At 44.1% G+C, this 513103-nt stretch overlaps 1 protein-coding gene, 1 non-coding gene and 2 pseudogenes across 2 annotated transcripts; 3 read left to right on the top strand and 1 right to left on the bottom strand.

Annotated features, from left to right (window-relative positions):
- Positions 1 to 62896: 62896 nt before the first annotated feature.
- LOC126183258 (uncharacterized) lies at positions 62897 to 431731 on the bottom strand. The gene is made up of 10 exons (XM_049925074.1): positions 431635 to 431731; positions 248041 to 248185; positions 113125 to 113425; positions 102628 to 102847; positions 99852 to 100079; positions 93158 to 93400; positions 92547 to 92667; positions 88860 to 89039; positions 71340 to 71457; positions 62897 to 64837 (listed from the first exon to the last, which is right to left on the bottom strand). The coding sequence occupies exons 1-10, from the start codon at positions 431687 to 431689 to the stop codon at positions 63266 to 63268; spliced, it is 3183 nt and encodes a 1060-aa protein (XP_049781031.1). The 5' UTR covers positions 431690 to 431731; the 3' UTR covers positions 62897 to 63265.
- Positions 293424 to 293498, top strand: Trnat-ugu (transfer RNA threonine (anticodon UGU)). The gene has a single exon. It is a non-coding gene; the product is annotated as a tRNA-Thr (tRNA).
- LOC126185675 (5S ribosomal RNA) lies at positions 303551 to 303668 on the top strand (annotated as a pseudogene).
- Positions 336658 to 336775, top strand: LOC126185572 (5S ribosomal RNA; annotated as a pseudogene).
- Positions 431732 to 513103: the final 81372 nt, after the last annotated feature.

The raw sequence follows: 513103 nt of genomic DNA, 5'->3' as shown, positions 1-513103 counted from the left end.
CATCCGAACAGGCCTCGGAAGGCACAACGGTACCGACTGACCGCCATATCATCCTCAACCGATAGGCGTCCCTGGATGCAGATATGGAGCAGCATGTGGTCAGCAGACCACTCTCCCGGGTGTTGTCAATTTCTGTGAGAGAATGAGCTGCTTCCCAGTCAAGTATCTCTTCAATTGGCCTCAAAAGGGCTGCGTGCACCCCACTTGCCAACAGCGCTCAGTAGACCCAGAAGGTCACTCATCCATGTGCTAGCCAAGACAGAGAGCGCTTGACTTCGGTGATGTGACGGTTACCACTGCAGTATGGCTGTCGTTGTGAAGCGATACATGCCATTTGTTACAAAATGATCGAGAACTTAATGAGGAGTTTCCGTGAACGTCTTCAGCGAAGCATCACCAATGATGGAAATCATTAATGTGACGTACTTTTTAAGAAATAAACTTGTGTTTGGATTTCCAGTCACGGAAATGTGTGTAGAACACTTGCCACAAATTATATTGCTGTAAATGTACGCTAAACTTCACGATAATCAAATAAAATAGTAATACTTCCCACGGGCCACCCTGTACACGATTTGGTTCTGCCATTCCATACAACCCTGATGATCTCACAACAAGCATTTACTATGTCTTCGGACACTCAAAAGACGCATCTGGTCTATCACCGCTTCATAACTGATGCGGACGTTCAGATGCTGTAGTTAAGTTGCTCCTCGATGTGGACCATAATTTCTTTTATGACAGTTTCGAAAGACTGGTTTACTGACGGAACCAATGTTCAGACAATCATAGTGACTATGTGGGAAGTAATACGTACAAGGATCTTAGTAACTTCATGTATTTCTTAGGTTTCCTAAACAAACCTTTTCTTGCAGAGGGCTTGTCACCTTACTTTTTGAACCAAATTCGTATATAAAATATATATAGAGTGCAAATATACCATAATGAGAAACTACAACTAACTGTAGAAGGTTTCTTGAGGAATAAATTTACTGTAGGAAGCCAGGTACAGAAACATTGCACAACAACAATACAGTGCGTCAGAGTTACAGGAGCTAAAGCAGTCGTTAGACTGTCAGTAACGTTGTGCAATATTTCATTCTGTGCAATATTTGACAGTTGTGCAATCTACTGTACGATATACTGACGGATCTACTGAAACTAGATTTTATTGTGCTACAGTCTGGAACTGCGTGACCGCTACGGTCTCAGGTTAGAATCCTGCATCGGGCATGGATGTGTGTGATATCCTTAGGTTAGTTAGGTTTAAGTAGTTCTAAGTTCTAGGGGACTGATGACCTCAGCAGTTAAGCCCCATAGTGCTCCTAGCCATCTGAACCATTTTTTTTATTGTGCAAACTACTTGGACTGTATCATCTCTAGCTAATATGATACAGGGTTGTCAGAAACAGTCTGAAAAGCTTATGAGGGTGTGGCTGGATGGCTTATGCTGAGAAATATTGTTAAGAAAACAATTCGGTTCGTTGTGCCCTGTGCTAATTAATTCCCATTGAAGTTAGCCAATCAAGCCATTGCACGCTCAGATCCAAGTGGCCCACCAGATACAATTACTGTCAGTTGATATCGTAGCATAGATGATAGTGCACGAGACTGTTCAGCCTTCGGCTCAGGTTCGATCCTGTTTTTCCTATGGACTAGTTGCAACACATTCCATGCAACCTTGATGATCTCACAACAAGCATTTACTATCTCTTCGGACTGTCAAAAGTATGGTTTCAGAAAACATCGTTCTTGTGCAACGCAGCTGGCCCTTTATTCGCGCGAAGTAATGGCCGCTATCGACAGAGGATCTCAAGTTGATTCCGTATTTCTAGATTTCTGGAAAGCTTTTGACACCGTTCCTCACAAGCAACTACTAATCAAGCTGCGGGTCTATAGGGTATCGTCTCAGTTGTGCGACTGAATTCGTGATTTCCTGTCAGGAAGGTCGCAGTTCGTAGTAATAGACGGCAAATCATCGAGTAAAACTGAAGTGATATCAGGTGTTCCCCAGGGAAGCGTCCTGGGACCTCTGCTGTTCCTGATCTATATAAATGACCTGGGTGACAATCTGAGCAGTTCTCTTAGGTTGTTCGCAGATGATGCTGTAATTTACCGTCTAGTAAGGTCATCCGAAGCCCAGTATCAATTGCAAAGCGATTTAGAAAAGATTGCTGTATGGTGTGGCAGGTGGCAATTGACGCTAAATAACGAAAAGTGTTTGGTGATCCACATGAGTTCCAAAAGAAATCCGTTGGAATTCGATTACTCGATAAATAGTACAATTCTCAAGGCAGTCAGTTCAACTAAGTACCTGGGTGTTAAAATTACGAACAACATCAGTTGGAAAGACCATATAGATAATATTGTGGGGAAGGCGAGCCAAAGGTTGCGTTTCATTGGCAGGACACTTAAAAGATGTAACAAGTCCACTAAAGAGACAGCTTACACTACAGTCGTTCGTCCTCTGTTAGAATATTGCTGTGCGGTGTGGGATCCTTACCACGTGGGGATTGACGGAGGACATCGAAAGGGTGCAAAAAAGGGCAGCTCGTTTTGTATTATCACGTAACAGGGGAGAGAGTGTGGTAGATATGATACGCGAGTTGGGATGGAAGTCATTAAAGCAAAGACGTTTTTCGTCGCGGCGAGATCTATTTACGAAATTTCAATCACCAACTTTCTCTTCCGAATGCGAAAATATTTTGTTGAGCCCAACCTACATAGGTAGGAATGATCATCAAAATAAAACAAGAGAAATCAGAGCTCGAACAGAAAGGTTTAGGTGTTCGTTTTCCCCGCGCGCTGTTCGGGAGTGGAATGGTAGAGAGATAGTATGATTGTGCCAGAATGAGATTTTCACTCTGCAGCGGAGTGTGCGCTGATATGAAACTTCCTGGCAGATTAAAACTGTGTGCCCGACCGAGACTGGAACTCGGGACCTTTGCCTTTCGCGGGCAAGCACTCTACCATCTGAGCTACCGAAGCACGACTCACGCCCGGTACTCACAGCTTTACTTCTGCCAGTACCTCGTCTCCTACCTTCCAAACTTTACAGAAGCTCTCCTGCGAACCTTGCAGAACTAGCACTCCTGAAAGAAAGGATATTGCGGAGACATGGCTTAGCCACAGCCTGGGGGATGTTTCCAGAATGAGATTTTCACTCTGCAGTGGAGTGTGCGCTGATATGAAACTTCCTGGCAGATTAAAAATGTGTGCCCGACCGAGACTGTAACTCGGGACCTTTGCCTTTCGCGGGCAAGCGCTCTACCATCTGAGCTACCGAGCACGACTCACGCCCGGTACTCACAGCTTTACTTCTGCCAGTACCTCGTCTCCTACCTTCCAAACTTTACAGAAGCTCTCCTGCGAACCTTGCAGAACTAGCACTCCTGAAAGAAAGGATATTGCGGAGACATGGCTTAGCCACAGCCTGGGGGATGTTTCCAGAATGAGATTTTCACTCTGCAGCGGAGTGTGCGCTGATATGAAACTTCCTGGCAGATTAAAACTGTGTGATTGTGGTTCGATGAACCCTCTGCCAAGCACTTAAATGTGAATTGCAGAGTAATCATGTAGATGTAGATGTAGAGGTCCAATGTCCAGTTTTTGTATCACCTTCTTGTTCGGTTTTAGGAGACCGAACGAAGCACCTGTTTGGCGACACCATCTCTGGCAGGCCGCTTGAATCTGCACTCGAAACGGCCTGATTGGCTAACTTCAACTTTAATTAACGCGGAAATGATGCGTAACGTATCGAATTCTTATCTTAACAATTATTCCTCAATACAGCATACCCCGCAACATCTTTGCAAGCTCTTCAGCCTGTTTCTAACCACCATGTATATGTTTGTCGACTCAATCTTTCGTGCTAGACTGTTTATTTTGCCTGGTTTGTTGTGTTACGAAGTGGAAATGGCTCCAAAATCAGCAGAACGCTCGTTTATTTACAGCTACTGAAATTGTATAGGGGTTTGTCAACTTTGTTGTGAATTAAATGAAATGAGTATAGCAACTGCAAAAAAGAAAACACGGCAATAGTATGATTTGTTGTCTAAATATAAGGAAATTTACCCGGAAGCTTCAATGAGTAAGAAAAATTAAATTCATTGCGGCAAAATATAGGAAAGAATTTGAAAAGAAATGAGTATAGTAACTGCAAAAAAGAAAACACGGCAGTAGTATCATTTGTTGTCTAAATATAAGGAAATTTACCCGGAAGCTTCAATGAGTAAGAAAAATTAAATTCATTGCGGCAAAATATAGGAAAGAATTGAAAAGAATTACAGGTGCATCGAAAAGTGGAGCTGGTGCGGACAAGCGACTGCAACCAACACCTTGGTATATTGATGCCATAAACTTTTTGCAAGGGCAAAAAATTTACGAGGGTCACTCCAAAACAAATGCACACTATGTTTTTAAAAAATCCTTCTTTTATTCTACATGTCTGAAAGTTTTACAGTGTGTAGATACATCCTTTAGGAGCAATATTTTAATTTCTCCACATAATTTCCATCCCTCCAACTGCCTTACACCTCACTGGAACCAGCGCCTGTATACCCGCACGGTTAAATTCTGGACCAACCTGTTGGAGCCACTGTTTGGCAGCGTGCACAAGGGAGTCATCATCTTCAAAGCTTGTTCCACGAAGAGAGTCTTTCAGTTCCCCAAAGAGATGATAATCACCTGGAGCCAGGTCAGGACTGTAAGGTGGGTGTTTCAGTGTTGTCCATCCGAGTTTTGTGATCGCTTCCATGGTTTTTTGACTGAAATGTGGCCGTGCATTGTCGTGAAAAAGCAAAACATTCTGCTTTTGCCGATGTGGTCGAACACGACTCAGTCGAGCTTGAAGTTTCTTCAGTGTCGTCACATATACATCAGAATTTATGGTGGTTCCACTTGGCATGATGTCCATAAGCAAGAGTCCTTCGGAATCGAAAAACACCGTAGCCATAACTTTTCCAGCAGAAGGTGTGGTTTGAATTTTTTTTTTCTTGGGTGAATTTGCCACTCCACTGACTGCCTCTTCGTTTCTTGTGAAAAATGATGGAGCCATGTTTCATCGCCTGTCACAATTCTTCCAAGAAATTCATCTCCACCATTCTCGTACTGTTCCAAAAGTTCGCTGCATACCGTTCTTCTTGTTTCTTTGTGAGCCACTGTCAACATCCTGGGAAACCACCTGGCACAAAACTTTTTTAACGCCAACACTTTCAGTATTCTGCAAACACTTCCTTCCCCTATCCCAACGTAGCGTGACAATTCGTTCACTGTGATGCGTCTGTCAGCAGTCACCAATTCGTTAACTCTCTGCACATTGTCTGGAGTGTGTGCTGTACGAGGCCTGCCGCTGCGAGGACAATCCTCAATATTGCCGTGCCCGCTTTCATCACGTAACCTGCTTGCCCACCGACTAACTGTTCTGCGATCGACAGTAGCATCTCCATACACCATTTTCAACCTCTTGTGGATGTTTCCCACTGTCTCGTTTTCACAGTACAGGAATTATATGGCAGCACGTTGCTTCTGACGAACGTCAAGTATTGCAACCATCTAGAAGACATGCTGTGACGGCGCCACTCACGGGAACAGGTTGAAGCTTTGAAAACAAGCAGGAAGGATGTATCTACACACTGTAAAACTTTCACATATGCGGAATGAAAACTGTATTTTTACAAAAATAGTGTGCATTTCTTTTGGAAAGACCCTCGTATAAGTGCAATTTAAAGAAAAGTGTGTGTACTTCTTCAATTTTAAACAGAATAAACGAACATTACACAGGCATAATCATACTTATAGATGTAATAGTTAACAAAAGTGCATCAAATGAGCGAGATTGCATCCTCACAAGATTCTGGTAGTGGAGCAGAGTATGTAGAAGCCATGATAACAACCCAAGTCAGGGTCATCACCAATGCCTATAGAGCAACTATGTCTGGTAAATTCAAGGTCACTGAGTAACATGGTACATACTACGTGCCAAGATAACCCCCTTCAAAGTCACCAATCCACTGTGCCCGTACAAGCTTACTTCCAAGGTCACCCTGCTCCATTGATCTAGGCCAACTGGGTAACTCTAAAAATGGGATGAAAATCAAGTCCCTTCCTCTCCCTCACTCTTCTCTCACTAGGACGACATTATGAATTAAAAATGGCGAGAAAATATATTTCCCCTCCTCCTCCCTTCCCCCTTCTCTCTCTGGTTCACTCCTGTGAGTCTCATCATTCAAGGTTGCACTGTTGTACAAGAATCATCATGAATCGTCAGTGGAGATCAGCCACCACCTCTGTACGGAATAAAAAGTATAGGAAAACTGTCACATACAAATGTAGGTATTAGTCCATCCATCTCTCTCATTATTATTCATTTATTAATATTCTGTTTGTAAAAACAGATATATTGGACCAGGACACACAGATGTTGGAGTTTCTACTGTCTGTGACACAGCAGGAGCAGCACATACCTGAATTACTGAATCAGGAAACACAGATGATGTATAACACACCCCAGCACCAGCACCAGCACAGCGAAGGGCAATTGAACTTACTTCAACCCAATGAGCCACAGTTAATTGGTTTCAGAATATTGCTCTTTTCCGGTATGTATCACACTACTGCGAGCAAACCAAAACATGACAATGTAGGCTTAGCACATGACATAGACTTCAAAGCTATGGTAGAAGTAGAGAATGAGAAACACAACTAGCTCTTTATTCACATGAAGTGTTGAATGTTACTGACAAGGGATTTCAGATCGATTCCGTATTTCTGGATTTCCGGAAGGGTTTTGACACGGCACCACACAAGCAGCTCGTAGTGAAATAGCCTGCTTATGGAATATCGCCTCAGTTATGTGACTGGATTTGTGATTTCCTGTCAGAGAGGTCACAGTTCGTAGTAATTGACGAAAAGTCATCGAGTAAAACAGAAGTGATTTCTGGCATTCCCCAAGGTAGTGTTATAGGCTCTTTGCTGTTCCTTATCTATATAAACGATTTGGGAGACAATCTGAGCAGCCGTCTTCGGTTGTTTGCAGATGACACTGTCGTTTATCGACTAATAAAGTCATCAGAAGATCAAAACAAACTGCAAAACCATTTAGAAAAGATATCTGAATGATGCGAAAAGTGGCAGTTGACCCTAAATAACGAAAAGTGTGAAGTCATCCACATGAGTGCTAAAAGGAACTCATTAAACTTCGGTAACACGATAAATCAGTCTAATCTAAAAGCCGCAAATTCAACTAAATACCTAGGTATTACAATTACAAACAACTTAAATTGGAAGGAACACATAGAAAATGTTGTGGGGAAGGTTAACCAAAGACTGCGTTTTATTGGTAGGACACTTGGAAAATGTAACAGACCTACTAAGCAGATTGCCTACACTACACTTGTCCGTCCTCTTTTAGAATACTGCTGTGCGGTATGGGATCCTTACCAGATAGGACTGACGGAGTTCATCGAAAAATTTCAAAGAAAGGCAGCACGTTTTGTATTATCGCGAAATATGGGAGAGAGTGTCACGGAAATGATACAGGATTTGGGCTGGACATCATTCAAAGAAGGGCGTTTTTCGTTGCGACAGAATCTTCTCACGAAATTACAATTACCAACTTTCTCCTCTGAATGCGAAAATATTTTGTTGACACCGACCTACATAGGGAGGAACGATCACCACGATACATTAAGGGAAATCAGAGCTCGTACGGAAAGATATAGGTGTTCATACTTTACGCGCGCTATACGAGATTGGAATAACAGGTGAAGGTGGTTCGATGAACCCTCTGCCAGGCACTGAAATGTGATTTGCAGAGTATCCATGTAGATGTAGAATGTTCAGCGTGGTGGTGCTGAAGTGCAGTATACAGTTTGTGTTGAACTATCTATGTAGCATACTGGAGTACATCAAGAGGAAGATTATGAGTTTGACTCATCTCATACAGCTATTGACAGCCATACATTTGGCAGGAAGATGTCCATTATGGGTATGGAGAAACAATGTTGAAACTGAAATCTGAAGTCTTGTGCGTATTTACAGTATTCAAGTATTCTGAACTTGCTTGAACTATATAGTATGTTACTGATTGCAACAGACAGGTTGAGTCGCTGGCAGTCATATGTCAGAGCGCTATTCTATGACTTTGTAAGCTACCTACATGAGCAAAGAGTAAATATGAGTGAGTTAGAAAATCATGTGTTCATGCATTACCAAAGTATGCCATCATTGTCCCCAAAAATATCAGATCTATAGAAGTAGAATTTTCAGAATTTACATATGGAATACTTAAGTATTCTGTTGCTCTTATAGGTTTGAATGTGATACAGGTTGAATTTAAGGCATGCAGAAAACGACGATTTGCGAAATATTGCAGAACAATATGAATGCAATTTTTAACTATTATGATTGACAATGTCATTCAAACGTTTATAAAGATGTGTGTAGCCAGTGCAGAGTCACCATCTCACCACAGCCACCAAGCTACTACTGCTCACTGGAGAGTGGGGAAGATGGAGAATGAAACTTCCTGGCAGATTAAAACTGTGTGCCCGACCGAGATTCAAACTCGGGACCTTTGCCTTACGCGGGCAAGTGCTCTACCATCTGAGCTACCGAACCACGACTCACGCCCGGTCCTCACAGCTTTACTTCTGCCAGTATCTCGTCTCCTACCTTCCAAACTTTACAGGAGCTCTCCTGCGAACCTTGCAGAGCTAGCACTCCTGAAAGAAAGGATACTGCGGAGACATGGCTTAGCCACAGCCTGGGGGATGTTTCCAGAATGAGATTTTTCACTCTGCAGCGGAGTGCGCGCTGATATGAAACTTCCTGGCAGATTAAAACTGTGTTCCCGACCGAGTTCGAGTCTCGGTCGGGCACACAGTTTTAATCTGCCAGGAAGTTTAATATCAGCGCACACTACGCTGCAGAGTGAAAAATCTCATTCTGGAAGATGGAGAATGGTTGCTCTTTGTCACACTGGCCAACGACGAAGATGACAGTCCTGCCAACCTGAACTTGTCGTGACCACCAGCAGCCACCATCAGAAGTATTGACTCACACACAGACATTTGAGAGACAACAGTCCCACCTCCTCCCACAACAGGAGCAGCATCGATAAAGTCCGCCTCAATCTGTCAAATTGTCCAGCTATCGTCCACTAATATACTCCCCTTTATAAGAGGGGAGTATATACTCCCCTCTATAAGAAAGAGCACAAACATGAGAACAGCTGACATATGTCAACAGGGCGCTGCAAGCCTGCAGTAGTATGACTGAGCAGCACTATAAGCTCTTACCACATCTGTTGTGATTACTTTTCTGTGGGTCGACTTATTATTTAAATACACAGACTGAAAAAATGCAACACTATAAAATGATTAATGTACAGTACTGAAATTTCAGAAATACATTTGGCTAGGTAATATATTAGCATTGCATGTACGAGATAAGCCACTGCAAACGTGAAATGCTCATACAATTATAACCAGTGTAGCAACCAGAATGTTGAATCCAAGCATACAAATATACATGCATTTTGTTCTACAGGAGCAGGATGTCAGTTTGTAGGATGGAGTGCCATGCATGTTGCACTTGGTCGGTCAATACAGGGACAGTTAATGCTGGTTATGGATAATGCTGGAGTTGTCATCTAATAATGTCCCACACAATGTCCCACACATGCTCGACTAGATATTGAGCAGGCCAAGGCATCATGTCAACACTCTGTAGAACATGTTGGGTTACAACAGCAGTATGTGGGCGACAGCTATTCTGTTGGAAAAGACCCCTCGAATGCTGCTTATGAATGACAGCCCAACAGGTCGAATCACCAGATTGATGTGCACATTTGCAGTCACGGTGCGTGGGATAATCACGAGAGTGCTCCTGCTGTCATACGAAATTGCACGCCAAATCATAATTCCACGTGTAGGTCCTGTGTGTCTAGCTATATTGCAGAAGGAACATACAGCTTCTCGTAGCACTGTTACACGACCTCATTCAAGCTCAGAGAGGTGTTGATAATGACGTCTTTGTCGCCTTCAAGGCATTCTTGACTGACATCAACTCATCACGTCCAATCTCAAAGGCAACTGTCATTCATGCCAGTTACAGCGTGTATTTAAAGCAAACATGATCTGAATGCTCATAGTGACGCTACTAGCGCCACTCGTATGCGACTGGCGCAAAATTTAAATGGACAGCATCTTTCACATGTAGAAACACACCTAACAACTTTCGTTTATGTCGCACAGCCCCTCATTTGAGCTGTGATTTTTTTCCGTCAGTGTTTTTCACACTTTCAGACGTTCAATCACTTCGTCTCCACGGCTTTTAAAGGTCAATTCACACTGTATGTCACTGCACCATTACATCACGGCACCGTCACGTCAAGGTGTATTCACACTGTCCATCACAGCATGGCTTATCAACTCAAGTCACGTGACCTCAAGTCGCATAGCTGGCCTCTGCTGTTTTTTCGCGGGATTTACGATCTTCGCAAGATGATTTTCAACTGTTTTTATCCGGGAAGAGGACATACAAAATACGGTGCATACATTTGTGGATGGTGTAATCCACACTTGTACGAAAATGACATTTATTGGGATCAAATGGCTTGCATCTTGCAGAAGGAACACAGAAGTGCAAAACAACGCAAAAAAAGCGTGGATCTGAAAAATGTCATTACGTGGTACAGAAGGGAAATTTCACACATTTTCTTCGAGGAGCTCGAGGAAGAGGGATCTCCATTTTATATTTTAGAATTTCGAAGAACCAATTTTTTTTCATTTCTTACGTCAAATTGCTCCCAGAATTTCTGAAAGGAACACTGTATTACGAGCTGTCATCACATCCCGTGAAAAACTGATGTGAAATTTACCTTCCAATGCAGTACAAATTTATGTGTAAGTATATCTCCATCAATACCTTTCCCTTCAAGATGTGTAGGTTTTCTTTCTATCTTGTATTCGGCCTTTAACAGTTCAAGTGCCTCCTTTGTACTAGGGTTAGCTAGTGAAACCACATAAATATTGACACTTATGCTTGGAAACTGTTTCACACACAGTTCAGAGAGCCACTTAACAATAAATAAGCCAGCCACTAACACATATTGAAGCAAACATTACTTGATGTATACTTCGCAAAAAAAAAAAAAAAAAACATTTTACCACTGTTGCCTGAAGGTTTGTTCATTTCCTCATCACACATTATAAATGCCTGACAGCATACAAATAAATTCCACATACTAAACAGATTCTACTCACAGCACTTTTTCAATTCATGTTGCAGCCATTTTGCTATCCATTATGTGGTGTCACCGCCAGACACCACACTTGCTAGGTGGTAACCTTTAAATCGGCCGCGGTCCGTTAGTATACGTCGGACCCGCGTGTCGCCACTATCAGTGATTGCAGACCGAGCGCCGCCACACGACAGGTCTAGTCTAGAGAGACTCCGTAGCACTCGCCCCAATTGTACAGCCGACTGTACTAGCGATGGTTCACTGTCTACATACGCTCTCAATTGCCGAGACGACACTTTAGCATAGCCTTCAGCTACGTCATTTGCTACGACCTAGCAAGGCGCCATATTCAGTTACTATAAGTGATATCTTCTGAACAGATAATATTGTGACTCATGTACCGTCAAGAGCGACGTTCATCATTAATGGATTAAAGTTAAGTATCAAACTAGCTACGTCCGCTTTCTAATTTCTAATTCCTTGTCATGTTCCAGACCTCACGTCAGTATAGTCCTTCTCTCCTCACGCCAGCCTGTGTGAGCTAAAACGCGTGCATTTCGGCCTCCAATTGTAACACGGTGTTGGCTCTTCAGCCAACACAACACATTACATTCTAAACTATTAAATACGGTAGCGGTATCAATAAAAATACACTTTATAAAAGTAGTAAAGGGCAAGTAATTTAGTATGCTCATGTCGTAAAATTCAGACTGTTGCCTCACTGCTTCAATTAATCTTTCGTCATTTATTATAAATTTTAACAAAAGAAGTACCGAATTTAACAATTTGCATCGAAGAATGAACAACATACAACAGACATTAACCACAAAAATAATGTTGAATTAAACTACTGAGATCACAAGGAAATGAGCTTGGGGGTCACATGATCAACAACGGATGGATGATGTCAGCCGTCAAAACTTTTTTCGCAAGAAACCCTGACAGTGCCATGACGTGACGTGACGGTATGGGGCGGCCAGTATGGAAGCCATTTAAAATGCATTGCAGAATGTTTTGACGGGACATTACGTGACATGAATTGGCCTTAAGACGTCTGCTATAAGAGCTTTTGCAGACTACATGACCTAATTTCTCAGCATGATGTGAAGTGACACTTGAGTTGCATTTTACAACCTCCTAGGTGTTCAAAACAGTGATAAGCGAAGTAGTTAAAACTGTACAAGCTTCGCTATTGACAAATTTGGCAGCTTCATACACGAAATCACACACACTATTTACTATCCACAATAATAATTCTGAAGGACAGAAGAAAATATTACAAGAAATGGTTCAAATGGCTCTGAGCACTATGGGACTCAACTGCTGTGGTCATCAGTCCCCTAGAACTTAGAACTACTTAAACCTAACTAACCTAAGGACATCACATACACCCAATGAACAAAATTATATTACAAAACCAATAGTCAATGGCCTCTCAGACCATGACATGCAGTTCCTTCTCTTAAATGTTAATACTGCACAGGATATAAAATCTGTTAAATCTGAGCTCAAGAGGGTAATCAGTAAGCCAAAAATTGATTATTTTAGGACACTTCTTAGAGACATTCACTGGACTGATGTTTACAGTGCTCATGGCATGAATGAAAAATATAACATTTTTGCTAATAAAGTGCTTACCTTATTTGAACACTGCTTTCCCCCAAAACTTACCAAGGTTAGAGGAAAATCTACAAAGAAGCCATGGATTACTCGAGGAATAGGGGTATCTTGTAAAACAAAAAGAAAACTGTATCTGTCAATCCGAAACATTTCCAATGTTGATGCTATAGCACATTATAAGAAATACTGCAAAATATTAAAGACTGTAATACGGATGTCAAAGCAAATATATTACAAGGAAAAGATAGTCATATCAGATAACAAAATAAAGACAATATGGGATATAGTGAAGGAGGAGACCGGTAGAACCAGACATGAAGAGGAACAAATAGCATTAAGAGTAAATGATACATTGGTGACAGATGTGTATAGTGTTGCAGAACTTTTTAACAAACATTTTATAACTGTTACTGAAAAGATGGGGTTGTCAGGTTCGGTAGATGCTGCTATGGATTACCTTAGACCAGACATTTCAAGTAACTTCCATAATATGAATTTGACCCTCACTACCCCAACAGAAATAATGTCCATCATAAAATCTTTAAAATCAAAAACATCTAGTGGGTATGATGAAATATCAACAAAGTTAATTAAAGAATGTGATTCTGAGCTAAGTAACATATTAAGCTATCTGTGTAACCAGTCGTTTATCAGTGGAATATTTCCTGAATGGCTAAAATATGCTGAAGTTAAGCCACTGTTTAAGAAGGGAGATAAAGAAATAGCATCAAATTTCCGTCCAATTTCACTGTTACCAGCATTCTCAAAAATTTTCGAAAAAGTAATGTACAGTCGTCTTTATAACCATCTAATCTCAAATAACATACTGTCAAAGTCACAGTTTGGATTTCTAAAAGGTTCTGATATTGAGAAGGCTATCTTCACTTACAGTGAAAATGTGCTTAATTCATTAGACAAAAAATTGCAGGCAACTGGTATATTTTGTGATCTGTCAAAGGCATTTGACTGTGTAAATCACAATATCCTTTTAAGTAAACTAGAATATTATAGTGTAACAGGAAATGCTGCAAAATGGTTCAAATCTTATATCTCTGGCAGGAAACAAAGGGTGTTATTAGGAAAGAGACATGTATCAAGCTATCAGGCATCATCCAACTGGGAACTAATTACATGTGGGGTCCCACAAGGTTCCATTTTGGGGCCCTTACTTTTTCTTGTGTATATCAATGACCTTTCATCAGTAACATTACCAGATGCCAAGTTTGTTTTGTTTGCCGATGATACAAACATTGCAATAAATAGCAAATCAAGTGTAGTCTTAGAAAGATCAGCCAATAAAATATTTGTGGACATTAATCACTGGTTCCTAGCCAATTCTTTGTCACTAAACTTTGAAAAAACACACTACATGCAGTTCAGAACTTGTAAGGGGTGTCCCAAGAGTATATGTCTAACATACGATGACAAGAAGATAGAAGAAGTGGACAGTGTTAAATTCTTGGGATTACAGCTTGATAATAAATTCAATTGGGAGGAGCACACCACAGAACTGCTGAAGCGTCTTAACAAATCTCTGTTTGCAATGCGAATTTTGTCAGACGTAGGGGATATAAAAATGAAAAAGCTGGCATACTATGCTTACTTTCATTTCATAATGTCATATGGGATTATTTTTTGGGGTAATTCATCAAGCCAAGCTAAAGTTTTCCGGGCACAAAAACGTGCAGTAAGAATTATATGTGGTGTGAACTCAAGAACATCCTGCAGAAGCCTGTTTAGGGAACCAGGGATACTAACTACAGCTTCCCAATATATATATTCCTTAATGAAATTTGTCATTAAAAATATATCATTTTTTCAAACCAACAGCTCAATTCATGGAATCAATACTAGAAATAAGAATAATCTTCACAAGGATTTAAAGTCACTTAGTCTTGTACAAAAAGGTGTGCATTATTCAGGAACACACATTTTCAATAACTTGCCAGCAGCCATAAAAAGCTTAACAACCAATGAAATTCAGTTTAAGAGAAGCCTAAAGGATTTATTGGTGGCCAACTCCTTCTACTCCATTGATGAATTTCTCAGTAAAACCAACTGATTTGTATATAAGTACAACATAACTTCTGCACAGTTTCAGTGCAGTAATGTGTTCACTGAAAATTTGTGTGTGTGTGTATGAGTGTGTGTGTGTGTGTGTGTGTGTGTGTGAGTATAATCTAACTTCTGCACCATTTCAGTGCAGTAATGTGTTCATTGTAAATAAGTATTACAGTAGTTGTATTACATGTTTATTACCTTATAAATAAATAAAAAACTTTTTTATTTTAAATTCAGTGCATTAGTATTTGTAAAATGACTCTTAGTGTTCATTAAAAAATGACGATCATTCCACTTGAGACCTGTGGAATGGTACATTAGCTTATTTGTTTTAGTTGTAAATATTTGTCATGTATTGTTGTTTTTCTGACATGTTCCACATCCAGGAGGACCTCCTCACTACGGATCAATTGGAATGAAAGTAAATCTAATCTAATCTAATCATGCTTGAGGCAAGATTCGAACCTGCGACCGTAGCAACAGCGCGGCTCCGGACCCGAGCGCCTAGAACCGCACCGCCACCGAGGCCGGCAAAATATTACACTGATCATCCTTAAAAAATAATGTCCATTAGTGGACATCTACACTTTTCTGTTAGGCCATGGCACGATTCACATTCTTTTTTAATTTCATTTGTGTCGAAACCACAGAAAAACAAGTAATACAAGTTTAATAAAAAATGGTTCAAATGGCTCTGAGCACTATGGGACTTAACTGCTACGGTCATCAGTCCCCTAGAACTCAGAACTACTTAAACCTAACTAACCTAAGGACAGCACACAACACCCAGCCATCGCGAGGCAGAGAAAATCCCTGACCCCGCCGGGAATCGAACCCAGGAACCCGGGCGTGGGAAGCGAGAACGCTACCGCACGACCACGAGATGCGGGCAAGTTTAATAGATACTATTATATTTATTTTATAATGTCAATACTGTTGTTATTCATAATACTATCAGTGATGAAATTTTTGAAGAGATTATATATACCTTGTGACCCATTAAGTTTCTGCAGAACTTTTGTCACTCTTTCGAGAATCCTAGGTATCACGTCCAACGAAGCTGACTCAGATGACTTGAAACAGCTAATAGCATCCACCTTGTGGCGTCGTTTGAAGAGCGAGGCGCTAAAGCAAGGTTGGTACCTCACAACATGACCACAAGGAAAGATAGTCGCTGCAAGCCGCGTCGATGAATCAGTGACACCAGGATAACCATGCGCAGAAACGTTCTGTTGCCGCAACAACTCTTCTACTTGCGGCCGACCGCAGTGCTGCTCACCCCAGTCCATGATCATCGACTACAACAGCATCATCTTCTAGTTCGTCAGCAGAGTGATCAAAGTGTTAGGCGGAACTCTGCATCAAAGTTATTGTTAAATGAACTCTGATTGAGAGACTTGTATTTCGTCGGTTTCAAGCTTACGTTAATGTTCAGAGACAGTTGTAAATACCCATAACATTACTGTGGACATGGATTACACAAACTTAAGTGATTCTTGTTATCTATGCTGTGGTAAATTGAACTTATATTTTATGTGTTAAAATGTCCACTAGGTCTCCTCTCAGAGCAAAGTAAAGAACCTACTGTTGTACCGACGAGTGTATTTTCGTCTGGTACAAAATATCTCATGAGCATGCCGATTTATTTATTGCAAAAGAATACATAACTTCAAAATTCTGTTGAGGGCAAGTATTGCAGCTTTTCAGTCCAGCATGTCATTGTTGCCTGAGGTTCTCCCCAAAGAGCTACAGAATATATATATAGAATCGCTGTTCAACACTTTTGTTAGCACGAAATGAAGGCCTGATGGCAGTAAGTATCAAACATACAATACTATAGAATGTAGTCAGCCAAGTTGCTTTGTAAGTCTTGTCACTCAGTAAAACCACTCCTTTCTCAAGGCATGATCTTTTCATATCCTCAAGATACGTAAGGAACTCATTTTCCAGCCAACAAAGCCTGTCATCATCTGTGTTGAAAAACTGGATCTTGTAAGGACAAAACTTAGCGTTGTTATAACTTCATGGATATTGAACACATTCTGAAATATTTTCATGAAATCTGATGACACTGTGCCTGACATCACCAGCAGGGCTAGCAACGTGCCTTACAAATAATTTCGATGGTACCATTGGTGGGCGGGGGGAAGGGGGGGGCGGGTTCACAGAAAACAGGTCTGGAATCTAGTAGATGCAGTGGCGCGAAGCAACTCGCTTCCACAACTTCCAAAAGGCTTCCAGTAAAGCTCACCAATTAAAACTATTGTACTTCCATTTCTGTGTTCGTAGTACGTAATTGCAAATGTCAAATGTTTTGTAGAAGACCCACTGTAATCGCTGTATGACAACTAAGACACCAGATACCATACCACTGACAACTTTTAGCAAATAAAAACAAATATGCCTCAAACCAGAATCTAACCCTCGACCTCCTGCATTCTAAACCAAATCATTATACAGGGTGTTACAAAAAGGTGCGGCCAAAGTTTCAGAAAACATTCCTCACACACAAAGAAAGAAAATATGTTATGTGGACATGTGTCCGGAAACGCTTACTTTCCATGTTATAGCTCATTTTATTACTTCTCTTCAAATCACATTAATCATGGAATGGAAACATTGTTGGATGAACCATTCGCAGAAGTGTACCCGTGGAGGCCAATCACCTGCTGATAAAGCCTGCACACGCTGCACATGGTTCGGAAACAACTGGTTCTCCCGTAGCACTCTCCATACAGTGACGTGGTCAACGTTACCTTGTACAGCAGCAACTTCTCTGACGCTGACATTAGAATTATCGTCCATTGCACGAAGAATTTCCTCGTCCATTGCAGGTGTCCTCGTCGTTCTAGGTCTTCTCCAGTCGCGAGTCATAGTCTGGAATGTTCCGTGCTCCCTAAGACGCCGATCAATTGCTTCGAACGTTTTCCTGTCGGGACACCTTCGTTCTGGAAATCTGTACCGCGCCACGGCTATTGCCCCGTGCTAATCCATACATCAAATGGGCATCTGCCAACTCCGCATTTGTAAACATTGCACTGACTGCAAAACCACGTTCGTGATGAACACTAACCTGTTGATGCTACGTACTGATGTGCTTGATGCTAGTACTGTAGAGCAATGAGTCGCATGTCAACACAAGCACCGAAATCAACATTACCTTCCTTCAATTGGGCCAACTGGCGGTGAATCGAGGAAGTACAGTACATACTGACGAAACTAAAATGAGCTCTAACATGGAAATTAAGCGTTTCCGGACATATGTCCACATAACATCTTTTCTTTACTTGTGTGTGAGGAATGTTTCCTGAAAGTTTGGCCGTACCTTTTTGTAACACCCTGTATACAGCACCAACTGCACAGAAGTGGCCTGTGTACTGCCAATGGTAGATAGCGTAAATGTGATTACAGTGTGGTCAGATTGCCAGCCTTTAACGTACATTTACTGCCCGAAATATGCGCAGGACGAAATTTTATGAGAGAAATTTTTGCATTGCCAGTATTTGAGAAATCGTGTTGTGAAGTCCAAATGCGTGAATTTTTCTTCACTCTGTATACAATATTTGCACACACACATGGTTGGCCCGCTAGATGGCGCTGCCATAAGTCAAACGGATATTAACTGCGTTTTTTAAAATAGGAACCCCCATTTTTATTACATATTCGTGTAGTACGTAAAGAAATATGAATGTTTTAGATGGACCACTTTTTTCGCTTTGTGATAGATGGCGCTGTAATAGTCACAAACGTATAAGTACGTCGTATCACGTAACATTCCGCCAGTGCGGACGGTATTTGCCTCATGATACATTACCCGTGTTAAAATGGACCGTTTACCAATTGTGGAGAAGGTCGATATCGTGTTGATGTATGGCTGTTGTGATCAAAATGCCCAATGGGCGTGTGCTATGTGTGCTGCTCTGTATCCTGGACGACACCATCCAAGTGTCTGGACCGTTCGCTGGATAGTTACATTATTTAGGGAAACAGGAAGTGTTGAGCCACATGTGAAACATCAACCACGGCCTGCAACAAATCATGCTGCCCAAGTAGGTGTTTTACCTGCTGTCGCGGCTAATCCGCACATCAGTAGCAGACAAATCGCGCGAGAATCGGGAATCTCAAAACGTCGGTCTTGAGAATGCTACATTAACATCGATTGCACCCATACCATATTTCTATGCACCAGGAATTGCATGGCGACGACTTTGAACGTCGTGTACAGTTCTGCCACTGGGCATAAGAGAAATTACGCGACGATGACAGATTTTTTGCACAGGTTCTATTTAGCGACGAAGCGTCTTTCACCAACAGCGGTAACGTAAACCTTCATAATATGAACTATTGGCACTCCGTCTTCAGGCCACGAGTGGCCTACGGGAACCATCCGACCGCCGTGTCATCCTCAGTGGAGGATGCGGATAGGAGGAGCGTGGGGTCAGCACACATCTCTCCCAGTCGTTATGATGGTATTCTTGACCGAAGCCACTAATATTCGGTCGAGTAGCTCCTCAATAGGCATCACAAGACTGCGTGCACCCAGAAAAATGGCATCAGTGCATGGCGGCCTGGATCGTCACCCATCCAAGCGCCGACTATGCTCGACAGCGCTTAACTTCGGTGGTCTTACGGGAACCGGTGTATCTACATTTACATCTACATCTACATGACTACTCTGCAATTCACATTTAAGTGCTTGGCAGAGGGTTCATCGAACCACAATCATACTATCTCTCTACCATTCCACTCCCGAACAGCGCGCGGGGAAAACGAACACCTAAACCTTTCTGTTCGAGCTCTGATTTCTCTTATTTTATTTTGATGATCATTCCTACCTATGTAGGTTGGGCTCAACAAAATATTTTCGCATTCGGAAGAGAAAGTTGGTGACTGAAATTTCGTAAATAGATCTCGCCGCGACGAAAAACGTCTTTGCTTTAATGACTTCCATCCTAATTCGCGTATAATATCTACCACACTCTCTCCCCTGTTACGTGATAATACAAAACGAGCTGCCCTTTTTTGCACCCTTTCGATGTCCTCCGTCAATCCCCACGTGGTAAGGATCCCACACCGCACAGCAATATTCTATCAGAGGACGAACGACTGTAGTGTCTCTTTAGTGGACTTGTTACATCTTTTAAGTGTCCTGCCAATGAAACGCAACCTTTGGCTCGCCTTCCCCACAATATTATCTATATGGTCTTTCCAACTGATGTTGTTCGTAATTTTAACACCCAGGTACTTAGTTGAATTGACTGCCTTGAGAATTGTACTATTTATCGAGTAATCAAATTCCAACGGATTTCTTTTGGAACTCATGTGGATCACCTCACACTTTTCGTTATTTAGCGTCAACTGCCACCTGCCACACCATACAGCAATCTTTTCTAAATCGCTTTGCAATTAATACTGGTCTTCGGATGACCTTACTAGACGGTAAATTACAGCATCATCTGCGAACAACCTAAGAGAACTGCTCAGATTGTCACCCAGGTCATTTATATAGGTCAGGAACATCAGAGGTCCCAGGACGCTTCCCTGGTGAACACCTGAAATCACTTCAGTTTTACTCGATGATTTGCAGTCTATTACTACGAACTGCGACCTTCCTGACAGGAAATCACGAATCCAGTCGCACAACTGAGACGATACCCCATAGGCTCGCAGCTTGATTACAAGTTGCTTGTGAGGAACGGTGTCAAAAGCTTTCCGGAAATCTAGAAATATGGAATCAACTTGAGATCCCCTGTCGATAGCGGCCATTCCTTCGTGCGAATAAAGAGCTAGCTGCGTTGCACAAGAACGATGTTTTCTGAAACCATGCTGATTACGTATCAATAGATCGTTCCCTTCGAAGTGATTCATAATGTTTGAATACAGTATATGCTCCAAAACTCTACTGCAAACCGACATCAACGATATAGGTCTGTAGTTTGATGGATTACTCCTACTACCCTTCTTAAACACTGGTGCGACCTGCGCACTGTGGCAAGGCCCTTGCCAATATGCACTATTGGGCAACGGAATATCTACGATGGCTGCAACAAGTGGAACATCAGCAACCTTAGCGGGTTAATGTATGGTGCGGCATTATTTACGTACTACACGAATATGTAATAAAAAATGGGGGTTCGTATTTAATAAAATTCAGTTGATATCCGTTTGACCTATGGCAGCTCCATCTAGTGGGCCAACCATAGCGCCATCTGGTTTTCACATTCAAGTTAGACAAGTTTCGTTTTTTGTAGTTTTTTCGTTTGACGCTTATTTCGTGAGATATTTGGCCCAGTCACAATCAATGGACCACCCTGTTCAAATGGCTCTGAGCACTATGGGACTTGACATCTGAGGTCATCAGTCCCCTAGAACTTAGAACTACTTAAACCTAACTAACCTAAGGACACCACACACATCCATGCCCGAGGCAGGATTCGAACCTGTGACCGTAGCGGTCGCTCGGTTCCAGACTGTTGCACCTAGAACCGCACGGCCACTCCGGCCGGCCGGACCACCCTGTATACACACATAGTGTGCAGTCAGGCATGCATATTCACACATGTAACTATGGGAAGCGGATCATCCAACTAATTTGCAAACACATCTACTATTTTCAAATAAATTAACCAGCCACACACACAATCACTGAGTGAATAGTGTGAGTTCAGGATGGTTTGAATCCCATTCCCAGAGATGAACAGTTTGTTATAACGATGTTACAATCCTACATTCAGATGCAGTGCAGTATGTAGCACATGGCCTCATAGTCGAAAGACTGTCTGGTGCACCATATGCAGAGCCATGCCAACAGCCTCAAGGAGGCACCTAATCATCAACTGTAAGAGCCTTTGATACTGAGTGAAGAACACCCTTAGCCCAGCTTAGCCTGCATCTGTGAGGTACGAATATATTTTCAATCTGAGCCCCACAAACTCCACAATCTGCAAACCATGCACCTCGTCTTTCATCATGCCAATAACCTTCTTGATTTCTGTGTTTATTCCATACGGCTCGTCAGCCAAATAAGCAGATGTACAGAATGTTTTGGGATTGTTCCTAATTGCCTCATATGGATTGCAGCCTTTCACACAGTAGATGAAACTGCCTGTATTCATATCAAGTAACCTAGGATTGGCGAAGTTTGGTTTCACAGAATCATAGTGGAATCAGTACATGTAGGGTTAGGAGAGGTCTAGAATGTACATACTGATACAGACAAGCTTTGTGAACTGTACTGAAACCTTGACCATCTTCACAGCAACTCGTCCACTTGAAATTGTGGTCTGGTGGTGTCATCTCTTGCGGCATAACGACCCCCCCTGTACCCACCCCCTCCAATGGTAAACTAAATGAATTTTGTGGTATTCTATAGTATTTCCCATTGTTTTCCAAAAGTTGAGTTGTTGAGATCAATTGCTAAAAATCTTTTTCAAAGTCACACATCACGAGAGCCCTGTATTCAGTGTTTACAGCAATGTACTCTTTCAATCAACAATGCTATTTGAAGGGATGCTGTATATTGCTGATTTCCCCAGCAGTGTCAACAGCTTCATGATGGAACCTTTTTGCAGGACTAGGCATTCCTAACATGGTGGCAGTTCACCATGTGTGTGTGTGTGTGTGTGTGTGTGTGTGTGTGTGTGTGTGTGTGTGTGTGTGTGTGATGCAGTTGGGTGGGATATGCCAGTTCTACTTCCAGAACATATCCCGCACAAGCATCCACAGCCACATCATGGATCTTGTCCTTCGATCTGACGATTTCCTCCTTAGGCAGCCACCAGAACATTCCAAATGGTATAGTTTGTTGCATGGAATACCCATAGAAGTTGTTTACTTCCAAGTAAAGGATGTAACTTAAATTGTCAAAGGTGCTGCACTTTTCTTTGCTCATTTGCAGATTATTCACTTTGGCACACCCATGCATGCACTGACAAAGACCTCCACAAATGCTACATTCGAAGATGAGTGGCACGGCAACGTCAGTCAACAGTTTGATCATGACACATGTTTTTCCTAACAGTGCATCCCACAAAAGCTATGACATGCTGTAATAGAAGGCAGGATCACAAGAGTATGTGCCCAGGCACATACACCAGAATTTCTCGAAGCAGTCCATGAGCAGGTGTACACTGCTGTTCATATATAACATGGCATATTCTCCTAAATCATGGATGTCGAACTCCTGCCAAACATTCACTGTATGCTCATACTCCACGTCCATTATGGAAGTGCTGTTATTTCACTGTATGCTCATGCTCCACATCCATTATGGAAGTACTGTTATTTTACTAGAGAATGATTTTATGACAGTCAGTTTTGTTTCATACAGTGTCTTCATTGAATCCTGGTATTTGTATGGAAAGATACCCCTCATTTGTCACAAGCTGAAACTTTGCATCAATGGGATATGCAGTCCTTGTGTTGTGCATGTCCTCCTAACACATTGTCTCAGCAAGCTTCTGGAGGGACTCGTGCATGAAGCATAATGAATCCAGGAAGTGGAACATTACTTTTGGCATGATTCTCTTGGAAAAAGAAATCTACTTTTCTATTATGTCAAGAATAAGAGTGGCCTTATCACCCTTCAAACTAAAATCACCCAAATGATCAACAAGAATGTGGGCATCGTATCCAATCGAACTCTGAAAGAAGACAAGTAAGGGCTGTGATATTTGATACTTCAAGTTTCATGTATTGTGGACTGTGCTGTGGAACTTCCCTGTTACATTCCAATGAGCTCTACAAGGAGTTTCTGCTTATCTATCCAACAGCAGCTCACAAATTTAACAGTGAATTGCATGCTCGTACAAGGCATCATTTTCCTGTGAGTTGGCAATGGGAACATTGTTGTGATAAATCCCATCAACTTCCCACATAAGTTTTCGGGGCTCAAAGAGCAAACATCTCATAGGATTATCCCGGATGTGTGTTTCGAATTTATAGTGACTCGAATCACATGAGCATACAACTTGATATGCCGCCACATACGATATGTGTCATTCTGTGAAGGTAGTATGGTTGGAAGGGGGATTGCCTTCACAATGTGCCACAGGAGCTAGGAGGGACTAGAAGTTGTGAATATGAAAACTGGACATCACTCCTGCTGATGGGCATTCTTAAACTTCATGAACTATTTATCCTGGGAGGTATTTCCATATGTATCAGTTCCCAGCTAGAGTAATCAATGAGGGGATAAAGAAGTTGAGACATCTACAGCAAAAATACCTTCCACCTTCATTTTTTGACAGATGAGGGGAAGTAAGCATCACCTCTGTCATCATCATCAACTGCACCTACAAACAAATAAGAACACATCACTTTAGTAATGCTTGCAGTTCTGTGGCTAACAAGTGTATTATTACAGAAGAGGAATAGGATGAATTACTGTATGTATGCACTCCACAAGGACTGGAGTCACCCCCATGAGCTCATGGCAGAGAAAGACATTGCTCAGATATGGGGATCTCTGGCTGTATTATTTGAATATCCAAATCAATTTCAATAACTGACGGCAGCATCCAAGGGCTCACACAGGCCCCTCTGTACACAGTAAGTGACCACTCATTTAATACATTAACTGAGCCACAGCATGTCACAGCCAGTCCACGCTGCTGAGCTGTCAAGGCAAACACCAGTACAGAGCACTAGCAACCCTGTCTGTCCAGGCGGCTAGTGACAGCATTCAATGGTGAGGATAGTGTTCCACAGCTTCATGGCAGACGGCGGTAGCCATCACTCTCACACATGGGTCAATTCTCTAATGTTAATAGAGTGCCCCACATGGTGTTGGAAGAATATTCAACAACAGATGTGCTGCAATCCATGTGTGACCTCAAATATGACATAGTACACACCTGCACTGAAATACAAAGGTTGGAACTTTTCTAGTGGCAATTATTTATTTACAGCTCATACAAAATAGATAAGAGTTTCAAAGCTTTACTGACCTTCAAAGTAGTCACCAGCATTGTGTATAACTCGTTGCCAGTGATGTGGAAGTCATGGGATACTCTTGGCAGTGCCAGTTGTGTTGACGGTTTGAGCAGCACGGTCTATTGTCCAACGAATATGCAGCACTTCTGAAGTGAATGCCGTGAAGTGTATCCTTCAGTTTAGAAATTGAGTTAAACTTACGAGGGCTGAAGTCAGATTCGTGCAGTAGGTGGTATAGCACTCGGCAGCCCCATCAGTCAAACAACTCAGTAACATCTTGCACTATACGTTCTTGAGCATTGTCCTGCAAAATGATGGTCAGCTCCTGCAGAAAGTGTTATCCCTTCTGTCTCTATGCTGTTCATTTTTGGAACACAACCTTCAACCAGCTTAGAGACAGAAGTGATGACACTTTCTGCAGGACCTGACCATCATTTTGCAGGACAATGCTCAAGCACATACTATGCAAGCTGTTACTGATTTGTTTGACTGATGGGGCTGCTAAGTGCTATACCACCTACTGCACTCCCCTGGGTTCAGCTCTCACGAGTTCAACTCGATTTCTAAACTGAAGTAAACACTACATGACTTCAGCCCTCGTAAGTTTAACTCAATTTCTAAACTGAAGGATACACTTCACGGCATTCACTTCAGAAGTGCTGCATATTCGTTGGACAATAGACCGTGCTGCTCAAACCGTCAACACAACTGGCACTGCCAAGAGTATCCCATGACTTCCACATCACTGGCAACGAGTTATACACAATGCTGGTGACTACTTTGAAGGTCAGTAAAGCTTTGAAACTCTTATCTATTTTGTATGAGCTGTAAATAAATAATTGCCACTAGAAAAGTTCCAACCTTTGTATTTCAGTGCAGGTGTGTACTATGTCATATTTGAGGTCACACATGGATTGCAGCACATCTGTTGTTGAATATTCTTCCAACACCATGTGGGGCACTCTATTAACATTAGAGAATTGACCCATGTGTGAGAGTGATGGCTACCGCCGTCTGCCATGAAGCTGTGGAACACTATCCTCACCATTGAATGCTGTCACTAGTCGCCTGGACAGACAGGGTTGCTAGTGCTCTGTACTGGTGTTTGCCTTGACAGCTCAGCAGCGTGGACTGGCTGTGACATGCTGTGGCTCAGTTAATGTATTAAATGAGTGGTCACTTACTGTGTACAGAGGGGCCTGTGTGAGCCCTTGGATGCAGGTGGCTATGAACAGGTGGCACTTTCAGAAATGTATTGAGGAGACTTGTAGAAATATAACTCTGATCCCCATTGAATGGCACAAGCAGCATATAATGAATCCTTACGCAAACTCTATAAGAGGAGGATATGAATAAATAAAAAATCTTACAGTTACGATAAAGACAGCATCATTTATTGATAATTCAGCTTGAAAGTGTTTTTACATTTTCTGAAGCACAAATATGATCACATATGTGCCCACCATATTTTTTTTGGAGTCTCTGAATAGCTGGGCAGTTCTAATCTTGAAGGCTCCTTATTATACACTTTTGAAAACACATTTTCATGATATTTGACATGAACTGTGCTGTCATAGATTTTGTATGACATCACCATTTACTCACACTGCAAACTGTCATCATTCCACCACTTTCCATGGTGAAAGAAGGTCAACCAAGCAGCTGTCCATCAAATCTTGGCACTCTGTACTGCACTGTGGGGTTTGAGTGAACTGACAATAGTGGAAAATTTCATGAATATCTGTCCAGTGTTCACAAATGTAGCATCTTTACAAACAAACTGTCCACTCTCATCATAAAAGCCATGCTCATCTGTGAAAATGATCGCATACTTCTGGTGTGGAGCAGCAGAGCCACATTTATGCTGATCACTACACAATTTCTGTGAGAGGCGATTAATTAATAATGCAAAAATAATGCATATACCATGTTGCCTGGAAGGAAATTGTCTGATGATTCAAATTCAATACAGATGTGAAGAGGGCATGTCTTAATACTCTGATTTTGCTTCAAAATGGTTCAAATGGCTGTGAGCACTATGACTTAACATCTGAGGTCATCAGTCCCCTAAAACTTAGAACTACTTAAACCTAACTAAACTAAGGACATTACACACATCCATGCCTGAAGCAGGATTCGAACCTGTGACCGTAGCGGTCCCACAGTTCCAGACTGAAGCGCCTAGAACGGCTTGGCCACAGCGGCTGGCCTGATTTTGCCTACAGCAAATGATCCTCACAACCAGCGCTATTTCTTTAAACTTCTGTGGGTTGACCATGCATCCAAATTTGTCAGCCTTATAGTAAGAAGAGTGAATCTCGAGCACATATCATACAGCAGGCTAGACCAATATTGTCATTGTTCCAATAAGGCTGTAGATTATTGTATGGGTAATATATAGAATTCAGTAACACTTTTGCATTAGTTAGATACCAGTTGTCGAATAAAATGGAATCCTTATACGCATCCCCTCTCCTGTCTGTCTCCAGTGCCACAATAATGAACTGAGGCATTTTTAGTTGAATTGATATGTTCATTGTCCAGCCATGAATTGAGGCATTTCTAGTTGAATAGATATCTTGATTGTCCAGACATGTCTTAATATTGTCAGTAGATCTGGGTATGCCTAGAGTTCCCACAAATGCAGACTTAATGGCTGCTGATCTCCAGAATTCAGTACGTGTAAATGTTTCACGTGTTCCGCATCTGATATGCGTAGCTATGTGCAATACTTTCCATACCAATTTACACAAAACAATTTTGTTTTCTGCAGTTTGCGCTTCTTGAATGTACACATTATTACCTGTAGTACTTTGAACAAGAATCAGTTCCTTCTTGGCATTCATAATGATATGTTTATTTTCCTCTAAGAACCTCATAAACATTTTGAGAGGGATGCACATACTAAAGTGATTACTTATCAATATGTCAATGAACCATCCTGAATTTTGTAGAGCATTCAGCTCCAGAATTGAATCGGATATGTAAGTTTTGAATACTAATATGATTCCAGAGTTTCTTGTGTGGTCTACTTCATCTCCATTATGTTCTTATATTATTACTTGAAACAAAAACACAAATGCATTACATGCAGAGTGGTATGTTAAACCCCAATCTTCTTTCCTCTTTTTTCTTTTATTAAGTCAGAAACAAAGCACAGAGATTTCAAAAAATGCTGTAGAAAAGCGGCACCCAGTATATACTCCACTACACACGGAACAGCTACATACGGGATTTAGGCATAGACATAGACACAAAATATCAAACATCATATTTCTGTATGCCTTAAGATAGATTTCTGTTATTTCAAGCAGATGTGGTGAAGTAGTGCCTTAAAACTGTGAGTGATGTATTAACTTACACTGGTAAATAATGTGAACAGTATAGTAATTATGTGTAAATGTAAGTAACATATTTACAAAAATATTGACAGTAATATGAGCAGTTATTTTGTAAATGCTAATTCTTGTAGCATTTTGTACCCTATGCTTGAGCAAATCATTAATGTCAAAATGCTTTTCTTTATAGAATCAGCGTTTTTGAAGCAACCTGTGATTTGATCGAAGTTCGACACTTGGATGTTCATTTCCTGTCCAAAATGTTGGTTGTTTTAAAAGTTCTGAGCTTATGAAAATAACATTATGAATTAAGAGATAAAGTTTCCTCCTTCTACTTCAGCATAATCACATTTCTAGCAAGTACATTTAGTCTAATGATTTTGCAAATTTTTAATACCCTCTGTAAAATAAGCATCTGCCCCTTTACGTAGTGTAAGATGTGACTATGTTACGCATCCAAGGATATTCAATACCATCACACCAAGTGCTTCATCCCTATGATGATGACAGATGCAATCTGGGTGACCAGAACAATCTAGCAACAGTCGTTTCCCTTGGAGTGTCTGCATATGGACATGTCCATCATGATGCTTTACACTTAATTGGGACTCATTTTAAAAGATGGCAAGATGTCAGTCCTGTGTCCTGCATTGTAGTTTGATGCACCATTGTTGGCATGTCACTCTCTGCTTCCACATCAAGGGAACACATGACAGTGATCACTGTGCTGACAGTCCATGGTGCTCCAGACATTCTTGTACTATCAATGTGGATACTTTTCTTCAAGCAAAACAAGCAATCAAGCCCATTTCTTGACTAAAGCTATGAGCCATGGCTAAACAATTCTTAAGAGCCATGTTTTTTCTATGGGCACTAGTTGCATGCACAGCCATTCTGAGGTGATCCTACACACTTGGCAAAACTGCCAAAGACATGCCTCACCCCTCCCCCTCCACACCCTGTTCCCCATAACACTACCTTTCCACACTTTTTCTATTGAGGTTTTATAATTTTGCACCACACATAGCTTTAAGAAAAATGAAGCATTATTCTACAAGTAATATTTAAATGAATTCTGTTGATATAATATCTTGCCTGCAACAAGCTAAATCTATCATTGCAATATATAAATTGCAAGTTATATAAACTTTCTGTGAAAATTGAAATTAGAACTAGATCTATGTCACATTGTTCATGCGCCTACTGTGCATTGGTTTTAGTATTGTGTTTAATAAAGAAAAGATTTCATTTGTTCCTCATAAATTATTAATAGTGCATCATTTACAAATCAGAAATACAAGAAGGGCTGTAATTAATAGTTGAGAACATATCCCTTTCCAGAAATTTTTAATCACTGTAATTTTACTTTTCGTTTCCTTGATTCGAGCAAAGCAAACTTATTGATCATGCCACTGATGTCCCATTTGGTAGCTTTGTTGCATTCATCAAGAAGGAAGCAAAATTTTATGGCCTGATTATACCTGTACTTAACTTTAATTTGCTGAAACTGCACTCACAAGATGCTCCAGCCACCGACATTGTCATAAATATTATGAAAGCTATTTAGATGTTCAGATAAGCAATTTTTGACCAATGATTTGAACTAAAAAGCCTTCAAAACAAGCAAATGGGAAGCTGTGTTCATGCTCTTTATCAGCTCTTTCACCTGGGACTTGACAGTAGCCATTTTGTTGACTTGCTCCACTGTATCAATATCTCTACTTCATTTAACAATCAAAGTCAAATTAAATGATGTGATATATATATATGAGATCTGTTTTCCATTTCACTTATTAATGTATCAAACACTCAAGCGCTAACAGCCTCACTACAGTCCTCAGTCAGCAGAAATCAGAAATGATCTGAAACATTTGGTCACATAGCATACTTCCTTCAGCATCTGCTCACTGACATTTGAGATTCTACAATAACCCAGAGAAGTAGCAGCAAGAACTCCATTGTTGAATAATGAGTTGTGAAGGCTGCAGCTGTGTGTAGCAAGTGTATTTTCATCACATAAACAATGTTAACGGTTGACTTCTCTTCTGTAGTATTCATTCCTTTATGACTCTACTTGGATGAAATGACACTGTGACAACAATGTGGGTTTACAGTCACACAGCAGGCTTCTTCCTGTAGGTAAATGATAGGAACATGAGGGATAGGAGAACTCATGTAACACGCCTAATTAATTCTTAAATCCACTTTTTTTCTTGCCTTCACCTAACATGCCTGGTTAATTCTTAAATCGACTTTTTTCTTGCATTTTTTCAGTCAATGTTTGCATCCCCTCTGTGCCTACATTCTTGGCAGTGGCCTATCTGACTCAACCCTTGATTTGGTCCCAGTTGTGTGGTGCCATTGTGATCCCGCATGACGTTGAGTATGTCTGTCCTGAACTCTCTGATCCCACATTTGCATGAAAGTCATGGGATCCCAACAAATGCAAGAAACATATCGTGGAATGGTAAACTGTGGTCTTTGTAGATCCCACTTCTGATGCTGTTGAATGTTGACTTTTTTCCCCTTTCACACAACACATAATATCTTATCACAAACAATCAACATTTCTGATTGTGAAATCCACTGCACAGTTTTCCCTTGTATACAGAATATACATGGTGGTACTCTTATCTACTTTGTACAGTTGTACTGAAAAGATAATCGTTTGTATATCCAAGCATGCAGTATACTTCATGGCAACTTGCCATTTGTTGCATGGCACCTTCGTGGAATTGCAACTGTAATGATCAGCAGTGTTATTTGTAGGCCCCTTAGAAGTAGTGTCATAGGAAATCAATTGTGTACAGTAAATACACCAATAAATCTAAGCAAAAGGCTATCATTCAGCTTTCCAAGTGTCTCCTAGCTACACGCAATGTTGTAAGTTGCATCTGGTACACGGTACACCTTGTTCCATGGATTACTTGGACCACATAACTTAAGCTCAGTCAATGCCTACATCATAGCATTATGCAAATGCCTGAGTGTGATTAAGACTGCTTGTGCAGCCTATCCTGAATTTTGAGAAGCAGCAGGTTCCACGTTTTCAAATGAAAAATGGTATATGTACAGCAAGTCATAGACATATATCTGATCAGGGTCAGTATAGTTATTGAAGTCAAAGATATGCTATTTAAAATAGTACAGTTCTTGCTTCAGAGGTGACTGGATCATACTCTCAAATATCCCTCAAATCCACAATGTACACCTTCCATCATATGAACCACATGCATTTCATAACATACACCAATGGCTATAGCTCATCAATGGAATGTTGCTACTTGGTAGCAACACAGATGGACTTGTGTAGTTGTTCCTCAAGTCCTACAAGTATTTTGGGACTGTCACTAATGTAACCATTAGGTAAATGACATGCTTACTAGCCGGAACTCAGCAAAGATTTAGAAAACATGATCCCTGCTCACACACAATGCACCAAATAGCAACTGGGTCCCCCCAAAAAATTCACAGCATGAGAATGAATGTATCAAGATTCTGCTGTCCCATTTTTGGGTACCATGTGATAAATCATGTTGATTAATAGTTTAATTTTCCATACATCATAAAGATGCTTGTACTACTGCTGAAGTCACCCTTAGGACACATGCAAAGGTACAGATATTTAAATGCTAATTGAAAATTCTGATTGAAGGAATTCAACAAGTTGTGCAAAATAATTGTTTCTGGCAACTCACCTAAAATCCATTACACTATCAGAGAAACGTGATGTTGAACACATGCTAAGAAAGTTCTAACAGCACATCCCAAGAGAATCACAGAAATTTCAACGAAAGCTGCACTTGTGATGCTTCTATGCACTTCCAGGACCATGCTGGTCAAACTCCACAGTCTCTCTAACATGGGTCATCAAACTATGGCCCATGGGCCAGATCCAGCCCACAAAATTAGTTTATAAGGCCTTCCGATGGTACTTGAATTTGCTTTGTAAAACATATGGGTCATGAGGCATTGTGATATAATTTAAATATTATGTTTAGAATAATAGGAATTCTTCACATGCTCAGAGATCACCTGGCCTTAAATTTACTATGACCAGTTCTCAATTATTGTAACTGTATTTTATTGTTTATTGTAGTATTTGCTCATTTCACACAATTCCAGGATTTTAATTATGTTTATAATTCAACATCTTCTCAGATTCTGTTTACTTCTCTTTCATTGTGGCTACTATGGAGTCAAAGTGGATGGTAATGGGGAGTAAAGTGCTTGTTTGTGGAAACAAAGGGACAGAAAATTACTTGTATAATATACAGTGAAAGTGTTACAGTTTTGGGAGAGTAGGTTCTTTGGCATCACTATGAAACAAATTTTCTGGGAAGTTATACTCTGAGAAATATGAGTCCATGAAATATAATTTAGGAACCCAAAGGTATCTCTTCATGAGAAAGGTTGCTGGAAATGAATTTGTCACTCAGGCAAGCCACAAAATAATGAACAAGACGGCAGAACAATGTAAACTGTTTACTGATGGCAACTGCATCAAAGAGTGTATGATAGGAGCAGTACATTACTTGTGTCCTAAGATAGCCAATTTGTTTGGAAGTATCTGCCTTTTGGCAAGCTCAGCTGCATGGCAAACAAACACTGGAAAATACATTTTCATGGATTTGCAAAAATTTTTGGAAGACTGTAACTTTCACTGAAATCAGCTTCAAGGTGCTACAGTTTATGGAGGACAAAACATGGCTGGTGTGAGGAAGGGTGTAGTGGGGCAGATCAGGACCTAGTCAGAAGATTTGCAAATTCTGTGTACTCTGTCCATACACTGTATAATCAAGCACTCTGTTGAAAGACTTGGATATTTCTTGTCTACTAAAACCAGTCATTTCTGCTGTGAGCTTTACTCAGGGACATACACTCAGTCACTGTCAGTTCCAGGCTTTTCTTGAAGAAACCCACTGTGAATTCTATGACTTACCTACTGGTAATACAAAATATAATTTATTTACTGATGAAGTATACGTATATTTGAAAGTGTCTTCCCAAAAAACATCTATAAACTGCAGGTCAGGCAATCAGGCAAAAAACCATGGCTCACCAAGGGCATAAAAATATCATGCCAGAGAAAAATTGAACTGTATATAATATCCAGAAAATCTAATAATCCTCTTGAACTTAACTAATATAGAACATACTGTAAAATTTTTAACAAAAGTAATTAGTAAATCAAAGCATATATGCATAAATTCTTAAATTAGCTGTTCAAATAATAAAATCAGAATGATTTGGAATATAATAAAGAAGGAAACAGGAACTTCACCATCTGAAAATGTAAGAACTGCCGTCTTAAAAATTAACGATTCAAAACTAGTTGATGGTAAACAGATAGCAGACACATTTAACCACCATTTTTTAACCGTCTCTTCTCAAATAGGTTGCAGTGGTGATCTAGGTGAAGCTGTAGATAATTTGAAACTTAACCTCCTTGAAATTTCTAATGATATAAATGTATCACCCATAACTGTCAATGAAATAAAAAAAGTAATTCACTTATTAAAAAGTAAAAGATCTTCAGGTATAGATAACATCTCTAGCAAGCTGTTAAAAGCCTGCAGTAATGAAGTAAGTGTAGTATTTGCTCACATTTGCAACACATCTCTTTGTTAAGGAGTTGTTCCAGAGAGGATGAAATATGCCATTGTGAGACCTCTTTGCAAGTCCAGCAATGTTACAGGTGTTACGAATTATCATCCTGTCTCTCTGTTAACAACATTTTCAAAGGTTCTTGAAAAAGCAGAGTATAAAAGGATTGTGGCCCACCTAGATAACTATAATATTCTTAACCATAGACAGTTTGGTTTTCAGAAAGGGGTTTTCCACAGAGCAAGCCATACACTCACTCACAAATGATATCTTGGAGTCTATTAACAATAAGAAGTCACCAGTTGGTGTTGAAGTATGGCCTCTCCAAGGCTTTTGATTGGGTAAACCACAAGATACTCTTAGAGAAGGCCTATCATTATGGAATCAAAGGGCCTATAGGTAAATGGTTAAAAGCATATTTCGAATACAGGTAACAAAAGGTGGTCCTACACGGCTGCAACAATGGATCTCGTAATACTGTGGCTTCTGAATGGGGCAAAATACAGCGTGGGGTTTGCCAGTAATCTGTTCTTGGGCCCTTACTGTTTTTAATATACACTCCTGGAAATTGAAATAAGAACACCGTGAATTCATTGTCCCAGGAAGGGGAAACTTTATTGACACATTCCTGGGGTCAGATACATCACATGATCACACTGACAGAACCACAGGCACATAGACACAGGCAACAGAGCATGCACAAAGTCGGCACTAGTACAGTGTATATCCACCTTTCGCAGCAATGCAGGCTGCTATTCTCCCATGGAGACGATCGTAGAGATGCTGGATGTAGTCCTGTGGAACGGCTTGCCATGCCATTTCCACCTGGCGCCTCAGTTGGACCAGCGTTCGTGCTGGACGTGCAGACCGCGTGAGACGACGCTTCATCCAGTCCCAAACATGCTCAATGGGGGACAGATCCGGAGATCTTGCTGGCCAGGGTAGTTGACTTACACCTTCTAGAGCACGTTGGGTGGCACGGGATACATGCGGACGTGCATTGTCCTGTTGGAACAGCAAGTTCCCTTGCCGGTCTAGGAATGGTAGAACGATGGGTTCGATGACAGTTTGGATGTACCGTGCACTATTCAGTGTCCCCTCGATGATCACCAGTGGTGTACGGCCAGTGTAGGAGATCGCTCCCCACACCATGATGCCGGGTGTTGGCCCTGTGTGCCTCAGTCGTATGCAGTCCTGATTGTGGTGCTCACCTGCACGGCGCCAAACACGCATACGACCATCATTGGCACCAAGGCAGAAGCGACTCTCATCGCTGAAGACGATACGTCTCCATTCGTCCCTCCATTCACGCCTGTCGCGACACCACTGGAGGCGGGCTGCACGATGTTGGGGCGTGAGCGGAAGACGGCCTAACGGTGTGTGGGACCGTAGCCCAGCTTCATGGAGACGGTTGCGAATGGTCCTCGTCGATACCCCAGGAGCAACAGTGTCCCTAATTTGCTGGGAAGTGGTGGTGCGGTCCCCTACGGCACTGCGTAGGATCCTACGGTCTTGGCATGCATCCATGCGTAGCTGCGGTCCGGTCCCAGGTCGACGGGCACGTGCACCTTCCGCCGACCACTGGCGACAACATCGATGTACTGTGGAGACCTCACGCCCCACGTGTTGAGCAATTCGGCGGTACGTCCACCCGGCCTCCCGCATGCCCACTATACGCCCTCGCTCAAAGTCCGTCAACTGCACATACGGTTCACGTCCACGCTGTCGCGGCATGCTACCAGTGTTAAAGACTGCAATGGAGCTCCGTATGCCACGGCAAACTGGCTGACACTGACGGCAGCGGTGCACAAATGCTGCGCAGCTAGCGCCATTCGACGGCCAACACCGCTGTTCCTGGTGTGTCTGCTGTGCCGTGCGTGTGATCATTGCTTGTACAGCCCTCTCGCAGTGTCCGGAGCAAGTATGGTGGGTCTGACACACCGGTGTCAATGTGTTCTTTTTTCCATTTCCAGGAGTGTATGTTAATGATCTATCCCTGTCCATTAGTAAAAAATGTGAATTCACAGTGTTTGCTGATGATACAAGCATTGTGGTACATAGTACATCCCCTACTGATCTAGAGCCTGTTGTTAATGACATAGTCAGATAAGTTACAGCTTGGTTTACAATTAATTCTCTTTCAGTTAACATTAAAAAACTAATTTTATTCAGTTCCACATTTAAAAAAATCCAGAAAACATAGTCATTGCACATGACAGCCAGGCACTAGAACAGATGCACTCCACTAAATTCCTAGGGGTTCATATTGACAGTAGGCTCAACTGCGAACATCATGTGCCTCTGACTCTAGAAAGGCTGTTAACAGCAACTTTTGCTTTAAGAATCATCGCTAATCTTGGGGACATCACTATTTTAAAATCAGCTTATTTTGGGTACTTTCACTCATTAATGAGTTATGGCATAATCTCCTGGGGTGATGCACAAGTCTAAAAAAAAATCCTAACAGCTCAGAAGAGAGCAGCCAGAATTATGTGTGGTGTTTCTCATGAACCTCATGTAGAAGGCCCTTCACACAGTTAGGAATTCAGTAAATATACTCTCTGATGAATTTTGTCATTAAAAATTATGCTCAGCATGAAACAAATTTTTAATACCACAACTATAGCACTAGAGATAAAGATGATCTCCATTTTGAACTAGGCCTAAAAAAAATTTCACTTGTACAGAAGGGAGTAAAGTATACTGTTATTAAGACTTTTAATGCACTGCCTAACTATATTAAATGTACAATGGAAAATGAAATGCTATTCAGATGTATGTTAAAGAAATATCTGCTTGACCATGCACTGTACTCCCTAGATGAATTCTTTTCCAGAAACAATTTAACGTTCCCACACACACTTTTAATGCACTTCTTGAATAAAAAGATATGTCTTGTTATTCAGTTATTAGATGAAAGATACAATACTATGTTTATGTTAGACAGTGAATGACAATACTGGATTAATGTTGGCTAGTAAATAAGAAAAATTGATACTCACTATTATTTATAATATTATACTATTTATTATTATTATTCTGTGGTATTAATTGTATTTGTATAATTGTATTGACACATTCCACGTCCAAGGAAATTAATCGCATGTACGAATCCATAGAATACACATACCACATAAAATAATAAAATAAACAGCAGTGAGGTGGCTCTGTTAAGTAAAGTTCTGTTTCATTTTTTCCAGCTCTAAACAAAATAGATGATTTTCTCTTTGAAAAGATAGATCTAATCCGCTGATTTCAGAGCCTAACTGACTATCAAAGTTGTCATTCTTGGTCAACATTGTATCCCACTTGAATGAACTGAACTTTAAACTTAAGGGAAAGAATAACTTTATCTGTCATCTCTACAGAATCATCGAAGGATTCTCAAGATAGCTAGTGTTGTCTGAATCACAACTGAAAAAAAAAGGTAGTGAGTTGAAGAAGCACTTTTTTGGAGACATTTTTCAGATTTTGATAGAACTTAGAGTGACATTCCTCTGTTCCAGAATCTGTTTGATTGAACTATGTTTGGCACTCACTGATTTGCAAGCAAATAACTGTTTGAAAGGGAAGCACAGAGAATGAAAACTTGTTGCATTTTACTGCTGCTTACCTGATTCCTGAAATTAAAGAAATTTGCTGTTTGTATGGCATCAGTGTTTGGAACAAGTTATGTCTGTGAGCAAATATTTGCAAAAATGAAGTGCTGCGTGCAGAGTCAGTACATAAACAAGATTAACTGTTGAACAGTTGAAAGCAATTCTCTTGATTGAATGCAGCAATACCAAACTAAAAACTAATATCATGAAAGGCAAATGTCAGTTTCACAAATCCCACTAAAGTTTGTCATATATGTGGACACTAGGTCTAATGTAACTATCTTTTTGCTAATATAGCCTTCTTTGACAATTTTTTTAGAAATTAATATGTTGACTGTCCTCATTTTTTGTGCAGTGCATGCCACAGACCCATGATTAACAGAATGATGAACTCACTTTTCCATCCTCTCGCCTAGACCTTTCATTCTTGGTTGCAAGTACTGTACAGAATGAGGAAGCAACCCATGCTCATCATTTTGTCATTTATCCATCTTACCAAGAAAAACATTTGGTGCCCTATGCTCTAAGAGACTAAGGGGTGCCAATCATGCGCATTATTAGATGTGCTACATATGAGGCCAAACATAAGAAAAAAATTCCAATCAATGATGAAGTCATTAGAGACAGAGAAGGAGCTCAGATTATGGAAGGAAATTGGCTGTGCGCATTTCAAAGGAACTATCCCAGCATTCCTCTTTAGCAGTATGAGAAAACTACAGAAAACCCAAATCTGAATGGTTAGACAGGGATCTGAACTGCTGTACTCGCAAATATGGTTCCTATGTCTTGCTACTGTGTCAGCTGAGCCTTTTGCCTTTCCATTGCCATTCCATCCTCCAGTCTGGGCCACCAACCTAAGGTGGATTCTGATGATAGTCAGTGCCTTGCATTGTCACCAGATAACATCTGGGTCATTCACAGCAGACAACAGCACAAACACTGCCACCACAGTTTGCTTGCCAGCAGCATCTCATTCCATAATCATTGAATTTTTGCAGCAATTTAGTCAATGCTATTCCTCATACATTGAGGACAGTTTGCAGCATTACAGGAGTTGTTGAACATAGAGATGCAACCAGCAAATATTCTTCTGAGAACAGATGCTGACTGGTATGAGACTTCTCCTGTCTGCACTTCTCTGGTGGGTCTGCCAATGATATTTGGGACATTTCCCCCTTTTACACAGTCTCCAGAGTGAACTAGAACTTTTTCCATAGATTCTGTTTGGTATATGCATGTTCTCTGTGTAGTACATCTCTCTTCTGCTGTGATTCTGAAACTAAGTTGAATGCCGATTGGTACTCTCTTCGCCTAGTTATTTACTGTATACAAATTTCAGTGAATCATCTTATGAGCTATATACTTGAGTGTTTATTTAATATTTTATACCATAAAATTAATGCTCTATCAAGCTTAAAAATATGGAGAAACCTCCTGTTCCTTCTCATTATTTGATTTTAGTCTTCATTCTTTCTCCATTCAATCATTTCTTCAGGTCTCAAAACAAAGGTAACTGCTGGGAGTAAAATCTGATGGTTACAGTGGATGTGGAAGCACTTTGAACTGATATTCATGTAGTCTTGCAGAAATGATTAGTAATGTGTGAGGGAACATTATTGTGATGGCCAATGTACTTCCTCTTTGTAAGATTTGTACATTTCGCCTGAATATCATCCTTCAGTTCACCCAGACATAACACACACTCTTGCTCAGTGAAAGTAGTCTGTGAGCACTACATCATGAGAAACCCAGAACATGATACCTGTGCCTTTTTCTACAGATAGACTATGTTTGCCTTCTTTGATGCACTTTCACCTTTGCTCACACAGGTTTGGTGCATTTTCACATTAGCCATCCATCATTTCATCTTCTCCTGCTCTCTCTGATGCTTCCCCAATTCATCTTTGCCTACTCTTGTCTCAGCTGCAAGTAGGTCTCTCTCCTCCTGATGTCTGAGTAACATTCCGCAACCTATCCATGTCTTTTCCCTGGGGAAGGTACTAATAGTTCTGAAATCTGGGACAATGACATCAGTATTTTCAAAGATTTTGATGAACTGGAGTTCAATTTAATATGTGTGAGAATTATGAATGCAGATTTTTCAGAATACTAGAATCGGATAATCAACTGCTTTGATTTTAAAGCAGTGTCTGTGCTGTTGTCTGCTGTGAATGACCCAGATGTTATTTGGTGACAGTGAAAGGCACGAACTATCACCAGAATCCAGCTTAGGTTGTTATCCCAGACTCGAGGACCTTGGTCACAATATAATTCATGTGGCAATGAAAAGACATGAGGCTCAGGTGACACAGTAACAAGTAGTAAATAAATGGCAGTAATAAGAATTTTACCTCCTGCAGGTAAGCATTGGCCAGCAACTCTGCCTCATAGTTTATAAATAATACATATAGACATGCAAGTATTATTCAAATGGTACAAAGAAAGGATCGATAAAAAAAATCAATGTAAATAAATAATAAGTATCTCTGCAAAGGTGCAGTATACAGTCAACACATATTGCATCTAACTGTTAAGTCTTATGCCCATGATCTGTGATGGATAATATAAACTCTTTCCATTTTAATGAGCTCAACATCTTTTTCACATGGGAAGGGATGCTGACTTAGTTTTTCAGACAGATGCAATAACACAAGACAAAAGTGGAAGTGTCATCATGGTCCAGATGTCTTGCAGTTACAGTGGGGTGAATGTGTGCATGTGTGTAGGTGTGTTTGTGTGTGTGAAACAATATGAATACATGGTATATCACTATGTACTGAGATTTTTGTTCATTGTATACAAAATTTTAAACCCTTTGTCAGTTAAACGTATTTGTAATTTGGCTGCATGTGTGTGTGGCAACCATCGACCGCCAGTAACTGCCACCTGCCAAGTGCAGAGTAAATTGTCTTCAAACTTGGTGTCCTTTGGACTATGTGTGCTTAGAACTCTGGTGGAGATGTTTCAGTTATTCTTGTCTGTAATGTTTTTCCTGTGTTTGGTGTAATTATACAAGCCATAATAAAAGTGCCCAGTCATAATCAGTTGGAGTTCTCTGTGTGCGGTCAGTCAGTATAGCTAGAAAACCCACACTTGTGACTGTGAGTCATGAAAACACGTTGCATTTGCTCGCTGTGTATCACTGGTTTTGTGCTAATAGACAATGTTGCAACCTCCAGTTTTTCTGGCAATGCAGGACAGAACACCTTGACCGCAGAACAGATCTTCGACTGTGCATCTCAATGATTTACCCTGTGTGCTACTAATACACCAGACATGGTTGTGTCTCTAGTGTTTGCTTCATCAAGCCAGACAATCCTAACCTCCGACAGCACACCACACTGGGGCGGAAGCCTTCTACGGTATTCTACGGTTGACAGGATGCTTCTCCAGCACAAGATTCTGGATTCTTCACACCCAAGTTTCTACCACACTCCAACATCGACCACATGGCTGTCCAGTTTTGGGGACCACATGCATGGCTGCGTTCTCCTGAGAGTGGTCTGTCGTTTAATGTGTACCCCCTCTGCGCTGGTTGAAGGGACACTCACATCAACCGTGCCGGGCTGTGTATATGCCTATCCATTCTGCCAACCTGAGCACACCTCGGGCGATGCACCTGCCGTGGTTCTGCCTTGTCACTCGGTGCTCTATCACGATTTTGTGCCTGTACTCGAGATTTTTTCTGCATCAGCCATCAATCCTTCCATGCCTGCAACACCATGCTCATTGCATGGCCGTACTGATTTCCTTCCTACTGGACACCACATCTCACCTACACAGCTACCAGACATTCAATGCACGACATTGCCTGTGACCAAGGTGCAGTTCGTGTCAATGAACACTGTGCAGGATCCCTGCATGATTTGCGCCTCTCCTACATCCCTGCAAACTCTGGCCCCAGGTCGTTTTCTGAAGCTTCTGCCGTTACTACTGGACAACCCAGTGATGTGGTTTACCTTGACGGACAACATGTTGGACATACACAGCATTGTGGGTGATGGCACTCGTTTTGTGTGTTTAGTGAACCAACTGCATGACCACCCGACCTTATCAGTGACTTGTAGCTGAACCCACTCAAGAGCAACAAACATGTCACTGTGTGTGCACTACTCATCGAATGCCTTCCTCGTCCACCAACTGATACTATTCACAACATCATTTATGATGAGACCTTAGGTTACAGAACCCCCTCCCAGCTTGTGTGAGCAGGTCACTACCGAGATCTTGTCGAATGAAATGCTCTGGGCAGTGTGGTTGGTGAAGCTGCTGCAAGAACTACAATTACATTTGCTTCTGCATGCTGCAGCATCACTCGAGGATAAACTATGGCTGGCAGACCAGGCATATGCCATTATCCAGCACCGCCATCCCCCTCCGCATAGCACCGCGCCTAATACTGCCGAGGTTCGTATACTGTGACTATACTTCCAATGTCAGGGGCATGCCTATTGCGGACAGCACATGGAACAGCAGCCACCTAGTGGCCAAGACTGGGAATTGCCACTGGTCCAGCGCCAGCCTCTCCCCACCCCAACCGGGCTAGTGCCTGCCCTCCCCGCCTTCCCCTCTCCTGGCGCTTCTGCTGGTGGGACAAGTACTGCTGACTCACGCATATAGTGGCTCGACTCCACTTACAGGGTCACCACTCGCACTCCCAAACACCACATGTGGGCCAGAATAGGTGCCACGGCTCGTGGGTATATGGAAGGGCGCCCACAGACATTGCATTCCATCAGATCCTCCAACTCACAAGGTCGTCTGTACGCCTTTTGATTTAGGTTCACGCCAGTATTTTCTCTTTGGCACTGGAGCAGATGTTAACATTTACTGTAACAGACATGACACCAGCCGAACTGTTTCTTTGAGCAACAAAAAAATCGTCACTTTGTGTCGACAGTTTTCCCAAGATACGTATTGAACTCGTACCTGGCAAACGTTTCACTTGGTCCTTCTATGTGGCTGACGTTGGCTTGTGAGTTTAGTACAATTCTAAGTTACTTGTGTAACCAGTCAATTATAACTGGGCATTTCCTGACTGGCTAAAATATGCAGATGTTAAGCCTCTATTAAAGAAAGGGGATAAAGAGATACCATCAAACTACAGACCGATTTCACTTTTGCCAGCATTCTAAAAAATGTTGGAAAAAGTAATGTACAGGCAGCTTCTCAACCATCTGACCACAAATAACATATTATCAAGAACACAGTTTGGATTTCTGAAGGGTTCTGATATCGAGAAGGCTACCTACACCTACAGTGAAAATGTACTAAATTCATTAAATAACAAGTTACAAGCAGCAGGTATTTTCTGCGATTTTTCAAAGGCATTCGATTGTGTGAACCACAACATCCTTTTAAATAAATTAGAATTCTGCTGCAAAATGGTTCAAGTCATACCTCGCTAACAGGAATCAAAGTGTGTCAGTGCAAGGGACATGTGAATTAAGTCATCAGTCATCATCAGAATGGGAAGAAATTACATGTGGTGTCGCACAAGGATCCATCTTAGGGTCATTGCTTTTTCTTGTGTACATTAATGATCTCTCATCAGTTACACTGCCAGAAGCTGAGTTCGTTTTGTTCGCAGATGACACAAGTATTGTAATAAATATTAAGTCGAGGTTAGTTCTAGAAAGATCTGCCAATGATATTTTCATGAATATTTATAAATGGCTTAAAGCCAACTCACTGACACCAAACTTCGAAAAGACTCACTATATGCAATTCAGAATCTGTAAGAGGTTTCCACCCAGCATATGCATAAAGTATGAAGAAGAGCAGATAGAAGAGGTTGACAGTCTTAAATTCCTTGGATTACAACTTGATAATAAATTCAGTTGGGAGGAGCACACCACAGAACTGCAGACACGCCTTAACAAATCTGTATTTGCAATTCGAGTGTTAGCAGACATAGGCTACATAAAAATGAAAAAGCTTGCAAACTTTGCCTACTTTCATTCCATAATGTCATATGGTATAATATTTTGGGGTAACTCTTCAAGTCAAACAAAAGATTTCAGAGTCCAAAAGCGTGTAATACGTATTATTTGTGGAGTAAATTCACGGACGTCCTGTAGAAACCTCTTCAAAGAACTGGGTATACTAACTACTGCCTCTCAGTATATTTACTCCTTAATGAAATTTGTCCTAAATAATATATCTCTTTTTCCAACAAACAGCTCAGTTCATACATACAATACCAGGAACAAAATTGATCTGCACAAGGACTTAAAAGCACTTACTTTAGTTCAAAAAGGGATCCACTACTCAGGAACACTCATCTTCAATGATTTGCCAGCAAACATAAAAAATTTAGTTACAAATAAAGGTCAGTTTAAAAGGAGCCTGAAAGACTTACTAGTGGCCAACTCCTTCTACTCCATTGACGAATTTTTTAATAGAAACAAATGATGTATGTATCTATTCATACTATTAGTATTGCTATTTCAGCTTTAAAAAAATTAAAAATAAAAAAATAAATAAAAATGACATGTTCTACATCCACGGGGATCTCCTCAGCACGGATCTATGGAACGAAAAAATAATCTAATCTAATCTAAACCCAGTGTTAGGCACTGACTTCCTTCTTCACTTTGGTCTGTCTCCGGACCTCCAGTCTGCCGCATTGTTGCACCAAACCTTGTCTACTTTTATTTGTGTTCAGTCGCCTCCTCAGCTCCCCCTCCCCCTCAGCTTCCCAACGATTTTGACACAGCTTTCACTGATTGCTTTTTACTGGCGGACAGCCACACAGCTTCCATTGCCCAGCTTCAATCCGAGTACTCTGCAGTCGGCAATCTCCGCACTTCCAACGCCAAGCTGAACCGCACCTTATCGTCAGCTATGCAAGCCCTCGCCGAGGCATGATGCCTCGTACAACGCCTGTCAACTCCACCGCCTCCAACACCGGCGATGCACTGCATGGAAATCTGACGCCCCTTTCTCCCGAAACCAGCTGTGCACCTCGTGGAACTTTGATGCCACCACTGTGGACAGCTCCGCCGGCACATGAGGTTAGTGACTCTTGTGTACTACCGATTCCTGTTCGTGACGTCCCCAGAGCGAGTTCGTCAGCCCAGATGAACGCTATCACGAATGGAATGGCACACAACATTGTCACAACAGACCGACCAGCAGTGTGTCATAAAGCGCGCCAACTACCGCCACATAAACTAAACCTTGCTAAGGTGACAGTGGAGGAACTTCTGTGGGCAAATAATGTCCGTCCATTGGACAGTAACTGGTATTTGCCCATACATTTAGTTCCCAAAAAATGGCACAATGTGCCTCTGCGGCGGCTATTGCCACCTCAATGCACGGACCGTATTAGACAATTATCCTATACTTCATATACACTCCTGGAAATGGAAAAAAGAACACATTGACACCGGTGTGTCAGACCCACCATACTTGCTCCGGACACTGCGAGAGGGCTGTACAAGCAATGATCACACGCACGGCACAGCGGACACACCAGGAACCGCGGTGTTGGCCGTCGAATGGCGCTAGCTGCACAGCATTTGTGCACCGCCGCCGTCAGTGTCAGCCAGTTTGCCGTGGCATACGGAGCTCCATCGCAGTCTTTAACACTGGTAGCATGCCGCGACAGCGTGGACGTGAACCGTATGTGCAGTTGACGGACTTTGAGCGAGGGCGTATAGTGGGCATGCGGGAGGCCGGGTGGACGTACCGCCGAATTGCTCAACACGTGGGGCGTGAGATCTCCACAGTACATCGATGTTGTCGCCAGTGGTCGGCGGAAGGTGCACGTGCCCGTCGACCTGGGACCGGACCGCAGCGACGCACGGATGCACGCCAAGACCGTAGGATCCTACGCAGTGCCGTAGGGGACCGCACCGCCACTTCCCAGCAAATTAGGGACACTGTTGCTCCTGGGGTATCGGCGAGGACCATTCGCAACCGTCTCCATGAAGCTGGGCTACGGTCCCGCACACCGTTAGGCCGTCTTCCGCTCACGCCCCAACATCGTGCAGCCCGCCTCCAGTGGTGTCGCGACAGGCGTGAATGGAGGGACGAATGGAGACGTGTCGTCTTCAGCGATGAGAGTCGCTTCTGCCTTGGTGCCAATGATGGTCGTATGCGTGTTTGGCGCCGTGCAGGTGAGCGCCACAATCAGGACTGCATACGACCGAGGCACACAGGGCCAACACCCGGCATCATGGTGTGGGGAGCGAACTCCTACACTGGCCGTACACCACTGGTGATCGTCGAGGGACACTGAATAGTGCACGGTACATCCAAACCGTCATCGAACCCATCGTTCTACCATTCCTAGACCGGCAAGGGAACTTGCTGTTCCAACAGGACAATGCACGTCCGCATGTATCCCGTGCCACCCAACGTGCTCTAGAAGGTGTAAGTCAACTACCCTGGCCAGCAAGATCTCCGGATCTGTCCCCCATTGAGCATGTTTGGGACTGGATGAAGCGTCGTCTCACGCGGTCTGCACGTCCAGCACGAACGCTGGTCCAACTGAGGCGCCAGGTGGAAATGGCATGGCAAGCCGTTCCACAGGACTACATCCAGCATCTCTACGATCGTCCCCATGGGAGAATAGCAGCCTGAATTGCTGCGAAAGGTGGATATACACTGTACTAGTGCCGACATTGTGCATGCTCTGTTGCCTGTGTCTATGTGCCTGTGGTTCTGTCAGTGTGATCATGTGATGTATCTGACCCCAGGAATGTGTCAATAAAGTTTCCCCTTCCTGGGACAATGAATTCACGGTGTTCTTATTTCAATTTCCAGGAGTGTACAAGGCTTCACACAAATACTTAGCGGAGCACACATCTTCAGTGTCTTGGGCTCCCACAAGTCATATTTACAGATACCCATGAAACAGAGTGACATGCCAAAGACAGTTTTGATCACACCCTTCAGCCTCTACGAGTTTTGTTACTTGCCTGATGGTCTCAAAAACGTGACCAAACTTGGCAACGTTTTATAGACTCACTTCTGTTTAACTGCCCATAGTGCTATTCATACTCCCGAAGATATACTCCTTTTTTCCTCCTCTGACAGAGAACATGATCTGCACCTGGCCATGATACAGGGCCTATTAAAACGCGGTAGAGTCGAGATCAATAATGACAAGCCACAACTTTGATGCACTGCTGTCACTTCTCTGGGGTACACCTTCTCCTCTGAAGGTTCAAAAATGGTTCAAATAGCTCTGAGCACTATGGGACTTAACTTCTGAGGTCATCAGTCCCCTAGAACTTAGAACTACTCAAACCTAACTAACCTAAGAACATCACACACATCCGTGCCTGAGGCAGGATTCGAACCTACGACCGTAGTGGTCGCGCGGTTCCAGACTGTAGCGCCCAGAACCGCTCGGCCACCGCGGCCGGCCCTCTGAAGGTATATGCCCTCCTCAGGAGTAGGTTGACTGCATTTGTGATCTACCTCTCCCAGTGGTGTTTCACGATTACGCCAATTTTTAGGAACCATCAATTTCTACCGTCATAACCTACCGATGGCGGCAGCCATTCGAGCCCATCTGACTGACACATTGGATGGTAAACAAACATCTAGCAATTGCCGGGTACTGTTGTCTGACAGTATTATCGCAGCAGAAGCTGAGTAGCACTGTGGCGTAGTGGTTATGATACTAAACTGTTGCATGGAGGGTCGTGAGTTCAAAACTCACCTGGACTGTAAAATATTAATTTGTATATTCGGTTTGAGTACATTCTAGAAGTATCCAAAAATGTCAAGAATCATGGTACTGGAATGTTCTGTAGCTGTATGTGTTCTGGCCAGAGACAGTTCGCTCCGTGCACTTGTATGTGCAAGTGCTGAATAAACCTTCGTTAAGTGAAGTTAGTGTTCGTCATTCATCTAATTACACCTTCTTCCACATGACATTATTCTGGTGCAGACGCTGGGTATCGGAACCTGTGATAGCGCACATTATAGACGACACAGTGGCTCCTATCAGGCCACGACAGAGCCGCCGTTTACGTGGCGAGAAACCCGAGTTAGAGCCATATTTGACAGATCGCAATCTATCGGAGGCAGAAGAAGAAGAGGACGTTACGATGACAGCAACTGTGTGCCACCACATGAGACATCCATCTAGGTTCTCTGGTGACGATGGCTAAGATCCAAACAAGTGGTTGAAGGTACATGAGCGTACAGCCAAATTTTACAAATGGAGTGACACTGTGTGTTTGGCTAACGTATTTTTCTACTTGGAGGGCACTGCCACGCGATGGTATGAGAACAACGAGGAGAAGTTCACAAACTGGGAAGTATTCCAGGCGAAACTGCACAAGTATTTTGGCGACACACAACGACAGAAGTGCAAGGCTGAAGATAAATTAAAGTGCAGGGCACAGCGTCCAGGAGAAACTACAGCATCCTACATTCAAGACGTCTTGGAGCTGTGTGAAATAGTGGATCCTAGAATGAAGGAGGAAAACGAGGTGGCACATCTCATGAAGTGTGTTCCTGAGGACACGTATCAAGCCCTACTCCTGAAGGAAGTTTAGACAGTAGACGACGTCATAAAATGGTGCCAGTATATCGAGACAATGCATCAAAAAAGAATTACACGCAAGAAGTTGGAACGGCTTCCAAATGTCATATCGATGTCTGTGATGGAAATGGTTCAAAGGGTTCAAATGGCTCTGAGCACTATGGGACTTGACATCTATGGTCATCAGTACCCCTAGAACTTAGAACTACTTAAACCTAACTAACCTAAGGACAGCACACAACACCCAGTCATCACGAGGCAGAGAAAATCCCTGACCCCGCCGGGAATCGAACCCGGGAACACGGGTGTGGGAAGCGAGAACGCACGACCACGAGCTGCGGACACTGTGATGGAGGAAGCAACTGATTTCACAAGTGTTATTCGTCAGATAGCGAGAGAAGAAGTTCAGAAGGCACTTGGATTGCACGGCTAGCAAAAAACCGAGACACTTCAAGAGGTCATAAGGGAGGAACTGGAATAGACATTGAACCCAATCTCTCGTCCTTCATTTTCCTTGAAAACGGCGACAAAGTCGAGACCCAGGCGGAGTTACGTTCCTACAATGCCACATGAGGAACCTGTTTGGGCACTAAGAAAGACACGTCTGCAGGACCCAGGATAACCAACCAGTATGTTTCCACTGTAGACGACCGGGACATGGGGTGCGCTATTGTTGAGAAAGGCGGCGGATATTTGATGACACCCGCGCTAGAAGACAGCAAACTGATCTTAGCCGACGCCAACTCCGGGACGACGAAGATGAACAAGAAGACGTGGATGCAGGACGACGTAGGTCACCATCGCCGCAAGCTAGCTGCTGGAGAGGACGCTCTCCAACACTCCGATTAATGTCTCCATCGCCGTTTAGAAGCTCCAGCCGATCACCTAGCCGCCGCAACCTGGAAAACTAAAGGGTACGACATTCCTCGAAGGTGAGGCCGCCGAAGAGAAAAATACTCCGCCGTCAGTCACTACAAAAGTGATAGGAAACTAAGTCGATATCCTCATGGATGGCCGACCAGCCCAAGCTCTTGTGGACTCTGGACCATCATATTCAGTCATTTCAGAGAAGTACCGTCGCCAGTTGCAGAAAATCGTATTCGTCGACAACAAAACATCTCTGCTGAAGGTGGCTACTGCGAAATATGTCAAACCTGCAGGAAGCTGTACCATTTGTGTGGGTATAAGTGGCCATACACAGCCCTTAGAAGTCATCGTCTTACAAGAGTGTAGTCATGACGTCATTCTCGGATGGGACTTTTTGAAAGCTTCTCAGGCAATTATAGATCGTGGTCGCTAGAAGATTATGCTAGACGAGATGAGATACTGTGGACAGGAAGATGCGCATCCGAGTGTGTGGAGACTATGTGTGCTGGATGAAGTGATCATTCCTGCAGTCAGCGCTAGAGAGGTAACTGTAACGTTTCATTCCATGCAGCAATCCACGGATCTTGTAGTGAAATGTACGAGAAGCATACCTCTGAAGAATAACTTGGTCATCCCAGCCGCTGTCGTCTCGTTTAAGAACGGATTCGGTGAATTGTGGATAGTTAACTGTCGCCGAGAACTGCAGATCCTTCCAAGACGCATGTGCGTAGCAAACGCTGAGCTGTTAATTGAAGAACAGCTGAGCGTCATATCAACCTCTGATGCCGAGTCTGTGGGCGAAATTAGCGCTACCACTACGAGACAAGATCTTCTAGCTCGATTATCACCAGGTCTCACTAAGCGACAACAGAAGAAGCTACTTGCCATTCTTCAAGTATTCTCTGAATGCTTCAATCCACATGTGCAGAGCAAATTAGACAAATCGACAATGAAGCACTGGATTAGCGCTGGAGACCATCAACCAATAAGCCAGAGAGCATACCGTGTGACAGCAACAGAACATCAAATAATTCGCGACGAGGGACCGGTAGAGAAAATGATGAAGAATGACATCATTCAGCCTTCGCAGAGCCCATGGTCGTCACCAGTGGTGCTCGTTACGAAGGATAGCAGTTGGCGCTTTTGTGTTGATTACAGGAAGCTTAATAAGATAACTAAAAAGGACGTTTACCCTCTTCCATGAATTGACGATACACTAGATTGTCTGAAGGGGCTAAGTTTTTCTCAAGCATGGACATGTACTCAGGATACGGACAAATCTAAGTAGATGAGGCTGACTGTGAAAAAACTGAATCCATCACCCTTGAGGGCCTGTATGAGTTTAAGGTAATGCCGTTTGGTTTGTGTAATGCACCAGCAACTTTTGAACGGTTGATGGATAATCTTCTAAGGTACCTGAAGTGGACGATGTGTCTTTGTTATTTAGATGACATTATAGTGTTCTCAGAGACATTTGATGAACACGTAAGAAGACTGAGGGCCATTCTTCAGTGTCTCTAACAAGGCGGACTGAAATTTAATCCACGTAAGTGTCTCTTTGGAGCAAAAGAAATCAACATGCTTTGACACCTTGTGTCAAACGAACATGTGCGACCAGACCCAGAAAAGGTGAGATCTATAACGGAATTTCCTATTCCTAAAAGTATTAGAGATGTGAGAAGCTTCCTCGGATTATGTTATTATTACCGTTGTTTTGTCAAAGACTTTTGTATCAAAACCAGACTACTTCAAGAGATCTTAAAAGCTGATGCTAAATTTATTTGGGGTGGTGCTCAACAAGATTCTTTCAATGTGCTGCGAAAAGCTGTGACGACTGACTCTGTACTTTGTCTGTACGATGAGAGAGCACCTACAGAACTACACACAAATGCCAACGGGTATGGGATTGGTACTGTTCTGGTGCAAATTTCGGATGGAAAAGAGAAGGTTATAGCCTATGCTTCTGGCGCCTTAGTTGGACCAGCGTTCGTGCTGGATGTGCAGACCGCGTGAGACGACGCTTCATCCAGTCCCAAACATGCTCAATGGGGGACAGGTCCGGAGATCTTGCTGGCCAGGATAGTTGACTTACACCTTCTAGAGCACGTTGGGTGGCACGGGATACATGCGGACGTGCATTGTCCTGTTGGAACAGCAAGTTCCCTTGCCGGTCTAGGAATGGTAGAACGATGGTTTCGATGACGGTTTGGATGTACCGTGCACTATTCAGTGTCCCCTCGACGATCACCAGTGGTGTACGGCCAGTGTAGGAGATCGCTCCCCACACCATGATGCCGGGTGTTGGCCCTGTGTGCCTCGGTCGTATGCAGTCCTGATTGTGGCGCTCACCTGCACAGCGCCAAACACGCATACGACCATCATTGGCACCAAGGCAGAAGCGACTCTCATCGCTGAAGACGACACGTCTCCATTCGTCCCTCCATTCACGCCTGTCGCGACACCACTGGAGGCGGGCTGCACGATGTTGGGGCGTGAGCGGAAGACGGCCTAAAGGTGCGCGGGACCGTAGCCCAGCTTCATGGAGACGGTTGCGAATGGTCCCCGCCGATACCCCAGGAGCAACAGTGTCCCTAATTTGCTGGGAAGTGGCGGTGCGGTCCCCTACGGCACTGCGTAGGATCCTACGGTCTTGGCATGCATCCATGCGTCGCTGCGGTCCGGTCCCAGGTCGACGGGCACGTGCACCTTCCGCCGACCACTGGCGACAACATCGATGTACTGTGGAGACCTCACGCCCCACGTGTTGAGCAATTCGGCGGTACGTCCACCCGGCCTCCCGCATGCCCACTATACGCCCTCGCTCAAAGTCCGTCAACTGCACATACGGTTCACGTCCATGCTGTCGCGGCATGCTACCAATGTTAAAGACTGCGATGGAGCTCCGTATGCCACGGCAAACTGGCTGACACTGACGGCGGCGGTGCACAAATGCTGCGCAGCTAGCGCCATTCGACGGCCAACACCGCGGTTCCTGGTGTGTCCGCTGTGCCGTGCGTGTGATCATTGCTTGTACAGCCCTCTCGCAGTGTCCGGAGCAAGTATGGTGGGTCTGACACACCGGTGTCAATGTGTTCTTTTTTCCATTTCCAGGAGTGTAGTTACACCTTCTTCTACGTAACAATATGGTGAGAGCTTTTGAAGATCTTAAGTCAGCATTAGAACATGCTGTCACTCTAGCCCACCCTTTGCTACATGCCCGCATCTCTATTACAGTGGATGCGAGCAGTTTCACAATTGGTGTTGTCCTCCAACAGTACAGTACGTTGGTGACACAACACAGCCATTTTGTTCTTTCTTCCCAGAAAACTATCTACGGCTAAATGATCAGCATTTGACAGAGAATTGCTTGCAGTGTATGAAGCTGTAAAATATTTCTGCACAGACATCAAATGCAGGACCATAACAATTTTCACAGTTCATCGCCCCCTCATGGTTGCTATTTATAACCCTGCTGTTGGTCTGCAACTTGACAATACACAACAGAAATTCGTTATATCCAAGGTTCAGAAAGTGTAGTGGCTGACTACCTATCACATATAAATGCAATTTCATCCCCCATTTATTTTGATGAACTGGCCCACGTACAGGAGAATGAACTGCACAACCTCCAACAGGACCCTGCTACTTCCCTCCAGATTGCTTCCTGCAACCTACCTGTTGTAACTGCGAGCGGGACAGTCGCGGTGTTGAAATGACGGAAAGCACAGCGGGTCCCACAGAGAGGCTCGCAAACAACAACACAATGAGAGAGGATGGACACAACCAACGAAGGACAGAATGAACAACAACAAGATCGAACAACGGAGTCTCAAGGAAACCAAACAAGCACGTCCATTCATACAAAGAACAAGAAAGTAAGTAAGCTGTCTAACGCGAGGTGAGGTGTCCACAGACTACGCGAGATTATACTGGCTGGCTGAGCGAGAGGCAGGCGCTTAAGTAGTCTATCGGGGGCGCCGCTATTGGCCGCTGGAACCACGTGTTCCACTGTGGCGCCCTCACACTAAAAGCGGGCCAGAAGGCGCGCGCCGCCACAGTTTAAGGTGCGATTGTGCAGAGACCTCTAGGCGTCTTCGACGTCCATGACATCTGGCGGGGATTCAAATTCCGCGGCCAGATCCCTCCCCCCTGAAACTTGCGCGTAGAGGCGGAAACGCCCCAGACGGTGCCGAGGTGGGCGGCAGCTGGAAGAGGAACTGGGCACATCAACCGCAATTGGCGTGGAGGAAGGGACGCCCAAGGTATCCATGACAGCCAATCCAGGGCAAGGGAGGGAGCCGCCGATCCACCTGGAGTCGGAGAGGGCTGGCGGGAGGCCCACGGGGAGACGGCAACTGGGGGCAGGGACGGTGACTCGAGGACGACGTCCGTACCTGAAGGAGGTAGGGAAAGAGGTGGCGGCGCGAGTCCTGTGGTAGCACGAGGGCAGAGTTGATTGAGAGGTGGCGCTCCAACCCTTTCGACATCTGCACCAACGTCACATGCTGCCCATGGGCCGCGACGACCTTGGTGGGTGTCCAACCCACCTTGCGCCTTACTCGTGGGCCCACACGGCCGTGCCAGGGGCATACCGCTGCGAGGGCCGGGAGTGGGGGCAGGAGGAGGATGGCATCAGCAAATGGAGCAGGGTCCGCGGCTGTCGCCCACGAAGAAGCTCTGCTGGACTTCGTCCATCAATTGGCGTAGTGCGATAGGTGCTCAAAAACAGGGTGAGAGTCGATGTGGTTGGAGATGTGTCAACCGCCTTAGTCAACTGGTGTTTAAAAGTACGGACAAGCCTCTCCGCCACACCATTGAACGAAGGGTGGTAAGGGGGGCTGCAGATATGTTTGATACCGTTGGCCTGACAGAAGTTGTGGAAGGACGACACCATGAATTGGAGACCATTATCAGAGACCAACGTGTGTGGCAGGCCCTCAATGGCGAGAACATGTGCCAGGGCCGTGGGTGTAGCCTCCGTGGTGGTGGATGCCATGCGGACAACATATGGGTATTTGGAGGGGGCATCAACAATGAATAACCACATGGACCCCAAAAACAGGCCTGCAAAATCGATATGGATGCAATCCCAGGGCCGGTGAGGCACAGGCCAGGGTGCAAACGACTGAGGGGGGCTTGCCTGATGACGCACAGACATTGCACCCATGGACCAAGTGCTCAATATCGCCATCGATGCCAGGCAAATACACATGCCGGCAAACCAAACCTTTCATACAGGACATACCCCAATGCCTGCGGTGTAACAAACTGAGTACCTGAAGCCACAATTCCGGAGGGATGACCATCCGGTGGGCATCTAACTCCGCGGCCAACAGAAGGACATCATTGACCACGGAGAGCCTGTGGGACCGGTGGCGCTGGGGCTGAAATCGGACTGTGTCTGATGAGTAGCATAAGACGGCCACTCGTGGACCACGTAGTTGAGAACCTGCCGCAACACAGGGTTGCGGCAGGTAGCTGCAGCAACGTGAGGAGCCATAAGAGGCAGACCGTCCAGCGCATCCCGGCAGGCGGAATCAGTGTGAAAGCAGAGGACCTCGTGTTGTCAAAGGCAGGATTGGGGCCTGCTGAGAGACATGACAAAGCGTCTGCATTAGCATGGTGGGCAGTGGGCTTATACCGGATGGTGTAAGCGTAATTACGTAGAAACAATGCCCAGTGCTGGAGACTTTGAGCCATCCGCTCTGGAAGGTGAGAGTGGGGTCCAAAAAGTGTAACCAAGGGTTTATGGTCCGTCAGGAGGGTGAACTTTGCCCCAAAGAGGTAGGTGTGAAATTTTTGGACGGAGAACACGTTCGCCGGGGCCTCCTTTTCAATCTGGGAGTAGTTCCGTTGTGCTGGGGTCAACGTCTTAGAGGCATAAGCGATAGGCTGTTGGAAGCCATTGGCATCCCAGTGCGCGAGGACGGCCCCAATGCCGTATGCTGACGCATCATCCGCCACAACCAAGGGGTGGTCCGAAGAGAAGGGAGTAAGGCAAGGGGCGGACTTCAGCATTGCCTTTAAAGAGGGAAAAGCCTGGTCACAGGCAAGAGTACCCCTTTTCGATGCAAGTGATTGAGGGGTTGAGCAACGGAGGCAGCCTGGGGCAAGAACTTTAAGTAATAAGTAACCTTGCCCAAACACATCTGCAGTTCAGGTAAGTCCTTGGGATGAGGAAGGGCCTCAATGGCCGCGACATTACGACCTGAAGGGCGAATGCCATCTTTGCTAAGCCAGTGGCCTAAGTATTCCACTTCCAGTTGGAAAAAACAACATTTGTCCAGCGGACAGCGTAGACCAGCAGACTGCAGAGCGTGAAATAAGGTGCTGAGATTTTGCAAATGTTCCTGGCGGAAACGCCCGGTGACCTAGATGTCATCCAGATAATTCACACAGGCAGGGATAGGCTGTGTAAGCTGCTCCAGGAATCGCTGGGAAATGGCCAGCGCCCAAAAGACACCAAAGGGAAGGCGCTTATACTTATACAATCCGAAAGGCGTGTTGATAACCATGATGTTCCGAAATTCGGCATCCACGGGCAACTGGTGGTATGCCTCAGCCAGGTCGATTTTGGAAAAATACTCTCCCCTGGCAAGGTTGGCAAGAAGGTCTTCCTGTTGGGGAATGGGGTAAGTGTCAACGAGGGACTGAGCATTGACTGTAGCACCGAAATCCCCACACAGCCGAAGGGACCCATTGGGTTTCCGTATGACCACCAGTGGTGTCGCCCATGCACTGTAAGTTACAGGCTCCAGCACGCCAGCGGCCTAGAGCCGATAAAGTTCCTGCACGGCAGCTGGCCATAAGGCCCCTGGAAGGGGCTGGGCCTGGAAAGAGTGAGGCTGTGCATCCGGCTGTAGGGTGATGTGCACCTGAAAGCCGGAAGCACAGCCGAGATCCGGTGCAAACAACGACGCACGACCTTAATTTCGTCGGAAATTGAAAAGCCAAACAGTTGAAACGCATCCAGGCCAAAAATATTCGAAGCTGACGGATGGTCGACGACAAAGAGGGTAAGGAGCCGGGGAACACGCTTGTACGTCAGCCGGACGACGAACTACCCACAAAGTGGAATGGAACCGTCTCCGTAGGCGTTCAAATGGCGAGAGGGAGGCGACAACACAGGAGAGCCCAGCCGGGTATATGCCGCCGTATTAATCAGGGTGATGGTGGCCCCAGTGTCAACCTGAAAACTGACATCCTCTGTGAAAATGCGGAGCATGAGGAAAAGCTTCCGTGCTGATGGGTCATCTTGTGGGACGACCGATTGCAGAGCACGGACGGTATCTTGAGGCCCAGGAGGGGCAGGACTGGAGCGAGTCGAGCGACTATGACAGACCGAGCGGATGTGGCCCTCCTTGTTACACAGCGTGCACGTTTTCCAGCGGGGGTGACAATCAGCCTGCGAATGGGCAGTAAAGTACTGTGGGCAAGATGGAAGTTTGCCGCGCGACTGGCGACGACGGGCGACTGAAGGAGCCGATGCCATAGAGATGTCAGACAACGTGGAGTCCCGACGGTGCTGGCCTCTGTCGGCCGGGCCACGTCGACATCGCGAGGGTGGAACCCGCCGTGACGCCGCGATCGCTGTCACCTGCGGTCGCGCCATAAGACGCTCATTAGCCGCTTGAGCAATTTCAAAGGAGTGGGCAATGCAGAGAATCTCTTCGAAGGAGGGGTTGTCGAGTTTCAACGCCGCAGTACGGACCTCAGGATCGGGAACCAGTTGAACCACCACATCCCGGATCAGGGAGTCCGCATACGAAGCCTTACACTGCTGATTTTTGCATGTAAAATCGCATCGACAGCTGAGACCCTGCAAGACCGTGACCCCTGGAATGATACGATTGACCAGGCTGTTTATGGTACTGGTGGAACTCCAGCCAACAGGCGACCACGTAGTAGCGTTGGGAATAATAGTTTGTCAGTAAAAGGCAAATCCCCTGGAAAGAGAGAGCCACAGGATCGGACAACGGTGCCACTTGCGGAGAAGAAAGAACGTGTCCGGAGAGGCCCAAGACAGAAACAACGACTGCTGCAAGGAGTCGTCCGTGACTTGAAAAGCCGTAAAATGTTGTTTCAGCCTATGTAACTAGGTTTCTCAGTCCTCTTTAGCGTCATTAAAGGGTGGAAACGACGGTGGACGCAGGAAAGCATCGGACACCCGAGGATTCTGAAGCTGTTGCAGTAACGCGTCCCGGGCATCGACTTTGTCCGTTAGCAACTGCAGCGACTTTTCTAAGATGTCTAACTGAAGCTGCTGCTGCTGCATGAGCTGCTGCTGTTGCTCCAGCAGACAGACCAACTTCTCCTCCATACCATCAACGACCACCATTTACCTTGTTGCCAAAATGTTGTAACTGCGACCGGGACGGGGTTGAAATGACGGAAAGCGAGGCGGGACCCGTGAACAACAACACAGCAGGAGAGGACGGACACAACCAAGGAAGGACAGAACGAACAACAACAAGATCAAACAACGGAGTCACAAGGAAACCAAACAAACACATCCACTCGTACAAAGAACAAGAAAGTAAGTAAGCTGTCTAACGTGAGGCGAGGTGTCCACAGACGTACATGAGATTAGACTGGCTGGCTGAGCGAGAGGCAGGCGCTTAAGTAGTATATGGGGGGCGCCGCTGTTGGCCGCTGGAACCATGTGTTCCACTGTGGCACCCTCACACTAAAAGTGGGCCAGGACGTGTGCGCCGCCACAGCTTAAGGTGCGATTGTGCAGAGACCTCTAGGGGTCTTCGATGTCCATTACGTCTGGCAAGGATTCAGATTCCGTGGCGTGCGGTACCAGACTACCAGGCTCAGCCAAGCCACTGTGGTGCAATACGTCCACAGGCACTGCCTGCCCTATTGTTCAGTCCGTGCTGCGTCGCCAAGTATTCACTATGTTGCATAACTTTTCACATCTTGGTCCTAAGGCTACTACACGCTTTGTTACAGAACAAGTTGTGTGATTGGGTGTGAAGAGGGATTGTCGTACTTGGGCTCCTGCTTGTATAAGGTCCCAGCACAGCAAAGTTGGCAGGCACACACAACACCCTCTAGGTGAATTCGGCATCCCCAAATACCGCTTCCGACGTGTGCATCTGGACCTCTTAGGGCCGTAACCCGTGTCTGATAGTTCCAGGTATATCCCGTCGACTGTGTTACATGTTGGGTAGAGGCAATACTCCTTCAGGACATTACAACTGATTCCATAAGATGAGCATTTGTATCCGCTCCTGGACAGCTTTATTTGGCTGCCCTACATCCATCACCACCAAACAGGGTAGGCAGCTTGAATCCCTGCTGTTTAACAAACTCTGCATGCTCTGTGGGGTGGATAGATTCCACACTACAGCTTACCACCCACTGAGCAATGGGCTTGTCGAGCATTAGCACAGGACTCTGAAAGCGGCCCTCGTGTGCCGCAGTGGTGAGTGATCTGACGCCCCTCCCTGGAGTATGTTAGGAATACGCATGGCGTATAAGACAGACCTCTAGGCTTCACTTGCGGAACTCCTGTATGGTGAGACCCTATTTCTACTTGCAGAGTTCATCAATGATGAAGCAACTGTTGACCTACCCAACCTCCCTGCTCTAGTCGATCATGTCCGGTCACACATAACCACAATCCGCATGCCCCCTTCACGACCACAGACCCATCCTCAGGTTTTTCTGCATTTGGCTCTGGACTCTTGTGAGTTTGTTATGTTATGGGATGATACAGTCAAACTGACATTACAGCCACCTTACTCTGGCCCACACGGAGTTTTGGCTCACATGGACAATACTAAGTACATTCTCATCAGTGGCCATCAGCAGACAGTTTCTCTTCAGTGTGTGAAACTGACCTGGATGATCGAGGAATCTGCACCACAAATTCTCGAGCCAAATGCTCCTCTGTCATACGATGGCTCCGGTCTCACATATACTGCCCCCTCCCTTGCACTCCACCCTGATCATATGTGCACCGAGCCTACACCTTTGAGCAACTCAGTTGTTGCACGTGATGATGTCCTACCCTCGCTTCACTCAGGCCTTGTGTGTGACAATCCACAACCTCAGGCCAAGCACGTGTTGCGTGTGATGTTACCCCGTCACAAGTGTTGGCACCCAATGCCCCTAAAGTGTGTTCTAGTGCTTCCCCTGAGCTACATTAGTCTCCCCCACCCCCCATCCCCCCTAATACCCACTATGTCGAAATTTCAAAATTTCGCATCTCAATCAACATCTCTGGGTGTCCACGTGATGAGCTTTCCTTATAGCTCCATGAGGGATCCATTTTCGTCCTCCGCATAGGGGTCACTTTGCATGAGTCCACACCCACATCACATATCACCATTCTGAACACAGTTCCTATCCCAAACAGGATGGATTAGGCTGGCATAGCTGCAATGTTCAGCACCAACAGGCTGCTCAAGATTCACATCCCACTCTTTGCCTGTACTCGAATGCTGACATCTTCTGTGCCAGACTAGTTCACACGTGCAGGTTGACCAGCCCATCCTCCCCACTGGATGATGGACTAGACCATCGCTAGTCCACCCTGCACAGACAGCATGGACTCTTTGCACATGCCTCTATCATACAGCGAGTGTCCCACAACACCACAAACAGGAAGACACCCCACGTACTCCCTCCAGCGTTCCGCACTTCTGTTGGAGAGGGGTGGGGGGAGGAGGGGCTCTGTGGCAGCCATCGACCACCAGTAATTGCCACCAGCCAAGTGCAGAGTAAGTTGTCTCTGGACTTGGTGTTCTTTGGCCTGTGTGTGCTTAGGACTCTGAAGGAGATGTTTGAGTCATTTTTGTCTGTAATGTTTTTCCTGTGTCTGGTGTAATTATACAAGCTGAAATAAAAGTGCCAGATTGTAATAAGTTGGAGTTTTTGTGCGTGGTCAGTTGCTATAGCTAGAAAACCCACAAGTGAATTAATTTTCTTTTTAATCTCTTTGTATTAAGATGGCATGTCAAATACAATTTTGTAAATGATCTGTAGATGAATAGATTAATTAACTGACTGTTTATGATGCATGGGTCAGGAAACTTAAAATTTGAAACTTCCTGGAAGATTAAAACTGTGTGCCGGACCGAGACTCGAACTCGGGACCTTTGCCTTTCGTGGGCAAGTGCTCTACCAACTGAGCTACCCAAGCATGACTCATGCCCCGCCCTTACAGCTTTACTTCTACTAGTACCTCGCCTCCTACCTTCCAAACTGAACAAAGTGAAAATCTCATTCTGGAAACATCCCCCAGGCTGTGGCTAAGCCATGTCTCTGCAATATCCTTTCTTTCAGGAGTGCTAGTTCTGCATGGTTCGCAGGAGAGCTTCTGTAAAGTTTGGATGGTAGGAGGCGAGGTACTGGCAGAAATAAAGCTGTGAGGGCGGGGTGTGAGTCGTGCTTGGGTAGCTCAGTTGGTAGAGCACTTCCCCGCGAAAGGCAAAGGTCCCGAGTTCAAGTCTCGGTCCAGCACACAGTTTTAATCTGCCAGGAAGTTTTATATCAGCGCACACTATGTTGCAGAATGAAAATCTCATTCTGGAAACTTCCCCCAGGCTGTGGCTAAGCCATGTCTCCGCAATATCCTTTCTTTCAGGAGTGCTAGTTCTGCAAGGTTTGCAGGAGAGCTTCTGTAAAGTTTGGAAGGTAGGAGGCGAGGTACTGGCAAAAGTAAAGCTGTGAGGACGGGATGTGAGTTGTGCTTGGGTAGCTCAGTTGGTAGAGCACTTGCCCGTGGAAGGCAAAGGTCCCGAGTTTGAGTCTCAGTCTGCCACACAGTTTTAATCTGCCAGGAAGCTTCATATCAGCGCACACTCCGCTGCAGAGTGAAAATCTCATTCTGGAACTAAAAATTTAATTTCATGTCCCTTATTTCCATCCTTATGATTTTGTTGGCTGTTATGAGTTCATTTGTAACTATTATTGTATGTAAAGCTAAGTTGAAAAATTTTAGGTGCAGCCATTACCATTGATGTTTTTCTCTAACTTTTAAAATAATTACCAAAATGTGTACCTTTTGATATCCATCCAGTTTTGGCCAAAGGTAATTCCATCTCCTTCCAGCTTCTAAAATAAGACAACATTTAAAATATATTTCAAATCACATCCATTCTGTGAACAACATAGGAAAAATATACAGGGTGTGTCAAAAAAATGTATACACACTTTGAACTGTCATAGACAATTTATTTCCCGTTCTACAAGGTTAAATATCTGTGAGAAAGTAATGTTATGTTTCTTCAACAGGTGGCAGCAGCTAAGTGACTATCCAGATCAAAGGTTAGAATTTTGTGAATGGGTTCAGGAGATGGTGAGACGTGAACTGGGATTTATGGGTAGCATAATTTGGTCGGATGAAACCCAATTCAAACTCAATGGAACTGTCAATAGGCACAATTGTGTGTACTGGGCTGAAGATAATCCTCACATTACAGTTGAAAAGACTGTGAATTTGCCTGGTGTAAATGTGTGGTGTAGTTTGTCTGCAAGGGGACTCATTGGGCCTTTCCGCTTTGAAGGTACTGTTACTGGAGAAACGTACCTAACAATGCTTGCTGATCCCACATTCCCTGCCATTTGTGCATTATTCGGTAATGATGAGTTTTATTTCCAACAAGATGGTGCCCAGCCACGCTATCATAGGGACGTTTGAGCATACCTGGATCACAATGTGCCAGGCCAGTGGATAGGACACAGGGGACCAATCGAGTTTCCTGCACGCTCTCCAGACCTCATGCCGCTGGATTTCTTCTTATGGGGCACTGTAAAAGATGAGGTGTACAAACGTAAACCATGTAACTTGGACAATCTTTGGAATGAGATTCAGGTGGTGTGCGCAGAAATCTCATTGGACACTTTGGTACGATGTACGGAATCAGTGGTGACTCGTACTCAGAAATGTATTGATGCTGAAGGCCACCAGTTTGAACAATAATCACATTTGCAAAGTATATTTATTTTTCCAATTGGACTTTAAGCTTTCCATTTCCAGAAATTTAACATTGTAGAATGGGAAGTAAATTTTCTATGACGCTTCAAAGTGTGTATACATTTTTTTGATGCACCCTGTATTTTTTTGTCTAATTACCAAAGTTGCTTTATGGTGAAGTCTCATTAATGTTTCTTAACTGTTCTGAAAGCAGAAGATATAGTATGAAGGACATCTGCAACTGAGCTCGACAGTAGAATCAGACAATCAACTGCTTCAGGTGTAAATAGTTTTATTGGTTCAAAAACATGACCATTTTAGGCAAATGCTTATAACTGCCCAAAACCAGTCATGTTTTTGAACCAATAAAATTAATTGACAGCTGAGGCAGCAGATTATCTGATTCTACTATTCTGAAAGATTCATAATTCCCCATGTATTAAATTGAACTCCAATTCATCAAAATCTTTGAAAAAAAAACTTGTTTGTCTTACAAATATAAAATAATACCTTCAGATCTTTCTTGAGATGTCACGCTCAAAGCATTATATGAATACATGATAGTTTTCCAAAAATGAAGCACTGAGTGAGAGGGTGCAGTAATAAGACACAACTCATTTTTGAGAGGACAGGAATTCAAATCCCTATCCAGCCACTCAGATTTAGTTTTTTTGTGATTTCCCTGAATTGCTTAAGGCAAATGCCAGAATGATTCCTTCAATGGAGAACAGCCAGTTTCTTCCCCAAATCTGAACTTGTGTTTTGTCTCCAATGATTTCATTATTGACAGGACATAATCCCTATACTTGCTTCCTCTCAACAATGAAAACTTCCTGTCTAATGAAATGCCCTATTTTATGTCTGAAATAATTGTAAGAATCAGTTTCAGTGAGGTTTAAATATACCATAAAAGATAAAAATTAGTTCTGGGAATTTGCTTCAGAGTGGGTTAAAACTGGGTGAAGGAAGGAATAAGGAAGAGTGATAGCAAAATAATTTGCATTGCAAATACTGATCTCTCCCATGAAGTAAAAACAACTTCACATCTTTTTTCCTTAAATATGAAATTTTTGTGACTTTCAAAAAAACTCAATAAAAGACTCATTTATTGTAAAAAAGAGCAATTTATATTCAATAAATATATCATTTACTTTACATGATAACATGAATATCTTATAACTACCTCTACGAATTTATTTTATGAACAAATAATTATGATCACATGACAATGATAAAAGTCGGTGGCCTGAAAGAAAATAGGAAGCTATGCAAAAAAGTAAAAAGTAAAATTTTAATGATGCATTGTGACCAGAATTTTTAATTGCTTAGTAGGAAACCTAAAACATTATTTCCAAACAGATGACTTCATAAACACAATCTAGAACCTCTTGAAAATGACTTTATGTATACCTGTCACTGTTGTTCTTTCATGAACACAGACCAAATATGAAAAGTATGAATGATCTATCACAAACTAAGTTTCTTTAATACATTTAATAAATATTTGGCAGTCTTACAGAAAACTGAATCACAGTCAAATGTTGATAAATACATTTGTCACCTATTGGGAACTCTAGAATAAACAGGGTGAAAACCATCAACATATCCCCCTAGGTTGTGATGGGCATGATTGTGTGGATATACCTTCTGAGTTCTAAAATTCTTGAACTCTTCTGGTGTTACTGTAATCTTTTCTACAAAATGTTCTGTTTTATTACCTTCCAGATAATGAAGAGGTATATATTTGACTTTATTTTTGTCCTTCCTCTCAGGATCAGTAATACTATAACTGTATGTGTAAGGGACTAATACAGCTGTCTTATCAGACAAGACATTGTCAGTATTACTTTGTGATTGTATCTGTGATAAATTGCCCTGTCTTTCTGAAACAGGATCGCCCATCATTTTTGTTTCATCTGAAAGATATGACTCTGACATATTTTTGCCTGAATCAGCTGCTCCTACATGCTTAGGCTTTCGCTGAGTGTACTGTGTATTTGCTAGGCCGTTGTTTATAAAAGTATCTTTGACACTTTCAGCTTTTTTGTTACTTGCTGAAAATGGATTCAAAGAGTTGCCAAAAGATGGAAATCTCATTACTGTCATACGTGCATATCTTTCAGCCTGAGCTAAGAGAGAGGCCAGTCGTTGTGGGAAAAACTGAACTGTGAGCTGTTGATGAGCCGGTTTCATTGATCTTTGAAAATTTGGACTTGCAGACCCATTACTATAAGCCCTGGAAGTATTCTCAGCGGTGCTTTTCCAGAGTGTAAATGAATGCTCTGCATTCAATGGTGGAGGGCTTAATTCAGTAGATGGGCTCCTTGTTTGCTTTTTTGCTTTTAGATTACTGTCCTCTAAAATGTCCGATGAAATTCTTATATTCCTTACAGGTAGAAGAGTACGCACTGAAGAAGCAATAACATTGTCTGTTGATGCAATTGCACTATTGTTTGTTGTTGGAATGGGTACGGAGTTACTCTCAGAAGCATTAACGGAGGTGGGAGGCATGGTGACACTGTCTTTTATTGTTTTGGGATTCAAAATAGGTTCTCGTATTTCAGGTTTAGGAGTAGCTATCAATTCTCCTGGCAAAAATGTGGCATCATAATTTTCCAGCAAACTCCAAGAGGGCTGCTTATTTGATGTGTCTCCTAACCAGGAGCTCTTGGCAGCAGGTGTTCTTGCAAGTAGAACTGGTTCTTTAATTTCTGGTCTAGCAGTATTCTCATCAGTTGCAGATGACGTACTGCCAGATCGTCTAGATATGGCAATCTTGCTACTGTTTCCATCAGAGTTATTGGTGTGTTGAGGTGGAACACTATCTGGAGCAACATTGAACAAAATCAATTGTGATTCATGAGTGCTAAGAGACCTGGAGTCTTCCTTAACATTGTCAAGACTGTTTGTGTTAGTATGGATTGCCTCTTGGTATTTCACTGGCTTCCATGACAGTTTGTCTATCTCTTTGTCACTTTGCACTGTATCTGTGTATTTCACATCTAACTTCTCTGGAGAATTTTCTGTGTTGTCACTGAGCTGGTATTCTGGTGCAGGATTGTAGCTTTCATTTGCTGATGTATGACCAGCTGAGTTCAGTTTAATTTCTTGTATTTCTGTTTTCTCCTTCTGCAAAAAAGAAAAATTCAATTTGGAATTTATTGACATTTACACGAAAAATATGTTAGACATAATGAGCTGTAATACTCAAGAAAATCATTTTTAATATGTCATATATTATTTTGCTCAAAGTAATCTGTCCATTTGAAAATAATCCCCTAAGAGATTCTTTCTATTTTCCTTATCTGCAATCTTGTTTCTCATGGATCAAACACCGTTTTTTGGAATAGAATAGAATAGAATAGAATATTTTTATTAGCCTTTCAGTGTTTTTCATACAATTGGCTTCGTCAAAGTTTACAGAGGGTTTTAATCTCAGTACGATATTCAAATAGTTACAGAAAGGTGAGAAAAGGAACTAAAGACCTTTTCTTCAGCATTATGTAAAACAACTTTTTATACAGTAATTAAATACACACATAAGAAAAGAATCACAGTAAATAAGTAGCTTATATAATATCAAAACATTTTCTTCATAACTTAGGTAAAACATATATTTTGATGATTAGTTTCTAAGAATTCTTCAGTTGTATAGAATTCATTGTTTTTTAGCCAGGTTTGCAATGTATTCTTATATTTATTTAGTGGTACTGTACGAGCTGAGCATGGTAACTTATTGAAAAATTTTATGCTTAAGTACTTATAGTTATTATGCACTACAGCAAGTCTTGTGGAAGGCAAGTCCAGCAGGTGACTGTTTCTTGTACTGTGTACACGCACATCACATCTCATGTTCAATTTTTTCAGATTTTATCGGGCATATATTAGACAGTTATATATGTACATGCTTGGCACTGTCATTACGCCAAGAGGTTTAAAATAATTTCTGCAGGACTCTCTGGGTCTGCACACCCAATGTCTGGCCACAAAGGAACATTCCTCTAATGGCTCAGGACCACCCAGTACTAGAGTCATTGAATCACAGACACCTGCAGCTACCATCTTGCCCTGAAATGAGAAATATTCTCCACATTATCCTCTGCACCATTCCCACAGCAGTATTATGCCACCCATCCAAACTATGAAATATCCTTGTCCATCTCTACTCCAACCCTGCTCCCAACCCATTTGTATCATGGCTCATATCCCTGCAACAGACCTAGATGCAATACTAGATGCAATACATGTCCCATATATCCTCCCAATACCACCTACTCCAGTCCTGTCACTGACATCTCCTACCCCATCAAAGAAAAAATCACCTGTGAAAGCAACCTTGTGATCTACCAGTTTAGCTGCGACCACTGTGCTGCTTCTACAAGGTCATGACAACCAACAAGCAGTCTGTCCACATGAAAGGCCATGGAAAACCATGGCCAAGAGGAAGAAGGACCATCCACTTGCTGAACATGCTGCCCAACACAACATACTTCCTTTTAATAACTAATTCACAGCCTGTACCATCTGTCTCCTTTCCACCAACATCAGCTTTTATGAAATGCACTGGTGGGACTCTCCCTACAACATATTCTTTGTTCCTGTAATGCCCTGGCCTCAATCTTCACTAGTTCCTGTCCTCCAGCTGTCTATCCTCTTCCATACTCCCATTCCTCTACTACACACACCTCCTATCCCACCAATGCACTCACTAGTTCTTTCCTCTTCTCTACTTCTCTGCTCTTGCTTTTCCCCCTCCCTGCTCTCTTAGCACAGCCTCCAAATGCTGCTAAATCATCCCACCCATGTCTATGCATGCTCCTACAGTCAGCAGTAGCATCTTTCCCTCCCCCTTACCCTGCAATTCCTCCCCATCTCTATCCCAACTAGATTGCTGCTCACATCGGAGGCAGTCGCAACTGTGATTTTGCACTTAGAGAGAACAGTGGTCATGTGTGTGTGAGTTGTTCTTATTGGAATGTGTCTGAGTTTTCTACTTCTGAAGAAGTACTTTATGTGAAAGCTGAATTATTTCTAGCAGTCTTTTGCACTGTGCTGATTCAGTACCTCCCCTATGTGGTGAGTAGCAATCTATCTTTTCCATATTTTTTTGAAGATTTTCATGGACAACACAAATTGTGCAACTGCTTCCACTTTTTAACTCATAGTTTGCTCTAACTGATGGAGCTGAACTCTAAAAATTGATATTTTTCATTCACTGCATGTTTACATCTCCATGTTTAGCTGTGAAAATCACACACAAGAACCAAAATTGTAAAATTTATGAGATCAGGTCACATCATTCTTTGTGTTCAGCATGGCAAACAATGCAGGAGATTTGGGAAAATACAGTTACTAATAGCCATCTCATGTCATATGGTGGCTTATAGATTATGATAATGAATGAAGGTTTGCAAATGGTAATATAAAAAGCAAAATAAGTCATATCAGTGTATCTCATTGTTGTCTGTAATAACATCCATGATCAGGTTAGTGCCACCTACCTAATGACTAAGAAGAGAGGAAAATTTAAAGAAGAAAAGTGAATGAACACCTTTCAAATAACCAGCTGAGACACAGGAAATATTCATCATAAACCAGTACAATGTTTACTTCCACAGATTGCCTTGCTTGTTACAAGCAAGAAATGTGAAACTCCTTTGCATTATAGCAGTTGCTACTTATTCCTGTTTAATAAAAATCCCACTGAATTCATTCTGCCACTTTCCTCTTATATTGACTGACTCAACACGAGTATTTGATGCATTAAAGACAAGCTTGTGGGAATTCAAATATGTAGTCTGATACTTGAGTTGAAAAGAGAACAAGAGATTTTTAAATGTTTACTTATTATAATTAAAACCCTTCTATCACTTTTTTCTTAATAACAGGATGCCTTAGAGCACAATACTCTCACAAATCACAGGTCCTGAAGCAGATGAATTCATTAGATTTGTGTATTTCCAATGGAGGTGCAAATAATCACAACATACTTGTGTATTTATTTTTAAAATTTACTTATTTTGAGTTTTTTTTTCCTTTTTTTTTTTTCTCCAACTAGGATCACATTAACAACTTCAGTTCCTCTTCTTCCGTTGTTGTCGTTTCCTGTTTTTCCAGTATTCCCTCATTTTTTTCCCCATGCAGTCTCTTCCTTTCTTCTGCCCATGTTGTTCCTGGTTTTTTATTTATTCTGCTTGGAAAGCCTTCCGAATTTAGTATTTTTTAAAATCGTTTCTTTCTGGTATTTCTGATTCTTTGATGTTGTTTCTTTTTAGCTCTTTCTTTACTTCTGTAATCCATGCTATTGTCGATTTCTTCTTCCAGAGATACAGGAGTATCAGTTTTGTTAGTCTATTTCCATCCATTTGGCAGAGATTCTGAAAAAGTTTAATCTTCATTTGGCCATTACTTCAGATATTTTCTCTATATTTTTGTAGATCTCCTCATTACTTCTTATTTTCCAACCATCTGCAGTTTTTATTGCAACCATTATTTTTCTAATAATCCTTCTTTCCAGTAACTCTAATTTGTCCATTTTATAGTTCATCATTAGGCATTCAGATAAATATAAACATTCTGGTCATACCACTGTTGTGCAGTGTTTTAGTTTTGTTTTTCTAGCTATACATTTCTTGTTGTAAAGATTTTTGGTCAAACCATATGCTCTTTCCATTTTGTTAATTATATTATCTATTGCAGATTTCTCTAGTCCATTCTGTTGTATAGTTTCTCCAAGATATTTAAATATATTTACTATTTTACCTATTTGTATTTCTATGAATTTTGGCGCATTTTTTATATTTGTCATGAATTTTGTTTTTTCAGCTGAAATTTTGAGACCAGTTCTGTTTGCTATTTTTTCCAGAAGGTTTCTCTGAATAGCTGCTTCTGTCAGGTTTTCTGAAAGTATTGCAAAATCACCCGCAAAAGCCAAGCAGTTTACCTTAATTCCATTTGTTTTCCTTCCCAGAATTATAGGTTCAATGTTGTCACTTTTTAGCTCCAAATTTCAGATCTTTACAATTTTTTCTAGAACACAATTAAACATTAAAGGTGATAAACTGTCACCTTGTCTAACACCAGTTTTTATTTCAAATGGCTAAGATACTTATCCCACAAATTTGACTTTAGATATTGTACCTGTTAGTGTTTCATGAATTATATTTGCTAATTTTGATTTAACACCAAATTATCTAATGACATTATCTATTGTTTCTCTGTCTATACAATCAAATACTTTCTTGAAATCAATAAATTACATTTTTATTGGTTTGCTGGCTAACATTCTATGGTGAATTACTGACTTCAAGTTAAAAATTTGTTCTGCATAGGATCTTCATTCCAATTATTTTCAGTTATTTATTTATTAATAAGTTACAGGCCAAAGGAGGTAAACAATCACTACTGTCATCCATTCAGCTGGTGGAATGTCCATGAGCACTGCCAGTCAGATTTATTTGATTGAGCCTTAAAATCCTAGCAACCAAATGTTCAAGTATAATAATTTCTATTCAACCCACTAAAACACAATGCACACTCAAATGCATGAGACATGACTTAATAAAGAGTTATTATGAGCCTATAAAAAGAATAGCTTGGTTACAACATGCCAAGCTCACGAAACTGCTTATATTACCAGGCAATCCTGAGCAGCATTGCTTATGTTGCCTACCATTCACTGTCATGTATGCTGGCAAATTTTGAAAATAGTTGCCTCTGAATATATATATTTTCTGAGCCTTGTGAAACACTGTATATGTATTTTTCATCCTGCCACTGTGCTCATTTAACAAGTAACCATTCTGCCAATTCCATTATATTTTTGCCGATGTATGCCTAGCTCTAGTGGTAACCCTTGTTCAATGAAAGCTATTACCCTCTAATTATCTATTGTTTGATGTTATTCATCATTGGGTATCAGAAAAATTAACATTCCAAATTAAATGTGTGAACTGTCGTACTTATTATACAATACTGGCACATTATTTTTAATCAGTGTTCATGTACATTAACATTTTTATCTGTTCTTGTCTGCCCTTTTGTCTTCACCATACCAAATTGAAAGTTTACCACTTTCACTGGTTATTCTGTCTTGTTATTAGCCTTTCTTAATTCAGTGCCATTTTCTGTATGTATCTGCATTTTGTTCTAGCACCATCTCAGTTGGCCATATGTAGTAGTAAACTTCCTTCATCATTGTCTACATAGTCTCTAAAGTGAACAGTATAAGAAATCAAAAGCGAATTTTAACAGAAATTTTCTTTTTTATTTTACATTTGTTTATTGTGTTGCGACTGAGCACACATCTTTTGTTCTTACACTAGGTCCACAACTTTGCTACTGCTGTCCCCCCCCCCTCCCCGCAGTTTGGGGCTTTATTGTGAAAAACTTACAAAAAAATTATGATTCATAGTATTGCCCATCACTGGCCACTACATTCTCCCATCTTTCAGATAGCATACAAATCCCGTGGCAGAAGAACTGGACATCTTTTGTGGGGATCCATGAATCAATTCAATTTTGCACTTGTTCATATGATTGGAAGTGCTGGTCAGCCAGACTGTATGCCACTGATTGAAAAAGGTGGTAGTCAGAGAGAGTAATGTATGGAGAATACGGTGGGAGGGATAGGACTTCTCATTTCAGCATTTCCATGTATATTTTGACGGGTTTTGTGATATGAGGTCATGTATTGACCTGCTGCAAAATTACCTTTACATGTCTACCACTGTATTGTGGCCATTTGTGTTTCAGTGCTGGGCTCAAACGCATCAATTGCTTTTGATAATAATGATGTCCTGTGACTGTCTTCGTCTGTTTCAAATGGTTCAAATGGCTCTGAGCACTATGGGACTTAACATCTGAGGTCATCAGTCTGCTAGAACTTAGAACTACTTAAACCTAACTAACCTAAGGACATCACACACATCCATGTCCGAGGCAGGATTCAAACCTGTGACTGTAGCGGTCATGCGGTTCCAGACTGAAGCGCCTAGAGCCACTCAGTCACAACGGGTGGCCTTCGTCTGTTTCAGTAGCTATGAGAACACTCTGTTTTCCCCCGCCTTGCCGGTCTTCGACATCAAAATCACCATTCTGAATGTGTTGAAAACATTCTCTGCACATCCTTCCACTAATAGTTCCATCAACATTGGTCTTATCCAGCATTTTAAGAGCCACAGCCGCAGATTTCTTGATATTAAAGCAGAAAATTAAAACTTCCCGCAAATGGCAAGAAATGGGTACATAAGTTGATGTACTTAATCGAGAATAACCTTATGATGCAATCACAAATCGACTAAAATTTTTATGGCATTACATTTACAGATACCTAAGCTTATTGCATTACAACTATGACCAACCACCTGAACCCCACTTGCTGCTACTGCCGTCTATTACAAAATCGCGGAAGCAAAGTTGTAGATCTAATAGATACCTTCATCTCATTTAATTTACTTTTGTAAGCATTTTAAATAAACACTGAATGAAGTGAGTGTCTTACCTGCTCTCTTTAGTTTTCAAAAGGAGACTTTGCCGGCTGTGTTTATGTATTTATTTTTATGTGTGTAAAGTAAATTAAAAAAAGAGGGAAATCAGTTATAAATTGTAAGCAGGTTCTAGTTTCATTTACCTCAGTGTTTGTAGTAGAGTCATTAGCTTCCTTTGGAGGATTGCAGTCGCCAGGAAATAAAGGCAGGATCCATGGTGTGCCAGACTCTAAAGGAAGATCCTTCTTGCATACTGATAAACTGGAAAAATGAAGTGCCATGATGCTTACAGCTATAAGCAGATCACTTCCTCTCCTTCACATGAAAATATTAAGCATATAATTATGACATAAGTATCTTGCAGAAAGCATGAGTGTCACTGAATATGTTTGGTGATATTAAGTTAAGAAACAGAGATTATGATTTTCACATGAACTATTTATCTGTGTGAGGTTCAAATTTTCAGGAGTCTGCCCAAATGAATTTTTGATTAATTTTTTTGTTGAAGCATCCTTCAGTGTCAAGCAATTATAGTTGAGTTCATTTATTTTCTTTTATTGTCCATGTCATAATTTATTACAATCTTCTCTGGATTGTGATACAGAAAGCTTCTGGGTGAGAAAGGCACATAGCAGTATATCTCAGATGTAACCAACATTAGAAAAATTCAGGTTGAAGGTACCAAAATTTAAAATCTTTTGGAACAACATACCAGCATTCACTATACAAATGAAACTACCACCTACAAATGTACTTCTAGAACAGAGACATAAACTCTTCAAGATTTCATATTTAAATTTCTTGTCAGAAGTTGAGAGAGAGAGAGACAAGAAAGTATCTATGCACTGTAATTTACATAGCACTGAGATAACTAGTAGTCTTAACTGTGAAGTTGCAGACAATTGTAGAGTGTAACGAGCAAAACAGTTCATATCAGTGCACAACTACTGACTAATAGAAACAAAGAAGACGTAATGTAGAAACAGATTCAAACAGATGATAACAGAGATGAAAGAGTGAATGAGCTAGTGTGCAGCATGGAGCAAAAGGGGGAGAATGGGACAAAAAGAGAGAAAAAAAATCAGCAAATAAAATTATGAATTCTTTTCTGCATTTCAACCCCTTTTTTCTTCCTACTATACCCCCTTACTTCTGCCTCCATATGCATTGTATCCTATTTGATCCGAATTGTGATATATCCTTAATTCTGTACTTTGAGTCCTCCAACTCATAATTTTTTCCCTAATGGCTGGCCTCTTACCTTTTTTGAATACTACTCCCTACTTTCTCTCATTTAGTTTCTCCTCTCTATGGCCTACCACTTTTGCACTCCCACTAGCTGCCTAACCCTGTCACTACTCAGGTTCCCTTCCCTCCCTTCTCTGTATACTGTTTAAAACTGCGAGTTTACCCATTACCAGTTATTGTAGCTGTGGGAAACTATACATCACATATTTCAGCAGCTGATCTTCTTCTCATCTTTTTCTTTTGCCTTTGTCCTGTAACTGTTTGTGTGTAGTGTTGTTGTTGTTGTGGTCTTCAGTCCAGAGACTGGTTTGATGCAGCTCTCCATGCTACTCTATCCTGTGCAAGCTTCTTCATCTCCCAGTACCTACTGCAGCCTACATCCTTCTGAATCTGTTTAGTGTATTCATCTCTTGGTCTCCCTCTACGATTTTTACCCTCCACGCTGCCCTCCAATACTAAATTGGTGATCCCTTGATGCCTCAGAACATGTTCTACCAACCGATCCCTTCTTCTGGTCAAGTTGTGCCACAGCCTTCTCTTCTCCCCAACCTATTCAATACTTCCTCATTAGTTATGTGATCTACCCATCCAATCTTCAGCATTCTTCTATAGCACCACATTTCGAAAGCTTCTATTCTCTTCTTGTCCAAACTATTTATCGTCCATGTTTCACTTCCATACATGGCTACACTCCATACAAATACTCTCACAAATGACTTCCTGACACTTAAATCAATACTCGATGTTAACAAATTTCTCTTCTTCAGAAACGCTTTCCTTGCCATTGCCAGTCTACATTGTATATCCTCTCTATTTCGACCATCATCAGTTATTTTGCTCCCCAAGTAGCAAAACTCCTTTAGTACTTTAAGTGTCTCATTTCCTAATCTAATACCCTCAGCATCACCCGAATTAATTCGACTACATTCCATTATCCTTGTTTTGCTTTTGTTGATGTTCATCTTATATCCTCCTTTCAAGACACTTTCCATTCCATTCAACTGCTCTTCCAAGTCCTTTGCTGTCTCTGAGAGAATTACAATGTCATCGGCGAACCTCAAAGTTTTTATTTCTTCTGCATGGATTTTAATACCTATTCCGAATTTTTCTTTTGTTTCCTTTACTGCTTGCTCAATATACAGACTGAACAACATCGGGGAGAGGCTACAACCCTGTCTCACTCCCTTCCCAACCACTGCTTCCCTTTGATGTCCCTCGACTCTTATAACTGCCATCTGCTTTCTGTACAAATTGTAAATAGCTTTTCGCTCCCTGTATTTTACCCCTGCCACCTTCAGAATTTGAAAGAGAGTATTCCAGTCAACATTGTCAAAAGCTTTCTCTAAGTCTACAAATGCTAGGAACATAGGTTTGTCTTTCCTTAATCTAGCTTCTAAGATAAGTCGTAGGGTCAGTATTGCCTCACGTGTTTCAATATTTCTACGGAATCCAAAACTGATCTTCCCCAAGGTCGGCTTCTACTAGTTTTTCCATTCGTCTGTAAAGAATTCATTTTAGTATTTTGCAGCTGTGACTTATTAAACTGATAGTTCAGTAATTTTCACATCTGTCAACACCTGCTTTCTTTGGGATTGGAATTATTATATTCTTCTTGAAGTCTGAGGGTATTTCGCCTGTCTCATACATCTTGCTCACCAGATGGTAGAGTTTTGTCAGGACTGGCTCTCCCAAGGCTGTCAGTAGTTCTAATGGAACGTTGTCTACTCCTGGAGTGTAGTGTAACCCATGTGAAAGGTTGTCAACTTTTTCTAAATGTTTGGGAATTGTGTAACTGATGTGGGAAATCAGTACCAGCCTCATATTCACCTAGTTGGATATGGGAAACTGCCTTAAAATTACATCCAGGCTGATGGAACACCGGCCCCCATTGTTAATCCACAGGGTGGATTCAATCTGGGGCTGATGCAAAGTCTGAATCCCAGAGGCAGTCTGTTAACATGTGCAGCTCTCCTGGTGCGTTCACATTTCAACTGCTGATGGAGTATATAAATTCAGATGACAAAGAAATGTTTGGTTCCATTCTGTGTTTTTGTCTATGTGTCATCTCTATTTTAGCTGTTAAATGAAATAACATCTATAATTTTGAAATGTTCTCTTGTATTCAGCTCGACTATGCAATATTTTGGCAAGTTGACTTGTTGAAATATTGCACCATTGGTATGGTGACTGAAGATAGTAACAAAAAAGCATTTTGGCTTTGATCTAATCCCTCTCAGATTATACTTATACATTCAAATGCTGCTGAAACCATTGATTTTCCTTTCTGGAATACAAACTGTCTACCATTGATGATGTCATTACTTTTAAAATATGACATAAATCTAATACATACACTACTGGCCATTAAAATTGCTACACCACGAAGATGACGTGCTACAGACGCGAAATTTAAGCAACAGGAAGAAGATGCTGTGATATGCAAATGATTAGCTTTTCAGAGCATTCACACAAGGTTGGTGCCGGTGATGACACCTACAACGTGCTGACATGAGGAAAGTTTCCAACCGATTTCTCATACACAAACAGCAGTTGACCGGCGTTGCCTGGTGAAACATTATTGTGATGCCTCACGTAAGGAGGAGAAATGCATACCATCATGTTTCCAATTTTGATAAAGGTCAGATTGTAGCCTATCGCGATTGCGGTTTATCGTATCGCGACATTGCTGCTCATGTCGGTCAAGATTCAATGACTGTTAACAGAATATGGAATCGGTGTATTCAAGAGGGTAATACGGAACACCGTGCTGGATCCCAACGGCCTCATATCACTAGCAGTCGAGATGACAGGCATCTTATCCGCATGGCTGTAATGGATCGTGCAGACACGTCTCGATCCCTGAGTCCAACAGATGGGGACATGTGCAAGACAACAACCATCTGCACAAAGAGTTCGATGACATTTGCAGCAGCATGGACTATCAGCTTGGAGACCATGGCTGCGGTTACCCTTGACACTGCATCATAGACAGGAGCGCCTGAGATGGTGTACTCAATGACGAACCTGGCTGCACGAATGGCAGAACGTCATTTTTTCAGATGAAACCAGGTTCTGTTTACAGCATCATGATGGTCACATCTGTGTTTGGCGACATCATGGTGAACGCACATTGGAAGCATGTATTCATCATTGCCATACTGGCGTATCACCCAGCGTGATGGTATGGGGTGCCATTAGTTACACATCTCGGTCACCTCTTGTTCGCGTTGACGGCACTTTGAAGAGTGGACATTACATTTCAGATGTGTTACGACCTGTGGCCCTATCCTTCATTCGATCCCTTCGAAACCCTACATTTCAGCAGGATAATGCATGACCGCATGTTGCAGGTCCTGTACGGGCCTTTCTGGAAACAGAAAATGTTCAACTGCTGCCCTGGCCAGCACATTCTCCAGATCTCTCACCAATTGAAAACGTCTGGTCAATGGTGGCGAGCAACTGGCTCGTCACAATACGCCAGTCACTACTCTTGATGAACTGTGGTATCGTGTTGAAGCTGCATGGGCAGCTGTACCTGTACACGCCATCCAAGCTCTGTTTGACTCTATGCCCAGGCGTATCAAGGCCGTTATTACGGCCAAAGGTGGTTGTTCTGAGTACTGATTTCTCAGGATCTATGCGCCAAAATTGCATGAAAATGTAATCACATGTCAGTTCTAGTATAATATATTTGTCCAATGAATCCCATTTATCATCTGCATTTCTTTTTGGTGTAGCAATTTTAATGGCCAGTAGTGTATTATTTTTCAATAACTTTTGAGAAAATGGGCAGTAGGTTAACTGGTCTGTAGTTGCCAGAGCACAGTCAATCTCCATTTTTATATAGCGGTAAAGCTCTGGCTATTTTAGTGGTTGACTGCCCACATATGCTGCCACTATGACGACAATGTTCATATTCGGCGCCACCCATGAAAACACATCATGAGGGCACCTGCTTCACTTGGTGGCAGTGCAACCTCTGGACAAGGGTTCCCGGTGGTACACAGACTTCGTGTCATTATAGGATAACATAGTATGTGATCAGACTCAATATGGACTTGTACTCTTCAGTCAATGTTCTCTCATGCCTGTGTAATACCAGTGCTCACTGTAGTTGTATATGATTGTTGTTGTTGTTGTCAATAAAGAACTGTATATACTACAGTTTTTGGTGGTGAGGCTGTTTTGTCGCTGCATGTGTCCCACAAGTATGATGGATTCAGCATTGGTTCAGTCATTAAAAAAACAGCAGCAGCTTTCTCAGCAGGAATGGTAGTTTGATCAACAACAATAGCATTCAGGTTTGCTTTGTCAGTTAGTTATGACTTTACACAGTGCCGTAGGCTCTTCATAATTCCCCTTTCCATGCCCAACATTCCCTCAACTTTTCCAGTGTTGCAGGAAGCAAAGGGAGATTGGGATTTGTACATGTGCCATTTGAGCTTGAAACATTTCATTTGCTTTGAAAACTTGTTCTGTTAAAGGACTCAGCAGCATTGTCATTTTCTGAAATGTATGAATAGCTCAGTTCTTGTTATCTTAAGCAAACCCATATCACTGCTTTCCATGTGGAATTTCACCATTGACAAAAGAAATTGGGCCTGTCCTATCAGGCGTGGGTGGGTGACCTTTGCAGTTTAAGCAGGAAATGCAAATTTACCTGAGCTCATTGTCAAGGTTCCTATTCAGACTCTTTGCTACATAACGATGTTGTCCATTCTGCTCCAGACAGGAACGTATGTTGCAAAGCTTTTTGTTTTGAAGAGCTGACAGTAGAGGAGGTTTTGGCTATTGCTCAGGCATTTGAGGTGTCTCAGACTGTGAGAGAACAATTTGAGGATATCTTGGATTTCACATCAGTGTGCGAGTTTCTGCAGTGAAGGAATTGTTCTGTGACACCCTCATCATGCTCAACAGGTTCCTGCCAATCAGTCAGACAGTGCCCCCTTCTGATGTTGTTCCCCTCATGTCCTAATTGATCCTGTGTACACAACCGCAGTCACTGGCAGGCACAGTGCACAGCTTGTCATAAGCAAGGCCATGTGGCAGCTGTCTGCTGTAGCTGCCTACGCTGCCAGTCCTCAGTTGCAGATGTGGAGTTTATGGAGGTTGGCTGGTACACTGATTGATTTGGGGGAGGAAACCAAACAGAAAAGTCATCGGCCCCATCGGATTAGGGAAGGATTGGGAAGGAAGTGTGCTGTGTCATTTCAAAGGAACCATCTCAGCATTTGCCTGAAGCAATTTAGGGAAATAATGGAAATCCTACTATGGATGGCCAGACATTGGTTTGAACCATCATCCTACCGAATACTACTCCATTGTTCTAACCACTGTGCCACCTCGCTCAATATTTACGGAGGTCCATAGTACACATGGATGGCCAGGAGCTCAATGTTCCCAGCAAGATCTATATTTGCTGCACATTCAGCTACATACCACGGCCAATATGTCTGTAGTGAATATCGGAACTTTACACTTCTTGAGTCACCCTACTCTTTCCTCAGCAGATCATCATTTGGTTGGTCATGACTAGCAGCCTATTCCTGTTTGTGCCCAGTTCATGATTGACATTGCATATCAGCATCTCATGAAGGCAATTAAATTTTTAGCAGTCAACAGTGCAATGTCAGAAAACAATTTTGATCTCAGTGCAGTCACCAATTTTGGATTTTACATTCAGCATTTTCTGTATCTTGTTTCTGATTTCATTCCGTTCCAAGCATTGGATGAGCTCTGCTGTGAGTTCAGGTCGCTCTTTTCTCCTGGACTGGATGTCGCAAAGGACTATGGCGCTCACATCACATTAAACCTATGGCCATTCCCAAGTTTTGTCATGGTTGGCTGATCTCTTTTGCTCTGTGACAGGCTGTCAAGGATGAACTGGACAGGTCACAAGACCTGAGCATCATTGAATCAGTTCCTTCTAACCAGAGGGCTGTGCCTCTGGTGGTTATTTGTAAGCACACAGGGCACTTCATTTGTACAGGGATTTTAGGTCCACTGTTAATGCCCTGTCAGTAGTCGATTGCTAGCCAATTGCACACACCAACAAAATTCTCATGAAGCTGGTAGGCAATGAGTGTTTTTCGAATACTGGCTTAGCAAAGGTATACCTGCAGCTTTGTCTCAATTCTGCCTCTAAACAATTTATGGTTGTTAACACTTCCTTTGAGTTATACCAATATACACACCTGCATTTTGGCACACGAGTGCTCCCACCATTTTTCAGAGATTTTTGGAACAGTTGATGAAGGATTTACCATGCTGCACAAATTACCTTGATGACATAGTTGTCACCACACTGTCACAGCAGGAACATCTCACTAACCTTCATATCCTGTTCACAAAACTGCAAAAAGTGGGTCTTAAGTGCAGTTTGAAAAGTAGAAGGTTTTACAGATAGAAATCAAATATATGGGACACCTTTCTAAGGGCAGCATCAGATCCATGGAACAGCACATGGCAGCAACTGCCAACTTACCTTCACCACAGAACCTGAAGGAACTCCAGTTGTTTCTGGGAAAAGTCAGTTATTATTCCAAATTTCTCCCAAACATGGTGGACATCATTCCACCATTCAGCAGCTTGCATAAAAAGGTATTCCTTTCATTTGATCAGCAGACCATGACAGAGCATTTGCCCCCATCAAGTCACTTCTCAAGTCATCACTGTGCCTCAGTACTTTTAGACAGGGTAAATAGCTTGGCATTGTCACAGACACCCCCCACACAGGTTTGGAGAAGTCTTAGTTCACAAAAATGCTGACATTATGAACTGCCTATGACATATGCCTCCAAAATGTTGACAGCTGCACAATGCTCTGGCCATTGTGTACCGAGTCTGAAAGTACCATGTGTTCTCTGTGGCAACAAATTTCATCTCATCATCATTTGTAAGTTGCTTGTGGCACTCTTCACCTCACTCACACCTTTCTGATAGGACTGCATAATGACTCCAGCATTGGATTTTGTTTTTGAGTGTGTATCACTATGAGATTCACAACAGATCGACAGCGCTGCATGAAAAAGCAGACGCGTCATTGTGTTTGGCCATGGGACCTGACCTGGTCTTCAACAGAGCTGAGGCTGTCTGTTTTCAGATTGATGAGTATTTGCTGCAAGTAGCTGATCAACTTCCAGCAATGGCCCATTTCATAGCCCAAGCCACCCAACAGCATTCTGTGCTCTGTCGTGTGGTTCAGTTTGTGTTGGACAATTGGCCTGAGCATTTGTCCAACAAAGTATCTGGTCTGCTCTACAACTGTTTCCTCATCTGTCATCAGCTGGCAGAAGTTGACTGTGCACTCCCCTTTAGCACCGATCTGATGACTGCCGCACTGTTGTCCCTCTGGTCCTGTGAGCTTGCATACTTGCTCTTCTACGTCACAGTCACTGGAGCGTGGCCTGTATGAAGGTCTTTGCACAGCGATTTGTCTACTGGCCTGGCAGTGATTCAAAAATTGAGATGGTCTTTCATGAGTGCAAACAGTGCGCTGAGCAACAGGCACCATCACCACAGACATATGCCCAATGCCCATCGCTCTGTTGGCCATGGGACCACTTCCACATAGACTTTGTGGGCCCTTTCTGTGGTGCCATATGGTTGATAATAGTTGATGTACTGTCCAGCTGTCCATATGTCATGCAAATGAACTCCACTGTGATGGAAGCTATTGTACAGGCTCTCGACCAGGTTTTTGTGATCGAAGAGCTGTCCCGGATGATCATTTCTGATACTGGCCCACAGCTGCTTTTTGGCGTTGTTTCAGACTTTCTGCACTTGAAATGGTATTACTCACCTTACTTCTACTCCATTTCACCTACAGTTAAATGGAGAGGCAGAGTATATGGTGCACACATTTATGACTCAATTAGAAAAGTGCTTGATGGATTTGTCAGCAGATTCAGTGTTGCCTCTGTTTCTCTGCGCCTACAGGACCATCCCGCTGAATGGTCGCAGCATGGCAGAAATCCTCCATGGCCATCAGCCTTGGATGCTGCTTCATCTGCTCTGCCCTGCACTTTGAACTGAGTTGCATTCGTGTCCTTTGCATTATGCTTCAAGTAATCCTGTCTAGGTGCACACTTTCAGTCAATGGCCTGGGTGGATGCTGGTAACAGTGTATGCAATGTGCGGTCAGCAGATGTTCATGATCAGTGCTGGTGGGTTGTCCCTCTCCCACCATCAGAACCAGCTGTGCTCTTGACCTACCACATTTGCAGTTGCTTTAGCTGTCCCAGGGGCCTGACACCACGGGTGCGTCTCCGGGTGATGTGCTGTTGGGCGACAGTGACATCAGAATGCAGCTGCCAGCCACTCTGGAGCCTCTGCCAGTGTCCAACAGTGGCTGCATGGATGCTGCCCTTTTGTAGGGACTCTTCAAAGCAGGTGAGAGGTGCGGCAGCATTAGTCAATGATACTTTGAAGAAATTTGTTTACTGTTTCTTCTATTGTTGTATGTATGATTTGACTGATGACAATGCTACTGTCATCTGCAAAAAAAAAACTGATTCTTCTTGTTGTATATTATACGGAAGAACGTTTACATAAATCAGGAACAATAGTGGACCTAAGACTGAGACCTGAGGAACCCCATACATGATTTCTCAGCAGGCAGAATAATATCCCTTGATTACTTTGTTTGAGTTACTGAGTACAACTGTCTGCATACTTTTGGTTAGATAGGACATTATCCATTGGTTGGATATATCATTAGTCCATAAAACCTCAGTTTATCTAGGAGAATATTGTGATTCTCACAGTCAAGTGTATTAGACGTGTCACAGGAAATACGAACTTGTGTTCTTTTGTTATTTAATGCTTGTTAAATTTGGTGAGTGAACATGTAAATGGCATTCTCAATACAGTAACTCTCCTAAACTTCAAACTGTGATTTACTGAGGATATTATTGTTACTCAGGTGGGATAGATAGATGTCGGGATCTTGCTGGCCATTGGAGTACCTCACATCATGGAGACAGTTCGAAGAGACTTTCAATGTGTGGACAAGGATTGTCCTCATGAAAAAGTGGCACCACAATACTGCTGCATGACAGCTAACACATGGATGCAGGATGTCTGTGATATACTGTTGTGCCATCAGAGTTCCCCCAATCAATACCAGCCATGACCTGAAGTCATATGCAGTGACTCCTGGCTCCTGAAATGTAGCAAGTTGGAAACTCTCCATCTGTTATGTCTTCTAATCCCATCAACAATTAAAAAAAATTCTCTAATTTTCTTATTTAGCATGTACAAGAACATTTCAAAACATTATTTAGTCTGAGTTTCATTTAAATTTATTGTTCAGAACATTATTTTGAATGTTCAGATTTCAGTGATGCAGTTAGTTTCACTAGAAGCATTATTAATTAAAAGATAACTAATAGAAGTTTTTACTGTAACATATAATGATACAGGATGACAATTATTGAACTATGTGAAACAAAATTATCATAACTTCAGAGCAGTTTGAATTAGGACGCTCAAATTGGCTGTGGGGGATGATGGGAATTAGTATTTGCATGCATTGTTTGGTTTAGTGATGAAGCCCACTTTCATTTGGGTGGATTCATCAATTAGCAAAATTGGCACATTTGGGGGGCTTAGAATCTGCATGTCACAATTGAGAAGTCTCTTCACCCTCAATGGGTGACTGCATGGTGTGCAATGTCCAGTCACAGAATAATTGATGCAATATTCCATGATGGCATGGCGACTACCAAACAGTATGTGAAGGTTTTGGAAGATGATTTCATCCCCATTTTCCAAAGTGACCTTGATTTCGACAAGATGTGGTTCATGAAAGATGGAGCTCGGTCCCATTGAGGCAGGAGAGTGTTTGATCTCCTGGAGGAGCACTTTGGGGAGTGCATTCTGGCTCTGAGGTACCCAGAGGCCACTGGCATGGACCTCAATTGGCCGCCATATTCTCCAGATCTGAACATATGAGACTCCTTTTGGTGTGGCTATATTAAAGACAAAGTGTACAGCAATAACCCAGCCAGCCGCAGTGGCCAAGCGGTTCTAGGTGCTTCAGTCCGGATCCATGTGACTACTATGGTCGCAGGTTCGAATCCTGCCTTGGGCATGGATGTTTGTGATGTCCCTAGGTTAGTTAGGTTTAAGTAGTTCTAAGTTCTAGGGGACTGATGACCTCAGAAGTTAAGTGCCATAGTGCTCAGAGCCATCTGAACCATTTTCGATCAATAATCCCAAAACCGTTGCTGAGCTGAAAACAGCCATTCGGGAGGTCATCGACAGCATTGATGTTCCGACACTTCGGGAGATCACACAGAATTTTGTAATTCGTCTGCGCAACATCATCACCAATGATGGTAGTCATATTAAACATGTCATAACATAAATCTGAATATCTGTAGTGATGTTTGCATGTTGGATAAAGTGTATCCATACTGTAGTTTGTAACTAATTTATGTTTTTTTCATATAGTTCAATAATTGTCACCCTGTAAACATCTAGTGAGGTAATCAACATATTTGGATAAATTAACACCATTTGTTTGAAGCACTGTAATTCTGACTTCCCATTATCAAATGCCAATGTTTGTAAAACTAATTAACCTATAAGATAATTGACACTGAAAGCTCCATACCATCATATTTTCTATGGCCAATTTTGCCTCAGTGGTTATCAGATTCTGAACTTTGGCACTGCTCTTTGCTTGCCATAATTTTTGTGAACAAGATGATTAAATCACTAACTAAGATTATGGATAACTTACTATAATGTAAAATAACTTTCAAGATCACAACCATGCTTGTAAGTAATGTATTACCAAAACAGATCCATAAGATGTTTCTATGTATTTTTTAATATATTTATCTTCAACATATTTTATAAACCACATTGTTGTCTTGGTATAAAATCCATTCAGAATAGAAACCTCTGCCATATTCATTTTTCAAATGATTATGTGGTTTCAAAAATAACAGTATGTTCTTACACCAGTCTTTAAACAGCCCACCCTTCCCCATATTTGCCAGTCTGCAGTTGGGAAGTAAATGTGTAACATCAGCGCAAGTAATTGTGTACAATGTTAGAATGACATCTGACCATGTCTTATCGGTGCTTTATTTTTTTTGTCATGCAATGTTGATATGGAATTGTTTCATAATAGTGAGTTAAATTGTTTTCATTGTCTGATGGCTCTTTTAATTCACAACAAATATATGAAATAAAATAACCGTCTTCCACTTTCTTGTCCAAAATCAGCTGTCAATCACAGGTCAAGAATTACTGAGCTTTGTTAACTTTTGTGAACTCGTGTAATATTTGTTTTTGTGTTCAGTTTCAAAATTTAGAAATTGTAGAGACTGTGTTTAACATTTTGTCTTTCACTCCTGTATTGATAAAATTGTGTTGTGTCTCATGTAATACTGTATGGATATTTTTTTCTGAATTAGTTGATGGTCATTTTACTGAAAACAAAGCAACAATACAGAAAAAATTTAATTACTGTTTTCTTCTATGTGAGCTTATTTGATAGACTTCATTGTGATCCTTTATTATAAATAAAGGTAATTATTCCCACTTCACCAAAACAGGACAGAAAACTATTTACATTATATAAGAACACAAACAGAACCAATGAATACTGCAAGATAACAGTAAAGAAGAAGAATACCCTAGATATCGTGGGCCATTTTGTGAGCTGGAAATATTTTACATAGTATTCCATATTACGGATTTTCTTTAGTCCGGACTAATCAGTTCCAATACCATCATGATCACACAGAGCTTTATACCAAACATGAGTATAATGTAGTCATTTGGAAGAGGAATCACAAATACATTGTCAGAGAAAATCACCAAGCAGCCAACAGTTCCTTTTACTTAGATTTGTCAATGTAGATAGTTTCAAGGATTGTACTCTTTAATTTTATTAGCCAGTTACACTGCTGCCTGCACAAATAACACCTACAATATCTGAACTTAACCCTTGATTATAACTTTGTTTCGATTAGAGCTTAAGAGTTTTCAGAAATTTTGTCAGCACACTACAATATACAGGGTGAAGCAAAATTCATGCACTCAGGCTTTGCAGCACAACTTCTCACGTGCTAGTGATATAAAAATATCTCTCACAAAATTTCGTCTGGCAGGTACATCCGGCAGAAAAAGGATATTTAAGAGTGACAGTCTGGCAACACTGTAGCCTCATGTATGGTAACTACCTCTGTCAGCACATATTATTTATGCTATACAGGTGGTGCAGTGGATAGAGTTTTGGGTTAGCATGCATGATTTCGAGGGTTTGATCTTGAGTTGGGGGGCTTTTTTTTCTTTTTTTTCTATTTTGACATTTCATACTGTAATATACACCGTTTCTTAGGTTGCATATATACTAAATTTACAACATTTTGTAATGGTGAACATAACAAATACATGGTTAAATAAGAAATAGACAGTTGAAACAAATGACCTATCGTAGCACAGAATAACTACAGAAGCAATATCAATTTTGAGATGCTAAAGATGATAGCACAGTACAATAACACAACATCTACTTGTTATTTATACTACATATAATATGAGCACTCAGATGTTGCACATTAGCAACCAGTGACAATAATAATGTCCATATGAATGACTGCATGACCTTCATAATAGAATACATTGTCCTCAGAACAACAGATACTCAAAGCGACCTCCCTGCACACCCAAACATTGTGCAACCCACTGGATCATACAGCTCTGAACCCTTCACAGCAAAGCTGCATTCACAGCAACAAGAGCAGCATGAACATGCGCTACCAATTCTTCCACATTTGTCGGCGGAGTAGAGTATGAGGGCAATCCCAAAAGTAAGGTCTCCTATTTTTTTATAAGTACATAGACCTGTTTATTTCTACAATGGTTTACATCAGTTTACAGCTTGAACATTTAGCTATTTTTCGACATAATCACAATTTCTCTCGATGCAATTTTGGAGACACTGTGGCAGTTTTTGTGTGCCCATGTCATACCAGCTTGCCGCCATGCTGTTCAGAAAGTTATGAACTGGCGAGTTTGTTGCTTGGTCTCAGGTGTAAAGAGGTATGCCCTGGTTTCGTCACCTGTGACAATTGAGTCCAGAAAGTTGTCCTGTTCAGCTGCAATGCGGTGAAGAAATGCGCGGGAAGCATCAACTCGTTGCCACATGTGGTCCTCAGTCAGAATGCGTGGCACCCATTTTGCCCAAACCTTCTGGTAGTCCAATGTTTCTGTTAAAATTCTGTGAGCAGTGCTACAGGAACCAATGTGCAGAGATCATCCAGGGTGATCTACCGATCTTCACACATGCTTTGCTCAACCTTCAACACTGTCTCCTCAGAAATTGATGGTCTCCAGCTCCTTTGTTCGTTGTGAATTTCGGTCTGACCAGCTGCAAACTCTATACACCACTTACGAACATTTTTGACATCCATGCATGAGTCACCATACACTTCTGTCAATTGGCACTGGATTTCAATCGGCGCAGTGCCCTTTGTGTTCAAAAACTGAATAACTGCATGCAATTCGCACTTGGCAGTAACATCCAATGGGAGCTCCATTCTCAACAGCTGCCAAGCCAAGACTGAGCACCTCAGTGCAGCATGCACATGTTGACACACAGCGCATGAAGCACTCTTCATAACAGTGTGACAAACTACCACACAAACAGAGTTCTTTACTTATAAAAAAATAGGAGACCTTACTTTTGGGATTACCCTCGTATGTGTGCTCCTTTAGGTGTTCCCACAGGAATAAATCCAGGGGATTTAGGTCAGGTGAACACGGTGGCCACACAACTGCACCTCCGTGTCTGAACCATTTCCCTGGGAATGTTCTGTCCAAATACTGTTGCACACTAATTCCAGAGTGTGGAAGTGCACCATCGTGTTGGAACCATATCCTCTGCGAAACATGTAGTGGACACATATTCCAGTGCATCAGACAGATAGTTTGAGAGAAATGCATGATACCTTCATGCAGTCAACTGGTCAGGCAACATGTATGGGCCCAAACACCTGTCGTCCAGTATTCCGGGCCAGATATTGATACCAAAGTGACCTAGATATCCATGGTTGTGGGTGACGTGCATGTTAACCTCACACCAATGGTGGGCATTGTGCGTATTGAAGGCATCCTCATGAGTGAATGTTGCTTCATCTAACCATATTATGGTGTTCATGAAGTCATTGATGGCTTTCTGTCATTGTTGGAACCATTCACAGAATTGCATCCGCTGATGGTGATCTGCAGGATGCAGGTGCTGTGTGAAAGCATAATGATAGGGGTGCAGCCCATACTTGTGCAGCACATTAACAACTATGCATTGTGAGACACGCATCTGCCTTGCTACACTACATGTACTTCACTGAGATTCATGGTGTATCACCTCCAGAATTGCTTCCTCAGTAGGTGGAGTACAGCGAGTCCATGGACAACCTCTGTTATGCGATGGTGGAAGGAGAGAACCTGGCCCCCCAAAAGTGCAGAGCCAGATGACGAAACACATTTTATCTGGATGGTGTCGATGAGGATATCTAGCAGCATATTCATGAATGGCAACAGCAGCCCGGTTACCAGATGCACCAAGGACCAGAAGCATATGCACATATTCATTGTTTGTGTATGCCATACATCTGACACTCTGGTTTAGAGGTTTACAATGAGAAAATTCAATATGTGTATGCATGCACATTGGAGTCTATCACAGGTGCGTTACTCTGCTTGCAACTAGTCCCTGTCTGGTAGACAGCACATACAGTATAAACACACCGTCAGTCCTGCATGCTGTTCCACCTTACGTGCATTATGCCTCTGACAGATATTGTTCTGCATGATTCATCCCTACACCACTAATTGTGAAATGTTCAGTTTTGAATTACACTGTTTTCCTAATGGTAACAGACATGATGTTCCTGCAATTTCATTGATAGAATAACAATAATAATAATTATTAATATAATTATTATAATAATGAATTGAGATACATACTAAACAGCATGCACAGTTACCAGACTCAATACTGAAAGGCATAATTAGAGGGCTCACGGTGATAACACATACAAATAGTAACTGAGTTTGGACATTATTTGCAAAACATGTTGCTAGTCCTACTAGTAACAAAAGGCCCTGACGAAATGTAATGGACCTGAATGAGGCACAAATAATAGTTGGTACTAATCTATGGGACCGTTGGAGGAGGGTACAAAGAAAACAGGTTTTGCATCTAGCAGATGAAATGGTACTAATACATGCTCACGACGTGGAAAAGGCATCTTTCAAAGCTGACCAATCTTCCATTTCTATGACTGTAGTATGCAAGTGCAAATGTTTTCTAGAGGACCCACTTCAATTGATGTTGACAATTAAGATGCCAGATACCATACCACTACATTTACCAAATAAAAAACGTATGCCTCAACCCAGGATGAACCATTGACCTCTTGCATGCTAACCCAAAACTCTATCCACTGTACCAACTGTACAGCATGACTAATATGTGCTGACAGAGGTAGTTACCATACATGTGGTTACAGTGTTGCCAGATTGCCACTCTTTAATGTCCTTTTCTGACTGATGTACTCGCCGGATGAAATTTTGTGAGGGACATTTTTTTATCACTGGGATGAGAGGAGTCATGCTGTGAAGCCTGAGTGCGCAAATTTTATATGATATGAAAATATTTTAATAACATTTACTTTACAAAGTTGAACAATAAATTTTACTTTTGTTGTTCAATTGCTCATTAGTACTGACTTGGATTTTTTTTTTTCAAAATGCCACTTCCAAAGATGATACAAAAAGTATTAAATCTACAGTTCACTTCAACTTAATAGCCCAACAGCAGAAAGTGTAGCAGAGATGACTTTGGTAAGCAAATTTAGTCTGACAGCCATGTACATTGGCTTACTTTTTATATCTGACACACCAAGCAAAGCAATGATTTTTTAAATGTGTAAAAGAAGAGATCTAAAGTAGTTCAGCCAGCAGAGCAAATGAAATATTTATGGGATTTTTAAAAACTCACTGAAATTGCAGATTTTTAAAGACCAATACTTCTGACACTACACTAAATGAAGACAATTACAAAAAGACTACCTAAATGCTTCCCTAAAACAGCATAAGGTTTTTGCAGAAATTACAGTCTAAAACATTATGGTGTTGGAACTATGTATTGATAAAGATAATTATTTGCTAGTGTAAGTACACCAACTTAAACATATGTGTAACAATAAAAAAGATAAACAATAAAAAAGATAATCAAAATAAAGATTTTGCAAATGAGATATAGTTAAAAGTAAAAAGTAAATTTTAGTAATAATAGTTATCAACAGGCAATAGAATTTTCAAGCTACTTCATTACTGCAACACTATTTCCTTATATATTAGCAAACTGTAGCTTTTAATTCCAGGCTTACCTTTTTCCAAAACTATCTGTTAGTATAATTTTGTCAATATGCCATGCAGTTAATCCACTAGACCACCAGCCATTGTAAGCAGTGTACAATATTTGAACTGCATTTGGTTCTTGAAGAACAGGATGGGGAACCACTATGCGAGCCAGAGACTCTCCTGCCTTCAGTTCTTCATCGTCTTTCCTAGATAAATGACATTTGACCAAATTACAGCTACAGTGATAATAAAGACATGCAAACAATGGAAAATCCAGGATACAGTAATGGCAATATTATGAAAAGGAAGCATTACTACTCATAATATAGAGGAGACATTGACTTGTAGGCAGGCACAACAAAAATAATGCTATACATTTGACATTCTTGGTAAAAAGCCTTCTTCTAAAGTATGAGGGGCAGTAAAGTGAAAACCTAACACCCATTACCATGAGGCCATGGAACGGTTCCATTTAAAGATAATCACCACATGCATTAAGACATTTATCCTACCAGGACATGAGGCAATCACTACCTGTTTCATTGAATGTGGTCAACTTTTGATGGATCCACAATCGCACCCACGCTTGCACTTACTTACTCATCTGACTGAAACATACGTACATGCATGTCTTTCCTCAGGTGACCAAAGATGTTAAAATTACATGGTGATAGATCCAGACTGTACGGGGATGTTGCAGTATTTCTGAACCAAATCGCTGAAGCATAGCCTTCGTCTAATTGGCAGGATGGATGTTGACATTATAGTGCAACAGCATGATTCCATCTGATAGCATTCCTGAGTGTTTTGACTTCATGTCTTGTCACAGTTTCTGCAAACTGTTCTCATAGCACGGTATGCTGATTGTGGTTCCACACTTGATGAGCAGAGGGCCCCAGCAGTCGAAGAAGGTCATCAAGACATTACCGGAACTTGTGTGAAAGCTTTAGACTTCCTTGGCAGGGCAGATGTGGGGTGTTTCCACTGTTGGCTTTGCCATTTGCTCTCGGGCTGTTGGGATGCTGTCAGATGGAATCATCCTGTTGCTCGATAACATCCGATAACATTCAATGAAACAGGAATTGATCATCTTGTCTCCCAGTGGGATAAATGTCTTAATGCGTGTGGTGATAAACTTTGGAGTGGTACTTGGCTCAAAATGGCTCTGAGCACTATGGGACTTAACATCTGAGGTCATCAGTCCCCTAGAACTTAGAACTACTTAAACCTAACTAACCTAAGGACATCACACACATCCATGCCCGAGGCAGGATTCGAACCTGCGACCGCAGCAGTCGCGCGGTTCCGGACTGACGCGCCTAGAACTGCATGGCCACCGCGGCCGGCTGGAGTGGTACTTCTGTGACCCCATTGTGGTGGGTGTTTGGTTTTCATTTGACTGTCCCTTGTAGAAAACACACACACATTCACACCAGCACATCTCATACACACATGACCACTGTCTCTGGCCACCGAGGCCAGCCTCAGCATAACACAGTAATTAAAAAATGCATGCACTTTCTTAGTTTATGAACAATTGCATTCAGTTAATGTGTCAACTAATTCGTCACATGCCTGGAGAATTCCTTTTGTTATGTAGTAGTACAACTATTGAAATTTAAAGCAGAAATTTTGCATACTATTTGTCATTTTAAATATTTTTTACAATTTATTCTTATTCAACATTTTTGAAGTATAACTAGATTTTGAAAGTTAAAAAAGGTAATGTTATCATGAACTCAAAGGTTGGTTAGAAAAAACAGTGCTCTACTGACTAAGGTATTTCATCACCTCCTTCCAACTCTTAAAATGACTTTCCCATCCAGTTATAGATGGTCTACCATTAAATGAGGACTCTGAACCATGGTGCAACTCAGAATTATTGTATGACTAATTCGACATCTACAACTATAGTCTCCAAACAATACTGAAGTGCATGGCAGAGGGTACTTCCCACTGCACCACTTAGTGTCATTTCCTTACATGTCATTGTGTGCACTTTTATTAACCGAATCTTGTCTTCACAATCCATGCAGGAGCAGTATGCAGGGGGTTTTGTGATACATTCCTAAATTCCTCACTTAAAACTGGTTCTTGAAACTTTGTAAGCAGACTTTTGTAGGATGGTTTGTATTTGTCTTCAAGCACCTGCCAGTTAAGATTTTTCAGCATATTTGTGATGCTCTTACATGAAGCAAATAAACCTGTGACCATTCATGCTGGCCTTCTTACAGTACGTTCAATATCCCCTGTTAGTCCTATCTGACTCAGGCTCCACACAACTTCAATAATATTTGAAGACAGGCTGCACATACCACACATACGTTTTGTAAGCAATCTCCTTTGTAGACGAACTGCTTTTTCCTGGTATCCTACCAATGAACTAAAGTCAGCCACCTGTTTTAGCTATAACTGAGCCTATCTGTGTATTTCACTTCACATCTACAAAATTTTACACCCAAGTATTTGTAAGAGTTGACTCATTCTAACTGTGAATCATTGTATTGTTGTCATGTGACATGTCATTTTTCCTTTTTGAGAGGTATGCAGTTTTACATTTTTGAACATTTAAAGCAAGTTGCCAATCTCTGCTCAACTTTGAAATGTTATCAAGATCTAACTGAATATTTGTGCAGATTTTTTCAGACAGTACTTCATTATAGTTAATTGTATCATGTGTGAAATTTCTAGCATTATTATTTATATTGTCTGCCAGGTCATTAATATATCACATGAAAAGCACTATTCCTAATACACTTTCGTGGCATCCACCTGAAGTTACTTCTGCATCTGTCAGTGAGTCTCCAACTGAGATAATATTAACAAAAATTTCCTATGATGAAAGAACTGATATGTGACATAAAAATCCTAGGAATGACAGGGATCAAATCACTGATCTTTACCACTTAACCAGTGTGCCACAGAGACACTCTTTAGGCAGTTTTACTGAAATATTTCATGGCTCAGAAAGTCATATGTTTATTTACTGACATTTATATTATTTACTAACATATTTATTTATTATATATTATTATGTTATTGATGCCCCCCCTCCCCCCAGTGTGTAATTTTGGTATGCCTCATTTCCATGACAAGCTGCTTGTTGCTCCTTTTAGGTTTTTTTCCTGGGGGTCCCTTAACTCACAAGGCAATAGTACACAAATTTTATGAGACTAGCCTCAAATTACAGTCATATTCCCCTTGTGCAATAGACTACTGAATATTAGTCCCTTGTTTTAAGTCTACTGTCTTGACACATGTCGCTCTCACAATCAAAGTTGATCTTCAGATACATGCCAGAATCATTTAGACTGAATTACTCTAGTCAGTTTTCCTCTTCCGTTGCTGTGTGTAGTGGGTATACAGGAAACATATTTTTGTACATTCTGTTTATTGAGTTAAAAACTAACTTTGAACATTTGACCTTGCACAATCAGTAGTTTATAAGATAAATATGACATCAAAAGGTCGCACTTGAAGTTGTGTGCTATTTTAATGGCTACTGGCCTAACTTTTTTTTTTTGTGGTGATAAGATGAAAGTGTTCAAATCAATACTGCAAGTTCAAAACTGTGATAATATTTGGTTACACATGGAAATAAGTTTCATGAGGAACAACATAATCACTATTCCAAAGAATTAAGTGTGAAGGTGCTGTTTCTTTTTTTTTTCAGCTAATATTTATAAACAAGTCCAATAATTTCCTTTACTTACTGAGTCAGGGGAAAAGTTTCATTTATTTCAGAACTGCCAATGAGTGTGATCTGTATTTTCCCATAAGTAGCTACAGGTTCTGTCTTTGCTGAATTTTCTACCCTCACGTGGTACTGATGAGCTGTAAAAGAATGACACTAACATAAATCAGTATCTGTTCACATAATACAGTTTCTATAACAGGAATATCATGCTAAAAATGGCAATGTCTTAAAGAAACATTACAAAAAAAAACCATACTGCATGTGAATTCATGATCTTATAGACAAGTTTTGATACAAGTTCATTAACTATGTAAAGTATAGAAATCGCTAATAAACAATGTCACATAAGTATCTTCATTCACTCACACAGAAGGTACTATTGATGCCATCATGAAAGAAAACAACCAATGATGTAGACATTACAGAGGACAGAAATGACAAAGCAAGATTCAGTATTTTAAAATTTAATCATTGTTAAAATTCCTATTAAATACGATTAAAGCATTTTATGGTAGTGATTAGCTATAATAAACATGATTAGGGATTGAAATCAACATCACTGCAAGATTAAATGAGCAGTCTATACATAACTTGCAAATAATAAAACAATAACTGAACAGTGCTTACCACAGAATGGTTCTTCATCTCTTGTTATTAGAAATAATGTACCACGGCCATGGGACCGATCTGCATAATAGCCCATGTTGCCACACTGTCGATCACCATTACATGGAAAACACTCTCCTTCCAAGAACTTCTCATATGACTCACAGGGGAAAGCAGGGAAATGGCATCGTGGGGAAACTGAGTCAGTGAAAAATTTGTATGCCCTGCGGTGATTACAGAGGCTGCGACCTTCAATCTCAGAAGCTGAAACGCAGATAATCATCAAATAAGAACATTGGTCTATCATCACACATCTGCGTCATTTAACATTTACCAGTTATGATCCAGTTTAATTGCTGACCTGACCTGTCATTTTAGTGACTCCACATTTCTTGCAGTCGATTTCTTTCTATGTCTAATATTATATGGAGGAAATAAAGAAGCTAAAAGCCTACAATGTATGCTTTTTCCAAATTTTCTGTTGTTTAAGTTCAAACAGCCGAAAGTGCAGTGTTTAATTCAATACCTGGTGACCATACACAGTCATTTGTTACTGATATATATGTATCTTTCTCATTCGATTCTCTTGGTTATGTAGTGTAAGAGCTAATATGCAGTATCTGCTGTGATTGTATGTTTCATTCAAATGGCCAACTTTTTTATTACTTTTAATCTAATATTACCACCAATAGCTAGATATTTACATTAACATGTATCATACAATCTGACGAGAGGCTACCCTGGATCTTAACAGGGAAAGGATGGTGGGTGATGATGATATTAGTTTTGTAATGAATGGTAAAACAACTTTGAGATCCCATGTCAAATATTTCTGGGTACACTTGCTACTAGTCAATGGGTGTTACATGTTCTGGCTTTATTCAGAGTGATGGTAAGTTGGTACATTTGTTTGTTTGGCAGGGCAGGTTGCAAGTTCAGTTCACAAAATTTTTCTCTTAGGGGGATAGTGTGAGGGACAAGCAGTTGCCACCCCCTGCCCCTCACTGGATATGTGTTTGTATTATATTATTCTTTATTAGGCACTAGGTTGCATGTGTAATTAAAAAAAATACTGTAGTGCCACTTCTTTCCACTATTTATAATGGAAAAACATTCATTACGTACATTTCATTTCATGCTGCAATAAGTTCCAGTACAATTTTGTGGGGACACACCTATACAACAGGTGTAGATAGAATATTAAAACTGCAAAGAGGACCAATCCCAGACATAGTCAACCTTAAAATAGAGGGAATCACATAGGCCTGCTTTTAAGGAACTCACATCAGCCCTACTGAAAATATACTTTTATAAGTGTCATGACAGACAATATTCAAATACTTCCCTGATACCATGATGTTTAACTGCTTCCTGTATCACAGCTGAGATGCTCCACTTGGGAGGTGAAAACTGATAAGTGCACTGAAGCTGTTAATATCTACCAACTGGACAACGGAAATAATTCCTGAAGAATGGAAGGGAGCAATTATATGTCCTTGCTTCAAGAAGGGTGATACTATACAAGTATTCAGCTGCCAAGGGATTTCATCACTGGGAGGAGGAGATGAGTGTTTAACGTCCCGTCGACAACGAGGTCATTAGAGACGGAGCGCAAGCTCGGGTGAGGAAAGGATGGGGAAGGAAATCGGCCATGCCCTTTCACAGGAACCATCTCGGCATTTGCCTGAAGCGATTTAGGGAAATCACGGAAGACCTAAATCAGGATGGCCGGAGATGGGATTGAACCGTCGTCTTCCCAAATGCGAGTCCAGTGTGCTAACCACTGTGCCACCTCGCTCAGTCTTTTCATCACTGGGAATTGGTTATAAAGTCTGTACAACACTGCAGCTAAATCACACGAAACCACTGACTGAAGGAATTGTGGACCCCTATCAATGTGGCTTCATCCCTGGACAGTCAACTTTTGATCTCATATTTACCTTGAGGCAGCTGATAGCAAAATTTTATGAGCTCAAGCAGGAATTGCACCTCATCTTCACTGATTTTCAACAAGCCTATGACAGCACTCACTGCTCCATGTTACACGAAATATTGGAGGTATTTTACATCCAATTGAAATACATTTAATTGCAGCTTACTACTCACAGTCATCTTATCAAGTACAGTTTGGCAACCAACTTTTGCCACTATTCAGTGTTCAAAATGGATTGAGACAAGGAGATCCATAGCACAAATACTGTTCAGCTTGGCCTTGTCAAATGAGAAAAATGGAGATGGTGGGAGTAGACACAATCCTGGCAACTGCTGATGATGATGTGACTCTTGGCGACATCCTAGAGCAAGTATGCGCTGATACTTCCAGATTTCTCCACAATGTGGAGTAAGTTGGGCTGGTGGTGAATGATGATAAAACAAAATATCTCATTGTGTCACACTGTGAAGCTCTCCTTCCTTCCATTGTCGTTGATGGCCATATATTTGAACAAGTTCAAGAATTCAAGCACCTGGTATCTCTACTGTCTACTAAAAGTGAAGTGAGAAAAGAAGTGCATCAATGAATAATAAATGCTTATCATATGTTCTTTAGACTGAACAATTTGTTCAAGCAATGTCTAATACCACAGAAGAATAAGATTCAGCTGTACATGACACTATTACAGACAGTACTTTTATATGTTTGTGAAACCTGGGCAACATTATCAACAACTGAAGAAGCAATCTGTGCCTTTGAGGGGAACATACTTCATAAGATCTATGTACCTAGCTACAATACCAGGGAAGGTAAATGGGAACGAAGAATGAAAGAAGACCTATACTGACCATTTGGAAAGCCACACATTGATTGAATATTACGGCAGAAGAGGCTACAGTGGTTTGGGCACACCTTTCAATCTGATGGATCACTCCCTAACCAAGTCCCCCTCCTGCAAAATGCTCAAGGGGACATCCAAGGACCAACAATCCTCAAACTAGTGGAGCCAACAGAAGTGTCTATGTGACTATATCCACACAATATTACATTGAATCTAGATGTAATAATTAAATGAAATGAAAATGCTGCAGTAGTATGAAAGACAGTAAAACATTGGTATGTGTTTCTGGGGAAACTCAATAAATAGAAACAAAAGTGAATGTAAATATTCATGTAAATTACTACTTAAGATCTCAGGTTTGTTGTTTACCATGTTTATATAGGATTTAAACACATTTGTTCTTTAAAATAAGTGTCACTGGAGACTGCATGAAAAAAACCTTGATATTCATGGACATAAAACCAAACAAAACAGAAACTTTTACTTGATCCATACCAACACTTCCTTGCGCCAGAAAGCAACTTCCCATATGGGTAAACTATGCCAGCTCAAGTGCCTACCAGCATTTGGGCATCCATGGACACAGGTGGGCAAGGGTACACAAACAGCTGATATGCAGGCAGTAGCCTGTGGTATCATAATCCTGTGAGTGAGAGGCTGCAGCAGGCCACACAAACGGGTGGCCTAATGGTTCATGCATATACAGAATGTGTGCAACAGGACTACTTAACAGGATGCCTACCTCACGTGCACCTGCCTGTATGTGAGCAGGTGGGTGCTCAGGGCACTGCTGCCCAATGGGAAATTACTAGAATACACCACATATGGGAGTAAAACTCTACAACAAATACTTTGTACATATAAAAGCAGTCACTGCTTTTACTCCACCAATGAAAATTTCAGTCTGTAAATTGTATCATACAATGACAACTCTAGTTGTATCCATAAGCTCATGTAGCAAAAACAGCTCTGCTTGGTCGAATGTGGTGAAGCAGTAAGTGTAGGGATGGAGGAGAATTCAGCCTATGTTTCTGCCTTTTCTGCTCTGGGCCCCATTTGTATCTCAGTGACTGCAACAGCCACATCACATCTCAGTAATATGTATCCTGGAACCAAAGTTAGTACTATAATATTAATACATATCAACAGAAATGTATATTGTATGACTAATGTGTTGTATATAAATCAACATCTCACCTCTACCTGTACGTATGAACCTAACAAGGATATAACTCGACGTGCCCAATATCTAAGCCAGTAAAGCAAATAAGAGGACCAATAAAATAAAATACAAAGTAAGATGAAATTCGAGAACTTCTGGTCGGAAAAGCAAATGAAACATTTACATAATGGTCATTATGTAATAATAAGATATTGAAGACAAAGAAAATAAATAGCATTATTTTTCAACTGAAGGAGGGTAAATAATACAATGAAATTAAATGTAGATGAGAATTCTGTATATTTTGTTAGGAACATAACGTTTTTAGGGATGAATATTGACTGCCAATGGAAATAGAACGAGCACACTATGCAATAACAGTCATGTTGTTAGTGCACAAGAGCAAATTCCATGTAGTTACAGACTGTTCTGTGTACACAGTCTGTAGTTATGAAATAATTTATTTGTGGTATCAGAGAATAGTCAGGATCACTACAGAAATCTGTCTAAAGTGATAGGTCTTATGAGTAAATATACCAATCCATTATATACATGAAGGAAAATATTACTAGTTATTATAATAACAACTTTATACCCAATCATGGTACAAGAGAGAGACTTATACTCACCAAGAAAAAAAAAAAATAAAAATTCAGAACAGTAGGTCTATTTCACAAGGGAATTGATCTGTACAGTTAATTACCTAAAATGTTAAATAGATAACAACTAATAACATAGTAAAAAGACAGTTACAGCATAATACACAATATAAAATAAGTATTATTTAGATAACATGCAGTAGAAGCTGTGAAAATAAAACCTATGTTAGCTACAACATGCTTTCACTACATTGTGCATGTTATTGGAAAATTTCTTCCTTCATTTCAGTGACTGCTTCACAGACTCTACCATCTGGATTTTCTGAATTACACAGGTGGGAACTCTCCCTGCAATATATCCTATGTCCCCGTAACCCTCCTGGCCTCAACCTTCATTAGTAATTGTCCTTACCCATCTTGTCACTTCCCTGTTCCCATTCCAGCATGACACAGCCCTCTATTCCACCAATGCACCCAGTCTTTTTACTTCTCTCCTTTTTCATTAATCCCCCCTCTGCCCAGCCCTCCATCTATCCTCCTGACTGCACTTAGATGCCCTACTCTCCACCTCGTGCCCGCACGCTCCCAGCAGCACTTTACTGTCTCCCACCCCTACCCTGCTATCCCTCCCTCTCCCTGCCCCAGCCTCCTTCTTACCCCCACTCGGTTGCCCTTCCCATAATGCACTGCTGCTCGCAGTCTGGCTCCAGCTTCCAGAGATTGTGGTCACGTGTGTGTGAGTTGTGTGTGTGTGTGCGTGCGTGTGTGTGTGGACAATCTTTATGCTGTGCCTTTCTGCGACTCAGCATCTGTGCTATATGGTGGGTAGCAACTTTCCTTTTCATTGTATTTTACATTTCATCCTTCATTTCCCATTGTTGATCATGTCTCCTACCCATTCTTTTAAATTACATATCCATCCAAAAACAACAACACTTGACAATTTCTCATTCAAACTATAATATAGGTTTATATCTGATTTGTTATACACACACATTGGTGGAAGGCATCCATGAGACACCAGCAATAGTAAATTTCCAGTTTGCGATATGGCATTTTGTACATTAACACATTAATCAAGCAATCATCGGGACACTTTCAACTGAGCAGAAAAGCACAGTGGTTAAAACGCTGAACCTGGTTCAGGAGAAGTGGAGATCAAATCCTTGTTTAGTTATCCATATTTAAGTTTCCCATGGCTTCCTCAAAAGCACTTCATATGAATGCTATGATGGATCCTTTAAAAAGGCTACAACCAATCTGCCCACTCCTTACCTGAGCCAAATTTATTATCAAACTTTTATGTCTTTGTCATTGAAGGGACATTAAACATGTGGCAGTTTGATACATAGATCCATGTGACCTGTCTTTACAATGATCTTTGAACTTAGCTGATGTCTAGTTTTGTTCTGTAATGTTATGTTTTGTGATCACAAAGTGAATAAAGTACATCACTATGATAAGGTGGTGTTAAATGTTATCAACAGAAAAGTTATTCATTTCTTTCTGGATAATGATATTCAACTTTCAAGACATTTTATTTCTTACCCAATCTCTTACACACAAAATGAAGAACATTATTTCTGAAGATTCGAGATAATCTGATCTTCGGAAGTCTTGTCTTTTTTTCTTCAATATATTGCTTTCTCATCTATTAAAGAGTGCCTGTAAATTAACTAAAACGCTAGAACATGAGGCCCACCCACAGAGCCAAGTGTGTTAATGTGCTGCTTCTGGTGATGTGAGACTGCCACATATCGAATTCCCCTCATGGATTAACAATGAGGACTGATAAGCTCACCAGTCTGGATGCAGTTTTTAGGCAGTTTCCTACACCCAACTAGAGTAATACTGGGCTAGTAACCATGTCCCACATCAGAGACACACTGTATAAACATTTAGAAAATGTTCCTATTCTTGAACATTGGATTTAAACTAGATGCAGACAGATGGGCTACACAGTTTTCATCCTTTCGGGAGTGGTGGTGTCAGGAAGGGCACACAGCCACCCACTGTCACTTGCCATATAACAAAGGTGAATCAGAAGAGAAGTGGGGAAGGACAGGGAAAAAGAAGAAGATTAGAGCACTTGTGTCACTGACAAAATTGTATGAAAATAAGGAGACCAATTTGTATGTACCAGCTACTGTCTATTAAGTCACTGTGTAAATGATACTTACACCACAGTATGTCACTGACTGCTCCCACAAATAAGTTGCTACATCCTTTCTGCATTCTGCCACCATTTGGATAGAAATCTACATCTCCCATTGGTTGCCATGAACCTAACCCTCCAAGAATCAAATTTTCTCCATTAGAATGGATAACATCAACAAACATTGCATCACTGGAGTCAAGGCGGGCATGTGGATCTTGGCTCTCAAATAAGGGACCTGCTGGATCCAATCCTGAAATTATAATAAAGAACAAAATATGATTCTGGTATATGAATAATTTAAGATTTTTTTTGTTATGTGCACTTTAATTTACACAAAACATTGAAAAATGTATGATGTAACATAATTATGTGTCTCAGGATAGATAAAATGCATGCATGTTCATTCCCCCAACCTCTCCCCCTCTCAACAGAAAACACACACGTTGTTTTCTCTTCATGCTATGGATATTGACTGGCACAAGTACTGATCTTGGCAGAGGTGGGTGATGGTAGTGAGGAAATGGAAGAAGCATGTTTTGGGATGGGGACAAACAATAAAGGAAAGGGTAAGGGAAGGCTGTGGCAGAGTAGAACATGTCAATGCATGCATGTAAAGCTAATAATTCATATTAATATTATAATACTTCATTATTTTAAGGAAATTTTTGAATATCACCTAAAAAAAGAACACTTTCCCTTGGATCCATTGAATGTGTTTCATGTAGTGTAATACAAACAGTAAGAGGTCACTATTTATCACTGTGGCAGTTTTTTGAGTTGCAAGGGAAGCATAAAAGTTGATTGTTAATACTGACTGATGTGGAGCACTATGGTTGATGGCATACTGTGTAATCATCAATGATGTAGCATCTGCAGGCACATTTCACATGTCTACATAACCGAACATTAGTTATGGACCTATGGACAGACATCTACACAACGCACTGTCCTCTTATTGCTCTGAGTTTCAATTTATGTGTAGTGGTCTGCATAGAAGCACGGATACATTCGTAGTAGGTACGTCTGAATGCAGAAGTCCTTCACCTATATGGCAACTCACCGTAGCACTCTTTGAGATCAGGGCCGTCTGACACACGAGAACTCTCGTATTTTCTTAGAAGTAGATACCTTAGGGGTTGCGACGCAACTCAAATCGCTTGATACTGGCAAGTCTTCAGGTCCAGATTGTATACCGATTAGGTTCCTTTCAGATTACGCTGATACAGTAGCTCCCTACTTAGCACTCATATACAACCGCTCGCTCACCGATAGATCTGTACCTACAGATTGGAAAATTGCACAGGTCGCACCAGTGTTTAAGAAGGGTAGTAGGAGTAATCCATCTAACTACAGACCTATATCATTGACGTCGGTTTGCGGTAGGGTTTTGGAGCATATACTGTATTCAAACATTATGAATCACCTTGAAGGGAACGATCTATTGATACGTAATCAGCATGATTTCAGAAAACATCGTTCTTGTGCAACGCAGCTAGCTCTTTATTCTCACGAAGTAATGGCCGCTATCGACAGGGGATCTCAAGTTGATTCCATATTTCTAGATTTCCGGAAAGCTTTTGACACCGTTCCTCACAAGCGACTTCTAATCAAGCTGCGGGCCTGTGGGGTATCGTCTCAGTTGTGCGACTGGATTCGTGATTTTCTGTCAGGAAGGTCGCAGTTCGTAGTAATAGACGGCAAATCATCGAGTAAAACTGAAGTGATATCAGGTGTTCCCCAGGGAAGCGTCCTGGGACCTCTGCTGTTCCTGATCTATATAAATGATCAGGGTGACAATCTGAGCAGTTCTCTTAGGTTGTTCGCAGATGATGCTGTAATTTACCGTCTAGTAAGGTCATCCGAAGACCAGTATCAGTTGCAAAGCGATTTAGAAAAGATTGCTGTATGGTGTGGCATGTGTCAGTTGACGCTAAACGAAAAGTGTGAGGTGATCCACATGAGTTCCAAAAGAAATCCGTTGGAATTCGATTACTCGATAAATAGTACAATTCTCAAGACTGTCAATTCAACTAAGTACCTGGGTGTAAAAATTACGAACAACTTCAGTTGCAAAGACCACATAGATAATATTGTGGGGAAGGCGAGCCAAAGGTTGCGTTTCATTGGCAGGACACTTAGAAGATGCAACAAGTCCACTAAAGAGACAGCTTACACTACACTCGTTCGTCCTCTGTTAGAATATTGCTGCGCGGTGTGGGATCCTTACCAGGTGGGACTGACGGAGGACATCGAAAGGGTGCAAAAAAGGGCAGCTCGTTTTGTATTATCACTTAATAGGGGAGAGAGTTGGCAGATATGATACACGAGTTGGGATGGAAGTCATTAAAGCAAAGACGTTTTTCGTTGCGGCGAGATCTATTTACGAAATTTCAGTCACCAACTTTCTCTTCCGAATGCGAAAATATTTTGTTGAGCCCAACCTACATAGGTAGGAATGATCATCAAAATAAAATACGAGAAATCAGAGCTCTAACAGTAAGGTTTAGGTGTTCGTTTTTCCCGCGCGCTGTTCGGGAGTGGAATGGTAGGGAGATAGTATGATTGTGGTTCGATGAACCCTCTGCCAAGCACTTAAATGTGAATTGCAGAGTAATCATGTAGATGTATATGTAGAACAACATACTCCGCCCACGGCAAAGTTCTTTTTAATTTTTTTTTTATTTTGGGTACCCCTCGTAAGTTTATTTAATACGAAACACTGTTCTAACATTTGACGACATCCGTGCGATTTGTATTGTTCTACGGACGATTATATCTATCTACTTAGGCGTGCTCACCAGTGATTCGTGAGACGTTGCGCAGCATGGCCCCCGCAAAGCCGGCGACGTGCGCGCCGAGGCTGAAGCCGATGAGGTGGGTGCGCGCCGGCTCGGCTCCCAGCGAGCGCAGCAGCTGAGCCAGCTGACGGCCCACCAGTCGAGCGTTCGCCGCCGCGCGCACGTAGTTGGGTACCGCCGCGCCGTTCTCCCAGTCCACGCAGATCACGTTGCATTTTTCCTGCGGCACGCAGTCCTAAGCTCAGGAAATGCATCATTTGGAAGACGATAGATTCATCATCTACACTCCTGCTCACAAATTAAGGCTAATTGCAGAATGTGGTGCCACTCAACGTGGCACTACACAAAACTGGTGCTAATAGCTCAGGCACATAGGGAACACACACTACACAGATCTGTAAGTCCACGGTATTGAGAAAACTGTCCCGAAACACATTCGCTACAAAACGCCACTGTTTCCTGCGCATGTACCCCGATATCAATATGGGATATGATCACCATGCACACGTACACAGGCCGCATTACGAGTTGGCATACTCTGGATCAGGTGGTCGAGCAGCTGCTGGGGTATAGCCTCCCATTCTTGCACCAGTGCCTGTCGGAGCTCCTGAAGTGTCGTAGGGGTTTGAAGACGAGCAACGATACATCGGCCGAGGGCATCCCAGACGTGCTCGATGGGCTTAGGTCTGGAGAACAGGCAGGCCACTCCATTCGCCTGATATCTTCTGTTTCAAGGTACTCCTCCATGATGACAGCTCGGTGGGGCCGTGCGTTATCATCCATCAGGAGAAAGGTGGGAACCACTGCACCCAACAAAAGGCGGACATACTGGTGCAAAATGGTGTCCCGATATACCTGACCTGTTACAGTTCCTCTGTCAAAGACATGCCGGGATGTCGTGCACCAATCATAATCCCACCCCACACCATCAAACCACGACCTCCATACAGGTCCCTTTCAACGGCATTAAGGGGTTGGTATCTGGTTCCTGGTTTACGCCAGATGAAAACCCGGCGAGAATCACTGTTCAGACTATACCTGGACCCGTCCGTGAACATAACCTGGGACCACTATTCCAATGACCATGTACTGTGTTCTTGACACAAGGCTTTACGTGCTCTCCTATGACCAGGAGTCAGTGGAATGCACCTTGCAAGTCTCCGGGCGAATAAACCGTGTCTGTTCAGTCGTCTGTAGACTATGCGTCTGGAGACAACTGCTCCAGTGGCTGCGATAGGGTCCCGAGCAAGGCTACCTGCAGTACTCCGTGGCCGTCTGCGGTAACTGATGGCGAGATATCGGTCTTCTTTTTGTGCTGTACACTGTGGACGTCCCGTACTGTAGCGCCTGGACACGTTTCCTGTCTTCTGGAATCGTTGCCATAATCTTGAGATCACACTTTGTGGCACACGGAGGGCCCGTGCTACGACCTGCTGTGTTTGACCAGCCTCCAGTCGCCCTAGTATTCTACCCCTCATAACGTCATCAATATGTGTTCCTTGAGCCATTTTCAACATACAGTCACCATTAGCACGTCTGAAAACGTCTGCACACTTACTCGCTGCACCATACTCTGACATGCATCAACACACCTCTGCGTATGTGGACTGCTGCCAGCGCCACCGTGCGACGACCGCAGGTTAAATGCACCGCATGGTCATACCCCGAGGTGATTTAACCGCATGGTCATACCCCGAGGTGATTTAAACCCGCAGACCCCCCATCAGCGTGTTGTTTCACCACGTATCAGCATTATCCTTAATTTATGAATATGAGTGTATAAGAGACAATTTTTTTTTTTAAGTCAACAGTCTTACGACCGGTTTGATGAGGCCCGCCATGACTTCCTCTCCTGTGCCAAACTCTTCATCTCAGAGCAGCACTTGCTACCTACAATGATCAGCCAGAACATTATGAGCACTTATATAATAGCCGGTATGTCCACCTTCGGCACGGATAACAGCGACGACGCGTCGTGGCATGGAAACAATGAGACCATGGTAAGTCGCTGGAAGGAGATGGCACCACATCTGCACATACAAGTCATCTAGTTCCGATAAATTCCGGGGAGGGGGGCGATGAGCTCTGAATGCACGTTCAATCACATCCCACATGTGTTGGTTCGGATTCAGATCTGGTGAGGTGGGGGGCCAGCACATCAACTGAAAATCGCCACTGTGTTCCTCGAACCACTCCACCACTCTCCTGGCCTTGCGACATGGCGCGTTATCTTGTTGAAAAATGCCACAGCCGTCGGGAAACGTGATCGCCATGAAGAGATGTAAGTGGTCTGCAACCAGTATACGATACTCCTTGGCAGCCGAACACATACTTTGACGTTTAGAGATGCCATGTGCTCCTAAATATTGTTGAACAGCAACTGAAAATGTGTTGTATCTCAAAAACGGCTGAGCCGGCCGCTCGCTTCAGTCTGGAACAGCGCTTCTGCTACGGTCGCAGTTTCGAATCCTGCCTCGGGAGGGGTTGTGTGTGATGTCCTTACGTTAGTTAGATTTAAGTAGTTCTAAGTCTAGGGGACTGATTACCTCAGCTGTTAAGTCCCATAGTCCTTAGAGCCATTTGAACCATTTTCAACAACGGCTGATTTATGGATCCATGTTTATTGGAGATTTTTAGTTACTTTTGGCCTGCACTTTCCATGAGTGAATTATTGAACAACACTTCTGAAACACCTTGTAGTCGCCAAGCCCTGTAAACGACGGTTGGAACGCTATACCAATCGTTCAATTCCTCGTAGATACTCGTAGAAACGTCCTCCTTGGTCAAGGAGTCATTCGAGAGCTGCTGTGTAAACATCATTATCGTTGGAAAACCTCTTTTCCTCCATAATTCCTTTCAGCTTGCCGAAAAGATGGAAATCGCATGGCGCAAGATCTGGACTGTATGGCGAATGTTTCCAAACCTTCCATGGAAATCGATGAAGCTTAGCTCGTGCTATGCCCGTTGTGAGGAGTGTTGAATTGTCATCCGTGAGAACAATACCTCTGCTCAATTTTCCACGTCTCTTGTTCTTTATGGCGTTGCGTAGCGATGTCAGTGTTGCACACTACGAATCGCCTTTAGTGGTTGTGCCCCACGCCATAAACTCTTTGTATACGACTCCTCCATAGTCGAAGAAAACGGTGACCGTGAACTTCCCTGCTGATGGCACAACTTTGCATTTCATCGGCAGTGTGTCTCCATTCCACAGACGCTCTCTCTGTTTCAGGTGTGAAATGAGGAACCCATGTCTTGAAGGACTCATGCCTCATCGCCCATAATGAAGCGTCTTAGTAAATCATTGCCTGCCAAGGAGCAACGCTCCTTGCGCCTATGTGAGCAACGATACTGCGGACGATCTCGGATGATGATATGGCCACTGCCTATTGAGATGTGCATCTGCTGCGCAATGTCCGAGACAGTCTACGACTGCTGCGAATCAGTTCCTCTATTGGCTGGATACTATCGTCTGTGGTCGATGTCGATGACCTGTCTCCTTACTAGCATCATTGACAACTGTGCGGCCTTGGTCATATTGCTGGCAGCAGGTTAGCTGGACGCGACAATGCATTTAGTCCATATACGGCTAGAATATCACGGAGAATCTGTGTGCCTTTTTTCACCAGTATCGTACTGTCCAGTGTACTTCAGCTTTGGAGTTCGTTTCCTGTTGGCGCGTCAATTCACTCCCACACTGTACCGCAGCAGGACTATGTCTGCTGGAAACCGGGAACATGTACTCTCTTCTGAGAAGGCGCCACTCTTGTCGCGCAATGGCCTCAACTTCGGACATGTCCCTATGTACAAACGTAATTGTGGGTAACAACAGAAACAAAATGCAAATACTCTCTAACGAGTCAGTGGAGATCGGGGGTCCACTAAAGATTCTGATCCAGAAAAGAGGGTGGAATGTTCATAGAGAGGTCATGACTCCTTCCCAAAAACCACATTTTACTTTAAGCATTAAAGTACACTACTGGCCATTAAAATTGCTACACCACGAAGATGACGTGCTACAGACGCGAAATTAATCGACAGGAAGAAGATTCTGTGATATGCAAATGATTGGCTTTTCAGAGCATTCACACAAGGTTGGCGCCGGTGACGACACCTACGACGTGCTGACATGCGCAAAGTTTCCAACCGATTTCTCATACACAAACAGCAGTTGACCGGCGTTGCCTGGTGAAACGTTGTTGTGATGCCTCGTCTGAGGAGGAGAAATGCGTACCATCAGGTTTCCGACTTTGATAAAGGTCGGATTGTAGCCTATCGCCATTGCGGTTTATGTATCGCGACATTCCTGCTCGCGTTGGTCGAGATCCAATGACTGTTAGCAGAATATGGAATCGGTGGGTTCAGGAGGGTAATACGGAACGCCGTGCTGGATCCCAACGGCCTCGTATCACTAGCAGTCGAGATGACAGGCATCTTATCGTGCAGCCACGTCTCGATCCCTGAGTCAACAGATGGGGACGTTTGCAAGACAACAACCATCTGCACGAACAGTTCGACGACGTTTGCAGTAGCATGGACTATCAGCTCGGAGACCATGGCTGCGGTTACTCTTGCCCATGCATCACAGACAGGAGCGCCTGCGATGGTGTACCATACGACGAACCTGGGTGCACGAATGGCAAAACGTCATTTTTTCGGATGAATCCAGATTCTGTTTACAGCATCATGATGGTCGCATCCGTGTTTGGTGACATAGTGGTGAACGCACATTGGAAGCGTGTATTCGTCATCGCCATACTGGCGTATACCAGGCGTGATGGTATGGGGTACCATTGGTTAGACGCCTCAGTCACATCTTGTTCGCACTGACGGCACTTTGAACAGTGGACGTTACATTTCACATGTGTTATGATCCGTGGCTCTTCCCTTCATTCGATCCCTGCGAGCCGGCCGAAGTGGCCGTGCGGTTAAAGGCGCTGCAGTCTGGAACCGCAAGACCGCTACGGTCGTAGGTTCGAATCCTGCCTCGGGCATGGATGTTTGTGTTGTCCTTAGGTTAGTTAGGTTTAACTAGTTCTAAGTTCTAGGGGACTAATGACCTCAGCAGTTGAGTCCCATAGTGCTCAGAGCCATTTGAACCATTTTTTTGATCCCTGCGAAACCCTACATTTCAGCAGGATAATGCACGACCGTATGCTGCTGGTCCTGTACGGGCCTTTCTGGATACAGAAAATGTTCGACTGCTGCCCTGGCCAGCACATTCTCCAGATCTCTCACCAACTGAAAACGTCTGGTCAATGGTGTCCGAGCAACTGGCTCGTCACAATACGCCAGTTACTACTCTTGATGAACTGTGGTGTCGTGTTGAAGCTGCATGGGCAGCTGTACCTGTACACGCCATCCGAGCTCTGTTTGACTCAATGCCCAGGCGTAGCAAGGCCGTTATTACGATCAGCGGTGGTTGTTCTGGGTACTGATTTCTCAGGATCTATGCACCCAAATTGCGTGAAAATGTAATCACATGTCAGTTCTAATAAAATATATTTGTCCAATGAACACCCGTTTATCATCTGCATTTCTTCTTTGTGTAGCAATTTTAATGGCCAGTAGTGGAAGAGCCAACATTCTTCCCCTAATGGTAGCATCAGTTCCTGTCAGATAAGCAAAGTTAAGCGCTGTCGGGCTTGGCTAGCACTGAAATGGGTCACCATTCGGTCTGCCACGCACTGTTGGAATGCAGAGCACTCAGCCCTTTGTAAGCCATCTGAGGAGCTACTTAATTGAGAAGTAGTGGTTCACGAAAATGACAACAGCCAGGAAAACGGTGTGCTGACACATGCCCTTCCATATATCCAGTGACTCCTATTGGCCGAGGATGACATGGCGGTCTGTCGATGCCGCTGGGTCTTTAGAGGCCTGGTCGGACAGAGTTCAGTTCAGTCAAAGTAAGTCTCGAAAATGCTGCACTGATGGTAACAGATTATTATTATCATTATTATATTACGACATTTTAGATATGCTATTGATGTTACGAGGGACGTTTGGAAAGCAAGTTTCGTCATTGTTTTTCAAACGGAAAGTTTATTGCCAAAAACAAATACACCATGGTATCATGAACTATAAATGTTGCATATAGTCGCCACCAACAGCTGAGACATTTGTTATAATATGCAATCAGTTTGAAGAAATGGCCCGGTGCCCTGGAATGAAAGGAACTGTTGCACAGCCTGCTCCACCTCATCGTCGGTTTGGAAGTGACATCCCGAGAATTCGGCTTCCAATGCAGGGAACACATGAAAGACTGATGGTCGTAGACTGACGCTGTAGGCTGGATGATCCTATCTCTCCGATCCGAAGCGATGAATCCGATCCTGTGTGAGCCTTGCTGTATGTAGTTTTGCACTGTCGTCCAGCAGCACAAACCCTTCTCTCAAGAGCCCTGGTCTCTTTCATCGAATGGCACACCTGAGGTTGATGAGGCTGTCGCAGCAGCGTGCTGCATTGATAGTCCCTTGCTGGAGGAAATCAAGGATAATCACACCTTTTGCATATCAGAACACTGTGGCCACAACATTTCCTGTGGAGGCTGGTTTTGTGTTAGCAGAAGAGCCAACACCGTGTTACGAGTGGAGGCCGAAGTGCACGTGTTTTAGCTCACGCAGGCTGGCGTGAGGAGGGAAGAACTATACTGACGCGAGGTCTGGAACATGACAAGGAATGAGAATTCAGAAAGCGGACGTAATTAGTTTGATACTTAACTTTAATCCATTAAAGATGAACGTCGCTCTTGACGGTACATGATTCACAATATTATCTGTTCAGAATACATTCTTGAAGATATGAATTATAGTAACTGAATATGGCGCCTTGCTAGGTCGTAGCAAATGACGTAGCTGAAGGCTATGCTAAACTGTCATCTCTGCAAATGAGAGCGTATGTAGGCAGTGAACCATCGCTAGCAAAGTCGGCTGTACAACTGGGGTGAGTGCTAGGGAGTCTCTAGACTAGACCTGCCGTGTGGCGGCGCTCGGTCTGCAATCACTGATAGTGGCGACACGCGGGTCCGATGTATACTAACGGACCGCGGCCGATTTAAAGGCTACCACCTAGCAAGTGTGGTGTCTCGCTGTGACACCACAGCTGGCACTATGAATTTTTTCCTCACTGGTGAACTGTGATGCTTCCACGTCATTGAGGTAGCCTTGGGTCCTGGGATAGAGCAGTGCACTCGTGTCTCATCACCAGTGGTGATTCTGAACAGGAACTCATTTCCCTCTTGTGCATGCCGCATCAAGTGACTGAGGCTGATTCCCATTCTTGTACTCTTGTGATCCAGAGTCAGGTTTCACGTCATCCATCTTGCAGACACTTTTCGGTAACGCAACATTTCACGGTACATGTGTATTTGCCGTGTCTGATACTGTTACGTGCCTGCCTGCTAACACTATGCCCTGTACTCTAGCAATGTTGTTTTCATTTTTGAATGTGGAGAGATGCCCACTTCGAACTTCATCCTCCACACTCTGCATTCCTCCTCTGAACATGCAACACCAGCGGCCATCTATTTGACGCAACATGAGCTTTTCACCATACATGGTCTGTAGGCATTCATGGATGATGGACACAGTAGCTCCTTGTGCCCATTTATACCGGATAACAGCACGCACTTCCATTAGCGACCACGTTGTCGGAAGACGTCCGTCTGCAATCGTTATTTGTACTCGAATAAGCCAGGCGGTGTGGCCGAGCGGTTCTAGGCGCTTCAGTCTGGATCCGCGCGACCGCTGCCTCGGGCATGGATTTGTGTGATATCCTTATGTTAGTTAGGTTTACGTAGTTCTAAGTTCTAGGGGACTGATGACCTCTGATGTTAAGTCCCATAGTGCTCAGAGCCATTTGAACCATTTATTTGTAGTCGAATACCCTAAGGCACGCCGGTCTACTGCTACTGTCCGTTTTTCAGCACTCTGCGCATGCATCATTCCTCTTCTGCTTACGCTCCTTCCGTCGTTGAACCAGCAATGGGTGTGGATTAATATGGCGTTTGTTTGTGTCATCTGCTGTACCATCTTCTCTTTCAAAAGCAATGCAGAAAATTACTTTCGGAAATTCCCTCTTACTGTTAAAGTTCTAGGAATCTATGATACACTAAATATATGGGGGGAGGAGATTCCCAAAAAAACGGATTTTTTTTAAAAAGCCATATATTTTCAAATTGTTTGCAATATAACCTTATCCCCTTCAAAATACTCCCCATTACAACTGATACCGATGCTTCCACTGTTAGAAACATTTTTTGTAGTCATCTTCAGAAAAGGCTGACAGCTCCTCCCTCGTTATTTTCTTCACTTCTTCAATGTTGTCAAATCGGTGTCCTTTCATGGTTCTTTTCATACGTGGTAATAAGAAAAAGGCACTCAGTGCCAGGGCAGACGAGTATGGTTCGTAGGGCATTTTTAGCCAAAAACTGTTTAACAGAGAGAACTGTGTGTGCAGATGCATGGTCAGAGTGGAATAACCAGTCTTCTGTCTTCCACAATCGGGTCTTTTTTGACGAACATTGTTGCGCAATCTTCTTAAAACTTCCAAATAACAGGTTTAAATGAAGGTCTCATCTGGGGGAACAAACTCTGAATGAACTTTTCAATATTTCGTCAATTTGGGCAGTTGATGGACGTTTCTTGACAGTTGGTGGACGTCCAGAACGAGGTTTGTCATCAATCGACATGCCATTTTTAAATCGAGCGAACGACTCGTACACTCGAGTTTTTCCCATAGCGTCATCTTGGTACACTGTTTTCGACATTAAAACAGTTTCAGCAGCGTTTTTACCAAGAAGAAAAAAAGAATATAGATGCATGTTGTTCAGTTAAACTTGCATCATAAATGCATGTTGTTCACTTAAACTTGCCATCATAAAAAACAGCGCTAGCAAAAACAATCACTGCAGATGAACAGAACAAGCTAGGTCCACAACACGGCGGCATTGAACTGGTAACAAGTTGCGCTATACACGCCTAGTGGCAGAAATGCGTACTACACAAGCTCTGCCCACGACAATGTAATTTCGTATATTTTGTGGCGGAGGAAGGGCAGAGACAGAGACAAACTGTGCCCCGTTGCCGCCCTCTCTTTCAACGTCCCAGAATCGATCCCTGGAATCGCGCCTGGCCCCTTATACCAAATGCTGTTGTGGTCTTCAGTCCAGAGACTGGTTTGATGCAGCTCTCCATGCTACTCTATCCTGTGCAAGCTTCTTCATCTCCCAGTACTTACTGCAACCTACATCCTTCTGAATCTGTTTAGTGTATTCATCTCTTGGTCTCCTTCTACGATTTTTGCCCTCCGCGCTGCCCTCAAATACTAAATTTGTCATACCTTGATGCCTCAGAATATGTCCTACCAACCAATCCCTTCTTCTAATCAAGTTGTGCCACAAAATTCTCTTCTCCCCAATTCTTTTCAATACCTCCTCATTAGTCATGTGGTCTACCCATCTAATCTTGAGCATTCTTCTGTAGCACCACATTTCGAAAGCTTCTATTCTCTTTTTGTCTAAACTATTTATCGTCCACGTTTCACTTCCATACATGGCTACACTCCATACAAATACTTTCAGAAAAGACTTCGTGACACTTAAATCGATACTCGATGTTAACAAATTTCTCTTCTTCAGAAACGTTTTCCTTGCCATTACCAGTCTACATTTTATATCCTCTCTACTTCGATCATCCTGTTATTTTGCTCCACAAATAGCAAAACTCATTTACTACGTTAAGCGTTTCATTTCCTAATCTAATACCCTCAGCATCACCCGATTTAATTCGACTACATTCCATTATCCTCGTTTTTCTGTTGTTGATGTTCATCTTATATCCTCCTTTCAAGACACTGTCGATTCCGTTCAGCTGCTCTTCCGGGTCCTTTGGTGTCTCTGACAGAATTACAATGTCATCGGCGAACCTCAAAGTTTTTATCTCTTCTCGATGGATTTTAACTCCTACTCCGAATTTTTCTTTTGTTTCCTTTACTGCGTGCTCAATATACAGACTGAATAACATCGGGGAGAGGCTAAAACCTTGTCTCACTCCCTTCCCAACCACTGCTTCCCTTTGATGTCCCTCGACTCTTATAACTGCCATCTGGTTTCTGTACAAATTGTAAATAGCCTTTCGCTCCCTGTATTTTACCCCTGCGACTTTCAGAATCTGAAAGAGAGTTTTTCAGTCAACATTGTCAAAAGCTTTCTGTAAGTCTACAAATGCTAGAAATGTAGGTTTGCCTTCCCTTAATCTGTTTTCTAAGATAAGTCGTAGGGTCAGTATTGTCTCGCGTGTTCCAACATTTCTACGGAATCCGAACTGATCTTCCCCGAGGTCGACTTCTACCAGTTTTTCCATTCGTCTGTAAAGAATTCGTGTTAGTATTTTGCAGCTGTGGCTTATTAAACTTCAGAAAATATCCCCGAACAACCTTAACAAGTTCTTGTAGCGACTTATCAAGTATGTGATTTTGAGAAGACAGACACAGTGTACTCACGACGGTCATGAGGGCAGAGCGCATCTCGTAGACCCACACGTGCGAGCAGCTAGAGCCGAAGCCGTGCACGATGACCTTGGTGGGCAGCGACGCGTTGAAGGCGGCGGCGGCCTCCGCGACGTCGGAGCGCAGCCTGGTGGCGTTCAGGTGTCTCGGCGCGACGGTGCGGCCCGAGTACAGCATGAAGCGCGTGCCCACTTCCTGCGGTGGAGCGGGCAGCATGTCCAAGTAGCCGAACACGCCCGAATCGCTGAAGCAGCCCACCTCGTCGTAGCACACCACGTTCGCCGCTCGCCGCTGCCTGTGGAACACACGCTGTTAGTACACCGCGTCTCTTAAATCAGCCTGGTCGCGTCAGCTAACTTGAAACTGAGATAATGGACCTCTGCTAGATACGAGGGGCACCCAAATGAAAACTGAACAGCCGCCGCAACGGGACCGCGGAATGATTCCATTCAAAAGTAATCAGCATACATCTTAAGGGGCTCCGGAACGCCCTATACTTGCAATGTTAAAATGACGCTTATAAATTACATCTTTCCTCACAAAGTATTTGAGGTAGGAGGTTGAACTTTTTACAGATTATTTATTGGAATATGGGCTACAACTTAACACAGGGATTTTACAAAATTTTAGTTCAGTTATTAAAGATGATTTTTTTTCAATTGTAATGAAAATTCACAACATGTTTTGCAATTTTTTATTTATATATTCAAAAATATACAGTTTTTTTTGGAAAAAGGCTGTGTATGAGAAAATAAAAGTTTTGGGAATCGAGCGACAAAGATTGGATTAACTTTTTAGTACATTCCAGGTCCATAGGATGGATTATCTTCATCCTCTGCAAACTCCTCCTCCAGCTTCCTCTTGTTCCTCCTCCTGTTTACTCTTGCTTGTATTTCTAGACTCTTTACAGCCCCGTCTGCAGCCCGAAGGCGTTCCTTGTCTAAAGCAAGCATCGCTCGTACCATGTTAGAACCTATCTTCATCCCCATATTTCTAAATACCTTGCACCTTACAATGTTGCCATCACTGAAAGTCGCAACAGCATCATACACACCAAAGTGAAGTGTTTCTATTCCAACAAATACAGTCTTGGGGATTCTCGACCATATAACACTATTTACACTTTCATTGGGGTTTTGAGTTTTTCCGTGAATACACTTTTTCAACAGTTCAGGTGCTGCTAAGTCTCTGAAAATAGGTTAGCCACAACACATACTTTATCTCACATCACTAAAATGTACCTGATGAACACGGACGTTAATAATAACACCATTTGACAGCAGTTTAACAGCGCCACAGTGGGTCACGCCCATGTAGAACACATTTCAAAAAAAATTTAAAAATAGTTGTAGTCTTCGGAATTGAATAAATTATATATCTATTAAAAGGTAATAGTCTGCAGATTCAGAAAACGCAAAAAAGTAAAAATTGAACTTTTCATGATTTTGAGCCTTTCCGGAGCCCCTTAAGACATTTATCCTATTGGGAGTCGAGACGCCGGCCGCTGTGGCCGAGCGGTTATAGGCGCTTCAGTCCGGAACCGCGCTGCTGCTACGGTCGCAGGTCCGAATCCTGCCTCGGGCACGAATGTGCGTGTAGTCCTTAGGTAAGTTAGGTTTAAGTAGCTCTAAGTCTAGGGGACTGATGACCTCAGATGTTAAGTTCCATAGCGCTCAGAGCCATTCGAACCATTTTTTTGGAGTCGAGACGATCAACTCTTGTGACGTAGACTGCGGTCGGCTGCTTACAGATCCACAACCGCACCCACTCTTGCACTTCTTCGTCCGACTGAAACCGACGTCCATGCACGTCTTTCTTCAGATCGTCAAAGATGTGAAAAAGCCACGTGATGAAAGATCCAGGCTGTACGGAGGACGCTGCAGTACAATATGTGATCAAAAGTATCCGGACACCCCCAAAAACATATGGTTAGACATTGGACTCGCATTCGGGAGGACGACGGCTCAATCCCGCGTCCGGCCATTTATTTAGGTTTTCCGTGATTTCCCTAAATCGCTCCAGGCAAATGCCGGCATGGTTCCTTTGAAAGGGCACGACGACTTCCTTCCCCATCCTTCCCTAATCCGATGAGACCGATGACCTCGCTGTCTGGTCTCCTTCCCCAAACAACCCAACCCAAAAACATACGTATTTCATATTAGGTGCATTGTGCTGCCACCTACTACTAGGTACTCCATATCAGCGACCTCAGTAGTCATGAGAGATCGTGAGAGAGCAGAATGGGGCGCTCCGCGGAAGTCGGCAGTCTAACAGTGCATCGAGGAAGCTTCTCGCTCCGTGACACCGGCGAAGTTACAACTCGACCGCACCACATTTAGAAGGCACATTGCCTTACGCGCAGCGTGTGTGGTATCTGCCCCTGAAACTTTGAAGGGTTGTAGGTCCCAAACTAAAAGTGATAGGAATGTAATTTAAATTGATGTATACACAGCTGGTGTTAATGATTCCAGTACATGATAGAAACAACTATTGTTCCCTTTAAAAAATGTATCTTTTTGCTGTAACTCTTTGGATAATAACACAATAAACTATGTTCATAGCTCCGCAGACAGTGTAACTTTTCTTATGGTGACCTACCGCAATAAATATTTCCGTTGCCTATTACTTCGTGACTAACAGTGGCAAACACATTTAGTGAAACACCCTGTATATATTACTGGTTATTCCTTTTTACATCTTTTTTTATTTTCAAGTTGCAACTTTTTTAAATTTAATTAAGCTATATTTGAAATTATTTGCATATTATTGTTGCAACATTATTGTAAATCTTTACAGTAATGAGGAAGGTGCAGAACTGTTTGGCTCAAAATGAAAGCTGAATGCATTTTGACACAGAGAACTTCTAGCTAATTTCTGACAAATGCATCTTTGGAATGTCAGTCCATCATATATGACTAAATCTGATATTAACAATGCTATACGTTTTACCATTAGTCAAATATCGAAACGAAAAACAAAAAAGAGGGGCTTTTGAAAACAATTGCTTTTTCGACAAATCTGAATGCTCCAATGTAACATACATTAAAAGCCATTGAAGTTTCTTTTTTAAACATGTGTTACCGTTTCACCCCCATAAGGCCATATGGACACGTATACAAAAAACTGTGTCTCTTACTTTGCTCTACATTACAGTATATTCAGCACCGCTCAAGATCGAAGTGTATCCCTTAGGTAGGTTTAATTGTCAGCAGCATTAAGCAAAGAACCGCATCGTATAAGAACAGACTAAAGGGGAGGGGCAGTGAAGCCGCCTGTTCCCTTAATTTGTGCAACTGTAGCAGAGCTTTCACATACATTTTCTTGCCACAGAAAGTTAATTTGTTCGCATCAGTGTAATTTGAAGGTACCTCTACTGCAACTCTGTGAAAGCAGGTGCAAGGCAATGATGTACACCATACTGGAGTAGAGAATCTGAACCTCCTTCGCTGCTTTAGTCATGTATGAAGCACCATCTGTTACTAGCAGCAAAACGTTGTCTCTGTTCACACCATCCGGCAACAGAAGCTTCATAAAACTGTCAAACAAAATAGCAAGTGTCGAGTTGTTTACTCTCTCGAGATCTTCACGCGTTAGCAGAAACATTTCTCTACGCCCTTCAGCTTTCAGAACACCAATAATAACATTCCCAACATAGCACTCACTCACATTTGTGGTTTCGTCTATAAACACTCAGACAGTTTGATCAACAACACTAATTCGTATTTTGTTGAGCATCTTCTGGTAACACACGGATAATTACTTCTTTCTCGTTGTAGATTCATTTGCAACTGGCTATGTTGTGTACTCCTCTAAAAACTATCTGAAGCATGGATTCTTCCGTTACACCTATGGGATGTTGTAAGATACCATCTTCTCCCTGAAGGACGATTGCAGGGCCGAAAATGGACTTGTCTGCTCAAATAGCGGCGTTTTTCTGCTGTCATTTCCTGCACTTCTCTTCCCATAGCTGCTTTGTTACCAAAAGCGCTTTTATGCACTACTTTAAATTCACATGGTTTATAAAATAATATTTCTCAGTCAATGCTGAAGAACTTCTCTCCCTAATTACGAACAAAACCTCGCAAATCAGGCTGCTGGAGCCCTTTACTTTCGGCTTGTTGAACCAGACTGAGTTCGTATTAAAACTGAATAGTGCGATATTTATTACGTCGGAAGCCGTGTTTGTTGGCTTCCTAAGCGTTTTGTAGACGCTGCGCAACAATGTGTTACGTCAGGCAACTGATTAGTATGTTACGCTGCCGTCTACTATACTCCTGATAAGTAAACGTTTGCAGTACTTTTTGTATTTCTTTGTGACAACATCACCTGAAACACTGTCATGTGAGCAATATTCTCACGTTTTTATTCTTGTAACCTTAAAAAATGACAGACAATGCATTTTTGGCACAAGTTGACCGAACTGGATCTATAATTAAAAGTGAGTAAATACACTGACGGAAAAAAAATCGCAACACCAAAAAGGAGCTGTGCGACATAAACGAAAGTTGGTAGGCCTGTTTCTACATCTGAAAGATGATTTCTACTCAACTGTCGTACCAGTCGCCTAAGAATGGCACTAGTTGACCCACTACGAGGAAAAAAAACATGGTTTACTTTCAACACACGCTGTAACAGTCGTGAGCGTTAGTTTCCTTTGAGATTGGACGTGGTGAGTTGATGTTAGTCATCAATGCCTTTCAGGCGACAAAGACAACTCACAGAGTTTGAACGAGGTCGTGTAATAGTGTTACGAGAAGCAGGATGTTCCTTCTGTGATACTGCAAGAAGACTTGGGAGGAATGTAGCCACTGTACATGATTGCTGGCAGCGATGGTCACGAGAATGAACGGCCGCAAGAACACTGACTGCTGGACGGGCATGTGGTACTACCGAAGGAGAGGAGACCATCGTGTTCGGTGTATAGCTCTAGCGCATCGTACTGTATCTGCAGCAGCAGTCTGAGCGGCAGTTGGCAGCACTGTGACACAAAGAACTGTTACAAAAAAATGGCTCTGAGCACTATGGGACTTAACATCTATGGTCATCAGTCCCCTAGAACTTAGAACTACTTAAACCTAACTAACCTAAGGACATCACACAACACCCAGTCTTCACGAGGCAGAGAAAATCCCTGACCCCGCCGGGAGAACTGTTACAAACCGAGGCCTGCTGTATAGGTGAATATAAACAGCGGCTTCAGTTATTGTGATCGTTTTGGTTACTGATAACTTGATACCAGTGCCTATGAGTATAATTTGAACATCACAGGTATGTTCTTTCCAACAGTTAGTTTATACTCAGGTGTATTTGTGGTTTTTGTTTTTTACTCACTGATCGCTATGCGAAATTTTTAACTTCCAGCACTGAAGATGATCACTATGTCATTGAAAATCGATTTTACTATCAATAAACCATCAATATTACGGCCAACGCTGACCTTCCATTTAATTTTAATGTTATAAATCGGTTACATCAAGGACAGCTCCGAACCAGACGCCCTGTAGCGTACATTCCACTGACCCCAAATCACAGCCGTTTGCTACTTCAGTGGTGTCACGCGAGAGCTCACTGGGGGGCAGGGTGGAGGTCTGTTGTGCTTTTTGATGAAAGTTGTTTCTGCCTCGTTGCCAGTGGTGGCCGTATGTAGATTATGTGACCAGTTGAGGGCCTGCAACCAAGCTGCCAGCGTGCTAGACACACCGGACCTACACCCGGAGTTATGGTCTGCACTGCGATTTCGTATCACAGCAGGAGCACTCTCGTGGTTATCCAACACAACCTGAATGCAAAACTACCATGCGGAGGGCACAGGTTCTACACACATCAAAAGAAGTTTTGCATCACCTCGGTTCCGAGAGTTCAGGAACCTGTACAGAAAATTGGAATAGAGATCAACATAAACATCATTTCCGCCCTTTTTATTGCTCATGAAAACCACACTTCCATATTGTACCACCATACAGCGGGACCTTCAGAGGTGATGGTTCACATTGGTGTACACACCGGTACCTCTAATACCCAGTAGCTCGTCCTCTTGCATTGATGAGTGCCTGTATTCGTCGTGGCATACTATCGACATGTTCATCAAGGTACTGTTGGTCCAGATCGTCCCACTCCTCAACGGCGATTCGGCGTAGATCCCTCAGAGTGATTGGTGGGTGCCGGCCGCGGTGGTCTAGCGGTTCTAGGCGCTCAGTCCAGAACCGCGCGACTGCTACGGTCGCAGGTTCGAATCCTGCCTCGGGCATGGATGTGTGTGATGTCCTTAGGTTAGTTAGGTTTAAGTAGTTCTAAGTTCTAGGGGACTGATGACCACAGATGTTAAGTCCCATAGTGCTCAGAGCCATTTGAACCATTTTTGATTGGTGGATCACGCCGTCCATAGACAGCTCTTTTAAATCTATCCCAGGCATGTTCGATAGGGTTCATGTCTGGAGAACATGTTGGCCTCTCTAGTTGAAGCATGTCGTTATCCTAAAGGAAGTCATTCATAAGATGCGCACGATGGGGGCGCGAATTGTCGTCCATGAAGACGAATAACTCGCCAATATGCTGCCGATATGGTTGCACTGTTGGTCGGAGGATGGCGTTCGTACAGCCGTTATGGCGCCTACCATGAACACCAGCGGCGTACGTCGGCCCCACATAATGTCACCCCAAAACAGCAGGGAAACTCCACCTTGCTGCACTCGCTGGACAGTGTGTCTAAGGTGTTCAGCCTGACTCGAGTTGCCTCCAAACACATCTCCGACGACTGTCTGGTTGAAGGCATATGCGACACTCATCGTTGAAGAGAACTTGATGCCAATCCTGAGCGGTCCATTCGGCATGTTGTTGGACCCATCTGTACCGCGCTGCATGATATTTTGGTTGCAAAGATGGACCTCGCCATGGACGTCGGGAGTGAAGTTGTGCATCGTGCAACCTATTGCGCACATTTTGAGTCCCTGTGGATTCACGAAAAGCATTATTCAACATGGTGGCGTTGCTGTCAGGGTTCCTTCGAGCCATAATCCGTAGGTAGCGGTCATCCATTGCAGTAGTAGCCCTTGGGCGGCCTCAGCGAGGCATATCATCGACAGTTCCTGCCTCTGTGTGTCTCCTCCATGTCCAAACAACATCGCATTGGTTCACTCGGAGACGCCTGGACACTTCCCCTGTTAAGAGCCCTTCTTGGCACAAAGTAACAATGCGGACGCGATCGAACCGCGGTATTGACCATCTAGGCATGGTTGAACTACAGACAACACGAGCATTGTACTTCCTTCCTGGTGGAATGACTGGAACTGATCAGCTGTTGGACCCCCTCCGTCTAATAGGCGCTGCCCATGCATGGTTGTTTACATCTTTGGGCGGGTTTAGTGACACCTCTGTACAGTCAAAGGGACTGTGTCTGTGATATAATACCTACAGTCAACGTCTATCTTCAGGAGTTCTGGAAACTGGGGTGATGCAAAACTTTTTTTGATGTGTGTATTTCCGGCCGGGTTAGAGATTTTCGCCGCTCGTGGACTGGGTGTTGTGTTGTCCTTCTCATCACCTCATCCTCACTGACGCGCAAGTCCGCCAGTGTGGTGTCATCTGAAATAACACTTGTACCTGGCGGCCGAAGTTCTCCGGATGGAGCCTCCCAGCCAGCAATGCCACACGATCATTTCACTTCATGTTTTCGGGACTTTGCGAATGGTACGAGCAGTGAGGTTAGTGGATGGGTCCGCTAATTGCACGTGACAGGTTGAGACTTTGGGTTGGCCAAAAAGCCTGTCTGGATGGCCGAGGCGGGTAAGGCATCCATTCTAGGGAAAGGGAGCATCTGGGTTCGGGTCCCGATCCGGCACAAATTTTCAACCATCACCATCGATTTACTTCAATTCCTGTAAGGCGGCTGAAGTCCTGTATCACCATGGTGGCTGTTCTGTCGGAGATGCCTGATTGGTTGGTTAATTGATGGTCAGCCAGCATCTCGTGGTCGTGCGGGAGCGTTCTCGCTTCCCACGCCCGGGTTCCCGGGTTCGATTCCCGGCGGGGTCAGGGATTTTCTCTGCCTCGTGATGGCTGGGTGTTGTGTGCTGTCCTTAGGTTAGTTAGGTTTAAGTAGTTCTAAGTTCTAGGGGACTGATGACCATAGATGTTAAGTCCCATAGTGCTCAGAGCCATTTTTGATTGATGGTCATCAGTCCCATCGGGTTAGAGAAAGGAAACATGCCGGCATTTGCCTGAAGCGATTTAGGGAAATCACGGAAAACCTAAATCAGGATGGCCGGACGCGGGTTTGAACCGTCGTCCTCCAGAATGCGAGTACAGTGTGCTAACCACCACGCCACCTCGCTAGGTCACATGTCTGACAAAACAGGCACCACTTATCAATAAAATTATCAATCCACGCTCTTTGTTCATTGCTATCGAAAACTGTTGCAACTGACAGTGGAATACTGCGTGCAGATTGAGGGAAATTATTTTTCGTACCACCAGATCCATTACGTCCTGCAAATTTAGCACAAAGTGGTTCTTGATGTGTAGAACAATGAATCTCGTCTGTCGATCGTTCTAATTTTTTGCTCTTTCATCGCCAATTGAATTCTTTCTGCGTGGTGTTGTGTCATTCCATAAGAAATTTGCAGTACTCGTCGATAGCGCGACTGTATATCGCATAACAGATATTGATAAGTCTTCATCCTTCTCTTCTGTCATTTCCATTCATTTTGAAAGGTTTGTGACAATAGATCGCTAGACTGCCTCTTTTTGTGCAGACAGCCACAGGAGCTGTGAACTCCTTTTATACAATCACCAAATAGCGAAGGGTAAACAGCATTCATACCAGGACTCTGCCGAGCTTAAGAAAGTCGTCACGACCCAAAAATGCTGCACTACAATGCTAATTGAAATGTCCTGCTGTACCGAGTACTTCGAGAAGTACTGAGCAAAGCCGAGACAGGCCGAGCTTCGGCCAGCACGGAGCACGTAGTGGTCGTGTGCGGTTTGACACGACCTGGCCGATACTGTTCTCGACGCTTGTGTACGTCCGCGTGGGGACGCGGTAGCCGATTCTTTCTTTCTACAGGACAACGCTTGAGCACATAGGGTACCTCTCGTGGACGAAAACATTTCAGCCCATAGAGTGGTTCATGGTGTGGGTTCCTGTAGTCATGTCCTAGTTCATGAACCACGGGCAACGTATGAGTGGCCAAGTAAGTGGTCCCGACAGTCGGGATACCAGTAGAAGAGGAAGTGGGAGAATACAAGGTCTACCTGTCAGGAGTCAAAGCAGGAATAGCACAATGGGGTGTAGGGCTTTACATCAGGAAAGAAATGGAACCCAGCGTAGTTGCAATAAGGTATGTAAACGAACGACTGATGTGGATAGATTTGACAGTGTCTAGCAAGAAAATTAGGTTTGTGTCAGTATATTCGCATTGTGAAGGGACAGATCAAGATAAGATGGATAGTTTTCATGAGGCTCTCAGTGATGTAGTTGTTAGAGTAAAGGACAATGACAGTGTTCTGCTCATGGGTGATTTTAACGCCAGGATTGTAAATCGAACAGAAGGGTATGAAAAGGTTATGGGTAAATTTGAAGAGGATATGGAGGCCAACAGGAACGGGAAACAACTCTTGGATTTCTGTGCCAGTGTGGGCTTAGTAATCACAAACTCCTTTTTTAAACATAAGAACATTCACCGGTATACTTGGGAAGGCAGGGGAACCAGATCTGTCATTGACTATATAATAACAGATCAGGAATTCAGGAAGGCTGTGAGGGACACACGTGTATTCAGGGGATTCTTTGACGACACTGATCATTATTTAATCTGCAGTGAAATTGGGATTGTGAGGCCGAAAGTGCAGGAGGTCAGGTCCATATGTAGGAGGATAAGAGTGGAGAAACTTCAGGATAAGGAAATCAGGCACAAGTACATAACAGCGATCTCAGAAAGGTACCAGTTAGTTGAATGTAGTCAATTACAGTCATTGGAAAAGGAATGGAAAAGGTACAGGGACACAGTACTAGAAGTGGCTAAAGAATGTCTTGGAACAGTAGTGTGTAAAAGTAGGATGAAGCAAACAGCTTGGTGGAATGACACAGTCAAGGCAGCCTGTAATAGGAAAAAGAAGGCGTATCAAAAATGGCTACATACTAGAACTCAGGTAGACAGAGAAAGTTATGTTGAAGAAAGAAACAAAGCCAAACAGATAATTGCAGCATCCAAGAAGAAATCTTGGGAAGACTTTGGAAACAGGTTGGAGACTATGGGTCAAGCTGCTGAAAAACCATTCTGGAGTGTAATTAGCAGTCTTCGAAAGGGAGGTAAGAAGGAAATGACAAGTATTTTGGACAGGTCAGGAAAACTGCTGGTGAATCCTGTGGATGCCTTGGGCAGATGGAGGGAATATTTTGAAGAGCTGCTCAATGTAGGTGAAAATACGATCAGTAATGTTTCAGATTTCGAGGTAGAATGGGATAGGAATGATGATGGAAATAGGATCACATTTGAGGAAGTGGAGAAAATGGTCAATAGATTGCAGTGCAATAAAGCAGCTGGGGTGGATGAAATTAAGTCGGAACTCATCAAATACAGTGGAATGTCAGGTCTTAAATGGCTACACAGGATAATTGAAATGGCCTGGGAGTCGGGACAGGTTCCATCAGACTGGACAAAAGCAGTAATCACACCAATCTTTAAACATGGAAACAGAAAAGATTTTAACAACTACAGAGGTATCTCTTTAATCAGCGTTGTGGGTAAAATCTTCGCAGGTATTGTTGAAAGGAAAGTGCGAGTATTAGTTGAGGACCAATTGGATGAAAATCAGTGTGGGTTTAGGCCTCTTAGAGGTTGTCAGGACCAGACCTTCAGCTTACGGCAAATAATGGAGAAGTGTTACGAGTGGAACAGGGAATTGTATCTATGCTTTATAGATCTAGAAAAGGCATATGACAGGGTTCCTAGGAGGAAGTTATTGTCTGTTCTACGAGATTATGGAATAGGAGGCAAACTTTTGCAAGCAATTAAAGGTCTTTACATAGATAGTCAGGCAGCAGTTAGAGTTGACGGTAAATTGAGTTCATGGTTCAGAGTAGTTTCAGGGGTAAGACAAGGTCGCAACCTGTCTCCACTGTTGTTCATATTATTTATGGATCATATGTTGAAAAAAAATAGACTGGCTGGGTGAGATTAAGATATGTGAACACAAAATAAGCAGTCTTGCATATGCGGATGACTTAGTTGCGATGGCAGATTCGATTGAAAATTTGCAAAGTAATATTTCAGAGCTAGATCAAAAATGTAAGGACTATGGTATGAAGATAAGTATCTCCAAAACGAAAGTAATGTCAGTGGGAAAGAAATATAAACGGATTGAGTGCCAAATAGGAGGAACGAAGTTAGAACAGGTGGGCGGTTTCAAGTACTTTGGATGCATATTCTCACAGGATGGCAACATAGTGAAAGAACTGGAAGCGAGATGTAGCAAAGCTAATGCAGTGAGCGCTCAGCTACGATCTACTCTCTTCTGCAAGAAGGAAATCAGTACCAAGACTAAGTTATCTGTGCACCGTTGAATCTTTCGACCAACTTTGTTGTATGGGAGCGAAAGCTGGGTGGATTCAGGTTACCTTATCAACAAGGTTGAGGTTACGGATATGAAAGTAGCTAGGATGATTGCAGGTACTAGTAGATGGGAACAATGGCAGGAGGGTGTCCACAATGAGGAAGTCAAAGAAAAACTGGGAATGGACTCTATAGATGTAGCAGTCAGGGCGAACAGGCTTAGATGGTGGGGTTATGTTACACGCATGGGAGAAGCAAGACTACCCAAGAGACTCATGGGTTCAGCAGTAGAGGGTAGGAGGAGTCGGGGCAGACCAAGGAGAAGGTACCTGGATTCGGTTAAGAATGATTTTGAAGTAATAGGTTTAACATCAGAAGAGGCACCAATGTTAGCACTGAATAGGGGATCGTGGAGGAATTTTATAAGGTGGCTATGCTCCAGACTGAACGCTGAAAGGCATAATCAGTCTTAAATGATGATGATGATGATGATGAAGAGTGTCCACCTCGATTTCTTGGTCTGAAACTAGAGAAAGTTTGGAATATTCTCGGCAGGCAAGTTTCTGAATGCAGACACCTTCATACATTTGCCGTCCTGAGAGCAATCATCCAAGAAAAATAGAATTCATCCCAACAGAGCTCATAGACACCATCCTAGCCGCGCGGGATTAGCCGAGCGGTTTAGGGCGCTGCAGTCATGGACTGTGCGGCTGGTCCCGGCGGAGGTTCGAGTCCTCCCTCGGGCATGGGTGTGTGTGTTTGTCCTTAGGATAATTTAGGGTAAGTAGTGTGTGAGCTTAGGGACTGATGACCTTAGCAGTAAAGTCCCATAAGATTTCACACACATTTGAACATTTGAACACCATCCTAAAATACTGTATGTATAATACTATTGGTCGATATAATCACACTCTGTGTTAATATTACTTCTTGAACGTTTCTAAACAAGTTCTAAATCCGAATATAAATTCATTTTTGTTGTACAGAGTCATGTGTCCTACAAATTGGCGAAGATTTATCGATTTCTCTTCCTAGTATGGAGATGATGTTGAACAAACATTTTAATTTTTTGTGTTGGTATGCATTGCACAGTGACAGTCAAGGGCCAATTATTCTGAGAATAGCTTTATTTATACGGATTGTTAAAGTGGTTGTGCTGTGTGTATTTCGTTGAAATGGATAAAGGATAAATCGTAATACCATCCTAAGATGAAATTTTTTGGATTGGCTAATTTATAACCAATGGAAAATCATCCAAACTTTATGAAAGGCTATAAGGCGTCCGTCCTTTATTTCCAACAGATATGAAATGGGTAGCTGAATAAAAAAAAAGACCGTACTGGTCTTGAAGATTACTCGTGTAGAGTCTTTCAGAATTGTAACCACTAATTAAATCATTCACAGAGTGGTAAATATGGTATTGTACGACCGGCGACTAAACGTATGTGGAATAGCTGACGTCACAGGTACATTACAAGAGTAAAAGTACCACACGTTGCATATGAAGAGTGAACTATGGGAATGTTTTGTGCAAGATGGTTGCCATAATTACTGAATTCTGACCAAAAGAAATGCGCAAACGAGTTTCTCAGCGACGTTTACATTAGTTTAAGAAGAAATCAAGCAATTTCTTTGAGCCAGTTTGTTGCTGTGAATGAGACATAAGCCAAACACTACACCTGAAATGCAGGCCAGAAATTTCTTCAGAATAACGAAAAATGTTTTTGCTATGGGGCAACAGGAGGACTTGAATTACGCATTATTGGTGCATCCATAGTATTTATAAGATTTGACACTGTGTGACACTCAGCTATCCCCACATCTAAGAAAATTTATGTCTGAAAAATTTTGTGAGTCCAATGGCGAGAAACACCACGTATAAAAATGTTGAAAATCTTTCAAAATTGCACTCTGGGGCTGAAATAGCCTCACTGGAGTAACATAAGTCAAAGTGTGTTACCTAAAAAGGATTCAAAAACGCAGTTCTACATTGCTAGGCCTAAACATTTTCTCTCTGTATGCACATTCAATAGTAAATTTAATATTTTAAACCTGTTCACTGAGTGTATCGACTACGTTGTTAGTATCACTTGCGTCACCATCTATCAGTACCAACGTATCACAACGTATCATCAACATAAAGTATACAGTAAATAATTTTTGTCCGCAGAGGATGATTTCATTGTGACGATTTTCTGCTGTATATTTAATACATATTTTGGCAACTGTGTACACAGTACTCACGTAAATTTTGTTATTAAATATGAATTAGTTGTAGTTCAGTACTACTCAAGCAGGTCCATGAATTCAACAATTTCAGGTAATGTTTAATGTGATGACTGAGAGGTTCCGGGGTTCTGGAGCAGATAAATTTATGCATAGGTTTTTAACATTGCATAGTAGTAACTCAGCTGAATGGGGGTTCTGAGGTTTCTAATTCCATAAATTAGTTGCTGACTGTTGTTTATCGAGTAGTTTTTAGTGTATGCATCTGTCTTGGCTAGTATCTGGTTAAGTTTGTCATTTTCTGACTTGAACTGTTTCTTGAGTCGACAATAGGTCTAACTGAGCAACCTTCATTGTGTATTTTTGGTTTGGATCTTTGCTTTGGTGCCTGAGGAATATGAAAACAACGGTAGCTAAACTTTCCAGACATGAATGTCGATAAATAAAATAATAGGCACCTTGAAAATCTACAGAAAAAAAACAATAAAGAGACAACAGCATAAACAGCTCACCTTGAATTTCTACAACACATAAACACGCTGCATACAAACAGAGCCAGTAATGTGCCATTGAATAATTATGTGAAGCCTGATGAACTAAGCACAAGCAAGCGAATAGCTGCAGCAAATGGCTACGATCTCACACTTATTGATAACCTTATACAGAAAAAAGGATACAACACTGAACGAACTGCTAAACAGAAGTGAATAAGAAACCAACTGCTCGCGTAACATTCACAGTCACAATCTCTTACAAAACAACAAATATTTTCAGACTGTACAACTTTAACATGGCTTTGACTAAACATAAAAAACTACAACACATTCTGAGACAAAATATGTACACGCGACAAATAAACACACAGTCAGGCGTTTACAAACTACTGTGTAACACACGCAAAGCTCTCTATGGAGGACAAACTGGGAACGACTTCCAAAAAATATGCAATAAACACATAAATGCCCACCACACAAAACATGTGTTAAATCACAATAGCTACCCACTTTACGGACTCCGACCAGCCATTCCGTGATACTGTGAATCATCTCCATATATAATATAAAATGGCCAAGGGACACCATACAGACTTGCATGAAGAATTAGAAATTTGCATTCAGGGCACAGTACATGCTAACGGGTTGCTAAATTATAAGCTAGAAAGTAACAATGTAATTTCGTTTGAAAAATTTCTCCAATGTGGAATGCTTGTTTCGTTAATACAAAGAGACTCAGTTAAATGTGAAAAAAATGACGCCTTCGAAAGGACACTGTCGCTTTCCTTCTCCATCCTTGCCTAATTCGAGCTTCTGCTCCATCTATAATGACCTCATTGTTGATGGGACGTTTAACACTTATCTCCTCCTCCTCTTCATAAAATTTATTTTAGCAATTAATAGTCTATGAAATGTAAACGACTGAATAAGAAAGTATTAAGTGACGGTACTGTGTGTATATTGTGCTCTGTGTGCCAGACAATCACATATCCAACAAAAATCTGAGGAAATTAATGAGACAATTTAGACATATTTTTCAGTTAGGGTATGCACTGAAAGAAGTAAATCTTTCTTACAGGGTTAAAATTCAATACGTAACTTCACTGGTACACCCAGCTAATAGACCTCATCACACTTCATATTAATGTAGATGTAACTGTTAAGCAACTGATAAAGGCAGCATGCTGCCAAAATGTGTTGAGTTAACAAATACTAGTAAAAAGTGACTGAAGCAGAAAAAATTCATAAATTTATAATGCAGACGTTCACCTCTACAAATTCCATACAAAATGGAAATATTTGAGGTCATATTAAATGTTTAATTTTTGCAAACATTGGGAACAGTTAGAAAATGCAATCCATTCACAGCACTTTCCACTCCTCATGGCATAGATTTGTTACTAAACAACAGAAATACATTCCACAAAACTCCAACATCCATAACAGTTTGATAACGATGTGACTGTTTACTGAGAGTTTCATGCAAGCTATGAAAGCATAGCATCAGAGTACACCCATTGAATTCTCTATATGATAATACACTGTCTGTGCTCATGCATAGAATCAGTTCTATGTGTATAATTCTCTAACGGCAATAATTTAACAACCGTTTTACGTTGATAACTCATGTTAAACTTTTCGTATTTTAAACTGTATTTTTAATTTAGAATTGGGCACAAAACATTACTTTAATGTAAGTGAAACTAATACTGCTGGACTTTTGGATTTAATACTACAGAGGCTTTAATTTCATTAATCATTAAGATAAAGATGTGTACGTTGTCCAGAACTGCGTCTTAAATTTTGCAATAAGTTTTACAGAGCTACAGAGGTATATTGTGAGCCACCTTTTAAGAATTAAATTTGCGCACAGCTGCCAAAACTGAATAGTTTGGGCCAATATAGTTATTGGTTAGCAACAATGTATAAAAACACAGATATAGCATTAGCCTTCACTTTGTTTGTAGTGGAAAAGAAGACAAATTCACCTCAGCCCCTTTTGAGTAATTAAAGAATTGTTGAGTATAAATTTAAATGTCAGGAAGGCGTTTCTGAAAGTATTTGTATGGAGTGTAGCCATGTGTGGAAGTGAAACGTGGACGATAAATGGTTTAGACAAGAAGAGAAGAGAATAAAAGCTTTCGAAATGTGGTGCTACAGAAGAATGTTGAAGATTAGATGGGTATATCACATAACTAATGAGGAGGTATTGAATAGAATTGGAGAGAAGAGAAATTTGTGGCACAACTTGACTGGAAGAAGGGATCGGTTAGTGGGGCATATTCTGAGACATCAAGGGATTACCAATTTAGTATTGGATGGCAGCGTGGAGGGTAAAAATCGTAGCGGGAGACCAAGGGATGAGTACACTAAACAGATTCAGAAGGATGTAGGTTGCAGTAGGTACTGGGAGATGAAGAAGCTTGCACAGGATAGAGTAGTATGGAGAGCTGCATCAAACCAGTCTCTGGACTGAAGACCACAACAACAACAACAACAACAAAATATCATAAAACTGTACTTTTAAAAGTCGTGTACAGTTGTACAAGTAGGCATATGGCATACTCTCCTAATGAAAGGACCGAAGATTTTGAACGAGGAGTCAATAATACTATTTCGGTTAGAAATTCACTCAGTAGCTGTTGTAATGTGTAGCAGTGGGAGACAATTAAGGGGTTCCAAAAAAGTAATCCTCTATTTGTGTGGCACAATTTACACTGATGAGCCAAAACATTATGACCAGGTGCTTAATAGCTTGTTTGACCATCTTTGGAACGAAATAAATCGCTGATTCTGGGTATAAGGGATCCGACAGTTCGTTAGTAGGTTTGTGGAGGTATGTCGCATTAGATGTCTACGTACAGGTTTTGCAATTCGCGTAAACGAGCCGATGATTTGCGTACGCGATGATGGCGCTCGATAGCGACCCAGATAGGTCCCACAGGATTCACGTCAGACGAATTTGGCCACCGAGACATCAATGTGAGTTCAATATAATGCTCCACAAACCACTGTGGCACAGTTCTGGCTCGGAGACACTGACAATTATACTGCTGAAAGATGACAACGCCGCGGGGGAAGACATCAAACGTGAAGGAATGCAGGCGGTTCCCAGCTGTCAGAGTGTCTTTGAGTAGTACCACAGGTCCCATGCAAGCGCAGTAGAGTGTTTCCCATTTCGAGCCGCCGTTCAGCTCGGTGATGGCGTTTGTGGAGACGATCATCGATCTAGTGTAGCAAACATGTGATTCACCCGAAAAGCGACACGTTTCCACTGATCGACGGTCGAATCCCGATAGTCCCGTGCCCACCGCAAACGTAACTGACCATGTCGTTGGGTCAACATGTGAACACGTAGGGTTGGTCTGCCGCAGAGTTCCACGTTTAACAATGTACGATAAACGGTGGGCTCAGAAACACTTGTTCGTGCACCAGCATTGTGCTCTTTCAGCAGAGGTACCATAGATCATCATCTATCCTACTTTACAGAGCAGACAAGCCCCCGTACCCCATGTTCTGTGCCGGCCGGTGTGGCCGAGCGGTTCTAGGAGCTGCAGTCTGGGACTGCGCGACCGCTACGGTCGCAGGTTCGAATCCTGCCTCGCGCATGGATGTGTGTGCTGTCCTTAGGTTGGTTAGGTTTAAGTAGTTCTAAGTTCTAGGGGACTGATGACCTCAGATGTTAAGTCCCATGGTGCTCAGAGCCATTTGAACCTATGTTCTGTGATGAGTCGTGGACGTCCAACCATTTAGCGCCCAGTGGTAGATTCGCTGTCCTACCTGTTTCCATAGATGGTCACAACATTAGCAAGTGAATATTCGACCAGCTTCCCCGTTCCGAGATACTCGTTCACAAGCTCTGAGTAATAATAACTGCCCTTTGTCAAAGTCACATATCTCAATGGATTTCCCCATTTGTAGCCCATAAGCCCAGGGGTGATCCCCCGTCCGTGTCTGCTTCGCTTTCATACTTTTGTTAACAAATCACATGCCCACAACGCCACCAGGCGGCATCTAACGTCGCGTTGGGCAGTGGTATATGTTTTGGCTGATCAGTGGATAACGATATAAATGAATTTCCTCTTGTTGATAGCTTCGTCGATTGATGTAAATTAAAAGTGTCAACATCTTATGCTAATGAAACTCTTTTGTCCACTTACGGGCTTTCGCAGCGATCTCTTCTAAAAAACGAGAATGGGTAAAGAATAGAAAAGAAGTTGCAAGTCAGTATCGTACATGAGCCTCGTGACGCAACAGAAAGCGCCTCTACAGCGAGGAGAAACTGTAAAGCTTACTTTCAGATGCAATCGTTCCAAAACTGCCAACTCATTCTAGTGGCCGCCTACATAGGCCGCGGTAAAGTGACATCTCTGACCTACTGCGTTCCTGTTAGAGATTCATGGAGATGTGTTGCATCCTAAATGACGTGGACTGAGGCTTCCGTGACACCTGGAAACATAGAAACGAACGTCGCAAAAGCTGAAGAACACCAGAAAAATTATTTTCCCCCTTGTTTTCATAAACATGGTTTTTGCGAAGTATTTTATTATCCTGATACTAGTAAGTGGTAAAATCTACGACCGCAATCAGTTTTAACGTCAGAATGGTGGATTCACATCCTACAAGAATGACACTGAAACAGCCTGAAACTTCCCTTTGAATGTAAAGAGTGACTGTGCTGGTAAAACTTCTACGTTACTTGGTTTTCAAACTCCAGAGTGATGCATCAACGCATCAGTGCAAGAGGACGTGCTTCTGGGTATTAGAGGTGTACAGCAGTCTGGACTACCACCTATGATAGTCTCGCTGTATGGTGGTACAACATGCAATGTGTCGTTTTCATGAGCAATAAAAAGGGCGGAAATGGTGTTTATGTTGATCTCTATTCCAATTTTCTGTACAAGTTCCGGAACTCTCGGAACCCAGATGATGCAAAACTTTTTTTGATGTGTGGATATTGGGATTGGATTAACTACTGCTAAATACCTAATTACCTGTCACCAGCTAGAACAGACAGTCATGTCTTGCAGGATTAATTTCACTATAAATAGGAGTCCACGCAACACTGCTTGACAATAAAAGTGAAAACTCCAGAAGGGGAGAAGAAAACGAAATGAAACGTTACAGATTGTAAGCGTATATGATATTATTGCAGCGATTGCCAAATCTAGTCCAATTTATAGAGAACTTGGCAGTATGAAAACATTTAATACTATGACACTGCGGCCCTTCTGGAATTGGTGCATGTGCTGATTCGTTGGGAAGGGTATCATAAAAGTTGTAGTATCCTTTCCTGAGGCCAACTAGCTCACGACTGTTGTAACTGGTCCTCTGTATCATGGGTACTGGCAGTGGGACAGAATTGATGTCTGATCTGGTCCCACTCATGTTTTATCGGGGACGGGTCTGGGGCTTATGCTGGCCACTGGGTACCTCAACATCACGTGTAGACGTGCATTGTCTTGTTGAAAAATAGCACTACGATACTGTCGCGTGAGAGATAACACCTGCGGACACAGTATGTCCCTGACGTTCCGTTGTGTCGTCAGAGTTCCCTTAATCACTACCAGCCATTACCTGAAGTCACAATTGATGGCTCCCCGTACCATGACACCGTGAGTCATGTCTCTCCAAAAGCATTGGAGGAATGGGTGCTCTACGCAGATCGTCAGCATACTCGCCGATCACAGTCATCTGGGCTATGAAGAATTGCAATTTATCATTGAACACAATGTGCCGCCATTTATCAGCAGTTCATTCTTCTCGGCCACGGCACCACTCCAAACGCAGTAGTTTGTGTTGCGATGTTAATGGCAGCCTATGTTCGGACGATAAGTGCCTAATCCGGGGGCTGCTGGAAATGTCGTGTGGCTAGGGCCTTCCGTCGGGAAGACCGTTCGCCCGGTGCAAGTCTTCCGAGTTGACGCCACTTCGGCGACTTGCGTGTCGATGGGGATGTAATGATGATAAGGACAACGCAACACCCAGTCCCTGAGCGGAGGAAATCTCCGACCCAGCCGGAAATCGATCCCGGGCCGTTAGGTATGACATTCCGTCGTGCTGACCTCTCAGCTACCAGTGGCAGACCGGATGGTGCTAGTCACCAGCCATGGTGCGGGATGACACAGAATGTTGCAGGGTGTCCGTTACTTGTTCTCGGACCATTGGCGGAGATGTGAGGAGGTTACGATGTGCTTTGTGCGTAATATGGCGATCCTTCGTTATTGTGGTCAGATGTGGTCGACCGGAACCTTTCTGACGAGTATGCTTGCCCCCACGCTCCGATACAGTCCAACATCGAGCCACTGTCATATGCAAATGCCCCACAAATTTGGATATTCCACGATTTCATCAGCCGGCCAAATGGAGAACCCAAGGTGAGTCCCCTTTCAAACTCTGCCAGGTGCTGATAACGCTGTCTCGTATGAGTACGCTGCATCTCCGTGTCCTTCACAGTGATCACTCAACATTACTCACGCCCCCTTATATTACCTACCAAGCCTGGTAACAACACAAAACACGGACAAGAGTAATGCACTCTGGTAGCCGTTCTAATTGTCACACGGAATTGCAAATCTAATCATTTCCATACCCGCTCACGTTGTCCAAAAGTTACATTGCTATCCGATCATGTCTTCTGGGTGCTTCACTTTCTTTGTGAGACAGTATACGTACACCGATGAGCCAAAATATTACGAGCACATGAGTGTCGGCAGAAGATGACTGCACAAATTTTCACGAAGCAGCCAGATTGGCGGGCTGTTCGAAAGACAATGCGCACACTTTTGTTCCGAAAGTGGCGCTGGCCGCTATGTGGAGGGAACCAGGTCGTCACGCTTGGATGGATGTGGCCCACCGCTTTCTGGTATGTAGCAGCCGTTGCTAATGGACTACTTCACCGCTATCTGGGATAACTTCGACCGGTCTTGTTCACAACCTTATTGTGTATCGTCCAGGTTCCCAAAATAAGTTTACATTGATCCTCCATCGTCACCACACCTGTTGAGTGCCACACTGCTGGTCATTACAACTGCGACGCCATGACGACGAAATGCAACAAACGTCAGTACTTGGATATTATTTCATTGCAACCCCACAAAATCTGATTAAAGCCATCTACAAGCTTTATACTGGGTGATTATAATTAAAGAGCAGCTATCCACAGAGGTCCAGTGTGGGCTGCAGTTATCGTATAGCAGCGAAACTTGGTAAATATTCTAATACGTTAACATGGAACCGTTTCATACTAAAAAAATAGTTCTATTTTTTGGCCACTAGCCGCAAATCTGATATTGTGAATGCAGGAAAGATGACTGCATATATAATACATTAGGAACGAAGTGTGGGCAGAAAAGGTCAAACAAGTGATAAAGGCATAACGTTCATTTTATTATTAAATTCCGCTTACAAAATTTGTTCAATATTAGCGCCGGAGACATCGAGGTCCGCGCGGTACAGCGCCACATTTGCACCTGGTGACCAAAATTAGAACTAATTTTTTCCACCGTAAATCGGTTTCGTATTAACGCCTTTGCATATCTACTAAGTTTCGCTGCCATACGATAATTGCAGCCCACACTTTCGTGAGTAGTTGCACTTTAATTATAAGTACTGGGTATATGGAAAGATTATGCAGCGGGTTTCTGATCTAGAAACTGCATTTGAATAAGATATGTTATATCTCGTGTATTAATGAGAAACGTCTACCACCAAGTGTACGACGGCAACATCGTGACCGATCGAGACTGTGGTTCATCGTTCGCGACATTGCTACACACGTTGGTCGGGATCCCACGACCGTCATGCAATTATGGAATCCACAGGTTCAGGACGGCGCTACTCAACGCCATAATGTATCTCAACGGCCCCACACAACTATAGTTCCTGAGGACAGACATATTGTTCTCTCTGCTGTGCAGGTTCGTACGTCACGTGACGTACCTCGGAGCCAGCGAGATATACGGGCCCTGTGGCGTGCGCCACAGCACTATACGTCTTTCGAGTTGTAGCGATCATCTCCGGTAGGAAGCAAGTTACTATTTTAGACCGGTTTAATATTTCGAAGCTGTGTATTTGACTACATTCACACTTTTGATAACATACGACAAATTTCAGGACTTTAGTGGGTACCTTTCCATTCATGTGCTAGTTTCCTGTCTGGCGCCGGACTAGGACTGTTGTTTTTAAAAATATCGATAATCCGATATACCGATATTTAAAACGTGTCGTTGCAGACACTCGACATATCGACAAAGGTATCGACTTATTGAAGGATATAATACCGACGTATCGGCTGCACGTTGTAAATATATTGCTGGTTTTAGAGTTGTATATTTAAGTATTGATTTATTAGATATTTTGTATATCAACAAGCTAGCTCAGCCTTAGAGCAAGAACTGAAAGAAAAACATTTAAGTTGAAACTTAGTAAGTTAATATTGGGACTTTGTGCAGATGAAAAGCTTGTATTACAATACTTTTCTGTTCGACTATTGTGTTGTTAAATTTGGAAACTTTGAAAATTTGTGGTAAGTTCCTATGGGACCAGACTGCTGATGTCATCGGTCCCTAGGCTTACACACTATTTAATCTAACTTAAACTAACTTACGCTAAGGAAAGCACACACACCCACGATTGAGGGAGGACCCGAACCTCCGACGGGGGTAGCCGCGCAGACCGTGGCAAGGCGCCAAGACCGTGCTGCAGAGTTCATGGAAAAGGGGACGAATATCAACAGTGTGGGGTCTAGTGAATTGTTGCAAAAGAATCTGAAGCCGGCGATTCGCACCAAAACCGAGATTTTCTGTCGAAGAAGGTGTTGTTGCATGGCAGTGCACAGCCCCACACGGTCCGTCACACTATTGAAACCACCAACAAGATGAAATCTGAGGTATTGGGACACCCTCCCTACAGCCCAGACCTTGCTCCAAGGGACTTTCACTTGTTTGGGCCAATCAAGGATGATTTGCGTGGTCGCCGATTTGATTCAGATGTGGACGTGCGAAATGCGGTGCAAAAGTGGCTTCACGACCATCCGAAAACCTTTTATTTGGAAGGAGCACGTAAGCTCGTTGAGCGTTAGGCCTAGTGCATTGAGAAGGAGGGACTTTATGTAGAAAAATGATGTGCATTGTATACGCCTAGCTTCATGTTAATAAACGGTAGAATGAGAAGTGTAGATAATTTTTGACTTGCCCTCGTAATATTCTTTGTATTAAGGCCACAGACGATTCCTCTCATGAATAGGCGAAACATGTTTGGTACATTCAAATACACTTAGTTGCAAATGACGGAATTTTTCTTATCTGCAAAGTGGCTATAATTAAACTTTCGCTGCTTGAGTCAGTGTAGTCGGAAAACTATTTACCCTATGGGTACCAAATTTTATAAGAATGATGTCCAGACTGTGCGCTGCAGGATTTGCGTTATTAGTAGCGTTAGTGTCATGATCTGCCGTTAGGCGCCGGTACTGCTACGGTGACGTAGGTTGAAACACAAGCGTCAGTATGCATTATAGTAGCAGACGGTAAACATGGATCTGGTTAAAGGGAGCAAAGATTTACTCCTGAAGCTGTTTTATCACAGCAACAATAGTAGTGACGGTCCTCTTCGCAAGTATTGACTCATTAAAGGAATACGGAGAGGCCCTCTTTCCGCACCGGAGTTGAAGAACATGATTGGGAAGTTCGAATTAACTGGCGATTTGGGAATTGCTCCTGGGAGAGGACGACGGCCCAAAAATTGTTGTAGAAGTTTCTGTTGCCATTGCTGAGGATGCTGCACTCAATGTGCTAGCTTCAAGCAGAGACGAGGTGTGTCACTTCCAAAAATGCTGCCAACAACAGTGAAATGGTATCTCTAGTTCCAGGTTGTCGCGATTGCAGATGGTCGTGACAATGAGCAACGTCTGTAACCTGGAAGGTAATAATGGTATGCAGTTAACAAATGTTACCCTCTCACATGGAAATTAAGACGTGTGTCTTTCAATGGTTTATTCGTTATTTCTCTTCCGCGTGTCATTACACGTGTTTCCACAAAGTTTCACTGTTCTATGATAATTTATTTTTCATGAATACGACTCTCTAGTAGTGCAAGTTTAATTATAGCCGTGCTTTATATGATGCAGTATCATCGGTGTCACCCATAATCTCTTCAAATAGTGGAAACATGTCAACAGGTAAATTCTGTCTTCCTAAATGGCAGAAGGCTGTCGAAACAATATCGTACTGTCGACTGATACGCAAAGCTATGGGTTTTAGAGGTTAAGCAACTAATCCGTGAAAAATATGCACAGATGACACCTGTCTCGAATAAATATTAACCTTTAAATATCTCGTCGCAAAATCACATACGAATATGACCTAGGAATCAAGAGGAAGATACATAGTTTCTCACGGATGTGCAGTACAGTCAGAAAACAACTGGGAAAATCTGCCTCACTGAAAGCCAGATTAAACAGTACAAGGCAATGACAGTTCTAAGATCTGCGTATGACAGCGAACAATGGATCCCGTGGCGTAGACTAAAGAATTTAAGCCACAGAAAGGAAGTTTCAGGAGCAAGTCAAAAGTAGTAGCACAGTGGGTTACACCTACATCGAAGAGAGAAAGGAACTGACAATCTTCTTTATCGTAGAATCCAGGAAAATAATGGCTTGACCATGTCCCTCGAATCTGCGACGGGCGACTATCAAAAGAAATTAGTACCGGCCGATAAGCAATAGATGTTTGGGAAGGCAAAGAGAGAGATGAAGTTTACGAAGTGGAACAGGGTGGCAGGTCTTACCTGTGAAGTAGATGGTAGTGATGATGACAATCTTATGAAGTATCTTCACGAAGATTTGATTGCACTGAAGAAGGTTAGACTAAGAAAATCCCCTACATTGCACTGGACGGGCAATGTTCAACCAAAAAATAGTAATTTCGAGAAGGCCCTACGGGAGAGTAATAGGGCGGAAATATTTTCAAAGTACATAAATGATTCATAAGGTGCCATCAGCGGTTCTCTCAGATGGGCCACTGTCGACGGTGTTGTTTACTCGAAAATATCGTCGTTGGATGACTTTAAGGAAATGCAGAACGACTTAGCATTAATACGTGGTGTAGTGAATGTCTCCTCTCTTGTAATCTGGGCGAATGGCAAGATAAGGCCCATAACAAAGAGCTAGAACAAGATGACAACCGATTACGAAATCAGCAATAAACTTTTGTAGACTGTTGCAGTTTTTAAAAATATCTATGGGTATGAAGTGTCGTTCGAAGAACGATGTCCCATGGCAAAGACGGTACCTCACGACGGAACCACAAGTAAAGTGAAACACGTGCGTATCATTCTCATTCCCTATGCACGCCTAACATATTTATTCTTTTTGCTACACTTCCTTTATTTTACAACTGCAGTGGGATGCCTATATGGCTAGACAATTTTCTATTTACGCTGGTCAGTGAGCGAGGATGGGGGCAGGATATTTTTCGTTATTAACAGTCTTCCTGGAGTGGCCATGATGGCTCCCCTTTTCCTCGTTGATTGTTGCTATACGGAGCATGTGGGACAAGTTCGAATCCTATGCAGTGGCCAAAGTTGTCCCCTTTTCTAGTCTCCCAAGATGCAGTACCAATCCTGAAGCTTAACTTCTCACTCCCTTTTAACGCTGCAAAGTAGCCTCCCTGACGAAACTCTGACCGTCTTCTGATAAATCACGAGCCATTTTCCGGTGTTCGGGCGGCTAATGTCACCTTATAAACAGGCAGTGGTAAAACAGCAAATCTACTGCAAATTGGCGCCAACAGAAAAGGACATAATTGTTGATGAAACATCTTGCCAGGAGAAATGTGATAACAATGTACATAATATATGTGATGTGGATAAGGCTTTTTATGTATGTGATATTAGTAATTATCAATTCTGAGTCTAATACAGGCCTACATCATATCTCAGCTGTTAGGTATGCAAAATATAGATGATGAGATTAAGGAGACTAATTCTGTAAAAACTAACGGTGCCATCTTTGTGAGGCCAGATGACAAGGATGAATGTGTTATGACTAATGATAGGGACATAGTCTGTTTAAGTGAACCAACATCTGGTAGCAGGGATGAACTGAGTTGTGCTTGTTAGGATTTCTGGGTACTGTATGTGTTAAGTAGTTGGTCTGAATATACTGTTGCCTTGTTTGATATTTAATGTCTATTTATGTATGTAGCCTTAAGTATACAGGGTGTTACAAAAAGGTACGGCCAAACTTTCAGGAAACATTCCTCACCCACAAATAAAGAAAAGATGTTATGTGACATGTGTCCGGAAACGCTTAATTTCCATGTTAGAGCTCATTTTAGTTTCGTCAGTATGTACTGTACTTCCTCGATTCACCGCCAGTTGGCCCAATTGAAGGCAGGTAATGTTGACTTCGGTGCTTGTGTTGACATGCGACTCATTGCTCTACAGTACTAGCATCAAGCACATCAGTACGTAGCATCAACAGGTTAGTGTTCATCACGAACGTGGTTTTGCAGTCAGTGCAATGTTTACAAATGCGGAGTTGGCAGATGCCCATTTGATGTATGCATAAGCACGGGGCAATAGCTGTGGCGCGGTACGTTTGTTTCGAGACACATTTCCAGAACGAAGGTGTCCCGACAGGAAGCAATTGATCGGCGTCTTAGGGAGCACGGAACATTCCAGCCTATGACTCGCGACTGGGGAAGACCTAGAACGACGAGGACACCTGCAATGGACGAGGAAATTCTTTGTGCAGTTGACGATAACCCTAATGTCAGCGTCAGAGAAGTTGCTTCTGTACAAGGTAACGTTGACCACGTCACTGTATGGAGAGTGCTACGGGAGAACCAGTTGTTTCCGTACCATGTACAGCGTATGCAGGCTTTATCAGCAGGTGATTGGCCTCCACGGGTACACTTCTGCGAATGGTTTATCCAACAATGTGTCAATCCTCATTTCAGTGCGAATGTTCTCTTTACGGATGAGGCTTCATTCCAACGTGATCAAATTTTTACAATCAACATGTGTGGGCTGACGAGAATCCGCACGCAATTGTGCAATCACGTCATCAACACAGATTTTCTGTGAACGTCTGGGCAGGCATTGTTGGTGATGTCTTCATTGGGCCCCATGTTCTTCCACCTACGCTCAATGGAGCACGTTATCATGATTTCATACGGGATACTCTACCTGTGCTGCTAGGACATGTGCCTTTACAAGTACGACACAACATGTGGTTCATGCACGATGGAGCTCCTGCACATTTCAGTCGAAGTGTTCGTACGCTTCTCAACAACAGATTCGGTGACCGATGGATTGGTAGAGGCGGACCAATTCCATGGCCTCCACGCTCTCCTGACCTCAACCCTCTTGACTTTCATTTATGGGTTCGTTTGAAAGCTCTTGTCTACGCAACCCCGGTACCAAATGTAGAGACTCTTCGTGCTCGTATTGTAGACGGCTGTGGTACAATAGCCATTCTCCAGGTCTGCATCAGCGCATCAGGGATTCCATGCGACGGAGAGTGGATGCATGTATCCTCGCTAACGGAGGACATTTTGAACATTTTCTGTAACAAAGTGTTTGAAGTCACGCTGGTACGTTCTGTTGTTGTGTGTTTCCATTCCATGATTAATGTGATTTGAAGAGAAGTAATAAAATGAGCTCTAACATGGAAAGTAAGCGTTTCCGGACACATATCCACATAACATATTTTCTTTCTTTGTGTGTGAGGAATGTTTCCTGAAAGTTTGGCCGTACCTTTTGTAACACCCTGTATAGTCGCCTTGTTTGATATTTAATGCCTGTTTATGAATATAGAAATATAGAGTAATTGTGTACCTCACTCCAGCACCTTTTTGGGATTGCGCAATAAACTCATAGAATAAATAAGTAATTATTCTTGTTTTATAGTGTTCTTCTGGTATATTTCCATAATTTTTTAAGCTCTATGGTAACTAAATTTCTTATGGACAAAGTGTCATATGCCCAACAGTCACATGCTTAAAACACACTAGCATCTATAATAATATATAACAAGTAGTAGAAATATAGAAATAAAGTGTCATTACCATGTAATTATAATGAAAGGTTATAGTTACCAGTAAAAATATTATACATCACATTTGTAACAAAATTTCAGAAGATCTTCTCAAATTACGAAAATGATTTTCTTTCATTCTTTTCTCTGTCACATGCCTAACAGAGGTAAACTAATTTATTTTACATACAAAAATAAAATCATATCTTCTCATTAGTGGTTATCCTAACTGTATTAGTTGCTATAATTATTTGTAAATTAAAAAGTACATGACAACTATTAAACATGTCGGACCAAAGAACATTCTCAAGTTATCAAGAACTATTTAAACACAGTTGTCTTATTGCTAATACATGGTCGGTATGCACCGTATTCCGAAGTGCATCGAAAGACGCGTGACGTCAAAAATAGTCACCACTAAGAGTTTCCTGGACCTTAATAAACGTTGCCAGAAGTGTAGTGCCGTGCGTAGTGATTTCTCTGGAGGTGAGTAACAGTATTTGCTGCTTCTTGATACTGTTCTCTGAACTTTTAAGAGGCGTCTTTTGTATGGTTGTTCTCTCCACTAAGTCTGTCTTAGATTGTAGAGTCTTTGCTTGACATTTCTCAGTCTAATCAGTCTACCGTTGGTCTGATACGTGATGAAGTAGTTTCGTGACGTTTTTTCACACAGATTGAGGCAAATGTTAGGTTAGATCCCTATTTGCATATGGAGTATGCAACACATGACCGTCTGGTTATTTATTATACGATTCAGGAACGAGACACACTAGACCGCAGTTGACGTGTAAGCTGATTAATGGGCACACTGACTCTTAGACGGTGACTACTGGCCAGGTTACAGGGTAGATATTCACTACTAGCCAACTGCGGTCTAGTAAATCGTTCACTCGTTCGTGACTCGTGTAATACGGGCTTTAGGGGACTTGCCACTAACCAAAGTATCTCATCATACTGCCTGGATGTTGACCATCTACTCTTCACAAACACTGATTCCAGGACTGTAATAACGTTAAAGTTGTGTGTATATTTAATCGTTTCTTTGCATCACATGGTCCAAGTTTTATACATTTCTGAGTTAGATGTCAAAGATCTTAGCACCAGCGAGCTACTGTAATAATTAGTTAATGATCTCGGCCCTGAATTATTGAGATACTAACATTATTCTATAAACTAAAATTGTGGCACCGAATAATGTGGTGCAATCGCTGCCTGCTATCGCGAAAGTAATATGTTAGATTCCTCGTGAGCACCATGCTTTGTTTTTCTGAGGTAGACTGGATTTACTCAACCTCGTGTCGGTAAAGTAGACCCACCTAGGATACTTACACCATTTGATTAAAAGTATTTGGCATGAGTATGTAATGTAGAATTAGCCACTAGATGTCACCAGTGGTGGACGTGCCAGGATAAGGGGAGGCAGGGAGTATTGTGTTGTCAATAGAGGATCACTAACAACAGAGTGAGTCGATCAGGAGAGTTCGCAAGGAACCCCCAGGCGCGAGGTCGCAAGTTCAATCTGCACTTGCAAGATCACGCACACGAGAGAGGTTCGTAGGGGCGAGGGCACCTCCAACTTCTCGCAGATCAATAAATAACCTTCCACCCAATTTACCACCCAGATTAACTAACAGTCGGTATAATTATATACGAATGCGTTAAGGCACTGATGTTAGTTGATCTTGATACAACTCTCTCGGTACCTCTAATTTCCAGGGTTCCTTTCATATGCATTTCATCTTCTGTTCCCGATTGGTCTGAGTTGAAAACATATCCCTTACTGAACGATGGGATTAGTTTGTTTATCTCGTCTACAAATTTTCGTGCCGATTCTGCACTTTGCTGTGAATTGCCAAGTTGATGCGTTGTTCGAAATTTCGTTATTTTACGTCATCCAATTCTGTAGCACTGTTTGAAGTTTTGCAACCATTCACTGCTTCCCTTGACATCACTGTACTCTATCTCATGCGCAAATTGATGTGTATAGTGTAATAGGTCACTAACATGCACATCCTCTAAACTGTATCGAGTATCCCCGAAAGGCGCAAACACCAGTTTTTGTAGCAAGCGCGCCTTGTCCTCCCTCAAATATCCGTAGTTATTCTTACACATTACACGGCCATATTCCAGCGGACTTATTCGAAATCCGTTCATGATTTTTTTTTACTATACTTCGAATGATCTTCCATGCACGTAATTATGTTTAGTACCCGCTCCTTGGACAACGACTGTCGTTTACTACGTTTCACTGGAGATGGGATATGTGTTTCTCCGTGTCCGACAAGAGCGATGAATTACATGGGTCGACACCTGTTTCAGTATCACTTTCCCTTGTTATGCATACATTGTCATCACTGTGCACCTCATGTACATTTCTCGCACAGTCGAGCATATACGACACCACACATTCCACTGACTCATATTGCAGAAACGTTAATTATCTGCCACTTCTTTCTCACTCTGCAAAATTTCTTGGGTCTCTTTCTGATGAAAAGTCAACTTCGGCAACTGCTGCTGTAGATATAATGCAATGTTTGCTTTATCGTTGTCATTACTCTGCTTCGCATCAACACCACTAGCACTGTATCCCTGTTGTGAATTACTCGTCGACTAAGCAGTAACTACGCTACGTAGCCTCATGCTGTGCTCTCCACTGGATACCTCCAGTCCCCCCCCCCCCCCCCGCCCACAATCGCTATCAGCATCCAATATTGTGGTTGCACGGTAACAGTCTGCGGGACGTCGAATGCCGCCAACATCATTGGCCTTTTTCGACTTCGCACTCGAGGGGATCCCTGTGAGTGACTAATCATTCATTGGCTGTCACCTGCCTAACAAATCTATCCGAGACATTTTAATCCTCCTAAAGCTACCCGTGTCAGCTGTCGGTGATGTGATTGTCAAGTGGAAACGCGAAGGAACAACGCCAGCCAAACGAGACCAAGCAGACCTCGTATACTACCGGACAGCGGCAGTCGCCCACTGAGGAGGTCAGTTGTAAAAAATCGCACGGAATGAGCGGAATGAATAACTCGTGAGTTCCAAAGTGTTACCAGCAGTCCAGCTAGCTCAACTCGTGCGTAGGGCGTTAAAAGAATGTGGTACAATGTTCGACAAGCTCCTACTAAGCCACACATTTCTGCAATCAAAGCTAAACGACGCTCGAGGTGCTGCAAAGAACGACCCCACTGGACAGTTGACGACCGAAAACTAATGGTTTGGAGTTATTAACCACGCTATACCATGTGGCAATCCGAAGCGAGTTGGGAAGTACAGAGGAGGTGGTGTTTCTGTGTGGGAATGTTTTTCGTGGTTAGTGTGTGGGCCCCTTATTCATCATTTTCGTGGGCCTTTGTCCCACTTCAATGTGGGGTCGGCCTTGTTACTATGGATTTGGCGATGTTAGTGTCAGAGGGTGGATGGCCGCATGCTCTTCCTGTCGCCATCCCATTCTCCCCCCCCCCCCCCTCTGGGACAGAACTAGTGTACCCCAGCTGCCTTGCTAGCCGGAGAGGCCGAGCGGTTCTAGGCGCTACAGTCTGGAACCGCGCGACCGCTACGGTCGCAGCTTCGAATCCTCCCTCGGGCATGGATGTGTGTGCTGTCCTTAGGTTAGTTAGGTTTAAGTAGTTCTAAGTTCTAGGGGACTGATGACCTCAGAAGTTAAGTCCCATAGTGCTCAGAGCCATTTGAACCATTTGAACCCAGCTGTCTGCATTTAGTGTAAGCCATGAAATAGTGCAAACGTTTTCAAATGTCTGCGAGTCGTGTAACTGGGGCGGGACATGGGAACCAGTCCAGTATTCACCTAGTGGGATGTGGAAAACCACCTAAAAACTACATCCAGGTTGGCCGGCGCACCGGCCCTCGTCGTTTAATCCGCCAGTTTCGATCCGGGACCGGCGCGCCTACCTGAGTCCAGAAAGCAGCGCTTTAGAGCCCTCGGCTAAACTGGCAGGTCAATATTGGCCCCTTATTGCGTTTAAAAAAACGCTAAATGCGGAGAGATTTGAGCACTTTTACAGCGCGCAGTAGAGGAACAATTCAGAAACATGACTGTTTCTATCAGCATGACTAGGCACCCTATCATAGAGCAGCATCTGTGAAGCAATGGTTTGTGGATAACATTCCTGAAACAGACTGGCTTGCCCTGAGCCCCGACTTAAACGTATTGGAACCCTTTTGGGATGACATGTCATGTTTCGCAGTTGCAAATATGAACAACCATCAGCTGTATAAGGGAATGACGAAAATGAAACGGGCCAGGACTACACCACTGGCCGTTAAAATTGCTACACCACGAAGATGACGTGCTACAGACGCGAAATTTAATCGACAGGAAGAAGATGCTGTGATAAGCAAACGATTAGCCTTTCAGAGCATTCACACAAGATTGGCGCCGGTGGCGACACCTACAACGTGCTGACATGAGGAAAGTTTACAACCGATTTCTCATACACAAACAGCGGTTGATAGGCGTTGCCTGGTGAAACGTTATTGTGATGCCTCGTGTAAGGAGGAGAAATGCGTACAATCACGTTTCCGACTTTGATAAAGGTCGGATTGTAGCCTATCGCGATTGCGGTTTATCGTATCGCGACATTGCTGCTCGCGTTGGTCGAGATCCAATGACTGTTAGCAGAATATGGAATCGGTTGGTTCAGGAGGGTAATGCGGAACGCCGTGCTGCATCCCAACGGCCTCGTATCACTAGCAGTCGAGATGACGGGCATCTTATCTGCGCCGGCCGCGGTGGCCGTGCGGTTCTGGCGCTGCAGTCCGGAACCGCGAGGCTGCTACGGTCGCAGGTTCGAATCCTGCCTCGGGCATGGGTGTGTGTGATGTCCTTAGGTTAGTTAGGTTTAAGTAGTTCTAAGTTCTAGGGGACTTATGACCAAAGATGTTGAGTCCCATAGTGTTCAGAGCCATTTGAACCATCTTATCTGCATGGCTGTAACGGATCGTGCAGCCACGTCTCGATCCCTGAGTCAACAGATGGGGACATTTGCAAGACAACAACCATATGCACGAACAGTTCGACGTCTTTTGCAGCAGCATGGACTATCAGCTCGGAGATCATGGCTGCGGTTACCCTTGACGCTGCACCACAGACAGGAGCGCCTGTGATGGTGTACTCAACGACGAATCTGGGTGCACGAATGGCAAAACGTCATTATTTCGGATGAATCCAGGTTCTGTTTACAGCATCATGATGGTCGCATCCGTGTTTGGCGACATCGCGGTGAACGCACATTGGAAGCGTGTATTCGTCATCGCCATACTGGTGTATCACCCGGCGTGATGGTATGGGGTGTCATTGGTTCCACGTCTCGCTCACCTCTTGTTCGCATTGACGGCACTTTGAACAGTGGACGTCACATTTCAGATGCGTTACGATTGGTGGCTCTACCCTTCATTCAATCCCTGCGAAACCCTACATTTCAGCAGGATAATGCACGACCGCATGTTGCAGGTCCTGCACGGGCCTTTCTGGATACAGAAAATGTTCGACTGCTGCCCTGGCCAGCACATTCTCCAGATCTCTCACCAATTGGAAACGTCTGGTCAAGGGTGTCCGAGCAACTGGCTCGTCACAATACGCCAGTCACTACTCGTGATGAACTGTGGTATCGTGTTGAAGCTGCATGGGCAGCTGTACCTGTACACGCCATCCAAGCTCTGTTTGACTCAATGCCCAGGCGTATCAAGGCCGTTATTACGGCCAAAGGTGGTTGTTCTGGGTCCTGATTTCTCAGGATCTATGCACACAAATTGCGTGAAAATGTAATCACATGTCAGTTGTAGTATAATATATTTGTCCAATGAATACCCGTTTATCATCTGCATTTCTTCTTGGTGTAGCAATTGTAATGGCCAGTAGTGTAGAACCCGGATTCCCCGCTTTACGCGAGCGGTCGCCTTAACTGCTCTGCCTATCCGTGCATGATTCGCGATACTTCCGTATGTCCTCGCTCCTGCGTCACAACCTGTACTCGTACACACATTATGTAATTCCCACACAAGGGAGGACATATTTTTTAACTGAAAGTCGCTAGCTGGTGTCCGCAGCTAAGTACGATATTGCAGTGCCTGTGTTGTTAAGAAGAACGATGCAATGTTCCTTCGGGCACGGATGCATGTCGGAAGGTGCACTGCATCGTTCTTCTTAACAACACAGGCACTGCAAATTGTACCTCTGCGATGAGTTAGAACGTCGACTTTGCTCCAGACGCCAGTGCGCAATATCACTACCTTCTATGGTTTCGGTTCTTGTACTATAAGTCGCTGCCATTCCTCCGCACACATTTGGAGACTTCAGCAGAGTTCTAGCCGTCATAAGGCGATGGGCGAACACAAAAAATGGTTCAAATGGCTCTGAGCACTATGGGACTTAACTTCTGAGGTCATCAGTCCCCTAGAACTTAGAACTACTTAAACCTAACTAACCTAAGGACATTGCAGACATCCATACCCGAGGCAGGATTCGAACCTGCGACCTTAGCGGTCTCGCGGTTCCAGACTGTAGCGCCTAGAAGCGTTCGGCCACTCCAGCCGGCTGGGTGAACACATCCCATATTAATGTCCCGTCGAATCCAAAATCTTGCATCAGGCTGGTAGACACGTGACATAACGCTGAGAAGCCAAAACATTATGACCACTGCCCACTGCGACGTTGGATGCCGCCTGGACTCGTTGCGAGCACACGATGCGGTAACAAAGGAATGTAAGCAGAGCAGACACGGACGGAGGATCACCTTAGCAAAAATATGGGCTGCAAATGGGGAAACCCATTGAGGTAAGCGACTCTGACAAAGGACGGATTATTATTATGCAGAGCCCGTGAATGAGTATCTCGAAAACAGTGAAGATGGTCGAATGTTCACGTGCTGTCTACCTGTTTAGCTGAGCGGAAATAGATAAATAAATAAAGCGGTAACGTGTTGGCCTACCATGCAGCGGGCGCAGATCCGATTCCCAGCCGGCTTGGAGATTTTCTCCGCTCGTGGACTGGGTGTTGTGATGTCCTCACCATCATTTATCCTCACCGACACGTAAATGGCCCAATGTGGCGTCACCTGCAATAAGATTAAGAACTTCCCCGGATGGGGTGTTCACGTGCCACTGTCGTGAGCATCTACGGAAAGACGTAGAAGGATAGTGAAACTACCAGTAGGCGCTAAGTAGTTCGTCGTCCACGACTCTTCACAGAAGGCAGGGTTCGTAGGCTTGTCTGCTCTGTAAAGTAGAATAGATGGTGATCTACGAGGTGCATTCAAGTTCTAAGGCCTCCGATTTTTTTTCTCCGGACTGGAAAGAGATAGAAACATGCGCATTGTTTTAAAATGAGGCCGCGTTCATTGTCAATACGTCCCAGAGATGGCAGCACCATACGGCAGATGGAATTTTACCGCCAGCGGCGAGAATGAGAACTGTTTCAAATACTTAAAATGGCGACGTTTTCCTTACTTGAACAGTGTGCAATCATTCGTTTTCTGAATTTGCGTGGGGTGAAACCAATTGAAATTCATCGACAGTTGAAGGAGACATGTGGTGATGGAGTTATGGATGTGTCGAAAGTGCGAAAGTGGGTGCGACAGTTCAATGAAGGCAGAACATCATGTGACAACAAACCGAAACAACCTCGGGCTCGCACAAGCCGGTCTGACGACATGGTAGAGAAAGTGGAGAGAATTGTTTTGGGGGATCGCTGAATGACTATTGAACAGATCGCCTCCAGAGTTGGCATTTCTGTGGGGTCTGTGCACACAATCCTGCATGACGACCTGAAAATGCGAAAAGTGTCATCCAGGTGGGTGCCATGAATGCTGACAGACAACCAAATGGCTGCCCGTGTGGCATGTTGCCAAGCAATGTTGACGCACAATGACAGTATGAATGGGACTTTCTTTTCGTCGGTTGTGACAATGGATGAGACGTGGATGCCATTTTTCAAACCAGAAACAAAGCGCCAGTCAGCTCAATGGAAGCATACAGATTCACCGCCACCAAAAAAATATCGGGTAACTGCCAGTGCTGAAAAAATGATGGTGTCCATGTTCTGGGACAGCGAGGGCGTAATCCTTACCCATTGCGTTCCAAAGGGCTCTACGGTAACAGGTGCATCCTACGAAAATGTTTTGAAGAACAAATTCCTTCCTGCACTGCAACAAAAACGTCCGGGAAGGGCTGCACGTGTGCTGTTTCACCAAGACAACGCACCCGCACATCGAGCTATCGTTATGCAACAGTTTCTTCGTGATAACAACTTTGAAGTGATTCCTCATGCTCCCTACTCACCTGACATGGCTCCTAGTGACTTTTGGCTTTTTCCAACAATGAAAGACACTCTCCGTGGCCGCACATTCACCAGCCGTGCTGCTATTGCCTCAGCGATTTTCCAGTGGTCAAAACAGACTCCTAAAGAAGCCTTCGCCGCTGCCATGGAATCATGGCGTCAGCGTTGTGAAAAATGTGTACGTCTGCAGGGCGATTACGTCGAGAAGTAACGCCAGTTTAATCGATTTCGGGTGAGTAGTTAATTAGAAAAAAAATCGGAGGCCTTATAACTTGAATGCACCTCGTATGGCATCTCTGCCGAAAGAGCACAAATGTTTTGGAACACATTGTTCATCGTACATTGTTGAGCACGTAGCTCTGCAGCAGACCACCGTTACATGTTCACATGATGACCCAACGACATCGTCAATTACGACTGCTGTGAGCACGAGACTATGGGGGTTCGCTCGTCGATCAATGGAAACGTGTCGACTCTTGGGTCATGGTCATGGTCGTCTCCACAAACGTCATCGAGGTGACCGGCGGCTCGAACCGCGGACGCAGGCTGGTGGGAGCAGTATTATACTTTGGGAGACATTCTCCTGCGCTTGCATGGGACCTGTCGTAGTAATCGAAGACACGCTGACAGCTGCGAACCCACCTGCATCCCTTCACATTTGATGTGTTCCCCGACGGTGATGTCATCTTTCATCAGTATAATTGTCCGTCTCTCTGAGCCAGAACTGTGCTACAGTAGTGTGAGGAGCATTATAGGGCAGCTTTGGTAGTGTGTTTACATCTTGCGGCGTGCAGCTGCAGCTGTTGCGATTATAAAGCTAAGTACTCACAAAGTTATTTGTGCAATGTTATACAGCTATTAAATTTAATACTTTTCAGCGGTGTTTCGTGCCGCTTGTGGCGAAATAACGATTTAATAAACTTTTGGAAACGTTCGCCCGCTTGTTTTTTAGAGTTTTCTGTGCGCTGAAGTCGCTTAGTAAATTTCGTGCTTTAGTTTTCAGCTGACGTTTCTTATTATTTTTAGCGAAATATTTCAGTAAAACTTTCATTCAATGTTTTAACTTCGTTGAGTGTTCCAGTGGTGGCTTGAATTTTTGGTTTTAGCTAATAATTTTGTGAAATTTTGTTGGTATTGGTATTAGTTGTGGTCTAATAGTATAAATACAAATAGTTGATTTCTTATTAGACAGAGATTTTCGACACCGCTATTGTTAGTTCTACACTCATGCTCATAAATTAAGGATAACTGCAGAATGTGGTGCGACACAACGCGGCACTACACAAAATTGGCGCTAATAGCATAGGCACATAGGGAACACACACGACACAGATCTGTAAGTCCACGGTATTGGTGATAAGTTGAGAAAACCGTCCCGAAACAGATGTGCTACAAAACGCCACTGTTTCCTGTGCATGCACCCCGACATCAATATAGGATATGCTCAGCATGCACACGGTCACCGGCCGCACAACGGGTTGGCGTACTCTGGATCAGGTGGTCGAGCAGTGCTGGGGTATAGCCTCCGATTCTTGCACTAGTGGCTGTCGGAACTCCTGAAGTGTCGTAGGGGTTTGAAGACGTGCAGCGATACGTCGACCGACAGCATCCCAGACATGCTCGATGGGGTTTAGGTCTGGAGAACAGGCAAGCCACTCCATTCCCCTGATATCGTCTGTTTCAAGGTATTCCTCCACGATGGTAGCTCGGTGGGGCAGTGCGTTATCGTCCATTAAGGGACCCACTGCACCCTTGAAAAGGCGGACATACTGGCCGAAAATGACATCCCGATACACCTGACCTGTTACCGTTCCTCTGTCAAAGACATGCAGGGGTGTACATGCACCAATCATAATCCCACCCCGCACCATCAAACCACGACCTCCATACAGGTCCCTTTCAAGAACATTAAGGGGTTGGTATCTGGTTCCTGGTTCACGCCAGATGAAAACCCGGCGAGAATCACTGTTCAGGCTATACCTGGACTCGTCCGTGAACATAACTTGGGACCACTGTTCCAATGACCATGTACTGTGTTCTTGACACCAGGCTTTACGGGCTCTCCTGTGGCCAGGGGTCAGTGGAATGCACCTTGCAGGACCCTGGGCGAATAAACCATGTCTGTTCAGTCGTCTGTAGACTGTGTGTCTGGAGACAACTGTCCCGAGCAAGGCTAACTGCAGTTCTCCGTGGTCGTCTGCGGTCACTGATGATGAGAGATCGGTCTTATTGTGGTGTTGTACTGTGGACGTGCCGTACTGTAGCGCCCGGACACGTTTCCTGTCTGCTGGAATCGTTGCCATAATCTTGACATCACACTTTGTGGCACACGGAGGGCCCGTGCTACGACCTGCTGTGTTTGAACAGCCACCAATCGCCCTAGTATTCTACCCCTCATAACGTCATCAATATGTGTTCTTTGAGCCGTTTTCAACACACAGTCACCATTAGCACGTCTGAAAACGTCTGCGCACTTACGCGCTGAACCGTACTCTGACATGCACCAACACACCTCTGCGTATGTGGACTGCTGCCAGCGCCACCGTGCGACGACTGCAGGTCACATGCACCGCATGGTCATACCCCGAGGTGATTTAAGCTTGCAAACCACCCACCAGAGCGTTGTTTCACCATGTATCAGAATTATCCTTTATTTATGAGCATGAGTGTGTAAATAGTTATACTGGGGTAAATGAACTTAGGTGGCGTAGATGTATAGTTCTTTTGCAGTAACTGTAAAATTTTACCATAAGTGAGAAGTGTGGGCTTTGTCGTAGGTTTGTGGGTAGTGGGTTGCGGTGTGGGATTTGTTCAAAATATTTTCATTGGGGAGAATGCAGTGGGGAAGCCAGTGGACATTGTAGCGAGATCCTCTCCTGGGAATGCAGAATCTGTAGTGGGAATAAGTTGATAGAGGAGCAAGAGCGTAAGATCTGTGCCCTACAGGTGCAGTTACAACATGCAAAGGAAAAACTAGACAGGTTGAGGAGGGTGAAGGGTGCTGGGGAATGGGAACTGGCAGTTGGCAAGAAGGCAGCTAGGAGGAGGAGGTATTCAGACAGTTATACTTTGCGTATATGCAATAGATTTCACCAACTGTCAGAGCTGAGTGGAGAGGGGCCTCTTGTAGCTGTAGGTGTAGGGAACATGCAGCAGTCCTCAGCAACTAGGAGGCCTAGATCAGTTGTAAAGTCGAGTAGAAAGAAGAAGGTTCTGTTGCTAGGTAGTTCGCACGGTAGAGGTGTGGGCCAGCAGTTGCAGGAAGTGTTGGGGAGTGAGTACCAGGTCACCAGTATTGTGAAGCCTTGTGCAGGGTTGGCTCAGGTGGCTGATAGCATAGGGGAGTTATGTAGGAATTTTACGAAAGAGGATCAGGTAGTGATATTGGGTGGAGCAGGGAACAGTCTCGACAGGGACGGGGAATATGATGTAGGTGGTGATGTGGTAAAGATAGATACTCAAACTAGTGGCACTAATGAGCATTTCGTGCAACTGTTTCAACAGCATTATCGGCCTCATCTTAATGCAGCTGTTAGGACATTTAACATGGAGCTGGAGAAGGCATTGATGGCAGAGGGCATGGGTCACATTTCAGTGGTGCCATTTGAGTCTATCAGTAGATCGGGTTTCACTAGGCATGGCCTGCACCTCAATTGGTATGGGAAGGGGAGGCTGGCAAAGCTTGTAGGTAATGGTGTAGTGGGTGGTGGTGGGATCACTCATGGAAAAATTCCTGTAGTAGTTGGTGTTAGAGCTGCATATTTTTAGATTGAAGTCAGCTGATAGGTATACCTGCCTAAAGGAAGTCCCTCTAACTAACGGCTCACATTGAGAGGACGTCATGTTTCCTCCAGTGGAGAAGGAATTAGCATATTTCATCAAAATATAAGAGGTATTAGAGATAAAGTTAGTGAACTGCTTACAGATGTTGACTCTGAAATTATTGATATATCGGAGCACCACTTAAATAATTTGACAATTCAGAGGCTTCCTTTACCAGGATACAGATTAGCTGGCTGTTTTTCAAGGAGTTCATTGCGGGGTGGGGTAGTGGCCATGTACGCTAGAAACCGTATTCCATTTGAGTCCATAGACGTATCTCGGCAGTGCACTGAACAGATATTTGAATGTTGTGCAGGGGCAGTTGAATTTAGTAAAACTAACTTTTAACTGTTGTTGTTGTTTATAGGTCCCCTAACTCTGACTTCAGAGCATTTCTGCTCAAAATAGAGAGGTTTCTTGGTTCACTTTATAGGAAGTACCAGAAATTAGTTAGATATGATGACTTCAATATAAATTTTGTATATGATGGTGCAAGAAAAAGGATGTTGGTAGATCTCCTAAATTCATATGATCTGATGCAGACTGTGTTTTTTCCAACTAGGGTACAGGGGAACAGTAGCACAGCCATAGACATTATTTTTATTCATTCTTCATTACTAGATGGGCATTCTGTCAGTAAAAGGGTGAATGGCCTTTCAGACCACAATGCACAAATTTTAACACTAAATGGCTTTTGTACTCAAACAAATGTCATATATTATTACAAACTGTGTAGGAAAGATAATCCAACAGCAACATAGAGTTTTTAAACCTCGTCAAGGAACAAAACTAGCAGGATGTTTATAGTGGCGATAACATAGATGACAAATGCTTTCCTAAACACATTTCTCATGATCTTTGAGAGTTGCTTTCCATTAGAACGTTCTAAACGGGGTTACTAGCAGTAATAGGCAGCCTGGGTGGCTGACTAGTGGGATAAGGATATCATGTAGAACAAAGTGGGATTTATATCAAAATGTTAGTAGTAGTCACAATCAAGTTACCGTAGCCCATTACAAACAGTACTGTAAGGTGCTTAAAATGTTATTAGGAAGGCAAAGAGTACGTGGTATGCAAATAGAATAGCTTATTCACAGGATAAAATTAAAACCATATGGTCAGTTGTGAAGGAAGTGTCTGGTCAGCAGCACAAGGTCGACAATATGAAGTTAGTTCGTAGTAAAAATATTTCTGTTACTGATAATTGAGATATATGTACAGTATCTAGCAATCATTTTCTGAGCATTGCTGGTGAATTAAATAAAAATTTAGTTTCTACAGGGAATCATATTACTCTCTTGGCAAATGCCTTTCCGAGATTGACGTCTGAAATACTCCTCTGTGATACTGACAAAGGGGAGATTGAGTCAATAATTAAATCACTGAAGACTAAGGACTCTCATGGATATGATGGAGTACCTTGCAGAATTTTAAAGTATTGTGCTGCACATTTTAGCCCTGTATTTAGCCATATTTGTAATTTTTCCTTTAGGAATGGTCAGTTTACTGAACGATTAAAGTACTCAGCAGTAAAAGCGCTTTATAAAAACGGAGAAAGGGCTAATATAGACAATTTTAGACCTACTTCTATGGAATCAGAATTTGCCAAAGTTATTGAAAAGGCTGTGTATGTAAGGGTAATTGATCACTTCATATCACACGAGTTGCTATCGAATGTACAGTTCGGCTTTAGAAGCCGTTTAACAACTGAAAATGCTATATTATCTTTTCTCTGAGGTACTGGATGGGTTAAACACAAGGTTTCTAACGCTAGGCATATTTTTTTATTTAACTAAGGCGTTTTATTGTGTTGATCACAAAATATTGCTCCAGAAGTTGGACCACTGCGAAATACGGGGAGTATCTCACAATTGGTTCACCTCTTATTTTAGCAACAGACAGCAAAAGGTCATTATTCACAACGTTGATAACGGCTGTGATGTGGGGTTTCAGTGGTGTACGGTCAAGTGGGGGTTACCTCAGGGATCAGTGTTAGGGCCACTTCTGTTCCTTATTTACATAAATGATATGCCCTCTAGTATTACAGGTAACTCTAAAATATTTCTGTTTGCTGATGACACTAGCTTGGTAGTAAAGGATGTTGTGTGCAGCATTGGCTCGGTTTCAGATAGTGCAGTTCATGACATAAGTTCATGGCTTGTAGAAAATAAACTAACGCTAAATCACAGTAAGACTCAGTTTTTACAGTTTCTGACACACCATTCAACAAGACCTACGGTTTTAATTTCACAGACTGGGAATATTATTAGTGAAACTGAACAGTTCAAATTCTAGGTGTTCCGATAGATAATAAATTGTCGTGGAAAGCCCATGTTCAGGATCTTGTTCAAAGACTTAATGCTGTCATTTTTACTATTCGAACAGTATCTGAAGTAAGTGATCGTTCGACACGAAAATTAGTCTACTTTGCTTATTTTCATTCGCTTATGTCGTATGGTATTATATTTTGGCGTAACTCTTCCCATTCTAAAAGGATATTTTTGGCTCAGAAACAGGTGGTTCGGGCGATAAGTGGTGTAAGTTCTCGAACCTCTTGTCGACCCCTGTTCACGAGTCTGGGTATTTTGACATTGGCTCTTCAACATATACATTCCTTAGCATCATTTCTTGTTAACAATATTAGCTTTTTCCCACGAATAAGCAGCTTTCACTCAGTTAATACTCGGCAGAAATCAAACCTGCATTTGGATCGGACTTCCTTAACTCCTGTGCAGAAAGGTGTGCAGTATACTGCTGGATCCATTTTCAATAAGCTACCATTAGAATTCATAAATCTTAGCAGTAATCCTCGCGCTTTCAAATTGAAACTGAAGAGTTTCCTCATAGGTCACTCCTTCTATTCTGTCGAGGAGTTTCTTGAAAAATTAAGCTGATTCTTGTTGTATTGTTGATTGCGATTACTTAAACTTATGGACTGACTTTTTTCGGGTTCATAAACATTTTATTTTTATCTGTTATTACTTTTATGTTGTAATTTCATGTACTGACAGGTTCCACGACTTTGCAGATTTGCTCCTCAATTTGGTCCTACGGAACTTGACGTGTAAATAAACAAATAAATAAATAAATTTCCTTCCCCATTCCCATCCCACTGGAATAGTGCTCCATCTTAAGTGACGTCGTTTTCTGCGTGACGTTAAAGTATAAACTTTTTTCCTTACTTCTTTAAACCGTAGTAGAGTGTTTCTGTTCAAAAACTAAATCTTCTGTTTTGTTCTTTGTGTACCTGCATCTAACAGTACTGTCTATCGATGTTAGCCGTGAACGCATTAAAACCCGTTAGAATGTATGGCAGCTGAAGTTTCTGAACTTAGTCATGTATATTACATTATATTATATCTGCGTGGTTACTCTGCAACTCGCTCTCAATATTTGGCACAGGGTTCATAGAATCACTTTCAGACAATTTCTCTACCGTCGCACTATTGAACAGCACATGGGTAAAACTAAGACCCGAATCTTTCCGCGCAAGTTCTCATTTCTCTTCTTTTTTTTTTTTTTTTTTTTTTTAACACTATGGCCATTTCTCCCTATGTACTTAGGAGTCAACAAAATATTTTGTCATACGGAGGACGAAGTTGAAGAGCGAAATTTCTTAAAAAGATATTGCCACAACGAAGAATCGCCTTTGTCGTAATGAGTGCCACGTTACCATAACCGTGCCACTCTCCCCTGTTTTGCGATAATACAAAACGAGTTGCCCTTCTTTGAACTTTATCTACGTCCTCCGTCAATTCTGTCTGGTAAGGATCCCATGCCGCACAGCAGTACTCTAGAAGAGGATGGACAAGCATAGTGTAAGCAGTCTATTTAGTGAGTTTGTTGCACCTTCTAAGTGTTCAGCCAATAAAGTGGGGTCTTCGATTCGCCTCCCACACATCATTTTCCGTGTGATGGTTCCAGTTTAAGTTGCAGGTAATTGTAAACTCTAGATATTTAGTTGAATCGACAACCTTTAAGTTTGTTTGATTTATCGTATAACCGTAATTTAACGGAATGTTTTTAGTATTAATATGAAGGATCTCCCCCCCCCCCCCCCCATGAACCATGGACCTTGCCGCTGGTGGGGAGGCTTGCGTGCCTCAGCGATACAGATAGCCGTACCGTAGGTACAACCACAACGGAGGGGTATCTGTTGAGAGGCCAGACAAACGTGTGGTTCCTGAAGAGGGGCAGCAGCCTTTTCAGTAGTTGCAAGGGCAACAGTCTGGATGATTGACTGATCTGGCCTTGTAACAATAACCAAAACGGCCTTGCTGTGCTGGTACTGCGAACGGCTGAAAGCAAGGGGAAACTACGGCCGTAATTTTTCCCGAGGGCATGCAGCTTTACTGTATGATTAAATGATGATGGCGTCCTCTTGGGTAAAATATTCCGGAGGTAAAATAGTCCCCCATTCGGATCTCCGGGCGGGGACTACTCAAGAGGATGTCGTTATCAGGAGGAAGAAAACTGGCGTTCTACGGATCGGAGCGTGGAATGTCAGATCCCTTAATCGGGCAGGTAGGTTAGAAAATTTAAAAAGGGAAATGGATAGATTAAAGTTAGATATAGTGGAAATTAGTGAAGTTCGGTGGCAGGAGGAACAAGACTTCTGGTCAGGTGACTACAGAGTTATAAACACAAAGTCAAATAGGGGTAATGCAGGAGTAGGTTTAATAATGAATAGGAAAATAGGAATGCGGGTAAGCTACTACAAACAGCATAGTGAACGTATTATTGTGGCCAAGATAGATACGAAGCCCACACCTACTACAGTAGTACAAGTTTATATGCCAACTAGCTCTGCAGATGACGAAGAAATTGAAGAAATGTATGATGAAATAAAAGAAATTATTCAGATTGTGAAGGGAGACGAAAATTTAATAGTCATGGGTGACTGGAATGCGAGTGTAGGAAAAGGGAGAGAAGGAAACGTAGTAGGTGAATATGGATTGGGGCTAAGAAATGAAAGAGGAAGCCGCCTGGTAGAATTTTGCACAGAGCACACCTTAATCATAGCTAACACTTGGTTTAAGAATCATGATAGAAGGTTGTATACATGGAAGAACCCTGGAGATACTAAAAGGTATCAGATAGATTATATAATGGTAAGACAGAGATTTAGGAACCAGGTTTTAAATTGTAAGACATTTCCAGGGGCAGATGTGGACTCTGACCACAATCTATTGGTTATGACCTGTAGATTAAAACTGAAGAAACTGCAAAAAGTTGGGAATTTAAGGAGATGGGATCTGGATAAACTGAAAGAACCAGAGGTTGTACAGAGTTTCAGGGAGAGCATAAGGGAACAATTGACAGGAATGGGGGAAAGAAATACAGTAGAAGAGGAATGGGTAGCTTTGAGGGATGAAGTAGTGAAGGCAGCAGAGGATCAAGTAGGTAAAAAGACGAGGGCTAGTAGAAATCCTTGGGTAACAGAAGAAATATTGAATTTAATTGATGAAAGGAGAAAATATAAAAATGCAGTAAATGAAGCAGGCAATAAGGAATACAAACGTCTCAAAAATGAGATCGACAGGAAGTGCAAAATGGCTAAGCAGGGATGGCTAGAGGACAAATGTAAGGATGTAGAGGCTTATCTCACTAGGGGTATGATAGATACTGCCTACAGGAAAATTAAAGAGACCTTTGGAGATAAGAGAACCACTTGTATGAATATCAAGAGCTCAGATGGAAACCCAGTTCTAAGCAAAGAAGGGAAAGCAGAAAGGTGGAAGGAGTATATAGAGGGTCTATACAAGGGCGATGCACTTGAGGACAATATTATGGAAATGGAAGAGGATGTAGATGAAGATGAAATGGGAGATACGATACTGCGTGAAGAGTTTGACAGAGCACTGAAAGACCTGAGTCGAAACAAGGCCCCCGGAGTAGACAACATTCCATTGGAACTACTGACGGCCTTGGGAGAGCCAGTCCTGACAAAAACTCTACCATCTGGTCAGCAAGATGTATGAGACAGGTGAAATACCCTCAGACTTCAAGAAGAATATAATAATTCCAATCCCAAAGAAAGCAGGTGTTGACAGATGTGAAAATTACCGAACAATCAGTTTAATAAGCCACAGCTGCAAAATACTAACACGAAAACTTTACAGACGAATGGAAAAACTAGTAGAAGCCAACCTCGGGGAAGATCAGTTTGGATTCCGTAGAAATACTGGAACACGTGAGGCAATACTGACCTTACGACTTATCTTAGAAGAAAGATTAAGGAAAGGCAAACCTACGTTTCTAGCATTTGTAGACTTAGAGAAAGCTTTTGACAATGTTGACTGGAATACTCTCTTTCAAATTCTAAAGGTGGCAGGGGTAAAATACAGGGAGCGAAAGGCTATTTACAATTTGTACAGAAACCAGATGGCTGTTATAAGAATCGAGGGACATGAAAGGGAAGCAGCGGTGGGGAAGGGAGTAAGACAGGGTTGTAGCCTCTCCCCGATGTTATTCAATCTGTATATTGAGCAAGCAGTAAAGGAAACAAAAGAAAATTTCGGAGTACGTATTAAAATCCATGGAGAAGAAATAAAAACTTTGAGGTTCTGTCAGAGATAGCAAAGGACTTGGAAGAGCAGTTGAATGGAATGGATGGTATCTTGAAGGGAGGATATAAGATGAACATCAACAAGAGCAAAACGAGGATAATGGAATGTAGTGGAATTAAGTCGGGTGATGCTGAGGGAATTAGATTAGGAAATGAGACACTTAAAGTAGTAAAGGAGTTTTGCTATTTGGGGAGCAAAATAACTGATGATGGTCGAAGTAGAGAGGATATAAAATGTAGACTGGCAATGGCAAGGAAAGCGTTTCTGAAGAAGAGAAATTTGTTAACATCGAGTATAGATTTAAGTGTCAGGAAGTCATTTCTGAAAGTATTTGTATGGAGTGTAGCCATGTATGGAAGTGAAACATGGACGGTAAATAGTTTGGACAAGAAGAGAATAGAAGCTTTCGAAATGTGGTGCTACAGAAGAATGCTGAAGATTAGATGGGTAGATCACATAACTAATGAGGAAGTATTGAATAGGATTGGGGAGAAGAGAAGTTTGTGGCACAACTTGACCAGAAGAAGGGATCGGTTGGTAGGACATGTTCTGAGGCATCAAGGGATCACCAATTTAGTATTGGAGGGCAGCGTGGAGGGTAAAAATCGTAGGGGGAGACCAAGAGATGAATACACTAAGCAGATTCTGAAGGATGTAGGGTTGCAGTAGGTACTGGGAGATGAAGAAGCTTGCACAGGATAGAGTAGCATGGAGAGCTGCATCAAACCAGTCTCAGGACTGAAGACCACAACAACAACATGAAGGATCTCACATTTTTTACTGTCCAGGGTCAATTACGGCCTTTAGCGCCAAGCAGATATCCTGTCTAAATCATTCTGTAAGTCAGTTTTTACTTCCGACTTCTTCACTAGACAATAAACGATCACATCATCCGCAAACAATCTAAGACGGCTGCTCACGTTGTCTCATAAATCGTTTACACGGACTAAGGATAGCAGAGGGCCTATAAGCCTTCTTAGGAAACCCCAGATATAACTTAGATTTCACTAGATGACTTCCCCACAGTTACTACGAACTGTGAACTTTGTGACAGGAAATCACTAATCAAATGGTACAGCTGAGACGATTTTCTATAGGCATGCAACTCGATTAGAAGCCATTTGTGAGGAACGGTATCAAAAGTCTTCTGTAAATTAAGAGACAGAGAATCAACGTGAGATCCAAGTAGACAGCACTCATTACTTCGTGCAAAGAAAGAGCTAATTCCATTCCAAAAGAACGATATTTTCTGAGTCCGTGCTAGTCATGTGTCAACAGACCATTTTCTTTTTTTTTTTCGGGGTATTTCATTATGTTGGAATATAGACGTGTCAGGGTGTTGTCGATGGTTTACACGTGCCTGCAAGTGACAATGAGATTGGTGTCTCCATTTGATAATTTAGCGATTTGATAATGTAGAATGCTATCAGAGGGGAATGGTACAAACTGAGGTTGGAACTCAAATGTCCGTCCAGCCGAAGTCAGGAAATCGCGTAATAACATCACGTCTCCGAGGGCGGAAAGCAATATCTCTCGGGGCGCTGCTGACAGTGTTAAGGGGCGGTACGCAGTAAGGAAGGAAAATTAGGATTCAACGTCCCGTCGACATCGAAGTCATTAGTGAGGGCGGTACGCAGTAGGGCATGCAGCACTGCATACAAATCAGTCACTCCATCCTGAGTAGCGCCTTCCGGTATTGCTCGCTTAACCACCAGTGCAGATATCCGTTTCCTCGAACTGTCCAGAAAGTGGGGTAGGCACGTTGTCTCTAAAAGTTGTGTTCTGCAAAGCTGCGTACGGGGAAATCGGCGTGCGGAGCAAGGTGGCAATCAAGACATGAAACGCGAGCTATGGTAACGTGCTCTGCTTTCCCTTCGGAAACAATAAGGCACATCCGCCAACGCGGAAGCACGCCGACGAGCTCTGTCGGCCTCGCGAAAGCCTGATTATGTCACAAGACTGTACTGGCAGCCAGCACAGGCCTTGTGAAACAGTATGTCCAATTCCACGAGCATACTTTTCTGGCAATAAGGAAAGTCTCATTAACGTGTTGCATAGTTGTTTCCTCTCTGATTACGCAACCTCACAGATTTTCCGTTAGCAACAAAGCCCTGAGGGCTCTCAAAGCACACTTGGAATCAGTTCGTCTGTTACTGTTTTATGTGTTTCTAGCGACTTCCTCTTTCACCTAGTCTGGAAGGTACATGCGACGGGCGAGACACCCACAGACTTCAAGAAGAGCCCAGAATGAGATTTTCACTCTGCAGCGGAGTGTGCGCTGATATGAAACTTCCTGGCAGATTAAAACTGTGTGCCGGACCGAGACTCGAACGCGGGACCTTTGCCTTTCGCGGACAAGTGCTCTGCCAACTGAGCTACCAGAGGACAACTCACAAGCCGTCCTCACAGCTTTATCCATCTTTTTGATTTGCAGCTCCCTGTATTGGCCGTGTTTGCAGTTAAAATTTTTTGGATTTGAGGTCCGCCAGTTATGCAAAACACCGTTTTTCTCAGTACCGAAACGTGTTTCGGCACCACTGTGAGATTTTCACTCTACAATGGAGCGTGCGCTGATATGAAATTTTCCTGGCAGATTAAAACTGTGTGCCGGACCGAGACTCTAACTCGGGGCATTTGCCTTTCGCGGCAAGTGCTCTACCCCAGAGCTTCTGTGAAGTTTGGAAGGTAGGAGACGACGTACTGGCGGAAGTAAAGCTGTGAGGACGGGGCGTGAGTGGTACGCGGGTAGCTCAGTTGGCAGCGCACTTATCTGCGAAAGGCAAAGGTCCAGAGTTCGAGTCTCGGTCCAGCACACAGTTTTAATCTGCCAGGAAATTTCAAGAAGAGTGTCTTAATTCCGTTGCAAAGAAGGCAGGTATTGACATGTGTGACACTACTGAACCATCAGTTTACTACGCCATGGATGTAAATCACAGACACGTATTATTTATAGAAGAATGGAAACAGTAGTAGAAGCCGACCTCGAGGAAGATCAGTTTCGGTTACAGAGAAATCCGTGCGACGGCTTATTTTGAAGAATATGTTAACGATAGGCAAATCTATGTTTATAGCATTTGTAGCTTTCGACAATGCTGACTGGAGTGTATTCTTTGGAATTTTGGTGGCAGCCCTGATATAATGTAGGAGAGGAAGTTTGTCTACAACTTGTGCAGAAATTAGACTACAGATTTAAGGGTCGAGAGATATGAAAAGGAGGCTGTGGCGGAGAAGGGAAAATTTGGAAAGGCATTTAAAGTTCAGGCAGAAAAAATAAAAATTTTGCTGTTAGCCAATGACATTGTACACTGAGGTGACAAAAGTCATAGGATAGTGCTATGCACACATACAGATGGCGGTAGTATTGCGTACACAAGGTATATAAGGACAGTGCATTGGCGGAGTTGTCTTTTGTACTCAGGTGATTCATGTGAAAAGGTTTCCGACGTAATTATGGCAGCACGATGGGAACTAACAAACTTTGAACACGGAATAGTAGTTGAAATAGACGCATGGGACATTCTATTTCGAAAATCGTTAGGGAATTCATTATTCCGAGACCACAATGTTGACAGTGTGTCAAGAGCACCAAATTTCAGGTGTTACCTTTCACGACGGACATCGCGCTGGCGTTTCTGTAGAGTAGTCAGTGCTAACAAACAAGCATTACTACGTGAAATAACAGCAGAAAGCAATGTGGGACGTACGACGAACGTAAGGCGGATAAAACGCCGACGTCAGCATCCCCAAAATTTGGCAGATCCTCAGTGAGTGGCTTTAGATGAATACGACCTTCCTGCACCACCTTTTGGACTCACTTCCTAAACGAATCCAGGCGGTTATCAAGTGCAGTGCGGGCTGGGGAGGAGGGGGGGGGGGGCAGGTATTTCTCTGGAGCGTAGCCTTGTTGTGAAGTGAAACGTCGACGATAAACAGTTCAAACATGAAGGGAATAGAAGCTTTTGAAATGTAGTGCTACAGAATAATTTTGTAGATTACAAATTAGGATTGTAGATCGAATACCTCATGAGGAGGTGCTGAACAGAATTAGAGGAAAAAATTATGGCGCAATACTACCAAAAGAATGGATCGGTTCATAGAACACATCCTGATGCATGAACGGGTCGTCAATTTGGTAATCGAGGGAAGCGGGGGGGAAGGGGGGGGGGGTAAAAATTGTAGGAGGAGACTCACAGTAAGTAGGTTCAAATGGATGTAGTTTGCAATAGTTATATTCAGAGATCAAGAGGCTTGCAAGGAATAGAATAGCGTGGAAAGCTGCAAACCGGTACTCGGACTGGAGATAATAACAACGACGACGTTTCCAGTGACGTTCTAACGCCGTTGGGATTAATGAGCGTTTCGTCAAAAATTATGACACTTCCTGCACCGCTCAGCACGTTAAATTTTATAGGCATGCTTCCTTAGATACAAATAAAAGTAGAGACTGTAATTTTATTTTTTATTTTAATACATGTACATCTTTGTCATTATTCAAAGGAGTTCGGCTTATGCTAAGGATGCTCCACAGTGCGTGGACAACTCAGAACGCTCTGCAGTTCGCCAACAGATAAATTTTATAATCTATATGATCGTCTAAATACCACTGATAAACGAAGGTTGCCAGGTTGTTTGTACACGAAAGAACTAGGATCGTTTTCCTGTCCGATGACAATCCTGATTTCGGTTGTTCGTTCCTTCCCTCAATCATTTCAGGGAAATCCCGTAATTTTTCAAAATCAGTCACGGCCAATTTTCTATCTTAGTCCATCTGAGTTAGAGCGTCCTCCCTAGATAGCTTGATGTCGACGAGACAAACTCTAACCTTTGTCCGTTCCTTTCTTTAACGTGCAAGAAAGAGAAAAAAGAAACGCCGAATATCAATTTCCTGTAATGGAAACAAATCTGAAAAAATTTTTTGTATGCAGATACAAACAGAAAAGACAAAATAAGGTTAGACCGGAGTACAATTTCTGAATATTATTACGGGAAGAGACACGTCAACTAAACAGGGGAAGGACAACTACGATACGTTTATATGACGGCTGTTCAATAAAGAATGATCATAATTTCTTTTTTGACAACGTACCTTTACTCTTTCTCATAATTTTGATGGTCCTTCTCAAAGTAGTCTCCCATGAATTAGATGCACTTGTCCCAGCGTCTCTGCCAATCTTCAAATACATGCTGGAAACCATTTTTTGAGAGGGCCTTCAAAATCGTCTCCGCAGCCTTCACCACTGCTTCTGATGATTGATAATGCCTCCCACGAAGGCGTTTCTTCATGTTAGGGAATAGAAAAAGTCGCATGGGGCTAAATCCGGACTATAAGGAGGGTGAGGGATGCACTTCATGTTGATTTTTGCAAGATATTCAGCAACAACATTAGCAATATGCGGCCGCGCATTATCCAGCCTGCTTCACGGAAATAAGGTCTTTTGCGCCTGATATGGACTTGCAATGTTTTCACGACATCCCTGTAGTATTGTCCAGTAACTGATGTATGTGCAGGTACAACATGCTGGTAAACCATTCCGTGAATATCAAAGAATGAGATGACCATAACTTTCCCAGCAGAAGCAACCACTTTCGCTTTTTTGGGGGTTGGGGGTTGGTGATGAAGGAGGTTTCCACACTGAGCTTTGCTGTTTGCTCTCAGGATCAAAATGATGTAGCCAACTTTCATCAGCAGTGATTACATTTGAAAGAAACTCCGAATCTTCCTCTACCATCAACTTTAATTGCATGCAGACCTGCACGCGAATGTCTTTTTGTTCGCGAACCAGCAGTCTTGGAACCCATCGCGCACAAACACGTGCATGTGTAATTTTTCTGTCACCATCGTGTGGGTGGCACCCAATGAAATGTTCAGTATTTCAGAAAGTGATCTTAAGGTAATTCGTCGATCCTCTCTCACAATGACAGCAGCAGTATTGATGTTTTCTTCCGTAGGAGCAGCAACTGGAGCACCGGATCCACCTTCCTTTGAAATTGATTGTCTCCCCTCTTTAAACATTTTAAACCACCTTCGAGCTGTGCTGTAGCGAAGAACAGACTCTACATAGGCCTCCTGTAACAATGTATAGGCCTCAGCTGAAGGTTTGTTAAGACGAAAGCAGAATTTCAAAGCCGCATATGGTTCCTCGCGTGTTACCTCCATTGCAGCAGTAGGTGATACTGAACATGTCTGACCTTGGCTGCCTCTCACAGGTGGGACCCAGGAGTCCCAACAATGAAACTATTACGGCATGTTTGTTGCACATTAAGCTAACAGAATATCATAAGATTAAATTTCAGCGCGAGAAATTATGACCATAAAAAATTATGATCATTCTTTATTGAAGAAACCACGTATATTGGAGCCGCAGAAACCATCGGTTTTCGCCGGATGACTCATTTCGATACTAAAACTTGTGGTGCACCGTCTTCTTAGAAACGTAATTTATCGGAATTGAATTTACTGGGGTTTCGCTTGGAAGTCGCATTGAAGACAAGCTAGCACCTTCCCTGACTGTTCCAAAGATGGAGACTACCCTTTCTGAGCTGTTCATAATGTCCTTACCAACGCTCTCATTGAAACCACGTCAAACAGGTGCGAAGCAACAATGGTGGTACGCTAGTGACCACACACCGTTATTAGGGGCAGTAATGATGGTCGCTTTGCCGCTTTATAAGCTATTCCACCGGAGCAGAAACGTTCTCCCACCTCTTTAGACATAGCGACAAGAACTTTGCCGCACCAAAGTCAGTTTATTTCAATATACACAATGATTCACTAAATTGTTAACTTTAAGTAATGCCGGGAAAGTTTAAGGTAATGCAATTCTGTTTCACAGCCACGTAATTTGTAAGAAGGTCCACGGTAAGTGAAGTATAGTCTACTTTCCTAGCAATATTAGTTACAAAGATCCCGATGTCAATTTCGCTTTTTTCGAGCAGTACTTCTGCAACTAGTATTGTAGTCGAAGATCCTAACAAGGGAACCTCCCCATCGCACCCCCCTCAGATTTAGTTACAAGTTGGCACAGTGGATAGGCCTTGAAAAACTGAACACAGATCAATCGAGAAAACAGGAAGAAGTTGTATGGAACTATGAAAAAAATAAGCAAAATATACAAACTCAGTAGTCCATGCACAATATAAGCAACATCAAGCACACTGTAAGCTCAGGAGCCCCGTGGTCCTGTGGTTAGCGTGATCAGCTACGAAACGCAAGGTTCTTGGTTCAAGCCTCCCTCGAGTGAAAAGTTTTAATTTTTTATTTTCAGACAATTATCAGAGTTCAGGCACTCACACATAATCAACGTCGCTCTCCAAAATTCCAGGACATCTTCAGATTTGCTTGGACACATGCAGGATTTGACGGTCTACACACGGAAAAATTTGAAAACGTTAAAAACATGTTTTGACAGAGCACGGGGAAAACTGTGCGACTGTTAAACTGTTGCATTCATTTGTTGCAGTTTATGTGCCAAACTCTTATGTTTTCATCACTTTTTTGGGAGTGATTATCACATCCACAAGAAAACCTAAATCGGCCAACGTAGAAGAATCTTTTTACCCATTCGTCAAGTGTACAAGTTAGATAGGTCGACAACATATTCCTGTCAGGTGACGCACATGCCGTCACCAGTATCGTATAGAATATATCAGACGTGTTGTTCTGTGGAGGAATCGGTTGACCTATGACCTTGCGAGCAAATGTTTTCGGTGCCCATTGGAGAGGCACGTCCTTTCGTCTACTAATCGCACGGTTTTGCGGCGCGGTCGCAAAACACAGACACTAAACTTATTACAGTGAACAGAGACGTCAATGAACGAACGGACGGATCATAACTTTGCGAAAATAAATTAAACTTTTCACTCGAGGGAAGACTTAAACCAAGGACCTCTCGCTCCGCAGCTGCTCACGCTAACCACGGGACCACGGCTCTCCTGAAGTCACAACGTCCTAAATGTTGCTTATCTTGCACATGGACTACTCAGTTCGTATATTTTGCTTATTTTTTTTCGTAGTTCCACACAATTTCTTCCTGTTTTCTCGATTGATCTGTGTCCAGTTTTTCAAGGCCTATCCACTGTGCCAACTTATAACAAAATCTGAGGGGTGTACGATGGGGAGGTTCCCTTGTAAGTACCAGAATTCAATGGCGTTTTATTCTCAGATATCCCGTAACCTAGAGCTTAGCACTTCCCAGTTTTGAAAAAAAAATTGATTTCTGTCTTAAGTGGAAGTTCGTGATGCGTGGAAATGTGGCGCCCGGCTTATGAGTCTTTCCAGATCGATACAGGTACTAAATATGTGATATTAATTACAGATCAAAGCAGTGGACACGCAGTACCCAAAGCTGCATTTCCTCTCTGTTCCTTCTATACCAGTATCACTGCGGTGCTATATTTCGTTTCCTCCTCATCCAACTGGACGTATATCCTTATTTGGTACCAAAACGCAAAGTTCCGCACAAGACAACAACGACTTGGATCTTCAAAACAGGGAAATCATAAGTTCTAAACATTGAAATTTCTCCGAAGGTGGTTATCGGATTTCGGGGAGCGAAACGCCCGTTAAACCTGTCTCCTTCAGATCTACAATACTAAGAGTAGAAATTCTATACCTAATTTAAAAAACTGATTCCAAGTTTTCTATAATTAGTATCGCTATAAGATATTATATGTCGTTTAGTAAGGACTTTCCTATAATTCAATTCACTAAAAAAGTACCTAGATTATCTTACAATGATTTCGGAATTATCTGAGATTGACAGTTATCTATCTAAAAATACAGGGTGTTTAATGCACGACGCAAACACAATCCCCGGCTTGGCGGTCTAGTGGTAAAATGTGAGCCTGCAAACCGTAAAGCTGCAAGATCGAATCCCAGTAAGACACGGAATTTTCAACCTGCCTTTACACTACTAGCCTTCACGTCTCAATGACGTGCACAGGAGGCCCCCTTTCCCTGGTAAATTTAGATTGAGTGAGGTAGGGAAGTCGTCAATGTGGCGCGCAATTGAAAGAATTCGCAAATACGAATTAAAAAAAAAGTATTACGAAGTGTTTTTGATAACAGGAAAGACCCTATCACAGGTAGTTCTTTTCCTATGATAGAGATTGTCATGGAAGCATTTTCAGTATGTGCTCTGGCTCTGTCCTGCAAGAAACGACCGTAGGTCTTTCCATTAGTTGTGAGGTCTCTAAAAAGAGGGTAGCAACGTATTGGTTCACGTACCTATCACAAGTTACCGTTACCTAAAAAAAAATTGCTTCGCTAATTCGAGTAGCACTAACTGCACACCACAATCCTGTTTTCGTATCGTGCAGAGGCGCTTGTTAATTTGCAATATTTCAGCTCTGTGATCAGATGCTACTGACATACCATTGTGAACTCCCCTCCCCCCCCTCCCTCCCTACCTTCCACCTTGTATTCATCCATGCATCCATCCATCCATCCCTCCCTCCCTCACTGTATGCAAAACATTATAATTTTTTTTATTTGTTGTGATTTCATACCCCTCGCCTTATATAGGCGTTGGGTGGGCTGACAGTGGTTGTATTCCACTCTTCAGCCAATAGATTTTTAAAAAATATAAGAAAAAGGAGAAGAAATGTTACTGAAAGTTAAACGTTAGACTTGGTTCCAGCCGGATGATGTGGCCGAGCGGTTCTAGGCGCTTCAGTCTGGAACCGCGCGACTGCTACGGTCGCAGGTTCGAATCCGGCCTCGGGCATGGATGTGTATGATGTCCTTAGGTTAGTTAGGTTTAAGTAGTCCTAAGTTCTGGGGGACTGTTGACCTCAGATGTGAAGTCCCATAGTACTCAGAGCCAATTGAACCATTTGAACTTGGTTCCAAAAAAAATAAATAAGATGAATTTTGCTAGCGTCCATATAAAAAACATTAAGTGTTTTTTTTATTTAAAATGAAAGGGCTAACAGCTAACAAACGAAAATATGAATATAGGTTCCGCCGTTTATGCAAAACACAGTTTTTTCTTGTTACCCAAACATGTTTCGGCACATCTGTGTTGTCATCTGTGGGTTTTGGTTATTGGAAAACTGTAAAAAGTGAACATGTTTTAGGTTGGAACTGATCTAATGTAATCAGGCTTAAAGACAGTTGTTGTTCGTTTTGTTCTTACCTTGCTTTTACAATATATGGTTTTGCAGGACCATCTGTGTGGTGTTCTGCACTGATAGCTTGTCATCTGCAAACCAAACGATGTAAATGTGAATTTTATCAGCGAGTTAACACATCCCTTAACTTATAAGTGATTTTGGTGTGGCAAAGTGATTTGCGTATATATTTGTTACTGTTATTATGTATTGTGATTGATCCACCTCCACTCTCGCCGGCATACGTTCAGTCAGGTGCTGGAAGGTTTCTTGGGGAATGGCAACCCTTTTTTCACGGAGAGCTGCACTGAGGAGAGGTATCGATGTCGGTATCGAAGCCTGGCACGATGTCGGCGTTCCAAAACATCCCAAAGGTGTTCTATAGGATTCAGGTCAGGACTCCTGTGCAGGCCAGTCCATTACAGAGATGTTATTGTCGTGTAACCACTCCGTCACAGGTCGTGCATTATGAACAGGTGCTCGATAGTGTTGAAAGATGCAATCGCCTCTCCCAAATTGCTCTCCAACAGTGGGAAGTAAGAACGTGCTTAAAACCTCAATGTAGGCCTGTACTGTGATAGTGCCACGTAAAACAACAAGGGGCGCAAGCCCCCTCCATGAAAAACACGACCACACCATAACACCATTTACTGTTGGCACTACACACGCTGGCAGATGACGTTCACCGGGCATTCGCCATACCCACACCCTTACATCGGATCACCACATTGTGTACCATGATTCGTCACTCCACACAACGTTATTCCACTGTTCAATCGTCCAATGTTTACGCTCCTTACACCAAGCGAGGCGTCGTTTGGCCTTTACCGGCGTGATGTGTGGCTCATGAGCAGCCGCTCGACCATGAAATCGAAGTTTTCTCACCTCCCGCCTGACTGTCATAGTACTTGCAGTGGATCCTGATACAGTTTGGAATTCCTGTGCGATGGTCTGGATAGACGTCTGCCTACTACAGATTAAGATCCTCTTCAACTGTCGGCTGTCCTTGTCAGTCAACAGACGAGGTCGACCAGTACGCTTTTGTGTTGTACGTGTCTCTTCACGTTTCCACTTCACTATCACATTGGAAACAGTGGACCTAGGGATGTTTATGAGTGTGGAAATCTCGCGTACAGACGTATTACACAAGTGACACCCAATCACCTGACCACGTTCGAAGTCCGTGTGTTCCGCGGAGTGCCCGATTCTGCCCTCTCACGATGTCTAATGACTACTGAGGTCGCTGATATGGAGTACCTGGCAGTAGGTGGCAGCACAGTGCACCTTATATGAAAAACGTATGTTTTTGGGGGTGCCCGGATACTTTTGATCACATAGTGTATATATAACTTATTAATACTACGTCAGACAAGCCTTTCGGTCGCAAATACTTAGCTCTACCTGTGCAAAGCTGGTGTGGGTAGCTAGTCCTTTCAACGAATAACGTATAATCCATACCTTGTTTTTAACGGTATGTTTCTATATATCTCGAATTTCTACAACCACATTTAAGTCGAGTAGACTTCAAAAAGTAAGTTATACCAGTCTTCCCACGCTAAGACCCTGGCGCAACATGAGTGCCACATAGTCAGAAGCGAGTAGATGTTCCGCTGCGGAATGGATAACAGGTGCCTCATAATATGGGACTGATATGGCGCGACAACTGGAAGTGTACTCCTAACTTGAAATACGCGGTGCAATGGAATATTCTAGTGAGCAAAATGTCTAAATTGCACACACATTCACCATGAAATTCAGGAGGTAGATGGACCAAACGCAATGTAGCGTCGAGTAGTAGTGAAATGGTGGCAACAATTTGAAGGAAGGGAGGAAGATTAGAGATTAACGTCCTGTCGATTTCCAGGTCATTACAGACGTAGCACAAGCTCGGATTGATTCAAGTATTGGGAAGGAAATCGGCCGTGCCCTTTCGAAGGAACCATCTTGGCATTTGCCTTGAACGATCTGAGGAAATCACGGAAAACATAAATCAGGATGGTCGGATGCGAATTTGAACTGTAGACTTGCCGAATGAAGGTCCAGTGTGCTAACCACTACGCCGCCTCGATCGGTGTCAACAATTTGCCCAAGGCCGCATAGGCGTGGGTGATGTTGACCAGGAAGAATAGGCATCGATATGGACTACAAACGGCAACGGCCTCAGCGACTGTAGACTTTCCGACAATGGGGACATTCTCACAACCGTTATTCAGTGGCTCCGTGACCAAGACACGGATCCCTATCGTCGAGGAACTGAACGATTGTTAGAGGGTTCCGATCGTTCTTTACAGAGACTGTGAGAGTATGCTGAAAAACAGTGTGAATTATCTGCGTCACTCTGATGTGTAGTGTAGCATTTAATTTAAGTTATGTGTAACTTACTTTTTGAGATCCCCTCGTATATAAGAATAATTTAGCGATATATAGAGAACGAAGGCACGTTAGATCAGAAAATCTTCGTGCTCTGTTGACGCCCAATAAGAAGCAGGGCCGTAGTTTTGTGACGAGAGGCAGAAATACTGTCTCCTTGTCTGCCTATGCAGCCGAACAGGATCGCTATTATTACTGGTCAGACAACCAAGTTTGTGGGCGGCGGGACTTGAATCAGCAGCGCTAGTTAAGCCAATTGTCAAATGCGCAGCAGTCGTTTGCCGACATCTGAGCTTCAGTTTCTGTGTTGGGTTTCGAGCAGGATGAGGATCTTAAGACTCGCAAGTTACTTTCAGGAAGCAAAACCAGGTATTACCTTTATCCGTATGTTAAGTGCGCGTGTCTGGCAATTCGCTACATTGACGTATAGAAAGTTACCAGATCTATGTCTTACCGAGGAATAGCACAAGAACTCCAGTAGCGTCAGAAGCGACTAGGTTGTAGTTCTCTTTGAAGAGAATGTATGCTCTTGAGTATTTCTTTCACTATATTCAGCTGCGTGTACGTTTTCCTCTTCCTGCAAGTATGTTCATTTTTTATTGTTTACTTGTTAACAGGGTGAAAAATTTTTGGGTTGAACCACTAATCGAAATGTGTCAAAGGAGGCAGAAGGGAAACGCAACATATTGTTGACTGAGATTTCGGTTATTTACGAAGATAGTTTTAATCCGACGATAGTTTCAAAAGGTACTAAGTTTCAGAAACGACAAAATATGCCTTTCTCCGAAGTGAACAGAGATGTTGCAGCATTTAGGCATTTAAAGCTAACAATAAGTAGTAATTTATGTTCCTGGCATTAGAGTTAAAAGGTGATGTGCAACGTAAAACTATATTATTATTATGAACAACTACTATCATACGGATCAGTGTATACGGCTGCGACAAGATTTGGGCTTGATCGCTGGAATGTTCACTGATCTTCCCACATATATGGAGCCATGTTGTTAGCAGAAAGTCATACAGTTGTTGAACAATGGGTGAAGGATGATTCTCATTTAAACACTGTGTTCGAGATGTCACCATTTACGCTCAGTTGGGTTGAGGTCTGGGGAATTTTTGCGACCAGGGAGCTACTCTGACATGTTCGTGGTGCAATGCCATGAATTTGGAGGCGCACTTAGAATTGTGGCAAGAAGCACTGTTATACTAAAAACACCGATTCTCGCCATGTCAGACAATCATCATATGCGGTAAACCGTAATCTCCAAGAATAGATTCGTAATCAATACAAGCAAGAGAGCGTTCCACTTTAAATATGGTTCAAGAGAATCCCAGGAATACGTCAGTCAAAGCATAACGATTCTTCCACTGCCTTGTTTTTGAACGTTCCAGTCCCGTACGGAAAAGCAGAAAACTTGACTAAGTGGAGCACTGCAGGATCGTTCCCCCGTAAAGACCACTGTAAATCTGTTGCCCCTTTCTCGTCCAGCCGAGCTTGTGATGCGTATGTAAAGACATCGATTTTGACGGGACGTTAAACTATAATCTTATTTTTTTATCTACAAAGATACTCCTGCATAGCTCGACGACCTGATCCACCTCGGAAGAAGGATAAGGAGGAGAATGACTTCAGCAGAACCTCTGGATCCTTTCCAGAGTGAATATTTCATTCTGCAGTGCAGTGTACGCTGTCATTAAACTTCTTTACAGACGAAAATTTGACGGGAGCTTGGCATGCAGGGAAGTCTCTGCTGGGTTTGAAAAAGTAGTAGAGATACAAGTTGTCCCAGGAGGAATGGTCAATATTCAGGGATATTCTAACACTATCACAGCAGACAGGGGAATGAATGTTCGAAATATCGTCTGTCACAATGTGTACACGGAGACGCACAGTGATGCTAAGGCCGGTATTACACTATCAAATTTCTTTGTCAAATATCTTTGTCAAAGAAATTTGATGGTGTAATAGGGAACTTTGTCAAATCTCGTCTGTCGTCAAATAAATGTGATCAAATCTAGGGCCTCGCTGTTCAAAAATGTGTGTGAAATCTTATGGGACCTAACTGCTAAGGTCATCAGTCCCTAAGCTTACACACTACTTAACCTAAATTATCCTAAGGACAAACACACACACTCATGCCCGAGGGAGGACTCGAACCTCCGCCGGGACCAGCGGCACAGTCCATGACTGCAGCGCCTGAGACCGCTCGGCTAATCCCGCGCGGCGTCGCTGTAGATTTTATCAAAGAAGTCGTTTGTCTTCTGTTCACTGCAAAGTGACATGTTACCACGTGGAGCACTAGCATCGCTGCAGCGTCGTCTGTAGTGTTTTTATAAACATTGCTGGTAAATACAATTGGTGTGTACAGACAACTACAAAATTAATAGAGATGTATGAACCTGCTGAGGCACTTTACAACGTGAGGCACCCTAAATATAAAAATAGATTAATAAGATTGGAGACCTAACGTACCCTAACCTAACCTAACTCTCCCCTGTAGCAAGGAATCTGAGTTGTACAGTGCGCCTGTCTTCTGCAGATATAGCAGTTCTTAAGTGAGTATTGTGCTTTGTGATGTGAGGATACACTTCACTGAGCACATACTGAAATGTATGCTCATCCATTATTAAGTAATTGATGTACGACTTGACGTCCTCCGCTATAAGCTCATGTAACAAGTTTTGTTGAATGCTTTCATCGTGTCGTCGTAAAATCCGCGGCTTCACCAAGATATGTTTCCTTTTCTTCCCCCGTTTCTCTTCCGCATGTGCACACAGTGCAGTTGAGGTACATGCAACTGCTGCGGTTAATAATAAGTTGTTGTCAGCCATCTTGAACTTTGACGAAAAATATGATGACAGTGTAATACCACTTTTTAGCGCCACGTCAAAGGTCTTTGTTAAATACACTCCTGGAAATGGAAAAAAGAACACATTGACACCGGTGTGTCAGACCCACCATACTTGCTCCGGACACTGCGAGAGGGCTGTACAAGCAATGATCACACGCACGGCACAGCGGACACACCAGGAACCGCGGTGTTGGCCGTCGAATGGCGCTAGCTGCGCAGCATTTGTGCACCGCCGCCGTCAGTGTCAGCCAGTTTGCCGTGGCATACGGAGCTCCATCGCAGTCTTTAACACTGGTAGCATGCCGCGACAGCGTGGACGTGAACCGTATGTGCAGTTGACGGACTTTGAGCGAGGGCGTATAGTGGGCATGCGGGAGGCCGGGTGGACGTACCGCCGAATTGCTCAACACGTGGGGCGTGAGGTCTCCACAGTACATCGATGTTGTCGCCAGTGGTCGGCGGAAGGTGCACGTGCCCGTCGACCTGGGACCGGACCGCAGCGATGCACGGATGCACGCCAAGACCGTAGGATCCTACGCAGTGCCGTAGGGGACCGCACCGCCACTTCCCAGCAAATTAGGGACACTGTTGCTCCTGAGGTATCGGCGAGGACCATTCGCAACCGTCTCCATGAAGCTGGGCTACGGTCCCGCACACCGTTAGGCCGTCTTCCGCTCACGCCCCAACATCGTGCAGCCCGCCTCCAGTGGTGTCGCGACAGGCGTGAATGGAGGGACGAATGGAGACGTGTCGTCTTCAGCGATGAGAGTCGCTTCTGCCTTGGTGCCAATGATGGTCGTATGCGTGTTTGGCGCCGTGCAGGTGAGCGCCACAATCAGGACTGCATACGACCGAGGCACACAGGGCCAACACCCGGCATCATGGTGTGGGGAGCGATCTCCTACACTGGCCGTACACCACTGGTGACCGTCGAGGGGACACTGAATAGTGCACGGTACATCCAAACCGTGCCACCCAACGTGCTCTAGAAGGTGTAAGTCAACTACCCTGGCCAGCAAGATCTCCGGCTCTGTCCCCCATTGAGCATGTTTGGGACTGGATGAAGCGTCGTCTCACGCGGTCTGCACGTCCAGCACGAACGCTGGTCCAACTGAGGCGCCAGGTGGAAATGGCATGGCAAGCCATTCCACAGGACTACATCCAGCATCTCTACGATCGTCTCCATGGGAGAATAGCAGCCTGCATTGCTGCGAAAGGTGGATATACACTGTACTAGTGCCGACATTGTGCATGCTCTGTTGCCTGTGTCTATGTGCCTGTGGTTCTGTCAGTGTGATCATGTGATGTATCTGACCCCAGGAATGTGTCAATAAAGTTTCCCCTTCCTGGGACAATGAATTCACGGTGTTCTTATTTCAATTTCCAGGAGTGTATATTTGACGAATATTTCATCAAATCTTTGACCAAGAAATTTGATAGTGTAATACCGGCCTAAGTGTGATTTATATTTGAAAGTGCAATTCGGCCCCCCCCCCCCCAACTATCTCATAACTCGTAACGAAATTCTGGCCAACTTTCTTTCCTCCAGTCTCCGTCGGTGGCGAGCTCTAAGGCTTTGCAATAAACAGTGCATAACAAAGCAGCAAGTGGGTAGGTTTAAATGCGAAGTGTAATGAGAATCGTAAAATGTCAGGATGCCAACTAATTTTATTTTATTTGTCCAACTGCAAAATTAGTAAAACGATTTCTAGAGCCAGTCTATCGTTACTTTTCATCGCAAGATTCATGATCGTTAATCAGTAGTTCACGAGCACCGCAAAAGTCATAAAATTCTTTACGCGGTCTTAGAATCCACATGAGATGGAACAAATATGTTTTCGGAGGCAATTTAACAACTGATTCCGTCTTTACGTGGAGTTGCACTTCACACACCAGTTCGCGAGTTGCCACCTCGGAAACCGATCGTAGACTGTTCTGGAGTAACACATCATACAAGTACAATTTTTCAAAAAAATTGTTCCGTCTTTACGTGGGATCAGATTTTATATACGGATCCATATATTACCTCCTCGAAAACAGATCACAGACTATTAGTGAGCTATCTAAACAGTTTGGCGTCTGCCCTTTCAGGGCGCGCTTCTGATTGGTCCTTCCTTTCCGTCAATAATCACTAAAATTTGTAATTAGCGTTTCCTGATGAATTGAGTGATACTATAGCTATGACTAACACGTTTTCAGTGTAAGTAACGCCATCAGCACGGCTGGAACTGAATATTAATATTTAAACAGTAAATATAAGTACTAAAAGATTCGCTTCTTGGCGCGCAGCATTGTAGGTGAATCCCCAATGTGTCTCTGTACCAGTAAGATACGGCTCTTGCTCTCCCAGCAGTTCTCACACTATGCGACTATCCGGAGCCTCGTCCCATGAGTCAGCCTGTGATCCTTCCTACTCGCTTGCCCAACGCCAACTGTTCCTAGGTGGTGATACTGAACTGTTCCTAGGTGGCGTTGGCTAGCCTCCCGTAGCAAAATTTGCCTATACTGTGCATTAAAACTCAACAACAAAAATATAATAACGCCGGGATGTGGCATAAACGACACAATATGACATGAACGACCATTCGAAGCAAAAAGGTCCAGTAAACATGGACTTTAAAACGCATATCTTAAGAGCCATGAGCAGTCACTTAATAAGTGACATGGGTTTTACAAAAGCGAAGATGAACAAGTGCTCATGGAACATATTTTGTGTTCAGACATAATGACCTTTCTTGACTCTGAGAAGCTCATCTGCAGGAACCAGCACGGTTTTAGGAAACAGCGGTCATGCGAGACACAACTGGCCCTCTTTGTGCATGATATACAACAGGCCCTAGATACCGGCTCCCAGGTTGATGCCATATTCCTCGACTTCCGAAGGGCGTTCGACTCATTTCCGCACTATCGCTTTGCTACAAAAAGTACGCGCTTACGGTCTATCCGATGACGTATGCGGTTGGATAGAAAGTTTTCTAACAGACAGGGAGCAGTATGTCGTCCTGAACGGGGTGACTTCAACAGAAACAAGCGTAACTTCAGGTGTGCCCCAGGGCAGCGTAATAGGTCCTCTGCTTTTTACAATTTCCATAAACGATCTGGTTGATGGTATTGACAGCGGCCTGAGACTGTTTGCCGATGATGCTGTAGTCTACAGGAAAGTAGTATCACACGAAAGTTCTGAACAAATCAATGAGGATTTGCAGAAAATAAATGCGTGGTGTAATGACTGGCAGTTATTTCTCAATATTAGTAAGTGTAACCTACTGCGTATAACAAGGCGAAAATCCCCATTAATGTACGAGTACAAAACAAATGTCCAGTTTCTGGAAGCGGTAACGTCTGTCAAGTATCTGGGTGTGACTATTCGAAAGGATCTCAAATGGAATGGTCAGATTACACAAGTAATGGATAAGGCGAACTCTAGACTGCGGTTTATTGGTAGAATCCTGAAGCGATACAGTCCTTCAACAAAGGAAATAGCTTACAATACGTCAGTTCGTCCTGTCTTGGAGTATTGTTCGTCTGTATGGGACCCTTACCAATTGGGTCTGATTCAAGAGATTGAGAAGGTACAAAGGAGAGCGGCAAGAGTCGTGACTGGTGCATTTAGCCATCGCGAGAACGTTACAAATCTCATAGAAAGTTTGAAATGGGACAAACTTGCTGATAGAAGGCGCGCTAAACAGAAGGGGCAGCTCACTACATTCGGAAATCCGATCTTCACCGAGGATGTAGAGGATATATTATTACCACAAACTTTCGAATCGCGCAATGATCACCATTCAAAGATAAGGGAAATAAGAATCGTACTGAGGCGTTCTAACAGTCGTTTTTCCCTCGCACGATCCGCGAGTGGAACAGAGGGGTGGGGGAGAATATGATTTTGGCGCGAATTGTGCCTTCCGGCACACACCGCTTGGTGGCTAGCGAAGTATGTATGTAGATGTAGATAACTCTTAAGGCATGCACTCTAGCGACCATGTATGCAGGAAGTTTTTGTTGTCTTGATCCTTACTACCTCCTCTCAAAATATGGAAAGCAAAGAGTTGCAGCAAGAGAGATTTGTTTCACAGTATCGAAGGTGAAGGTGAGCTCAAAGCTCTTAAGGTCTGAATCCGAGAGGCCATGTTTATTAGACTATCTTGCTTCGAATGATCATTCGTGACATATACATGAACACTGACCGTTCCTCGTGGGACACCTTGTATACTGTTAGGTCGAAACTTTTGATGAGACTCGGAACACATGTTCCGAAGCCTCAGTTGGCATAAAATGTTTTTCGCTGAAGATCAGCTCCAGATTCGAGTATTTGCCGGGTAGAAAGTTTCAATGTATGAGAATGGTTGATGATACTGCGCTATCATTAAGGTTATATGGTTTTGCTAGACTGTCCCATAATATGTGAAGTATCTCCCCATAAAAGACTCCTGAACTTTATGTAGTTGCTAACAGGAAGGAAGATTAGAGTTTTAACGTCCCATCGACAAGGAGTTGATTAGAGGCGGAGCACAAGCTCGGATTACGGAAGGATGCGAAAGGGAATCAGCCGTGCCTTCTCAATGGAACCATCCCGGAATTGGTCTTGAGGGGTTTAGAAATATCACGGAAGACTTAAATCTGGCTGTCCGGAAGGGGATTTGAACCGACGTCCTGCAGAATACGAGTCCAGTGTGCTAACCACTGCGTCAATTCACTTTTGTACTGTAATTGCGCCCGTACCCGGGGAGCGAATCACTTGGTCCGGAATTTCACAGTGAACTCCATAAAATTTTCAACTTTTTGTGAGTTTATTACGTAAGTTATTCCGAGACATATTTAGATAGGGTATAACACACCGCTGAACCCCCTACTCCGTACAAGCAGGAAGAAAAGATTCGGGGTGTACTTCGTAGAAACGTGAGGCGAAACTTTGGGGCATGCTTAACATCTTATATACGTTGAGAACTTCGGCTAGTCAAAATTTTCTGCGGTAACAGTAGATTTAAAATTGTTGCACCTTTCGTTAAAGAGCAGTTTCGGCTGTCATCTAGAGGTTCTCAGAAACCCTTTAGGAGCTGTAAAGGGGACTTTACGCGTAGTAACTGTGAGTCTTCTGAAAGTATAATGCTGTCAGAGTTTCAACAAAGAGTGAGGCCGTCAAATTGGCACTAGACACGTTCCACTTTCTGGAGATATTTGCACTGTGTGAAAGCGCGGTCCCCCGCACGCAGGACCTTGGCACGCAGTTAGAGCCTGCGATTTCCAGTCCCGCAGCCAACGGCGCTTGCTTATCTACATCCTATGTCTCATCTGACACAAGCAAATAAAATGTGTTGGTGTACTTAGATGGTACCTAACTGAATTTAAGAAAGGAACCAAAATTACCAGCAAAAGATTTGAAACGTTTGGGAATGGCTCACTTCAAAGAGTATTGTCGACAAATGTCTGGTGGTCGCGTTGGTCTTCTTTTGACACAAGTCACTCAGTATCGTGGGATGTTTTGGAGGATTTGTTAAACAACAGCTTCTTCGCCATGAAAATATGAGCTAATACAAATGAAACGATAGAGTTTTGCACTAGGAGCCGAAAGTAACAGGAATATATAGCGTGCTTCAAGAAGATTAACCCAATTTCACAAGACTATGTTTTCTACAAGAGTGAAGATAGAAAGTTGGAGTGAATTTTATGTCTCGCATCGAAACTAAAAAATGGTTCAAATGGCTCTAAGCACTATGGGACTTAACATCTGTGGTCATCAGTCCCCAGACTTAGAACTACTTAAACCTAACTAACCTAAGGACATCACACACATCCATGCCCGAGGCAGGATTCGAACCTGCGACCGTAGCGGTCGCGCAGTTCCAGACTGTAGCGTCTAGAACCGCTCGGCCACCCCGGCCGGCTGCCAGCTGGTGGTGAACATCAACATTAATACTCGGTACAATATAGTTATGTTTATGTCAGTCACCAGCTGGCGCTGAACATCGGTGCAATTTAGTTATGTTAATTTTTGTACATAATACTTCTACGTTTGACATACCGATGTACAGTGATCGTCGTGGTGTGGGAAGCGCAGATGCAGTGTGAAGTAACTTGCGACATTGATGATCAATATGTTGTAAAATTTTTAAAGCATAAGGTATGTTATAATTCCATAGGTTATGTAACACGACAGTTTATTGCGTTGTAGTGTTATGATTTTCCTATCAACTACTGTTCATCTTCTTGCAGATCTGATGATGACAGCATAGCTCTGTCGAAACCGGTGATCCAATAAAATGTTTTGTTAATGACCTTGGCGTGTGAAATTTTCTTCGTTTATCATACACTGCAGATCGCCCCCTGGCTGACCGTGTCAGATGTATACAAAATTTTTACCCTCAACGTGATTGTAAAAAGTACTAAAATGTGCATGTAAATGATATACCATAGAAAAATCGAATGGTTCTATTGAAAATATCAAGTTTGTAGTACTAGACATCATCTCAAGTTTATATCTCATTCATGCAGAAGACATTATAGCCTTGTTAAATCGGATGAATCTTTTTGTTACACATTGTAGAATCTCGCGAAAGATTTTGATTAGTTATCTTCTGAAGGTAATAATTTGTTGTAACAACGTATTGTAAAAGCTACTTTAAAATGTACTGCGTGACTGAAAAGCACACGTACGTCGTTTCAAATAAACTCAAGAGCGACAAGCCGGACTTTAATCGGATTTCCCTTGATGGTCAACAGTACAAGTGCAAAGCTGTCTCGTTTTCACTTTTTCAGCGGTAACAGCTACACCTGTGAAGCTGTAAAGCATTAAGTCGTCCCCTTCTCTCACAATTCCAAGAACTGCATTACGGCAATACAATGCTCGTCTAAATATTAAAATAAAGGTTGAAGACTTTTTTATGAACGACAGATCCCACTTTTTCTCTGATATGCTCTTTGGAGTAAGAAGTCGCCCGCCGAGCATTTGTTTCTCGTCAGCACGGTGGCAATTTAGTAAGGCTCTACTAATAGCCAACATAATAACCGAACATGATGCCACAGGGGTTAAAATTGTAACACCAATGTGCAGAATCCAATTCCATGAGTGGCTCTTCACTTTACGATTCTTCATAGTTTCGATAACTCACTTAAAAAAAAAAAAACGCCTTAAGATCCAATTTGCTTCTCTATCTTCGTTCAAGTGGTTAGTAGGAGTACCACTGTGCTAAAGGTCGTGGGCGTATTTTTCTGTCGACTAAACATAATTAGGAGAAAGCTCGTTTAGACCGCCTCCCCTCCTCCACAATTTCGTTTGAATTTTCAACCAATCTGTCACGTTTCACGAGCGTTTTCTTTCTTTTAGTAATGATATGAACGTGCGATAAAATTTATCAATACAAGAAGGAGAGGGACTGGCCAAAAGATAAGATGATTGAGAGAGACAGAGAGGAAGAGGAAGGAATTGGGTGTCTCAGGACGGAAATAACCTTTTTGCATTTGTTTTATAACTGGAAACAGTAAGGTTGAGTAATGTGATTTATTGGAAGCATATCAGGTAGTTTTAACAATGCAGAATTTTAGAGAACAATGCCTCCTATTAACTTTTCCACAGCTGACACAGTTACGGCGTTATCGGGGTCAACAGCAACACGAGTGGGACGTGAATAGCTGAATCAACAAAAAGTTATAGTTGCAAGTCACTTTCCACGCGGCAATGAAAGTGGCGGCGGAACAATGACTCTGCAGAACTGGGCAAGCAGTCGGGATGTTTGGAAGGGACCCGTCATAAAGTTACCGAAAACATGGACATTCGCCGAAATGTACCAGTGATTTTATTTTATTCATTTATTTAACCTAATCAGATTAGGGCTTTCAGGCTCTTATATCGGACCAGAGTTTTGAAAATGGCGTATTTTTAATACAATAGTTACTTAAGAAACGACAGCACTTTTAATCTGATAGACAGTAATGAAATGGTATTTATATAATTAAATGATTTGAATGTACGTCGGTGGTTTGAAAAGTTCTCGGAACGGAATAGGAAATTAGCTACTGATATCAGTGAAACTTTTTTAATTTTTCAATGTAGTCTCCTTGTAGATTAATGCACTTGGTCCAACGATGTTCCACTGGGTGAGCACATTAAACAGTTGTCGGAATGTGTGTCTAAATCCGTAAGTTGGAAAAAAGACGAAGAACATATTTGTATACCGTGATATATGTTGCAGTTGCATGCGTTCTGTATTCTTTACATTGTTCTCCTTCACTGCCACCTGTTTGTACCGTTTTGTGGCAAAATTTCTGTCTGTTGCTTTAATTTTGTACTTAGATGTAACAAACGCTGATCTAGAATGAAGCGCTACTCAAGCGTTTTCCAGAAATCGAGATTGAGAGTGCTACGACCGTGGTGTCGTTGCAGTCGATACCACAGGGATCAGCGTCCGGCGATAGTTGGTACCACATCGCAAGATTTCGGAGGACGCCGATAGCGTTCGCGCGTGACCACGCACGTGGCCAGTAATGCACATCCGCAGGGTGTGGTGTCGGTGGACTGGATGAAGGACAGCTGAGGTGCAGTTCAGTTCAGTTGGTCGCGGGCTAGAGATCAAACTACAAAACTGGCCAATAAAATTCCTACACCACGAAGATGACGTGCTAAAGACGCGAAATTTAACCGACAGGAAGAAGATGGTGTGATGTTGTTGTTGTTGTGGTCTTCAGTCCTGAGACTGGTTTGATGCAGCTCTCCATGCTACTCTATCCTCTGCAAGCTTCTTCATCTCCCAGTACCTACTCCAACCTACATCCTTCTGAATCTGCTTGGTGTATTCATCTCTTGGTCTCCCTCTACGATTTTTACCCTCCACGCTGCCCTCCAATACTAAATTGGTGATCCCTTGATGCCTCAGAACATGTCCTACCAACCGATCCCGTCTTCTAGTCAAGTTGTGCCACAAACTTCTCTTCGCCCCAAATCCTATTCAACACCTCCTCATTAGTTATGTGATCTACTCATCTAATCTGCATTATTCTGTAGCACCACATTTCGAAAGCTTCTATTCTCTTCTTGTCTAAACTATTTATCGTCCATGTTTCACTTCCATACATGGCTACATTCCATACAAATACTTTCAGAAATGACTTCCTAACACATAAATCTGTACTCGATGTTAACAAATTTCTCGTCTTCAGAAACGCTTTCCTTCCCATTGCCAGTCTACATTTTATATCCTGTCTACTTCGACCATCATCAGTTATTTTGCTCCCCAAATAGCAAAACTCCTTTGCTACTTTAAGTGTTTCATTTCCTAATCTAATACCCTCAACATCACCCGACTTAATTCGACTACATTCCATTATCCTCGTTTTGCTTTTGTTGATGTTTATCTTATATCCTCCCTTCAACACACTATCCATTCCATTCAACTGCTCTTCCAAATCCTTTGCTGTCTCTGACAGAATTACAATGTCATCGGCGAACCTCAAAGTTTTTATTTCTTCTCGATGGATTTCAATACCTACTCCGAATTTTTCTTTTGTTTCCTTCACTTGCTCAATATACAGATTGAATAATATCGGGGAGAAGCTACAACCCTGTCTCACTCCCTTTCCAACCACTGCTTCCCTTTCATGCCCCTCAACTCTTATAACTACTATTTGATTTCTATACTAATTGTAAATAGCCTTTCGCTTCCTATATTTCAACCCTACCACCTTCAGAATTTGAAAGAGAGTATTCCAGTCAACATTGTCAAAAGCTTTCTCTAAGTCTACAAATGCTAGAAACGTAGGTTTGCCTTTCCTTAATCTAGCTTCTAAGATAAGCCGTAGGGTCAGTATTGCCTCACGTGTTCCAATATTTCTACGGAATCCAGACTGATCTTCCACAAGGTCGGCTTCTACTAGTTTTTCCATTCGTCTGTAAAGAATTCGCGTTAGTATTTTGCAGCTGTGACTTATTAAACTGATGGTACGGTAATTTTCACATCTGTCAACATCTGCTTTCTTTGGGATTGGAATTATTATATTCTTCTTGAAATCTGAGGGTATTTCGCCTGTCTCATACATCTTGCTCACCAGATGGTAGAGTTTTGTCAGGACTGGCTCTCCCAAGGCCGTCAGTAGTTCTAATGGAATGTTGTCTACTCCCGGGGCCTTGTTTCGAGTCAGGTCTTTCAGTGCTCTGTCAAACTCTTCACGCAGTATCATATCTCCCATTTCATCTTCATCTACATCCTCTTCCATTTCCATAATATTGTCCTCAAGTACATCGCCCTTGTATAGACCCTCTATATACTCCTTCCACCTTTCTGCTTTCCCTTCTTTGCTTAGAACTGGGTTTCCATCTGAGCTCTTGATATTCATGCAAGTGGTTCTCTTTTCTCCGAAGGTCTCTTTAATTTAATTATCTTACCCCTCGTGAGATAAGCCTCTACATCCTTACATTTGTCCTCTAGCCATCCCTGCTTAGCCATTTTGCACTTCCTGTCGATCTCGTTTTTGAGACGTTTGTATTCCTTTTTGCCTGCTTCATTTACTGCATTTTTATATTTTATCCTTTCATCAATTAAATTCAATATTTCTTCTGTTACCCAATGATTTCTACTAGCCCTCGTCTTTTTACCTACTTGATCCTCTGCTGCCTTCACTGCTACATCCCTCAAAGCTACCCATTCTTCTTCTACTGTATTTCTTTCCCCCATTCCTGCCATTTGTTCCCTTAAGCTCTCCCTGAAACTCTGTACAACCTCTGGTTTAGTCAGTTTATCCAGGTCCCATCTCCTTAAATTCCCACCCTTTTGCATTTTCTTCAGTTTTAATCCACAGTTCATAACCAATAGATTGTGGTCAGAGTCCACATCGGCCCCTGGAAATGTCTTACAATTTAAAACCTGGTTCCTAAATCTCTGTCTTACCATTATATAATCTATCTGAAATCTGTCAGTATCTCCAGGCTTCTTCCATGTATACAACCTTTTTTTATGATTCTTGAACCAAGTGTTAGCTATTATTAAGTTGTGCTCTGTGCAAAATTCTACCAGGCGACTTCCTCTCTCATTTGTTACCCCCAATCCATATTCACCTACTACGTTTCCTTCTCTCCCTTTTTCTACTATCGAATTCAGTCACCCATGACTATTAAATTTTCGTCTCCCTTCACTATCTGAATAATTTCTTTTATTTCATCATACATTTCTTCAATTTCTTCGTCATCTGCAGAGCTAGTTGGCATATAAACTTGTACTACTGTATTAGGCGTGGGCTTCGTGTCTGTCTTGGCCACAATAATGCGTTCCTTATGTTGTTTGTAGTAGCTTACCCGCATTCCTATTTTTTTATTCATTATTAAACCTACTCCTGCATTACCCCTATTTGACTTTGTATTTATAACCCTGTATTCGCCTGACCAAAAGTCTTGTTCCTCCTGCCACCGAACTTCACTAATTCCCACTATATCTAACTTTAACCTATCCATTTCCCTTTTTGATAACGACGTCCTCTTGAGTAGTCCCCACCCGGAGATCCGAATGGGGGACTATTTTACCTCCGGAATATTTTACCCAAGAGGACGCCATCATCATTAACCATACAGTAAAGCTGCATGCCCTAGGGAAAAATTACGGCTGTAGTCTCCCCTTGCTTTCCGCCGTTCGCAGTACCGCAACAGCAAGGCCGTTTTGGTTATTGTTACAAGGCCAGATCAGTCAATCATCCAGACTGTTGCCCCTGCAACTACTGAAACGGCTGCTGCCCCTCTTCAGGAACCACGCGTTTGTCTGGCCTCTCAACAGATACCCCTCCGTTGTGCTTGCACCTACGGTACGGCTATCTGTATCGCTGAGGCACGCAAGCCTCCCCACCAACAGCAAGGTCCATGGTTCATGGGGGGATATGCAATTGATTAGCTTTTCAGAGCACTCACACAAGGTTGGCGCCGGTGGCGACACCTACAACGTGCTGACATCAGGAAAGTTTCCAACCGATTTCTCATACACAACAGCAGTTGACTGGCGTTGCCCGGTGAAACGTTGTTGTGATGTCTCGTGTAAGGAGGAGAAATCTGTACCATCACGTTTCCGACTTTGATAAAGGTCGGATTGGAGCCCATCGCGATTGCGGTTTATCGTATCGCGACACTGCTGCTCGCGTTGGTCGAGATCTAATGACTGTTAGCAGAATATGGAATCGGTAGATTCAAGAGGGTAATACGGAACGCCGTGCTGGATCCCAACGGCCTCGTATCACAAGCAGTCGAGATGACAGGCATCTTATCCGCATGGCTGTAACGGATCGTCCAGCCACGTCTCGATCCCTGAGTCAACAGATGGGGACGTTTACAAGACAACAATCATCTGCAAGAACAGATGGACGACGTTTGCAGTATCATGGACTATCAGCTCAGAGACCATGGCTGCGGTTACCCTTGACGCTGCATCACAGACGGGAGCGCCTGCGATGGTGTACTCAACGACGAACCTGGGTGGACGAATGGCAAAACGTCATTTTTCGGATGAATCCAGGTTCTGTTTACAGCGTCATGATGGTCGCATCAGTGTTTGGCGACATCGCGGTGAACGCACATTGGCCGCGTGTATTCGTCACCGCCATACTGGCGTATCACCCGGCGTGATGGTATGGGGTGCCATTGGTTACACGCCTCGGTCACCTCTTGTTCCCACTGACGGCACTTTGAACAGTGGACGTTACATTTCACATTCTCCAGATCTCTCACCAGTTGAAAACGTCTGGTCAATGGTGGCCGAGGAACTGGCTCGTCACAATACGCCAGTCACTACTCTTGATGAACTGTGGTATCGTGTTGAATCTGCATGGGCAGCTGTACCTGTACACGCCATCCCAGCTCTGTTTGAATCAATGCCCAGGCGTATCAAGGCCGTTATTACGGGCGGAGGTGGTTGTCCTGGGTAATGATTTCTCAGGATATGCACCCAAATTGCGTGAAAATGTAATCACATGTCAGTTCTAGTATAACATATTTGTCCAATGAATACCCGTTTATCATCTGCATTTCTTCTTGGTGTAGCAATTTTAATGGCCAATAGTGTACATCACATCCTGCCTTGTAGATTGTGGGTTTTGTGTTGATGTATGTTGCTGTGAACCTTGGACTTGGTTTTGGATTGCTCTTCAGGACTGACTCAAGTTAAGTAAAAATACGTTTAATGGGTATTGGTACGGAATAATTATTTGCCCTTGTGCAGATCTCTGACGGCGACAGTACTCTGCTCCTTTGCTCCTGGCCACCCGTCTTCCTATGTTGGTATCGCACGGAGGGATACCACGAAGAACCCGAAGAATATACGAGAGCGCCACCGACCGAGCAGCGGGAGACTGGAATCATATCTGTACTGCGTTCCATTCCTGTCGGTTATTTTTTCCTAATCTTTCACTAAATATCTACATCTACATATATACTCCGCTAGCTACCAAGCGGTGTGTGGCGGAGGGCACAATTCACGCCACAGTCATATTCCCCCCCCCCCCCCCCCCCCCACACACACACTATTCCACACGCGGATCGCGCGAGGGAAAAACGACTGTCTGAACGCCTCAGTACCAGCTCTAATTTCCCTTATCTTTGAATGGTGATCAATGCGCGATTTGAAAGTTGGTGGTAATAATATATGCTCTACATCCTCCGTGTAGATCGGATTTCGGAATTTAGTGAGCAGCCCCTTCCGTTTAGCGCGCCGTCTATCTGCAAAACTGTCCAACTTCTAACTCTCTATCAGATTTGTAACGTTCTCGCGATGGCTAAACGCACCGGTCACGAATCTTGCTGCTCTTCTTTGGACCTTCTCAATCTCCTCAATCAGACCCAACTGGTAAGGGTCCCATACAGACGAACAATAATCCAAGACAGGACGAACTAACGTATTGTAAGCTATTTCCTTTGTTGAAGGACTGTATCGCTTCAAGATTCTACCAATAAACCGCAATCTAGAGTTCGCATTACCCTTTACATGTGTAATCTGATCATTTCATTTGAGATCATTTCGAACAGTCACACCCAGATACTTGACGGACGTTACCGCTTCCACAGACAGGGCATTTGTTTTGTACTCGTACATTAATGGGGATTTTCGCCTTGTTAAACGCAGTAGGCTACACTTATATTGAGAGATAACTGCCAGTCATTACACCACGCACCACGATGACATGCTACAGACGCCAAATTTAGTCGACATGAAGAAGATGCTGTGATATACAAATGATTAGCTTTTCAGAGCATTCACACAAGGTTGACGCCGGTGGCGACACCTACAACGTGTTGACATGAAGAAAGTTTCCAACCGATTTCTTACACACAAACAGCAGTTGACCGGCGTTGCCTGGTGAAACGTTGTTGTGATGCCTCGTGTAAGGAGGAGAAATGCGTACCATGACGTTTCCGACTTTGATAAAGGTCGGATTGTAGCCTATCGCGATTGCGGTTTATCGTATCGCGACATTGCTGCTCGCGTTGGTCGAGATCCAATGCTGTTAGCAGAATATGGAATCGGTGGGTTCAAGAGGGTAATACGGAACGCCGTGCTGGATCCCAACGGCCTCGTATCACAAGCAGTCGAGATGACAGGCATCTTATCCGCATGGCTGTAACGCATCGTGCAGACACGTCTCGATCCCTGAGTCAACAAATGGGGATGTTTGCAAGACAACAACCATCTGCACGAACAGTTCGACGACGTTTGGAGCAGCATGGACTATCAGCTCGGAGACCATGGCTGCGGTTACCCTTGACGCTGCATCACAGACAGGTGCGCCTGCGATGGTGTACTCAACGACGAACCTGGGTGCACGAATGGTAAAACGTCATTTCTTCGGATGAATCCAAGTTCTGTGAACAGCATCATGATGGTGGCATCCGTGTTTGGCGACATCGCGGTGAACGCACATTGGAAGCGTGTGTCATTGGTTACACGTCTCGGTCCCCTTTTGTTCGCATTGACGGCACTTTGAACAGTGGACGTTACATTTCAGATATGTTACGACCCGTGGGTCTACCCTTCATTCGATCCCTGCGAAACACTACATTTCAGCAGGATAATGCACGACCGCATGTTGCAGGTCCTGCACGGGCCTTTCTGGAGACAGAAAATGTTCGACTGCTGCCCTGGTCACCATATTCTCCAGATCTCTCACCAATTGAAAACGTCTGGTCAGTGGTGGCCGAGCAACTGGCTCGTCACAATACGCCAGTTACTACTCTTGATGAACTGTGGTATCGTGTTGAAGCTTCATGAGCAGCTGTACCTGTTCACGCCATCCAAGCTCTGTTTGACTCAATGCCCAGGCGTATCAAGGCCGTTTTTACGGCCAGATGTGGTTGTTCTGGGTACTGATTTCTCAGGATCTATGCACCCAAATTGCGTGAAAATGTAATCACATGTCAGTTGTAGTATAATATATTTGTCCAATGTATACCCGTTTATCATCTGCATTTCTTCTTGATGTAGCAATTTTAATGGCCAGTAGTGTATAATTTTGAGATATCTACGACAAAAAACAAAAATTACGGAACAACAAGGAAAATATCCATTTAGAGACAAGATAATAACTGAAAATCAACCAGCAGAACAAGCTACATCCTTCATTTATGTTCGTTGTGTTTTACCTTCTAACGACGGTGACGAAATTTCAGTATACATGTGGAATAACTAAGCGAACATTGAAGGGTGAGGTGTGAGAAGAGAAGAGTCCCAGATTTTATAATACTATAACTGTGCCAACATTAATGTATGGGAGCGAGACGTAGGTGAAAATACAGTCGTCTGAAATGTGGTTCCTCAGATCAGTGTATGGATACTCCCCAAAAGACAAAAAACGCAAAGAAGAGGTAAGCCGACAATTAAATACATTGACGGAAAAAAATCGAAACACCAGAAAAGAGCTGTCCGACATAAAAGAAAGGTGGTAGGCTTGCTTCTGCATCTGAAAGATGAAGTCTCTTCAGATTTCGCGTCAGTCGCATAACAGTGGCGCTGGTAGCGCCAGTATGCGGATGCAAATCAGGTTTTAAATACACGCAGTAACGGTCGTGAACGTTAGTTACATTTCAGACTGCACGTGGTGAGTCGATGTTAGACAGGAATGCCATAAGGCGACAAAGAAGTTTGAACGAGGTCGTGTAATTAGGTTACGAGAAAGTGGATGCTCTTATTGCGTTACCGCAGAAAGACTTGGCAGGAACATAGCCACTGTTCGTGATTGCTGGCAGCGGTGGTCACGAGAGCCTACGGTCGCAAGAAGACTGGTCTCCGGACGGCCACGTTGCACTACCGAAAGGGAACACCATCGTGTTCGTATCGTACTGAATCTGCAACTGCAGCACCAAAGTGACACGACGAACTGTTACAAATCGGTTACTTCAAGAGCACCCACCGAGCGAGGTGGCGCAGTGGTTAGCACACTGGACTCGAATTTGGGAGCACGACGGTTCAATCCCGCGTCGGGCCATCCTGATTTAGGTTTTCCGTGATTTCCCTAGATCACACCAGGCAAATGCCGGGATGGTTCCTTTGAAAGGGCACGGCCGACTTCCTTTCCCATCCTTCCCTAATCCGAGCTTGTGCTCCGTCTCTAATGACCTCGTTGTCGACGGGACGTTAAACACCAATATCCTCCTCCTCCTCAAGAGCAGCTCCGAGCTAGACGTCCTGTAGCGTGCATTCCGCTGACCCCAAACCACGCCGCCCGGTGTGGCCAAGCGGTTCTAGGCGCTTCAGTCCGGAACCGCGCGACCGCTACGGTCGCAGGTTCGAATCCTGCCTCGGGCATGGATGTGTGTGATGTCCTTAGGTTAGTTAGGTTTAAGTAGTTCTAAGTTCTAGGGGACTGATGGCCTCAGATGTTAAATCCCATAATGCTCAGTGCCATTTGAACCATTTGAAGTGCCATTTGAACCATTTGAACCCGAAACCACCGCCGTTTGTTGCTTCAGTGTGTAAGTAGGCTGTTTAGGTATTTATCTTGGTAACGCCACGTAGCGCTCTATATGAAAATCAGCGCTTGCTACGCTTAGTACACAAAGTAGGCATGCACCCCCTGAGGATTACTGTAATTATACTCTCAGGTGTTACAGATTACAGCAATGGAATGAACTGTATCACGGAAAACCTTTGTATCTTTGTAGTTCAAAAACCTTTAAGAATAAATGTTTTAAGTGCAAAATTAATCACTCAAACACGTTTACTGTAATGCTAAACTGTGCGTCTTGTTGTAAGATAATCTCTGTCATTACTTAAGGGAAAAACATGTGCCAAGTGTCGTAATCATCGTCGTCCGTAAGCAAAGTTCTGTAGAAGTCAATGTACTTACCTCATAATAAACAAAAGTGAAATGCTTTGCGTATAGATATCGTAGTTATTATGCTTATTGCCGTGATGAAGGAAGTACTGTACTGCAACATATTGTTGTGCTACGGAAAAGGCTGTCTCATTGTAGCTATACCACAAAGTTACTACTAAAACATATTTCAATTTCCAGAATGATTCAGAAAAACTGTGCAGATATAAAACAGATACAGCGCAAAAGCAACAATGTAAATTGTGTCACACATTAGTAGCGTCGTGATATAATCGTGTAGCTGTCAAAGAAACCAAATACTAAGTCATCGTTAATCTCACAGAAAGGACTTCAAATAAAAAATGTCTTTTCAAGTAAACCAAAATGTTGCATTAAAATCTCATTATACTAAGGTAAATACATTGTTTGTTCTCTATCAAAATCTTTCATTTGCTAACTATGCCTATCAGTAGTTAGTGCCTTCAATAGTTAGAATCTCTTATTCAGCTGGCAGTATTGGCGCACGCTTTATTGCAGTAGTTTGAGTAACGAAGATTTTTGTAAGTGATTCATGAAAGGTATAGGTTATTGTTAGTCAGGGCCATTCTTTTGTAGGGTTTATTGAAAGTCAGATTGCGTTGCGCTAAAAAAAAAATATTGTGTGTCAGTTTAGTGTTGATCAGAATAAGTAAAGAGAGAAATGTCTGAGTACGTTCAGTTCTGCTCAGCTGTTTGAAAAGCAAATAACGTAAGAGTTTTTCCAGCACAATCATTCATAATTTTCTAAGGGGACGTTCCAAGTGATGTCATGTGAGAGCTCATTGAAGGGCACGGGCGAGGTCTGTTGTGTTTTCTGATGAATGCTGGTTCTGCGTCGGTGCCAGTGATGGCTGTGTGTTCAAATGGTTCAAATGGCTCTGAGCACTATGGGACTCAACTTCTGAGGTCATCCGTCCCCTAGAACTTAGAACTACTTAAACCTAACTAACCTAAGGACATCACACACATCCATGCCCGAGGCAGGATTCGAACCTGTGACCGTAGCGGTCTCGCGGTTCCAGACTGCAGCGCCTAGAACCGCACGGCCACTCCGGCCGGCGGCTGTGTGTTGATTAAAAGGAGGTCACTTGAGAGTCTCCAACCAATCTGTCTACGTGCTAGATACACTGGATCTACACCTGGAGTTGTAGTCTGGGATGAGATTTCAAATGACAGCAGGAGCAACCTCGTGGTTATCCCACACACCGTGACTGTAAATCTGAGCGTCAATCTGGTGATTTGACCTGTTATGCTGCTATTCGTGAACAGCATTTCAGGGGGTGTTTTCCAACAGGATAACGCTCGCTGACACACTGCCATTGTAGCCCAACGTGCTCTGCAGAATGTTGACATGTTGCCTTGGCCCACTCGATTACCAGATCTGTCTGTATCCAGCACATATGGTACATCACCGGACGACAACTCCAGCGTTGTCCACAAGCAGCATTAACCGTTCCTGTATTTGCCGCCCAAGTGCAACACGCTTCGAGCTCCATGCCACAAACTGGTATCCGGCAACTATACAACACAATACACGCACGTCTGCGTGCTTGTATTCAGCATTCTCGCGGTTACGCCGGTTATTAATATAGCGACATTCCACATTTTCAATGGCTTACGTCGTGCTTACATTAACCTGTGATTTTGCAATGTTAATGTCTTAAATATGCTATCTAGACAAATGTATTACCGACGTTTCATTACTCTACATTAATTATTTTTTGGTGTTGTGATTTTTTTTCCGTCAGTGTATAGTCTCGTTGAATGACGCAAGTTTCCAAAACAAAGGAAACTGAAAAAAAACACAGTTTTAGAATGGAGGGCAATATAATTCTGAAGCTTGTATTTAGATATTATTTTACCGGAGGAAGATATATTGTTCGATCCGTGAGGAGATGGCACGAAAAGTGAGGTCAGAACACGTTAACAGCGTAATCCTGCACGAGGAAGTAAGTAAGTAAAAGCAATATAATTAGTGCGTACATTATGCGAATCAGGCTTGTATGCATTGTACTGTATGTTAACCGGGGACCTAGAAACGATGGAGAGGCTCCGTCCCCGCCGCAGCCGCAGTGGTCCACAACCCCACGACGACTATCGCAGTCCACTTCACCCCTCCGCCGCCCCACACCGAACCCAGGGTTATTGTGCGGTTCGGCCCCCGGTGGACCACCCCCCCCCCCCCCCCAGGGAACGTCTCACACCAGACGAGTGTAACCCCTATGTTTGCGTGGTAGAGTAATGGTGGTGTAAGCGTGCGTGGAGAACTTGTTTGCGCAGCAGTCGCCGACATAGTGTAACTGAGACGGAATAAGGGGAACCAGCCCGCATTCGCCGAGGCAGATGGAAAACCGCCTAAAAACACCCCAGGGACTGGACGGTTCACCGGAACTCGACACAAATCCGCCGGGAGGATTCGTGCCGGGGACCAAGCGCTCCTTCCCGCCCGGAAAGCCGTGCGTTGGACCACACGGCCAACCGGGCGGGCGAATCAGGCTTTGTCAGTATTACTTCACTCCGAGAATAGTGTAGTATGGCTTCACTGCGACAAGCGCACGAACGTATCTGTAAAAAAATCATTTCATCATGATTCATAAGGAATCGTGATGAAAATCCCGATTATGTCTCGCCTCGAATGTACCACTATTATTATTATTATTATTATTATTATTATTATTATTCCTGTTATTAATGCTCGTTTCCAAAGACAGTTCATTAGATTGTTTGGTTGAAGACTAGGAAGAAAATGGCGAAGTTCGAACGCATTAGAGGCGATATTCTGTCTATCGCCATAGCAGGTTGCGCCAACGCTGCTGCTCGACGACTGGCGCTCTTGTATGTTACTCAATAGGCTCGTAACATTTTGAACCTCGACTTCTCTAAAGCATTTGAGATGTGTATCGTACAAGAGCATCCTCTGTTACGTCGAAATATGTAACACAGACGGGCGAAAGGCGAATAAAGTGGGTGAGCCGTCGGTTAAGTGAGGTGGCCGCTGGACTCGTGTTATCGAGAGGCGGCATTCAGTTTCCCGATCGGGCAACTTCTTTTGTTTTGCTGAGGTTTTTCTCAGTTACACCAGGCGGATGATACATTAATTTATTCGGAAGAAACCGTCGCCGATTTCTGCCTCATCCTTTTCCAGCAGAACTAGACACTAGAGCACCGCGTTTAACTACACTACAGGGCATTAAAATTGCTGCGGTCGCAGCTTCGAATCCTGCCTCGGGCTTGGATGTGTGTGATGTCCTTAGGTTAGTTAGGTTTAAGTAGTCCTAAGTTCTAGGGGACTGATGACCTCAGAAGTTAAGTCCCATAGTGCTCAGGGCCATTTGAACCATTAAAATTGCTACACCACGAAGATGACGTGCTACAGACGTGAAATTTAACCGACAGGAAGAAGATGCTGTGATATGCAAATGATTAGCTTTTCAGAGCATTCACACAAGGTTGGCGCCGGTGGCGACACCTACAACGTGCTGACATGAGGAAAGTTTCCAACCGATTCCTCATACACAAACAGCAGTTGACCGGCGTTGCCTGGTGAAACGTTGTTGTGATGCCTCGTCTAAGGAGGAGAAATGCGTACCATCACGTTTCCGACTTTTGATAAAGGTCGGATTGTAGCTTATCGCGATTGCGGTTTATCGTATCGCGACATTGCTGCTCGCGTTGGTCGAGATCCAATGACTGTTAGCAGAATATGAAATCGGTGGGTTCAGGAGGGTAATACGGAACGCCGTGCTGGATCCCAACGGCCTCGTATCACTCGTAGTCGAGATGACAGGTATCTTATCCGCAAGGCTGTAACGGATCGTGCAGACACGTCTCGATCCGTGAGTCAACAGACGGGGACGTTTGGAAGACAAAAACCATCTGCACCAACAGTTCGACGACGTTTACAGCAGCATGGACTATCAGCTCGGAGACCATGGCTGCGGTTACCCTTGCCGTTGCATCACAGACAAGAGCGCCTGCGATGGTGTACTCAACGACGAACCTGGGTGCCCGAATGGCAAAACGTCATTTTTTCGGATGAATCCAGGTTCTGTTTACAGCGTCATGGTGGTGGCATCCGTGTTTGGCGACATCGCGGTGAACGCACATTGGAAGCGTGTATTCGTCATCGCCATACTGGCGTATCACCCGGTGCGATGGTATGGAGTGCCATTGGTTACACGTCTCGGTCACCTCTTGTTCGCATTGACGGCACTTTGAACAGTGGACGTTACATTTCAGATTTGTTACGACCCGTGGCTCTACCCTTCATTCGATCCCTGCGAAACCCTACATTTCAGCAGGATAATGCACGAACGCATGTTGCAGGTCCTGTACGGGCCTTTCTGGATACAGAAAATGTTCGACTGCTGCCTTGGCCAGCACATTCTCCAGATCTCTCGCCAACTGAAAACGTCAGGTCAATGGTGACCGAGCAACTGGCTCGTCACAATATGCCAGTCACTACTCTTGATGGACTGTGGTATCGTGTTGAAGCTGCATGGACAGCTTTACCTGTACACGCCATCCAAGCTCTGTTTGACTCAATGCCCAGGCGTATCAAGGTCGTTATTCCGGTCAGAGGTAGCCGGCCGAAGTGGCCGTGCGGTTAAAGGCGCTGCAGTCTGGAACCGCAAGACCGCTACTGTCGCAGGTTCGAATCCTGCCTCGGGCATGGATGTTTGTGTTGTCCTTAGGTTAGTTAGGTTTAACTAGTTCTAAGTTCTAGGGGACTAATGACCTCAGCAGTTGAGTCCCATAGTGCTCAGAGCCAGAGTCAAGGTCAGAGGTGGTTGTTCTGGGCACTGATTTCTCAGGATCTATGCACCCAAATTGCGTAAAAATGTAATCACATGTCAGTTGTAGTATAATATATTTGTACAATGAATACCCGTTTATCATCTGCATTTCTTCTTGGTGTAGCAATTTTAGTGGCCAGTAGTGTATCTACACGTAAACAGCACATTAAGCTCTGATCTATCTGACTCCTTTCTTTCGAAACTCAAGCATTATATTTAGAGTCTTCTTATTTTAGGCCTATTTATAAACTACAGCTATGTATTATTACAGCGGTAGGCTTCTGTAAACTGCAGAAGTACAAATGAGACCGCTGGAGTAGCGAATAATTTATTTCGCAGTGCCCTGCGTATCCTATGAACCGTAGTTTGTTACAGATCCCGGTGATAGTAATTATTTCTACACTATTGGACGCACTGCAAAGGTTTACATAGTGTGTGTCACTGAAATTATAGGTAGAACTGGATTACATAACGATAACAGCCTCCGAGTCAATGGGATTTATTTAAAAATGCAAACTCGAAATTATTTGCTCTGTACATTGTCATCGCCATAATTACAGCAAAAGCACTATTCACAGGTTGCAGGGATAGATAATAAGCACACCTCTGCAAGAACTTTTAAGGTACCGGATGGCTGTGGACTACATAATGAAGCTCCTGCAAGCATCGTGCTTCTACCCAGTCAATGTACTACATAATGAAGACATACAGACAACGAGTAAATTTGCACAAGTTCCGCGGTTTTAATTGATAAGCTCCGCATCGCAAAAATTAGATATTGGATCTGAGGGTAAGCTGTAACAAAGGTTGGAACCGGTAATTCAGATAAACATAAAAAGTGATCTGGACGCTGTCTGCCGTTCTTCACTTATTCTCCTCAGTCTTTATGTAGCTTATATTATTATTATATATTATGTAGCTTATATTATTGAATAGGATTGGGGAGAAGAGAAGTTTGTGGCACAACTTGACTAGAAGAAGGGATCGGTTGGTAGGACATGTTCTGAGGCATCGAGGGATCACAAATTTAGCATTGGAGGGCAGCGTGGAGGGTAAAAATCGTAGAGGGAGACCAAGAGATCAATACACTAAGCAGATTCAGAAGGATGTAGGTTGCAGTAGGTACTAGGAGATGAAGAAGCTTGCACAGGATAGAGTGGCATGGAGAGCTGCATCAAACCAGTCTCAGGACTGAAGACCACAACAATAACATTCTACATCCTGCTTTTAACTTTTTCTATTTCAGTGAATAAACTAAACTCGCTGTGCCTGATTGTAGCATATACTTTAGAGTATGCGCTTTGTGTACATCACTTGTTCTCATTTCTGCATGTTTCCAGTAGGTGGCCGCATTTGCTTGAAGAAAGCTGTTTTCGTATTCCTGTTTGTTTTTAGTAATTCTGAACTAGAATGCGTTTAGAATATGCTGTAGCTTCTAATGTGCCCTACGCTATCGAACAAATGATTAACTTTTGCATCATAACAATACCGCGATATGTATTTTTCGATGTAGCACTGGGTCTGCATTGGGCAACGATGTATGCTTCCACAGTCCAGTGATATTTTTCATAATTATTAGGTGTTACATTAATTTTGAGTTTTCTGATAATTCATTTATTTCAATTATTTTCTAAAATAAATAGTATTCACTTTGAAAATGTTGCAATTTTTTTGCGAGTCACACCAAGTTTTTAAATGTAGCATTTTCGTCTTACTTTGTCCCAGAACAATGCATTGACCACTTTTATAAATTTCTCATACATAAAATCTAAGATCAAGACTGAGGAGGTTACATTAAAAGTGGTCACTATGCTTCCAGGCGTCATGTCTTCAATTATGAAATCTTTGCACTTTTATACACTATATACATTTTTCAGGGCCCCTCCCAAGTAATTAATGAAATGGGTTTCTAACGACTCGTGGCCGTTATTTGCGCTTGCCTGCGTGCAGAAAGCTGTAGAGTGCGAGGGCGTTCATTATGTTTCAACACAGAATGCGTTGCATAATTCCACAGTGGTTACAGCTCAGCAAAATTCGCTAGCGGTTTTGTACATTTCTTTCCTCACCCTGTTCCAAATAGCTGTAATTTAAGCTCTCTTGTTCTCTCCAGAGGGAAATGTTGAAACTGTCTTTGAAGCTTCTGTGAACATTGTGGACAAGGTACTCCTACTGTCATAGACGATACCGAGTCAAAAACAGAAAATGATGTAATACGAGTTTTTAGGCTTTCACAGTTAGACTTATATTTCAACCACAGACGTAGGCGTTTTATGGTTGTAATGCACACAGCATGCATACCAAATATCATCGTCAAAAGTATCTGAAGAATAACACTTGTCTTGCCTTTGAAACGTGTGGAAAATGGAACTGATATCCCAGTTAAACATCTGAATATACATTTCTGGTTAGTACTGGTAGAACAAATACTTTGATTCGATTGTTTTTGCAACATTTGATGTATTTCTATCGAAAGTAACCGGTCACATACAGACACATAAACAGTACGAGGTGCATTCAAGTTCTAAGGCCTCCGATTTTTTTTCTCCGGACTGGCAAGAGATAGAAACATGCGCATTGTGTTAAATGAGGCCGCATTCACTGTCAATACGTCCCAGAGATGGCAGCACCGTGCGGCAGATGGAATTTTACCGCCAGCGGCGAGAATGAGAACTGTTTTAAATACTTAAAATGGTGACGTTTTCCTTACTTGAACAGCGTGCAATCATTCGTTTTCTGAATTTGCGTGGTGTGAAACCAATTGAAATTCATCGACAGTTGAAGGAGACATGTGGTGATGGAGTTATGGATGTGGCGAAAGTGCGTTCGTGGGTGCGACAGTTTAATGAAGGCAGAACATCGTGTGACAACAAACCGAAACAACCTCGGGCTTGCACAAGCCGGTCTGACGACATGATCGAGAAAGTGGAGAGAATTGTTTTGGGGGATCGCCGAATGACTGTTGAACAGATCGCCTCCAGAGTTGGTATTTCTGTGGGTTTTGTGCACACAATCCTGCACGACGACCTGAAAATGCGAAAAGTGTCATCCAGGTGGGTGCCACGAATGCTGACGGACGACCACACGGCTGCCTGTGTGGCATGTTGCCAAGCAATGTTGATGCGCAACGACAGCATGAATGGGACTTTCTTTTCGTCGGTTGTGACAATGGATGAGACATGGATGCCATTTTTCAATCCAGAAACAAAGCGCCAGTCAGCTCAATGGAAGCACACAGATTCACCGCCACCAAAAAAATTTCGGGTAACCGCCAGTGCTGAAAAAATGATGGTGTCCATGTTCTGGGACAGCGAGGGCGTAATCCTTACCCATTGCGTTCCAAAGGGCACTACGGTAACAGGTGCATCCTACGAAAATTTTTTGAAGAACAAATTCCTTCCTGCACTGCAACAAAAACGTCTGGGAAGGGCTGCGCGTGTGCTGTTTCACCGAGACAACGCACCCGCACATCGAGCTAACGTTACGCAACAGTTTCTTCGTGATAACAACTTTGAAGTGATTCCTCATGCTCCCTACTCACCTGACCTGGCTCCTAGTGACTTTTGGCTTTTTCCAACAATGAAAGACACTCTCCGTGACCGCACATTCACCAGCCGTGCTGCTATTGCCTCAGCGATTTTCCAGTGATCAAAACAGACTCCTAAAGAAGCCTTCGCCGCTGCCATGGAATCATGGCGTCAGCGTTGTGAAAAATGTGTACGTCTGCAGGGCGATTACGTCGAGAAGTAACGCAAGTTTCATCGATTACGGGTGAGTAGTTAATTAGAAAAAAAAATCGGAGGCCTTAGAACTTGAATGCACCTCGTAGATTTCTGTCACAATGTTTTACCTGAAAACGGTCACGTAGCTGCCGTGATGACAACACAACTAGTGAAATTCAAGCGTGATCCAGGAAAATATTGTTTCATATCTTTTTTTTTTTAATCTTTCATTCCACCTCTGAAGGAGATGTGGGCTGTAGGAGAGCATAGCCGTTATCAGCCGGCAGCTGCAGTTTATGCTGTTGTGACACCATTTATTTAGGACATTACAAATCCTGTCATTTGCCTTACGGCTGGCGAAAAAACCTTTCAGTCAAAAAAACCTCTCAGTCGGAAAAACCCCAGCTGGAATTGGTTGGCTGTTGTTCGGTTTATATATCTTCATATTATCTCAGTGGTCTTGATAATTTATATTGTGATCTTGGAATTTTGTTGATGTAGAAAATTACTGTCCAGTTCTGTAGAAGATGAAAGACTTGAGAGTCTAGTCGATGTAGAGAATATTATCTTCTTCTAGAGGAGTTAATTGAGTACTTTTGCTCAATAAGTTGTTCTTTCTATATCAGGCTGCTTCATCATCCCAAATCCTTGTAGGTGTTCTTGGTATGTTGATAGTTTCTTTGATTTCTTTGTTTTTCAGAGGATTCTGTTGGAGATAATTCGATACTGCATCTAGAATAATGTAGGGAAGAAATATATATATTTGAATTTTGGAAAATTAAACTTTGTAGGATCGTGCCACAAGAGTGATTTTGTAAGTCGAGTCTTACGTAGTCTGTTGAGCCTGAATATGGTGATTTGTTCTTTTATTCTGTCTAGTATGTTCTTAGTTTTAAGTGTTTCGTAAAGGAAATTTGTTGGGAAGTAATAGCTTAGATCTCCAGCTATTCGAAGCATCCTCCGGTCAGCAGATACAATTTTTGTCGTTTGGTAACACGACATAATCCATGATTGAGATCCATATTCGAGAATGCGTCGGACAAATATTTTGTATTTAAGAAGGACAACTGGTTGCTCCACTCCACGTGTGCGGCATTTCATGAAACGTACTAAGCTAAGTCGCCTTTCAGCTTGTTTAATCTTTTCAGTCATGATTTTCTACCAGTTTAAGAGTTAATCTAGATAGATTCCAAGACTTTTGACGCTTGGTTGCGGAATAATTTCTTGTCCCCAAAGTCGAATGCTGAGTTTTTGGGGTCCTGCTGTTGGTTGGTTTAGGTCGGATTCTCCATTTACTGAGCCAGGTTTCAAGTTTGCTGATGTAGCTGTCGGCTTGTTCATTGACTGCATTGCAGGTGTGTGCATGACACCAATAAGTGGTGTTATCTGCATACAGAGCTATGCCTTCATTCCACCACCTGGGTCTTGGGACGTCGGCTGTATATATCGAATATAACAATGGGAAGATGGCGGACTCACGTTTTGGGTGTAAAGTAGGATGATTTTTGATCCCCAACTCGTGCTTGTACCTTTCTATTTCCAATGAGATTAGCTATTAATTGTACTATTTCAGGTGGGAAGTTGTATTTTAGACTTTTGTGAAAAAGTCCCGCATGCCATATCTTTTCGAAGGCGCGTTATGTGTCCAGAAAGAGGGCAGCAGTCACATCTGTTAAGTTGCAGGCTTCTGATACTTTGCTAGTTAGTCTTAATAATGGATGAGCAGTACTTAAACAAGCTTGTTCATGTGGAATAATGCTGTTGCGTTCTGCAAACTGTTGTAGTCTGTTGTTAATTATTACTTCAAAGGTTTGCCAACTATTGGAAATAATGCGATGAGTCTGTCTGAGTTAGGGTTGTTTTTGTGTTTTTCAGGTTTCGGAATAATTCTAATATGTGCATGTTTCCATTGAGATGATACAGTTTTTTGAGTTAACGTTGCATTAAATAAAGGTTTTAGTGTCTACTTAGCTGTGCTTCTATCTTTGACCTTTATCTGTTCTATCAAACTAAGCAACTGTATGAGATTCAATGGCACTGAAATGATTTTGCAATGATAATAATCATCACTTGATATAAAGTTGTTCAGAACAACAGGCACACAACAGCTCATGTACATTAATACTATGTGCCAGACACTTTGCAAGTAGAATACATGGAGATATGGAATGGTCCGGGAGGCGTGTACGGTTAGCCGAAGTGGTTAAAGGGGCCACTCGCGCTAAGCGGTATATGCGGGTTTGAGTCCCGTTCCAGCACAAATGTTCATGCTTCACTAATATATTGTACAGCTAACGCGTAATCATATTCTTAATCTGGGAATACATTTCGTCTATCTGTAGCATGGTTACTAAACTAATATCGGATTGACTCTACCACAATCGTAAACTGTATCTCACGATTTTGATTTCAGTTTCGCGCAAAGAACCCTCACTCGTCGCTTGGCTCTCATTTGGTTTTAAATTCTGTCCTTGTGTTATTTATTACGGTCTTTTCATAACAGCTCTAATCCGAAATCTTTGTACAGTAATTTTAAATAATAAATTAAATGAAAGTGATACTGTAGGAGCACTGGTCCATTCAGTCATGGTATTGGTGTTGACAACAGTAGTTGCCAAATTAGTCTTCGTCCTCTAGCCTGTACTCAGTACTGCACTGTTCTGTCTCGGATTTGTTTTCCGGCAGAGTTAGTTGTACACAGCACTATTGATAGGATTATGATGAAATGCAAAAGCTCTGTGATTTGATTGCCGTCCTGCAAGAACAGCGCAGCGTAGCGTTGTTGTGCCATTCCGCCATTGATTTCAGTAAACCAATATACGAAGCGCATATTGGCCAACTCTTCGATGGTAAACCTTTGCTTGACCACAGACTGTGAAGCTATGTAATTAATTACGTCGTAAATAAGCTGCCTTACACGTAAGTGGTGAGTTTGTTCCGCACAATTTCCGTAGGAAACGCATCTTCCATTTGGCAATTAAATTAACAAAGGGATAAAAAATAGAGTCTGCATACAGGCGTCTCTAACAACCGTGAAGATGGGAATTAACATCAAAGCGACTGTTGTCCTTCAGTTTGTATACTGTTCAAAAGAATTAAGGGAACACGTGTATAGCGGTTCTAGGCGCTACAGTCTGGAACCGCGCGACCGCTACCGTCGCAGGTTCGAATCCTGCCTCGGGCATGGATGTGTGTGATGTCCTTAGGTTAGTCAGGTTTAAGTAGTTCTAAGTTCTAGGGGACTGATGACCTCAGCAGTTAAGTCCCATAGTGCTCAGAGCCATTTGAACCATTGGAACACGTGTATGAACGTCCGGTATGTTAACTCCATTTTGATACAGGCAGTACGTGTGGTCTTATTGCATGGCTTGAGATTTTCGCTTTCAGTGTAGGCAACAATTAAAATCAATCGCAATTTATTGGCTTGTTATGCATTACAGTATCATATGACCCCTCAGAAGGTTCAAAAATGGTTCAAATGGCTCTGAGCACTATGGGACTTAACATCTGTGGTCATCAGTCCCCTAGAACTTAGAACTACTTAAACCTAACTAACCTAAGGACATCACACACATCCATGCCCGAGGCAGGATTCGAACCTGCGACCGTAGTAGTCGCGCGGTTCCGGACTGCAGCGCCTAAACCGCGTGGCCACCGCGGTCGGCCCCTCAGAAGGAAGTGATTACCAGTGTCCCAGTGTTTTCTAGTGATGTACACAAACGGCAGTAGTATTCCACCACGCACATACAATGCAACATCTTAATGCAATGCAAATTGCAAGGGCGGTCTGTTTGTTCCAAAAAGAATGGACTTTCGGTCATGTTGTTGCAGATGCCAATGCCTCTCCATGTGTCATCCATAGGTTGAGGACATGGGAGACCAAGGCGAGCTGGACAAGGTCGCCAACGCATTACAACCCCAAATGAAGACCGATATCAGGCCGTCTCTGCGTTGCGGCGTCGTACGGAGCACTGGAAGACGACCTCAGAAGTGCCACTGGAACCGCTTTGTCCTGTCAGGCTGTAATGAACAGGTTACGAGAAAGGACCTTATGATCCAGACGTACTGTTCGAGTACCCCACTTGATACGACAATATCTTGTAGCTCGCCTTCATTTTGCCTTTCTCTTGTCAACTGAGAACTTCGTCATTGGCGAAACGTGTTATTTGCAGACGAGTCCAGGTATCCTCTGACGCAAGGTGATGGCCGTGTTGGTTTGTGGAGACCCGTGGTGACCAGTACCTACCAGATGAAGGGCTTGTTTCAATAGTGGTACAAGTCCATTTTTGTTCATTCTGAGATGCAGACTCCTAAAGTTAAAGGAGCGCTGAAAAAACCGGCAGTTGAGATACCAGTAATATTCAGGTATATATACGAGGAAGAGTCAAATGAAAAACTTAAATATTTTTTTAAATATTATTTATTGTACAGAAGTGGTACAAAGCTGTATCACTTTTCAACATAATCTCCCCCACGCTCAATGCAAGTCCTCCAGCGCTTACAAAGTGCATAAATTCCTTTAGAAAAAAATTATTTTGGTAGTCCGCGCAACCACTCATGCACCGCGTGACGTACCTCTTCATCAGAACGGAACTTCTTTCCTCCCACTGCGTCTTTGAGTGGTCCAAACATATAGAAATCACATAGGGCAAGTTCTGGTGAGTATGGTGGATGAGGAAGACACTCAAAATGCAGGTCTGTGATTGTTGCAACTGTTGTACGGGCAGTGTGGCGCCTTGCATTGTCATGCTGCAGAAGGACACCTGCTGACAGCAATCCACGTCGCTTTGATTTGATTGCAGGCCGCAGATGATTTTTTAGGAGATCTGTGTATGATGCACTGGTGACAGTGGTTCCTCTAAGCATGTAATGCTCCAAAATGGCGCCTTTTTCGTCCCAAAAGAGTGTCAGCATAATCATTCCTGCTGATGGTTCTGTTCGAAACTTCTTTGGCTCTCTTCGTTTCCAGTTGGTGGAAGTGAACCCAGGTTTCCTCCCTAGTCATGGTTCTTGCAAGGAAGCCATCACCTTCTCGTTCAAAGCGCCGAAGAAGTTCTTCACAAGCATCAACACGTCGTTCTCTCATTTCAGGAGTCAGCTGCCGTGGCACCCATCTTGCAGACACTTTGTGAAACTGGAGCACATCACGCACAATGTGGTGTGCTGACCCATGACTAATCTGTAAACATGCTGCAATGTCATTCAGTGTCACTCGGCAGTTTTCCTTCACTATGGCTTCAACTGTTGCAATGTTCTGTGGAGTCACAACTCGTTGTGCCTGACCTGGACGAGGAGCACCTCCCACTGAAGTCACACCATTTGCGAACTTCCTACTCCATTTGTAATCTTGCTGCTGTGACAAACATGCATCACCGTCCTGAACCTTCATTCGTCGATGAATTTCAATAGGTTTCACACCTTCACTACGCAAAAACCGAGTAACAGAACGCTATTCTTCCCTTGTGCAAGTCGCAAGTGGGGTGGCCACCTTTAAACTGATACTGCGACGGTATGTGTGCATCTGCACTATGCTGCCACCAACAGACCATTCTGCACGCTGTTTGTAGCACGCATACCAACTTCCAGCATAACGGCGCGAAATTTCGATTTGTTATTACAGATTTAAGGTTTTCACTTGACTCACCCTCGTACTTGAATATTTCTGGTATCTCAACTGCAGATTTTTCAGCGCTTTTCTAACTTTAGGACTCTGTATCTCAGAATGAACAAAAATAGACTTGTACCACTACTGAAATAAGCCCTTCAAATGTTGTCAAGGGAATCGACATATTTCCAAGGCTCTGAGATGTTGTGGGGAGGCTTCGGTGTGGACAGCCATACGGATCTTGTCATTGTCCATTGTCATCTTACCGCCAGGCAGTACATCGAACAGATGCTGTTGGACTATGTGGTGGCTCATGAATCCGGTGGTGGCCTTGAATTCCTTCTAAGGCCAGCGTCTATGTGGCGGGCGTAAGCAGGAATGTTTTGCGAAGCCTGGACACTTAAATAATGCAATGGCAAGCGGTGAGTGCCGACCTATGCATATGTGGTACATGCTTGGAAGACGTGTTCGCGGTCGTCTCGTTCCACCACAGAATCTTCAAGAACTCTAGTGGGCTCTCATTGAAGAGTGGGAACGGATACAACAGGGTGATCTATGCATACTTCTACGGAGCATTGCACGTAGGTGTCAGGCAGTGATAAACGCTCACGGAGAGCATACACGTTACGGGAACTCTCGAAGTTCAGTGAATAGCAGCCAGGATGATGACATAAATGACTGTTTCCGCTTTGTTTTCGACACCTGGCGGACATTTCAGTTCTGTTTAGGTAAACGATCGAGGATGTAATGAAGTTTTGTGGAGTACTTAATTTTTGATAGGCAAAGGTATAATTTGTTAACATACTCAGCCCTGAATTATTGCTCGATGGAGTATGGCAGACGCCCAAAGTCATGTTCCCCTAATTCTTTTGGACACTGTATAATTCGAACAGATCCACACAGATAGAGCTTTGTGAGTTAGATCATGTGGAGAACCATCCCTTTTGTCCCATCCAAATGGATCATATAGAGGATTACATAAAACTCTTGAAACTTCATTCATTAATATGTACACTCCTGGAAATTGAAATAAGAACACCGTGAATTCATTGTCCCAGGAAGGGGAAACTTTATTGACACATTCCTGGGGTCAGATACATCACATGATCACACTGACAGAACCACAGGCACATAGACACAGGCAACAGAGCATGCACAATGTCGGCTCTAGTACAGTGTATATCCACCTTTCGCAGCAATGCAGTCTGCTATTCTCCCATGGAGACGATCGTAGAGATGCTGGATGTAGTCCTGTGGAACGGCTTGCCATGCCATTTCCACCTGGCGCCTCAGTTGGACCAGCGTTCGTGCTGGACGTGCAGACCGCGTGAGACGACGCTTCATCCAGTCCCAAACATGCTCAATGGGGGACAGATCCGGAGATCTTGCTGGCCAGGGTAGTTGACTTACACCTTCTAGAGCACGTTGGGTGGCACGGGATACATGCGGACGTGCATTGTCCTGTTGGAACAGCAAGTTCCCTTGCCGGTCTAGGAATGGTAGAACGATGGGTTCGATGACGGTTTGGATGTACCGTGCACTATTCAGTGTCCCCTCGACGATCACCAGTGGTGTACGGCCAGTGTAGGAGATCGCTCCCCACACCATGATGCCGGGTGTTGGCCCTGTGTGCCTCGGTCGTATGCAGTCCTGATTGTGGCGCTCACCTGCACGGCGCCAAACACGCATACGACCATCATTGGCACCAAGGCAGAAGCGACTCTCATCGCTGAAGACGACACGTCTCCATTCGTCCCTCCATTCACGCCTGTCGCGACACCACTGGAGGCGGGCTGCACGATGTTGGGGCGTGAGCGGAAGACGGCCTAACGGTGTGCGGGACCGTAGCCCAGCTTCATGGAGACGGTTGCGAATGGTCCTCGCCGATACCTCAGGAGCAACAGTGTCCCTAATTTGCTGGGAAGTGGCGGTGCGGTCCCCTACGGCACTGCGTAGGATCCTACGGTCTTGGCGTGCATCCGTGCATCGCTGCGGTCCGGTCCCAGGTCGACGGGCACGTGCACCTTCCGCCGACCACTGGCGACAACATCGATGTACTGTGGAGACCTCACGCCCCACGTGTTGAGCAATTCGGCGGTACGTCCACCCGGCCTCCCGCATGCCCACTATACGCCCTCGCTCAAAGTCCGTCAACTGCACATACGGTTCACGTCCACGCTGTCGCGGCATGCTACCAGTGTTAAAGACTGCGATGGAGCTCCGTATGCCACGGCAAACTGGCTGACACTGACGGCGGCGGTGCACAAATGCTGCGCAGCTAGCGCCATTCGACGGCCAACACCGCGGTTCCTGGTGTGTCCGCTGTGCCGTGCGTGTGATCATTGCTTGTACAGCCCTCTCGCAGTGTCCGGAGCAAGTATGGTGGGTCTGACACACCGGTGTCAATGTGTTCTTTTTTCCATTTCCAGGAGTGTATGTTAGGACCCCCACACACTTTTTTGTAAAGTAAACATTCTCTAAAAAATAAAAATATTGAACAAAAATAATCTGATACAATACGTTAAGAATTACGTACCATACGTACTGCAGAGAAATTCCGTGAGTTAATTAAGTTTAAGGGCGTTAAAAATTACCATGTTTTCAATTTATATAAGTCATACTTTATATAAAGTTCTATCTGCTATGACGTCATTTTTACGGTTCAGTTAAACTAGAGTTGCACAAACCATCGAAAAATGACTGCAATAACTGTGCTAAATAGCTCTGCAGAGAAACAAAAATTGGTCCAAATGGCTCCAAGCCCTATGGGACTTAACATCTGAGGTCATCAGTCCCCTAGAACTTAGAACTACTTAGACCTAACTAACCTAAGGACATCAACATATCCATTCCCGCGACAGGATTCGAACCTGCGACGGTAGCAGCAGCGCGGTTCCGGACTGAAGCGCCTAGAACCGCTCGGCCTCAACGGCCGGCATCTCTGCAGGCTATCTGAATTTCAATGACATTTAGAAAGGTGTAGAATTTGGCGAATACTTGCCATAATTTATTTTCACTTGCTCTGTCGGGCATCACGAATATCTGTCTGTTACATGCTCTCATGGGCAAAATCCCTCTACGGCTTGTTTGAGTATCATAAACTGACAGCCTGATGCCTAAAGCACTGATATGACTCTCTGCGAGGCCTACAAGACAGAGCGATGTGTACTTCTACTCTGCTGAGGCAAGAACTGCACAGAATTAAACTTCAAAGTTTCAAACGCTGAATGCCTATGGTTGCGATACTGACAGCTTAATATAAATAACTAACATACATGTGTGTGTGTGGTCTTCAGTCCAGAGACTGGTTTGATGCAGCTCTCCATGCTACTCTATCCTGTGCAAGCTTCTTCATCTCCCAGTACCTACTGGAACCTACATCCTTCTCAATCTGTTTAGTGTATTCATCTCTTGGTCTCCCTCTACGATGTTTACCCTCCACGCTGCCCTCCAATACTAAATTGGTGATCCCTTGATGCCTCAGAATATGTCCTACCAACCGATCCCTTCTTCTAATCAAGTTGTGCCACAAAATTCTCTTCTCCCCAATTCTTTTCAATACCTCCTCATTAATTATGTGATCTACCCATCTAATCTTCAGCATTCTTCTGTAGCACCACATATCGAAAGCTTCTATTCTCTTCTTGTCCGAACTATTTATCGTCCATGTTTCACTTCCATACATGGCTACAATCCATACAAATACTTTCAGAAACGACTTCCTGACACTTAAATCTATACCAGATGTTAACAAATGTCTCTTCTTCAGAAACGCTTTCCTTGCCATTGCCAGTCTACATTTTATATCCTCTCTACTTCGACCATAATCAGTTATTTTGGTCCCTAAATACCTAACCTCCTTTACTACTTTAAGTAGTTCATCTTATATCCTCCATTCAAGACACTGTCCATTCTGTTCAGCTGCTCTTCCAGGTCCTTTGCTGTCTCTGATAGAATTACAATGTCATCGGCGAACCTCAAAGTTTTTATTTCTTCTCCATGGATTTTAATTCCTACTCCGAATTTTTCTTTTGTTTCCTTTACTGCTCGCTCAGTATACAGATTGAATAACATCGGGGATAGGCTACAACCCTGTCTCAGTCCCTTCGCAACCACTGCTTCCCTTTCATGCCCCTCGACTCTTATAACTGCCATCTGGTTTCTGTACGAATTGTAAATAGCCTTTCGCTCCCTGTATTTTACCCCTGCCACTTTCAGAATTTGAAAGAGAGTATCCCAGGCAAAACATACATGTAGCTTATAGAAATACCAGTCAAATGTAATCATATAAGTAATTGGGGACGTTCGGGATTTTATGTCTTATGCCAAATATCTTCACTCATAAACTCCGTCATCACAGAACATTAATTATAGACACTGCTGTCCACTTTTGCATTAGTCATCTGAAATACTTAAATGGAAGCATTGGCTGTAAGAAATGTAAATTTGTGCTACACAAAATAAAACCTATTCTTAATTGGACATATTGCAGTCGTTAAGCTAATTTAATGGCATTAACATCACAAATGATTTACCAGGCATTATGAGAATCTAAATGCGAAGACATACCACGAGAATGATGAATTATCTTCAGGGCCTTCTCGAGTCTTTGGACGATAATGGTATTTTTGTCATTTAAACAATGCGTGAAATACATTCACTAGTGAGTGAGTCATACAGGTAGTATAGCGAGAACACGTCGTCTCCGGTGCGTCGTTGTAAATGCAAGGACGAGAAAGCCACACCCCACGAACTTGAGCTGCTCAGCATTCGCCGCGTGTGGCACCTACTTGGCAGACATGCTTCCTTTCGCCGGCTACCGTTCCGAATCCAGTCCACTCTGACAGACGGTCTTCTTGCAATTGACGCCGCGATTCTTTCCTTCTAAATTTCCTTAGAGGAACAGAAGTACTGAGCAAGATTTTTATGATGTCCATGTTCGTATCACTTTATCGTTTTCTCTGAGCGACGAAATAGTGCCATAAAAATATGATACGAAGATTAATCGCTGCCTGCACCATCTTTCAAGCAATCAAGGGCTTCTTTGTGCCGATGTCCCAAAAACGTACACAGTTCTGTCACCGATAAACTAAAATTTACACAGCTATAGTGCTGATACATACGAGGGTAATCCCAAAAGTAAGGTCTCCTATTTTTATATAAGTACATAGACTTGTTTATTTCTACAATGGTTTACATCAGTTTACAGCTTGAACATTTAGCTATTTTTCGACATAATCACCATTTCCGTCGATGCATTTTTGTAGACGCTGTGGCAGTTTTTGTATGCCCATGTCATACGACCTCGCCGCCATGCTGTTGAGAAAGTTATGAACCTCTTCTTTCACCTCGTCGCCGGAGCTGAATCGCTTTCCGGCACAATGTTCTTTTAACTTACGGAACAGATGATAGTCACTGGGCGACAAGTCAGGACTATAGGGTGGGTGGGTGATTATGTACCACTGCAACTGTTGCAGGAGAGCAACGGTATGCCGAGCGATGTGTGGGCGAGCGTTGTCATGGAGAATGTGTACGCCCTTGCTCAACATTCCTCTTCTCCGGTTCTGAATTGCCCGTTTGAGTTTTTCAGAGTCTCACAGTACCTGTCAGCATTAATTGTGCTCCCAGTGGGCATAAAGTCGACCAACAATACTCCTTTCCGATTCCAAAAAACGGTTGTCATGACTGTACCGGCAGTCTGTGTTTGTTTGAATTTCCGCGGCTTTGGCGAAGAAGGATACCGCCACTGACGTGATTGTAGCTTGGTCTCAGGTGTAAAGTGGTATGCCCAGGTTTCGTCACTCGTGACAATTGAGCCCAGAAAGTTATCCTGTTCGGCTGCAAGGCGGTGAAGAAATGCGCGGGAAGCATCAACTCGTTGCCGCATGTGGTCTTCAGTCAGCATGCGTGGCACCCCATCTTGCGCACACCTTCCGGTAGTGCTTCCGGGAACCTCAGGAACCAATGTGCAGAGATCATCCAGTGTGATTCGCCGATCTTCACGCATGCTTTGCTCAACCTTCAACACTTTCTCCTCAGAAATTGACGGTCTCCCGCCCCTTTGTTCGTGGTGAATTTCGGTCCGAACAGCTGCAAACTCTCTACACCACTTACGAACATTTTTGACATCCATGCACGACTCACCATACACTTCTATCAATTGTCGATGGATTTCAATCGGCGCTGTGCCCTTTGAGTTCAAAAGCCGAATAACTGCGAGCAATTCGCACTTGGCGGTAACATCCAGCGGGAGCTCCATTCTCAACGGCTGTCAAGCCAAGACTGAGCGCCTCAGGACGGCGTGCGCATGTTTACACACAGCGCGTGAAGCACTCTTCGTAACAGTGTGACCAACTGCCACACAAACAGTTCTGTAATTATAAAAAAATAGGAGACCTTACATTTGGGATTACCCTCGTAGTATATCTGACATCTTGGGTCAACAAGTGACAGGTAAGAGACGGGTGCAAACTGACTGTTTAAAGATAGGAAACCACAGATCCAGAATACACCATTACGAAGCCATCTGCGATTGTTTGCTAACGGCGCTATAGAGTGTCGTCGTTTAGTGACTGTAGGAGGATACAGGATGATAAAGTTATTAAACGCTTGTTTTTTAAAAAAATGTAAGTTACTTCCATGCAAAATTAGTCTGCTTTTACAGTAAGGATGATAAAGTTATTAAACGCTTGTTTTTAAAAAAAAATTGTAAGTTACTTCCATGCAAAATAAGTCTGCTTTTACAGTAAGTATGGCTTTCTGTAGTACGGTGTTCCTGGATTATATATTTTGTGAATTATAGGATATGGGTTCCATCTTTTTGCTAATACGCTGCTTTTCTTTTTACCCAAACGTGTTTCAGTACCTCTGTGCCATCATCAGTGGGTTTTTGTAAAAAGTGAAAATATTTTAGGTTATAACTGATTTAACAAAGCGAGGCTTAAAGAAAGTTTTTGTTCATTTTGCTTCTTACCGTGATTTTACATAATGTGCTTTTGCAGGACCAACTCTATAGTATCCTGCACTGATAGCTTTTCATCAGCAAATCAAAATGTAAATTTCATCGGCGATTAAACACATCCATTGATTTTTAAAAACGTGATTTTTGGAGTGTCAAAATGTTTTGCGTACATATTTATTACTACTCACGTCTTATTGTGACTGATCCTTCTTCTTTATTCCGAGGACACTGCGCACACATATTAATGTAATTCATTTCTTTATAAACGCATTTTTATTTCGCAAGATGCGGTGAGCACTACTTGTGTTTCCTAACCTCGTCGGCGTTTATTTGTTCCCGAGAGAGATTTGCACCGAAATTGAATTTTGTTTACTTCTCTCTCTCTCCGTGTGTGTGTGTGTGTGTGTGTGTAAGCTCCTTTTGCTGTTAGAGTTGCCTTTTTTGTAAAGTTCCTTTAATCTCTTAAATAACGTGCCTTTTCTTTTAATACTTGTTTGCCTTCTGCTATTGCCTTCTGTATGTGGAAATTCTCTTCTATTGTCAATTTGTGGTATAGGCTGTGGCTGGATTTCAGTGTTTTTAAGTCTGAGTCTATTGTAGTTAGGAGGTGGATTTGGGCTATTAGGTGGTCAGCTAATGTGCAATGGGTGCTGTTACTTTTTGGGGCTCTGAGGTGTTCTGAATAACTCGTTTTAACGTTCCTGCATGTTTGTACGTTGTATGCAGACTGACAAGTGTTGCGTGTGAGTTCATATATTCCTGATCTGCTGAATTTATCTGTGGGTGTCTCCTGTGTTCTGAGTTTTTTCTGTGTTGTGTTGTCTGTCCTGTACCCCATTTGAAGCCCCTGTTTCTTCAATATGTCGCCTGTTCTCTGGACAATTTTGTTATTGCAGAGTGAGTATGTGCGATTTTGTATTGTGTGTGTGTTGTTGTACTGTTTTGTGTTGCATGTGGTCTTTGTTTGTATGTTGTGTTGTGTAAAGTTTTGTGTCTGTGTTGTGCTTTCGTTCCTTTCCTGTTTACAAATTTGTTGGTTTAATTTCTCTATCATGTGGGCCTTGTAACCATTTTCCTCTGCTATCTGTTTTATTGTGTTTAGGTCCTGTGTGTAATTCAGTTTGTTTACGGGTGTTCTACTCAATCTATTGAGTATGAATCTGAAGCTTGCTTGCTTGTTTGCCACCGGTGGTTCGACAGATTGTGAATGGTGGTGCTTGTGGTTGTCGATTTCTTGAATATTGTGAAAGCATGGGTGTTGTTTTTCGTATGGTGTGATCCAGGAAATTTAGTGTGTTGTCTGTTTCTGTTTCTAATGTGAAATGAATTTTTGTGTGTAATTTGTTTATTTCCTTGTGTAGCTATTCTATATGTGTGTGTGGTTCGTAAGGTACCAGTATATGACTTTGTATTGTTTTTGGTATTAATATGTGTGTGAAGGTTCTGTTCTCTAGGTTGTTCACAATGACCACCTCAGAGCCCCAAAAACTAACAGCACCCATTCCACATTTGTTGACCACCTAATAGCCCAAATCCACCCCGTAACTACAATAGAAGCAGACTTTAAAATACTGAAATCCAGCCACAGCCTATACCACAAACTGACAATAGAGGAGAACTTCCACATATAGAAGGCAATAGCAAAAAGCAAACAAGTTTTAAATGAAAACACTACACTCTGTAAAGGCACATTATTTAAGAAATTAAAGGAACTTTACAAAAAAGGCAACATTAACAGCGAAACGAGCACACACACACACACGGAGAGAGAGAGAGACAGAGAGAAAAGTAAACAAAATTCAAATTCGGCGCCAAACTCTCTCGGGAACAAATGAACGCCGACGAGGTTAGTAAACACAACATAGTGCTCACCGCATCGTGCGAAGTAAAAAGGCGTTCATAAGGAAATAAATTACATTAACATGTGCGAGTGTCCTTGGAATCTAAAAGAAGAATGATCAGTCACAACAAAACATGAGTATTAACAAGTATATACGCAAAACATTTTGACACGCCAAAAATCACGTTTTTAAAAATCGAGGGATGTCTTAAATCGCCGATGAAATTTACATTTACATCGTTTGATTTGCAGGTGGCAAGCTATCAGCCTATGACACTATAGAGTTGGTCCTGCAAAACCACAAAATGTACAATCACAGTAAGAAGCAAAACGAACAAAAACTTTCTTTAGGTCTCACTTTGTTAGAGGTACTGAAACATGTCTGGGTAAAAAGGAAAGCAATATGTTTGCTAAAAGGCGGAACCCAAATCCTGTAACTTAACTGCAAATGAGGAAAGAAAGGACGAAAGCCTCAGATCCAAGTGAGGATATTATTTTATGAATTTCGACGAAAAGTAAATGGGAAAACGAAATTTGTATGTAATGTTTGGACCGCTGAACGTTTAAAAATGTCCAACTGGTTTCCATGAGGTGGATGAGACGTGGCCCACTACTCAAACAAGAAATGAAAAAAATAATCGAAGCAGTAGTTGTACGCCAATGTCCCGCCAAAAAAAAAAAAAGGCGAAAGCTGGTTAATTTCCTGGAAGTTCCAGGGTTTTCTGTGACGAAAAGTTTTCTTTTACTTATATCCACTCAGACGACAAGACAATAACTGGGACAGAAAAAAGATCTTCTGTACCAGCTGGATGACCAATTAAGTAACAGTAGACCTGGTCTGCAGAAAATGCCAGACCAAAGGGCATATGTGCTTTGTCAACGGAATACTGTAGAGTTTGAGGTACGAATTGTTGGAACATTTATCCTGTTCACCAAGTCGACACCGTTTGTTTCTACGTACAGTCGCATTTAGAGAAATTTGAGGGTGCTAAACGTTCTGAGTCCAATAAATATTATAGGCGCCGTCGATGGGTGTTTCATAGACCTTCCAGCGTTTTACGGATGGAATCTTAAACAAACAATCTTAAACGCCAGGCTGAGAATTTTTTTACCTTGCTCTCATTAGACGGTCCGATACAATGTATTTTTGAGTTGGGAAGGTAAATTGCAAGAAACAAGAGGTTTGAACAACGTAAAATATTAAACGACTAGCTTAACCGAAAAACATATAATTGCAGTAGATGAAGAAAGCAAGAAAAAATTTAAAAACCGTAAGCAGGATGAATAGAGCAGAGTTACTAAACACGGTTTTCCGAAATTCCTTCAACAAAGAAGAAGTAAATATTCTAGAATTAGAATCAAGAACAACTGTCAACATGTGTAACTTAGAAGTAGATATCCTCGGAGAAGTGAAGAAACTTAAATCACTTAATAAAAGCAAGTCTTCCGGTAAGCAAGTCTTCGGTCCAGATTATATATCAATTACTTTACTTTCAGAGTATGCCGACGCAATCGCTTCGTACTTAACAACCACACACAACCGCTCGCTCGACATAAGGTCCGTACCCAAAGACTGGAAAGTTGCACAGGTCACATCAACATTCAAGAAAGGCAACAGGAGTAATCCACTAAAATACGGGCCCATATCATTAACGTCTATACACTGCGGGATTTTGGGACGTATTGTGTTCGAACATTATGAATTACTTCGAAGAGAACTGTCTATTGACACATAGTCAACACGGATTTAGAAAACAACGTTCGTGTGAACCGCAACTAGCTCTTTACTAACACGAAGTGTTGAGTGCTACCGACAAGGGATTTCAAATTGATTCCATATTTGTAGACTTCCGGAAGGCTTTTGACACCGTATCTCACAAGCCGCTTGTAATTAAAACGCGTGCTTATATAATAGTGTCTCAGTTATGCGATAGGATTCGTGATTTACTGTCGGAGAGGTCACAGTTCGTAGTAACTGACGGAAAGTCATCGAGTAAAACAGAACTGATTTCTGGCGTTCCCCAAGGCAGTGTTATAGGCCATCTGTTGTTCCTTATCTCTGTAAACGATTTAGGAGACAATCTGAGCAGCCATCCTAGGTTGTTTGCAGATGATGCTGTCGTTTATCGGCAAGTATGTCATCAGAAGATCAAAACCAATTGCAAAACGATCCAGGTAAGATATCTGTGTGGTTCGAAAATTGGCAGTTGACCGTCTATGTATATCCGGATCCCGCTCCAGCTACTGCCGGGTCTGGGTGCTGACGAGTCCTCTCCATTTGGCTCGGTCCTCCCACCACTTGCTGCCAGGTCACACCTCTCCTTTCCACAGATATTCTCACTCCCATTTTCCACCGTGTTCTTGGGCGCCCTCTAGGTCTTTTCCCATCCATCTTTAGTTCTTCCATAATTCTGGGGAGTCTCTGCCCATGCATTCCCTTAACATGCCCATACCATCTTAATCTCTTTTCTTCAATCTCTTCTCTCATATCTTCTTGTTTAAGGTCCTTTCTAATCTCTACATCCCTTACTCTGTCCATTCTTGTTTTTCCCTTAACTGCTCTGAGAAATTTCATTTCCCCTGTTTGCAGTCTGCTCCAGTCTCTTTCTGTCATTGTCCATGTTTCTCCACCATAAGTGACAATAGGGAAGTAATAATTCTTATACATAAGGGGTTTTGCTTTTTCTGAAACTTCCTTATTCCAAATCAGGTGTTTTATTGTTTGGTAGAAATTGCCTCCCTTCGGTAACCTCCTATTAATTTCGTTAGTTATTCTTCCATCCATAGATATTTCACTCCCTAAATAAGTGAAACTTTCTACCACTTTGAGGGGGTCTCCATTCAAGGTAATATTTCCGTTTATCCCTTCCTCTCTTCCAGATACCATTACTTCACTCTTATCTTTATTTATTTTTAATCCATACCTTTTCACTATTTCCTTCCACGCATCAAGTTGTATTTGTACATCTACCTCCTTATCAACCCATATTACCATATCATCTGCAAAAATCAACTTTTTGTCTTTTTCTTTTACTATATCTTTAACTGCCCTATTCATTCCCGCCATCACAACATTAAAAAGTGCAGGAGATAGAATACTTTCTTGCTTAAGTCCTTGTCTTATTTCGAAGTATTCAGAGTTCCCCGACGGTGCTCTAATTCTACAATTGTGTCCTCTGTACATTGTCTTTATTACATTAACGTATCCATCTTTTATATCTATCTTCTTCATTTCTTCCCAGAGTCTTTCCCTGTTATTTTAATCTTTTCTATGTCTATAAAAACCATTATCACCCTTTTGTTATACTACCAACTTTTTTCCATCAGTTGACGGATAGAAAATATCAGGTCGATCGTGCTTCTTCCTTTCCTAAACCCCTGCTGTTCTTCAGTCAGCTCCTTTTCTATCTTTTCACTTACTCGATTTAGTAAAAGTCTTTCCAAAATCTTGGTTGTATGGCTCATAAGGGTTACTCCTCTGCAGTTTTTACAAATTCTTTTATTGCCTTTTTTGAAGTTGGGAACAATGTCTCCTCCAATCGTCAGGTATTGTACTATTTCTCCACACACTTGATAGTACTCTATACAGCCACTGCATTTCCACTGGACCTGTTGCTCTTATCATGTCCACTGATACTTCATCAGGTCCTGGGGCTTTCCCCCCATTCATCTTCTTTACAGCTATTTCCATTTCTTCCAGTGTAATTTGTCCTAATTCTGCCTCCCAACTTCTCTCAATTTCTCCATTATTTGTTGTCTCCTCGTGTACCTGTTCCTCAGCGTTTAACAGTTTCTTAAAATGTTCTTTCCAGAGATCTTTTATATTCCGTAGATCTTCAATCACGGTACCGTCCTTGTTTCCATCTTTACTGGCACTTCAGAAGCCTTCCTTTTATTTTTCATCGTTTTATTGACCGTAAATAATGAAACGTGTGAGGTCATCCACATGAGTGCCAAAAGGAGTCCGTTACAATTCAGTTACACGATAACTCAATCAAATCTAAAGGCCGTAAATTCAACTAAATACGTAGGAATTACAACAACGAACAACTTAAATCGGAAAGAACCAATCGGAAGGCGAACCAAAGAATGCATTTTATTGGCAAAACGCTTAGAGGGTGCAACTGACCTACTACAGAAACTGCCTTCACTACTATTGTCCGTCCTCTTTTGGAGTACTGCTACGAGGTGTGGGATCCTTACCAGATAGGATTAACGGGGTGCATTAAGAAAGTTCAAAGAAGGGCAACACGTTTTGTATTATCACGAAATAGGGGAGAGGGTGTCACGGACATGATACATGATAGGGGTTGGACATCACTAAAAAAAGGCGTTTCTCGTTGCGGCGGGATCTTCTCCTGAAATTTCAATCATCACCATTCTCCTCAGAATACGAGAATATTTGGTTGACACAGACCTACACAGGGAGAAACGATCATCATAATAAAATAAGGAAAATCAGAGCTCGCACGGAGAGATATAGGTGTTCGTTTCCTCCGCGTGCTGTTCGAGAGTGAAATAACAGAGAATTAATGTGAAGGTCGTTCGATGAACCATCTGCCAGACACTTAAGTGTGATTTGCAGAGTATCCATTGAGACAACACGCCAACTCAGAGCATGGCGAGTGGATACCTGGCAGAGCGAGTGGGCCAACAGCGATAAGGGCCGCCGTGTATACAACTTCTTCCCTGACATCCGGGAAAGACTAAAACTAAAACATATTGATCCCAGCCGCGGTATGGTACATTTCATCACAGGACATTGCCCTTATCCCACGCACCTGTACCGCGTGAGTCTGCAGCAGACTAATAGATGTACATGCGGGGAAGAAGGTTCCCCTGAACATACTGTCTTCTTCTGCGGACAACGCACGAACATAAGACACACAGTACACATAAATCGCCTGAACACACAGAACGAACTATATGCCATAATACGCGACCCGGAAAGGTGGACTGAACTCAACAAACTAATCTCGAAGATCCAACAAATAGAATACTTGCCCAACAGACCCTACCGAAGGCAAGTCGGTCCAAACAGACGTCACGATGCCCAGGGGGACACAGATATGATTAGCACCACGGGTGATGAAGAAGAAACAGATACAGACCAGGGCACAAACACAGATATTGAAGCGTCCCGCGCGGATGATCCATAGTGTCAACCAAGTCAAATTCAAAGAACAGAGTGGAACAACCGACAAGAGGTGCACAAGTCACACACAATCCTAAAAACAGATTGCACTTTATATGTAAATAGTTAACAGCATCTCCATGTCTAATAAGAGCTTAAAGCTGGGTACCTCTTCAAGGGACCTACGCCTTCCGTTAAGAGGCAGCGCACAGTCCGGATGGAAGGATCTTAATTGTGGTCCCTCTCTTTTGAGCCCAACCCGACGGATACCTATGGTAGATCGGGGAAAACCACCGTTCAGGCTGTGTTGCTGGCGGGGCCGGATGGTGCTAACTGCCACACCACGTATCATTGTAAGTCTCATTGGCTCAGCGTGAACTGTTCGTACAACCAACCTGCACAGCCTATACCTCAACCTCCACTACACTAATAACTTCTGATCTGAAGCTTAAAGTTAGGCACCTCTTCAAGGGACCTACGCCCCCTGGTAAGAGGCGGCGCACGTCCTGGATGGAAGGATCTTAATTGTGGTCCCTCTCTTTTGAGCCCAACCCGACGGATACCTATGGTACATCGGGGAAAACCACCGTTCAGGCTGTGTTGCTGGCGGGGCCGGAAGGTGCTAACTGCCACACCACGTATCATTGTAAGTCTCATTGGCTCAGCGTGAACTGTTTGTACAACCAACCTGCACAGCCTATACCTCAACCTCCACTACACTAATAACTTCTGATCTGAAGCTTAAAGTTAGGCACCTCTTCAAGGGACCTACGCCCCCTGGTAAGAGGCGGCGCACGTCCTAGATGGAAGGATCTTAATTGTGGTTCCTCTCTTTTGAGCCCAACCCGACGGATACCTATGGTAGATCGGGGAAAACCACCGTTCAGGTCGTGTTGTCGGCGGGGCCGGGAGGTGCTTGCGCCTGATGTACTATACTAGGAGCCTTGTAGACTCAACACAAACCGTTAGCGTCATTACCTTATTACTTTTACCACAAGTACCCTTTCATTAGCAACTTTGAGCCAAGCACAAAATCAGTTACCTCTCTATTGTATATCGTAAACAGTTTAGCAGGCTGGACATGGAGGTCTTAGTCTTAGTTTCTAGCTTTAACGTATTCTAATCTCTTCTAGTTAAGTTAGTTTTTAGGATGGTAGATGTTAAAGGCATGGTGAGCGACGGCCAGCGTCTTGAGGGTCATTCCAAGACCCGGGCCGCCGCCCACAACCAGGTGACGCGCAATATTATACCTATCCCTTCTCTATTCAGTTCTCTCCCTTCCTTCTTTCTAAATATTTAATTTCGTTTTGTATATTAATATCTTACTTGATTTTGTATTAGTTATAAGTTTTTCTAATGCTGCACAAAAAAAAGATATCAAATGGATCTAAACAAATAGAGCCCGCCTCCACGTGGCGGGACACGGGCAACGGTGTGAGTGGGGACGGGAGCCGGGGTGGTGTTACTTTGTCACTCCGGACCCCGGACCCAGTCACAGCGGCTAAGTGGCAACATACGACCCACCATAAGAAATTAGACGGTGGGTCATAAAATATAAGCAGCTAGTGAAAAAAAAGTAGCCATGTAGATGCAGACGTAGATGTAGGTAGTGTGTGTTGGTGCGGAAGGATGGAAAGCGTTTAGCGAAGGTGTCGGCCTTTGTCCGGTCACGGACTCGCTCTCTCGACCTGCCCACGTATGACGGCTGACCTTGTTCACGCAGTACGTGCCGCCCCTGGCGAGAGAGGGGGCCACTCCGTCTTTCCCTTTTCTCGTCTAGTCAAGGAAATTCAAGAGGTGGAGTAACGGCAAAAAAATGTTGCTCTTTAATAGTGCATCCTATAGTTTAAGACCCCCATCGTCGCTCGCCTCGCCTCGTAATCCGCAGTAGAGGCCAGTCGCCCATGATGGTGAGCTGGTTTCGTACTCAACGAGTCATTTGTACGATTATTCTTAATGATGTAGAACGAGTCATTGTACGTTCACTTTCATTTGCAAATATGGCTACTTGCTGGCCATTTACCATTTACATTAAAAAAAAAAAAACAGGTATGAGCGAGTAATATCTACCCACCATCTTTTGCACATTACAAAAATAGAAATTCTCCTACAGAATGGAAGGAGTAAAAGGAAAATGGTTCTAAAATACAGCACACTGATTTCTGTGCGGGATGAAAGCTGCAGAAGAAACATCAACGGAGTTGAGAGATGGCATCTAAAACTGTGGCTATTTATTTTTCAGGTAACTAGAGCATTTCAGAAAAAATATTCTTTCACGTTTACTGCGCTCATTAGTATGTGGCTGTACTATCATTTTTTTATATGTAGTTCCAAGAAGTGAAAAAGAAAGAGAAAAACTTTACAGACGTAACCTTAATCTGCTTTAATTGTGATAAAAACAGTTACTGGCTCGAAGAACGGCATGCCAAACTTAATCGATATCTCGTGGTAAACGTATAGAGTATCGAAGTTTCCCTAGAGTTATACGGTGACAAAAGGCGAGAAAATCATTGAACAGATCGATGTGTTATATGAAAGCCGGCTCCTCCCAGTCGTCCTCTTCAACTCCCAGACATCAACTCCCAGACAGCACACATTAATACCACTATGATTCCTCCAAATCAAAGGTGTTCCATGGCGTCTTGTTTTTCAGCGAATCATTTCCTCTGACTAACAAACTGATCAGCGATTTGACTCGCTTCTGTTGATCAAACACTATCCTGAACTGGACGAACACATTGGCCAGAGAAAAGGCTAGTCTCTGCTGTGTTGTAGGCCTACTCTAGTAAACAGACTGTCGTTCACTATACAGATTGATGCAACACTTCCTCAATGCTCCATCATGGCTTACAATGCCCTAAATTCATTACGACGAATCGTCAAAACTTGTCGTGCCTAAAATGCAAGTATTCGTCCAACCCAATATGCCGACGAAATTTTCGACCCCGGAGAGGATTTACAGCCACGACAACGTTAGCCTACTTAAAACTTAACGATGCCAAGGAATGAACACCGACGAACGTCTCGAACTCATCACGTCTAGCTAGAGGATTAACCGTGAGGAGAACGCGTTAACCTGAACAACACGTTGGGTTACCTCAAATGGATTCGACCGAAATAGCAGCATTTTTGGTATGACAGCCACTGAAGTCCGTAGAACGACTATGGGAAGTTTGGATGGGGAAGACAGTGCATATGTGTTGCAACAACATTACGATTGGTGGGAAAGGATCGTGTTCTCTCCAATGGCTGAGGACCTACGTCTAAGCACTCCACAGGCAACTTGGAGGTGTGCACCTATGATTTAATAAGTGCCAACATGCATCTGTGAGGGCAGTTCTGTTCTGTTCTGTTTGATTCTGAAGAGCCTGAAGATCCCTCCCAGTTATGTTGTTCAGAAGATTCATGCTAGTTGCAGTTCCATACTCGAGACGCTAAGAAATCTCGCAGCATGCCCTGTGACTGCCAGAAAAAGTCTCCAGCCGCCGTTGACAAATGTAGACGTAACACGTTCGTAACACAACGTCCCACATCATGTACATCGATGGTCCGATGAATTCTACAGCCCCACACGCGAAGTTCTAAATCCACTTCTAATATGCTTGCAAACACCACGCACAATGATAAGCACTTCGAGATTATATAGGGTCTCAATAACCGATCCTTTTTGTATCAGTTTGTAATCAATAGGTTGTCACTTGTGTGCTTGCCCACAATAAATGCAAACTATGAATTCCTGTTTGTTTGAGCACGCAGATTTCAATCTCCGTACGATACAAGCGGTAGTCAAAGTTTTAATTATCACCTTGAACAAATAAAATGATACAATTATATTTTGGTTGTTTGTTTGCAGGTACATGTCTGCTGTTCTGGTGTGTATTTAAATCCCTGCGCCACAGATCCGTAGCACGCTGCTTGTGACGGTCCGCCTATATCGCCTTCATTGCGCCCTTTTTTTGACTTCCTTTAACTACAAAGGGCGTTCTAAAAGTTTTGCGCAGTCGTCTCTAACTCTTTTATTTTTTGCAGGAGGAGAATCAACTTTTTGTGAACATACTTGGAACATTTAGCTACAAGTTGGTAAATAAAAGTATTTTCTTTTATTTACAGGTTAGCCATAATAGACCGTGAATTAGATGTCAGATTGCGGCAACGGTCGGTGATGGGAGTTGCTCTTCAAGACCGGCGATGACTCTGCCACATCGATTCACAGGAAGTTGCTCCCTGTTTATGGGGAGGACACAGTGGATCGCAGCAGTATCCAGCGGTGGTTGCAGAGGTTTAAAGAAGGTGATTTCTCTCTTCTGGACAATCCACGATGCGGTAGACCATCGACGGCAGTGAGTGATGTGAATAAGGAGACCATTGATCAAATCATCCAAAATGACAGATGTGTGACGACACGACAGCTTGCTGAAATGACTCCACTGGTAGCTGAACCGCACAATAACCGTAAGTTCGGTGTGGGGCGGCGGTGGGGTGGGTGGACTGCTGTAGCCTGTTGTGTGGTTGTGAACCACTGAGAGCTACGGCGGGAACGAAGCCTCTCCGTCGTTTCTAGGTCCCCAGTTCAATACAATACAATAATTATAATCAGTTTCACAATATATACACCAGTTTGTTCCAATATAGCACTTTTATTTTATGAGTATAGTTGACTGCTAACGTTGCAGTGTGATATTTTATTTGATGATCTACACGCAGTGCACTACATTTATTAATTTGAACAACATTACGTAAGAATTAGAGCATCATAACTGCTCCTTGGAAAATATAAACATTCTTTGAGCCTTAAACTTTTACAAAGAAAAGAGGATTATTTAACAGACAGTCAGACGTACATTTAGGGCCGTAAATAGACAATTTGGTCAATTATCCGCTGCGCACATTCGGGGATTTTGATTATACCTCAGCAAACTTTCGGACGATAAAGTAACATGGAAACAGAGTTTAGACAATACTTTTCATGCGATGTTTTTCTCTGAATTTCGGTCTCTTCGAAATTATGCTAAAGCGATGTACTAATTACTGATATAAACAAATTATTATTATGTTAGGATGTTTTATACCAGTAAACATCCCACCTCCGTTTGATTAAAGCATCGTACTACCGTTAATAAAATAGTTTAGAACGTCTGATTACTTTACAAATGAGTTAACGTGTTAAATATTTGACGTAAAGCACGTAAGCTAGAAAAAGTTTACAAAAGGTTTGAAATTGTGTTTAAAATTTGTTGGAAGTTGCTAAGTGCACTCGTTAATAAACACTAGATGAATAAAGTCTGATTAATCTGTGCTCCGCTTTAAACAAAAGCTAGTTTTGCTCGCATCTAAATGTTTATGACGTCATATCTTCTGAACTACGTGTCGTATAATGATATGATTTTACATGTACGTTTAGTGGTATATATGGATAGCGTTTGGAACATGTGTTCCGCATAGAGTTAGTAGTAAAGAAGTAATAAATCAGAACGTCAAACCGGATGCTAAAGTTTTACTGCTTGAACAGCGAAAATGTAGAATGCGATAAACTTTTTTCCTTACGTCATTTGGTGGGGTGTCAGCTTGAAAAAGTTTCGGAAAGGTTTGAAATAATTTTTATTGAACGTCGGTAAGTACTCTCATTCTCAGATACAGGATGCATCTAGTCTGGATAAATTGCTCGCCGCGAGTTACGCTGCTGGAAGACGTACAAGGTATATCAAAGTTCATGACTTAAACGCTTACAGTTGAAAGTACACGATAAAAGCAGCTAAAAAGTCTCAGTAAGCATTGGCTCTAAAACGCATACCGTAAGAGCTATGAGCACTTCTTGATCCCCCGTACTGTGAAACATACACAGGGGTGACAAAAGTCATGGGATACCTCCTGATTCGTGTCGGACTTCCTTTTGCCCGGTGTGGTGCAGAGACTCGACGTGGCATGGAGTCAAAAAGTCCTTGGAAGTCCCCTGCAGAAATATTGACCCATGCTGCCTCTATAGCCGTCCATGATTGCGAAAGTGTTGCCAGTGGAGGATTTTGTGAACGAACTGATCTCTCGATTGTATCCTATAAATGTCCGATGGGATTCATGTCGGGCGATCTGGGTAGCCAAATCATTCGCTCGAACTGTCCAGAGTGTTCTTCAAACCAGTCGCAAACAATTTTGGCCTGGTGACAGGGCGTATTGTCACCCATAAAAATTCGATCGTTGTTTGGAAACATGAAGTCCATGAATAGCTTCAAATGGTCTCCAAGTAGCTAAACATAACCATTTCCAGTCAATGACCGGTTCCGTAGGGCCATAAGACCCAGTCCATTCCATGTAAACACAACCCACACCATTATGGAGCCACCACCAGCTTGCACAGTGCCTTGTAGACAACTTAAGTCCATGGCTTCGTGGGGTTTGCTCCACACTCGAAGCGTACCATCATCTCGAAATAAGGACTCATCCGACCAGGCCGCGGCTTTCCGTTCGTCTAGGCCTCTAGGGTTCAACCGATATGGTCATGAAAGGCGCCGCAGGTGATGTCGTGCTGTTAGTAAAGGCACTGACATCGTTCGTCTGCTGCCATAGTCCATTAACGCCCGATTTCCCCTCACTGTCCTAACGAATACGTTCGTCGTACGTCCAACACTGATTTCTGCTGTTATTTCACGCAGTGTTGCTTGTCTATTAGCACTGACAACGCTACGCAAACGCCGCTGCTGTCGGCCGTTAAGTGAAGGCCGTCGGCCACTGCGTTGTCCGTGGTGATAGGAATTCTCGGCACACTCTTGACACTGTGGGTATCGGAATATCGAATTCCTTAGCGATTTACGAAATGAAATGCCCCTTGCGTCTAGCTCCAACTACCATTCTGCGTTCAGAGTCTGTTAATTCCCGTCATGCGGCCATAATCACGTTAGAAACCTTTTCACTTGAATTACCTGAGTACAAACGATAGCTCCGCTATGCTCTACCATTTTATACCTCGTGTGCGCGATGCTACCGCCAGCTGTATATGTGCATATCGGTATCCCATGGCTTTTGTCACTTCACTGTATCTCTTCAACGGCAAGCTCTTTGCTTTCCATACTTTGGGAAGGTCTAGTACGGACCAAAACGAGATAAAATTGTCCAGTAGACATGGGCTCTAAAGAGCATATGTTAAGATCTACGAGCAGTTCATCTTCGCTTACGTGAAACATCTGTTCTACCGAACAAGCTCACCTGCCTCGAGATGACTGGGTGTTTGTGTTGTCCTCATCATTTCATCATAATTCATGAAAGTGGTGAGATTGGACTGAGCAAAGGTTGGGACTTGGTACGGGCGCTGATACCCGCACAGTTGAGCGCCCCACAAATCAAACATCATCATCATCATCATCACCGAACAAGTGCTCACAGATCTCTAGATATGCACTACAGAGCCCATGCCTGCTAGACATTTTTTTCTTTTTCTGGTCCGTGCTACCATCTTTCAAAATATGGACAACAAAGGGCTTGAAGTAGAAGAGACTTTTTCACGGTATTAAAGATGAAGTGCCCATAGATCTTAAGGTATTTTGTAGCCCGTGTTTACTGAGACTCTTTACCTTCTGGTACCACCTACTTTCAACTGTACACGTTTGTGCCATTAATTATGATACACTCTGTATACACAATGTTAAATCTTTAATATGAGATTATACCTCTTAACAAGAAGATTAAGAGCATTTTAAATTTTTAAATTTGGTCAATAATTATATTAAATATTAGAAATAAAATTTTTATTGCCCCTGTAAGCTGTTAGATAATTACAGGTTTAGTATTGAAATTTCAAGACAGATTTAAACTGTGTGCCGGACCAAGACTCGACCTCAGGACCATAGAGCACTTGTCCGCGAGAGGCAATAGGTACCGAGTTCGAGTCTCGGTCCGTCACACAGTTTTAATCTGCCAGGAAGTTTCGTATCAGCGCACACTCCGCTGCACAGTGAAAATCTCATTCTGGAAACATCCGCCAGGCTGTGGCTAAGCCATGTCTCCGCAATATCCTTTCTTCCAGGAGTGGTAGTTCTGCAAGGTTCGCAGAAGAGCTTCTGTGAAGTTTGGAAGGTAGGAGACGAGGTACTGGCAGAATTGAAGCTGTGGGGACGGGGCGTGAGTCGGGTAGCTCAGATGGTAGAGCACTTGCCTGGGTAGGCAAAGGTGCAGAGTTCCAGTCGCGGTCCGGCACACAGTTTTAATCTGCCAGGAAGTTTCATATCAGCGCACACTCCGATGCAGAGTGAAAATCTCATTCTGGAAACATCCCCCAGGCTGTGGCTAAGCCATGTCTCCGCAATATACTTTCTTCCAGGAGTGCTAGTTCTGCAAGGTTCGCCGGCCGGAGTGGCCGTGCGGTTCTAGGCGCTACAGTCTGGAACCGAGCGACCGCTCCGATCGCAGGTTCGAATCCTGCCTCGGGCATGGCTGTGTGTGATGTCCTTAGGTTAGTTAGGTTTAATTCGTTCTAAGTTCTAGGCGACTGATGACCTCAGAAGTTAAGTCGCATAGTGCTCAGAGCCATTTGAACCATCTGGAAAATCTCATTCTGGAAACATCCCCCAGGCTGTGGCTAAGCCATGTCTCCGTAATATCCTTTCTTCCAGGAGTGGTAGTTCTGCAAGGTTCGCAGAAGAACTTCTGTGAAGTTTGGAAGGTAGGAGACGAGGTACTGGCAGAATTGAAGCTGTGAGGACGGGTCGTGAGTCGTGCTTGGGTAGCTCAGATGGTAGAGCACTTGCCCGCAAAAGGCAAAGATCCCGCATTCGAGTCTCGGTCCGGCACAGAGATTTAATCTTCCAGGAAGTTTCATATCAGCGCACACTCCGCTGCAGAGTGAAAATGTCGTTCAGGTTTAGTATTATTGATTTTTGTTGTTACTGTTATTAATATCCTAGGCGTCTGTGGTACATTAATAATAGGAGCGCCAGCAAGCCATTATTGGCATGGAGGAGGAGAGGGCAGTAACAAAATGTGCCTCCCCCTCCCCTAGCCAGATTCGAGCTCACGATCCACACCTGATACTGCAAGAAGCAATCGTTCCTCAAACAAAACCGCACTCTCTACGGATTAAAAAGTTTCTGAGATAGGGAAATCTGTGCCAGTTGGTTAGTCTCGCTTTCACATTTTTCGTTAGAAACAAGTTGAGTCGATTGTGGGGGGGGTCAGGCGCCAGACGCATGTCGGTAGAACAAGCGACCGTTTGGTTCCGCTGACTGCCTTTCGCGAGCGCGTGGCGCGCAACGTCTACCACTCTCGCCTCAGCTAGAGCTGCGGCTGTGGGTGTGCAGTAGCGCTTCGCTATAACGCGGTGCAGCTTACTTTCTAGGGCGGCTTAGTTACTTTCTCTTCCCACACACCGTCAAGCGCTACTTCCGTATCGCAAATAACTCTTCATATACGCTGTCAAGTACGCGCGAGTGATTTCCTTTCTTCTCAGTTCTAGTAAAAGCACACGAAAAATGTAGAGACGGCAGAAGGCATGAGCGAAGCGCCGTGTCCAAATCGAGGGCATGCGAACCGAAGCTCCGCTGGGCGGGGATGGGGTAGAAAATCGGCTGCGCCTGTTTTGAAGGAATTCCTTTTATTTTTATTTCACCTTTTAGTTTTTTCCTGTCTTATTTTTTTAACGAAAAAAATCTAGTTTCTTTCACATAAAAGCCTTTATAAAATTCATCCTTTCACAAACATTAAAATCATTTGCTAATACTTCACCTTTTAATTTATTACGAAATAGCAGTGCCCCCGTTATTAAGAAGTACGATGCAATGTTCCTTCGGACATACCTGGACGTGCGAGTGCAGCTTGCGTGACACATGGACGGCGACATACGGAAGTTTGGGTCTGGCCGCGATTCGTGCACGGATAGCCGAAGCAGTTAAGGCGACCGCTGACGTAAAGTGGGAAATACACTACTGGCCGTTAAAATTGCTACACCAAGAAGAAATGCTGATGATAAACGGGTATTGATTGGACAAATATATTATACTACAACTGACATGTGATTACATTTTCACGCAATTTGCGTGCATAGATGCTGAGAAATCAGTACCCAGAACAACCACGCCTGGGCACTGAGTCAAACAGAGCTTGGATGGCATGTACAGGTACAGCTGCCCATGCAGCTTCAACACGATACCACAGTTCATCAAGAGTATTGACAGCCGTATTGTGACGAGCCAGTTGCTCGGCCACCAATGACCAGACGTTTTCAGTTGGTGAGAGATCTGGAGAATGTGCTGGCCAGGGCAGCAGTCGAACATTTTCTGTATCCAGAAAGGCCCGTACAGGACCTGCAACATGCGGTCGTGCATTATCCTGCTGAAATGTAGGGTTTCGCAGGGATCGAATGAAGGGTAGAGCCACGGGTCGTAACACATCCGAAATGTAACGCCCACTGTTCAAAGTGCCGTCACTGCGAACAAGAGGTGACCGAGACGTGTAACCAATGGTGCCCCATACCATCACGCCGGGTGATACGCTAGTATGACGATGACGAATACACACTTCCAATGTGCGTTTACCGCGATGTCGCCAAACACGGATGCGACCATCATGAGGCTGTAAACAGAACCTGGATTCATCCGAAAAAATGACGTTTTGCCATTCGTGCACCCAGGTTCGTCGTAACCGCAGCCATGGTCTCCGAGCTGATAGTCCATGCTGCTGCAAACGTCGTCCAACTGTTCGTGCAGATGGTTGTTGTCTTGCAAACGTCCCCATCTGTTGACTCAGGGATCGAGACGTGTCTGCACGATCCGTTACAGCCATGCGGATAAGATGCCTGTCATCTCGACTGCTGGGGGGCCGTTGGGATCCAGGACGGCGTTCCATATTACCCTCCTGAACCCACCGATTCCATATTCTGCTAACAGTCATTGGATGTCGACCAACGCGAGCAGCAATATCGCGATAAGATAAACCGCAATCGCGATAGTCTACAATCCGACCTCTGTCAAAGTCGGAAACGTGATGGTACGCATTTCTCCTCCTTACACGAGGCATCACAACAACATTTCACCAGGCAACACCGGTCAACTAGTGTTTGTGTATGAGAAATCGGTTGCAAACTTTCCTGACGTCAGCACGTTGTAGGTGTCGCCACCGGCGCCAACCTTGTGTGACTGCTCTGAAAAGCTAATCATTTGAATATAACGGCATCTTCTTCCCGTCGGTTAAATTTCGCGTCTGTAGCATCTCATCTTCGTGGTGTAGCAATTTTAATGGCCAGTAGTGTACGAGTTCGAATTCCACTCCGGCACAAAATTTCATTCTCGTCATTCCAACGCAGCCGACTCTGGTTCATATTCGCAACTGCAAATATATTACCTGTATTATAATTTATTGTTTTCGTCTTGGGTTTGTATAAACCCTTTCGGTTAAGAGGGGATTGATTGTACAGCTGACAGCTCACCCTCCGCCCATAGGCGGCGAGGGGGATGAAACAACAATGAAGAAAAAAATATGAAGAAAACGCAGTCATCTGACGTTGTTTAGGGAAACCGCGGAAAACCTCGATCAGTATGGCCGGATGCGGGCTACGTCCAGCTGTAGTCGATTACGAATCCAGTACCATTTCGTGATAATTTATTTCATGGTAACGTGGTTAGAAATGATTCTTATAATCACATAAAAACTTCAGAAACAGAAATCAGTGCTGCGAATTGGGAAGCCACATTGCAAAAACAATGACAGAAAAAATTTATACAAATCGTTTTACTGTTCTTCAAAATATTCGCCCTTAAAATTTACATACTTTCGCATGCTTTGGAAGTAATTCTATGGAACATTTTTTCATTATGATGTCAGTGCCTCAAGAAAAGGAAATGGTTTTCGAAGGATTCAACGATTCCATACGTTGATGAAGCTCGCTGTCAATGCATTTGTCATTTGATAACAGGGAACGAAAAGAAATCGTGAGGAGATAAGTCGAGTGAATGCGGCCAATGAGACATGAACCCGATGGTTTTTTTCTGTCAAATAATCAACTGAAGAATGGACATGACAGGTGTTCTATATGAAATTTTTGAATAAAAAACCGTTTTTATGCTACTGTGTTCTCGGTTTTCTGTTGCATATCCCTAAACTTGTTCCAAGTGCTAAATCGCGAAGGAAATATTTCAGACATTCATTACTAGATGGTGCATGGAGTTCGGACCAAGCAGTGCCTCTCCCTAGAGTTACAAGTGCCATGCGTTAAAGTTTTCGTTCTACAAAATTGTTGAGCTAGTAACTTGAGACAAAAACTTTGTTACCCATCCCATGTAATTCAAACGTACAAAACTGACTTCTTTGGTTTTAAAGCTTCTGGTGGAACATTGTTGTTAAAGAACTAAACTAAATTATAAACTCCGTCCGATCAAGCCTTGGAAGGCTCAAAGACGGTGTGTAATATCTCAAAGTGCAGTATGATCAAAGTGCCTCATACTCATCTGTTTTAAATACCTACTGAAATTCTTACTCTGAAACAGAAGAATTAAAAAATGTCAATTTATCCAAAGGAGGAAAGGCTATGGCTAATATGTGTTTTGCCGTACTTCGTCTCAGGCCAACCATGTTTATCAGTTGCGTAATCAGTTTGACGATGTAAGCATTTGTTCCACAATATCACAGGAAGCTCTACAGTAAACTTTGCAACATCTGATCCCAACAATGCATTTATGTAGAGAACAAAGTCAATACTGAGGGATTTTTTCTTGAATTTAATTTCGTTATTCCCTTGTACAATATTAAAAAGATATAAGAAATGGTTATTGTTGTCCATCATCCCACTAATTAAAACATTACTGCTATATCGCTGCACTTACATTATCAGACATAAAACGTCGTGCTTCAATGTTACAGTAACTTGAGACGAAAACTTTGTTACTGGACTTAGAACCAATTAGTTCCCTGGTTTAACATTTCGAAAGCTTTAAATAAATTGTTTATTCTCTAACTTGTCTATTAATTTTTGCAATGATGAAGCGAGCAGCATAATTCTGCGGTGTCAGAATACCTTCTCAATTTTTTGGATATAAATAAATTATGTAAAAAAAGAGATACATTGTTTTTTTATTCCCCTGACAAATGTGAGATTTAACCGTTTAATGCATAGTGTAGCGGATCCGCTACAGACTTCATTTCTTTGATGTATCCTATACTGAGCAACATTCTGTAACAAATTCGTTATGTAGTTAACTGTATACACTCTACTGCAGCTGCTAAGCTGCTAGTAGTTCTTCATAGCGATCGTAAATGGCAGGATGAACTGAACCAGTTCGACAATCAGCTGTGTGGATTTACTGCCGCGCATGTGTTTTGGCGGGAAGTAGAGACGTTTTTTTGGTGTTTGTGCATTGATTTGTGGGTTTGAAAATTACTTTATTTTGCAAACGTAAGTAGATATGGTGTAGACAGTTAATTCGAGTGTCTTTACGATAGATTTGAAAGTAGGTCTGTTTTTGTGTTTGTAGCGATTGTCAATAATAATGATTTGTTAATTTAATTTTAAAAAATTTTAATATTTTTTCGTAATGTAGGCACTATAAACTAAACGTGGTAATTTTTACAGGTTGAAATAAAAAAAAATCATGGATTTAAAGGTTAACATTTCCACCCTTCAAACGTCTGACGTGCTGTGACAGCTGTTATTTGTACGATGAAGAATGGTGCGACGTTTGCGATTGCTTTTCCTGATTTCATTGATGACCTGTGGAAAAGGTTGTCGTATAATATTCAGCCGAAGCCGTTTTTGATCTTTCTAAACTCCGAAGCAATGGTTGCGACATATAGTGCATCACCCAAGGAAGCGGCCATCCTTTGGTTGCAGGAGGTCCGCGAACGAACCACTCTTGTTGGTTTCTGTTCAACTCGAACCAGATAAATAGTTCACTACTGCTTAGTTTCCGGCTCGTACGAGTATGTCAAACGTTCGTCTCCTGTGACGACGTTGTACGCGGATTTTGTGTTTCCTTGGTCGACTTTTTTGAGGGTTTTCTAATATTAATTAATACGAGGCTGTCCACCGTATTGTGCGGAATCCACCGTGAACACATCTTTTTCTTAGATGCAAAATGAAACGTACTGCAGTCTGCGATACGTGTAACGTTGGGTCTATCTTATGTTACGCTTCATAATATCATTCTCCGCACAATATCAATTTTATTTGCAACAAGCGATTTTGATGGACCTCAACGAAATTATTCGCTGACGAAAGTACGACTATGACGAAATTCTGCAAACCAATATGGAACAGTCTTTTATGAATAAGATTGGATTCCAAACGCTGAACGAATCGATTCGAGGCATTTTAGTTGGTTTACGTCTTTATTAAAATCGTAAAAAATCATCCACCGAATGAGTTAAGCTTTTATGAAAATTGTAAAGAATCATACAACGAAAACTTTGAACTAAACTGGTCATTTTTCACAACACTTTTTTCTTTATACGCCCACTGTAAAGATACTACTCGGCCAGTTTCCGAGCTGTCATTTTTTTAACAATAGCAAATGACAAATTTTCTGTTGATGTTCGTCCTAGTTGTCTCTTCTTGGATGTTATCTCCCCACTTAATTCTGAGTCTACCTCTGCCTCTCGTTCCATCTACTGTTCTGCAGAATGTTATTCTAGCTATTCTGTTTTCCATCTGCCCAGTTCAGCCTTCTATTCTTTAGTACTTCGACGATGTTATGGTCTTCGAAAATTTTTCCTTATTTCTTACTCTCCATTCCATGTTATTTTTATAATGTACATGTCCAAAAATTTTCCTTAGTATTTTTCTTTCGAATTTTAATAGTTTTGCTTCACGTTTATATTCAAATATTAATGCTTCACATCCTTACAATGTTACGCGTATGATAGTCGACTGATACAAGCTCATTTTGAAGCTAGTACTTATTGAGCTTTTCTTTAGAATCTTGCTGAAACTGAAGTATGTTTTGCTCGTTGTTTCTAGACGGGCACCTATTTCTATGTCCCATCTATTGTTGTTACTGAAAATGAGTCTTTTAGTACTTGAAGCGGTCAATAGTCTTCAGAGTGAATCCATCTACAGTCAAAGCTACATCATTTCTGATTTTCTTACTTATGAACAGGTAATCTGTCTTTTCTTCTTTAACACATAATCCTCTTCTCTGAGCATTTTTGTAATAATTTTGCATCATTCTAATTAATTATGTTTTGGAATTACTATACTACATCATTTGCATAGGCATGTCTACTAATGTTCACCTCATTTAGTTGGATTCCTTGTGGATTATTTGAATCAAATTCTTTATCGATCTTTTCTAAAACAAGGTTGAAGAAAGTAAAAATGTTCACATGTGTGTGGATTCCTAAGGGACCAAACTGCTGAGGTCATCGGTCCCTAGACTCACACTACTTAAACTAACTTATGCTAAAAACAACACACACACCCATGCCAGAGGGAGGACTCGAACCTCCGGCACGGGGGCGGGGGGGGGGGGGGGGGGCGTGCAATGAATAAAGTAGGTGAAATGGCGTCCCTTTGTCTCAGCCCTCTGTACACCTTGAAATTTTGAGTTTCTCTTACACGACATACTACAAAAAGTATCGTCTGTACACATTTTAACTACTCAAATTAACTTTTTTTGAGTATTTCAAATTCCCTGATTATATTTAGGAGTGTCTGCCGACGTATGCTATCAAGGGCCTTTTTGAAATCCAGAAGTAACATGTGGCACATCTATATTGAATTCCCATGGCTTCTCAGTTATTTGCCTTAGAGTGATTAAATGATCTAATGTGAATCTACAGGGCTATTCAAACGGAAGGAACAGATTTCAAACATTTATTGCTTCCAAACTACAAAAGATAGAAACACAATGCCAAAGCTCCTGTAAAGATAAAAGTTACAGTCTTTATGCTTTCAATGTGAGCACATGTGTTGCACGACAAATATCAGAATGGTGGCTCATTTCCCGCCACACACGAAGCATCTGGTCTCTCGTTATCGAGCTTCAACAATGCGATGTCGCAAACTTTCGAGAGTGTCAGGCATAGGGTGGATAAAAGGGCTGTCTGTTACGTAACCCCACAGATAAAACTCACAAAGTGTGAGGTCTGGAGACCTGGGACGCTACCGGCGACGACGTTCATCCTCTGCTCCTCCTCTTCCAATCCAGCGTCCTGGAATGGTATTATTCAGGTAACGTCAGCCGTCCTTAGAGAATTTATCTGTGGGGTTACGAAAAAGATGCTCAAGAAAGTCTGCGACGTCGCATTGTTGAAGCTGTGAATTCGGAAACGAGAGACCTGCTGTTTCGTGTGTGGCAGGAAATGAGCCACCGTTTTCATATTTGTCGTATAACACATGGTGCTCACATTGAATGCATACAATTATGAACTTTTCTCTTTCTAGGAACGTTGGCCGGCCGCTGTTGGCCGAGCGGTCCTAGGCGCTTCAGTCCGGAACCGAGCGACTGCTACGGTGGCAGGTTCGAATCCTGCCTCGGGCATGGATGTATGTGATGTCCTTAGATTAGTTAGGTTTAAGTAGTTCTAAGTTCTAGGGGACTGATGACCTCAGATGTTAAGTCCCATAGTGCTCAGAGCCATTTGAACCATTTTTTAGGAACGTTGGAATTGTTTCTGTCTTTAGTAGTTTGGAAGCAATAAATGTTGAAATCTGTTCCTTCTTTTTGAATAGCCCTATTTTGCTGCCCTACGAAAAAAAGTGAAGCATCCACAGGAGAAGGAGGAAACGAAATGAAACTTCACGTGTCGAGAGGGTATGTGATGTTATCTGAGTGATCACAAATTCGAGTCAAATTTGCTAAGAGCCGGCCGGTGTGGCCGAGCGGTTCTAGGCGCTTCCGTCTGGAACCGCACGACCGCTACGGTCGCAGGTTCGAATCCTGCCTCGGGCATGGATATGTGTGATGTCCTTGGGTTAGTTAGGTTTAAGTAGTTGTAAGTTCTAGGGGACTAATGACCCCAGATGTTAAGTCGCATAGTGCTCAGAATCATTAGAACCAAATGTGCTAAGTACTTTGTAGTATGATCCCACTTATGAGTATGACGTTGTACCCTATGTGACCAGGTTGTTGTATCCTCTCCTGAAGAAGTGGGCCCAAAGCTGTTGTAACTGGACCTCGACATCCTGGATGCTGGCTCTGGGACGCAGCTGGCGTTCTAGCTGGTATCTTGCTGGCCACCAGAGTACCTCGAAACCATATAGCCAGTTCATAGAGATACGTGTTATGTGTAGTTGAGCAATGTCGTGTTTAAAAACGATAGTCTGGTATCGGGGTCCGCGGCTCGTGGTCTAGTGGCTAGCGTTGCTGCCTCTGGATCACGGGATCCCGGGTTCGATTCCCAGCCAAGATGGGGATATTCTCTGCCCGGGGACTGGGTGTTTGTGTTGTCCTCATCAATTCATCATCATCATTCGTGACAGTGGCTAGATTGGACTGTGTCAAAAAATGGGACTGCGATAAAGTTGGACTTGGTACGGGCGCTGATGACCGCGCAGTCGAGCGCCCCACAAACCAAAACTTCATCATCATCATCTGGTATCGAGCCGCGCGGAAGTTCAATGCCCGCCGGAATAAATGGATCTCGATGGCCGGTAGAGGTCAATGTCGCCGCAGCGCTGCACTCGCCTTGAGTGCCCTACCGTGTCGCCACGTGAATACACCTGCCAACAGTGTCCCTCACGGCTGGCATAAATACCGCCGCATCACAATCCAACTACTACGTGTTGTCGTGGACGTGACGGGGGCCCTGGAGTGTCGGGAGTACTCAGGGGCGGTGCTTCTTGACATCTCCAAGGCCTCTGACTGCGTGTGGCACGAGGGCCTCCTCTACAAACTTTTTGTACTGAGGTTTCCGACGTCGCATGTCAGACTCATCGCGTCTTACCTGCGTGACCGGACTTTTCACGTTCGTGCCGAAGACGGCATCTCAGCTAACAGGGCCTATACGTGCGGGAATGCCGCAGGGGTCCGTTCTCGGCTCCCAGCTGTACTCCCTGTATACAGCCCATGTACCGCACACAGATAGGGTATACCTAGTATTATACGCAGATAACACCACACTCAAAGCGCGTTCCCAAAGGATCGACGTCGTTCGTCGCCGTTTACAGGAGGCATGCGATGTCCTGGGAGCCTGGGCTAAGAAAGGGCGCCATAAGTTCAATGCCACTAAAAACCAGGCTGTGGTAATAACGCGACGTAGAGTGCCCAGGAGCTTCACCCGTTGCGAATCGTGGGAGGTCCCGTCCCCTGGTCTCGCACGGCAAAGTATCTAGGGGTAACACTTGATAGCCATCTGACCTGGGAGCCGCACATTCGTGAGGTCTGCGGGAAAGCGCATGCCCGTTTGAAGGCACTTTACCCCCTATTAAATCCGGAATCAACGCTTCCTCCACTCTGTGGAATTACGCTATATCTAGCACTGATCCGACCAGTGCTAGAATACGCGTCCGCAGTGTGAGGAAACGCAGCCGATACCCATATTCGTCATCTCCAAGGGGTGCGAGGGAGAGCTCTGCGATTCGCCTTGCACTTACCGCGAGACTACTCTACCAGGGCCTTGCGCGAGGGATCACGCATCCCCACGATAAAGGATTGCATTAAATCAGGGCTTCACAACATACGTGCTCGCGGAGCAAGCTGTGAGCAGCAAGGCACGAGCACGGAGCAGCGCGAACACGCTACCCCCACTACCGGACCAGAGCGGAGAGGGGGGAAAGTCACGTGGGGCACATAACAGCTGCCGCCAGTCAATGTAAATCCGCGGCCACCTGCAGGGATATCACTCACGAATTATTACTGCGACAAATGAAACAAATAAAGGAGAATGTACACATGCCACATAATTTTATTAGTTTAGTGTGTGCCTCTACATTCGCATTAGTTTGTGAACTGTTACACAATAGAAGGTGTCACTGAAGTGTGGGATTCTCTGTTATCTTGTACTTTTTGCCCTTTACAATTGCGTCTATGTTCGGAGTAATTGTTCTTGTGCATTGTAGGCGCAGCGTGCAGTTTAAATTTCGATCAGACAATGCGTTTCTCAGGCGCGTCTTGTTACATTTCATTGTAGAGAACAGTTGTTCACAAACATACGTGGAACCGAACATTGATATTATTGTAGCCGCCAGTTTGTGCAAACGAGGAAATCTATCCTGAGGGAAGTGTCTGTAGAATTCCAAAATGTTTTTCTTGTTCTGAAATTTGTCTCTGTATTCTCTGTCACACTGCTGGTAAATAATTTCTTGCTGCAGCTCAGGACGAATCTCTTAAATATTCGCTGAATATGGAGAGAACAGATCAAAATCACTGTCTAGTGCTGTCAGATATTGAAAGCGTTGATCAACTAAACTATGTGAATAACGTTCACAGTCTTTGTGAACATCTTGCGTGGATGATAATTTAGGAAAATGAGCTAGGTTCCCTGTTTCCAGCTGACTCACCCAAAGTGTCAATTTCATTTTAAAAGCTCGTATTCGATCTATGAAATGAGTAATTAGCAGATCTTTACCTTGTAGTAAAATGTTCAAAGCATTCAGATAGCTAGTTAAATCTGCTAAGAACGCGAGATCACATTCAAACGTACGCGCGCATTTCCCCTCCCTCCCCTCCCTCCCTACTCCGCGACCTTGCACCTGCTCGCGAGCACGTGCCTGAGCAGACGCGAGTACTCGCGCTCAAAACCGGCCAGTTGTTAAGCCCTGCATTAAACAGACTACCAGGCGGTTCTATGAAACTTCGCGACAGTCTGACAATAAACTAGGCTGCGATACCAGCAGCACAGACGACGGACCACCAGGTGGTCCGACCTGCTTCGGCAGTGAGCTACGCTCAAAACACACGCGTCAGTGCTCACGACGCAGAGATCACAAAGAAAACAGTTAGGTGAACACAAATACACTTCGAGGAAATGCACGAACATTTTTACAAACCTTAGCCTGTGCAAAACAGACAGTCAGCGCTGTCTTTTACGAGAAGAGCAGGTGCCGCTCATTCAGTTGCGTACTTCGTCTGATAGCGTTCGCTACAGTCTCCACAGTACTACTGACTATTTGATATTGGTTTTCCTCTCTGATCTCGATTTGGTCTGTGGCTCGTACTCGATCTGTTGACAGCTTTGTGTCGAAAGTTCGTCGCACTTCGTTATCTACATATATACTCCCCTAGCCACCAAGCAGTGTGTGGCGGAGGGCACAATTCGCGACAAAGTCATATTTTCCCCCTCTGTTCCACTCGCGGATCGCGCGAGGGAAAAACGACTGTCTGAACGCCTCAGTACGAGCTCTTACTTCCCTTATCTTTGAATGGTGATCATTGTGCGATTTGAAAGTTGGTGGTAATAATATATGCTCTACATCCTCGGTGAAGATCGGATTTCGCAATTTAGTGAGCAGCCAATTCTGTTTAGCGCGCCGTCTATTTGCAAGGGTGTCCCAATTCCAACTTTCTATCAGATTTGTAACGCTCTCGCGATGGCTAAATGTGACAGTCACGAATCTTGCCGCTCTCCTTTGGACCTTCTCAATCTCTTGAATCAGATCCAACTGGTAAGGGTTCCATACAGACGAACAATACTCCAAGACTGGACGAACTAACGTATTGTAAGCTATTTCCTTTGTTGAAGGACTGCATCGCTTCAGGATTCTACCAATAGACCGTAATCTAGAGTTCGCCTTACCCGTTACTTGTGTAATCTGATCATTCCATTTGAGATCATTTCGAACAGTCACACCCAGATACTTGACGGACGCTACCGCTTCCAAAGACTGGGCATTTATTTTGTACTCGTACATTAATGGGGATTTTCGCCTTGTTATACGCAGTAGGCTACACTTACTAATATTGAGAGATAACTGCCAGCCATTACACCACGCATTTATTTTCTGCAAACCCTCATTCATTTATTCACAACTTTCGTGTGATACTACTTTCCTGTAGACTACAGTATCATCGGCAAACAGTCTAAGGCCGCTGTCAATACCATCAACCAGATCGTTTATGTAGCGCGTAAATTGCTATTGACTTTCTCTCGTTGTGTCGGGTCCGCCCCATTGCTCGATTCCGGCGTGAGTTTGAGTCCCGACTATAAGCGGTCTCGTCCGGCCGGAGTGGCCGTGCGGTTCTAGGCGCTACAGTCTGAAGCCGAGCGACCGCTACGGCCGGAGGTTCGAATCCTGCCTCGGTCATGGATGTGTGTGATGTATTTAGGTTAGTTAGGTTTAATTAGTTCTAAGTTCTAGGCGACTGATGACCTCAGAAGTTAAGTCGCATAGTGCTCAGAGCCATTTGAACCATTTTTACAAGCGGTCTTTACGCCTCGCGTCGTCACCGTTTCTCACCTGTTTCTCTGACGTTTGCACCGGATATAAACAGATAGCACGATACTTTGCACGGGAGGTAACACACGAGGGCGCAGGAGATCTGTGAAGTATCGCCAGAGTTCCCTCAAGTCAGTACCAGCCGCGGTCTCAAGTCATACCCGACGGTTTCCCACACCGTCACTTCCCGACGCCTCCATAGGCCAACGCCATGATCGTCAACGTTGGTCATCCGGAGTAGTGCAGTATCGCGTTTTATCGCCGAACACAATGCGACGCCATTCGTCAGCAGTCCGTGTCCGGTCATGGCACCATTCCAAACGCAGCCCTTTATGTCGTCTTCTTAGGGGACGTCAATTAATTGCGCGAGAGGGGATGGGGTTCGGCAAAATCTCACCGTATCTCATTTAAAGCGGGCGGGGTGGCAATCAAAATCTCTCGTCAACTTTTTAATTCAGAGAACACACATTACTATAATGGATAACATTTTGTTTTATAAAATTAATGCCGCGCCACACAGAAAGTGCCCACCAGTCTTCGTGACCTCTCTGAAGTGAACTGAATGCTTTACGCGTCTGCATGCCAGATTTGAAGTAAGTGCCTCAAAGGTGTGAAATTTCATTTCGGGGGTTCCCCCTGCAGCACTGGCTGAAAACAGAGGGTCCGTCAATGAGTCAATCGTGATATTCTATATTCTGCATCTCATATCAGGATATTTAATGTAGGTAACATGTGAATGAAAGGACAGTTTTTTAGGGATCCGTCAATATGGTTAATACTACGTTCGTGAAGCATTTCTGTCTGTCTGTCCCTGTCTGTCCGTCCCTCCGAATATTGCTCAGGTTTGTTTAAAATAAAATGTCTTTAATCGAGTGTTAAAACACTGTTTAATATACTATGTACATAAAACCTTTTTTATTAAAGTGTCTTAATCAAATAAAGAAATTTCCGTTTTTAGTTGTTTTTACCAGCCTACGCGGCAAACATCTCTAATGAGGGGGCGACGGGGCCCCTCCACATCTCACCATGGGGGCAGGGGGTCCAAAATAGGAGTCCATTATGTGGAAGGCACAGATGCGAAGTGGTTACCATGTGCTTGGTGCACAATACGGCGATCCTGCCTTGTGGTGGTCAGATCGGAACCTTGACACGTATGCCTGCCCTCACGTTCCCATGCATTCCAACACTGGTCCACTGTCACATCCGAATTCCTCAAAATCTTTATACTTCTCGATTTGACCAGCTGGCCTAATGGGGACCCTCAATAAGGCCCCTTTGAAACTGTCGAGTACTGATAACGCTGTCTCACACGGGTACGCGGCATCTCCACGTCCTTGGCAGTAATAACTCAACAACTGACGCTGTTCACGCCCTTATATTACTTACCAGAACTGGTAACACTACTGAACAAGGACAACAGTAACGCACGCTGGTGACCGTCCTACTTGTCACTGAGAACTGCAGCTCTAGTACTTTGCTACCTACCGATTGTTTGTACCTTAACGAAAATCAGATTGACTTCCGACCGTACCTTCTGGGTCCTTCACTTACTTTTCCGTCAATGCATGTTGCTATTTTTCTGAAGTTAGATGTAGAGGAAAACCTCACAAGGGGAGGCAACGACGTTGGGATCACAGATTTACTTCAAACTTTGCACACCTTCATTAAGCCTTTAAAACAACACGATGTGCAAGTAGTAAGGTGCGCTGCTCTGGCAATTCCGAGAAAACCGCATGAGAAGTTTTATGCGTCTATTATGTACCTGATATATCTGCGCGAAGGGACCGACCGCAAGAAGTCACTGTAGTCAAACAAACGCCGGCACGGTAGCTGAGCGTGTTCGGTCAGAGAGCTGGCTACTCTCTGCAATAAAAAAAACTGAGAAGGGATCACCAGCGAACTTCAACGGATGTCATACGACCTCCGCTATGACCTAATACAACGAATAATAAAGAACAAAATGAAAAAATGCAAACAATTAGCATTCGCCGTGGCAAGAAAGTTTAGGGCGAAGCGACGGTTCGAATCCCACCAATACAGAGGGCATGTTGGGTTGCAACAGTGGCGTGTAGACGAGTTTTATCCTGTTGAAAAACACCCCCTGGAATGATGATCATGAATGGGAGCACAACTGGTCGACTCATCAGACTGACGAACTAATTTGCAGTCAGGGTGCGTGGGATAACCACAACAGTGCTCCCGCTGTCATACTAAATCGCATCCCAGACAATAACACCAGATGTAGGTCCAGTGTGTCTAAACGCAAACAGGTTGGTTGTAGGCCCTCAACTGGCCTCCAACCAGCACGCGGTAATCACTGGCACCGAGGCAAAAACAACTTTCATAAGAATACACAACAGATTTCCACCGTGCTATCCAATGAGCTCTTGCTTGACACCACTGAAACGCAAATGACGGTGGTTTAGCGTTTTTGGAATGCACAGTACAGCGCGTCTAGCCCGGAGCTGTTCTTAAAGTAACTAATTTGCAACAGTTCGTAGTGTGACAGTGGTGCCAACTGCTGCTCAGATTGCTGATGCAGCACGACACACCAGAGCCATACGACGGTCTTCCCTCTCACTGTCAGTAGTGCCACTTGGCCGTCTGGCGCCCGGTCTTCTTGCAACTGTACACTACTGGCCATTAAAATTGCTACACCAAGAAGAAATGCTGATGATAAACGGGTATTCATTGGACTAATATATTATACTAGAACTGACATGAGATTACATTTTCACGCAATTTGGGTGCATAGCTCCTGAGAGATAAGAATCCAGAACAACCACCTCCGGCCGTGATAACGGCCTTAATACGCCTGGGCATTGAGTCAAACAGGGCTTGGATGGCGTGTACAGGTACAGCTGCCCATGCAGCTCCAACGCGATATCACAGTTCATCAAGAGTAGTGACTGGCGTATTGTGACGAGCCAGTTGCTCAGCCACCATTGACCAGACGTTTTCAAATGGTGAAAGATGTGGAGAATGCGCTGGCCAGGGCAGCAGTCGAACATTTTCTGTATCCAGAAAGGCCCGTACAGGACCTTCAACATGCGGTCGTGCATTATCCTGCTGAAATGTAGGGTTTCGCAGGGATCGACTGAAGGGTAGAGACACGGGTCGTAACACATCGGAAATGTAACGTCCACTGTTCAAAGTGCCGTCACTGCGAACAAGAGGTGACCGAGATGTGTAACCAATGGCACCCCATACCATCATGCCGGGTGATGCGCCAGTATGGCGATGACGAATACACGCTTCCAATGTGCGTTCACCGGGATGACGCCAAACACGGATGCGACCATCATGATGCTGTAAACAGAACCTGGATTCATCCGAAAAAATGACGTTTTGCCATTCGTGCTCCCAGGTTCGTCGTTGAGTACACCATCACAGGCGCTCCTGCCTGTGATGCAGCGTCAAGGGTAACCGCTGCCATGGTCTCCGAGCTGATAATCCATGCTGCTGCAAACGTCGTTGAAATGTTCGTGCAGATGGTTGTTGTCTTGCAAACGTCCCCATCTGTTGACTTATGGATCGAGACGTGGCTGCACGATCCGTTACAGCCATGCGGATAAGAGGCCTGTCATCTCGACTGCCAGCGATACGAGGCCGTTAGGATCCAGCACGGTGTTTCTTTTACCCTCTGAACCCACCGATTCCATAGTCTGCTAACAGTCATTGGATCTCGACCAACGCGAGCAGCAATGTTGCGATACGATAAACCGCAATCTCAATATAAGCTACTATCCGACCTTTATCAAAGTTGGAAACGTGATGGTACGTATTTCTCCTCCTTACGCGAGCCATCACAACAATGCTTCACCAGGCAACGCCGGTCAACTGCTATTTGTGTATGAGAAATCGGTTGGAAACTTTCATCATGTCAGCACGTTGTAGGAGTCGCCACCCGTGCCAACCTTGTGTGAATGCTCTGAAAAGCTAATCATTTGCATATCACAGCATCTGCTCCCTGTCGGTTAAATTTCGAGTCTGTAGCACGTCAACTTCGTGGTGCAGCAATTTTAATGGCCAGTAGTGTACATTCTCGTGACCATCGCTGCGAAAGATTATGCACGGTGGCTACGTTCGTACCAAGTCTTTCTGTAATATCGCAGAAAGGACATCCAGCTTTTTGTATCTCTGTAAGATGCCTCGTTCAAACTCCATGAGGTGCTGATAATGGCGTCTTTGTCACCTTAAAGGCATTCTTGACTAACATTAACTCACTACGTCCTGCCTCAAAGGTAATTAACACTCACGACTACTACAGCGTATATTAAATCAAATCTGATTTGCATCCTTCTAGTGGCCCTACTAGCGCCACTCTAATGTGACTGGGGCGAGATTTGAATAGACATCATCTTTTAGATGAAGAAACACGGGTACCATCTTATGTCGCACAACTCCATCTGGGTGTATCGATTTTTTTCAATCAGTGTAGAAAACAGAAAAGCTAATATCGATGACTTCCTTTCTCATTTACCGTACGAATTTTGGAAGATCGCAGAGAATGCAAATAACACGAAGATCTTTGGAAATATGCTAAGAATACTTACGCTAAATATACTTTAATCGCCTGAAAATCGTGTACAACAAATATCGCAGTACGAAGTAAACATATATCAGATAATATAACCGGATAAAATACAGTAATCTATCTGTACACTTGATATATTAAAGTACCCATCCGCGTTTTTCTGTCTGTTCGTGAAGACTAATGTGAAGAACAACCGTAGGGATTTTGATACTGTTTTCAACGTTGAATAGACTGATTCACGAGGAAGGTTTTGTGTATATAATTTGTAAGTATTTCGTACCAGTTGGCTCATATACGATAATTTAAAGTCCTCCACCGCCTTTTTCAATTTGTATGTCACGACTAATCTCAGAAATTACTGTGAGGATTCAGAATACGTTTTTCACTGATAGGTAGTCTGATTCACGACGAATAATTTATTACCAGCATCCCAGACAAGTCGTCGTGTCGTATGCACTTCGTGCTACCGCTGCGAAGCCGAGGTGGATCGCTAATACAGTACTAGAAGAACTAGAAAAGAAATACTTGACAGCTGAACACAATGTTACTTATTTAATTAGATACATAGGGTTGTGTGAAGGAGGAGACCAGACAGCCAGGTGTTCGGTCTCATCGGATTAGGGAAGGACGGGGAAGGAAAGCGGCCGTGCCCTTTCAAAGGAACCATCGCGGCATTTGCCTGGAGCGATTTAGGGAAATCACGGAAAACCTAAATCAGGATGGCCGGACGTGGGATTCAACCGTTTCCTCCTGAATGCGAGTCCAGTGTGCTAGCCACTGTGCATTTAATTAGATATGAACATATTTTTGTTTCCAAAGAATCATCTTAATATCCAAGTTCAGTATTGCGTTTTAAGGACTAGAATGTCAGTTTTAAGATACAAGTTATTCTTATTTTTTCCGTTATTTTCAAAATTGAAGTATTTCATTGTTTTGTTTTACTTGCTGGAGAGAGGTCTACTAATACCGACTTAAGGAGAATATTGATTTTGAAGAGCAAAGATTTTATCTTTGTTCTAAGAAACGACGAAATTTTAGTTTCAAAGTAAAAATGAAAAAACAACAAAAAAAGAATAAAAGAACATATTTAAAAAAATTCCTGGTACTGCCACTGATTTTTTTCGTGGTGGGGTTACTAGAGAGAGGTGTATTTAGCACTTGAGGAACTGCTCGAGTGGGAAGTATAGGTTTCCAGGTCTGGGAAGTCAACAACGACAGGTAGAGCTAAGTGCTGACCCCACGGTCCTAAATATCGCATGTAAATGACGCCGCAAGGCAGAGGGTGACACGGTTGCCGCTCAGCACCGTATAGCTGAGCTAGTATACCCACGGGTGTCCGCTTCGGGGTGAGGTGTTGTCCGAAAATGAATGATGACTGCGTCCGCGCAGCCGTGTTTACCTGTGACGGTGTTTGAGGCGCTGTCGGCGCTCCCAGGCGGCCACGGAGGTGAGCACAGCGCGCAGGATCTCCGCGTCGTTCTGCTCGTCGGCCGCCTCCTGCGCAGCCGTCGCCCACGGCGATCCACCGCACTCCGCCTCGAGAGCTGCAACACGCAATACGCCAGTCGTAATCTCCGCGTCGTAGTCGCTACAGTGCAATCTTGCGCAACAATATACACTACTGGATATTAAAATTGCTACACCACGAAGATGACGTGCTACAAACGCGAAATTTAACCGACAGGACGAAGATGCTGTGATATGCAAATGATCAGCTTTTCAGAGCAACGTGCTGACAGGAGGAAAGTTTCCAAGCGATTTCACATACACAAACTGCAGTTGACCGGCGTTGCCTGGTGAAGCGTTGTTGTGATGTCCCGTGTAAGGAGAAGAAATGCGTACCACCACGTTTCCGACTTTGATAAAGGTCGGATTGTAGCCTATCGCGTTTGCGCGTATCGCCACATTGCTGCTCGCGTTGGTCGAGGTCCAATGACTGTTAGCAGAATATGGACTCGGTGGGTTCAGGAGGGTAATACGGATTGCCGTGCAGGATCCTAATGGCCTCGTATCACTGGCAGTCGAGATGACAGGCATCTTATCTGCATGGGTGTAACGGATCGAGCAGCCATGTCTCGATCCCTGAGTCAACAGATGGTGATGTCTGCAAGACAACAACCATCTGCACGAATAGTTCGACAACGTTTGCAGTAGCCTGGACTATCAGCTCGGAGACCGTAGCAGCGGTTACCCTTGACGCTGCATCACAGACAGGAGCGCATGTGATGGTGTACTCAACGATGAACCTGGGGGCACGAATGGCAAAACGTCATTTTTTCAGGTTCTGTTTACAGCATCATGATGGTCGCATCCGTGTTTGTCGACATCGCGGTGAACGCACATTGGAAGCGTGTATTCGTTATCGCCATACTGGCGTATCACCTGGCGCGATGGTATGGTGTGCCATTGGTTACACGTCTCGGTCACCTCTTGTTCACATGGACGGAACTTTGAACAGTGGACGTTACATTTCCGATGTGTTACGACCCGTGTCTCTACCCTTCAGTCGATCCCTGCGAAACCCTACATTTCAGCAGGATAATGCACGACCGCATGTTGCAGGTCCTGTACGGGCCTTTCTGGATACAGAAAACGTTAGACTGCTGCCCTGGCCATCACATTCTCCACATCTCTCACCATTTGAAAACGTCTGGTCAATGGTGGCCGAGCAACTGGCTCGTCACAATACGCCAGTCACTACTCTTGATGAACTGTGGTATCGTGTTGAAGCTGCACGGGCAGCTATACCTGTACACGCCATGCAGGCTCTGTTTAACTCAATGCCCAGGCGTATCAAGGCCGTTATTACGGCTGAGGTGGTTGTTCTGGGTACTAATTTCTCAGGATCTATGCACCCAAATTGGGTGAAAATGTAATCACATGTTAGTTCTAGTATAATATAGTTGTCCAATGAATACCCGTTTATCATTTGCATTTCTCTTGGCGTAGCAATTTTAATCGCCAGTAGTGTACAAGAATCCGTACAGATTCAGAATCTCCAGCGTGTGGGTTCTTCTGGACGAAATTTATGCTCACAGTTCTTACCCTCGTTTCTCTTCTACGTCTATATATATGGACTCCGCAAGCCACCCTATGGTGTGAGGGGGAGCAGGGCTACCACTCTCTCTCTCTCTCTCTCTCTCTCTCTCTCTCTCTCTCTCCCTCCCTCCCTCTCCCTCCCTCTCTTTGTCTCTCTCCTCCCGCCGCCTTTCCCAAATGACCATGGGTACAATTACTGCTGGTAAATCTCTGAATGGGCTCTAATCTAAATTCTCTGATTTTCTAGCCATCAACATTTTGCAGGATCAATACGGGAGGAAGCAATACATTGCTCCACTCATCAATAAATGTATGCCCTCGCTCTTTCAGTTGTCAAACATAGTATTTCTAGGTTTTCTTAATCCCCATTACTCACTGTCAACCCAATTACGCATGGCACACTCATTTACCCTTTCAGACACCACGTAGAATTTCCTGATCCCAAACATTTCGTTACTAAAAATTCCCCTCCTACAATGTCCAATATAATCAATTAACTTTAAACAGAATACGAAGCGAACTACTGTAGTCAGTTTCGACCTGGAAGACTGGTAAATATTTACCCTTATTATATATTATTTGAAGCCAAAAAGAGGTGCATTACTGTTAATAATATAATTGACATACAAAGTTCCAATTAAGGAAATGTAAAGCCAATATGAAAGTTGCTAACTTTTTATATTAGTGGTTAAATTCCGTTAAACTCTTAACATTTATATAGATTAAATACAACGTTCTAGAAACTACCAAGCTGTCCCTATTGAAATCCAATCACATTGGTAAACAGTACCCAGAGTCGCAATTCCCATTTCAATGTAACATCTGCATTTTATCACACCCAACGCGGTACCGGGCACGGATCGAACGCGAACGTAAGGGTTATAGAGTATATGACACTCCACCTCCACCAAAAAAAAAAATCTTCGCAAACGCATTTGTATTTTTACATAATTCAGTTTTCAAATTTACCAGTGACTTTCAGAAATGAAAGTAGTATCAAAGCTAATACTTTAAAGAATAGCAAGGAGTTCTAGAAACTTCAAATTATACTGAACCCAGGAAACTTCTCAGTTGCAAGGACTTGCTCACATAGCTGGAATTGCAAAAATGGTTCAAATGGCTCTGAGCACTATGCGATTTCTGAGGTCATCAGTCGCCTAGAACTTAGAACTAATTAAACCTAACTAACCTAAGGACATCACACACATCCATGCCCGAGGCAGGATTCGAACCTGCGACCGTATCGGGCGCTCGGCTCCAGATCTGGAATTGCAGACTTACTGGCTGCAAAGAATATACCATCTAGGAAAAGGTTCCCATTCACAGACTCACTGTAACCGCCGTCAGCAACAAATCTGTCAGTTCTGAGTGGACAGGTCGGAATGGCAAACCACAGGAAGTTGAGTGGGGCAAGAGAGTCTCCACTACGAAAAGAATACCAGAAAGGTCTGTGGTGTCACCGCCAGACACCACACTTGCTAGGTGGTAGCCTTTAAATCGGCCGCGGTCCATTAGTATACGTCGGACCCGCGTGTCGCCACTATCAGTGATTGCAGACCGAGCGCCGCCACACGGCAGGTCTAGTCTAGAGAGACTCCCCAGCACTCGCCCCAGTTGTACAGCCGAATTTGCTAGCGATGGTTCACTGTCTACATACGCTCTCATTTGCCGAGACGACAGTTTAGCATAGCCTTCAGCTACGTCATTTGCAACGACCTAGCAAGGCGCCATATTCAGTAATTAGAATGAATTCTGAACAGATAATATTGTGAATCATGTACCGTCAAGAGCGACGTTCATCAAAATGGTTCAAATGGCTCTGAGCACTATGGGACTTAACTTCTAAGGTCATCAGTCCCCTAGAACTTAGAGCTACTTAAACCTAACTAACCTAAGGACATGACACACATCCATGCCCGAGGCAGGATTCGAACCTGCGACCGTAGCGGTCACGCGGTTCCAAACTGAAGCGCTTAGAACCGCACGGCCACACCGGCCGGCGCGACGTTCATCATTAATGGATTAAAATTAAGTATCAAACTAATTACTTCCGCTTTCTGAATTCTAATTCCTTGTCATGTTCCAAACCTCACGTCAGTATAGTTCTTCCCCCCTCGTGCCAGCCTGCGTGAGCTAAGACGCGTGCATTTCGGCCTCCACTAGTAACACGGTATTGGCTCTTCTGCCAACACAACAATAACACAAGGCCTCACACTAGTCTACGCGCCCGAGAGGAGCTCACAAAAGTTTCTTGGACCGTTCTTCCTCATCCATCCTACCGTACAGATCTCGCACCTTCCGACTTCCATTTGTTTGGCCCATTGAAGTTTGCACTCCCCGGGAAGCAGTACGTGGACGATGCGGAGGTTATTGATGCAGCAAGACATTGGCTCCGACGTCGATTGGTCTATTCCATCGACAACGAGGACAACGAAGACAGACACAAGCTCGTAGTAGGTAGAGACAGGGAGAGAAATTGGGTGTGTCTTTTTCAACGGTGCCACTCTCGCACGGACACAGTGGAAAATGGGAGGATAGTCGTATGCTTGATATTTTTTCCCATGTTCACTCGACTGAGCCACAAAGAACATGTACAAGAAAGATTTCGTGGTTATATGGTAATAGAAATTTGAGAGGCCAGCGAGCAGGTAGCGAAGTGTGTGACTGGTGGCGGCTCGTTCCTGGCGCTCGTGTGGGCTGGCGTGCCGCTTTCTGCTTTCTGCGCGGCTTCCCCACACTGGAGAGAGCCGCAGCTCATATCTGCCACATCTTCTTCGTCTTGCGTCACACGATGACGGCCAGACAACCTTACTACATCCATACGCACAGCGAGTTGCACAGGTCTTTAGCTTTCATTCCAATGAAAGTCAGGTTCCTCGCAGCTGTATTTTTTTAAAATTTCATTTTGATGTTTATCTCATCAATGTGCGGTCAATTTTAAGATAATATTGCTCATCTTCAGGTACCTGCTATGCATGCTTTATAAATCGAACGCCGTAAGTATCGTAATTGTCGTTCCATTAAGCGAGGCGCCTTTATCCTCCTCAGTGCTGAGTTTAGAATTAGTGAGTGAGAAAATTATACTGGTGCTCATTCCATTGTTGTGGACAAAATAAGACTAAAAAACTAATTTTTTTAAGATAACTGGTGTTATCCAGCAAAATTTGAGGAAAAGTTCTAAGCGAATATTATTTATGGTAGAAAAAAAAATGAAATGAAATGATCGTATGGCATTGTTAGCTGTAGGCCCCATGTGGGGAAGTTCGGCCGCCGTACTGAAAATTCTCTTTAGTTGACGCCACTTCGGTGACTTGCGAGTCAATGATGATGAAAGACACACAACACCCAGTCATCACGAGACAGAGCAAATCCCTGACCCCGCCGGGAATCGAACCCGGGACCCCGTGCGCAGGAAGCGAGAACGCTACCGCAAGACCACGAGTTGCGGACTATGGTAGAAAATAACTATTAGAAAATAGCGTGGAGGGAAACGTACGGCACAAAAGCGTATAGGCCGACCTCGTCTGTTGACTGACAGAGACCGCCGACAAAAACTGGCTCTGAGCACTATGGGACTTAACATCTGTGGTCATCAGTCCCCTAGAACTTAGAACAACTTAAACCTAACTAACCTAAGGACATCACACACATCCATGCCCGAGGCAGGATTCGAACCTGCGACCGTAGCATTCCCCCGGTTCCGGACTGAGCGCCTAGAACTGCTAGACCGCCGCGGCCGGCAGACCGCTGACAGTTGAAGAGGGTCATAATGGGTAATAGGCAGACATCTATCCAGACCATCACACTGGAATTCCAAACTGCATCATGATCCACTGCAAGTACTATGAGAGTTCGGCGGGAGGTGAAAGAAACTTGGATTTCATGGTCGAGCGGTTGCTCATAAGCCATACATCACGCCGGTAAACCCCAAACGACGCCTCGCTTGGTGTAAGGAGCGTAAATATTGGACGACTGAACAGTGGAGAAACGTTTTGTGGAGTGACGAATCACGGTACACAACGTGGTGATCCGCCGCGCAGGATTAGCCGAGCGGTCCGAGGCGCTGCAGTCATGGACTGTGCGGCTGGTCCCGGCGGAGGTGTCCCTCGGGCATGGGTGTGTGTGTTTGTCTTTAGGATAATTTAGGTTAAGTACTGTGTAAGCTTAGGGACTGATGACCTTAGAAGTTAAGTCCCATAAAATTTCACACACATCTGAACATTTTTCTTTTTTTTTTTGTGATGATTCGATGGCAGGGTGTGAGGATGGCGAATGCCCGGTGAACGTCATTTGCCAGCGTGTGTAGTGCTAACAGTAAAATTCGGAGGCGGTGGTGTTATAGTGTGGTCGTGTTTTTCATGAGGGGGCTTGCACTCCTTGTTGTTTTGCGTGGTACTATCACAGCACAGGACTACATTCATGTTTTAAGCACCTCCTTGCTTACCACTGTTGAAGAGCGGAGATGGCGATTGCATCTTTCAACACGATCGAGCACCAGTTTACAATGCACGGCCTGTGGCGGAGTGGTTACACGACAATAACATCCCTGTAATGGACTGGCCTGCACAGGAGTCCTGACCTGAATCATATGGAACACCTTTGGGATGTTTTGGAGCGCCGACTTCGCGCCAGGCCTCATCGACCGACATCGATACCTCTCCTCAGTGCAGCACTCCATGAAGAATGGGCTGCCATTCCACCAAGAAACCTTCCAGCACCTGATTGAACGTATGCCTGCGAGAGTGGAAGCTGTCAAGGCCAAGGGTGGGCCAACACCATATTGAACCCAAGCATTACCGATGGAGGGCGCCGCGAACTTGTAAGTCATTTTCAGCAATGTGTCCAGATACTTCTGATCACGTAGTGTATCTCTGTCTTCTCTACCCAGTCTGAGTTGGGTTGGGTTGTTGTGGGAAGGAGACCAGACAGCGAGCTCATCTGTCTCATCGGGTTAGGGAAGTCGGCCGTGCCCTTTCAAAGGAACCATCCCGGCATTTGCTGGAGCGATTTAGGGAAATCACGGGAAACCTAAATCAGGATGGCCGGCCGCGGGATTGAACCGTGTCCTCCCGAATGCGAGTCCAGGTGCTAGTCACGCCCGGTCTGAACTTAACCACTTCGCTCTGACTAACTTGCCAAGAAGTGATCAATGTATAAAATTCCTCCCAGACAGCATCAAGAGTTACGTGTTGCCAAGTATGTGCCGTGCCTTTCTTCAGCTCTCTCCGTCGCTCATGTCATTGACAGTTTTAAGAAATATATCTAAAAATGTCGATGACAAACATTTCCTCAGTATAATCGTCCAGCTTGTGGTGAAGAATCAAAATGTTCGTATCACTGCACGCTTTACTTTATTTGTAGAATTGTTTTTGTTTAGCATCCTACAATACAGCCAACGGCCTTGCCGCAGTGGTAACATCAGTTTCCATCAGATTACAGAAGTTAAGCGCTCTCTGGCTGGGCTAGCACTTGGATGGGTGAGCGTCCCATCTGCCGAGCGCTGTTGGCTAGCGGGGTGCCCTCAGCCCTTATGAGGCAATCTGAGGAGCTACTTGATTGAGAAGTAGCGGTTCCGGTCTCGGGAACTGATATACGGCCGGGAGAGCGGTGTGCTGATCACGTGCTCCTCATATCCGCATCCGGTGACGCCTATGGGCGGAGGATGACACGGCGGCCGGTCGGTAACGTTGAGCCTTCATTGCCTGTTCGGGAGGAGTTTAGTTTAGTATGCTACAATACAATACTGCAGTATTAATAAATCTAAAGAACTTTCTACTTCTTGTTGCTATTCTTCCGTCGTTCACCTCTATTTGTTCTTCTTCTTCTTCTTCTTCTTCCTCCTCCTCCTCCTCATCCTTCCCCTAAATTCGTCCTCCTCCTTCTCCTCCTCTTGTGGCGATGGTTCATCAGGTGTCGGAGATTACTGCTGCGAGATACACCGTCTTCCGTTACATTCATAGGCGTTTGTATATCCATTTCATGCCAACACATTATGTTTTACAATGACTGGAGGCTCCCTCCTCGACCTCGGATTTCTAATATTTGCCCTCTGGGAACGAATGAAAGTATTCCTCTTTTCCCTGTATTTGCATTCTAGTTACCTGATTGTTCAGCCCTTACTCGGAATATTCTGCAATATTCCAACTGTTTCGTGTTACTAACTGCAAATTGCAGTCACCAATCAGTCCTACAGGTACGTCTTATTACACACCAACGAAGAACGTAAAAGCATTTATAATGACGAAATATAAAACACATATCGAATTGATAACGGTCTTTTTAAGTAATATATTCCCATGCTACTGCAAAAATATAAATATTTGACGGAAACACAAAATGAAAACGAGAACCGCAATCCTAGGAATACTAAGTAATCTAGCAACTCAGTGCAAATGAAACCTGGCAACCAAAACTGAAATTCTATTCAAGCACATAAGCAATATGATTGTCAACTAAAGCTGTTTGTTGAAGTTTCATGGTTTACAGTTATTATTAGTTTTTCCATCTTGGGATTATTGCAGTTTAATTAAAGAGAATTTTACATCGGACGCTTTTCGCTTTTATTTATGAAACACCTTCCGTAGTTATTCTGAAAGTTCGGTATATGCACTATCACTCAAAATTTTTCGGACCCCCTGAAAGTACGATAAAAAGCTAGTTATCATATTCAAATACGAATTAGCCTTATTCTTTCCCCAGTGTCATGCTCAATATAACATTTAAGAGTAGTGTTCCATGGTTTTAAAAATGACATCGTTCAAAACATAACTTTCCGTTCTTGTGCTGTTCAGGCTCCAAGCATTGCATGCCGCTAATTTTGTATTGTGGTGGCATAATACACACACCAAAAAAAGTTTTGCATCGCCCCAGTTCCCAGACCTCCTGAAGATAGACGATGACTGTGGATATTGTATCAGAGACACAGTCCCTGTGGCCAGAGATGTCACTAAACACGCTCAAAAATGTAAACAACCATGTATGAGCAGCGCCTATGAGACGGAGGGGGTCCGACAGCCGATCAGTTCCAGTCATTCCATCAGGAAGGAGGTACAACAGCTCGTGTTGTCTGTAGTTCAACCATGCCTAGACGGTCAATACCGCGGTTCGATCGCGTCCGCATTGTTACTTTGTGCCAGGAGGGCTCTCAACAAGTTAAGTGTCCAGGCGTCTCGGAGTGAACCAAAGCGATGTTGTTCGGACATGGAGGAGATACAGAGAGACAGGAAGTGTCGATGACATGCCTCGCTCAGGTCGCCCAAGGGCTACTACTGCAGTGGGTGACTGCTACCTACGGATTAATGCTCGGATGAATCCTAAACAGCAACGGCACCATGTTGAATAATGCTTTTGGGGCAGCCACAGAACGTCGTGTTACGACTCAAACTGTATGCAATAGGCTGCATGTTGCGCAACTTCACTCCCGACTTCCATGGCGAGGTCCATCTTTGCAACCACGACACAATGCAGCGCGGTACAGATGGGCACAACTACATGTCGAATGGACCGCTCAGCACTGGCATCACGTTCTCTTCGCCGATGAGTGTCGCATATGCCTTTAACCAGACAATCGTCGGAGACGTATTTGGAGGCAACTTGTTCAGGCTGAACGCCTTAGACACACAGTCCAGCAAGTGCAGCAAGGTGGACATTCCCTGCTGTTTTGGGGTGGCATTATGTGGGGCCGACGTACGCCGCTGGTGGTAATGGAAGGCGCGGTAACGGCTGTACGATACGTGAATGCCATCCTCCGACCGATAGTGCAACCATATCGGCAGCATACTGGCGAGTCATTCGTCTTCATGGACGACAATTCGCGCACCCATCGTGTACATCTTGTAAATGACTTCCTTCAGGATAACGAAATCGCTCGACTAGAGTGGCCAGCATGTTCTCCAGACATGAACCCTATCGAACATGCCTGGGATGGATTGAAAACGGCTGTTTATGGACGACGTAACCCACCAACCACTCTAAGGGTTCTATGCCGAATCGTCGTTAAGGAGTGGGACAATCTTGACCAACAGTGCCTTGATGAACTTGTGTATAGTATGCCACGACGAATACAGGCATGCATCGGTGCAAGAGGACGTGCTATGGGTATTAGAGGTGCCGGTGTGTACAGCAGTCTGGACCACCACCTCTGAAGGTCTCGCTGTATGATGGTACAACATGCAATGAGCAATAAAAGGGGCGGAAATGATGTTTATGTTGATCTCTATTCCAGATTTCTGTACAGGTTCTGGAACTCTCGGAACCGAGGTGATGCAAAACTTTTTTTGATGTGTGTATAATCTTTACCTCATTACATGGCGTTCATAGAATATCAACAAAAATGTAAACATGGTTACAGGTAACAAAGAGGCATGTAGTTATAGAAAAAGACATCAAAGTGTGAATTTTAGCGAGCGCTCAGTGTAAACATCAATAACGGGACGAAGAAAGGAGCTTTCAACAGCAAAACCTTCTGCAATTGCGTTTTTACGTGCAGCTGGTCTTACTATGTGACAAGTAGCAAGAATATGGACCGACTTAGAAAGGGTAGGCCAAACATCACATCAAAAGTAACGAAAAATATATAGCAGTCGCAAGTAAACATGATCGCTTCAAAACAGTGCCCGTTTTTGCAGCAGAACTCAACCATAATATGGAAAAGCTGGTTAGTGTAAGCATTGTGAAAAGACATCTTCAGGCAATGAACCTTAACGGGCGTGTGGCGGCAAAGAAACCATTACTTGTGGTTAATAATAGGCAGAAGAGGCTACACTGGGCAAGACAACGTGAAAGTTGGGCAGTAAATCAGTGAAACAAGATACTTTTCACTGACGAATCCAAATTTGAGGTCTTTGGCGCAAGGCGACGCAAGTTTGTTCGCCAGTTGTCAGGTGAACGGATGTTACACCAATGTGTATCTCCAACATTAAAACGTGGAAGCGGTTCCTTCATGGTCGCGGGATGTTTTTGAGGCGGTAATAGTGGTGATCTTGTACAAATAAACGGAACACTGGAGAAAGAGGATTACCATCGTATTCTACAGTATCATTCAAAGCCATGTGGAGGATGTTTGATTATCAAGGGATTCGCCCTAAAGCAAGATAATGACCGTAAATACACTTCAAAACTATGTAAAGCGTATTAGGTAAATTTAGAAAAAAAAGAAGGAACTGAAAAATATGATCTGGCCGCCACAATCCCCTGTCTGTAATCCTACTGAACTGCTTTGGAATCACTTGGATAGAGCAGTTAAATCAAGGCCTAATACCACCATTCATCAACTCTGGACCTGAGTACAAGAGGAACGCCGGCATATCAACGAGGAAACCAGGATGAAGCCCTCAGCAAGAATGCCTCGCGTATACAGAGCAGTGATTAAAGCCCAAGGAAACTACCTTGAGGAGAGTAAACTTTGACTGTATGTACTTCGTTTCAATGAAAGATTATTCCAAATCTGACTTATGGGTATTTCTAACACATCTGGTTCCAATTTGCATTTTTCCTCAAAATCACTATTGCTCAAAAACTTTTGAGCGATAGTGTATGTTTGTACATTTTTAGTTATTTTAGGTTAAAAACAGCATTTTCATAAAGTTGGAGTGTAAATTACTCAGGGTGCTTCTGCTTCTTGTTTGCATATTCCCCAAACCACTGTTTCTTCCCTCCTTGTTAGCAGCGGCTGATGCAGAAAGACTTCGTTTCACATATACACTTCGCAGTTTTTGTCTTTCTGCAGTGTTCCTTGCGCTGGATTTGCGTGTGTCGTCACTCAGCACAGTATTGCATTGTTTGCGTCTGTTCGTTTCTTTTCGTGTAGAGACTGTGAGTGATGCCAACCTGTGAAACTATTTTTTTAAATAATTAATTCGTACGTGTGTGTGTGTGTGTGTGTGTGGGTGGGTGGGTGAGTAGGTGTGGGTGGGTAAGGGGGGATGGGGAGGGCGGGGGTGGAGGGGAGAGGGGGAGGGGGTGGTGGACGGAGGGAGGGAGGGAGAGAGAAAGAGATTAGAAGGTGGGGGATCGTAGTGGGTGAATGTGTTTGGTTGCGTATATGTGTTTGTGGGTGCGTGTGTGTGAGTTAATGTAATTTAGCGTAAATGTCTTCTATGTTTGGCACAACCGCTGCTAACAAGGAAGGAAACAGCAGTGGTTTGAAGAATATAGAGTCAGAAACACCGTGAGTAGTTTGCATTCCCAACTTTAAAAACATAACGCTGTCTTTAATCTAAAATAACCAAAAATGTACAAACATACGTATCCAGTTTGCAGAATAGACATGGAAGATGCTTTATAAAGAAAAGCGAAACGTGTCTGGTCTAAGATAGAAAAGCCAATAATAACTGTATTTAACAGCTGCTTCGACAGACGGCCATGCAAACAAGCATAGCTAGCCGTAGTGACCGAGCGGTTCTAGGCGCTTCAGTCCGGAACCGCGCTGCTGCTGCGGTCGTAGGTTCGAATCCTGCCTCGGGCATGGATATGTGTGATGTCCTTAGGCTTAAATAATTCTAAGTCTAGGGGACTGATGACCTCAGTTGTTAAGTGTCATAGTGATTAGAGTCATTTGAACCATTTTTGAAACAAGTATATTATTTCATGCTTTATTGCAAGTACAGTACTTCGAAGTCACAACTTTTGTATTGCGTAAATCAAAGCAAAGCAAAGCTCCACGTTCTGGCCCTGAAGAGCCAGTCGGCGTCGATCGACCACCGTGTCATCCTCTAGCGACAGCATCTTTGGAGTATGGTATGGAGGAGCATAGATCAGCACACCGCTCTTCCGGCCGTTGTCGGCTTTCTTGACACTGGAGCCCCTATTTCTCACTCAAGTAGCGCGTCAAATGTCTGCTCGAGGCTGAGTGCCCCTTGTACCAAGGAAAAAGGCTCTGGCAGTGTCGGGAATCGAACCCGTGTGTCGCACAGAGTAGCCAGACACGCTGACTACTGACCTACAGATGCGATCTGTATTGTGTAACGAGAATGTCCAAGGCGAGTTGTCGATTAGTTTCTAAGAACGGACAGCGAAGCAAATGTCCATGTTGTCTTTCGAAAAGCTATGTCAGCATCTGTCTGCAGGGTTTCAGAGAAATTACATGAAACCTTTATCAGGCCAGATATAGTAGGACAAAGACTGCGCTCCTCCCCGTAAAATAATAGTATTAGTTCTGTCTTATCTGTAAATTACAAGACCTGGAAACTAGAAGGTGAATAGATGTTCCAGAGGTAACAACGTTCTCATCTGATCTCGCTGCAGACGTCTTATTCCACATATCACTCAGAGATACAAGTGAGGAACGCACTAGAAACTGACCAGTAGGTCTATCGATCTAATCAGCTGGGGTATGACCCACAAGTGTAATATAAATCAGATTAATTTCAGCTTTCCGTAGTTTACCGTCAGGCACCGTAATATCCCCTACAGCATCCCCATTTGACGATTAAGATTTTAGTTTCCTATGGTTTCTGTTGTGGCGTATCAAGACAGCCACGCCACTCGGAAGTAGCCGAAATGCACGCGTTACACACGCCGGCTGGCGTGAGGTCTGAAACAGGATACGTAATGAATGCTATAAAGAAAAGTACGTAGCTTCTGTAATACTTAACTTTAATCCATCATTTGTATACAGCATTCTTGATGATACAAGTGAGACTCTCTCTAGATATGGTTAATGGCGCCTTGCTAGGTCGTAGCCATGGACTTAGCCGAAGGCTATTCTAACTATCTCTCGGCAAATGAGAGAAAGGCTTCGTCAGTGTAGTCGCTAGCAACGTCGTCGTACAACTGGGACGAGTGCTAGTACGTCTCTCTAGACCTGCCGTGTGGTGGCGCTCGGTCTGCAATTACTGACAGTGGCGACACGCGGGTCCGACATGTACTAATGGACCACGGCCGATTTAAAGCTACCACCTAGCAAGTGTGGTGTCTGGCGGTGACACCACAGTTTCCCTAAATCACTCAAAGCGATTCTTGGCATGTTTCATTTGAAAAAGTCACAGTTGATTTCCTTTCCCATCCTTGTCCAATCGTAGCTAGTTCTGTACCTCTAATGATATTTTCATCGACGGGATGTTAAAAACTAATTCTTCCTTGCTTAACAAGTGACACAACGGAAGGCTGTGTTGATATGCGACCAATATCGCACTTAGTCAGCACCGAAGGGTCACACGTCACCGCGTAAACAACGAAAGTAAAAATCAATGTTGCTCCCATCCCCCTCACTATAGATGCTGTGAGTCTACACGCATCTTCTCGTCGTCTTAGCGAGAACAAGTAACACGGCTGACGCTTCTGAGATGTGTTTCCATTCAGTTTATTACTCGTCCACTGCACAACTTTCTTGGAGAAGGAGCCCCTATAATTGAATCAGTAACCTTCCGAATGCAGAACCGCGTGCGTGGGCCTGCGGAAAGCGCTATCACGCTCACGCTCGAATTTCGCTGACGAGGGTGTTGCAAACGACGCGGGATGAAGGCGCCGGCCAGAATGTGGCGCGGGGGTCGGTGAAAGCGACGCTGCCTAACTGGGCTGATCCGTATGCCATTGTTTGACTAGCACTTTCAGTGGCGCTCTACTTTCTCATTCGCAGATTCCTTAATGGTCACTAAACGACAGAACAACGTCACGTCACCGCTTTCGGTTGGTTGGTTTTGACAGCGGAAAGACGTGATAATTTCTTTCGAATTCGAGACATACCAATTATGTTCACGACTATAGCCTTAATCGAGAGGATTTTGGTTTGAAGGCAATTGTATCTATTTTCACGTCTTTCCCTCCTCCTCTCCCCTCTCTCTCACTGTAATTGTTGCGATTTGACAGTTGTGTTTACATCTTAGTACGTTTTCCATGCCCAGTACGCCACGGAACTTCAGGACGTCGCTGTCCTATTCTCTGTTCTCAAAGTGGCACACAGTTCCATATTTTAGCCGCGCGGGATTAGCCGAGCGTTCTGAGGCGCTGCAGTCACGGACTGTGCGGCTGGTCCTGGCGGAGGTTCGAGTCCTCCCTTGGGCATGGGTGTGTGTGTTTGTCCTTAGGATAATTTAGGTTAAGTAGTGTGTAAGCTTAGGGACTGATGACCTTAGCAGGCAAGTCCCATAAGATTTCACACAGATTTGATTTTTGAGTTCCATAGCCGGCCGCTGGTGGCCGAGCGGTTATAGCCGCTTCAGTCTGGAACCACGCGACCACTACGGTCGCAGGTTCGAATGCTGCCTCGGGCATGGATGTGTGTGATGTCCTTAGGTTAGTTAGGTTTAAGTAGTTCTAAGTTCTAGGGGACTGATGACCTGAGATGTTAAGTCCCATAGTGCTCAGAGCCATTTGAACCATTTTTTTGAGTTCCATATTTTTGACAAATATTCTTCGTGCTCCATTCTTCCGCGATATCTGTATCAAATCGATCATTCATTTTACTTTATCTGCAATATATTACGACTTATATATCCTGTCTTTTACGATTTGGTGTAAGCACTAACTTATATACTTTATTACCGCTTACTATTATATACATCCATAAGCTTACCTATTATTCCTTTGCTTCTCATTAAATATACAAATTTCTGATGTATTAATACTGTAATATCATTTCCGATTGATTTACTCCACCTAATAGTATTTAATACTTGTTTTGGGTTCATTCACGATTCGATGACTGTTTATAAAATGTTAATGATGAATATTCAAATTTTACAGTTTTTGTCAGTATTCTCCTCAAAATGTCGAACATCAGCTGCCGCACTTAGACATTTCGTCACTTGAAAACTTCTTTGCTAAACCTAGATCCTCTGGTCTTCGCTACATTTTCTCAAGTTCACCTGGACGCCTGCAAAAAATTAATGTATGGGACTTTGTGTCGGCTTCTGCAGTTAGTCTAGCCAAATTACGTAAGTCCAACCTCGGCTTCTGACCCAGCGCTTTTTGTATACAGTAACGTTGCTGTCAGTAGACCGTCACGACCATAATCGACAGAGTGAGATGATGCAGTGGTAAGGCAATGTACGCGTATCTTGGAAGGGGCCGGTTCAAATTCTCGTCCGGCCATGCAGATATTGTTTACACAGATCGCTTATGGTGAAAGCAGGGATGGTTCTTGTGTAAGGACACGACCATTTCACGTCCCTATCCGACATTACACTCCGTTCCTAAAGACATCATAGTCGGCGGTACGCTGAACGCTAATATTCCATCCCTCCATTTTCACACAATGAACCGCAAGGGTCGCTTCAAACGTTAATGCCTGTTACCTGTTCTCTGCAAAATATTAAGTCCGAAATAATATAAGTTCCAGTTGGCCAGATTCTCATACCGTAAAGCTATAGTCCTTTTTTTAAAAAAATTGCCAAAATAGTCTCGAACACGACGCTTTTCATGTCAACTTTGTCGCTGCTGAGGCAGAGTCCTTATTAACCTCTAACGGCCGCTTCGCCTCCGTGACTTTCAGTTAACACCAACGAATCCCAGACGTGCAGATTCTTGCACATGGAGTAATTCATGAGCATTCCGAATGCAGACTCCACTTTAAGGAACTACAGCTCCACTACTATCTGTCTGATAGCAATAACATTAACATGGAGCTTTGTCCTCTTCAGATGATCACAAAACTATTTCTGTTTTTCATTTCACATCTACAGATAACCTCTGCAGTCTATGAAAAGCAACAATGTTAGCCACTCCCTTTCCTTTTATATCTGGGTATGGAGCAAAGCAAAAATATTTTTCTCTATCCTCTGAACGCACCCTTATCTTTCTTTTCCAACGTTCGTGGTACGCGAGACATACGATGAGGGAATAGAGTCGTTGCACGGGCTTCCTCGAATACTCGTTCTTTAAATTTAGTCAACAGAGTTTCATGAAAACGACATTTCCATTCTTTCAACGATAACAATTTACACTATCTAACCAAAAGTATAACACCCGTATGTGACACGGAATTGTCCAGTAGATGTCACGAGAGGTGGACGCGCCAGTATTAAAGGAGGCGGGGAGTATTGTGTTGTCAGTAAAAACTGAATGGCTCGGTCAGCAGAGCTCAGTGACTTCGAAAGTAGACTATCCATTGGGTGTCACCTGAGTAACAAATCCGTCAGCGACATTTCAACCCTTCTAAGGCGTCCGAAGTATATTATTGGTGATGTGATTGTTAAGTGTAAACATGAAGGAAAAACGACAGCTGAAACAAGACGAGGCACACTTCACGTACTCGAGGACAGGGATAATCGAGCTTGGCGGAGGATTCTTGCTTGAGGTGGTCAGCGGAAAGACGGCTCTGGTCAGTGGACAACTGGAATCGAGTCATTTGGAGTGATGAATTGCGCTACATCCCGTGGCAATCAGATGGAAGAGTTTGAGTTTGGCGAATGCCTGTGGAACATTACCTGGCACAACGTTCCCGAAATGGACTAGCCTGCCGAGGCTTGAATCCAATGGCACACCTTCGGGTGAGTTAGAACGTCAACCTCTCTCCAGCGTCCAACATCACTACCTTCTCTGGTTTCGGCTCTTGAGGGAAAATGGGCAGTCATTCCTTCACGCCGGCCGGAGTGGCCGAGCGGTTAAAGGCGCTACAGTCTGGAACCGCACGACCGCTACGGTCGCAGGTTCGAATCCTGCTTCGGGCAAGGATGTGTGTGATGTCCTTAGGTTAGTTAGGTTTAAGTAGTTCTAAGTTCTAGGGGACTTATGACCACAGCAGTTGAGTCCCATAGTGCTCAGAGCCATTTGAACCATTCCTTCACGAACATTCAGACAACTCACTGAAAGTGTCCACAACAGACTTTAAGTCGATGAAGGCGAAGGGTGGACAAACCCTATATTAATGTACACTAATAAGATGATGGTCGGATTATGTACACTATGTGGTCAAAAGTATCCGGACACCTGGTTCAAAATAACGTACAAGGTCGTGGCGCCCTCCATCGGTAATGCTGGAATTCAATATGGTTTTGGCCCACCCTTAGCCTTGATGACAGATTCCACTCTCGCAGGCATACGTTCAATCAGGTGCTGGAAGGTTTCTTGGGGAAAGGCAGCCCATTCTTTACGGAGTGCTGCACTGAGGAGAGGTATCGATGTCGGTCGATGAGGCCGGGCACGAAGTTGGTGTTCAAAAACATCCCAAAGGTGTTCTGTAGGATTCAGGTCAGGACTCTGTGCGGGCCAGTCCATTACAGGGATACTATTGTTGTGTAACCACTCCGCCACAGACCGTGCATTTTGAACAGATGCTCGATCGTGTTGAAAGATGCAATCGCCATCCCTGAATTGCTCTTCAACAGTTGGAAGCAAGAAGATGCTTAAAACATCAGTGTAGGCCTGTGTTGTGATAGTGACACGCAAACCAACAAGGGGTGCAAGTCGCCTCCATGAAAAACACGACCACACCATATCACCACCGCCTCCGAATTTTACTGTTGGCACTACACACACTGGCAGATGACGTCACCGGGCATTCGCCATACCCACACGCTGCCATCGGATCGTCACGTTGTGTACCGTGATTCGTCACTCCACACAACGCTTTTCCACTGTTCAGTCGTCCAAGCGAGGCGTCGTTTGGCATTTACTGGCGTGATATGTGGCTTATGAGCAACCGCTTGATCATGAAATCCAAGTTTTCTCACCTCCCGCCTAACTGTCATAGTACTTGCAATGGATCCTGATGCAGTTTGAAATTCCTGTGTGATGGTCTGCCTATACCACATTGCGACCCTCTTCAACTGTCGGCGATCTATTTCTGTCAAAGACGTGGTCGACCTTTACGCTTTTGTGCCTTCACGTTTCCACTTTACTATAACATCGGAAACAGTGGAACTAGGGATGTTTAGGAGTATGGAAATCTCGCGTACAGACGTATGACACAAGTGACATCCAATCACCTGATCACGTTCGAAGTCCGTGAGTTCCGCGGAGCGCCCCATTCTGATCTCGCACCATGTTTAATGACTACTGAGGTCGCTGATATGGAGTACCTGGCAGTAGGTGACAGCACAATGTGGCTAATATGAGAAACGTATGTTTTTATGGGTGTCCGGATACTTTCCTGAACATGAGCACCTCCTCCGTTTTCTTATCACCTTTTAAGGCAGTATCGAAAACTTTTGTTCGGGTTGCACTAGTCGGTACCTCCGGCTGCTCTGCTTCGGTCAGTTAACCGCCTCCTTCGAATCTTGCGACATGCTCGTCGCTCCTATGGCAGCACCGGAGAGAACCGGGTCCGCACTAATTGTAACCTCAGAGTTACTCGTCTGATAACCGCATCTTCTGACCAGCTCTGTCTTACGTACTTTTGTACCGAGAGTGGTACTTATCCATCTCTTGGGGAAGTCGGCATCGAGATACCCCTGAATATTCGTTTTTACCCTAGTACCGAATTACCAACGAATGATTTTCGCCGTCTTAAAATTTTGTTGAATTCGTCAAGTAAGTTATGATGGATAACGTTCATCGACAACAAAATGTCACTGTATTAATTGTTATTGTTTTTCCCAAATGTAATTTAAGAGTGGTTTCGCGAGACGCATTTCGCTTTTATTTACCAAGCATCTTCGGCGGTCAATGGTGGTTTTCTTTTTATCACTTACGTGTTCTGAAGTCCACAGCTTTTTTTCTCGTGATCGACTTCAGTCCCCGCTAGCAACCAGGGAAAAAACAGTGATCTTCAGAAAATGTAAACAAGAGCAAAAACAATGATGGCCATTGAATGCGCTTTGTAAATAAAAGCGAAAAGCCTCTGGTGAGAAGAAAACATGAACTGTGGTAACACTGCCGGCCGATGTGACCGAGCGGTTCTAGGCACTTCAGTCCGGAACCGCGCGGCTGCTACGGTCGCAGGTTCGAATCCTGCCTCGGGCATGGATGTGTGTGATGTTCTTAGGTTAGTTAGGTTTAAGTAGTTCTAAGTTCTAGGGGACTGGTGACCTCAGATGTTACGTCCCATAGTGCTTAGAGCCATTTCAACCATTTTGAAGAGAATGTTCCACACGGTCGTCTGGCTTACCCTGTACTGGCGGGCCAAGTGCCTGGTACTGACACGGCGTTCGCCTTCCACAGTGTTAATTACATTTTCCCCCAAGTCTAGTGTCCGAACATTTCGGGTACGTCCTTCACGGTTTCCTGCTTCCTGAAACGGCCCTGCCTCAGACAAACGACGAAACACTGTTGCTAACATTGAATGCTGTGGTTGTTGATAGGGATAGGCAGGGCCGGCCTTAGCCATCCAGGTGCCCCGGGCGAGTCGTCCAGTTGGCGCCCTTTATTGTATAAATAGCGAACCTGGCAGTGCTTTGCAACACGGTACTTGACTGTTTTCTAGAAATCGTCTTAAGTGGTTAATGGCGTCATCTTATGATCATAACATGGTTTTTTCCATCGTAAATTTGAGTATTTTATTTTTTTTAATGGAAATGAAATCCAAATAATCTGAAAGCCCGCTAAGACGCTCCATGTGAGTCTTGTGTAGCCTGTGACGTCAGTCCAGCATGCTGCTGTCGCTGCCGTAACAGTCAGTATAGCAGTGATATATTGTTTGGGCATTCACGTTTTGGGAAATTGTCTAAAAATATTGCGTAGTACTGCACTGTACATCTACAAAAACTCCAGAAAATTGTTTTTGCGTGTTCCAAACAAAGAAAAGATGCGTAAAATGTGGTTGAAACAGGCTCGTATATCCCAAATATTTCTTTTCTTTTCTGAAGCACCCCTGTACTAAAGCGAACAAAACAAAACAAAAATTATTCAAATTGGTCAAGCCATTTCTTTGTTTTGGTGAGACTAACACACAATAATTGATTTTTATATATAGGAGGTAATATGTATAACGAAAAAACACTCATTTTGAATTGGGTACCATATTTTTATTGAATTTAATATAACTGTACGCCATAAACCTATATTTTCTGTCAGTCATCTGAACACAAAACATATTACGCCTAATGAAAAACAATTATAAACAACTAAAATTTTACTTTTCTCGCTTTTCTGTCGGCAAAGTCTCTGATCAGATTAGCAAAGTCCAGGTTTTCTGCAACTTCATTTTCAATGGACAGTGAGGCCAAACTGGTTAGTCTTGTTTGAGACATTGTAGACCGCAAGTACGTTTTTCCAACTTCAGTTTGGAAAAACTGCGTTCGCCGCTTGCGACAGTCACTGGTATTGTTAGCAAAATACGTAACGTTATCCAGATGTTGGGATATAACTCTTGAAGATTATGCTTTTTTATGAAGTTTAAGGCTTCAATAGGCGTTGCCTGGCTGTCTTCGAGATAGTGTTGCAGGCCTAAAATTTCGTCGCACAGCAAATTTCCATCAATATCTGACTTCATGTTGACAGTTAACTTTTCTTGTAATTTAGAACAGCATTGTATTAGTTCTTCTTTATTTTGATTTTTTTTAATGTCAAACAAGAAACTCCACGTCGCAGAAAATTCTTGCATCTGTTCAAATCTTTCTTTCATGGATATGTGCACGGTGTCCAACAGTGCATTGAAAAACTCTACTTTAAACTTCTTTTTTGGGTCAGTTATTTGATCATCAACAGCCTCTTCACCCGGCCTGCGTTTAATACGTCTTAATCGCATTTGTGGTTTAAATGATGGCTGCGTATCAAGATCCGAAGCCAGTTCAGTTGCTGTTGCAATAGCTTGTTCGAAACCTGTTTGTCTATATGTTTCCAAATAAGAGCAACATTTGTCAAGGATTCCCATAAACTCGACAAAGTTGATTGTGGGTGACTGACTTGCTTTACTCACAACGTTAATTTGAAACAGAACATCATACCATGTCACGAGAGAAACAATGAAGCTGAAGTCTTTTAATTGTCCTCCTAGTGTTGTCGCTTCGTGTGACACCGCAGCATCGCTTTGTTCAGTAGCATCGGCCGAGGAAACCAAAGCGTCATGCATTTCGCATAATTGATAACGGACCGCTTTGACGCTATCAATTCGAGCTTCCCAGCGTGTGTCACTTACATTTTTCAGGGTGTATATCTTCAAATGGTCGGTCAAAATTTTCCATCTATTTACCGATCCAGCAAATAGATTAAACATTTTTTGTAACATTCCGAACAGTGTCACGGATTTTACTGGTGATTTTGCCGTATCACACAATACCAAATTATAACTATGGCATCCACATGGCACAAAAAAAGCTAGTGGATTTAACTTCTTAATTCTGTTCTGGACGCCTTTATTTTTCCCCTTCATGTTCGCGCCGTTATCGTAGCCCTGTCCTCTGCAGTCATTAATGTTAAGGTCAAGATCACTCAATGTTTTTAAAATGCTTTCTGTGAGACCTTCACCGGTTGTATCATCTATTTGCAGAAATGAGATGAAATGTTCTTTTACACTTGCGCCATCCTCTGTTATGTCGGCGCATCGTAAAGTTATCGAAAGTTGTTCTTTGTGGCTTATATCTGGAGTACAGTCAGCTATGATTGCATAATACTTTGAACCCTTTATGCGGGATACGATTGTAGACATAACGTTGTGACGCCATGAGTTCTATTAATTCATTTTGTATATTTTTGCCGCAATAATGGTCAGCCAAATCACCACTCAATGCCAATCTGACGTGCTCTTCCACGATTGGATCAAACTTTGCCAATAACTGTACAAGACCTAAGAATTTTCCATTATTTGGGGTAAATAATTTATCTGATAACCCTCTGAATGCCGTATTATTTTCAGCCAAATACAAAGTAATGTGCATCAATCTTTGAAGCACATTGCTCCATCGTAAACTTTCTTTAGAAATTAGCTTTTGTTCTTCCTTGTCAATAGTTAATACAGCTTTAAACCTGATTTCAGCTTCAGTCCATTGAGTAAATGCTTTTTTGTGGTTAGGACTATTTTCATGCAGTTTCAGAGCTTCACTTAAATGTTTCCAATTTCTGAAACCCACAGTGGTAGTCAAATTAGTAGTTGATTTTAAATTAAACAATCGACAACAAAAGCAAAAGACACTGTCGTTTGATACAGAATAAACTAGCCACCGTCGTCTGATAGTTTCTTCGTTTGATAGTTTTCTTGTGTCATAAGTTGAAGAGAAATGACGCCCATTTTCATCTTTTGGAAAGTTATTTAGACATACTTGTGAGGGTCCACATATTATAATGCGATCTATATCTCTAGCATTAAGTACTTTTGACCACGTACCTACATCAGAAACATTGTATTCTTTTATTGCAAGAACGTTGATACTTTCATCGACCACAGATGTCATGTGTTGATTTTGACTTGGAGAAATATCAGAGGATTCATGCAAAGATGTACTACGCTGGTCAATTTGATCACCTTCAATAGGTGATTGTATATTTTTTGTGTATAATTGTTCACAGTCTGAAGAAATATTTGCTGATACATGGACTTTTGATTCAATATCTGAAGTATTTGCCTTAGAATTTCCTTTAAGGTACTTATAAATATTCATGTGCTTTTTAGTTTCTTCAATAACTTTTTCTTTTTCAGCTTTTCTTTTCCGATTTTCTGAACCAGAAAGCTTTTTTTTAATCATTTCCTTCTCTTCTGGCATGATTTAATAATTTGACAAATTATTGCTTGGACACTGCTCTATTTCGCGACCAAAATATTCGATCTATAACAAATAAAGAAATTCACCTATCAGTAGACGTAACTAGAAAAAAACCTGAACTGAAAGATAAAAATGTTTTTCGCACTTACCAGAAAATTAAAATGTTGACACAGTCACGACACTCGTTTCACTCACAATTATTCAGCCACGAAAACATGACCGCTCCTCCGACTCTTACTCACAATTACTGACATGCGGGTGCAAATCGTAGCGCTGCCAACATATGCAGTCTAACAAACATTGTGTGGCGCTGTATTATTTCAGTACGTTAGGGGAGAATTCTCTATGAATGAAGTGCACGCATTGCATGATCTATTAATTAATGTACATGAGTCATTAAGTCACAAATATTCGATATAAATACATTCGTATTCATTAAATCATAATGTAATGTATATTTCACAGTCTGTATTTTCTTTTATTTGGAGTTCTTGAAACAAATAAGAGAGGCGCTTTGGTAGAGCCCGTGCTAGCCCGCGTCAAATATGGATGGTTGCAGACAATATAAAGATTGCATTCAGCATGATTTCTCTTCTGCTACCCCGAATTCATCGCGCATTCGTGAGATTAGTGACGTATGTTGAATGAGACTGAATAATATTTTAGTTTCGCGAAATGGGTGATTGTAAATTGTAATTTTTTTTTTTTTTACATGCGTTTAGTACGTGGCGCCCCTTGGGCCCCGGCGCCCTGGACGACCGCCCGGGTCGCCCCACCCTAAAGCCGGCACTGGGGATAGGTCTCGTGATGCAACCCTGCTGGTTGGCTCTGAGCACTATGCGACTTAACTTCTGACGTCATCAGTCGCCTAGAACTTAGAACTAATTAAACCTAACTAACCTAAGGACATCACCCACATCCATGCCCGAGGCAGGATTCGAACCTGCGACCGGAGCGGTCGCTCGGCTCCAGACTGTAGCGCATAGAACCGCACGGCCACTCCGGCCGGCTGCAACCCTGCTGCCCTCCGGCTGTTGCCATATGCCTTTCCGTAAGTAAACACCATGTCGGCAAGCTCTCGATTCGAATATGGAACCACTGTGTACAACGCTGTATCACATTCAAGGTGAGCCAGGAAGAGAAGTGAATCGGACACAACATTACCAGTTTCTATGGCAGGAGAGGGCACTAGAGCATGACGTATGAGATATACTACCATCCTCTTGGAGGAAACCATGCATACTGTACATATGGCTGCATGGTACAGCGCGTATTAGACCGCAGTCTCAGTAACAAAGTATGACTGAATAGATGATCTCTAGCATGGAAACCATGCATTTCCGGACATAAGACCTCTTTTGTGCCGTATCCTCTCAACGATCAATCCCTAGAGTTTGTACGCGGTGGAAAAAATCACCCTGTATAAGGCGATTAAAAAGATCACACATTCCTAGAGGAGGTAGTATTGGTCAAAACTAGAAGAAAAATTCCTATAAAGATATGTCTGCAAGCCAATACTTTAAAATATATGGACCTGTGGTTTCGTTCAAAGATAATGATGCCACACAGCAATCGCCTATGCGTATTGATGCCACAGATATCAGCGATATGTCGCTTCAATCTGAAACGACGAGTGGGAGAGGCTAACGAAGACACGCCCTCTCAGCAGATCAGCGCCCTCGCGTGGAGGTCAGCGTAGCGCTCTCCCAGTGTGTGACCTCAGCTGAAGCAGTCAGCATCATCGAGTAGGATTAAAGAGCTATTCAAGTCTCAGATGGAAATGTACTTTCGTAAATGTTGGCCCGCATCTCGTGGTCGTGCGGTAGCGTCCTCGCTTCCCACGCCCGGGTTCCCGGGTTCGATTCCCGGCGGGGTCAGGGATTTTCTCTGCCTCGTGATGGCTGGGTGTTGCGTGCTGTCCTTAGGTTAATTAGGTTTAAGTAGTTCTAAGTTCTAGGGGACTGATGACCATAGCTGTTAAGTCCCATAGTGCGCAGAGCCATTTTGTAAATGTTGAATATTGTACTCCAAAAGAAGATTTTGTTATTTAGTGCATCAAGTGATGCTTTAATAGTCAACGACAGTTGCAAATTATCAGCAGTCCTGTGGGAAAGGATTGTGTCAAGTAAAGTAAATCTTTTTATCATTCATGTAATAAAGTGAACTAATATTTGATCTGTTGTAGTTCCAATGATCCATCACCCAGAGCAATTACGGAACCCAAAGTTATCGCCGGACGATTATAGTTTCGTCTCGTCATAACAGGGCCAATCTGTCCTCTCACTGCTGTCTGTTTGTTACGAAGAAGTAGACACTACTCATATAGGCAGTGCTGTAAGTGGTTACCATACATCATGACACATCTTTCAGCCCTTCTTCGCTGTAAATCACGCACTCCCTCAAATACACCTGGCCCCATTCGGACTGCGTCACATGCATCGGCCACACGCTCCTGTAACACCTGAAAATGTCAACGGGTGTGGCAAACAGTAATGCTTTAGGAAAGGTAAAGGCACCAGAGAGGCAGTTCTGACGTTGCGGTTGGTATGGAAGCAAGACTAAAGAAAAATCAAGACACATTCATTGGATCTGTAGACCTGGAAAAAGCGTTCGACAATATAAAATGGCGCAAGAAGTTAAAAATTCTGAGAAAAATAAAGGTAAGCTATAGGAAGAAACGGTTAATGTACGATATGTACAAGAACCAAGAGGGAATAACAAGAGTGGACGAGCAAGAACGAAGTGCTCGGGTTAAAAAGGGTGTAAGACAGGGATTTAGTCTTTCGCCTGTACTGTTCAATCTGGACATAGAAGAAACGATGATGGAAATAAAAGAAAGATTCAGGAGCGGAATTAAAATTCAAGGTGAAAGTTCACCAATGATGCGATTCGCTGATGACATTCCTATCCTAAGTGAAAGTGAAGAAGTACATGATCTCCTGAATAGAATGAACAATGTATTGAGTACAGAATATGGATTGAGAGCAAATCGGAGAAAGACGAAAGTAATGAGAAGTAGCAGAAATGAGAAGAGCGAGAAACTGAACATCAGGACTGATGGTCACGAAGTAGATGAAGCTAAGGAATCCTACCACCTACCCAACCTACCCACCTACGTAGCAAAATAACCAATAACAGGCGCAGAAAGGAGGACATCAAAAGCAGACTAGCACTTGCACCGAGCGAGGTGGGGCAGCGGTTAGCACACTGGAGTCGCATTCGGGGGGGGGGGGGGGGGGGGGGTTCAAACCCGCGTCCGACCATCCTGATTTATATTTACCGTGATCTCTCACAATCGCTTGAGATAAATGCCGGGATGGTTCCTTTGAAAGGGCACGGCCGAATTCCTTCCCCAATCCGATGGGACCGATGACCTCGCTGTTTGGTCCCCTCCACCGAATCAACCAACCAACCTATCACTGGCAAAAAGGGTATTCCTGACCAAGAAAAGTCTGCTACTATCAAACATGGGCCTTAATTTGAGGAAGAAATTTCTGAGAATATACGTTTGAAGCACAGCATTGTATAGTAGTGAAACAAAACATGGATATGGGTAAACCGTAACAAAAGAAAATCAGAGCATCTGACATGTGGTGTTTCAGACGAATGTCGAAAATTAGGTTGAGTGATAAGGTAGGGAATGAGGAGGTCCTGCGCAGATTAGGAGAGGAAAGGAATATGTGGAAAACAATAACAAGGAGAAGGCACAGGATCACTATCATTGGCGAGTTTTTGGCCGACAAATGGATCACAGTCCCGGATCACCCACCGTATTCGCTGGATTTGGCCACAGTCAACTTCTGGTTGTTCCCCAAGGGAAGCTGGCAATGAATGGACACCGTTACGACGCAGTTAAGGACATCCAAGATAACTGTACTGCATTACTACACGCAATTCCAAAATAAGACTATTACTATTTCAAAACACTTTTAAAACAATTTCAGCTTTGTATTAATTTCAAGGGAAGACTATTTTGAATAATTACAGTGACTTTGTGAACATAATCCATCACTTTTATTTTTCACAGCCATAGTTGTAATGGAACTGGGACACTCTGTATATTACCATAATTTACTAGATTACCCATGGTGAATCCTGCCCCAACCGTAGACACTAAACATAACTCATCACTAGTAAAACGGCCCATACGTAAATCGGTATTGGTTTCCGGAAATATAGTTATAGGAACTTTGTAGAACACGCTGTATAACAGTTGCTGTGGAAAATGGTCATGCAAAAAACACAATAAAATCTCACTGGTCTCTTTGCTTTTCTGGTTTCATTATATTCCTTAACCTGGTAGCACTGCAACTACACTGAAGAGCCAAAGAAACTCGTACACCTGCCTAATATCGTGTAGGGCTCCCGCGAGCACGTAGAAGTGAAGCAACACGACCTGACATGGACTCGACTAATGTCTGAAGTAGTGCTGGAGGGAACTGACACCATGAATCCTACAGGGCTGTCCATAAATCCGTAGGAGTACGTTGCAAGGCATCCCAGATATACTCAACAATGTTCATGTCTGGGGAGTTTGGTGGCTAACGGAAGTGTTTAAACTCGGAAGAGTGTTCCTGGAGACACTCTGTAGCAATAAAGGACGTGTGCGGTGTCGCATTGTCCTGCTGGAATTGCCGAAGTCCGTTGGAATGCACAATGGACATCTGTGGATGCAGGTGATCAGACAGGACGTTTAAGTACGTGGCACCTGCCAGAGTCGTATCTAGACGTATCAGGGGTCCCAAATCACTCCAACTGCAAAAGGCCCACACCATTACTGAGCCTCCACCAGCTTGAACAGCCCCATGCTGATATGCAGGGTCCATGGATTCATGAGGTTGTCTCCATCCGCTCGATACAATTTGAAACGAGACTCGTCCGACCAGACAACATATTTCCAGTCATCAACAGTCCAATGTCGGTGTTGACGGGCCCAGGCGAGGCGTAAAGCTTTGTGTCGTGCAGTCATCAAGGGTATACGAGTAGGCCTTCGACTCCGAGAGCCCATATCAATGATGTTTCGTTGAATGGTTCGCACGCTGACACTTGCTGATGGCCCAGCATTCAAATCTGCAGCAATTAGCGGAAGGGTTGCACGTCTGTCACGCTGAACGATTCTCTTCTGTCATCGTTGGTCCCGTTGTTGCAGGATCTTTTTCTGGCTGCAGCGATGTCGGAGATTTGATGTTTTACCGGACTCATGATATTCACGGTACACACGTGAAATGGTCGTATGGGAAAATCCCCACTTCATCGCTACGTCGGAGACGCTGTTTCCCATCGCTCGTGCGCCGACTATAACACCACGTTCAAACTCACTTTAATCTTGATGACCTACCATTCTAGCAGAAGTAACCGGTCTAACAACTGCGCCAGACATATGTCGTCTTATGTGGGTGTTGCCGACAGCAGCGCCGTATTCTGCCTGTTTACATATCTCTGTATTGGAATAGGCATGTCTATACCAGTTTCTTTGGCGCTTCAGTGTATAACCTGCTACAGTTTATCGACTGGATTTAGGTTAAGCAATCAGTCAAATAGATACTGGTTTGATTAGCGAACTGTGGTGACAAGTTTTGTATAAGATGAACTACGCAAGAGTGAGGCCACATTTTCGGCTATGAAGAAGTAGAGAATTGCGATTGAAGTGTAAAGGAATTCAGGTTAGGCCATGCTGGTGGTGCCCGTTAGGTTTCGAACACTGTGGTTGCTGGAAATGGCGTTCTGCTAGGTGCTTTTATAGTGGGGTTTAATGTTAGGCTGCGGTCTGATTTCACTCACAGATATTTGTGGTTTCCACGGTGGAGAGACACAGATCTCAGCACGGGATATCCGGTTTCTTTTCAGTCTATTCTCTTTAGCAAATGGAAGGCAGGGATTTGCGTTTAACAGGGATTTTTCCTCTGGTCGCTGGTTTCTAGTACAGTCTTAGTTCTTCTAGAGCAACGGATGCGTCTTGTCAGTTCATTCGGTGTTACACTGCGCAGCTGATGTTATTCTTCTTTCTGCGGAGCCCATTTATTTCTGGTGCTCCGCTGTCAGTTTAAATGCATAAGGCTAACAGAGACTTCGCTGTTTCGGAAGCGAGTGGTGGATAATATGTGCCTGTCGCTGTACATTCATTATTGTGTATCTCTTCTGTGTCATGTCGATAGGAACTACTCTTCCAATTTGACTTCTTTCAAATCAGTTCTCTGCATCTTGATTTGGATAACAGTATTTTTTTCCACAGCATGACCTTTATGTCAAAAACAAATTTTATTTGTGAAAGAACTTGTCTTACCGTGCATAAGACGTGACCTGAAGTTAGTACTATTCTTAATTGTGTAAAATTGCATTTACAAGTGGGCTGTTTCCGCAGAAGTGGAAACGCAACATGAGAAGGAGCAGATCAAAAACAGCCCCAATTTCACGAAAACGTATAAACACAAAATGTCTTTGCGGTGTTGGATCTTATTTTTTGCAAGTCACTTTATTTCGGGTAGTTTTTTTAGTGCAATTAAAATTTTTTTAACAGAAAATAATCAATTGGCGACTAAGCAACTCGAAAAGTTTTTTCTGATCAGCACTTTCTTTTTGCAATAATTCTGTGTGATACGTTTATGTGACTGACGCTGTTGCAGAGTTAAAAATATATGTCTACGTAAACACGAAACTAAGTGAATTTTCTGTTGAACAATTCCGTTAAATATTTACGGGTATGACAGGGTTCAGCTCTCGTTAGGAAAACATTCCTAATATTTATTTGGTCACCAACTTGCTTTCGCATTCTTATGTTATCTTCAGGTCTGACGATCAGCTGAGAAACCGAAAGCCGGTTCATGACCAAATAATTATAAGTTTATAGAACATTAGGAAGTGTTTTCCTTAAAACACTGATCAGCCAGAACATCATGACCACCGACATACTGTAGGCATAAACCTATCCAGGCGATAGCAGCGTCATCTGGCGAGGAATAACTGCCACCAACACGCAATGTGCATGTAGTATCAGTGAGCGTGCTCTCCGTGTGTAGAATGGGAAGGCGCGCGATCTATCTGAGTTTGACCGAGGCCAGATTGAGATGGGCCGGAGGCTCGGCACGAGCAATTAGGAAACCGCACGACTTGTTCGGTGTTCGAAGAGTGCTGTGATGAGTGTCTTCAACAGGCAGCAAAACCAAGGCGAAACCACGTCCAGATATCGTGGGGTTGGGCGGCCACCATCATTACAGATGTCGGACGTCGCGAGCCGGGGAGACTGCTAAAGCAGGACAGGCGGCGAACTGTGGCAGAACTAACATCTCACTTCAATATCGGGCAGAGTACAAGAGTGTCTGAGTATACAAACACTCCTAAGAATGGGCCTCCTCAGGCGACGACCCATGTACAGGGTGTTTCAAAAATGACCGGTATATTTGAAACGGCAATAAAAACTAAACGAGCAGCGATAGAAATACACCGTTTGTTGCAATATGCTTGGGACAACAGTACATTTTCAGGTAGACAAACTTTCGAAATTACAGTAGTTACAATTTTCAACAACAGATGGCGCTGCGGTCTGGGAAACACTATAGTACGATATTTTCCACATATCCACCATGTGTAGCAACAATACGGCGTAGTCTCTGAATGAAATTACCCGAAACCTTTGACAACGTGTCTGGCGGAATGGCTTCACATGCAGATGAGATGTACTGCTGTTCAATTGTTTCTGGATTCTGGCGGTACACCTGGTCTTTCAAGTGTCCCCACCGAAAGAAGTCACAGGGGTTCATGTCTGGCGAATAGGGAGGCCAATCCACGCCGCCTCCTGTATGTTTCGGATAGCCCAAAGCAATCACACGATCATCGAAATATTCATTCAGGAAATTAAAGACGTCGGCCGTGCGATGTGGCCGAGCACCATCTTGCATAAACCACGAGGTGTTCGCAGTGTCGTCTAAGGCAGTTTGTACCGCCACAAATTCACGAATAATGTCCAGATAGCGTGATGCAGTAATCGTTTTGGATCTGAAAAATGGGCCAATGATTCCTTTGGAAGAAATGGCGGCCCAGACCAGTACCTTTTGAGGATGCAGGGACGATGGGACTGCAACATGGGGCTTTTCGGTTGCCCATATGCGCCAGTTCTGTTTATTGACGAAGCCGTCCAGGTAAAAATAAGCTTCGTCAGTAAACCAAATGCTGCCCACATGCATATCGCCGTCATCAATCCTGTGCACTATATCGTTAGCGAATGTCTCTCGTGCAGGAATGGTAGCGGCGCTGAGGGGTTGCCGCGTTTGAATTTTGTATGGATAGAGGTGTAAACTCTGGCACATGAGATGATACGTGGACGTTGGCGTCATTTGGACCGCAGCTGCAACACGACGAACGGAAACCCGAGGCCACTGTCGGATCACCTGCTGCACTAGCTGCGCGTTGCCCTCTGTGGTTGCCGTACGCGGTCGCCCTACCTTTCCAGCAAGTTCATCCGTCACGTTCCCAGTCCGTTGAAATTTGTCAAACAGATCCTTTATTGTATCGCTTTTCGGTCCTTTGGTTACATTAAACCTCCGTTGAAAACTTCGTCTTGTTGCAACAACACTGTGTTCTAGGCGGTGGAATTCCAACATCAGAAAAATCCTCTGTTCTAAGGAATAAACCATGTTGTCTACAGCACACTTGCACGTTGTGAACAGCACACGCTTACAGCAGAAAGACGACGTACAGAATGGCGCACCCACAGACTGCGTTGTCTTCTATATCTTTCACATCACTTGCAGCGCCATCTGTTGTTGAAAATTGTAACTACTGTAATTTCGAAAGTTTGTCCGCCTGAAAATGTACTGTTGTCCCAAGCATATTGCAACAAACGGTGTATTTCTATCGCTGCTCGTTTAGTTTTTATTGCCGTTTCAAATATACCGGTCATTTTTGAAACACCCTGTATGTGCCTATGTTAACACCACGACATCGGTGACCATCGGCACTGGATGTTGGCGCAGTGGCAGAGCGAGCTTTGAATGGTCTGATGAATCCCGATACCCGCTTCATCATGCCGATGGGAGGGCGCGAATCTGTCGTCTTCCAGGAGAACAGCTCCTTGACACCTGTACTGCAGGACGGAGACAAGCTGGCAGCGGCTCAGTTATGCTCTAGAGAACATTCATGTGGGTGTCTATGGGACCAGCGTAGATTGTGCAACGCACCATGACGGCCAAGGAGTATCGTACACTGGTTGCAGACCACATACACCCCTGCATGACGATTATGTTTCCCAACGGCAGCGGCATTTGCAACAAGAAAATGCACCCTGCCCCAAGGCCCAGAGTGTGATGGAGTGATCCGAGGAACACATTGGCGAGTTCCAATTGATGTGCTGGCCCCCCACCTCGCCAGCTCTGAACCCGATCGAACACATACAATACGTGATTGAACGTGGCGTCAGAGTTCACGGCCTCGTCCCCGGAATTTACGGGAATTAGGTGACTTGTGTGTGCAGATGTGGTGCCAACACCCTCCAGCAACCTACCAAGACCTCACTGCTTCCATGACACGACGCATCGCCGCTGTTATCCGTGCCAAAGGTGGACATAACGGCTATTAGATGTTGTTGTTGTGGTGGTCTTCAGTCCTGAGACTGGTTTGATGCAGCTCTCCATGCTACTCTAGCCTGTGCAAGCTCCTTCATCTCCCAGTACCTACTGCAGCCAACATCCTTCTGAATCTGCTTAGTGTATCCATCTCTTGGTCTCCCTCTACGATTTTTTCCCTCGACGCTGCCCTCCAATGCTAAATTTGTGATCCCTTGATGCCTCAGAACATGTCCTACCAACCGATCCCTTCTTCTAGTCAAGTTGTGCCACAAACTTCTCTTCTCTCCAATCCTATTCAATACCTCCTCATTAGTTAGGTGATCTACCCACCTAATCTTCAACATTCTTCTGTAGCACCACATTTCGAAAGCTTCTATTCTCTTCTTGTCTAAACTATTTATCGTCCATGTTTCACTTCCATACATGGCTACACTCCATACAAATACTCTCAGAAACAACTTCCTGACACTTAAATCTATATTCGATGTTAAAAAATTTCTCTTCTTCAGAAACGCTTTCCTTGCCGTTGCCAGTCTACATTTTATATCCTCTCTACTTCGACCATCATCAGTTATTTTGCTCCCCAAATGCCAAAACTCCTTTACTACTTTAAGTGTCTCATTTCCTAATCTAATTCCCTCAGCATCACCCGATTTAATTCGACTGCAGTCCATTATCCTCGTTTTGCTTTTGTTGGTGTTCATCTTATATCCTCCTTTCAAGACACTGTCCATTCCATTCAACTGCTCTTCGAAGTCCTTTGCCGCCTCTGACAGAATTACAATGTCATCGGCGAACCTCAAAGTTTTTATTTCTTCTCCCTGGATTTTAATACCTACTCCACATTTTTCTTTTGTTTCCCTTACTGCTTGCTCAATATACAGATTGAATAACATCGGGGAGAGGCTACAACCCTGTCTCACTCCCTTCCCAACCACTGCTTCCCTTTCATGCCCCTCGACTCTTATAACTGCCATCTGGTTTCTGTACAAATTGTAAATAGCCTTTCGCTCCCTGTATTTTACCCCTGCCACCTTTAAAATTTGAAGGAGAGTATTCCAGTCAACATTGTCAAAAGCTTTCTCTAAGTCTACAAATGCTAGAAATGTAGGTTTGCCTTTCCTTAATCTTTCTTCTAAGATAAGTCGTAGGGTCAGTATTGCCACACGTGTTCCAACATTTCTACGGAATCCAAACTGATCTTCCCCGAGGTCGGCTTCTACAAGTTTTTCCATTCGTCTGTAAAGAATTCGCGTTAGTATTTTGCAGCTGTGACTTATTAAACTGATAGTTTGATACTGAAGAGGACTTCAAGAAGCAAATGAAATGACACAACGAACTACTAATGAGAGAATTTATTCGTGTAGTGGAGCTTAGGTTGAGCGCTTTTAAGTTGTTATCATTTATGATGTCAAAGAGCAGCTAGAATGCTACATCAAGAGCTAGAAAGAGAATAAAAAAACCTAATAAGCCTCCCTTGAAAATAAGATCAGTCACTGCAAAGTCGTGTGACTAACGTCTCCCGTCGGGTAGACCGTTCGCCTGGTGCAAGTCTTTCGATTTGAAGCCACTTCGGCGACTTGGGCGTCGATGGGGATGAAATGCTGATGATTAAGACAACACAACACCCAGTCCCTGAGGGGAGAAAAATCTCCAACCCAGCCGGGAATCGAAGCCGGGCCCTTAGGATTGATATTCTGTCGCACTGACCACTCAGCTACCGGGGGCGGACTAGTCACTGCAATAGTCGCCTAAGATTCGACGGAAAATACCTATTTTTGGCATTACCAGAATCTTCTCGCGTTTTTCGCAACTGTCACATTGAAACAGATACTTGGAGAGATGTTGCAGAATATAAGAACATTTTTCAGATATATTGTGTGACTAAAACAGTGAAGCACTCAAAGGGGAGGAGGAGGCGAAATGAAACTTCACGGTTGAGAGGGTATGTGATGTTGTTTCACTGATTACAAAAACATCGCGAATTTACGAAATTATTTGTAAGTATAAGCCCTCTCATCAGTATCATCCACAGATTCGGTTGGGAAGGGTGTCAAAGCTTTTGTGTCCTCTCCTGAGGCAACCAGGTCACGGTTACTGCAAGGGGTTGTCGATATCCTGGATACTTGCGCTGGGACGGAGTCCGAGATGGTTCCACACATGTTCTAACGGGGACACATACGGGGATCTTGCTGGCCACGGGAGTATAAAATCACGCAAACACTTCATAGAGATACGTGTTACGTGTGGACGAGCGTTGTCCTGTTGAAAAATGGCACCACGTTTCTCTCACATGAGAGGTAACAGATGAGGACGTACTATGTACGTGACATACCGTTCCGCAGTCAATAGTTCCTTCAGTCAGTACCTGTACTCACATCCGATGGCTTTCCACCTAATGCCGCTAGGAGTAACTCCGCTACACTTCAAAAAATTGGAGGAATGGGACCTCTCACGAGGTCACCGCTATACGCACCGACGACGGTCATTCGCGTTGGTGCAGAACCGCGATTAATTGCTGAGCACAACGTGACGCCATGCTTCCTGACCACGGCAGCTAACGCTCGGTATGGCAATTCCCTATTCCGGCTGCTGCTAGTCTCACGCCAACGGTGTAGGACGACGCCGAATGTTGCAGGGAGTCCATTACTTGGTCTCGGATGACAGATGCGGATGAGAAGGGGATAAGATGTGCTCGGTGCGCAATATGGCGATCCTCCACTGTTGTGGTCAGACGTCGTCGACTGGAACCTCGACGACGAGTGTGCGGTCCAACACCAGCCCACTGTCACACCGGAACGCACGATTCGACCAGCGAGCCAATTGGAGGCCTTCAATCAGGCCCCTTTCAAACTCTGTCAGCTGCTGAAAACGCTGTCTTGCACGAATACGAGGCATCTCTGTGTCCTTCACAGTAATCACTCAGCATGTGACGCTGTTCACACTATTTATTTACCCTGCCAGGCGCGGTAACAACACCAAAACAAGCAACACCAGTCCACTCTGAAGGCCGTCCTACCTGTCACAAAGAATTGTAACTCTAATCATTTACATACCCACCAATGAGGTGTACGTGTAAGAAGTTACACTGACATCCCACCATGTCTTCTGGTTGCTTCACGTTTTTTGTCAGGTCGTGTATGTTGCATCAGAATTTATGAGAGGCGATCAAAAAATTTCCGCTTCAGGACGTCTCTGCAGCGTACATGCACCCGTAATGCGACTCCGATGCCAGTATATGATCGCCGACATGTAGGCAAGGGAATAGCGAGGCATTCGTGTCTTTCCGACGTGCGTGCGGGAAATGTGAACTATGGCGAAGTTATTACCAAATGCTTCCAAACAGGACTGACGCGCTGTTATTCTTTTCTTGGCTGCCACATTTGTGGAATGGTGCTCCAAGTTCCGTACTGCTTCATGACGACCCACGGCCTCGTATCGCAAATGTTGCAGCGCAGAAGTTACGTCAACTCCAGTGGGAGACACTCGAGCTCCCGCCCTCCAGTCCGGATCTCTTCCCATGCAATTATCACGCCTTTGGTCCGTTAAAAAAGGTCCCGGAGTGTCGACGATTCCTGTCGGACGAGGATGTGCAGCAGGCAGTTACGGACTTCTTCACACAGTAAGACATGGTGTTTTACCAAACGGATATCTTCAAACTTGTGCGTCGGTAGGATGAGTGCCTCAAGGCTCACAGCGATTTTGCCCAATTGGCATACCGATTCTGGTCTGTACGGCCTTCGAACGGAAACTTTTTGACCGTGTCTTGTACACTACTGGCCATTAAAATTGCTACACCATGAAGATGACGTGCTACAGACGCGAAATTTAACCAACAGGAGGAAGATGCTGTGATATGCAAATGATTAGCTTTTCAGAGCATTCACACAAGGTTGGCGCCGGTTGCGACATCTTCAACGTACTGACATGAGGAAAGTTTCTAACCGATTTCTCATACGCAAACAGGGTGTAGCCTGCTGAAACGTTGTTGCGATGCCTCGTGTAAGGAGGAGAAATGCGTACCATCACGTTTCCGACTTTGAAAAAGGTCGGATTGTAGCCTATCGCGATTGCGCTTTATCGTATCACGACATTGCTGCTCACGTTGGTCGAGATGCAATGACTGTTAGCAGAATATGGAATCGGTGGGTTCAGGAGGGTAATAAGGACCGTCGTGCTGGATCCCAACGGCCTCGTATCACTAGCAGTCGAGATGACAGGCATCTTATCCGCATGGCTGTAACGGATCGTGCAGCCACGTCTCTATCCCTGAGTCAACAGATGGGGACGTTTGCAAGACAACGACCATCTGCACGAGCAGTTCGACGACGTTTGCAGCAGCATGGACTATCAGCTGGGAGACCGTGGCTGCGGTTACCCTTGACGCTGCGTCACAGACAGGAGCGCCTGCGATGGTGTACTCAACGACGAACTTCGGTGCACGAATGGCAAAACGTCATTTTTTCCTATGAATCCAGGTTCTGTTTACAGCATCATGATGGTCGCATCCGTGTTTGGCGACGTCGCGCTGGTGGTATCGTGTTGAAGCTGCATGGGCAGCTGTCCCTGTACACGCCATTCAAGCTCTTGACTCAATGCCCAGGCGTATCAAGGCCATTATTACGGACAGAGCTGGTTGTTCTGGGTACTGATTTCTCAGGATCTATGCACCCAAATTGCGTGAAAATGTAATCACATGTCAGTTCTAGTATAATATATTTGTCCAATGAATACCCGTTTATTATCTGCATTTCTTCTTGGTGTAGCAATTTTAATGGCCAGTAGTGTAGGCTGGAACCGTAAATTGAAAAACGGTAAGAGATTGCTTTCGAAACGTGTATATAAGAACAGATTTGAGGATACACACAGGGTGTTTCCCTAAGACTGTGCAAAAATTTAAGAGGACATAGAAGATGCTCCACTGAACAATTTGAGGGTGGGAACCTGGGGTCGGAGAAGCCAGCTTAGGGAGATAACAGGAATAAAAACGCATTGCGGTGCACTTTTTTATTTACATTAGTTAAACTAACTGCAAATACCCTTATTGACACGATGAACGTACAATTTGTACCGTGTCTTACAAAAATGCTGAAACTGATGGCCACCAACCTCAATGCGAGTATGACATCGGCGAACAAGATTCTAACGCACCCTTACAAATATCCCTGGTGTGTTTCAAATCACATCACAGGCAGCTACAATTCTAGCAACGAATTTCATCTCCATATCCACTGGAGTTTCATACACAAGTGACTTTAGATATCACCATAGCAAATAATCGAGGTGATTCAGGTCAGGTGACCTCGCAGGCCGTGGAATAGGACCTCTCCATCCAATCCAGCGACCAGGAAATACAGCACTGTGATGGTTGCAGACATCCACAATGAAGTGAGGCGGTGGACCGTCATGTTATATCCACATCTTCTCACGAAGAGCCAAGGGTACGTTCTCCAACTCAAGTAGAGCTCTTTGCACGAACATCAAATACAAGCGGCCATTCAGGCGGCCTACTGCATCATGACTTCCTAATAATCAGGCACGTCCTCCTTGTTTCCTTGCAGAAGAATGAATATACATGTAAATAAACAGCACAGTACATGTAAACTTATACGCATGTCATTTGTAAATAAGCTGGAAAACAGTAACGCTAGACAAAGTGGTATACAAGTTTACTTCCATATCACCTTTGGCTTCTCCGACCCTAAGTTCCCTACCTCAAATTGTTCAATGGAGTATTCTCTATGTCCTGTTAAATTTTTGCGCTCTTACGGGAACACTCTGCATACAGCGTGTAAACGATAACTGATTACAATGTACCACAATGGTGTAGAGGAACTAGCAACGAACAGTTTGATATAAGACACTTGTGGTCTACGAAATCTGGAAACAACCTCAAGCTGCCCTACAAACGCTACTTAAGACACAGCGCTTGCGCGCCACGCGAGATCTTGAATATCCTCTCGCCCACGTATGCCGGGCCAGCTTACGTTAAAATTAGTAATTTAACTTTTCCTGTGAGGGTAATAATAGGAAAAGACTTTTGAAAACATTATGCAAAAACTAATTGCGTTTCCAATTCGATATATACCTAACCTTTACAAGCACTGTCATCTCGTAGCAAGAAAGCGAGACAAACAAGACGGTTTAATTGTTAATTTTAAGCTGTTAAAATTCAACAAATTGCGGAGCAAAGTTCAAGAAGCGTCAATTTCACACTTTGTGAGTGCACAACTAGGCACAAAAGGGCTAGAGAATATTGAAAACAACCGGCCGGAGAGGCCGAGCGGTTCTAGGCGTTACAGTCTGGAATCGCGCGACCGCTACGGTCGCAGGTTCGAATCCTGCCTAGGGCATGGATGTGTGTGATGTCCTTAGGTTAGTTAGGTTTAAGTAGTTCTAAGTTCTAGGGGACTGATGACCACTGCAGTTAAGTCCCATAGTGCTCAGAGCCATTTTTAGCCAATATTGAAAATATCACGCGATGTGTACACACTGTAACTCAGGTGGCTTTTGTAGGCAAATTTGAGTTTTTTTACCGACTTGATAAACCACAATTCCTCATATCATTGTTCGTCTCGACGTACCCTACGCCACTGTGATACATTATAAATAGTTATCTTTTACACTCTCTATATTCATATACAGCCGGCCGCGGTGGCCGACCGGTTCTAGGCGCTTCAGTCCGGAACCACGCGGCTGCTACGGTCGCAGGTTCGAATCCTGCCTCGGGCATGGATGTCTGTGATGTCCTTAGGTTGGTTAGGTTTACTTAGTTCTAAGTCTAGGAGTCTGATGACCTCAGATGTTAAGTCCCATAGTGCTTAGAGCCATTTGAACCATTTATTATATTCATACATAGGGCGTAATAGGTGTAAGTGCAGATATTTCTATTGATGACTAAGGACGGTGTTGTGAACAACATTACATCAGTATTTATATCATTTCCAGACTAATACCTATAGCTATTACAAGGCATATATTTTTAGGTTGGGTAATATCTCCAAGTACCTGTGGCAAGTGCAAGCTTCTAATGCTTATATCCCCCCGGGCAAAAGGTCAGGTGTCGAAGTGTGGACACATGGATGCAAAACGATTAGTCTATACTGACAGGCGTAATCACTTAGTGGAGCAGTTACGACAACGCAGAGAACATCATGTAGTAAGGTTTGTGACACATTTGTTGGAAGCCTGTTTGAAGCAGAGAGAAAAAAAAACCAACACACTGATGTGTTTATATATTTTAAGGTAAGACATACAAAAATATCCGCAATTATACCCGTTACAACCTGTATAATTCTCTATGCACAAGTTGACAAAATTCACAGAGTAGTGGAAATCAGTGTAAAGGCAGGCTTCCTACGAAAGTAATAGTACAATATCTGAAGCATGTAAAATGCGCTCTGTCTTCAGGCCACGAGTGGCCTACCGGGACCATCCGACCGCCGTGTCATCCTCGGTGGAGGATGCCGATAGGAGGGGCGTGGGGTCAGCACACCGCTCTCCCAGTCGTAAGATGGTATTCTTGACCGAAGCCGCTACTATTCGGTCGAGTAGCTCCTCAATTGGCATCACGAGGCTGAGTGCACCCCTAAAAATGGCAACAGCGCGTGGCGGCCTGGATGGTCACCCATCCAAGTGCCGACAACGCCCGACAGCGCTTATCTTCGGTGATCTCACGGGAACCGGTGCATCCACTGCGGCAAGGCCGTTACGTCAGAAGCATTTATGTATCGAAATTATTATGAAAATAGTAGATACATATAAGACACAAACAATCATGACGGAATTACATTGTTTCTTTCGTAATATGCATAACAAAATAAGGTTCAAATGGCTCTGAGCACTATGGGACTTGACATCTGAGGTCATCAGTCCCCTAGAACTCAGAACTACTTAAACCGAACTAACCTAAGGACATCACACACATCTATGCCCGAGGCAGGATTCGAACCTGCGACCGTAGCAGTCGCGCGGTTCCGGACTGAGCGCCTAGAACCGCTAGACCACCGCGGCCGGCAACAAAATAAGGCGTTCGCATTCCCTGAATAGAGATTGATATAACTGCACTCACTGTCTTGGTGTCTTATTGTATTGCTAGTACTTTTTCCAACCTCTGCTCTCCTTAATTACCTCAAAAATTCTCTTCGGCGTTGATTTTGTTTCTTGCAGTGGAACTGTCGCCCATTCTTCTCTTATCGCTACTTTCAGCTCACATACGGCCTCAAATTGCCTTCCATTGTAATACACACACCCTGCAAGTATTCTCCGAAGATTTTCAATGGGTTCAAATCCGGGCTACGTGCAAGCCAGGGAAAGACATCGATATCTTTATCTCTAAATCGCTTTTTGGTTGTAGCAGGAACATACACAGACGCATTATCTAATTGAAGCATTAGACTTTCGTCCCCTAGAATGTATGCCTTCTAATCAGTTCTGTCTCTAGCATCTCCGTGTACATTCGTACAGGTCGTTGTAATATGCGACCAAGAACTGCTTCACTTACTTTTAGTGCAGAACGCTGCCCGAATCTTAACATTTCAACAACCAAAATTTCTGCTCATTCTCACCTGCTGCTCTGTTCTCACATCATACCAACCATACTAAAATCCATCCAGTCCATCCAAAGTAAACTTTTTCTCATCACTGAAGATCACTTTACTCTGAAGTCCCTGACATATGATTTTCAGCAAACTCCTATCTAGCCTGTTTATTTTTGGGTGTTAGAGCAGGTTTCTGCGCTCGTTTCTCGAATGCTAGATGTTTGTCCTGTGACAAAATTTGTCGTACATGTCTGGCAGGTACTGCGACTGTACACCCGCGACAAGTCGAGATGAACAACGGTTTGTGGCACTTGCTTTGCCCAAAACTAGCCGTTTAGATGCCTCCGATAATTTTCTACTTTGCCCATATTTTCCGTTCTGTCCACACCGTGCGCCCAGTCTAAGGAAATTATCAGTCACTGTACTAGAACGGTTACCCTTCTTGCCGATTTGACGATTAGTGTCTCATTTCCTCATGCGCACCAATTTTTGCTTCTTCAACACATGACAACTGTTTTCCGCGTGGTATTGTCACAATCGTGGTTTATGAACACAACACGCACTGTCACTAATGGTGTCTGTTTCCTGTCTACAGTTAAGACATGTACGCAAACACTTAACACCGACCGAGGGAGGTGACGTCGTGGTTAGGACACTGGACTCGCATTCGGGAGGACGACGGTTCAATCCCGCGTCCGGCCATCCTGATTTAGGTTTTCCGTGATTTCCCTAAATCACTCCAGGCGAATGCCGGCATGGTTCCTCTGAAAGGGCTCGGCCGACTTCCTTCCCCATCCTTCCCTAATTCGATGAGACCGATGACCACGCTGTCTGGTCTCCTTCCACAAACAACCGACCAACTTTCCCTACAAATATCCATGCTTTTATACTGTTTACCACTACTGTATATGACTAGCAAAAATAAAGGAACGTGACTGAAGCGATAATGAAGAATATTAGTAAGTTACTGAATCAAATAAACTGAATGCGAAGAACTGCTGACCTCGGCGTTGCCACTTCTAGCACTTCGCGTTGCCTCCAAAGTCGATCAACAATCGAGGTGGCGCAGTGCTTAAAGCTTTTTGATTCGTGTTCGAGTGGAGCAGGTTACAAAAACTCGGCCGGTCGTCTTGAATTAAATTTCCAAAATTCCCTTAATCCACTTAGGCATTTGCCACATCATATACTTTAGTTCAGTATATGGCCACAAATTTAGGGCTGTTTATTTAGCACGACTTCTTGAGAAATTAAAAGCCAGACAAAAGCTACAAAGTATGCGGACGACTTGTTGCTTCTAGTGTACGCCAACAGTCAATATTCGATGAAAATAAACTGACGGAAAAAAAATCGCAACACCGACAAGGAGTTGCGCGGCATAAACAAAAGTTGGTAGGCGTATATTCATCTTTTGGATCTGCAGCTTTGGTCCTTTCCTTCCGCATTTGCAGTTAAATTATAGGATATGCCTTTTTGCAAAAAATGGTTCAAATGGCTCTGAGCACTATGGGACTCAACTTCTGAGGTCATTAGTCCCCTAGAACTTAGAGCTAGTTAAACCTAACTAACCTAAGGACATCACACACATCCATGCCCGAGGCAGGATTCGAACCTGCGACCGTAGCGGTCTCGCGGTTCCAGACTGCAACGCCTAGAACCGCACGGCCACTTCGGCCGGCGCCTTTTTTGCAAACACACTGCTTTTTCTTTTATCCTAACATGTTTCAGCCTCTCTGTGCCAACATTAGTGGGATTCTTGTTTATTGAAAAACTGTAAACACTCAAAATATTTTACGATATAATTGATTTAACAAGTGAGGCCTAAAGAAAGTTCTCGTTCGTTTTGCTTCTTACCGTGATTTTACATTATATCGTTTTGCAGAACCAACTCTATACTGTCCAGCACTGATAGGTTGTCATCTGCAAACCAATCCCTTGACTTTTAAAAACTTGATTTTTTGGGTGTCAAAATGTTGTGAGTGTATATTTGTTACTACTCACGTTTTGTTGTGACTGATTCTTCTTCTTTCGGATTCCGAGGACACTGCACACACATATTAATGTAATTTATTTCTATATAAACGCCTTTTTACTTCGCAAGATGTGGTGAGCACTATGTTGTGTTTCCTAACCCAGTCGGCGTAGATTTGTTCCCGAGAGACTTTGGCGCCGAATTTGAATTTAGTTTACTTTTTCTCTCTCTTTCAGTGCGTGCGTGTGTGTGTGTGTGTAAGCTCTTTTGCCTTTATAGAAAAGGCAACACCAGCTAAGGAGCTTAGACACACGCTCACACACACACCCGCACACACACACACACACACACACACACACACACACACACACACACACAGACAGAGAGAGAGAGAGAGAGAGAGAGAGAGAGAGAGAGAGAGGTGTCGTTTGGCATTCACCGGCATGATGTGTGTGGCTTATGAGCAGCCGCTCGACCATGAAATCGAAGTTTTCTCACCTCCCGCCTAACTGTCATAGTATTTGCAGTGGATCCTGATGCAGTTTAGAATTCCTGTGTGATGGTCTGGATAATGTCTGCCTATTACACATTACGACCCTCTTCAACTGTCGGCGATCTCTGTCAGTCAACAGACGAGGTCGGCCTGTACGCTTTTGTGCTGTACGTGTCCCTTGACGTTTTCATTTCACTATCACATCGGGAACAATGGACCTAGGGATGTTTAGGAGTGTGGAAATCTCGCGTACAGAAGTATGACACAAGTGACACCCAATCATCTGACCACGTTCGAAGTACGTGAGTTCCGCGGAGCGCCCCATTCTGCTCTGTCACGATGTTTAATAACTACTGAGGTCGCTGATATGGAGTACCTGGCAGTAGGGGGCAGCACAATGCACCTACTATGAAAAACGTATGTTTTTGTGGGTGTCCGAATACTTCTGATCACATAGTGTATGACTGCAGTGGGCACAGCATCACTGATTTTTCACCGTGGATCGGATGAATCGCATTTCTTGTTACACCAGATCGCTGACTGGGTCCTTACAGCCATCATCCAGGCGAATTGCTGCACGAAACATGCATTGCGCCGCAGATGCAGGCTGCTGAGGGCAGAATTATGCTATGGGGTACATTGAGTTGAACTTTCATGGGGTCTGTTGTGGTAATAGAAGGCGTCATGATAGCAGTGAACTATGTGAACATTATTGCGGACCACCTGCATCGCTTCATGCTTGAAGTCTTCCCCTACGGCGAAGACATTTCCCAGCAGGGTAACTGTCGGTGCTGCAAGGTCAGAATCGTGCTACAGTGGTTTGAGGGGCATTATAGTGAACTCACACTGATGTCTTTGCTAGCAAATGTGCCTGATCTGTACCTACTGAAACTCATATTGGGCGCCAGCTGCGTGCTCGTAAACCACCATACCACAATTTGGGGGAATTGCTTGACCAGTGCGTAGTGCCTTCTGGAATCCTGTCAAGGATTTTTAGAATCTATGCCAGGCAGAGTCTCTGTTCTACTGTGTTTGAAAATTGGATCAACATCCTACTTAACATTTATATGGATATGGTGTATGTTCTTTCGGACATGTCTGAAAGAACAGACACCATTGATGACCTGCAGCCGTCTAGAACGAAATTAGAATCATATTAATACCGTCAGCTGCGCACGGGCGTTGATATAGATCAACGGGGACAGGTGAAAATGTGTGCCCCGACCGGGACTCGATGCCGGGATCTCCTACTTACATGGCATACGCTCTATCCATCTGAGCCACCGAGGGCACAGATGATAGTGCGACTGCAGGGACTATCTGCAGGGAGACTCATTCTCACCTTGTATGTCCACACACTACATTCGTAGTGTCCCACCCCAACACACTCATTACTCGTGGAAGACATTATTCCAAGTCCCGTAAGATTTCGGGGAATATGTGTGCATCCGCACAGAAAAGAAGGTCATGGCCGGTATCGCCAGAACTATAGATTTATATGGATATGGTGTATGTTCTTACGGGACTTGGAAGAATGTCTTCCACGAGTAATGAGTGTGTTGGGGTGGGACACTACGAATGTAGTGTGTGGACATACAAGGTGAGAGAATGTGAGTCTCGCGGGAGCCGTGCGCGAGATAGTCCCTGCAGTCGCACTATCATCTGTGCCCTCGGTGGCTCAGATGGATAGAGCGTCTGCCATGTAAGCAGGAGATCCCGGGTTCGAGTCCCGGTCGGGGCACACACTTCCACCTGTCCCCGTTGATCTATATCAACGCCCGTGCGCAGCTGACGGTATTAATATAATTTTAATTTCGTCCTACTAAACGGGTGGTCGCAATGTTTTGGCTCATCGCTGTATAGGGTTACAAGAGCTGACTTCCGGCTGCAGCCTTCCAAGGACTCGCGCAACTCAAGACTGCAGGCGAAAGCTAGCACACACGCCGTGCACGCCTCAATTTACGGTTGAGTTCCGCCTACATTTGCTTCCCACATGGCACATCTACTCTGCACGGACTGGCCCCGTCCTTCACGCTTTCGTTTTGCAGTTCGGACGCTTATTTACATCCCTGTTGCCGCTCTCTCTTATTCCTTCCTCCATGTTCCCCCGTCACTTTGGATGTCCAGTGTATCACACTATTGCCCACACCTTTTACAATCAAACGCGACTGTTTCATTCCACGAACTACCTTCAATTACGTGGAGATCGTTATCCCCGGACACTTCTCGCGCATTCCCTTGCCCAGAACGAGAGACATTAGAAGAATTTTCCGCTGGCAATGACAACACAAAAGTTTAAGAGATAATGTTATTTTTTTCATTTTTTTACACGACAGATTGTAAATTTCTACATTAATGGCAACAACTTTTCAAACTGTTAACGTCCTTAGTAAAATCAGTTTGTCCAATCGCAAAATTAAGTTCTGTATCAGTTTGAGCTTCTTAATTTGGCGAGTATCTTCGTCCACTCACTCTTTGTGTCAGTGTTAAGAATAAAAGGTAATCGCTGGGAGCTAAATTCACTGTGGAAGCGCTACAAAGCGAACTTGATACATTTTTGCTGTAACAATGAGAGACGTACAAGAGAACACTTTACCGTAATGAAAGAGCTGTCTGTGGCCGAGGGCCGAGCGGTTCTAGGCTCTTCAGTCCGGAACCGCGCTGCTGCTACGGTCGCAGGTTCGAATCCTGCCTCGGGCATGGATGTGTGTGATGTCCTTCGGTTAGTTAGGTTTAAGTAGTTCTAAGTCTAGGGAACTGCTGATCTCAGATGTTAAGTCCCATAGTGCTTACAGCCATTTGAAAGAGCTGTTTTTTTCTGTATAAAATGTGACTGTCTAACCTAAACAGTACCCTTCAGTGTGTCCAGTGTTGAAGCGCAAAATTCCTCGGTTATGGCTCTACCCATGTGGAGGTAGTCCATGAGCAAAATACTGCAATAACATCAGAACTCGCTAGTCACGATTTTCTCTGTGGATGGAAGCATTTTTATTTGTGCTGGTGCCTTTTATTGCTCACTGTTATGGCTGCTCCTTCGTTTCTGGTGTGCAATGAGGAAACCAGGATGCATCTACTATTGTGAGACGTCGGAGAAGCTCACAGCGCTTTCGTTGGAGCAAGCCTACACATTTTTAAGAAATTTTAGTTAGAACGCGTTGGCTAGTGATTAACAGACTCGGCACCCCACAGAGCGGAAAGATTCACTGTATCCAAAACTTCGTATAATATGTGGTGTATATGACCTATCGAGATGTTGGAAAGATTGATACTTTCTAATGGTAGTAAGATACTACGAAGTTCTTACACAGTTTCGTCTGGCGTACAGCTTTTTTGACGTCCTGACCACTCATCATCTTCAATGGATACGCCTACGCGATTAAATTTAGCAACCCGATTATTAATCGTTGAGAATGAATGGAAATAATTCTTTGATATCGACTCAAACTTTTTTTATATACGCAATGTGATCAAAGCACTTGAAACGATATATCTCGTCACAGATCATAATTCAATGTCCTCCATTTTAAACGAAAATTTTTAACACGATCACACGAAAAAGCAATTGAAAGTACGACTCTTAAATTTCAGTGTGCTAGGCAATCTTGCTTTCTAGATGATCGTAGTATTTTGGCTACATACTTCCCTGATCACAAAAATTTATTTTTAAGGAGCTATGGTAGATACAGCTATGTGCTTTGTTGTAAATGGTACCTTAATTCAAAGTTTTTTATGGATTCACTTCCATGTGTGCTGCCCCTGTTGTCTGTAGAGCTTCTAGGCGATCCTCAATATCTCTCCATGCCTTTGCCAACATCTCTTTCGACATCATCTACAACATCTCGTATTCGTGCCGTACGAGATTGAACATCCGTAATTGGCGAACTGAACACTGTCCTCAACGTAAACCAACCAAAAAAAATCAAGAGGAGCTATGTCTGGTGAACACGGCGGCAATGATTTTGGACCATTTCTATCGATCCGTCTGTGCCGAAAGCATTCATCCAAGAAGTGGTGGTGCACCATCTTGTTGACACGCTATCTATGGCTGAAATTCCTGTAACTGAGGAGGAACGTAAAGTTCCGACACGTCCAGGTAAAAACTTCACGAATTAAGATATCATTTGCAACAAATCACATAGCTGTACCAAAAATAATTCCTCAGAAATAAAATTTTTATAATCAAGGAAAGACTTCCTGCTCACCCTGTATGTTTCAATCAATTGTCTATACAGACGCAATGTCGTTTCCTTTCTGACACGGCTGCTACGTTTTGGCTCTTCTTTCCCATAGTTCCAAAATATTTTGGCACCATGGTAGATGGAACACTCGTAAGGCACAGCACTCGTATTCTGGCCTGGCAGTTTTGATTTTGTTTTTCGGTTTCCGTCAGTCGCCTGCGATAGAAAGATACCGCGGCTGGTTTCTTGTTTCATTTCCCAAAATGACCTGGCGTTCAATGCTTTGTAATCAATAGTAAATTAAATAAAAAGAAAGATTTATTGAGAACAATTTATTTTATTTATTATTTAATATTTTGATAGTTGGACCTTTGTGGCAATGGAACAAGGTCGCCATAAACATATTCGGAATTTTTTAGAAGAAAATCAGCGGAATAAAACGTGGACCTGGGAGTGATGTTTATCCACGTCGGTGTATAATGGAAGTTTGTTGGTTCAAACTCATTCGCTACAAATGCTGCAATATTTTAGATCACATATGTTTACCACTTCTACTACCAACTCTACCACTTGGCGACTATCAACTCGCTATTTACAATTTAGTGCACTGTTAAGAGTACTGTACTGTAAGGTAATGTACTGTAAATACAACCAACAGATTATTAGCCAACAGCGGCTAGAAACAAGTTTCTTGATATACCAATTTTTCAACAGAATAAATTCAGACAGGTTGCTGTTTCTGCACAGTAAGTGCAGTGTTGAACGTCTGCAGTGGATGAGATTAGATTAAAAAAGTTTCTCTCTCATGTGATTACAACTTAACAACGAGAATGTCCCGGAACTTAAAGTCACTACACATGTCACGAACTTCCTTGTAACAGCCTTTCGAGCCGACTAAAAGCTAGTTTTTCGATTTGCAGTTTTACTGCACTTTTCAAACCTCGGTCTCTGTTTTGCGAAAATCTTAAGAGGTGGAAGAGAGAAAATATTAATTCTAGGATGCACGACAGCAGGATTGTCTTTAACGTTACACTGGACAACTCTTTTGCAGTGCGCGTATCGGCAAGGAGGGCTATAACTGTTCCCGACAAAGGATGAAACGAATAAATTCGAGTCTTAAATGCACAGCACACCTGAATTTTCATTTTACTGATGGCTTTACGTTATGGACCTACCTCTGTAAACCTATACGTAAAGGCACGCTAATGAATATAGTCTCGAAGACAGTAGTTTAAGAATGTCTGCGCAGAAACTACATCAAAAAGCTGTCTGTGATTCGTGACTTCACTTCTAGTGTTTCGTCATTGTTAACTATGTCTACTAATTATCACTCTACATTGCAATCATAGAAAGCCAGGTTGTTACATTTAGAGTTTTTCTATGAAACTGGGGCCCAGTTTCCATTCTTCCCAGTTTCACCAGGCATTTTTGTCGCCTGCTCTTTTAGTACACTAGTCTTGGGCTCAGAAACTTTTTTCCAAAGACTGATTTTTAAACGAAATCACTAAAATAATCCTATAATTCGTACTGTTAAAGCTTTTATACGATTTGAATTTAAAGTTTTGTTCATGCAAGATGAGATGCTAAAAAAAAGAAGAAGATTCATCTACACCTTTTTTAAGAAATTTGGACATCATATCGCAAAAACAATTGGGAAGAAAACGAGATTTTCTCAACAAAAAAAAATTCTATTAAATTCGTACCACTGTTTCTTTTTATAAGAGCACTCGAAATTGCACAAGTAATAGAAATGAACGGCTAACGTGAAATGCAGCTAGTGCTTTTCTGCTTGCATCGACTCTAAGGGAGAAAAACATATCCTTTATGATTCTATACCTGTCCCGATTTCTCTACGTTGGCTGTGATTCCGTCACAATGTTTGTGCTGGGCGATCACAAGCAATTTTTCAGGTGAAACCTAACCTCTAACCACACACACACACACACAAATATATATATATTGCTCAGACAACTACTATGACCGACGGCCAGTGTGGCCGAGCGGTTCTAGGCGCTACAGTCTGGAACATCGCGACCGCTATGGTCGCAGGTTCGAATCCTACCTCGGGCATGGATGTGTGTGATGTCCTTAGGTTAGTTAGGTTTAAGTAGTTCTAAGTTCTAGGGGACTGATGACCTCACCTGATAAGTCCCATAGTGCTCAGTGCCATCTGAACCAACTACTATGACCACCTGTTTAATAGCATGTTGGCCCATCTTTGGAATGCAGTACACAACGTTTCTTCTTGGCACAGATTTGACGAGTCCCTGGTAGGTTTCCGCAGGTATGTAATTTGTCTATGTACAGGTCACGCAATGCCCATAAATTGCGGGTCGGTGGTTTGTCTACGCGTAGCGGCGCCCGATAGCTTGCCAGATGTGCTTCATCTGGTACATATCAAGCAATTTTAGTGGCCGGGCAATCTATATCAACATGAGATCAATACCGTGATCCTCAAAACGTGTAAGCAAGATTCCGGCCTTGTGATGGAGGCAATTATCCCTCTGGAAGGTGCCATTGTCGTCGAAAAAGACATCCAGCAGGCATCGCTATACGTGGTCAGGAACAATGTTCACTGAGTCCACAGCTGTTGTAGGGCCTTAGCCATGGAAGCCAATGTGAATGTTCCCCATATCATAACAATGCCCACTGACCTGCATCCATGGTGCGGTGCACGTTTTGAGCAGCCTTTCGCCTGTTCAAAATAGCTCTGAGCACTATGGGACTTAACATCTGAGGTCATTAGTCCACTAGAACTTAGAACTGCTTAAACCTAACTAACCTAAGGACATCACACACAGACATGCCCGAGGCAGGATTCGAACCTGCGACCGTAGCAGTCGTGCGATTCCGGACTGAAGCGCCTAGAACGGCTCGGCCATTGCGGCCGGCTCTTTCGCCTGTATGACGACTTATTCGGACACGTCCAACGATCTAGAGTAATAAGAAACGTGATTCACCCGACGAGGTGAAATCTTTCTAATGATACGTGGCCCAGTCTCAATGACCCCGTATCGACTACAATCATAACTGAAGATGTCGTCGGGTCAACATTGGAAAATGTGGAAGTCATTTGTTGCGGAGCACAATTTTCAACATTGTACGCCAACCGGCATAAAAACTCTTGTCTCTGCACCAGCATTGTACTCCTCAGATCTGCCACAGATCTCTACAGACCGTGGACGCCTCTCTCTGATGAGGCGTGGACGTCCAACAATATTGTCGCCTACTCGTGGTTTCACTGTCATTCAACTACTTTCCATAGAGGCTCACGGCAGCTGCAAGCAAACAGTCGACCAGATGAGGCGAAAAAAGGGAAGAAGAGAGGAAAAAGCAAAACGGGGTGGGAGCCGATGGAGGGAGAGGACATATATAAAGGGGGGCAGGGTGGACGGGAGAAGGAGTGGGGAAGGCAGAAGAGAGGAAACCAAAAGGACTGGGGGGGGGGGAGAATGGAGGCAAAGACAGGGCAGGCGGGGAAAAAGCGATGGAAGGGGGGGGGGGAGAGGGAGCCCAGGAGCCCGGGAAAAGGACAGAGGCAGGGAGGGGGAGGTGAGGATCAGAGTTGATAGGAGGGATAAATGGAGGAAGAGAGGGCATCATTTAGGAGGGGGAGTTGTTCCCCATTCGTCTCTGCTCTGCTTATACACTTTCCTGACCACGTCACATACCCGCTACGTCATCAGACAGTTAGCAGTGAGCAATGTGGTTTGGCTCATCAGTGTAAGATCTCCATTCAACGAGCATTTGTACAGAACCTGTTACACACGATGAACATAAACACACTGAACAAAACAGTAGTCTGCCCCCTTTTTTTTCCTTTATTGATTTTCAATTCCCCCCGAAGGGGGTGGGCTGGCAGCAGCTTAGTACGCTGCTCTACAGCCTACAGGCTTTTTTTAAAAAAAAAAAACGGAAGAAGAAAAGAAACAAGAAAAACAGGTGATAAAACAGTGACGTAAAGTGTAAAATGGCGGAAAAATGCGGAAAGTTAAAACAGAAAGCAAAACGGGTTGGCAATGTTAATAAAAGACGCAGGAATCAGACAAGTAACATAGTACACACACAATTAAAAAAACATCGCGACAGTCTGGTTTCTGTTCGCAAGAGATAAAAAGCACACCCAGCGACAGTATAATGGCCGTTTGCAACACTTCCCAAAAAAACACAACACGGAACACTCACTGTAAAACACTCACTGTAAAACACTGCACAAAAATGGCGGCACAAAGATGACACTCCAGAGCCAAAGGCAGATGGGGGGGGCGGACCTGGAGGAGGGGGAGGAACAAGGAGGGAGGAAGGAAAAAAGAAACGAAAAAGGGGGGAACCAAGGAGGGAGAGGACTAATAAAGTGGGAGAGGGGCAGGGCAGACGCGAGAGGGAATGAGAGGAGGCAGAGGAGGGAAATGCAAAAGGACTCGGGGGAGAGAAGGGGGCAGAGAGAGGGGAGGTGGGGAAAAAAGAGGATGGAAGGGGGGAAGAGGAGCTCGAGAAAAGGACAGAGGAAAGGAGGGGGAGTGAGGATCAGAGTAGATAGGAGGGATAAATGGAGGGAGAGAGAGCATCATACGGGAGGGGGAGTTGATGGAAGCCACCTTGGGAAAGGAGATGAAGGGTGTAGAGATGGAGGGTACGGGGGACACAACAGTGAAGACGTGGCGCTGGGGGCGGGGATGGGAGAGGAGAGGAGCAACCAGGGGGTGAGGGGGATCAAGGCGGCGAGAGGTGTAGAGGATGCGGATATGTTCGAGGAATAGGAGCGGATGGGGGAAAGGAATGAGATCATAGAGGATCCGCGTGGGGGACGGGAGGTGTATACGGAAGGCGAGGTGGAGTGCATGACACTCAAGGATCTGGAGGGACTTATAGAATTTGGGAGGGCAGATATCCAGGCAGGACTGGCATAACAGAGGATGGGACGGATTAAGGATTTGTCGATGTGGAGGATGGTAGAGGGGTGCAACCCCCACGTCCGGCCAGAGAGGAGTTTGAGGAGTCGGAGGCGGTTGTGGGCTTTGGATTGGATGGAGTGGAGATGAGGGATCCAGGTGAGGTGACGGTCAATGGTGAGGCCAAGGTAGGTGAGGGTGGGGGTGAGGCGGACAGGACAGGCGCAGACAGTAAGGGAGAAATCCAGGAGCCGGAAGGAGCGAGTGGTACGACCTACGATGATTGCCTGGGTCTTGGAAGGATTGATTTTCAGGAGCCACTGGTTACACCATGCAGCAAAAAGGTCAAGGTGATTCTGGAGAAGGCGTTGGGACCGTTGGAGGGTAGGAGCGAGGGCGAGGAATGCGGTGTCATCAGCATATTGCAAGATGTGTACTGGAGAGGGGTAGTCTGCCCCAGGAGACACCATACTAAATACCATGTTACACCGCCTCTAGACTTGAGAGTACTCAAAATTATTTAGGCATATGTCCGAAAGAACAGACACTAAGCAGTCATATACTTGATTCGCCTCGATGGGCGACGGATTCACTGTCTTCAAGTGCGTATGCACGATTACGTCTGACTTGCAGGAATCTCAAAGTAGCAAGCATGGATCACATCGACAGGAACTATGGATAGATGGCGCTAGGTGTTTGTGTGGGTCGGCCGGGGGCGTGCCGAGATAGTCCGCGGAGTTGCGATAAATACTGTATCCAGGTGGCGCAGTGGTTAACGAGACTACCTACTAAGCATGAGGTCCCGGGTTCGAACCCCGGTCCACCACACGTTTTCACTCGTCCCCACTGATTCCGCGTAAAGTCTCGATGCAGCTGACATCAATAATCCCTTTCCTTTCCTCCCCCCTCCCCACGCCGCCCAACTTCAGTTTACATGTAATGTATCACAGCTTCGGATTCCGCGTGGTGTCTGTTCTTTCGGACATGTCCGAAACAACAGACACCATGTATTCATATGAATAAAAAGTGGTTGCTGTATTTCTTAAAGTAACTTAATTGACAGCCACAGAGCTCAACAATCAGTGTCATGGATAAATTAATGTTAAACGCCGTATATTACGGAAACCAGACTACAAGACACTCTCGCCCGCATCTCGTGGTCGTGCGGTAGCGTTCTCGCTTCCCACGCCCGGGTTCCCGGGTTCGATTCCCGGCGGGGTCGGGGATTTTCTCTGCCTCGTGATGGCTGGGTGTTGTGTGCTGTCCTTAGGTTAGTTAGGTTTAAGTAGTTCTAAGTTCTAGGGGGCTTATGACCACAGCAGTTGAGTCCCATAGTGCTCAGAGCCATTTGAACCATTTGAACAAGACACTCCGTCTCATGATCACAGTTATTTATGTGCAGTCTACATACTAGGTGTCATACGAACTAGTAGTATCTGATATCTCGTTCACTTACTCGTATATAGCATAAAACTGGCTTAGCTCCGTAGATTCGTCGTGAACGGTACACCTCTTCGCACGAACGCTTTGGATCCATTTTATGATTCGAAGGCAGCGGCTGTCTCGCACATATGAAAAAACCAAAAGTCCGGCAGCAGGAGTAGTGTAACCAACCGCTGGTCAAAGGCACACTTTCTTGTGAGCTGCGTCTGTCATTTTCCTTCTACAAAACGTGTATTATTTAACTAAATATCGCTTAAAAAACAATGATATACAAAGGGAAAAGGGAGTAGATGAAATGAGGGATATGATACGGCGAGAAGATTTTGACAGAGCAATGAAACGCCGAGGTTTCAAAAGGCCGCTGGATTAAACAACAGTCTCTCACGATTGTTAAGACCTTTAGAGAGCCAGTCATGACGAAACTATTCCACCTGGTATATCTATGAGACAGGCAGAGTACCCTCATAGTTAAAAAAAAAGTAATAATTGGAATTCCGAAGAAGGCAGTTTCTGGCAAGTTTGAAAATTACCTAACCATCAGTTTAATAACTCATGGTTGCAAATCACTGACACGAATTGTCTGTAGAAGAATGGAACGTTTGGTAGAAGCTGACCCAGGAGAAGATCGGTTTGGGATCTGGAGAAATGTAGGAACGCGTGAGCCATTACTGATCCTCTGATATTTTTTAGAAGAGTGTTTGAATAAAAACAAAGCTACATTTATGGCATTTGTAGACTTAGAAAAGTTTTTGATAATGTTGACTGGAATTTGCTCTTTAGGATTATTAAGTTACCAGAGACAAATTACAGATAGCAAAAAGTTATATCTAACTTGTATAGGAACCAGACTGTAGTCATTAGACTCGAAGAGGATGAAACGGAAGCAGGAGTTGAGAAGGGAATGTAATAGGGTTATAGCTTATCCCCAACGTGATGGCCAGACAAACAAAGTTGTGATTCAGTCTGTACATTGATACAGCAGTAAATGAAAACAGAGAAAAATTTGGAAAGGGAATTGAAGTTCATGGAGAAGAAATAAAAATGTTGAGGTTTGCTGATGACATTACAATTGTGTCAGAGATGGTAAAAGCGCAAGGAATATGTATTAACTTACTATATGATTTATTGCTTAAGCGGTCCTAGCAGGAGTTGCCAAATGAAACCAACTGCCTTAAACTTAATAGCTGAATTATCCTCGGAGTTGCTGCCAAATAAACGTTATACAAAGTAATCAATTAAAAGGTTAACCCCTGGAAATACATACTGCTTGATTATACTTTGGCAACGGCCTTGCCACAGTGGATACACCGGTTCCCGTGAGATCACCGAAGTTAAGCGCTGTCGGGCGTGATCGGCACTTGGATAGGTGACCATCCGGGCCGCCATGCGCTGTTGCCATTTTTCGGGGTGCACTCAGCCTCGTGATGCCAATTGAGGAGCTACTCGACCTAATAGTAGCGGCTTCGGTCAAGAATACCATCATAACGACCAGGAGAGCGGTGTGCTGACCCCACGCCCCTCCTATCCGCATCCTCCACTGAGGATGACACGGCGGTCGGATGGTCCCGGTAGGCCACTCGTGGCCTGACGAAGGAGTGCTTTTTTATTATACTTTCATGTAAACAGGTTATTCTTTGTAGGCACATGTTCACGCTGTCTGTGCCAGATCAATAATTAAATAAAAGAATAATCAGGCAATACATATTTCTAGGGCTTAACCTTTTATATTGATCATTTTGCATAACTTTCATTAGGTAATAACTGCCACGATATTTTAGCTAGAAAGTTTAAGCAAGTTACTTTCACTTGGCAACTCTTCCAGGATTGTCTGACAAGTGACTCAGTACGTTAATACATATTCCTTTCATTTGGCAAGGCCTGCCAAGTGCTTAATGCTATTACCTGTTCTCCCGATGTTTTGTAAAATATTTTCTCATTCGCCAATGCTTAAATTTTCCTCCCGGTTTATATACAAATCGATGAAGATACATCATTATTGTAGTCCAATGCATAATATATAGCTCTTCATTTATCATTGCTTCAACATTTCTTTGACCTTATGGGCAAAATGTGTGAGACATTATTCTCATAGTAAGATGCAAGTATACTTTGTTAATTTTTCTTTTATGTAATTACTGATCTAATGCACACAGCAAAAAAAATGTACACTAGAAAATAATCAAACGATACGTATTTCCAGGGCTTAATCTTTTAAATTTTGTTTCTTTCGTAAGGTAACACCTGCCAGAATTGTTCAACAAATAATACAGAAGTTTCTCTCTCTCTCTCTCTTTTTTAACATATAGCTTTCAAAGGACTTGGAACAGCAGTCGCACGGAATCGATAGTGTTTTGAAAAGAGGTTATAAGATGAACATGAACAGAAGAAATGCAAGAGTAATGGAGTGTGGTAGAATTAAATCACACGAGGCTGGAGAAATTAGATCAGGATTTGAGATTAAAAGTAGTAAATGAGTTTTGCTATTTGGGAAGAAAAATAAGTGACAGTAGCCTAAATAGAGAGGATATAAAAAAAACAGACTGGTAACGGCATGAAAATTCCTGAAAAACAAACTTTCGGAAGTTTTTACAGAAAGTATTTTTCTCGAATGTAGCTTTGCATGGAAGCGAAACACGGACGAAACCAGTTCACACAAGGAGAGAATACAAGCTTTCGAAATGTGATGCTATAGAATAGTGACGAAGATTTGATGAGTAGCTCGAATAGCAAATGAGGAGGTACTGAATCAAATTCGGGAAAAGAGAAATGAATGCTATAATGTGACTAAAAGAAGGAATCGGTTGGCAGGGCACATCCTGAGACATCAAGGAATAATCAGTTTGGTAACGGAGCGAAGTGTGTGGATGTAAATATTGTAGAGGAAGACACAAGAACTCATAAAAGAAATTCTGACAGACCCAAAAGAAAGGGTGAGATTCAGAGGAGCACTGTCAGAAGAATTTGAGATCAAGACTGGTGTTAAACAGGGAGATGGATTGTCACCATTGTTGTTCAGTATAGCACTGGACGAAGTGATCAGGCAGTGGAGAGCAATAAACGAGGAAATGGGAAAACCAAAGACCCATGTGGGGGACAAAAAGGACAACAGGGCTCAAATGGACTGCCTAGCCTTTGCAGATGACATAGCAATAGTATGTGAGACGGAAGAAGACGCAAAGACACAACTCGACAGAAAGGTGGGACTGAGGATTGACTATAACAAGACAAAGACATTAAACACCACTGCAGACTGGGAAACACCGGAAGGCACTGTGGAAATGGTGGACGAATTTAAATACCTGTGAGAATTTATAACAGGAAGGAACAGGAACAAGGAGGGAATAACAGAGAGGATAAAGAAGATGAGGTCAGCCTTCCGCATGACAAGAGAGATATACAATAAAAAGAATATATCCACAGAGGCAAAGATAAGCCACTACAAGGCAACAGTGAGGAATGTAGTATTATATGCTGCTGAGACGATAACACTAGGAAGAAATGGATCAGAACAACTAGAGAAAGAAGAGAGAAAAATACTGAGAAAAATACTAGGTCCCAAAAGAGGTGGAGAGAGATGGATGCGAAGAAAAAATGGCTCTGAGCACTATGGGACTTAACATCTGAGGTCATCAGTCCCCTAGAACTTAGAATTACTTAAACCTAACTAACCTAAGGACATCACACACATCCATGCTCGGGGCAGGATTCGAACCTGCGACCGTAGCGGTCGCGCGGTTCCCGACTGTAGCGCCTAGAACCGCTCGGCTACTCCGGCCGGCGGATGCGAAGACCTAGGGAAAAATTGAACCGGAACATGAGAACAATATCCGGGGAAATCAGACTCAAAAGGGCAAGGTTTGCTGGGAATGTAGTTACGATGAGTATGGACAGAATGACGAAGAGAGTGTGGGAAACAACAGGGTGGACAAGGGGAAAGACAGGAAGCAAGTGGATTGTTGAACTTCGGAAGGACTGATTGGAATTGGGGATCAAGGTCGAAGGAAAGGAAAACTGGAGGAACAAATATACACCGACAAATATGCCGGAGATCAATGACAGAGAAGAATACAGGAAAAGATTAGAATGTCACCAGAGGAGCCGCCAGGAGAAACGGAAACTGAAGATCTCGGAAGAAGAGCGGGAGAGAAGAAGAGAAAGAATGAAGAGGTTATGGGAGAAGAAGAGGAAAATGCAGTCCACGAAGGGGCTACCCGTGGTCCTACAGAGGCCGTAACGCAAGAAGAAGACCAAGGTTTGACTACAGAAGCAGGTTCAAATTGATGTTGGTTTGCGTAGTTAGGTAGAGGTGAAGAGGCCTGCACAAGATAGAGTAACGTGAAGAGCTGCATCAAAGCAGTCTTCGTACTGACTACCATAACAGCGACATCAACAACAACCTCACTTAAAACTGTAAGCACACGATACTACACCATACAATATTATTGCCTCCCGTGGCCGTTGTCGGAAACACGCGGTGGCTTGACAGTAAACAAGCCCAGGAAAACGCACGGCACTCCGAATGATTTCAAGACGACTGTGCATATACTGTCAAGTGTTCCAGCGTGTCCTCGTTAAATATCTCAATAAAAACGCACGATAAGCCGATCGAAGCGCCCTCACTCGCAGGTGCAATTATATCGTGGTCGACTAATACGTGCCACATGTAAATCATCGGAGTGACTTACTCATGCTATCGTTGAATGTGATCAAACAAATCCACCACTTCCATTTCACTTTTGGGTACTAACAGGTGAAGACCACGACGCTAGGATCAAGGATTTACTTGAAACTTTGTACACCTTCAGTAGGCCATTAGAACAACATATGTGTAAGTAATAAGATGCACTGCTCTTGGAATTCCGTGAAAATCGCAAGAGAAGTTTTACGCATCTATTATGTGGCTCATTCGCGTTTAGCAAGAACGTCGTTGAGGAGGCGACGGTTTAAACCTTTTTTTAAAATTCATGTTCTTTTCATCGCTGGTCATATTATTTACTTTATATGACATCTGAGGGGTAATATAACGAAAAAAAACACGTACATTTTCATGAAGATGTAGTGAATATCATATGTTATTTGAATATTTACTATTTGTAATTAAATTTTCGAGGACGAGGGACAGGCTTGGAAAAGCCCAAGTCAAACCTCGATAAATAATTATGCGAATGACGTTATTCACAATCAGCAATATAGTAAGTCATAATGTGCCAGACCACAAATTACTCGTCGGATGTGCTCTCGACATCACACGCTGTAGGGTGGTATTTGTCATACAGAGATGGAAAACAAAGTGAAACTTGATGCAAATACTCCATGCAAAGACACGTGATTGTTTACATTAGATTACCTCTCAAATCTCATGTAAATTAAATAATACGACGAGTGATGAAAGGAATATATTAACAATTAAGTTTGAGCGTGACTCGAACGCTAATTACTTGACCACCATGTAGTGTAACGTCCAGCGCCTACACACAGATACATAAGCCACACAGACGCTTAAAACTTCTCTTGTGATTTTCTCGGAATTTCCATAGTTTACAAGCACATTACGTTCTTTTAATGGCCTACTATAGGAACACAAAGGATGAAGTAAATCTGTGACCTCTCCTTGTAAGTTACGAACTTCCCACAGATTCAGGTCCTAGCTGACCATCATCACCAAAGAAATCTAGCAGTTATATACAGGTAACGAACTGATCTATCCTATATACAATTTGTTGTGCGTCACTATTAGACGGATGAGTAGGTCCTACTGCCAACTGCTTTCCTCATTTCCCCGGTTTAGAAAAAGCTTTTACCGCTCGTCCGTCTTTTTCTCTTTACCTGTAGTGGAAACCGAAGTGGCTGGGTGTGAATAGTGTTGTTTCTTTTTGTGAACCGCGGAGCTGTGACGGGATCGGTGCTAGTGAAAGGGCTAGAGCGGCTCCTCTGACCACTCACTGTTCGCGTTCGGAAGAAAGCCGTGATGTAAGCGACTTACTAACCCCGATACAAGCGCCCTGCCACCGACGCGGACACAAGTAATGGATACCACCGCACTCGTAAACAGGCTAGGCTGCGCTACTAAACGAGACTTACCCTAGTATCCATCCACCCGCTCGTATTTCATCCAATACGACCATTTCGCTTTAGCATATGTTATTGAAGGACATATCAACATCGCTGCTGAACAGATTTTGAAAATGAAACATCCTAACAAATTAAATCTGTAACAGAACGGGGGTTCGAACCTTCAGCATTGTCTTTTCCTGCCGGCCAGTGTGGCCGAGCGGTTCTAGGCGCTTCAGTCTGGAACCGCGCGACCACTACGGTCGCAGGTTCGAATCCTGCCTCGGGCACGGGTGTGTGTGATGTCCTTAGGTTAGTTAGGTTTAAGTAGTTCTAAGGTCTAGGGGACTGATGACCTCAGATGTTGAGTCCCATAGTGCTCAGAGCCATTTGAACCATTTGTCTTTTCCTCGCTACTCTCTTCCAGTCTTAGCTTCTGAGTATGCCTGAGGGCCAACTCACGGTTTCAGTCTGGTCTGGTGACTCAGTTTGAAAGGATGTTGCCAGTGAACGGTAAGTATTCAAGTTATACTACCGGCACGACATAAAGAAAAACACACACACATACAACGTGTCAGGAAGTTTCATTACAGCTACCGAGCGAGGTGGCGCAGTGGTTGGCACAACGGATTCGCTTTCGGGAGGACGACTGTTCGAACTCGCGTCCGGTCATCCAGATTTAGGTTTTCCGTGATATCCCTAGATCGCTCCACGAAAATGCCGAGATGGTTCCTCTGAAAGGGCACGGCCCATTTCCTTCCGCATCCTTGACACAATCCGAGCTTGTGCTCCGTTTCTAATGACCTCGATGTTGACAAGACGTAAATTCTAATCTACTTTCCTTCCTTCATTACAGTTTACATACTTTTTACAGTGTGGAATATTCATTCCAGAAGTTGCAATATTTTCTACATCTACAGCTGTATCTACACTCGGTAAATCACACTGCGGTATTTGCTGGAGGGTACTTGTGGTACCAATATTTTTTCCTCGCCTTCCCTATTCCATTTGAAAATAACATCTAGGAAGAATTTCTGTCGGAAAATTTCAGTATAAGTTCTTGCTCTTCTTCACTTATCTTTTATCCCGTCTAGTACGACGTCTGCTTTTTCAGGACTTGGCAAATTTCATTTTATTAATCAGTTTTGCACCCCAATGCCCTTCCTGAGTACAAGGTCGCCAAGGTAACCAGAGATAGGGAAGTAGTGTTCGCCATCTGTCTGTAAATCGTGTAAACTTTGTGCTGTGTGGTATAATATTTAATATACTCAAAAAAGGTTTAAATGGCTCTGAGAACTACGGGACTTAGCATCTGAGGTCATTAGTCCCCTAGAACTTAGAACTACTTAAACCTAACTAACCTAAGGACATCACACACATCCATGCCCGAGGCAGGATTCGAACCTGCGACCGTAGCGGTCGCGCGGTTCCAGACTGAAGCGCCTAGAACCGCTTGGCCTCAACTGCCGGCTTTAATATACTAATATCTGTTACAGTGACAGCGACAGTGTGTATTAGAAGGCAGAGTTTACATACAAGAAGGGGCATGAAAAAGCGGAATCAGCAAAAAATGACACACTGGAACAAAATATCAGCTGTACTGCGAATGTCACCACATAACATCAGTATGTGACACTAACACAAAAATAATGAACGCACTGACGACGAAGAAACTTCACCGAAGCCTGTTTGAGTGTTAAACAAGAATAATACTATGCTTGCTCAAGTAAGAACCGTATTTCTATAATTATAGGATAGGAAGAAAACGCGGACAAAAAGTAAGATTCAACTACAAGATGAATATTTAAACTGCTTGTGCCTAGTATAATCTGTGACTGAAACTTGGGAACAGCCCAGAATTTATCTAAACGAGCGCGGAAAACAGCCTAAAACCAAACTCAGGCTGGCCGGTGTTCCAAACTCACCTTCCTGTCTCGCAAGCTAGTGCGCTGCGCACTACGCTATACGAGCAAGTCGAATGAGCTCTAAATTCTACTATTTCCTCGTTGTGGTCGTTTCCCGAGACTTATCTTGGAGGAAGTAATTCGTTGCCCGACTCTTTCCAGCACATACGTTGCCGTTGTAGTTTGTTGAGCATCTGTATTACACTCTCGCGCCGCTCTGCTTTGGATCTTCTCTATCTGTTATAATAATGCAACCGGGTACCAGAGTCCTTGACTGATGAGCAATACCCAAGAATCGGTCGAACAAGTATTTTGTAACCTACTTCTTTCGCGGACGAATTACATACCCTTAAGATAAATCCAATGATTCTCAACATAGCGTCTGCTTTTCCTACAGTTTGGTTCTTGTGGTCATTCCACTTTAGGTAGTTCCTGATGGAAAGTTCTACGTATTACATGGAACTTACTGTTTCTAGTGACTTGTTGCCCGATTTTAATAGAAAAATTCAGAGTTAAAAAGCTTTTAACAGCCATTTAAGTGCCTGTGAGAACTTCCTTTCAGCATACCACTCATTGAGGTACTCGTACGTTTTAGTTTCACTATATCGATCTAGGCTTCAAAACCAGTGTCTTCTGCCCCGTTTAGCCCGCATCTCGTGGTCGTGCGGTAGCGTTCTCGCTTCCCACGCCCGGGTTCCCGGTTCGATTCCCGGCGGGGTCAGGGATTTTCTCTGCCTCGTGATGGCTGGGTGTTGTGTGCTGTCCTTAGGTTAGTTATGTTTAAGTAGTTCTAAGTTCTAGGGGACTTATGACCACAGCAGTTGAGTCCCATAGTGCTCAGAGCCATTTCTGCCCCGTTTAGGTTTTCTGTCATTCCTCTACAATCATGAGCCAAAACATTATGAACACCTGCTTCATTGCTTTTTTGTCCGTCTTTGGAACAAAATACATAACTGATTCTGCGTATTACGAATCCGACAGTTTGTTGGTAGGTTTGTGGACGTATGTGGTATTACATATATACACACAGGTCATGTAATTCGCGTAAGCATTTTTGCCCGCATCTCGTGGTCGTGCGGTAGCGTTCTCGCTTCCCACGCCCGGGTTCCCTGGTTCGATTCCCGGCGGGGTCAGGGATTTTCTCTGCCTCGTGATGGCTGGGTGTTGTGTGCTGTCCTTAGGCTAGTTAGGTCTAAGTAGTTCTAAGTTCTAGGGGACTGATGACCGTAGCAGTTAAGTCCCATAGTGCTCAGAGCCATTTGAAGCCAATTCGCGTAAATAATGGGTCGCTGATTCGCGTACGAGGTGATGGCGCCCGATAGCGACCCAGATGGGTTCCATACTAGTTGCATCAGGCGAAATTGGTCGCCGAGATTTCAACGTGAGTTCACTATAATGCTCCTCATAGCACTTTAGCTCGGTTCTGGCTTCGAGACACGGACAATTATACTACTGTAAGAGGACATCTCCGTCGGGGAAGACATCAAGCACGAAGGGACGCACGTGGTCACAGCTGTCAGCGTGTCTTCGATTACTACCACAGGTCCCATGCAAGCGCAGGAGAATGTCTCCCATAGCATAAGACTGCTCCAACAGCCTGCTTCCGTGGCGCCCTGCACATTTCGCGTCGCCGGTCACTTCGATGACGGCGTTTGTGGAGACGACCATCAACCTAGCGCAGCAAAAATGTGATTCACCCAAAGATTCGACGGTCGAATCCCGGTGGTCTCTTGCCCACTGCAAACGTAATTGACAATGTCGTTGGGTCAACGTGTAAACACGAAGAGGTGGTCTGCTGTGGAGCTCCATGTTCAACAATGTACGATGAAGAGAGGGCTCCGAAGCACTTGTTCGTGCTCCTTTGTCATAGATATCACAAATCAGCATCTGTCCTACTTTGCAGAGCAGAGAAGCCTCTGAAGCCCATGTTCTGTAAAGAGTCTGGTTTGGTTTGTGGGGCGCTCAACTTCGTGGTTATCAGCGTGTAAAGAGTCGTGGACGTCCAACCATTTAGCGCCTAGTGGTAGTTTCGCTGTCCTACCTCTTTCCGTAGATTCTAACGACAGTAGCACGTGAACATTCGAGCAGCTTCGCTGTTTTTAGCCGAGCGGTCTAAGGCGCTGCCGTCATGGACTGTGCGGCTGATCTCAGCGAAGGTTCGAGTCCTCCCTCGAGCATGGGTGTGTATGTTTGTCCTTAGGATAATTTACGTTAAGTAGTGTGTAAGTTTATGGACTGATGACCTTAGCAGTTAAGTCCCATTGGACTCCACACACATAAAAAAAAAAGCTTCGCTGTTTCCGAGATTACTTGCGCACATGCTCTGCGCAATAATAATCTGCCCTTTGTCGAAGTCGCTTATGTCAATGGATTTCCCCTTTTGCAACCCATATCTTCGTTAGGGAGATCCCCCGCCCGTCGCTTACATATTTTTGCTACCGCGTCACGTGCTCACAACGCTACCAGGAGGCATCCAACGTCGCGGTAATCAGTGGTCATAATGTTTCGCCTTAGTGTAAATAATTTACAGCGAATTTTGCAATTGTTCTTTCCGCAAGGCACGATCAAATGCTCCCTGCATTATTGCCGCATAAATACGTAAAGCTGTTCTCAAACGGAGGACTGGTTTGAAGATCAGACTGCTTTACTGGCTTTGAAGTGACAGTCATAGGGAAGCATACAGTTTAACGTGACTTCGAACCACGGATCATTTTTCAGATAAACGAATCATTTCTACAGGTAAATTGTCAGAAACAAGTCCTAGGACAGACAGCTGATCGAACCCCGACCAACAAATTCGTAATCTGACACTTACCCATTCAGCCAACGATCCACATAATAGCAACATAAATAAGAAGAAAATTGAATTCCTCTTTCATGCTTAAATGCTAACAGGTGAGTTCTATACATTGGTTAAACCAAACTGTAAGAACATTTTACAGAGCACAGTTCGGGCGAGCAACTATAACTTCATCTACATCTACATCTACATGGATACTCTGCAAATCACATTTAAGTGCCTGGCAGAGGGTTCATCGAACCACCTTCACAATTCTCTATTATTCCAATCTCGTATAGCGCTCGGATAGAATGAACACCTATATCTTTCCCTACGAGCTCTGATTTCCCTTATTTTATCGTGGTGATCGTTCCTCCCTATGTAGGTCGGCGTCAACAAAATATTTTCGCATTCAGAGGAGAAAGCTGGTGATTGGAATTTCGTGAGAAGATTCCGTCGCATCGAAAAACGCCTTTCTTTTAACGATTTCCATCCCAAATCCTGTATCATTTCTGTGAGACTCTCTCCCATATTTCGCAATAATACAAAACGTACTGCCTTTCTTTGAACTTTTTCAATGTACTCCGTCAGTCCTACCTAGTAAGGATCCCACACCGCGCAGCAGTATTCTAAAAGAGGGCGGACAAGCGTAGTGTAGGCAGTTACATTATCTAAGTCTCCTGCCAATGAAACACAGTCTTTGATTAGCCTTCCCCACGAAATTTTTATGTGTTCCTTCCAATTTAAGTTGTTCGTAATTGTAATACCTAGGTATTTAGTTGAATTTACGGCTTTTAGATTAGACTGATTTATCGTGTAACCGAAGTTTAACGAGTTCCTTTTAGCACTCATGTGGCTGACCTCACACTTTTCGTTATTCCGGGTCAACTGCCACTTTTCGCACCATTCATATATTTTTTCTAAATCGTTTTGCAGTTTGTTTTGATCTTCTGATGACTTTATTAGTCGCTAAACGACAGCGTCATCTGCAAACAACCGAAGACGGCTGCCCAGATTGTCTCCCAAATCGTTTATGTAGATAAGGAACAGCAAAGGGCCTATAACACTACCTTGGGGAACGCCAGAAATCACTTCTATTTTACTCGATGGCTTTCTGTCAGTTACTACGAACTATGATCTATCTGACAGGAAAATCACAAATCCGGTCACATAACTGAGACGATATTCCATGAACACGCAATTTCACTACGAGCCGCTTGTGTGGTACAGTGCCAAAAGCCTTCCGGAAATCCAGAAATACGGAATCGATCTGAAATTCCTTGTCAGTAGCACTCAACACTTCATGTGAATAAAGAGCTAGTTGTGTTTCACAGAAACGATGTTTTCTAAACCCATGTTGACTGTGTGTCAATAGACAGTTTTCTTCGAGGTAATTCACCATGTTCGAACATAATATACGTTCTAGAATCCTGCTACATATCGACGTTAACGATATGGGCCTGTAATTTAGTGGATTAACTTACCTTAACTGACGTTCGTTCATTTGTTTGTAATTCTTATTATACAGGAGCGCGAAATCAAGAGAAACAGAGAGAAGAAAGCTGGCCTTCCTCAGTGTGATGAAAGGCGTGTTGTTAGGAAACATTTTTTAATAGCCTAGACGAAGAGTTTCTACTTGTGAGTTTTGCGAGGGGAAGTGTTTTTCTGCCTAATTCAGGAACTTGTATCGGCGTTGCCGCACCCTAGAGTAGAAGGCGATTTCACTCGGACACGGATTTCTAATAGCAGTTACTCGAAGTGAAGGGTGTGGCGTTCCTGTCAGCATTTGAATGAACGGCAAAAATAGTTTTGCTGGACAGGAACGACGAGTTTGGACAACTCTAATACTGTGTCTCCTGCTAATAACCGCAACAGTTGCTTCATCTTTTTCATTCCCCCATCTGGTTTCACGAAATTATTGGCATTTGCGTTACTTTTACAGCTTCATCTACAAGTTTTGTTTCTCCTATTTACTACTCGTGGCACCGTTATAAGCTTGGATGATCAGATTGGTGGAGTATCGGTCTTAAAAATGTCCACTCCGTGAACGATGATTTCTGATACCGAGCGAAGTGGAGCAGCTTCCACGACAATGGCGAGCAGAGTGCAAATTCCCGCTCGGCGACCGGGATTTACGCTTTCCACCGTTTCCTTATATACTATATTTCAGTTCTTTGTTATTCCCAATTACGATGCAATGTTTCTTTGGAACAGGCACTGCGGCGACTATAGCCTTTATGAAATACGTGTATTGCGAATACAGACAGTCATCAGCTGTAGAATGGAATGACGACAATGAAAATTGGTGTCGGACCAGTCTCCTTATCATTTGGCTATCCGTGCACGACTCGCAGGCAGACCAAAGCTTCCGTATGTCGTCAACCATGTGTCTACAACCTGTACTCGTACGTCCATTATGTTCATTCCCGTACAAGTGAGACATTTTACTTGAAACTCGCTTTCCCGGTGTCGGCGAATAAATGCGTTACTACAGTGCCTCTGTTATTCCAAATCACGATGCAGTGTTCCTCTGGACATGCAAGCACTGTAATATCGTACTTATACGCCGAAACCGGGCAAGCGACTTTCGAGTAAAATGTCTCCCTGTACGGGAATATACACAGTGGATGTACGAGTACAGGTTTTCAACAAATAGCTGAAGACATACGGAAGTTTGAGTCTGATTGTAAGTCCCGATCGGAAAGTTTAATGGTAAGGCGACCGCTCGCGATAAGTGGGAAATCCAGGTTCGAGTCTCAGTCCGGCACGAATTTTTATTGTCGTCATTCCATTACACAGCTGACAATTGTTCACATTCGCAATTAGGAATACATTTAATGTATTTCATCTTTCCTTAAATAACTTAAAATAGTACCGCGACGTCTCGTCTGAGTAATTCAGCGCCGATTCCCTTCTGCCGGCCGGAGTGGCCGAGCGCTTAAAGGCGCTTCAGTCTGGAGCCGCACGACCGCTACGGTCGCAGGTTCGAATCCTGCCTCGGGCATGGATGTGTGTGATGTACTTAGGTTAGTTAGGTTTAAATAGTTCTAATTTCTAGGGGACTTATGACCACAGCAGTTGAGTCTCATAGTGCTCAGAGCCATTTTGATTCCCTTCCTTAACCTTGTCCAACCGAGTACTCCCCATGTCTAATGACCGCGCCATTAAATGCGACGTTATTCGTAAACTCTAATCATCCTTCCTTCTGAGTCCTTACAACCGATCTAATGTTGCGCTGACACTCCTTTCGCCTTCCGTACGGCAGCAAGCCAACGTGGCAGTGGTTTAACTGCACTGATGGCCATTATAGCTCCGACACCATGAAGCGGCATTCAACAAATGCATACCAGCACGTATCGAACTTCGACAGTGGGAAGATCGTGGGCTGTGGTTCCACGATGTTGCTGCCCGCACTAGTCATGATCCCATGCGAATATGGAACCGAGCCGGCCAGTGTGGTCGAGCGGTTATAGGCGCTTGAGTAGGGTCGCAGGTTCGAATCCTGTCACGGGCATGGATGTGTGTGATGTCCTTAGGTTAGTTAGGTTTAAGTACTTCTAAGTTCTAGGGGACTGATGACCTCAGCTGTTAAGTCCCATAGTGCTCAGAACCATTTGAACCATTTTTGTGGAACCGATGGGTGCAAGAGGGCTATGCTAAACGCCTTGCAGAACCTCAAAGGCCTCACATGATTAGCACCTGAGAGGGCATGCATATCGTTTGCTTGGCTGTGCCGGATCGTTTCTGCCTGGTCGCATGCCCCTGAGACAGGCAATTGGCTGCTTTGGAGTTATTTAAGCTGCCTGCAGACTTTCACGCAATGTTGCTACTAAGCTTTTTAAAGACGTTCTGGCACAAATTTCACAGTAATCCTTTTCTTGTTCAATTATCCTGACAGAATACGTCACACAGTCTTGGATGGTATGTCTACGATCTGGCAGAATCAGACCTCTATTTTCCTCAACATTTTCTTTGGTGATTCCAGTTGACGATCGACCAGAACGATCCCCATGATCAGTGGATTAACTGCTCATGGTTGGGGTTCACATTTTCTAAAGGACATCGTATTTTGACTGTAGAAGTTATTTATTTCACAATTGAAATTTCGGCCTTTGGGCCAGCCGTACTGCAAAAGAGTTTGCTTCAACATATGTCAGATATTAAAATCCTCCAACATATACTCATGTCATTGTCAAAAATAAGCCTTTTGACTGTAGAAGTGCAGAACATCAGACGAGTTCGAAGCTCTGTACATCGTGAATTGATGTAAATTACGTCAAATTTTACCAATGTTAACATCCTTCACATAAATCGCTACCAATTAATGTTCTAACACTGAAACTGTTCTCATTTTCTGTTGAGATTTTACATGTAATGCATACAGGGTGAGTCACAAAGAACTTTACACTTTTGGAATGATACAGAAATTTATTGAGATAACTTACAGAATCGGTATATGTACCACTTTGTAGCAAACAACTTCAAGTTACACTTAAAAGTGTCAAATGACATTTTGGTTCCATATGACTACCATTTGTGATATGGCGAACATCGTGATGGTAATCAATTTCTTCCCACACTCGTTGCAGCAAATCGGGTGTAACTTGTGAAATGGCAGGGTAGACTCGATTTTTCAGGTCTGCTAAATTGTTTGTCTCTAATGGTTCAAATGGCTCTGAGCACTATGCGACTTAACTTCTGAGGTCATCAGTCGCCTAGAACTTAGAACTAATTAACCCTAACTAACCTAAGGACATCACACACATCCATGCCCGAGGCAGGATTCGAACCTGCGACGGTAGCGCTCGCTCGGTTCCAGACTGTAGCGCCTAGAACCGCACGGCCACTCCGGCCGGCTGTCTCTAATGAAATCCCAGAGAAAGAAATCCAGTGGTGTCAAGTCTCAGGAGCGAGGTGGCCATGGGACTGGCCCTTCAGGTCCAGTCCACCGACCTGGGAAGCGATTATCGACGAAACCTCGAACTTCCGTGAAGAAATGAGGTGGTGCACCGTCTTGCTGGTAGTAAAAGACCAGTTGCTGAAGAGTTCGTTTCATGCAACCAAAACACACAGCGAGCACACTGCGCACCAATGAAAGTACCCATTTTAACTGTGCACAAACACTGGCGCTTCCAGTGGCGGAGTGGGGTACTGATGCGCTACGTGAATCAATCTTGAGGTTGTTTGCTACAAAGTGACACATCTACCGACTCTGTAAGTTATCCCAATAAATTTCTATATCATTCCAAAATTGTAAAGTTCTTTTTGATTCACCCTGTATTACTCGGTCGACTTTTCCGCTACGTTGACGTAAGCTGCAATCCCACTGCCGTTAGGGGGCTCCGAACAGTAGCGTATAATATGTCGGTGTGTAATGTAACTATGTTGGTGCGTGAGAAACAGCGTGCTGTAATCGAGTTTCGAGCAGCAGAAGTGTTCGCTCACACATGGAGCACCCTCTCCTTCAGCATGACAATTCCAGAACACACACGTGGGCTGCGACATCTGCAACAGTCCGATGCTTTGGATTCACTGTCATTGATTATCCTCCACAGAATCCCGACTTGGCCGCATCTGATGTTCATCTGTTTCGAACACCTCCGAGGGCTTATAAAGAATGTAATGAAAGCAATAAAAATCGTGCAAACTGGAATGTAATAATAATGTTTACGAGGTGCATTCAATTTCTAAGGCCTCCGGTTTTTTTTCTAATTAACTACTACCCGAAATCGATGAAACTGGCGTTACTTCTCGACGTAATCGCCCTGCAGACGTACACATTTTTCACAACGCTGACGCCATGATTCCATGCCAGCGGCGAAGGCTTCTTTAGGAGTCTATTTTGACCATTGGAAAATCGCTGAGGCAATAGCAGCACGGCTGGTGAATGTGCGGCCACGGAGAGTGTCTTTCATTGTTGGAAACAGCCAAAAGTCACTAGGAGCCAGGTCAGGTGAGTAGGGAGCATGAGGAATCACTTCAAAGTTGTTATCACGAAGAAACGGTTGCGTAACATTAGCTCGATGTGCGGGTGCGTTGTCTTGGTGAAACAGCACACGCGCATCCCTTCCCGGACGTTTTTGTTCCAGTTCAGGAAGGAATTTGTTCTTCAAAACATTTTCGTAGGATGCACCTGTTACCGTAGTGCCCTTGGAACGCAATGGGTAAGGATTACGCCCTCGCTGTCCCAGAACATGGACACCATAATTTTTTCAGCACTGGCGGTTACCCGAAATTTCTTTGGTGGCGGTGACTCTGTGTGCTTCCATTGAGCTGACTGGCGCTTTGTTTCTGGATTGAAAAAGGCATCCACGTCTCATCCATTGTCACAACCGACGAAAAGAAAGTCCCATTCATGCTGTCATTGCGCATCAACATTGCTTGGCAACATACCACATGGGCAGCCATGTGGTCATCCGTCAGCATTCGTGGCACCCACCTGGATGACACTTTTCGCATTTTCAGGTCGTCATGCAGGATTGTGTGCACAGAACCCACAGAAATGCCAACTCTGGAGGCGATCTGTTCAACAGTCATTCGGCGATCCCCCAAAACAGTTCTCTCCACTTTCTCGATCATGTCATCAGACCGGCTTGTGCGAGGCCGAGGTTGTTTCGGTTTGTTGTCACACGATGTTTTGCCTTCATTAAACTGTCGCACCCACGAACGCACTTTCGACACATCCACATTTTAATTGGTTTCACACCACGCAAATTCAGAAAACGAATGATTGCACGCTGTTCAAGTAAGGAAAACGTCGCCATTTTAAGTATTTAAAACAGTTCTCATTCTCGCCGCTGGCGGTAAAATTCCATCTGCCGTACGGTGCTGCTATCGCTGGGACATATTGACAGTGAACGCGGCCTCATTTTAAAACAATGCGCATGTTTCTATCTCTTTCCAGTCCGGAGAAAAAGAATCGGAGGCCTTAGAATTTGAATGCACCTCGTATATACTACCGCCATCTCATATGTGTGCATATCGCTATCCCATGACTTTTCTCACCTCAGTGCAGTAGATTGATTAGTTTTTAATCGATTCAAATCATAATGACGAAGTGAGATTGAAAATTGGAATGCGTCATGGTTGCTAAATAAAGAAAATTAATAAAAGAGTTATTATCGGAAAATGAGCAAAAGAATATAAGACTCGTTTATTTCGTTTACCAGCAAAAGTCCGGAAAAAATAATTGATCATTTAAATTCCGAAAGAAAGACTGTAAAATGGAGTTACAGCTTTCTAGCTGCCTCGAAACTTTTGTTTACTGTTGAGTAAGGAAGAAAGGTAGGAGTTCAATAACTTGGAAGGCGAGGCCAGTGGCGAAATGGGAACTGGCAGTAGTTAGCAGCTGACCCTGGCGGCTGAGTGTGTGGGCGGGCTTCTCGGGGCCAGTGAAAGCAAGGGTCGGCGCACTGCCACTCTGCACTCGCCGTCACCAGACACTTCCTTTCTGCGGGAGAAATGCCTGCCACCTTTCCCCTCGCACAGCAAGCGCTATCTGAACAATGGTTGCTTCGTATCTTTCGATTTTACTTCGAAAGAGGAAAAAGGCGAAAGTGCACTCCCGTCTCACTGTCACACCATCTGTCCCTCAGTCGTAATTGGCTGGTACAAGTACTTTGCTTTGGCGCTACACAGAAATTGTCTGTCCTTCTTTATTGCGGTAGCGCGCGGAGTGGTCGCGCGGTTTGAGGCGCCATGTCACGGTTGCGCGTCCCCTCCCGCCGGAGGTTCGAGTCCTCCCTCAGGCATGGGCGTGTGTGTTGTTCTTAGCATAAGTTAGTTTAAGTAGTGTGTAAGTCTAGGGACCAATGAGCGGTCTGGTCCCTTACGAATTCACACACACATTTTGCGGTAGCTTCTAATTTCGTCTGCTGCCTCGAGCAACTTATAAGTCGCCAAGAATAGAATCTAGGACCTGCATTTCTTGACAGTTGTTATAGAACAATGACATACAGAGTTTTGGTTACTATGAGTGCATGGACTTCTAAAGTAGTGTAGTGTATATTTTGTTCTGGGTGGCTAAGAAATAATCGGATAAGAGGATGTGAATAGTTGAAATACGGTGCTATCGTACACTCCATACCTCTCGATGATCTCTGTGGGTAATGTAGACTTTGAAATCCCATCCTACGGGCAGATCTCTTGTCTGTGAAGTCCTCACTCCACGAGACGCTGTGGATAAATCTGAAATGTAGCCCGGATCACTTTCGCAATGTCAAGTGGAGAGGAATACCTTCCTATCCGCATTCTACCGATGAAAATATATTATAACGCTGCGATTCAAACAGGCTACCGCTGTGATAAGCGCCATTTGATTACCAAGATTTAGCAATGTGCCAAGGTCGATAGTTGAACACGTACACATCCGGCAATTTAAATCTGTTCCTTATGTCTCTGAATATGATGAATAATACTCCATTTGGAGGAGCCTTTAACAACCGCCTCAAAACGGCAACCTCTTCTACACCGCATATTGCAACTGACGCAAAAAGAAGGAAGCAAACTTGAGGTCGACGATGACGAGGTCATTTGACACAGTGTCAGGGTTCGGAATGGAGGCGGACATGAAAGGGAATCGGCTATGGTCTTCTCGAAGGAACCAACCCAGCATTCGATTTAATTGATATGGGGAAACCATGGAAAGCCTAAATCTAGGAAAGGGGAGAGTTTGTTTCCTGCTTCTCCAGAATGCGAGACAAATATTATAACAACTGGGACATCTAAAATTTTCTTTCTGTTTGGCCTCTAGATTTTGTACACTATTTGGGCATCTAAAACAGATGTTTACATAGTATACTCGACTACGCTGAGAAAATACATAAATGCGTATTTACAGATTTAGAAGCTCAAGTTGTCACAATAGTTTCCACAATGAATTTTTAACGATTAACATTAGAAGCAAAGTAGACAGTTTTGTGCTATCAATTCAGACTATTTCTTAAATTTAATGAGTAGCGATAAATAAAAATATGCAAAAATGTTTAAAATGTGTGTGTATTTCTAAGGGACCAAACTGCCGAGGTCATCAGTCCTTAGACTTACACACTACTTAAACTAACTTATGCTACGAACGACACACACACTCACGCCCTAGGGAGGACTCGAACTACCGGCGGGAGCGGCCGCGCAATCCGTGACATGGCGCCTCTAACCGTGCGGCCACTCCGCGCAGCCATAAAAATGAAAGTATGAATAGTATACAGAATATGGAATATTCACTACACTTTTAAAGAAATGAGCGGTAACTATATAAGCCCAACGTCTTTAGTAAACAAAAGGGAAGAAACTGACTGAGTGAGCTGGTATCCCATAATCATCAATGTCTTTAAAAAATTCCTATCGTTCTTAGACAAATTTGTGACACAAAAACAAAATGTGGCTTAAATCAGCTTCTAACTCAAGTACACTAACATGCAGAAGAATCGTAAATGTTGATTCTGTGTAAATGTACAGGAACAGAGGCGCGGTTACAGTGGAGCCGAATAATGGTGGAAATCGTTTATCGGTCCAAATGTACCAACCGTAAACAAGTGCCTTGTTGGAAGTTCAGGATGTGATGTCATCTTTTGTTTGTTGGGACACATTCCACATCTTTTGCCAATGCTGTTTTCTCTGGCTGTTGACCTCATATAGGTAGTCTGTACGCGGCAGTTTCTAAAGATGTAAGTTTCTTCACTAAATCGTCAACTTCCTCATTATCCCGGAAGCCAATGTGGGAATGTACAGACAACAGAGGGATTGTCTGCCCCCTTAGTTTACTATGAACATGTTTTAGAACGACATTCAATAGATAACGGTCGGTTATCTCTTCCATTTCCGATACTTAAAACTTTTAATGACAATCTGGGAGTCGAATACTGTTAATATCTTTAAGAAAGGAGTTGAAGATGCATATTTGAGTGCTTCCAAAATTGTCACTGTTTCCGCCGTAAAAATTGAATTGCTTGCACACAGTCCAGTAACATTAATGTGCCACCGTGTATGTTCGACGTCAACGTCCAATAACTACTCACAGACGGCAGGTGGCAGCATTATATATAAAAGGTGTCGGGGTGCACAACAGTGCAGTCGTTGTAATGTGGAAACGGAGCGATTTATCTGACATCCAAATGACATCTCCGAAACAGTTAAGTTTGTAAACTGTTCCTGTGCCACAGTGTTTAAACTATACCGTGTATGGCAAAGTGGCGCTATCGAAAACCAGATGACAGCGATGAACGACGGCTGCGGAAATGTCTACGGGCAAAGAGACGTGCAACTATTGAGCAACTGACCGCCCAGATGAACTAATGGGCTACCAACAATGTCTCCTCAACGACCGTTCAGCGAACGTAGCTGCATATAGGCTTCCAAAGCAGGCGCCTGGTTCAGCTACATCCACACACATCAAAAAAACGTTTTGCATCTCCACGGTTCCCAGAAATCCTGAAGATAGACGTTGACTGTGGATACTGTATCACAGACACAGTCCCTGTGACTGTTCAGAGATGTCACTAAACCCGCCCAAAGATGTAAACAACCATGCATGAGCAGCGCCTATTAGACGGAGAGGATCCGACAGCCGATCAGTTCCAGTCATTCCACCAGGAAGGAGGTACACGACTCGTGTTGTCTGTAGTTCAACCATGCCTAGATGGTCAAAACCGGGGTTCGATTGCGTCCGCATTGTTACTTTGTCAACCAAAACGATGTTGTTCGGACATGGAGGAGATACAGAGCGACAGGAACTGTCGATGACAAGCCCCACTCAGGCCGCCCTAGGACTACTACTGGAGTGGATGACCACCACCTAAGGATTATGGCTCGGAGGAACCCTGACAGCAACGCCACCATGTTGAATAATGTTTTTCGTGCAGCCACAGGAAGTCGTGTTGCGACTCAAACTGTGCGCAATAGGCTGCATGATGCGCAACTTCACTCCCGACGTCCATCTTTGCAACCAAGTCGCCATGCAGCGCGGTACAGATGGGTCCAACAAACGCCGAATGGACCGATCAGGACTGGCATCACGTTCTCTTCACCTACGAGTGTCGCAAACACCTTCAACCAGACAATCGTCGGAGACGTGTTGGGAGGCAACCCGGTCAGTCTGAACGCATTAGACACATTGTCCAACGAGTGCAGCAAGGTGGAAGTTCCCTGCTGTTTTGGAGTGGCATTATATGTGGCCGTCGTACGCCGCTGGTGGTCAAGCAATGTGCCATAACAGCTGTGCGATACGTGAATGCCATCCTCCGACCGATAGTGCAACAGTATCGGAAGCATATTGGCGAGGCATTCGTCTCAATGAACGACAATTCGCGCCCCCATCGTGCACACCTTGTGAATGACTTCCTTCAGGATAACGACATCGCTCGACTAGAGAGGCCAGCATGTTCTCCAGAAATGAATTTATCGGACATGCCTGGGATAGATTGAAAAGGACTGTTTATGGACGACGTGACCCACCAACCACTCTGAGGGATCTACGCCAAATCGCCGTTGAGGAGTGGGACAATCTGGACCAACAGTGCCATGATGAACTTGTGGATAGTATGCCACGACGAATACAGGCATGCATCAGTGCAAGAGGCTACTGGGTATTAAAGGTACCGGTGTGTTCAGCAGTCTGGACCACCACCTCTGAAGATCTCGTTGTATGGTGGTACAACGTGCAATGTTGCAAGGGCGGAAATGATGTTTATGTTGATCTCTATTCCAATTTTCTGTACTGTCATTGGACTGTTCTTACTCATCCACCCTACAGCTCCGATATCGCACCTTCCGACTTCCATCTGTGTAGCCCAATGGAGGATGCTCTCCACTGGAAGCAGTACGCGGATGATTGAGAGTCTATTGGTGGAGCAAGACGTTGGTTCCGACGTCGACCAGTAGAGTGGTAACGTGCAGGCATACAGGCCCTCCCAGTTAGGTGGCGTATGGTAGTCGCACTGCACGTAGATTATGTTGAAAAATAGGATTTTTCAGCCAAAAGAGTGAGGAAATAATATGGTGTACTGGAACCATGAATAAAACCAGCCTGCTATCAGGAAAAAAGTTTTGCGTTACTTATTGAGCGCCCCTTGTACATAGTATCAATCTCAGCTCGCACACTACGTTTCAATAATTGCCGTGTACAAAGAAAGAAAAAGTTGGGTCTGACGTCCCGCCGTTGATAAGATCATTGTAGACGAAGCATAATCTCGGTTTGGAGGAGGTGTGGAAAGGAAGATAGGAATCCTCCCAGCATTTGCGTTAAGAAAATTAGGAAAATCGTGAAAAAAGTAATTGTTTACGACTGGACGGAAGTTTTAAACTCTGTTCTCCCGCGTACAGTTTAGTGCTACCAGTTTGACACCTTGCTCTGTGCGCCTACAACAGATTCAGGCTTGACACCCCTAAAAAAGAAAGCAATAAACAACGTGCATCATAATAGCGAAAACTTACATGGGTGAAAATATACTAAAAATTGAAATAAAAATGTCCCAGTAAATATCGAGCCGCGCGGGATTAGCCGAGCGGTCTATGGCGCTGCAGTCATGGACTGTGCGGCTGGTCCCGTCGGAGGTTCGAGTCCTCCCTCGGGCATGGGTGTGTGTGTTTGTCCTTTGGATAATTTAGGTTAAGTAGTGTGTAAGCTTAGGGACTGATGACCTTAGTCGTTAAGTCCCATAAGATTTCACACACATTTGGGCATTTTTGTAAATATCGATCTGGAAACGTGCGGTTCGAGACATCATTGTGAACGTGTGGCATCATGCCGTCTCTGAGATCAGTATAGACATTTTCCTAGTTAGTAAAACTGAATCTGAGCCGGCCGCGGTGGCCGTGCGGTTCTAGGCGCGGAACCCGGGACTGCTACGGCCGCAGGTTCCAATCCTGCCTCTGGCATGGATGTGTATGATGTCCTTGGGCTAGATAGGTTTAAGTAGTTCTACGTTATAGGGGACTCATGACCTAAGATGTTAAGTCCCATAGTGCTAAGAGCCATTTGAACCAAAACTGAATCTGAAATGTAAGCTTTCCGAATACGTGCATTTATTGACAGACCACTTAGAAGATGCAACAGGCCTACCAAAAGAGACTGCCTACACTACACTTGTCCGTCCTCTTCTGGAGTACTGCTGCACGGTGTGGGGTCCGCATCAGATAGGACTGACGGAGGACAAAGAACGGCAGCTCGTTTTGTGTTATCGCGAAATTGCGGAGAGGGTGTCACGGATATTATACTTGAGTTGCGGTGGCAATCACTAAAACAAAGGCATTTTTCGTTGCGGCAGGATCTTTTCACGAAGTTTCAAACGCCATCTTTCTACTCTGAATGAGAAAATATTTTGTTGGCGCCCACCTACATAGGAAGAAATGATCATTGTACTGAAATATAAGAGAAATCAGTGCTCGCACGGTAAGAGTTAAGTGCTCGTTGCTCTCGCGCGCTATTCGGGAGTGGAACGGTAGAGAAATAGCTTCAAGATGGTTCGAGGAGTCCTCTGGCGGAAACTTAATTGTGAGTTGCCGAGTAGTCACGTAGATGCAGATCTAAGCATGGGTTGCCAACAGACAGGCACGCCATTGAGTAAAGCCGCCCCTTTAGCTGAGTGGTCAGCGTGTCTGACTGCCATGCAGAAGGCCCGGATTCGATTCCCGGCTGGGTCGTAGATTTCCTCCGCTCGGGGACTGGGTGTTGTGTTGTCATCATCATCATCGACACACAAGTCGCCCAGTGTGGCGTCAACTGAAACGACTTGTAACACTGCGGCCGAACTTTCTCAGGTGAGGACTCTCGGCGATGAATGTCATACGATTATTTTATTTCACCATTGATTAACTCTGCAATAGGGTTGAAGGAGCATGGAATGACGTACTCGTATCTCTCATCCAATCTCAGTTCGATTGGATGCCCAACGGCGTTCGAGCCACTGTTGCTGCTAGAAGTGGCATCGCTGTGTACTAAATTTCGCACCATTTATACCCCAAATCATCTACAAATTTGATCACATTTTCTTCCTACTGTGTATACGGACAATAAGTGAACTCTCGTTATTTTTCGTCCTTTCCGGTGTGGCAATATGTATGGCCAGCAATCAGTATCACCACATACAGGGTTATTCCGTGATGATGTTGCAATCTTTCAACGATGTTGGGGAAGGTTAAATTTATCATTCTGAGTTAAGGGACCCTAGTCCGGGAACGAAGGAGGTGAAAGGTATAACCTAAAGTCTACTAGTGTTCGGACTTACCCTCGCACAGTGCTCACGCTAAGGGCACCAACTTCCGAACTCATCAAGACGTATAGAATCCCCGCTAAATATTCCCCAGTACCATCAGATAATTTCACCTGTTGATAGATTAGTACAGCGGTCGCAAGTTCGAATCCTGCCTCGGGCATGGATGTGTGTGATGTCCTTAGGTTAGTTAGGTTTAAGTAGTTCTAAGTTCTAGGGGACTGATGACCTCAGCAGTTAAGTTCCATAGTGCTCAGAGCCATTTGAACCATTTGATAGACTAGTAACGCCGCACGTAGCTTGATATCAGAAAGATAGAAAATCTTACACTGATCTTTCCAGGCAGTAAATGATATGTGAACCAGGTCTGGTTGAAATCGGTACAGTGGTTTAGGCAGAGATGTGGAACATACATATATACATTTATACATCTATACATGCATGCATACATGCGCTACACAGAAGTTTTCTGTCCTTCTTTATTGCGGTAGCGTGCGAAGTGGCCGCGCGGTTTGAGGCGCCATGTACCGGACTGCGCGGCCACTTCCGCCAGAGGTTCGAGTCCTCCCTCGGGTATGGATGTCTGTATTGTTCTTAGCATAAGTTAGTTTAAGTACTGTGTAAGTATAGGGACCGATGACCTCAGCAGTTTGGTCCCTTAGGAATTCACATACATTTGAACATAATGCGAAAGTTACTTTCGTGCTTAAGCTTTCCACATCTACGTTGCTTTCTTTTTTTCTTTCTTTCTTTGCGGACCTTGGAGAGACACGGCACGCCAGTAGAGAATCTGCAAACGCTGCTTATGTCTACTGCAACTATATATATAATTAATCCCTGACCCCCAAACCAACATAAATTATATATATTACTTTTTAGTAATATCAGGCGTTAAAACAAGGAGTCACTAACCAATATTTTTTTTCCAGTTAATCACAATGGATTCCTTTTGCATTATTTGATGAACTGCATCATGTGCGTCAGTCTTTCAACGCATTACTGTTTATTAAGGTGATCATTTTGTTGTAAGGAAATGTATCGTTTAGCTTTTCTTCGAAGTTTAGTGCGCGTTTGGTAAGACTGAATGATGTTTCGGAATAGCATATGCCACTGTGACCCCACCTCCATCCCCCCCTCCCCCCCCCCCCCCCCACAAACACACACATAAAATTGTTACCAATCCTCAGTGTTTCGGCGTGGTAATCCTGATGAAGACCACCCGCTACAGCAGCCGAAACTTTGGTTTTATTAACATCACGACGGCGCGGTCACGCAAATGCAAACGCTTTATTGCAGAGTTTTAATAAAGTATTATTGACGATAACTTCTAATTTTTATGTTTAGGTTTTTTGAGACTCTTCTGTAAAGTCGAGTCAAAGACTAATATCAAAACAATACTCCATTTGCAATATCTGCCACATTTTACTGAGACCCTAGTTGGATGTCTGCCGCATACTACGCTGATGGATTATTAGATAGGGTGCGTACGTTCTGCGGGGTTATATATTGCGCACGCAGCTTTGTCGTCATCTGAGGTCTTCGGTTCTACACTACAGAAGTGGTCTTTGTGTGCTTATAATGCCCCTCAACATCAGACCGGAGTATAAATTTTGTATTGCGAGTTCTACCGATTTTGGTGTAGAGATTAAAACTTTTTGACCCTACTTGAAGCAGAGGAATTCAAACTGCACCGACGAAAATGAATGTTAAGTCGATCGTTCTGCTGTCATGACTGGCAGCAGAAACCAACTAACTGCACTGAGTCAGCAAAGGTCTTGCCCTACATAGCTCCTAAAAGACGGCGGCGAGAATACAGCAGACAATAGCGAAAGGGAAGACCTAGGAGAAATGTGCTAGTAGAAGAAAAACGGGCGTTTCTGTACTGAATGGCGGAACTACCGGGCCATCGATGACAGTGCGGGAAACGTTGCAAACTTTCACCTTCGAAGTCTCGCTCTTTTTTGCTTTTCCTTTTCAAGTGCCCACAGTCGCCGTCTTCTGGTGATAGAACGTATTTTTCTCCTCATTCTACTCCCGTAGGAGCGCCGCCATAGTATAACGATTAAACTCGTTTGTTCCATTGATTTCCTGAATCCTGCTTCTCGACCTGAAGAGGTTTAATTTACCATGAACAACCCTTGTGACCAGTCAGTGCTCGCTACAACACATGTTTACCAATCGCCAGACACTACTGTGACAAATTCTCTCGCTTCCATGAGGACAAGGATAAAATTTCTCGAACTGACCGCACCGAATGTGTATCTTAGGCTTAAGACGAACTTATTTTCCGACGGTGTCTCTTTTTAGGGGAATACACTTTGTACAGAATTTCTCCGGCGAAAGGTTCCATCCAGTATGGTCAGCAAACCATCCATGTAAAGCCACCACAATCCCTAAAAACTCGGTCGTATGTTACCTTACGGGTCTGACTACATAATCCGTTAGGGATTCTGTGGTACACAAAAAAGCACCAACAGTGCACAATCGTAAGGAAAGGCAGAAGAACTTGGACAAAATTTACACCTGGTATGAATGAACGACAGTTCTCTTTAGGCGTGTATAAATGAAAGAAAAAGCCTGTAACAAAGACAAGAGACAAATTACACTGTCCAGTCACATTAATGTGACCACTTGTCAAAAGCCTGAATGACCACCTTTTGTAGCGCGAGACGTGCAGAAACAGTGTGTGCCGCAGGGGAGTGTCGTAGGACCGTTGCTATTCACTATATATGTTAATGACCTTGTGGACAACATCGGAAGTTCACTGAGGCTTTTTGCGGATGATTCTGTAGAATATCGAGAGGTTGTAACAATGGAAAATTGTACTGAAATGCAGGAGGATCTGCAATGAATTGACGCATGGTGCAGGGAATGGCAATTGAATCTCAATGTAGACAAGTGTAATGTGCTACGAATACACAGAAAGAAAAAAAAACTGTTCAAATGTGTGTGAAATCTTATGGGACTTAACTCCTAAGGTCATCAGTCCCTAAGCCTATACACTACTTAACCTAAATTATCCTAAGGACAAAACACACACCTATGTCCGAGGGAGGACTCGAACCTCCACCGGGACCAGCCGCACAGTACAGAAAGAAAGATCCTTTATCATTTAGCTACAGTATAGCAGGTCAGGAACTGGAAGCAGTTAATTCCATAAATTATGTGGGAGTAGGCATTAGGAGTGATTTAAAATGGAATGGTCATATGAAATTAATCGTCTGTAAAGCAGATGCCAGACTGAGATTCATTGGAAGAATCCTAAGGAAATGCAGTCCGAAAACAAAGGAAGTAGGTTACAGTACACTTGTTCGCCCACTGCTTGAATACTGCTCACCAGTGTGGGATCCGTACCAGATAGGGTTGATAGAAGAGATAGAGAAGATCCAACGGAGAGCAGCGCGCTTCGTTACAGGATCATTTAGTTATTGCGAAAGCGTTACGGAGATGACAGATAAACTCCAGTGAAAGACTTTGCAAGAGAAACGCTCAGTAGCTCGGTACGGGCTTTTGTTGAAGTTTCAAGAACATACCTTCACCGAGGAGTCAAGCAGTATATTGCTCCCTCCTACGTATATCCCGCGAAGAGATCATGAGGATAAAATCAGAGAGATTAGAGCCCACACAGAGGCATACCGACAATCCTTCTTTCCACGAACAATACGAGACTGGAATAGAAGGGAGAACCGATAGAGGTACTCAAGGTACCCTCCGCCACACACCGTCAGGTGGCTTGCGGAGTATGGATGTAGATGTAGATGTAGAGCCAATGAGGCTCTTGGAGGTACCGACAGGGATGTGGAACCATGCCAACGCCAATGCTGTGGCCAGCTGCGCTAGGTTTCTCGGTTGAGGATCCCTGGCACGAACAGCCCGATAGAGTTGGTCAGACAGACTCTCGATTTGGTTTAAAACCGGGGAGTTTGATGGCCAGCGGAGTACCCTGATTTCATCCTGATGCTCTTAGAACTACGCACGTAAACTGCGAGCTGTGTGACACGCGGCGTTGTCCTGCTGGTAGATGTCATTCTGCCGAGGGAAAACGAACTACACTCATGCTCATAAATTAAGGATAATGCTGACACATGGTGAAACAACGCTCTGGTGGGCGGTTTGCGTGTTTAAATCACCTCGGGGTATGACCATGCGGTGCATTTGACCTGCGGTCGTCACACGGTGGCGCTGGCAGCAGTCCACATACGCATGTCAGAGTACGGGGCAGCGAGTAAGTGTGCAGACATTTTCAGACGTGCTAATGGTGACTGTGTGTTGAAAATGGCTCAAAGAACACATCTTGATGACGCTATGAGGGGTAGAATACTAGGGCGACCGAAGGCTGGTCAAACACAGCAGGTCGTAGCACGGGCCCTCTGCATGCCACAAAGTGTTATCTAAAGATTATGGTAACGATTCCAGCAGACAGGAAACGTGTCCAGGCGCTACAGTACGGGACGTCCATAGTGTACAACATCACAAGAAGACCGATATCTCACCATCAGTGCCTGCAGACGGCCGCAGAGTACTGCAGGTAGCCTCGCTCGAGACCTTACCGCAGCCACTGGAATAGTTGTCTCCAGACACACAGTATACAGACGACTGAACAGACATGGTTTATTCGCCCGGAGACCTGCAAGGTGCATTCCACTGACCCCTGGTCACAGGAGAGCCCGTAAAGCCTGGTATCAAGAACACTGTATTTGGACATTGGAACAGTGGTCCCAGGTTATGTTCACGGACGGCTCCAGGTATAATCTGAACAGTGATTCTCGCCGGCTTTTCATCTGGCGTGAACCAGGAACCAGGTACCAATCCCTTAATGTCCTTGAAAGGGGCCTGTATGGAGGTCGTGGTTTGATGGTATGGGGTGGGATTATGATTGGTGCACGTACACCCCTGCATGTCTTTGACAGAGGAACTGTAGCAGGTCAGGCGTATCGGGACGTCATTTTGCACCAGTATGTCTGCCTTTTCAGGAGTGCAGTGGTCCCATCTTCCTCCTGATGGATGATAACGCACAGCCCCTCCGAGCTGCCATCATGGAGGAGTACCTTGAAACAGAAGATATCAGGCGAATGGAGTAGCCTGCACGTTCTCCAGACCTAAACCCCGTCGAGCACGTCTGGGATGATCTCGGTCGATGTATCGCTGCACGTTTTCAAACCCCTACGACACTTCAGGAGCTCCGACAGGCACTGGTGCAAGAATGGGAGGCTATACCCCAGCAGCTGATCGACCACCTGATCCAGAGTATGCCAACTCGTTATGCGGCCTGTGTACATGTGCATGGTGATCATATCTCATATTGATGTCGGCGTAAATGCGCAGGAAACAGTGGCGTTTCGTAGCATATGTGTTTCGGGACGGTTTTCTCAACTTATCACCAATACCGTGGACTTACAGGTCTGTGTCGTGTGTGTTCCCTATGTGGCTATGCTATTAGCGCCAGTTTTGTGTAGTACCACGTTGTGTGGCACCACATTCTGCAATTATCATTAATTTATGAGCATGAGTGTAGTTGCATGGGTGAACATGGCCCCAAGGGTATATGCATACTTGTGTTGATCCACTCTGCCTTCCAGAATGACGAGATCACCCAGGGAATGCCCCGAAAACACTCCCTGGAGCTTAACGCTCCTTCCTTTGGTCTGAACCCTTCCAACGATAGTTGCAGGGTGTTTGTTTCCTGACGTTTCATGCCGTAGATGCCAAGGGCCGTCTGTACGATGGATAATATAATGTGATACCCCCTAAAAGGCCCCCTGTCGGCACTCAGTGGACGTCCAGTAGCAAATTCCAGCCTTCGTCAACGATTAGCAGCAGTCAGCATGGGTGCATGAACCAAGCGCCTGCTGCAGAAACACATACGTAGCAACGTTCACTGAACGCTCGTTGAGGAAAGACTGTTGGTAGTCGCTTGGCTAATCTGGGCGGTCAGTTGCTCAACAGTTGCACGTCTATTCGCCCGTACACATCTTCTGCAGCCGTCGTTCGCCCCTGTCTTCTATGGCTCGTGGTGCACCTCATTTGCCTCAGCGTCGGGTTTGGGTAGCGCCGTTTTGCTATGCGCGGTATACTTTAACCAAGGCGGCACGCGAACAGTTTACATACTTAGCCGTTTAGGAAATGCTTCCATCCTTGGCCTGAAAGTCAGTGATCATGCCCTTTCGGACGTCAGATAAATCGCTCGTTTTCCGCACTACGACAACGACTTCACTGTTTTCCGCCCCCCCCCCCCCCCCCCCTCTACTGAGTAAATATTAATACCTGATATGAACTGGGGCGGACACGCAAAATCGGCTTAGGAGAAGACGAATGTAATACTTACATTATTGGAAAGGTTACGGAAGAAATTCAGAGCATCTGCAGTGGAAATCGTATACAAGATGCTAGTATGACCTATTCTAGACTATTGTTTCTGCTAGCAGCACTCCGTCTTCAGGCCACAAGTGGCCTATCGGCACCAACCGACCGCCATGTCATCCTCAGATGAGGATGGAGACAGGAGGGGCGTGTGGTGAGCACACCGCTCTCACGGTCGTTATGATGGTTTTCTGTGACCGGAGTCGCTACTATTCGATCGAGTAGCTCCTTAATTGGCATCACGAGGCTGAGTGCACCCCGAAAAATGGGAACAGCGCATGGTGGCCCGCATGGTCACCCATCCAAGTGCCGGCTACACCCGACAACGCTTAACTTCGGTGATATGTACCCACTGCGGCAAGGCCGTTGCATTGTTTGTGCTAATGGAGTCTTTATTAAGTATGTATGACAACAGAGATGGACCTAATTCGTATACGTGATGCTAGAATCTTACCGTGTTGGTATTGTCCACATGAAAGTGCAACAGAGATGCTAGGGCATTAAATTGAAAACTTTGGAAGTAAGGTGATGTAGATACCGCGAAGCCATGTTAAATAAATTTAGCGAATCTGTGATCGAGAAGGCTGCATGTCCATCTTGTTGCCATCAACGAATATCTCGTGAAGAGATCATAACAAAAAGATAATAGAGATTAGGGCGCGTACTGAGGCATATTGGGATTCGCTCTTCCCTTGATCGATAAGAGTACTTATATCAATACAGAGCTCTGTACCGTAGCTTGCAGAGTATATCCGGAGATGAGGACGTGGGAGTGAAGGAAAGACGGCGAAGTGGTGACAGACACATTACTTTCATTTTGTTTTATCCCTTGCTTCCTACCGCAACTCTGTTTAACAAAATTAACTTTGTCACGTCAGAGGGACCACGATTAATCTTTTATTAGACCATCTACCGCGGTTTCAGTCACAAATTAACAAAACTTACACTTCAGCTCCAGCAAAGCTATTTTTAAGATCCTCAGTTACTGTCGCTCTGTAATAGTAGCAATGCGGTCTCAACAGTAGAAAGTTGTCAGCCGGCTTGTTCTGAAAAATGTGTAGTTATGGAGTTAGCTTTCGCACTACCTAATTTGCCCGGAGTCTTCTAGTGGGCGGCTGATTCCCAAACACGACCCGCACGCTAAGAAGCCTACGTGGATCGAACTAACCCCCCCCCCCCCCCCCCGTTTCAACGCCCTCCCTTCACCATAAACAATACCGAATCAACCAGAACATAAAAAATAACCCGAAATAAATTTAAAACACGCAACTTAACCTTTCATACCGTTTTGGGCTCAACATGCTCTGCTCTACAAAACTTGAGGACGAGATAGATAAAGTAACATAATAACAACAGGAAGCTGCCCGTCCCTGGTAGCTGAGTAGTCAGCGCGACGGAATGTCATACCTAACGGCCCTGGTTCGATTCCCGGCTGAGTCGGAGATTTTCTCCGCTCGGGGACTGGGTGTTGTGTTGTCCTTAATGTCCTTAACATCATCATTTACATCCCCATCGACACGCAAGTCGCCGAAGTGGCGTCAGCTCGAAAGACTTGCACCAGGCGAACGGTCTACCCGACGGGAGGCCCTAGCCACACCGCATTTCCACAGGGAGCTTGGCGTCACATAGGGTGACGGCAGCGTTGCTATAGACCTAAATGAGACTGGCCCCGCAATACGATTCAGTTCAAGGAACGAGAAAGGCTAGTGTTTGTCAGTCAACGAGCATTTCTTTACAACATCGCCCGAAGACACCGTGTGGATGACTTCACACGGGGAGAAACCATCGGGAAATTGGAAGAAGGACGAAATTTGACGCGTGTAGCCCAGGAGTTTGAAATTTCTCACAATACTGTTTCACGTGCATGTGCAGCGTTTCGATCCACAGTCACTGTTGCTCGAAGGAGAGGAGGCGGTCGGCCGCGGTCAATTACAGAGCACGAGACTGCTACATTGTGGAGCAGGTAACAAGGGACCCACGTCAATTGCGGGTGCAATTGCAACTTCATTCATCAGGACGGCAAGGCATGCAATCTCACACTCCACAGTGGTATGGCAATCGCACTGGGGGGAGCCTTTCTGCCCGACGACAAGTACGCTGTGTTCCACTGAACCCCCTAATTAAAAAAATGGTTCATATGGCTCTAAGTACTATGGGACTTAACATCTGAGGTCAACAGTCCCCTAGATTTATTATTACTCAAACCTAACTAACCTAAGGACATCACACGGATCCATGCCCGAGGCAGGATACGAACCTGCGACCGTAGCAGCCGCGTATTTCCGGACTGAAGCGCCTAGAACCACTCGGCCACAGCGGCCGACTAACACCATAATCGGCGTTTGCGATAGCGCCAAGACCATATCGACAGGACGAACGAGGAGTGCAGTCGTGTGCTATTCTCTGATGAGTGCAGATTCAGTCTGAATAGTGTTTCTGGACGTACCCTCATTTGGTGAGCGGTAGGAATGCGAAAAACACCCACGAAAATCTTCGAACATGATCGTTTTGGTGCTCCAGGTGTTATGGTGTGGGGAGACATAACGTTGCATGGGCGTACTGATCTCCAAATCTTTGAACGAGGTGCACTCATCGATCGACGTTATTGTGACGCGGTTCTCCTTCACTGTATGCGTCTTCTCAGGGATACAGTCATCCTCGACTTTATTTTTATGGATAACAATGTGTGACCGCATCGAAGTGCGGCGGTGGAGGAAATCTTTGAACAATATGATTTTCGGCGAATGGATTGGGCTGCCCGTTCTCCCGACTTAAATTCCATCGGGCCTGCGTGGGATGCATTTTGAGACGTATTGCAGCTCGTCCATACGCACAAATGATCATCCAGCAGCAGTCAACCGCGCTGGTGGTGGAATGGAACGCGCTGCCACAAGAACTCCTTACCAACCTTGTGACCAGCATGGGAGTACGTTGCAGAGCACACACTGCTGTCCGTGACAATCACACATCCTATTAAGAATCATGTTTCTTGCCTTCTGTAATGTTCAGGTGATCATCAGAAATCGCGGAGACTTCAGTGTAAGTTTGGCACACCAGTGTATTTTCCCGACCTAAATGTCTCCAAGGCCAACGGCCTTGCCGCAGTGGTGACACCGGTTCCCGTCAGATCACCGAAGTTAAGCGCTGTCGGGCTGGGCTAGCACTTGGATGGGTGACCATCCGGTCTGTCGAGCGTTGTTGGCCCTTGCGAGGCAAACTGAGGAGCTACTTGACTGAGAAGTAGCGGCTTCAGTCTCGGAAACACATACGGCCGGGAGAGCGGTGTGCTGATCCCATGCTCCTCCATATCCTCATCCAGTGACGCCTATGAGCTGAGGATGACGCGGCGGCCGGTCAGTACCGTTGGGCCTTCATAGCCTGTTCGGGAGAGGTTTTTTTAGTTTAGTTTAAATATCTCCAAGTATGGGAAGAGGTGCCCAATCTCATGAATTGTGCAGTTATTCCAACAATTCTTGAGTCTAGGTTATCAGATTTTCCATTGCCCAAAACACCTTTCATGCTGATGATGATGCACTGAAGAGACAAAGAAACTGGTACACCTGTCAATCCCTAGAGTGTTCCTGGAGCCACTCTGTAGCACTTCTGGATGTGTGGGGTGTCGCATTGTCCTGCTGGAATTGTCCAAGTCCGTCGGAATGCAGAATGGACATGAATGGATGCAGGTGATCAGACAGAATGCTTACGTACGTGGCACCTGTCAGAGTCGTATCTAGTCATGTCTAGTCATATCACTCCAACTGCACACCATAACAGAGCCTCCATCAGCTTGAACAGCCCCCTGCTGATATGCAGGGCCCAGGGATTCATGAGGTTGTCTCCATACCCGTACACGTCCATCCACTCGATACAATTTGAAACGAGACTCGTGCGACCAGGCATAATGTTTCCAATCATAAACAGTCCAATGTCGGTGTTTATGGGCCCAGGCGGGAAGTAAAGCTTTGTGTCGTGCAGTCATCAACGGTACACGAGTGGGCCTTCGGCTCCGAAAGCCCATATCGTTGAATGGTTGTCCAGTATTGAAATCTGCAGCAATTTGCGGAAAGGTTGCACTTCTGTAACGTTGAGCGATTCTCTTCAGTCGTCGTTGGTCCCGTTCTTGCAGGATATTTTTCCGGCTGCACTTCATCGCTACCTCGGATATGCTGTGTCCCATCGCACGTGCCCCGACTACAACACCACATTCTAATTCACTTAAATCTTGATAACCTACCATTGTAGCAGCAGTAATCGATCGACAACTGTGCGAGACACTTGCTGTCTTATATAGGTCTTGCCGACCGCAGTGCCTTATTCTGCCTGTTTACATATCTCTGTATTTGAATACGCATGCCTACACTAGTTTCTTTGGCGCTTCAGTGTATTTACTACAATCCAGCTCTCTTTTCGTGTACTTTCTTTTCAACCAATTGGTTCAGAAGGACTTGCACTGTATTCTAAAGTGATTATCTTACACTTTGCAAATTAATCAATAAGATGAACCCGTTTTGCATTCCAGAAAACGCTAAATAAATTGTAGGGTGCTATTTATTCTGATATGAATTGTGTCAGTTATTTCATTAACATTCAGTCGCCTGGCGTGCAATACCTCTTCGTGCATGTCCTTGAGGTTTGTATTTGTGGTTGCACTTTAGACACATTCTTCATGTGGATGGTCTTAATGACAGGTTCGGCCACGTTTGAGCTATCCCTTTCTTAATTGTTGAAAGTAAACGAGCACACTCCTTACAAATGTTCATGAACTTTGTCCGAATGTCTGTTAGTAGTAAACCACAGGTCATAACAGGTTTAAGGTTCCGTCGACGTCGATGTCATTACTGACTAAACACAACCTTGCAATTGGGAAGGGTAATGGTCCACGTCCATGTCATAGGAATCATTTCGACTTTGGCCTTCGGCGATTTCGGTAAACCACGGAAAACTTATGAAACTGAATCGCCTTTTACCGAATAGGAATCAAGGGCCAAAATAACTGCGCCACCTTATTCACTGGAGATAAATCTATCATGTCAAACACTTAAATGACGATAAATATTCTACTTTGTCGAAATGAACAATAAAAAGCGAGGCGGCCGCTTCAAAAATTTGTATAAATAAACTATTCTGCATATAAAGTAGACACTGGACTGGACTTACATTACAGCGAACATCACAAAAGAAAATTTCTTTGATATCACCATCATCTCTCTGTCGGGATTCGACCATTTCACCTACCCTTAGTAGAAATATGTCAAAAGTTATTAAATGCATGCTGGTCACCCAAGTAATCTCCTAGTTCGCCTTTTTATTAATATCGAGTAGGCTTGTGTAACCAGTCTTGCAGGTTCATTTCTTCATTTCCTTTTCCGTTAACATACAATTCATTCGCAAGTATCAGTTTTGGTTAGCCTCTGGTCGCTAGGGCATCAGCTGCATGGGAGGTGATACCTAACATAACAGACTCCCACGAGAACATCTTATCCCCTTTTGTAATCTATATCTGAAACGGCACACACCGTAGCAGCTTGGAATTTTAAATGAAAAGAATTCCCCATATGTATAAAAGATACCCGGATGTTATGGAAAATCCTCGTACTTGGAAGATATCGCGTATAGAGAAATGAGGTAAACAGTGTCAGTATTTTTACTGCATGAGGAAATGTGAGAATTCAGTTACTGAGATGATATTTTTTAAACTTCTTGGTCTTGCCTCGATTTTAATATTTCAGCATTTGTTATGGTTAGGAACGTTTTTTATTTATTTAGTTGATTTTGCGCACGTGTTTCTTTTTACTACGTAATAGCATCTTACACGTGATGGCTGCTGTGTTAAGGTGCTGCATGATCCTCACGATTTCACTACAACACAAATGCGCAAAAAAATAGTTTCGTTGATGACGGTTCTGTACGTATAGAAAACAAGTTTTTTGAGTGTTGTTATGCAGAAACCCACACCACATTTACAAACATTCAGCAATTCTAACATAGCCCTCATTCGCTTCAGGTTAATGGTTAGGATGATTATTAAACACAGTTTTTTCCCTTCCCATTCTTCTGAGAGTTCACATAAGCCCCGCTAGTGGACTGTTGCATTGGAACCTTACTTATTGTGATGTATGGAGAGGAACCGTAAGTCCTGTTTTCAAAACCCTCAATAATTTCAGTCAAATCTGCACTGATAATATTTATTTTCTATGTCTCATTCATGGCATGCAGAAAAGTATTGTACATTCTAGACGAAAATGGTATGCCTGTTCGGGACTTGAATCTGATCAAAGACTTACCAGCAAAAAAAATGGCTCTGAGCACTATGCGACTTAACTTCTGACGTCATCAGTCGCCTAGAACTTAGAACTAATTAAACCTAACTAACCTAAGGACATCACACACATCCATGCCCGAGGCAGGATTCGAACTTGCGACCGTAGCGATCGCTCGGTTCCACACTGTAGCGCCTAGAACCGCACGGCCACTCCGGCCGGCGACTTACCAGCAAAACCATCAGAGCAGACTTCACATGTCGACGCGAGGCTCAATCGTTTCTAATTCTCTTCTAGTTTCTAGATTAGCTCTTTGGAAGCGTTGTTTCTGATTTCATCGGTGCTCATTCTACTACATCTTCCATTGTGTGATTCCACTCTTCTCCAGCTAGGCTCCAATTTATACAGCCTAACTGGCTGAGCTTTTAAATGTGTACTCTCTAATAACCAGCTCCTGTAAGGTTCCGTCAGTGCAAGGGAAGTGTGCTTTTTCGTTTTCTTTTAATTAGCATACGGTAATTTAGCTACACAGGCTTTTTGGAATTATCAGTTATACAGGGTGTACCAGGAGAAATGAACGAGATTCAGGGACATGACAGAAAGATCATTTGAAGCAAAAATGTCTAACAAACACAGGCACTAAAATGCATACCTCAACAGCTATGAGCACTTGTTCAACAGAGAATGTGTTTCACAGTACCGAAGATGAACAAGTTCTCATACCTCTTAAGGTATGCACTTAAAACCCCATGTTGATTGGATATTTTTTTCTTGTTTTGGTCAATACTACCATTTCTCAGAATAGGAAAAGCAAAGAGATGGCAGTAGAACAATATCGAAGATGAGGAAGTGCTCGTAGCTCTTAAGATATACATCTTAGAGCCACTGTTTACAAAACTTTATTGCTTCGAATGATCGTTCCTCTCATATCCCCGAATACTGAGATTCCTCATGGGACGCCCTGCATGTTGCAAACACACATTACATTTAGATAGCACACGCCACATCAGCTTTAAGCAAAACGTTTTCTTCGAACATTCTGATGTATAAACACGACATACATACTAACGACACATTAAAAATCACGTTCATGTCCGAAAAGGAAGTGTAACTCTCAGTCTCCGTTTTTGGAGGCAGCGACAGAACCACAGAGGTCGACGACTGCGCTTAAAAGGAGTCATGTTGAAACCGCAGTCTCCAATGTCAGCTGTGTGAGTGCCAGTAAGGATTGAAAAGCCTCGTCAGGACCTTCATCAAGGCCTTGTCTCGAGCGGCAGTACAACTTCAGCTTCAATGCATCAGGTAAACGGAAGAAGTAGTACCATCATGCATTCAAATGGCTCTGTACGTTCCTCCAATGCAGGTTCTGTCTGTGAAGACGCTCTGGTCTCCACGTACGTGTCTGGCAGTTTGTCGTCTTTCCTGTCTACACGCCATTGCATGACAGTCAAATTACGTCCTCAATGAGAGATCACGATAGGAAAAATGTTATAAAAAGAAAGGCAGGTTAGAGTATAACGTCACATCGATACTTAAATCGTTAGAAAAACCTCAGATGAACAAGGAATGGGTAGAAATGGGCGAAGATCTTATTTAAGAAATCATATCGACATTTTCGTAACTCATGGAAGGGAGGAAAGTTGCAAATTTAATTCCCGTTGACAGCAAAGTCATTAGCGACGAAATGTTATCTTGTATTGGACAAGGAGAGGGAAGGAAATCGGCCATATTTAAGGAACAATCGCAGAATTGGTTTCAAGTGATGTAGAGAAACCGCGAGAAAATACACTGATTACCCCGAACGTTATGACCACCGACCTAATATCGATATAAGCCCGTCCAGGCAATAGCAGCGGCATCTGGCGAGGAATGACTGCTAGTCAGACACACGCATGGTGCATTTAGTATCAATGAGCGTGCTGTCCGTGTGTAGAATGGGGAAGGCGCGCGATCTGTCTAAGTTTGACCGAAGGCAGATTATGATGGTCCGAAAGCTCGGCACGAACAGTGTGGAAACTACACGACTTTTCGGGTGTTCGGGGAGTGCTGCGGTGAGTTTCTTCACGTGGCGAAAACGAGGTGAAACCACGTCCAGACGTCGCGGGATTCGGCGACCACGCCTCATTACAAATGTTGGACGTCGTAGGCTGGGCAGACTGGTTAAAACAGGACAGGCGGCGAATTGTGACGGAACTAACAGCAATCAGACTTTAATGATGGACAGAGTACATGTGTGTGTGAACACACAGTGCAACGAACATTCCTAACGATGGGCCTCCGCAGCCTTCGACCCAAGCATGTGCCAATGTCAACGCCACGACATCAGCAACTACAACTGAAATGGGCAAGTGACCATCGTCGCTGGGCGTTGGGGCAGTGGCAGAGCGTTGTATGGTCTGATGAATCCTGAAACCTTTTTTATCATGCCGATGGGAGGGCGCGAATGCGTCGTCTTCCAGGGAAACAGTTCCTTGACACCTGTACTGCGGGACGGAGACGAATTGGAGGCCGTGCCCTATGCTCTGGAGAATATTCATTCACTTTGGCATCCATGGGTCCAGTGGGGCTTGTGCAAGTCACCCTGACGCCTAAGGAGCATCGTACACTGGTTGCAAGCCAAGTACATCCCTTCACGACGATCATGTTTCCCATTGGCAATGGCATTTTTCAACAAGATAATGCGCTATGTCACAAAGCCAGGAATGTGAGCAGGTCGCTATGGCCGAGCGGTTCTAGGAGCTTCAGTCCGAAACCGCGATGCTGCTACGGTCGCAGGTTCGAATCCTGCCTCGGGTATGGATGTGTGTGATGTCCTTAGGTTAGTTAGGTTTAAGTAGTTCTAAGTTCTAGGGGACTGATGACTGAAGTCCCATAGTGCTTAGAGCCATTTGAAGGATTTGAACCAGGAATGTGACGGCTTGGTTCAAGGAACACAATGACGAGTTCCAGTTGACGAGGTGGCACCACAACTCACCAGACCTGAACCTGTGGGATGTGACTGATCGAGGCTTTAGATCTCATGCCCCTCCCCCCACCCCCCACCCCCTCCAGGATTTTAGGGGATTGGGTGACTTGTGTGTACAGATTTGGTGCCACCTCCCTCCAGTGACTACTTACCGAGGCCTCACTGCTTCCATACCATGACGCGTCGCCGCTGTTATCCGTGCCTAACGTCAACATACCAGTTATTAGGTAGGTGGTCATACTGTTCTGGCTGATTCGTGTAATGCATCAATATTATCGTGATGGCTGAACTTGACAGTTTCGGTTAGTGTAGTCGAACAACGTACTGTTCAACTTCGATCGAGCTGTTACGTGCTTAACTCCGCTACCGCAGCGTATCAAGTTTTGAAACTTACTGGCCGGTTAGAAATGGTTCAAATGGCTCTGAGCACTATGGGACTTAACATCTGAGGTCATCAGTTCCCTAGACTTAGAACTACTTAAACCTAACTAACCTAAGGACAGCACACACAGCCATGCCCGAGGCAGTACTCGAACCTGGGACCGTAGCAGCAGCGCGGTTCCGGATTGAAGCGCCTAGAACCGCTCGGCTACAACGGCAGGCTATGGCAGATTAAGACAGTGAACTAGACCAGGACTCCAAAACGGAACCTCAGGACTTGTGGGCGGGAGTAAAGCTGTCAGTCGTGCCTGGATAAATGCCAAGAAATTCCAAAGCTTGGTGGCATGTCTGATATGGTAATATCTTTAAGACTCCCTTTAACACAGCCACTCTAACAGTGCCGAAGGAGGTTTAGGAATCAAGAACGTCATGGCGCAAGCCACAGCACTATTTCTCAGAGCAACACCTTATAAATAACAACCACGTATGTAATGCCATAACGAAACGCTTATTTACTAAATTAGAACCACCATCTATCTACCCTCAATTAACGTGGGCAACTTTATTATATACGGCGATACTACTTAGAACTCGGTTATTTTCAAGAAGTACCGAATCGACCTACCATGAAACTCTTGTATGCTAAACCACGCAATCCATTAGAACAACAGCATCCTAACGCAAATTGGCATATGACTCTGAAGACTGTAAACAACCCCACACTGCAATGTAACGTCTAAACCAATTGAGATGACGTCGTTAACGACACCATCCCAACTGGATAAAAACTACATAAAATGAAGTTAACTCCAAACCCGATATGTCCACAATTTCAAATAGTTGACTACGTCCCTCACATGTTTTTGTGCATGGATCAGACTGAGACTTGGAAGTGGAAAAAGAAGAAAGTGACCACTATCAGTAGAACTGAGGAATTCCAAATAATTATAAAAAATATTAAAAAAATCTAACAAAAACTGATATCGCAGCGCAAAAATTAAAAGTGTGGCTTAGCTGCTGGGTCAGTACGCTCACTACACAATACCCAAGAGAGATACTTCATTGACGGATTTTCTCCAGGTCTTAACAGTGGGGCATGTTGTTATCGTTGAAATGTAAATAGAAAGTGTGAATACAGAACTATCTTGCAAACTCACTTCTGACTTTGTAAAATAAATCACTTCGTTTTAGCAGGGGTTTCATTTTCGATGAAAGAAATACTTGTTTGTTTGATTGAGTGATTTCTTTTTATTTACACTATTGGCCATTAAATTTGCTACACCACGAAGATGACGTGCTACAGACACGAAATTTAACGGACAGGAAGAAAATGCTGCGATATGCAAATGATTAACTTTTCAGAGCATTCATACAAGGGTGGCGCCGGTGGCGACACCTGCAACGTGCTGACATGAGGAAAATTTCCAAACGATTTCTCATACACAAACAGCAATTGACCGGCGTTGCCTGGTGAAACGTTGCTGTGACGCCTCGTGTAAGTAGGAGAAATACGTACCATCACGTTTCCGACTTTGATAAAGGTCGGATTGTACCCTATCGCGATTGCGGTTTATCGTGTCGCGACATTGCTGCTCGCGTTGGTCGAGATCCAATGACTGTTAGCAGAATATGGAATCGGTGGGTACAGGAGGGTAATACGGAACGCCGTGCTGGATCACAACGGCCTCGTATCACTAGCAGTCTAGATGACAGGCATCTCATCTGCATGGCTGTAACGGATCGTGCAGCCACGTCTCGATCCCTGAGTCAACAGATGGGGACGTTTGCAAGACAACAACAATCTGCAGGAACAGTTCGACGACGTTTGGAGCAGCATGGACTATCAGCTCGGAGAGCATGGCTGCGGTTACCCTTGACGCTGCATCACAGACAGGAGCGCCTGCGATAGTGACCGACTCAACGACGAACCTGGGAGCACGAATGGCAAAACGTCATTTTTTCGGATCCAGGATCTGTTTACAGCATCATGATGGTCGCATCCGTGTTTGGCGACATCGCGGTGAACGCACATTGGAAGCGTGTATTCGTCATCGCCATACTGGCGTATCACACGGCGTGATGGTATGGGGAGCCATTGGTTACACGTCTCGGTCACCTCTTGATCGCATAGACGGCACTTTGAACAGTGGACGTTACATTTCAGATGTGTTACGACCCGTGGCTCTACCCTTCATTCGATCCCTGCGATACCCTACATTTCAGCAGGATAATGCACGACCGCATGTTGCAGGTCCTGTATGGGCCTTTCTGGATACAGAAAACGTTCGACTGCTGCCCTGGCCAGCACATTCTCCAGATCTCTCACCAATTGAAAACGTCTGGTCAATGGTGGCCGAGCAACTGGCTCGTCACAATACGCCAGTCACTACTCTTGATGAACTGTGGTATCGTGTTGAAGCTGCATGGGCAGCTGTACCTGTACACGCCATCCAAGCTCTGTTTGACTCAATGCCCAGGTGTATCAAGGCCGTTATTACGGCCAGAGGTGGTTGTTCTGGGTACTGATTTTTCGGGATCTATGCACCCAAATTGCGTGAAAATGTAATCACATGTCAGTTCTAGTATAATATATTTGTCCAATGAATAACCGTTTATTACCTGCATTTTAGCAATTTTAATGGCCAGTAGTGTAACTGAAAAACAGTAAAATTCAGTCAAGAGAAATAATGAAGTTTATAGACACAAGAATTTATAGCAGAGAACAACGTTGATAGCAATTAGTAGTGGAAATCCTATGAGAACCGTGTCATAGAAAGAAGAAGCACCATTATTAATATATATATATATATTAATAATGGTGCTTCTTCTTTATATATATATATATATATATATAAGCTTTACGTTCCCGGGGCAGTGGTCTGGATTCCACTCCAGTTCCTCGATATAATTTTAATGTCACGAAGTTTCATAAAACCGCACACTCCACCGAAAAGTGATAGATTCATTCTTTGCAAATACTTTTCTCAGTAAATGAAGGTGGTAGACGAATGTCAAATGCGCAGCCAAGCAACTATTTTAGGTAAACAGTTGAAGAAAAGTTCTGTCACCCTCTGGTTTGTAAGATGCAAATAGCGAGTCACAGCGCTGGCTGTGTATGCACGGTTTCGCTTACGGCCACCCGGGTTAGGATGCTAGGAGAAAGTGACCCTGGCCTTCTGCGGGCTTGTCAGCTGCGTCACGCCATCTCAAGTACGCTTATCGCGCGTCACCTTAGGACAGGAAGGATCTCGCATTTACTGCCTTTTCCTGTTAGCCGGCCGTTGTGGCCGAGCGGTTCTAGGCGTTACAGTCTGGAGCTGCGCGACCGCTACGGTCGCAGGTTCGAATCTTGCCTCGGGCATGGATGTGTGTAATGTCCTTAGGTTAGTTAGGTTTAAGTAGTTCTAAGTTCTAGGGGACATATGACCTCAGAAGTTAAGTCCCATAGTGCTCAGAGCAATTTTTTAACCATTTTTCCTGTTACTAAACAACATTATAACATTTATCCATTTACTAGGTTTTCTCAAGGTGAACTTTTGTTATGGTTTTTATTTGTCTCCGTTACTGGTCAGGAGAAAATGTGACTGCTGCAAGATGGTAAGAATTTGAAGACTCATGTGTGACTCATAAACAAGTTGTAATCTTCACTCAAATAATTTTCAGCGGCGTATTGGGGTGGACCGGTTTTATACCACGTCCAGTCAACTTTATTGATATTTCACACTGTCTCCTAATTCGTTTCAAGCGAGCGCTGGAATAATTCTTTAAGAAAGGTCACGGCAGATTTTCAAATTTCGTTCCTCTCGCTGGTCCAACCGCGTTTCTTATGGCCCTCATAACGATAATACGTTATATTCCCTGTACATTCTTTCTTTGTGCGCGCTTTTCCCGTAACTACATAGACGTGAAAGTAAAAATAAGGCATGAACAATCCCTAGTTAGAGGATTGGAGTACCAAGAGGCGGAACGTTTTCGCGTTGGACTGTAGAGCCTTCACCGATTGTTGTACAAATGCGGCGTTATCAATTTGGGCAGTTTATTACAATAGCCATAATGATACGAACATACTGATTATTTACCACACGTCAGTACATGTCCTGCTGTCGCAATGTTATGTAAACTGTGTGATCAAACGTATCCAGACAGCCCTATCTAACGCACAATTATCCACTAGATGTCAAAAGGGGCAGGCCGGCCAGTGTACAAGGAGGCGGGGAGCATTATATTGTCAGTATAGAAGCAACAACAGCAGAGTGGGTCAAGAGAGCTCTATGGCTTCCCTCGTGGAGTAGTCATTGGATGCCACCTGAGTAACAAATCTGCCAGGGACATTTCAACTCATTTAAAGCTGCCAACGTCGACTGTTGCGGACGTGACTCTGAAATGGAAACGCGAAGAAACAGTGGATGACTAGGATCGAGGTATTTGGAGTGGCGAATCGCGCTATAACCCGTGGCAATCCCATGAAGCCGACCGGGTTTGGCGAATGCCTGAAAAACGTTAGCTGTCAACATGCGTGTCAGTCTCGTAGTAACTGCCGTCTGCTTCACATCTGATGTGCACCGAGCTACATTAATGTAAGTATTCACTGTATTTTTCTTACTTGTCACTTCTTCTTCCGTGTGTTTTTGCTTTTAGGAAGCTTTAATTTTCGAGTACTAGTAATAGTGTTCCATAGATTTCGTATTTGTTTTGAATACAGTCAAAGAGAGAATTGAAATTATATTTTGCTTGAAGTCTGAGGGTATACCACCTGTCCCATCCATCTTGCACACCAGATGGAACAATTTTGTCATGGCTAGTTCTCCCAAGGCTGTCAGTAGTTCTGGCAGAATGTCGCCTACTCCCACGGCCTTGTTCCAACGTTGAACTTTCAGTGTTCTGTCAAATTCTTCTCGCAGTATCACGTCTCCCATCTGATCTTTATCTACGTCCTCTTCCATTTCAATTCTACTACCTTCAAGTACAGCTTTCTTGTATGGACCCTTTACATACTCCTTCCACTTTTCAGATGTACCTTCTTTGCTTAGCACTAGTTTTCCATCAAAGTTCGTGATATTCATACAGCTGCTTGTCTGCTCTCCAAACGCCTCTTTAATTTTCCTATAGGTGATGTATATCTTCCCCTAGTGATATATGTTTCTAAATCCTTACATTTGTCCACCAGCCATACCTACTTAGCCATTTTGTACTCCCTGCCAATCCCATTTTGTAGACGTTTGTATTCCCTTTCACATTCTTCATTTACTGCATTTTTAATTTTCTGCTTTCATTACTTAAATTTTATATCTCCTGTGTTATGTATGTACTAGGCAAGTGATATATCCTCAGGATTTCTACGAGGCCTTGTCTTTTTACCCATATGATCATCTGCTACCTTCACTATATCATCTTTCAGTGCTACCCATTCGTCTTCTACTGTATTCCTTTCCTCTGTTCTTCTCAATAGTTGCCTAATGCTCCCTCTGAAACTCTCAACTTATCCAGACCCCATCTCCTTAATTTCCTAGATTTTTGCAATTCTTCAGTTTCAATTTACAGTTCATAACCAATAAAACGTGATCAGGGTCCACATCTGCCCCTGGAAATGTCTTACAGTTCAAAATCTAGATCCGAAATGTCTTTCTTACCATTATATAATCAATCTGAAAGCTTCCGGTTTCTCCAGGTCTCCTCCAAGTATACAACCTTCTTTCATGATTCTTAAAACAAGTGTTAGTGAGATTAAATTGTGCTTTGTGCAAGATTCTATCAGGCAGTATCCTCCTTCATTCCTTTTCCCCAGTCTGTATTCATCTATTATTTTTCCTTGTCTACCTTTTCCTACAGTCGGATTCCAGTCCCCCATCACTACTAAATTTTCGTCTCCCTTAACTATCTAAATAATTCCTTTTAACTCTTCATACATTTCTTTAATCTCTTCATCTGCAGAGCTAGTTTGTATATAAACTTGTACTACTGTCAATAATTCAAGAACAGTCTTAATCGCATTTATTATTGTTATAATACCGCCAACCGGTTTCAACCCGACGTAGGGGTCATCTTCTGGGCGTTTACACCACTGGTCGACTGCTGGTGGTGTAACTCCTGTCTACTATATAGTTTCCTGCCGTTATGTAGACAGGAGTGACACCACCAGCAGTTGACCAATGGTGTAAACGACCAGAAGATGACCCCTACGTCGGGTTGAAACCGGTTGGCGGTATTATAACAATAATAAATGCAATTAAGACTGTTATTGAATTATTGATTAATCATACTAATCGCTGCTTCTCTCCACAACCATGCTGTCCAAAAATTGTACTACTGTGGTGGATGTGGGCTTCTTGTCTACCTTGGCTACAATAATGTATTCACTCTGCTGTTCATAGTAGCTTATTCGCGTTCCTACTTTTTTTATTCATTATTAAACCTTACCCTAAATTACTCCTATTTGATTTTGTATTTATAGCCCTGTATTCATATGACAAAAGTCTTGTTCTTCCTGCCACCGAACTTCACTAATTCCCACTACATCCAACTTTAAGCTATCCACTTCCCTTTTTAAATTTTCTAACCTGTCTGCCTGATTTAGGGGGTCTGACATTCCATGCTACGATCCGTGGAACACCATTTTTGTTTCTCCTGATAACGACGTCCTCCTGAGTAATCCCCACCGGGAGATCCGCAATACTTTACCCAAGAGAATGCCATCAATATTTAACCATGCAATAGAGCTGCAATCCCTCATGAAAAATTACGGCTGTAGCTTCTCTTTGCTTTCAGCCGTTTGCAATACCAGCACAGCAAGGCCGTTTAGGTTGACATCAGAAGGCCACATCAGTCAGTCGTCCAGACTGTTGACCCTGCAATAACTGGAAAGGCTGCCGCTCCTCCTCGGAAACTACACGTTTGTCTGGCCTCTCAACAGATACCTTTCCGTTGTGGTTGCACCTAAGGTACGGCTATCTGTTTTTCTGAAACACACAAGCCTCCCCACCAATGGCAAGGTCCACTCTCTATGAAATCTTTGTTTCATTGCATTTATACGACCATCAACCACAACATTATCAAAATCATCACGTGCAACCTCCATTTTATCGAAAGTAACACACTGACACACCTAAACTCCAGCCGAAATGTGCTGAAACTGTTACAACAATGATGTTTGTGGATCTTGCAACTGTCAAAATATTTAAATTATCTTTCCTTCATACCTTACATTAAATGTAACCGGTATTCTCTTAAACGGATAGACAAAGTATTAAATAAGATGAATTTTATACCCTGCCGAATGATTTTTGGTATTCTATATAAGGCAATACTGACCCTGCGACTTATCTTAGAAGAAAGATTAAAAAAAGGCAAACCTACGTTTCTAGCATTTGTAGACTTAGAGAAAGCTTTTGACAATGTTGACTGGAATACTCTCTTTCAAATTATGAAGGTGGCAGGGGTAAAACACAGGGAGCGAAAGGCTATTTACAATTTGTACAGAAAGAAGATGGCAGTTATAAGAGTCGAGGGAGATGAAAGGGAAGCAGTGGTTGGAAAGCGAGTGACACAGGGTTGTAGCCTCTCCCCGATGTTATTCAATATGTATATTGAGCAAGCAGTAAAGGTAACAAAAGAAAAGTTCGGAGTAGGTATTAAAATCCATGGAGAAGAAATAAAAACATTGAAGTTTGCCGATGACATAGTAATGCTGTCAGATACAGCAAAGGACTTGGAAGAACAATTGAACGGAATGGACAGTGTCTTGAAAGAAGGGTATAAGATGAACATCAACAAAAGCAAAACGAGGATAATGGAAAGTAGTCGAATTAAGTCGGGTGATGCTGAGGGAATTAGATTAGGAAATGAGACACTTAAAGTAGTAAAGGAGTTTTGCTATTTGGGGAGCAAAATAACTGATGATGGTCGAAGTAGAGAGGATATCAAATGTAGACTGGCAATGGCAAGGAAAGCGTTTCTGAAGAAGAGAAATTTGTTAACATCGAGTATTGATTTAAGTGTCAGGAAGTCGTTTCTGAAATCATTTATATGGAGTGTAGCCATGTATGGAAGTGAAACATGGACGATAAATAGTTTGGACAAGAAGAGAATTGAAGCTTTCAAAATTTGGTGCTACAGAATAATGCTGAAGATTAGATGGATAGATCACATAACTAATGAGGAGGTACTGAATAGAACTGGGGAGAAGAGGAGTTTGTGTCACAACTTGACTAGAAGAAGGGATCGGTTGGTAGGACATGTTCTGAGGCATCAAGGAATCACCAATTTAGTACTGGAGGGCAGCGTGGAGGTTAAAAATAGTAGAGGGAGACCAAGAGATGAATACACTAAGCAGATTCAGAAGGATGTAGGCTGAAGTAGGTACTGGGAGATGAAGAAGCTTGCACAGGATAGAGTAGCATGGAGAGCTGCATCAAACCAGTCTCAGGACTGAAGATCACAACAACAACAACATGTAATGCCTAGGCTTTCCATAAAATGCCGGATCATAGTTTTCCGGTAACATATACATTTCTTTGCTCTGTTTCGTCCTAAACTCCTTTGACTGCTGTCCCATCAGTGTGCACATCAATGAAACTATCCTAGAAGCCTGATCCTACGACCTTAGCTTAAGAGACAGCGAAGTTAACCAGAAACAATAAACCACGTCCCGGATATTACCAACGGCTTGCTGATATATCGGCCAGCCTGAGTGTACGTATCTTCCTATACTCACTTAGGCAAAATACGTCAGAGGTGTAACATACCCACTTTTTAAACACTAAAACCCACAATTTTCACCAGATTTGCAGCTGTGACATACACGAACTTCCCTCCCATTTTAGATTTGCTCAGGCACAGCTCGTGGTTTCCATATTGGGGAAGGCTGCAACATTTATCAATCGGAACTAACTTAGGTCTCGAGCTACACTACAGATCAGTCTGTCACCACAACCTAGGTTTCAGGAGGGGGCCGGGGGAAATATCACATTCTGGCCAAACGTTTACATACTATATCTACTTTCTGTTTCATAATCAACAACTAAATAACATCAAGAGCTAACTCCAAGACAAAATCTACAAGTAGCTTATCCCCCAACGTCACACTTCCCGACAGTTTACCACAACAAATCGTACTAAAAGACGCGTTTTGGAAAGATGTTTAATGCAGTGTATGTTAGCTTCTCTGCGTGCCTAATGTTTGTGATATTCTCACTTCTAAACTTCAGATGTTTAATGTTTTGCCTGCTCAATCCGCGTGCGTCTATGAGTCCGCATGACGAAACAATGTTTCCATGACGTCATGGATCTTGTGCTGTGGTTGGCTGACATGAGCAACCTGAGCAACCGCTGTGGTAATTTACACACCGTATTTGTCGTATTCATTCTTATTTGCTACTTCTCCATTTCACTGATCCACGTTACCTCGTGTTCCCAAGAGATTTGATACCACAGTTCTTGGAGACTGTACCCCTTGTCGTCCGCGCGAAAGGATGTGGTTTCAACATGATGGTGTATTTATTTATTTATTTATTGCCAAATTATAGACCTGTTACCTGATGTTTAAAACAGGTCGTACATCTTACAATTTTCGTTTTTCATCTTTTTACAGTTTTCTTTCCTTTCGTTTTAACCGAGCGAGGTGGCGCAGTGGTTAGCACACTGGACTCGCATTCGGGAGGACGACGGTTCAATCCCGTCTCCGGCCATCCTGATTTAGGTTTTCCGTGATTTCCCTAAATCGCTTCAGGCAAATGCCGGGATGGTTCCTGTGAAAGGGCACGGCCGATTTCCTTCCCCATCCTTTCCTCACCCGAGCTTGCGCTCCGTCTCTAATGACCTCGTTGTCGACGGGACGTTAAACACTAATCTCCCCCCCCCACCTCCCCCCCCTTTCGTTTTATCTGCAACATTTACAAAGAATGACACTTTTCAAAATAACAATAATTGAAGGTTGAAATATAAATAAAATTTTGTTGTTTTTTAAGAATAATATAGAAAGAAGATAGGATAGATGAGAGATTTGTTAGTACCATCACCGAGTGTGACTGACGGTGAATACCTCGGAATGGTTTCTTCGAGCCGTTGACCGCCAGTCACACACACACACACACACACACACACACACACACAAATGGTTATTAGTAGAGAAATAATGTTGCTTATCCTATTTGTTACTAATCCTATGTATTAACTACTTTAGGTGCCCATCCATGTACAGCATTTGGTATTTTCTTGGCTAGATTGCCAGTAATTTGCTTATTTACTGTCACATCTCAGCTTCCTCCTCCTGTTCCTCCTCATTGTCACTATTTTCGTTGTCACTGTGGGTATCGCTGTCCATCCTCTGGAGACTTCTGTTACGCTGCACATAGGCATGTCTGTGATGTCGTGTCCGCATATACTCTTCATGTGTTGTTTTTGAAATACTGTTTGTTAGTGCGTTTAATTGTGCCCATTGTTCTTTGTCTCTTATTGCTGTGTATATATCTATGTTTGTATCTGTGTAATCTAAGTGTAGTGTATGTCTATTATTCGCGTATTGCCCGCAGAAAAAGACAGTGTGTTCTGGGGAGCCTTCTTCCCCGCATGTGCATGTAGGTGTCTGCCTTAGACTCACGCGGCTTAAGTTCAAATGGCTCTGAGCACTATGGGACTTAACATCTGTGGTCATCAGTCCCCTAGAACTTAGAACTACTTAAACCTAACTAACCTAAGGACATCACACACATCCATGCCCGAGGCAGGATTCGAACCTGCGACCGTAGCAGTCCCGCGGTTCCGGACTGAGCGCCTAGAACCGCTAGACCACCGCGGCCGGCGCGGCTAAGTGCGTGGGGTAAGGTCCGTGCCCGGTTAAGAAATGTACCATACCGCGGCTGGGATCGATATGTCTCATTCTCAACCGCTCCCTTATGTCAGGGAGGAAGTCGTGCAGTCTACGTCCCTGATCACTTATATCCCACTCACCTTGCCATGTATCCAAACGCCAACTTTTAAGGTGACGTATCGTCTCTATGGGCACACCGGTTATTGTGTGTACCTTATCTAGTCTCCCCACCTTTAACCAGTACCTTGCAGCTCTGTATTTGATCGTGATATCTATGGGGCATCCGAGCACCACACACAGTGCATCCGCTGAGGTGGTACCGAAGGCTCCAGATAGCCTAAGTAGGACACTCCTCTGCCCTCGTCTGACGGATGCTTTGTTGGTGACCACGTTCAGTCTATGTGCCCACGTGCTAGCTGCAGCGCTGAGTACTGATTCGAAGAGCGCACAGTGGTATGTACGTATGACTGGTAGAGGTAGTCTGTACTGTTTTGAATTTAGCCTCACCAGTTTGTGTAGCATTTTTTCTGCTTTGTCTGTTGTTAGCCTTATGTGTTCGTGGAAATTCAATTTTTCATCAATGTGTACCCCAAGATAGCGCGTAATGCGTGTTCGTTTGATGTTTGTGTCCCCAATTTTAACCGAAGGATTCCTTTGGAGTGATCCTTTCAGTAAAGTGTATGTTGTTTTGTTTTCGGCTATCCTGAGTTTGTTGTTGTGACACCACTGAGTAATTGTTTGTAGTAATCCACTGGCTTTCTCTTCCAACTGGGCTCTGTTGTTTACAGTGGCTACAACTAATAGGTCATCTGCGTAGGCGACAATTCCGTCTGACCTGTCATCCCCATCCAGAAGCTGTAGGAGGGGTTCGATTGTTATGTCCCAGAAGATGGGGCCGCAGATCAACACTTGAGGACAGCCTTTGGTAATTCTTTTAATTACTTTCCGGCTGTCCATCTGCCATTCGATGACTCGGTCTTTACAGTAGTCTAGAAAACTGTTGTACAGTGATTGCGGTACCTCCAGATGTCTTAGCCTCTTAAACAGTGCTGGCCACCAAAGATTATCAAATGCTCCGGCAATGTCAATCATTATTGCCATGGCGTATTTCTGTTTTGTGGTGTTAACTATGTGCAGGGCCTGGTTGATGGCATCATCTATTGATCTGTCAGATCTGAAGCCGAACTGGTGTTGGCTCATACCCCTGAGAGCTCTGTGTGTTTGCAGGCGCTTACACAGTAGCTTCTCCTGAATCTTTGGTAGGGTGTTTATTAGGCATATTGGCCTGTAAGTCCTTGGATCTGAAGGATCCCTGTCCGCTGATTTCTTAATAATGACTGCTTTGGAGGTTTTCCATACTGTAGGCACCCTGTCCAGCCGTAAGGCATCGATCAGGAACGTTGTTAGGAACGGGGTGATCTACGGTGCTAGTTTTTTTCAGTGTTTCCGAGTGGATACCATCTGGTCCAGGTGCTTTTTTGTTTTTGAGCTCTGAGATTGCTATTGCAACCTCTTCTTGCGCAAAAGGACAGGTGACAGTTGCAGTGTTGTATGGTGTGTGTGGGTTTTCTCTTAGTGTTGCACGATATTGTGTGTCTGTATCGATAACGTCGTCAGTGAGCAGTTTATACAGCAGAAACTCCGCTGTATTCCTCCATCCCCTCGCCATCGTGCCGTCATCCTGCCTTAGCGTTCCCAGACCTAGTGGGGCTTTTATCTTCTCAGTCAGTATTTTGTATGGTTCCCCCCATATATTTTGCTCTGTTTGTGTTCTTACAAATAGCTCCCATTGTTGTCTACGTGTATTGTATAGGGTCTGTCTATATAAGTCTTGTGCATGCCTATATGCTTCAAGTCTTATTCGTCTGTCCCTATCTGCTATCGCCCTTTGATATAATTTTCGCTTGCGTCTTGCTTCTTGTTTGAGTCTCGTAAGTTCGTTGGTCCATGGTACTGGTGAGCAATTTGTGTTCTTTGCTGTCGGTATTGAAGTGTTTTGTGCATGTTGTATCACCTGTGTTAACTTGTGTGCTCTATAATCGATACTTCCATTGATGTTTTGTAGATCGTGTCGTTGGATAATTTCCGTTAATTTGTTCCAGTTTGCTTTGTGCAACAGCAAGTGTCTGGTGTGTGATTTGGTCATTGAGTTCTGAGTGTGAGTTAGTGTGTATGTTATGACATTATGATCGCTACTGGTTATGTTGTCGTGTACAGTCCAGTTTGTTACGTATGCCATTGCTGCATTATCTGCTAGCGTGAAGTCGATATTACTGCTCGTACCATCGAACCCTGCATATGTTGGTATTCATTACATGTAATTGTGTTTCTTGTATTAGATCGGTGATTAGTATGTACCAGCCCATTTCGATGTTAATGTCCGCGAGCACCTGAGCAACACCTGCCATCATCGATGGATCGGAAGTGGAGGCCCTTTCCCATGGCCAGCGCAATCTCCGCATATCACATCTCTCGACTTTTGCCTCCGGGATTACGTCAAGACGTCGTTGTACGAAACCACCGTAGAAACGGTTAAAGACCTGCTTGCTAGGGTCCAAGTTGTCTGTCTCCCGGTACAGCAGACACCAGGTAACTTTGAGAGAGTGCGGCAGAACTTCGTACGCCATTGTCGTGCATGCATTGAGACTGGCGGTCTCCATTTTGTCTTGGAGTTAGCTACGTTGTTGTTATTCAGTGTGCGCTTAGTATGTCAGTACCATAATAAATATGAATTTCCGACCATTGGTTCCCTAGCTGGGGTTGTGAACCCACTATCACGCCGGCCAGAGTGGCCGAGCGGTTCTGGGCGCTACAGTCTGGAACCGCGCGACCGCTACGGTCGCAGGTTCGAATCCTGCCTCGGGCGTGGATGTCTGTGATGTCCTTAGGTTAGTTAGGTTTAAGTAGTTCTAAGTTCTAGGGGACTGATGACCTCGGAAGTTAAGTCCCATAGTGCTCAGAACCATTTGAACCATTTTGAACCCACTATCATCTGTTTCTATTTGACCAAAAAGGTTTGAGACAGCCTGTATACAGGATGTAGATGGCGTTACTCCTGAGTAATTTCTGCGGTTGCCCTGGATTGGTATTTCGCATATCCACGTACGTAGTTTAAATTCGTGCCAATTTCACGTTTGTTGCACGCCGCCTTCGCGGCACTGTAATTTCAGAGGCCAGTTGTATACTTTGATCGACGTGGTCACGGTGGGCACCGCTGTGTAACGTACCTAGCGACGAGCACGGCCAGCCGGAGGACAGCCAGTCAGACAAGGAAACAGCCGGCAATACTCGGAAGCCCCGTTACGGTAGCGGGCGGACGTGCTTTCCGGTTGCGCTCGTGTCCAGCCGGCCACAGCCCCGCGCTTACTGGCTGCGCCCAGCGTATCGCACCGTTTCGGCGCTTGTACCTCGCTCTAAATTTCCAGTTCCGCACGTACTCCAATGAAGTAAAATGGGAGGGGTACCCAAAAACACCGAAATTACTTTTTGAAAGCAATGTCTTTTCAAACTGTTTACAATAAAACCTTGTTGTTATTGTCGTCTTGGGTGTGTGAAATCTTATGAGACTTAGCTGCTACGGTCATCAGTCCATGGGCGTACCCAGCGAGGGGCAGGGGGGGGGGGGGGGCAGCTCCCACCCCACCCCACCCCCCCTCCCTAGAAGATATTCGAAATCGTTCGAGCAGATCCGGGAGTAATTTTTTGGTCTTCGGCACGTTACTGTCGGCAGGGAAGTTTATAGAAATAATAAATTTAGCCATAAGCAATCCGATCTGCTATTCGTAGGCATGTTTCGTTGCCAAGGAACAGCGTATTCACTTGTAGGCAGTAAGGGATCATGACTATGTGAAGTTTCTAACGAACAATCCACAATCACAAAATGACAACGAATACTGGCGACGTTCGCTGGTAATACCATACATCGAATCATTCATGTCATCATTAAATATACGATTTTCACCAGAAAATACACCAGCTTTTGCTCTAAATAAGCAACATCCCTTGAATATGATCAATTCTAGTGTAACAGACTTCCTTAAAAGTGCAGAATTGTTTAAAACAATTTATGGATTGGATGATATTGTCGGAGAACTGGAACTATGGTACAATTTGTGGGGGAAAAAGAATATAACTGAAGCTAAATTAAAAGATATGGAAGTCGTTGACCTGTTTAACGAGACCAATATTTTTTCCCTAACATGAAAAAAAGCACTAAAAATTTTGAGCACTATTCCATGCACAACAGCGTCTGTGGAACGATCCTTCAGCCCACTTTGAAGATTGAAGACGTGGCTCAGGAGCAATATGGGAGAAGAAAGGCTCACAGGATTGTGCCTGATGAGCGTACACCGCAATTATGTAAAGGAAAACTGCGAGATGTTAGAGAAGAAAGTAATTGAGAAATTTGCGGTAAATCCTAGAAGATTATTACATAATTTAAAAGTTGTATGTTTAAACAAGTGCATTCTTATATTTAAAATGTTTATTGAAAGCAGTTTTTCACTAGTTTACTGTTTTATTTAATAAGAAATGCTGCATGTTTTCTCGGATTGTACAAGTGAATTCTTGTATTTAAGATGTTTATTAAAAGCAGTTTTTCACTGGCTTACTGTTTTATTTAATAAGGAGTGCTGTATGTTGTCTCGATTCCTTGTTTCCTGAGACTAGTATGACCTGCCCCCCCCCTCCCCCCCTAGTTCAGGTCCTGTGTACGCCCTTGCATCAGTCCCTAAGCTTACACACTACTCAACCTAAATTATCCTAAGGACAAACACACATACCCATGCCCGAGGCAGGATTCGAACCTGCGACCGTAGCAGTCCCGCCGTTCCGGACTGCAGCGCCTAGAACCGCAAGACCACCGCGGCCGGCTAGACCTGATGTGTACAAGATGTAAGAAAACCTATTGGAACATATTATCTCTCAGTCATCGGTGCTTCATACTGCATCGTCTTGGCTCTGTTTGCATCGTATTGACGCTACTTTATGAAGTTCCAATGTTGGTGGGGGGGATTGCCGCTGATGCAGTTTGTGCAACTGTGTCGCACGGTGATAACATAACCCGATTGTCGAGATCGAGTTTTGTGATAGTAGAAACAGACTGACGGCATCAAGTTTTGTGATAGCAGAAACCGGTTGTAGGGACCGAGTTTTGTGGGAGCAGAAACCGGTTGTCGGGATCGAGTTCTGGTGCTACCCTGCGTCGCATAATCTCTACTGTTACGTGGGGCAATTTTCGTCACTGTTCGTCGATCTTGATCACTGTTCGTCTCCATGAACTACACTTCCAGTCTTCAATACTTTAGCTAAAAAGTCGGAGAGGACCCGAACTTCCCTAATTTCCACGTGACCATTTGCACAGCCTAGTGCACTACAGACTAACTTCTTTTGTCGAAATAACGAACAAAAATGACAGTAAACAGAGTTTTTACACCAAGAGCAAGCTGCGGTGAGGAACACAGGTGCTTCAGTTACTTTGAGAGCCATCTGCAAATATTTTCTGAGACAGCGTCCGAATTTACGCTATAGTCAAATTCGTCTGCTTGAGAACTGAAATGGAGAATACGTTATTTTAAGAAATACAGCGACCAACCACTTTTTCACAAATCTTTATACATGCCGATATGCGTTTGGGGCTTTCACCCATCTTCAATTGGCGTAAAACATATTTCAATCTTCAGTTAAAAACATCGACTGCCATTTGGAAGCTATCACGACAAATGATGACGGGGGAAAGCCCAAAATGCTTAGTAGCTTAAACAAAAGAACATAAAAAGTGGCTGCTCGCTGTATTTCTTAATATAATATAATCCACAGCCACAGAAAATGGTTCAAATGGCTCTGAGCACTATGGGACATTACTTCTGAGTTCATCAGTCCCCTAGAACTTAGAACTACTTAAACCTAACTAACCTAAGGACATCACAAACATCCATGCCCGAGGCAAGATTCGAACCTGCGACCGTAGCGGCCGCGCGGTTCCAGACTGTAGCGCCTAGAACCGCTCGGCCACCTCGGCCGGCCACAGCCACAGAGATCAATAGCTAATAAAATGGGTAAATTATCGTTAGCGAGAATACGGTCTCAGAAGGCGGACACATATAGTATCAGTCACAATGTCGGTACTGTATCTCGACAGTTGCTTCGACTCACGTTTGGTTCCGCTGAATCCTCGAAGAGCTGACCGATAAAATAAAGACGAGGTCAAAAGGTGACTCATGAGCTAAAGATTCTTGCTGGGAAAGTGGGGGACAACCCATCACCGCTATAGGATATAGACAGGAACAAACATAACTTATACAATATTGGTACTCCTAAAATGTCTCCGGACGTGAAGACTAATTCAAAAAACCATCAAAGACACCATGTGGCCAGAAATCTCCTGGTACGCATTCCAGTTCGTTCAAATGAAGTCGCAAATCGACTATATTTTCACGTAGTTTTCAGTGGCATCGAATGAAATACCTGTATATGTACTCCGTAAGTAAGTGTACGATGTATGGCGTGAAGTATTCAGAGCACTTATTATTATTATTATTATTATTATTATTCATCCCCTTTTCCGTCCAGCTGGCCGCTGTGGCCGAGAGGTTCTAGGCGCTTCAGTCCGGAACCGCGCGACTGCTACGGTCGCAGGTTCGAATCCTGCCTCGGGCATGGATGTGTGTGATGTGCTTAGGTTAGTTAGGTTTAATTAGTTCTAAGTTCTAGCGGACTGATGACCTCAGATGTTAAGTCCCATAGTGCTCAGAGCCATTTTGAAACTTTTCCGTCCGATTCGCGTAAAGAGCGAGAGAAATGCTATTGTATGCATACCTATACTCCCAAAATCTCCATTTTGTCGCACTTACAGGGCTCGGATGAATCAACAACGCCAACAAAACTTCTTTTCCGTCTGTGCCAGATATTCTTTGCCTAAATTCACTGAACATCATTTTGCCAGGAAAAATGTCGTCTTTATACCACTGATAATAGTTTAAGGTTCCTCTGCACCTGCTAAACATTTCCATGGATTAAAGTGGCCATTTATTAACTCGGAGTCAAATCTCCGAATTCCTTCGTTCTCGTCCTAGATTGCGACTTAGGAAGAGTCTAAATAACTCGAGCAACACTCACTAATATATCACACGAGAGTTTGTGCACGGTCTTGTTTGGAAATTTGCAACACAGAATTTTTTCATCAAACCGAAATCATCCACTCTCCTTCCTAACACTCATACAACAGATTTTGTGTGTTTGACCGACTTCATGCCGCATCGAAACTCTTAACATTAGACATAATAGGCAGTGCCATATTGGAGTTTTGTGCTCCGCTCCCGTATTTAGAGAAAATAATAATGGATTAAGGATGCGTCCGCCATTTTGTACGTACACATGAGTGTTTTGGTTTAACACTCAAACATGTTTCACCACAGATGTGGCATCCTCAGTGGGTTTTTTTCTTTTATTTTTCTGAAATACATACATACAGATTATGTATGGATTAGGAGGTACATTGCTATTCTGTTGCTATTTAAATTACATATGCACTTTACTTTTCATTTTACATTGTGTGTGTCCTGTGTCTACCAACCGAAATCAGCCACAGGTCTAAATTAGCACAACATGTAATTTGCAAACAAGAGGATTTTAGGATATCGTCTACCACGATGTTTAAAATGTATGTTCAGGTAAAATTCGTGGCTTATGCCAGTTTTTGGCCTTACCATTGTAGTGTTTGGCTAGTCTGAGCTGTGACAGGTTTGTTTTTGTGTGCCAAATGTGTTTTTGTGTAGTCAGACTAACCTGTGGAGATAGGCGACATTTTTTGAAGCTTCGGTATGGAGACCTATTTGCTGTAGTTCGTTATTCACGGGTTATGTTTTGTAATTTGACAGTGTTTACTAGCGTTTTATCCTGCTCAGTTGTGGATATTGCGTCTTGCTATGTTGCTGTGACTTTGACACATATTTCATTGCACTAATTTACGTTTCTGATGCGCTTTTGTCTGCTGTCTGTTTTTGTTTTGCTTTGGTTTGACGTCCGCTAACTTTGAATCTCTTCAGTCCGTTCTTCATGAACGTGTGTGTGTGTGTGTGTATGTGTGTGTGAGTGTGAGTGTGTGTGTGTGTTATTATGTGTTTCCAGTGGTTCGTTTAGAGGGTTGAATAGTGTTTTGTTACATAGTACTATTAGTTATTGATAACTTTTTGCCCTATGTGATAGCTTTTTGGATGTGGTAATTTTCTTTTATTGTTAGAAATTAGTACAGATGATTACTGTATTTTAGGATTTGGAGGCCTGCTTCTACGATACTGGGCATTAGGATAGTAGTTGTTTTTGATGAGATGGTTTGCAAATGAGGAATGTGTGCTGTCACTTTTCAGTGCTCTTAAATGTTCTGAGCATCTTATCCTGAAAATTCTATATGTCTGCCTCATGTATACCGTATAAATATATACAGGTCAGCTACTACACTCCTGGAAATTGAAATAAGAACACCGTGAATTCATTGTCCCAGGAAGGGGAAACTTTATTGACACATTCCTGGGGTCAGATACATCACATGATCACACTGACAGAACCACAGGCACATAGACACAGGCAACAGAGCATGCACAATGTCGGCACTAGTACAGTGTATATCCACCTTTCGCAGCAATGCAGGCTGCTATTCTCCCATGGAGACGATCGTAGAGATGCTGGATGTAGTCCTGTGGAACGGCTTGCCATGCCATTTCCACCTGGCGCCTCAGAAGGACCAGCGTTCGTGCTGGACGTGCAGACCGCGTGAGACGACGCTTCATCCAGTCCCAAACGTGCTCAATGGAGGACAGATCCGGAGATCTTGCTGGCCAGGGTAGTTGACTTACACCTTCTAGAGCACGTTGGGTGGCACGGGATACATGCGGACGTGCATTGTCCTGAATGAGATTTTCACTCTGGCAGAAGTAAAGCTGTGAGTACCGGGCGTGAGTCAGTGGTGTACGACCAGTGTAGGAGATCGCTCCCCACACCATGATGCCGGGTGTTGGCCCTGTGTGCCTCGGTAGTATGCAGTCCTGATTGTGGCGCTCATCTGCATGGCGCCAAACACGCATACGACCATCATTGGCACCAAGGCAGAAGCGACTCTCATCGCTGAAGACGACACGTCTCCATTCGTCCCTCCATTCACGCCTGTCGCGACACCACTGGAGGCGGGCTGCACGATGATGGGGCGTGAGCGGAAGACGGCCTAACGGTGTGCGGGACCGTAGCCCAGCTTCATGGAGACGGTTGCGAATGGTCCTCGCCGATACCCCAGGAGCAACAGTGTCCCTAATTTGCTGGGAAGTGGCGGTGCGGTCCCCTACGGCACTGCGTAGGATCCTACGGTCTTCGCGTGCATCCGTGCGTCGCTGCGGTCCGGTCCCAGGTCGACGGGCACGTGCACCTTCCGCCGACCACTGGCGACAACATCGATGTACTGTGGAGACCTCACGCCCCACGTGTTGAGCAATTCGGCGGTACGTCCACCCGGCCTCCCGCATGCCCACTATACGCCCTCGCTCAAAGTCCGTCAACTGCACATACGGTTCACGTCCACGCTGTCGCGGCATGCTACCAGTGTTAAAGGCTGCGATGGAGCTCCGTATGCCACGGCAAACTGGCTGACACTGACGGCGGCGGTGCACAAATGCTGAGCAGCTAGCGCCATTCGACGGCCAACACCGCGGTTCCTGGTGTGTCCGCTGTGCCGTGCGTGTGATCATTGCTTGTACAGCCCTCTCGCAGTGTCCGGAGCAAGAATGGTGGGTCTGACACACCGGTGTCAATGTGTTCTTTTTTCCATTTCCAGGAGTGTATTTAGCTGCTATATTGAATTTATCTATGGTTGTGTTGGACATTTTTAATCTTTTCTGCAGTGTTGTTTGCTTCATATGTCACATGTACACTATCTGATCAAAAATATCCGGACACTTGAAAAACATACCTTTTTGCATATTGCCAGGTACTCCGTATTAGCGACCTCAGTAGTCATTAGACGTCGTGAGAGAGCGGAACGGGGCGCTCCGCGTAACTCACGGACTTCGAACGTGGTCAGGTGATTGGATGTCACTTGTGTCATACGTCTGTATACGAGATTTCCACACTCCTAAACATCCCTAGGGCCACTGTCTCAGATGTGATAGTGAAGTGGAAACATGAAGGAACACGTAAAGCACAAAAGCGTACAGGCCGACCTCGTCTGTTGACTGACAGAGACCGCCGACAGTTGAAGAGGGTCGTAATATGTAATAGGCAGACAGCTATCCAGACCATCACACAGGAATTCCAAAATGCATCAGGATCCACTGCAAGTACTATCACAGTTAGGCGGGAGGTGAGAAAACTTGGATTTCATGGTCGAGCGGCTGCTCATAAACCACACATCACGCAAGAAAACGCCAAACGACGCCTCGCTTGATGTAAGGAGCTTAGGCATTGGAGTATTGGACGATTGAACAGTGGAACAACGTTGTGTGGAGTGACGTATCACGGTACACAATGTGGTGATCCGATGGCATGGTGTGGGTATGGCGAATGCCCGGTGAACGTCATCTGCCAGCGTGTGTAATGCCAACAGTAAAATTCGGAGGTGGTGGTAATATGGTGTGGTCGTGTTTTTCATGGAGGAGGCCTGCACCCCTCTTTGTTTTGCGTGGCATTATCAGAGCACAGGTCTACATTGATGATTTAAGCACCTTCTTGCTTCCCACTGTTGAAGTGCAATTCGGAGATGGCGATTGCATCTTTCAACACGATCGAGCACCTGTTCACAATGAACGGCCTGTAGCGGAGTGGTTACACGACAATAACATGCCCTTAATGGACTAGCCTGCACAGATTCCTGCCCTGAATCCTATAGAACACCTTTGGAATGTTTTGGAACGTATACTTCGTGCCAGGCCTCACCGACCGACATCGATACCTCTCCTCACTGCAGCACTCCGTGAAGACTGGGCTTTCATTCCCCAAGAAACCTTCCAGCACCCAATTGAACGCGTGAAGCTTTCATCAAGGCTAAGGGTGGGCCAACACCATACTGAAGTCCAGCATTATCGATGGAGGGTGCCAGAAACTTGTAAGTCATTTTCAGCCAGGTGTCCTGATACTTATGATCACATAGTGTATACGTTGTTTTCTCATGATATTTTGAATTTTGTATTTCCTCACTCTCTCTCTCTCTCTCTCTCTCTCTCTCTCTCTCTCTCTCTGTGTGTCTCTCTCTCTCTCTCTCTGTGTGTGTGTGTGTGTGTGTGTGTTTCCTCACTCTCTCTCTCTCTCTCTCTCTCTCTGTGTGTGTGTGTGTGTGTGTGTGTGTGTGTGTGTGTGTGTGTGTGCATATATAATTTAAACAGCAACAAAATCTGATGTAACATATCTTCTAACCTATACATAAGCTGTATACGTGTATTTCATGAAAATAAAAGAAGAAACTCACTCTCGATGCCACAACTGTGGTGAAACATGTGTGAGTGTTAAAACAACAATTCGTGTACTTGCAAAAAGGGTGACCCATTAAGATATAGTAGCGTTTGTGAACATTTAAGCATCTAGGAAGATTAACCTGAAGGAATCCGAACTCGCAATATGGGTAGAACGGTGAACCGGTAATAAGTGAGAAAGACTACAGGAAAACTGTTATGCGAAAGCCCAGTAGATTCTGCCTTTACTGTCTGAAGAGGCCCATGGAAAGAATATTAGTGTTTAACGACACACCAACGACAGTTCAGTAGAGGCGGAGCACAGGTAAACACTAAATTGAGGCATTGAAAAACAGCGAATTCAATGCACCTGCTAGTGTACCTTATAGACAATAAAGTTCCAAAGTTCGTAGTATCAGCAAGTGAGTGATGTCGATAGGCTCCTCAGGATTCGTCCCCGGAAAATGAGTTTCACATACCGCAGCATTTTCCTTGTACAGAACACGGATCTGCAACAGTGATACAGGATCACTGGCATAGCATGACCCCAACGAGTTGCACAAGTTCGTACGCAGTGTTGGCTCGACACTGTACCACTGCAAAGGGTGCCGACCTGTTTGCGTATACGGTTCCGTGGCGTCGGCTATGAGGTGGATCCGTGGCACACATACCGCTGTGTCGGCGTGCAGTGTTTCGAAACCACAAACGCCCGGACAACAATTGACAAGTAAACGGCGTCGATTGTATTCACACGAGTCCCGCTTCCGCCTGTCTTACACTTGCGGCTGCATACGTGTTAAAATGTTACGCGCTGTCTGCAGTAAGGCAACCTGTATTGTCGAGTGGCATAGGCGACAAATGCCAAGTATGATGGTTTGCGTGCTACTTCATACAATACGAGATGTCGAACGCTACTGGGGCAATCGGCACAGCAGACGCTGCGTCACGAAGGGATTGAAACCCAGATTATTGCTTCTCCTTCGGGTTATTACGCAATCCATATTGTAGCAGGACAATGTATGGCCACATATATCGAAGAAAGAGCAAACCTTAAATAAGCGGTCCTAGCGGAAGGAGAGCTCAACTGGTGGAGCACTTACTCGCCAAAGGTACAGGTCCCGAGTTCGAGTCTCGGTTTGGCACACAGTTTTAATCTGCCAGGAAGTTTCAAGCCGTAAATAGGTTTTGCCTTGAACAGTACGCATTTTTTTTTCTTTTCTTCTCTTCGCCCATACATGTTTCGATAATGTTATACCATCATCATTTTATCCAGCTGCACAAATCGTTCATGTTGCTATCTGTCTTCTGCAGTAAAGCCGACATTTCAATGTAGTTTAAAATTTCAGATGACAAACTGTACTGAAATAGCAGCTGTATGCATACGGCAAACAAAAAATAAAGGCAAACGCAATGATTATGGGGTAACATCACTAAAACATATATGGGTGCAAAGAGAACAAAAGAAATTGTGTTTTGTTCACGAAAGATTCTTCAAAACATTTTTAAGGGTTGGTCATTCTCCGCTATACATGGCCAGATATTGTCATTCAGATGAATGTGAGCAAACATTTCTCGAAGAATTCCGAGCATAACCGCTTCCCAGACCTGCATGTTCACTTCATACGACGTGCACCAAATGCGTCGTCTGAGATGTGATTGGTCGATAACTTGTTCGCCAAAATCCACCATCAACTTCCGTTTAGACTTTGTACAGCCGTATTCAACCCGCATGGAAGGCTATTCCATAAAAATATACCGTATCCAATATTTGGTTTTATGCCACGTCGTTTAGAGCATTAGCTCGCAGCATGAGGGATCTTCACAACGTATTGAATCCTCAGAGACAGAGATCGTGAACAATTCTATAGCCCTAACCGTCTGTGCACTGCCATATACCACTTCTAAACTACCAAACACTTACTCAATAAAGAAAATGTTCTGAATCCAACAGAATGCTGAGCGAACTTTCTCACACTGCTGTTCTCTCTCCATAATATGAAGGGCTTATTCCAATAGTAGTACAAGTCCTTTACCTCCACTTTTCTGCCTATAATGCTCCTGCAATTAATGATCCAAACAAACAGAAAGAAAGGTTTCATCTCTAGCACGAACCCATATGCTTGGATATTTCTGGTATCTCAACTGCAGATTTTTCAGCGCTCATTTAACTTTAGGACTCTGTATCTGACAATGAACAAAAATGGACTTGTACTACTATTGAAATAAGCTCTTCATATGTGGTATTAACTTGGAGATGTAGAATAGGCTGCCGATCTGGGGAATTTCATTGACTTTTCAAAGGCTGTTCATGAAGTTTTGTTCTTAATAAACCGATTATTATTGAAACATACCATACGTCCTTCAGTGGACAGTAAAGTTTTTCTTGAAACGGTTACGGTGACGATAGTGCATTAAAAGACTATTTTGTTTACGCTTAGGGATGTAACACGCTTCTTCAGTAACATCTATAGAACGACTTGTTCTCGGAACAGACTTTTGTCATTGTGCTGAATAAAAGTCACTGAAGGGAATGCTCACTTTATTAAAGTATAACTTTTGACTGTTCTGAAGTTGGTCTCGTTGTCGTTTTATCAGGAGTACGACTATGGCCACAGGTCTCGAATGTGCTAAGAATACATATCTGATTCCAGGGCTGTGAATGTTTAAATGAATCACTAACACCGAAATGAAATAAAAGTCTACACTTTTAACTTTAGATTTTTAACTCTCCATATATCAGACTGACAACATTTAACATCCATTCTCTCCTTTGAGCCACTAATTCCAGCTAAACATGTCTGCTTTATTGCAAACAATTTGACGCCAAGTACGAACAAAGGAAGCGCAATGATTACATCTGAGGCAAAGAGATTAAAATGATGTACGTCGTTGTCAAAGACATTGTTTCAACTAACTGATACATAATTTCTCAAAACTTAGCAAAAACTAATTTTATAGATTTTCGAGTTAAAGGTTCAACATTATCGTAGAACATAAAATATAAATAGTTCTGTATGAAATAATAAATTGTAGTTAAATATACTTTTACACAAACTTTCCTACTTATAAATGAAATGACCGATACACATTGGTATCGGTGTCTTCAGAACGTGCATCAGGCTCGATCACATCATTCGGCGAATTCAGGATCCAGTTTTTGTTTGGAACTGGCTGTTGATACGTTGAAGCTATTCGCTTCATAAGCCGTTAGTTCATGTAGGGCAGCGGAGAAGTTCACTCGAATTTGGGAAGAAGGGTTCAAATCCTCGTTCCGTCATCCAAATTTCCGTAGTTTTTCCAAATCACTTAAGGCAAATGCAGAAATGTTTCCTTTGAGACGATGGACACGGACGAGACTTCCTTTCCAGTCATTGTGAACTGCCGGCTGTTGTGGTCGAGCGGTTCTAGGCGCGTCAGTCTGGTCGCAGGGTCGAAACCTGCCTCGGGCATGGATGTGTGTGCTGTCCTTAGGTTAGTTGGGTTTAAGTAGTTCTAAGTCTAGGGCACTGATGGCCTCAGATGTTAAGTCCCATAGTGCTCAGAGCCATTTGAACCATTGTGCACTCCGAGATTGGCCAGTGTCCATAATTACTTCACCGCCAAAGATACGTAAAAACCCTAATTTTCCTTTCTTCGGAGTACAAAACAGCGTAATGGAGTTCTTTCAATTCGATTGGATTATCACGGTAAGTCTTTCCCTAGAAGGAATAGTTTCCGTAAAAGCTACTTCTCCGGCTTGTACTACAGTTAGAAAGATCTTCTTGTGTGACTTGACAAAGAAATTTCACAATGAGAAACTAAGATCTAGTGAATTTAAGACGCATATATTAATTTTAAAAATATATGGAAACAGGCTCACAGTCGAAATACCAACCACAGCGCGTCTGATTTCGTCCAGAGCTTCCCTCTCACATGACCATGGATAACCTACCGTATGGTCATCCTACGAAGGTCGCGGTCGATTTCCATTTCTTACTAAAACTGGAACACGTTGCAGTACATCCAGTGGCCTGAAAATCGAAAGACGGTCAAGGTCGATGAGATGTTTGTTTATCGAAAAGTTCCCTGGAGGTCGCCGTTTAATATTCCTGCGATTATAGAGAAACGTCTAAAATTCTCTATTTTATGGGGCTCTTCCGTAAAAGTGTGTAAAACCTAATCGGATAGTAGAGGCCATTCTACTGTATATTTTAGACGGGAACGTGATGTCCGTGAAACTAGACTGAAGAGGCGTGAGCCTCAAAATGTGTATCGACGGCGTTGACTGTTCATCGTATTATTTCATTTACTTTCGTTTCATACGTTTATGACATATCTATGTGTACAAATGATTTACATTGCCATTACTCTTTCCTGTCCTTCCTAGAACCAAGCAAAAATGCTTCCTCCCACACATATCTCGCTGAAGATAAGTCTAGAGACATTCAATCTCTTATGATGGCTTGCGAACAGCAGTTTTTACGCACTCCATTCGCGGCTGAAATAGCAAAGGGCGAAGTGATATTTGTACACAAAGTATCCTCTGCTACACGCTGTAAGGTGGCTTGCGGAGTATTTGTGGCTGTAGATATAGGAGTAGATGTAGCTAGAATGCGTCAAGAGTGTATCTGTACGGTGTGGAAGACCGTTATGAATTTTTGTATTGTGTCTGTTAATTTTGGAACGGAAGTGAAGGGAGAAGAAACAATCCACTCCATGCGACATAACAGAGAGGTTTGGAATTTAACCAAGAAACAATGACTCACACACCAGTGATGGGGAATTGTACCAGAATACTGGTACTCATATTATCGGCCAGATACCTTACGTTCTACATCTACATCTACATTTAAACTCCGCAAGCCACCCAACGGTGTGTGGCGGAGGGCACTTTACGTGCCACTGTCATTACCTGCCTTTCCTGTTCCAGTCGCGTATGGTTCACGGGAAGAACGACTGCCGGGAAGCCTCCGTGCGCGCTCGAATCTCTCTAATTTTACAATCGTGATCTCCTCGGGAGGTATAAGTAGGGGGAAGCAATATATTCGATACCTCATCCAGAAACGCACCCTCTCGAAACCTGGACAGCAAGCTACACCGCGATGCAGAGCGCCTCTCTTGCAGAGTCTGCCACTTGAGTTTGCTAAACATCTCCGTAACGCTATCACGCTTACCAAATAACCCTGTAACGAAACGGGCCGCTCTTCTTTGGATCTTCTCTATCTCCTCCGTCAACCCGACCTGGTACGGATCCCACACTGATGAACAATACTGAAGTATAGGTCGAACGAGTGTTTTGTAAACCACCTCCTTTGTTGATGGACTACATTTTCTAAGGACTCTTCCAGTGAATCTCAACCTGGCACCCGCCTTACCAACAATTAATTTTATATGATCATTCCACTTCAAATCGTTCCGTACGCATACTCCCAGATATTTTACAGAAATAACTGCTACCAGTGTTTGTTCCGCTATCATATAATCATACAATAAAGGATCCTTCTTTCTATTTATTCGCAATACATTACATTTGTCTATGTTAAGGGTCAGTTGCCACTCCCTGCACCAAGTGCCTATCCGCTGCAGATCTTCCTGCATTTCGCTGCAATTTTCTAATGCTGCAACTTCTCTGTATACTACAGTATCATCCACAAAAAGCCGTATAGAACTTCCGACACTATCTACGTTGAGCCGGCCGATGTGGCCGAGCGGTTCTAGACGCTTCAGTCCGGAAGCGCATGACTGTTACGGTCGCAGGTTCGAATCCTGCCTCGGGCATGGATGTGTGTGATGTCCTTAGGTTAGTTAGGTTAAGTAGTGTGTAAGCTTAGGGACTGATGACCTTAGCAGTTAAGTCCCATAAGATTTCACACACATTTGACATTTTTGTGAAATGGAAATGCGAAGCAACAACCACCGATAAACCAAGACCGGGACACGTCATACGCTGATGGACAAGGACCACCGAGCATTGCCGAGGGTGGTTGTAAAAATCGCATGAAATGTACTGAAGGAATCACTTGTGAGTTCAAAAATGTTACCAGCAGTGTAGCTAGCAAATGTGCATAGGGAGTTAAAAGAATGGTGTAGAAGCTCCTCAAAGGTACAAGTTTCTATAGTCAGTGACGCTTGAGATGGTGTAAAGAACGATGCCACTGGACAGTGGCTGCCTGGAAACGAGTGATTTGGATTCATGAATCACGCCACATTCTGTGCCAATCCGATGGAAGAGTTTCGGTTTAGTGTGTAAGTCTAGGGACCGATGATCTCAGCAGTTTGGTCTCTTAAGACTTCACACACACACACACACACACACACACACACACACACACAGTTTCGGTTTAGCGAATGCCTAGGGAACATTACCTGACATAACATTATCGAAATGGACTGGCCTGCCCAGTGTCCCGACATGAACCAAATGGAATACCTTTGGGATGAACCTGAAAGTCGACTTTGCTGCAGAACTCGGTGTGTCCGCAGCTCGTGGTCGTGCAGTAGCGTTCTCGCTTCCCACGCCCGAGTTCCCGGGTTCGATTCCCGGCGGGGTCAGGGATTTTCTCTGCCTCGTGATGACTGGGTGTTGTGTGATGTCCTTAGGTTAGTTAGGTTTAAGTAGTTCTAAGTTCTAGGGGACTGATGACCATAGATGTTAAGTCCCATAGTGCTCAGAGCCATTTGAACCCGGTGTTCTACATCATTACCTTCTCTGGTTTCGGCTCCTGAGGAAAAATGGGGTGCCATCCGTCCACAGGCATTCAGAGACCTCGTTGAAATTGTCCCCAAAAGAGTTCAAGCCATCATAAAGACGAAGTGTGGACACACCCTATATTAATGTCCACTAAGAGATGTCTGGATACTTTTGATTAGATAGTGTGCCACCTTCAACAGGACCATGCCTCAAACCAACGTTAAGGTTGAGCAAGCGTTTAGTTGAGTACATTCAACGACTTTGCAATCCTATAAGAACGCATCCTAGATCTTTTCCTTTTTTCTTTTGAACACATATCAAATACTATTATCTCTTTAGCTTATGGCCTTGTATGAGCCATTCTAATCGACGTCACTTCGGCGGCTTGCGTGTGATGTCTAGCTACAGGGTACCTTTAGTGAGTGTGCGTTGTCATGCACTGAAGAGCCAAAGAAACTGGTACACCTGGCTAATATCGTGTAGGGTCCCCGCGAGTACGCAGAAGTGCCGCAACACATAGACTCGACTAATGTCTGAAGTAGTGCTGGAGGGAACTGACACCATGAATCCAGCAGGGCTGTCCATAGATCCGTAAGAGTACGAGAGGGTGGAGATCTCTTCTGCAGCACGTTGCAAGGCATCCCAAATACGTTCAATAATGTTCATGTCTGGGAGTTTGGTGGCCAGCGGAAGTGTTTAAACTCACGAGAGTGTTCCTGGAGCTACTGTGTGGATATTCTGGACGTGTGGGATGTCGCACTGTCCTGCTGAAAGTACCCAAGTCCGTCGGAATGCACAATGGACATGAATGGATGCAGCTGATCAGACAGGATGATTACGTACGTGTCACCTGTCAGAGTCGTATCTAGACATATCAGGGGTCCCATGTCACTCCAACTGCACACGGCCCACACCATTACAGAGCCTCCACCAACTTGAACAGTCCCCTGCTGACATGGATTCATGAGTTTGTCTCCATACCCGTACACGTCCATACGATCGATACAATTTGAAACGAGACTCGTCCGACCAGGCAATATGTTTCCAGTCACAAACAGTCCAATGTCGGTGTTGACGGACCCAGGCGACGGGTAAAGTTTTGTGTCGTGCAGTCATCAATGGAACACAAGTGGGCCTTCGGCCCCGAAAGCCCATATCGTTGAATGGTTCGCAGGCTGACACTTGTTGGTGACCCAGCATTGAAATTTGCAGCAATTTGCGGAAGGGTTGAACGATTCTCCTCAGTCGTTGTTGGTCCAGTTCTTACAGTATCTTTTTCCGGCCGCAGCGATGTCGGAGATTTGATGTTTTACCGTAGTCCTGATATTCACAGTACACTCGTGAAATGGTAGTAACGGGAAAATGCCCACTTCATCGCTACCTCGGAAATGCTGCGTCCCATCGCTCCTGCGCCGACTATAACACCACGTTCAAACTCACTCAAATCTTAATAACCTGCCACTGTAGCAGCAGTAACAAATCTACAACTGCGCCAGACGCTTGTTGTCTTATACAGGGTGTTACAAAAAGGTACGGCCAAACATTCAGGAAACATTCCTCACACACAAAGAAAGAAAATATGTTATGCGGATATGTGTCCGGAAACGCTTACTTTCCATGTTAGAGCTCATTTTATTACTTCTCTTCAAATCACATTAATCATGGAATGGAAACACACACCAACAGAACGTACCAGCGTGACTTCAAACACACTCTTACAGGAAATGTTCAAAATGTCCTCCGTTAGCGAGGATACATGCATCCACCCTCCGTCGCATGGAATCCCTGATGCGCTGATGCAGCCCTGGAGAATGGCGTATTGTATCACAGCCGTCCACAATGCGAGCACGAAGAGTCTCTACATTTGGGACCGGGGTTGCGTAGACAAGAGCTTTCAAATGCCCCCATAAATGAAAGTCAAGAGGGTTGAGGTCAGGAGAGCGTGGAGGCCATAGAATTGGTCCGCCTCTACGAATCCATCGGTCACCGAATCTGTTGTTGAGAAGCGTACGAACACTTCGACTGAAATGTGCAGGAGCACCATCGCGCATGAACCACATGTTGTGTCGTACTTGTAAAGGCACATGTTCTAGCAGCACAGGTAGAGTATCCCGTATGAAATCATGATAACGTGCTCCATTGAGCGTAGGTCGAAGAACATGGGGCCCAATCAAGACATCACCAACAATGCCTGCCCAAAGTTCACAGAAAATCTGTGTTGATGACGTGATTGCACAATTGCGTGCGGATTCTCGTCAGCCCACACATGTTGATTGTGAAAATTTACAATTTGATCACGTTGGAATGACGAAACTAAAATGAGCTCTAACATGGAAATTAAGCGTTTCCGAACACATGTCCACGTAACATCTTTTCTTTATTTGTGTGTGAGGAATGTTTCCTGAAATTTTGGTCGTACCTTTTTGCAATACCTTGTACAGGCGTTGCCGACCGCAGAGCCGTATTCTGCCTCTTTACATATCTCTGTATTTGAATACGCATGCCTATACCAGTTTCTTTGGCGCTTCAGTGTATTATTATTATCTCGTGTGGCTTGTGGCCTGGTATGAGCCTTTGTAACTGACCTCCCTTCGGCGGCTTGAGTGTAACGTGTAGTTACTGGGTGTCTTTAGAGAGTGTGCCATGTCATATTTGAGTTGCTGATGGAAATGAGACACAATGGACGAGGTGACACCCAGTGTCAGAATATGTCTTTTCCCTCTTCATTAGTACCAGTGACGTCCGCGTCCGACAGCCAGATTAAAAATAACATGGTAACTTGTCCTCTCTCGGCGAGACATTACGGTTTAGAATTTAAAACAGGACATTGGAAAGCAGTCTCATTAACAGGACCTTAACGCCATCACTTGACCTCTTTTCGCTGGCCGGATAATGGTGATGAATATTTCTTCCACTGTCAGGATTCGAACAGGTTGCCTCCTTTGGGAGCGCCAGTGACCTCGACTACGGAGGTAAGTTTCTTAGTTTTAACATTCATTAATTGGAAGGTCATTAGAGACAGAGCACTAGTTTCGTTGCATTAAGTGGAAAGGATATACCGTGGCCTATGGGCGAGTCCTACGTGTGAATCGTCTGAAACACTTTAGAGAGTGCGGTAGATCGTGTAACTCATCGTGGAGGCGACGTGAGAGCTTATATTCGGTCTGATCTAAACCCGAATATACCAACTCTATCTGACGGAAATGGTGAACGAGAAGCAGAGTTTTTGTTTTCTGAAATATGAAACAACCAAAATACGTACTTTATCATCCTTGAAATCAGGCATGTACTCATCAGTGTCACAGTACGAACATTCAATCGTCATGGGTGACACAAATATACACCTGCAGTTAATATCTCGCTCTGCAGAGAATTTAAGGAGACCATTCTATTCTAAACACATGAGTAGGATACCTCTGGATACAACCTACCACACGCCACACAGTCACCACACCTTTGTAGATACAACAGCAAGAAAGAGAATAGTCAGACTTCTGCTCCAGGACGCTCTGCTCATGATGTGAGATTCTCAATGTACTCAGTGCAGACCACCAGAGAAAAATACCATCTAATAACTAAATACACATAAAACAAGTTAACAATGGTCCACTACAAGAGGACTGTTCAGACATTCCTATGCCCCCTAACGTTCTGTCAAAGTAAAGAGTGCTTCTGTTTCGTGGGTGACTCCATAATTACGCCGGATAATTAATAAAGGTGGCTCTGCAGACGGAAAATTCAAGCGAAGTGCAACTCCTGAACTATATTAAGTATACAGGAAGCTTCGAAACAAAGCGAAACAATACGTATGCAACGCCAAAATCAGGCATGCCCGCTGTTACATGTAGCATATGGAATCCTGCAACACTGTGTGAAAAGCTGCGCAGCTTTAACACAGTAAAAGCCAAATATGATACTGTTTTTCAAGCCCCTCCAACGAAACGAACGGATTTTTTCTCAACAGCAACCAATTCTCAAGCTATGATTTTTTTATCAGCCACAAAATAGTAACTTCTCGGGAGATTCGTATTTATGAAAACGTGTTTCTACAATCACTGTACGAAAACTGGCCATGAGAATCTCCTCTCAGGCAATAGTTACTGGTTTAATGAGCCTAAGTACGATTAAAAAAATTTTCTATACTATTACTTCAGTTGTCACAGACATCTTCAGTGTCTCTCTTGTGATTTTTACTTATTTTTTATTTACACGCCAAGTTCCGTAGGACCAAATTGAGTGGCAAATCTACAAGGTCATGGAACGTGTCAGTCCATGAAATTACAACATAAAAGTAATAAAATGTTTATGAACCCAACAAAAGTCAAGCCATAAGTTTAAGTAAACGCAGTCAACAATATAACATAAGAATCAGCTTAATTTTTCAAGAAACTCCTCGACAGAATAGAGGGAGTAACCTATGAGGAAACTCTTCAGTTTCGATTTGAAAGCGCGTGCATTACTGCTAAGATTTTGAATTCTTGTGGTAGCTTACTGAAAATGGATGCTGCAGTATACTGCACACCTTTCTGCACAAGAGATAAGGAAGTCTGATTCAAATGCTGGTTGGATTTATGCTGAGTATTAACTGAGTGAAAGCTGCTTTTTCTTGGGAATAAGGTGATATTGTACAGTAAATAGTACATTTGTTTGGAAGCCAATGTCAAAATACCCAGACTAGTGAATAGGGGTCGACTAGAGGTTCGAGAACTTACACCACTTATCGCCCAAACCGCCTGTTTGTGAGCCAAAAATATCCTTTTAGAATGGGAAAGATACCTCAAAATATAATACCATACGACATAAGAGAATGAAAATAAGCAAAGTATATTTAAAAAAATGGCTCTGAGCACTATGGGACTCAACATCTTAGGTCATAAGTCCCCTAGAACTTAGAACTACTTAAACCTAACTAACCTAAGGACATCACACACACCCATGCCCGAGGCAGGATTCGAACCTGCGACCGTAGCAGTCCCGCGGTTCCGGACTGCAGCGCCAGAACCGCGCGGCCGCCGCGGCCGGCAAAGTAGATTAATTTTCGTGTCGAACGATCACTTACTTCAGATACCGTTCCAATAGTAAAAATGGCAGCATTAAGTCTGAATAAGATCCTGAACGTGGGCTTTCCACGACAGTTTACTATCTGTCTGAACACCTAGAAATTTGAACTATTCAGTTTCACTAATCATATGCCCATTCTGTGAAATTAAAACGTCGAGTTTTGTTGAATTGTGTGTTAGAAACTGAGTCTTACTGTGATTTAGCTTCAGTTTATTTTCTACAAGCCATGAATTTAAGTAATGAACTACACTATTTGAAACCGAGCCATTGTTGCATACAACATCCTTTACTACCAAGCAAACAGAAATATTTTAGAATTACCTGTAATACTAGAGGTCATATCATTTATATAAATAAGGAACAGTAGTCGCCCCAACACTGATCCCTGGGGCACCCCCATTTGACTGTGCCCCACTCAGATCCCACATCACAGCCATTCTCAACACTGTGAATAATGACCCTCTGCTGTCTGTTGTTAAAAGTAAGAGGTAAACTAATTGTGAGCTACTTCCCGTATTCCGTAATGATCCAACTTCTGGAGAAATATTTTGTGAGCAACACAATCAAGCGCCTTAGTTATATCAAAAAATATGCCTAGCGTTCGAAACCTTTTGTTTACCCCATCCAGTACCTCGCAGAGAAAAGAGAATATAGCATTTTCACTCGTTAAACTACTTCTAAAGCCGAACTGTATATTTGATAGCAAATTATGTGATATAAAATGATCAATTATCCTAACATACACAGCTTTTCAATAACTTTAGTAAACACTGATGGCATAGAAATAGGTCTAAAATTGTCTAAATTATCCCTTTCTCCCTTTTTATAATGGTACATCTCCTACTGAGTGGAAGCAAAGTTTAATTCAACCAATAACCCAGAATCACGAGGCGACTACATGCCGATCGGCATATCACTCGGAGTATCTAAAGCCTTGGGGTGCATTGTTCGTGAACAGCTGACATTTTACCTCAAAACTTATTAACATCCGTAACATATATCATTCAGGTATCCGAAATCATCATTAGTACAAAAAATTCATCAATCAAAGTGACTGACAACATCACACATGTCATGAACAGACGTAAAGCGACCATTTTAACACTGCTTGAGTTCAGCAAGGCTCCGCTTGCCGGCCACATGCTGGCTGTGAAAATTTCATCCACCATCAGGATTCGAGCCGGCTTACGTCCGAGTCGAGCGCCTCCATACAGGTGTGCATTACCGACCGCAGCTGCGGAGACAGCTGCTTTCTTGATCTAATGCAATGAAATTTCATCTCTGCTTCATTTTTATAACTTCCAAACATGTGCCGACGATATCCAGTTGTTCATAACTACCAACCCTAAGAATATTGCTGCTGCCGTGTCGGACATGAATGATGATCTTTGTTCAGTTTCACGATGCGTACAAAACCTAGGTCTTACATTAAACTGTAAGAAGTCAGAGATCATCCTCATGTCTCACCGAAACTTGGTCAGCGGACATTTTCGTGAAACAATTCCTCGAGTACTTGTCACAAAAATTAGTCCAGTCTCTAGTCCTGCAAAATTTTTACTGCTACGATTTAGTTCCACACGGCAAAAATAATGAACTCTCCAAACGACTAGAGCTAGCGATTAATGCTTGCGTAAGATATGTGTGCAAAATTGGGCTGTTTGATGGTATCAGTCCTGCCTATACACAGATTGGATGTGACCGGATAGACGGCATGATTTTTACATTACCTGTTCATTTCATCGGTTTCTTAGTCACCAGCATCTTCAACACTCCCCTTCACATATGAAATACCTGTTATTTTACGATTACAATACCAGACGGGATACGCCCCCCTGTAACGTGCATCTCATCCAAAACCACTCTGAATTCAAGAAGAGATGGAGGGAAAAAAGAGGGGAGTAAGATTCGAGTTGAACGTTCCCTCTATTGGGAGGTCATTTGAGACAGAGCACAAGTTCGATTGGGGAGGGATGGGGAAGGAAATCTGCCTTGCCCTTTCAAAGGAACCATCCCGGCATTTGCCTTAAGCGATTAGGAAAATCATGAAAAACCTAAATATGGATGTCCAGACGCGTATTTGAGGAAATTTAAGGTTTATTTATTACTATTGGCGTAGCTTTCCCCTCTACGTTTTTACTCATCCCTTTCCATTCGTATTTTCTTCTTTACATCTCACCTGATAATCTTATTACCCTTATATGCTCTTCATCTAACCAGTCAAGTTCTTCTCCACGTCGATTCCTTCCGTACTGTTCTCATACATTTCTGCTAGATATCACTACTCACTTTCGACAAGAACGTAATAAAGAAATCGCTTAATGTTAATAAGACAGACATCTCTTACATTCCACATTATTAGTTACTATAAACACTGTCATTATGACTATTATTGTTATTTCTTTCCTTTCTCAGACGTTATGTCTGTTTAAAAATGGAATGTGACGCTGATCTTGATCAAGCGTGACTTCCTTTTAACTGTACGGTATATGTTACATTGCATTTAGGAAATTTCGGGTAATTAAACATGTATCAATAATTACAGATTTCTGTAGTTGTATATATACGTTAGGATGTAGCTGTATTGCGTTGATGTACTGGTGGATATTGTGCGGTATGACTCCTGTAGTTGATAGTGTAATTGGTATAATGTCAAGTTTATCCTGATGCCACATGTCCTTGACTTCCTCAGCCAGTTGGATGTATTTTTCAATGTTTTCTCCTGTTTTCTTCTGTATATTTGTTGTATTGGGTATGAATATTTCGATTAGTTGTGTTAATTTCTTCTTTTTATTGGTGAGTATGATGTCAGGTTTGTTATGTGGTATTGTTTTATCTGTTATAATGGTTCTGTCCCAGTATAATTTGCATTCATCATTCTCCAGTACACTTTGTGGTGCATACTTGTATGTGGGAACGTGTTGTTTTATTAGTTTATGTTGTATGACAAGTTGTTGATGTATTATTTTTGCCACATTGTCATGTCTTCTGGTGTATTCTGTACTTGCTAGTATTGTACATCCGCTAGTGATGTGATCTACTGTTTCTATCTGTTATTATTACTATTATTATCATTATCAGATATAATTACATGTTGCACACGTAACATATGAATTTTCTATTGGTCTCTCCGAGATTGTAAAACGAGATTTCTCCTATAATACAACATCGCTCAGTAAAATGTACTACTCTCCATGTGACGCATTTCCCATCAGTTTGCCCACAAATTCTGTCAGCATCTCATTCAAAGTGATATACGAAACGATCTTAAGTGGTAAAAGCATTTTCTACAAGCAATATACCGGTCAATATTTGTGGTGTACACTTCACTCCCGCAAAGAATCTACTTCTTGAAAGAAATTAAAGCCACAATCTTCAAAGAGTTAGCAGTTCGGGTGTAAAATACAGCGAGACACTGATTTCGGGGACAGAAAAACAACGTCTAAACTTTAAAAATTGTGGAAGGTAAATACGTCTACGTCCTGTTATTACATGCTTAAAATTAAATAAAAAACAGTCTTTTTAAATTCTTTCTGAAACTAACACTTAGTTAGCATAAGGAATTTACTTGTAAGATCGTAAGGAAAGGAGGCATCAGGCAGAACGGCACTGGCATAGTGCTATTGGAGAAGGTACTCCCTTGCTTTCTTCAGACCAGAAAACCGTCTCACCCCTCAGTTACGGTTAGAGATCTCTATGGATGTGGACATCCATGGGTCTGCAGATATCAGCGCTAACAATTACTTTCTTGCTAAGAGGTAAATTACAGTTGAGAATATTATGATTACTGTGTATTTCCTTAACAGTCTACTTAAGCAATAAGAATAGTTATTGTTACACATTTCGGACGGAGTGCTACTGTGTTGAACTGAGTGTGCATTGCCTTAGCGAAGGTATGTGAGTTGTTAATATCTGCATAAGCTAAAGATAGCGACAAAAAAATGGTTCAAATGGCTCAAGCACCATGGGACTTAACAGCTGAGGTCATCAGTCCCCTGAACTTAAACCAAATTAACCTAAGGACCTCACACACATCCATACCCGAGGCAGGATTCGAACCTGCAACCGTAGAAGCCGCTTGGTTCCGGAATGAAGTGCCTAGAACCGCTCGGCCACCGCGGCCGGCTAAAGATTGCGACAATTACAGGTAATTCTGCTTCCATTGTACTACCAGTTATCTTACGTTTGAGTTATTTCTCTTTGATTATATTAACGAAGATCACATACGTAGTTACTGAAAGTTGCCACATAAATACTATTCTAGGACAATCCATTGATTAAAATTTTCGCTTCACGTTCAGACACGTGTTTGTCTATCACATACGACAGAAACAATGTTCGATATGGAATTACGGAATCTACCAGTGTCTTTTCAATGTAGTTATAAACACCAAATGGAACGCTTATTACAGTGAGAAGTGCAGCACGGTAACGTGATTTTAGATTATAGTGAATTAAGACAATTTGATAAGCGAACTATATGACTAACATTTAACTATAAGCAAGGTGTGGCGACAACTTGTGAAATACTTCCCTACTGCCTTAATATCATTTTGCTACAATAATTATATCTAATTCAAAGTGAAATATTGCGACAGCTTAGACTACTTAATAACTTTGAATTGAAAATGTAGCGACCAAGGAGGAAGATATTCTCTTTTAATGGCTGCACATTTTAAACGCCTCCCTGATTCAGAAAATAAATTCTGTTCTTTGCTTTTAATATTGAAAACATACTAATTCCGATTTCAGAACAAGTTGTACTTAATGTTTGCTTGATTTACTTTTGAACTTTTCTGGCAAAGTCTCGTAGTTCATTCAACGGCGTTTCTGCGACCTCGTTTAGAAACTATAAGTTATCTGTCCCTAGAATCTTCATAACATTATTACTTTCACCTTCATAAACAGTTCGGAGTCCGCGCGTGTGCTAATAGGGCAGAGTGGAGGGTAGTCGTCGTACAGCCGTGATTAAAAAAGTCATATAAATAAAGAAAAATCCTAAAACGAATATGACTGCGTTTGCAGGTTCTAACCATCGATTCACTCTTCATCAATCCGCACAATCTCTGAATCGCCAAAATACCAGAAAAAAAATTCGCAACGCCGAAAAGGACTTCTGCGACATAATTGAAAGTTGGTAGGCGTGTTTCTACGTCTGAAAGATGATGTCTATTCAAATTTCGCGACCATCGCATAAGAGTGGCGCTAGTTTGGCCACTATGGGGACGCAAATCAGGTTTGCTTTAAATACACATTGCAACGGTTGTGAGCGTCAGTTACCTCTGAGACCCGACGTAGAGAGTAATGTTAGTCAAGAATGAATTTAAAGCGACAATGGCTCCATTAACAACATGTCATTTAGTTTGAACGAATAGGGCTACAAGAAGCTGGATGTTCCTTCTACGATACCGCAGAAAGACTTGATAGGAGCCGGCCGGGGTAGCCGAGCGGTTCTAGGCGCTTCAGTCTGGAACCGCGCGACCGCTACGGTCGCAGGTTCGAATCCTGCCTCGGGCATGGATGTGTGTGTTGTCCTTCGGTTAGTTAGGTTTAAGTAGTTACTGTTAATAATATAATTGAACTATGAAGTTCCAATTAAGGAAATGTAAAGCCAATATGAAAGCAGCTAACTAAGTTCTAAGGGACTGATGACCACAGCTGTTAAGTCCCATAGTACTCAGAGCCATTTAGAGCCACTTGATAGGAACGTAGCCAGTTTACATGATTTGGTGGTAGCGATATTCACGAAAATGTACGGTCGCACGAAGAAATGGCTCTGGACGGCTATGTGGCACTGCCGAGGTGGAAGACAATCGTGTGCGGCGTATCGCTCTGGTACAGCGTACGCATCTGCAGCAGCAATGTGAGCAACAGTTGCCACCACAGCGATGACACAACGAACTGTTACAAATGCGCTACTTGAAGGACAGCTCCGAGCCAGACGCCCTGTAGCGTGCAATCCACCAACCCCAAACCACCGCCATTTGCGACTTCAGTGGTGTCAAGCGAGAGCTCATCAGAGTGTGCGGTCGAGGTCTGTTGTGTTTTCTGATGCAAGCTTGTTCTGCGCCGGCGCCAGTCATGGCTGTATGTTGGTTAGGACGAGGTCAGTCGAGGGCCTGAAACGAAACTGTCTGCGTGCTACACACACTGGAGCTACACCTGGAGTTACGGTCTGGAGTGTAATTTCGTATGACAGCACGAACGTTCTCCGTATTATCCCACGCACCGTGACTGCAGAAATGTACGTCAATCAGTTTCACATTTGCATCTTGCGCTTGCATTAATCTGAGATCTGGTAATGATAATCACTTATACAGGGTGTTACAAAAAGGTACGGCCAAACTTTCAGGAAACATTCCTCACACACAAAGAAAGAAAATATGTTATGTTGACATGTGTCCGGAAACGCTTACTTTCCATGTTAGAGCTCATTTTATTACTTCTCTTCAAATCACATTAATCATGGAATGGAAACACACAGCAACAGACCGTACCAGCGTGACTTCAAACACACTGTTACAGGAAATGTTCAAAATGTCCTCCGTTAGCGAGGATACATGCATCCACCCTCCGTCGCATGGAATCCCTGATGCGCTGATGCAGCCCTGGAGAATGGCGTATTGTATCACAGCCGTCCACAATAGCAGCACGAAGAGTCTCAACATTTGGGACCGGGGTTGCGTAGACAAGAGCTTTCAAATGGCCCCATAAATGAAAGTCAAGAGGGTTGAGGTCAGGAGAGCGTGGAGGCCACGGAATTGGTCCGCCTCTACCAATCCATCGGTAACCGAATCTGTTGTTGAGAAGCGTACGAACACTTCGACTGAAATGTGCAGGAACTCCATCGTGCATGAGCCACATGTTGTGTCGTACTTGTAAAGGCACATGTTCTAGTAGCACAGGTATGAAATCATGATAACGTGCTCCATTGAGCGTAGGTGGAAGAACGAAACTAAAATGAGCTCTAACATGGAAATTAAGCGTTTCCGGAGACATGTCCACATAACATCTTTTCTTTATTTGTGTGTGAGGAATGTTTCCTGAAACTTTGGCCGCACCTTTTTGTAACACCCTGTATACGTCACCCAGGCAAATGCATTCCCTAAATTTCATACTCTATCCAGACTATTTTTGGTGTTGCGATATTTTTCCCTCAGTGTGTTTAAGACATATGAGATTCTATCTACAAAAATTGAACTCCAGCATACCTTTAGAACTAGGTAATAAAATACAAGGATTGGAACTTTAATAGTGGCAACTATTTATTTACAGCTCGTACAAAATAGATACGTGTTTCAAAGTTTTACTGACGTTCAAAGTAGTCACCAGCATTGTGTATAACCTGTTGCCAGCGATACTCCTAGCAATGCCAGTTGTGTTGACAATTCGAGCGGCGCTATCTATTGCCCGACGAATTTGTAGAAGTTCTGAAGCGAATGCCGTGAAGTGTTTCCTTCAGTTTATAAACCGTGTTGAACTCACGAGGGCTTAAGTCAGGGGAGTGCAGTAGGTGGTACAGCACTTAGCAGCCCCATCAGTCAAACAAATCAGTAACAGCTTGCACTGTACGTGCTTGAGCATCGTCCTGCAAAATGATGGTCAGGTCCTGCAGAAAGTGTCATCACTTCTGTCTCTATGCTGTTCATTTTTGGAACACAACCTATGATCAGCTTAGAGCCAGAAGTGATCACACTTTCTGCAGGACCTGACCATCATTTTGTAGAACGATGCTCAAGCACGTACAGTGCAAACTGTTACTGATTTGACTGATAGGGCTGCTGAGTGCAGTGCCACCTACTGCACTCCCCTGACTTAAGCCCTCGTGAGTTCAACTGTATTTCTAAACTGAAGGAAACACTTCACGGCATTCGCTTCAGAACTGCCACAAATTCGTCGGGCAATAGACTGCGCCGCTCGAGCTCTCAACACAACTGGCACTGCTGAGAGTATCCTACGACTTCCACATCGCTGACAACGGGTTATACACAATGCTGGTGACTACTTTGAAGGTCAGTAAAACTTTGAAACACGTATCTAAATTGTACGAGCTGTAAATAAATAGTTGCCACTATTAAAGTCCCAACCCTCGTATATTCTTGAAGAAGCAGTACACGTTTGCCCTGCACATTCGCTGCGATTCCTTTCATAACTAGCTCACAGTAGTTACATAAAGTGAACATGTACTGAAATTTAGGTAATGACGGCTGCTAATAATGCCTAGACTATACAAAAAAATATAGTTGCTATAACGTCGACCATCTTCGTACAAGCTCACGAACGTAAGTCTAGTATACCTCAGTTTCTTTTTGGTGAATCCTATTGTCACGGAGTTCATGCCGAAATTCAAAGAGCGCTAAGCTCTCTCGCAGACCAATCGACGATGTTCATCTCATATCTCTGGCACATAACTCGCTGGACATCGTAATAATATTGTTCAGAGAAACGAAATAACGTTTCACAAATACAGCCCAATATTCGATATATTAGACTTTCAAGACGATTTCATTTGTCTTCCCAATGTTGCGGAAATCTTCTGCAGAAAATTTTACAAAATCCGCCTCAAAAGTTAAGGAACATTATCAACCTGTGGAATGTAAATTAGGAGATCGGTCTTCGACAGAAGACTGTTGAAAAGCCAGGGTCAAGCCTACCGCCAGAGTTTCCGCGTACCTAACGAGTTGAAGCGGTTTACAATATTTTAATATCCGCAGATGTGGATAGAAGACTTAGCATCTCACCTTGTTACACAATGTGTTGGTAGAAAATAGACACATTCAGTGTCATACAATGTCAAAAAAAAACTACGTAGACTTGAGCCCATAACGCTTTCACTGCAAATCCCAGGTAAGAAAGGGGACTGAGGAATCGCCCCAAGTGCAGACAGTGCGTAATTTCTAAACTTTTAGGTGCGGGAACGCGCCCACTGCTACCATCCCCCCCCCCCCCCCCCCCCCCCCCCGGCCACAGAGAGAACCTTGTGATAATAAGACTTACAATGAGGAATCATTTTTTAGAAAATACTGTTCTGAAATTCAGGTTTTTAAACCATAATATCTTATAATCAAAAACATAACATCACAAGGTTCCAATATAAACAACAGCTGCCACCGTGTCACTTTGCTCCATAGTTCTGCTTCATACGTATTGGCACAACTCGGTAGTCTTCGTGACTATGACATCATGTTTTCAAATACTGCCAGCCGCAGCGTTCGAACAGTTGTTTTGTAGCTGCTCTATGAAGGCGTGTTCAGTATTAATCAACAAGGCATTTAGCTGTTAATAATGATGAAGATATTCCTGCTCCATTTGGGTCTCTACAATTCCGATTTCCCACGTCTTCACGAAACGGTAATTTCGTGTGCATTTTGTACCGTAGCAGCTGATCGTTGTGTTGCGCCTGAGTTGATAGCAATGCAAGACAAAGATAAAACACTGCCCCCTTCCCCCTCCACACTCTGAGGCTGCCGTAATCTTCATCCTCTCCACTCCTCGCCACATCATGTTACACTGCCATGGGCAAAGACTATATGTAATCATTACATTGTAATGTTCTTCAGTCAGATTTTGTCATTTGAAACTTTCACGATAGTGAGTGAAAAAGAAATCACAAGTTTTATTTATACAGTAATAAATAAATTCGGTTCTAAATGTAAAATGTAACTAGTAGAATAAAAAATATTTATGACTTACATTTACTTCCATAAAATAATTAAGTAGTTTCTATGTTACTAGCCAAAGAGAAAGGTCTTTACCATTTAATTAACATGAGACTCTACGTGTAAAAATTGAACTGAAAAACCACTATTGCTGTTTGTAATTTTTGGCGGCCTTGGTCATACACAAACACACACACACACACGCACGCACACACACACACACACACACACTGTACCTCCTGCCCGTCACATCACGTTGGCGACCCATTGTCACGTTCACTTGTGCTGGCGCAGCGGCAAATTATAGTTACGTTGTGATTTAATACACGTGTACTATTTCAAATCTTCAGTGCTGAACTGTTGGGAAAAAAAGGGGGGGGGCGGTGTTTCTGGGAGGTGCCGGAACGCCTTCCGTCCGAAATTAAAGCCCTGAGTGTGGGTATAAATTCTTGAACAATGTAACCTCTATTAATTCGAGTTTGGAACAGGACTGTTGATATTTTTAAAAATAACCGAAATCCGATATATCGATATTTAAAATATATCGTTAAAGGCCCTCGATATATTGTAATGAATTATCGATATATCGACAGAAAATATATCTACGTACCAGCAAAATAATTATACTGTCAGTTTTTGAGCTGTATATTTAATTATTGATTTATTGTTAGATATTTTGTACATCAACAAGCTAGCAGCCAGCTTACGCCCTTCAGAACAATTATTGATAGGAAAACGACGCACGTTCACACTTGGCGATAACCGCTTTACTAACAGTGGCAACTGCAGGTAAGTGGCACAATAAAAGGTGTCCGATGGGTCCGTCGTTCGGTTTCGTCACATATCGTATTTATCTGGAACATTTCGTGTCGACTTCCCTATTTTTTCCTTTCTACAAACACTAGTGACCTAGCAGTTATGGTGTCAAAATTGCGTGGTGAATTTGCAGTTTTTGTTGGTAGCGCCGAACGCCGATTACGTCAGCATTTGCCCTCACACATTTCCGCCCACCGCAAAGACAAATCTTGTCAAATGGTTCAAATGGCTCTGAGCACTATGGGACTTAACAGCTGTGGTCATCAGTCCCCTAGAACTTAGAACTACTTAAACCTAAGTAACCTAAGGACATCACACACATCCATGCCCGAGGCAGGATTCGAACCTGCGACCGTAGCAGTCGCGCTGTTCCAGACTGAAGTGCCTAGAACCGCTCGGCCACCGTGGCTGTCGGCCGGAGTGGCCGAGCGGTTAAAGGCGCTACAGTCTGGAACCGCACGACCGCTACGGTCGCAGGTTCGAATCCTGCCTCGGGCATGGATGTGTGTGATGTCCTTAGGTTAGTTAGGATTAAGTAGTTCTACGTTCTAGGGGACTTATGACCACAGCAGTTGAGTCCCATAGTGCTCAGAGCCATTTTGCGACCGTAGCAGTCGCGCGGTTCCGGACTGCGCGCCTAGAACCGCGAGACCACCGCGCACGGCACCAATCTTGTCATTTAGATTTTTGCTCATCAGTTTCATCAACTGTTCTTGAAGAATTCCGGTGTGAAGAAACAGCGTTCTTTTTTTTACGCGACTGTTGCGCGATTCCTTCACATTGGATATCTTATTCCATTCACACCGCCACCACCCATTGCAGTCGGACTCTTTCTTTGTACCATCTACAGGGTGTTACAAAAAGGTGCGGCCAAACTTTCAGGAAACATTCCTCACACACAAATAAAGAAAAGATGTTATGTGGACATGTGTCCGGAAACGCTTAATTTCCAAGTTAGAGCTCATTTTACACTCCTGGAAATTGAAATAAGAACACCGTGAATTCATTGTCCCAGGAAGGGGAAACTTTATTGACACATTCCTGGGGTCAGATACATCACATGATCACACTGACAGAACCACAGGCACATAGACACAGGCAACAGAGCATGCACAATGTCGGCACTAGTACAGTGTATATCCACCTTTCGCAGCAATGCAGGCTGCTATTCTCCCATGGAGACGATCGTAGAGATGCTGGATGTAGTCCTGTGGAACGGCTTGCCATGCCATTTCCACCTGGCGCCTCAGTTGGACCAGCGTTCGTGCTGGACGTGCAGACCGCGTGAGACGACGCTTCATCCAGTCCCAAACATGCTCAATGGGGGACAGATCCGGAGATCTTGCTGGCCAGGGTAGTTGACTTACACCTTCTAGAGCACGTTGGGTGGCACGGGATACATGCGGACGTGCATTGTCCTGTTGGAACAGCAAGTTCCCTTGCCGGTCTAGGAATGGTAGAACGATGGGTTCGATGACGGTTTGGATGTACCGTGCACTATTTAGTGTCCCCTCGACGATCACCAGTGGTGTACGGCCAGTGTAGGAGATCGCTCCCCACACCATGACGCCGGGTGTTGGCCCTGTGTGCCTCGGTCGTATGCAGTCCTGATTGTGGCGCTCACCTGCATGGCGCCAAACACGCATACGACCATCATTGGCACCAAGGCAGAAGCGACTCTCATCGCTGAAGACGACACGTCTCCATTCGTCCCTCCATTCACGCCTGTCGCGACACCACTGGAGGCGGGCTGCACGATGTTGGGGCGTGAGCGGAAGACGGCCTAACGGTGTGCGGGACCGTAGCCCAGCTTCATGGAGACGGTTGCGAATGGTCCTCGCCAATACTCCAGGAGCAACAGTGTCCCTAATTTGCTGGGAAGTGGCGGTGCGGTCCCCTACGGCACTGCGTAGGATCCTACGGTCTTGGCGTGCATCCGTGCGTCGCTGCGGTCCGGTCCCAGGTCGACGGGCACGTGCACCTTCCGCCGACCACTGGCGACAACATCGATGTACTGTGGAGACCTCACGCCCCACGTGTTGAGCAATTCGGCGGTACGTCCACCCGGCCTCCCGCATGCCCACTATACGCCCTCGCTCAAAGTCCGTCAACTGCACATACGGTTCACGTCCACACTGTCGCGGCATGCTACCAGTGTTAAAGACTGCGATGGAGCTCCGTATGCCACGGCAAACTGGCTGACATTGACGGCGGCGGTGCACAAATGCTGCGCAGCTAGCGCCATTCGACGGCCAACACCGCGGTTCCTGGTGTGTCCGCTGTGCCGTGCGTGTGATCATTGCTTGTACAGCCCTCTCGCAGTGTCCGGAGCAAGTATGGTGGGTCTGACACACCGGTGTCAATGTGTTCTTTTTTCCATTTCCAGGAGTGTAGTTTCGTCAGTATGTACTGTACTTCCTCGATTCACCGCCAGTTGGCCCAATTGAAGGAAGGTAAAATTGACTTCGGTGCTGGTGTTGACATGCGACTCATTGCTCTACAGTACTAGCATCAAGCAGATCTGTACGTAGCATCAACAGGTTAGTGTTCATCACGAACGTGGTTTTGCAGTTAGAGCAATGTTTACAAATGCGGAGTTGGCAGATGCCCATTTGATGTATGGATTAGCACGGGGCAATAGCCGTGGCGCGGTACGTTTGTATCGAGACAGATTTCCAGAACGAAGGTGTCCCGACAGGAAGACGTTCGAAGCAATTGATCGGCGTCTTAGGGAGCACGGAACATTCCAGCCTATGACTCGCGACTGGGGAAGACCTAGAACGACGAGGACACCTGCAATGGACGAGGCAATTCTTCGTGCAGTTGACGATAACCCTAATGTCAGCATCAGAGAAGTTGCTGCTGTACAAGGTAACGTTGACCACGTCACTGTATGGAGAGTGCTACGGGAGAACCAGTTGTTTCCGTACCGTGTACAGCGTGTGCAGGCACTATCAGCAGCTGATTGGCCTCCACGGGTACACTTTTGCGAATGGTTCATCCAACAATGTGCCAATCCTCATTTCAGTGCAAATGTTCTCTTTACGGATGAGGCTTCATTCCAACGTGATCAAATTTTAAATTTTCACAACCAACATGTGTGGGCTGACGAGAATCCGCACGCAATTGTGCAATCACGTCATCAACACAGATTTTCTGTGAACGTTTGGGCAGACATTGTTGGTGATGTCTTGATTGGGCCCCATGTTCTTCCACCTACGCTCAATGGAGCACGTTATCATGATTTCATACGGGATACTCTACCTGTGCTGCTAGAACATGTGCCTTTACAAGTACGACGCAACATGTGGTTCATGCACGATGGAGCTCCTGCACATTTCAGTCGAAGTGTTCGTACGCTTCTCAACAACAGATTCGGTGACCGATGGATTGCTAGAGGCGGACTAATTCCATGGCCTCCACGCTCTCCTGACCTCAACCCTCTTGACTTTCATTTATGGGTTCGTTTGAAAGCTCTTGTCTACGCAACCCCGGTACCAAATGTAGAGACTCTTCGTGCTCGTATTGTGGACAGCTGTCATACAATACGCCATTCTCCAGGGCTGCATCAGCGCATCAGGGATTCCATGCGACGGAGGGTGGAAGCATGTATCCTCGCTAACGGAGGGCATTTTGAACATTTCCTGTAACAAAGTGTTTGAAGTCACGCTGGTACGTTCTTTTGCTGTGTGTTTCCATTCCCTGATTAATGTAACTTGAAGAGAAGTAATAAAATGAGCTCTAACATGGAAAGTAAGCGTTTCCGGACACATGCCCACATAACATATTTTCTTTCTTTGTGTGTGAGGAATGTTTCCTGAAAGTTTGGCCGTACCTTTTTGTAACACCCTGTATACTTGCTTTTCACAGTCAAAGAGAAAGACGGGACGTGATGAAAGCTCAAGAAGTAGTAACACGACTTCCCACAGTGAAAGTAAAATTATGTTCTACTACAATCTCAAAAGAACAACTTCAAATGTTTATCGAAAATTGCGAAAAAATATAATATAAAATAAAAATATCGGCACTCATTATTGCCATTTCGAGATCGATATTTTTGTACATCGGACAAATAAGTATCGCCGATGCATATCGACATATTGTGTAGAAAATATCGATATATCGTAATTAGATCGGGCCATTGTTTGGAGGCTCAGTCGCGTAGAATGTACGCTTAGAGAGGTCGCCATTCCAATTAATGTCGTTTCCAATAGCGTGCCTGACAAATTCGCATATGCTAGAGCATTAACGTCTCTTGTCGAACAGAGCAGAAACTGGCATCAGAACGGTAACGAAACTTGTCGCATTATACAGCAGCGGCGGCCGTCCATCAGGCCGTCCGCCATCGGCAGCTTGCAGCGTGCGGAGCCGTGTTGCTCCTCCGTTGACTCGAAACTGGTTCAGAGGGCTGCAAGGTCACCCCGTGCCCGGAGTCACTGACCTCCTACAGGCTCCCACATTCCACAGAAGGCCGTCATTAAATCCAGCACCATTTCGGATTGAACTCTCCGTTAACTGTCAGCATCTTTCCAGAAAGACTGCCACAAAACTGTAGCGCCACTTCTGCTGGCCGCAAATCGCTTCCGTGATGCTTAGGATGCAACGCTAAGGCTATATAAGCTGCATTCGGCAACACTGAAATGGCTACTGCAATCACCGAGCAATTTCAGAGCACTGTCGTTTACTTGATCACCTAGATTATTGTGAACTGAACACAATAAACATTTTTGCTAATTCGTGGTGAGACCATCGTGTAAGTAGGCTGTTTAGGTTTTATGTTGGTAACGCCATGTAGCGCTCTATATGAAAATCGCTGACTGTGCTGTGTGCAGTCTGTGGCTGGTTTGCATTGTTGGAATTTGCTATTTTAGTGTTGGGCAGTTCGCTGTTAACAGCGCGTAGCGTTGCACAGTTGGAGGTGAGCCGCCAGCAGTGGTGGATGTGGGGAGAGAAATGGCGGAGTTTTGTGAGCGGATGATCTGAACGTGTGTCCATCAGAGACAGTAAATTTGTAAGACTGGATGTCATGAACTGATATATATATATACTCCTGGAAATGGAAAAAAGAACACATTGACACCGGTGTGTCAGACCCACCATACTTGCTCCGGACACTGCGAGAGGGCTGTACAAGCAATGATCACACGCACGGCACAGCGGACACACCAGGAACCGCGGTGTTGGCCGTCGAATGGCGCTAGCTGCGCAGCATTTGTGCACCGCCGCCGTCAGTGTCAGCCAGTTTGCCGTGGCATACGGAGCTCCATCGCAGTCTTTAACACTGGTAGCATGCCGCGACAGCGTGGACGTGAACCGTATGTGCAGCTGACGGACTTTGAGCGACGGCGTATAGTGGGCATGCGGGAGGCCGGGTGGACGTACCGCCGAATTGCTCAACACGTGGGGCGTGAGGTCTCCACAGTACATCGATGTTGTCGCCAGTGGTCGGCGGAAGGTGCACGTGCCCGTCGACCTGGGACCGGACTGCAGCGACGCACGGATGCACGCCAAGACCGTAGGATCCTACGCAGTGCCGTAGGGGACCGCACCGCCACTTCCCAGCAAATTAGGGACACTGTTGCTCCTGGGGTATCGGCGAGGACCATTCGCAACCGTCTCCATGAAGCTGGGCTACGGTCCCGCACACCGTTAGGCCGTCTTCCGCTCACGCCCCAACATCGTGCAGCCCGCCTCCAGTGGTGTCGCGACAGGTGTGAATGGAGGGACGAATGGAGACGTGTCGTCTTCAGCGATGAGAGTCGCTTCTGCCTTGGTGCCAATGATGGTCGTATGCGTGTTTCGCGCCGTGCAGCTGAGCGCCACAATCAGGACTGCATACGACCGAGGCACACAGGGCCAACACCCGGCATCATGGTGTGGGGAGCGATCTCCTACACTGGCCGTACACCACTGGTGATCGTCGAGGGGACACTGAATAGTGCACGGTACATCCAAACCGTCATCGAACCCATCGTTCTACCATTCCTAGACCGGCAAGGGAACTTGCTGTTCCAACAGGACAATGTACGTCCGCATGTATCCCGTGCCACCCAACGTGCTCTAGAAGGTGTAAGTCAACTACCCTGGCAAGCAAGATCTCCGGATCTGTCCCCCATTGAGCATGTTTGAGACTGGATGAAGCGTCGTCTCACGCGGTCTGCATGTCCAGCACGAACGCTGGTCCAACTGAGGCGCCAGGTGGAAATGGCATGGCAAGCCGTTCCACAGGACTACATCCAGCATCTCTACGATCGTCTCCATGGGAGAATAACAGCCTGCATTGCTGCGAAAGGTGGATATACACTGTACTAGTGCCGACATTGTGCATGCTCTCTTGCCTGTGTCTATGTGCCTGTGGTTCTGTCAGTGTGATCATGTGATGTATCTGACCCCAGGAATGTGTCAATAAAGTTTCCCCTTCCTGGGACAATGAATTCACGGTGTTCTTATTTCAATTTCCAGGAGTGTATTATGACTTTTGAACACTATTAAGGTAAATACATCGTTTGTCCTCTATCAAAATCTTTCCTTTTGCTAACTATGCCTATCAGTAGTTAGAATCTTTTATTTAGCTGACAGTATTGGCGCTCGCTGTATTGCAGTAGTTCGAGTAACGAAGATTTTTGTGAGGTAAGTGATTCACGAAAGGTATAGGCTATTGTTAGTCAGGGCCATTCTTTTGTAGGGATTTTTGAAAGTCAGGTTGCGTTGTTCTAAAAATATTGTGTGTCAGTTTAGTGATGATCAGAATAAGTAAAGAGAGAAATGTCTGGGTACGTTCAGTTTTGCTCAGCTGTTTGAAAATCAAATAATGTAAGAGGTTTATCAGCACAGTAATTCATTAATTTTTCTAAGGGGACGTTTCAATCGGAAGACTTTGTGCTTTTCTTTGATGTTCTGTAGATACCGTCTAGAATTTCTGACCAACTCAAACGTTACAAGCAATCGTTCTGGTGTTTTAACTAAAACACAACTTAATGAGGATGGCCCAACAAATCAATAGTCCATGCAGAAGGCACTCAAAATATTCAACAGCAGCGTTTTTGCTTCTGTCTTGTAGCTATAGCCATCTACCATCTATTCGATGAATTTCCAACCTTGTAGAATCGCGTCTATTCCATTTAGGAACAGTTGGAACTGCATATGGTAAACAATGTGAAGCCAGACAGCTTTTAAGTATTTTATTAGTAATGACAATGCATGAAACTGTTGCAAAGTGTCTATAAGCACGTCGCCAGTGCAGTAACAATGAAGACGAGAAACTTACATAACCCGAAGAAGGGAGGAATTACAAGTTCTGAAGGAATAACTCGGCGGCGCACGCTTGTATTCCACACAACACGTCACTGAAATGTTTACCACAATATTGCCTAGTAACACACGCGAGTGATGTTCATCACATGTTTGTCGACGACTGAAACGGTACAAATACAAACGGTAACTATGTTTTAAACACTGATGTATTCGGAAGCTGTACTTCAATTATCTACATTATAACGAACAAATACGCATTTGTTACACAAGAGAAACAACAGACATCTACACAACGCACTGTCCTCTTATTGCTCTGAGTTTCAATTTATGTGTAGTGGTCTGCATAGAAGCACGGATACATTCGTAGTAGGTACGTCTGAATGCAGAAGTCCTTCACCTATATGGCAACTCACCGTAGCACTCTTTGAGATCAGGGCCGTCTGACACACGAGAACTCTCGTATTTTCTTAGAAGTAGATACCTTAGGGGTTGCGACGCAACTCAAATCGCTTGATACGGGCAAGTCATCAGGTCCAGAGTGTAAACCGATTAGGTTCCTTTCAGATTACGCTGATATAATAGCTCCCTACTTAGCAATCATATACAACCGCTCGCTCACCGATAGATCTGTACCTACAGATTGGAAAATTGCGCAGTCGCACCAGTGTTTAAGAAGGGTAGTAGGAGTAATCCATCGAACTACAGACCTATATCATTGACGTCGGTTTGCAGTAGGGTTTTGGAGCATATACTGTATTCAAACATTATGAATCACCTCGAAGAGAACGATCTATTGATACGTAATCAGCATGGTTTCATAAAACATCGATCTTGTGCAACGCAGCTAGCTCTTTATTCGCACGAAGTAATGGCCGCTATTGACAGGGGATCTCAAGTTGATTCCGTATTTCTAGATTTCCGGAAAGCTTTTGACACCGTTCCTCACAAGCGACTTCTAATCAAGCTGCGGGCCTATGGGGTATCGTCTCATTTGTGCGACTGGATTCTTGATTTCTTGTCAGGAAGGTCGCAGTTCGTAGTAATAGACGGCAAATCATCGAGTAAAACTGAAGTGATATCAGGTGTTCCCCAGGGAAGCGTCCTGGGACTTGTGCTGTTCCTGATCTATATAAATGACCTGGGTGACAATCTGAGCAGTTCTCTTAGGGTGTTCGCAGATGATGCTGTAATTTACCGTCTACTAAGGTCATCCGAAGACCAGTATCAGTTGCAAAGCGATTTAGAAAAGATTGCTGTATGGTGTGGCAGATGGCAGTTGACTAAATAACGAAAAGTGTGAGGTGATCCACATGAGTTCCAAAAGAAATCCGTTGGAATTCGATTACTCGATAAATAGTACCTGGGTGTTAAAATTACAAACAACTTCAGTTGGAAAGACCACATAGATAATATTGTGGGGAAGGCGAGCCAAAGGTTGCGTTTCATTGGCAGGACACTTAGAAGATGCAACAAGTCCACTAAAGAGACAGCTTACACTACATTCGTTCGTCCTCTTTTAGAATACTGCTGCGCGGTGTGGGATCCTTACCAGGTGGGATTGACGGAGGACATCGAAAGGGTGCAAAAAAGGGCAGCTCGTTTTGTATTATCATGTAATAGGGTAGAGAGTGTGGCAGATATGATACGCGAGTTGGGATGGAAGTCATTAAAGCAAAGACGTTTTTCGTCGCGGCGAGATATATTTACGAAATTTCAGTCACCATCTTTCTCTTCCGAATGCGAAAATATTTTGTTGAGCCCAACCTACATAGGTAGGAATGATCATCAAAATAAAATAAGAGAAATCAGAACTCGAACAGAAAGGTTTAGGTGTTCGTTTTTCCCGCGCGCTGTTCGGGAGTGGAATGGTAGAGAGATAGTATGATTGTGGTTCGATGAACCCTCTGCCAAGCACTTAAATGTAAACTGCAGAGTAATCATGTAGATGTAGATGTATCTTCTCTATTCACCAACACACAGACACCAAATGTCGAAACTATTGGGTGCGCATTAAACTCACAGGATACGACGGATGTTGGAGTTCTCCCCCAATCGTTCTCCTCTGAGTAGGTCATTTTCCTAACCGAAAACATTTCTTCAAAGTAAATCTGGTTTTACTAACGAATAATCGAGTCACTGCTTTCAAAAACAGGAGTCGAACGAGCTGCCTTCTGGTCGATCACCACAACAGTCGTGTGAGTTAGCAGCCACAGCTGTGGAGGAATGGAGACAAAGCGTTTGATTGGTTAAGCAAGAATGACAGGAGGATACGGCATTTCTGAAAGAACTATCTCAGTATTCCCTTGAAGCGTTTCAGGAAATAACGTTATCCTAAATCGGGATGACTGGACATGAATCTGAAATCCACTCTTCAGAAACATGAGTCCAGTCAGTATCTTACAATTACGCCAAATCACTCAGTAGTAAGTCTGGAGTAACTATCGCTTATTACGTTACAAGATTCCTGTCTAAAATTTAATTATCGGAAAAGCCACTCCCTCGGCGCTCTATGGTTGAACCACTCCGTAGCAGTCGTAAAGATTTCATAAGTCAAAAAGACATCACGACAAGGACGTACTCGTAACCTTACCAGAATAAAAATCTGTATATCTTCTTGTTACGCACAGGACGGTGGCACAAAAAGTAAGAGGTGACAACAATAAATGACTCAGTGTACAGTGACAGCATCAAGAGACGTATGAAGTGGAAAAAAGTAGTTATGTACGTATGTATGTATGTATTAAACCGGGACCTAGATGCGATGGAGCGGCTGCGTCCCGCTGTAGCCCTCAGTGGTTCAGAACAGGCCACAGCAGTCCACCCACTCCACCGCCGCCCCACACCGAGCCCAGTGTTATTGTGCGGTTCGGCTCCCATTGGATTTCCCCCCCCCCCCCCCTATCCCCCGGGAATGCCTCATACGAGTCGAGTGTAACCCCAAAGGTCATAATAGAGTTAATGGCGATACCAAAGAGGACGACGCTCAGGACCGAGCCCTGAGGCACCCCGATTTCCTGGATAAAGGTGTCAGACAAGGCAGTTCCCACTTATATCTTAAAAAATCTATCTTTTAAACATTCCTGAAGAAAATGGGGCAGACGGCCTTCGAAGTCCCATGTGCAGAGAGAATGGAGGATACCAGTCCTCCAGCAGGTATCGTACGCTTTCTCCAAATCAAAAAACACGGACATAGTCTGGTATTTCCGCAGACAACCGTTCATGACATGGGTTTACAAAGTGACACGATGGTCAACTTCAGAATGGCGCGCTCGAAATCTACATTGTGCAGTGGTTAACAGATTTGTAAGACTCGAGCCACCATACCAGCTGGGCATGAATCATACGTTCCATCACCTTGCAACACAGCTGGTGAGCCAAAAATGGCTCTGAGCACTATGATACTTAACTGCTGAGGTCATCAGTCCCCTAGAACTTAGAACTACTTAAACCTAAATAACCTAAGGACATCACACACATCCATGCCCGAGCCATTATTCGAACCTGCGACCGTAGCGGCCGCGCGGTTCCAGACTGTAGCGCCTAGAACCACTCGGCCACTCCGGCCGGCGCTGGTGAGTGACATGGGGCTGTAGTTAGAAGGAAGTTGTTTGTCCTTACTGGGCTTAGGTATGGGTATGACAGTGGCTTCACGTCATAGTCTGGGAAATATGCCATCCACCCGGTTGCATGTATGAAGGAGAAAATGCTCGCCCACAGTGTGGCAACATCTGAATGTGAACACTGTCCGGCCCTGGGGCGGAATATCGGGAGGACGTGAAAGCATGATCTAGCTCCCACAAAGTAAAGGAGGCGTTGTAGCATTCGCGATTCTGAGAGGAGAAGAGTATCACCTGAGACTCCTCCATTCGTTTCCGATGGGGCAACGCAGGGTGATAGTGGGTGGAGCTCGAAATTTCAAAATAGCGGCCCAAGGTGTTGAAGACAGCAATATGGTCCACAATGACATCACCTGCTACGGTCAGGCCGGGAATTGGGTAATGTACCTTGGTTCCAGAGAGCTGTCAGAGGTTGGTCCATACGACAGAAGAGTGAGTGGAACTGTTAAATCCGCGATACCGCTACGGTCGCAGGTTCGAATCCTGCCTCGGGCATGTGTGTGATGTCCTTAGGTTAGTTAGGTTTAACTAGTTCTAAGTTCTAGGGGACTAATGACCTCAGAAGTTGAGTCCCATAGTGCTCAGAGCCATTTGAACCATTTTTGAACCAACTGTTAAAAGAACTAGTAAATGAAATCCAGCTAGCTTTTTTGCTATCCCAAAGAAAGTGACGACACTGCACACACAACTGTTTATAACGAGTGCAGTTCGCGATCGTAGGATGACGGTTAAAAACGTGGGGAGCACGTGTCCGCGTACGAATTGCGTCACGGCACGTCTCAGTCCACCAAGGGACTGGGACATGGCGCGGCAAAGGTGAAATGCGAGGAATGGAACGTTCTGTGGCGGCATGGATAACGTTTGTAATGTATTCTACCTGGTCATCACAACTGGGGAAACGTTGTTCGTCAAAGGTCGCCAGGGAGGAGTAAAGCCTCCATTTGGCATTAGAAAGCTGCCAATTAGGTTTACACGTAGTTGGTGTAGGAACCAGCGAACGGATACACATGGGAAATGGTTGCTCGAGTATGTGTCAGAGAGGAAGAACCACTCGAGATGATTGGCAAGCTGGGCAGTACAGAACAACAGGCCCTTATGGGAATAGGTGTGTGTGGAGTCTGAAAGGAATGTGGGTCTCCAGTGTTAAGGCACATGAGGTTCAGTTGACTGAGAAGGTTAGTCAAGAGGGCACCTCTCTTACAGGTTCTGGGAGAGCCCCAGAGTGGATGGAGCGCATTAAAGATAGCTCGCAGCCAGACGCTCAGTGAGATGGTTTGACTATGAATATCAGGCCGGATGAGCAGCATGACTCCCCCATAAGATGGGATGCCGTCCTCTGGGGGAAGGTCAAAGTAGACCGAAAAGAAACGCGAAAGGTCGAAACAGTCGATAGGACGCAAATTTCTTTCCTGGAGGCAGGAAACAAGTGGACACTGCAATTCCAAGAACAGCTGTAATTCCTCATTGTTTGATGTAATGTCGCGAATATTCCATTGGAGGAGTGTCTTGAAGGGAGAGGGAAGGAGGGAAAAAAATAAAGGGTTGTCACATCGACGGTTGCCGAGTGCCAGCCTTCAAAGACTCACTGCTACATGGTGCAGAGGCTGAAGGCTCCTGCTCCATGAGATCTACAGAGGCGTCAGCATTCTCCCTCAGTTGGTCTGCAGATTCTAGGGCTGAAAAACGGTTGGCGGTGCGCACCTGAGGATATCACGCGGCGACACTGCTGAAGAGGATCTCCGAGTCGGCGAAGGAGAAGACCATTTGCCTTTGTTTGATTTCTTGGAGCCTTTGCAGCTGGCAGATGAAGTCTCAGATATTTGTTGGCTGGAGGGACGTAAAAAATCTCCGCAGGAATATTCCTTCTGTCATTTCGGCCTGCCGGTTGTGTAGCAGCTGATTTCGCCGCCAGAGGCGAAAATTTTGTGGGTTGTTGCACAGCTGGCGGAGAAGGAGACGGGAATGCTACGGTGACACTGGGTGATTTTACGACTGCAGTGTTGAATTTGAGATCGCTAATCTGCGTAGTCGTGTCTTTTGTGGAGCGAGGTGTAGCAAGTAAGTGCCAGATGGTAAAACGCAGGGCTTTCGACTAGCCAACAACTTGTGAGAGACAATTTTTCCTTCACCCAGATCTCCTGGACGACCTGCTCGTCAAGATACATGGGAAATTCTCGGGATGAGGCTGCATGGACACCATTGAAATTGATATGGTAAGGAGAAGGGCAATCGCGCTCGTGAGCATCCCTACCACATGTAACACATTTGGTCATGTTTCGGCAGGACAATTGAGCGTGGTTGTAAGGTTGACACTGGCAGCAGTGCATCGAGTTTGGAATGTGCAGTTGGACTGTGATGACTTCATAGCCTGCTTTGATCTCTGATGGAAGCACTACTTTATCAAACGTGAGCGAAAGAGTGCATGTAGGCACTAAGAATGCATCAACCTTTTTCATCATCCGATGGACTGCAGTGACACCCTGATCGAAAAAATGGCTCTGAGCACTATGGGACTTAACATCTAAGGTCATCAGTCCCCTAGAACTTAGAACTACTTAAACCTAACTAACCTAAGGACATCACACACATCCATGCCCGAGGCAGGATTCGAACCTGCGACCGTAGTGGTCGCGCGGAACACCCTGATCAGAGAGGTAAGTTTGGATTTCTCCCTCGGTTAGACCTTCGAGCTGCCTACTGTAAATAACACCACGCGAAGAATTCAGCGTTCGATGGGCCTCGACACAAACAGGATAGCCATGAAGGAGAGAAGCTGCAAGCAGTGGTTGTGCTTGATAATAACAGTTCGTTTCCAAAAGCATTGCGTAAACGAGAGCAGGATTTCACAGGACCTGCAACTGCATCGACACCTTTCTGAATAATAAACGGATTTATCGCCGCAATGGACTGATCACACAAGGAACCGAAGTGCAGCTGGGAGAGTATTTGAATCTTTAACCTCATTCCGGTCACGTCTATTAGAGGCAGTGTGAGATGCTGATGGTTGGCACATTGCGAGAAAATCCCCACGATTGCCACCATCTCCGATGACGCGCTCCTTCCAGCTGGTGGGCTCCCCTGAGAGGAGGGCTCATCCTCCTTAGGTAACACCTCCCGAACTCCTGACAGAGGGACCAACTGACAATTTTGGAAGGTAACAGCTCGGGCACCCCCCCCCCCCCCCGCCACCACCACCGGTCCTGGCCTGTATCAGGGGGTACGTGCGAATCCTACCTGTCCATTCGGGGCTGGGTATTACGAGTTACCCAGTCACCTGTTATGCGCCAGAAGCGTGGGCCGGCCTTCAAGAGCGCACTGGGAGGAAGAAGACACGAAGAGGAACCTCAAACGCCGAAGTGGAGGAAAGATAGGGGAAGGAGAACGAAGGAAGAAAGAAAAAAACAGTGGAGGAACTTTTATGAAGTTGACTACTGAAAATTCAAAACACATTCCCATGAAGATCCCAGACATGTTCCCCAAGGGAGGGGAAAAAGAATAGCAGAAGGTCAGACATGCAGCACGGAAGGGAAAAGGCGCTCAAAGGCTGGGGCGCCGTCGTAGGCAAGCACGAACTCACCAATGGGTGCTGAGCCCCCTTTGGGGACCGCCACTAAGTAACTGCCTCAAAAATGTCTTCCACCATTTAGCACGAGTGAACTGTGGAATGTGGATGATAGGGCACTAAACCAGAATCTCACATGCAATACGACAAAGTGGACAAGTTATACCTTGCGGTAGGCTTACAAAGCGCCGATTAACAGCTTATATTTGCTACTCATAAATTACTGTCGACGTATAAATTTTTAATTAGAACTAAAAGGAAAAGGGTTACAGTTAATAGCTTAGAAAATAAATCTTCGCAGGAATTGTGTTTTTCATACAAATTCACTGTGCACTTCCTTGCTGTGACCGAAGCATACTCATTACGTCACTGAAGTCAGATTTAGTAGATGTGTCGTATTCCAACGACAAGACAGCTAAAATTGACGCTTAGCAACTCCCGTAATATTACACTACTGGCCATTAAAATTGCTACACCACGAAGATGACGTGCTACAGACGCGAAATTTAACCGACAGGAAGCAGATGCTGTGATATGAAAATGATTAGCTTTCCAGAGCATTCACACAAGGTTGGCGCCGGTGGCAACACCTACAACGTGCTGCGTGAGGAAAGTTACCAACCAATGTCTCATACACAAACAGCAATTGACCGGCGTTGCCTGGTGAAACCTAGTTGTGATGCCTCGTGTAAGGAGGAAAAATGCGTACCATCACGTTTCCGACTTGATAAAGATAGGATTGTAGCCTAACGCGATTTCGGTTTATCGTATCGCGATATTGCTGCTCGCGTTGGCCGAGATCGAATGACTGTTAGCAGAATATGGAATCGGTCGGTTCAGGAGGGTAATACGGAACGCCGTGCTGGATCACTAGCAGTCGAGAGGACAGGCATCTTATCCGTATGGCTATAACGGATCGTGCAGCCATGTCTCGATCCCTGAGTCAACAGATGGGGACGTTTGCAAGACAACAACCATCTGCACGAACAGTTCCACGACGTTTGCAGTAGCATGGACTATCAGTTCGGAGACCATGGCTGCGGTTACCCTTGACGCAGCATCACAGACAGGAGCGCCTGCGATGGTGTACTCAACAACGAACCTGGGTGCACGAATGGCAAAACGTCATTTTTTCGGATGAATCCAGGTTCTGTTTACAGCATCATCATGGTCGCATCTGTGTTTGGCGACATCGCGGTGAATGCACATTGGAAGCGTGTATTCGTCATCGCCATAATGGCGTATCACCCGGCGTGACGGTAAGGGGAGCCACTGGTTACACGTCTCGGTCACCTCTTGTTCGCAGTGACGGCACTTTTAACAGTGCACGTTGCATTTCAGATGTGTTACGGCCCGTGTCTCTACCCTTCATTCGATCCCTGCGAAACCCTACATTTCAGCAGGATAATGCACGACCGCATGTTGCAGCTCCTGTACGGGCCTTTCTAGATACAGAAAATGTTCGACTGCTGCCCTGGCCAGCACATTCTCCAAATCTCTCACCAATTGAAAACGTCTGGTCAATGGTGGCTGAGCAACTGGCTCGCCACAATACGCCAGTCACTACTCTTGATGAACTGTGGTATCGTGTTGAAGCTGCATGGGCAGCCGTACCTGTACACGCCATCCAAGCTCTGTTTGACTCAATGCCCAGGCGTAACAAGGCCGTTATTACGGCCAGAGGTGGTTGTTCTGGGTACTGATTTCTCAGGATATATGCACCCAAATTGCGTGAAAATGTAGTCACATGTCAGTTCTAGTATAATATATTAGTCCAATGAATACCCGTTTATCATCTGCATTTCTTCTTGGTGAAGCAATTTTAATGGCCAGTAGTGTATTAATCGACCACAGAAGGCTTGTTCTTGTATCGTTATTCATTAACACAGGAGATTGTAGCAAGTGAAAGTTGAGAGCAGCAAAAGTACTGGTTGGGCGGGAAAGTATTATAAATTACCTATCTCCTCCATCTTTTATCTTGCTCCTCCACCGTCGCGTCACGCTCGAGTCCTCAGTCGGCACAGACCGGTAAAATGCGGAAACCTTCGGTCAAGTTGCATAATTGCCTCAGCATCCACTCGCCAATCTACGAGATCCTACAATAGAATAGCGAAGTGAAATTTTCACGTAAACTGTCCAAGCGGCTCCAAATAGTCTAACACCACACTGATAGCGACATCACGTTTAATTTTTTCGCGAATTAGATTGTGGGGTGCCCATATCATTCGACACTTCATTTCCGAGATGGTGAAGGCACTGGGCTCTTCACCTGCTACCGTGTCTACAATGTGCCACGAGTAACTCGACTGAGTGAAACCAGCCGGCATCAGAGAAAACTGCTGTGACCGACAATGAATGGTTAACAGAGGTCACCGTCGACTTTCGCAGATTATTACAGAGGATAAGCCAACAACAGAGCGGCAGATCACTAGCCAGTCAAATGGCGCACAAGAAAAACTTGTGAGTTTGCCATACCATCCAGACCCACCTCATAGCCGTAGGGTACACAAATTTCCGGCCCACAAGTGTACCTGTGCTCCCTGCAAATCAAAGGGTGCAGAGATTAGAATGGCAACAGGAAACCTGTCATTATTTGCTCTAAGCCTAGGAAAAGGTCGCCTGAATTGATAAGTCACAATAAATGCCACGAGCATGTCGAGAAGTAATTTGAAGCACTCCACGCAGACTGCCAACTGGTCGCTGTTCAGGCCGGTAGTGGAGGTATTCTCATATTTGGAATGTTTACATGGTATGAAATGGAACGTCTACTACGTCTTCCAGAACCATCTTCAAAAGTACTATGTTCTACCCTGTCGCTTCGTAACTGTGTGAGGACGGATTTAGAAATACTCCGCGGACACGGGAGTGTTTGTGTGGCACCAAATCGCCTGAAATCAATCCAACTGATATATGGGGAGAGCCATGGATAGAAATGTCTGCACCTTAGACCCAGCTTCGACTAATCCTTTTGAGCTGCTGTGTCTGTTCAGTGGTAATGGATCATGTTAGTTTCCCAACATTTTCGGTTTCTCATGGAGACCGTATCACAACGCGTCGCCGCAATCATCACAACTAAAGGGTTGGTTACAAACTACAGAATGTGCGCTGTTTTGAAATTTCGTGGCAGACTAAAACTGTATGCTCGATCTGGACTGTAACCCAGAACTTCGCAGTTTGTGGGTAATGCCTTTACCGATTGATATTTCCATTCCCTTCTATTCTTATGGTCACTCCTTTCAGTTTTTCACAAATATTATAATTTAAACTTGTATAGACATGTATAAGATAAGCTTAAATTTTTTGACACAAGTCTTAAACGTATAAAAGGAAGTGAACTGCTTATTCTTGATTACAAAAAAAAAATACAAATAATTTAAAAGATACGTCCTAAGGTGAAGGAAAGGTCTCTTTACTCTTGAAATAATTTTACTTTAAAAAAAATTCTTTTATTGTGAAATAACTTCGAAGTGCATTTGAAACATGTCCTAGCATTTTTTAAATTCACTTATTCACAACCACTCTATTCATAAAAAATCGCCAGAACTCTCCAGTTCTTTATCACTTTCACTTATGACGAAGCGGACAAAATTTTCGAACAACTATGGTATATAATTTTGTTTCGTTGGCAGGTAGTGTCTCTTCTCTTTTTTAAAAATTTCTGTTATTTTTATCCTGTTCCTCCACTCATTAAAGCAAGCTTAATTTTTGTCTACAGGTTTATCATATCGTATTTGATGCACAAACATGAGCTACTGGTTTTCTTTTCCTCTGCAGAGTGAACAGTTACTACTTCTGCGTAATTTAACTGAGTTAAGCTTTTCATTTAGTACTGTTTCATTCTGTACCTGATACTAAGTAATGCACTTTAAGAATTAAGCGTTTGTTGGATAAGTTTGTCCATATTACTGTCCATCTTCTATTTGTACATTTCGTTTGCGTCCCCTTCATTTCGGATTAATGGAGCACATCTTTTACACCTCCGCTGCTTTTATGGAAATTTTGTGACTTCTTCGGACCATCATTCAGGGTGTTCCATGAGGAATGGTCAATATTTAGGGATATGACGGGAACGATCGTTCGAAGCAAAAAAAAAAAAAAAAAAAAAAAAAAAAAAAAAAAAAAAAAAAAAAAAAATAATAATAATAATAATAATAATAATAATAATAATAATAATAATAATAATAATAATCTAGTAACTATGCGTTCTGAAACCTATACCTTAAGAGTTATGAGCAAAATGGTTCAAATGGCTCTGAGCACTATGGGACTTAACAGCTGTGGTCATCAGCCCCCTAGAACTTAGAACTACTTAAACCTAACTAACCTAAGGACATCACACACAACCATGCCCGAGGCAGGATTCGAACCTGCGACCGTAGCAGTCGCCCGGTTCCGGACTGCGCGCCTAGAACCGCGAGACCACCGCGGCCGGCAGTTATGAGCACCTGTTCATCTTATCTAAGTATAAATCCGAACATACTCATTTTAAAGCACACGTTTATCTGACCTTTTTTTCTTGTTTTGGTCCGGACTAACTCCCGCAAAATGTGGAAAGCAAAGAGCTTTCAATAGAAGCATTTTAGAGCCCATGTTTCGAATGATCGTCCCTGTCATATGCCTGAATATCGACCATTCCTCTGGTATACCCTGTATAACGGTATTCCATGTATTATAGCCTAACCCAGTCCAGGACGTGGCTGACGTGAGATATTCATTCGTGGGTTCAGGTTTTGTGGTCGCATCCGTTTCAAAATCGCAGCTGTTGGACCAACCGGCGGCGCTTTTGCTTCCTTCTGCGATCTATACAAAAGTAAGGCATCATATCGCCTTTCAACGTCCCAGTCAAAATCCCTCTTCAGTAACCTTGAAGGCATTATGCCGGCAAATAAATCTCGTCCTATTTGAAATTGTTTCGGTACAGATATTATCTTTGTAATGCCATATTTTAGCCTACACATGATTATTAACAACATTTACTTTTTGGAGTAATGACACGTCTCTGAGTTTTCCTTCAGTTTCCCCCTAGCAGCTCCCAACATCTTTCTCCAAGTACTTGCAGTTATTTGTTGACGGTTCTTGTACATGTGCACACCTAGTCTTTTATGGGTCTTTGTCTCCTGAAATCCATGATTGCTGGCCGATCTTATGCCCTTTCCTAATATAAGATTCTTGGTCTTGTGTAGATTTTCAGGTATGTCCACTATTTTTATGATTTTCAACAAATATTGTTGGTTTTTTTTACTGCTATTCCGGCTTCATCTGCATAAATTTGATATGTAAAATCTAAACCAAAAGCATTTCAATGGTGTAACCGTATGTCCTACCGCTAACAAAAGAGGATCCGAGGCTACTGCGAACAAAATCATGGATACGGGACACTCTTGTTTGACGGATCGATTTATGTTTATAAAATCTACCATATGGCCACTTAACACAACTACCGAGCTTGGCTGATTCTATAGTCATTTAATAACGTTAATTAATTCCTGTCACAGTTCGTAGTAATTGACCGAAAGTCATCGAGTAAAACAGAAGTGATTTCAGGCGTTCGCCAAGGTAGTGTTATAGGCCCTTTGCTGTTCCTTATCTATATAAACGATTTTGGAGACCAGCCGTCTTAGGTTGTTTGCAGATGACGCTGTCGTTTACCGACTAATAAAGTCATCAGAAGATCAAAACAAATTGCAAAACGATTTATAAAAGATATCCGTATGGTGCGAAAATTGCCAGCTGACCGTAAATAACGAAAAGTGTGAGGTCATCCACATGAGTACTAAAAGGAATCCGTTAAACTTCGGTTACACGATAAATCAGTCAAATCTAAAGGCCGTAAATTCAACTAAATACCTAGGAATTACAATTAACTAAAATTGGAAGGAACATACAGAAAATTATGTGGGGGAGGCTAACCAAACACTGCGTTTTATTGGCGGGTTGTTGTTGTTGTTGTTGTGGTCTTCAGTCCAGAGACTGGTTTGATGCAGCTCTCCAGGCTACTGCTGGCTACCTCTTTTGCCGACTCTTTTTCAAAACCATCTGTAATAGCGTTGTTGTCAAATCATCAGATAAAAAGAAAACTTAACGCGTCCACCCGCTTCAGTATAAGGATGGTAAATTCCCAAGACCTCAAAGTAGTGAATAAAAAAAGAATACTTGTAGTACAGGCCGAGACATGATGTTCTCGCTGTATTGAGTAACGACCGAAATGTGAACACCATTTTGCAAAGAGCCCGCTTGACCTTGAAGCGGCTGTCGTGACGCGAATAGAAGCCCAGCTTAACTATTCATTATCTGATTTGGGCTGGCTTCCAAGATTGTCTGCGACATAGCTCGTCTTTGCGGTCCACTCCCATTGCGGTCACTTCGCAGCTCAAAAAATGTGAGGATAAACGACGGAAAGATGGCGAAAAACAGGCACATACGTTCATGTACTCCTAACTGCTACGACAGCAAAGTGCGAAGGGAAGAGTGTAACTACAGTAATTTGATGTTTTAGATATGTACTGCGCATCCGCAGAAACGTATGTACATGTTTACACTACTGTCGCAAATGAACAGCGAGTGAAGTGGTGCATTGGTTAAGACACTGGGGAGGAACGGGGTTCAGATCCTCGTGTCACCACCCACAGTTCCTTTTTCTGTGATGTCCTTCAGGAAAATGCTGAGATGGTTCATTTGAGAAGATCACGACTGCTATCCTGTCATATCCCAGCGCTCCAGCTGTGTGAAGACGAAAATACGTATTTGAGACAGCATCGTCGGCATTTGTTGTACATCGTAGCAAGCCCAGGTTTACTTCAGGAGGAGGTCAAACCGTTACAAAACACATAAATTATTGGTTCATTTTACGACAGCTCTTTAACACAGAGTACTTAACTTAGATGCGTTCCAGTCGACTTGAATGACAATATACAAGGTGTTTGTAACAGGATATAGAGGATGTTCCACTGAACAATTTGTGGTAGGGAACCTGGGATCGGAGAAGCCAGCTTCAGGAGATACAGAAGTAATCTTCAAGAATGAGATTTTCACTCTGCAGCGGAGTATGCGCTGATTTGAAACTTCCTGGCAGATTAAAACTGTGTGCCAGACCGAGACTCGAACTCGGGATCTTTACCTTGTCGGGCAAGTGCTCTACCATCTTTTTTTAATCTTATTTTGTTCGTTTCCGTTCGTTGTATCTGCTCGGGGCGGACGTCGCAAGACACCCGTTTCAGTTCGTCGTTGATCCATTAACTCAGTTTTTTTTTATTACAGAGGGCAGCTAATCCTCTGACTGAACACGATGAGCTACCGTGCCGGCACCACCTGAGCCACCCAAGCACGACTCTCGCCCCGTCCTCACAGCTTTACTTCTGCCAGTACCTCGTCTCCTACCTTCCAAAGTTTTCAGAAGTTCTCCTGCGAAACTGCAGAACTAGCACTCCTGAAAGAAAAGATACTGCGGAGACATGGCTTAACCACAGCCTAGGGGATGTTTCCAGAATGAGATTTTCATTCTGCAGCGGAGTGTACGCTGATATGAAAATTTCTGGCAGATTAAATCTGTGTGCCAGGCCGAGACTCGAACTCGGGACCTTTGCCATTCGTGGGAAAGTGCTCTACCATCTGAGCTACCCAAGCACGACTCATGCCCCGTCTGCACAGCAAAGGTCCCGAGTTCGAGTCTCGGTCCGACACACAGTCTTAATCTGCCAGGAAGTTTCAGAAGTAAACTTGTCTACCGCTTTGTCTAGCATTACTGCTTTCCTGCTTATTCACAACTAACATGTGTACAAGCTTACATGTACTATGTTGTTTATTTACATTTAAATTCTTTGTTTCCAGCAAGGAGACGAGGAGGACGGGCCTGATTACTAGGAAGTCTAGCCCGCCGCTGTGGCCGAGCGGTTCTAGGCGCTTCAGTCTGGAACCGTGCGACCGCTACGGTCGCAGGTTCGAATCCTGCCTCGGGCATGGATGTGTGTGATGTCCTTAGGTTGGTTAGGTTTAAGCAGTTCTAACAAGGGAACCTCCCCATCGCACCCCCCTCAGATTTAGTTATAAGTTGGCACAGTGGATAGGCCTTGAAAAACTGAACACAGATCAACCGAGAAAACAGAAAGAAGTTGTGTGGAACTATAAAAAAATAAGCAAAATATACAAACTGAGTAGTCCACGCGAACACAGGCAACATCAAGGACAATCTGAGAACAGGAGCGCCGTGGTCCCGTGGTTAGCGTGAGCAGCTTCTGAACGAGAAGTCCTTGGTTCAAGTCTCCCCTCGAGCGAAAAATTTTTCTTTATTTTCGCAAAGTTATGATCTGTCCATTCGTTCATTGACGTCTCTGTTCACTGTAATAAGTTTAGTGTCTGTGTTTTGCGACCGCACCGCAAAACCGTACGATTAGTAGACGAAAGGACGTGCCTCACCAATGGGAACCGAAAACTTTTGATCGCAAGGTCATAGGTCAACCGATTCCTCCACAGGAAAACACGTGTGATATATTCTATACGACACTGGTGACGGCATGTGCGTCACATGACAGGAATATGTTGTCGACCCACCTAACTTGTACACTTGGCGAATGGGTAAAAAGATTCTTCTACGTTGCCCGATTTAGGTTTTCTTGTGGATGTGATAATCACTACCAAAAAGTGATAAAAACATAAGAGTTTGTCACATAAACTGCAACAAATGAATCCAAAAGTCTCACAGTCGCACACTTTTCCCTGTGCTCTGTCAAAAAAAAATGGTTCAAATGGCTCTGAGCACTATGGGACTCAACTGCTGTGGTCATAAGTCCCCTAGAACTTAGAACTACTTAAACCTAACTAACCTAAGGACAGCACACAACACCCAGCCATCACGAGGCAGAGAAAATCCCTGACCCCGCCGGGAATCGAACCCGGGAACCCGGGCGTAGGAAGCGAGAACGCTACCGCACGACCACGAGATGCGGGCTGCTCTGTCAAAACATATGTTTTTAACGTTTTCAAATTTTTCCGTGTGTAGACCGTCAAATCCTGCATATGTCCAAGCAAATCTGAACATGTCCTGGAATTTTGGAGAGCGAAGGTGATTATGTGTGAGTGCCTGAACTTTGACAATTGTCTGAAAGTAAAAAATTAAACTTTTCGCTCAAAGGAAGAGTTGAACCAGGGACCTCTCGTTCGGCAGCAGCTCACGCTAACCACGGGACCACGGCGCTCCTTAATTTTGTCTATCCTTGATGTTGCTTATGTTGCACATGGACAACTCAGTTTGTATATTTTGCTTATTTTTTCATAGTTCCACACAACTTCTTCCTGTTTTCTCGATTGATCTGTGTTCAGTTTTTCATGGCCTATCCACTGTGCCAACTTATGACTAAATCTGAGGGGGGTACGATGGGGAGGTTCCCTTGTAAGTTCTAGGGGACTGATGACCTCAGATGTTAAGTCTCATAGTGCTCAGGGCCATTTTTTGAACTAGGAAGTCTTACTGGCCGTCTGAAGGGCCACCTACTTAAGGTTCGTGCAAAGAGTTCTACCTGAGTTGTTGCAGAACGTATCCTTGGCTGTTCGTCAGAGCACGTCGATACACCAGGACGACGCACCGCCTCACTTCAGCGTGGCTGTCCGCAGCTATCTCAGTGCTGAATTCCCTGGTCGCTGGATTTGAAGGGGAGGTCTTATTCCATGGTCTGCGAGGTCACTTGACCTGAATCCCCTTGATTATTTCCTATGCGGATATCTAAAATCACTTATATATGAGAACCCAGTGGATACGGAGATGGAATTAGTTGCCAGAATTGTAGCTGCCTGTGATGTGAATCGAAACACACCAGGGATATTTGTCAGGGTAGGTCAGAATTTTGTTCGCTGCTGTCATGCTTGAATTGAGGTCGATGGCCGTCAGTTTCAGCACTTTTTGTACGTTACAGTACAAATGGCATGCTCATTGTGTCAGTGATGGTATTTGTAGTTAACTGTAACTAATGTAAATAAAAAAGTACACATTAATGTAATTTTATTCCTATTATCTCCTTAAGCTGGCTTCTCCGGCCTCAGGTTCCTTACCTCAAATTGTTCAGTGGAGCATCCTCTACGACCTGTGAAATTTTTGCATGCTTTTACGGAAACACCCTGTATAAGTTTTATTGCCACAGAGTACAAGAATACTGTTTATACGGGTGTTCAAAAAGTCTCTCCGCAGTGCCGTATGATTGTTAGCCGCGCGTGCCGTATGCCGCAGTGAATATACCGAAATGAAACTCAGTGAAATACAAGTTATTAATTTATTAGCCGGCCGGAGTGGCCGAGCGGTTCTAGGCACTTCAGTCTGGAACCGCGCGACCACTACGGTCGCAGGTTCGAATCCTGCCTCGGGCATGGATGTGTGTGATGTCCTTAGGTTAGTTAGGTTTAAGTAGTTCTAAGTTCTAGGGGACTGATGACATTAGCAGTTAAGTCCTATATTGCTCAGAACCATTAATTTATTGAATATTCATTTTTACTTACAAATTTTCACATTAAATGTTGTTGAATACACAATTCAATTCGTCTAATCATGTTTCCAAACACAAGCTGTAACATTTCTTCTGTAACAGAAGCAGTGGATATTGCAGTTTTCAATTCATCGATGGATTTGGACGGTTTTTATAGACAGTTGCTTTCGCTGCACCCCAGAAGAAAAAGTCAGGTGGTGTTAGGTCAGGCTATTGTGGAGGCCAAAGTCTCTGTGAAATTATGCGATCGGCTGATCCCGGCGGAGGTTTGAGTCCTCCCTCGGGCATGGGTGTGTGTGTTTGTCCTTAGGATAATAAAGGTTAAGTAGTGTGTAAGCTTAGCGACTGATGACCATAGCATTTAAGTCCCATAAGATTTCACACACATTTTTTTGAATTATGCGATCACCAAAAACATCAGCAAGCAGTGACACTGAAACGCGAGCTGTATGGGTTGCACCATCGTGTTGAAAATAACCGTTCAGTATTTCGCTTAACACAAGTTCTCCTATGAATGGATACAGAAGATCACTGCAGTATCTTGTGCGTTTACTGTTTCGTTGAAAAATATGGGATCCACAATCCGACGTCTAGAAATTGCAATCCAAACTCCTATTTTTACAGAATGAAGTGGTTCCTCAAGAATACACAATGGATTTGCAGTATTCCGCATACGAGAATTTTGCGAGTTCATGTATCCGAATAAGTGAAACCACGCCTCATCAGTGAAAAACGTTTCATTAAGAATATCACTTTCATTTTGTAGACCGAAATTTTTGAACCATTGACAATAATGCAGTCTCTTGCCATGATCAGTATTTTTTAGTTCTTGCAAGACTCACTTTGTATGGGAAAAGTTCTAATTTCTTCCTTACAGCTGTGTGGGCCGCTACGACACTAACATCGATTTCCTGGGCGAGTTTTCTAACTGACTTGTTCGGACTCATGGACTTTTTATCGGAAATATCGAGTAGTTTATCCCCAGACAAAACGCTAGGACGACCACTTCTCGGTGCATCTGTCACTGAACCCGTACTTCGAAATTTGTTAGTCAAATCTTACACAGTATCGCGATGTGGGAGTGTAGTCTCCGGGAAAATTGAATTAAATGTTTGACGAACTGAAACTGTGTATTAACCGCCAGCTTTGAACACTTGTTTGACTAAAATCATACGTTCTTCAATGGTTAGCATTTTAACAGTGACAAAAACGAATAAAGGAACTAAACTTAAACGTTCGCGTCACCACGTAACGACACACACCAACGATATTACTGACGCTAGCTGAGATAAACGAAACAGTGGAATGCTGGGTGAGTCCACTTCAAGCCCGCAACTCGTGGTCGTGCGGTAGCGTTCTCGCTTCCCACGCCCGGGTTCCCGGGTTCGATTCCCGGCGGGGTCAGGGATTTTCTCTGGCTCGTGATGGCTGGGTGTTGTGTGCTGTCCTTAGGTTAGTTAGGTTTAAGTAGTTCTAAGTTCTAGGGGACTGATGATCATAGATGTTAAGTCCCATAGCGCTCAGAGCCATTTGAACCAGTCCACTTGAAGGGAAGTAACCCAGCCAGGCGACCAAACATACGGCACGCGCGGCTAACAATCATACGGCACTGCGGAGAGACTTTTTGAACACCCCGTACTTGAGTAGTACTGTAGGACAGTCACATATCAATGTACATTTAAATTCCAACTTTGATAAACAGTTCTGACTAACAACGCTGCTGGATCTGAACTATGTTGATGTTGCTCTTAATCGGCGATCAGGGAGTGGGTCGAGTAGGGCTGCCCTGTAACGTAAGTAGACATCCACCAGTGGCAGCGTATGGAACCTCTCGAGGGCGTGTCTTCGCCGACGTCTCTCAATCGTGGTTGCGTCTCCCAGCGACTGTCTCTAGCTTGTGGTGCTGTCGTGAGGTACCAACTCTAGAGGGTGAAATCTCATGCTGGACGTGCCTGATCCTTAAGCCGTCGGCACACGGACCGTGCTGTCGAGCGTTAACGTTGAGCGTGCCAAGTTGAACGTACTGCTGAACGCTCATGAACGATGCGACTTGTGCATACGGTACGTGGGCCCCAACGTGGTATACGCGATCGCAACGCACTCCAACGACAGTTGAGGGATGTTTCTAGTTCGTAAATCACAGTGTTTACTCAACGGGTGCGTGTAATTCCCACGTTAGCTCTATTAAAACGCACATTTCCTCCATCGTCCACGAAAAGGAAAGTACCATGTCCAATCAGTAAGGACACCGGCTTATAAAAGTTCCGTTACAGACAGTGCGTTACTTCTCCGCATAAGATAAACGTTATTTCATGATTCCCACATTTTAGTAAAACCCTAAGGTCAGTCTTACTTGATCACTGTTGCTACCCAGTAGCAGAATCTTTGCAACATGTGAATTACAAAGCGTAAGAGAAGAAGGAGTAAAATATCTTTAAACAAGTAGCGCAAGCTGTCCTTTAGATTAAGCCAATCGAACAAAGTCACCCCCCAAAAAAAAGGTGAACTTGTATTTACATAACATCAAATATTATAGTCTACACTTGTATTAAACCAATAATAAAGTATCGGAACCTAATAAAAACGTGAATGTTAAGAAAAAAAAATTCGTTGTGTCAGGTCGCGAACCACCGCCCCAACAGAAAGAACTCTTTACAAAACACTGACACTCTTCATTACGCTAATCCAACATCTGACAAATCGTCACTAATCGTAGTATCTTAGTACATGCTAAACACATTAATCGTAGATGTTACTAACTGAAATTTAATTATAACAAATTGTACCAAGAACAATGCGTTTTGGGTGGATCTTCAGTGTGTCGCTGCCTTCAAATAGCCTACTCTCATTATAAGCAAGTTACAATAATTCTTTTGCCGCGAATATGATGTTTCTCATTATTTTATTGGAACGAATCACACAGTTAACAACGGGTTTTGCGTTATTCTCAATTTGCTGGTGCTCGGAACGGCATATATACGTATAGACTTGAAATGAATGCCAATATGGCGCTTCACAACTCTGTACTGAAGGGAGACGGCGTGCTTGTGACGTAGGCGGCGTTGGGCCATCTCATTGGTCAACGCTCAGACGCACGCTCAGAATATCTGACATGCCAGATATTCCTCTGCGCGTTCGGAAAGACTCCCGAGCGCGCTATTCCATGCTGTGACGTCAGAAACTCGGCACGCTCAACGCTCAACGTTCGGATGCACGGTCCGTGTGCTGACAGCTTTAAGGACTCCACACGTAACATTCGCAGCCGAAGGCACGTCACCATCTACAGCGATACACGTGGAGAAGTTTCGAATTTGACACATGACATTGGTCTAAAGTCTGGTGACTAGCAACTGTACTCGGCTCCCATCGTCACTCAAACACAGGCGATGACAATTTGTGCCACCGCTACCATCTGGTCCAGCACCACTCCGTCAGAGCACGTCAACCACCTCGGCAACAGGGGCAGAGAATGAATGTTAACAAGACCACCATAAGTGTTATTTTAGGTGCATCTATGTGCGCAGTCAACGGAGTGAAAGATTGTACTTGCCATTTCAGCATGTACCTTCTAAAGATTTATTGGGTGATCTGTAATTTTAAATGATGACAACGGCACATTTCTGTCACTTTGTCACCCCAAAATGCTCGTGTAGGCTTAATACACTCCTGGAAATGGAAAAAAGAACACATTGACACCGGTGTGTCAGACCCACCATACTTGCTCCGGACACTGCGAGAGGGCTGTACAAGCAATGATCACACGCACGGCACAGCGGACTAGAGATGGGGGATCCGCTCTTGAACTAATTCATAGAGTTCAATCTTTCAAAGGAGTGAACTATCAGTGATTCAGAAAAAAAGAACGGTAGCTCCAAACGTTTCCCACGGCACAGAGAGAGAGAGAGAGAGAGAGAGAGAGACGGAGCATATCAGCAGCGCCTCTGCTGGTCAGAGCACAGTGCACGCCACACAACACAGCCAGCGCCGGCCTCTGCCCTGCTTCTACCTTGGCTGCCTGCATTGTGCAGTGCCCCATTGGATTTTGTGTTTCACATATGCCGTGCCGTCTCTGTGCGTCGTCTGCAGTGTCTGGCGCAGCTTAACTTCGCATCACACTCTGTCGGCGATCGTTTCAGTCGCACATCCTGCCCTCTGGGCAGTTGATACGAGCAACAGGACAGAGAGCCACCTAGCGGGTAACATAGGAACTACTTGCAACAACCTGCTCGCAAGGGAACGGACGATTTGTCTCGGAGCGGGTGAGTTCACCGCACCCCCCACCCTCGGAACTCGCCCGCTCAACGCTCACCCCACTGTCTCAACTCTAGCCAGAGCGTTGAGCAAAGCGACTCAGGTGTCACTGTGGTCTCTGCGGTCTCAGCTCACGCAGTAATACAGCTCGCGGCTCGACCTGCTCGACTCAGCGCCTCTGCATCGGAGTTCGTCTCTACTGGATATTGTTCTTGGTAGTAATACCGCTATGTATATTACATTATTATGATATGTATACATCAATTGTTTTTATTTTATTTTTATTTGTTTAAACTGATTAGATTATGTTCCTGATGACTCCTCTTACAATAGGATTTTTATTATGGACACTCGAATTTACGCTTTAATTACGAGCGAACCGATAAACGTATCGCAAAATGTGATACACCAATATTTTCCTTGTTTTATTCTGCGTAAGGCTATATGCAGCACTTTCGTTTTACAGTCAAATTTATATATTTTTTTCTTATTCTGGTACGGATTTTGCGATTTTAGGCGTCTTCGGAAGGAAACGTTCACTTTAAAAATATATGGCTTGCGATGTATTTGTATGAGGTTAATGAAATTTTAATACATTATAGCCAAATATATTGTTAATGTAAATCTCAAGTTACAACATTTTCCAATCACCCAAAAAACCACGATAGTGCAAAATAATCAATAATCAAAAACTTTGTCATATCGTGGAAATTTCAATAAACAATACAAAATTCTTACTCATTATCTGTGTTACTTCAAAATAGGATCAAATAAGATCAAAATACAGGTATAGTACTGGAATAAACCAAGTTTAAAGGGCAATGTGCCTTCCATTTATTTTCTATTGTAAATGAGTGGTGAGTCATGAAAAAGAGCTAATTCATTTCAGGGAGTGAACAGTTCTGATCCAATCTCTGAAAAGAACAGTTTTGCCCATCTCTACAGCGGACACACCAGGAACCGCGGTGTTGGCCGTCGAATGGCGCTAGCTGCGCAGCATTTGTGCACCGCCGCCGTCAGTGTCAGCCAGTTTGCCGTGGCATACGGAGCTCCATCGCAGTCTTTAACACTGGTAGCATGCCGCGACAGCGTGGACGTGAACCGTATGTGCAGTTGACGGACTTTGAGCGAGGGCGTATAGTGGGCATGCGGGAGGCCGGGTGGACGTACCGCCGAATTGCTCAACACGTGGGGCGTGAGGTCTCCACAGTACATCGATGTTGTCGCCAGTGGTCGGCGGAAGGTGCACGTGCCCGTCGACCTGGGACCGGACCGCAGCGACGCACGGATGCACGCCAAGACCGTAGGATCCTACGCAGTGCTGTAGGAGACCGCACCGCCACTTCCCAGCAAATTAGGGACACTGTTGCTCCTGGGGTATCGGCGAGGACCATTCGCAACCGTCTCCATGAAGCTGGGCTACGGTCCCGCACACCGTTAGGCCGTCTTCCGCTCACGCCCCAACATCGTGCAGCCCGCCTCCAGTGGTGTCGCGACAGGCGTGAATGGAGGGACGAATGGAGACGTGTCGTCTTCAGCGATGAGAGTCGTATGCGTGTTTGGCGCCGTGCAGGTGAGCGCCACAATCAGGACTGCATACGACCGAGGCACACAGGGCCAACACCCGGCATCATGGTGTGGGGAGCGATCTCCTACACTGGCCGTACACCACTGGTGATCGTCGAGGGGACACTGAATAGTGCACGGTACATCCAAACCGTCATCGAACCCATCGTTCTACCATTCCTAGACCGGCAAGGGAACTTGCTGTTCCAACAGGACAATACACGTCCGCATGTATCCCGTGCCACCCAACGTGCTCTAGAAGGTGTAAGTCAACTACCCTGACCAGCAAGATCTCCGGATCTGTCCCCCATTGAGCATGTTTGGGACTGGATGAAGCGTCGTCTCACGCGGTCTGCACGTCCAGCACGGACGCTGGTCCAACTGAGGCGCCAGATGGAAATGGCATGGCAAGCCGTTCCACAGGACTACATCCAACATCTCTACGATCGTCTCCATGGGAGAATAGCAGCCTGCATTGCTGCGAAAGGTGGATATACACTGTACTAGTGCCGACATTGTGCATGCTCTGTTGCCTGTGTCTATGTGCCTGTGGTTCTGTCAGTGTGATCATGTGATGTATCTGACCCCAGGAATGTGTCAATAAAGTTTCCCCTTCCTGGGACAATGAATTCACGGTGTTCTTATTTCAATTTCCAGGAGTGTATATGCAGTTAAAATAACATTTGTAATTTCTTAGGAGGGGAGTCAAGTGATGCTGGTATTACGTGTCCTCTTCCGTATACCTTACGGTGCCTTGTAATGTAAGGGCGTAGAGTGCAGTAATCGCAAATAAAACTTACTTAAAGAAAGATGTTACTCGTGTAAACCTGTAGCAGAGTTTTTTCCTGAGCTATTCTGTCGCATTCCCCATATTTTCACATATAATGCGTAACAAATGGGGAAACGAAATAATAGAGCGCCATATACGTTGAAAGATAGCCTTCCAAGTCCCATTCCCAAATGAAAAAAGAATAAAAGGAGTGATGACGATAAAAAGCTCTATATGGTACAGGTCTTCTCGAGGAATGGAAAGAATTAAGGAAAGTGTTGGCTGAGGCAGCCTTCCGAGGTCATTCTAAGCCCGGAGAATTACGCCTCAGCGCGGCGTAGATGGTTATATGGTGGTGAAACTGTGCATTAAGAGTGGCATTATGTCTGTATTGTGTTGGATGATCATGAAAATGATAGTTAGGATGCGTTCGGAACTCATTACCAACATGAAAAGTCGTTGTTGAAGGAATACAACTCACTAAAACGCCCTCATCTGGTGTACTAATGATCACGAAAAGAGTACCGTTTATTACTGTGTAGTCCGCCCCCGGTAGCTGATTCACTTCGGCCATATATTTCTTTTCTTTCTTTTTCATATATTTTTTCATATATGATTTTTCTTTTGGGTCATTCAAATTACATGAATAAATCACGTAATATTGTTAATAATAATAAAAAAATTACATACATGTACAATGTTTCCTTCCCGCTGCCTCTCCCTTATCCTGTCAGGAGACGGGGACACCGTGGCCAGGCCTCCAAGTACGACCCCTGCCCACTCTGCCCCCTCTGCCCCCTGACCTACTACACCCTTTTAAAAAAAAATAATAAAATAAAAAAAGTGGTTCTAGGTTCTTAAAAAAGCGGTCTGACGCGCTTATTCAAAAAAAAAAAAAGTTGGCAGAGCACTTGCTCGCGAAAGGCAGAGGTCCCGAGATCATTAAAAAAAATAAAAAAGTGGTCAGCGCGACAGAATGTCAATCCTAAGGGCCCGGGTTCGATTCCGGCTGGGTCGGAGATTTTCTCCGCTAAGGGACTGGGTGTTGTGTTGTCCTAATCTTCATCATTTCATCCCCAACGACGCACAAGTCGCGGAAGTGGCGTCAAATCGAAAGACTTGTACCCGGCGAACGGTCTACCCGACGGGAGGTCATAATGACACGACATTTAATTTTAATTACTGTGTAGCACACACATTACATCTAAATCTACATCTGTTTTCCGCAGATCATGTAAGGGTATAGAGCGGAGAGTACCCCTGATACCAAAGTAATTTCCCCATTTCCTGTTCAATGTGCGAATGGCGCGTGGAACGGACAACTGTCTGGTTCTTTATCCAACCTACGCTCTAAGGACTTTAACAAGAAACTACTCCGTGATGGTTAACACCTCCCTTTTAACGTCTTCCACTGGAGTTTCACGAGCATTTCTGTAAAGCCGTCGAATTTACTAAACGAACACGTGTGTCGAAACCAGTCGAACGAGTATTTTGCAAGTTAAATATTTTTCTAACGAATCTCATCCTAGCATCTTATTATCCTACAACTAGTTTTATATGACGATTTTACTTTAGGTCGTGCCGCGCAGGATTAGCCGAGCCGTCTCAGGCGCTGCAGTCATGGACTGTGCGGCTGGTCCCGGCGGAGGTTCGAGTCCTTCTTCGAGCATGGGTGTGTGTGTTTGTCTTTAGGATAAGTTAGGTTAAGCAGTGTGTAAGTTTAGGAACTGATGACCTTAGCAGTTAAGTCCCCTAAGATCTCAAAAAAAAAAACATAAAAAACAGCTTTAGGTCGTTACGGGGGATTTCTCCTGTGTATTTTACGGATGCTACTGATTCCTGTGTATTATCGCTAACAGTGTGATCCAAAAATAATAGCTCTATTTAGGCGCAACACGTCACATACACGGCAAGCTACCACTCGCTGCACCAATCGCTTATCCTCTGCAAATCTTACTGCATTTCGCTACAGCCTTTCGGCGGCACAACCGCCCTATAAACAACAGCTCGCCGAGCTTCCGACTCATCCAATAGTTAGCTCATCTATAGGTGTTGTAGGCTAAACAGTGACCGCACCTTAACACTGCCTCGGGGCGGGCCCTACTCCCGAAGCTATGTTTACATCTATCAATTTCGTCCCGTTAATAATGTAGCAATTCCAAACCACTTCTGATAAAACTTTCTCTTTATGGTGTGGGTTTTGAACAAATGTAAAATCGTGGGGCTGTTAATGATTTACTAACACAGTTTGATTTTGAACAATACAGTCAAACTGTGCGAGACGACTCTTTAGACTTTAGAGGATATGTAACGCACGAGGTCCTATGAACAAATATCTGGAAATACACGGCACCAGTGGTAGATGATGATGACGATGATGATGATGATATTCAGTTTCTGGGGTGCTCAACTGCGCGGTTATCGGCGCCTGTACAAAATCCCAACCTTTACACTGTCCAGTCTCGCCACTTTCCCGAATAATGGTGAAATCGTGAGGACAACACAAACACCCAGTCTCCAGGGGAAGAAAATCCTCGATCCAGTCGGCAATCGATTTCGGCACCCCACAATCCAGAGGCAGCAACGCTAGCAACCAGTGAAGAGATCAGCCGGCCGGGGTGACCGAGCGGTTCTAGGCACTGCAGTCTGGAACCGCGCAACCGCTACGGTCGCAGGTTCGAATCCTGCCTCGGGCATGGATGTGTGTGATGTCCTTAGGTTGGTTAGGTTTAAGTAGTTCTAAGTTCTAGGGGACTGATGACCTTAGAAGTTAAGTCCCATAGTGCTCAGAGCCATTTGAAGAGACCATTTTGTTCATACCGTGCAGCCCGCTGTACAACACACTCAGTGAGCGACAAGCTTTCGTTTCGAGTCAAAGAGCAGTACCGTTCCCCACGGCGGCAGCGGTTCTGCGCATTAGACCTCTCGAGGATCGGCGTCCTTCCACATCTTACAGACGAGACGCATCTACACTTCCTGTCCTCCCCGCTGGAAGACTTGCCTTTCACGTTAAGAAGGATGGAGACTGACAATTCGTCCACTGTACCGTACTATACTGAGTGCTGCATGGCATGAATAGCATCTGGCCATCCAGATTTGATAAAGGAACCGTCCCGTATTCGGCCAATGATTTAAGAAAATCGTTGCGAACCTAAAGTCGAAATCTCGGTGGCTGCACTGGAATTTGGGCCTCGGTTGCCGTAATGTTAATTTCTTGTGACAGCCATTGCCTCACCTCTGTCGACACCCCTAAAGAAACTTTGCGGTGACAGAAAATACGGCGTGCAAGCCCACAGAGCATCTAGTGAGCTGGATATTCTTCGTAATTACAGGAAAACGTGATAGCTTGTCTACGGAGAAGACAAAAATGCCCCGACAGACGAAAATGTGTAGTACGAAAGTAGTCACGTTTCTCGGGAATACAATCTGAAGAAGATACTCACGTTATTGTACTATTCTTCATTAAAAAGGAACGATGATGGAGGAAAAGCTACTTGCTTCGCGAGTAACATTAAAACCATCGAAGTAAACTTGCAAGTCTGTAATTATTGCTTATTCCACCATATCGCGTAGATTTTTTTTCTCAGTCGGCGTAATTATAAATTCAGAAATAAAACTGAAATCCCCTTTCTTTTAGAACTTTTTCATACGGGCGCACTGAAATGCCCACCTCCTGACTGACAGCGATTTAGGCGGCATTACATGTCTCTGCACTGGGGGATGCAGGCCAGTAATGTGTCTGTAGGATAGGGTGGCATGGACAGCACTATCAAACCACTCTTCGGGCCGCGCGGACTAAGGCGCCTTACCACGGTTCGTGCGACTCCCCCTGTCGGAGGTTTGAGTCCTCCCTCGGGCATGGATGTGTGTGTTAACCTTAGCGTAAGTTACTTTAAGCTAGATTAAGTAGTGTGTAAGCCGAGGGACCGATGACCTCAGCAGTTCGGTCCCATAGGAATTTACCATAAATTTCCAAACCAGTCTTCGGACTAAAGACCACAACAACAACTGGGCAGTGTGCAGTGAATCTGCAACAACGTCTATTCGTGTGGGGGGGGGGGGGGACGTACATCAAATGATGCAGTACTACTTATTGTCCGATAACTTGACAATTGTATTCGTTTCAGCATTTTTTTTTTCTTTTTCTTTAATCTAACACCCCCCCCCCCCACACACACACACAGACACAAACACAAACATACACGTTTTACTCTTAGGACAACGCCTGTTTGTTGATGTCAGTCGTCTCGGAGTAGCTTCGCTGGGTGGTGAGGCGGAATGGCGGGTTCGCTCCTCGCGCAGGACATGGTTGTGGTTTTCAGTGAACCGTTTCTGGGTCTATCCTCCAACGTGAAATATGACACTACGCTACCTCGGTCCTAAGTGCGACAGATGCCCGAAGATACTTCAGTTTTGTTCATAAATATTAGCATTCGAGACAAGCGGTTATCAAATAGCCTTCGTTTGTCTAGATTTAGATTTTCCGTGCTTTCCGTATATTACTTAAGGGCACGCCGGGGTATGGAATCTAAATACCGCTAATGTGTGGTCGAAACGAACCACAATTTAAAACGTGTTGTGTGATTGCACTAAAAGAAATAAAAATAATTATAGCATCACTACCGACGTATGGCAGTGTGACGTGGTCGTGTAATGTGAAAATCATCCATATACTGAGGGTGTCTCATTGAACAACGTAAAGATGCGTGACTCGGAGAGACGGGAAAACATGAAATGGATCAGGGAACAGGCTGGTCTGTGAGACACAGAAATGGGCTGACCATGTATCCACGAGAATGGATAATAAATGGACGCAGGAAGTTCTTTGCTGCTTTCCAAAAAATAAGAAACTGCCGAGACGACGACGTAATTTCCTGTCTAAATATTGTTTTTCCTGGCTTTTATCCTACATCTTCACGAGGTCGGCTTGTTAATTATTGGATTTGGTAATGATGTAGTACAGGATGGCCGGGTGCCCTTCCTGTTACCACAAACCTTCACATTCAACGTCACTTCTGCATTCAAGCAGTCCAATATCAAACGCCATGCTAAATACATTCTGAAAGCATGATATTAGAATGCCATTGTCATAATCTGCCTCTTCCAAAGCATATTTTAACGTACGTTTGTACCTGATTGTACAGCACAGAGTGAAATCTGACGATGAAATGACGATCGTGTAACATTACTTGTGGTTTTTGGCAGTGTAGTCCGATAAACTCAGAGCCCTTCTCACGTAGAGCTCATATTGCCTAAAGAAGTACACGTCATGAGGGTGGAAATACAGGGTGATTAAAAAATAATACCACAACTTTAGGTATTTAAAACTCTGCAACGACAAAAGGCAGAGCTAAGCACTATCTGTCGGCGAATTAAGGGAGCTATAAAGTTTCATTTAGTTGTACATTTGTTCGCTTGAGGCGCTGTTGACTAGGCGTCAGCGTCAGTTGATGCTAAGATGGTGACCGCTCAACAGAAAGCTTTTTGTGTTATTGAGTACGGCAGAAGTGAATCGACGAGAATCCGCGGGAAACAACTCAGTATGAACGTGAGTCGCCTAAGGTGAACGTTTTCTGTGCCATTTCAACCAATAAAGTTTTTGGTCCCTTTTTCTTCGAAGGTGCTACTGTAACTGGACTACAGTATCTGGAGATGTTAGAGAATTGGCTGTTCCCTCAGCTCGAACAAGAAGTACAACAATTCATATTTCAGCAGGATGGAGCGCCACCACATTGGCACTTATCTGTCCGTAACTACCTGAACGTCAACTACCCGAGGCGATGGATCGGCCGCCAGGCAGCCCGTGACAGAGCACTTCATCACTGGCCTCCAAGAAGCCCTGATCTTACCCCCTGCGATTTTTTCTTATGGGGGTATGTTAAGGATATGGTGTTTCGGCCACCTCTCCCAGCCACCATTGATGATTTGAAACGAGAAATAACAGCAGCTATCCAAACTGTTACGCCTGATATGCTACAGAGAGTGTGGAACGAGTTGGAGTATCGGGTTGATATTGCTCGAGTGTCTGGAGGGGGCCATATTGAACATCTCTGAACTGTTTTTGAGTGAAAAAAACTTTTTTAAATACTCTTTGTAATGATGTATAACAGAAGGTTATATTATGTTTCTTTCATTAAATACACATTTTTAAAGTTGTGGTATTCTTTTTGAATCACCCTGTATTTCGTTGTCTTCGGTGTGTTCTTGATATTTTGTATCTTCGCGTTACCAGATTTCTTCTCTTAGACCTGGAATAGGTGATCATTCAAATGTCTCTCGTGCTAAGATACGCATTTTTACATACGAATGTCTCATACCACTGTTATTTGAAATGAGCGATTTATATTCTAAGCACATTTTCGTGCGGTTCTGAGCGTTCGAGGACACGCACTTCGCTTGTCAGAAATATCACGTGGGAGCTAAAGCGATGATGGTCCGCTTTGCTATCGCAGATCTGAATGACGGGACACCGACTTCCCTCACGCGGCTAAAACGCTGGCTACTAATAGTCTCTAACTATTTTTAAAATTTCCACCTTCTCGAACCGTCCGTACTTCTTGCCTCGCACAGTTTTTTTTGTTTGAGTTTAGCGTCCCTTCACTAGCGATGTCATTAGAGAGGGAAAACTAGCTGACATGGACAAGGAGCGGGCATGAATAGGTAATAGAGTTGTTAAAGGAGCCACTTCGGCCCACGCCTGGAGTAATTGGGGTGAATCACAAAAAACGTGGATCGGAATGACTGCTGCCGTACGAGGCTCCAGTTTCTTGGCCACTGCACCGCCACAGCCGTACCGGACACTTCCCGTGTCTTTGCCCGAAACTTGCCGCTCCAGCACACAAAAACGACGCCGTTCCATTCAGCGCACAGTCGGTGAAATACGGCCACGGCATTCGTGTAACTGTACGCGACGCGACACACGCGCCAATACAGCGCCATCCGCACAGGCTTCTACACCACTCACTTGACTGCACATTACACCTCGTCCCATTCCGTTGGTTCTCGCGTGTAAAACGTTCAAGCCACTCGAAACTTCTAGATTTTGCCTACGCAGATATTCGTTGCACACGAATGGTCATAGGTTTGTTTCATCCACGGGAGGACGTCACGCAGATGCTGAAAAACTGAACTCTACCAGGCACAATTTTCCTTTATTGTTATTTGCGAATAAATCGATTAGGACTTCTCAAAGTACTTAGAGGTGGTCATTTGCCTTCCTTCGAGCCCATATCATTCCCTTCCTGTGGGCTTTATTTCTCTCTTCAGCTCATGCTTGTCCACTCTTCTTCACTTTTTTCTCCCCAAGCAGCTCACCACTTGTGAATTTTCGACCCGAAGACTTCACCGATTTCGAGATCATCCGGTGGAATTCCTACCAGTTTCAGATTAGTTTTGACTTTGTCAATCTGTTTCATCGTATCCGTTTAGGCTTTACACCTGTAGTCAAAGAATGAGTCTATTTGTTTTCTAAGTCTGCCTGGGTTCATTATCCTAATGTATCCATAGAATCTTAACCTGCGTTTTCTAACGAAACGATCGATATTTGTGTGTTCTTTGATCTCCTGCTTGCCTCTGAGTCGGTATTGTTTGTCTAGAAGATTTTGGCCTTGAACTTTTCTTACGATTTTGCGTTGCTTTCCCTCAATGCTTTCAGTGTCAGTTTTCCTGTTAAGAAATTAGTGTTCTTGATCCATAAACGCATTCTGGTTTAATTACTGTATTGTAATGTCTTAGTTTCGTGTGCGTGGAAATATATTTCTTGTTGTTGATACTTTGCGTACGTCGGTATGTAATTTCCATCTGCATTTAACTTCGTTTGCTTTTGTTTCGATACTATTTCCATGAATGGTTTCACCGAGATATTTGTATTGTGGAACAATTTTGCCATATTTCACCTATATGAATTCTGATACTTGTTTGTTGCACGTCATCTATTCTGTCTACAGAAAAAGGTACCTGGAGACCAACTTTTTCTGTAGTTTCTATCCCAAAATGACTTTGGTTTCACGAAATGTCGCGAGTTATGATTGCTGAATCGTCTGCAAACGCTAGGCAATCTACGCAGGGTGTCCCAGGATGAATGATCAATATTCAGGTATATGACAGGAACGATAATTCGATGCAAAAGAGTCTAGCCGACACAGGCTGTAAAATATATACCTTAAGAACCACGATACTTTCATCTTCGATAATGTGAACCAAGTATCTTCTGCTGCAAGTTACTTGCTTTCCATATTTTGGAAGGAGGTAGTATGGACCAAAATAATAAGAATTTGTCTAGTAAATATGAGCTCTAAAATGCATCTCTTCAAAGCTATGAGCACTTGTTCAGTAAAAAGACGTGTTTCACATTAGCAAAGAGGAACAAGTGCCCATAGCTCTTAAGATATGTCCCGTCTCCGGCCATCCTGATTTAGGTTTTCCGTGATTTCCCTAACTCGCTTCAGGCAAATGCCGGGATGGTTCCTTTGAAAGGGCACGCCCGATTTCCTTCCCCATCCGTCCCTCACCCGAGCTTGCGCTCCGTCTCTAATGACCTCGTTGTCGACGGAACGTTAAATACTAATCTCCTCCTCCTCCTCTTAAGATATGCACTTTAAAGCCCTTGTTTACTGCACATTTTTTTTTCTTGTTTTGGTCCTCGCAACCATCTTTCAAAACATGGAAAGCAAAAAGTTTGCAGCAGAAGAGATATGTTTCACAGTATCGCAGATGAAGACACGCTCATGGCTCTTAAGGTATATGTTTTAGAGCCCATGCTTACTAGATTTTTTTGCTTCGAATGACCGTTCCTGTCAAATGCCTGGATATTGAGCATTCCTCCTGGGACACCTTGTACAGATTCCTCGCTTAGTAGTAGTTCTCTTCACTTTTGTAAGCAGGCTTCCGTAGACAGACTCTGAGGTCTATCGTCAAGCGTATCCCAAGCAGGCGTTTATCCAGGATTCTATACTGGACGAGGAAGGGAAGGGGGAAGAACATACCATAGATGCCTACAGTTTTAATAATAATAACAATAAAACACATAAAAAGTTAAAACGTAATAATAATCATCATCCTTTGTTTGCATCGCCGGCCGCTGTGGCCGAGGGGTTCTAGGCGGTCCAGTCCTGAACCGCGCTGCTACAACGGTCGCAGGTTCGAATCCTGCCTCGGGCATGGATGTGTGTGCTGTCCTTAGGTTAGTTAGGTTTAAGTAATTCTACGTCTAGAGGACTGATGACCTCAGATGTTAAGTCCCATAGTGCTTAGAACCATTTGAACCATTTTTTTGTTTGCATCAGTTCAGAGAGAGACAGCATTCGAAAAGCATTCGTCCGAATATTTGCGAGCTACAAGAAGATATATAATAACAATCGTATCTCTCAACACTGATTACGACATAATTTACAGAAGATGAAATCGAAGTGTGCACTCGCCAATATCGGAATTTCAGGTGGAGGGTCTTTCCCTTTCCTTTTTGCCTTACTCATCTTTCTGAGCTATGCTGGTTCGCCTGTGGGCTCACGAACTGTTTTCTTATCAGGCCGCAAGCGCATCGACGTGGGTAGGCAACTGCAAAGTGTCCTCTGTAAAACTTAGCCTGTCATTTCTAGAGCTCCTTGACATTTTCCAGCGTTTTAGTTTCGCGGAGAAATATAGTAACTCTTGTTCTAAAATGTTTTTTTTTTTTTGGCGGGGGGGGGGGGGGTGTCATGGCTCACCACTATTTTGATCCGCACCTGCTGCCAACCTTAGGTTTTTTTTTCAGAATGTCGTCCAAAAACTTCGAAGTACATGAAGAAATATAATACAAGAAATATGATAACAATAGTATTTCACAACATTGACAAACCAAACCTGTAGCCAGCCGTGCTACCGTTATTTGAATTCGTTGAACATCCACAGTTACCCCTATTCAGCAATGTTGACAGAGAGGACACACAAGTACTTTTTAAGTTGTCTGCTCTGTAGATTGGCTGCATTTTCCCACTACTCTGCTAATGAACCGAAATCTATCGCCTACTTTAGCTACGACTGAGCCTGTGTGATCATTCCACTTAAATTGTTACAACTAGATATGTTAACGATTTCACTAGTGACTTATTGATATTATGTGATAATATTTGTCTACGTCCTGTGAAGAGCACACTTTTATGTTGCTGTACATTTAAAACAAATTGCCAGTTTTGGATCCCTTTGAAATCTTATGAAGATACGACTGGATATCGGTGCAACTTTCTTCAACCAGCACTTCATCACAAGTAACTTCACCATCTGCAAAAAGTCGGACGGTATTATTAATTTTGTCTACGAGTTTCTTGAGGCACGCCCTAAGTTACTTCTACTTTTGTCGATCGCTTTCCTTCCGAAATAACATGCTGAGGCCTCCCTACGAAGAAATCCTCTAACCAGTAACAAATTTTGTTTGATACGTCATACGATCGTGCTTTTGTTGATAAACGTTGGTGTGGTCGCGAGTCAGTGATTTTAGGTAGTCAAGAAACACTTCATCCACCTGACTGCCTTCATTCATGACTTTCAGTGTGTCCTGGGAGAAAAGCGCGATGCCGGCCGGAATGGCCGTGCGGTTCTAGGCGCTTCAGTCTGGAACCGCGCGACCACTACGGTCGCAGGTTCGAATCCTGCCTAGGGCATGGGTGTGTGTGATGTCCTTAGGTTAGTTAGGTTTAAGTAGTTCCAAGTTCTAGGGGAACTCAGAAGTTAAGTCCCATAGTGCTCAGAGCCATTTGAACCATTTGATTATTATTACGTTTTAACATTTTATGTGTTTTATTGTTATTATAATTAAAACTGTAGGCATCTATGGTATGTTCTTCCCCCTTCCCTTACTCGTCCAAAATAGAATCCTGGATAAACCATTTTTTTAGAAAAGCGCGAGCAGGGTTTTGCATGACCCATGTTTTCGGAATCCACGTTGGTTGTCATGGAGGAGGACATTCTATTCGAAATACTTCATTATGTTTGAGTTCAGTTTATGTTCTAGGATCCTAGTATTTGCTTATTTCGTACGAACTGTACTGAACTGAATTAACAACATTTGTGCGTGTGCGTACGCGCTTAGCACGCAATAGATGTTCGTATGGTCGTAAATTAATTCATAGGAATTGGAAGACGCATTGCCTCCTGCACACACTTTTATTTGGTACGTAAAATACAGTCTCACGGCAGGTTACAATTTAGTAACGACCGGTTTCGGATGGAAAAGCAGCTATAATTAGTTTTCAAACAGTGATGAGGGTTCAAAGTGGTTTGACGCGCGGGATTAGCCGAGCGGTCTCAGGCGCTGCAGTCATGGACTGCGCGGCTGGTCCCGGCGGAGGTTCGAGTCCTCCCTCGGGCATGGGTGTGTGTTTGTCATTAGGATAATTTAGGTTAAGTAGTGTGTAAGCTTAGGGATGATGATGATGTTTGGTTTGTGGGGCGCTCAACTGCGTGGTTATCAGCGCCTGTACAATTTCCCAACCTTTGCTCAGTCCAATATCGCCACTTTCTTGGATGATGATGAAATGATGAGAACAACACAAACACCCAGTCATCTCGAGGCAGGTAAAAATCTCTGACCCCGCCGGGAATCGAACCCGGGACCCCGTGCTCGGGAAGCGAGAACGCTACCGCGAGACCACGAGCGGCGGACATAAGCTTAGGGACTGATGACCTTAGCAGTTAAGTCCCATAAGATTTCACACACATTTGAACATATTTTTCAACGTGGTTTGAAACTCGGTAATGGATGATCTGACATCCGAACCGGTCGTCAATAAATTATGTGCGTATGAGACGGCAGTCTACTTATTATATTCTGACAAATTGGCGTTGCTCCGCGCCACCATAGCATATAGAGCCAATCCCTTTCTTTATTACAAAAAGGGCAATCAGGAAAACCCTTTATACTGTAAAAACTACACGCGTTTTTATCATTCCTCATTGTGTACTTACACTTTTGAGGCGCGTGCGCTGCTTGTCTAGGCAAGCGATAATCTCGTAATGCAACCATCAGGTAAGAGCACTGTACAGCAGATGTTGCGAACTTGAACAGCCGTAAAGAATGTTTCCGTGGCCACAAGAAGTATCCACTTCCGTATCGATCATTCCACATTTTCCAATTCTCTTGTCTCGCGAGATATACTGCACATTAGTAACAGGCCGTGATATCACTCAGGACACAGTTCTGCACGCACTCTCTCTGGCAATTTCAAACAAGCTTTCTGATTCAGAGACGATGGAACAATGCTATAGCTAAGTCGTGGCGATTGTTCGTCCAGAATGACGCTAGTGCGTGCGATGTTAAAATAAACCGACAAACACGTGTTAGCGAGCACGCTCGTGCCACTGGTGTATATGTCTCGCTAATGCAAAATTAACCGTATTGTTGCTGCGAGCATGTTCGTGCTAAGTCACTGATCTTCTACGGAAGTGTTTCCGGTACGAGGTCAGCAACATCGATGACAACGACGTAGCCGCACTTCCGGGACCACGGGAACTCTCGACTGTGGGCAGGCGCGCCGGTCTGTCAGCGTGAGTCGACTCACCCCATGACAGCAGGAGGTGCAGCAATGCGCCAGCGCAGAGGGTAGCCGCTAGCATGTTGTCCAGCGGCGCGCTACATCTTCACTGCAGGCGGCAGTCAGCTGGGGCTGAGATGTGGGGCACGCCAGCGCCACTGCCGCCGTTACTCCAGCGGGCTTTCACTCCCCTCCACCAAGCCACGCCGCCTCCCTGCCGCAGGTACGCGCGGCCGCTCGGACAACTCCTGCCACACGCATGCGCCTCTGCTGCCGTGGTGGACGCCCTGGCCACCGTGCTCCGCAAAATGTGTCATTCTAGGCTTCACCACTTCTGTGGTTAACCGCCTGTTTCGGCAGCACAGCGTAGCTACCTTACAAACGTAATGAGCTGGGAATTTAAATCATATTCAGTGCGCGCTACTAGTATCCCGAACGCTTTGTTTTGGTCTTCTACTAGTCGAGTTCCCGGCGTTGCCCTGATATTTATTGTTCCCAATCTTCTGTCAGTCCATTTCCTCCTACCACCTTTGTCCATCATTTCTGTAAGTAGGCTGTTTACGTTTTTATGTTGATAACGTCACCTAGCGCTCTATATGAAAATCACTGGCTGTGCTGTGTGCAGTCTGTGGCTGGTTTGCATTGTTGGAATTTGCTATTGTAGTGTTGGGCAGTTCGCTGTTACAGTGTGTAGCGTTGCGCAGTTGGAGGTGAGCCACCAGCAGTGGTGGATGTGTGGAGTGTGATGGAGTTTTGAGAGCGGATGATCTGGATGTGTGTCCATCAGAGAGAGAGAGTAAATTTGTAAGACTGGGTGTCATGAACTGATATATACAGGGTGTTACAAAAAGGTACGGCCAAACTTTCAGGAAACATTCCTCACACACAAATAAAGAAAATATGTTGTGTGGACATGTGTCTGGAAACGCTTAATTTCCATGTTAGAGCTCATTTTAGTTTCGTCAGTATGTACTGTACTTCCTCGATTCACGGCCAGTTGGCCCAATTGAAGGAAGGTAATGTTGACTTCGGTGCTTGTGTTGACATGCGACTCATTGCTCTACAGTACTAGCATCAAGCACATCGGTACGTAGCATCAACAGGTTAGTGTTCATCACGAACGTGGTTTTGCAGTCAGTGCAATGTTTACAAATGCGGAGTTGGCAGATGTCCATTTGATGTATGGATTAGCACGGGGCAATAGCCTTGGCGCGGTACGTTTGTATCGAGACAGATTTCCAGAACGAAGATGTCCCGACAGGAAGACGTTCGAAGCAATTGATCGGCGTCTTAGGGAGCACGGATCGTTCCAGCCTATGACTCGCGACTGGGAAAGACCTAGAACGACGAGGACACCTACAATGGACAAGGCAATTCTTCGTGCAGTTGACGATAACCCTAACGTCAGCGTCAGAGAAGTTGCTGCCGTACAAGGTAACGTTCACCACGTCACTGTATGGAGAGTGCTACGGGAGAACCAGTTGTTTCCGTACCATGTACAGCGTAATCAGGCACTATCAGCAGCTAATTGGCCTCCACGGGTACACTTCTGCGAATGGTTCATCCAACAATGTTTCAATCCTCATTTCAGTGGAAATGTTCTCTTTACGGATGAGGCTTCATTCCAACGTGATCAAATTGTAAATTTTCACAATCAACATGTGTGGGCTGACGAGAATCCGCACGCAATTGTGCAATCACGTCATCAACACAGATTTTCTGTGAACGTTTGGGCAGGCATTGTTGGTGATGTCTTGATTGGGCCCCATGTTCTTCCACCTACGCTCAATGGAGCACGTTATCATGATTTCATACGGGATACTCTACCTGTGCTGCTAGAGCATGTGCCTTCACAAGTACGACACAACATGTGGTTCATGCACGATGGAGCTCCTGCACATTTCAGTCGAAGTGTTCGTATGCTTCTCAACAACAGATTCGGTGACCGACGGATTGGTAGAGGCGGACCAATTCCATGGCCTCCACGCTCTCCTGACCTCAACCCTCTTGACTTTCATTTATGGGGGCATTTGAAAGCTCTTGTCTATGCAACTCCGGTACCAAATGTAGAGACTCTTCGTGCTCCTATTGTGGACGGCTGTGCTCGCATCTCGTGGTCGTGCGGTAGCGTTCTCGCTTCCCACGCCCGAGTTCCCGCGTTCGATTCCCGGCGGGGTCAGGGATTTTCTCTGCCTCGTGATGGCTGGGTGTTGTGTGATGTCCTTAGGTTAGTTAGGTTTAAGTAGTTCTAAGTTCTAGGGGACTGATGACCATAGATGTTAAGTCCCATAGTGCTCAGAGCCATTGAACCTTGGACGGCTGTGATACAATACGCCGTTCTCCAGGGCTGCATCAGCGCATCAGGGATTCCATGCGACGGAGGGTGGATGCATGTATCCTCGCTAACGGAGGACATTTTGAACATTTCCTGTAACAAAGTGTTTGAAGTCACGCTGGTACGTTCTGTTGCTGTGCGTTTCCATTCCATGATTAATGTGATTTGAAGAGAAGTAATAAAATGAGCTCTGACATGGAAAGTAAGCGTTTCCGGACACATGTCCACATAACACATTTTCTTTCTTTGTGTGTGAGGAATGTTTCCTGAAAGTTTGGCCATACCTTTTTGTAACACCCTGTATATTATGACTTTTGAACACTATTAAGGTAAATACGTTGTTTGTTCTCTATCAAAATCTTTCATTTGCTAACTATGCCTATCAGTAGTTAGTGCCTTAAGTAGTTAGAATCTTTTATTTAGCTGGCAGTATTGGCGCTCGCTGTATTGCAGTAGTTCGAGTAACGAAGATTTTTGTGAGGTAAGTGATTCATGAAAGGTATAGGTTATTGTCAGTCAGGGCCATTCTTTTGTATGGATTATTGAAAGTCAGATTGCGTTGCGCTAAAAATGTGTGTCAGTTTAGTGTTGATCAGAATAAGTAAAGAGAGAAATGTCTGAGTACGTGCAGTTCTGCTCAGCTGTTTGAAAACCAAATAACGTAAGAGGTTTATGAGCACAGTAATTCATTAATTTTTCTAAGGGGACGTTTCATTTCCTCTCAGCACTCTCTGGCCATCTCCTCCTATCCTCGCTTCCCGCCTGCTCCCCCCTCCCCCGTCTCTGTCCATCTGCCGCCACCCCCACCCCTCTCTGCTCCTCCCCCTATTTCTGCCCATCCCCGCCATCCTACCTCTAATTCCGTCCCCTATTACCCTCTCTAACAAGGGAAACTCCCCATCGCACTCCTTTCCGATTTAATGGTAAAGTGGCTCAGTAGACAGCCCGTCAAAATCTGAACACAGATCAAGTGTAAAAAAAGGTGTACCGAACTGTGAAAAAAGAAGCAAAATAGAAACAGTGAACGGTCCAAGCTCAAGATGTGCAACATTGAGCGACTTGCAAGAGCACCGGCCTCGTGGTTGTATTGTCAGTGTTGGACTACAAAGTGGGAGATACCTGTCAAAATCACCCTCCTATCCTTTTTATTCATTTTTTTCCACCAATTTATGAACTGCCCGTCCGATTATTGATGTGTCTGTTCTCTTTCTGTAGTCTTGGTAATTGTCACACTACACACTGGCATTGGTGGCCGGGAGACCCCTCGCGGGGTGGTTCGGCCGCCGCTCCACAATTTCTTTAACGCCACTACTTGCGAGTGCATGAGGATGAAATGATGATGAGGATTGGGTTGGGTTGTTTTGGGGAAGGAGACCAGACAGCGAGGTCATCGGTCTCATCAGATTAGGGAAGGACGGGGAAGGAAGTCGGCCGTGCCCTTTGAAAGGAACCATCCCGGCATTTGCCTGGAGCGATTTAGGGAAATCACGGAAAACCTAAATCAGGATGGCCGGACGCGGGATTGAACCGTCGTCCTCCCGAATGCGAGTCCAGTGTCTAACCACTGCGCTACCTCGCTTGGTGAAATGATGATGAAAGACACACAACACCCAGTCATCTCGAGGCAGAGAAAATCCCTGACTCCGCCGGGAATCGAACCCGAGACCCCGTGCGCGGGAAGCGAGAACGCTACCGCAAGACCACGAGCCACGGACGCTACACAGTGGTTATAGAATATGAGTCATGTGATACGGTTATATGATCGTCATAAGTAAATGTGATGAATAGTGAGAGCAGGCGAGATGCTTCATAAACCTCTCACAGAAATGAAAACAACAACGAAAAAGGGTTTGAACTATGTTACAACGAATAAATTCGGGAGTCGAAACTCCCGAAATGGAACGCAAGAGGCATAACAGGTGGTGCTTGTGTAGACCGAACAGGAGGTACGTACGTCTGGAGATCCCTTCGTTACACTTTGCTGTTACAAACGTACGTTACACCACGATAAAGACACAAATAATTTGAATACAGTGAAATGACATGTCAATGACTGGACAGACAGTTCATAATTTTGTGCAAAAAAAAGTAGCATGAGAGAGATTTGAACCCGGACTTCCCCTTCATAGTCCAACACCGTGACCATATAACCACGATGCCACTCTCATGTTACGGGTTTGATGTTGCTCATGTTGCTCTTGGACCTGTCACTGTTTCTATTTTGTTTCTCTTTTCCAGAGTTCAGTACACCTTCTTCCTGTTTTCATGCTTCATCTGTGTTCGAGTTTTTGACTTGCTATCCAATGGGGCCATCTTACCATTAAATCTGAGGGGGGGGGGAGGGTGAGGGGGTTACGATGAGGAGTTTCCCTTGTAAGTTCATCCTCCCCTCTATGTCCATTCCTCACCCCACTAAGTCTATCTCTGCCCACCCCCCTCCATTAAGTCAATCTCCTCACCACACTAAGTCAATTTCCTCCTCCCCTTTCTCTGTTAATCTCCTCATCCCGTCTCTCTTTCAATCTCCTCATCCCCTCTCTCTTTCAATCACCTCATCCCCTCTCGCTTTCAATCTCCTCACCCACCCCTTTCTATCAGTTTCCTCCTCCCCTCTCTCTGTCAATCTTCTCTTTCTCTCTCTCTCTTTCAATCGCCTCATCCGCTCTCGCTTTCAATTCCTCATCCCCTCTATCTATCAATCTCATCATCCTCTCTCTCTGTCAATCTCCTCATCCTCCCCCCCCCCCATCTGTGTCCATCTGTTCTTTCTCCCCTCCTCTCTCTCTCTATCTCTCTCGCCCTCACCTTCGCCCTCTCCCCATCTCCTCCTCTCCATCTTCTCTCACCATTATCAAGTTATCACCGCTACCAAAATAGCAGGAAGGTCGTTCTTACCCCCATAATAAGTCTTTCCAGACAGTATGTACTGTGTGTACCAAATTTGGGTGAAATTGTTCAAAATGGCTCTGAGCACTATGGGACTTAACATCTGAGGTCATGAGTCCTCTAGAACTTAGAACTACTTAAACCTAACTAAGCTAAGGACATCACACACATCCATGCCCGAAGCAGGATTCGAACCTGCGACCGTAGCGGTCGTGCGTTTTCAGACTGAAGTGCCTAGAACCGCTCGGCCACACCGGCCGGCGGTGAAATTGTTCCAGGGCTTTAGGAGGAAGTTTTTTCCAGCAACTTTGCCATAGTCTGCACATGTCATATATTTCCAATATATTCAACATACGTCACACACCTTTGTACTTATGTTTCACCTGAATATGTAGCGAATTTCGCCCTGCAGTTTCGTTTTCACGCAGCGAAAATGTAGTTGGCGATAAACTTCTTTCCTTTCTCCATTTTGTGGGGGTTGTGAGCGAGAAAAAGTTTCGTAAAGATTCGAAATTGTGTGTTAAGTTTGTTGCAAGTCACTTAAGTACTCTTACTCTCTAATAATGGATAACTGAAGCGTGGGAATTGGTGCGTGGTGAGCTACACTTGTTTTTCATTTTTGCAAGCAAAGAGCAGACAAAGTTTTATCGTAATCGCACGAACGGCACAGCAGCGTATAACGTGCTCACAAAGGAACAAACAAACATTGATTTTTTTTGTATATTAGATTTACACTACTCTGGTTGTACACTACTTTGGCAGAGGCAGCGTTTATTTATTTTTTACATTTATAAATTTCCAAATTTGTCAGCTAACTTGCGGAGAACAGAACGGAAACTGCGCCTCTCCAAAATACCAAGTACAGAAGTGCCTTGATAATCCGACATGCTCGGTGTTTGTCAGTGCTGGATTATCAAATACGCCGGGTTATCAAGGACATTTTAAAAATCCGGTTTTATAAAAGCGATATAAGCAGAACCTATAGTTTAAATTGAGAAAGACAAATAATATTTATTTATTAAACAGGAGAGACTATAGAAAAAATGTAAAATATTTATTACTTTTTTAAAAAAGCATAGTGCTCTATTAAATCAGCTTAAGGCTCGAAGTTTTAGGAAAGTGCAGTACACGCAAACAACTTTTTGTGCGCCAGTTAAGAAACGAAATAAACAAACTGATTTGAAAAGATCAATATAAATAAAAAGATAAATAATAAAAACTGTTACCAAAAAATTGGCCCAGTTTAATTAGTATCTCTGGCTTTAGAAGAAGCACAGATATCTCACTTTGCCTAAGGCGTGGAATATGACTGACTGGTATCTACCAATGATGGTTTATGATAGTTTAGCTGAAATTTTCCTTAAATTTCTGTCAATGTCGTTCCATTCGTCAACCACTTCTGTTGAAAACGCACTCAGTTGATTAATGGATACAGGATTTAAGAGCGAGTAGTTGCCAACTCCTCATTATTTACATTACTTTCCATCTCGGCTCCTTCGACCAGTTTAGAAGATAGTTTTCTCCAGATGCTGTACAATTTTGTGCTTTTTACATAGGTCCAAACGATTGCAGCCGTGAAAATAACGTATTTGATATTGAAATTCCGTTGGAAATCTTTGACACTGCAATCTGACGCTTAGCAGCAGATAGTGGAAGTGGAGGAAAAGGAAAGGTAATAGGAGACTATGGACTGGGGACAAGAAAGAAAGCGGAAGCCAACAACTAGAATTTTGCACAGAGCATAATTTAATCACCAGAAATCACTTGGTCTAAGAATTAAGTACGAAGGTTGTGTACCTAGAAGAGACCGCGAGACACCGAAAGGTTTGAGACTGATTAATGGTAAGACAGAGATTTCGGAAACAGATTCTAAACAGTGAGTCGCTTCCAGGGAAAGATTTGGACTGTGACGACAATTTAATGGTTATGAACTGTAAATTAAAAATCAAGAATTTGCGAAGAGGTAGGAAATTAAGTACATGTTACATGGATAAGTTGATGATACGCAACTCGCTCCCGACGTCCATGGAGAGGTCCATCTTTGCAACCACGACACCATGCAGCGCGATACAGATGGGCCCAAGAACATGCCGAATGGACCGCTCAGGATTGGCATTAAGTTCTCTTCACCGATGAGTGTCGCATGTGCCTTCAACTACACAATCGTCGGAGACGTGTTTGGAGGCAACCTGGTCGGACTGAACGCATTAGGCACACTGTCCATCGAGTGCAGCAAGGTGGAGGTTCCCTGATGTTTTGGGGTGGCATTATGTGGGGCTGACGTACGCCGCTGGTGGTCATTAAAGGCGCCGTAACGGCTTTCTGATACGTGAATGCAATCCTCCGACCGATAGTACAACCATATCGGCAGCATATTGGCCAGGCATTCGTCTTCATGGACGACAATTCGCGCCCCCATCGTGCACATCTTGTGAATGAGTTCCTTCAGGATAACGACATCACTCGACTGGAGTGGCCAGCATGTTCTCCAGACATGAACTCCATTGAACATGCCTGGGATGGATTGAAAAGGGCAGTTTATGGGCGACATGAAACACCAACCACTCTGAGAGATCTATGCCGAATCGCCGTTGAGGAGTGGGACAATCTGGACCAACACTGCCTTGATGAACTTATGGATAGCATGCCAGGACGAATACAGGCATCCATCAATGCAAGAGGGCGTGCTACTGGGTATTAGAGGTACCAGTGTGTACAGCAATCTGGACCACCACCTCTGAAGGTCTCGCTGTATGGTGGTACAACATGCAATGTGTAGTTTTCATGGGCAATAAAAAGGGCGGAAATAATGTTTACATTGATCTCTATTCCGATTTCCTGTACAGGTTGCGGAACTCTCGGAATCGAGGTGATGCAAGACTCTTTTGATGCGTGTATTTTAATGTCCAGGGACTGTGTGGATACCACGACATCTCTGTGCTTGGAGTGCCTCTTTTGCTATTATAAGATACATGTAAATGAGCTGTATTTGTCTCGAAATGTACTTGGCGAGTACTGTACACTTTGTCCTCAGTTGCTGGAATTTCCTGACAAGTTTTACGAATATTCGAGATGAAGGGAAAACACCATGCCACAAAAGTTAAAAACGCTTTCACTTTGTGACACTACTTTTCTTCTCTCATCAGCAGTTAGCGTCAGAAGGGACCACCACCTTACAGACTAACAGGCCGTAACACATGTATTTCATATTTATCCGCGTGTATTACGAAAATATGTAGTTTCAGTGATACACTGTACTAATCATCTCTCCAAAACACGTTGTTCAGAGGGTGGTTTATTATGCTACAGCGGCAGGATGTGCGACTTCGGTCTCTAAGGTTTTTGCCAGTGAGGTTATGAGCTCATAATGGTTAATTTACATGGTGAAAGTACATGTTTCAGTTATATTATGCATGCATAGGATTTGTATGTAAGGAAGCAAGCATTATTTAATTAATGAAAGATAGATTTGTGGTTTCACAGCCGCTCGCTGTATTGTAAAAATGGTGAAAATTTATGCAGTACTGGCTGGGTATTCAAATAATCAGATTCTAGTACACTTTGCTGCTCTTTACACACCAGTAGATTTGAGAAAGGAAGTAACACTATTCCTGGTCGCAGTACTATTTCAGATTTAGTGTTGCTTTTAATAAAGAAAATGATTATTACAGTGTCTTTTAGTACACTTACATAGCTTCAAAGTTCGGCTTAGAAAAAATTAAAAATTTCGTAGAAAATGTATCTGAGGTGCAAGAATGAAAATATTAGATTTTAAATTAGTATTTAGAGCATTGTAAATAACATGTAAAATATCACACAAAAACTTTTAAACTGTACTTCTCAGTGCATGGTATAGGTTTAATTGTTAGAAAGATGTAGTCGACAGATGTCAAATATCAAAGTGTCGCTTCTGGTGTTACTTGAACCAGAACTGCATCTTTAATGTGAGAATTCAAATTTTTAATAGAGCTCGAATCACACCTCTACAAGTAGGGGCCTATTCGAAATGTGTTTTGGTGAATTTATTTAACGTCGTGCAGCCATACGTCAAATAACCTTCAATGACTCTCATTCAGTAGACGTGTGAAAGACAAACATAAAGTAGAAGATAAGCCATCCTTGTCACTTGAACAAATTATTTTTCTGGGTTACAATCCCACACCCAAAAATCTTTACTGTCTCGTAAAGAACATGGGGAGTACTATGCAGCCGGCCGGGGTGGCCGAGCGGTTGTAGGCGCTTCAGTCTGGAACCGCGCGATCGCTACGGTCGCAGGTTCGAATCCTGCCTTCGGCATGAATGTGTGTGATGTCCTTAGGTTAGTTAGGTTTAAGTAGGGGACTGATGACCACAGATGTTAAGTCCCATAGTGCTCAGAGCCATTTGAACCGGTACTATACTCCCTGTCCTCAGTTATCGGAATAACGAAACAATTTTTACGAATATATGATATGACGGGAGAAACGTTCTGTTACATACTCGAGGTAATTCGTGGCGATCTTTAAATGCAAGTTATAAACACTCTGTTTCGCTGTATGCATTTAAAGTTGTGCTGACGTACGTCAGTTAACCTTCAGTGTCTGTCATTTAGCACACGAGTGAAAGACAAGCATAAAGTGTAGCATAAAGTACTCTGAAAACCTAAATAACTTAAAAGTGGAAGTACATACCGTCCACCAAATTTGCAGACCACTTCATATTATCAGTATCACTACCCTAGTGACTTAAAACGCCAGTAAGCACTAATAATAATTTGTAGACAACTAATGATAACCTACCACAAAAACGATCCAGTACAGTAGCTATAAGTATATAAGATACGCCACCCTCTTCACTTGAACTAATTAATTTTTGAGATTATAAGCTATGCCTAAAATTTCCAATAAAGATTTTGCCTTTTTGAGGTTTCGAATAAACCTGCAGTTTCATTATATTTTCAGCCTCAGGATGCCACAAACTCACTCTTTCTTGGACTAAACTTATCAGTTTCTCACGCTCCATATTTCGTGTGCGAGAAAGTCGATCGATTTGACCGAAGGAAACAAACTGATTTGAATTTCACCGATTGTCGTCGGTAGTCTGTACGTTCGGGAGGTAGGATCGGCTGTAGTGTGACCGCACAAGTAGTGGCGTGCTGATTTGAAAAGATTGGCCGTCTCCGGCCGATGTCAGTTGTCGGTGGCAGCCTTGCGGACTCAGAAGTGCAGCCATTCTTCCTTCATGAGGGGGCGTGCAGCCTCCGCTGTCCACCTTCTGCTCCTTGGACAGACTCCTCTGCTGCTGGCCACTTGATGACTCAGCACGACTACACACACTTCACCCACGGCTGCCGACTGCCTCTGGCAGACTAAAGCCTCTTTTACCCGATCGACTTTTTTGTCTCAACTGACTGCTCGATACAAGTGTGTCTGCTGCAGTGCCCCCCCTCGCTATCCCTCCTTCCCAACCGGCCAGCGTTTTACTGAGTCTCGTCTGTTTCGAATGGTCATTTTTGTTTACACGTCAGCGCCAAAATAGCCGGTGTTGTGTGAGCTGTTTGCTGTGCATTTTGGCATCTGAGTGGTGAAAGCGAGGTTATGAGATACTATTGCTTTTACGGAAAAATCGAAATATAACAACAAAATGTAGCAGCAAGCAATGACAACAGAGTTTATTAATGACCAAAGCGGAATTCATAGTGGAAGTTCGTGTCAAAGGTGGTGTGGTAAACTGTTCGCACTCCTGAGAACGGAAAGAATAAGAAAAGTCATCCAAACATTTGAGAACATATACATCTTTGTGCTCGAGAAAATATATACACACATCAAAATAAGTTTTGCATCACCTCGGTTCCGAGACTTCCGGAACCTGTACAGAAAACTGGAAAAGAGATCAACATAAACATCATTTCCGCCCTTTTTATTGCTCATGAAAACCACACATTGCATGTTGTAGCACCATATAGCAAGACCTTCAAAGGTGGTGGTCCAGACTGCTGTACACACTGGTACCTCTAACATCCAGTAGCACATCCTCTTGCACTGATGCATACCGATATTCGTCGTGGCGTACTATCCACAAGTTCATCAAGGCACTGTTGGTCCAGATTGTCCCACTCCTCAACGGCGATTCGGCGTAGATCCCTCAGAGTGGTTGGTGGATCACATCGTCCATAAATAGCCCTTTTCAATCTATCCCAGGTATGTTCGACAGGGTACATGCCTGGAGAACATGCTAGCCACTCTAGTCGAGCGATGTCGTTATCCTGAAGGAAGTCATTCACGATGCGGGCACGAAGTGTCATCCATGAAGACGAATGCCCCGCCAATATGCTGCCGATATGCTTGCACTATCCGTCAGAGGATGGCATTCACATATCGTACAGCCGTTACGGCGCCTTCCATGATCACCAGCGGTGTACGTCGGCCCCACATAATGCCACCCCAAAACAGCAGGGAACCTTGCTGCATTCGCTGGACAGTGTGTCTACGGCGTTGAGCCTGACCGGGTTGCCTCCAACCACGTCTCCGACGATTGTCTGGTTGAAGACATATGCGACAGTCATCGGTGAAGAGAATGTGATGCCAATCCTGACCGGTCCATTCAGCATGTTGTTGGGTCCATCTGTACTGTGCTGCACACGTGTCGTGGTTGCAAAGATGTACCTCGCCATGGACGTCGGGAGTGAAATTGCTCATCATGCAGCCTATTGCGCACAGTTTGAGTCGTAACACGACGTCCTGTGGCTGCACGAAAAGCATTATTCAACTTGATGGCGTTGCTGTCAGGGCTCCTCCGAGCCACAATCAGTAGGTGGCGGTCATCCACTGCAGTAGTAGCTCTTGGGCGGCCTGAGCGAGGCGTGGTTCAAAATGGGTCAAATGGCTCTGAGCACTATGGCACTCAACTGCTGTGGTCATAAGTCCCCTAGAACTTAGAACTACTTAAACCTAACTAACCTAAGGACATCACACACAACCATGCCCGAGGCAGGATTCGAACCTGCGACCGTAGCGGTCGCGCGGTTCCAGTCTGAAGCGCCTAGAACCGCTCGGTCACCAGCGGCCGGCGCTACGGTCTGTAACCGTGCGACCGCTACGGTCGCAGGTTCGAATCCTGCCTCGGGCATGGATGTGTGTGATGTCCTTAGGTTAGTTAGGTTTAAGTAGTTCTAAGTTCTAGGGGACTGATGATCACAGATGTTAAGTCCCATAGTGCTCAGAGCCATTTGAACCATTTTGAACCACTGGAATAGGTTATAACTTCCAATGCTAGCAGGCACTGGTGTAGTCGTTTGTCTCCGCGCATGCGCAGTGTGCAGCATACTCAGACATTTAAACTCACACTCGGCGCAATCTATAGACCATTAACGTCACAGACACACTCGTGTCGTGGTTGATTGCCGATTTACCTGCAGGCACGAAAGGCGCAAGCAATTCGAGTAGTCGATTTTGAACATAAAGTTGCTCGTATTAAATGGGCTCAACATACGCCCTTGTACCAACCCCCTGGTTGCTCCTCTCCTCTCCCATCCCCACCCCCTGCCACGTCTTCACCGTTGTGTCCCCCCTACCCTCCATCTCTACACCCTACATCTCCTTTCCCAAGGTGGCTTCCATCAACTCCCCCTCCCGGATGATGCCCTCTCTCCCTCCATTTCTCCCTCCTATCAACTCTGATCCTCACTCCCCCTCCTTTCCTCTGTCCTTTCCCTGGGCTCCCTCTTCCCCCCTTCTGTCCTGTTTTCTCCCCACTAAACCTCTCCCTACCCCCCTTCCCCCCCCCCCGAGTCCTTTTGTATTCCCCTCCTCTGCCTACCCCACTCCCCGTCACGTCTGGCCAGCGCCCCCCACCCCTCTTATGGGTCCTCATCCTCCATCAGCTACTTTCCCGGCTCCCCCCTTCGCTTTTACTCTCCTTCCCCCCTTTTTTATTTTCCCATCATCTGTCCAGTTTCCCCCCACCTGCTCTCGGCTGTGGTATGTCACATTTGCCAACTTTTTAATGCAGTGTTCCAGTGACTGTTCACTGTTGTTCGTCTTTCTCGTGTTACGAACAGAAACCATGCTGACGCTAGGTGTGAATTTTATGTCTTTTGCGAACAGAAACCAGACTGTCGCCGTGTTTTTTTAATTGTCTGTCTGCTTCGTATGTATTTTATTAGCGTCATCATCCCTCTGTTCTTTGTTTTAAATTCCACAAATTTTTTTTCGCCATGTTACTCTTTAAGTCTCCGATTTTATCGCCTGTTTTTATTATTTATTCTCTTCATATTTTTCACAAAGTCTGTAGGCTGAAGAGCGGCATACTAAGCTGCTGCCAGACCGCCCCCTTCGGGGGGAATTGAAATTCAATAAAGGAAAAAAAAAGCCCTTGTACCACTACAGCGTCGACGCTGACAGCACGCTGGCACTTTCATGGAGGGGAGCCCGCTGATTCTGCCCTGCTGCCGCGGTTAGCCTAGAACTTCAGCGTAACGTTCATGTGTGGTTGGGCAACACATTTTTGGTTCATTAATACCGTTTTACTAACGTCCACCGGGAGTGTGACAGGAATCCACTTACCAAGGGACTATTCACTCGCGTCCCGGAGTAGTGGCTCTCGGCATCCTGACACAGACCTGCCCTCAACTGCCACCCAATGTACCGTCCGACCCCCTGGTGTTACAGTGTTATTACATAACAGCACTTTATATTCGAACATTATGAATTACCTCGAAGAGAACAGTCTATTGACACATAGTCAAAACGGATTTAGAAAACACCGTTCTTGTGAAACACAACTAGCTCTTTACTCACATAAAGTGTTGACTGCTTTCACGTGCGGTAGCGTTCTCGCTTCCCACGCCCGCGTTCCCGGGTTCGATTCCCGGCGGGGTCAGGGATTTTCTCTGCCTCGCGATGGCTGGGTGTTGTGTGCTGTCCTTAGGTTAGTTAGGTTTAAGTAGTTCTAAGTTCTAGGGGACGTATGACCACAGCAGTTGAGTCCCATAGTGCTCAGAGCCATTTGAACCATTTTGACTGCTTTCGACGAGGGATTTCAAATTTACCCCGTATTTCTAGATTTCCAGAAGACCTTCGACACTGTACCTCACAAGTGGTTTATAATCAAATTGCTTTCTTATGGAATATCGTCTCAGTTATGCGACTGGATTCGTGATTTCCTGTTCGTAGTAATTAACGAAAAGTCATCGAGTGAAACAGAAGTGACTTCTCACGTTCCCCAAGGTAGTGTTATAGGCCCTCTACTGTTCCTTATCTACATAAATGATTTAGGAGACAATCTGAACAACAGTCTCAGGTTGTTTGCAGATGACGCTGTCGTTTACAGCCTAGTAAAGTCATCAGAAGATGAAAACCAATTGCAGAACTATTTAGAAAAGGTCTCTGTATGGTGTGAAAACTGGCAGTTAACCCCAAATAACGAAAAGTGTGAGGTTACACGATAAATCAGTCAAGGCTTTAAATTGAATTAAATAACTAGGAATTACAATTACGAACAACTTAAATTGGAAAGAACACACAGAAAATGTTGTCGGGAAGGCGAAGCAAAGACTGCGTTTTGTTGGCGAACACTTAGAAGATGCAGCCGATCTACTAAAGACACTGCCTACACTACGCTCCTCCGTTCTCTAATGGTGTACCGCTGCGCGGTATGGGATCCTATCCAGATGGAGAGAGTGTCACGGACATGATACAGGATTTTGGGGGGGGGGGGGGGGGGGAATGATTAAAACAATCACGAACTTTTTCCTCTGAATGCGAAAATATTTTGTTGACGCCGACCTTTATAGGGAGAAACGATCATCACAATAAAATAAGGGAAATCAAAGCTCGCACGGAAACATATAGGCGTTTTTTTTTTTTTTTTTCGCTGCGATCTGCTTGAGAGTGGAATAACAGAGAATTTTTGTGAAGGTTGTTCGACGAGCCCACTGCCAGGTACTTAAGTGTAATTTGCAGACTATTTATGAAGACGTAGATGTAGCAGTTCGAGTTGCTGCATATAAAAAAAACGAAGGGGAGGTTCAGAAAGAGCATTAAATTTAGGGAGAAGGAATTAAAGCTTCGAGGCTTTGGGATGACAGATTCTGTAAGAGACTACTAAAATGTCCGAACCTAGGAAGGGCAAAGGATAGGAGACGTGGAACAGCGAAACCTGGCTGAGCGCGTTTTTCCTTAAGAAATTACAAATTTGTTTCAAAATATGCCAACAGTCAGAATGATGATTAACACCACAATTTTCTCTTTCAGCTGACATATAATGATCAACAGCAAGTTTCTCACACATAAGCAGTGCTTAAGAGAAGCATCAATTTAAACAACAATTTTCACATACACAAGCAAATTTATAACGAATCAACAATAATGAAATAGCTACTATTTCAAAAAAATGGTTCAAATGGCTCTGAGCACTATGGGACTTAACTTCTATGGTCATCAGTCCCCTAGAACTTAGAACTACTTAAACCTAACTAACCTAAGGACATCACACACATCCATGCCCGAGGCAGGATTCGAACCTGCGACCGCAGCGGTCGCGCGGTTCCAGACTGTAGCGCCTAGAACCGCTAGGCCACCCCGGCCGGCAGCTACTATTTGTCACAATGAGTAGGCCGAAGCCATCCTTACCTGCGCAGGGGCGATTCTGAAAACTCTGTAGACAACAAGTTAAAGTAACCCAAAATTTAGCCCGCTCGGTTGGCCGTGCGGTCTAACGCACGGCTTTCCGGGCGGGAAAGAGCGCCTGGTCCTCGGCACGAATCCGCCCGGCGGATTTGTGTCGAGGTCCGGTGAACCGACAGGTCTGTGGATGGTTTTTACGCGGTTTTCCATCTGCCTCGGCGAATGCGGGCTGGTTCCCCTTATTCCGCCTCAGTTACACTATGTCGGCGATTGCTGCGCAAACAAGTTCTCCACGTACGCGTACACCACCATTACTCTACCACGCAAACATAGGAGTTACACTCGTCTGGTGTGAGACGTTCCCTGGGGGGTCCACCGGGGGCCGAACCGCACAAGAACCCTGGGTTCGGTGTGGGGCGGCGGAGGGGTGAAGTGGACTGCGGTAGTCGTCGTGGGGTTGTGGACCACTGCGGCTGCGGCGGGGATGGAGCCTCTCCGTCGTTTCTAGGTCCCCGGTTAACATACAATACAATGCAACCCAAAATTTTAAACAGCCATCAGGCTCTCAAATAAAACCCACACAGGTATAACTGTGGAATTAAATAAAGGTTACACAACAATCGAGAACAAGACTCAGTCCTCCGAGAAAAAGGCCAAATTTACACCTTCTAAGTCTGGTAATCATCCAGTGAGTTACAAGAAGTGTGCAACCAAATTAGGCCAAGCTGATTATCAAGGGCAGATGGAATGCAAACGTTCAAAAACTTAAGAGCAGTAAATGTTCGTAAACTTATGTACAGAAAAGAGATTCATAGGTTCGTTATGCTAGAACACAAGACATGGCAAGCTCGAAACGGCAGTTACTTAAAACCATCTATCAAATAGAATATCCGGAAAACTTGTTTAGCAGCTGGAATCAAAACTCCAGCGAGGGCTAACGGCCACCACAGACGTCGTCCGGCTACATGCACAGGCTGAATTAGAGGAGTGCGTTCACAAGGGCAAACGCAGAGCGAATTACAATGTCAAGGCTCAGAAGCCAAGAATGTCAACAAATAGCGTACACAGTGCGACACTAAAGTCAAGAGCGCCGGCAGTAAGGTGTTCAGGTCTTTCAAGACTTAATAAAGCAATTAAAGTAATGTAACGTTAGCTAGGCAATTACTTAATTCCAAGTTGAGTGAATAAGGCCTAAACCTTTTAATTATAAGCAGAAATTTCAATTACTGTGATAAAACAGCTAATATAAAACGATAAGACAAAAAATGGTTCAAATGGCTCTAACCACTATGGGACTTAACATCTGAGGTCAGCAGTCCCCTAGATTTAGAAATACTTTAACCTCACTAACCTAAGGACATCACAGACATCCATGCCCGAGGCTGGATTCGAACCTGCGACTGTAGCAGCCGCGTGGTTCCGGACTGAAGCGCCTAGAACCGCTCGACCACAGAGGCCGGCAGGATAAGACATTAGCGATAACCAATAGCAGATTTATCAACAGACATCGAATTCTTTTGAAACTACAGAATAATAGATACAAGCATACACACCTGGCACGGACTTTAGGCTTAACATTTACAGATAACATTCAGGTTGCAGACTCTCCAGATCTAAACCCATCTAAAACAAATTTAAAAGAACATTAGATTAAAACATGAAAGGCTGGTTCAACATTGCTCAAAACTTACAACAGATAAAGGAATTACTTAAAACTAAGGTTCAAATGGTTCAAATGGCTCTGAGCACTATGAGACTTAACTTCTGAGGTCATCAGTCCCCTAGAACTTAGAACTACTTAAACCTAACTAACCTAAGGACATCACACACATCCATGCGCGAGGCAGGATTGGAACCTGCGACCACAGCGGTCACGCGGTTCCAGACTGAAGCGCCTAGAACCGCTCTGCCACTCCGGCCGGCCTAAAACTAAGGAATAACAAATGGAAACACCAGTGCACATTAAATGACGCCGGCAGACTCTGAGCAGAACAGTTCAAAGACAAATTTACCGCTTCAGTCAGAGCCCCTTCTAAGTAAACATCTACGTAACCTAGGACTAACTTGGAGATTCTAACAGACCAGCTGCCCGTACAACACATCTTACACACTTTTAAACAGAAATCACTAAGCAAATCAGTTCCAGCGTAACATCAAGCGCCGACACGTCGGCCTGGAACTTAACAGCAGAGAAGGCTGTGAGACGATTGCAGTCAATACTACGCTGACTAGGACCGCACCACGAATGAAGCGGCCCCTATACGAAGGGAATATAAGCTCCACTCCGCATAGCCGCTGCCGCACTAGAAGAGCCGCACTGGAAGACGAGCCCGAACGACCGCTACGGTCGCAGGTTCGAATCCTTCCTCGGGCATAGATGTGTGTGATGTCTTCAGGTTAGTTAGGTTTAAGTAGTTCTAAATTCTAGGGACTGATGACCTCAGATGTTAAGTCCTATAGTGCTCAGAGCCATTTGAACCATTTGAAGACGAGCCGTGAGTTGTGAACAGTATTATTTGCTTGCATGGAAATTGTGTATTTTGAAGGACATTGATTAATTGCATGACGCCATTTGCTAGCGACACCTTATTGTAAATCCGCTAAGTTAAGTATTGTCAATTCAATTTACTGTAATAAACTCGATTAATATGATTTGCTTGAATTGTTGTCTAGCTATCCGAGGAAACAGCTTCCTAGGCACCCTATATTAGACGAGTGAGCCGGACATAACATTTTGACGACGAGGATTCATGAACAAATCCCGCGCCTCGCGGCCACGGAATTTTCTTTTGTGTTTTGCTAGCGCCTTAATTCTCTCTTGTCCTTACTTTGCAGGGGCGTTTACTTGCTTTAACAGTCTCTTTTGCTAATCAGTGTATTCAGATGGGTGTTGCAGAAATTTTCTTTGCTTGTGTACTTATTTTTCTTGCTTTCTTTGTCTGTTTTTTGCATTCGTCTCTACCAAAATGCCCACCCCATCTATCCCACCCATGTTAAGGTGCCATAGCCGTCAGTGTTAGATGCAACCCAGCTAATGCAGATGTTTCAGACCCAGACACAGCAAATCTCTACACTGCTCAACACGATGCAGCAGCTACTGGTCAACGCTGCGCGCTTGACGGAACAAGCACCACCTACAGTAACACTTACAGCTATACCGCCTTTTCGCCAGTTTCGTGAACAGAAAGAGGAATAGCTCGAGTTGTGGCAACAATTTGTAGCCCATATACGAGGGTTGGAAGTTAAATAGTGGCAACTATTTATTCACAACCGATACAAAAGAGTTACGTGCATGTTTGCATCTGTTACTGTCCTTCAAAGTAGTCACCAGCGTTATGTAGAAGCCGTTGCCTGCGATGTGGAAGGCGTAGTATACCGTCAGCAGACCCTGTTCTGTTGATGGTGCGAATGGAGCGGAGTACTGCCTGTCGAATCTCTGGAATAGAACTGAAGCGAATGTCACGAAGTGGTTCCTTCATCTTCGGAATCAAATCAAAGGTACAAGGACTTAAGTCCAGGGAGTATGGTGGATGGTACTGTACTTCCTAGTCCCATCGACTGAACAGAGCAGCCACAGCTCGCGCTGTATTCGCCCGCGCATTGTCGTGCAAAATGATGGGTGGGTTGCGCAGAAAGTATCGCCGCTTCTTTCGCAAAGCTGGTCGCAGGTGATGCTCCTAAAACGAACAGTAATACTGTGCATTGACGGTCTGCTGTGGAGGAACGTAATGCGTTAGGATAACACCATCACAGTCGTATACGAGAATCACCATAACTTTTACCATACTGGGGCTCTGACGCACTTTAGACTTTCGCGGCAACCCATAATTCTTTACGAAAGAAGCGGCGACACTCTCTGAGCAACCCACCCATCATTTTGCACGACAATGCACGGGCACATACAGCGCAAGCTGTGGCTGCTCTGTTCAGTCGATGGGACGGAAGTATTGTACCATCCACCACACTCCCCGGACTTAAATCCTTGTGAGTTTGATTTGATTCCGAATATGAAGGAAACACTTCGTGGCATTCGCTTTATAACTGTTCCAGAGATTCGTTCCATTCGCACCATCAATAGAATAGGCTCTGCTAGTGGTATACTACGCCTTCCACAACGCTGGTGACTACTTTGAAGGACAGTAACAGGTGCAAACATGTAACTCTTATGTATCGGTTGCGAATAAATAGTTGCTACTATTTAAGTTCCAACTCACGAAATTGCTCACAACGTGCTGTGAAAAGCCATTACTTTCTCTCAACAGTAGGAAGTGCAGTGTTCAGACTAATCCAGAAACTGTTTCCTAACGCCACTCCGAGTGAACTTTAGTATGAACTGGTTGTAGATTCGCTAACTATTATGACCAACAAGTGAATGTGATAGCAGCTAGGTATCAATTCTTTAATTGTAAAATACGGTCAGAACAAACTTACCGCGAATGGGTAACAGATTTTCAGGGTATGACGAGGAAATACAAATCCATATGTGCTTGTGGCATTGTATACTCCGATGTTATGTTGCGTGGTGCGATCGTATACAATGTACCTGATGCCAAACTCAGAGAACAGATTTTGAAACAGTCCAATCCATCATTCAGCAGGTAGTGCAAATACTAGATCAGTACGATTCAGGTGCCCTGTCGGCCGATAAATTTGAGCAGCCAGCAATTTGTCGCGTTGAGTCCCTTATTTGCGACTAGCCCATGCAGTGGCAGCTTGCGCTCGCCATGCTGCGTAAACACCTCTCCATGCCACGTAAGTAGGTCGCTAAACAGGTGGTTACACAGGCGAGCAGAACTAAGTCTTACCCTTCATGGCATAAATGCCAAGACTGCCCCTCCCTACAAGCTCAGTGTTACGCCTGTGGCAGGAAAGGACATGTACAATCCGCATGTTTGCAACGGAACAATCATAAGAATTCGGCCCACTCACAAAAATGTAGTCACAAGTCCCATGTCATTAATACAGTATATTCAAAGTCTCCATTAGGCATTAGCAAAACTAGCAAATGTGCAGTTTCTTCAGTGATACGCCAGTCCAACAAACTCTTTGTTCAATTGTTTCTTTGTGGGAAACGTGAAATTTCAGTTGGACACAGGTGCCTCTTTCACATCGCTAAATTGTCACACATATGAACTGTTAGCCTTCCCACGACTATCTAAAACTAGCACGCAACTGAATGATTATGCTGGACAAGACATTCCTGTTCTCAGAAAATGTACTTTGCCTGCAATGCATCGCTCGCATATGCGAACAGTGACTTTTATGGTGCTACAATCGCGCGACTGTGCGAACATAATTGGTCTTGATTCATTTCATTTGTTTGGCTTTAACATTCAGGACAATGTGTTGTCAGTGTATGCATTCCATGCAAAAGACAGTCGCTAAAAGAATTACCGGAGCTCTTTTCTGAAGGTTTAGGTAAGGCTAACAATTTTGTTGCACATGTTACTCTGATAGACAATGCTCAGCCGAAATTTTGCTGGGCCAGAACAGTTCCCATTGCATTATGGGACTAAGTCGCTGCTGTACTTAAAGAATGGACAAGTCCACTGCTTTCTTTCCCCAAACCTTCAGGTCGTATTCGCCTCTGTGTTGACTTTAAGTCTACAGTCAACCCACAAACTGTAACTGATACTTTTTTATCCATTGTCACGCCCAGAGGATCTCATGGACAGATCATGTGGTGGTCGCTACTTTGCAAAACTTGATTTGCGCGACACGTACCTTCAAATATCGCTCGATGAAAAATATCCCCACGACTAAGTGTGTGTTGTGAATACTCATTTGGGCTTGTTTAAATATTTGCGTTTGCCTTTTGGCAGTGCTTCCGCACCCGCCATTTGCCAACAGTATTTAGAAAAGCTGACTGCACAGTCAAACATTTTTGGACGATATTGTCGTAGCAGGTCGTACACCGGAAGAGCATATTACAAATTTGTGTGCTTTGTTTCGTGTGTTATCTGATACAGGAATAAAGTGTAGACTGGACAAGGGTGATTTTTTTAACCTTGAGTTGCAGTATCTTGATCAGCGATACAAGATTTGCCAGTTCCCCGCAATGTCACAGAATTGCAGTCAATCTTAGGGAAAATGAACTGTTATATTCGGTTCATACCGAATGCTGCACAAATCGCAGCTCCATTGCATCGCTTGCGTCGAAAGAATGTCCCCTTTGTTTGGACAGATGGGTGCCAAGTATTTTTTCCAACTCTTAAAGATGCATTGCTCAATGATCGATACTTTGTTCACTTCGATTCTTAAAAACCAGTTGTATTTCAAGTTGACGATTCCTCTTACGGAATCGGTGCAGTGCTTTCGCACAGAATTGGTGATGAAAACAGGCATGCCGGCCGATGTAGCCGTGCGGTTCTAGGCGCTTCAGTCTGGAACCGCGTGACCGCTACGGTCGCAGGTTCGAATCCTGCCTCGGGCATGGATGTGTGTGATGTCCTTAGGTTAGTTAGGTTTAAGTAGTTCTAAGTTCTAGGGGACTGATGATCACAGATGTTAAGTCCCATAGTGCTCAGAGCCATTTGAACCATTTTGAACCAAAAACAGGCATACTGTTCGCATTAAACGTGTTGTTTATAGGTCAGTGTAACCACTCACAAATTGAGAAACAAACTTTGGCTAATTGTGTATGGTGTCACCAAATTCCTACACTATGTGTACAGCAGAAAATTCTACTTAGTAACGGATCACAAGCCATTGCAGTCCTTGTTTCATCCTGCGAAACCGGTTCTTGTACGAAATGCCCAAAAATTGCAAAGATGGGCTTTGTTGTTGTCTCAGTACCAGTACGAGATGGTGTATCGTCCGACAGCTCAGCATGGTAATGCGGACGCGCTTTCACGTCTTACCATTGGCCCTGACACAGACTTTGACGCTTCTGTTGCATCTTGTTGTCACATCGATACTCAGGATTCTGAATTGCTTCAATCTTTTCCGCTGAACTATAGGAAAATTGCACAGGCCACGGAAGCTGATTCAGATTTGAACATTTTGCTAACATACATTCGCACATCTTGGCCTCGTTCCTTGCATAACATAAAGAACTCTGTAGTGCGCCAATACTTTGCACGTCGGCATAGCCTCGCTATACAGAAAGGAGTGTTTCTTGTACAAAATGACAGTGGAGAGTCACGTGTGTTGATCCCTAAAGCTTTGCAAAAAGAAGTGTTGCAATTCACACGATTTTTGGTCAAGCGTGAGCAATCGTGGAACCCATCTTGCGGAAAGCTTTCTCATGTCAAAATGTTTATGCAAAATATGCACCCGTTCATTCGAGATGCCCACAGCACTAGCAATCTCACGCACCTTAATTCTTCTGTCATCCATCACCATATCATGGATTTTATCAATGATTTCTGAAGTCGTAACCTCCACAGGGCGTCCAGAACGTTCAGCATCACTTGGGCCCATATGGCCACTCCGAGAATTTTGAAACCACTTATAAACCGTTGTAATCGAAGGTGCAGAGTCGCCGTATTGTTTATCAAGCTTCTCTTTAGTCTCCTGAGGCGTTTTGCCTTTCATAAAGTAATGTTTAATCAACATACGAAACTCTTTTTCGTCCATTTTTTGACAATCACTTGACTTCCTTGATTCACACGATGCCAAAGACTAAGAAATATGGCTGAAACTTGGTGTGCGTTCTTTGAAAAGATGCTACTAACTAAACATGACCGCGATACCCACCGGTGGTGCCATCTCTCGGACTTTTCACGGACTTTTCAACGCCCCTCTTACAAGGGAACCTCCCCATCGCACCCCCCTCAGATTTAGTTATAAGTTTGCACAGTGGATAGGCTATGAAAAACTGAACACAGATCAATCGAGAAAATAGGAAGAAGTTGTGTGGAACTATGAAAAACTAAGCAAAATATACAAACTGAGTAGTCCATGCGAAGATAAGCAACATCAAGGACACTCTCAAATCAGGAGCGCTGTGGTCCGGTGGTTAGCGTGAGCAGCTGCGGAACGAGAGGTCCATGGTTCAAGCCTCCCCTCGAGCCAAAAGGCTTTCTTTATTTTCGCGAAGTTATGATCTGTCCATTCGTTCATTGACGTCTCTGTTCACTGTAATAAGTTTAGTGTCTGTGTTTTGCGACCGCACCGAAAAACCGTGCGATTAGTAGACGAAAGAACTTGCCTCTCCAATGGGAACCGAAAACATTTAATCGCGAGGTGATAGGTCAACCGATTCCTCCACAGGAAAACAGCTCTGATATACTCTATACGACACTGGTGACGGCATGTGCGTCACATGACAGGAATATGTTGTCGACCCACCTAACTTGTACACTTGACGAATGGGTAAAAACATTCTTCTACGTTGCCCGATTTAGGTTTTCTTGTGGATGTGATAATTACTCCCAAAAAGTGATGAAAACATACGAGTTTGTCACATAAACTGCAAGAAATGAATCCAACAGTTTCACAGTCGCTCACTTTTCCCTGTGCTCTGTCAAAACTTATGTTTTTAACGTTTTCAAATTTTTCCGTGTGTAGACCGTCAAATCCTGCATATGTCCAAGCAAATCTGAACATGTCCTGGAATTTTGGAGAGCGAAGTTGATTATGTGTGAGTGCCTGAACGTTGATAATTGTCTGAAAATAAAAAATTCAACTTTTAGCTCGACGAAAGACTTGAACCAAGGACCTCTCCTTCGGCAGCTGCTCACGCTAACCACGGGACCACGGCGCTCTTCAGTTCAGTTTATCCTTGATATTGCATATCTTGCGCATGGACTACTCAGTTTGTATATTTTGCTTAGTTTTTCATAGTTCCACACAACTTCTTCCTGTTTTCTCGATTGATCTGTGTTCAGTTTTTCAAAGCCTATCCACTGTGGCAACTTATGACTAATTCTGAGGGGGGTTCGATGGGGAGGTTCCCTTGTTAGTCGCACATATCAATTCAGGTAAAAAAAAAATCTAGCGTTTTAAACAAATCCATAAACTAGTAGTTATCTATAGAAGGCCATTGCAATAATACAGACCAATGACCCATTTCAAAGTCAGCCAGTTCAGCTGTAGATAAAGTTTTACATTGCTGCTGCATTCAAACCAATTTATCTTAATTGTAACTTGGGTTTTCTCTTTTGATGCTAGTCAATTGTCGGGATGGGCATTACTGCAAAGGGCATTTGATTCTAAAGCATTATGTCAAGGTGAAAAACACTAAATAAACTCTTAACAACATGTGGGCATGGTGGGTTCTTCCTTGGTTCGGGTATGTGGTAGAATAAAACAGCATTTTTCATAAGGTAACTTTTATTGAAAGTTTTGTACAACTGTTTACTTACTGGATGTTCTGGCTGGGAGAGCGGCAGCTGTGACGTTTGCGAAGCCTTCTGCTGCGGCAGCGGCGGCGTCTGATTACGCCTGGCGGTGTGTAACTCGTGTCGCCCAGTTGACTGGAGACGAGCATCGTGGTGGCCCGTTTAATTATTGAGAACGAAGTCGTGAATCGGATGGTGATACCTTGGATGTGGCGTCCCAGTGTTTCTCTTTTCTAAGCGGCCGCGTGTGTCAGTGTTGTGCGTCGCTCAGCGGAGCGGCGCGGCGGGGGAAGGCCAGTGTCCCGGACTCGAACAACGGACTCCAGCTTGCCCGTCTTCGGCTGTCAGATCATCATCCCAGCTCACAGGTGACTACTGATGCGAGGCCGTCTCCTTCCCGACCTCACGAGTCACCCGGGTACGTAAAAATCAGTCTTCGAATGCCTTCTAACTTCTGTCTTCTGGCGGCGAGGCTGCTACTTGGTATTCCATTACAGCGGCGGACTTGGTGCTTCTGTGTATGATGTAGTCTCTTCCTGCAACACGGTCTTTCAGCACCGAAACTGAACTGAAAACTACTCTTCTTGTCGGGCCCACTGCATCTCGCGTATTTATTCACTTCAGTTCGCTGGAGGTGAACGACTTCACGGTCATTGCCTCTTCTGTCACGTTGAAAAGCTTCTCGAAGAATCTTCTTAACGTCGGTCATTGGCTCTTGGAGTGTAGGCGAGGGCCTTTGATCACATGTGACAATTGAGAAACACGTGAGCCGGTCGGGCGATGCCCTGACGGCTGAATCGACAGCTTCCTGAACGTGCTGACTTCATGGTCATTGGCTCTTGTGTCACTGCTGCTCTGCCGCTGTTTGCCAGTGTGCAATTCTTCTAAACTAAACTAAGTTTTTCATTTATTTTCTAATTTCAACTTCACTTCACATTGATTTCACTAATTTATTTACCTATCTTAAGTACCACTCAACATTCCTCCACTGTTCGGAGAAATTCGCCCTCGAATTTACCACTCAACATTCCTCCACTCTTCACACGGGAAAAGCACTAACACAAGCAATGAAAACTCTCGACTTAGACGATTACACACGCTTCACATTAAGTATGTTGAAAATACTTTATCACTTTACCAAAGCACTGTACGCTCATGAATCACATAGTTCACACATAAATCGTTATAATAAGTGTAACAAATCTTGATGACAATGAATAAACAAAAATAGATTTTTCACTCAGAAAATTACATAGCAACACCTGTTTAATCTACCCTATATTAATGCAAGAATATTTATTCTACAGTATTGTTTATTTTAACATGAGACTGTTTAATAAAGACTGAAGTACAATAAACAAAATTAATACACTAATGCTCAAAAGTAACCACTGAAGTACACCAGTTAAGAGTGTGGTATCCAGTTAACAGGGATTTGATGAAATGGTATATTATTATTTGGCTTATTTTTTCGTCTTAAATAAAACAAAACTGTACAAAGCAGAAACACCAACACAAAGGTTCCAGATATACTTATTCCTAGCATTATAATTTTAGTTTTGTGTTCACTTTTTAATTTTAAGACATGTTGCATCATAACATTGTCATCAATTTTGCCTTGCTGTGAGTTTATGAACATATCTAATGGCTTCAGAAGGGAACTGTCAAGGGAGTCATTGAGGTAGGATGGGTTTTGTGTAGGAATACATTGTTAACTACAAGATCAACATGTTTCTACGTTCAACTTTTTTAAAAAATAAACCATTATCATTTATTAATTATTTAAATTTGTATACTATCCACATCTACTATGATTCAACTAGACATTCGCACCCTTGGTCGAAGATTGTATGGTGCCATGTCTGTATGTTGTGCTGGCGTGGCCACTCTTTTTCCTTTTCGGGGACTTCCTCCACCCTTCGGAAAAGCAGACACTATTGTTGAAGGAATTACATCTGGAGCGCCCTTAAAAGGTTTTAAACGACTTGCATGGACAATAGTAGTTCGGATGGGCAGTTGCAGTTTAACGTTGACTGGTGACGTGATCTCAATAATTTGGTAAGGACCTTTGTAGTTTGTTACAAATTTCTTCGTTTTTCATTTCGCAATGTATGGGGTTGACAGCATCACCCACTGACCGATTTTGTAATTTGCATATTTAGCTTGGGCATTGCCTAATCTTTCCTGTCGTTCCAAAGCCTTTGTATTAGATATTTGAAACTTTCTCCATACATCCTTCATCATTCGACAGAAATCTTTTACTGTTTCTCCGACTTTTCCGTTTTTCTGCCTGATTACATCAAAAGGGGACAGCATTTTTCTCCCATAGACCACTTCATAAGGTGACAGGCCAGTTGTTTCATGCGTTTTGGCGTTGTATACCGACACGATTATTGGTAAATACGTATCCCAATTAGAATGTTGTTCGTTAATATAATAACTAAGCATCTTGCCAATTGTCCGATGAACTCTTTCTGTGTGTCCGTTGCACTGAGGGTGTAACGGAGTTGTGCGTAATTTACTTATTTTTAGTAAGTGGCATAGTTGTTTCATTAATTCAGACATAAAATTAGATCCCTGATCTGTGATAATAGCTTCAGGCACGCCAAATTTAAGTATCCAGTTGTTAACTAAAGCTTGGGCAACTGTATTTGCTTGCTGATCTGGGAGACTCACCACAGCTAGATAGCGTGAAAAGTGATCTATAATCGTAAGAACATACTTATTACCAGCAGGTGTTTTATGAAATGTTCCGTAGAGATCCAGTCCACAGGTCTGAAATGGACATGAAGCCTCGGGGAGCCTCTGTAAGGGCATTTTTAAACGAGAAAGTTCAGCTCGTTGTGCGCACGAAATGCAATTACGAACGTACTGCTCCTGCTTTCTGGTTTGCCACCAAAATCGCTCTGCTACGCGTCTTTCGGTTGTCCGCCGTCCACCGTGTCCTGCAAGGATATGATCGTGGGCCTCTGCCATTATTTCTTGTCTAAGGTGTTGGGGAACAACAATTCGCGGTCCAAGTTTTGTTTTACGGCATAATACACCATCTTCACAGCAAAATTGTTTTTGAGTTGCGTATTTTTTGCATTCTGTATCCTCATCTTGTGCCTTTCTCCATTCCTCAGTATCTCGGCCTGTTGCTTCCAAAAGTGCTATTTTCCGACTTAGGCAATCTGCATTCGTGTGTTTTTTGCCTGGTTTATGGATAACTTCGAAATCCATTTCGGAAAGACATAGGGCCAAGCGGGTGAGACGACTAGATGGATCCTTTAACCCAAGCAACCATTTTAAAGCTGCGTGGTCTGTAATAACCTTGAATTTCCTACTATACAAGTAGCATTTAAAGTATTTGATGCCATAAATAACACTTAACAATTCTTTCTCCGTTGTGGAATAATTTCTTTCTGCCGTTGTTAGTTGTCTCGAAGCATAGCATAGTGGGGTGTATATTTCACAAAGCAGTTGTTAGCGGATCATATGGCACAGTGTCGCACAGATGTTAACAATAGTATTTACTGGCGGACGAAATAATGTTTTTAACCCTATGGAAAACTGCATACGTTGGCAGAAAGGTGGTATTATATATCAATTCTATGCTTCGGCACTAAAATAATCGCGATTCTGCAACACAGATCACAATGTAATCATAACTGTAACATTAAGAGCAGACCTAGGTGCGAATAATGTAAGAAAATAAAAGAAAAGAACGCATTTTAACTATCTTACTTTATTCTTCACAATGTGTATTAAAAAAGAATGAAAAGTACATCGTAAAATAATAGTTTGTCTTACAACATCGTTTCCTCTGTCAAAAATTCTCTTACTGTAGCTGAAATAGGTCTCTGACACACAGCATAAGAAGAAAGTGTAGGTCCACTTTTAACCCAAACAGCAATTGTCTGTAGGGAGAGAAAATACTCCTACTTGTTTCTGGAAGCAAATTTTACACAGGTGAGCATAGTCAGAAGCTCTCACAGTCACCTAGAGTTCTGATGCTGTTTTGAGAAAATTTGATGAAAACTTAATATTAACTGCAACTTTTGCAGTAAATTTTGCATCTCTGTTCTGACCAATATTATCCACAAAATCGTTACCCCTTGCAAGAAGCACGAATAAGCACTTGGAAAACCACACACCATGTTAACGCATAGGTTATTCGTTTCACTCCAATATTTCAACCATCCACCGTGACGGAAACAGTTTCATCCATATCACCAGTTTAAAAGAAACCAGCTTCACTTAGTTTGTCAGGACGTTGTTTAATAGCTAAAGACTAGCCTTTGAAAGTTGCCAGCCTCGCATCACATGTTCTACATTTAGAATGAGCTAACCTAATCTACCACACATCAGATGTTGAGCCGCATAACTGTGCTGATTCAGGAGATGAATGCGGGCATATCTCCATTCTGAACAGGTTCCAAATATCGTACAAAAGAAACAGTCAGACCCATCGACATACCTACCCAACATCCTCAGATGTCCATTGCGTTACAGAGCGACCTGCATTCAAAGCTTTCTTTACAAATAGCCAACTCTAAAGATCCAAGATGCCAAGACTTCTGCTCACGTTATTATGACGTCACTTCTGGCCACATATTCTAAAGTTGTTTGTAAATGTAGTAGAACTGTAAACATGTAGTGCAGTTGCGCTATTTTTCTATATGTATGTGTATCGGATTCTCGCAGGGAGGAGGGGGGGAGGGGGGAGGGGAGAGGGCGGCACAGTGCGGGATAGTCCTGGGATAGGACCGTGATAGAGCTCGTAGGTGGACCCACCATGTGTTACATCTGGGATAGGGTTCAAATATGGATACACCACGCGTTGTCTCCCATAGAATAAAACTGCTCCCAACGGTCTGCGTCCGTGTCGCGTTGCACGTTTCGAGCCGCCGTTCACCTCGATGACGGCGTTTGTGGAGACGACCATGGACCTACTGTAGCAAACATGTGATTCACTCCTTGAGCTGACAAGTTTTCATTGATCGACTATTCAATACCGATGGTGCCGTGTGCACTACAATAGTAACTGACGATGTCGTTAGGTCAACATGTGAACACGTACGGGTGGTCAGCTGAGGAATTCCATGTTCAACAATGTTCGATGAAACCTGTGCTCCGATACACTTGTGCGTGCACCGGCTTTGTGCTCTTACGGCAGAGATGCCACAGTTCATTATCTGTCCTGCTTTACAGAGCAGACAAGCCTCCAAACCCCATGTTCTGTGAAGACTCGTAAACGTCCAACCATGTAGCGCGTAACGGTAGTTTCACTGTCCTACAATTTACCGTAGATGCTCACGACAGTAGCACGTGAACTTCGACCAGCTTCGTCGTTTTCGAGATACTCTTTCACAGACTCTGCATAATACACTACTGGCCATTAAAATTGCTACACCAAGAAAAAATGCAGATGATAAACGAGTATACATTGGACAAATATATTGTACTAGAACTCACATGTGATTACATTTTCACGCAGTTTGGGTGCATAGATCCTGCGAAATCAGTACCCAGAACAACCACCTCTGGCCGTAATAACGGCCTTGATACGCCTGGGCATCGAGTCAAACAGAGCTTGGATGGCGTGTACAGGTACAGCTGCCCATGCAGCTTCAATTCGATACCACTGTTCATCAAGAGCAGTGACTGGAGTATTGTGACGAGCCAGTTGCGCGGCCACCATTTACCAGACGTTTTCAATTGGTGAGAGATCTGCAGAATGTGCTGGCCAGGGCAGCAGTCGAACATTTTCTGTATCCAGAAAGGCCCGTACAGGAGCTGCAACATGCGGTCGTGCATTATCCTGCTGAAATGTAGGGTTTCACAGGGATCGAATGAAGGGTAGACTCACGGGTCGTAACACATCTGAAATGTAACGTCCACTGTTCAAAGTGCCATCAATGCGAACAAAAGGGGACCGAGACGTGTAACCAATGACACACGCTTCCAATGTGCGTTCACCGCAATGTCGCCAAACACGGATGCGGCCATCATGATGCTGTTAACAAAACTTGAATTCATCTGAAAAAATTACGTTTTGCCATTCGTGCACCCAGGTTCGTCGTTGAGAACACCATCGCAGGCGCTCCTGTCTGTGATGCAGCGTCAAGGGTAACCGCAGCCATGGTCTCCGAGCTGATATTCCATGCTGCAGCAAACGTCGTCGAACTGTTCGTGCAGATGGTTGCTGTCTTGCAAACGTCCCCATCTGTAGACTCAGGGATCGAGACGTGGCTGCACGATGCGTTACAGCCATGCGGATAAGATGCCTGTCATCTCGACTGCTACTGATACGAGGCAGTTGGGATCCGGCACGGCGTTCCGTATTACCCCCCTGAACCCACTGATTCCATATTCTGCTAACAGTCACTGGACCTCGACCAACGCGAGCAGCTATGTCGCGATACGATAAACCTTAATCGCGATAGGCTACAATCCGACCTTTATCAGTGTCGGAAACGTGATGGTACGCATTTCTCCTCCTTACACGAGGCATCACAACAAACTTTCACGAGGCTACGCCCTGTTTGCGTATGAGAAATCGGTTGGAAACTTTGCTTATGTCAGCACGTTGTAGGTGTCGCCACCGGCGCCAACCTTGTGTGAATACTCTGAAAAGTTAATCATTTGCATATCACAGCATCTTCTTCCTGTCGGTTAAATTTCGCGTCTGTAGCACGTCATCTTCACGATGTAGCAATTTTAATGGCCAGTAGTGTAATAATCTGTGCTTTGTCAAAGTCGTTTATCTCAATGGATTGTCCCATTTGCAGCCCATATCCTCGCTGGCGTGATCCCCCATTCGTGTCTTCTCCACTTACACACTTTTGTTACAGCGTCACTTGTCCACAACGCCAGCAGGCGGCATTCAGCGTCGCGGTGGGCAGTCGTCAAGACGCTTTGGCTGAGTTTGCATCTCAGCGCAAAATACGAACAGCTTTATACTGAAGTAAGGTGATAAGTCCAGTTTGATAGTGACATGCTCAGCACACACTGCTCGCTCTATATACAGGGTGTTTCACTAAATGTGTTTCCAAAGTGCTCAGAACCATTTGAACCACTAAATGTGTTTGCCTCAGTAAGTTACGAAGTTATAGGCAACGGAGATATTTATTGCGGTAGGTCACCATAAGAAACGTTACACTGTCTGCGGAGCTATGAACATAGTTTACTGTGTTGTTATCCAAAGAGCTACAGCAAAAAGATACAATTTTTTAAATGTAACAATAGTTGTTTCTATCATGCACTGGAGTCAGTAACACCAGCTGTGTGTACATCAATTTAAATTACACTCCTGGAAATTGAAATAAGAACACCGTGAATTCATTGTCCCAGGAAGGGGAAACTTTATTGACACATTCCTGGGGTCAGATACATCACATGATCACACTGACAGAACCACAGGCACATAGACACAGGCAACAGAGCATGCACAATGTCGGCACTAGTACAGTGTATATCCACCTTTCGCAGCAATGCAGGCTGCTATTCTCCCATGGAGACGATCGTAGAGATGCTGGATGTAGTCCTGTGGAACGGCTTGCCATGCCATTTCCACCTGGCGCCTCAGTTGGACCAGCGTTCGTGCTGGACGTGCAGACCGCGTGAGACGACGCTTCATCCAGTCCCAAACATGCTCAATGGGGGACAGATCCGGAGATCTTGCTGGCCAGGGTAGTTGACTTACACCTTCTAGAGCACGTTGGGTGGCACGGGATACATGCGGACGTGCATTGTCCTGTTGGAACAGCAAGTTCCCTTGCCGGTCTAGGAATGGTAGAACGATGGGTTCGATGACGGTTTGGATGTACCGTGCACTATTCAGTGTCCCCTCGACGATCACCAGTGGTGTACGGCCAGTGTAGGAGATCGCTCCCCACACCATGATGCCGGGTGTTGGTCCTGTGTACCTCGGTCGTATGCAGTCCTGATTGTGGCGCTCACCTGCACGGCGCCAAACACGCATACGACCATCATTGACACCAAGGCAGAAGCGACTCTCATCGCTGAAGACGACACGTCTCCATTCGTCCCTCCATTCACGCCTGTCGCGACACCACTGGAGGCGGGCTGCACGATGTTGGGGCGTCAGCGGAAGACGGCCTAACGGTGTGCGGGACCGTAGCCCAGCTTCATGGAGACGGTTGCGAATGGTCCTCGCCGATACCCCAGGAGCAACAGTGTCCTTAATTTGCTGGGAAGTGGCGGTGCGGTCCCCTACGGCACTGCGTAGGATCCTACGGTCTTGGCGTGCATCGGTGCGTCGCTGCGGTCCGGTCCCAGGTCGACGGGCACGTGCACCTTCCGCCGACCACTGGCGACAACATCGATGTACTGTGGAGACCTCACGCCCCACGTGTTGAGCAATTCGGCGGTACGTCCACCCGGCCTCCCGCATGCCCACTATACGCCCTCGCTCAAAGTCCGTCAACTGCACATACGGTTCACGTCCACGCTGTCGCGGCATGCTACCAATGTTAAAGACTGCGATGGAGCTCCGTATGCCACGGCAAACTGGCTGACACTGACGGCGGCGGTGCACAAATGCTGCGCAGCTAGCGCCATTCGACGGCCAACACCGCGGTTCCTGGTGTGTCCGCTGTGCCGTGCGTGTGATCATTGCTTGTACAGCCCTCTCGCAGTGTCCGGAGCAAGTATGGTGGGTCTGACACACCGGTGTCTATGTGTTCTTTTTTCCATTTCCAGGAGTGTACATTCCCGTCACTTTTAGTTTGAGAGCTACAACCCTTCAAAGTTTCAGGGGCAGATACCACACGCTGTACATAATATATGGCTGTGTGTTGGGTGATGGATGTTCTGGCGATGGGAAGCTGATTTAAATGAGATGGTCGATGTGTGTCCATGTTCCTGAATGCAAAATGCAATGCGCCTTCTAAAGGATCTGCGGAAGAGATGTAACATCGCCGATGTCACGGAGCAACATGCGTCCTCGATGCGCCGTATTAGATTATCTGGTGATGTGGGCTCAGTGACATAAACACGATTTTTTAGATACCCCGACAAAAAGAAATGTAATGGTGGTAAATCGGGCGACCTAGAGGGCCATGAATGAGGACCATGGCGCCCCAACCACGTTCCTGCAAACCTGTTGTTTAGTTCTTCTACAACAGCACGCGCAGAATGGGCTGGGTGACCATCGTGCTGCATCCACATATGGACTCTCGTGTGAAGACACACACGTTCACGGAGACCACCCAAACTGTCGACCATAAACACGCGATATATCTCACCTGTCAGTGTACCCGGCAAGTTGTGTGGACCGATGATATCATCCCCAAGGATTCCACACTATACATTAATAGACCACCTACGTCGACGGTCGACAGGTCGTATCCACCGAGGATTTCCTGCGGCCCAGTAGTGCACGTTATGGCGATTCACTGCACCATAATTTGTGAACATGGACTCATCAGAGAACATAACACCCTGTAAAGACTCCAGCTTGAAATTACGCATGGTCCATTCATAGAATGTAACTCTCGCACGGAAAATGGTTCAAATGGCTCTGAGCACTATGGGACTTAACATCTTGTGGTCATCAGTCCCCTAGAACTTAGAACTACTTAAACCTAACTAACCTAAGGACATCATACACATCCATGCCCGAGGCAGGATTCGAAACTGCGGCCGTAGCGGTCACGCGGTTCCAGATTGAAGCGCCTAGAACCGCACGGCCACACCGGCCGGCAAGTCCCGCACGGAAATCGTTCCCATGCAGCTCCTGGGTTAGTGACAGGCGGTACGGGTGAAACCTGTGGCCGTGTACTATACGCCACACAGATGTGAGACTGATACCAGCGACTGCAGCAACAGCTCATAAGCTGACATGTGGATCGTGGCGTACTGCAGCTAAAACAGACACCTCCGTCTCCTCACTTCTTGCAGTTCTTCATCTGTTACTGCGGCACATTACCAAGTTGTCAATTTCCCGAAGTCGTTGTTCGGCACGTAAGAACGTAATGGCTGCTTCAGTGGCATCGTGTCGGCACTCACCGAGCATCAGCAACATATCAACGTACTCGTTGTTCGTGTATACCATCTTCATCCGATGTCAGTAACTGTGGTATATTGAGCCCCGTTTGTTTGTGTGGCTCGAACTGTCGGGTATAGGGCCGTGTGCGGCGACAGTCGGCACTCTTACAGCGCATCGAGGAAGCTTCTCGCTCCGTGAGACCGGCGACGTTCAACTCGGCCGCACCACATTTAGAAGGCGCGCTGCGTTATGCGCAGCGTGTGTGGTATCTGTCCCCGAAACTTGGAAGGTTTGTATCTCCCAAGCTAAAAGATATAGGAATGTAATTTAAATTGATTTATGCACAGCTGGTGGTACTGATTCCAATGCATGATAGAAAAAACCATTGTTCCATTTACAAAATTGTATCTTTTTGCTGTAACTCTTTGGCTAATAACATAATAGACTATGTTGATTGCTTTGCAGACACTGTAACGCTTCTTATGGTGTCCTACCGCAATAAAATTTCCGTCGCCTATTACTTCGTATCTTACAGAGGCAAATACATTTAGTGAAACACCCTGTATATTCCTACCCTATGATATTCACAATATCTGAATCAGTTTGTTCTGGTGAAGAAAACACTTAGAGAAAATTCCCTTTCACACTAAAGAAACAACTGAGCTTCATCTTCATGTATGATCTCATTCTACACTCCTGGAAATTGAAATAAGAACACCGTGAATTCATTGTCCCAGGAAGGGGAAACTTTATTGACACATTCCTGGGGTCAGATACATCACACGATCACACTGACAGAACCACAGGCACACAGACACAGGCAACAGAGCATGCACAATGTCGGCACTAGTACAGTGTATATCCACCTTTCGCAGCAATGCAGGCTGCTATTCTCCCATGGAGACGATCGTAGAGATGCTGGATGTAGTCCTGCGGAACGGCTTGCCATGCCATTTCCACCTGGCGCCTCAGTTGGACCAGCGTTCGTGCTGGACGTGCAGACCGCGTGAGACGACGCTTCATCCAGTCCCAAACATGCTCAATGGGGGACAGATCCGGAGATCTTGCTGGCCAGGGTAGTTGAATTACACCTTCTAGAGCACGTTGGGTGGCACGGGATACATGCGGACGTGCATTGTCCTGTTGGAACAGCAAGTTCCCTTGCCGGTCTAGGAATGATAGAACGATGGGTTCGATGACGGTTTGGATGTACCGTGCACTATTCAGTGTCCCCTCGACGATCACCAGTGGTGTACGGCCAGTGTAGGAGATCGCTCCCCACACCATGATGCCGGGTGTTGGCCCTGTGTGCCTCAGTCGTATGCAGTCCTGATTGTGGCGCTCACCTGCACGGCGCCAAACACGCATACGACTATCATTGGCACCAAGGCAGAAGCGACTCTCATCGCTGAAGACGACACGTCTCCATTCGTCCCTCCATTCACGCCTGTCGCGACACCACTGGAGGCGGGCTGCACGATGTTGGGGCGTCAGCGGAAGACGGCCTAACGGTGTGCGGGACCGTAGCCCAGCTTCATGGAGACGGTTGCGAATGGTCCTCGCCGATACCCCAGGAGCAACAGTGTCCCTAATTTGCTGGGAAGTGGCGGTGCAGTCCCCTACGGCACTGCGTAGGATCCTACGGTCTTGGCGTGCATCGGTGCGTCGCTGCGGTCCGGTCCCAGGTCGACGGGCACGTGCACCTTCCGCCGACCACTGGCGACAACATCGATGTACTGTGGAGACCTCACGCCCCACATGTTGAGCAATTCGGCGGTACGTCCACCCGGCCTCCCGCATGCCCACTATACGCCCTCGCTCAAAGTCCGTCAACTGCACATACGGTTCACGTCCACGCTGTCGCGGCATGCTACCAGTGTTAAAGACTGCGATGGAGCTCCGTATGCCACGGCAAACCGGCTGACACTGACGGCGGCGGTGCACAAATGCTGCGCAGCTAGCGCCATTCGACGGCCAACACCGCGGTTCCTGGTGTGTCCGCTGTGCCGTGCGTGTGATCATTGCTTGTACAGCCCTCTCGCAGTGTCAGGAGCAAGTATGGTGGGTCTGACACACCGGTGTCAATGTGTTCTTTTTTCCATTTCCAGGAGTGTATATGGGTTTTATCGCCTAGATGACGACAATTTGTTACAGAGGCTAGAACGATGTTTGGAAGCCAGGTCGTAATCGTAGTATAATGTCTAGTCGCCAGTCACTATTTTAGAAAAAAAAATTCCAGCTTTATAACAAGGGAAGGTCACGGTAGTCGTCGCGGAGAAGAGAACAAAACTATTTTTGTTTTGTTACTTACTCGACAGAAAAACTCTTTGTAAAGTTTTAGCTACTATGCTGCAACGGCATGGACAGGAGAGGGAGGAAGAGGTGGGGCGGTAATAGGTTTCTCCTCTCTTCTAACGCCCCCTATTTACTTATCGCTCTGCAAGCAGTGCAGTGGGCACAGTATGTCAGATGTGTTTGTGTTTGCTGTTAGAATAGGTCGGATTACATCTGTGGTGTGGAAGTGTGTTTGAAAAGTTAGTAAGCGTTTCACCCTAACAATGAGACGGACTGTAATTGCGAAACAGTTGGAGGAGTACTTTGACACTGCAGAAAATGTATCTACAGGATAAATGAGTGTTATTTATGAACAAATAAAGCAACAGCTGACAGAAGAAGATGCTGTAAAAGCAGTGTTTACTACACCTTTAACAGATGAAGAGGCGTGAGATGAAGAAATTGATAGTGCCATTGCAGTGAGGGACGAAGTAACGTCACCAGTGGCTGATTTTCACGGAAGCATCTTATCAGCCATCACCTCCAAGAATACTAAAGAAGTTTTCAGAAGGATATCTGGCTGCTGCGTACAAGATATGGACAAAACAGCCATGGGACAAAAATGAAAATGTTGATCCTCCTCGTTTGTGTCGTACTGGATTAGCGATTGATATGACAGTGCGCCTGAAAATTCCAACAGTGTTGGCACTTAAAAGGAAAAATGGCTGTGAGCACTATAGGATGTAGTATCATTGCCACAGGTACTACTACAACCATGGAGGTAAGAATAGAGGAAGACGCCGTGACGTGACAGCTGCGAAGCCATTGAAGCCGAGGGTAGCCATCTCAATCCGACCAAAACATTGCTGCTGTAAGCTTGCGTGCATAGGCTTGTCGCTCGCTTTTGGAAGGATTTTGCGCTATTATGGTGACTTGTGTGGTGTTAGGATGTACGAATCGTTCTGATTGTGATGCGAAATCGAAGGGAATGACATTTCATGTGTAAGTTGTCTCGTTAAGTGTGATTTTACAACTTCATTGTGAATGAACGTGTGCTACATCGGTACTTGTACTATAGCGTGTTTTTCTCCTGTATGATTTTAGATTTCCTAAAAATGAAAGTCGGAAAGCTCTGTGGGAGAATGCCGTGAGGAGGAAGAATTGGCGTGCTTCTAAATGAAGCATTCTACACTCCTGGAAATGGAAAAAAGAACACATTGACACCGGTGTGTCAGACCTACCATACTTGCTCCGGACACTGCGAGAGGGCTGTACGAGCAATGATCACACGCACGGCACAGCGGACACACCAGGAACCGCGGTGTTGGCCGTCGAATGGCGCTAGCTGCGCAGCATTTGTGCACCGCCGCCGTCAGTGTCAGCCAGTTTGCCGTGGCATACGGAGCTCCATCGCAGTCTTTAACACTGGTAGCATGCCGCGACAGCGTGGACGTGAACCGTATGTGCAGCTGACGGACTTTGAGCGAGGGCGTATAGTGGGCATCCGGGAGGCCGGGTGGACGTACCACCGCATTGCTCAACACGTGGGGCGTGAGGTCTCCACAGTACATCGATGTTGTCGCCAGTGGTCGGCGGAAGGTGCACGTGCCCGTCGACCTGGGACCGGACCGCAGCGACGCACCGATGCACGCCAAGACCGTAGGATCCTACGCAGTGCCGTAGGGGACGGCACCGCCACTTCCCAGCAAATTAGGGACACTGTTGCTCCTGGGGTATCGGCGAGGACCATTCGCAACCGTCTCCATGAAGCTGGGCTACGGTCCCGCACACCGTTAGGCCGTCTTCCGCTCACGCCCCAACATCGTGCAGCCCGCTTCCAGTGGTGTCGCGACAGGCGTGAATGGAGGGACGAATGGAGACGTGTCGTCTTTAGCGATGAGAGTCGCTTCTGCCTTGGTGCCAATGATGGTCGTATGCGTGTTTGGCGCCGTGCAGGTGAGCGCCACAATCTGAACTGCATACGACCAAGGCACACAGGGCCAACACCCGGCGTCATGGTGTGGGGAGCGATCTCCTACACTGGCCGTACACCACTGGTGATCGTCGAGGGGACACTGAATAGTGCACGGTACATCCAAACCGTCATCGAACCCATCGTTCTACCATTCCTAGACCGGCAAGGGAACTTGCTGTTCCAACAGGACAATGCACGTCCGCATGTATCCCGTGCCACCCAACGTGCTCTAGAAGGTGTAATTCAACTACCCTGGCCAGCAAGATCTCCGGATCTGTCCCCCATTGAGCATGTTTGGGACTGGATGAAGCGTCGTCTCACGCGGTCTCCACGTCCAGCACGAACGCTGGTCCAACTGAGGCGCCAGGTGGAAATGGCATGGCAAGCCGTTCCACAGGACTACATCCAGCATCTCTACGATCGTCTCCATGGGAGAATGGCAGCCTGCATTGCTGCGAAAGGTGGATATACACTGTACTAGTGCCGACATTGTGCATGCTCTGTTGCCTGTGTCTATGTGCCTGTGGTTCTGTCAGTGTGATCATGTGATGTATCTGACCCCAGGAATGTGTCAATAAAGTTTCCCCTTCCTGGGACAATGAATTCACGGTGTTCTTATTTCAATTTCCAGGAGTGTATGTTCTCAGCATTTCCGAGAAGAGGACGTAGACCGAACTTCCCTTTCAACAGTAAGGCTCCGAGAAAATGCTGTACCGTCAGTTTTCCCTACACACCCAAAACATTTGCAAAAGGTATGTTAATTCAAAAAATTAAATTCTTAGTTTTCAAGTTCACGTTTCAGTATAATACGTACGTATCGTCGATAATCGAAGTGTTGAGTAACTCACTTTGTCCTCATCATGTACCAAATTAAAAGCTAACTCTACATTAACTGGCGTAAAGTATAGGCCTGAACAGGACACTGTGTAGATTTGCCATTCTATGTACCGTATTTCAGTAAATATTGGTGGTGATGAACAGTGTTTCCCAGTAGTGTAACGTAACTGAAATGTCCCAGTACGTATTACAAACAAGATGTATTTATGGGGCTTTGGAAGGAGGGTATAGCTAACTTAGTTTTCAGTTTCTATTATTTAGTTTGTGATACACGTTTATTACTGAATTATCAAAATTGTATCGTTTACATTGAAGACTAGCTATTCATAATATTACATTAAAAACTATTTTTAATCAGAAGAAACGCGGAATTTCGCCTTTACGAGATTTTATTTTAAACAAAAGCTTTGAAACAACCAATCTGATGACGTTACATGCGTATATGGTGCAATTAGCGACTGTAATACACGCAGCGCTACAGCACACTGGCAATGTTTTGGTCAGAGTGTCATGGCAGCGAGCCACGCCCCCATGGCTTCAAAACGTAGTACGGCTGGGATACGTAGCGCCATCTCCCCTTATTCTTACCTGCATGACTACAACGCTGCGCCAACACAAGTTTGGCAGCCCGTCGTCTGCCGAGCTTAGCGCACTCTAGCGGGCTGTGCAGCTCGACGGAACTGGAGTGTGCCTCGTTCACTTCTTAGCTAGATTTCAACCTAGGCAGACGCACTTTCATAATCGGCCCTCAGCCAGTTCTGTTTGCATTGATTCTCTGAGGAGGGCCCATCAGGCTTAGCCCCTGATAATATGTTGTGTTAGTTATAGCCGTAGCTGCAGTCCTACAAACTACTGAAGATAAGTAATTTTCATTGTACTACGTGTTTCTTGAATAATAATCATTCTCTGTAACAGTGTGCCGTACCGCATATTATTGCAACCTGGACTCCTTCAGCTCCTATCAACTCGGCATCCTACTTATTTGCATTTAGTAACGAGCTGAAAAAACCCACGCGTTTTGTTCCTCTAAACAGTGAGACACAATATAGGTCTAAATATCTCGGGTCATCAATCCCCTAGACCTTAGAACTACTTAAACCTAACTAACCTTAGGACATCACACATATCCATGCCCGAGGCAGGATTCGAACCTGCGACCGTAGCAGTCGCGCTGTTCCAGACTGAAGCGCCTAGAACCGCTCGGCCACCGTGGCCGGCTACTAAAAAGGAAAATAAAGAGTAAGACTGTGTTACAAAACTTTGAAAACAGGCTAAAACAACGGCATTCGTCAAACCCAAAACTTCTCAATGATATGATAAATCGTGAATTACGTGGTCATTTTATAGCGGAGAGACAGAAAACCGCAATACATGATCGTACATTGTGACTTTAGGCACAGAAAATGAAGATAACTGACTCTAACAATTCATTGCAGTTCAAAGCTTCCAGCTTGTGAGTAAAGAAATTTAAATGTAACAGTACGACTCTCTGTCGCAAAATGACCTGCAAAGTTAGCAAGCGGTTGGTTGAAAGGGATACCGATATTCAACAAAAATCTTATCAGTTCGTGGGAGAAATCAGGTCTCGTATTGAGGAAAAACGTCTGTCAGCAGATAAAGTAATTAATGCTGACCAGTCAATATTTGATAAAGAGTTACAATCTGGACGGACTCTCGCAGTGAAGGGAGCAAGCAAGTCTTTGGTGCTGTTGGGTCCATTGCGGCAACCACATGATAATGCCTAGCATTGTGATGGATGGTACGCTGTTACCCCATTTTTACGTTCTTGTAGCGGATCCCACCGGTCACTTTCCTGTAAATATGAATATAAATTTACCGTACATCAAGGCGTTCGCTAGCAGATCTGCTAATATGGCGAACAGAGATTTAAAAATCTTCCTAGAACAAGTAACGTGGCCAGATACACAAGAAAAAATCAAGCTCTTCCTTTAGTTGACTCCTGGGCACCCAATAGAGATGACGAACTATTCAGCTCTGCAGCTCCTGAAGATGCTGAAGTGATCAAGAAGCTGATTCCAGCAAAATGCATAGGCATTGTGCAACCTGCCAACGTTTTCTTCTTACGTCCATAAAAAAACTTTTGTGAAATTTATCAAAGATACAATTACGATATCTTCTGACAATGACATTAACTTACGGCAAAGAGACCACATCTTACGCCGTCATCCGTTTGTGTATTCTCCAGCTTCATCAAATTTGCTTTTTTCGGTATGGCTCCACCAAAGATTTTCCCCCTGTATTTCAAACACGCTTGGAGTACTGCTTCGAAGAAGGATTGACGGAATAGTGTCTCCATGATTACTGTGACCGCCGGCCGTTGTGGCCGAGCGGTTCTAGGCGCTTCAGTCCGGAACCGCGCGACTGCTACGGTCGCAGGTTCGAATCCTGCCTCGGGCATGGATGTGTGTGATGTCCTTAGGTTAGTTAGGTTTAGGTAGTTCTAAGTTCTAGGGGACTGATGACCTCATATGTTAAGTCCCATAGTGCTCAGAGCCATTTGAACCATATGAAAACTGTGACCAACCTCCTTTCATTAAATGTGCACACTGTGAGAACTGCCTGTGCACTGACTATGCTGTTATTCCCGACTTGCATATTTTTTCGCCTCCGATAGTGTTGTCAAGTAAACTCTGTAACAGAGTGCTTTGTACCATACTATTGACTATTTGTCTCAAACAATCCATTTGTGTACTAAATAGTTCATACTTACAGTATTCTCAAAGCAACTTTTACAACTGATATCTCCTATTGCCACTCGGGTACCAGCTCAGTGTTCACCTAGTGGGATGTGGAAAACCTCCTAAACACGTCATCTAGGATGGCTGGCACATCGACCCTCGATAACAATCCGCCGGGAGGACTGGATGCGGGCCCGCACATAGTTCCGTCCCGTCACTGCTATGCGGGCGAGCAAGTAATTCTAGTGTAATATGTCACTAGAAATGCACTGTTTACAATGACAGGCGGATTTCTCCGCTTCTAATTGTGGTGATATGAAAGATGAACGTGGTGAGCTCTTTCACCAGGATATTTCAGTGGTAAAGCAAAGGTACGGAGGTAAATCGACCGTTGCTGTGTTGCGTAATTATTCCTACAGGGTGAAAAGGGACGCTACTGCAACACAGTACCGGTACCAAAGGCAGGCCAGAAAGACGCTGTCAAGGTATCTGATTTTTTTCGTCATTTATTGTAAGACACATTGCCATAAATATGATTTTCTCAAAAATGACAGCCTGTCACCAAATTTGGGCTTCAATTTCGGGTTCTGTGAGACAAAAATCATAAAAAATTGTATTCCATTCATCATAACATTCGATTTTTAAAAAATTGTAGAACAATGTTGCCAATCGAATCGCTCGTCAAAAATAAAGAACATAACTGCTCTTTCAGGCGCCAAAATGAGCTCTGCAGTCTCGTGCGCAATCCCGTCAGCTAACTCCACCTGTTATCGCAACTTGCAACTACATCCCGCTTACCCGACAAGGTACAGAACTCCGTTATTTAAATGCCCCCTCCCCCATCCTCGTTTAACGTAACTGCTGATTGGGGTAATGGCGCACCGATATGACATCAACTATGCTGTATAAAACTGAACCACGCAAACAAGAAATTTCAAAAACAACCTAATTGCAGTGAGAGTGAAAATTCACTGCCTGCAATAGTATCTTCAGGTTTATTTACTCTGTGCCACGCCTTTCGCACTTTGAGTGTGATTCGTGAAACTGGGCTCATTAGTTTTTCAATAAAAGTTTTTCGTGGTTTTCCTCTGTTCGTGGTTACCATTATAATTGCGTACTCCTGTATCAGAATGTGTTGCCAAGATTCAGTTTTAAGTGTGATTCTGGTGCGATAAATATTTAATATTAGCATCCTCATTTAATCTTGGTAATTAGACGGTTGATTTTTGCGAGACAGACATTTTTAAATTAATGTACACAACATTTTGTGAAAATTACAACATTAAAAAAGGATGGTCAAAACGAATGGAAACGGTGAGAGTTTGTAGAACCGGCAGTAGCGATTATGAATGTTTGGGCAGTCCAAGGAAGCTGACACTGGGCGCAGTGGCTGATGGGAAAGATTCTCCCATTTACGGCAACGCATTCTAGAGAGAAGGTGGCATTTTTTACGGTCCCATCAGCTATCGTGCCGTGTCAGCTCGGACTGTGCGAATTGTACACGATGCCCCACCAACGACGTTCCTTGTGTGACAGAAAAAGTTGAGTGACGCAGAGGTTGGCTTACTTCGCTCGCATTCGATAGCATCGACCATCTACAATATGTGATCAAAAGTATCCGGACACCTGGTTGAAAATGACTTACAAGTTCCTGGCGCCCTTCATCGGTAATGCCGGAATTCAATGTGGTGTTGGCCCAGGCTTAGCTTTGATGATAGCTTCCACTGTCGCAGGCGTCCCTTCACGGAGTGCTGCAGTGAGGAGCGGTATCGATGTCAGTCAGCAGGGCCTGGCACGAAGTCGACGGTCCAAAACATTCCAAAGGTGTTCTATAGGATTCAGGTCAGGACTCTGTGCAGGCCAGACCATTACAGGGATGTTATTGTCGTGTAACCACTCCGCCACAGGTACTCGATCGTGTTGAAAGATGCAATCGCCATCTCCGAATTGTTCTTCAACAGCGGGATGCAAGAAGATGCTTAAAACATCAGTGTAGGCCTGTGCTGTGATAGTGCCCACGCAAAACAACAAGGGATGCAAGCCTCCTCCATGAATAACAAAACCACACCACCTCCGAATTTTACTGTTGGCGCTACACACGCTGTCAGGTCACTTACCGGGCATTCGCCATACCCACACCCTGCCATTGGATCGCCACATTGTGTACCGTGATTCGTCCAAAGTTTACGCCCCTTATACTAAGTGAGGCGTCGTTTGGCATTTACCGGCGTGATGTGTGGCTTACGAGCAGCCGCTCGACCTTGAAATCCAAGTTTTCTCACCTCCCGCCTAACTGTCACAGTAGTTGCAGTGAATCCTGATGCAGTTTGGAATTCTTGTGTGATGGTCTGGATAAATGTCTGCCTATTACACATTACGACCCTCTTCAACTGTCAGCGGTCTCTGTCAGTCAACAGACGAGGTCGGCCTGTACGCTTCTGTGCTGTACGTGTCCCTTCACGTTTCCACTTGACTATCACATCGGAAACAGTGGACCTGGGGATGTTTTAGTGTGGAAATCTCGCGTACAGAAGTATGACACAAGTGACACCCAATCACCTGACCACGTTCGAAGCCCGTGAGTTCCGCGCTGCGCTCCACTCTGCTCTCTCGCGATGTCTAATGACTACTGAGCCGGCCGCTGTGGCCGAGAATTCTAGGCGCTTCGATCTGGAACCGCGCTGCTCCTACGGTCGCAGGTTCGGATCCTGCCTCGGGCATGGATGTGTGTGATGTCCTTAGGTTAGTTAGGTTTATGTAGTTCTAAGTTCTAGGGGACTGATGACCTCAGATGTTAAGTCCCTTAGTGCTTAGAGCCATATTGACTACTGAGGTCGCTGATATGGAGTACCTGGCAGTATATGGCAGCAAAATGCACCTAATATGAAAAAAGTATGTTTCTGGGGGTGTCCGGATACTTTTGATCACATAGTCTACAAAGGACGTAACTGACAGAAGGAAATGCAAATGCAGAAGTAAACTAACTTCTTTTCAGATCATTTATAGGTGAAAGCTGAGCGCATTCAACGTCCCATAATTCCCAGTCAGGCTGTAAGAATTCGTGAAAACAGTGACAAGGATCAGAAGTTAAAACTGGTGGAATTAGGAAGACGGCCGTAGAAGGAAGTCAGCTCTAAAAAGAACAATAAAATTATAATAACAGAGAACGGTCGGCTATCGATGAAAGCGAAATTAAATAGTAATCGTAATTGAAACAGGACGCGTTTTCGCTTCCCACGCCCGTGTTCCCGGGTTCGATTCCCGGCGGGGTCAGGGATTTTCTCTGCCTCGTGATGACTGGGTGTTGTGTGCTGTCCTTAGGTTAGTTAGGTCTAAGTAGTTCTAAGTTCTAGGGGACTGATGACCATAGATGTTAAGTCCCATAGTGCTCAGAGCCCTTTTTTGAAACAGGACGTAGTGGAAAGCACCAAATTGGAGCCGCAGAATAAAATATCACGCGTGGCCTGTCTCTTCCGGGTAAGCCGTGCCTGCCTGTTACACATGTTAGTCGCGTATACTCACAGTACCCTGCTGGCATCCGCCCATGACGGTTCTCAGCGACATGTATCAAATCCATTGCGGTAAAACTTTAAAATAACAAGTCTTATTGTTATCTTTTCGCTGTTCCTTTATTGGTTCTAGCTTTATTCTACAGCGCCTTTTTGGTGCTTTACACTACGTCCTGTCTTTATGACGATTGTTATTTAATTTCGCTTTCTTCGGTAGCCTCCCTGTTTTCTGGTTTTCCAGTCTAATTGTTCATTTTAAAACTAACTTCCTTCTATGGTCGTCTTCTTTATTCTGCCTATTTTGACGAATTATTACAACCTAACTGGGGACGAAGGGACGTCGAATGCCCTCAACTTTTGCCTGTAAATGATATGAAAATAAGCAAGTTGATTTCTATAATTAAATCTCCTTCTGTCAGTAATCTTCTTTGTCTACGATATTCTTCTTCCTAGATTCTCGCCATTCTAAAAAAAATGTAATTTTATAATTATTAATTGTTCAAATGTGTGTGAAATCTTAAGGGACTTAACTGCTAAGGTCATCAGCCCCTAAGCTTACACACTGCTTAACCTAAATTATCCTAAGGACAAACACACACCCATGCCCGAGGGAGGACTCGAACCTCCGCCGGGACCAGCCCCACAGTCCATGACTGTAGCGTCTGAGACCGCTCGGCTAATCCCGCGCGGCAATTATTAATTCTCTCATGTGTCATTCTTCTTTATTTAGATGTACCTGAAGATGTAAATCTAACGCTGTGAAACCGGTAGTACTACTAAAAGATCATACAACAGCTGTTTGCAGTTTGTATTTCAAGAATATTTTTCCAAATTGTTTATTACACAAAATTTCAGTTACTCTCATTAAACAAGGTTTTGATGGTAATCGTTATTGCCGGCCGCGGTGGCCGTGCGGTTCTAGGCGCTGCAGTCCGGTACCGCGGAACTGCTACCGTCGCATGTTCGAATCCTGCCTAGGGCATGGATGTGTGCGATGTCCTTAGGTTAGTTAGGTTTAAGTAGTTCTAAGTTCTAGGGGACTGATGACCTAATATGTTAAGTCCCATAGTGCTCAGAGCCATTTTTAATCGTTATTTAACTCTTAGTTTTACAGTACAACTACAAAGAAAAACAAACATTACATTCGCGTTTTTCTGCAGACTGGGCATCATATGATAGTAGAAAAGTAAACAGCGTTCGTGTGAAGTACTATTATTACACATGAAATATTATTCGTAATGCCTTTGGTTTCGACACATTGCCATTTGTGACGTACACACAAATTTCAAATGAGATATTTCACTTTATTCCATACGTTAATGACAACCTTTTTATACATCTTTCCGCTTTTTTCTTTGGTAAATATGTTGATACTTGATATGGTGGTTCTGGCATAACTCAGTGTTGGCCTTCATCATTAAACCACGTTTCTTTCTCTCTGATCATCTGGCCTTGACTTTGAACTTCAGTCTTCAGTTCATCAGGGTTCGTCTTTTTCCTTGTTCTCAGGCATCATTAATTATATTGATATTGTAAGTAACACTCCGCACTCCGTCTTCAGGCCAGAAGTGGCCTACCGGGATGCAGAGAGGCGCTCTGCATCACGGTGTAGCTTGCTCGCCAGGTTTCGAGAGGGTGCGTTCCTGGATGAGGTATCGAATATATTACTTCCCCCTACTTATACCTCCCGAGGAGATCACGAATGTAAAATTAGAGAGATTAGAGCGCGCACAGAGGCTTTCAGACAGTCGTTCTTCCCGCGAACCATACGCGACTGGAACAGGAAAGGGAGATAATGACAGTGGCACGTAAAGTGCCCTCCGCCACACACCGTTGGGTGGCTTGCGGAGTATAAATGTAAATGTAGATGTAGATGTAGATCCGACCACCGTGTCATCCTCAGTGGAGGATGCGGATAGGAGGGGCGTGGGGTCAGCACACCGCTCTCCCGATCTTTATGATGGCATTCTTGAGCGAAGCTGCTACTATTCGGTCGAGTAGCTTCTCAATTGGCATCACGAGGCTGAGTGCACCCCGAAAAATGGCAACTGTGCATGGTGGCCGGGATGGTCACCCATCCAAGTGCCGACCACGCCCGACAGCGCTTAACTTGGGTGATCTCACGGGAACCGGTGTATCCACTGCGGCAGGGCCGTTGCATTGTAAGTAACAAAAAAAACATATTTTAGACAATACACACAAAATATTTTTAACATTTGCCATAAAAGTTGTAAATTATTACTAACTTTCATTGATCAAGTAACATACAAATATTATTAGTACTACCAAATTAATGAATCAGATTATTTATTTTCCTTATATACGTAAAATAATTTTCTTTGGTTGAGTTATCTTATAAGGAGATCAATCTATCCATTGCTAAAGTTATTATTTACGTGTGGTGTTTACAAACGTCTCCTACCGTGATATGCCCACACTTGCGTCATTGTGACCTCACAGCTCGCTGCAGTACTCGAAAAGGTGGCTGTCGCGTTCCAGGTGGTCATTAGCTGCTGGAGATACAGCTGTCTATTGCCCTTTAAACTTCTCCCTAGTTCATACTCTGCTTTATTCATCCTTCATATGTTGCCCATTGAGCACTGATAGCCTCTTGCATGTTTGTAAACTTTATAAAGAACGTATATCCTTTATAATTACTGTTTCTTTGACCTGTACTTTTAAAATTGTTCGTTTATCTTACTTTACAATACGAACATAGATCTACTTAATATTCTGTCTTTTATCAATTCTTTGTTTGTCCGAAAACGAAGTGCTTCTTACAGCACATGGTATTCACGTTATCATAGCAAAGTGGCTTTCTATTAATTACCGTGATATCTCTTGACATCTACAATGCTATGTACTCCTTTTACTGACTGGGATGTAGGATAAAAGCTGTGACACCTCTACTGTATTTGAGTGATGTACTCCTTTCATCACATTATGGACCTCCAAGAACCTCGTAAAATTTCTCTATCTTCATATTAATCTTGGGTGACTTTCCATGTGTTCTGACTAGCATGGTATCTCCTACCACACACTCTTCTGGAATAATTTTTCGTATCAAACCTATCTTTTCATGATTCACGTCTTTTTTACCATTTTTTCCAAGGGTAATTTTCGCGTCTCCTGTAAACACATGTCCGTTCTATTTGGGAACTGCAGCAAATGCTCAGTCAAAGTCTTAGGCTTCTTACCTGTTAACAGTTCACAACATTCAAGTTTCAGTTGTTGAATGTGGTACTTCATTAAGTATGTCCTGAAAAACTTTAATGTAAAGTCCCCAAGCAGGATGTTGCTCATGGCAGAAAGCAGTGCAGAGTCAAACCAACTCTCTCATTACTGTGGCTACTGGACTGGAAGCCAGGTGACATCTGGATATATAATTGGCATTAAAACTAGCCTTTTCGTTGTGTTTTTCCAAGGTCTGTGCAAAAATGAGGATTGTAATCACTGAGTATTTTCTTACGTTTAGTTTCAATAGATACATCAACTTTGCTCATTTCAATGGCCACCCTCCTTCCAGTACGTTTTCTTACTGGACACACTCTCAAAAATTTCGAAAAAAGTCCATGATCTCTAAAACATTATTAAAACCACCTCTGGTTCCTGGGAGGTTCCCAAAGAGATCTACAGTGGCTAAGTCTAGGAAGAGACTGAAACCAACTGTGTGCTATCGAGTCGTTCGAATCTTGGGTGCAAGTTCTGTTTGAGGGCCAGAGACAGATGCTACATTGGCTTCTAGACGTTGAAAGGAAAGCCACATACCATTACGCCCGTCCATCCTGGTTGTGTCTATCAGATTACTAGCGTGTGTGCCGGCCGCGGTGGTCTAGCGGTTCTAGGCGCGCAGTCCGGAACCGCGCGACTGCTACGGACGCAGGTTCGAATCCTGCCTCGGGCATGGATGTGTGTGATGTCCTTAGGTTAGTTAGGTTTAAGTAGTTCTAAGTTCTAGGGGACTGATGACCACAGATGTTAAGTCCCATAGTGCTCAGAGCCATTTGAACCATTTTTGAACTAGCGTGTGTAGGCGACTTTGGATCTCAAAAATGGCTCTGAGCACTATGGGACTTAACTTCTGAGGTCATCAGTCCCCTAGAACTTACAACTACTTAAATCTAACTAACCTAAGGACATCACACACATCCATGCCCGAAGCAGGATTCGAACCTGCGACCGTAGCGGTCACGCGGTTCCAAACTAAAGCGCTCAGAACCGCACGGCCACACCGGCCGGCACTTTGGATCTGCAGGTGCATATACAGTCATGGAAGAACGATATGCACCTGCTGTGTGACCTACCAGATCATGAGGCTAAAGGACTGAATCCTCCCCCTCCGTCTTCTATGTCACAGTTACTCTTTTTCTTTGTATGTCTTCTCACTGTAGTGGTTACCTTCTTTCTTCCTCACGTCTTAATACTCCATACACATGCACATGCATTATTAATGGCCGAGCGGTTCTAGGCGTTACAGTCTGGAACCGCGCGACCGCTACGGTCGCAAGTTCCAATCCTGCCTCGGGCATGGGTGTGTGTGATGTCCTTAGGTTAGTCAGGTTTAAGTAGTTCTAAGTTCTAGGGGACTGATGACCTCAGAAGTTAAGTCCCATAGTGCTCAGAGCCATTTGAACCATTTTGAACCATTATTGATGGATGAATTGATCTGTTGTATATGTGAATGAAGAGACGATGACGATGAAGGGCACTTGTGTTGACTTGCCTCTGTGACCCTGAGAAGGTAGCGAAGCAAATGAAAGTGGTGTTGATATGTTGATATACATGAGATACAGTGATCACTGATAAAGACGAATCGATGTGAAGATACAGAGGTGGCCCTCTTCCGGAAAATGGTGTGGAAGTGATGTACACAACTATTATGATACCTTTTTTATGTTGATGTCTTTGACCTTTAATCTTCAGTAGGAACAGCAAGATGTTGGGAACAGTTACGTAGCGAGATACCAGTACAAAACTTTGTTATTGTACACTACTGGCCTATAAAATTGCTACACCAAGAAGAAATGCAGATGATAAACGGGTATTAATTGGACAAATAGATTATACTAGAACTGACATGTGATTACATTTTAATGCAATTTGGGTGCATAGATCCTGATAAATCAGTACTCAGAACAACCACCTCTGGCCGTAATAACGGCCTTGATACGCCTGGGCATTGAGTCAAACAGAGCTTGGATGACGTGTACAGGTACAGCTGCCCATGCAGCTTCAACACGATACCACAGTTCACCAAGAGTAGTGACTGGCGTATTGTGACGAGCCAGTTGCTCGGCCACCATTGACCAGACGTTTTCAGTTGGTGAGAGATCTGGAGAATCTGCTGGCCAGGGGAGCAGTCGAACATTTTCTGTATCCAGAAAGGCCCGTACAGGAGCTGCAACATGCGGTCGTGCATTATCCTGCTGAAATGTAGGGTTTCGCAGGGATCGATCGAATGAAGGGTAGAGCCACGGGTCGTAACACATCTGAAATGTAACGCCCATTGTTCAAAGTGCCGTCAATACGAACAAGACTGGACCGAGACATGTAACCAATGGAACCCCATACCATCAAGCCGGGTGACACGCCAGTATGTTGATGACGAATACACGCTTCCAATGTGCGTTCACCGCGGTGTCGCCAAACACGGATGCGACCATCATGATGCTGTAAACAGAACCTGGGTTCATCCGAAAAAATGACGGTTTGCCATTCATGCACCCAGGTTCGTCGTTGAGTGCACCATCGCAGGCGCTCCTGTCTGTGATGCAGCGTCAAAGGTAACCGCAGCCATGCTCTCCGAGATGATAGTCCATGCTACAGCAAACGTCGTCGAACTGTTCGTGCAGATGGTTGTTGTCTTACAAACGTCCCCATCTGTTGACTCAGGGATCGAGACGTAGCTGCACAATCCGTTACAGCCATGCAGATAAGATGCCTGTCATCTCGACTGCTAGTGATGCGAGGTCGTTGGGATCCAGCTCGGCGTTCCGTATTACCCTTCTGAACCCACCGATTCCATATTCTGCTAACAGTCATTGGATCTCGACCAACGCGAGCAGCAATGTCCCGGTACGATAAACCGCAATCGCGATAGATTATAATCCGACCTTTATCAAAGTCAGAAACGTGATGGTGCTGATTTCTCCTCCTTACACGAGGCATCACAACGTTTCATCAGGCAACGCCGGTCAACTGCTTTTTGTGTATGAGAAATCAGTTGGAAACTTTGCTCATGTCAGCACGCTGTAGGTGTCGCCACCGGCGCCAAACTTGTGTGAATGCTCTGAAAAGCTAATCATTTGCATATCTTGCATATCACAGCATCTTCTTCCTGTCGGTTAAATTTCGCGTTTGTAGCACGTCATCTTCGGCGTGTAGCAATTTTAATGGCCAGTAGTGTAGAATGCTTTGCGTGGCCTGACACACAGCTGTCGCATTTGCAAAAAACTGGCCTTGCAACGACGTACCGCTACCATTCCCCGCTTCCCCACCTTCAGCACTTTACAGTGCCTACTCCTACCGCTCCCGTCTCGTGGAAGCTGTGTCTTACTGCCCCTCCTCTCTCGTTCTTGGTTGTCATCAAGGAGTGGTGACTTATCACAGCGCTCAGCCTCTTATCCACACATGCTCTTTCCTGGCTGTGTATGATTTCTTGCCTTGCAACATGTCATGTTTTGAACGGAACCTAGCACTTCAATATTTCGTGCACTTCTTTTAAGTTAGATACATTCTTTTCTTCCTCGTGTACTGCGGCTCCAGGCGCTACAGTCTGGAACCGCGCGACCGCTACGGTCGCAGGTTCGAATCCCCCCTCGGGCATGGATGTGTGTGGTGTCCTTAGGTTAGTTAGGTTTAAGTAGTTCTAAGTTCTAGGGGACTGATGACCTAAGACGTTAAGTCCCATAGTGCTCAGAGCCATTTGAACCTTCCCCGTGTACAAGTGTTATACTGCTATATTGTCAACCCTCTTAGCATTCTACTGTTAAGTTGAAATGACCGCGGGATAATTGCGTCAGCTGAGCGCCCCACTGTCTCATGTCTCAAGTGTCTTGTCTTATGCCTCAACAATTATGTCTGTTTACTTAGACTTTATATTTAGTAATTAATTTGAGTACATGTTTGTCTTGTCATTACATTATGTGAAACTTCACGTGTCTCAGCTGAAATGTGCTACATGGACACATTATCGTAGAATTTTTGATAATATTATGTAGGTTTTGTGTTGCGAATGATGTGTGTTTCTGTAGGATAATGAAATGGTGCACCATTCTCTATTTGTTATATGAATTTGGTATATATAAGAAGAAACCTGTAGTTTTTAAGTTCCCTTGAAGGTTTACTAACCTGCCATTTTCGCATGCTGCTATTTTGTCTCCCCAAATGAATGTATTCAAGTTGAGGTAGTGACATTTTATTAGATTATCTGGCTAGTTAATATTGTCATTTTTCTGTTGAGGTTCCTGCGTCAATTCATCTTGATCTGTAAGTAAGATTTACTTGTGTATTTGCTTCAAGACTCATCCAAACTCGTGTTCACTGTTGTTCCCTTATTGGTAAAGCATTATGAGTGGACTGACTTGCACCTGCAGCGAGCAGGGGCTAGTTTGCATATTTCCATTTGTACAGTTTCTTCACGCTGCTGAGGCGGTGCGATCACAATCGTCTGTTCTGTCAATATTGGTGGACGGTTGCCTCTGACATTACCCACTTAATTTTACCCCCCACTGTTTATCGTGCCTCCTTGCCGTAACACTAACGCTTTTCTGTATCTCTTCGAGGCCGACAGTATCTCTTCTTCTGTCAAAGGAGGATAATTGGCACTGAATCCTTCCTGCAGTCGCTTTTTCATCCGCTATAACTGAGGCTCCGCGTCTCACTTCTCACAGTGTTTGCAAGTACCCCTCTCATGTGTCTTTGCTGTTGGAAATGAGCCCTCCTTTTACTCTCCTTGTCGATATCCAGTAAGCTGTTAGCCATATTAATCTACACTCCTGGAAATTGAAATAAGAACACCGTGAATTCATTGTCCCAGGAAGGGGAAACTTTATTGACACATTCCTGGGGTCAGATACATCACATGATCACACTGACAGAACCACAGGCACATAGACACAGGCAACAGAGCATGCACAATGTCGGCACTAGTACAGTGTATATCCACCTTTCGCAGCAATGCAGGCTGCTATTCTCCCATGGAGACGATCGTAGAGATGCTGGATGTAGTCCTGTGGAACGGCTTGCCATGCCATTTCCACCTGGCGCCTCAGTTGGACCAGCGTTCGTGCTGGACGTGCAGACCGCGTGAGGCGACGCTTCATCCAGTCCCAAACATGCTCAATGGGGGACAGATCCGGAGATCTTGCTGGCCAGGGTAGTTGACTTACACCTTCTAGAGCACGTTGGGTGGCACGGGATACATGCGGACGTGCATTGTCCTGTTGGAACAGCAAGTTCCCTTGCAGGTCTACGAATGGTAGAACGATGGGTTCGATGACGGTTTGGATGTACCGTGCACTATTCAGTGTCCCCTCGACGATCACCAGTGGTGTACGGCCAGTGTAGGAGATCGCTCCCCACACCATGATGCCGGGTGTTGGCCCTGTGTGCCTCGGTCGTATGCAGTCCTGATTGTGGCGCTCACCTGCACGGCGCCAAACACGCATACGACCATCACTGGCACCAAGGCAGAAGCGACTCTCATCGCTGAAGACGACACGTCTCCATTCGTCCCTCCATTCACGCCTATCGCGACACCACTGGAGGCGGGCTGCACGATGTTGGGGCGTGAGCGGAAGACGGCCTAACGGTGTGCGGGACCGTAGCCCAGCTTCATGGAGACGGTTGCGAATGGTCCTCGCCGATACCCCAGGACCAACGGTGTCCCTAATTTGCTGGGAAGTGGCGGTGCGGTCCCCTACGGCACTGCGTAGGATCCTACGGTCTTGGCGTGCATCCGTGTGTCGCTGCGGTCCGGTCCCAGGTCGACGGGCACGTGCACCTTCCGCCGACCACTGGCGACAACATCGATGTACTGTGGAGACCTCACGCCCCACGTGTTGAGTAATTCGGCGGTACGTCCACCCGGCCTCCCGCATGTCCACTATACGCCCTCGCTCAAAGTCCGTCAACTGCACATACGGTTCACGTCCACGCTGTCGCGGCATGCTACCAGTGTTAAAGACTGCGATGGAGCTCCGTATGCCACGGCAAACTGGCTGACACTGACGGCGGCGGTGCACAAATGCTGCGCAGCTAGCGCCATTCGACGGCCAACACCGCGGTTCCTGGTGTGTCCGCTGTGCCGTGCGTGTGATCATTGCTTGTACAGCCCTCTCGCAGTGTCCGGAGCAAGTATGGTGGGTCTGACACACCGGTGTCAATGTGTTCTTTTTTCCATTTCCAGGAGTGTATATCGTGTTTACCTTATTACGCACATTATGTATGATAACAGTGCTTACTGCAGTCAGTTCAGAGCCACACATTTAAACCCAGTACTACCCATTTTCAAATAATACCTACTTATTTCGTTTGTAAGATTTAATTTTATTGCTGCTGTCTATGAATGTATTTACTGTTACAGTCAGTGTTACTCGCCCTACGTTATGACACGGGGAACTGTCAATTTTCATTACAAGTTAATTTCATGCATCCCATGATCTAACTATTCAAAATGTCACAGTAATTGAAAGTGTTATATTTGTTGTTAGATCTACCCCCTTACATGGGTATGGGTGCATGAAGTTGCACTGTCTTGGCGTCCATAGCAATACGGTTCAATGTTAAGTAGGATTATGGGACATACATGGGTTTCCATAGTTTATTAAGATTTTATATTAGCAGTTAGACATTATGGATAAGAAAGGTTTGATGTTTACACATAAATGCATTATTTCAATTAATACAAATTTGCCTAATGTTAGTACCGTGTAGAATGTATAAGTATTTTTACAGTGATCAATGCAGAGTTTTTTCTTTTTAATAATTGCACACACGTCATTACCATATTTTATGTAGTAAAAACAAATCGAGGGTTTTAACAAATTTTAAAGTGAATTAAAGCATAATGTTGCAAGACGCCACTGGGGTTAGGCTATACTCAATAAAATTTACTACAGACATGCACTGAGTATCCCCCCTAAAGGTGTAGGTTCCCCACTATGGTCGCTGTATGGTAATGAACTGTGTGCAATGGAACTGAAGGACGGGTAGCCCTGATAAACATTAACAAATTACTAAGTAGTGATGGAGACTATCAACTCCTGAAAGGAAACAGGGGCTGCAAATCACCTACATTTATTGACTGAGAATTCAAATAATAACGCTCACAACGAACACTGAATCAAGTAACTCGTTAAGAGAAAATGAGTGCTGATCCTCACATCAGTGTGTGATAGTCATGGGTCACTGGGGAGTAACAGAGCGGAAATGCTCCAACAGAATAAACAGAATTGATGAGGATCATACCCACCTGTGCTAGCTGGATTTTAATCGCGAAATTAAATTGATGGTGATAATTACATTGCAAGGTTAGTGAGTAAAAGAATGAGAACTCCAAGCCGAGACCAAGAGGCCACCTTAAAGGTGAACAAGGGAACAAGGGTGCTCATACCCGAGGGCAAGGGGACCCGTTCCCCAGTCAGGTGTTTTTAAAAGTAGATATTACCCATCGTCTTAACAGGGTCATAACTGGAACTTTTTAGGGCGGCTTACAAGCCACCATTCGTGTCCCAAAATTTTAATAACACTCCTCACCCTCAGGTCTTGGCCTCCCCCTACAAACTACACTACTGCCAATTAAAATTGCTACATCAAGAAGAAATGCAGATGATAAACGGGTATTCATTGGACAAATATATTATACTAGAACTGACATGTGATTACATTTTCACTCAATTTGGGTGCATAGATCCTGAGAAATCAGTACCCAGAACAACCACATCTGGTCGTAATAACGGCCTTGATACGCCTGGGCATTGAGTCAAACAGAGCTTGGATGGCGTGTACAGCTGCCCATGCAGCTTCAACACGATACCGCAGTTCATCAACAGTAGTGACTGACGTATTGTGACGAGCCACTTGCTCGGCCACCATTGACCAGACGTTTTCAGTTGGTGAGAGATCTGGAGAATGTGCTGGCCAGGGCAGCAGTCGAACATTTTCTGTATCCGGAAAGGCCTGAATAGGACCTGCAACATGCAGTCGTGCATTATCCTGCTGAAATGCAGGGTTTCACAGGGATCGAATGAAGGGTAGAGCCTCGGGTCGTAACACATCTGAAATGTAACGTCCACTGTTCAAAGTGCCATCAGTGCGAACAAAAGGTGACCGAGACGTGTAACCAATGGAACCCCATACCATCACACCAGGTGATACGCCGGTATGACGATGACGAATACACGCTTCCAATGTGCGTTCACCGCGATGTCGCCAAACACGGATGCGACCATCATGACATCATGATACTGTAAACAGAACGTGGATTCATCCGAAAAAATGACGTTTTTCCATTCGTGCACCGAGGTTCGTCGTTGAGTACACCATCGCAGGCGCTCCTGTCTGTGATGCAGCATCAAGCCCGGTCTCCGAGCTGATAGTTCATGCTGCTGCAAACGTCGTCGAACTGTTCGTGCAGATGATTGTTGTCTTGCAAACGTCCCCATCTGTTGACTCGGGGATCGAGACGTGGCTGCACGATCCGTTACAGCCATGCGAATAAGATGCCTGCCATCTCGACTGCTACTGATACAAGGCCGCTGGGATCCAGCACGGCGTTCCGTATTACCCTCCTGAACCCACCGATTCCATATTCCGCTTACAGTCATTGGATCTCGACCAACGCGAGCAGCAATGTCGCGATACGATAAACCGTAATCGCGATAGGCTACAATCCGACCTTTATCAAAGTCGGAAACGTGATGGTACGCATTTCTCCTCCTTACACGAGGCATCACAACAACGTTTCACCAGGCAACGCCGGTCAACTGCTGTTTGTGTATGAGAAATCGGTTGTAAAATTTGCTTATGTCAGCACGTTGTAGGTGTCGCCACCGGCGCCAACCTTGTGTGAATACTCTGAAGAGCTAATCATTTACATATCACAGCATCTTATTCCTGTCGGTTAAATTTCGCGTCTGTAGCACGTCATCTTCGTGGTGTGGTAATTTTAATGGCCAGTAGTGTAACATATGGGCGCTCTTGAAGGAGAATGATCAGTGATTATGAAAAAAAATCTATCCTCCTGTACGATTTTCGTACACCACCTCGCTGCGAAACTGGCATCAAATGTATGAGACGAGCTGAGGCGAGGTCACAGGCGGTGATGGCTCTCGCATGGAATGGCCCATCCGCTCTCCTGCGTCAATCAATCTTTATGAGAAGGTCTCCGCCAGACAATCTTCCAAAGGCTCTAAGCCGTATGATTCTTTCGATGGACGTGACCAGAATGCCTAAAGTTGTATACCAAGAAACTGGTGCTCTCCGCTCCTTTTTGGAGAGTGAGCCCACCCTTTATTCTAGAATGTTCGGAGACACTTTTGGAAAATTGCGGGTGTCGACCTATGACAAATTGCCACTCTAAAACGTTGTGAGTGCTGACCTATGGTAAATCGCCGCTCCCAAAAGCTTCGAGCGCCAGTCAATCAAAAGCCGTCCCTCCAAAGCTTTCTGAAATTTCCTTTAGCAATGTTTACAATCACGTCGGCGGCGGTCCGACGGCGTGGTACAAAGACTTGGTTACAGAGGCAACATGTGCCTTCCACGCTACAGCGAGATATTATGTTACCTAAGCGCACAACACTGCACGAATTTTCTGGTGCCTTTCGGAGATCTGAGGGCGGTCATCCCCAGCCACCGTCATCCCCAGCCGTCGCCAAAGACTGACTGTCACGGCACCCTCGCGTCACGGAGCCGTCACGTCAAGGTGTATATACGCTCTCCGTCACGTCAAGTCAATTCACGTCACATGACATCAACTCGCATGGCTTTCCTCAATTGTTTTTTCGCTGGAATTGCGATCTTCGCAAGATGCTTTTTGTGGTGTGCGTACTGTAAGACCATCACATTATTTGACTTGCCGCTCTAACGAAGTAGGAGAGTGTCAGCAATATGTCTCGTGGTCTTATCGTGGCGTGTTTATGTTCTGCTGTTAGGTCAGACGATAGAATTGCCACTTGAACGCTTAGGGTAGCAGATTGACGGTGACCAACTTTAAACAGAACTTGATTAATTTTCACACACATTTATTAAAATAATAACAAGCATAAACATTATGTAACTTGATCCTGGATGCTATTTACAAATGAAAATCTGAAGTTCCTTTGGTCTTGGTGCGTTAATCTTATTCTCACATATCTATGATACTTGACAAAGTGTCTATACATTTATCTTCATGGCCATGTACAGGAATATGATAATCTTCTTAGGTGCAGACTGAAACTTGACTATAGACTGGTACAGACTAATGCAGACTGATTAATCGGAGGTCTGTACACTCGTTATAGTACCTCGCGCGTTCAAGTATCACTGCTCGAGTGTGATCCGCTAGGAGAAAAGGTTCTACGTTGGCAGCAATCTCATTGGCTGCATTACATATTAATACGCGGATCGGCGGAAGCAGAATTTGGTACGTCTCTAAGGCAGCGCCATCTCGTAGTGCGGAGACGGACGAGCGCTGCGCCTGCGCCTGCGCTGTTGTGCTTAGCGGGGCGCGCTCTAGTGGGAAAGTTGTGTACGCGCTGACTAGGCGGAACTATGTACACAACACTTTTCAATTGTCTTTACGCTCGAAGTGCACATACACAACGTGGTAGCTCAAGTACGTGGATGCTGGAGTCCACATTTCTACGAAATTGACACTTATTGGACTCAAATAGTTTACAGCTTGCAGTAATAACATATAACGTGTATTAGAAAAGGAAAACAGAAGTGAAAAACAACACAAAAAAGTTTGTGGATCCGAAAAATGTCATTAAGTGGTACAGAAGGGGAATTTGACACACTAGAGGAAGAGGAATCTTCGTTTCATGCTTTAGAAAGTCGAAGCATCAGTTTTTTTCATTTGTTACATCATACTGCATCCAGAATTACTAAAATGAACACTGTGTTACGAACCTGCCATCACAACCCACGAAAAATTGGTTTGTTTAAGGTTAAGTTTAGTTGCTGGTCTGGTGAAAATTTTTGTGCAATAGTCGTATCTCCCTCAATACCTTTCCCTTCAAGGTCTATAGGTTACCTTTCCTTCTTGTATTTGGCTTCTAACAGTTCAAGTGCCTTATTTGCACTGCGGTTAGGTAGTGAAACCACGCAGATATTCAACACTGACACTTGCTATGCTGTTTCACACACAATGCATAGAGCTACTTAACAACAAATAAGCCTGCCACAGACATATATTTCAAGAAACAAACTGCAATGTCTAATGTTTCAGTCCATTTCTTTATAAAACGGTACAAATGCCTGACGACATACAAATAAATTCCAACTTCTAATCAATCTGATTCTACTCACAGCACTTAAGTTGGAGTCATATTGCAATTTATTGTACGATATTACATACTGTACCAGAATGCATGAAAATCCACTTTCCAAATGTAGCAGAGGACAAGTAATTTAGTACGCTCGTGTCGTACAATACACACTGCTGCCTCACAGCTTCAATTAACCTTTCATCATTTATTACAACTTTTAACAGAAGAAATAACGAAAGGAAACAATTTATAACAAAGAACAAACAAAAAGCAACTGATATTAACCCCAGAAACCACAACAAAACGAAATATGGAGGTCTGTACATGGCGTGTATCGATAGGGAATGAGCTTGGGAGGCACATAAGTATTGGGACAAAGCGATCACAACCCCACTCTCCATTGCTGCTAGATGTATCCAAGATGGCGGCGATGACGTCATTCAAGAAGGCGGATTTTGGCAGGAAGTTTGAATTTTGGCGGGAAGATTGGTCAATTGGGCTACCTCCACTAACCTAACCCCCTCCCCCAGAAAAAGGTGGGAAGCTCAAATTCCATCAGGATAATGCAACTTCTACTAACCTAAGAAAATGATGGGAAAGAAAGGGCAGTTGGGCTACCTCCACTAACCCAAGTCATGCTACCGCCACCTCATCCTAGGGATTGGTGCAAGTTCGAATTTTGATGGAAAGGAAAGGTCACTTGGGCTATTTCTACTAACCAAAGAATATGGTGGGAAAGAAAGGACACTTGGACTACCTCTACTAACCCAAGTCACCTGACCGCCACCTCCTCCTATGCATTGGCGGGAAGTTCAAATTCCATCGTTACAATGCAACACACCACAGCTAACTCTACTCACCTAAGAAAATTGTGGGAAAATAGGTCACTTGGGCTACCTCCGCTAACCTAAGTCACATGACTGCCACCTCGTCCTAGGAAATGGTGTGGGGGAGGACTCGACTTGTGCTGGGCTGCTCAAGAGAGGAAGGATTGTACTTTATTTATTTCAGAACAATCTATTTAGGAATGGAGTATATTTATCACAGTGATACATAACACACGCTTTGACATGCTTGGGGTAACGCCACAGCATACAGATCTGCAAACTACTCTGAAATAACCCGTGTATAATGCTCTGCACATGCGCTTGCTAATTGTAAACACCCAAAATAATGCATTGCACAGCCTACAGACCTGAAAACCACTAGTAAAATAATTAAATACATTTACGTCCGAAGACCCAAACAACTTGTAACTCCTCAAAATAATAACCCATCTAAAAGACTCTTAAACTGGCCTCTGTAATGGATCAAAAACGTATATTTAATAGGATCGTTCCGCATCGGCAGCAGCAGCAGTTTGACAGATAAATTCGATGAAGGACGGAGTGTCCCATTAGGAATGCTATTCTGGAAAGCATCGCAACAACTCTCTCTCTGTGCCGGACCCACATCGCAGCTATGCGTCATCGCGCCCGCAACGGTGCCTAGGTGAGTTCTATATCGGATAACGTTAGTGGAGCTTTTATAGTTCGCAATTTTTCTCTGTTTGGTGGTACAGAATAACGATGATAGCATGTTGAGGAGATAGATGTGAATGGACGTGGATCTGCTTCGGATTGTAGTATCTGTATCTAGTTTGGAGACGCACCTGCATTTCCACCGAATGGTCAAAACACGGTCCTGTTGCACTAACTCAGGTCCTCCTGTTTCTACATGGGTTGCAGAATGTGCTGGATATGGCTTTCTCCGACTTCTGCTCAGTTCCGACTTCAATTGGAACTATCACATGTGCAAAGCTGCAGAAATGGGGGCAGTTGCAGCATGCGTAAAGATTGACTGAAACCATGTTGGAATTTTACTGTAGCAGACAGGTTCGAGAAAGGTGTCTCGTTTCGAGATATGAGAGTGCCAGAAATACACTACTGGCCATTAAAATCCCTACATCAAGAAGAAATGCAGATGATAAACGGGTATTCATTGGACAAATATATTATACTAAAACTGACATGTGATTACATTTTCACGCAATTTGGGTGCATAGATCCTGAGAAATCAGTACCCACAACAACCACCTCTGGCCTTAATAACGGCCTTGATATGCCTGGGCATTGAGTCAAACAGAGCTTGAATGGCGTGTACAGGTACAGCTGCCCATGCAGCTTCAACACGATACCACAGTTCATCAAGAGTAGCGACTGGCGTGTTGTGACGAGCCAGTTGCTCGGCCACCATTGACCAGACGTTTTCAATTGGTGAGAGATCTGGAGAATGAGCTGGCCAGGGCAGCAGTCGAACATTTTCTGTATCCAGAAAGGCCCCTACAGGACCTGAAACATGCAGTCATGCATTATCCTGCTGAAATATAGGGTTTAGCAGGGATCGAATAAAGGGTAGAGCCAGGGGTCGTAACACATCTGAAATGTAACGTCCATTGTTCAAGGTGGCGTCAATGCGAACAACAGGTGACCGAGACGTGTAACCAATGGCACCCAATACCATTACACTGGGTGATATGCCAGCATGGCGATGACGAATACACGCTTCCAGTGTGCATTCATTGCGATGTCGCCAAACACGGATGCGCCCATCATGGTTCTGTTCAAATGGTTCTGAGCACTATGGGACTCAACTTCTGAGGTCATCAGTTCCCTAGAACTTAGAACTACTTAAACCTAACTAACCTAAGGACACCACACACATTCATGCCCGAGGCAGGATTCGAACATGCGACCGTAGCGATCTCGTGGTTGCAGACTGTAGCGCCTAGAACTACACGGCCACTCCGGCCGGCCATGGTTCTGTAAACAGAACCTGGATTCATCCGAAAAAATGACGTTTTGCCGTTCGTGCACCCAGGTTCGTCGTTGAGTACACCATCGCAGGCGCTACTGTCTGTGATGCAGCATCAAGGGTAACCGCAGCCATGGTCTCCGAGCTGATAGTCCATCCTGCTGCAAACGTCGTCGAACTGTTCGTGCAGATTGTTGTTGTCTTGCAAACGTCGCCATCTGTTGACTCAGGGATCGAGACGTGGCTGCAAGATCCGTTACAGCCATGCGGATAAGATGCCTGTCATCTCGACTGCTAGTGATACGAGGCCGTTGGAATCCAGCACGGCGTTCCGTATTACCCTCCTGAACCCACCGATTCCATATTCTGCTAACAGTCATTGGATCTCGACCAACGCGTGCAGCAATGTCGCGATACGATAAACCGTAATCGCGATAGGCTACAATCCGACCTTTATCAAAGTCAGAAACGTGATGGTACGCTTTTCTCCTCCTTACACGAGGCATTTCAACAACTTTTCACCAGGCAACGCCGGTCAACTGCTGTTTGTGTATGAGAAATCGGTTGGAAACTTTCCTCATATCAACACGTTGTAGGTGTCGTCACCGGCGCCTGGCTTGTGTGAATGTTCTGAAACGCTAATCATTTGCATATCACAGCATCTTCTTCCTGCCGGTTAAATTTCGCGTCTGTAGCACGTCATCTTTGAGGTGTAGCAATTTTAATGGCCAGTAGTGTATGTTTTAATGGCTATTGATACATACTCCAAATCTGTCTGGGCATTAGCTGTTAAAACAAAAGATTGGAGAAATGTCGCGGATGTGTTTGAGCATTTGTTGCAGGCAAGGATGAATCAATGTCCAGACAACTTGTAAACCGCTTACGGTGGAGAGTTTTGCGATAGGTATTTCAAGACCGTGATGCAGCCGTATGGAATATATCACTACTCAACATTGACCCACCTGAAGGCGAGTACCGTGGAACGTCTGAAAAGAAAAATAAAAGGTCAAACGTGGATGCGTTTGAATCTTCGTGGCTCGTACAAATCGATAGATATCCTGCCAGAAGTAACTGCTCTATGCAATCGAACCAAACATAAAACAATGAAAATGAAATTATAAAATGGTCTCATGGATACGGTGTACTATCGTATTAAAATTCTTGATCCACGTGAACAGAAATTCGATACAGGTGATTTGGTACGTATCTCAAAACACAAGACAACATTTGGGAAGTCATGCCTCCCAGACTGGTCGAGTGAGGTATTCTGTTTCCAAGGTGCAGAGAACAAATTCCAGAACTTACATATTAAAGGATAGCAATGGCACTGAAATTTCAGGATGCTTTTACACCGAGGAAGTAAAGATGAGTTCAGGACCACACGTGTTTCTCATAGAGCGTGGCATAAGACGTCGAGGGAATAGAGCACTAGTTAAATGGCTTGCTTTTCCCACGACCAAGACAGCTGGATTGACGTTGTTGATTTGTTGTACAATGGGGTGCACAGAGCACATCCAGCACTGCACAGCACGCATTATAGGAGGCTGTGGAATTCTAGACAAACTGCCAGTGGAAATAAACATTCTGGGGTATAATTATTGTGGACATGGTACTAAGGCTTCAGAAACGTTTGGCTCGTGGTGATAAGGGGATTAACTTGCTTGACGAGGCGTCTTTGGAACACAACACTGCATACGCAAAACATACAGATCTCCCAGGACGTCACGCCACAGATCGAATTTTGGCTGATAAGGCCAAGGCAATATGGAGAAGAAAAGATGCTGGTATAGGATAGCGCATTGCTGCATTTGTATTTGATGAAACAATGCGTGATAAAATTAAGTTGGGCTTAAGGGTGACGAATTCAAGCAAGTTATAAATGCTGCACTTCTTGCACTGAAGAAACACTGGTGTTTAAAAAGCTGTATCCTGACAGCGATGTATGCAGCTAAAAGTGTCCTGAAGCATAAAGGACCGGTTAAAGCACCTAGGGTTCTGCCGATACCCAAGACATAAGGTGGAATTACCCCCTTCCTCATTCCTGCCCCCGCAGGTCTCTCAGCGGTGGGTTCACTTGTTGGTGGTGCTGCGGCTATTGCCAGAACAATAAAAAACACACAGAACCCCCAGGAACAGCTAGAGAAAGCAACAAGACTTAACCGCATGATGGAAGCAGCAGCCATCGGAAAAGGACTATAACTAAAACCATACAAGAAAGGGTTTGGTCTCTTCATAAATAAAAAAGAAGCTAATTAGCTATTCTACCGGACAGACCGCTTACAAATACATATCTGCTCAAATTTGTCAGGAAAAAATTCAGCATTCCAAGATACTGTAATGTGTATGCGGGATACATTACCGAAGACTATGTGGAAACCTGGAGACCGTGGAACTGTAAATTTATATGTTGCTGAGGGACCAGGAACTCACTGGGTGGCGTATGTCAAGAAAAATACAAATAATGTCAACTATTTGGAGACTTGCAGCCGGCCGGCTGTGGCCGTGCGGTTAAAGGCGCTTCAGTCTGGAACCGCGTGACCGCTACGGTCGCAGGTTCGAATCCTGCCTCGGGCATGGATGTGTGTGATGTCCTTAGGTTAGTTAGGTTTAATTAGTTCTAAGTTCTAGGCGACTGATAACCTGAGAAGTTAAGTCGCATAGTGCTCAGAGCCATTTGAACCATTTTGAACTTGCAGCCGCCAGAGGAGTTACAACGACACTTCACCGAGGTGTGTTCTACAGTTTTCGGCCGGGCGATGTGGCCGAACGGTTCTAGGCGCTTCAGTCTGGAACCGCGCTGGCAGATGACGTTCACCAGGCATTCGCCATACCCACACTCTGCCATATGATCGCCACATTGAGTACCGTGATTCGTCACTCCACACAACGTTTTTCCAGTGTTTACGCTCCTTACAACAAGCGAGGCGTCGTTTGGCATTTACCGGCGTGATGTGTGGCTTATGAGCAGCCACTCGACCAAGAAATCCAAGTTTTCTCACCTTCCGTTTGTAGTTTGGAATAGATGTCTCCCTATTACACATTACGACCCTATTCAACTGGCGACGGTCTCTGTCAGTCAACAGACGAAGTCGGCCTGTACGCTTTTGTGCTGTAGCGTCCCTTCACGTTTCCACTTCACTATCACATCGGAAACAGTGGACCTCGGGATGTTTCAGAGTGTGGAAATCTCGCATACAGACGTATGACACAAGTGACACCCAATGACCTGACCACGTTCGAAGCCTGTGAGTTCCGCGCAGCGCTCCATTCTGCTCTCTCACGATGTCTAATGACTACAGAGCCGGCCGTTGTGGCCGAGCGGCTCTAGGCGCTTCAGTCTGGAACCGCACTGCTGCTACGGTCGCAGGTTCGAATCCTGCCTCGGGCATGGATGTGTGTGATGTTTTTAGGTTAGTTAGGTTTAAGTAGTTCTAAGTCTAGGGGACTGATGACCTCAGATGTTAAGTCCCATTTGAACCATTTGAACAATTTTCATCGCTACCATGAATTTAATCCCTATTTATACGGACATCTGTGCATCACGTTACTCGTAACGTTTACAAAGAAGCATATACAGTATATAGGGAGATGCATTAAGCATCCACCCGTCAGTCGAGGTTCAGACGCAATGTCGTACACTCCGACTTTAAAAGAACTATTGTCAGTATTACGCGCGAATTACTTCCAAACGAATGATCTAAGCAACGAGGAGTGGAGTATTTCGCTGATTGGGTAGGAGATTTACAACAGCATCCCGAATATCACAGAAGCTAACAATAAACTTCATCTGGAAATTAATGGCGGAATAAAATTGTGGAAATAGAACCTGGTGCATACGATATTGACGATTCAAACGAAGTTTTAAAACGGTCTGGAAAAGGGATTGCGCTACGTGCAGACATCAATACACTTAAATCTGAAATAAAGACAATGAGTGCAACGACTGACTTTAACCAGAAAGGATCAGTAGGACCGCTGCTGTGTTTCACAAGAGGACATGTTTTGAAGAAAATTCAACAGATCCGACCAGTCGGTGGATATATACCCCATCAGTACAATCCATGTCGAGTGTAACATCGCGACAAACTCATATCTCAACAATAGATTGATTCATACAATTTACGGATTCTTTCCATCAGTGGGAACAGGGTATAAGATAGTTTAGACACCTACCAACGCTATTTACCTCCCAGTAACAAAAATGGTTCAGATGGTTCTGAGCACTATGGGACTTAACATCTGAGGTCATCAGTCCCTTAGACTTGGAACTACTTAAACCTAACTAACCTGAGCATATCACACACATCCATGCCCGAGGCAGGATTCGAACCTGCGACCGTAGCAGCAGCGCGGACTGAAGCGCCTAGAACTGCTCGGCCACAACGGCCTGCCGCTCCCAGTAACGGTTTAGGCTTTGGACTATCTGGAAATGCGTGTTTTGGACCAGGATAATGAACTTGTCGATTTACGCTGGGAGTAAATCATTGCACGACTATATCCATAGCAGAACCAGCAACGACAATGAACATGCAGAGACCCAGAAGCGGTGGCAGCGAGCTTCAACCAGTCAGGGAATCGCAGGAGCCCCGTATTGTCAACGAAGACAGGATAGGAGTAAGGTATAAACCGGCATTTCACAACAGAACAGCAATGTGATAACACGTGCAAACTACGAGTTTCTTAAATCAGTGGCCCTGAATTCGCCCAGTGAGCCGGCCGGAGCGGCCGAGCGGTTCTAGGCGCTTCGGTCTGGAACCGCGCGACCGCTACTGTCGCAAGTTCGAATCCTGCCTCGGGCATGGGTGTGTGTGATGTGCTTAGGTTAGTTAGGCTTAAGTAGTTCTAAGTTCTAGGGGACTGATGACCTCAGATGTTAAGTCCCATAGTGCTCAGAGCCATTTGAACCATTTGAACCAATCGCCCAGTGTCGTCGTTCGATATAACTAGCCCGGAGTCGAATATGACGAGAATATTATAGGCCAGGAATACTTCTCGCATGGGCGTTATGCATCAACCACAGCCGCGCGGGATCAGCCGAGCCGTCTAGGGCGCTGCAGTCATGGACTGTACGGCTGGTCCCGGCGGAGGTTCGAGACCTCCGTCGGGCATGGGTGTGTGTGTTTGTCCTTAGGATAATTTAGGTTAAATAGAGCGTAAGCTTAGGGACTGATGACCTTAGCAGTTAAGTCCCATAAGATTTCACACACATTTTTGAATATCAACCACATTTTACAAGAACGACGAAATTAGGATTGTCATCCACCCATCTACACTCTGAACAGTTGCGAGACAAATGACCTACATGTCTACATGTAAAACATGTGGCTGCTGCAGCCATAGTGCACAGCAATTCCACCCAGGAAGGCTGAAAAATTGACACCCTACTGGTAATAGATTATTGGGTTAACTATTGCCCTTAAACAATGATAAGCCCACGGGTTTGGGTGGCTTTGCAAAAGTAGCCTTAAACATACTCTATCCAAGATTCCTCAGATTGGGTCTACTAACTGTGAACAGATACTGAATTTAACATAAACAAAGTGAGACTCACTGCACTCCATTGTGCTGAGACGATAATTCCGAAGTGAAGGTATGCCAAGTACCACTGCTCGTACGTAATTTACTGAAGTACCGAGTCTTACTGTTCACCATCAAATCTCAGTGTCTGGGTGTCAAGAATTACCCAACAATCACTTCTCTCACCAAACCATAACATTTGAACGAACGCCTCCCTACACAACCTGCGTTGGGAGGTGTAACGACCATTTGCTGACACCATCTGTAGCGACCCAGCCTATTCCAGACTGCTGGGCATAAGGATGAGGGAGAGGGCAGATTTACGCCAGGGTACAGATGTGAACAGTAGTATAATTGATAGGTGTTTATTCAAGCAGTCTTATACAGCACTCCAGCTGCCTTCATGGTGTACTGTGTGCTTACAAATGAAGCCGATTGCAGAATGCACTGACACCCCAATCCGTCAGTGACACCTGTTATTCTGGATCGTGGGAAACAGTTACCTCATTGCCAAGCAACCCACCAACAGGCGAAGCCATGAGTGCTGCCAGCGGTGAAGAAGGAGTGCAGCCTGGTCAGGTCTTCCGGATTCTTACCAGCTATGCACGCCTGCATGGTCCCAATGTCGTGTGGTTGGGTGTAGTAGCTGACACCAGGCGTCCATTGCTGAGTAGCAATCGCCTGGTCACCCCAACCTCCAGGGCTCAACCAGGACGATGGTCGATGGTATCTAGGTGGCTAGAAGGGCGCGTGAGTGCACCTCCCTCAGACAGATTGTAGACAGCTTTAAGTTCGTCGGCTGAAGACCCTCAGAGGGCAGATGGTGGCCACCCACAATAAAAAGTCTCTACTCTTCTGCTACGTGTTAGCTATATAGTTCCTTTATGAGGTCATGGCAGAAGGAAACGCCGCATTCAGCAGATAGTATGCTGCGAATTTCATGTGGCGATCTCGACAATGCGTACTGTAGCACCTCTCTCGAGTAAGTTCGACTCCTCCAGTCTGGAACCCAACAGTTCAGACTTTCCTTTCGACAGTGACAAATCGCGAACCAATTCGGCTTGACCTTTTAATGTCATTTTCGGGATCATTCGTGTATTCCATAGCTCCAGCGTCACTGTCATTACCTTCAGTATCACTTTCTTCGTTGTTCATTGCATCGAATGAAGGAGGAATTGGCACAGGGTTATCTGCACCATGCGCCACAGGCTTCAGAGCAGACGGACAATCCGGATATACGATTTTTAACTTGTTCTTCTTGCTGTACCCGGATGTGTTGGTGAAACAGAAATACCAATCAGAGTGGCGATCATTCTGCTCTTGTCAAATCGTGGGAACAGCAAAAGGCATTCGATTTTGCCTACCATCTAACCACTGGGTTAGGCCAGAGTAACAGACGGTACAACAGAGATGAGGAGCCCAGGATTTTGTTTGATCTCCGATTTCACATCCGAAGTAATGTTTGTAAGCTGTATATAGCGTTCTGGTCATGTTCTTGCGCTAGTCGGACGTCGTATACTTGTCACAAATGCAGCAAAGCCAGTCCGAACAGTTCACACAACTGCTCCTATTCATCTTTCGTTTACTGAATCACTATATACCGAATTACTGAATCGTCTTATACGACATCACTTAAATGCATTTTACTGCGCCTTTGATTAATAAAACAGAGAACCACACTAGCAAGAATTATTCTCGAGTCACCTCTGAATCAGACTGATGGACGAACAAGAGAAATTGGAGAGGAATTAATTTTATAAAACGTGTTGAAATCTGTCTCCATGCTGTAGCTCGTAGCCAGGTTAGAACTTATGGTGGACTAGTTAGTACTTGTCCAAGTCAGCCTGTTTGTTTTTATTACTGCACACTAATTTCCCATAGACACACAAAAAAGATAACCTTGGGAACACACACACAGACACACACACACACACAAATCGTACATCAAACACAGCTTGTTGATGCAGCTACATATTAACCCATGTACAGGCTTTTAATATCATATTACTTTCAGCTATAACTTTAAATCCAGACTCCTAGAACATTTCTGATTGCAAAATCGGAATCAACGCACTCTATTAGATAACGCTCGCGTTATTTTCACACAGTTGCAGACTCACTGTTGCATAGTGTCATGGACAGCAGCAGAGGTGAACTACTTGTTTTTAAATCATGGGTAAGACTGCTACAGTAACTGCAGTTGGCACAGAAAGGCGAAGAGCGTCTTCCAATCGCCTCCTGACATTTTCACAATACACAAGTTGTAAGTGTGCTGCAGTATTATGAACTCTGCTGGCCGGGGTGGCCGAGCGGTTCTAGGCGCTACAGTCTGGAACCGCGCGACCGCTACGGTCGCAGGTTCGAATCCTGCCTCGGGCATGGGTGTGTGTGATGTCCTTAGGTTAGTTAGGTTTATGTAGTTCTAGTTTCTAGGGGACTGATGACCTCAGAAGTTAAGTCCCATAGTGCTCAGAGCCATTTGAACCATTTTATTATGAACTCTATTTAAGAGGGGTGCCCAGAAAATAATGCACTGAATTTTTTCTTCAACAATTCTATATTGAAATAATGAGAATTACACACACGAAAGAATGGTGTTTCATCTACATACACTATTTTTCCACCTAATCTCCACCCTGTTCTATGGCCTTCGTCCAGTGCGAAACAAGTGCGTGTGTGCCCTATCAGTACCAATACTTGTCCTGGTGTGTGAAACACCTCCTCATCGTCCTCAAAATGTCTTCCACGAATAGCATCCTTTAATGGCCCAAACTAGTGGAAGTCCAAGGGGACTAGGTCAGGGCATAGGGTGGGTGGGGTAACACTGACCAACCCTGTTTTGCGATGTGTTCAGCAGTCCTCAGACTTGTGTGGGGCCGAGCATTGTCGTGTTGCATCAAAACAACTCCTGGGTTGCTGTGGCGCCTAAGTCGCCGGAAGCGCGTCTCAAGTTTTGTTAATGTGTTGACATATGATTCTGAATTAATGGTACCGCCTTTTGGCATCGAATCAGTGAGAATCACACTTTCACAGTCCCAGAACACGGTGATCATGACCTTGCCGGCGGTAGCAGTTGCTCTGAATTTTTTTTCTGTGGCGAGTGGGAATGACGCCATTCCATCGTCTGTCGTTTTCTTTTGGGCTCAAAATGGTGATCCATCACCTGTCAAAATCCGGGACAAGAAGACCTCCGCCTCAGCTTCAAAACATTGCAACAGATCAAGACAAAGGTTTTTTCTGTGTGATTTGTGATCCATCATTAGACACCACAGGACGCATCTTGCACAAACTTCAGAATATCCAAGAGTGCGGATAATTGTACCCACATTTTCTTTGCTGATTCACAGATGCAGCGCCATCTGCCGAGTCGTAAGGCGTCTGTCCTCGCGAATGACATCAGCTCGCTGCAACATGTCAGGTATGACAGCCATGGATGGTCTCCCCGACCGCTGCAAATCGTGGAGCTCCAACGAACCGCCTTCTGATGACATACTCCGTGTCCGACAGATGCTCCATAGACTTTGCACAAGCGTTTGTGAATATTCCCCACAATTTCTTTCTCTGCAGTGAGAAGTTAAATGACGGCACGTTGCTTGTAACTACAGACGCCATATTTTGAAACTGTCCTGCAGCTACACTATGTCAGAAGTGACAGAAACTTGGCGCGCTCACCCAGGAGACTTCAAATAATACTTACACAACGTTTCGCATCCGTAGCAATGTTTTCAGCTGAGAAAAAAAAGTGCGGTGCATTACTTTCTGGGCAACCCTAGTATATACTCGAACCCAGTGTGTCTTCCGAAATTTTTAAATGTCAAAGGTCTATCTAATTGCATAGACGGACATCGGGTAGAAAAACTGTTGCATATTCTTACGACAGACTTGCTCAGAGTTAATCCTAAAACATTCTGGATGACTTTGGACGTCCAGCAGCATTCCAAAAACGTTTTAGGAGACTTTAGATTAAAAGTGTGGTGATGTTAATCGTTAGGAACCACTTAGTTCTCGCCTTGTTTAACTCATTTTGTAGCACTACGACCACGAATTGCGTAATTATGTCATGGAGACACGTGGATGCGATAATATTAGTTTAAAAAAATCATTTTTGCTTTACTTGTAGCTTTATATGTCAGCTTCACTATGATGTGCCCATCATTTTGTTGGTGGTCATAGTTATTGTGATATATACATGGACGTAAGACACTGCGCGAAATTCGAAAAAGTCTGCAATAAAAAATTGGGGTCGCTATGATATTGCCTTTAGTGCAAATTATATAATATGTTTCAGTGTATGAAATTTAGCTAACGTACTTTATTTTTCTTTAGACTTGGGTGCAGGTCTCCATCTGTCGCCAATCTCGACAAAATTAATCTGACGTAGCACACTCATTTGCGATCGACACGCGCCAGCGATAAAGTCTGAGTGAAATATCCACAACATTCCTCATATTTCATAAACGGTTTGAGATATCGAAATGAGATTTTGGGAAATGATAGCACGCAAAGAGCAGAGTATTTTGCCGTATGGTTATTGTTGTGGGTTACCAACCCAAGTACAAGGATAGCGTACCAATAGGGACAAGAAAGGAGGCATGAAGGGCGCCAACAGAAATAACAATCATCCATTTATTGCACCATTACACACGCACATCATGATATATGAGACATTATGACAAACAGTGTGTATAATGAAGGCCGCACAATTTTACCAATGTAAGAAATTAAAATAATACTAGCACAAAATTAACTAAAGTGTCTTGAAGGAAATGTTTATGAGAAGAACACGACGGGGTTGCAAGGGAGGAGGCAACACGATACTTATCTCAGGTGCACCAAAACAAACAACGGACACCAGGCCGCGCCAACAACGGACACGTAAGGCAGACAACTACTCTCTCTGTTGCGGTTCCGTGCGTTCCACCCAAGTAATAGCTACCTGAAACATTTTAATACTTGGAACAGTACACCAGTGATCAGCAAATTAAAAAAAGCAATAACATGACATAAAAATACAATAATTTAAGACAATCACATCATATGAGTATGAGCTTACGGTCTTTCGGTAATTAACAGATTACGAAAGGTAAAGGGGCATGTGCCAGTATTAAATCTTGCGTAATTACACTACTAAATTTTTCAGTTACCCAAGTTGCAATTAACGCAACTAGAATTAAATCATTTAAGTGATAATGTTACTTTAAAATAATAATAAAATTATTTCATACAAAGAAAACCAAGAATGGCCCTATCGGTACTCCCCAGTGAAGCAGTTCACACAAATGGTACTCCACGGCTCCGAGCACACAGCCCCATACAAAATGCAACACAACCACAGCGACCCGGCGTACTACCAGAACCACCAGGCAGTAAACCAAAATCGTACTAAGCCAAAACAAGGACCGACCTTTAAAATAACGAGACCTAGCCCGAGCCAGACAACAGACCAAATCCCGGGAAATCCATAACAAACCTCAGCCAGCTTAATACCAAAACAACAATTTATGAATAATATGCAAAACACAAGACCTCTCAGTCCAAAGGCTTCCGTTTAATCGCGAGGGTGGCTCCGACCCGCCTGCTGAGGTACCAAGGGTCGTACGGAGTGCCGAATCAAGCTTAACCTTCGTTGACGGAAAGCGGAAGCACCACAAGACAAAATAAACTCCAATCTAACTGCGCAAGGCAAACTCTAAGGAGTGCCACTCGAAGACTATGCACTTGAAAATCAAACATAAAGCACCCAGACTAACGTGCCGCTGAACGACGCACTTCCATCACCAGCGTCTAGTACAGTACGGAGAGCAGCGTAGCCCATAGATATACATCCATGGGACGGTAAACGAGGATAGCAATCCCAGCGACGGAGAGACAGGAGGACGAAATCACATCCCGCCGCACACAGAAGGTATTTCAAACTCAGGCTCGACAAACTACAACAGGCGAGATTTTGTTCTCCTTACGAATCAAGTTAAACGGCACACGACGGCGCTGTCCACACTATTAACCGTAAAATCACGGTCCGGTCTTCCCATTGGGCCCCACTCGGGGTCCAGACGCAAACAACCCCAGCCGAGCCGAACTGTCTGCACGCCAAGGCAGCCACCTCTCACCTCCACGGGAGTGCAAATGCGACCTCCCACTCTTTTCTCCGCCATGATGAATCTCGAGCTGTGACGTCACCTGAAAGCTACTGCAGTTTGTTCACAACGGTGTCGCTCAGTGTTTGTATCGAAGGCGTGCATGTGAGTTCGTGTTACACGTTAGTTTGTGTGTAATTCTTGTCCTGCCGAGTGTTCAGTTGGAAAGGAATTGTTCCGTGAGTCTTGTAGCTTCGTTCTTGGAATTATGTCTAGAAATACGTCGTATTGTGCAGTTGCTGAATGTAGTAATAGTGGACGTAAGACTGAAGGCGTAATTTATCATCGTTATCCAAAAAATGTTGAACTACAGCGTAAATGGATTGCTCGTTGTAAACGAGAGGACAAAATTAATGTTAATAATGCAAGAGTTTGTTCTGAACGTTTTTGTGAAAGCGATTACAAACGAGACTTGCAGAATGAATTGTTAGGTCTACTTACACGGAAACTGCTACAGGATAATGCCGTTCCGTCTCTAAAAATACCAAACTGGCACGGAAATACACTCCTGGAAATGGAAAAAAGAACACATTGACACCGGTGTGTCAGACCCACCATACTTGCTCCGGACACTGCGAGAGGGCTGTACAAGCAATGATCACACGCACGGCACAGCGGACACACCAGGAACCGCGGTGTTGGCCGTCGAATGGCGCTAGCTGCGCAGCATTTGTGCACCGCCGCCGTCAGTGTCAGCCAGTTTGCCGTGGCATACGGAGCTCCATCGCAGTCTTTAACACTGGTAGCATGCCGCGACAGCGTGGACGTGAACCGTATGTGCAGTTGACGGACTTCGAGCGAGGGCGTATAGTGGGCATGCGGGGGGCCGGGTGGACGTACCGCCGAATTGCTCAACACGTGGGGCGTGAGGTCTCCACAGTACATCGATGTTGTCGCCAGTGGTCGGCGGAAGGTGCACGTGCCCGTCGACCTGGGACCGGACCGCAGCGACGCACGGATGCACGCCAAGACCGTAGGATCCTACGCAGTGCCGTAGGGGACCGCACCGCCACTTCCCAGCAAATTAGGAACACTGTTGCTCCTGGGGTATCGGCGAGGACCATTAGCAACCGTCTCCATGAAGCTGGGCTACGGTCCCGCACACCGTTAGGCCGTCTTCCGCTCACGCCCCAACATCGTGCAGCCCGCCTCCAGTGGTGTCGCGACAGGCGTGAATGGAGGGACGAATGGAGACGTGTCGTCTTCAGCGATGAGAGTCGCTTCTGCCTTGGTGCCAATGATGGTCGTATGCGTGTTTGGCGCCGTGCAGGTGAGCGCCACAATCAGGACTGCATACGACCGAGGCACACAGGGCCAAAACCCGGCACCATGGTGTGGGGAGTGATCTCATACACTGGCCGTACACCACTGGTGATCGTCGAGGGGACACTGAATAGTGCACGGTACATCCAAACCGTCATCGAACCCATCGTTCTATCATTCCTAGACCGGCAAGGGAACTTGCTGTTCCAACAGGACAATGCACGTCCGCATGTATCCCGTGCCACCCAACGTGCTCTAGAAGGTGTACGTCAACTACCCTGGCCAGCAAGATCCCCGGATCTGTCCCCCATTGAGCATGTTTGGGACTGGATGAAGCGTCGTCTCACGCGGTCTGCACGTCCAGCACGAACGCTGGTCCAACTGAGGCGCCAGGTGGAAATGGCATGGCAAGCCGTTCCACAGGACTACATCCAGCATCTCTACGATCGTCTCCATGGGAGAATAGCAGCCTGCATTGCTGCGAAAGGTGGATATACACTGTACTAGTGCCGACATTGTGCATGCTCTGTTGCCTGTGTCTATGTGCCTGTGGTTCTGTCAGTGTGATCATGTGATGTATCTGACCCCAGGAATGTGTCAATAAAGTTTCCCCTTCCTGGGACAATGAATTCACGGTGTTCTTATTTCAATTTCCAGGAGTTTATATTCGAAGTTCCAGGTCCCAGCACCGCGAATGTTACCGGTAGCGTCCTAACAGAGAGAGAACGTCGCTGTGACACTAGAAAAGTAAAAAACAAAATAGCTCTCTCAATGTTGAAAACTTTGTCTCCCAAGAAAAGTAAGCTGGACAAATCTAGCAACACAGACGTTTTTACTGATCCGCTAATTTCACTTAAAGACCAGGGAATTCAAGCACTGAAGAAAGAATTGGTTAGTTTGAAGATTAAAAATATTCAACTGGAACAAAGAATTAAGTCCATGAAAGAAGTTATAAAGCAAGCTACATCTATAAAACGTAATGTGTCTCATACTATGAAGCACAAATGTGTATACTCGGATGTGAGAAGTACACTTTCTCAGTGTTTCACACCAGGACAAATTCGTTGACTGTTAAAGAAGAGGAAGCAGGTAAAGTGGTGCTCAGAGGACATTGCAAATGCTCTCACATTGAGAGCTTTGTTTCCTAAAGCATATGCCTATCTGAGGAGGAAGAATTATCCTTTTCCCTGCAGGTCAACACTCCAGATATGGACGAAACAGTTCAAGTGCCGACCAGGTATTTTGAAACCAGTTTTGGATTTAATTAAAGGTAGATCAGAAATGTTCACACCATTAGAGGCGATTGGTGTCCTAAGCTTCGACGAGATGAGCATTGACGGTCGTGTGACTTACGATTCATCCTACGATGTAGTACTCGGAGCACACAACAATGTCCAAGTCGTCATGGTTCGCAGCTTGTTTTCAAAGTGGAAGCAGCCAGTGTCTTATGACTTTGATGTTGCAATGTCTAGTGATTTGTTGCAGAATGTCATAAAAGAAGTTGAAACAGCAGGAATCCATATCGTAGCTGTTACGTGTGACATGGGACCAAAAAATATGAATGTGTGGAAGCAACTTGGTGTGTCTACATCCGAGACATTCTTGTCAAAGCCTGTTGATCATAGCAGAAAAGTCTGGGTTATTTTTGATGTTCCACATTTGCTTAAATTATTAAGAAATCATTTTCTTGATGACGGAATCACTTTGCCTGATGGTACTGTGGTTACAAAAATGGTTATAAAAGATCTTCTGCGACATCAGAAAGGCGATCTTTCGATCAATCACCACATATCGGAGGTTCATCTTAACGTTAGTGGACGTGATCGTCAGAATGTCCGAAGGGCTGCACAGATATTTTCACGTCGCACTGCCCAAGCTGTGAGATATGCTCTGCACAAAGATCGCGAAGGAAGCTTCATTGAGCTCGTGAACGATGTTTTAGATGTGCTGAATTCGAGATACCCTCAAGATGAGAAAGCTCCCCTTAGAAGTGGTTACGGGTTTAATATCAGAAGTCAGGGAAACTCTCTAAAAAGATTTCTTGAAATGTGTTCTAATATGAGAGTAGGAAAAAGAAACAGTCTTCTCCCGTTTCAGAAGGGATTCATTATATCAATAAATTCACTTTTTGGGCTTTACAATGACATGAAAAATTCCGGAGCTACTTATATATTGACAGCCAGATTTAATCAAGATTGTCTGGAAAATTTCTTTTCCAGAATCCGTGGCCTTGGTGTCTTCTACAACAATCCCACACCTTTCGAGGTGAAAAGCAGAATTCGTTTAATGATACTGACTCGAAGTGCAAGTGAAGTACCTTTGTCTTCTGGTGCTTCGACTTCAGAGGACAGAAATGAGAATTCTGCTTCTGAAAACTACCCGACACTAGCTGATGAAACTGAGGAAGATTTTGCACGTTTTCTTTCGAGTGATTTATGTACCAGAGTAACTGATAAATCATTTGACGTCGCTACAGATGACGAAAACTTGCTCTTAGATTTCGAGCTCAGTGATTCAGTGTGTACCAGTGAAGACGTGAATGATGATGCTTTAAAATATCTAGCAGGATATATATCATTCAAGTGCAAAAACGTTGACAGTTCTTTGGGAAATACAGCAGGGCAGTGTGTTGTTGATACAGAATTAGGTCTGAAGCAAGACTGAATTACTATTATTTTAAAATGGGGCCTCCTTTCTCCCTCTACTGACTGGTTTGCTAAAATACTTGAGTTAGAAATTATATTTGCTGCTTTTCATGCATCAAATATTTCTCATTGTAATAGAGTGATGGCAACCTTAGCAGATCATATAAGTGCAAAATTTCCCGAACTTAATAGCAAAATAATTCAATTATACGTCAGAACAAGAACTTTTATACGGATTAGACATTTAAACAAAAGCGCCAAAATTGATGCAATGAAACGGAATTCGGCAAGGAAGAATCGGCTCTGGTCAGCGTCGCCTTCAGCATCTTTGACTTAGCTTCTGCATCAGCTCTGTGAGGTAAGTTCGAAGATTACTATCTATTTATTTACAAAAACATGTGTAAAATAGGCAGTACCCAACTGTAAAACATTTACCGTAGTCACATGCCTAAAACACGAGCATGAATGCGGATGAGAACATCGGCCACTAGTTTTGCGTGGCGATATATCATCTTTGCTACTAATAATTAACGCATTTCTTTCGGAAACCTTGTATATAATATTAACATGAAATGTGTTCAATCCTGTGAGCGGGAAACTTTAGGTTATATGAGAAGAGAAGAGACGTGAAAACAATTATTTTGCAACCTCTCATATTCTACAAACGGAGACTGCTGCCGTCTGGCTGCCGGGTGATGTAACAAGTCGCTGACCAATGAGAGCGCACTAAGCCAATCTGGCATACCTTTTTTATTCTATATTCCTTGCTCACCTCCTCATACGCCTCCAGCTAACCCCGGCCAGCGACCACACACGGAAACAACCGCCTAACGCCAAAGCGCCATCTGAGTGAAAACTCAGCACTAAGATCGATACGGTCCTGGAAATAAGCGAGCACCGTTACAGTTATTATGCAAAACTTATTTATATACCGTGTTATCCCGCTAACTACGGACTTCTTCGATGAAAGAGCGTAATTTTTAAAGGTCATCGATAGCTGATGAAACGAGAAATGTTGTGGGTTTTGGAGCAACATAAGCGCAGACATTACCCATTTATTTTGTACCGAGGAAGTGCTTCTTAATAAGATACTGACCTTACTTTTCGTCAATTCCTCACTTAATAAACCACTGTTTCAGAATTCTCTCGCAATTGCGTCTGCAAAACATCTTAGTGAGGTGAGACTGTAAACTGCGCTGTGTTTTCGCAAAAGAAGCAAATTTTAACATGGTAACAAGAGAAATGTGTAGGTTTTACTCATAATTCGCCACTCGTGACACTCCTCTGAAGGTTACAAATGGTTAACAAGACAGGCGAATCCTTGCATTTTCGGCGGAATTCTTTTTAGATACTAACCATAGCAGATGTGACAGATCTTTTTGAATGGTCACCATGCAAGTGTGCAAGTGTGGGTGTGGAGAGGCCCCGCTTAATATTTACAAAAAATGTAAATGAAGGCTTCAGTTTAGAATGGCAGTTCCCCTCCAGCGCTCAGCATTTCCGCTATAGCGCCTGCCTGCAGCCCGCACCACTACCGCTCTTTCTAGGCCTGCCCTGCCAGCTGCGCATCTGCTGGCCATGCTATTCTGCGTGGACTATGCTCCATTGTTTGATATGGGGCTTTTCTCCATTATTCGTAAATTTTTACTAACGAGATTTTCATGAAAAATTAATAGTATAAAAATAGATGAGTCACTATATTTTCTGTATGCTCCAACATCCATGTAAGTAAACTTATAATCCGCAGCGTATAAAGCAAGTCAAACGACCGAAAAATATATTTATGATTATAGAAAATTACGTTTGTTATGAGAAAATAGGCGTAACATATTTCATGTCCATTTCGCTTGGCTGATCAGTCGACTGACCGTCAGCCAGCTGACAAAATTGCCTGCTAAACATTGCGGCTGCCTAGTGCGTTATAGCCCAAACCGCTGAGGCTATTCGCCTATTTTTGTTTCATTTGTTATGCTCTAAATCAAGAGAAGCTGTGCTCAATTTGAAGTATGGTTTCAACGCTGCAGTGCTTTACTAGGCATGGTGATGTGCCCTTGATTGCCTCCCACCTCTGAACAAACATATATACTGGGATCTACATTTGCACATATACTCCAAAATACGGTGCAATTTAACTTGACATTATTGTCATTGTTATGTGAAAGAAGCGACAAGAACAGAGAATTTTGTAGCCTGGAACTCAAGTCACTGAGCCACAAAGGCACGTTTCTGGACAAACCATTAACAAATTATTTATCAAAAACTATTCTGAT

Source organism: Schistocerca cancellata, chromosome 4 (assembly GCF_023864275.1).
Source record: "Schistocerca cancellata isolate TAMUIC-IGC-003103 chromosome 4, iqSchCanc2.1, whole genome shotgun sequence".
NCBI classification, from domain to species: Eukaryota; Metazoa; Arthropoda; class Insecta; order Orthoptera; family Acrididae; genus Schistocerca; species Schistocerca cancellata.
The sequence above is the reverse complement of the archived record's forward strand: the minus strand, read 5'-3'. Positions and strand labels throughout refer to the sequence as shown.

Bases quoted from the DNA above. Each gene is read 5' to 3' on its own strand.
- LOC126183258 (XM_049925074.1), bottom strand. From the start codon at position 431,689: ATGCTAGCGGCTACCCTCTGCGCTGGCGCATTGCTGCACCTCCTGCTG. The intron at 113,426-248,040 runs GTAAACACGGCT...TGTGTTCCACAG, and splicing joins CGCCTCAAACACCGTCACAG to GCAGCGGCGAGCGGCGAACG. The intron at 102,848-113,124 runs GTGAGTACACTG...TGCGTGCCGCAG, and splicing joins GCTCTGCCCTCATGACCGTC to GAAAAATGCAACGTGATCTG.